The sequence below is a fragment of the Barbus barbus genome, assembly GCF_936440315.1.
Source record: "Barbus barbus genome assembly, chromosome: 34".
Taxonomy (NCBI): Eukaryota; Metazoa; Chordata; class Actinopteri; order Cypriniformes; family Cyprinidae; genus Barbus; species Barbus barbus.
The window spans coordinates 12460079-13036794 of NC_136762.1; the positions used below are offsets into that span (position 1 = coordinate 12460079).

The window sequence follows — 576716 nt, forward strand, 5'->3', positions numbered from 1 at the left end:
CACGCCTTGGCCAGGCCCCAGGAACCAGGGAGTCAGGACCAGGGTAAGAGGAGAGGAAGGGGGAACAAGACAGCGAGAGAGACAGAAAGAGATAAAGGGAGAGCGAGTGTACAGAAAATGACAGGATGTTTGATTTTACTGAGGAATTTTGAGAGGTTAGGGTCGAGACAAATAGATGTGATGAGAAAAGGGCACCTAAAAAGTAATAACAGAAGAAAACAAAGTGTAAAAGTAGTGCTTCTCTTATTTCCGCTCAGATTCGCTAACAGGAAGCTGCTCTTATATTTATTTATTTTGAAAATTTTGTTGTTTTACTTTCTCCCATCACAGATGAGAAGGTTAATTTTCATTAGCAGGAAAATCAGTGGCTTTTAAAACTCTGGCTGAATTACAAAAGATTATTATTTTCTTTTAAGTAATTAATACTTTTATTCAGCAAGGATGCGTTAATTATGAAGACATTTACAATGTTACAAAAAATCTATTTCAAATAAACTGTTCTTCTGAACTTTCTATTTATCAATAAATCCTGAAAAAAAAAAATCCACAAAAAAAATATAAGCAGCACGTCTGTTTTCGACATTGATAATATGAAATGTTCCTTGAGCAGCAGACCAGCATATTAGAATGATTTATGAAGGATCATGTGACACTGAAGACTGGAGTAAGGATGCTGAAAATTCAGCTTTGCCATTACAGGAATAATTTTCAGTCATTTAACAGCCATTTAAAATTGTATTCTACCACTGTTGAACTGTATTTTTGATCAAATAAATGCATCCCTGGTGAGCATAAGAATATGCAGTGTTCAAGAAACAGCAGGTGAAAAATACCTGCATGATATACTGGATCCCTATCTATCCCATGAGGCCACAGGAGAGTTGTTGTATTCAAAAATGCTGGTGCAAGATCCTATCCCCTCTTCCCTCACAAAAAAAATAAAAATAAAATAAAAGCAGTGATATCTTGTTCTAACAGATCAAAATAGCTTTTCTTAAACAATATTCTAAGCTAGCAGGATAAGCTGTTTGTTTTATGTCTGATATACGTCATATATAATTTTAAAACGCTAAGCTAAGCTGCTAGCCTGCTAACTAAAAACACAAAGGGAAATGTTTCATTTATACATTTCAGCTTTGGTAACAATGTGGTATTTAACAGAAAAATATACATTTCCATGAGAAACAATAGAATAATAATAAACGGATCATAAAGATATTTTTTGCATTGGATTGATACCAGACACCTGCATATCTATATATATTAACATTCAAAGAAGAAGTTTACCAATAGTATTTGAATGTTTTTGCAGTACTGTTTGGCTAGTGACACAGACATGGCATGTAAATATGATTTAGACATGAGTGGACAGATCATGATTTCACTGTTTTCTTTATTGTTTATTGCTGTCTTTAAACGTTCAGATGAGCAGATGAGTTATCCGAAGCTGTTGCACCAGTAGATTTGAAGGGTTCTCCGTGTGCTTTGTAAGTGTTTGTCAACTTTCTGTGCCGTAACGCCATCCCAGGCTGGCGGGCCAGTCTGTGTGTGTGTCTCTCTTGCGGTGTTTTATGGGCTGTATGCTGCGGTGCGCTGACCTCGCTCTCACCCTGGTGCCACCCAGCCAGTGTAGGACTCAGGCACCATTAGCCCCTGCCAAAATCCTACAGCGCCACATCTGCCATCCATAAACGCAAGCCACTCTTGCTCTCCATCTCACACCCCTCCAGCCCCCTCTTCCTCCTCCTCTCAAACATATTTGCTTACTCTTGTTTTCCAAACTGAGCGGCACTTAAATTATACTCCTGCACAATCTCTGTTTTACATTCAATTTAAACACTCAGTGGTTCTCCTCTTATCGCTTCCTCCCCTGCAATCCATCTCTCTCTCTCTCTCGCTCTCTTTTTCGTTCGCTCTCCTCTTCCAGTGGAAAAATCTTTCACGCTTTATGCCTTCAGAGGGATCCAGCTGTGTGTGGTGGCAGTGAACTGGGAACCACAGGACATTCCTGGTCCAAGAGGCCCTAAACCACCAGCGTTAACTCTTTCAGACTGTGGTCGAAACCAATCACATACTCATGTGAGAGCTGTCCAATATACCTCCATGTAGTTTGTCCCTCACTGTCACAAACATTTCGCTTTCCATCAGCCCAGACAAAATTCAACATTTCCACGTTAATCCCAAGTGGATGTTTCTGGTAAGCGGTGGGAATCGAGTGAAGGAAAAACTTGACAACTGCATTCCTCGCATGTTTTGAAAGGAATATTCCGGGGTCAATACAAGTGAAGCTCAGTTGACAGTATTTGTGGCATAATGTTGATTACCATGTATAATCAGTTTTGACATGTTCCTTGTTTCCTTGAGAGAGAAAAAAAAAAAAAAAAAAATAGCAGAAATCAAGATTACAGTGAGGTACTGGGGCCCATCTTTAAACATGAAAATACTGTTTTTAAAAGTCAAGACACAAAACAAACAATATGCATGTTGACTTTTCTATGTAAAGTTGTATTCAATTTCACTACTCCGTTTGCATGATAACATTAAAACTCTAAATGACTTGAGAACACGATGAAAACATCTTTTCAGCTCAAGTTAACAAGAATAAACATAAGTGCTTTGAAAAAATGATAAGCTTCAAGAAAATGGAGCCAGTTTTTTGTGGATTTAGGCACAGAAATTGTCGTTGTAATGTAACAAAAACCCTTAAAAATGATGGGAACCATTTTACTGCTGAAGTTTTAGTGTCATTTTAAGAAATTACAAGCTTCATATTTCTGCATTTTAAATCAAGGTTACAGTGAGCACTTTTAATGGAAGTACATTGCAATTTCTATATTTAAATCCACCAAAAATTTGACAATGACAGCATACCCTTTAAACAGCCTTAAAAATGATGAGAACAACTTTACAGCTCAAGTTTTAATAGAATTAATATGAGTGATTGGTCACATTTTATTTTAAAAGAAACATTTTCCAAGTCCCCAAGAGTTAAGCAGTTGAGTTTTACCATTTTTGAATCCATTTAGCCGATCTCTGGGTCTGGCGGTAGCGGTAACGGTCTAATCAGATTCAATGATCTATGCTAAGCTGTAGCTAAAAGTGCAACCGCCAAACCCGGAGATCGGCTGAATGGATTCAAAAACGGTAAAACTCAACTGTTTAACTCTTGGGGACTTGGAAAATAATACTATACTTGGAAATATACTATTTTCTAAAATAGTGGCATGTTACTTTAAGATCCAATTCTCGCTATTAACAAACCATTAACTACAACTTTTGCCTCAAACTCCTAATTTGCTGCTTATTAATAGTCAGTAAGGTAGTTGTTAAAGCTGCAGTCTGTAAATTGTTGGGGGTTAAAAATTATCCGAAATCAATATTTGAGCAAGTACATAACCAGCCAGTGTTCACAACTATCACCTTACTTTAGCCCGATTCACAACAGTTATCTTATAACAATGTAATTTGAGTGGTATGGGTAGGTTTTCGTGGGAAATTCGAGCATGGCACTGTGTCATTACGTCACGTCTGTAAACAAAGTAGTTGACACAGCTAGTAGCCTATCGCATGTGAGGATCCTGCAGGTGCCAGATCGTTTATAGCAGTGGTCGGAATCAGGCGGCCCACGGGCCAAAAGTGGCCCGCCAGCAATAATATTTGGCCCGCGCCCGTAGCCAGATTATTTTGATAGCAGCTGGTTCTGAAATAGATGTCACGACAGCAACAGTTACTCACAATTGTATGTGAGCGGAGCGGTGTGAAGAGCGGATCTTTTAAAAGTCGGAGTGTCGTGGTTTTCACTCGCTCCAAGAGCGCTCCATCACCACTCCATCACGAGTATAATTCATGCGAACGACCCGTAATATAACTGCATATTTAGCAAGAATTCACATGTTAAACATATTTAGCTAGCTAGATAGAAAAGGATGACTCAAATCAGAAAGAATGTGAAGAATATGATGACTGCAGTGGACATGAGCGGGAAGTTACTAAGGAATTTGTTCCTTCTGAATATTTTCAGCTGACAGTTGCCTTTTTTTTTTTTTTTTCAGAGAATTGTGAGATATAAACTCGCAATTCGGAGAACATAGTCTTTTTCCCCCCTAAACTGGACTTTAACTCGCAATTCTGACTTTATAACTCGCAATTGCGAGTTTATCTCTCACAATTCTGTGAAAGAAAATTCATAAAATCAGAATTGTGAGATTAAAAAGTCGCAATATGCTCTTTTTTTTTTTTTTTTTTTTCAGTGGCGGAAACGGGCTTCCGTTGAACTGTGATATTTCAAACATACTGAAATACTTTAGACGCGGAGCGGTGTTTCTGATATCAGTGAGCGCAGAGCGATTATTAAATGGTCGGAGCGCAGAGTGGAAATTGTTGACGCTCCACTTCGCTCACATACTCTGATCGGACACCGCCACACAAATGTGGCTTTTTGTTAATGACTGTGGCAGGATTTTACACAGAGTAACAGCTCACTACCAGTTACAAAATACACTGTAACAGTCAGTCAGAGTCAATTCTGGTTGCATTTTATCATCAATTAATATCTTACATTATCCTTCGACTATGTTCTGGCCCGCTATCTAGTGGTGAATTGTTTTTTTTTTTGGCCCGATGCCAAACTTACTTGCCGACCTCTGGTTTATAGCCTTCTCTCACAGCAGCTAGAGTAATTAAATGTATCATTTCGATGGCGAATTGAAATCCAGAAAGGATTGTGTGTTTATGAAACACATGTGAATTAAATTAAATTATATTCCAGTTTTAAATGTGCTTCTGATTACATATAGCCTGGGATTACACAAGATTTGTATTTTAAAGAAAACCAGTTCGAACGGAGCATAGTTTGCTTTTTGGGTTAAAAGAATTTCTTAATATGAAATTTGAAAGGCATGACAATTAGATTAAACTGTACAGAAATTGAAATCTACAGGCTAATACGCACTACACCCATAGTCACATAATGCTGATGTTGTTAACATTAATAATTTGAGAATAAAGTATAACAATAATAATAATTTGCACGGTTAGATCTGATACGAGTTAACCGATCATTAGATTTAAATCACCATTGGTAGCGCGATTTATTGTAATGCTTTTTTCCTCAGTTGGTCAGAACAAACGTGGCAGACTTGTTACTTGTTTAGATGGCAATATACGGTGAAAATTCTTATTTCGGTCATATATTCCAAGACGTAGGCTAGAATCTGGGATTCTAGTGAAGTACAATATCTACACCGGTGTGGTGACTGACAGCTACACATTCACCTCAAAATATTAGATTCATCCGCAATGGAGCCGTGCCGGAGCGCAACCCCACGCACAGAAGATAATTCCACAAAAAGCTGCAATTCCAGGTTTTCAAACAGAGATGGCGACAAAGAGGCAAAACTTACAGACTGCAGCTTTAAATTTAGGTATTAAGGATGTAGAATGTGGTCATGCAGAATATGTGTTTTATGAGTACTAATAAACAGCCAATATGTTAATACTAGGCATGCTAATAAGCAACTAATTAAAAATGAGAATTGGCCCCTGTAATAAAAAGTGTTAAAATTATAAGATGCCCATTTTCGCATTCATATCAATAGAAGTAAACTGGGACAATTTTTTGATTAATTTTAAACAGCATTTGCCATGACAACATCATGAAGACTCTAAAACAGCCTTTAAAATGACAAGAACAATTTTACTCATCTAGTTTTAACAGAGGAACAAATATAAGTGATTTTACAAAATACAAGCCTAACATTAGTGTTTAAATCAAAATTACAGCGAGGCACTCACAATTAAAAGGGGGCCAACTTTTAACAAATTTAAAGTAGAATTGTTGTAATTTTTAGTTATCATGGCAACAAAGGTTTAAAATAGTATAGAACTTAACACAGATTGTCACACTAAAATCATGTTTGCACATATTTAATGCTGTTTTTAACATCATATACGCTCACATAAGTACGATCCCTTACAGCAGATTTTTGCTTTTTTTAACAATGAGGGATGAGTCTAGATTAATTTTTGTGTTAATCAACATTACGCCACAAATGCTGTCGATTGAGCTTAACTCCTATTGAACCTGGAATATTCCTTTAAGGACAATCTCCAGCATGGGAGGATTAGATTTCCTCTCTAGATTATGAACATTTGGCCAGGCATACCACACCCCATTCAGCTTTAAACAAGATGTGTTCAACACATCCCCGCTCAATGCCCCCGGTGCACTACAGCTTAAAAAATGAATAAGAAAATAAATGGAGTGCCTCAACTTAACCGTCCAGAGCTTCGAGTGCACCCCTAGGCAATAAAGAAGTATTACCCTAGTGCGATTGTTTTATCATTATTTGACTTTTTCCACCGTAATCAAATTCACAGCACAGGATAAAAATGTACATATTGAACTTTTGATACCCCATTTCTTGGATCACGTTGTGTTTTTTGAGCCCAAAGCTTCACCTTCTCTTTTCCCAGACATATTGGCATGCGTCTGCGGTGTGGTCCCAACAGAACCTGGGGATGAATCACGTAGCTGCAAGCATGCAAGAGAACTGTTTTATGATGAATATTACAATTCATAAATCATTGTTTCTCAGAAGAGCGAGGGAAGGGAGCGCAGAGAGAGAGAGAGAGAGAGAGAGAAAAAAAAACAACTGTAAAGCATTTGGGGATCCGGCAAGAAAACAACAGAGGGTCACGCTCCCTGTGTGAGAGAGTGTAGATGGTGGTGAAAAGGGGGCTTCAGGTCAGGGAACCACCAGGGAGAGGGAGTGGTGGAAGAGTCTGCAGGAACGAAGGAGAATAACAGCACACATACACGCTCCATCTGCGCCATAAAGGCCCATAGAACCTCGCTGTCATCTGCATATGGCAGCATCGCAGCATAAATTATGGTCACTATGCATTCGCTCACCAGCGATAATCATCCCTCACCGTTGCCAGCGATTCTGAACGATGGCAGCCAGAGGACAGTAAGGGCTGCAGTGAGGACATACTTGAGGGAGATAATATTCCAGCATGAGGTTTGGTTTGAGCTAAATGATGAGAAATAAAAGATTGCAATGACAGTGTTTACAAAGAGTTTAGATGCGGGTTTTCGCCACTGCCTCTCTTATAAAATCACGAGACACTCTCACTTTGGGTTTAGGCTGGAATTTAGTTCTGCGCTATTCCGCAACACTGCTAAGGATGCGTTTAGTGACTAATAAAAAAAATTTGTGTTTGAGAAATTATTTCATGGGTTGATTTGTCAACCTGAGGCTGTAAATAAGCAATGCCATTATTTGTAATGACATTGGTTAAAAACATCCCAGACTTGTCAGATTGCCTCAATAAGATATTTAACATTTCATGTCTGTGGAAGGAAACCACTTCCACTAATACATGTTTGCCATCTAGTGGCCACTAAGGGACCTTTTTATGGAAAATGCTTCAAGAACACTAAAACAAGCACAGAAATTATATATAGACATTTAATAGTCAATTAGAGCACAGAGAATCAATACCAGAGTATCCTGTGACACAGGCAGCAAGTGTCATGTTATGTTTCCATTGCATTCAGTTCATAACTTCCTGCTTCTACTCCATGTCAGTGTCGCAGAGGGCCGGTGGCGGCTCTCTATTGACCCAGGGCAGAGGGGCGGGGACGTAGGTCCAGTGCGGATACACCCTCTTATACAGGTTCATCAGCACTGTGTCCTGAGAGCGCAGCTGATTGTCAAAAACACACTTCATGTGGCCATGAGTACCTGCGAAAGCACACAAATAAAAGGGAGTCAGAACATACTTTGAGTCAGTGGTACCTAACATTCCACATTGTTTTAAGAATGTACTTTTACCTTTTTCTCCCCAATTTAAAACTAGACCAGCTAGTGCATTGTTACAATCATTCAAAGTCCTTATATTTTCTTTATATTTTACTGTAGCCTGTATATTTTCTGCCCAATTTAGGATTTAATCTATAATAAATAAAATTACCAATATTGTTTTAGTAATATTGTTAAACAAACAAAACTGATTATTTTTGTATTTATGCGTTTATTTTTATTGACATACCAGCATCTATCGCTATTTTCTTGGCAAGATCAATGCATTTTAAAAGAAACAAATTGTATAAATGTCCAATATTCATGACTGATTAATTTATTTTATTTCTGATCTTGGCAATTTTTTATAATGAATAATAAAATTAATATTAATACTACTATTAATAATAATAATAATAAGCTTAAACACCTAATTATTTTGTAATTATTAGTAAAAACAAGACTTAAAAATAATGATGATTAACTATATTAATAAACAACTATTTTTATTAATAATTATGGATTACAAATAAACAATAATAATAAAAATAAGTTAATTAAATTTAAGATTATAATCCTAAAAAAAATAAATAAAAAAAAAATAAAAAAAAATCTCTTGCGATCTAAAGGGTTGAATATGTATCAATCTTTGAGCTGTTTTTCTTGTTTAAAACACTAGTAAATGGAAAGTTTCTCCACAATTAATATTTTGTTCCTTACCTAATGCTTCCTTGATGTGTCCTCTTCGTCCCCATTTTGTACGAAGTTCTACTGGCTTAAACCACAAAATATCATCTGCAAAAGAGAAGTGCTTTAATGTTGGACTCAATCTTTGTTAGACCTCTACACACACACACATCTAAAAGGTAAACAGAGGAAATGACTAACGCCTTCCTTCTCACCTCTGTTGAAGAACATGTAACGGACCACAGCAGAGCGCCGATTGATTTTGAAAGGGTGTCCGCTCAGCACGATTCTCTTCAACACCACACGCTGAGGATCACAGCTCAAAAGAGTGCCTGTGACCACCAGGTCCTGCATACCTATGGTAAATGTAAAACAAAAAAAGCTTTACCACATGCTGTACTGGTGAAGGCAGTTCTCTTTTTGAGTTGAAATGTTTTGTATGATTCTCCCCACCATTGTCTCAGTGTTTGAAGACCAGAACACCTGCGGTGGGGAAGGTAATGGGGGCATAGACAGACATCACTGTAGGAGCATCAGGACCCAGAAACCGCTCCATCTTGTGTTTATCAGCTGAAAACAAAAAAAACAAAAACAGACTGTAATATCATTTAAGGGCATTTATTGGGACTTAAACCTGTCAGATACATCATGTGAACAAAAAAAAAATTATTTAAAAGCATAGTTTACCCAAAGATCGTATTTTGAGACTGACACAACTTATTCAGAAACAAATCAATCCTATAAAGAGAGACATAAATATGAAGAACATGATCTCTTATTACCAGAAGTGTGCTGTGAGAAGATGGCTGAAGCTCTGAAGCGTCTAAAACCGCATTGAAACACCAGGTCTTCTTTAGACTTCACTGATTCTGTGTTGCTCGGGTGCTGCCGCACCAACATATGCATCACTGACATCTGCAAAATAGACAATTATTTCAATACTGACTATAATCATTTGTGAAAAGAATGCCTTTAAACTGAACGCTACTACTGTATTTCAAAACACAAGCATCACTAGGACATTTAACCCTTTTGGAAAATTTGATGATAAGTAATTACTCATAAAATATTTAAAAATCCTCTAAGTTGCAAGTACCTTCTGTTCATGTGGTAGCAGGGACACTAGAACTAACGGTTTGCCGGTTTGAAAGTTACTGAGGGAGGAACATCCACAATATGAAGAGTCACATACCAGCCTTCCTGCAGGAAAAAAAGGTGGATTTCCAAATAAAATTCCTTTGGTAAACAGTGAAACACCAACATTTCTGGGAAAAAAACAAGATATTCGTGAGAACTCTCTAAACAACACCCCTTTCACTCCCTTTCCCCCCCATACAAACCATTGCTCCTTCCTCCTCACTAGCGGCATCTGCTAGTATTCGGCGGCGCATGCGCTCAAAGTTCTGGAACTGGTAGATGCGCGAGTAATCAGGAGGCAGATTCTCCAGGGGGTCCCATGGGGAGGAGCGGAAACTCTTCAGACCTCTGAACTTCTGAAACCTGAAGATACAGAACAGACCACATACATATACTACTACCACCATTCAGAAGTTTGGCATCAAATATTACTTTTAATTAATACTTTTATTCAGCAAGGATGCATTAAATCGTGGGGAAGTCGTGGCCTAATGGTTAGAGAGTCGGACTCGTAATTCAAAGGTTGCGAGTTCGAGTCTCAGGCCGGCAGGGATTGTAGGTGGGGGGAGTGAATAACCAGCACTCTCTCCACCTTCAATACCACGACTGAATTTTATCTTCTGAACTTTTCCTGAGGAAAAAAATGCATCACAGTTTCAACAAAAGTATTAAGCAGCATTATTTCTTGAGCACCAAATTAGCATATCAGAATGATTTGAAGGATCATGTGACACTGAAGACTGGTGTAATTGGCTGCTGAAAATTCAGCTTTGCCATCAGAGTAATAAATTACATTTTTACTAATTACATTACATAAAACAGTTGTCTTAAATTGCATTAATATTTTACAACATTACTGTTTTACTATCTTTTTATCAAACAAATACAGCCTTGGTGGGCATAAAATATTTAACTTAGTATTACCTTTACCATCATCTAACGATCATTTAATCCAGGGGTGTCAAACTCAGTTCCTGGAGGGCTGCAGCCCAGCAGTTTTATTCCAACCCAGCTCCAACACGCATACTACGCAGTTTTCAATTAAGCCTGAAGGACTTGATTAGTTGGATCAGGTGCGTTTAATTAGGGTTGAATCTAAACTCTGCAGGGCTCCGGCCCTCCAGGAATTGATGCTGCGTTCCAGGCAGGTTTTTGAGCCTGTAAGTCACGACTTCTAACCACGACTTTGTAGCGTTCCAGGCAAGTCACGCCAAACTGCCTGAGCGCAAGGAATTGTGGTAGCTAGATGTAAACAAACCAGCATGGCGAACCGTATGGGGCTTATGCTCATTTACAATAATTTCTATCGCCAAAGGTGCTTCCTTGCTTATTTAAGGGAAACAGAGGAGGAAAAACAGCGCATAATTTGTATATTTTGGAAATGCATCTGTAGGGGCTGCCATTGTTGTTTCGCAGGCTATGTAACGTCAGAGCGCGGAACTGAGAGTACATCAATCTAGTACGAGTTCACGGGGTGGGAAGTCACGGGTTTGACTGCCGTTCCAGTGCACTTTCACGGGTAGAAGGTTGGAAAAACACGGGTTATGGGTTGCCTGGAACGCAGCATGATTTTGACACCCCTGATTTAATCTTTTAAAAGACTAATGATTTTTAATTTATTTATTTTTTTTAATTAAACAACACTGTTAAATGTAATTTTGAGCAGATATCCAAATACATATCCAAATTTTCACAGTAAACATAATACTATGATGCCTAACTTTTTTTGTTTTTTTTTAAATACTGGCCATAACATGCAACATGCATGATTATCTGCTCATCAAAGGCCTGTCATTGTATGAAAAAAGATCTCGTAAGTAATTTGTGTTCCACAGACAAAAAAAACAAGTTGGAACAACATAAGTGAAAAAAAATAATTTTGTTTTCATGTGAACGTTCCTTTTACATGGCTGGAACTGTCCTGCATCTTACCGTGTCTTGGCTGGGACATCTAGGGGAGTGTCGACTTCATCAGGGAACATCTCATTGGCACGTGCCTCTCTGTATCTCCTCAGCCCCTCTCCCTCCTCGGCCTCATCCATGCCTTCGTCATACTTCTGATCGGCTCCAGTGCGTCCTGTGGAACTGATCTCCTCCTCCTCTTCTTCCCCTTCGTCATCATCTCCTTCAGAAGCGCATTCAGACCCAGCATCCTTCGAGAGGAAGAGAAGCATGTAAAAACATTTCTCTAGACATACATCCATGTAGAGTCTAGCAAACCCAAACAAAACCCGCCACTTCTTTGAAGTCCACTAAACAGACAGCCGAATGACTGAGATGGGGAAAAGGACAAGACATACCGCTGGGGTGCATAAACCCCCCTGTGGGGTCAACCTGCAGAACAATCGCAGGTGCAGTAATAAAAATAATCTCTGTAATCATCTGTAGTACCATTTCCCTATTGTTAACATCTTGCATTGAAAAGTCTCCTTTGGTGTGCCCCAAGACTTCAAACGCATGCTAATTATGATTAAAGAAAATAAATGGACCAGAGCTTCCATACTTGTCAAGCTTCCCCTTGTTCTTTCAACCCCAGCTGGTATAAATAAATGGCCGACCCCTCCGCAAGTCTGGACAGGAAGTTCTGTCCAAAGAGCAGGAAGACTGAAGGCTTCTCTCGGGACTCCCTCTCCAAACACTATTGTTGCGTCGAGATGCCTGGCACTAAGGCCAAGCAGCAGATATTGAGAAAACAAACAGTGCCTCTCCACCACGAAGCGCACAGTCACGTATGCACTGTTCCGCCCGTGCCGTGCCCACCCTCTATCTCATCCTTCTGACTTTTAGACCTTCAATCGTTATCGGCAGTCTTGGGTTTAACCCGCTTTTGCCAAGCTCGCTCCTGGTTAGTCACTTCTGCTGCCACCTCACTGGTTGCCAAGCAACAAATATACAAAACAAAACCTGCTTTCTTCCCAGGGTGTGAGGTGTCATTGTTTATAGAATAAAAAGAAACCTACAATCAAGAATGTGATCAGCTAAAGACGAAAAACAAGGAAAACATTGAACCCCCTCCCCGCCCCAAACAATAACAATTTTTTTTCCTTCCGATTTACACAATTCACCTGGGTCTATCAAACAAAACAAACAAATTGGAAATTTGTATCATATGGAGAAAAAAAAAAAAAAAACACATTAAAAACCTGTGACTGCACTGTATTAAAATAATAAAAACCCACCTGAAATTCATTACCACCATCCATTTCATCTTCCATCACCCCATCTTCATCATCATCATCATAGCAGCTTTCAACGTCATCATCATCCTCCCCCTGCTCAGCATCATTCAATGATCCATGTGGCCTGGTAGTCGGACGTCCCCTTTGGTACTGTCATCACTCTCCTTTTCTTTCTGGCCTCTGCATATAATGAATAGATCACATCAATAGTTTGCAAAATATCAGTATTGTCCATAATTTTTTTCTGTGACAATCCATCAATTCCTGAGCTAAAAACAAATATTCTGGAGGAGAAAAGTCTTTGTATATGAGTTGCAGCGGTGCATAATGCGTCATATCATGAACAAGATGAGAAGTTAAAGTATGATCTGAACTCGCTCTGAATGCAGTCATTTATATCCGGTATGTGGGCAGACACAAATCATATAGAACAATGAAGCCACTCACATTATATTAAAATCTCCATCTTGCTGACACTTCAATAAATTATCTCAAAGAGATGGATCAGATGTATTCATTTCGACTGGATGCTGCAATATTGCATTGCAGTCACTGGACACTAAAAAGGAAATACAGGATTGATATCTGATTTGACGCTGTCAGTGTTCAATGTTATTTTACTATCATTTATCTATAATAATAGTTTAATTAATATTATGAATTAGCTTTTATTTTTGTTTTTGGCTTTTATTTTAATTTTAGATTCTTTAATATTACTATTTATGTTTAACTTATTTATATTTCAGTTTTTATTTATTTTCCAGCAAATAAGTTTGAACTTCAACTTATTACAGTTAGTTGCAAAGGCAACCTTTCAAATTTTTATTTGCAGTTTTTTTTATCCAATATTTATATTTTATTTCAATTAACAAAATGTTTTTAATACTTTTAATTATCAATAATACACCTGGTTTGAACAGGGTAATACAGTACCTTCTGCCTCCTCCAGCTCTGCTTCTGTGGGCCACGTTTGTTCCCCATCCATGGGATCCACTTCTGCCTCCGCCTGCAAGCTCTCCCTCTTCTCAGGGTCTGCTTTCATCAACACCCGAACATCCCCATTCATATCCCCATCACCACCATCCTACAGAACATGTACAAAGAAAAATAAACCAATAAACATCATACAATAAATCAATTAGGTACAACAAATTAAGTCTTCAGCATCAAGAAAGCAGTCAGTCCACAGTTAAAGTAAAAGTGCTACATGATAGGACAAAATTACAGGCAACTATAATGTAATTAACCAATGAGTTTTCAATGAGGGATTTTATTCAGTGTTTCTCAACCATTTAAATTAATTATAAACGTGTTATTTCTAGACTTGGAAAACTGCCATAGGCATTTTTACAATGAATATACTTTTTCTACTAAAACCAAGCTCTAAAATATCATTTCGATTACAAATTGTGAATAAATTTTTATAATTCTTCACACCAGTAATAATTAATCCTTCTAATTTATCCATTAATTAAGGGGGCCATTAATATTAAGGGCATCATTAAGCCTTCAGATTGAGGAGGTAGTGGGCTTCAAATATTGTTGTGGACAATAGGGGGCCTTGGAGTCAAAAGGTTTAAGAATCACTGCTTTTCTCACTTGTTGAGCCTGGTTAGGATACGGTGTTGAACTTGCAATTTATGACTAAAAAAGTTCCACATTGATAAGTTATAAACCCTCTTATGAAATGATGAACAAATAAATGACAATAAACCCCTATTACAACAAAATCGTAGCCTCCTAACCATCATCTCGACGTCTCGTCCTGGCTTCACCGGTCGAGAAGCTGCTGTCACGATGGGTAGAGGATCTGCAGGAGCATCGATCTGGCTGAGCTGAAAGTCTCCATGACCTGTGATATGCACCAGCCTGTTGACTTGCAGAGGAGAGCCTCGAATATATCCTGACACACAGAGGGTCCCTAACCCTGTGGCTGGGCCCCCTGTCTCATTCTGGCTGGTGTTGGGTTTATATGTGGCTCTCTGAGCCAGCAGGTGCGAGCGGCGAGAGCGGAAGCCCAACCGTCTCTGCTTCTGTGCTGACAGGTGCCTCAGCAACAGAGTAGCATCCTGCTCGCTATCCATAGAGAAGAGACGAGCATCTGGGAAATGAGACTCTACCAATCGGGAGAGCACTCTCCGAGACTCTTCACTGCTAGATCAGCCACTCCCTGACACACCAGTGCTGCAGGGCAAAGAGGAAGATGATTTGATTCTTATTGGTCAATTGTGATATTCTGTTAAATATCTGTGCATAATGACTGCTAAACTGTATAACTGATCATTTCCAAACATATCTTACCGTGACTTGGCAAGCCCTGTGCAAAGAGACAGGACAGACAGTATTCTCCATAGCTGTCCCAACCTTCAGTCGACTCCAACACAAACACCAAACTGTCTGCAATCTTTGCCACATCCAGGAGTGAATGCAAGTCAGCTGGAATGAGACATGGCCTTTAATCATAGCCCAAAAATGTATGTGCCACACTTGTAATATAGAGAAAAACAAAACACAGAAAATATAACACATATGTTAATTTAAAAAACAAATTCTATACAACTTTGCCTACATTCATTTAAAATAAAACATGAATTAAATTATACATAGAGAGAGAGAGAGAGAGAGAGAGAGATTAGCTAAAAACAACATTTAACAGGGCTATTAAATTATAAGATGACAACAATGGTAATCTAAATTTAAAAATAGGGGAAACAAGCATGCACAATTAGGAGAATATTGACAAAGTATTAAATGAAAAATTCATTTAAAAAAAATCTCTAATATAAGCTGATAACTAATTTAGTACCAATATAGTATATCAATGTTGTATTTATTTTATATAGTATCTATCTATACATTGTGCATCCTTAAATACAAGCACACTTTTGCAAATCATTTTACAAAATAGTTAATGACTTCATAGATCATCTAAAAATACAATATTATTGCATAAAAGTAAAATTAGTTCTGACAAAGACGTCGTGTCATAATTAGTATACTTCAACTTCACAATGCAGTTAAATTCGTACATGCGTTTCTTAAATATCTGCACTTTTTGGAAGAAATATTTCATTAAATTGATCAAAAGTGAAATTAAAGACATTTATAATGTTACAAAAGATTTCTATTTTAAATAAATGCTGAGCTTTTGAATGTCCCATTCAAAAAATCATGAAAAATCATGAATCGTGATTTCCATAAAAATATTAAGCAGCACAAGTGTTCTCAACATTGATAATAATGTTTCTTGAAAACCAAATCAGCATATTAGAATGATTTCTGTAGAATCACTTGGCGTTTGTCACTGTTGGAGCAACAGTAGTATATTGTCAAACATTTGAAACTCCACTGTGCATCATTAGCACTTATTTACCTGTGTCTGGCCTGTAGAAAATCAATCTCTGTTTAAAGCGGGGGAGGACGAGACCAAAACTGTCCTTGGCCCCAATGACTCCTTGATCTTCATGCACCACACCACCAACTCCTTCACCTCTCAATATTTTTGTGACAGCCCCGGCATCCACTCCTGTATGAAGGGCTATGACTGCCACCAGATGAGGGGGTCCATCCCTGCTGCCCAGCTTCCTTTTCTCTGTCAGCACCTGCCACCATCATCAACACAAAAAGAGACGAGTTAGTCAGCTAATCTCTAGACTGTAATCCCTGTAGAAGACTGTATTGTATTAATGAGACACTTTTGAGCTGTTCCGGCTAGGAGACCAGCTTAAATCGTTAAGATCATCAAGCATCCTAGGCTAGCTTTTGTCAGCAGGGCTCAAGTTAAACGTATAAACTATATGCACAGAATCACTTTAATATTAACTCTACTTGATCACGCCTCGGGTCTTTAAACACGTTCAGTCAGACAGGCACTGCTCACGTGACGGTTCCCGCGCGTGTATTTTAAGATAAACTCATCACACATACTCTTGTTTTCCCTCCCGATCTCGCCTTTAGTTCGGTGTTGTCCATGCTTGTGCTGTTTGTTTTTCTGTTTATAAGCCCCAGGTCTGTGCGCCTGCTGCTGCTCGCCTCCTGCAGCCATTTTCTGTCATGCCGCACATGTAAACTTTTATGACATCTTATCCACATGCCTGGCTTTCCTTCTGCAGAATCACCACTGAGTAAGAAAGTGCGCGCGTGCCACCTACTGTAGGGATGGTGGACACATGTCCCGAGTTTTCGAAACAGTGGCTGTGTTCGAAATGGCATACTTGCTTACGGCATACTGCTTACTGCCCAGTACACAGTGTATACTGCAGCAGCGGCTCGCCCATAGAGGGCGCTGGGGCGCCGACCTCCCTGCCAGTTTTTTATTTTTATTTATTTTTTTATTTAATAATAAGAAGTTTTTAATAATCTCTCATTTTGAAAAATGATCTGTGTTAATGACATGCTATTAATGGTTTTACTTTAGAATGTGTTTAGAACTCTCCAGAATGATATTTCCATTCACTTCATGTTGGTGTAGTAGTAGCCAATAGGCTGTCTTCCCTGGGCGCCAGTTCGCTCAGCCCTACAGTGCTGGAATTTAAGCCAATGGTTCCCCTGTTGCTACGCAAAAAAGTTTATATTTTGCCAATCATCGTCGTCGAATTTTATGGTTTGGGGGCGCTGAAAATATCGCCCCTAGTACCAAGATTAGAGCAGTGCACCTGCTGCGCGTGACATTACCTCAGAGGAGTGCGAGTGCAGTATGGCAGCGCCGACGACGTCGAGTAGCATTAATGTAAATAAAAAAAGGAAAGAATTCTTAATTCAGATATTTTTGTTTAAAAACAGTTTTTGTAAATTTTACTGATTTTAAATGGTTAACTTTTAAGGAATTAATTAGATTAATTATTACTCAATTTTAATTTGTTAAATGTATTTAATAATATTGCTTGTAATCTGTTGCCACAATTTTGAGTGAATATAGCGTATTCATTTTTATGCTGTCATTCTCTTACTCACTCAGTCTCTCTCTCTCACTCACAGTCACACACCACGTTTCACACACATTTGCCATTAAAATAGTGATCTCAATAGGAATGTAACTGTATGTTTGCTTTGCTTTTTTTGTTTCGAAGTTCTGAGCTGGATTACTGTGTTTCATACTAGTTAAAATGTTAAAATAATTTTTCTTCTCATACTTGGTGTTCTTCAAGAATGTTGTCCCACGCTTTCTTTGAGAGCCTTCTCTCTTTCTCTAGTATCAACACAGACTGTTATCCATTATCCAATTTGTCTACAGTGAACTGTAAAGATATGTAGTCTACAGTTGGGGATTGATTAAAGAACTAGATTGTTGTATTTCCTATAATAATTTATCGTTATGCGTTTGCACTTTTTCTATCTGGACACGGAGCATAATAAACATGAAACTTGTTCATTATCATTACCTGTGAAACTGTTGATTTCTACATGGCAGTTCAAATAATATTGTCTTTTTAGACCATTGGTATTGACTGGTTTGAGTTATTTTATTGGTATAAGCAAGGGACATGGGTGGCCTAAAATGCACTAGAATGCAGGAAATCACATCTATGAAATTAAAATTTTTCTGGGGGAGGAGCACAAACAGCCCCACCTAAAATATTTTTCACCAGCCGCCACTGGTATACTGCCTACTATTTTTTAAAGAATAGTGTGTGAAACAGTATACAATAAGCAACAAATATTTCAGAGTAGTATGCTTAATTGTCACATGACAAATACAAACATTAATTCAGCACAGCTGTGAAGGTTACCTTACAAACACATGTGCTAACTATTATTTTTTCAAAGGCTTGTTATTAAGGCTTCATACTAGTAAACAATATTGGCCAATTGAACTCATTTCATAATTGAATAACTTTACATAGGCTATAGACTGAACTGAATGAGCTGTCTTTAACTGAACAATATTTTTGGCAGTTACACTAAGTGGAAAAAGTGATATAATCTAATTACACTAAGTGCAAATAGTAGTTAGGTGGCAGATATTTATACTGTAGTACATTATAAAACAGTATGCAATAACATATTAGACAACAACATTTTAGTGTAAATTATCATACATTTTATTTGATGAACGCCACTTTATTGGGACAAAAACCTACTAACAGCTAAGCACACTGTATTATTAATGAGGTGTTTAATCTCCACTTTTCAAATATTTACTTAATTTTTTATTGAAAATAAATGCCTTTCTGATCTGGTATGTGATGGGAAAAGGAGTTGCACGAGTTTGACAAAAGCCGAAATCGAACTCGGATCAACAGCAGCTCGTATCTGTTACTCTCTCCGCCACTGATTCTACAGAAATACACGTGTCTTCTGCAGAGCTGTTTATCACAGGCAGGCATTGGTGGGCGGAGTTAATGTAAATAGCCTCTGACAACAAATTAGAGTAAATACACTCCATTTCTTTTTAGAGCTGTTTGCATCGGAACTTAATTCTGTTTGCTTTATTGAAATATTAATTCTAGTTATATATATAATTTATTTATATATTATATTACTGAAATATTAATATTATTATGTAATATCTTTGAAACAATGTATAAAGCGCTATAGAGATAAAGGTGACGTCATTTGACTTGATCGGAAAAGTGCCATAGAGATTAAAGTACAATTTATGTCCTACAAATGATATTGTTTTGAAATGCACAGCGATAGTTTGTAGATTACATGTATATGTAGGCCTATATGTATAAACGTGCATATATACAAGTGTAACATTTATAATTTATAATTTATAATTTTATTTTTTTTAACAAGAAGTAAGAATACACAAATAGAGTCAGAAAAAAATATATAAACAAGAGCAGAGCCAGGGGGAGTTTCAAATAAATACATTAAAGATAGAGCACAACTGAATGGTTTTAGCAGCCTTATTTTTTGAATCATGGATGGATTTGATGTACTGTTCCGTCTCCTTACCAAAAGCAATAAAAGAAGGTTTAGAATTACTAAATTTGGCTTTGTGAATATGAAATTTCCCTAAAATGATCAACAGATTAATTAGGTATATTTCTTTCTGTTTTTTACTTTTATTATCATGGAAACCAAACAGTACATCTTTCCACAACAAAGAAAAATTAGCAACAAGTTTAACAGTAATGTATCCGGACAGATCTTTCCAGAAAACATTTATAATTATTATTCCCCGCCTCCAGTTCACTCGCGCGTTTGAAGATGAAAGGTCAGGTCACATGGAGTGCGTTGCATTCTGGGAAACAGTACCCCACGCAGCGTCTTCAGATGCATACATCAAATTTCAGCAAATGTAGCAGGTAATCCGGGCATTCCATGCATACAGAAAATTCACATACTATTCACAGTATTCACACAGCATACTGCAGTATAGTAGGAGTTGTATGATAGTATGCCATTGAGAACACAGCTTCTGTACTGATTTCAGTATACTGGAGTTATATTTAGCAGATTCTGGCAAATATAGTAGGTCATACGGGTATTTCATGCATAAAGCAAATGTGAATACTATGAGCAGCATACATACTGGATGCTGCAGAAATAGTAAGAGTAGTATGATAGTATGGCATTTCGAACACAGCCAGTGATGTTCCGGAGCATTGCTTGAATTTAGGCTGTCACGTGACCTTCGTTACCTCACTGACACGTCACGCCGGGCTCAAACACAAAGCGCGATCTATTTATATTAATATAATAATTATATCCATCATGTCATGCCTATATGTATGTAGTTTTTTTATTCGTTTTATTTTTACGAGGTGTATTATTGTTAATAAAAGTTAATAAAAATACACAAGTTTGATGTGAATACATATGAAGAACATAAGTCTTAATAATATAAACAATAATATTAGGAAACTCTATCACTGCACACAAACGCGCCACCATCTTGCTAATGACATATGTTTATTAATATACAAATAAACTTTACAATGACATCCCAACGAACAATCAACTGAATGACACAGTTGGTGTAGGAATTGTTATTGACCACCAGATGGCGCAGTAGAGCGCTGTGTCAAAAGCTTCGAAGCATCAATGCAGTTTGTTTTAAAAGCCTCACTGCTTCAGAAGCTTCTTTCGGCACGTCCCTAACCTACTGTTCAGCTGCATCATACTCACAGGGGCTGTTAAGGCCTGTTCACACCAAGGACGATAACTATAAAGATAATGATATTAGCGTCCACACCAGCGAACAAAATCATCTCTTTATTCTAAGCGCACGCGCATCTGGAGGCTGTAACATCATATATCAGTTTCTGTGAAGATATGTGCATTCCTACCAGGACTCATCTAACTTATAACAGGAATGGGGACACAGTATTGTATAAAAAGGCCAAATACACACTGGAAAAGGAGATCAGCGTGGCAAAGAGGAATTATTCTGATAAACTAAGGATCCAATTCTCTTCCAGTGACACGGCTTCAGTGTGGAAAGGTCTGAAAGACATCACCAATTACAAGACACCATCCCCCAGCACCGTGGAGAATCAACAACTGGCAGACGATCTGAATGAGTTCTACTGTAGGTTTGAAAAAACACCATTCACACTTCCTGCAGGACGGTGACGCATCTGCTTACAGACAGGAGGTTAAGGAGCTGGCTGTCTGGTGCAGTCTTAACAACCTGGAGCTTAACACGCTCAAAACAGTGGAGATGATCGTGGACTTCAGGAGAAACCCCCCTGCTCTCTCCCCGCTCACCATCATGAACAGCACTGTGACTGCAGTGGAGTCATTCAGGTTCCTGGGCACCACAATTTCTCAGGACTTGAAGTGGGACATTCACATTGACTCTATTGTGAAAAAGGCCAAGCAGAGGTTCTACTTCCTTCGCCAGCTGAGGAAGTTCAATCTGCCACAGGACTTGCTGAAACAGTTCTACTCTGCCATCATTGAATCCATCCGCTGCACTTCAATAACTGTCTGGTTCAGCTCAGCTACCAAATCTGACCTCAGAAGACTACAGAGGACTGCTGAGCAAATCCCTCCCCACTCTCCAAGAAAGTGACGTGACATACTGCCAAGTATGGTGACCCATACTCAGAATTCATGCTCTGCATTTAACCCATCCAAAGTGCACACACACAGCAGTGAACACACATACACACTGTGAACACACACACACACCGTGAACACACACCCGGAGCAGTGGGCAGCCATTTATGCTGCGGCGCCCTGCCGGCCTGAGACTCGAACCCGCAACCTTTGGATTACGAGTCCGAATCTCTAACCATTAGGCCTCACATCCAGCACACTCCCTCTTTGAACCGTTGCCGTCTGGTCGACGCTACAGAGCTCTGAGCACCAGAACAACCAGACATAGGAACAGTTTCTTCCCTCAGACAATCCATCTCATGAACACTTGAACTCTTAACAATAAACATCAAACACACAACACTATCACACATTTTATTTTTATTTTTTATTTAACACACATACTTATTACATTTCAAATTTTCACCTAACATACCTGTACATACTAAATTGTCTATTCTGTATATTGTGTTTGTGCCATTTTGTATATTTGTACATTATTTTTTTATTATCTATGTCGCTGTCATTCTGTTGCACTGTGGAGCTACTGTCACCAAAACAAATTCCTTGTATGTGCATACGTACCCGGCAATAAAGCTAATTCTGATTCTGAAATTCTCGAGCTCCTTAAAAGCAGGATGGATTCTGATTGGCTGTCAGTGTTTGTTTCGTTCATCAGCTGGAAAAAATCGTTCTGAAAGTGATTCCAACTATGTAGTTTCTCTGTGCCTTTATTGTTATAGCTGTTATGGACTCTGCTATTCTTTAATATTGAGAACAATTTTTAGGACTATATCTTTATCGCTATCTTTATAGTAATCGTCCTTTGTGTGAACGGGCCTTAACTCTCATTTACCAAAACCTATAGTGAATCTTATGACATAAAAACTGTCAATTAACATTTCTACTTCCAAAATTTAGCTTAAAGGAGATAAAGGCTATTTTTAGGAATAGTTATATTTCTAGCATTATTAAGTTATTTTTATAACAATGCAATGATGTGAGCAAAAACATTACTGTTAATATATTAAGTACTTGTAAGGTATATAATGACAATTGTTAGTAAGCATCATGGTAGTATTTCTTATTCTGACTTTAATGTAAAATTTTATATAATATTAAATCTTAAAATTAGTGCTGTCAAACGATTAATAACGATTAATCACATCCATAATATAAGTTTTTGTTTACATAATATATGTGTGTATACTGTGTAGATTATGAATATATAAATGTAAATATTTTCTAAATATAAACTGTATGTGTGTGTATTTATATATATATATATATACATAATAAATATACACAGTACACATATATATATATATATATATAAACAAAAACTTTTATTTTGGATGCGATTAATCATGATTAATCATTTGACAGCACTACTTAAAATACTTTGGATATGTCTAGCTTTTTTGTTTCTTAATACACAAACAAATAGATGCACACACATTATTTACAGCATTAAATATATCTGCAAGCTGTCTGAGCACTGCTGCAGTGGGTAGTGCACAATTTTATGCACATGCTGGTTCGAATTGAGCATTATATCCCGATCATTTTCTCTCTTTTTTCTTGCTCCATTGACCTATAAATAAAGGCACAAAACCCTGTAAATCTAAATTTAAAAAAGACTGTGATTTTACAGTACATGTACATCCTCTTTTATTCTCAGGAAATCCTGGGAGGTATAAAGCTCACATTCATTTCTCATTATACCATCTATGCAGGACACAGCTTGTATCATGTGTTTTTTAACGTTTTTTGTTTTATTTTCTTATCTTTTATTGAACAATTTAATTCCATTTGGAACATTTGATAAACACCAAGAGTTCTTTCAAAGTATATAGCCATATTAAGTCAAATGGGTCATTTAGTCTCTAGAGAATTTATTTGTTGTTTTATGTTAAATCATTATAATGACATCAACGGGATGAAGCATGGCTCTTTAAATCCCATTCATAAAACATGCTCCATAAGTCTCAAAACCCTCTGTTCGCCTGGATACAGTGACAGCATCCTGCGTTCTCATTGGCTGGGAGACACGGCTGCCTCAGAACCAACCCAGAGCTCTAGTTCTCTGTTCTGTTTACCAATTGGTTGCTTGCAGGCTTGTTGACATCACTGTAATAATTTTGCCCAGGGATCAGCTTTAACCTCTTATTGATCCATAACAATGATGATAACCAATATTAAGCAATACCCAGAAAGCCTACAGCTCTTTACATTTTTAGGCTTAAACTGTGGTGAAATGTGTAGTGTATAAGGCTGGGATTCTTGTATGTTTACAACAGAGGCAAGCTGTAATCCTTTTCATTTGATTTTTATGACTTCTGCTCTGCTTGTCCTAGTTATCTTCAAATCCAAATGTGTGAGTGCTGGTGGGTTTTTTAACTTCATACTTCAGACACAGAAAAAATCATCAGAATCATTTAGGGATTTTCTGAGGAGACAGCAGCAGCATCATATGATTTGTAAGGCATTTGTTAGTTTAGCACATGGGATCATCATAATTGGTAAATTTCCAAAATATATTTTCAAGATACTTCCATATGTTAAACTGATAACTTCATGTGATAGAATTTTTAAAAATGTATTATTCAAGAAATGCCAACAAATGTAATCATAATGTTGAAATTGCATTGCTGTAGCCTACTGCAGCCACTTATTTTCAAGGAATCACGTTTCATTACATTTTCCTCTGATTTGATCTGTGTTTACCTCTAAAGAACTGCTGCAGTTAAAATTGCAATGGATTAGGGTGGGATATCTTAATAATTATTTAAAAAAAATAAGAATCTAAATCCATTACAGAGCTTTGGCATTCCTTATAGATTTTGGCAGCACCAGCAAGCAATCTTAAATATTGATAAAGGAGGTATTTATGTGAATAACTGTTTATTACAGGGGGTTTAATGCTCTGTCTCTAGGGGCCGGTGGGAGTTTCCCACATTTGGAGGGCGGAACTGGCGTTCCAGGAACCAGGACGAGAGGAGGAGCGCAGCATTGGTCCAATTCTTTTTAGCGAATCGGTTCGTTTCATGAACCGGTTCAAAAGATCCGATTCAGAGAGTCAGAGAGCTCCAGAGATACTCGCGCGCCATTACGATTTTGTGGTAAAATAGCCAACATTTTTTTGTAAAATACAAAAGTCTGTCAGTTTGCTTTGTATTTATTACATAATTACATGGTGTATAAAGATAAGCAAATTTTGTTCATGTGCGTACCTACTTTAACGTTGCTTGAAAACACTATTAAAACGTACTGCATATAAAAATATGTACTATTATAATCCCTCAAAACTTTGTGTTTTTGCCTGCTTTTAGGGAATAAATAGAAAATGAAACTTTAGTATAACAATCACACTCTGGCTCACTGGCTGGATTCTCGAGCGCCTTTTTACCAACCGGCTCCAGCGAGTTATTAAAAAGATTCAGTTCAAAAGAACGATTCCACGGCGACATCACTAGAGGAGGGCAGAGAGAGAGAGAAATCACAGCCACCACCACCACCACATCATGATCATCACCCCACTGTCCAAACACACTGGTGTAAAAAACAACAGTCTTGAGCATTTCGGACCGAAACTAAGGTGTGGTCTCGCTGTCGGTTTGTAAACGGACCGTGTTTATCTCTGTTTTAAGCCGTCAGGGAGTGGATCTGTCTCGGACGCCATCTTTAGCAGCAGCAGTAACCCGGGAGAGTGAAGAGCTGCACCGGGCTGGAGGAGTTTCTCTAGCGGACACTCATGCTTGACAGCGATCTATAAGTTTGTCGGGACTGATTTGGGATCGGTAGGCGTGTTTCTGTCCACTGGGTTTGTTGTTGTTGTGGTCGGAGGAGTTTTCTCGGGCTGGCTGCTCATCCTGGCCTGTTGGGAGGGTAAGTGAGCTGTTAGCTCTTCTGCTAACTTAAGTTCATGTCAAAATAAACATTTCTAGCTTTTTTTAACACCGCAGAATGTCTTGGTTAAACGTTTTCTGTTTATTGTAGCCCATTCCAGTGAATTAACATTTAAAACGTAACCGTGTTGATCTAAGTTTATTAGTTTCCACCCAAGTCATGGGTTTGACTGATGAAGTTTGGCTGCAGGTGATGAAACTTAATAGATCATCTTCATATTCATAATATAGAAATGCACATGTGTATGCTGGGTTTTTAGCACTGGGGTGTGTGATCTGTGTGTAATATGGATGCCACCTTGTGTATGTTGTCTATTATGATTATTTGTGTCATGCATATTAAGGTGTGTTACTTTATTGTGGTCTGAAATACTTAAGAACATGCTGTTCCTGTAAAGTGCAGTTGACCATCTAGGCTTAAGTATCTGTGTAAACAGCAGTTTAATTAGATGTACAGACTGAACGATCATGATGGATGGACCTACTGTTTACATTCTGAAATTTCCATCTGTCAATGGGATGCTGTCTTTATTGTTATAGATCTGATGATTCATAAATGGCTCTTAGACATTATGATTGCTTTATTGCTTCTGCTGGTCTTGTATAGTATTTCCTGCTGTCCTACCTGTATATTGATGCTCGTACGCTGGCACAGTGGAAATGGCCGCTCTGATTGTAATGTAATGAAGCTCTGCTGCATTTGTTTATGGCTTTGCATTGCTCATAAACATGCAAACTGGTGGTGTGTGAACGAGAGGCTGAATAGTGCCTCTGTTGTTGAGAGACACTGCCTGCTTTCTCCACCGTGATTGTCTTTCTCTGACCTCATTGCTGCCTCTCAAATCTGAACCTCTGTCCTCTCTCCGCAACAGCATCTGTTACACTGAGCCCTCCGGGTCTCCACTCCCACATCCATCTGATATCAGACCTCTGATTATCATTGATGTCATCAAGCGACTAACACAAGTTTTAGTCTTATCAGTTTTGACACTTTCCATGCATCCCTCGCTCTGGCAGGATAATAATTGATTCAAATATCCCAAATGTATAGCTGTTCTTGCACAGTGAGATCTAGTGTTGCGCTGACCAACTTTGAATTTTTGTCCTCCCGAGCAATTAAGTATGATTATTATTTAAGGGCTTAACTAAACATTTTTGTAAATTTAATTAATTATTTTTATTATTATTGCTTGCCCAGTAGTTCAGACATTTATTTAACCATTGTTTGGGCTGAACACACACAAACACACAAAACAAATAATGTTACAAAGGAATATATTTGTTTTTTTTATTAGAGTAATGAAATATTATGATCAGATATTATAATTAATTGGGTTTTGTATCAATATAACTGAAATTGTTAGTCATAATGTTTGCTTTTATTTATTCATTTATTTATTTATATTGATTTTATTATTATTAATATTGCTGTCCCCGTAGTTTAGACTTGTAATTGCCATGACAATATTTTTACTGAAGCATCACAAAAAAGATCAATTTATTTTTAAAAGATCAAATATTTTTATATTTGTCACAAAGGAATATATTTGTTTTTATTATAATGAAATATTATAATCAGATATTACAATATAATAGATTGAGTTTTATATGAATAAACCAAGTTGTTAGTCATAACATTTACATGCATTTATTTATATTACTTTACTTTATTTATAATAATTAATAATATTATTAGTAGTAGTATTTCTGGCACAGTAGTGTAGGTTTGTACTTGTGCTGCCAATATTTTCACTAGGAGCACCACAAAAAGTACAATCCATTATCAATTTTAAATATTTTTATATTTGTCACAAAGAAAGGTAACTGAAATTGTTAGTCATGATTGTACTTGCAGCAGTTAAACACTGAATTCTGATGTATTTTTTGTCTTGTGTTCAACACTATCTGTTCCGTGGAAGTATAGCATAAAGTAGTATTTTTTTGATTATAGTTATAGAAGAAACAATAATTATAAGCACACTTTTTACAGGGATTCTAAAGAGGCATCAAGGGCTTTTCCAAAAGTCAATACTATATTGAAAAGTAAAAGTATTGCTTGGAAAAAACCAATGATATCAGATATTTAGCAGCTAGAATGGTCTCTTAAATAAGGACCATGGTATAATTTCCAAATGAAATGATCTCTGCAGGTGCAGCTAGAACGCAGGGTCTAATCACTCACAAGGTCATACTCAGTGTTTCTAAATACAAAGCGTTGCAGCATCTCTAAAGCTCTGCCCATGGAGAAGCACTGGGTCAGAGCTGTGCTGCTGTTTGTCTTGCAAATGAAGGGAACTCCCTGCTCCGACGGAGGAGTTTCCTAGACATTCCTCCTAATCTGAATTTAAAGGATGTTGTGATGCTTGTTTAAGGAGAGGGGTAAGTTGTTTGATATCCTGACGAATTCTTTCAGGTCATTCGTGACCGGACAGTGTTTGAGGACAGGGTTATTTGGTGAAGGACAGTAATATAAATACCTACAGTGTGAAAACGTCTCTGAAATGATATTGATTTGATAATATTATACACAAACAAGCTGAGTTTTTGGACCGATAGAACTATTTCCTTGTGTTTGCGGTGGCAGTTACAGTTCTGTTTTTCAGCTTTTCGCACATTCCTGAATAGCAACTCAGCATTTCTCCATTTGTGTGGCTAAGCTTTACTTTGACTCTAGTAGTTTTGTTTAAACTTGTCAGTTCGTTGGAAAATGAGATAAAGTCTGAAGGAAATGAGTGAAGGAGTTAAGAATGTTGATGTTGACTTAAAGAGCTGATTAGCACTGAAATGGTTGATGGGAGATTTGAAGTGGCATTAGCACATGAGCTGAGTGAACAGGAAATAGAGAAACACTGCGTGAAAGAAAGCAAGCGACATTATGTAGGTAGTTCCTGCCCTGCTGTTGTGTCGTCCTGTCCTGCCACATTCCTTCTGTGTGTCTGTTGAATGGCATGATGGGGTGTCATCTCGTTCTGCCCTTACAGCCTGTGTCACATGCTAAGCATCTGGCAGTTAGTTAGCATGATTGCTTCGCATCCCTGCTTTTTTAAATTCCATGCCAATGAATTTGAATTGAGGTGGAAAATTAGATGCGGAACAGTCATTTGAATGTTAATTTTAAAGAACTAGCGCTAAAATGGAATGAATAAGCATTCATTTAAAAGAACATTTATATATAAACATGAATATGTACACTAACATTCAAATGTTTTGGGTCAGTAAGATGAAATAAATATATACTTTTAATCACCATAATGCATTAAATCGATTAAACATGACAGTAAAGACTTTTATAATATTTCTGTTTCCAATAATCTCAGTATCCTGAAAAATGCCTCATAGTTAAAAAAATAAATAAACGGCACGACTGTTTTCACCATTGAAAATAATAATAAATGTTTCATGAGCAATAATTCAGCATATTAGAATGGTTTCTGAAGGATCATGTGACACTGAAGACTGAAGAGGATGCTGAAAATTCAGCTTTGCCATCACAGGAATAAACGTTATTTTAAAATATTTCAAAATGTGTTTCCCACATGTTGATTTATTTGTTAAGGCCCACCACACAATATCCACATCGACCGCCACAAATACTCACCGCCCGCTGCCATCAGCTCCCGCGTCTCACACACACGAGCGCGACTTCAGAACTCGATTTAGCAACTTTCAGACCCTTTTAGCTGCTTTTTTCCATAAAAGGTACATACTGACAAACCTAGTGACTTTTTTTGAAAAAACCTTAGTTATCGTTCAGTTGGAAGATGTTGGCAACCGTCCTGTATTAGCCGGGATGTCCCGTATTTTGGGATTAATTCATGTGCTCCGTACGTGACCTCCCTTGTCCCGTTTCTGCTAACCACTGACTGATACAACAGCAGGAGTGCTGATCACTTGAAAATGATCACTGATACCTGTCATCATCCAGTCACAGCCACCCTCACGCAGTACGTTAAATCAGAAATTGTGAATAACTGTTCGAAGAAGGTCGTTCCAGCCTCACATCAAACGGCGCTCGCGCTAATGCCAATTCCGTCCGTGTTTTGACTTCAGTAAATCAGGTTTGGTGAATACAAACAACGTGAATATTTTTCACGAGTCCATCATCCAGCTGCGCAAGAGACGTGATCAGTAAGGGAAGTCATCATTCAATGTTGTGAAATAGAGAGAAACATTTTACATTTTTCTTGAAACACAAAATGACCAATAAAAAAGTGTCAAGCACCAAAAGCAGCCCATATTAAATGTATAAGCAGTCTTTAATTGAAAAATACGTATTTTCATATATATATATATATATATATATATATATATATATATATATATACACACCCCCCTCTCGGCGTCTGTTCTGAGCAGTGAGCGGCAGAGTAACAGTGCTTTCAGTTGGCCGTACCGCCAATAAATCATTTACAAAAAAGCGTTTTCAAGCACCTGACGCTTACTGACTGTTTAATATAACTTTTAAATATGAACATAATTCATCTGTTAATATGGCATAGTTTGCAGGCAGTGTGCTGAATAAGATAAAATGGTAATAGCCAAAACCACTGCATATAGTCGCTTTTTAGTGTAGATTTATGTTGATTTTATCAGATGGTATCGCGATTATAAATCAGGATTTTAAGGAGTATAGTGAGTGATTCCTGGTTAATGTAGTATTAAAGGGTCGTAGTCACTATTTATACCTGTTTTATGTATGACAACAGAATATATAATGTGAACTGCTTTATTGGGCATTCAGTTGTATTGCAGTATGTGACAGTTCATAGAGTAGATCATCTGAAGTGCCAAAACTCGTCTGAACGCAAACTTGACGCAGTGACGTCATAAATATGCAAATTAATATGTGACATCACCTGCCACCACAAGTGTCACAAAATTCTGTGGGAAACACTGTAATAGCAAACATTTGAACATTAGTGTTTAAAAATAAACTTTTAATTACTTCCTTAAAATGATCATCGCATGTACCTTGCTTTTTGGAGAGCCTATTTTCAATACTATTACACTTTACACAATACATGAATGCCTATGGTTAATTGTTGTCAAAATATAAACAAATATATATAAATTCAAGTTCAAACAACCTTTCAAAACCCTAAATATTGCATGACCTGGGCCTGGCCTACTTTAAGTGTTTTCAGATATAGTGTCTGTCAGCTCTGCATAGTGCTCATGCATGTGTAAAGGTGAACGGGATGGTGTGATTCGAGTGGGTTGATTGGTGTGTGTGTGGGCAGAGAGAGTGTGAGGCAGCTGGTGTGGTGGGAGGCCGGTGCTCGGGCCGGTCTTGTGACTGAGACATCAGCCCTGAGCTCTCAGCATTGTGTCTGTGCAGCCGATCATCTGAGCAGCAGTGAAGGGGGAGCAGCGGCCCGAACCCAACCAGCTCCAGCAACAAACAAAGCGCTATTTTAGAATGAGGTCATTGCCTATAGTTTGATGGTGTTTACTAATAAAGCACACAGTGGCAATGAAGGCCACTTGTGTAACTATAACAAAACTGGTATTAATGAGTGTTAAAGTTAAATTTGGTGTTATAACTAACTTAGGAATAGTTTACCCAGTCAATAAAATGTATCATGTTGTTCCAAACCTTCATAATGTTTCCTTCACAAAAGAAGATTCTTAAAAAAATGTATTGTTTTTTTTTGTGTCTTAAAGCTAATGTCTCAGTGGGGTTTAAAATACACTATTGATTCGACTGCACTAACACTATCGAATAAGAACCAAACTTGAACTGAATTTAGCTGAGTAATGACACTACTGTCTTATGCTGCTTAATAGTTGAAATGAATTTGTTACATAATTGATTAATTTTGCAACTTCCACACTAGGGGTGAGCGATATACCGGTAGACACAATTAATCGGTAGAAATTTGTCAACCGTTAGAGATTTTGGACTATCTTCTTTTTTGTGATTTTGACACGGGTGACAAGAATTATGAAATTTCTATGGTATAAAACATTTTGACATCTTATTTAAAACAAATATATTGTGATATATATCATTACCGTGAAATAAAATCACTCATATTGTGATATAACATTTTGGTCATATCGCCCACCCCTAATCCACACTGTTATTGAAATGAACTGGATCAATATTAAACTGACTTGAGCTGAATACCGACACTGTTGTCTTCTGTAGAGCTGCTAATACAGGGTTTCTTAAAAGGCCTTAAAAGATCTTCAATTGGAGCAAAAAATCGTAAATTCTTAAAGTTATGGCATTAAGTGCTGCATACATTGCAAAAAAAAAAAGGAATATCTTCCTCAGAATTTTTTTTCTCAATACAAATATCTAAACATCCTTAAATCAAGATACAAGATGTCTACTTAAGATGCAGAATGAACCTAAAATCTTGTTTTCATGTTTAAACCAAGAACAAAAAATCTGTTGAAGTTTTATTTTCAAAGTTTGAAACATTGTGAATATAAAACATTTACATTTAGAGAACATTTGACGTTTTGTGTTCCATTAAATTTATTCCATTAATTTTCTCTACTTGGTCTTAAAAGGGTCTTAAAAGTCTTGTATTTACCTTCATAAAACCTGCAGAAATCCCATTATAGCTGAATTGAACTTGTTTCGTAGCTAATGAACTTTACACCGTTATTGAACTGAACTGACTTGAGCTGAATAATGACATTTTAGCAAAATTTGGATTTGTCTCTCATTTAAAGAAGTTAATTAATTTGGTTAATTATATTATTTTCCTGTTTATTACTGTGAAGTTGCTTTGAAACAATCTGTATAGTGTAGTGCACTATAAATAAAAATGGCTCGACTTTCATTTTGGACTCCATCGACTTCATGTATGGACACATACAGTTTAAAATGTTTTGTGTGTGTGTGTATGTTCCACAAGATTTGACATGAGGGTAAGTAAATGATGACAGATTTCATTTTTGGGTGGCCTATCCCTTTAAGTACTGACATATTAGTATGTGATGTCCATTTTGTGCATCCCAAGCCAATCTTATGTATGAGCCAACCACTCCTAGTCTAAAACCAGCTTATATAATAATTGTTTCATGATGATGTCGTATTCACTTTTAAGTGTAGATTTTAGCTGTTCACTCTGTCCTGTGTGTCAGTCCCGTGTCTGGCTAACCATGGATAAGGTGACATAGTTATGCAAACTCCCAGGGTTTGCGTTTGAAATAGTGACGGACATTTGTAACTGTGACGCAGTGGAGCTGAAGAAATTCTCAACCGAAAGATTACAAGGTGTGTCTATCTGGAATGATTCAGTTCAGACGTATACAGCTGTGGACCAGGTGTCATGATGTCTCTCATTATATCGCTGTGTCGGTTAGTCAGTCATGCACGTAAGCAGATAACATCATTCGAGAGGGTGTTCTGAGAGGATAGTTTGCAGCCTCTTGGCCATTGGCTCAGAGATGCTGTTGCCATGGAAACTGATGTGCTAGTTGTTGCTGGGCTTCAGATGGGAGCCGATGCTGGAAGCAATCCCTCTCCTGAGTTTTGGCCAGAGTGTGCTCGACTGCTCTGACACTCCGCTTATTAACAACAGCCACTCGCCAATAAACCACCTCACCTGCATCAGATGAAGCTGAATATTTCTGCCTCTTTTATATACATCATAATCATCTCTCTAACAGTCGTGTTTATTTCCATTTTTAAATTGTGATTTACTTGAGGCTTTTATACAAAATGATGATGATCCTTCAAAAATCTGTCTAATATGCTGATTTGCTGTCAAGAAAAAATGTCTTATTATCATAACTGTTGAAAACTGTGCTGCTTAATATTTTTGTGGAAATCATGATGCAATTTTTCAGGACGAGTTCAAAAGAACAGCATTTATTTATAGTAGACATATTTCTTAAAATTCTAAATATCTTTTCTGCCGGTTTTGATTAATGCAAATGAATGCATCCTTGTTGAATAAAAGTATTAGTTTTATATTAGTAAAAAGTATTAGTTTATCCAAGATGCTTCAAGAAACCTGCAAAGCTACCTGAAAAACTGCGCAAGTGTAGCTAGGGCAAAAGCTGCTTTAAAGGATGGTCACACCAAATGTTGATTTAATTTAGTTAATAGAGGTTAACTGATAAAGAAAATCTATTTGACATTTATTTTTGACTGCAGCCAAGTACCTAAAACTTTTAACAGTACTGTAGCTTTGCAGGTAGGTTTCTTGAAGCATCTTGGAGATGTTGCCACAGTTCTTCTGGATTTATTCTGTCTCAGTTTGTTCTGTTTCTTCATGTCATTCCAGACAGACTGGATGATGATGAGATCAGATCTCTGTGTGGAGCACTGGCTGTTGTCAACAAATCTCACTGGATTATTACAATTAATGGCAAAATGAATGTTTGGAAATGTAAACTGATATTTCCCACTGACACACTACAGCAAAAGAGAAATAACTTAGCTAAACCAATTTTTTAGCTGGTGAAAATACTAGTGTTCTAATAATTTTGGTCACCTCTGTATATATATGATATGATATTGTATGATAATATATATTATATGTAAAAATGTCTTGTGGAGACTTGTGAATCTGAACCATTTAATCAGTTTTTTGAATTGATTCATTGAGACAAGACACTGAAAGTGAAAATGAATGATTTGATCAGCTGTGTTGGGGATGGCTTTACATAAGAATGGTTTGTAAGAATGGGAGAGCCATTGATGTTATGACTGCAGCTCCTGGTTGTCTCTTGCACACTTCCTCTCTCCCTCTCTCTTGAGGCTCACAAGAGGAACTCACTGACCACATCTGCTGTAATGCGCAAACCCAGCGCATCAGCCTCGGGTACATTACTGCAAACAGCAGCTTGGGCATGTAGTTTCTCATAGAGTTGAGAAATTTTATGATTCCTCCTTGTTGTTAAGTCATAGCACAGGAGTGTTGATGTATACATATACAATGGAGTCAAAATGTCTTGAGTCTCCATTGAAAACATGGCAATCAAAATCTACTTAAAAAAGAAAGTAACACTGAATTTTTTTCACTAAATATTTTCTGATTTAATCCCATTTTTCTAATGCAATGCTACACTCTCTCTCTCTCTCTGTCAGGTTTTGGTCCGTATGAGGCCACTGTCTTGCAGATGAGCCATCAGTGGGGGCTGTCGTGTCGCAGACCCAGATAGTGACTGGTGGCTGCGACCCAGGCCCCGCCCCCTCCCAGAATGCCCAACGCTGCTCGCGCGGGGAGTCTGAAGGACCCCGAGATCGCAGATCTCTTTTTTAAAGAAGACCCTGAAAAACTCTTCTCAGACCTGAGAGAGATCGGTCATGGCAGCTTTGGCGCTGTATACTTTGTGAGTACTTTTGCATCTCCCAACAAAATGGCTTTTAAATACTGAAGAGTGAAGACATAATCATTCTTCTACTAAATGAATGAATTTTTTATTTTATTTTTTAAAGGCACGGGATGTGCGGACCTCAGAGGTGGTGGCCATCAAGAAAATGTCATATAGTGGAAAACAGTCCAATGAGGTGAAAATAAACACTAATTTTCTCATGTTGTTCTTTCTTTCTAAATTAAGAGAGATTACACAGGACTGTGTCTTCCTCCAGACTGTAACCTATGCATGCATGTATTCCATGATTCATTATTTAATCAGAGCTCTGATACGTAGTGTCTTTTTCTGTTCACCAATAAATGAGTTAAAGGTTTAAGGCCAGATTTGATCTCATTAAAGCGCTGATGTGTAAAGTTCTGTGGGTGATCTACTAACAATGTGCAAGTTATTGAACACAGAGACAGCCAGCACATTTCCATAATGACCAATGCACTCTACCAAGAGCAGCACAAATTAGCATAAGCTCGCAAACAAGCAAAGCCGATAAAAATCAGGTGCGAATAATCTACTAACAACACGTTCACAAAATGGGTTAAGACATAAGACATACTTTTCTGGGTATTAAATAATGCCACAAATACTGGCAAATTGACTACTAAAAACCTTAGTAAATCGCCTTGCACACTCCTATAAATTTTGTCTGAAAAACAAACTTTTACAAATGCACATGCAATATAAAAGAACCATCCTTACAGACAGAAATGAAAGAAAAGGCTCTATTGACTGTTTATCTGAAAAGTAGTTATGCATTTCATATGCATTGGTTCATTGTATAACTGTTTGCTTTCTGTTCTTATTTTTTTTTCTTCCAGAAATGGCAGGATATAATAAAGGAGGTGAAATTCCTTCAGAGGATAAAGCACCCAAACAGCATAGAGTATAAAGGATGCTACCTGCGAGAGCACACAGCATGGGTAAGAAACCCAACTCAAATAGCAGCTATCAGATCACATATCTTTTGTATATGAACAGTCTGATATATTTGTTTTCTATATGCATGGACTACTAGCTGATATGTGTCTCTGTCTCTCTAGCTGGTTATGGAGTACTGTCTGGGGTCTGCCTCAGATCTCCTGGAGGGTAAGTTTTTTTTGATGCTTGCTTAATGTGCTGATTCCCACAAAGATATGTGGACTCCATATACGACCTCAAGTTACAAACAAAGAGCATTTATTTATAGAAGTATTTGTTTATCTTCAGAGAGACCTCTACAAACCAATTTTTTTTACCCACAGTACACAAAAAACCTTTACAAGAGATGGAAATAGCAGCGATTACTCATGGTGCTTTGCAGGGGTTGGCATACCTTCACTCCCACAACATGATTCACAGGTGAGTTCTCATGTTAGCGTTTGAGTTCGTTAAGCCCAACGTATACTTTGTTTTTGTATGCGTATGCTAGCATATGCGTACAGTCGAACGCGTAGCCTTTCAAAGTATGCTCTATTTTATGTTGTGCGCTATTTTGTTGTTGTTGTTCCGTCTTTTTAGTTTTGTTTTCTACTGTGAAACAGTGGCCCGAGATCGTATTGCCACCTTGTGGAACAACTGATTACTGCAAAACAAATTCAATGCGCATGTGCAACCTGCGCGTACAAAGTAAAAAGTGAAGTATACTTTGGGCTTAAGAGTTTCTTAGTACCAAACCTGATTTTAAAAAAATAATATATATTACATTATATTTAATGTAGAAAATTTCAAATTCATTTTAAATTCACTCAAAAATGTCTTATCTATTCACAAAGCTGTTATTTTATGAAAGGATAATACCAGTGCATTACTGAAATGAGAAGTATTTGCTGGTTAATATGCCTTGTCAATATTTAAGTCTGTAGCTATACATAATGTCTTGAAAACCTGTAAATGTTGACATTATCAGCCATATAAAGCAGGGCAGTGTGTGGTTCAGTTTTGTAAGTTTACCCTTTCCTGGCTGTTTGACAGGGATATCAAGGCTGGGAACATCCTGCTCACAGAGCCTGGACAGGTGAAGCTGGCAGATTTTGGTTCTGCTTCAATCGCCTCTCCTGCTAATTCATTTGTGGGTACTCCTTATTGGTGAGTTGCCCATTTATCTTCAAGACTTTCAATGGTTATAAACTTCAAAGGCCTTATCGCACTATAGAAATTAATTATTCATAGAAAAGTCTGCAGTTAAACAGTTAATTAGATTTTAAAGGCCTTAAAAGGTGTGTTAGATTTTGTCTTGGCATTCCAACTACTGAAATTTGTTATTGATAGTTTATGGTTGTATTACATAACACTGGAATCTTCTTAAAATGTTTGCTGTTTCCTCTATCTCAGGATGGCCCCAGAGGTGATCCTGGCCATGGATGAGGGTCAGTATGATGGAAAGGTTGACATCTGGTCTCTAGGAATAACATGTATTGAATTAGGTGAGATGAAATAGGATTCATAAAATTTAATTATTTTGCTCAGGTGCCCAGTTTGTTTTTCTGATAGTCTTCTTGTTCTTCAGCTGAAAGAAAACCACCACTCTTCAACATGAATGCAATGAGTGCCTTATACCACATCGCGCAGAATGAGAGTCCAGCCCTGCAGTCCAGTGAATGGTGAGTGATGGCTTTTCCCTCATGTTCTTTAACCTTTCTCAAGTCAAAGCTGTATTGTTTGAAATCCTCTCGCTCTTTCTTTTCCCAGGACGGACTACTTCAGAAACTTTGTGGACTCCTGCTTACAGAAGTTGCCCCACGATAGACCCAACTCTGAAGAACTGCTGAAAGTAAGTTGAAAAGAGTTCACTGTTCAAACAGAAGGATGGAGTTCAGTGCGTTCTCTTTTGAAGATTCTTCTGCAATGCTTAGGGACACTGCAAGAATTCATTTATTTGAATGTGATCTTTTATATCTTCACCTCACTTTGATGACTTTAGCTGTTATTCTGAAAGCTCTGGCTTTCTGATGTTTTCTCGCATTTTTTGCAAAAACTAAGTTTATTTGTTGACCTGTTTGAGGTAGTAGTTCGGATTAATATAACATTTTGTTTTGTTTTTGTTTTTTAGTTTGTTGTAAATACCTGAAATTATTTCTTATGATAAATGTTGAAAACAGCTGTGCTGATTAATATTTTTTGTGGAAACCATGACACATGTTTTAGGATTCTTTGACAAATAGAAAATTCAAACGAACAGTCAGAACAGTTACTGTCACTTTTGGTCAGTTTAATTCATCTTTGCTGAATAAAATTGTTAATTTCTTTTAAAAAATGTAACGTTACTTAACTCATACTTTTGAATGGCAGTTGAGTTCTGTAATATGTGAATCTACTTGTTCAGTTGAAGCTGATAATATTTTCAAGTAAAAATTCTCACTCTGTGTCTTTTGAAGCATCTGATCCTTTTATCTTAATCATCATAACCTCCTCTTTCTGTGTACAGCATGCGTTTGTCCAGCGTGAGCGGCCGGAGTCAGTGCTTATGGACCTGATCCAGCGAACCAAAGATGCTGTGAGAGAGCTGGATAACCTGCAGTACCGCAAAATGAAAAAGATCCTCTTTCAGGAGGCCCACAACGGCCCTGCGGCAGAGGTCCCAGACGACGAGGAGGTCAGTTATTGTAATAGCATATCGCGACCTCCTTTGACCCTTGGTACCCTGCCAAATGTGTTTTACAAATGTGTGGGTAAATGTGTCTTCCTGCCAAGGGAGGAAGTTGTGTTTTGTCCTAGTATATTGAAACGCATGGCCTCAACACATACAGGATATTTTTACTGAAAGGATGTTTCCATTCATTTAATGTGCTGTAGGAGGTGGAGCACAGTGTTGGCCGCACAGGCACAGTGAACAGTGTGGGCAGTAACCAGTCCATCCCTAGCATGTCCATCAGCGCGAGCTCACAGAGCAGCTCGGTTAACAGCCTGCCTGACGCCACAGACGCCACCGATGATAACAAGAGCGAGGTGGACCTGATGGAGAAAGACCAAACCATCATACCCAACAGCTCCATGATTCACGTCAAACCGGTTTGTGCACGTCCACAAAGTATTTACATATTCACATTACATTTATTCTCTACCAAAGTGACTTCGCTTTGTATTATATGCAAAGGGAATATAATTCTTTCACATTGTTATTTAAAACTTTTTCACACTTTTTACCCATATTTCACACAAATTTACCCACCGCTAAATCATGCAAAAATGAAGCAAACTGTGGTTGGTTGCTTTGTCAATCAGACAGTCTCTTCCTGGCTGGAATTAACAGCCTTAATCATGGACCAGACCTTTTGCAGTTTAGTCAAAGGCTACAAGACATTACAAATTGATAGTTAAGGCAAAGTTTAAGTAATCAAAGTTGAGTACTAATGTGCTTGAATTATTAATAAAGCTTTACTTTAAGAGGTGGGATCTTTTGTAACTGCTCTTTAGTTGTCTTTGAAATACAAAGCACACTGAACATGTCATGCATGCTTGTTCTGTTTTTATGTTATTAATATGCTTAATGTGTCTATTATGCACATTTAAATTATGCTAATATGCTTAATGTTTCTGAAGGAGGAAGAGAGCTACCAGGAAGAAACCGAGGCTCAAAAACAGCCCACAGAGCCTCAGTCTCCCCCAGCACAGACACCACGGCGTCAATACAGGAATCGAGAGCACTTTGCCACCATTCGCACAGCCTCCCTGGTGAGAGCCAGATTACCTCCCAAGAACAGAGTCATGGAGTCTGTTTGCTCTCTGATCACTTCAAGTTTAATAGTTCACAGTTTCCTACAACACTTGAGGGATAAAAGCTGGTTTCTTGACAGATCTTGTCTTTGTGTGTCCTAGGTGACGCGTCAGATTCAAGAACACGAGCAGGACTCTGAGGTGCGCGAGCAAATGTCTGGCTACAAACGAATGCGAAGGCAGCACCAGAAACACCTTCTGGCCCTTGAGAACAAGCTGAAGGGCGAAATGGATGAGCACAGACTCAAGCTAGACAAAGAACTGGAGAACCAGAGGAACAGCTTTGCTGCCGAGATGGACAAACTCATCAAGAAGCACCAATGCACCATGGAGAAAGATGTACTGTAACATTATTATACAAAACCAAGTCATAAACATCATTAATTATTAATGTGTAAGGTCAAAAAGATGCTAAAAAGTCATCTGAATCATCTGTTTATGATGCATCATTCTGCTTTCCAGGCCAAGACTTTTGCCAACGATGAAAAGAAATTCCTGCAGCACATTCAGAGCCAGCAGAAGAAGGAGCTCAACAGCTTCCTGGAGTCTCAGAAACGTGAATACAAACAGCGCAAGGAACAGCTCAAAGAGGTCAGAAAGCCAATCTGGACAGCTTCACTCTTACCCTCATTATATTCCATTGCACATTCCCATTTATTGCACTTTTTCATTGCAGGAGCTGAATGAGAACCAGTCCACACCAAAGAAGGAGAAGCAGGAGTGGCTGTCCAAGAAGAAGGAGAACTTACAGCACTTCCAGGCAGAGGAGGAGGCCAACCTACTTCGCCGGCAGCGGCAGTATTTGGAGCTTGAGTGCCGCAGGTTCAAACGGCGAATTCTCATTGCACGTCACAACGTGGAGCAAGATTTAATGAGAGAGGTCAGCAGACGGGAGAGCTTGCGTGTACACAAACTCACAAATCCAAATTTAGTTTCCATTTTTTGGCTGTAAACTGAGCCAGAAATAAGTGACATTAATTAGTCTGACATTTGTCTGTTCTCAGGAGCTGAATAAGCGTCAGACGCAGAAGGATCTAGAGCACGCCATGCTGCTCCGACACCACGAGTCTATGCAGGAGCTGGAGTTCAGACACCTGAGCAACATCCAGAAGATGCGTGCAGAGCAGATCCGCCTGCAGCACCAGACAGAGCTCACCAACCAGCTGGAGTACAACAAGCGCAGGGAGAGGGAGCTCAGACGCAAACACGTCATGGAGGTCCGACAGCAGCCCAAGAGCCTCAAGGTAATGTCACTCGAGTTTTCCAGTCAAGGTTGTAGGTTGCAGTTCCTTGAAAAGAGGCTTAGTGGGTGCTATAGCATAGTGGTTGAAGAACTGGGCTGGCAACCAAATAGTTGTTCAATTACAGTGTTTGCCAAATTTAAAATAAGGTTTAGGATTACTTAGAGCATGAAAAAATCTGACCCTGCTGATTTCTTATAGGGATGGGTCACAAAGGTCAACTAGTTTATTGTTTGTATTTATGACTAGTCAACTAACTAGTTGTCCAACAATTGACTAGTTGATTAGTGAGGTTGACTAATTCTTAGAATTTCTTTTATTATTATTTGGTTATTTATGACTGCTAGCTATCCACCAAACGACTAGTTAATTAGCGAGGTGGACTATTTTTAGATGGGGTTTTTTCTTATTAATTATTTGTACTTATGCCAACTTAAGTCAACAATTTTTTCCAACAATAGCTAGTTGATTAATGAGGATCGCTGCATTCAACATAAATGTGTCTGAAACCAGCTCATCACTTTTTTGAATGACCAACTAATTGATTTTGAACACAAATATTTGTGCACATCCCTAATTATTTCATTTTCCCTAACTTTGTTTTTTTGTTTACTTGTGTTTATTTTCTCTCTGACAGTCCAAAGAGCTCCAGATCAAGAAACAGTTCCAGGATGCATGCAAGACCCAGACCCGGCAGTACAAAGCCCTGCGAAACCAGCTGCTGGAGAGCATACCAAAACCCGAACACAAGACCATGCTGAAGAGACTGAAGGAAGAGCAAACCAGGAAACTAGCAATCCTCGCCGAACAGTATGACCACACCATCAACAACATGCTCTCCACACAGGCTGTGAGTACCAGACTGAGAACAATACGCTAAAACTGTTTGACCATCAATCTCTGATCATCAACTAATATAGATGATCTCTCTCAGTTACGTCTAGACGAGGCGCAGGAGGCGGAGTGTCAGGTGCTGCGGATGCAGCTGCAGCAGGAGTTGGAGTTGTTGAATGCATATCAGAGTAAGATCAAGATGCAGACGGATGCTCAGCAAGAGCGAGAGAGGAAGGAGCTGGAGCAGAGAGTGTCCCTCCGGAGAGCCCTACTGGAGACTAAGGTCCTACAGAGTCATTTAAACGCACAATCACTTTCACCTTTGTTTTTATTTATTATTTTAATGTATAAATCACTTAAACTTAATAATCAAAAAGCTTTGTTCCTTTATGCTCTTGTAAAAAAATATAAAATTTTGTATTGTCATATTTGGTCATGTAGCTGACTATTTTTTATTTATTTATGCAATGCCATTCATATTTAATCATGTATTAAGTGCCAAAATGCTTTTTGGGGCCACTGTACATCAAACGTTTTTGAAACTGTATTAATAATTCAATTTGACTGTCTGTCCCCTGCTGTGTCCCACAGATCGAAGAGGAGATGTTGACCTTGCAGAACGAGCGCACAGAGCGGATCCGTAGCCTGCTGGAGCGTCAGGCCCGAGAAATTGAGGCCTTCGACTCAGAGAGCATGCGCTTGGGCTTTAGCAACATGGTGTTGGCTAACATCTCTCCTGAGGGCCTCAGCCACAGCTTCCCAGGGGCCCCGGGCAGTTGGATCCCCCATCAGCATCACTCAGATGGCTCTCAGGGGACACAGTGGAGCAGCAGCTCTGGTTCAGGGGCCGGCCACCACTACCACTCCAGTCAGGGAGGAGCACTGGCCCAGCAGGGCTGGAGCCAAGCCATCCCAGGAGGTGGGCTTCCTCCGTGGGGCCACTCTCCCTCGGGCCCCCAAGGGGCCATGCCAAAAAGCAGCGTGGGGATGCGTAACAGCCCTCAGGCACTTAGGAGGACCACCTCAGCGGGGCGCACTGAGCAGGGCATGAGTAGGAGCACCAGCATCACATCTCAGATATCCAACGGTTCGCACCTGTCTTACACATAGACACCAGTGCGTTTGTGCCAACCCTGCACACACAAACACACACAGGGTAGGGGAACGCACTGGCCCACACTAAAGACTGGCACAGAGAGCAGAGCCAGCTGCACTCGTCTACCCCTCTATCCCTCTTTTTTTTCCTTCGCTTTCTCATTTCACTTTCCTACATGCAGACGTGCATGTAAACGATAGCAAATATCACTCAGGTCAAAAGAAATTCTAACTTTGTATGAAGCTTGTTTGACAGCCATGCAGAGCTAAAGTCAAAAACACTAGTCTGATTTAAAGCTCACTTGATGAGATTCATTTAATGCTAAATATAATATATGTATAAAATAGATGTTTATTAATTTAGCTTTAGTCCACTTAACGTGTGGATTCATTAACCAAAAGGATGTTAAAAGGAGATGTTGGCCATAATTCTTAAGATTTGCATAATGATTACGTAAGTATACAATCTAAGCTGTCAGCCTGCTGTCATGTTCTTAGGAAAAATAATTGGGGTTTTAATAAAATAAAGAAATGGATTATGTGTGCGCATTATATGGGTTAGGAAGAGAGCTGGCCAATCTGTTGATTTTAAGTGAAAGTTTTTTAGTTGTCAGATTTTTAAGTTTCATTTGAGTTTGGATACATCAAGTACTGTACTGAAATTAATGTGAATAAAAATACACATTTCAATAGGTTCAAAACTTGATCTTACAGACTTTTTTTTTTACTTGTTTAGTTGGAGAGTAAAGGTCAATGGGGGCTGTCTTGCCCAATCAGTGTGTTTTAAGATTTTAAACAGTGCAGGCAAGCACAAATATGTTCATAGCTCTAGCATACTTTTTATTTAGTCTGTACTTGCATTAAGCAACCTAATTATGGCCAGACAACCTGTCTTCAGTCTTCTTAGCCTTTTGATACTCCCTTCATTTTATTAGATCAACCAGCTTTCATCTGGATCAGGTGTCCAGACACATTTAGATGTGGTGCTTCCTTGATTATTCATTGTATGTGATGTTTTAGGTGTGCAATGCCAGTTTAAAGATATCAGATATATGTTCAATGCCTTGAATGTGTTCATGGTTTAATTACTCAGTAAAGACATGCCAAGATGAATGTTTTCATGTAGCTAAAAAAAACACTCCCAAATTTAAAGTTTAATCTTGTTCCCCAAGCTAATGAAGGGACAGTATTGGTCCAATTAAGAAGAGTGCGTGTAGCGTGTTGGTGTGAATATATTTGCTTGTACAGCTAAATATGAGCTTATATTATCCCACTATGTAATACTAAACTCTTATGTTAATAAACTTTTGAGGTGCCTTTGAATAGCTGCCAAGCAGAAGCACTTTATGTTGTGTGTTGTGTTTTGAGGAATATTTTTACTAGCGTTCTCAACTATGGAAATGACTAATGCAGCCGTGAACTGTAGTGTGTGATGGCGGATGTCCAGTATGTTTACTAGACTTTTGTGGTCATTAAGGAAGTGCTAGCTATGAATTTGTCCGTGGTTTTAGTACAGTACTGTCATGATTTATCAAAAGAAATGAATGCAGAAACTGTTTGAATGTACTCTGTCCTCCATCAGGTTTGTGTCATGTCTTTGACACTCTGGGAATGTAAGGAATGGTAGCATGAATGACTTCCTTTTTTTCTGGAGGTCATGACAGCAGGCTTTGTTATGTGACACTTAACTGGCTCTTTTGGAGCAGGCAAACAGTCTTGATTTGGTCTCATGACCTCAGCACTAAATAGAAAACGGTGTGTTCACGGTTTCATGCTCATTCACTACCAGTCAAATGTTTGGACACATCTACTGCTTATTTTTTACCACTTTTTTCTATATTTTAAATAATAGTATATTCAGTGTATATACACTACCATTAAAAGGTCTGCGGTTGGGAATATGTTTTTTTCTAATTTAAAGAAGTCTCTTATGCTCTTATAATTTATTATGACTGTTTTCTATTTTAATATTTCATTCCTGTGATGACAAAGCTGATTTTAAGCAACCATTATTCCAGTCTTCAGTGTCACATGATCCTTTAGAAATAATTCTGAATGCTGATTTGATTTTTCATTATTATTATCAATGTTGAACACAATTATGCTGGTTCATATTTTTGTGGTAATCGTGATCAAATTATTTCAGGATTCTCTAATAAATAGAAAATTCAAAAGAACAGCATTTATTTGAAATAGAAATCCTACACTGGATAACACTATAAATGTTGTTACTGTCCTTGCTGAATCAAAATTATTTAAACATTTATTTATTTATATATATATATATATATATATATATATATATATATATTACTGACCTCAAACTATTGAATAGTAGTGTATATTAAAGGTGTAGCCTTATTTCAACCAAACAGCTTTTGCCAAGTAGATTCTTAATGTTTTATTAACATTCTTGAAGAATCGAGCTAATGACATTTTCCTACACAGCTTTTCACTACATGTATGCAAGGAAATATTCTATAAAAATACATAGTATTAATTATATTTACCTACATTTAAGTTTACAAAAACATTGGAGAAATGCCAAGCAGAGACGTTTATTAACATACGTATGTGTGTGAGATGATGACCGTTCAATCTACACGATTCACTGACATGAATCAAACTTACCAGCTTTACCGTTTTTGCTTAAATCAATCTCATTTCTTCTAATAGGAAAGTTAATGGCCAAATCCTCTCAGCCAAGTTCATGAGGTGCATCCTGTGATCCTTTTTAAATAGTATTGTAGGAGTTAGCACGCTTACATTCATTCAGGGGTGTCCATGTTTGACTGGTAGTGTCGTCTATGATGTATTTTCTGAAATCAATAGCTGCCCCAAAGATTTAACAGCCCAAAAAATATTTTCTCCCTCATTTTTTGGCTGTTATAAGCGACTGAGATGACCAAGTTCATGAGTAGAATTTCCTCTCAAACACGCAGGGATCTTTTCCCCCTCTTCCCCTGCTCTCTTTCTGTCCTCTGTGCCGCCCGTACCGCAGGTGTCAGTGCCCAGTATTGTGAGGATATGAGGTGTGCTGCCGATGCCCCTACCTGCCCTCACTCTCCCCCACTGCTTCACATGCCATCACTCCTCGCCAAGCTCCACCTGGATCCAGCGTTTCAACGAACGGATGCCTGAATGCACTTTCTTGGGGGAACTTTTCAAGCGAACTCTTTGTTTTCCCAAGCGAGTTTATCTAGTTGGTTTGCTTCACATCACTTTGACTGCAAGAGTCACGTTGACTGACTCATTCTTGTGAAATTTTTACTCATGTTTTAACACTTCTGATCTGATGGAGTACAATGTTACCCTCCCCCTTCCGTCTCCATTGTGCAATCATTGGTGAAAACAAAACTCTTTAGGCAGAACATGTCTCTCCCTTTCCTTAATATCCCAAAAGATCTTGTGTGACCCTTATTACCAAATGAATCCAGCTCTAATGTGAAAGCACGAGTATAAAGTGTATCTAACAAACTCTAGAGTCGTCTTCAGGGGAGAGTGTTCGTATTGTATATTTGGTTCAAAATAAAGATTTAAAATGCATAGAAATTAAGTAAATCGATGGCGGCGTACGCCCCCCCGCATCAAAGGTTTTAAAATAAATCTATTAAGAATTGTAAGCTATGTACTTTGCGCCTCTTTAAAGGGGTTTCTGGCCTGTGTACAAGGAGCCTCGGGCTCCGGGGCCTCAGAGTTGAACTTCAGGGAGTAGTGTGTGTTTACACGTCACCTCTGCACACTTTGTGTTTCCATTTGTGCTAGAAAATCTGTCTGTTGATCACAGGAACGTTTCGGGTCCTCTTTATTCTGAACCCTCCATTCATGCGAATGTCAGAAGGTGCAGCATAAGAGCTATAAAAGGCACAGAAAAGAGGCAAATGTTTCTATTTTGAGTCCTCCCATAGGTCATTTTGATATTTCGTAACCCACAGATGATCCGTTTTGTTTGTTTTTTTATACGTTTTGGGTGAGGGCTGTTTGAATTTGGTTGGCATTACTCATAATTGTGTCATACCTGCCACCGATATAGATTACACATTATTTTTTATTTGATCCTAGTTTGAAACTTGTCCTACTGACTGAATTTAGGGGATGTGTAAGTAATACTGATATATGAGAAATATTTGATTGAAATGCAAACTTATTTTCTAAATAATGGAGGTTTAACCTCTGGTCAAACACTGTGCCATCCCACAGCTGCCAAGCCCGGTCTCTACTGCATCGTCTCCTCTCCTGTTGACAGGCTATGAAAGAGTGATGGTTATTTCAGTTCTGATGGACCTGGACACTCCTATCGCCAACACTACAAAGAAACGGGGAGCGATAGAGAGGGGCTGGTCTACGGGGAAGGGCTACATTTCTTGTAAAGAACATCAGTATTCATTTGCTGTGGTTGAAATGACATACTAACGCACTGCATACTGAATTTCTTTTGAAAAGTAGTGTGTTAGTGTGCCGTTTCACACGCATCCATCGTCCTCTGGCTCAGCATCACCACTATAACTCAAATGTAACCTGTATCAAAATGTATAGATTGTGTATCATGTTATTGAATGTCTAAAAAGATTATACAAAAAGTTTAAAAAATACAAAATAAATGGCTTGAAATTGTATTAAAGTATTCACGAATCGGAGAAAACAAACGTCTAGATATAAATGAACTATTTTTTCTGTTCTGTAATTACTGTTGTGTTGATGGAGGAACACTGGTCAGAGGATCCGCTGTAATAAAAGTAAATTTAGTACAACATTATGTTTGACTTTTTTTTTGTATTATGATTTCCAGCAGTTGGATCGTTGCATTCAAGCTGTTTATGTGTCAGCTGGGGTTATAGATCGGATTTCAAATTGAAATTTTCTTTACAATATTGATTCTTGTATTGACAATTAGATTTTTATTTTATTTTTCTTACAGCTGTCCATGCATTTTTTTTACAAGCTTTTTGATGCTGGTTAAACAGGATTTTTTCCTAACCCAAGCAATTATTCTTACTATTATTATTATTAATATTATGCTTTCCCATCTAGTCATCATCAAGTTAATGTAGCTCTCAAAAACAATATGTTGACTACAGTTTTGTGTAGCATTTCATTGGTCATTTAGCAGAAGCTTTTATCCAAAGCGACTTAAAAATGATGACAATTGAAGCAATCAAAACCAACAAAATAGCAAAAATAAAAAAAGTCAATTGTGAGATAAAATTCGCAATCACCCCTTTATCTCTTTATTCAAAGATTTTTTTTTATTATTAATCTATTTATTTTTCGATTCTCTATTTCACAGCAGAAGGCAGTTTAATAACACTGGTAAAAAACTTTTTACAGAGTTTGAAGACTCCAAAAAAGTACAATTGACAAACTGTTCTAAATTTTATGAATTTTTTTGTATTTATGTTGTTTAAAGGCACTATTATTAATGCATTATTAAGCTCTATATGAGAAATTATGATAAAAATGTTTGTGCCGTATTGTGTCCAGAAGGAAACACACAGACCCATTTTGAATAAGAAGCTAAATGAGTCCTATGATAAAATCACTGCATTAAAAGAACGATAACAAAAATTAATCAATAAACGTTTTGTTGGGTCTTATTAACCTACTAAGCCATTTTAGATTCACATGCTTTCACTTAAATTCTAAATTTGAATTTGAAGTTCTTCTCATTTTGCTGGGAAATTTAGCATTTCGGTTTTTCCCATATTTATTTATGATAAAACAACATTTTCAACAAAAGAACATTTTGTACTGATAAATAATATACTTTTTTTATTTGAAGAATGATTGAACATTACCAAAATTAACATGTAAATCTAGATACACAAAATATAATAGCAATCTTAAACCGTAGAGCATTGTTTCAGAGGAGAAAAGTAAATAAATAAAATAAACACAAAAAATAGTGCAAATTTTCTTCCTTTTTCCTTAGGACAAATTCAAAGAATGCAGCAGGGGAGCGATACCAAAAAAAAAAATTCTTCATGAAATCCAACAACATGTCATTCTTTTTGTTATTAATTTGCATTAGAGACTTTTCAAAAGCATCCATTTCTGATAAAAATAGATTACAATTTGGTGTGCGTTTTGCAAATTTCTGTTTATGAATATAATATTTACCTTGCAAAATGTAAAAGTTAACTACGTACTCAAACATTTTACTTTTGAGTGAATAAGTACAAATAACGTCTTTTAAAGATAGCATATAATTAACATTTCTTTGCAAAAATAGAAAAGCACTAACATCAGACCAAAATCTAAGAGACGAATCAGAATTCTGAAACAAATGACACAAGTCTTCCTCATGCATGTTACAGAAACTGCAAGTGTTGTCAATGTCCATGAATGCAGACATGGGTCAATTTTGTGAAGTATTTTGAAATGCACCTCTTTAACTTTATTCAAAATACTAAATTTGTAAGGAATTGACCAGGTCGTTTTCCAATTAATATCAGAGATTTTTGCATTCCAAAATAATTTCCCTCTAGGGGAGATTTTATGTTTGGATTGCAAAATTTGTCTAATATGTTTATTAATACAAGATGAAGAAAATATTTCAATACCATCAACTTTTAATTCAGGAAATATCCTTTCATTGCTTCCAAAAGAGAGGTGATTATTTATTAGTTGCATCAACCCATTTGGAATAGCTTTAACCACTTGTTGAAATTCTTTAAATGGGATGGGAAAATTGTAAACATTCAGAAAGTCTTCATAAGACAGAATGTTTCCACTCTCATAGAACATATCTATAACAAAATATATATTCCTTTCAAACCACCTGTGCAAAAATAACCATTTATACCTAGAAGTAATAAGACAACTGTTCCATAAAAGCATTTTATGCGGAGAAAAGTTGTGATGGAAACTAATTTTCCAAGCCAATAATACTTGCTGGTGAAATTTGGATAATTTATTCTGGAAGAAAATTACATCTCAGAAGAAAAGATAACCCTCCAATTTTTGAAAGATACACTGTGGAATAAAGAAACACATAGAATTATCATTTGATAAATAATATACTTTTCTTTTTTTTTTTTGAGTACAAAATCTGAGTACAACAAAATGGCCTTAATTAGTATGCAAAAAAGAATCTGGTATGGAAGGCTTAACACAATAATACCATATTAATTCCAGACAAAACATATTACAAAATATTCCAAAAAGCATAAGATAAAAAGAAACAGGAACAAAAATAAATAAATAATAACAATAATAATTCTAATAATAAAAAGAAAATATAATTACAACAAATTATATAATACAAACAAATTAAACAGTTTTACTGCCTTTGGATTTTTCATTTTACTACGGGCATCTAAAAAGTATTTTAAATCATTTTTAAACACAATAAACAAGGGAGGAGATTTAAAATATCGACATTTATGTATAAAGAATTTTGCTAATAATATAATATTATTAATCAAGTCATGCAAAACAGAGCACTCTTTCGTTATTCCGTACATTACATCTTGTAAGGTATAAATAATACACTTCCTAGTTAGCAAATGGCCAGATGACGTCAAGGAGTCCTAAAATTCGAAAACGCGTTTCGATCCGTGCGAGCCACCGTAGATATTCATGAATATTACAGTACTTACATTATTATGAGTAAGAAGTTTACGTGATCTCAGGCTGCACTGACCATTATAAACAGAAGACGTGTTTACAGCTCGCGATATTCCGATTCAGGGTAACTTACTGAGGACTTTTAACTTGTCAAAACAGAAATTTCAAAACAAACCCGACGGTCCTGTCCTGCTTGATTATGAATCGCGATGCCTTTCTTTATAACTTATTGGTTTCGCGTTTCTCTAAGTAAACAAAACTAACTTTCCAACAGTGAAGGTGTGGGCCCTCGAGCTCAGCATGGATCATCAGACGCGTTTGAACACAGACATTAGCATTTATAAAGTCGTGGTTATGTGGCAGAGATTTTGTAAACCTTACCGCATTGAATGTATTTGACTGCACTCGGATGAAGCCATGAGCTGCCGTCAAGTGATCATCCTGTCTGGACTGATTTGTCTCTGTGTGACACGCTGTTGCTCTTCCAGACTTACACACTGCGACAATGGCAAGGTAAACGTTATTCGACTTTTGTTCAGTTCACTCTAAACAACTCAGCATGCACATTAAATCAAATGATAATCATAATAAACACTCAGTAATAACTGACATGGCAAGCAGTAATCCTGCTAAATTATATCATCGAAAACTGCGTGAAACATTTTCCCATTCTTGTGTAATTATTATTTAAATACTAAATGAAATCATCAGTATTTACTTGTATATTAAATATTAATATTAAAATTTACTCAAATATTAGGCTGCATTTATTTATAACATGCTCAGGTCTACATTATTAACAGTAATTGTTGGGACTATGGTGTTATTTTTTTTTTTAAATGTCATAAATAACGTATCTTATATCACATACAATTATTTCAGACAAATCTGGTCACAGACCTACCAGGACCTGATGAGCTCTTGTGTCAAAAGCTTTGGCCACAGTCACAGACGGTAACATGTATTTTATTATACAGTGCAAAACTAAACTACTCAGTACCAAATGCACACTGATGATAAAAATATGACTGACAGATGTTCCTTTTTATTGCAGAATATGCCTGATATTGACACGACACATACTATAAAGGTAAATGAATTTCAAATGAGTCATGCTAACAACATTTTTCAATCTTAAAACACGCTGTAATGACCAAATAAACTATGGATTATAGATAGCAGGATGTTATGTTTGTGCATCACATCAACAGAGAACAGTAACAAGAAAACTATTAATAAAAGTATCTTTTAACTTTGATTTGTGTTCTGTGCAGGCTGCTGATTACATCTGTATGGACACACCCATTACATATAATGACCGCATACCCAACCAGTAAGCATTGACACACACTCAGTCAGATCTCTTATCTGTTATTCCTTATCCGCTACCAGTTATGATTCCTCTTAACTATCCTGGTTCATTAACAGCTCCATTAACATTTTTTTTAGTACTTTTAAGTCTTACAATATGTGTGTGTGTGTGTTTGAATTGAGTCATTTGTTCGAAATTCAAATTACACTTTGATTCTCTAAAAAGAACCGGCTCACATGAGTCATTCGTTCGGAAACTGGACTGCACTGATAGCACTGCATGTGTCTATTTAACCGAATGTCATTAGATTAGAACATCAAAAGAATCTCTAACCCTGTTTAAATATGTGTAGTTTATCAGTTTAAATAGTGAAAGTGAAAGGACATGTATGGTGCCCCGTACTCGGAATTTGTGCTCTGCATTTAACCCATCCAAAGTGCACACACACCCAGAGCAGTAAACACACACACACCGTGAACACACACCTGGAGCAGTGGGCAGCCATTTATGCTGCGGCGCCCGGGGAGCAGTTGGGGGTTCGGTGCCTTGCTCAAGGGCACCTCAGTCGTGGTATTGAGGGTGGAGAGAGCGCTGGACATTCACTCCCCCCCTACAATCCCTGCCGGCCCGAGACTCGAACTCGCAACCTTTGGATTACGAGTCCGACTCTCTAACCATTAGGCCACGACTTCCTGAAAAGCTGTGTTTGTTAAAATAACTTATTTTTTTTAGTGGTCCTTACCGGCCTGTCGAGGCAGAGAGTGGAGAGTACCTTTACTGCCCCCCTCAGCGCTGGCTACACAACCTCAAAGTAAAGCGCAATGACAGATTCACAGTATTTCTATAGCTAAAGCTGTTACTGAAGATAACTCTGCACGTGTTGTTTGTGACAGAATGGAGCGCTGGTGTTTCTGTATCACCCGTGTGTCTCAGCGGAAGCTCACAGGAGTTTGGCGGGGTTGGCTCACTCGTGTCTGTCTCATTACATCCTCACACCTCACCCCTGGCTCAGCCAACACAGAGTGAGTCATTCGCTGTCACCATTCACAACAACGACTCATGTAACACAGGTGTCTACATCGAACACTGGATGACTGTCTGTTCACAGTAGTTGTGGAAAGAGAAGGGAACTTGTCGCATGGATTGATTTAATTGGCTGACTGATGTCAAAGAAATATAGATTATATTTAGTATCAGATTTTTTGGTAACATTTTACCAAATAATTTCAGTTCACTTAGCTAGCATTAAAGCATTACGTAGCATTTACTAACAAACACATTTTACTGAATTTATTAATCTAGATAATCTATTGTTATTTTATTTTTTAAAAATTGTATTAGTATACACTACTGTTCAAAAGTTTCAGGTTTATTAAAGTATTTTTGATGTTTATAAAAGAAGTCTCTTATGCTCACCAAGACTGCATTTATTTGACCAAAAATATTCTGTTTGAATATATTTTAAAATGTAATTTACATAACTTGTCATTTAAATAACAAAATTACTGACCCCTAACCTTTGAATTGTAATGTATGTCAAAAATAACATTATTTTATATAGATTAATTAGTTTTACAACACCTAATGCATTAACAATCAGCAACAAATTGAGCCATTCTGTGAAATGTTGCCAGTTATTTGTATGTATTTAAAAAGCACCGTTTCTGACTAATTTGTCATGTCTGTTGTCTTTCTGAAAGCCTTTAGCGGTGGTCTCATGGGGTCGCTCACTAGAGATGTCTCGCATCACGCTGGGGGTTTGTGATTGGTTGTTTACCATTTCCTCCGATATTGGTCAAGCTAATACAAGTCAAAGAGCAAAGTACAATCTATATTTGACAAAACCAGCACCTATGGACAAACCAGAAAACACCAGTCAAGAGATGTCCAAAGTGGAGAGATTAAAGGTGAAGAAACTACCAATAAATCCATCAAGATTCGTATGATGATGCAGTCATTTTATGTCAATAGAAATGCAAATAACAACCTTCTATGCCAAATTTCACTTTCATCTGTTAGTTCCTTAAAAACTGCTGCATGAAGACTCTCAGTCTCATTGAGGTACAGAGGACCAGAGGGAGAACCAGGAAGAGCAGGATGGTCGTCAAACAATCCCTGGAAGAAGTGGAACTGAAAGATGACGTCAAACCAGATGAGAGTGCAAAACTGAACCATACAGACACGCTACCACAAAATCATACAAAAGAGATGGCCTCCTTCTCAGGGCTAACTGTTACACAATCTCTCAGTTCTGCAAAGGACTCTAAGGAGCCTGGAGACAGTGCTAAAGACAAGACAAAAACAACTGAGAAGCAATTTCCACAAAATAATGTGACTGAAAGACATAAATACCAAACAGACAGAAAATCACATAAGAAAACTATAACAGAAGGTAAGAAGCATCGCATTAAGACTGACACAAAGGCTCAGAGGACTGGATCTGAATGCGGGGAGCTTGAACAGTGTGGAGTCTCAGACTCAAAGTCTCCTCATTTAGGAGGGCCGCTGAGGGGCGAGAGGATACCCATACAACGTACAGATGAGGCCGTGTGGGCAGCAGGCGCTTTGGGATTCCTCTTAGTGCTCCTTACCCTGTCTGTGCTCCATACACGCCTCTATCGCCACTGGAGATCTTCAACCAGTCTCTACTGGCACGACAAACAGCAAGACTATGAGAGTGTGGGAGGTAAGTACACACTATGTGTTCTTGCTGCATAAAACCATTAATAAACTTTCCCATAGATTAGACTTTATGAGAGGTGTTGTTTGTGTTCCAGACATCATCCGGCGGAGGCTTAGGATGGTTGGCCGGAGGAAGAGGAGGAGTAACCAGAACAGGAGACGGGAATGTCCACTGCTGTCTAACTCCAGCAATGAGGAGAACTCTGACTAATGGACAGGATTGGTGAACACTAGAAATCTTACAAACTCTGTTGGAATATCTGCCCAATCTTGTGGCACTCATGAAGTAAATATGGACCTTTTTATGAAGCTAAGGATAACTTTTGTCCACATACAAGACAATACTTCAAAAAGACATTTTATCTCTGGTATTTCATATAGGGACTGTTAAGTGATAAAGGTTAATCATTTTATTTCTACAGACAGTTTTCTACCATTTAGTTTTAACTTTTACACTTTGTGGATCTTGAGCATTGCGTTGTCTTTTGTTGTTATAGCATCCTTGTAAATTAAAGCTGCAATGAAATGGAAGTAGTGACAGATAAAAATTTTCATATTGTGATGTGAGAAAAAATGTTGGGTAGGGACTTTATTCTATCCATCGATTGTTCATTAGATTTTGATATATGGGCATTGCACTCAAAAGTGAAGGTAGAATGGGATGTCACCAGAGAACCAGAAGGATTAGTTAGAACATTTTTTTTTATGAAATGTATGTATGAATGAACTGCTGCACTATAAGATCACTAACATGCATGCATTTAGAAAATAGATGAGATTGAATTTCCATTTCATGCTGACTTATATAAAGGAATGTTGAATGTTTTGGTCACACTACAGCATTTGTTTCCTGCTTAGATATAACTTTTTCTGACGGTAGGTTTCTGAAATGCAGCGATCATTTACTCATGTTGTTCCAAACCTGTATGACTTTTTCTTCTGTGGAACACAAAAGAAGACATTTTGAAGAATGTTGGAAACCATGTTTTAGTGACTATTACATTCCAAAGAGACATTTCTCAAAATATATTATTTTATGTTCTACGGAGGAAAGAAAGTCATATAGGGGTGAGTTTTTTGTTTTTGTTTTTGGGTGAACATCATTTCCTTGGAGTTAGAAGCCTCTTATGATAAGTATGGATGAAAACATTATACATACTGAATCTTACTTTATACTGTTTTTTGGGGGGTTTTTTTGAGCGGAATGAAACATAGATTAACAACAACAACGTGATGTAATGAACTACACAAAAGTTGATAACAGTGACATACAGGAGAAGAGAAAACAAAGGAACAAATAACAAGCACATAGATGTATGGATGCGATCATTTAAACAGGGACAGAAGTAATGAGTAGTTTCATGAATTGTAATAGTAATTAATAATATTATTAATCAAATTTTCTTGTGTTATTTTAGCGAAAGATGAAATTTACAGTGTGCCATGACCGACCTTTAATGCGGGAACAGCTCTAATTTCATAGTCATTATGTAGATGGAAACCGATCAAGCATTCAATGATAGCACTGACAGATGATGGCCTTCTTTTAAGATTGTGGGACAAAGGTGAAGTCCTAGTGGAATAATATTAGTAATACTAATAGCACTCCTAATAATAATAGTAGTAGATATAGGCATGGAAGCATAATAGCAATAATAATGGTACTATTGTATAAAATTTAGAATTTTTTAAGTTCTGAGAAAAAAAAACAAGTAGGACATCCTCATAGTCAGTTATCATATAGATATCACATAGTTACAATGTAAACGTGTAGTCAGTTACACCAACATATACACATACATACATTATATTCATCTTTAAGTAATTGTTGAACAGTATACTAAATAATGCACAGGCTTATTCGTCTATTGTAAAGGCAGTTTATATTTATATATCTCATAAACCTCAGTTGGGACAACCTCTCACCAACTAGATTTATTCAATATTTAAGGAAAAAAGCAGAGGGCTGAAAGTTGCATTAAATCTGGATAACTGCTTTTGTGTTTCTGATGTCTATTTGTCTTGAATGACATGTTCCCTTAACAGATGTAAACATTGTATAATTGATATTTGGCATTTATTTTTCTAATTAAGTAATATTGTCTTCTTGGCGATAGCTAGAGACATGAGTAAAGGTATTTAAAAGATGGGTTCATTTGAGAGGTGTCACCCAGGAGACATAGTACAGGGAGCACTGGGATTATAGTTTTGAAGAATTCTATTCATTTATTTGTGACCTCTCTCCAGAATTGAAGGACGGGTGGGCATAACCAAAATCATGAAGGTACGAGTCTTGTGTATTTAAGTTACAGTTAGTACATCTATCAGAAATTCCTATGCCCATTTTAAACCTCTTGTGTTGTGTAAAGTGTATTCTATGTACAATTTTATACTGAATTAATGGATATTTGTATTAATACTAAAAATATTTTTTTTCTGCAAACTGTTTTCCAGAATTTCTCATCTGGGTCTTTCTCCCATTGTTTAATAATTGTCTCATTTACTAATTGTGTTAATATGTTTAAAAATTGGAGAAGGTTGTGCAATATCTTTGATTGTGGTTTTAATAGAATTCCTGATTTGTAGATAGTAATAATAATGTTCTTTTCCTAAATTAAATTTCTGCATTAATTCAGTAAATGTAATGGTGTTACCAGGAAACAGGTGATAGATGTGTGATCTCTTTCTCTTTCTCTTAATCATCAAATTCGTAGAGTTTTTGTTGTTTGATTTTTTTTTTGTGCGTGATGGAAGATCAGATGTAGTTATGTATTTACATTCTGCTTGTTCTAACTCTAGCCATAGGTTTTGGATATTGTCATATCTCATCCATTTGCACAGATATTGTAGATGTGATGCTAAGTAATAATGTAGAAAAAAAATTTGTAAACTTATCTTGGGATTCTTGTTTTTCCAGTAGAATTTGCTTATTATTTGATTTAATGAAGTGAACCATTTCTTAGTTGGCTATACAGGAGTCATGGTGAATAGGGTTTTTGGTAATTTACACATTTTAACTGTTGCAATTCTACCTATAATAGAAAGTGGTATGTTCACCCATCTAAGTCATCTTCTATGGTTTTTAACAGTGAAATAAAATTAAGGTTAAATAAGTCAGGTTCTGGGAAATCTTAATTCCTAAATATGTAATATTATTTATAGTGAATACACCAATCAGTCCTGTATACTAGTATCAAGTGGATTCATATTCAGTGGTAAAATTGTTGATTTGGTCCAGTTTATGGAATAATCCGATACAGTAGAATATTTGTTTTTTGAGTTTAGTTATTTCAGAAAGTGATAAAGCCCCCGTCTGTTGGTGAGGAAGACTGTGGTTTATGTGTCACATGACTTGACACAAGGAGATGGCAGTAGAGAGCTCTCCAGTCTCCCTGGCACTCTGTGAATAGTTTAAATAATGTAACTGCGCTGGAAGTTGAGCAAATGCTTTTTCATGTGTAGCATACTAATTGTATTGGTCAGATCCATACTAAAATAGTGGAGAAGAAAATAAAGATATTAATGAAATCCTGTTTGGGTTATACACTACACATTTTGTATTAATAACCTTGATTCTGCTCTCATCACCAATCTGCTAATGTGGTGTGTTTAATATGTGTTTATTTACTTAATTTTTTTCTAGGTCACATTTTCCACTGAATACTGTCTGAAATCAAATTTAGTGGCCTTACACAACAGTATGCAAACAAAGCACTGTTTTTTAATGCAACCACAAAATGTTCAAATCTTCATATATAACCATGAATCAGTAGTTTTCATACATATTTTCATGCTTTTAAGTGAGAGACAACATAAATGTTATCTATTCATTCTAATGTAATTTGAAACCCACATTTTGTCTAGCAAAATATCTAATCTGCTGTTTACGACAGAAGGGGACTAATATTTAAGTCATTATTCACATACTAATATGCCAAAGCTAAAATAGCATTATAGCAATTAGTATTTATAGTATTTTATTTATTTATTTTAATTTTTGCGTATTTCTAATCACACTAAAGTCACATTACTCCAGTTTGCAATCAGTTGTCACTGAAGGATTAAGGCATTGTCCAGGCCTTCATGTGGATGTAGTCTTGCAAAATCTTGTTTATCCATGCAGAAGAGACTGGTCTATTAAAACCAAAACAAGCTCCAAAATAACAATTGGCCAGTTCATTATCCTTTGATGACCAATGTTGTTGCCTAATATTGGACCTATGTGAAAGAGCTATCCTGAGTGACATTGATCACAATCATTTGAAAATGTCAGCATTTTTTGCATACATCCTCATCCTATGTCCTCCTCCCCCCTCCATATATTAAATCTCCTAGCGGTTTTTCTGAATCCTAAACAATGCAATATATATAACCATATGATTGCCTCAATGATAACCAGGGTCGTCTTTTGCAAGTGTGAGTGGTTGTGAGTTGTGCAATGGAAGTCATTTGAAAGCAAAATAAGGAATGCAATGCAATCTGTGGATCATTGGCTTTCGGTATGTATTGTGAAGCCATAGCAGAAAACAAGAAATACCATAGAAACATATGAAGCGAGCTGTTAAATATATATTTGTGCTATATATTTGCTCATTAAAGCTTCCAATCCAGTATATGAACTAGTAATATCACTGTGAGTGTTCATGTTGGCTCAAACTAAAGAGTGTGCATTTCCAGCACTGAATGATAACTTAAACATTAGATGTGTTAAACATGGTGCTTGTGATCATTTGGAAAAGCAGAACATTCTGAAATTTAATTGCCTATTTCCTTCTTGCTCTAAGGCACCCTGGCAGGGCTCTTGGCAGCTATGTGAGGCTCAATGTGTCCAAGAAGGGAAATGCTGTTGCATGTTTCAGGACGTCTTTTTCTTTTTCCTTTTTTTTTCGGCCTGTATGTTTGAGGAACGTGAGAAAGTAAATGTTTTCCACCCTTTTAGACAGTCACTTGGTTGTCTGGAATCTGCTAATGTTGTATTTTACAGGCTACAAATTGAGCCCAGTTGTACAAGGAATTTTATTTGATCTATTCTCCTCACCGCAAACAATTTTACAATTAGCCGCTTTAGCATTTTATGGCAGAACGGCAGTGGGGCCACAATTATATCTTCAAACATTACTTTACTGCCATTGCTTGGACTGTAACTTACAATTACATGTTTCTTTAAATACAGTCCTCCTACTCATTCAGGTTACCCGTTTTAGCACTATATACCAAAAAAGCATTTATAGAGGGTTTTGTGCTAAGTCTGCTTTACTGGAATCCAACACTGTAGAATTTCTCTAGACATGTCATGTTCTCATAAAACAAATTAAATAGGGGAAAAAAGAAACAAATTAAATAAAAATGTATAGAAAATTTAACCTTAAAGCTATGGAAACATTACTAATACCTGCATAAATCACAACATGTAAGGGATAATATATTATGGATGCCCGTTTCTGCACCAGAATAAAACATTACTGGGGACTAGGGACTGTGACTTTTTATTCTTTATTCTTTCTTTTGTGACTACCCCCCCCCCCCCCCCCCCCCCACACACACACACACACAATTCCTGCAATTTCCCACACAGTTTCCAACTTCAAATTGTGAGAGATAAACTCACAATTGTGAGGGGGGAAAAGTCAGAATTGAGGGCAATTATCATTTTTTTTTTCCATGGCAGGTGTAAACTCAAACCGCAAGAAAATAAATTCTGTTTATATTGCATGTTTATATCTGTTTATATTATTTTTCATTTTATTATATATATATATATATATATATATATATATATTCTGTCGTAGAAACAGGCTTCCATAATATACAGTTGGTCCTAATCGCAATCGTAATTTTTTGTTACTGTTGGACATTAAATATCGATTTGAGTTTCAGTTATTTTATAATCTTAACTGTGCAATATATTGTCCCACCATAAATTTCTGCTAAGAAAAAAAGTCCATCACAATGTACAAAAGCAATCGGATAAGCAATGAGATGGAACAAGTAATATTAAAAGTCATTAATACTATAATATTACCAGTCAGGGGTGCGTTTCTCAAAACCATCGTTAGCTGATTATGGTCGTTATTTCCATTGAACTCTATTGGTAACGAAACAACTTGCGACCATTGACCAATCAGAAGTGAGACCATTGACCAATTAGAGTGGACTCACTATTTGGTCTCAAAACTGTGCAAGCAATAAAATGCCAGTGATGATTTATTTAAGAACATTATTGCAATGAACAGTACTAATGCAGCAATTTTCCTTCTCTTTAAGAGCACATGTTGGTGCAAAAGGCTATAAATTTCATCTTTAAAATTGTAAGGATTCATCAAAAATGATTGTTCATAAACTATTGCCTCTGCATCTATCCATTTAAAAAAAATTCAAACTCTTTCATAAAATTGTTTACACAACTAGACTTGCAGTATTATGCCAAATTCTCAAGGAAAGGCAAGGAAAATAAACTGTGCATTCATTTATAAATGCTGCAGATCACCAGATACAACACTCCACTGCGCAAAACATTGCTGACATTAGAGCTATTTAAGCTCTAAAAAAAAAACCCGCTTTCCAGATGCTTTCTTTAAAAGTCTGATTCTATTCTCTCCACCACACGGGTATACTTATTGGAAGAGGCATTTCATTGGGCAGGAAATATGGTTGATGTCACTCAGACAATCCCATGTGAAATCTAGGAATTGCTTTTTGAGGTAAATGCCTTTGATGCATATAATTTGACACATCTTACACAGGATCCCTCTTTTCTTGTGACCAGAGCAAACCACTCCCTAAGCTTGAGGTTTTCCTGGTCTTGGCACTGTCTGAGTCATAATAATATGTTAAAAAGCATTCCCATCAGCTGAGATTTTCAATGTCTCCTTGGACTGGCCATTTTCAGAAGCTTCTGTGGTCTGCCGAGGGGAGATGCAGGTTTTACTCTGTCTGGTTTGTGCCTTTGGCCTTTTTGGTCAGTATTATCCAGCACCTTTACCACTGGAAGATGATGGATCGGTGCATCATCCGACAAGACCTGCTCGGAATAACCTGTCCCTGGCAACAGTAAGTCCTTCATTTGTACCTTTTGCATGCAGTTAATACTTGCAATTTAATTATTATTTATTTTCTTTATGAAGAAATTTTGTGTATGTGTATTATTAATATATATTAATTTAGGAGAAAGATACTGTAATAGAGATATTGTGTTCTTATTAGTGATCTTCCATTCTCACTAACAAAGCTTTCATTAGAAGTAATTGAGGTGTATTTTCTATTTATTCGGTCTTAACATACATGAACAAATGTACAAATAACAGTCTATTTCATACCTAATGTGAATGTTTGCAGTTTTACATGTCAAAAAAAAACAAACACAAATTGGTATAATATAATGAAAATGCATCTTATTTTCCTTTGAGCCTAAAAGCATTGATGATCAAGTAAAGCCTATCAAGCTGATGAAATACAGGAAGGAAGTGGAAATATAATGATAGTTGATACTCACTGTGGTGGTTCCTGCATGTTTTCTTGTAGAAATACCTGCAGCAATTCTACAGTTTCCAAGCAGATCCTACAGGCCGCAGGAGGAGGAGTCGTCCCTCGTTCTCTTCCAAACTGAAAGACATGCAGAGCTTTTTTGGGCTGAACAGGACAGGAGCGCTGAACCCAGACACCCTCGCTGTCATGAGGACTCCTAGATGTGGCGTCTCAGATGTGGAGGATTACAGTCACAGACGTGGAAACAGGTGGAAGAAAACCATCATCACTTATGGGTAAATACCATATTTATATTGTACGTTACATAAAATGCTCCTAATTTGGACGGTAATGCTCCACCATGTATGGTAATAAAAGATGTACAATCTTACAGTGTTGGGAGATACACCAGTGACTTACCAGTGAATACAGTGGATGCTCAGATCGCGTCGGCTCTAAATGCATGGGCAAAGGCAAGCCCTCTCACTTTCCAGAGGTCATATTCTCACCAGGCAGACATCATGGTGGAGTTTGTTGGAAACGGTAAGTTAGCATCCACTTGCACATTCACCTTCATAGATGATGTTCATTTATTCTGTGATGAACTCCTAGAACATGGAGACTCCTTCCCCTTTGATGGTCCAGACGGCACACTGGCCCATGCTTTTGGCCCAGGGGAAGGCATCGGTGGGGACGTACATTTTGATGAAGCTGAAGCATGGACGGCTGGGTTCAAAGGTTTCTCAAATAATATAGGAGTACACTTGGTACTAAAAAGAAAATGGTTCACTTGTTTTCTCTCTTTTTTTCTTTAGGGTTTAACCTGTATGTGGTGGCTGCACATGAGTTTGGTCATGCACTTGGTTTGAAACACTCGCAAAACCCAGAGTCAGTGATGTATCCGACATACAAAAATAAAAAAACACACAACCTGCTCTCCAGTGAAGATATCATGAACATCAACACACTCTATGGTAAAACAAATCGTGTTTCACAATCTATAACTGTGAAATTGTAATATTGTGGGAACAGAGACAGTGTTCAGTTTCCACATTTATATGAGAGATCACATGTCTGTGTTTTTCCTGTCCAACAGGGCCAAGGGACATAAGGCCCTATCCATCTCCAAGATTTAGCTGGAGCTATCCCAGCAACCCCTGGTACAGTGGTTCATATTTCCCCGTGTCATTCAAGGACACATGTAATCCCGATATGACTTTTGATGCTGTGACTACTGTAGGAGAAGCCATTTTCTTCTTCCGAGACAAGTGAGTTGATCACATATAGTGTTAGCTGACACCTATAATCCATTTGAAAGCTAAAAGGAGAGAACAGAATTGGAACTTCTAAAACATGGGTATTCATCTTCTGTCTGTGTCTTTTGTCCTCATAATTGTGAGAAACTTTATTTTTCATATTTGCAACTTTATATCTCACACTTGAGTTTTTCTCATTATTGCAACTTAATTAGTATAACAGTTGTGACTATTTCTCATAACTGGGACTGTATCTCATAATTGTGAATTTATACTTCATAATTGCATCTTTATTTCTCACAGTTGCAATTTCACCTCAGTTTTAAGCGTTTCTCTCAATTGTGACTTTATATCTCATAATTGTGACTATTTATTGCAATTATGTCTTTATATCTTATAATTGTAACTTTATCAATTTATCAATGACTTTATCAATTTATCACAATTGCAAGTATTTTGTACAACTGACTTTATATCTCAAAATTACAACTTTATTTCTCACTGCTGCGACTATTTCTTGTAATTGTGAATTTATATCATCTTATGATTGCAATTTTATTTATTTTTTACATTTGCTTCATTTTTCACAATTGCAACTTCACCTCACAATTTTCACTATTTCTCACAACTGCAGTTTTAAATCTAACAAAAAATTAATTAAATATATATATCTATATATATATATTTCTCACAGTTGTGACTTTGTCACAATTACCTATTTTTTAAATATTCATTTATTTTTTATGGAAACAGGTTTTCAAAATGTCATAATATTGAAGTGTGTTAAATATAAAATATCTCCAACTTTGCATAACTTCTTAAGACTCCCGGATGGCATAATGTTTATAATAATACAGACAGTTCCAGATGCTCTTGAATAAACTTTTTGACATATTTACTTGCTTATACAACATGCGCAATTTTTATCATATAAGGTTATCAAATGTAACTCTATTTGTACCATTGCAGATACTTGTGGATCAAACACAATAATCAAAATGATATAAAGGAAGGTCCCATAAGCAATTTCATGCCAAAAATTGATTGTCAGATCGACGCTGCTTACTGGGTCCCCCAGCGGTCAACAGCGTATCTGTTCAACGGTACAGACATGTTTGACATTATGTAGTCCTGAATTGCCTTCAAGATGTTAAACAAAAGCCATTTTCTGTTCTACATTCAATACAGGGACAATTTTCTGGATTGTGAAAGGATCCCAAGTAAAAGGCAGACCGAAAAACATCAGCAGTCTGGGGTTCCCGTCATGGGTACAGCAGATAGATGCTGCGGTCCACATTCACAAAACTGTACACACCCTATTCTTCACCCAACACCAGTATTGGAGGTGAACTATAAAGATACAAGAGCAATGTATCACTAATATCAGTCTCAATGAATGACACTGAAAATGTTTTTGCTCATAGGTATAATGAGCACAACAAGACAATGAATGACTCAAGCCCACGTAACATTTCTGATGATTTCCCAGAAATAAATGGACCCGTAAGTGCAGCAATTTATAAAGATGGTAGGTACCAGTCTGATTACAATTGTTCTATAATTTATCTAACATGTATTTTCAGTCACATAACTTTCATCCATCACTATGCTTTTTTCAGGTTCTCTTAATTTCTTTGTTGGCTCAGATGTGTATAAATATGACGTCAAACAAAAGGAAATTATTGGAGCAGATAAGACAACTTCCTGGCTTGGATGTTAACGGACATTCAATAGACTAATAGTTCCTAAATACAATTATTTTTTAAAGGTGAATGATTATTTTTGGTTAATGCAGCAAAAGTGGCATTAGACATGACAATTCACCTGTAAAGACGGCATTCGTTTTGTTGTACTGAATTTAATTATGCTGTACTGAATATTTTCAGCGTGCTGTGCTTGTATTGTATTTGAAAAATGCATCTACTGTTTAACGTCTTTGGAACGTATTGGAAATGCAAATGCATTCAAAAACTCAGAATCTGGTTTAAATTAAAATGTATGACTGTTTAATTACTTCTAAAGAAAATAACTTGTTTGCCATTCAGTTCTGCACTTGCACGACTGTGGTAAACCTACGCATTTAGCCTGAATATGTGCTAATCAGTCTGTGTTCATGACTGTAATAAAATAAGTAAAAAAAATACTTGTGGAAATCCCTTTCATGTAAAATGAAGATTTCAGAATATACAAAATAAACAGAATCTTAAATCATTTACAACAGTTCATGACACAATCATAATCCTCTTCACCCGCTAAGACCTCTGATGCAAAACTAGACGTGATCTCATTTTGTGGACGACAAAAGCCACTAAATGCCTGACAATAAATTCTTGTTTTGAGGGCCCGGGTCCCACGTGATTTCTTACCGTCTTAAGGTATGCATGAGTTGTATAAGACTCAGATGACATAAAAAGGAGAACATAAATGTACCATGGTCAAAATGAGCTGGTTGTGGCCTTGGATCTTTTTGTGTTGGATGGTGACTACGGACATTGTAAGGACCTCACGTGTGACTCTTCAGAGCCCCAGCACAAAAGATATCCAGCATGCTGAGGTTTGTCTGCCATTGTGTTTCTCTAGGCTACATATCCAACATACTTTATTTCACTGAGCATCTTTGATTTGTATTAGACAGACTGAGTTTGATTATAAGAGTTATGTTACCAACCTAAATAACCTTAATAATAATAATTATTATTATTATTGTTATTATTGTTGTATGGTAAGTAAAAATTAAAAAATATAGAAATTATTACGTAAATATTAATAATTAATTGATTATTATTTAAAATCATTTTCATGCATAATACTTATTATTATTAATAGTAGTAAAATACTGTACAGTAAGTAAAATATTAATATATTTGTTAAAATTAATGTAAAATAATCATCTTCATGAATTATTAAAATATAAATATGAAAGGAAAATAAATTGTAAATCGTAAGTAAATTGTTTTTGATTGATTGATTTCAGAATGATGGACCATTTTTACTGTCTTATTATTAATGTATTGTTATTAATAAAGGAAAGTAAATCATTTGTTTAATAAATTGCTATAATTAATTACTCATTAAAAGTAAAATAATAATAATAATAATAAAACTAAATAAAATAAGGTTAATCCATGTTAATATTTATATATAAAACACCAAAGCAGATGTACTGTTTGACAGGAATATCTGCAGCAGTTCTATCACCTGAAGATGCGTAGTCGCAGTAAGAGGCATGCAGATCTAATGAAGGAGAAGATCAGAGCAATGCAACATTTCTTTGACCTGAAGGAAAGTGGTCTTCTGGATGTGATGAGAATGGTAAGATGTGGAGTACCTGATGTGGAGAACTTCAGCTTTTTTCCTGGACGGCCCAAATGGAAGAGCAACACCATCACATACAGGTCTGGCAGAGAATATCCACAGATGGATGGATTTTACAATGTTTCCATCCAAATTTATATCAGTATGTCTTTAATAAATGGATTATACTTCAAGTATGTCTTGGTCTTTAGTAGGTTGTACTGCTATCAACGGAGAAAAGCCTCAGGATTTTGTTTGTTTGCTATTCCTCCCATTTAATTATCTCAGGTTTCAACATGTCTTTTGTAAAATGTAGCTCCTATGAATCCTGCAGGATTGCTAGATATACCCCTGACCTCAGTCGAGAAGAGGTGGAGAACTCCTTGCGTTTGGCTCTAAAATTATGGAGTGAAGCTGCTGCTCTAAAGTTTGTCCAAGTAAAACATGGCATGGCAGATATTACCTTCTCTTTCAACTCCAAAGGTACATTTTAAACTAATCTGATGTTTTTTTCTTACTTTGAAAACACATCTGAAAACCTGCAATCTCATTCTTCCATAGCTCATGGAGACTTTTTCCCTTTCGATGGCCCAGGAGGGGTGCTAGCCCATGCTTTTGAGCCTGGAGAGGGCATCGGAGGAGATGTACACTTTGACGATGATGAAACATGGACAGTGGGACGCGGCAGACCAGGTACAGCACAGTAAACATTGAATCACTCACGTAATGCAACTGTGGAATTGGCTAATGGGTATTTGTAAAGAACTACAATAGCAATCCAACACCATGAGTAAGTAACCATGATTTCAGAATGATGGTCCAGTTGTTGATTTATTGTTCTGAATAAACAAAAATAAATAACTAATTAAAATGATCATATTTACATAATATTCTTATTATAATATTCACATTTTCTTATTATTCTTCATGTTTTTCGTTATATTTTTCTTATAATTATTGTTATTAACAATAATTTATTGTCATAGACATACAGACTGTTTTTAATTAAGAAGAAAAAGACTGTTATTATTAGATGTACTGTAATAAAGACTAAATTCAGTCTATTTAATAATAATATTTACATATTCTTATTCTTCTTATTATTAAATTATTGTAATAAATAAAGAAATAATATTTATGTATTCTTATTATTCTTGGAATATCCTGTATGCATTACTAATATTAGTATTATTATTAAACGCATTTTTTAATTTAATTGAATAGTAATACAACTACTACTAATAATAATATTACTATCATTATTATTTTCTAATAAATATATAAATACTTCAAGTTCAAGTTCTTAATATATTGATTGAGAAAGAAAGAAAGACTGTTTTATTGTATTATCATCATTAATTGTGATGATGTGGACGGCACTGCAGGATACAATCTGTTCACGGTGGCAGCACATGAGCTCGGTCACTCTTTGGGTCTGTCTCACTCACGGGACCCCACGGCTCTCATGTCTCCAAAGTACAAGTTCCTCAACGCTGCAACGTACAAACTGCCAAGAGACGACACACTGGGGATTCAGGCTCTGTATGGTAAGTTGCCAAAGAAAAATGTTTTTAAATTCTCTAAAGGCTACTGAAATAGATGATGGTCATTTGTTTTGTTTTTGACAGGAAAGAAAACAAAACAACAGAAGACACTTGTAATCCCCAATAAGTGTGATCCAAACTTTTCTCTTGATGCGGTGACAGTACTCGGAAAAGAAATGATCTTCTTCACAAACAGGTGAAGCTTTTACTCACTCCTCTACTGACAAATTAAGTAAAATTGTTGAGTTGTTAAAATTTTTTAATGGGAAGTTTTTGAGTTGCCCTCTACAAAGTATAAGGTCTCATACATGTCTCTAGTTACATGTGGATGAGAACAAACTGGAAGACATACTGGAACAGACTAAGAGAAGGTCCTCAGAGCGTTTTTCTACCAAGCATCAGCTCCCCTGTAGACGCAGCCTATGGCATTCTTTCTAAACGAGTGTTTTATGTGTTCACAGGTAAAAATAAATAACATATGTATGTATGTGTATACACATATATTTCTGGAAAACATTGCTAAAAACTCAGTATTGATGATACTAAATGTTTCTTCGGCACAAAATCTAAATATTAGAATGATTTCTTAAAGATCATGTGACACGTAACGAGTAACGGCAGCTGAAAATTCTGTTTTTCCATCACACAAAATATTCCATTTTAGAATGTATTGAAATAGAAAACAGTAATCACAATATTACTGTTTTACTGTACTTTTTTTTTTTTTTTTGATCAAATAAATGCAACCTTGGTGACCATGAGAGAGTTTCGAAAACATTTAAAAAATAATAATAATCCTAACAACTCCAATCTTTTGAGCAAAAGTGAAAATATTTACTCTTCTACTAGGTCCTAAATATTGGGTAGTTCAGAAACTGGAGTCAAAGAGCTATTATAGCTCCATCTATGACTTTGGATTTCCAGAAACAGTGAAACAAATAGATGCTGCTGTTCATGTCATTGAACATGGAAAGAGCTATTTTTTCACAGGAGACTACTATTTCAGGTAACATCTTTATTTTTATTTTGTTTTAGCAAATATCATGATCTAAGGATCATATGCTATTGTTTAAAAATGGCTAAATGTAATGATTTTCTTTCAGAAAACAAGTTTATCAGATATCTCTCACTTCAGACATTTACAGAGAATTAACATTCCTTTTTTTCTTAGTTATGATGAGAAAAGAAGTGTGATGGATCGTGGATTTCCAAGGAAAATTCATATGGATTGGCCTGGAATTGTTGGGAAAGTGGATGCAGCTTTTGACCTCAATGGTAATGGACTGTACCATTTTCTACCAGTGTTCTCTGTAAAATATTTTCCCCTGAAATTACATGCATGTTTTTTTTTCTCAACAGGACATGTTCATCTTTTCTGCAGATCAAAGGCATTTATCTTCAGCCATCAGAAAAGACGTTTGCTATACATTATGAACACAAATGCTTGGTTTGGCTGCTAAGAGTTGAAAAATGAGAAGATTTGCTCACAAGAAGCACAGAAAGGAATCGTGTGACCTACTATTGTGCATCATATCAAATGTTAAAAAAGCTTAGTTGTACAGTATCAAGAGATATTTGAATCTTTCATGTGGTTACAGAATCATGAGTGAATGAATAAATGTTCTCAAATTATTGGCATATACTCATAATATCATTGAAATCACTTCATATCCATGACTGCAATATAATGCTTTAAAAAATAAGTGCACATACGAGCAACATGCTTTTAAAATTGTTTTAAACATCAAGCATCAGTTTGAACATTAAGTTCAATGAATAATTCTTAGTGTGAAGAACATTTCAATAATCTAAAGAACCTTTGTGCACTGGAAAGATTCCATGGATGTTACAAGTTTTGGTTGAAACCATAAATGCCAATAAGAAACCTTTGTATTTAAGAGTGTATGTGAGATTACTAGCAAACCAATACTCATTTTTACTTAACGTGTGTCTAAAGTATTATGTTACCATTTCATTTTTGATTTATATTGCAATTTACACCTAACATTAGACACCTAAAAATACACTGATGCAGTGCTACTGAAAATCATGAGAAAAAAGGGGCAAAAAGGACAAGTGAAGTAAAAGCCCTAAGACATGGCGTCTCTGATATGATCTGATATGGCTTGTTGACCTAAATAGTTTGGATTAGCTATCAAAATAACAGAACGCTTGAGTACAGAGAATGTTAAACAGCTGGGAAAATGATTTCTTGTTGCCTCCAGCACTTACGGGACCTTGCTTGCCCTGATTTTATTCCCAGTGACCTCATTTTACCTCAAAAGCCACAATATCTTATAGAAGTACATTCCCTTGGTTTACCAAAACATGTTGAGTAACAGTATAGTAGAACATTTATTTGTGCTCACCAATTATGCATTTCATTAAAAATACAGTAAAAACAGTAATATTGGGAAATAATTTTAACATTTTTAGAACTTTTGTATTTTCAAATATTTAAAAATGTACTATATTGCTGTGGTGGCATAGCTGAATTTTCAGCAGCTATTACTTCAGTCTTTAGTGTCAAATGATCCTTCAAAAAGCATTCTAGCGCTTTTCCACTGCATGGTAAGGCATGGTACGGCTCGGAACGGCTCACTTTGCGTGGGGTTTCCACTGGGTACAGTACAGTACCTGGTACTTTTTTTAGTACCACCTCGGCCAAGGTTCCAAGTGAGCCGTACCGTTACCAAAACGTGACGTGTAAACTCTGCTGATCGCTGATTGGCCAGAGACAATCGTCAATGCCTGCGTCATTGAATTTGCAGCACGAGACACAACAGACACGCTAGATTTAAATCGGCACAGCCAGCGAAGGATCAAACGCAACTGTTTTGAATGAGCGCACCTTTCTTTTAACAACCAAAAAATGGCTGTTTCGTTGTCAGTTGAGGAAGTACAGACGTTCCTCTCGTTGATAGCCGAGGAGCGGATCCAGCGAGAGTGTGATGGAGCGACGCGGAATTAAAAAATCTTTCAGGAGTCACGGCAGTAGAATAATCCTGCCCACTCTAAAGCGGTACTAAACCAAAGACATAGCTAAACTGCAGTGGAAACGCACCATAATAGGCTGATTTGCTGCTCAAGACATGTTATTATCAAAGAAAACGTAGTTAAAGAAAAATGAGATTAAGGTATTCAGTCAAGCTGGGCATATGCAACTGCTGCAGGTCTGCTCCATATAAATATGCCACAGCTGGACACAGAAATCATTCAAAAAAATATTCAATCATATAGTGATTTATTAAAATACATCATATAATAAACCATCTAAAGGACAAAAAACAATAATGTTCAACTTCTCTATCCATACTGTAAAGGAAGAATACCACCTAGAGGCTGTACAAAGGAAATCATCTCTCCTGAAAATGTTCACAGAAATGTAGTCACATGGTGCAGATGATGGAAAACATAAAAAGCAACAAACTAAATAACAGATTATTGCAATGGAGCAGCTGATCTGACACTCCTTCACAAATGTAGTCAAAAATGACAGTTTGTTTGCTTTGAAGAGTGCTTAATTAGTTTGGGCCTGTATATAAACATCTTAATAAATGTATGAATATAATTATTAGGCTAATATGGCGTCTATGTACAATATCTCACTTTCTGGATGTAAAACAGAAAGCAGCTATTCAGAATGGGTACTGAATAGACCTGTTTTTAATAGATCTCTCAGTAGCACACATGGCTTTTTTTGTCCCTGAAATGGTGGCCAGTAGCACGGCTCGTCCTCAGCGTCGTTATTCATCATAGTGCAGGGATGACAGGAATTTATCAACATCCAAGTCTTCAGGAAACGAGTCCAGCAGCTTCTTCTGTTTCTGAAAAATAAAAAGGAATTCAGCCGAGCAATGTTAATATATCAGATGATCCATGCTGAGGTACTTCTCTGATTGGCTGGACTGCCATGAGCTGACTCGCTGTCTACTATTGTTGTCTACACAGGACACATACTAAATGAATGGTATAGGTATATAAATGGAATAAATAACTGGTCTGAGATGCTTTTTTTGGTGGCAATTACATTCAGCCACTAGTCACTTGATTCAGATTTTAGCATTATACAGGTCCTTTTCAAAAAATTAGCATATTGTGATAAAGTTCATTATTTTCTGTAATGTACTGATAGACATTAGACTTTCATATATTTTAGATTCATTACAACACAACTGAAGTAGTTCAAGCCTTTTATTGTTTTAATATTGATGATTTTGGCATACAGCTCATGAAAACCAAAAATTCCTATCTCAAAAAATTAGCATATTTCATCCGACCAATAAAAGAAAAGTGTTTTTAATACAAAAAAAAGTCAACCTTCAAATAATTATGTTCAGTTATGCACTCAATACTTGGTCGGGAATCCTTTTGCAGAAATGACTGCTTCAATGCGGCGTGGCATGGAGGCAATCAGCCTGTGGCACTGCTGAGGTGTTATGGAGGCCCAGGTTGCTTCGATAGCGGCCTTAAGCTCATCCAGAGTGTTGGGTCTTGCGTCTCTCAACTTTCTCTTCACAATATCCCACAGATTCTCTATGGGGTTCAGGTCAGGAGAGTTGGCAGGCCAATTGAGCACAGTAATACCATGGTCAGTAAACCATTTACCAGTGGTTTTGGCACTGTGAGCAGGTGCCAGGTCGTGCTGAAAAATTAAATCTTCATCTCCATAAAGCTTTTCAGCAGATGGAAGCATGAAGTGCTCAAATCTCCTGATAGCTAGCTGCATTGACCCTGCCCTTGATAAAACACAGTGGACCAACACCAGCATCACTGACTGTGGGTACTTGACACTGGACTTCAGGCATTTTGGCATTTCCCTCTCCCCAGTCTTCCTCCAGACTCTGGCACCTTGATTTCCGAATGACATGCAAAATTTGCTTTCATCCGAAAAAAGTACTTTGGACCACTGAGCAACAGTCCAGTGCTGCTTCTCTGTAGCCCAGGTCAGGCGCTTCTGCCGCTGTTTCTGGTTCAAAAGTGGCTTGACCTGGGGAATGCGGCACCTGTAGCCCATTTCCTGCACACACCTGTACACGGTGGCTCTGGATGTTTCTACTCCAGACTCAGTCCACTGCTTCCACAGGTCCCCCAAGGTCTGGAATCGGTCCTTCTCCACAATCTTCCTCAGGGTCCGGTCACCTCTTCTCGTTGTGCTCCGTTTTCTGCCACACTTTTTCCTTCCCACAGACTTCCCACTGAGGTGCCTTGATACAGCACTCTGGGAACAGCCTATTCGTTCAGAAATTTATTTCTGTGTCTTACCCTCTTGCTTGAGGGTGTCAATGATGGCCTTCTGGACAGCAGTCAGGTCGGCAGTCTAACCCATGATTGCGGTTTTGAGTAATGAACCAGGCTGGGAGTTTTTAAAAGCCTCAGGAATCTTTTGCAGGTGTTTAGAGTTAATTAGTTGATTCAGATGATTAGGTTAATAGCTCGTTTAGAGAACCTTTTCATGATATGCTAATTTTTTGAGATTTTTGAGGAATTTTGGGTTTTCATGAGCTGTATGCCAAAATCATCAATATTAAAACAATAAAAGGCTTGAACTACTTCAGTTGTGTTGTAATGAATCTAAAATATATGAAAGTCTAATGTTTATCAGTACATTACAGAAAATAATGAACTTTATCACAATATGCAAATTTTTTGAAAAGGACCTGTATATTAACCTATTTAGTACTGAAAAGTATTAATATGTAGTAGTTTGTTAAATATTAATATTTTTTTAATTAAAAATTAACTTACTAAAAATAAATTGATTAAAATAGATTTAAAACAATTCTAAAAACATTGTTGTAAACAAATATTATATATTATACAAACATATACATACAATTAATTATTAGGGCTGTAAAATTATTAAATCGCATGCAAAATAAAAGTTTGTGTTTACATAACGTGTGTGTAATGTGTATATATTTTTATTATGGATATAATTAGTTCATTATAGTTATTCTACAGAAATACACACACACATAAATATACACAGTACACACACATTATGTAAACACAAGCATTTATTTTATATGAATCATTTGACAGCCCTTTTATATATAATATACATATAATTATTTACACACAAATGTACATATATGTATATACACACTAACAAATAATAAAATATTTTGTATTTAGTTTTTTAGACTTTAAGCAATGTATTTTTAGTTAGTTTATTTTGTAACTTTTAAAATATTATAACAAGAAACTACTATTATTTATGCAGAAGTATTTCAGCAGTGGCGGGTAACAGTCGCTCCCAGTCACTTCGACGGGCTGAATTTTATATACAGTAACAGAGCTCGACATTAATGCTTGTGTGGGACAAGTGAATTTTTTGAAGGAGCAAGTGAAAGAGAATTTTACATGCCCGATCGGACAACTAATCTGATACATCTATACAGGGAAGCACCACAATTTTGGTGAGAATTAGGGCTGCACGATATTGGAAAAAACTCACATTGCGATATTTATTTATTTTTCTGCGATATATATTGCGATATGGGAAAAAAAAAAATCTATGATTTTATAGGTGAATAAATCAGCATAGAAAATAAGTAAATTACAAACAGATAAATATAATAGAAAAATTATACAAATGAATTAAACATTGCTTTATTTTCTTCAGGTAAGTCTAACATTACTCCGTTACAGAAATTGAATAGGCCTAATCAAATGTAAAATAACACTGCATAGTCTTCACTGTATAAATTAAATCATTTCAGACGCAAATAGACGCAGAAGTGAACGGAATTCAGTGCTCACGTGCATCTGTGTGGCTCTAACCGTGCCAACACCGCGACAAAATACAGTAAAATTCATAATCAGTGATGCTGTCTACAGACAGTGGATGCGGCGCGCACAACAGATCCCCGAGAGTTAATCCCTAGTTCTTTTTATGACGTACTGACACAAAGTTCAAATGATTTACAAATGTTGCTTTGTCGCATCCAGTGTAGACAGCGCGGGGCGGTGCGACATGACAGCTGTTGCGAAAATGATCAGTACACTAAAAAACATCGCACATATTGCGATGTGACTATTGCGGATGCGCACATCGCGATATCGATGCTGAAACGATATATCATGCAGTCCTAGTGAGAATGATTCTGATTTTATTACTTTTGGTGTAAACAGCGATTGATAGTGGATGTATTGACAGGAACAAAGTCACGTCAAAACAAATGAAGACAACTGCACACAGAAGAAACATACTGTGGTAAAAATGTAGTTTTAATGTTTATAACATAACCTTAAAGCTGCAGTCTGTAAATTTTGCCTCTTTGTCGCCATCTCTGTTTGAAAATCTGGAATTGCAGCTCTGTGCGGAATTATCTTGTTTGCGAGGGGTTGTGCTTCGGCATGTTTAATGTTTTGAGGTGAAAATATTTACTGTACTTCGCAATCACAGATTCTAGCCTACGTCTTGAATATAGGACCCAAATAAAATTTTTCACCGTATATTACCATCTGAACAAGTAACAAGTCTGCCATGTTTGTTCTGACCAACTGAGGAAAAAAGCATTACCATAAATCGCGCTACCAATGTCACATCAAACCGTGCAAATTATTATTATTGTTATACTTTATTCTCAAATTATTAATGTTAACATCAGCATTGCGTGGGTATAGTGTGTATTAGCATGTAGATTTCAATTTCTGTACAGTCTAATCTAATTGTCATACCATTCAAATTTCATATTAAGAAATTCTTTTAACCCAAAAAGCAAATTATTCTTCCTTCGAACTGGTTTTCTTTCAAATACAAATCTTGTGTAATCCCAGGCTATATGTAATCAGAAGCACATTTAAAATCATAAACACACAAATCCTTTCTGGATAAGAATCCGCCATCAAAATTATACATTTAATTATTCTAACTGCTGTGAGAAAAGGTTATAAACGATTGGGCACCTGCAGGATCCTCACATGCGATAGCCTACTAGCCGGGACAACATCTTTGTGTTCACAGACGTGACAATGATGCAGTGTCATGCATGAATTTCCTGTGAAAACCTACCCGGTACCACTCAAATAAAATTAGAAAACATTATTATAAGCTAACCGTTGTGAATCGGGATGAAGTAAGGTGATAGTTTTAAACTCTGGCTGGTTATGTACTTGCTCAAATATTGATTTTGGATAATTTTTAATAAAAAAAGGTTTTAAGCAACATGACACCAAGAGAGTGCAGTTTTCCCTGAAAACCACAATTGCACAAATGAGTAGTCAATGTGCATTTTAGTACAATATTGTTAATGACTGTCTTGCTCGATTTGTTTAACGAAAATAGTTACAAACAAAGATCACAGCAGAACAGTCGCGCATCAGAGCAGCTGTGTTTTGTTACTGAATGATTCAGCATTTTTTAATTAATCATTTGAGTCAATGATTCAGTGGTCCATTCATAAAGATTCTTGAATGAATCAACCTTCTGAAAAAATCGTTTGAATAAATGCCTCAATGACTCATTCATCAAGACAGCCACTTGCTGCCACCTATTGGCGATTTACTTTTATATTTAAAATTAGCTTTTCTTTGCATTTTTCCCAACATTTCATATTTGTATATTTAAAAAAACTGATTTAAAATACCAAGCTCATAACCTTATTTATGCTGTTATAATTTTGCAGTGTAAATGCATTCATGCTACACAAAATTTCACTTTTCACTAGGTTTCCCACACTATATTATGAAATTGCCTTAAAATGTTATGTTGCTTTAGATTTGGCATTAATGATTTTAAAAGCATCTTAAAAATGTAATTTTGCTACTATTGCTGCACACTTGACAGGGGCTTATCTAGACTGCTCACTAAGTTAAGATGCGGTAAATCTTGACTGTTTTTCCCCAAAAAAAACAACAAAATATCAGCTCACCTTTGATTTCTTTTTACTGCTCGAGGAGCTGGAAAGCTGTAGCTCTTTCCTTGCAGGAGGGCTTGATTCAATTTGCTTTCGCTTCTTTCCTTTAGGGATGGCAGATTTCCCAGCACTGGCCTCCTCTTGACGCAAGCTGTCTTTCAGAGGACCTCCTGTCCTGGCGGCGCGTGACAGGATCATGAGAGTGTGGGCGGCCATGTTGATGCTGTTCTCACTCCCCGCCTCGCTGGCAGGACTGCAGGAGGGGATATCGGGTGTGGCAGGAGGGGGGAGATGCCTCGGTGTGCTTTCACCCTCCCTCCTGAGCCTTTGTCTGGATGGGGTTCTCAATCCATCCGTCAGCTCCTCCTGTTCACGTCCTGGTCCAGGTGTTCTTGGGAGCGGGAGATCTGGACATCTAGCCACCTGTCTCTTCGGTGGAGTGGCCGCGGGAGCCTGGCCTTGTATGTCCTGCAGCATCTCAACGGCCTGTTTAGTTAGAGGGCTTGTCTTGCATAAGGTTTTACTGGAACTGCTTGATACAGGTGCTGTAGATTTTGCCAAAGGTGTGAAATCCTCAGTGGGGCGTGCAAGTGTCTGACGCTGACAGCTCTCCAGCTCATTTTCTTTATTTGCAGTGACGCCTGGAGAGTTCTGCAAGGCAGTTTCTTCTGAGGAGATTTCTGCTGGTTTTAACTGCTTCTTTTCACGAGATTCTTCTTGTGTGCTGTCCTTTGTGTTGCCTGCTGGTTTCTGCTTTGGCCCAGGAGCAGATGATTTTGAAACCACTCCACCATCTTCCTTCTGTGATGCTTGTGATTTTTTCAGTGATTCTGATCTAATGAGAACCTCTGGCTCAATGGCAGCTTTGTTGGAATACTTGGCATTTGATACAGCAATTAGATTTGGTCCCTTTTCAGTCACTTTGCTTTTTGGGGCTTCTTTTTGTTGATGAAATATGGTGACTTTTTCAGAGTTCTTTATACCCGCTTTTGGATTTACTTCTGGCAGCCTAACGGTTTGTATTCTTCTTTTGCAGGTGTCAGAAACTAAAGGCTGTTTCGGATCAGTCTGTTTGATTTCTTTCTGAACTTGCTGAGCTGGAGAGGAAGTAACAGCAGAGGACGTGAGTGTGCTTGTCTGTAAAGAATTTTGGCCTGCTGCAGTGGTTTCAGGTGTGACGTCAAAGCAAAGTATCCGCCGATGGCTGGGGCTTGTTGCGCTCACACTTTTTTGTTGCTCAGAGGTCTGGGGAAGCACTTGACCAGACCCAGATGTGCCGGTTTTACCTGAAAATCAGCAAACAAGTCATTGCATTGATGCATAATCCACAAATGTGTTACAAAAACTGTAACCTTCAGATAAAAAAAGTTGCTAAAGACCATTTTTCAAATTATGCTAAAGATGGAAGTGAAAAAAATGTGTCTAATTTAGGAATCTAATTAAAACTTAAATCTCTGGTAAAACATTAATTGCTATTTTAGCATGATACGATTACCTTTCTAAAAAAAAAAAAAGTGTCAAATACTTATTACAAAAAACAATAAAAACAAATTATAATATTATATATATATATATATATATATATATATATATATATATATATATATATATATATATATACACATACACACACATACAGTCATGGTCAAAAATATCGGCACCCTTGGTAAATATGATCAAAGGCAGCTGTGAAAATTAATCTGCATTGTTAATCCTTTTGATATTTTATTTAAATTCACAAAAATCTAACCTTTTATTGGATAATAAGAATTTAAAATGGGGGAAATATCATTATGAAATAAATGTTTTTCTCTAATACACATTGGCCACAATACTTTTTGAAACCTCCATTTACCAGTTTAACAGCTCTAAATTTTCTGCTATAATGCCTGATGAGGTTAGAGAACACCTGACAAGAGATCAGAGACCATTCCTTCATCCAGAATCACTCCAGACCCTTTGGATTCACAGCTCCATGATGGTGCTTCTTCTCTTCAGTTCACCTCTCTCATTTTCTATAGGGTTCAGGTCAGAGGACTGGAATGGCCATAGCAGAAGCTTGGTTTTGTGCTCAGTGACCCATTTTTGTGTTGTTTTTAAGGTTTGTGTTTGGATTATTGTACGGTTGGAAGATCCAAACATGGCCCATTAAAAGATTTCTAACAGAGTCAGTCACTTATTTTTTTGTATTTTTTTTTGTATTTGATAGAATCCATGATGTCATGTGTCTAAAGATGTCCAGGACCTCCAGCAGAAATATAGGCCCACAACATCAAAAATACAGCAGTATATTTCATTGTACACATGGGGTACTTTTTATCCCTGTGTTCACCAAACTCATCTTGACTGTTTGCTGCTAAAAAGCTCATTTTTTTGTTTCATCTGACCATAGAAGCCAGTCCCATTTGAAGTTCCAGTCATGTCTGACAACTGAATATGCTGGTGTTTTTTTTTGGATGAGCTAGAAGAATTTTTCTTGCAACCCTCCCAAACAACATGTGGTGATGTAGCTGCTGTTTGACAATTTTTTTTTTTAAGGATTTCTGACCCCGAGACTCAACTATTTTCTGCAATTCTTCAGCGGTGGTCCTTGGAGAGTCTTTAGCCACTCAAACTCTCCTTCTAACATGCATTAGGACGATATAGACATGTCCTCTTCCAGGCAGTTTCGTAACATTTTATGTTGATTGGAAATTCTTAATTATTGCCCTGATGGTGGAAATGGGAATTTTCACTGCTCTAGCTCTTTTCTTAAAGCCACTTCACTAATTTGTGAAGCTCAATTATCTTTTGCTGCATATCAGAAATATATTCTTTGGTTTTTCTCATTGTGATGGATGATTAAGGGAATTTGGGCTTCTTTTCCCTTCTATTTATATTTCTGTGAAACAGGAAGCCATGGCTGGATAATTTCATGTTTATAATCACCCTGGAGTGCTCAAAATTATGAATATGAATGGGAATATACTTCAGAGATATTTAACTCATAAGAATTTCTAGGGGTGCCAATAATTGTGTCCAACATGTATTTGATAATGATACCCCCTCCCCCTTTTAAATTCTTATTATCCAACGAAAGGTTAGTTGTTTGTGAATTTTTTTAATAAAAGATCAAAAGGATTAACAATGCAGATAAATTTTCACAGCCGCCTTTGATCATATTTACCAAGGGTGCCGATATTTTTAGCCTTGACTATATATATATATATATATATATATAAATATTAGTGCTGTCAATCGCTTAAAAAAACAAACTAATTAAATCGCAAATTTTTCTGAAATTTATTGCGATTAATTCCACCTAACATTAAAGTTTTTAAATATACTTTTATATTGCAATCATTTCACATTCAATCTTCAAATTAATGTACAAACAGCATATTTTTAATATTTGTTTAATGGCATCTTTTTTATGACTGAAGGCCAGTATCACTGATACCAAGTAAAAAAATAAAAAAATTCCCCTAATATTATTCATTGACTATAGTCGTTAAACATTACATTATTATTAAGAGCCATCAATTTTAACATTTATTAGACTTTAAAAATAACTTCTAATTTAAGTGAACTTAAAACAATCTTCACATGAACCCATTAATAAATGTTATATTTAGTTAGGCTACCTGTGCCCCTCAGCAGAAATTGAATAAAGTTATCAAACACTAAATTCTACACTAAATACAGATAAACACTTACAGCTATATAAAAGTTACTGATTTCCTCTTTTTTTTTTTTTTTTTTTATTCTTAATGAACAGACATCACAGCCTCTGGGTTATTAGGTTGTTTTTGTCTGCTATTTCTTTGAGAGCTACAGCTGCTAACGTGATGCGGATCTGACACGCATCGTATTTTCTCTCAACTTTTATCACCTTTTCTGACCCATTTCAGTCTCTTCTAATGAGCAGACGAGTTGAATCGAGTGTGTTAGATGAGGGAGACAGTGCTGGGATGCTGCAGGACAGTTTTGAAAACCATTTCAGAGACATGTTCTTAAGGTAACTCACATATAACATATTATATGCGTGCACAGTTTTAAGGCAGCTTTAATTGCCTTTTTGGTAACTTCATGCTTTAACTGACCACGACATTGCATGCACATAGTTTTTTTCGTGCTTTGATATGAATTGATACAAGCTACGCGCGCGCAGGTTTCCACGCTCGTTTGACTTGCGCCTGTTGCTGAAGTGAAGTACGCTTCTGAAACGTCTCCAGATTGATGTGATCATTAAGATGTCTGTGATACACATCTGTAAATGAAAACTGTCTTACCCATGTTAGTGTTTTCCTTGGGTGCCAATTTATGTTGAGAAATAACTTTTGCAGGCTGCCTTACAGTGGCTGAACACGGCAAAGTCAACATCTGTACAAAAACAGTAGTAATTATAAATAGAATAAAACTATTATTCTGTCACAAAACCTGTACGTATCAAAGTTACTAACCTGATTGGGAAGGACTGCGAGTTTTCCTGTATTTTGCCCCATTACAGATACTGGAAGCATCACATTTTGTAACAACGGTTGAACTGGAGAAGATATAATGATTGTGGAGCCTAAAAAAAATTTAATTAAAATTAAAATTGGAATTTCAAACATGCACCCTTCATCCCGAAATGAGTACTGCAACATAAACACAGAAACATACAACCTAAATAAAAGTATAAAATGTCCTATATAATCAAACTAACTTTTCACTCACCAGGCGAATAGGTCTGAGACACATTTGCTCCCATGGACACCACAGTCCTCTGGCGAGGTGGAGTCGCTACCACATGCGGTATTGAAGACACGGTCCCTTGAGGCACATTACTTGGAAGCAGCACAACATTTGACCGCTGCTCGGCAGCAGCCGGATCGGTTACGACGAAATAGCTACTTGAAGGCCCAAAGGTGGGGTTAGCTTGCAACAGCTGAATGAAACCGGTTTCCTGACCTGTGGGACGTCCCAACGCAGGCTGTCTACTACTCTGCACGCTTCTCGTAGGACTTCCGAATGATCCAACACCCTCTGCCCCCTGTAAGCAGCTCACAGCCTGAGCCGTTTCCTCTAGTGTTATGACCGCAGAGGTTGCAGGCAAAGTCTTGGCAGGCGATTTGGCAGGAGAGGACAGGAAGATGGTGGGGATGTGGTCACTGGTGATGCTGGAAACTGCCTGGTTCAGTGCTGCATCAGTTGAGACCTCGTCCTGCTCGTCACTGATAATGATTTTCAGAGACACAATCTTATTGGGATCAGGCTCCCTGGCCGGGGCATCAGAAATGCATGGCGTAGTGGCAGTAGGGGTAGGACCTGATGTAGGGAGATTGCTTTTGACAGTACTGGATTGAGTTTGAGTGCTGGAAGGAGTAAAAGGCATCTTGTTTATAGAGGGCGGAGAAGCCGTTTTGGCGGATGTATCTGTGTCAGGTTGAGGCAAGCAAAGTGAGGGCACAGCCTCACTTTGAACAGATAAAGAGGTTCCCATATCCTCATTCTGTCCAATGGTCATTCCTGTTACTCTCCCAGGCTCATTCACAGATGCGTTATTTGAGGTTTCAGTAGTGGATATGGTTTGCGATGTGTTAATTGAAACAGGAACTTGACTGCTTTTATTGTCATTTGATGTTTCGTTGGCGTTTAAGCTCTCAAGAGTAACTAGCTGGATATTTACACTTTCAGAGGTTTCATTTTCTGGTTCGTCTATCTCCATGCCAACTCCTTCCTCTGTCAAAGAAGAGCTTGATACGGTTTGGTCAGGTGGACGCGAATCCGCTTTATCGTTTAACCTTGAAGTTGAAGTGGCACCTTTGGATTGTTTATTACCAGATATAACTCTAGTCTTGGCTAGTCCTCTTTTGGAGTTTGTGGATCCTCGTCCAGTTTGTTTGGTCACGATATGTGGCTGCGAAGCTGTGAAAGCAGAGTTTGTTGCATTACGAAGGCTGGATAATTTCTTTTTGCTTTTTGACTCAGACTGGGTGCTTAGGTTTTGTGCACTACTTTCTCCTCCTGATGTGGAATCCTCCTGTCCAGTGCCTTAAAATCATTAATTAAAAAAAAATATAAAAAAATAAAGTTTATATATTAAAAGTTAGGGGTCAGTAAGACTTTTTTTTTAATATATATATATATATATATATATATATATATATATATATATATAAAGAAAGCAATACTTGTATTCAACAAGGATGAAATAAATAGATTAGGAACAGCAATGAAGACATTTATAATGTTATAAATGTTTTCTATTTCAAATAAGCACTGTTCTTTTGAACTTTCTATTTCTTCAAACAATTTTGAAACAAATGTGTCAGTTTCCCCAAAACAACTGTTATAAACAATGTTTTTAACATTGATAATAGGAAATGTTTCCTAAGTTTCAAATAAGCATATTGAAATCATTTGTGAAGTAATGGCTGTTGAAAATTTGCCATAACAGGAATACATTATTTCAAAATATATTGAAATAAAAATAAATAGCTATTTTAAATTGTGATATTATTTCATAATATTACTGTTGTAGTGTATTTTTGATCAAATAAACACAGCTGTGAGCAGAGGAGACTTCTTAAAAACTTCACCGACTCCAAACATTTGAACCATTGTTCATATAATTAAATGTACACACAGGAAATTACCTGTGCTTCCTTACCAAATAAAGCCAAGCCATCTTACCGGTTTCAGAAGCGCTGTCTACATGCCCGATCTCATCACTCTCTTGTGCGCTGGTACTAGTACTGAAGCTCCCATCAGCCTGGTCACTGCCTTCAGCCGTTTTACTTTTCCCTTCAAACAATATGAAAGGTGATCAGTGAGACCTTATAAATAAAAAATCAGTTTGGCTTTTATAACAGAATTTGATTTGCTCAAACCTACCATAGTCGAAGAGGTCAAAGAGTGCCTGAAATGCTGGGTCTGACTCTGTCTGCACCAATATATCTTGGATGGCATCATCCGTCATATGAATTTCCCCCTAAAACAATTTCACAGGTTAAGGCTTGATATGGCTGTCAAGATATAAAAAAACGAACTGTAAAAATGTGCATTCACACACCTGGAGGCCCAGGATTTCATCAATTGACTGCTCTTGTTCCACAGTACTGCAGGCAGCTTTTGATGTCTGAGGACTATTATCACTGGTAAAGTTATATTACAACATGCGTTTAGTAAGATCTCAATGTTTGTTTGTTTTTTTGTTATGTGAGGTTGTTTCTTGCCCATTATTTAGCATTTACCTGGCCAAGATTTTGTTGATGTTTTCAGCAAGTTTTTCTTGTAAGGATCTATCATTGAGAATTTTTTCTCTGGCATTTTCTATAACTATTTGCTGTTAAAAAAAGAAACATATGATCTTCAATCACGCAGGAGTAAACAGAAACTCCTTGAAAAAAAAAGAAAAAAAAAGAGAGAGATGAACTTGCCTGACTCACAGACAAGTTCTCCGTCACGGTTTCTTCATTTTGAGATTCCACAATGAGAGTGCTGGACACTACGGTGGCCCTGCTGGTCCCGCTGGCACCCAACTGACCACCTCCTCTCCTCTTCGGTGAGTCACTGCAGCACAAAACACAGATTGATCTGGAAAAGATAGAAAGAGTGAAACTGCAACATACTTCTGGTGTTGTCATCACTTTCATCTTACCATTTCCTGCGGGCCGGAGACAAAGGTCCTGGATTCAGTCTATTATCAGGAACCAGTATCTGCAACGGTGACTCCCCTATGAAGATGTAAGACAGCAAAATGGAAAGAGGGTACTTACAAATCATACAAAAGTGTGATTCAAACATGTTTTTCAGGACTCACCTGGCAGACTAAGGCAGAGAGTGGAAGGTCTGGTGTGCTGGGAAGTGTAAGACACTGGGGTGGAATGTCCCAGCATGCTTTGAGGGGTGGACACAGTGCTGGGGATACACTGAACTGCTGGAGTCACAGGTAGATGCCCAATGATGGGAAACTGTGATGCCAACAATGGTCTCTGTTGACGTCTCATATTTTGAATGCTATTCATAGTGCGCACTTAGTGACAGAAAAAAAAACATTTAAATTACAATACTGATCAAATGTTTTGGGGTCTGTAAGATTTTTGAAAGAAACTAATACTTTTATTCAGCAAGGATGCATTAAATTGATCAAATGTGACAGTAAAGTCAGTTATAATGATACAAATAAAATTCTATTTCAAATAAATTCTGTACTTTTGAACTTTCCATTCATCAAAGTATACATGTTTTTATTTATTTTTAAAATAATACCATTTTTATTGTATTTTATCAAATAAACAATAGTAACATTAACAAATCTTACCCTAAATTTTTAAACGGTAGTGTGTTAATAGTGCATGTATTTTTACATTCCATGCCATATATATTATATTTGTGTTATATATCTATTATATTTGCCTAATTTCAATAATCCCAAATCATCAAGAACACAATTTCTCTCAAACAATGAGCAAAACTCACGTCGTTGATTCAGCTGCACTGCAGGAGAATTCTGCAGAGACCTGTGGACAATACAGAAAGATCTTAATAAATACGGTGCATAAATTAAAACATTCAATGTAATAATGTAAACAAATATTCATTCACTTCATTTGGTTGAGTGTGAAGTCAAGCTTTTTCCATAATGATGTCATCACAGCTGGGATTTGATTTTCTTGACTTGTTTCTGCAGAAGAAATGCCAAACATTTTAAAATGGAAACAGATTCGCCGTGCATCTCAAAACATTTCATTTACTTTTAAGGGCACTCACCTTTTGCTTTAACAGCAACATATTCATTTAAAATCGTAATCAGGTTTTTTCCAAAAAGAGACTGGAAAAGAAAAATAATCAACAATAACAAAATTGTTATCTAGTAAACATGTGGTCTTAACACAGGCCAGTAATTTCTTGATGTTATCAATCATGAGCTTGACACATACAAACACACAGGCAGGGATGACCCCGTCCTCTGAGCTGTGCTCGGCATACTCCTTCAGGTTTGGACTCTCATAGATGAAGGCTCGGCTTGTGGCAGTGAGCCCTTCTTGCTGCAGGTAGCCTATAAGTTGAAAGACACATAATTTCATATTTAATTTTTTACATTTGAGAATAGCAGATAAATCATCCATTACTGTTACGAATCATCTAATTTTGACACATCACAGCCTCGCACTGATGAGCTCAGAACTACAGTTTCCTGACACAGGTGTCTCAATTTCGTAATGGTCTAAATATTTACCACTACCCAGCAGTTTTCGAGACGAATTACATAATTACATATAAGTTACTGTAAATAGGAACGGAGTATTAGCTACTAACGTTAGCTTCTGCTAAAGAGAGACACAAGAGTGAACTTACCCAGCACAAGTCTGGCGACGTCAGACGGGAGCAACATACTTCAGTGTTATCCTGTCTCACCAAATCATCTGCATCTGTATTAAAGTTTCATTTATTCCATAATGTGAAAATACAGTTGAGGTATCGTAGGTTGTTTATCCCTCTCATCCATCTCCACTACGAAAAGGCGCGGAAATTCGCCTCCTCTGACCCGGATATTGTTTGTGTAATAATCGAGAGGAAATAAAGGGAAATGTAGTTTTTCTTTTCTTTTCTTTTTATTTTCTTCTATCCTTATTTAGCTTAGAGTTCCCAGATCTCTTGAATGTTTTAAGCCCTATAAGTTTATATAGGCTAAGTGATATACATTATTTATTTACATTTGAGTATAGAGCTAGACCATATATAGCCTACTATATATATATACCGTATATACAGTGCCCTCCATAAGTATTGGGACAGTTGAACAAAAGGCAGATATAAAAGATTAAAAGCTATTATTTAGTTGCAGATCCCATGCGCACAATCACAGCAGTTAGTCTGTGACCCATAGACATCACCAGACTCTTGGTCTCATCCTTTGAAATACTTTTCCCAGCCTTTAATGCAGCCAATTCCAATTGTTGCTTGTTTTGGGGAGTTTCTGCCTTTACTCTCCTCTCCAGCTGGTGAAATTCATGTTCAATCGGATTTAAATCTGGAGATTGACTTGGGCAATCTAAGACTTTCCATTTCTTTGTCCTTATAAATTCCTTGACTGAACTGGGAGGGTGTTTTGGGTCATTGTCCTGATGCAATATGAAGCACTTCCCAATTAATCTGGTGGCATTTTCTTGAATACTGGTAGGCAAGATGGTTTTGCACCCTTCCAAATTCATTCTGCTACTGTCATCATACATTAAGTCATCAGTAAAGTTGAGAGGACCTGTTCCAGAGACAGCCATGCATGCCCATGCCACGACACCACCTCCACCATGCTTTACAGATGAGGCTGTATGCTTGGGATCATTTGCTGTTCCCTTTTTTTCTCCAAATTTTTGCTTTCCCATCATTTAGATAAAGGTTCATCTTTGTCTCATCGGTCCATAAACACAGATCCAAAACTCTTCTGGCTCATCTTTGTGCTTTTTTGCAAACTCCAATCTTGCCTTTCTATTTTTGGTGCTGGTCAGAGGTTTGCATCTTGCTGTGTAGCATCTGTAATTCTGTGTCGAAGTCTCCTGAGGACAGTAGATTGTCAGAGCATCAGCCCAGCTTTCTGGAAGTTGTTGGTGATTTTACAGACATGTCTTTTAGGATTAATTTTCACAGCTTTTATGATTTATCTGTCATCAACTACTGTTGTTTTCTCAGCCGATCAGGTCGTTGTTGGTTGCTGGTGGTTTCCAAACTCTTGATTTCTCCATGCCCTTTGTTTTTGCTAGAGCTATAACTGATTTCCTCTTTTCTTTTAGCATCCAAATTGCTTTCTTTTCTCTCAAAGTCAGCTCCCTCGTCTTCATCCTGGTTTGTGTGTGTCATCATTGAATGCAAGATTCAGAATACAGAAGTAATGGATATAACTGATACGACACATTCCCTGCTTTTAATATCTGAAGAATTAATGCAACAGGACACAGCTGATCACTTAGAAAGGCCTGTGAGGCAACTGTTCTAATACTTATGCTCACATCAGATAGAGGGATGAAACTCAAAGTGCTGAACTTCTTAGCTGGTAAAACATGTGTGTGTTGAAACGGCTAATAATAAAATGTCACATTCTGTAGTTTTGTCTCGTATTCATCTTTTAATCATACTTGACTCCACAGCCAACAGAGCAATTTTGTCTTTACTGTTCCAATACTTATGGAGGGCACTGTATGACTTGTGTGGGGTGGGATAGATAGATAGATAGATAGATAGATAGATAGATAGATAGATAGATAGATAGATAGATAGATAGATAGATAGATAGATAGATAGATAGATAGATAGATAGATAGATAGATAGATAGATAGATCTGAATTAAAAAGATAGAAAATCTTATTATTTTTATAATTTGTCTTATTGTTTTATTATTTTATTTATTACATTAAAAATACCGCTGCAGTTAAATTGTATTTAAAACACACTCTATTACTTGTTGTAACCAATGATAATTTCAGGCACAGTCGATGATTATATTTGTTTATAATGAATGACAATGCCCGTCAAACATCTAAATGGGTTATGTGAATACTGTAATGTTGAAGAAACAATACCTCATGTATTTATTGAATGTAGGAAGTATGAACAAGAAAGAGGAAAAATGATAGAAGAATTAAGGAAAAATGGAATCCAGGATCTAAATTTTAAGGTTTTAATAAAATCAATAAAAGTGAAATAAATAGTAAAGCCTTCTATGATTTTATTAAAGAGACGGGAATGATAAATAAAATATAAATATAAAGTGTGGGAAAATGTCGGAGCAGAAGGTGGCGGTAATGCACCTATTTCCATTAGTTGCCAGCCGCCGTTAAGAACCAAGAAGAAGAAGACGACTATGCCCGCCGTGACTTTTATTTTGACACACAGCCAATATACAAGGATTACAGTCGAGCCCCTTTAGAACAGAGATAAACAAGCGTCTGCGGTGTATTCAGGCGTTACAAATATATAACTAACTCGGATTGCAGTGATTTAATTGGAGAGATGGTGAAAGGGTAAGGCTTTTTTCCTAGAGCATTTATATATATATGAGGTATGTCGTGTGGATTTAATAATAAGCGATAAAAAGGAAACCTCCAGTCGATGTATGTACGTTATGGCGTCCATATTAGCCTTGGTTTTAGCTCATAGTAATAAGTCCTTGCATTGTTTTTCATATCTATCTTGACATGAGCTCTTGAGAGGGTTTTGCTATTGTTTTGGTCGGAGTGATTGGTTTTTACACATATTTGTGAAGGCAATAGGCTATCGGTTTTATTGTAAACCGGTATCAAATACACAATTTAAAATAATAAACAAGGGCTCTGAAGTCTTAAGAGTGATGGTTTTGTACCAGTAACGTCTTCAAACAACAAAAACGGGTCAGAGTGGTCTTTAGGACCACATGGTCAATAAAACCGCTTGAAGTGAAGATAGTGTTAGGTCCTGTTTACACAGTCAGAGTAATGAGAAAGTCCTGTAATGGCACCTTTGTTTTAGATGACCATAATCTTGCATAATCCATGTTTATAATGATTGTTTCATTAAGAAATCTGGTTAACACTTTCACATTCAGTGGGCTGATAAATAAGAGATGATAAAGAGCACTTTTAGAGAAGTAAGGACACACAAAAGGTGAATTCAGGAAAATTGCACCACTATCAAAATTTCAAAATAGTTTGAATTCACCCTGTATATGATATAAGTGGAAATAGTGCTTGAAAAGGAAGGTTTGTGTTTGACAAAACAATAACGTCTGTTGTTCCTCTTTTTTGCACAAAACACAAAGTTCCTTATGTTTTTGACATTGCAGCCTAATGTAGTTGATGATACACTAACTTTTTTTGTTTTGAGAGCATTGTCTCCTCTAATCAATTTTATGAACAAATTTAGGTCAATGTGAATATTTAAAGAAAATTGTATGTCTTAGGTCCTGTAACTGTTAGTCATTTCTTTTAAAGTTTTTTTTTTTTCTAATTTTGAAAGTAACAATATTCTGTACTATGTACTTACATCAAAAATATATTCATTGTTTGGTCAAATGTACTAAATGTTCAGCAATTAATTACAAAAACACAACATTTGGGTGTTTATTTAAATGGAAGAAAATCTTAGTTGCAATGCAACAAATATTCAGAATATTTTTTGTTGTTAGTACATCGTGGTTAAAATAAAGTGAGACCAATTAATCGCATGAAAGCTATGTATACTGCTTCTAAAAGAATGATCAAAATGCTGTTTAAATTGAGTAATGCACATCACATCACACCACAAGACATGCCAACTTCCTAAAAGTATTTTGTATCAACCCACATATCTGAAGAAAAGTACACACTTTCAGAATGAAGTAAATAGGCCAGAGAACATTTTGTGCTCTGCTGTTTTGATGTAGCAGAGACTACACCATGTGCTCAACCTTACTATTGGCAGAACGTGCATTGTCTCCCCCTCCCGTCACCGTGCAAACAAACTTAGCTGAACCTCTCACATACCCTCGCTCGCTCACGTAGTCAGTCAGAGGAACTGCATGTGCCTCAGCAGAGCAGTTGGAAAGAGTCCCAGAGCTTCATAAGCATGCAAGAGTCAAAAAATCAGTCCTATAGAAAACAAACATCCCATAGCATTCGTCTGATGCGCTTGACTAAAACCACAGGGTTGATGATTGACGGAAAAGTAAATGTGCTGCAAATTCACTGCATATCCACCACAAGTTTGCAGAGAGAACACCGTGTTCCTGAAACAGCCTATATGAAAAAGCAAAGACTGTTTCACATATGGACACATTAATATAGTTGCTTTGCAAAGATGAGTAATTTTTTTTTTACTTTTAAAAGAAAATTTTAGTGTTTTAAAGTACTCCGTGAAGTCATAAGGTGACATTTGCTCCATGCATCAATCTCTATAACAAGTCATACAGCTTCAGAAACTGATGTACTGCCAGCTTCTTATCAATCAGTACAACATTTGACATGAACATTCCTCCTTTATCCCGTGAGGTTCAGAGGAGTTCGTTTGAACAGGCTGGGATGGGTTGTAATGCACTTCCAGTTCCACCTACACTGATATGGGGTGTTTACATTTTACCAGAATACATAATAACACTCACAGTAATCCCTAACCATACAAACAGCACAAGGGTTGGGCGTGACTGTTGTGACGAAGCTGAAGGACACAGTGTTCCTGCATTCATTTACAGCAGCTTTGGCACGAGACTGTCATTAAGATGTCACGTTTACTGCGTTACATGGTCAGTTTAAAAAAAACTAACTTTTATTTAGCATGGATGCATTAAATTGGTCAAAAATGACCGTAAAATGTCTGTATGTTACAAAAGATTTCTATTTCAAATAAATGTTGTTGCTTCCACCTTTTTCAGTGTTGATAATAGTAAATGTTTCTCACCAAATCAGCATATTAAAATGATTTCTGAAGAATCATGAGACACTGAAGAAAGACTGGAGTAATCTTACCGACCACAAATTTTGAATTGTAGCATATAATTTTTTATTTTTTTTATTTTTTAATATTATGTAAAATATTTATTACATTCAGTATTGTTTAAAAAAATTAATAAAATAAAAATAAAACCTGACTGAAATCAGTCATTTTATATGCTACTAAATTTAGTCATCATAACATTATAATGTACAAATGTATGAAAAATAAATATGCATTATGAGATTTGCCAAAGATTAAATGTTTGCACTCAGCATTCAGATAGTCGAGAAAGCTCATTCTTTTAAGTATTCATTGTCAAAAATAGGTTTATCTCAGATGAATTTGAGGACTTAAAATATAATTCTCTCTCTATATCGTATTACTCATTGTTTGGATTGCAGTGTGCAGGACCAAAGTTTATCCGTTTATCCTACTACAACATTTCCAGGTTATGCAAATCTTAAAATCTGTTAAAAAGGGCAATCATATGATGAATATATATGATTTTTTTTTTTTAAAGAGTCCTACAGAACAAATAAATCTCTTAGTGTCGTCATAAATGTGATGGATGTGCTCTTTCTGTGTATTTTTAGAAGGGGTTATGGTAGGTTTCAGTAATGGTCATTCTGTACGAGTTTCTCCCGCAGTGACCACTGGCTGAGACTGGATTATTGTGTAATCTGATGTGGTCGCCTGGGGCTTGAAATTGGATGCTGGGTCTTGCTTCAGCTTGTCTCAGACATTTAGTTTTTTGTTTGACATAAAACATGTGTTGACTGATTGCATCTTGATAAGATTTTACGTACTGTACATGGATCATCATCTGAACTCATCATCACTCAGAGCAACTTAAAAAACTTTAGTTTGTTTTATTTCTACGTCTTTTGTTGCTATATGGTGCTGCTTGCAAAAAAAAGAAGAAAATCCGTTTTATGTGTAAAATAAAAACCTGCAAACATGTTGACAGCTCTTAAAGTTTGTTATAGATGTATAAAACCACATGTTAGCTTTGGCAGATTACCATTGATTGTTCAATTTTAGGACTTTACCCTTCATTTGAATTTTTACTGATTAGTTTTATATTTGAAGTTGGCATAATATTTCTATGAAATGGCATTATTGTGATTAGGGCTGTTCCGAATACCATTTTTTGAGCTTCGGTAGTAATCAACACCGAATATTCGAAGCTTCGGAGGGAGGGGGCTGAACATATTCTTTTTTTCTTTTAAAGGTAGGAATCTCTGTGTGTCTGTTTGCATTTTTATTATGTCGAGAACCGTTCATCCAATCGACTTCACGCATGGTTCCTGCGGACCCAAGGGAGTGCAGTATCGCATTTTGGTGCAATATGGACAGGCGACATGTTCAGAATTAATACACTTTTAATAAACTACAGAACAGCGCGAGCCAGAAGTGACGCGCCTCACATATGCTCCGAGAACGGACACTGAACTAGAGGTACAAAACACACAGGTCTGTTAAAGGGGTCATATAATGCCCATTTTCCACAAGTTGATATAATTCTTTAGGGTCTTAATGAAAAGTTTGTAACATAGTTTGGTTAAAAATATTTCATTGGTAGTGTAAAAAAACACCTTTACCCTGTCAAAAACAGCTCTTGTCAGAGCAAGCAGTATTGTGTCATTCTCCTTTAAATGTTAATGAGCTCTGCTGACTCCGCCCCTTTCTTCCAAGCTGCTTTCTGAAGGATTGTTTACTTTTGGCGCATTCATCGCGAAACTTGCTAATTAGCACATTATTAGGAAAGGCAATTTGCAAAGATTCATTTAAAAAACCTTGTACTCACTTCTTCTGGAGGTGAAGATCATAGAATGCGCCCTCGATCATAGATGTAGATCGAGGGCGCATTCCCTTCAGAACCAAAGTAAACCCCATATCGGGAGTAAATGACGACTGCTATGCTCATTAATGGTCAAATGATCGTAATAGGGTGGTTGTGTACACACACTGCCAACACAGATTTATGTTCAAACAACTTGTAAAAGTGCATGTATGACCCCTTTAAGACTAAGATCAATACTTTTAATAAGGTACCATAACATTTTTCTAACAAACAAATCACTCCCAAATCAGAAAATAGCAGCACAGTAATTACTGACACCATAAAGGGTAGGCTATTTAAATCAAAGAAGAACTAAAAATAAGTTCAACGAACTGTAATAAATAAAGAACACGGTAGCATACTTTTCAATAACAGCATCACACATTTTAATTATCGAACAGTTTAAATAAAATTAAATGAATTCCCTTAAACAGAACGACATAACGTTAGGCTGGCTAGACAGCTCATATCTCTAAATTAATGGGTCTCATATAGCGATGAACTCCACTCTGGCATCTGTTATCTCTCTCTCTTTTTTTTCTTCGTTATTTGCAAGTATTTTCCAAGCAAATTAAGTGCACGTTTTTATCGTGTAAAATTACTGATAAACATGGTGGATAAAAGCAGCTCGTTTTTTTTTTTACACCCAACAATATAGGCGTACTACTTAAGTAGTCAAGTGTTCGAGAGAAACAAAAAAGAATATTTGAATCACAAATTTGAAAATCAAATGCCAACCCACCGAACGAATAATCGAATAATCAAATATTCTGGTCCAGCCCTAATTGTGATTGACCAAATTACTGGATCTGTTTTTCATTGCTCCTCTTTTCTCAAACCAGCATCGCTGTCTTGGTTTTATGTCCTGCAGTTAAATTAGAGTAATGTGCTTACAAATAGAGGTTTTGATCCGGGGCAGCGAGACATGACTGTTTATGTTTATTCTGGCTGTGCAAGTCCTTATACAGACTTATTCCTGTGTGTAGTTGTTTTGTTTGTTTTTTTTACCAAAGTGTACAGAGCCTGATTTGACCACAGACTACGTGCTGACTGAAACCATGTGGCTGGAGCCCAGCTTGTGCAGACATGCTGTAAGGCATTTCTGTCCTGTTTACTACACCATGAAATGCAATAATGCAATAAATCAATGCAGATAGGAGAGCTAATTATGTTCTCACAGTAGGAACGTTAATCCAGACCTGCATATCTAACGGAAATGTTTGACTATGGATAAGTTTTGAAAGAAATTAATACTTTTATTCAGAGAGGAGTGAGGATGCATAAAATTTATCAATATTGGCAGTTTAGATATTTTATATTAAGATTTCTATTACAAATAAATGCTGTTATTTTGAACTTTGTATTAATCAAAGAATCAATAAAGAAGAAACGAATCACCAATATACATGCATACATATACTTACATACACACACACACACACATATATATATATATATATATTTATATATATATATATATATATATGATATTATGCCAAAAAAAAGTATGCGCTGAGAGCAACTGTTTGATGGGTCATTTTGTAATGTCAGGGTTGGCAGAGTTCAGTCCTGTTCAAAGCACAAAGGAGGTCAGAGAACGAGTGCTGGGAGGGTCTCTGTCAGATAGGAAGTGTGGGGGAGGGCTGTGGGACAGGCTTTTCTACATACTTAAAGCCAGTAGAGGAGGGAAGTGTGAGTGAAAAGCACAGCGTGAGGGCTTGCCTCCCTTCATTTTGAAAAGTTTATCTGGCACTCAGTTTTTGGCGAAACTAGGATACACAGCACCAGAACACACCAATTACAGCTGGGACAGTTTTATTGAGGACGAACAGAGAACAAGATGTAAGAGTTGGAGAGAACGGAATGTTTTTTTTCTGTTGTTGTGCTAATTTTTGAATGAATAAAAACGATGGAAACTGCAAATTTAAAAAGCTCTGTGCTAAGAAATGACATTGCAAAAACTGAATTTTCTTCTTTAGCTTCCTGTTTAAGGATTGGATATTCAGAGTTCATTTTAAATAAGTTTGTTTTTCTTGTTTTTCCTTATTTAGGCCCAGTTTGGAGCAGCGGAAGGTGCGTTCGCGTGATGCGGCGCGCTGTAGGAGGAGTCAGGAGACTGAGGTGTTTTACGAGCTGGCCCATTCACTACCCCTTCCACGACGTATCGCTTCCCACCTGGACAAAGCTGCCATCATGAGGGTGACGCTCAGCTATCTGCGCATGAACCGCTTGATCCAATCAGGTGAGTTCTGCTGAAATCAAGCTGTATGAGGGCTAGTAGTAGTCCTCGGTTGGTTGAGACCTAAAATGGGTCACAGGTCTGCGTTGATAGGGCTGTGGACAGTAGGCAGAAAACAAATTGTTATAAGTGCAACTAAATATAATCATGTATAGTTAGGTTGAGAGATGTTTGCAGTATTTTGGAGCAAATCCATCTCTATTGCACAAGTGAAAAGAAAAAACGGCCCAAATTGCATTAAACTTGGGATAAACCTGGTTTGTGCTGACCACAATACATTTGTGTAGGCAATTACTGGCTGCCAGGTGCATAAAACCACTGAAATTTCATTTTACTGAAAATCTTTACTGTCACTTGTGATTAATTTAATGCATTTTTGCTGAATGAAAGTGTTAAATCTTACTGATGATAGTGTGTGCAGCTGATATAGGAGCATGGCTTATATAATGTTCTTTGGCTAATATTTACTAATCTTAATATTTAATTCTTGTCACATCCAGCAGGGCCAACCAAAACACCGACTGAAGAAACTGAGAATCCCACTGATGCCTTTTATCAGCAGGCACTGTCTGGCTTTATTCTGGTGATGACTGAGGAAGGGGACATGGTCTTCCTCTCAGAGAGTGTCAGCAAATACATCGGCATAGCACAGGTAAGTGCCACCCCTACATATTGAAGTACTACATGAAACCAAAACAGTGTGAGTTTCACCAAGTTGAGAATTTCAAACATGGTGGCTGCAGTCTAGTAACATGTGGCCCAGGAATAGTGCCACTTTGGATTCCTCTGCTGTGGTATAAGAGACAATGTTCACGTTACGTGTGTGACCAGACCCATTAGAATAGGTCCGTTCCTGGGGGAACACATGCAGTCTAATGTGTTGTTTTGCTGTGTTCTGCCAGGAGGTAATTACAATGTTTCATGTAGGTTAGTATTGAGTAAGACAGTGGTAAAAAAAAAAAATATGACATTGGGCACATTGTTGTAATATATTATGAAAAATAATCTCTTAAAGTAATTTAGATAACTAAAAACACAATTATATTACAGTGAAAGCATTTAAGGAATGATAGTGGGTAATTTGGGAAGGGAAAGGGCATGAAATCTAATACACTTGACCTACATTAAATGAGTTGCATTTATAGAGTTCATCTATTAACACTGAAACATGTTCAGCTGATTTTATTTATGTGCATCAGTGCAATGCATATTCCCAAACAATGTTTTTAAGAATGTGGTAAATGTGAAAAAAATTATTTATATATTTATTTATTTATTTATTTATTTATTTATTTATTTAATTTTATTTTATTTTTTAACTTAAATACTGTTTCTAATGTCATGATGTTTTAAAGTAATTTTAAATTGCTTATGTGTTTTTTTACAGCTGGAGCTGCTTGGACAGAGCGTGTATGAATTTGTTCATCCCTGTGACCAAGAAGAATTACGTGACATTCTTGCCATAAGACCTGGTAAAAAAAAAAATTCTAGGCCAAAGGATCTTTTTGCTGTAAATTAGCTGCTATGCAGTGACCTACTGTGTATTGAATTTTCTTAAGTCTCACATGCTTGTGTGTGGGACTGACAATTTTTTTTCATTCTCAGGTGTTTCAAAGAAAAAGACAGAGAAGTTAACCGAACATAATTTTTTCCTTCGGATGAAGAGCACACTCACCCACACAGGAAGAACAGTTAATATCAAGTCTGCAAACTGGAAGGTACACTGACTATGAATATTATGTAAAAATAACTTTTTATTCATGGACTATTAAATGTGTTTTAGAAATTAAACTATTGGAAGAAAAGGTGCATAAACGACCCAAGCCACATTCAAACTCATAGAAGTGCCATTGTCAACAAACTCTGCTTTTTAGTTTTGTTTTTATAAAATATTTAATGTCGTGACAAGGTTTAATCCGTACTGGTGTTGAACTTCCTTTAGCTATTTTCAAATGCAGCACCTGTTAGCCCATCTATAGCGGGTGTAGATTGCTCTGAGGGGTATGCAGGACAGTATCAGTATTACCGCTTCACATCAGCCCGGCTCTTTGTTGAGCGATGGGGTCAAGTCCCCTGAGTGCACAAAATAGGACACAAATAAGCCGAAGGCAGACATCCAGCTACGTTCAGTGCCAAGCCAGGAGGCACTGGTCCAGCTTGACCGCTTGCTTCGCACGTCATGTTACACAATATTGTGTTTTCATATTAGTGATCTGTTTTTTTTTTTTGTTGAGAAATGAACAAACAGTCAGTATGATTAGGTTGTAAACTGCCTGAACTCAGAATATATAAAACAGTAATATTGTGAAATAATATTACAATTTAAAGTATTACTATTTTAATATTGGTCTAGTCTTCAGTGTCACATGATCCTTCAGAAATCAGTCTAATTTTCTGATTTGGTGCTCAAGATACACATTATTATTATTTATTAATACTATTATTATCTGTGTTGAAAATTTTTACCACAGTTTCCACATTTAAATACTGTTTAATGAATAGAAAGTTCAAAAGAACAGCATTTATATAAAATAGAACTCTTTTGTAACATAATAAATGTCTTTACTGTCATTTTTGATTCATTTAATGCAGGGGTGTCAAACTCAGTTCCTGGAGGGCCACAGCCCTGCACAGTTTAGATTCAACCCTAATTAAACACACCTGATCCAGCTAATCAAGTAATTTAGGCTTATTTAAAATTTAGATGGGTATGTGTGTTGGAGCAGGTTTGGAACTAAACTCTGCAGGGCTGCGGCCCTCCAGGAACTGAGTTTGACACCCCTGATTTAATGGATTCTTGCTAAATAAAATAAAACAAAAATCACCCTTTTATGCAACTTCTAAATTGCATTGTATATTTATCCAAAGTACAGATTGCAATTACTTTACAATTTAGAAATTGTATTATTAAAATTCCATTAAACAGCCTTTTTCCATTTCTTCTGCCAGGTCCTTCATTGCACAGGACACATGCAGACGTTCAGCGGCGATGATGAGAATGCGCCTCCTGCTGGCAGCTTCCTGACTCTCCTGTGCGAGCCCATTCCTCACCCCTCCAGTGTTGAATTCCCACTAGACAGCAGCACTTTCCTCACACGCCATAACATGGATTTGAGTTTCACACAATGTGACGGACGGTAAGATGCATATAAATGCAATAATACATGCTCATGTATATTTTCTACACAACACACACTCGAGGTCGTAAAGGATAAAATAAATCTCATGACAGCGGGTCAGCTGAGTTTCTCTGTGTAGGAGTGCACTCAGTTCACCTCTATGAAGCAGCGATATACAGCATCCAAATTCGCCTTCCTACTCATGGTTTAATCTGCCCACACATGTAAAAGTGAATCTAACGTTACTCACTCAATCTGCAAACCTAAATGAGCCTTGTAGCTGCTGACGTTTTATTCTCACTGGATGTTTTTGAAATGCGTACGTGTGACAGCTGAAGACCGATTTCATTCATGGTGTGAGAAAGCATGTGACTCGGGTTTCCTGTGTTTTTCTCTCGGCTTGCACTTAGGGCACAGGATATTTATAGTATATCAGTGTTGGGATCAGGCACACAACAATCACATACAGATACAGATTTAAATGAACGAAATATAGTCTTTCCTGGCAAAAGAAATTATGCTTACTTGAGCCATGAATGTGTGTTTGGAGTTCAAAATAATTGCAAGAATGTTGATTTTGATGATGTTGAATTGTCCTCAGAAGCTTCAATACTAGTGTAGTCCAACTCACAAATAAATTACTCTTTGAATGATTAATTAAAAGAACTGGCTCATGAAAGACTCCCACATGAAATGTGCAAATTACCTATTTGAATCAGTAATGAATCCTCACTGAATCGGTCAGAATCAAATTCTGACTCACTCACTGAACTGCTGCTGAACTTACTGGAGTTGAAATGGTTATAATTGCTGATTAGTTGTTCATATGACAATTGTAAAGATACTCTTCTGCAATAATAACATTTGTGGAATAAATTAATGATGCCAAGTGGTAGCAATACATAAAATCTGTACCACACTTTATTTTCAGTTTCCATTTTTTGCTAAATGAAAGCTTTCACTTGGAGCATCACTATAATAAATTGAATTAAGTTAGGAGACTTGAAATATTTATTGACCACTTTCTGTGTTTACAGAGTCACTGAGCTTGTTGGATACCAACCTGATGATCTGATTGGCCGGTCTGCCTATGAGTTTTATCACGCCCTTGATTTTGATCATGTGACCAGGAGTTTACACATCTGTAAGTTTGTCTGTCTTCCTTCATTTCTGTGACATAATCAATCGTAGCTTTTTCACAACATATTTAGTCTTAACCATAACCCCACACAGTGGGGTTCACTTCATTTGTTTAAAATTCTGTGACAATGTCAACGATAACATTGTTGTGTTCTGATGTTTTCTTTATAGAATGAAAAAATGACCAATGACAAACTGCTAAACTTTCCCTTTGTACTTGCAGTGTTCTCCAAAGGCCAGGTGTGCACTAGCCATTACCGCTTCCTGGCTAAGAATGGAGGATTTGTGTGGACTGAGACTCAAGCCACTGTCCTCTACAACAGCAGGACCTCTCAACCCGAGGCTGTGGTCTGCCTCAACTTTATCCTCAGGTACCTCAATCAGACCTGGTGTAACCTGGGGGTTTCATGTGCCCTATCTTATGGTAGATTGTCATTTCATTGCTTATATACTATTATTATATTATATATTATATTTATAATTATGTACTATTATTATATTATACATTTTTTTAATTATATTTTGAATTGTTGTAGTAATTTTGTTGGTTCACGTCTGTATAGTTTTTTTCTTTTAGTTTTAATAATTTAGTTATTTTTGACATTTTTATTATTTTATTATTATTATTTGTGTTTATATTTTTAATATGTTTGTAAAGTTTTTATTATTTCAGTTTTAGTAATGTTAAATTATTTTATTTCAATTAGTGACCAAGGCAACATTTCTAATTTTCATATGCAACAAATGTTTTTTGGTGATTTCAGTTGACAAAAATAAGCCTGGTGTGAATGATGTTTCTCCCTCTCTCTGGCAGTGGTGTAGAAGAGGCGGATGTTGTGTTCTCGTTAGAACAGACCTGTGAGAAACCAAAGCCCAGAGCTGAGAAGATGAGCGTGCTGAAGGAGGAGGAGGACTCAGATATGGAGGAGGAGAGCAACACTGCGAATCTCTTCCTCCAGATGAAGGAGAACCCAGAGGATTTACTGCAGCTGGCACCTCATTCTGGAGATGCTGTCATTTCCCTAACAGGTGCTCACAATTAGGCTTTTCTACAGAATTTGAGTGTTTGCTGTTGGTCCTCTAAAATTGATTTGGTTGTTCATTCTTGCACAATTGTAATATCATCCTAATAGTGCTTTATATTATTCACAGACGGTGTGGAGTTGTCCTTCTGCTGTCCATCTAGTCCCACCACTATCCCAGAATGCCCTCAGGACTTCTGTACGCCTGAACTCCGTCAGCTCCTTTCTCCAATATTCGACAGGCCCACCAAATCTCCACGCGCTGCGGTGTGTATGAGAGTTTAGTTGTTTTTTTTTTTTTGGGGGGGGGTATTTTTTTATTGTTTTATCTGACGTTTAAGGGTCTGTTTCAGAGCCCCGCTGAAGAGCTGCCCATGGAGATGGAAGGGGTGGAGAAGTTCTTTGCCCTCAAACCGGAGGAGAGTGTAACTCTGAAAGGACAATCAGAGGTAGTTCTCAAAGTGGTTATTAGATCTCTTTTCAAACACCTCAGAAGATCAGTTATGGGTGTTTAACACTTTCATTCTCTGACAGGCTATGGATGAGCTTGATTTGGACATGTTGGCTCCATATATCTCCATGGATGATGACTTCCAGTTGACCTTCCTGCCCCAGCGTGAAATGGCTGTACCATCAGATATCCTAACCAACATTTCAAGGAAACGGTAAAAATCATAAGGATTTCAGCATATTTAGATTGTGTCAAATCTGGTAGAATGTACCAGACTTGTTCAGAAGTTTGGGATTGGTGAGATATTTTTAATGTGTTAAAGGAAGTCTCTTATGCTCACTAAGGCTGAATTTATTTGATCAGAAATACGGTAATATTGTGAAATATTATTACAATTTAAAAAAGCTGTTTTCTATTTTAATATATTTGAAAATGTTATTTATTCCTGTGATGCAAAGCTGAATTTTCAGTAGTCATTACTTCAGTCTTCAGTTTCCCATGATCCTTCAGAAATCATTCTAATATGCTGACTTGCTGCTCAAGTAAATGTTTATTATTATTATCAATGTTGAAAACAGTTGTGTTCCTTAATATTTTTATTTAACTTTTTCTTTTCTTCAGGATTTTTTGATCAATAGAAATTTCAAAAGAAGCATTTATATTAAATAGAATTCTTTTATAACATTATAAATGTCCTTACTCTCGTTTTTGGTCAAGTTAATGCATCCTTGCTAAATAAAAGTGTTAGTTTCTGTAAAAAGAAACCAAGAAAAGTCCCAAACTTTTGAACGGTAGTGTATAAGACTCGTATTTAATGTCTTTCTCCTCAACAGATGTTTGGAATATGAGGAGGAAGATGACATTCCTGTTCTGGCTACCAAATGGGAGAAGAAACCAATGAGCGGCTCCATAGAGGAACAGCTTCTGCTCAGCCACACATTACTGGTAAGGAAAATTTTTTATTTTTTTTAACCTTCACTTCTTTAGCTTCATTCACACAAAAACATTTGTTGTAGACATTATGTTTCAGAGTGTGATTTTGTTTTTAGAATAGCTTGTCTGATGATGATTCTGAAGATTTTGAACCGCCACCTCAAAAGCGAAGTCAGTTCTTGACCGACAGGGACCCGTTGCTGGGCGGAGTGCAGGCATTGTGCGATACAACAGGTACGATGCTTATTTTAAACAGTCCTGTGCTGTTGAATATAAGAATAATTTATAAAGGCTAACTCATTAACTTTATTTTATCATTAACAGCTCTCATGAGGGACACCTTCCTGTCGCGTCCGCCTGACTTAAAGAGACCCGTTGCTGAAACAATGCCGTCTCTTACTTGAAGAGAAAACAATGTGGATGAGTTATCAGCGATTACAGTGACCGTTAACAAAGAGGGTTACGAATAACCCTCCTCACGCTCCGCATGTATCAACGTAACATGTATTTCAGAGAGTGACCTTTTACGCAGAAAACACAGGAGGACAATTGGCCTAGTCATTCTGTCCATTACATATGTCCATATGTTAACTATTTTTATTTTATTTTATTATTTTAATGTTTTTGCCCAAATACTATAACCAAGAGTAGTGAAAATAGACTTTACAATTAGTATAATATAGTGATTGGTAATGAGTTCTCAACAGATTTGTCATTCAGTAGATTGCGACATTTCTAAAAATAATGGTGCACTGATCTCCCCTCATTTTCTGCAGTTCAAGCCGAATTCATCCAAAGCATAAAGGGGGTTCGAAATCGAAAATATACTGGTCAGGATATGTTAGAAATAGTGTTAACATGTTGTTCTACCACTTGTAGCCTTACTCTAAACCAGTGCTTCTCAAAATCCGGACTCCGGTCCGGATCCGGACCCGGAGGGAATTCAATCCGGACCCGCTTCTATTTCATATTTCAAGAACACTAATTATATTTCCTACTTTGATAAACGCACGTTAAACTTGTAAATCATTTGTTTATTTATTTTTATTTTTTTATGTCTTTTGGAGAAGGTCCGAAATTGCAGGCGAGATATTGAAACTTTTCCTTCATGACATTTGTTGTCATCATGACATCCAGTGAGCGTATGACGTTTGACATAATCGGGCGACATTTCACCGCTAATATTTTAATTTTTTTGTTTTGTTTTGCTATCACTTATATTATGGCAATTTGTCTTATAGCAGTGCCCAGTGTATACATTTATTTGTGGCGGCTTGTCACAATATCAAAACTAACCGCTACAAATAGATTTTCCAAAAGGCTTATACTTCGTTGAATAAACTGAGCACTGCGCGTTTCAAAAATAAAATGCTGCGCGGGTGTTTTTATATGACTGTATCTTTTAAAAGAACCGTCCGTTTTCTTCAGAAAAGCTTTTTCATTTGGTCTTTCCTGTAATGGCTGATAAAGTAGCGCTTATTTGATTACAGTCGTTACCGGGGAAACAGCTTTATATCACGCTCCAACAGTGCCTCCTGCTGGCAGAGAATCAACTTGCATTTGCTAGTCTGCGGGAAACACTGGTGTCTGTCAGCAAACATAAACAAAAAAGCATGCTTCAGAACTGTTTTGAGAAGGTGCTTAAGTTTTGAGCCATGTATTATTACTATGAATTAGGCTACTACTATTACTATCTTGTGCCCTGCAATAACCATTTACGCAAACTCTCTTTTGATATAAAGGGAAAAAAAGAGAAAATCGGCCCAAAAAATCAGCATCATGTATCGGCCATAGGCTGCCCTGATTTCTAAATATCGGCATTGGCCAGAGAAAAAACATTATACGTCGACTTCTATTGCTGACACTTAAATGAATTGTTTTGCCACTTTTGCATTTGTTATTAAAGTATTTTGAATGCAAAGGGAACCTTTTTTTTTTTTAAATGAGTGTTTATTTGTTATATGTTATGTATGTTTATTAAAAACACGTTTTGTAATAACCAATTGTTCCGGACCTTTGACACTGATGAAAATTCAGATTTGGACCTTTGAATGTAGACTTTGAGAACCCCTGCTCTAAACCTATAATCTCATAACTTCACTTGACTGTAAGTTTATCTGAAAGAAGTTTGGCGAGAGGATTTCTTACAGCGGCTCTGTCTAGAATCATAGGTTAGAGCGGTGAAGGGCTGACTTTGAGTGGATGTGATCATGCTTTTGAGTTCATAGATTATTCACTGAGGCCATAGCTGACAAATGCAACAAATACTGAATTGGTGATCATCTTTTTATAAAGCATTTTATATACTTTTGCAATTACAACTTGTAAGTGAATCTATACTTATGTGTCTTTGGTGTTGAACTACAAATATTACTGTTTTCTGTTCTTGTGTCACTTCCAATATGATCTGTAATGGTTTTCAAAGAGGCTAGGGTGTTGACGCTGCAGTCGTATTGACTGAAAACCTTGTCTGATGTCTTTTTGAATCCTAAAATGAGATGCTAACATGACAAATGTGCTAATCAGTTGGTTGCAAGCAATCGTCTTTAGTTTTGTCGTTTGATGTTTCTAGATCATCTTTTATGCAGCAAAGGCAGCTTTTTTAAATTGTGGCATACAGGATTAGTTGTGGTGCTGTTTTTTTTGTTTTTCAGTTGACTGTGAATCAGATATATTCCCTTGATTTCTGTATCTATTACAGACATGACTCAAGGGGCCTTATTCAAATGGTGTCCAATAAGACACATGCCTTTCTCATATGGATAAGAGTTTTCAGATATCTTAGACTTTCTTCTATATTACTGTGTATTTTTGCATCATTTATTTCCAAGGTACTTATACCTTGTATTGACTGATAAAGAAATAAAACGTTTTAAATGCATTCCAAAAGCGTGTGCTTTTTTTTTTTTTAATGTACAAACTTCAAAACATCCACAATCACATTTCCTCATTGAATAATCAAAAGCTTTTTTTTTTTCACATTTTAAGACAACTCAATATTAATTGAATAAAATTTGTCTAAAGAGATATGTTTTGTATGGGACTGTTCACACAGAACGTGTTCATGCGTTCACCAGACTTGGAAGAAGGCAGTGGGAAGAATGCACAATCTCGAGACTTTATAAAAATAAAAAAGCTGCTTTCTTTTTTTTTATTATTTTGTATATACAGTATCTCACAAAAGTGAGTACACCCCTCATATTTCAGCAACCATTTTAGTATATCTTCTCAAGAGACTATAGAAGTGAAACTTGGATATATTTTAGACAAGTCAATGTGCAACTTGTATAGCAGTAAAGATTTCCTCTGAAAATAACTCAACATACAGCCATTATTGTCAAAAAAGCTGGCAACAAAAGTGAGTACAACCTAAGTGATAACAGCTATGTCGTTTAACCATGCAAAGCCACATTCTATTCATCATGTTCATGTTTTTGTCTGCTTGACAGGGCTATAAAAATTTGTGTATCTTATATTAGAGCAGTTAAAATTTGGTGCTTTGAGGACAATTCTCATACTGACCATTGGATTTTCAACATGGCACCTCATGGCAAAGAACTCTGAGGATTTGAGAATTAGAATTGTTCCTATCCACAAAGATGGCCGAGGCTATAAGAAGATCAGTAACGATCTGAAACGGAGTTAGAGTACAGTGGCCAGGGTCATACAGAGGTTTTCCAAGAAAACTCGGAACAGGCCTTGCAAGGGTCGATCAAAGATGTTGAGTCTTTGTGCTGTGCGTCAGATGCAGAAGCTGACTTCAAAAAACAGAGGCTTGAGTGCTGCCAGCATTGCTTTAGAGGTTGCAGAAGTGGAAGGTCAGCGTGTGCTCAGACCATACGCCACGCACTGCAGCAAGTCGGTTTGCATGGCCGTCGTCCCAGAATGAAGCCTCTTCTGAAGCTGGCTCACAAGAAAGCCCGCAAACAGTTAGCTGAAGACAACCTGTCCAAGAGCATGAATTAATGGAACCATGTCCTGTGGTCTAATGAGTCTAAGGTAAACTTGTTTGGCTCAGATAGTGTCCAGCATGTGTGGCGACACCCTGGTGAGGAGTACCAAGAAAATTGTGTCTTGCCTACAGTCAAGCATGGTGGTGGTAACATCATGGTTTGGGGCTGCATGAGTGCTGCTGGTACTGGGGAGCTGCGGTTCATTGAGGAAACATGGATTCCAACATGTACGGTGACATTCTGAAGCAGAAGATGATGCCCTCCTTTCAGAAACTGGGCCGAACAACAGTTTTCCGACATAATAACCACCCCAAACACCGCTGAGATAACAACTGCCTTGCTGATGAAGCTGAAGGTGAAGGTGATGGAGTGGCTAAGTATGTCTCCAGACCTGAACCCTACTGAGCACATGTGGGGCATCCTCAAGTGGAAGGTGGAGAAGCACCATGTGTCTAACATCCAACAGCTCCATGATGTCATTATGGAGGAGTGGAAGAGGATGCCAGCAACAACCTGTGCAGCTCTGGTGAATTCCATGACCAGGAGGATTAAGGCAGTGCTAGATAACAATGGTGCCCCCAACAAAATATTGACACTTTGGACACAGTTTTGACATGTTCACTTAGGGTTTACTCATTTTTGTTGCCATTATTTGGACAATAATGACTGTATGTTTTTTTTGGAGGACAGTAAATTTGTATTGCTATACAAGCTGCACATTGGCTACTGTAAAATATATCCAAATTTAATCCAAGCTCCCAGGTATCTTTTATGAGCTGAGATTAGGAGCACTCTCTTAAAGGGAGTGCTCTTAATCTCAGTTTGTTACCGGTATAAAAGAAACCTGTCCACAGAAGCAATTAATCAATCAGATTCCAAACTCTCCACCACAGCCAAGACCAAAGAGCTGTCCAAGGATGTCAGGGACAAGATTGTAGACCTACACAAGGCTGGAATGGGCTACAAGACCATCGCCAAGCAGCTTGGTGAGAAGGTGACAACAGTTGGTGTGATTATTCGCAAATGGAAGAAACACAAAATATCTGTCAATCTCCCTCGGTCTGGGGCTCCATGCAAGACCTCACCTCGTGGAGTTACAATGATCATGAGAACGGTGAGGAATCAGCCCAGAACTACACGGGAGGATCTTGTCAATGATCTCAAGGCAGCTGGGACCATAGTCACCAAGAAAACAATTGATAACACACTACGCCGTGAAGGACTGAAATCCTGCAGTGCCCACAAGGTCCCCTTGCTCAAGAAAGCACATGTACAGGCCCGTCTGAAGTTTGCCAATGATTCAGAGGAGAACTGGGTGAAAGTGTTGTGGTCAGATGAGACCAAAATCCAGCTCTTTAGCATCAACTCAACTCGCCGTGTTTGGAGGAGGAGGAATGCTGCTTATGACCCCAAGAACACCATCCCCACCATCAAACATGGAGGTGGAAACATTATGCTTTGGGGGTGTTTTTCTGCTAAGGGGACAGGACAACTGCACTGCATGAAAGGGACGAGGGACGGGGCCATGTACTGTCAGGGCGAGGACATTGAAGCCAACCAGGGCATTGAAAATAGGTCGTGGATGGGTATTCCAGCATGACAATGACCCAAAACACAAGGCCAAGGCAATAAAGGAGTGGCTCAAGAAGAAGCACATTAAGGTCCTGGAGTGGCCTAGCCAGTCTCCAGACCTTAATCCCATAGAAATTTGTAGAAGGAGATGAAGGTTCGAGTTGTCAAACGTCAGCCTCGAAACCTTAATGACTTGGAGAGAATCTGCAAAGAGGAGTGGGACAAAATCCCTCCTGAGATGTGTGCAAACCTGGTGGCCAACTACAAGAAAAGCCTGACCTCTGTGATTGCCAACAAGAGTTTTGCCACCAAGTACTAATTCATGTTTTGTGAAGGGGTCAAATACTTATTTGACTCATTAAAATGCAAATCAATTTATAACTTTTTTTAAATGCGATTTTTTGTTGTTATTCTGTATCTCACTGTTCAAATAAACCTACCATTAAAATTATAGACTGATCATTTCTTTGTCAGTGGGCAAACGTACAAAATCAACAGGGGATGAAATTATTTTTCCCCCCACTGTATGTGTATATATACATATATATATACACACACACACGTATATACATATATTTATTTTTTTTAACCTGACGCAGCATTTAAAAAACGTTGTTGTTGTGAAACCGATAATATAGTGGTTAATATAGAAGATTGCAGTGTTATTTTGATTATTTAGTAAAGAGCATCCTATATTCCAACAATCTTTAATGAAGATTAATAAACAAAACTTTCCCTTGCATGTGTGTGCAGTACTGCATTTGACCTCAAGATAGAGATAAGGCCTGCTGCCAACTCTCTACTTACCAGAGTACGAAAGCCGCCAAATATTTGCAGAATGTTCTGTAAACTATTGGACAAGAATAAGTTTCACCTCAGGTTGCAAGAATTAAACCAGCTAGCTTGCTGGTTTTACTATATTTAACTTATTTGAAGATTTGCCATCTTTTAAAGAAGAATCAGGAAACCAGTTTAGTATTGCATGATCTTAAGTTTATTCACAGAGGCTTTTTTAGGTCAAATGTAAGTGTGTAGGCATCTCGCTGTTACTTTCTGTTGTAACAAATTTCTCATGATATCCTCTTATGAGTCTTGACTTTTAATCCACCATTGATCTTTCTGCTCGAACTAGATAGAAAACAACTTGTTAACAAGCTTGAACACTGTTTTCGAGCTGTTGCCAACCACACCATTACACGTAAACCACTGGAAATGTTAGTTTTAGTGGGTATTATAACCTCAGAATTTATTATAATAGAATGTAACAATGTTAAACACCACTCGCAAACCACAAAAAGATTTAAAATCATTTTTTAATAGCAAACATTCCATTCATAAAGTTAAATGTATTATTACTTTTACATATACTATTTGTGCAGAATTATATACAAGATGTAAATGTTACATATAAAACGATAAACACAAAACATTCAAAGCCCGTTCAGCAAGCTTACTTCAAGTCTGTTCCCCTGTTCTATACGTTAACAAAATATTTAATAATAGATAAATCTGTTCAGGTGGAATTTCAATCCAGCTATTACATTCAGTCAATCTATATTCTCTGAGAAACACAGAATGAGGTGAAAACATTCTTTCCATGCTAAAGTCATAACTCTGAAAATGTAACTACGCAGCATTTAATTCTTGCAGGAATGACTGCAATACCTACATCATTAAATAAAAGTCATTCAGTAACCATAAAAGTCCTCTTAAAACACCTTGTTTCCCCTCACGGAGGGGAGACGGTATCCACGTCTACAGCTGGTCAGTGAAAACATTGACAATCAATATTTAAGCACGTTACCCAGGAAAACGAAACATTTTTGACCAATAAGGTCATTGCGAAACATCTACACCAGTTCTTCACTGGTATTTAAGCCAAAAAAAGGATGAATCCACAATCAGAGGCAGAAAGAAAAGTCACAAGGACTCCTGTGCAAGAAAACGAACAATCAAAAAGCGTCGGGTGAGTTCATTAACATCCAGCAATTAGTTGTTTTTATCAACAGAAAGTGCACTTTGCAAAGCCCTTTCGCCACTGTCGTTCTCAGTGTCTCTGGATCGTGATTGGACCTCTTCGTAAGGAGGCGGTGGAGTCTCTGTGCTCTGATTGGCTGTGTCGCTGCAGTGATTCGAAATGGGGCGTATGAGCGAAGTCAGCGGACTGTGTTCCAATGCATCCTGGGTCAGCAGGAGCTGAGTGGGTCCACAGAACGGCGGGAGTCGCTGGCCCCAACTGCTGTAGATTGCCTCCTCGTACGTGGGAAGAGATACGGGTAAGCCATCTACAACAAGGTCCAACTGATCCGAGGAACGCCTGATGAGAAAGACACAACGGTTAGTATGATGCTGATATATGCTGCCATTCAAATTACTTGCTGGAATAATAGTACTAATTTAGTATTGACCCCAAACTTTGAAAAGTAGTGTAATCATGTGCATTTCAGTTGTGTTTTTGTGTTTTTTTTGGGACGATAACACTAGTGAAATGACATACCGCTGCGTTCGACAGGAGAATAGACGGGATTTGATGACCAAACAGGCTGTTGTGGTGAGAAGGAAGATGGACACTCCAATAGCAGTCGTAGCCACACTTGGGACAGAGTTGACTGTGCTTTCTTTTTGTTCAGCATAACCCTCTGTTAAAAAAAACAAACATTTAGAGAAATCGGTCAAAGAGCTTGACGTACAAATCAAGGCCGGATGCCAAGCTTTTGGAATAAGCGGTTGAGCAAGGTTTACATCCTTTGATTCGGATTCTATGACGCAAACGTTTTCCGAAGGCTTTACGTGCATCACAGAAAAAAGTAATACTGGTTAGTTTGGTGACTTTGATAACTTCCTGCTCAAGCTGTTGGTTTCCTCTCATGACATGTTTCAGCTCATACAAGGAAGTGAGTGCGCTGAATGAAGCATCATGGTTTTTTCCCTTCTTAGGTTAGGAGTTTACTTCACTACCGGTGCATGGAACTCATTTAGGTAATTTATTAATGGTTCTGCTTTTGTAATGTCTTCCTCCAGGACATTTTCTTCATTCAGAATGCAGAACTATTGGACGTCTGATGCAAGATGGAAAGCCTGCATACGCTGATTCCAGTCTTTCACATCAGTCTACAGTATTACTTCGAAAGACGGTAAAAGGCTGGATTGCAGTGCTTGTATCAAGTATTCAAAATGCAAACCCAATTTTTTCTTTTCTCTTACCTGGTCGGGGCATGCAGACAGGCACTGCGGGTCGCCATTCCCCATGCTGACACTTTGACCGATGGTGGCGTTTGGGTAGAATGTAGCCGGGCTCGCAGAAAAAGCTAATGATGCTCTTTTGAGGGAAACCACGACAGGGAGAGGGTTCACAGCGGAAACCTCCATGCTCGGGTACCAGCGGGTGGGAGCAGTTCTTGCCTTCAAATCAGAAAGATAAAATAGAAATGACCTTGATAAGATAAAATTCAATTTCTACATGTAGTCTATGTATTGTGTTGGTTTCAAATGGTTTTGAAAACTTTTATACCATTTGACTCCATTGCATGTTGGTTGTCCCAAATGACTTTAAAAATGGCAAATATTTTGCAAATATTAGCAAAGAAAGTAGTGAAAGTAATAATAATTATTACTATTATTAATATAATAGTTATTATATTAATAATAGTGCTGGGCAATGTTTAATCGCATCCAAAAATTTTACACACACACACTCTGATACACAACTTAGAAGATAGCACCTTTTGTTTGAACCCACCCATTTTTCATGTTACCAAATGTGTGTGTGTGTGTGTGTGTATGCATGCATATATAGACACACATACAGTATATATTTTGAAAATATTTACATGTATATATTTATAAATCATAATTGAGATTATATATAAAAAAAAATTATATATAAACATATTTCTCTTAAATATATACATGCATGTGTGTGTATTTATATATAAACAAAACAAATATACACAGTACACGTTTAAAAAAAAAAAAAAAAAAAAAAAAAAAAAAAAATCGGGATGTGATTAATTGGGATGCCCAGCACTAATTAATATAATTTTAAAATTCTAAAAAATAGTATTAATAATAATAATAATAATAATGTTTTCTTTACAATAAGGTGTAATTATTAATCTCTCTTCACATAACGTCTAGAACAGTTAAGTAGTGAAGCAGTTGTCAAAATATTTTTCTAATTTTTTTTTTGACAAACTAATTATTAAATTTAAATAATATTGTATATTACATAATATTAGTTGTTATAATAATAGTTATAATAATATCACTATAACTATTAATAATAATATTGTTATCGGTTTAATAATTTAAGAATTAAAGTAATTTTAATAACTTTTCCATTGTTTGAATGAACCTTATTTTCTTCATTATTATCAGGAAGGTGGCATCACCCTTACATTTCAAAGCCCCCCAAAATATAAAAATTCACTGTAAAATACATGTATTCAAGACATTGTACAAGATAGATTAGCCTACAAGTGGCTATACAAAGTTTCACAAGTGATTACTGGCAAAATGATAATTTGACAATCTTTACTATCGGCTTTGAGAGGAAGCTAGTGGCTGGTTATCTGGAAGAAGGATGTGGTTTGCTGAAAGGAAATTGTCATACCTGTGGTGAAGTCTGGCAGAGCAGCCAGCATGAGAGCCCCACAGCTCAGGGCAGTGCGCACACATGACCAGAGAGACAATGGCTGTGCAGACATCAAAACACCTGTCCTGCTGACACAACACACAGACAAAAAAAAAAAAAAAAAAACAGAGCTCAGGAACCTGCAGACATTCACTTATTAGCCGTTTCCATTACTGAACAGATCCACAGGTCTGAGTCTTGCACATACTGCATTGCAAGCGTCATTCAGAGATGCATTTTACGTGCATTACATGACTAACAGGGTGTTTTAAACCATTAACCACATGTTAGAGAAGGGATGTGTCAACAGCTGGGCGTGCAACAGCTGGCACATACACCACACCCAGCCTGTGACCCAAGAATAACACGACCAGCACAACCCAGAGGGCAATTTCCCATGCCGAAGGTAGCGTTAAATGACAGGACGTCACTTGATAGTGGTCTAAAAATGACTGACAGCTTTGCCACAAGTGGAGCAAGACGTACACAAAACATCTCCAGAACCATAAACACTGAGCTCTTGCTTTGATTTCTGCAATGGTGTAGTCATTGGTGTAACATGCAGGATTGTCACTGATTGGCAGCGTGACATTTTCACACAAAGCTTGGCACAAAACAGACCACAACGTGGGCGGCTTGCTGCTGCCTCCTTTACTAATACATTATTAAACTGTGGAACACTAATGTGTGTGTGTCCACAGTAAGTGCATTTTGCACAAGGATTGTGAGAACTGCAAGTTGCATTGTGCATTATGTATATTATTATGTATACAGTGCATAGGTAGAATATTGTGTAGGTACATTATGCTCTACTGTCATGACTGTAATCCTATGGGCCACAAACTGGATCAATAATCAGTTTGATCGATTCTCAGATTGTCAGTATTGGAGCTATCAATAAATGCAAAGCAACTAAATAAATGAAATGCAAAGAAAAAAAATAAAGCTAAATTTATGTTTGAAAAATAGCGGCATGAATGTTATTGTTTGTGATTTATAATGCAGTTTGTTTTTATTGTCTCAATAGAAATTTTTTTTTTTTTTTTTTACTTATTCTAATCGCTAAACTAAGAAATAAAATATTTAAAAATCCTCTCTCTCACATATTGGTTATGGAATAATTAAAAAAAAAAAAATCATAAATCACAAAAATATCAATTCATCTCTACACCATTGTATTTGTGTAAATGCAATGACAATAAGATTTTGATCTGCAAACAGTCACAAATTGGTGTAGAAACTATTTTCATTCAGAAATTGATAGTAAATTTTACAAACAATTGCAAAGGCAAATTGAATTGGTATTTTCTTGTAAAACACTACAGTAATGTGTTCACAATTTGGAAAATATTTTTTAAGTGTATGAAATTCAAATGTGCAACTACTGTGCTATATTAAAACGCATTTTTCTTTTAACTGGCATTTAAACAGCTAGTTATGGGTATGATGGGAAACGTCACTGACATATACGATATGATATGCTCTTTGATTCTGCTCTGCTAATCAAGCAATTGATCTACAATGCTGATTCTGTTCATCACTGCCCTTCACTACACCAAAACCCACGTGTGATTCAATAGCACTAGTCACACGTTTACTGTAGGTTTGTGAAAAGAAAGACAAGTGCACATAAGCTCTATTGGTGCATCGTATTGCATGGCAAAGTCTCATCCAAACGAAACTCACCTGGCAATGCAGCTCGCGATGATGTGAGGTTATCGATCTAGTCCAGTCGCTTCTTTGGTGTGTTTTCACTTACGAGGGATCCGTCAAAGATTTCAGATGACTTAACACACAACACGTGCCGTCCCCCGACTGAATGGGACCTGATTCAACAAGTGCATCTATTCCAGAGCAGCAGCTGTCAGATGACTCACCGCACAGCTGAATTATCAAGCGCAGCTCGAGCTCTGATTGGTCGCCGGTCTGCGCCCCGCCCCAGAGCGACGAAAAGGGTCCGCCCACATTTGGCCATCATGTTCTGGAAACCGTTAACAATTCGTGGAAAAGCAGTACTGTTTTTTGTTGTTTAAACAGATATTTTTACAACCACACCTAAAGCGCACCCGCTTCCCCATTTGTCTTAAAACCTGAGGAAGAAGCAGAAAACAGAAACAAAACAGAAGTGATCAAATACAGGGTGGAAGCATCGCCTGTGAGCGAAAAGAGCAAAAAAATGCCCTAACGGTGGCTGTGTTTCAAAAGCTTGTGAGCTGTCTAGCTAGACTGCATTTCTGGGCATCATAGGTGCGCATTTAAACATTTTTCATATTAATCGTTTAGATATCATGACTTACGTTGACATTTATGCATATACACTCTTAATTAGGACAAATTATCTAATGTTATAACAATCTAATGTTTATATATTTTTCCAATTTAATAAAATATAAGCAGTTTCTGCTTATAATTTTTACATTCTAAATTATTAAACAAATTATATTTTAATATAATGCATATTTTAATATAATACACGAGTTCACAGTCACATCATCTAATTATCACATATATATAAAAAGGTCATGTCAACCTGTACAACATACTTATGTTCATCTCAAGAGCAAAATCATACTACCACATCTGGCAAAAAGAGTGAAATGAAGGAGCCGAAAGATGGTTTAAAAAGTGTATTTGAAGAAAAAAATAAATCAGTTTAAAGTCCATTTTACCACCAGTAAAAATTCACATATTATAGAGGGAACTCTGACATCGTTTGTGCACCAAAAATGACAATACTTAGAAATAAAAGGAGAGAACAACAGAAACCATATGAACCATTTTATACTTCACAACAATGCAGGCCTGTCAGTAGCAGCTCCAACTAGATGTTGAAGATGATTAGTCCAAAACAAGTCTGTCAGATATGAGGGAACATCAAGATATCGTCAGAATGTCAGCAGTGAGCACAAAGTTCATGCTTCTATTCCATCTTTGAAATAAGTTTCTTTAAAACTATCTACATGATGAAAAAAGGAATTGATTTGTAAAAAATACAGTGCAAGATTAATTAGAAACCTATTAGGCTTAAAATAAGTCAACAGCAGAATATGGGCAATTCATTAGTTTTAATGCAGTGACAATCTGAAATAGAGACTAAATGAGAGGGAAAAAAAAGTGAAAGCCATATAATACAATGTACCCTTCCAGTATGTGAGCACCACATGAGGAACAAAATCGGAAACATAAAAAAAGCAGATCATTATCTTGCCACATAAGAGATCAAGATCTGATCGGCCCAGGTAATGCAATTCAGAAAATGGAGAAGTCATTTCTGAAAGTTGTTCAACATGTTCACTGGACCAGTCTTTTGAGAAAGTCACACATTACGCCATTTTGCACACATCCATTCACATATCCAATCAAATAAGGCTTGTGATATTCTCTTTATGAAGAGTCAATAATCATTAAACATTAGCAGATTAACTAAATGGCTGGTCACAAATCAAGTAGCATACTGTGGAGAACGTGTTCAGTTTCAGTTCTGCATTAACGCGGTTTTTCTTTGTTTGTAGGAATGCTAACCTCATCTGTTGTTTCAGTGCACTGAGGATGTTAAACAACTATCTACAATACCTAGAAACGCTATTCTCTCAATTTCATTATTTATTCATCTCGGAATATACATTTAAATGCATGTACATACTTTGCTCCAATGCCTGATTGTCATAATTTTTTTCACCTCCTGAAAAACTAACACAGTTCCAGTATGTAAAGAAATGCCATTAAAAACTTTTACTGGTGGAAAAAAACAAACAAACAAAACAAATTCTAGTAGGGTTTTTATATTAATTACGTCTGTCAATAATGGTCATTCATTTTCTCAAACCTTCACATCTACAATTAGAGTTATTGTTGCTGTGTTACAGTTTAGGCCCTCGGCAAAAGAAAACGATTTTTAGAAAAACTCAAAATATATACATAAACTACCACTTCAGTCTAGGATTAATCTCTACAATTCATCTTCCAAACGATTTGTAAATTACTGAATGTAAATGGGACCTTGACCTTCTCACAAATGTGCATTCACTTGATTCTCATTAATGATCAGCTAGTATTCACACGTAGAGTCACTACACGAATCGGATTCGTTTTTAAACGGCCTTTTAATGCGTTTCTTTTTTTCTTCTTAGATTTTGTCAATGTTCCCATCCACTTTGGTCCTGGATCTTTGTGACTGAGCAAGGAAAGATAAAGTCTTAAAGGGACAGTTAACCCAAAAAAGAAAATTCTGTCATTATTTACTCGCCCGTGCCGTGTCAATCCTATATGACTTACTTTCTTCCGTGAAACATAAGATGCCATTTAAAAAAAAATGGCCAAAACAACACTAAAGAAGAAAGGACGCTATACAGGTAATGAGGGTTAATAAATATTGACAGAATGTTCCTATCTGGGTTTAACATGATGTAGTGTGCTCTGACTAATTAGTATTATAAACCTTCAGCATTTAAAAAAAGTCTTTGGTTGTTCCACTACTCTTCTCTTAATCCTCGAACGTCATGGTGCTCTTATAACAACACATCGTAGTGTACATGACCAATTACGCGAGTACTATGGCCTATATTTTAGTGTGTGGATCAATCGCAATCTATATCTATATGGTCCACTTTCTATGAACAAGCTCTCATAAAGGAGAGCATATGTAACGCTCAGCTATACATTCGTATGATTCAACATCTCTCCGACAAAACCAACCACAATGAATCCTTCAGAGAAAGGCCACGATACTTCAAAGATGTAAGCTACTTAGCTGGAGGATTTGGGCACACATGAAAGGACGGGCTGCCCTACATTGAAAACAACTCAATCTCTTCAGCTAATGTGGCATGGCTCCGTGGTGAAAGTTTTGGAAGAAAAAAAAAAAAAAAAAACTACAACCCTTCCCCCTCTTTATTATATAGAAAAAGTGGAACAATGAATCAAAGGAGGAAGTTTCATATTGAAGTGAAGCTCAATCTCAGAACAGTGTTTAAAACATCACACTGTCACTCAAAACACAATATCAAAACCAATATAACGCTCTACTTTCATTAAAACAAAATTAAAAATGTTCTGGAATAAAAAAAATTAAAAAAACGCCTCCAGTGTTTACCATTGCTTAGTGTTGTAACAGGAGCCTAGAGTTTCATCTTTTTTTCTTTTAGTAAAAGGTTTTCTTCAGTAGTGGTTTTCCTGTTAAAAATGGATTAATGAGTAGTGTGGTCATGGTGCAAAAGATGAAGTGCAGGGGAAAAAGCTTGAGGTTTGAAACAAATCCATAAAATTGTTGCTTTACATTGAGGGCAGATTAGAATCTCCAAGTGGTTCATTTTCATAATGTCTAAACCTCCTTAACTCGGTTCACCCAAAAGCACGGCCTTAGGTGTCAAACATGAAACCACTGAGAGAACACATGTTCTTGTGTTTCTGAATTAGCCAGAGAGGGAAACCTCTTCTAGCAGAACATTGTGAAGTATCTAATCATGTGTATTTCATGTCACCAAATAAGGTGTATTCTACTGTGTAATAAAAACAGTGGTAAAAATGTTTGGGGAAAAAAAACCCTCTTAATGTCCATAGCATCTTTTCTCCTAAAAGTCTTGACCTGTACAATCATTTCAGATGTTTAAACTGTGCAGAGTACAGACTCCATCTTTGCATCTGGGTCTTTGCTTTGAGCTCAGAGGGCCTGACAGATCCCGCCCCGATTTCTCTTCTCATCTCATGCGGTTTTGTCTCATGAGGGGAACAATGCAAGAGGGAGGGCCTGCTTTACTCAGGAAGGGATGCTTTAGCAGCTCTTGAGCTGTGGCCCTCTGGGCAGGATCTCGCACGAGCATCCTGTCCAAGAATCCTTTGAGAAGTGGCGAGACCTGTGGATACAGAATAACATTAAGTGATAGAGCCAAATGTACGTAATTTGGTCAGTACACATTGGTTTAAACATTAATCTGTTTCTGTCCACATGGTTAAGCAAGAGGACATGGGTGTACCTTGTGGAGGTTTTTGAGCTTGGGTGGCAAATTGTCTCGGATCATCTTCATGGCCTTGAGTGGAGGCTCATTGAAGTACGGCGGCTCTCCATCCACCATTTCAATGACCATAATGCCAAGTGACCAAATATCCACCTGTAGAAAAAGTCTGAAATGTGTGAGCTGCAGTGCTGTCAGAAGTAACGCAACATATGTAATAAAGGGGGATATGACTTGCCTCTGGTCCATATGGGAGTCTTGAGATGAGCTCAGGGGCCATCCAATAGGGAGTTCCTACAAGAGACTTCCTGCGCTGCACCTCTTTTGAGACCTGTGCACAAAAGCCAAAGTCTGACAGCTTCACCTGCAAATGAGAACAGAGATTTTTGTTGTTGGTTGGGATTACACTGAAATGCATCTACAGGTCATTATTCCTTTTAAGGTGTTATAATATACTGCTGGTGTTTTTCCAGAGTGGTTAGATTAATATTAACAACATTTAATCAAAAAGCGCATGTGATCGTTCTTTTGCACAGCATGATCACTGGCAGTGCGAGCGCTCTTCATAGATCACGTGCACAAGTACACATACAACAGTTCAAAAGCAGATCATCCAGTCAGTCAGATCATTATCAAACTGAGTCAGAACGTAGTATTATTTCACTATAATTTTTGTATTAAAATGCCAGTACATTTGACATCCTTAATGCATGACATTTATAAATGTGTAAATAATCATCTGCTGGTTAATATTTTAATTCTCTTCATGCTCTAAATCATTCAGTTAAATTAAGTTACACCACAAAAGAGCATGTGAAAGTGAAAAGGCCTGTTTGTATCACAAATAATTGCTTAATTAGCTTAAAAAAAAACTTGTCAAATTTTCAGGGAAAGCTTGTGCAATACTTGCTTGACTAACTACACAAGAAATTATGCCCTCTGGGATATTGCATGAGAATATAGTGTCAGAAATATGCAAGAGGAAATGAAACATGTAAGGTCAAACACACATACATAGACAATCAGGCTCTGTGGAGAAACAGCTGAGGGTGGCTGAAAGAACTTCCGCCTGTTTCAACCACAAACACAGTACAGTACAGACCCCTTCTAACAATTTCAGCACCATTAAAAAAAGATACAGGCTTGGTATCATGGCCCGAAATTGTATTTCTGTGAATGCATGAATGTTTGAGGTCTCTTAAGTCAAGTACTCAAGTAAATGATAGTTATGTTATTGCGGTTTCAGCACTTGGTCAACATTTTAATTCTGCTTTAGTACAATGCTGGCTTAATGACACATTTAGATCCTCTTCTCACACGAGTGGACATGCAGGTCTGAAAACACAAAAGAACAGGTCTGCAAAAACCCGTTTAAACATCAACACTGAGGTTCTCAGAAAACAACAACACAATGGCAGCGAGCAGGCCAGTTTTCTGAGCTCATAACAAGTTAAAACATGACTTGTATGGCTGCAGCTCTGCAGACAGTAGGCCCAAAGAACTAGTTATCATCTGACGTAATTTAAGTCGATTTTTCTTTTAAGAGCGGTGAGGGACTTACCCTGCCATCATGGGTGAGAAGAATAGAATCACTTTTTATGTCTCTGTGAATGACTCCCTGGGAGTGAAGGACCGAGAGAGCTTTCAGAACAGACAGACACACGGTGGCAATCTGCTCCTCATTCATCCTGAAAAAGAGAAATAAAATAATGGAAATGTTAAACATTGAACGAAATCTTTAAAGGCTGATAAAATGATCAAACAGACTGAATAACCTGCTAAACAGGACTGCTGTGATATCCTGCCACCTAGTGGTACTGCACTGTTGCCCACTAACAGGTGAATGGGCTTTAAATATAAATGTATTTCACATTTGTATTACAACATACTTTTATAATTTTATTAGCAAATGCATTTTTTTTTGTCATAAAGACAACAGAATTATTTAATTCCTAAAGATGTCTGGTCTTATGGTTGATCATATATGTTCATTTTAGAGTCTTATTAGGCGTGCTAAAAAAGAAAATACTGATTTTATTTGTTTTCTTTAAATGTGGGAATAAAAATACTTTTTTTAAAATGTGCAGATAAATAAAAAGAAAACAGATATAAAAAGAAAACAAAACTAATACAATGAGTCAATGTAAATAGAATCTGAAAGTACATATGATTAAAAACATAACATAGTAATTGTGTAGTAAAAAAACAATTAGTGATTGAACACTTGCCTGGTATGTGTGACTATGTCAGTCAAAGCTCCACCCTCAAGGAACTCCATGACAACCCAGAGTTCATCGCCTACTAAGTAACTGTTGTACATCTCCACCACATTCTCATGGTGATAATCCCGCATGATCACCACCTTAGAAACAAGAAACAAAGCCAGCAGAAAGTTTCTATTTAAAAATCTCATTAAGAGGATAAGGAAAGATTTTGTGGGAGGAAAATCAACCAGCAGTAATAATTTTCACACAGTGCCATCATGTACAATCTACAAACTGAGTTTCACTGAAGAAGCATTTTGGCTTTTCTGTCGCTGATTGGAACTTCAGCATTAAGCTTCCATGTGCTGAATATCACACACAAACACCTTTCTGAGCAACCAATTATAGCACTGTAATCTCCTGTGGATTGCACCCACCTCGTTAAACAGCAATTCTCGTCGCTGCTGTTTTCGCAGATCCATCTTCTTCACAGCCACCAGCTTGCCTGTGGTCTTCACTGTAGCAATACAAACAATGCCGGTAGAACCTTCCCCGATCTTGATGTAGTGGTCCAGATATGTGCGTGGGTCCCCAGGGTCAACCACCTTCTGCAGGGCAGCACGGAACTGCTCATGGGAGACCCGCTGCGGCTCCCTCTGAGGTGAGAGCGTCTGCTGAGGCGGTGCAGCTTGGCCTGAAGGTTTTGGTGCAGGGGGCATCTGCTGGCTGTGGGGGGGCTCGGGGCCTAAGGCTGGGTGGGAGGCGTGATGCTGGGGCTCTGCTCTGTGCTGCCCCTGAGAAGAACTTTTACTGCTACTGTTTCCACCCTGGACTGCCCCGGTAGATGGACCATTGTGACGGGAAGGCTCATGAGATTTTCCTGGTTTTAAATCCTATTTTGAATAATAATTAAAGAATATGTTAAAATATATTTAGATTAAATTAATTATACTACATATATTGTATTTATGAATGTATGCATGTATGTATCTTTGTACATTATCATTTAAAATATAATATTTACATATTTTATTATATAATCCTATATACACAATTTTTATATACATTTTTTAATTTATATTATAAATTATGCTATATACACACTTATCTTAAAAGTCTTATTTTTCATATATTATATACTATAGTGTAATGTTAATACAAATTTACATAGTCTCATTTATAATATAAATACATTTTACTAATATATATATATAAAAAGACAATTACTATATAATAAAAATGTACAACACTTAGCAGCCCAGCTTTATAATACACATTCATTTGATTTCTGTGCACCTGACTGCTGGGGCTCCTCCCAGAATCACTTTCAGATCGTGGGTATGTGTTGAAAGGTCGGCCGGTCTGCTGTGCGGTCTTTATCACTCCCTCTGTAACAGGTAGGTTAGGGGAGCGGATATTTGGCCCAGACAGTGGTCTCTTCTCACGGGGTGACTGTGGGCTGCTATCCCTCCCAGTGTAGCTAGACTTGGGCCTCTTATCACTGGCCCCCTCTCGCCTCACCACCTGATCATGATAATCACGCGGCTCTCGGTCTCGTTCTCTATGCTGGGGCGGTAGGGCTGGCCCTCCTGACCAGTCAGGCTCTTTGTGTCTGTTGGGCTCCTGACCGCGAGGCTGCTGGTGAGGTCGGCCATCCTCTCTGGATGAACGGGTTGAGAGCTGAGACTGTCTGGGATCAGCACTTGGGTGCTCCTGACGCGGTTTCTCCCTAAATAGATTTTAAAAAATTCTCACCGTCAATACTCCCATTGTAGTCTTTGGAAACCAAACATTTAGTTTGGAATAAGAAATCAGTTGTGCACCTCTCTTTGCTGTCTCCATATCGATCAGGGTGTCTGTATTGAGGGTGTTCTCCGTTCTCATGGCCCCCTCCTGATGATCCGGAGTCTCGGCGTGGTTGCAGTGGTGGGCTGCCTCTCCGCAGGGAGTTCGAGCGGATCACCGACATAGTCTCAAACTCATCCAGAAGCCATGTGAGAGAGCCATCATCGCCGATCTTACGACCCCGTACAATTGCCTGTACAACACAAACAGGTAATGAGGTATAGTGAATAGATGAAAAAGAAAAAGGTAAAAGATGACAAAATACTGTTGTAACTCACCAACATTAACATTCAAAACTAAAGACTAGGGCTGTCACGATTTGTTGATTTTATTCGATTTAAAAAAAAAATCGATTCATTTTGCTTGCAAAGGATAAATTTAAGATATTAACTGATGAAAAATGCAACTAGACTGACTGTTACAGTGTATTTTGTAACTCATAGTGAGCTGTTACTCTGTGTTAAATCCTGTAGTAGGACAATCATTAACAAAAAGCCACATTTGTGTGGCAGTGACCGATCAGAGTATGTGAGCGAAGTGGAACGTCAACCATTTCCCATCCATGATCCAAGCATGTAATAATCACTCCGCTCCAGCTCCGCTCTGGGTTCACCATTTCCCACTCCACTCCTCACTCACTGATACCAGAAACACAGCTCCGCAGCTAAAGTATTTAAGTATGTCTGAAATATCACAGTTCTGTTCATAACGTATATTAAAAAAATAAAATAAATCAACAAAGTGGCTTATTGGAACACTGTGCGCAAACTTTTTTCCTACCAGATGACAAGCTGCTTGACAATTGTTTTTTTTTGCAGTGCAAATTTAGTTTGTTATGAAAATAACAGTGCGTTTTCGTCAGTAATTTTACCTACGATCGATGCATTTCTTGTAGATTTTTGCTCATTTGAAATCGGATGAAGTAGCACTGTAAGATTACATTTGTTTGAATGCATTACTGAGAGAGCGATTGCGTGTGAATAAGTGTTGCAGTAAATCATGCTTTTAGCTGAAAATATTCAGAAGGAACAAATAAATTCCTTGAACTATAACTTTCCGCTCATGTCCACTGCAGTCATCAGTCTTCACATTCTTTCTGATTGGAGTGATCCTTCTCTATCTAGCTAGCTAAATATGTTTATCATGTGAATTCTTGCAAATATGCAGTTATATAACGGGTCGTTGGTATGAATTGTACTCGTGATGGAGCGGTGGTAGATGCTCTTTGGAGTGAGTGAAAACCACGACGCTCTGACATTTAAAAAATCCACTCCTCGCTACAGTCAAAATCACACCGCCTCCACTCGTGCTCCGCTCCGCTCACATACTCTGATTGTGAGTAGCTGTTACTGTCATGACAGATCCATTTCAGCCCCTATCAAAATAATCTGGCTACGGGCGCGGGCCAAATATTATTGCTGGCAGGCCAGTTTTGACCCGCAGGCCACCTGCTGCCGACCACTGGTATATGCACTTTAATTATTTACATGCGTGTAGGTTAAGTGCGTGCGTTTCACAGCGGCTCCGTTCACAGTAGCGCCACAGAAACTTATTTACATGTGTGGAGCGTCTCAAACTCCATCTCTGCATGTTGTTGTGAGTTCAAGTTTATTATAACGTTCTTCTGGGAACGAAACATTCGCCATTTCATCAGATTTGTAAGGTAAATCATTTATTAATCTACACAAACACAGGAGAATACATTGCGGTTTCAAAATAAAAGCTCAAACCCTCACTCTGAGTTCACACGTTTTGCTGTCCACATTCATTTAATTACAGTGGCTAGCATTTCTGTCCTAAAGAAAGGGCCAAACATTAAAGATTAAGTGGACATTTGAATTAAATGGTGCTTGGTCAATATTAAACAAGGATTAGATCGCACAGTAATGTGTAAAAATAATCATCAGGCTGTTGGCGCCCCCTGCAGGCCTTTGTTGTAATGCGTAATGGACATTAGCATTTTATTAGCATATGTATTTTAACAGTTTTGTTCAATAAAACCATATGGTTTCTTGCTTTTGATACTTTATTTGAACTAATTATTATTGCATAATTGCTATTATATATGCATTTTAAGTCATTTTAAAAGCTATTGTTCACATCTATGTTTATTACCACAAAACGATTTATTATAATTATAGGGCCCTATGAAATCCGTTTTATTTTCAAATTCAGTTTTTTCCATTTACATTTTTCTATACTCTGTTTTAATTGTTAGATTAAATTTTATTAATCAAAAAGCCTGTCTAATTAATCGAGTTTTACAGTTTTATCTTTACCAAATTCTGTTTTCCATTATTTTCTGGATTCCATTTTAATTGTTCCATTAAATTGTAATAATCAAAAGCATCTCCAATTAATTGATTTATATTTAAAAAAGTGTTTTTTTTTTTTTTTTCAGAAATACTGCACCTTTACATTTTTCACCTAAATAAATTCTGGTAAATAATATTTCTGGTAAATACTCCTTTAAAAAGTGTTTTTTGGTTATAATTTTAGTATTAGTAGACAAGAACCCGTGGATATGTTGTCATTCTTACACTATAATACTGAACTTTGATTTCAGTGATTTGGACTATGAGATGGACACTTGCTTCTTGCACTATGTTGCACTTTACTTTTGCTTTAAAAAAGGATTTCATAGAAATTTGGATTTCATTTGGTTTAATAAAATATTCTTAAGTAAAATTGTAGATTTTTATTTTTTTTGCGGGAAATTAATTGTCTAGATTAATCGATAAATTAGTCAATCGAAATAAAAATAGTCGTTAGTGGCAGCCCTACTCATTATTATTATATTATTTTTATATACATTATTTTCTGCATTACACTTGAATGGTTCTATTGAATTTTAATAATCAAAAGCATCTCCAATTAATTAAATTGTTGCTCTATGTTGCATTTTACTTTTGCTTTAAAAAAAGGAATTTATAGAAATTTGGATTTCATTTGGTTTAATAAAATATAGTTAAAATATAGTTATGGTTTAATAAAATATTCTTTAGTAAAATTGTTTTGTGGGAAATTAATAATTTAATCGATAAATTAGTTGATAGATTAATCTAAATAAAAATAGTGTCAGCCCTACTAAAGACCTAGACCAAACAATCATGCTGACCTTGCGTGGCTCTACAGTAGTGATGACTGTGGCGTCGATGAAAGGTTTGGGCCTCTTGGCCGTGTCCTCAATGAGGCTCTGCCATTGGCGCGGAAGCCCCACAAACTTCTGCTCCTGCTCATCAAAATCAGTGTGAACGCGATGCTCAAAGTTGGAGGGGGCCGAGATCTGGATGCGTGACTTTTTCTTCTTGCTGAACATGGCTGCAGCAAAGCATCAGACCTAGAAACAGGAGAAGGCAAATACCATTACTGACTGGAGTAATGGCTGCTGAAAATTAAGCTTTTGCCATCACAGGAAAAAATTACACTTTACATTGTACAAACAACATACATTTTAAAAATGGTAGTGGTAGTGTAAATAGAAAGAAATATATACTAAAAATAAGACAAATAAATCAGAGTATAATTAACTAATGAAATTACATTTTAGATTAATATTAGCATTGAATTACACGATGGTTTCACACCTCACAAGTACAGACAAAGAAATAGCAATTATCAATTTCACATCCAAGTCTTATATTGAATGAAAACTTGTGATCCCAATTAACACATTGTTCATTCACAAAATATGGAAGACACAAGGGCGGCTGCAGGATTTAAAATGTCAGCTCTTTCACTTCACCTTTCTGAGCATTTCAACAACAGTTTCTTTATGCAGTACAAAAAACTGTCCAGCTTTCCATACTTTCCCTTTTCTCTGCTTTTGCCCTGCCCATTCTCTCCATGGGTATCAGAGACACTCCCAGAAGCCAAATACTGGATTCTAACCTTTTGTAAAGATGTCAGCTTGGGCACAAGATCACAGCTTCAGGAGTCTTGGAACCAGTTTGAATGTTTTATGAAGTGCAGATTTCCAACACTGAGGGTTATGAAAATATTGAAGTACTCAAATAAAAGTTGCAGAACTGGAAAATATTCAAACTAGTTTCCGGAAGGAGGTATACATAAAAAAAAAAAAAAGACTGCACAAGCAGTGCAAAGGAAATTTACACCACGGTGATGAGCAGTCCTACCTCATAAAATACATTTTGATGAGCAAGTACTTGCACAAACTAGGACTGTGATAAAGGAGAATTGTCAAATACTAGACAGCTTGGTTACGCTGTAGCAACTTATGTAGGGCTGTGCAATTAATTGCATGCGATTCTCATGCGCATCTCGTCAGTAAAGCCGGCTCTGTGATTGGCGGTAATTAATACACAAAACGTAGTTCACTGACAAGCTACGCGATTTTCATCTGCGATATTGAACACGATATTGCCTAGCTTGTCAGTGAAATATGGCTCTGTGTATTAACTGCCGCTCCATCTGAAAACAGGTGATGGAGATTTACCGCCAATCACGGAGCTGGCTTTACTGACGAGATGCGCATGAGAATCGCATGCGATTAATTGCACAGCCCTACTGTGCACCAGTTGCCAAACTGTACCCTTGAGCAACCAGGTGCTCAAGAGCCTTTCAAGGACACAGTGATGAAAGATCAGTAACTGAATGCTGATAGAAAGGAGTGAACAAAAATAAGCGAGCAAATTCAGACACTGATGTTTGAATACTAAATGTCTGAATGAATACTTTGCACTAGGGATGCACGATATTGGATTTTTGCAGATATGCCGATATTTTTCTCAACTCACTTTGGCCGATACCGACATATTTCCTTTTGTTTGGAAACAACACCTCTTCTGTGCAGAAATTATAAGCATAATCTTTTTAATTTTGGTTAGTTCTTAACAAGAACTTATTTGTTAGAATTAAATAAACAATAATGAAGGTTTTTTGAAAGTACATTGAAGCTTTGAATATAAATATAAATAAACATGTACAAGCATGCATACATAGCTCAATCGCTGCATTTTTTCCCCAGAAAGATGCTGTGTTAACCCTAACATTTTGTTTTAAGATTGAACATTTGTAGATGGTCTAAAGAGTTGTAAAAATTCAGAAAATCTTTTAGAGCTTATGATTCGTTTAAAAAAATAAAACATTACACAATAACGAATAAATTCGTATATATAAAATGATTTAATTTACAAGTGTCATGTTTGTGATTTTTTTTTTCATTTAAGCTATAGCTTATGACCTTTAAATCAAAACATACTCATTTTATGACATCAATTTCTGCTTTATTTAATCAGAAACAGTCTAAATGTTATTTGCGTTGGCTATTTTACTTCAAATTTAATTAGAAGTAGGCCAACAGCGCCCCCTACAGATTAAAACTCCTTACCGAAAGGGCATTAGCACCTGGGGGAGGCTGCCGCTGCTGCACGTGTTATTACCGTTTACTCTCGTCTGTCATACACCGAACGGTCATTCTGTACATGCTTTCACAGATTAAATGCAGCAATCCAAAAGAGTGAATCTAATCATCATTCAGACAAAACTTTGCTTCAAGAATGAGCCACACTGCTGACATGATCTAATCGCTAGCACACTCTGAGCACATGCGAGTAGGGTTGTAACGGTATGAGATTTAAACGGTATGATAAATCGTCTCAGAAAATATCACGGTTTCACGGTATATATTAAACAATAATTCTTATCAGTAACAATGACTTTTAAAAGAATAAGAACAAGTTATTTGAGTGAACAAATCCTTTATTGCAACAAACTTGAAATCATTTTTATAAGCCTCTCTTCTGAGAAAAAAAAAAAAAAACTATTTACAAAAAGCTATAAGCCTTATGTATATCACACTTTAACATTTTAATTAATGTTTTAAAATGTTATCAAATGAAAATTTAACAACACTTATTTTTGGCAAAGTGCTGCACAACAGAGGTATTCTAAGTAAAAACATGGACAAACATGATATTCCTTAAAAATAACGTTTAAATGAATTATTATAAAGAATATTATTACTGTTGTCATAACTTTTAAGTACATTGTACAATGCTCATTTATTTCTGTCAGGACTTCAAGTTAAATTGAAGAGCAGCTCTGCTGATGTTCATGTTTATGTAGACGCTGAAAACACCATTAGTGTCATGCATGCATACTTCAGTATGTAGTAGATAAAACAGCGCCACTCATATCTACTTTTGATTTATCCATCCATCAGATTGCGCGTTTTAAGTGACAACCTCGATAACGTTATACTGTAAATCCCATGTTCACAACTGCACCGGCATTCCCTCTGCATCACGGAAATTATACGGCCTTATAACTTGTTATAAATGCGACATACATTTATCTGCATGGAGGGATGATGTCTGCGAATATGAGCGAACATGTTGGATGTATTGCCTGCTTTTGCAGCTACTTTGCGTCCACATTTTTTGCAAATTAGTGTTTTTTTTTTTTTATATCCAAAGTATTCCCATACTGCATAATTTTTCATATCGGGCCGATGCCGATATTTACATTTACAGCAATTATCGCCCGATTCTGATATCAGTCCGATAATATCGTGCATCGCATCCTACTTTGCACCATAGAGTTATTTGTAATAACCTTACTTTATAACATGCATACATTGTCAGATTTGTGGTTGCATAGATGGTACCATAGAATGGTAATTCATCGTTATGGCTATTGTGTTTAAAATATGCATTCATAATGTTTAAAAACCATTAGGCAGAGAATCGCAAAAACAAAAAACCCATGAATATTGTGTAATACTTTTTCCACAGTTTAAAATAAACATTTTCATTTTGAATATATATATAAAATTAACTTATTCCTGTGATTCAAATCTAAATTTTCATGATGATGCTAAAGTGATCAAATATTATTTATCTTTATTTCTCTCCCACTCAAACCTTTCAGCGTTTCTGCACCCAAGGCATACTTGGCATTATGCTGAGCTGGCAAAATATAAATGGCCAACACTCAGCAAGGAAAAAGGAAGCAATTTCAAACACATCTTAATTTTACATGGTAGACAGGAAGAGTAAACTCAGGCTGTTAACTTGCACCTGTGAGATTGTTTATTTGGAACAGGTGAGGAACTGAGTGACAGCAACAGGTGCTCTTGCAGAGATCTAGAGCTATACAGCTGCTTCACACACATTGAGAGACAAAATGCAATATTTGTAAGTCTTAGTGTCTTCTCATACAATCAGTGTAAATGAATCACCTTCCCATGAACACTTCCTGTTCTATGACCATTGGTGTCATCAGCCCACAAAAGGTTTGAAATGTTCACAAAAGAGTGCTAAAAAAACTAATCAATCAGGCTTTGTGTGTGACATTAAGAAGTGTAAAGCAGTTGAACTCGAACAGTCAAACACTTCCTGGTTGAGTCTGGCATACCAGCCACATACCATTATGCACTGGTGAACAGTGAGAAAGACTTCTCTGTGGTCAAAGCTGCTGAGATGGGCCCTGGCCAGGAAGAGCCAGTCTCTACGGATTGGCTTTTAATAAGATGGGATACTGACCCTTCAAAACAGCCCAAAATCCTTTGTGAAACTATTCAAGTAGATTGCTATATTTTAGTAAAAGTTTGTACTTGTAGGATGAAGCTAGCTTAGCAGAAACAGGCCTGCAGTGTTTGTTTTTAAAAGTCCAGCAGATAGCACTGCAAATACAGCTTGACCTTGGAACTAGTAACACTGTCATTAGAGGTCTTCTTATCAGATCAACCCAGTGTTTACAGAGCCTGCCGTTTCTGTCTACTGAAATGCTGTGATTAAAACAAGAGAGAATACAATTTTGCTTCTTTTAGACAAGGTTTCCCACTCAATTGAGTTTTGCAACCACATAACTAGTGGTCTCAGAGAAGGTTTCATGCCATTCATTAGAAACAAAACACTGAGTCTCCTTTTGAATATGCCAGCAGGTAATGCATGCATAATGCAACAAAAACAACAGCGCTTTTCTTGTTGGCCAACAACCGTTATTTGTTACTCATTCTTTGTACAACAATAAAAGCAGCAGCAGCCTAACTCCAATGTGATAACATCCCACAATTCTTTGCATGTGCTACATACACAAAGTCTTTATGTTTACTTGACTAAAGGTCCAAGCTTGATAGAGGGCTTGCTGATGGAACAGATCGCACATCATCTCACCAAAGACAACAGTACAGTGTTCAGTGCAGGGACTCAACAAACACACAGGCAAGTTCAACAGTGGAATCATTTTGGAGCTGATGGGCAATTAGGTAATGCACTACTGAACAACTTACATTGAGGCTTCGACAATAAACGATAGATCATGGATCATGGATTGATCATCTTATCCATGGTGAACCAAAAGCAGCATTAAACAAATCAAAATCACTGTAATTTCAAAACCTTAGATAATACTGTTGCTTTCCGACAAGTGCAAAATCGATCTCTTATGACAATAACACATTGTCTTATGAGACAACAGCTAAACAAGCATTGATGCGTTTTATTAGTTGCTCCCTGATACTTTAATGAAGCTCTTTAGTGAAACAAATGAATGCTTTTATCCTTGGTGTGCACACTTCTTTCAAAAAATTAAAACACATCCTTTTTTTAATACTGAAATATCAGAAATAGAACAATAATTGGTTATTGAAAAGTAATAAGGATCGGTTGCAAAAAACAAAACAATATTCTTGAATCTAGTGACAAGGCAGTGTTATCAAGCAATTCCAATGGAGCAGAGCTAAAACTCATATCAGAGAATAAAAAAACTGGTCAGTCTTATACAGCCACTTTTCATAAAAAATCTGATTTAACTCAATGTCAATCAAAAGCAATATTAAGTTAAATTAAGTTAAAAAAAACTGCAAACACACCATAAATAGAATGCAACATAAAATACCACACATTTGCTCGAAACAAGGCTCTAACTGAATTAATAGTGACATATTTAAGCACTGCCTTTGAAAGACAAAGTCAAACTCTAGGCTGAAGTAAGCAGTAGCACGGGAGATTGCACATTATGAGTGACCCTGTCCAGCACTGAAGTATTTAAGGAATGTTTGGAGTGCCCGGTACAGACTGCACCCCTGTCTGAATCTCCCATCACACCTCCTCGAAGCGCAGCATATCCTGACAAACCCACAGCTGCTGGAAGCACAGGCACAAAGAAAGTGAAAATACAACCAACGAGGAACAGGTACGAGAGATACTAAATGACAACTCCATTACCTATTGAGTAACTTTTGAGAATGTCTAATCACTCTTTATAGTAGTTCATCAACAAAGATAAAGGCAGCATTCCAATATTTCATGTTGTACACACAATCACGGATAAACTAAAAGTGACATCTGTTAAAAGTTAGTGCCAACTATTAGTCAGAAAAGAACACAATTAATCCTAGAAAATCCTACTTTATCATACTTGTTAGGCCTATGAATTATCGACACGATCAAAACTTTTTTGCTGAAAAACCTGTTGTACACAATCTACTGCTTGCCTTCTGTTGTCTAATAGTTTATAATTTTTAGCACTTATGGCACCTTTTATTATGGCACCTTTTAGATAATTATGGCACCTTTTAGAATCTTTTCCTCCATTTTTCTGTTGTGAAATCTTTAATGATATTTATAAAGTAGACAAAAACTTTTATATAATGTTAGTTATTTCTCAAGATGAACACTTAATGGACCGAAGGGGCTCTGTTTTACTTGATTATCCATACATCATTTTGCAGAAAAACCATGTTAAAATGTATCAAATATGATACATCTGGCTTTTGAGGAATGTTTATCTCTCAATCATCATTGTACGGCATTGCATTATATTATATGTTTTGCCCACACAATAAAAACTTCAGATCTTTGATAATAAAACTAAAAACATTTCTACATTATCTTAATAGGACAAATTATTGGGAGATATAGTGAGACAACTGATATGTACATGTTGCCTACTATACAGTTATGAAGATCTCATTGATTACATTATAAACTTTTGGAATTTCATCTTTTTTTTTAATCCATGAGTATCATCAGCAACTGCACCAAATTGCATTTTTGTTCTCTAAATAAAACTGATTTGTTTTCCCGCTCGAGTATGAACTTCATATTCCAATTATGCCATAAATTCCTGATGCATCACATATGATACAAAACATAAAATACATGCAGACTTTTTTTTAAACTGTCATGCTTTAGTTAAGGTCAAACAAGCTGACCTACCCTGAATATGCTGATAAATTATTAAACAATTGCTTTACACCACTTAGAAGAGGAAGCTACTCTGTTAGATGATGTAAACTATAACGTTAACTCTCTCATGCCATACATACACTGAATCAACCAGAATCGATGCTACAGGTGCAATCATACTGCCCACTCAGAACTATAGATACTAAACATGACTAATATACACGAGTAGAAACGTCCACATTACACAGATAAAGGTAATGTAACCTTTATCATGAGATTTTATGTAAAACAAACTAAAAATAGCTTACTGTATAGACAGTATCGGCATCACAACGTCTTATAAGTCCCGTTAAAAATCGCTCCCACATTTTGAGGAATTAACAAGCTCGAACAGAACAGCGAGTCTAATTCATTTGTGTTAACGTTACTTATTTGGTTTGTTATGTCTCTGGCTGTAACAAATGAACACTTTAGCCAAACTTTTAAGTTGTTTAAGGCGCATTCTAGCACTGATATAATGAATAATTTCAACCTTTCATGATAGCAATTCAGGACCACCTCACATATCTATCATTGATCCGAGTCTGAGTGAAAAAAGGGATGAAATTATGGTAATATTTGCGAACTACTGTAACTTAATTCATTCTCGTCGAAACCTGAAAACACAGGTACACTTAAATGACATTAAAAACAGAGCAACTTTATAGTTAATGTCTTTCATGACTTAAATTATTGTTTTGACACTAAATAGCCTAAGCTACTCAGCTAGCAGTGAAGAATTAGCTAAATTAGCACGACGAACAAACTCACCGAAACTACAGGCTGACACAAAAACAACCTGCGCTGGCATACAAACAACTCGCGTTTGTAATACAAATCGCTTTAAAGATGTCCTACCTGTAGTGAGAAGTGTGCCCGCTGAGAAATAAACTTCATAGGGTCGGTGAAGTTTCTTGTTGTGTAAAGTTAGCTTAAGCGGGCTAAGTGCGCGTACATTAGTCACAGAAACCTCACGAGCGCGCTGCTCGTGCTCTCTGCGCCATATTCACTATCAACCTTCATCCGGGGAACTGACCGGCGCGCATTGCCCCAGGCTGCATCCTCGCAATGTGTGTATCATGAATTATACAGTATGCAATATATTATACATCATCACTGTAATCATATCACAACAATCACTTTAGTAGTAAATGTTTCAATAACATAAGCATAATAATAATTAACCTAATGCACTATTTTACTCAAATTTGTAAACGGGTAGCTGACAAATAATAATTGGACTGTATCCTATGGCGTGACATAGCAAAAATGTAGAAAAAAACTTAACATACAAATAACATGAGAAAAATGTATCTTCATTCTTAGAGTTACAAACAAATAGCAATAAGTTTATCTCCAATGTTTTTTCTCCGTCACACCATAGGACACATACATATGTGTGGGTAATTATTTAAACTTCATTTAACAAAAAGTCTTTGGTATAATTATAAGTGACCACATGTAATAATTATGAAATTAAATATTTTAAATGACAAAAAGTGTAGAATATGAGTAATACAATAATTAAATATGATATATGAAGTTTTGACATTATTATTATTTAGCAACATTAGTACTTAGGTGTGTTTAAAAAAACAATCATGACACCTCCGTAGATGTAAAATCTCATGGTGTTGTCTAGACCGCTTTTCTGAAAATAGCCATTATCTGTCCATTTTTATGTTGCAATGTATCACCAATAAAATCAAAGTTGACATTGAAAAACAAATGATCTGCTTTGGATTATTTGCTCAGTGTGCATTGCACATGTGTGGTGTGTGTGTGTGTGTGTGTAAGCATTTGTGTCAGCAGAAACTTTTTTTATACAATGAAACATTACTTTCTCTATGCTTTAATATTACATTAATTTAGAAATAATACAATATAGAAATTATAATATATATATATATATATATATGCAGGCATTGAAGAATAAATAATTTCCTGCTGGCACAAATGCTTATCACATATTATTTAGTCACTGATGACATCCAAGTGCTACAGCTGGTCTTCAGCTGTTTCTAAGAATAACTGCATGACAACTGTTTATTTCTTCCGGGAAAAAAAAACAAAACAAATTTATGTGGAAAAAGCTTATATTGAAGATAAAACAGTACTGATCTGTTTTTGTTACTGAACAGAAGTTATAGGTCAGTCAGTCAAATATAATGACAGACGGACAATCTGTAATCAATACAGTCATTGAGGTAAGTGTTGCCAAAGCACTTTCATGGGAGCTGCAACCAGCTGAGGTCATCAGATCTGTGAAAATAGAACAAAATCCTGCATTATATCCTCCAAACAGGCTCCATTTTTTAAATGCATGCAAATAAATTCAATAATAGCTTTTAAATCCATAGTTCTGGATTATGGAGACAATGTGTTGAAGGTTTGTAATTTATTGATACTCACTGTGCCTGAGCCTTAGTGATCCTCTTCCCAATCAACAACATTTCTGCCAACCTTGTGACAGCAGGGTCAAAGTTCAAGCTGGCAGCTGCAACAACTTCTTCATCTCTGGATTATAATATAAACAGTGATGAACGAAGAGCAATCCTAATTTCAAGATATAAAACATTTGATGGACTTTTAAGGCTTCTTCATGAGCTTACTTGATATAAAATGCCAAGAATTTTCTTTCCTCTGTGCTTCCTTTGAAAACAATGTCAGTGTATCCTTCTCCATAGCCTAGACGAATGAATACAGATGAAGAGTTAAAATGGTTTTATTAAAATATTATATTTGCTCAGAGAAGGGATATTTATCTTGGAATTACCACCTGTATATCGGATACTTTTTCCCAACAGCATGGTCCAGAAGTATGGCACAGTATTTATCGCAACCTGTTGATTCAGCATGCTTAAGCCTGCGATTCTTCCTGTGGAGGACCACAACCACATATTTTACACATTACCACATACACAACAAGAATGATGAACAAAAAGAACAGAATTTTTTGGTAGAAAAGAAACAAGTCCTGATCAATTTAATGCGTCCTTGCTTAATAAATGTATTAAGAGTATTTATTCATTTATTTTTTTAAATCTTACTGACCCCAAACATTTGTATTTCTGAACATTCAGACTCTGATTATATCATGTGGTACCGTGAGCTTGCGCCAACTGCCAGTGTCCAATATTGACTCTCTTATGGCCAACCAAAGGAAGTGGAAAGGACACCACATCTCCAGCAGCAAAGACATCAGGAATGTTGGTTTTCATGAACTGCAAAACACAGCTAACATAAAAACTGCTATATTTTAGAAATTAAAGTGTTCGCTCTATGTGATATGAAGGCTGTTACCTTGTCAACAACAACAGCATTGCGTGAATCAATTTCCACAGATGTTTCCTTAAGGAAATTAGAGTTGGGAATGACACCTTTGGAAGAAATATAAAATGTAATTGTTACAAATAAATGTCTTTCAGTAATAACAACAAAACTGCTATGGCAAAATTGTTTTTGTACATACCAATGCCAACAATTACAATATCCGCTGGAAGGACTTCACTATTTTTCAGAACAACTTCCTTAACCTAAACAGTTGTGTTAGATATGTTGTTTATTATGCACTGACATCAGCTCTATTATTGTTTAGTAATGCAGTAATACACTGCTTCTTACCTTTTCGTTTTCACCCCGGATTTCAGCCACACCATTACTTGTATAGAACTTCACGTTTTTCTCTTCCAGCATCTTTAAGAGGAGATTAATTACTTTTGATTGATGGTGTAAAGCAGTAAATCAAAAAACAAAGAAAATACCACAATGTTCTCTGACCTTCATTGTCATTTTTCCGATATCTGGACCCAGTGATGACCGGAAAGGAAACTTACTGCTGCCAATAACAGTGACGCTGGCTGCCTTGTCAGACAGATAAGCTGCTACTTCCATTCCTGATAATTGAATGTCATAATTTGCAATAATGTTCATGACAGAATATTTTTGTTTTCTGTATAACTATGAATGAAGTTCCAACGATGACGGCCTTGTTGCCGGCACTCATTTGTTGAATTTCTGTAGCGTCCTTATAGCTCTCCAGCAATTTCACATTTTCAAGTTGAGCACCAGGGCACTGCAGAGGTCTGGCCCTAAAAACAAAAGTACATAATTCACCATTAGATTCTGCATCCAGATAAAAGGTTCATATGTCTATCACTACATATAGTGCTAAGCTTTTTTATGAGACGTTTATGTAAAAACATGATCTAACCTGCCACCTGTAGAAATCAGGAGCTGGTCATAGTGTTGGCTAGTGCCATCATTGAAAGTCAGAGTTTTAGCCTCTGTGTCAACAGATTTTACCTTTGAGGGACAAATTGTTAATGCATATGATACAATTGATGTGATCCCAGAAATTATCCCTGGACAATAAATGAAAGATATCAAAGAAACTCACCTCTTTTTTAGTCCACACATCAATTCCATGCTCTTGAAGGAAATCATTCTGTCAGCAGCACCTTTTCAATTTCAATGTTCATTGCCTAGAAGGGTCCATGAACACACCACAGCTTCATTACCAGTAAACAAAAAACTACACTGGTTTGTAAATTTAGAGACAATGGGGAGCCATTAAAATCATATAATCTGATTTTGTTTCATATTTGGTCCATGGATCCCAACCTTGCTAAGCTTGGTCTTATCCAGGGGCAGCTGCTCATCTTTGGTAACCATTATAATTCTCCCCCCATAATCATTCTGACGAAGGGTTTCTGCACACTGCAGCGAAGCTGGACAAATACTCACAAATGTTGCATTGCCCACCATGGCAGACTAGAGGCCTACAAATTTATTCAGGCCACGGTGGATAGACTTGTACACTGCATTTAAATTTTATTTAATACACTTAAATGTGGGAGAGACAATGAAACATTTAGCTGAACTTCAGCTGAACTTGCTTTAAATTAACTTCATAATGCATTTTGTTAAAACATATTTTTATGAATTTGCTGACCCCATGCATTACACCACAAAACCTCTAGGGGGCGATAGACATCCATAGATGAGGTGAAAGGTATACTTGCATGAAATACAGTGGGCCAAATAAGTATTTGATACACTGACGATTTTTCAAGTTTTCCCACTTACAAAGAATGGAGAGATCTGTAACTTCCATCGTAGGTACGCCTCAACTGTGTGAGACAGAATATCAAAAAATCCAGAAAATCACATTGTATGATTTTTAAATAATTAACTTCCATTTAATTGCATGAAATAAGTATTTGATCACCTACCAACCAGCAAGAATTCGGTCTCTCACAGACCTGTTGTTTTGTCTTTAAGAAGAACCTCCTATCCTCCACTCATTACCTGTGTTAATTGCACCTGTTTGAACTCGTTACCTGTACAAAAGACTGTCTAAGGACACTAGGGACAAAATTGTAGACCTGCACAAGGCTGGGATGGGCTACAGGACAATAGGCAAACAGCTTGGTGAGAAGGCAACAACTGTTGGCGCAATTATTAGAAAAATCTCCCTCGGACTGGGGCTCCATGCAAGATCTCGCCTCGTGGAGTATCAATGATCCTGAGAAAGGTGAGGGATCAGCCTAGAACTACACAGGAGGACCTGGTCAATGATCTGAAGAGAGCTGGGACCACAGTCTCAACGGTTACCTTTAGTAACACACTACACCATCATAGATTAAAATCCTGCAGCGTGCGCAAGGTCCCCCTGCTCAAGCCAGCACATGTCCGGGCCCGTCTGAAGTTTGCTAAAGACCATCTGGATGATCCAGAGGAGGCATGAGAGAAGGTCATGTGGTCAGATGAGACCAAAATAGAACTTTTTGGTATAAACTCCACTCGCTGTGTTTGGAGGAAGAAGAAGGATGAGTACAATCCCAAGAACACCATCCCAACCGTGAAGCATGGGGGTGGAAACATCATGCTTTGGGGGTGCTTTTCTGTAAAGGGGACAGGACGACTGCACCGTATTGAGGGGAGGATGGATGGGGCCATGTATTGCGAGATTTTGGGCAACAACCTCCTTCCCTCAGTAAGAGCATTGAAGATGGGTCGTGGCTGGGTCATCCAGCATGACAATGACCCCAAACACACAGCAAGGGCAACTAAGGAGTGGCTCCGTAAGAAGCATTTCAAGGTCCTGGAGTGGCCTAGCCAGTCTCCAGACCTGAACTCAATAGAAAATCTATGAAGGAAGCTGAAACTCCGTGTTGCCCAGCGACAGCCCCAAAACCTGAAAGATCTGGAGAAGACCTGTATTGAGGAGTGGGCCAAAATCCCTGCTGCAGTGTGTGCAAACCTGGTCAAGAACTACAGGAAACGTCTGACCTCTGTAATTGTAAACAAAGGTTTCTGTACCAAATATTAAGTTCTATTTTTCTATTGTATCAAATACTTATTTCATGCAATAAATGGAAATTAATTATTCAAAAATCATACAATGTGATTTTGTGGATTTTTTTTTAATATTCTGTCTCTCACAGTTGAGGTGTACCTATGAAAATTACATCTCTTATAATATGACAAAACTATTTGAATTGTGTATTTGAATTATTGACAGGTGTCATTTAACAAAACTGAATATAATGTGGCATTTAACATAGTTCTGAATTTTAATTTTTTTAAACTTGAATAATGAACATTTGAAATTAAACAACTGAATTTTTTTATGGCAGTTTTTTTAAAAGACGTATTTTCAAACAGCGGATTTTTTTGTTCTGAATTCTTTGAATGCAAATATACAGTTTAAAAAAATACAGCTTCAAGTTTTCAAGATGAAGAAGAAATTCGGAATATTAAATTCAATATTTAAAATTCAAAGTGCAGAAATTCAGATCGTACAGAAAGTAGGTCAGAGGTCATCCACGGGGAAGAGTAGATGATCTCCGAAAAGTCGATCGAAGCATTTACTGCGAACGTGAGGGGATATGTTCGGTTCACTTAGACTAGTTTTGTCCTGGCCACAACATATTAACTCGTGGGAGTGTGATAATATGTTGGGTCCACCATATATATATATATATATATGTGTATGTATGTCTATGGAGGGAACAACCATAGATGCACTAAATGCCTCATTGGCGACTGTTTCTATGGGCCGCTATACGTAAGCCGTCCGCCATATTGTAGCGGTATACTTGACGTCATTCACCATAATAATCACTGAATATTCGAAAGATGCCACAATCATGCACAGAACGGCTCAACGGCTCTGTGCGAACCTACAGTACGGTGAATGACGTCAAAAATGCCGTTCCAAGATGGCAGCAGCATCTACGTGCCTGGAGCGGTCTTATAGGGCGTCTATCTATGTCTATGGGAACAACATCCATTTCTCGTGGCCACGAGTTTAATGTGTATAATGTGGTTTGTTTATGCATTAAACTCGTGACCATGAGAAAAATATGTGGTTCCCTCAACATAGCATCTGGGACCTGGGGACCTGTTTGAGACAGAACACCCAACCCGTTATCCGACCCGAACCACATTAAATCTCTTACATGAGGTAGACAAAACTCATTTATTAAAACTTTTATTCAAATTGTGAATAGCAAGAAAGTAGGCGGTTTTGCTGGAGGTGCTCGTGCACCCAAAATCCTGCCGCTTCCACGGCTCTTCACGGCGCCGCCAGAGATTTAAAAAAATAATTAAAAATAAAATGATTTTTGTCGGCTTTAACCAGGCAGATTATTAATGACTAATAGAACATTTCACTGAGCTCATGTAGGTAGTGTTGCAAACATGAAGATAATTTAAAATGTAATAGAATTCGCATTGGATGATCCATCAAAAATGTTTTACAGAGATATATAAAAAATCCAGAGCATGGTGTACGAGTTGGATTGCCAGGTAAAAATACAATTACATGTAAAATGTCATCGTTAACTATGTCTGACATGAAAACTACGCTATAAGCTAGTCCCATGAAATAAGAAATAGCAAATAACTCCTATAATAAATTTCCATTATGTTACATAAGTGTTTGCAGATTTAACAAATAAGTGTTTGCAGATTTCTATTAATTAGCTATTTAAGATATAAAGAGGGGGTTGCGCCGTGTTATATTTAGGCGTGCATGGGGTATTACAAATAATTGATAAAAAAAACGTCATTAAATTCAATAGTGTAGCATTTAGTAGTAGTCGTCGTCGTAATATTTGTTAATAGTAATCATTAAGGACTCTTTCAGTGACTAGTAAATTTATTCTAATAAAATAAAGTTCTATATACAATTTTTATGTGATGTATTTTTACCCTCACGTCGTTCCAAACCATGCAGAACGCAAAATAAAATATTTTGAAGAAGGTTGGTAGCCAAAAGATTTTGAGCATGGACCTCCATTAAGGTGAAGTAAATATCCCTTTGACTCGTTAACTATTCAAATTGTGATATTTTAATAGGCTTTTAATAATAACCACAAGACGTCGCTCGACGCCCTGACGACGAAACCACCTGCGACTTTTAGAAATAATTAACATACTTTTCAAACGCAGTAGTTTAATGTGAAAACATATGCATCACATAAATCCATGTCCACCTCCATCTCAAATCACTTTCTGGTGGAAAAGACATTTTAAACATCATTTATAATGAAAAATTGTTTATTATGAAAACTGACCGAAGCTGTCTTCAGCAACGATTTATTACATGAAGAACAATAAAAAATAAAATATTGGTGTGAAATATATTTTATTATTATTATTGTGCTGAATACGTAGGCTAATTAAATGGTAAATATACTTATTTAATTTCAGATGAATAATGAAGAGGCTGAAAAAGCAATGGCACATCAAAAATCAAATCTGAGCGTCCGTCTTTCCCCCCCTTCTTCGTTAAATTGCAAGTTACGAAATGCCCACCTATACTACATCTCCCATAATTCAACTTTGACAAAGGGGGCGGGACATAGATGTAAGGAAACACACGCCCGAGACGCTCATTTGCTGAACCGTGCCTCACGATGATTGGGCGGGGATTCTCTTGTTTGGTTATTGTAAAAGTTACACAAGAGTCAGGATTTTGTAACACATACATTAGCTACTATGTATTTGCTGCCTCTCGTAATTGAGCCACTTGTGTCTTCTTAGCTTTACATCGGACTGAACAAACCGAGCGCTGAAACAAACAGCTTTGTGTTTTTATTAACAAAGATAGAATAATCGAGCAATTTTGAATTATACAAGGACTCTGCCACCAATCGTATATGTTTGGATTACTGAAAGTGAAAATGAAATAAATGCAAACAACCGGGATGCATTTTTTGATTAAATAACAGATAAAACGCGTAACGGGACTAGGTCTAGACGGGCGCGAGAGATTTGGATTTTGACAAGACTGAAGCGCGCGCTTAAAAGATGGAGTTGAATTCAGTGATTTTGACCACTGGATCTTCGGTAGGCTTTTTCAAATTAGTAAACTATGGGATCGGCAAACTTCCCGTCCCCGAGGCAGCTCAGAGGAACGTTTGGAAATGGAAAAACATCTCCACGTCTTTCGTGCACAGCCTACTAACTGGAGTGTGGTCTGTGCTTTGGTGAGTGTCAGAATTCCCCCACGTGCATGGAGAATGCATTACACACCCATATATTCCTGTTTGCACTGTCTGTTTGATATCTTTATCAGATGCTTGAGAATTTGATTTAACTGTAAGATCTCCTCCGCTGCCTCTTTATGTTAAACGGATGTAGTTGAACAGAAATGGCTATTTGATAACCAGCACACAGACGACACGTTTACCCCAGTGGTACAGTGGTTTAAGTTAATGTGCCACCTACCCAACATCTTTCATAAATGTGCTGTATTTTCATTTTAAACGCCATTCCCTGATTGTAAAACGTCTGTGTTTGTAGTTTTTGCATGCATCCCCAGATGGCTGAGGATTTGATAGAAACATACTCCGTTTTCTCTCACGCCTTGGTATCTGTATCAATCGGTGAGTATGAAACCTTATTATAAAAAGGGTTTTACGGTGTTATGTGGTGTCTTCAGAAAGCAGGTGTGTAGACTACCGTTTGTTACAAACGCACTGCTGTTATGTGCAACAGTGCCCACTCAGTAATTGGATGTAACTGGGTTAGACTTGACAGGCGACCTTAACCTTACTGATAGATTGGGAAATCGAATAAAATCTCACTTCCAGGACATATTTCACCCCAAAAATAAGGCTATTTTAGGACAGGTTTTTTTTTTCATGCATTGTGATTTTTTTTTTATTTTTTTTTTATTTATTTTTTTTACAATAAAGTTTATGTTTCTGAATTGTAATTACTCTAGTCTAAATTATTTCCTGGATGCCTCTCCAATTTATTTATTTACTTATTTATTTTTATGTATTATTTTTTTTATTGCATTTATTATCAATGGTTATTCTCATATTATTATTATTATTATTTTTTTTTTTTTTTAAATCTGCATTAATTAATCCTCATGCTGTGTTCAGGTCATGTTGACCTGGAGAGGATTTTCTATTTCCTGAAAATGCTGCTTAATGTTATCACATTGAACTAAAGCTTTGACTTTTCACACAGGGTTTAACAACTTCCTAAAAAAAAGTTGGACTATTTTTTTACATTTTCCCCCCACCTTGTTACTTGTGGTGTTCCTGTTCAAAAATAACCAGCCTTTTAATTTTTTTTAAATATTATTACCCGATATTAAATGTAATCTTTTTATCAACGTGTTTTCTTTCGCAAAGGTTTTGTTTCTTTTTGGAGCTGATTAATCACAGGCCTCATTGAAATGAGCGTATGCACCTTAGTTTCTGAGTAGACATTGTCACATTATTATCCAAAAATTATGTTTTTTTTCCTACTCAAATCTGAGGTGCATAAGTGAGACCTAATACCAATCAATTCCAAAGGAATAGAAAACCTGACAAAAAGATTGAACCCGAGATTTTGTTATAATATAGCATAACATCTTTACTGTGCAAGAAATTTTAGATTTTTGACAAATTGGTCAAAGATGTTCAGCACAGCATAAGGGTTCAATGTATGGCAGTAATTAATACTTTATAGTTTAAATAATATTATTTTCTTTGCATTACAGTAATGATTTTTTTGCATTGCAATAATAAAGTTGTGACATGAAACTTACCGCAAAACATCCAGAATCACAGAAATCGTCTGCATGTCGTTCCTCTTGTATTATTATCTATTATTTGTGTATTGTGCTATTATTGTGCATCACTCTTAAATGCTGCACAGTTACTGCAATGTTTATTTCAACCAAAAAGTAGATCGGCTAATTCTCATTCAAAATGCCAAATACCGGAGATATTTTAAATACTTGGAGGAAGCCCACATGCATTTGGCAGAAATATTAACTATAGCTGCAGAATGAATGGCTGCCTTTATGATCTGTCTCAGGCACGAGTGCTACCCCCAAGTCACATGACTGTTTATGAATGGGCCTTTACGTTTAATTTTTATACTCTCTTACATTTTATAGCATTTTTTTACAGAAAATGTTACAGTACTGTTATCTCTGCATAATATATGCCCATGAAAAACATTAACTACAAGGCACATGGGTTTGACATGCATATCAGCCAATTTATAACTCTTAAAATTGTGGCTTTTTAAGGTCTTGCTTGGAAGTTTGAGATAAATATGCTTCTTATATGCCTCGATAGACAAAACATGAAGGACTGAGTTCATACATTCATCTCACACAGGAAATATTTTCTTTTGTTTCAGTAAAATACCTTTTCATTCTGAGATGTTAAGGCTTGTTTTCAGAAAATGAACATTGCTATTAGTGTAATGTGAACTAAACAAATGGAATTGGGAAATGGGCGTGTATATTGAAAATACTAATCGGTTCATTTATATTAATGAGGTCTCCTATATTGAGCTTCATTTGCTGTTGATCCACTCTAAAATGCAGTCTCCATGGAGACCTTCATATTGGGACATGGATATAAATAGCTCTCTGGAAATGACATCTTGGTAACCAGCACAGTTGTTGTCATGGGGTCTGTTGCTTGAAAAACCTGTTGAATGATCCACTATTGGACATAGTGTTAATATGGATTTTTGTGTTTCAGGGTACTTTATATATGACTTCTTTGATATGGTTCTCAATCAGAAGATCATTCATTCATGGGAGCTCCTTTTCCACCATGTAGTGGTGAGTAGACACAAAGCATAGTACATATAAATTATTATATAATTTTGGAGAAATCCATTGACAAAAAAAAAAAAAAAAGTTTCACTTTTTGAAATAAGTTACAAGAAAAAATGTTTACAAAGGTTTTTTACGATATTCTAATTTATTGAGATGCACCTGTATATGGATAAATCATTAAACATGCCCAAATTTAAAGGCTATTTTTTTAGAACCATTTAGATTTTCTTTTGATAATTAAGCACATTTTCCTCCAAAATTTCATTTGTAATGCTTCCAGACATTTGTCGTCTTTGAGTTTTTCTTTTCTTTTCTAATTAATATCAAAAGTCTCATTACATTACATTATAATACTGTTATAGATAGATACAGTTTTTTTATTGATTTGATTACTTTTAATCATTCAAAGAATACTTCCTAAATATTTAGTAATTGATATGAGATATTACTACTTTTTGCATTAGTTTTCATATATATATATATATATATATATATATAACATCATAAAATAATAGTACAATAAATTATAAAAATTCTAAGAAAGCCACTGGCTAGTTGTGATGGAGGTTGTAATGGTATTCAGTAACATCATTCCAAAAGTGGTTTCTGTATTACCCATCCGTCTAATAAAACTACACAGACTTGATTCGGGACCTTTTCAGTGTATTCAAATAGTCCAACCTGTCTGACTACCTTGTCTTTGTCATGTTTGTGGTTAGACATATTTTTGGAAAAAGGTGAGGTGTTAAGGTCAACAGAGGTTAAACTGTTGAAAAAGATTAGATACGTAAAATAAACAAGTCAATAGCGAGGCCTTTTGAACAAATCATTTGCATTAACTCAGTACTTAAACATTGTAAGTAGACTATCACAGGCAGTGTATCCTGTTTTAATGGGCGAGGTAGGACGCTGTCCGAACACTTGAACACATTGAGTTCAGTGGGTTTTCTGAGCTTCGGTTCTTTTGGAGTTCTGTGGCGTCACCAGCTTCATTCTGTGGTTCTGTTGTTGTTGTTGTTCCCTCTTTTCTTGATCTCATTCAGCGAAGTGGCTGGAAGGAACATGCTGCCAGATTCTTAATGTCACTGTGAGAAACTGTCAGACCCTCTCATCTCCACCCCGTCCTGTTTACATCATAAGCCAAACTGTAATAACAAGAAAAGTTTTGTTTTAGATGTGCTCAGTTTGAACGGAATGCAGCCTGTCAACAAATGAAGGCCTTTTTTTGTTGTTGGATCAGGTAGGACTGAACGTATGTCTTGCTACGCCAAAAATGCAAGGGGTGAGGACACGTAAGTGACATTTTTGGTGAAATGGAAATATACATCAAACGAAAGCTCTTAAAGAGCTCTTTCTACTGGCAAAAGTACTGTCATCCATGAGTGTACAAATTTGTATTATAAACAATTGAAATCAGTACACATAGTCAGATCAAACTGGTAAAATATTTGTTTTGGCTCTCCTGTAAAGTTGGTGAAATGTCACTTACGCCCTTCTACTTCTCACTCCTCGAAATGATGTTTTCTTTTCCAAGAAATTAAACTGTCTACAGTTGAACTGTTTGTGAAGGCAATTGGAGAGTCTGTGGGAAAGCTTTTTTTTTTTTTTTTTGAGTTAAAAGATCATGTGATCAAGATGGGTGTGGGAGTCTTGCCCCACCCTATCCAGACTCTGTGTAGTTTTCCATTCAGATTTAATGCTTTAATTATACACACTATTCCATTCAAAAGTTCGGAATCGGTAAGATTTATGAATATTTTTGAAAGAAGTCTCATATGCTCACTAAGGCACCTTTATTTCATCATAAATATCTCAAAAATACTGAATGCTGAATAAAAGTATTATTTCCTTTCAAAACAAAAATCTTACTGAATAAAGAAAAGAAAAAAAACTTACTGATCCCAAACAAAAAAAGGCAGTGTACATAAAAACGAGTCTGATTTGAGGTGAAGAGGAAGTCCCTGTATGGAAACACTTACTGCTTAAATAGTTTGCGGTGGAAAAACACTGATGGTGAGGCCTACTATCAACCCAGTTGTGTTGTCATATACCAATATAGTAGTTGGCTTGTGGGTTGTACTCCTTGGCTGTCACTTTTGCAAATGCTGAAGTTTCCAGAGGTGGTTCTGTGGAAAGCATCACTCTAACCCAATAACATTTTTGGCATTTGGACCACCACAACCCTCCTTTAAATCAGTTTCTCAGAAATGCTGCTTTGGAGAGTAAATGTCTCTCATCCCCCGTTCATTTAGCACAATTGAGTTTGCTGATTAAAGCCTTCAAGTCTCAGAGGAGGCTGAGATGATCATTTTTGTATTAGCTCTCATTCATGCTGAGGTGGAATCAGTGGAAAAATACAAAACCATGGGGGAGTTAGATGGTTTGGCAAGAGTCTGGCAAGCTGGGTGATTATTTGTTCACCTAAACACACAAGCCTGAGGTGATTGTATTTGTTCACTGACAGAATTTACTCCGTAGCTAAAGTGATGCAGTTGAGTGTTTTCCTGCTAGGAAACTCAATTACAGCCCCCCTGCATTTTCTGTAGAACCTGATAATCCAGCTCTGCTGTGTTAAACCTGCAGCTTTCCCCGACTGGTTCAAGCTGCTGTACGCTGGGTAAAGCTGTCAATAACATGAGTGGTAAACAAGTCGATTGTAGTAAGAAAACAGCCCACACGTACCTGACATTCTCAAGGAGGTTGTGTCTGTAAAAAAAAAAAATTGGCCTATAGCAAATTTTGATGATGATTTCAGTATAAAATTTGAAACTGAAGAAATTTGTGTTGTAAACTAAATGTCCCTCTACATTGTTATGTAGCTTATTGGACGGTGATGCAGTTATAATGCAACTACAGAGTAAGGAAGTCTCACAACCACCATCACAACCAAAAACCTTCAGACAGACATCTGACATCTTTGACGTCTGAAACGTTAAAACCTTTAGATGACTTGGGTAAATATCTCCTAAGTATGAACCTGAAATTAGTCGTCTTATTATTATTATTATTATTATTATTATTGTTTTATTGTCTTTATTAAAATTATTATTCACACTTTCTCTCATCTCTTTAACTGGCAGTTGTTTTGCTCTCGGCTATGATTTTTATTTTTTTCTTATTTCTTTTATTGTTTTGTTTTTTCATTATTATTATTACTTTTTAATATTATTATTATTAATTTAATATTATTATTATTATTATTATTAATGTCTTTACCTGGCTTTATTTTTTATTTTTTTTCTAATTTCTTTTATTGTTTTTTTTTTTATTATTATTAATATTATTAATATTATTATCTCCCTCATATCTTTACCTGGCAGTTGTTCTGCTCTCGGCTTTGCATTTTATTTTTTATTTTTTTCTCCTCATGTCTTTACCTGGGAATTGTTTTGCTCTTGGCTATGACCGTATGTTTGATTTTCTATAATTCCTTTGTAAACATCGAATTTTTTGTAATATTTTATTATAATAATTGTGGGGAATGCATTATTGGTTATAGAGCAAATGGAAGGGAAATGGAAAGAATAAGAGGCAGCGGAGGAATGAGAGTGAAAGAATGTGTGCGAGCAAGGGAACCACTTTTGGCTCCAGAGTCTAGTGTATTTGTGGCTGGATCCCTTCTCCTCTTGCAGCATGCATTCAGCATTTTCCAGACAGAAGCAAAGACATCTGGTCCACATATGTTCATGCTCCAGGACCCATATAGACGAGATCCCATTGAATGCAAACCCCCTTGAAAAATCACCTGTAGACCAAAAAAACCTCTCAGTCTTTCTCTCTTCCCCATATCCATAAGAAACCTCCATTTGTACTTGTTCCAACAAACCTTCCAGAATGACATGCTGTCTGGGCCAAAACAACCCACTTGTAAATAAGATCTCAGTCTTCCTAGCAACCAAAAAAATAAAAAATACACACACAGTTTATGTTCTGAGAACTTCCTGTTTATTTTTTTGAATGGAACTTCCTTCAAGTATGACATAGCTTCATCCGACACGTTTATTTTTCCGAAGTAGTTGAAAATGTAGGTGAATTTCACTCTGATGTGAGTGACGATAGTAAACGAAGGAATGCTGCCAACCTCGAAAAACTTTCAAATAGTTGCTGTGGTGGGTTCAGTGTGTACCGTACTGAGATAAATGCCTGAAGGCACACAGTCCTGTTCGATTCAGAGCGTTTCAATGCCTTGAGTCTCAGTAACTCAAAGTGGATCTGGAGCACTGCCATAGTATGTGTCCGGTTGCCATGGAAACTGTGTTGTGCATGGGTGTATGAATGATGCTACACATGGCTCCCGAATGATGAATGCTGTGCTTATATATAGTTTGATCTTTGTGTGACCTTTTCAGTTTATCAAATTTATCATATCAGTAGTGATGTGGTTTATTTTTATTCCTGTTCTGTTTATTTTGGTTTATACTAAGGCCTAATCCACACGAACACGGGTATTTTTTATTAACAAAACAATATAGTCCACATGAAAATGCAAAAACACGCTATGAAGTGCAGTCAAGAGCATGCCATACCAACAGGCGATATAACCCTAACCGTAAAGCCACGTCAGCCAATCAGAAGTCAGAAAAAAACGCGAACTCTGAAGTCACAAGGCAAAATATCCGGTTTCACTGGCTTCATGACAACACTGCAACTGGTACAACTAACACAAGATTTAAAAAAAAACATGAGACTTCTGTATTACACACAATAATTTTATGCTTTCTGTCAGTTAAAGAGTTTTCATAAAATGTATCATGGTTTCCAAATAAAATATTAAGTAGCACTGAAATGTTTCTTGAGCATCAAAGCATTAGAATGATTTCTTAAGGACTGGAGTAATGGCTGCTGAAATTTCAACTTTATCATCACAGGGAAAAAATTACATTTTAAAATTAACATTTTTCACTGTAATCATATTTCATAATATTACTGTTTTATTTCATTGTTGATCAAATAAATGCAGCTTTTTTTTTTTTTTTTTTTTTTTAAACAAGTCCCAAGGTTTAAAGGTTTTGATAGTGTGTCTATTTATTTTTTTGGGTCCTGTTATTTTTTGACCAGGGTTTTACTGACACAACCCTGCCTTCCTCGGGGTCATGTCATGTTTAACCTGTCTTGTCAGGGTGAGGTTGTGGACTTTGTCCTGACCACGACTCCACAACACTCCTCTATCATTTACAAGGGGGGAAGGGGCAAAGAGTGTCAGCGTCTCCTACACTTATTAGTCTGAATTTTCATTTCAATCCATTTACATTTTCAGTATCTATTTTTAGAACTTAATTAAAACAATTTATTGACCCATTTTCATCTGGCCACTAAAGATTAATGCATTTAGTTAGCATCTTAGATTGTGGAGATTAAATAGACACATTTCCAGTAGGTGGTTTAGAATTGTTGCTCATATTTTTCTGTCACTTTGTCAGGCGAAAAAAAACAACAACACGACGAACACATCTTTAATATGATATGATAAACTGATATTGGAATACCCAGAAGTAGGGTTGGACAATATAGCGAAGAAAAATTTTCAATTTATATCTCAATATTTAAACTTGTAAACAATCAATTTATTCAACCAGAAGTCATTTGAACTCATTCCAACTGAAAACTTTGATTCAGTAAGTCAAATATTTCACATGGGGGCTTTTTATAAAAGATGCAGTTGAATCAGAGTTCTTCTGAACAGACTGTTTCAATTAACACTCTCTTAGTCACAAGACAAAGCAGAATTGACAGCCTTCGTTACGAAACTTAATGGGTAAATAAAAAGTATATTAAAACTGTTGTATATTCATGATGTCACTTAGTCAATGACAAATTCATTAGAAAAATACTGTGAATGTTCAAGATTCACCCAGCTCAACCCTCATCTCACCCATAAAAATCATCAATGATTCATGAGAATGTTGGACTCATAAACACACACTCAAATATTCATCACACATTCATACAGTACATCCTTTTTTTCCTCTCAAACTGTGCCACACCCTTTGAGCTCACCTCTCAACACCTTTATTTTGTGTGGTTATATTTCCACATACCCACCTTCAGCTTCATGTCCCAACCCAGTTTCACTCTCTCTCACACACACACACCATCTGGCCCCTCCTCGGTCTCGGATATCTTTAAATGGGTGGATCTCCTTTCTGTGTTTTATGTCTGTTTTTACACTGGGATTGGAATCTGGAGGATGTGCCTCACAGACCCGCTGCACTGCATTTGTTTATATAAAAAACACTTAAAGGCGTAGTTCACTCAAAAATAACACTTCTGCTGTTTAATCACCATTTATATAATCGCTTTGTCTGAGGAACAGCCTGAAATTGAGGTTATTAGGTTAGTCATTATTTAGGTTATTATTATTATTGTTAGGTTTAGGTTAGTTATTATTTTTCTTAATCTTTTCTTTTTTTCCAGACAACCTTTTTAAATAAAATTTTCAATGATTGGTGGTAAAATATTTGACAAACTATCATGTTTTGGGGAGTTGCACCACATGACACTTTATGACCTGAACTAACCAAAAAATAAATAAATAAAATTAAAACCATGCTCATCATATAAGAAATCTCCCATGCTCACCAAGGCTGCATATTTAGAAATATTATTGCAGTTTAATATAACTCTTTTCTATTTGAATATATTTTAAAATATAATTTATTCCTGTGATAGGAAAGCTGAATTTTCTGCAGCTGTTACTCCAGTCTTTGTCACACGAACTTGATTTGGTGATCAAGAAACATTTCTTATTATTAATGTTGAAAACAGATGATCTGCTTCATTTTGTGGAAACTGTGGTATATTTTCTTCAGGGTCCTTTGATGAATAGAAAGTTTAAAAAATACTGCATTTACTTGAAATAGAAATCTTTTGTAATTATATAAATGTATTTACTATCACTGATACTGTCGTTGAAATAATTTGTCAACCCCAAACGTTTTAAAAGTAAATAGTGAATAGTTACTTTTTTAATGTAAATAGTTCACAATTTGTATGGGCCACTTTTATGGTGTTTTTATTCTTGTATCATCGTAAATGTGACCATTCTTTGCCTTTAAAATTACAGAATTTACATTTTTTGGTTAAACTATCCTTTGAATGCTTTCGTTTGTGTGTGTGTGTGTGTGTGTGTTTATGTTTATCTTCAACGAAGCATGTGTCCTCTCTGTTAGTCCACAGGTCCACTCTTTTCTCATCACCTCATGTGGTCTAAAGCCATTGGCATCTGTGCTCTATTTCTCTCTGAGCTTCAGTATTCCTCACATGCTGCTCAAAAGGGCCTACTGGCAAAGCGTTCTGGACCAGTTTCACCTGTAACCAGGTTAACTGGTTTGAGACTGGTGCTGCTACAACCCCTCATCCAGTTCCCCAGGGAGAGCCTTTCTGATCCCATGCCAAATGCCAATTGTGTGTCTGCCATGGTTTTTTTTTTTTTTTTGGTGTGTAATGGAGAAAGTAGAGACCCTACTAATGATAATTGTCCCCGCAGGGAGAGGTTTATGAAACCAAACACACAGACTTGTAGATTTACAACTACAACAGGGGAGCAAACCGGCAGGCATGTGCTAATGTGATGATGTTATTGCATCATTAATGCTTTTTATGCATAATTGTATTGAAAATAAGAGCATTGGTTTGGTTGTAAACAACTAAATTATTGAAGTGTGATCAGCATGTGCTTTTTTTATTTTTTATATATGCTTTGGCTTAGCAACTTTAGGTCTTTGTGTGTGTGTGAGTGAATAAGATTATTTCAGCACGACTGCAGATGGATTATGAGAATAATCTTGCTAATGCAGATTCACTATGATTGTATGTTGGTGTCTGCAGCATTACTTTAGAGTAGATGAATGTGTTTTTATGAAGTAATATTTATTTGTATAGAAATTTGAAAGCAGCTTTTTTTTTTAGGACAAATTCTGACCATTTCATGGTTTATCACTGTTTTTTCCTCACTTTGCCTTTATATGAATCAGATTGCATGAAACAGATGCAGAACCACTGCATTTTAATCATCATGATCTAAACAGACATGATCAGTTTTTTTAAGTAAATTAGGCTAGAATCATTTCAAAATTTTAAGGGCTAGTTCACTCAAAAATGAAATTTACCCCATAATTTACTCACTCTTAAGGCATAGGTATATATGACTTTCTTCTTTCAGACGAATTCTATAAAACGCATGAATTTTTCTTACAAAAAGCATTGATTCGCTACAGGATGCATTTATTCACACCCCGGAGCCGTGCGAGCAGTGGTGTAGTCTACGTGATACGCAGGTATACGGCGTATACCCACTAACAAAGGTCAAGGATTTCCATATACTCACTTAAAATAATGTGAGGATACGTAACAACATCTTTGTGACAGTACTTTCACACGTTCGTTCATAAATTCACCCCGTCTGTGTTGCGATCGAAGCACCAACTTTTTGAAAATCACGCTGTGCTATTGCGCAACTCTTTCATTTCAGGCCATCCTAAAAATACTCCACTGCGGTATGTCGCCACGAAAGCTTATCATTTGCATGCATTTTTGTGCCTTGCCCATTTAAACATTAAAAAGAGTTTATAAGCATTCAAACACAGGACGCAGAAAAACTCAAATGAGTACTCGCGTGCCGTGTTTGGTGCGCACATATATAGAGAGCAAACATTAAAGTAAGTGAATGTAAACATTTGAGAGAAAAAAAATCGGATGTGTATCATATTGGATGTATTGTCTTTTAAAGTGATCGCGCCTAATTTACTAGCTGCTTTACTAGAAAATCACTCGCAGCTCTTTACTGAACTACTTTATAGTTTAACAAGAATTAATCTATATTCAATTTATACAGTAAAGACAATGCTATTTTATATTTGATTATTCAGTTTCTTTACCTGGACACCTACAAACTTGAAAAAACTTAAACATTGTGTAAATAGCACAAATAAATACATAGAACACATATTAAACTATTTTAAACAGGGCCCACAAGTACAACCTGCACTGGGGCCCCGCAAACCCCAGCTATGGCCCTGGGAGCAGTGACAGATCAGTCAACTGTCCCAAGCATCTTTCACACAGTCAACAGTAAGTTGACTTTCTCAGGCCAACATAACTAAATGTAGCTCTTAACTGGTTGAGTTAGATGATTAACACAGTAGAAAATCAGTCCAGTCTCCCCAGCTGTAAATGTCATTGGCTGTCTTGTGTTGCTTATAATGAATTGACATGTTGATATCACATAAGCAGTCTTTCAGAATGCTGTCATACATGTAGATGCATACTGTACACATTAGTGAGTGGTGCTTATGGGGTGTCGCTTTGGGATGGGTGAGGGAGGGGGGAAAAATCACAGTATGCTCATTACAAAAAACTAGACTACACCCCTGCGTGCGAGGCACTTTTTATTATGGACGGATGTGCTGTAATGGACTTCTTTTGGACTATTGAAAAAGAACACCCATGCATGCCATTATAAAGCTTGGAAGAGCCAGGGCCCGGTTGCATGAAAGTCCTTAAGTAATTTGATTTGGAGGTATTCCTGAGGGGAAAAAAATCCCTGAGATAAGGGATTTCTTTAAGAGCATTGCAACAAGCGTCTTAACTGTCACCCTTACCTAAGTGTTTATACTAAGCGTTTCACAGTAGTTCCTGGCAACATACGGCAATGGGTGCCGTGGTTGCTATACTTACTACATATCACAATAAACATAGATATGTATATCTCTGACAATAAACAGAACATAACGAAATACAAACCTAACCAACTAAAACACGAACACATAAACGAGAGCTGCCCGTTTCTGCGCTGTTTTGTGTACAGTCGTTACAGAGGAAACCGCTTTGCTTCTTGCTGACCAATGACGGAAAATTGACCAAATGTGAAAATTAACCCATGTTTTGATGCTGCAAACACGCAGAGTTGTAAATGAGAACAGGTGGATCGACAAGAAGATAATGCATTCTAAAAATCTAAACAGTTAAGGCATATATTATATTTATATCGTTATTTAATTAATGTAGGCTAATAATCGATTAATAGTAAATGTATAAATTACTATAATAATTGACACAACTCATCCATTTTCTTAAATTATATAAAACTTTTTGTTTTGCGAAAACCTGTAAGTCATGCTTTTTAGAGCCATTTTACAGTTTAATATGTTACCTACTATGCTTATGATATTTTATTTGTGCAGGTCTCAAGTCTTACATTTGATCTTAAAAATCTTAAAAATACTGAGATTAAGATGATTTAAAGGAGCTGTTTTGGTCCCTTAAATTTATCAAGGTAAAATAGTTACTAAGGACTTTGTAGTAACGCTTAAGGGAACATTTAGATAATTAAGGGGAATGCTTAATGACACCCTTAAGGTTCATTAAGTTGACCCTTAGGATTTTTCTTGCAACCCAAGTTTCCTAGTAACCTTATAACTACGGGATTTCTTAGCTTAAGGGCTTTCATGCAACCGGGCCCAGGACGTTTTTAAATGTTACTCTGTTTGGATTCACCTGAAAGAAGAAAGCCAAATACACCTAGGATGCCTTGAGGTTAAATAAAGTCGGGTAACTTAAATTTTTGGGTGAATTATCCCTTTAAAGCAAAGACCAAATGGTCTTACCTTAGCTTTGTGAAATAATGCTACATAAAACATATATGAACAAAACAAAAACAGCAGACGGGCTGAATGAGACTGACAGCAGGGGGCGCTTATGAAACAGCAGTCATGTTACCGCTGTAAACCAAGCAGAGCTGCACTTTTAAATACTACATTAATATGCATTATATGGAGGTACGAAGCTTGAAGACAGTCAGTCCCCCTCAGAGATGCATTCATATAAACCCCTCACCCTCACTTCAGTATTTAGGATTTTCTTCCAATATTTTGCAAACCGTGAACTGTGATCATGTTACAATATTTTTCTCCTCTTTGTGTCTGTCTTCAGCATCTTTAACTTCTGTGAACGGCTGTTTACAGTTGGTTTATTTGGCCAGTTAAAGAAATAGTTGTGTGTTATTAATAGTTTTCTAACCATTTTTCAGAATTGTATGCAGTTAATAGGGATCTCCTCTCAATTTACAATGCTGTCTACGTTGCTTAGACACTTGTACCATTATGCCGTTTTTTTTTTAAATTCATACCGAGTTAATCAAATCGGTTTATCCCCAGCATTAGCTTTTAGTATTTTGTGTTCACTGGAATTTGTTAACTTTCTCATCACAGCATTTCATACAAGCAGTTTGTAAAGATTTCAAGTCTGTATATACATTAATATCGCTTATGCTTCTAAAGAAACTGCTTTGAATAGAAAAGAGGATGGCATTTATTTAAAATCAGAATCTTTTGTAGCATTATAAAGGTCTAAACTGTCACTTTTTATCAATTTAAAACATCTTTACAGGATAGAAGTATACGTTTACTATAAAACTATGCATTTAATCAGTTTTTAATTTAAGTGTTCCCTGAGAATCAAAACCATGACCTTGCGAGCGCAAGGAGCTACAGGGACATATATCTGTTAACATAAAGCAGCATGTTATGTGATGTATATGACATGAAGACTTTGCTCTTTTCCTGTCAATGATTATGTTCTTTTCAAGGCTGAGATGGAAGTTAAAGAGTGTTTTATCTGTTTATTACAGTCGCCATTCAAATATTACAAATTGTACAATATTGAGTGTTTGTTTTTGATGTCTTTGACTTGCGAAACACCCATTGACCTCATTTGGTGTAGAAGACAGTACTTGTTTGCATTTCACTTTGATTAGTAATATGAAATATGTTCATTCACTTAGTCTCATCAGGCTTTATCACTTCCATGTTCTGAAGGAGGGATAGGGTCTCCTGAAGATAACAGGTTTGTTTGTGATGTTCAGAGCCTTATCCAGTTTAAGCGTTGTGTAAATAGAGATCTTGACTTCACCAAGGGAAAGACAAAGTGTTAGCCAAAGGTCAACATCCTCTCAATCATGAGACTGAGGACACACAAATCTTATTTAGTAATCATGCGTCTTCATATTAAAACAGACCCTTCACTCCAGTGAGAGAAGAATTTACTCACAGAAATCATTTTTACAGAGCTAACAGTCCTGTTAAACCAACAGACTAGTATTCTTTTTGGACATTTGATTGCTTTATATCAGGGATTTCCAACCCTGCTCCTGGAGAGCTACCGTCCTGCAGACTTCAGCTCCAACCCTGCTGCAACACACCTGTCTGTATTTACCTTGATTAGCTGGTTCAGGTGTGTTTGATTGGGGTTAGAGCTGAAATCTTCAGGATGGTAGCTCTCCAGGAGCAGGGTTGGAGACCCCTGCTTTACATAAATTCAGAAATATTTTTCAGCGTCATTGTTTGCTGTAGCCCAATTGTAGACCTCTTGACTGTGAAACAAACTCAGAAATGTTTAAAGTCCACATAGCTATATGGATGGTCAGCTTTTGTCATGCTTCGCTTTATGAATGGAGCATATGTGATACATTCTTGCTATAAAGAGAAGTATGTTTGGATTTCAAGCTATTAAAAGCCATTATACATTACTTGCCCACTTCAAACACACACCATGGGCTTTTGAGAGAGTAATGTTAATGTAAATAACGGCACTGGCCTTATAGCTGTGACATTCCTCACCGCAAGGACCAGCTGGGTGTCATGTGAACAGGGTTGCATTACAGACTCTTCTGGGCAACCAATGAATTTATGTCCTGTTACAAAAGGAGTTCTATCACGTCAACACCGCATGGTTATGTAACTGCACCTTTGTGCTCTGCTTAAGACTTATCATACCTGAAAGTTAAGAGAGAGGATTTGCCAATGTACATGTTTCGTAAACTTCAATAAAATTATATAAATTAGATGTTGCATAAAGTTTAGAATTATAATTTTTAGTTATTTCTGTTAATATTACATGGTTGAGGTCTTAGTAAATGTTTTTATTGGTTTTTATAATTGACTACCTTTGGGTTAGGGACTCATGGGAATAAGAGGCACCAAGAGAAAAATGTTTTATAATGGATCTAAATGCTCCAGTATTAGTTTTGCATTAATAAGTGTAAGCATGAGCTTTTGATGACATGCTAGTTTAGATTAATCGATGCACTTTTTGCTGTGTTTTGTAATGTTAGGCATAGACTGCCACCTAGTGGAAGATCATAAAAATGTTTCAAATTCCTTTTGGATGAAAATGGATTAAAAAGACATTAAACTTTTCATAAAAATTACTTTATCAATACATATAAGTTCATGTTTCAATATTGTTCTACTTTCTTTTTCTTTCTTTCTTTTTTTTTTAAGTGATGTCACACACAGTCACAATTTTCACTTCTGTGCTTTTAAATCAATTTCTTTCTTTTTTTTGCACAGCTTAATCTCAGAGAATACAAAGTCCTGAATCAAACCAACAAGTTCTGTTTAAGAATTATTATAAATGCTTATTGATTAATGAATAAAATACTTCCACAATCAAGGTCACAAATCACAATTGTGCTCTATGGGTAGTTATATTGACCAAACCCATTAGATTTGTTTGAACCACAGAACTCCAGCTGGATTAGTGTCACTCATGGTGATGGCTTTGACTGTTGTCATGTTGCGTTTAGGACTGATCAACAGAGCCTTTGTATTCCTGTCCTCAGCCTCTCCCCTCTGTTATCAGATGATACAAACACATGCTCATTTGTTTCTTGTCGCCTCACAGCAGATTAGTTTTGAGAAGACGAAAGAGTTGCTGCTGAAATGAAGCACATTAGTCTGTGTATGGCTTAACTGGCCTATTTAAACTTAATGACTTTCTATAGATGAATGAACATCTTTAGAAATGCTTTAAGAAATCATATTGCAATGAAAAATTGTTTCTGATGGTAATATTTGGAATAAATTGGATACATAATGTAATAAATGTACTGAACTTAAAATTTACGGGCAGCTGTGGAAAAGCAACCAAAAATTCTGGAAACAAAGGAAAATATAATAAAATATATGTTTGAAAATATTGTACAGTTGTGTATAAAGATGTTAAAACAGCACAAGTATACATGACCAACTGAATTTAAACAAACTCCAAGCTGAGACATTGAGGTGTGGAGAAACCAGAATACTAACAATGATCTCAAAATAAATCTGGCCCAAACTGGCTTTTTTCTAATTTTGCCAAATGTGTCCCCTACAAAAAGAATATACAAATAAAAGGCTTATTTTCTTTTACGTCAGGTAATAATGTGGCATGTTCTTGAGTAACAGAAGCTCCTCTGCCTTCATGTTTTGCTGAATATTCACATGGGCAAACACAACCTCTTTTCTGTCAATGTATCATCCATCATTAGAGCCAGTTACCATCTTGTGTTGTCAATAGCTGCGCATTTGTAGTAAATCCATCAAGATGTTTTTAACTACAAATAATTTCTTAAAAAATGAGTCCTCTATCCATAATAAATGAATTTTTTTTTTCTTTTTGGGTGAACTATTCCTTTAAAGTTTTCCTTGGCCAATGTTTTAGTGCATTGCTATAAATGAAACATCTCAATTTCTTTTGTTTGCAGGTGATCACCTGTTTCGGGATCTCTGTGTTGACCTATCGGTATGTGGGTTTTGCAGTGGTGGCTCTGTTGGTGGAGATCAATTCAGTCTTTCTGCACCTGAGGCAAGTGCTCCGCATGGCCAGCCTGGCCAAAAGTACATTTTACCGTGTCAACAGCATGATAAACTTGGGCACCTATGTAGTGTTTCGTATCAACACTCTGGCCTGGATGACCCGCTGGCTGGTGCTGAATCGTGACCTCATCCCCCTGATCAGCTACACCATCGGCAGCGTGGGTCTGGCCATCATGACCGTCATGAACATTGTGTTGTTTTACCGCCTGATGAGAAGTGACTTCATGACGTCCAGCCGTGAGAAGGAGGTGAGGAAAGAGAAGGAGAAAGAAATGTAGGAAGAGGACTCTTCCCACTCCAACTTCAGCTCCAACCAAATCCGCTCTCATCGCCATCATTCCCAGACTTTGGGGAAAAAGTTCCTTTCAACCTGCTGACTTCATTCCTGTAACACCTGATTGTCGACTAGATCAAAGATGAGTCATTTTAAGGACCTAGAGCTGTGTTAAGATTAAGATGGCTGTTGTCACAGGTTTACAGATGTCTGACATGGATGACACATATATTTACACATCCAACCTTATGTTCAAATACTCTTGCATGATTTATACAATGACTCAAAACGTTATTAAGTTCTAATGAACTGGAACTGTTTACCTTTATCAAATCATATGCTACCCCATGTAATGTAAACATTATCTATTAAATATAAGCAAATATTCTGCTCAAATGGGAACTGCATATGTGGGATTAAAAAAAAAAAAAAATATATAAAGTTTGGGTACCTCATGAGCTTTTTTAAATGGACAGTTCGCTCAAATTAAAAAGTTCTTTCCTCTGTGGAACACAACAGGAGATGTTTTGTTCAATGTTCTTGCTGCTCTTTTCCGTACAATGTAAGTGAATAGTGACCGGGACAGTCCTGTTCCAAAAACAACATAAAAGTACTGTAACTTTTGAAGCCAAATGACAGATATTTCAATTCTGGGTGAACTCTCTCTTTAAATCTGATGGAATTTCATTAGAGATTGTTTTTAGTTGAAATTCTCTGTACTGACTAGTGATAATGAAAGAAGTCACCCTGGACAGGATGTGCTCAGTGTTCACTACTGGATGTGGTCGAATTTAATTGGCTAAACATGACTGTAGTTTTATCTTGTGGATGAATGCCACTATTCTCGATTGATCGTTGCCTTTTAAGTGGAGAATCTGAATCTCGATGCTGGAGTCTTCACAGCAGCTATCAGGATTAAAACACTCCTGCTCTTTCTTATAATGAAACAGAACAATGCATGTGAGGTTTGAGATCTGACAGGACTGTCATAGCACAAATCATGCCTGTAGGTGGCACTATACACAACAGAAACCTCATGTTAGCTTATGCTAATACTTCTAAGTCTATAGAGAGGTGATGATTAAAGCAGTGCTTATATTGCTTTAAATGAGCTGAACTTCTTTTTTTTTTTTTGTATATTTCTAATTTATTTGTACTTAATATCATTGATTGTTATGGTTGGAGGCAAACTGCAAAAAAAAAAAAAAAATCACTTTAGAGAGCAAAATGAATGGTGGAACCAATTGTGCAAAATTATGTTGTGATTTTGTTTGTGGTTAACAAAGAACGGTCTTAGTCAGATGCACTAAAGTAAAGACATTGATTTGTTTAGCCTTATTTCATGTACTCAGTGCCATTGAGATTGTAGACTGAATTGTGATTATAATTGAATTATAGGCAAGAGTGGCCTGTCTGTCCGGTGGGAAAGTTGACGCACTGTAACCGCATGTAGCATCACTGACTTGTGCCACAAAACTAGTTTTTCAAAGAACCAAAGTTTATTCATAATGTTTAAGTTTTAATCTGGTGTACTCCTTCCTTATTTTTACTGTTTGTAAGGGGGATTAATAATTAAGGAAGTAAAAAAAAAAAAAGCTATTCTTGTTAAATTGAATACAGGAGCTTGAAAGCAAGTGAAATATAGAAAAATAAACATGCACTGAAAGAGTTTTCTTTTATTATTGGCAGCTTAATATTGAGTCTATGTGCTTGTGTATGTGCTTCCTTAATGAAGTAACTGGTATCTGTATTTAAAAAGAAAAATGTGTACATTTTAGTTTTTGAGAGAAAACCAATGTGACTTACAACTTTTTAAAGATCATTTCAGCAATGCAGTTGTCCTTCACTTGAGAGTGCAGTTCTGTACTGTGTTTGGTGAAAGATAAGCTACTGTTGTGTTGTAGATCAGATTTTTTGAGCATAGTGTTGCAGTGTTTTCCAAAGCCGTAATTAAAAAGAAAGAAATCACAGCTGGAAAAAGATAGATATATATGCCCATTTCCCCAGGAGAGCACAACAAAAGAAAAAGTCTTCCTTTTTTTTTTTTTCTTTTTTCTTTTTGTAACCCTTGCTGTTTTAGTTAGCCTAATCATTTAAGTTGTAAACTATTTTATCTAAACTGCATAATTTTATTTTTGTTTGGATGAATTATTGTTTTGTAATTAAAATCAAAATTATGTGTACATGACCTTTATATTGTTAATCGTCAAATAAAACGTTATTAACACTGTGTTTGAGATTATTATTTTGAGAAGTTGGGAAGATAATATACTAGCTATATAATATCGAATAAAACAGAATTTGTTAATCCTTTATTATTTAAATTAAATCCTTTGTGATTTATATAATATTAAACGACTTTGATGTAGTTGTAGCCTACTTGTTTGCTTATTTATTTAGACAAAAATTAGCGACCAACTTAGTCTATATTTAGGTTTTCTCTAAATAACTTTAAGCGTCAAGCACAACGCAATAAAAAACCCGGTCATTTTCAAGTGGACAGAACAATAAATAATGAAAGAAAGAAAAAGTAAATAGTAAAATGAGGGCTTATAGGGAGCCATTCCAGGCATTCTGGCGCAAGAAAAACCACCAAACACTCCTTGATCCAAATAAACTCCGATTTCACTCCGTATTGCTTACTTCAGTAGCCTGGTCTCTAAAAAAGCATAACAACACACAACAAAAAATAAGACGAATTCGGCTATGCATGCTCTTGGTTTCAGTGAACAGAGAACAGTCCATATGCTAATTTAATATTCTTGCAACGCCTCTCGTCCAATCAAATTCGAGGACTGGAACTAAACGTATAATTCAGCTGTACTTTTTCAGCTCAGTTTATTTAGAGATTTTTAATACATCGTGCGCCTTAGCTCAATGTAAGACTGCAAAGACCCGCTGGAGATGCTTGTATGAAGTGGAGAGTTCCTCTGAGCCTCGCTGTTTCCTCCATCAGTTGCTGAAGCAGCCGCTTCCTGCTGTCTGTCATCGCGAGGATGAGGACGATGCTGTTCAGCAGACGCAGGACTCACGCTCGCGCCAGCTGAACGTCGGATCACTTTAATCGATCCTGACATTGTGGACGTTCGCCAAGATAATGAAGGATTGAAATTTTGTCTTTCTCGCGAAACCTCCGTCTTTAAGTCTCCCTTTGAGATGTGTATTGATCTTTTTTAAAGATGTCCATCCTATATGTCCATGGGCCGGTTCTTTGAAGGGCAGAGATGTGGAAGTGAAGGAGCACGTTCATTCTCTTCGTTATAACCCCTCATCTGTTGAAAACGAATATAAACCTGGCCAATGGAAAATACGGTGAGTGTTGGTTAATATTATGCGCAGTGTTATCAAAGGCTTGTTATATGGGAAAGAGTGACTAATCATAATCATATTTTACAGTGGGATGTAGGCTAGTAGTCTTACATAATGTGTCTGCGAGCATATATTGTTTCTAATAACATCTGTGAGTGCTTATAATAAGCATAATAACGCTCAGGAGTTTCGTTTGTGTCGCTTAAGATCAAGTAAAAACGTTCAAAAGTAAAAAATGTTCAAATTATCAAATAAAATAATAATTCAAAACATATAAATGATACTGTAAACATAAATGTTTAACAACCAAATAACTGGTTTTATTCAAGTCAAAAATGTTATTGTTATTCACCAACAAGTAATTTAGAAAATAAAAAAAAAATAGTTTATTTATTTTTTATTAAGGTGCATTTTAAACTTACATTTAAAGCAAGTAAATTCTCAAACGAGTCATTATATTACCAATAGGCTAATATGAAATTAGCATCAACTCACAGTTTATGTGACCAATTGTATAACTGACTTAGGCCTAGAATAAACAGTGGGGGAAAACATTCTTTGATCCCCTGCTGATTTTGCACGTTTGCCCACTGACAAAGAAATGATCAGTCTATAATTTTAATGGTAGGTTTATTTGAACAGTGAGAGACAGAAAAACAAAACAAAAAATCCAGAAAAATAAATCTACCATTAAAATTATAGACTGGTCATTTCTTTGTGCACAAACGTACAAAATCACTGAATCAAAATCAAAACCACTGAATTTTAGGATTATTAGGATATAATATTAGAGACTGCAAAATATAATAAATATTTTTTGCACAACATTTTGCATTTCAGGGTCATTTTTGTCACTTTTGTTGGCATGTCCCAAGCCCCCATTAATTTGCTGACCCTAGTGTATATTTCAGCAGAACTGCTGCTACAATTCACAGGGACCGAAATCAAACTATGGGAGCCACTGCAGTGAGTAGGCTATGGTTTCCAATCCTGATCCTAATCAAACACACCTGATTCAACTCATCAATTCATTAGTAAAGACTCCAAGACCTCAAATATATGTGTCCCATAAGCAAGACATCAAAAGCGTGCCGTTTTGGTGGTATTTAAGGACCAGGATTGGGAACCAAGGGCCTTGTTCAACATTCTCGTTTGAATATGTTGCACTACAACAAAATATTTTATAATGGACTCCAGGTTTTCCATTTCCTCACTGATGAAAGCAATCCTGGAGTAACAGAAAACATAGATGCTCTGATATAAATAGAGAAATGTGAAACTTGGAATGCTGGACATTTACATTAGAGAACTGGAACTTACCATTATATAGGCTACTGTAAATATCCCTGTTTCATTTGTTAAAGGGGTCACGGGTGGTCTCGCTGGAGCAGCAGGTGGAGAGTGTGGAGAGGAGCATTGTGTTCCTTAGACAGGAGCAGCTGTCTCTGCTGCATGGACTACATCTGGAGATCCTGTCCCTCCAGAAACGCTGTACAGGTGTGTGTCATGACCATTCCCACAGTACTGCCACCTGCATTTGATTTTGAGTTGTTGTACACACATGAAACAACATGCATAATTGAATTGAGCAACATTTCATTTATCATAAATCACATCTAATTCGACGTCTTTCCAAAAATAACGTTGACACACAATCTAACTGAGTTGTCGTGCCCTAGATGCACAGATCCCGTGCAGAGAAGAGCAGGGTTACTTTGCTCTCTTTGATGGCACAGGCTGCACAGAGAGAACCATGGGTCAATAGCTTCCTGTCAGCGCAGGGTTTGTGTTTTCCCTCTCAGTAATATAGGACATGGCCTTTCTACCTGAACAGTGCTGGAAATGTGCTGAGCCAGCTATAGGGCAGAAAAACCAGCATATTCATCTTTTTGCTCTTCTGTCCTGTAGAGCAACAAATCATGCTAGTTTAAAGCCTTCTCGGTATCTACAACACAGGAAATCAGTTTTTCTTTTGCAACCCCTTGATATATATTTATACCATTAAAACGTTTGGGGTCAGTAAGATTTTTTTAATGTTTTTTAAGTCATATTCAACATTTATTATCTCATAAATACGGTGAAAATAGTAATATTGTAAAATATATTATTTCAATTTAAAACAACTGTTTTTAATTTTATGAAATTTTTAAAAGCAATAGATTTGTGTGATAGATTTAATAATAGATTTTTGTGGAAACCATATTTTTTTCATGATGCTGTGATGAATAGAAAATTCTAAAGAACAGCATAACATTTTTTTTTTGTAACATTATAAATATATTTATTGTAAGTTTTGATCAATTTGAATGCATCATTTCTAAATAAATGTATTAATTTCTTTAAGATAAAATCATTTTGCCCCCAAACATTTGAATAAATGATTATTGCCTTATTTGACTTCTTATTGCTTTTACTTCCATAATCTGAGGCATGTCTAAATTAAATGTAAAATATAGGGTGGGACATTTTTATGCACTAAACAATTAATTGAATTATATAAATGCAAAACCAAAACTAATTTAGGACGTATGGCATGATCTATAATAATTCTTGAATGTATTGTTTTCAAAATGTTTTAACAAAGAAAAAAAAAAAGCTTAGAAATAACAGTGTCTGTCTATTACTTACAGAACTTACACAGGAACTCAACATGAAGCCCCCAGGCAGGAGTGAAGAAGGTGAGCTCTGTTTCCATCCAAAAAATGTTGTTTCATGTATTTGTGAGCAGAGTTTTTGTATTTTTAGCACGGGTGTTCAGTTGTACACAGCAACAACAGCAAACCTCTATCTAAAAAGCAAACCAATCGCACATTAAGAGGCCACTTATTGTTAAGCAGTAGACGATGACACTACATACTGCAGGTTATCCCTCTCCCCTCCAGCCCGACGCAGCCTCATCCTCCCACAAATTGATCCTGCTTGCATTTTCCTCTGCTCTTGCTGCACAGTCCCAGTGGGGGTGTCCAATTACAGCTTGTTTTTTGCTGAGATAAAGTTGGGCAAGGAGACAGAAAGGAATAGCACAAGAAAACTGAGAATAGAAGAGAAAAAAATTGATTTTTAAATTACAATCAGTGGTGGGGAGTTTTAAACTAATCATGTAATCGGTTACCACAATATGAGCATATTACACACTACCATTCAAAAGTTTGGCATCTCATTTTATATATATATATATATATATATATATATATATATATATATATATATATATATATATATATATATATATATATATATATATATATATATATATAAAATAGAGAGAGAGTTTGCAAAAACGGATAAATTTTAAAAATGTTCCAAAATCATGTTTTTTTTCATCCTGCATTCCAATTAATATCAGTCAAACTGCAGTTGGGTTGTTTTGATTGAATAATAATAACTAAAATAATACAGCTAACTAACACAATAAAAACATAACAAACATGATTTATGAAAATTAATAAAAACAGAGTTATCTGTTATTGCAAATAAACACTTCATATACTTTTTGAATGTGAAGATCAGGGGAAATTGAACTTATTCTGTCTTCTGGGAAACATGTATCTTCTGTAGCCTCTGAAGGGCAGTACTAAATGAAAACAAATATGATATTTAGGCAAAATAAGAAAAATGTACACCATTCTGTTCAAAAGTTTTCATCCCCCGGCTCTTAATGGATTTTTTATTTTTTTTGCATCAGTGAGCGTTTGCACTTTCTGTAATAGTTGCATATGAGTCCCTCAGTTGTCCTCAGTGTGAAAAGATGGATCTCAAAACCATACAGTCATTGCTGGAAAGGGTTCAAATACACAAAAATGCTGGAAAACCAAAGAATTTGTGGGACCTGAAGGATTTTTCTGAAGAGCAGCAGGCAGTTTGACTGTTCAGGACAAAGGACTCATGAACAACCATCACTAAACAAAAAAACAGCTGTGGATCATTCAGGTTAGAACACAGAATTAAGAATCAAGTGTATGTAAACTTTTGAACAGGGTCATTTTTTATAAATTCAACTTATTTTCTCTTGTGGACTATATTTAAACATATTTTATGTGAATATCTTATTCAGGACAGTACTAAATAAACAATAACATGCATTTTTGTGATCCCTCTTATTTTAGTGAAATAACATTTTGCAGATTCTGAAAGGGATATATATATATATATATAAGATCTATATAGAATCCAATATTCCGCAACACAACTGTTTTCAACATTGATAATCAGTGTTGGGGAAAGTTACTTTTTAAAGTAATGCATTACAATATTGCGTTACTCCCTAAAAAAGTAACTAATTACGTTACTTAGCTACTTTTTATGGAAAGTAATGCGTTACGTTACTTTTGCGTTACTTTTTAAATATGAGCAGGACTTGATTGTTTTTAATACAAGTTCTAATTATAGCAAATGTAAAAGCCCTTTCACACCAAAATAAACCTCAGGCTGAAGGAAAAGTAAATTCACGTCTGTAAAGTAGAACGCAGGAGAAGAGGGTTCAACACTATTCAGCAATAAAAAAAATGAAGCACAATTGTTAGTTTATCTAAAGTCATTTTTGCTTATTAGTATGGATGAACTGGATCATCAAAGGTCAGCAGCAAAGATATTGGTTAATAAAATGGGATTAGATACATTCGTGTTGTTTAACATATTTAATTATTGCAGGTTTGCGGCATATTCTGAGTTTGCATTTCACTGTTTTAATTCATTTTGATGAATACTAAATCTGTTTTTTGCGAGTGGGATGAATTAATACACATTCACATTTAGTCTAGAACTACAGTAACAGCATGTTCAGCATGTAATCCGTTACCCCCAACACTGTTGATAATAGTAAGGATCATGTGACTGAAAACTGGAGTAACAGCTGCTGCTGAAAATACAGCGTCACAGAAATAAATACCTTTATTTTAATGTCTTCCATACTGCAACAAAGCTGTTATAAGAAAAATGGCCTACTTGCAACGTTTCCAGCATCAAGGTTGTTAGCATGATATTTCTTTTCTACAACAGTTCAATAAACAAGAAGTTAATAATGTGTATACTTATATTTAAGACACATTATTACCAATATTATGTATTTGTGCTCTGCCAGCAAAGATAATTCCAAACAAATGTATAATAAACCTTTACCTCGCTGAGCAATACATATGTAGCTCTTGTGTTCCTGAATAATTATTGTTGATTAAATAATTCAATTATTAACTCATGTCGTACTGACCTACTGACGTAACCTGCAGCCATTAAAATATAAACATGCTAACAGTATGTTCAGAACGCAGATGCACAAGCAAGCGGAAAAGTGAAAGATTCAATGCTGAAACGAACGAACAGGAAAAATAAACTGCTGAAATAACTGTGCGGCGCATCAAAAATAGAAACAGGGCGTGTTAACTGATGCTGTGTCGTGACTAGCAAAGCCTGCTTACAGTGTAATACTTCTTTGCTGTGAATGATTATTCATCTGAGATCAAACATCAGCATGTTTTGGATGTTAGTTTAGTCTTCAAAGAAGCCCAAAGGAGCAAACACTGTTTGATGAAGGAAAGGATTTCATAATTTACAAGCATATTGCGTGCACAATGTGAGTATTAAATGAACAATCCTCATCATTTTTTGACGTCTATTGCTTCTTATCTGCACAAATGCCTTTTGTCAACTGATTGTTGTCGACATCTCAGTTTCATTACACATTCTATTAAAAGAGTCAGAGGCAGCATAGAGTGAACTCAATGAGGAACAGTGGAGAGATCAGATTTAGGGATCTGATAACACAGCTTTTTCTATATTTTCACAGCATTTCACATTATGAGCTCATCTCAGTCTGGACACATGGGGTGGGACTGATAGTCTAGTTGTGAATTCAAGACATTCTGGACAAACTGATAGACCGAACTGTTGCAATAAAATAAAAAAATTGAGCGAGACAGTAATGAGGGAAAGATGTTGAGCTCACAGCAGGAGGTCATCAGGTTCATGTGGATCAGGTGTAGAAAGTCTGACACAGATTCCTGTGACTCATTTTCAGTCTACTTAGCCTGTCATTTATCTGAAAGACATTACATTAATGTGAGCGTAAAGACGTTTTCAACTGGAAAATACATTTTTATAAATGCGTTTTATCCTTCATTTGTTTGATTTTAGTTAAATGACATGTTACATGGCAGCTGTTCTTCCATCTAATTCTTAAGCACATTTTCTTATTCATAATTTACATAGTTTCAGATATGTGTAATTTACAGTAATATGAATGAGAGTGATTTAAGATTTGTTAATAGTGCAGTATATCTTTACATTTATTCATTTAGCACACACGTTGTTCCAAAGTGAGTTTCTAATGAGAATTTTTGCTGTGTGCCAGCGATTTACTTCACATTTGCTCTATGCATTATGGGCACGGTAGTCAAGCATGCTCAGGGAGGTCTTGTCCTAGACATTTAATGTGTCTGATAACCCTGAACAGATGGCACACCCTGCCAGTAGCCAGACCAGAGTTGAGATTAGTTGATTTGGATTTACTCAGTGAGTCTGTAATCCTTGGGCACAGAAGAGCCTTTTGTCTACTTTCCTCTCCCACATCCAATTATCTTTTAGATCGCAGATTAGTTAGAAATTTGCTTTCACGGCTAAATCTGATTTTATACGGAGGGGCTTATACATATTAGTCATGCCTGTTTTATGTCACAAGGTGGATCATACATGAGATCAAACACATTTGTACAGTAGTAGAGTGTGGTCTTTAGCTTCTGGGTCTTCACTTTCTCTGGTTTATGTTTAAGTGGATGGAAAACATGGGCTAAACTCTAGATGTGAATTACAGGGGGGTTTGATCCCCCTATACTTAAGACTTGAACCCACCAAACAAGTTCACAGAAAGTACATATACCTAATATTTTAATTACACATTTTATCTTCTACAGTTTTTTTTTTTTTTTTTTTTTTTTTTTTTTAAGTAGATTAATACTTTTTTCAGCATGGATGCATTAAGGTGATCAAAAGTGATAGTAAAGACATTTATAATGTTACAAAAGATTTCCATTTAAAATAAATATTGTTCTTTTGAACTTTATATGCATTACAGAATCCTGGAGGAAACAATTACGGTTTCCACAAAAATATTAAGCAGCACAACAGTTTTCAACATTGATAATAATAATAAATATTTCTCGAGCAGCAAATCATTGTCACATGTCTGTGGTTTTCTGTTCTTCCCTCCTTGACCTAGGCCGTTTCTCAATATGCGTTCTTGTCTGTTCTTGTGGACTTGTGAAACGTCATCAGTCATCGCCCAAATACTGTTCCAATTCAAAGTTTACATCTAGCCAAGAACAGTTCAATCCCCAGATGTGTTCTTGCTCCGCCCCTTTTTCAAGGATGCATCCAGAGGTGACTTGTGCAAACTTGAGGCAGCCAGATATCCCAGAATGCATTTCGCACCAATCAGCGAGCATTAATAGCGGAGGAGAAAACCCGCATAATTTTCAAAATATTACTGTTCCCTTTCATTGGTTCACTTCAAAGCTGCACTGACGTCATCGCTTTGAGAACACCCTCGGTGTGACAAATGTCTGAAGCCCTTATACCATCACGCCAGTTTATTGGCCAAATAGCGCTTGGCACCGCCCCCCATACATGCCTAACGTATGCTATATCAGCGTGCCGCGCACTATTTCATCAGATTTCTATTCCTTCAGGAAGCAAATCATCTGTCGCCCCGTTGGAAAGCGTTTCCGTCGTGTTCTCAGCTATTTCTTATGAAAAAAAGAGCGGTTTACTCCTCTCAGCAGACACAATGAGCCACAGGAAATGCATCGAGCCATGTGACGGGTTCGTCACCGCAGGAGACACACATAGCAGGTGCGTGCTAATCTTGGGCCATCACGTTCAAGCTGCGCTTAGCGGTCTATCCAATTGTCACTGTGATAGCCTGTGGCTAAAAGTATTGCGCTCGAGACTTGCGGCCTTTTCGAAAGGCCTTGCGTCTAATTCCTGCCAATCCGTTTCAGCGGTTGCCGAGGCTCCGCATGAGACGATCGCTTGGGGTGACGCATTATAGTCAGAGCTATGGAGAACGAGATGACGGAGTGTTCTCCTTTCCTTGCGCTCTCTCCTAGCCATGTTCAGCAGCTCGAAGAGCGTTATGTGGAGCTGGATGTTTTTGTAAACGACGATTTGTGGCCTACCCTGGAGGCCCCTAATGCGGTTTCCTTCGGTTGTGAGCCGTATGACGATGATCCACCCCAGCCCAGTAGGCCTCTTCCTTTCTTTCAAGACCTCCACCAAGAGGTTTCGAGGTCTTGGAAGCAACCTTTTTCGGTGCGTATTACAAATGCTGCTGCCGCTAATTTCGCCGCTGTCTCTAAAATGGCAGAACCCGGTTACGGGGTGATGCCGGCCGTCGAGAGACTCTTGCGCCTATTTCAGCTCCATCTTGGAAGTCACGCCCTTTGCTGCCGTCCAAGCCATGTAGGATTATTTCAAGTTTAATCGGGAAATCTTACATGGCCGCTGCATTCTATGGGTGTGCTTCAAGCCCATCAGGCAGAGCTTCTCAAGGAGCTGGATGAAGGGGAAGGCCTCACTCCTGAGGCTGTTAAGCAGCTCAGGAGAGCTACAGATTTGGTCCTTAGAGCTACCAATCATACAGCTTGAGCAGTGGGTAGGTCCATGGCAGGTATGGTATCAGCTGAGCGTCACCTCTGGCTCACTCTCACAGACATCAAAGAAAAGGACAAGACTTTTCTCCTGTACGCTTCGCATTTCGAAGGACGGCCTATTTGGGGATTCGGTCACCACCGTGGTGGAAAAATTTTGGGCAGCGAAGCAGCAGTCTGCCGCTTTTCGCCAGCTCATCCCGCGTAGGCCCAGTGAGGCAGAGCATCAACCACCAATGGTCCGTTCACGCTCATCCTCTCTAAGTCATCATCGGGAGGTTCAGTGTGGTGAAGTGATCTTCGGAAGGATTGGGGTCCTAGGTCTCGTTCCACCGGTTCTCCCACGCCAACGCAAACGGATATACCTGAGTTCGACGGCCATTGCCTCTCGTTCTCAGGCTCCTAGTAGCAGTTCCTGATTCCCTCACTCGTCTTCGGAAAGCCAGGCCCTCCTTTGGAGAGTTTTGTCGGACCGCAATGCGTATCCACCTCTCTCAATGTGGCCTCCCGGCTCAGATCTTGACCGCTGCTTACTTCGCCTCGGGCGATTTTAGATAGAGTCCTTACGGCGAGCACTTCCTCAGACACTCTGCGTGTCCCAGCCTTCAGAGTTCAAGAGAAAGCCCAAGGGTCATGCAAGCATGGCCCGTTTATGACGGACTTCAAAGCACCCACTCTTGGGGTGACGGGCTGGCCCGACAGGGCTTTTGGACGTTGTCTTGTTATAGAGGTTGCCGCCACTCAGTTCCACTCAGGAACCTTGAATCTTGCGCTCAGAGTGAGCAAGTTCAAGATGCTGACAGTAAAGTCCATTTTGTCTCAGATCCAGCCCAGAGATTGGTTATTTCGATATTCGATATTTAAAATGAAAACGAAAAGAGGGTTATTTTATAGTTTGAAGAAAATTAAAGGGCAGTGGTGTTTGATATCATTTCGCTTTACTGTAATGCGTGTACACGTTGCATGAACCACATTTTTGTGGCTATTAATATTTTAAATGAAACAGAAAAGAGGCAATTGCTGTTTGATATAATATTTAATTTCACTGTAATGTATGTATATTCCCTGAACTACATTTTTGCGGCTATTAATATGTTTAAATGAAAACAAAAAGAGGCGGTGGCATATGTAAATACAGTGTAGTAGATAACCGGAGTAAGGCGAGCTGACTGATATTATCAAGTACGCTGCTGTTCCATTTGCAGAATTACCGGCAAGTCCGAAGTTTGCGTACTTGGTATTGGGAAACGACCCTAGATTCCCTTAGTTGCCTAGATTAGTTCATCTTGTTCACCTGTGTTGATTAATTACTCCTTACCTATTTCAGTTCTCCATGATTACGTTCCATGTGTGTTTAAGCCCTGTGTTTTCCTGAGTTCCCTGGTCTTGCGTTGATGTTGTTATTGGGTTTGTCTCCTGCGTTACTTTTGTCTGAGGATTTATCATAAAAAGGACTTTGCTAAATTTCAACTCCAGAGTTGTGTGCTTTCCCTAGCAACTCGTGACAATCAGCATATTAGAATGATTTCTGAAGGATCATGTGACATTGAAGACTGGAGTAATTACTGCTGAAAATTAAGCTATGCCATCACTGGAGCAAATTACATTTTAAAATGCATACTAATAGAAAACAGTTATTTCACATTATTACTTGGTGTACATAAGAGACCTTATTCAAAAACATTAAAGGTGCCATAGAACGAAAAACTGTCTTTACCCTGGCATATTTAAATAATAACAGTTCTGTACATGGAAATGACATACAGTGAGCCTCAAACACCATAGTTTCCTCCTTCATATGTAAATCTCGTGATTAAAAAAGACCACTGAAAAGCAGGCGAATCAGAACATAACACCGACTGTGACGCAACAGTCGGGATCACTACGCCCCCAACATTTGCATAAACCCGCCCTTGTTCTAAGCCGGCCGAACCATCAGATGCTCTGCAGGTATTGTAAATAAACAAGCGCGGACAACAGCGAAAATAACAAAATAAATTTTATGTTCCAGGCCGTGCAGGGGGTGTGAAGTGCAGGGATGGGTTGGTGTCTGTATTCAGAAAGGCACAGAAAGCAAATAACGCGAGCCACTAAAGGGACATGGTTAGCTCCTTGCTAGCGGTAGCCTGTTACAGTACATAAGATTTCACTCTCAGTAAGGAGAGATGAGGATGATGGCGAATGACTTACAGATCCTGAGCACCACTGACAAGCATCTGATCTTGTGAAATGTGTGGTAAGTACTGTTGCTCCATAATGTAAACATAGTTTGTGTGATCCCGTCTCTTGAAAGTGAAACTATAACGCGATCAATGGATCGTTCAAAAGCAGTTTCAATGCCTCGCATATTAATAACGGCTCCCTGATGCCCGCGTTTTATATACAGTATAATTACCCGACGATATAACTGCGAGAGAAAGTATTTAAATATATATTTTCCTCCCTGTGCTTCCTTCTTGCTGATGAGCCGTACTGTGAAACAGCCAATCAGAGCAGAGCTCATTATTATTCATGACCCTGCCAAATAAGCCAATAACAGACCGTTTCATTCTAGGGAGAAATCCTAGGGCTGTAAATGGACATGTAAAATCGTTTCTGGAGATTTTTTTGCCCTTACCTAAGCCACATACCTTCTGTGTAGATATCAGAGAACAATTGAAAATACTGTATCAAATGCAATCTATGGCACCTTTAAAAAATCTTATAGACAGTATTTAATGAACAGTTCAACAATTTATTTAAATGTTTTCATATTTCACATTGTTGTAGAATAAACTTGATAACGTAGATAAAACATTGATTTCTCAGTATATTTAAGATTTACAGATCACGAGTATGTCACAATGTTTTAGTGTTGTTTAAATGGTATTTATACAATATAATACATTGCATTATACTGCAATATGTGTTCAATATATACAGTATATTATCAATATAATAGAATTTTATTCTAAATGTTTCTAAGATTGTCTGTTGATGTTGACAAATTTGCTTGGGGCTTCCAAAGACAATTTAAGTTGTTCAAGATTAACTTGAAACAATCATGCATGACTATAATTTCCTATAGATATTCCTGTAAAAACTCAACCTTCTGAAAGTTGTATAATAAGCGGTCTTTAGACTTACAGACCATGTCTGTAGTTTATTGAATCGTTAATAACACTGAATCGAGTTTTATTACAATAAATGTGTCTTTTCTACATGTATTCCAGAGGTGAGAGAGGAAGAAAAACAGCTGGAAGCTCGTTGCCGGGAGGTGGAGGAGCATCTGCAGGAGCAGCAACAGATCCAGAGTGATGTGCGATGGGAGATGAGTCAGAAGTCAGTCCTGGTGGGTGCTCTCCGTGCCAGTCTGAAGGAAAAGGAGCGCCGTTTCCTGGAGGAATTAAAACATCGCAGCCACAGGACCACTGCGCTCAACACCGAGCTGCAGAAGCAGACAGAGGTGGCTGCATACCTGTCCTTCCAGCTGCATTCAGCCAAGCAGAAACTCCAGCAGCAGAAGCAGCAGCAACGCAGGAGGCCGGCCCAGCCTGGTGCGGACAAGCCTCCTGTCCACCCTTCACCTCAGGCCAGTGCCAGCAGCCCAACCACTATCAAACCCAAACGACGGAGCTCAAGCCGGTCCTCCTCGAATATCCTCACCGAACGTGCCAGGGAGTGTGTGCCACGCGAGAGGGTGACGGGCCCCGAGGAGCCGATGGCCATGCCTGATCCCGCTCTCTTCTTCTACCCCTACAGACACAGATCCCGGCTCCGCCCAGCACACAGACACGCCCTGCAGGAAGCAGAGGGGGAGGAGTCAGAGGAGCTCGATCAGGGAGCTTCAGTAAGCAGATTGGCAACAACAGTAGCTAAAGCCACTGCGACCACTGCGTCCACCACAGAGAACAACGCTGAATGAGTGTTTCTTTTACAGTTCGACCTGCTTGTTTTTATGATATCTAAACCTGAATTGCACCTGGAGCCCCTTGGGAGAACCTTTGCATTATGACAGTGACAGAAACGTTTATATTTGCAATACGGTTTGCTTTTTTTACAGTTTGCACATGCGGTGATTATTAGACCGAGGAGAGATTTTTGCTTACGTTCTTGTTGAACCAAACTCGACTCGTGTTTATGTTGCTGTAAGGCATTTTTGTAATCAAAAATTACCCTAAGGGCCTCAATACACGAACATGAAGTCCTCCGTGAAGCCTGTTTTATGCATCCTGCATCTGCAGTGTGTAGTTTTTTCACTGGCTGTATTAACAGGTTATAGCATTCACACTGACATTTGTGCTGCCCTTACATTAACTGCTGATCTTTTTATATTATGCTACGTCTGTCGTCGCTGATGAAGTTGCAGACAGGTATAGGTAGATATTTAAAGTAGCAATGAAAGGCACTCAATCATTAAGTGGACGAAATGATTGGTGAAGTCCTGCATAAGTCACCAGAGAGAAGCCTGCTGTTTTTACTGGACGAAAAATGGTAAAGGAAAGAAAATCACGCAAAATTATTCACACAAACATGCATTTAAAAAAAAACAGGATGAATTTTCATATCATACTGAATTTAACGTATACTTATTCTTCTTAATATCTCTTGGACATCTGCTCGCTTCTCCACAATTGGTAGGTTTAGGGGTGTGGGGTAGGTGCATATAATATGTACGCCAAAATGCGTATTATATGCACGCCAACAAAGTGCATATCATATACACGCAAAAACTGTGTTATATGCACTTCAAACACGTGTGTATCGTATGCACGCCAAAGTCAGTTTCTATGTATAAATAGCACGTAAAATACAAAAAAAAAAAAAAAAAAGTTTGTGCTATTGATATTATTTTAGTGCAGTATCGCATATTTTTTGCCTTTTCTCTTTATTCTACTCTCGTAATAACTACTGAGCTATTTTATTAATCAGTATCAATCAATATCAGATTATCTAAGTATTTCACCGGCTTCTACAGAAATCTCTCATTTTTCTTCCTAAAGAGAGCTCTGTAAACATTTACATTGACTTAATTTCAGCTTCCGTTACTGAGTGGATCGTTCATGCCAGATCCCACAGCATAAAACACATTTAAAAGGCAGGATAAATCTATTTATTTATAAGCATTATAGGCATTGACAGATTTTTTATTTTTTTTTCTTGCATTCTATAAAAGATTTCTGTCATGTACGTTCGGTAAATCTGAATCAGAACATCTACACTTCAAAGGTGTTTGGCTTTCATGCAAATTGCCATTTGGATGTAAATGCAGCCACCTCTTCATTTAAAGTAAAAGACCATCGACTCTACCGGGCTAGGACACTTTTTATTTTTATTCAATAATTTTTTTTCCTTTATATGTTTACTATTGAAATTGTTGTTGTTGTATGCATTTGTCAATTTGATTTAATTTCTGTATTTTCTTAAATGTGTGTGTGTATAGAGTATTTACAGAGTGTTAACTTTTAGTTTTAGTTACTTTTTCTTATTTGTAAGTCGCTTTGGATAAAAGCATCTGCTAAATGACTAAGTAAAGTAATAATTCCTAATTGCACACTTCCAATAACCATTTTAAACATTTTAGCCTTTATTACAAGGAAAATGCAATGTAGTAACCTAGAAATCCCTTTATTTAGAGCTGCCGAAGCACTGTCAGTGTGAAAGCGTGTCCCTGCTGTTTACTTGCTGCAGACGCAGGATGTGCGAAACAGGCTGAAGTCAGTGTCCTTGTGAACTTGTTACTGCTGAGTCTTTGTTCAGCTGGAGTTTTTTTTTTTTTTTATCTATATACCCTTGTTGTGGAATAGCTCATCTCAGATATTTCTGAATGATCAGGTTGTCTGTCTGGTGTCACCACAAGTGCACTCTCTCAGCCTTCCAGATGCGATGGGGATTTTTTTCTCCTAAATACTGCTTCAGTCAGATAAATCCTGTGTGAATGAGATCTATACAGCCTGAATAATTTAAGTGCTCTATCTGGTGTATAGTGTGTTTACTGTATTTTGGGCTTGTTGATTAGAAGAGAGTGGGCTCAAGGGTCAGCGCACCATTGTTGTGCCATCATTAAATGAGCCAGTGATGCCCAAAGGATTGATTAGCTTATGCTGCTTATGCTGTAATGTTTTAGTCTGATGTTTGCATTTGTGTCATTAGAATCACAATGCTGTTTGTTTTATAACTGTATGTGGGCAGGTACTGTATATGTGCATATAACAGGAGATTTGATGACTAATAGCAATCTGATACATATCGCAAACATATTAAGTGTTTGTATCGCAAAAGCTTGTAAATTCATAATATGCAACATTAGATGTGGTGTGGTATAAACTGAGGCATAGCTCCTGCTCTTAGATGAATTACTAAGAGAGGGTCAGTCCATGGAAATGGATTGGATGAGAGGGACAGGCAGCATTACCTTTCTCGACAACTAACAGACACTAATAAGTTTAAAGGGATAGTTCTCTCAAAAATGAAAATTTGCGATTTTGAGAACATCAAAATAATCCACAAGTAATCCACACGACTCGTAAGAAACAAATCCATCATTAAGACTTTTTAACTTTAAACCATCACTTTTGCCCAAAATATGAGTCCATAATAACGCTTCATCCAGTGGAAAGGCACCCCCTGCTGTCCTCTCACATCAAAATCCACCAACATATTTGTTTAGAAATGTTTTGGACTGTTTCTGCTTGTAAACAGTGCTTGAGCTGTGCATATTTCTCTTCAGATTCAGACAAGAAGACACTACTGGAGAAAGCAAAATGGATAGAGGACTTATATTATAACCATTAGCAATAATTTGAAGTCAAAATACTTTGATGGAACATGAAGGACTGAATTCATGTGAATAACTTGTGGATCATTGTGATGTTTTTATCAGCTGTTTGGACTCTTATTGTGACAGCAGAGGATCCATTGGTGAGCAAGTGATGTAATGCTAGATTTCTCTCAAATTTCTCTCAAATTTTCAATTTTGGGTGAACTAGTTTTTTAATAATGGGGCCTAAAACGTAGGCTAAAAGTAGAATAATGAAAAATCATTTTGCAGAATAATGTGACAGTAAAATATTTAGTAGCATCTGTTTGAAACCGCTTTTCTAAAGATATTTACAATTATATATGTGGTATTTATCTTTGCTTTATTAGATCAGATGATAATTTTGAAAAGCAGCCCTCACAGGGATTGTTACTGAATGCATAAGATGTTTTCCTTTCATCTTAAAATTGTGTCAAATTTGACACAGCCCTAACAAAGTGATATTTGCTTCACTCAGGGTCTGAAACCTTCTTTTGTAGCTGTATACACGTATGCCTGGCACTATTTAAAGGGCCTATAACCAGTTTTTGTATTGTATCGATAAGGAGGATTATAATTCAAGTAGGTTGTGTTAGACTGTGATCATATAATCACATCCACTAGTTAATTAATAGATTTCTGTTTTCAATTTAATGGTTCATCTTGGAAACATATTGATGCTAATGAAATGCTTAATTGCTCTTAAGTTATTTGTAATTGTGATGTTAAAGAGATAAGCAATACTGCCTCACAAAATAATCACATTTACAACATACATTGTGGTGAATTGTAAACAATAACCCATAGATACAGTACATGCAATATCTGATTTTTTTTTTTTCCTGATGTTATTTTGTAGTCTCCATTTTCATGAGCAGCGTGCTTACCAAGATTTTATTTTATTTGGCTTTTTGTCCTTAAGTATGGAATAACCTGTCTTCCCTTAAACTGACTGTTATGTGGTAGAGGTTTTAAAACAGCTATTTAAGTTTTCTTGTTTTTAAAGGACAGGAATATGACTGGGAAAGAAGTGATTAGAACCAAATTCCATGGGAAACTGCAGTAATGTTAACACTGTATTTGCATGTTTGGCCAATGGCCAATAACAGACATCAGTGTCCTGTTTCACAAACAATTTGGAAAGTCTTGAAATGTACACAGTAATTTAAATCTCTGACAGCCCACAGAAAATTGTGCAACAATGTCGCAATAAATACTCCACTGTTTACTCTGTAATATATGATTAAAGGGGTTTATTAAATTACTGTGTCAGTCCTTATTCATGGTTATCAACATCATTGACTTCAAAGAAAAAAAACATCCTAATCACTCTGAAATGTAAAGCCATACTCTAAAGGAAACCTTCATTACATTTAAAGCAAGTTTTATAACCAAATATCAGAAATGTTACTAATAAAACAATGAAAATATGTTGCTGACTCAATTGTATGACAGTTTTACATATACTGTAAAAAAAGGTAAATATTATTAGAGAATTACATTTTTTCCAGTGAAAGAAATGTTTTTCAGCTTTTTTAAATCAAATAAATACCATTAAAACATTTTTTTTTTTTAGACAAGTGACTGATTCATGACTGCAACAAACCAAAATGGGACAAATTAAAATAAACAGCCCTATTAGTAAATCTCAGAGTAATACACAGAGATATGTTCCTATATATGACTTCATTGCAAGGTTAGAATATGCCTTAGATTTCAGGAACTATGACACAATCACAACATAGCTTTTTTTTTTATTATTAAACATGATAAATTAAATACACATTTATAATTGCAATCGTCAGTGCAAATAAATAATTAATAAAGCAAGGCACACCAATGAAGTTTGGAGTAAAATGTACAAATGAACAAAGATGGGTATTTTATTCATCTTAAGTCTCTTATCATTCTTGCAAAATTGCAGGCCTGTTTAGATATTGGAAATGATGGACAATAGTTACAAATAAAACCGAGGGTTTCTCTTCATACACTTACATTTAAGAATTGTCCAAGAATCAGTATTCAAAATACAATATAGTATAAATAAAAAAGGATCCAATTAGGCCTACTGCTTCCACAAATTTACTTGAAAGATTATTTTATTTTAAAGTGGGTTTAAAAAACTTTTTTGTCAATTCTTTACTGAATCGTTTTTTAAACCGAGCCTTTGAAATGAACTACTCAAAAGAACCGAATTTCTGAAGTGAGTCTGACCTTACTATTGTTGAGGTTTAATGCAGATCCTTTTATCTTTGTTCATTTAATTTACAGCCTGAAATTTCAAATCTGGTTCACGTGACATATTTTAATGAACTGTATTAAATAAAGGACCCACCAAACAACCAGCGTTAAACCGAGTCAGTAAAACGCTCTTCTTCAAATAGAGCTTTCGGGCTTCCGTAGCCGTGTGTGTTGGTGGGTGGGACAAATACAAAGGCAAGCAGGTCAAGAGGAGGAGAAACCACGTGTGACAGCCAGGCTGAGAACTGTCCTTCGCTAGTAAGGTTGTTTTTGTAATATCTTGTATATTGTAATATTGCCATACAACAGACCCGCATCACAGCCCTCAGCAACGGACATCTGTTGCTAACTCCGAAACCAAATAAGTCTTGTGGGAAACGAATCATGGTTAGCAAGACGGATGACATCCCAGCATCAGTGCCCAGCTGCAACCAACACCGGGAAGGCGAGACAGCAGCCAGCAAGACAGCCTTGAAGGATCCATGTGCCTGCGGTAAGGGAGCTTTGAAGCCATTTAAGTTACACTGTAGCATGCAGAAATCCCTCTGCTCCTACTGATCTTGATGTATTTTAACACAAGTCCATTGCTGTTTAGAGTGAATCAGTGTTGAGATCTGATGTATGATTGACTGGATAGAGGTCAAAGTGAAGTAGTAGGCATCAAAGGACATAAACAGGTAAAGTACTGCAGGGTAGACCCATAAACACCATTATGCTTCTGAAAAGGAAGTAGGTGCTTACAACCTTGTACAGGCCAATCATTTTTATGTCTTGTCTAATGTGCTTTAAGTATTGATCTGGATCTTATCAGGGTGCTTGGTTGTAGATTAACTCATTCACAGGCTTTTTCTCAATAGATTATCAAACTAAAATTAAATAAAAATGTCCATTCTGTGTCAATGGTGTGATTAGGCTTTCCTTTCTGATTACTGGATAAATATTTGACTTGTGTTGTAGTGGTTGAACCATGTATATCAAATGTTTGTGTGTAATTTTAATAGGAGGTGAGACTAATTAAGGCTAATAGAATGGTAAACTATAGCAAAGGTGAATGTAAGTTGTATTATTTTGCATGAATACACACACAGAAATGACAAAAAAATAGAATAAAAGTGTTTATTGTAATTTCATGTGTCCCACTTCAGCGTTATTCAGTCATTTAGTACTATAGCAATTTGCATTTACATGAAACAGTACTACAGTTAATTTCAATATTTCGTCATTAATTGCAATATGGTAATGCTTTCAGCAAGATGTTTACTGTATGCCTGCTGTAGCAAAGTCAATAGCAAGTGCTGATCTGGGATAAAACGACCATCTGAAGTTCTTAAACTTGAACGCTAGAGATGAACCCAGAGGTGTTTTACTTGTTATTTACAGGGAAACGTGTAAAGTGTTGTTAGTAGCCTGTCCGCTAGCTGTGCGTGAGATCCGGAGTCCGGACGCACGTGTTCTGTAATAGCGCGCAGGAACACCAATAAACTGAAGGTCACCTTCAGTGGGACGGAACTATTGAGCGAGAGAGGGAGAGCGAGGTTTTACACGGTCTAATTTTTAGGTGACACTGTATTGAGTAGTTTTTAATGGCCAAAAGAGCCCATTATGTCTGTAAGTTTACATAATTTACTTTAAGTAACTTATCGTATTAGTAATTAATAGCTTGTTTAAACACGCGTCTGTTTATCGGCCCCCCCTCCTCTTTCATTCAGGAAAGTGTTGCGCTCCTCGACCGGGAAGCGGAAGTAGCCACACATGGAAAGTCATGGTGCATGTATGCCGATAGAAGGTTATTGCTACCAGATAAATATAGCGGGATCTGTTTGGTAAGTGTTGGGATTACACTGTTTGACTATCACGTAGGAGTGATCCTGTAATTTGTGAATTATTTTTGAGGTATAAGCTGTCATTTAGATCCGTTTTAGAGCAAATAGCCGGGTGTTGTGCACACTGTCAGTTAGCTAACGTTAGCTGCTGCAATTCGTGTCACATTTAAGGAGACCTTGGAAGAGACGGAGTCAGTATGGCACCTGACAGTTGTGGAATGGGTCACATTATCTTGGATTTGATGCTCCGGATGATGCGCTCTTGATGAGCTGTGAAAGTAGATGTCTTTGTGCAGTTGCATTGTTATATATGATTTAAATGCTTAGTAAAGATGTTTAGGAAGCTGGTTAGGCCATCTTTTGTTTGCTGTGCAGTTTTAGTAATTATAATGTCATTTTTATTGCTAATCTGACACCTTTGATCAGCATCATATTCCAAATTTTCATTATGAGGCTCTCATTCAAAAACGTTTTGCACAGATATGAATGTTACCTCAAAAAAAGTCTCAGTATTTTACTTATTATAAAAGAAATAGATCCTAATGAGAGCAGCTATGTTGAAATCACATGATCAGCTAAATTTTACTAGTTGTTATCCATCCTACACTGAAAAGAAATTGATGTTAAAAAAATTTGCTAGTAAATTTACAAACAACTAAAGAAACCGCAAGTAACACATTTGAGTTAAACCTGAAATATAAAATGTACTCCAGTAGTCTTTATTTTATTTACAACTCTAAATAGTTTTACAGTGTATTATTGGATGCTTCTGTTTAATCATGGCTGACTGTAAAAAAATTGTTTATCGTTTTACATTTTGCACAGTTTAAATTACAAGGACCGCTGCCTGCAGCTTTTGTATTACTAATGCCAAATGTTCAACACCATGCACTGTTGTCCCAACATCATGTCACTCCACAGGGGATCTATAGAGGCTGCAGCTTCATTTACGTCTTGCTTGCGTCTCATGTATGCCACCATGATCTCAGTTGTGATAAAGCTTGGCAGGTGTCCCTTGTTGTGCATGACTGAAGGTTTAACGGCCAATTTGTGCTGCTGCCATTTAGTAAGTTTGCTTCTTTTTCAGATAGCTGTTGAAGCATTGTTTTCACAATGGGACTTTGCACTTGCCTTTTTATCATTGAAAAAATTCACTTTGTCATAGGGAAAACAATAAGCATGCCTAGTTAGGAGTGTAATAGTGTAATATCTCTGTCCTGAGCACTCTGAATGATTTACCTTCAGGGTTGCAAATTAATCGTCATGGTTTTATTTTTATTCTAAACTGTACTGAACGTCTGCAGTAGTGTCATATGTGATGTGTGTGTTGATGTATTAAACTTGCACTGTTCACACTATATAGAGCTTAAAGGATGAAGTGAAGTCTTAGAACATGCTTGGCTTTAGTGTCATGGGAGATTAGCATATTAGTATAGTCTAATGTAAACTGGTTTCGTCTGATCCTCCAGCCTTCACATTCATTAATTGTGCCAACCAACTGGACTTCACCCAGCTTAGGGAGGACTGAAGGACAAGGGGATTGACATCAGGGTTGTGCAATGCCAAAGCACAAACCTCATACACACTTTGATCTATTTAAAAGCCAGCTGTTGTTATGATGCAATTCAATGGAATGGGCCTCAGCAAGCTTACAAAGGGAACTGAAGATGACTTGAAATTATTTTAAAAGAAGCTCTGGCCTTCCAAGCTTTTATTAGGGGGAAATTGTTAATGAAGTATCTTTAAAAATCGTTAAATTGAATCCTTATCCAGTCAGTCATGCATAACTGGAAGGGGGGCCTGGGACCCTGAATATTGTTGTGGACAGTGGGGGGGCTTGGAGTCAAAAATGTTGAGATCCACTGTTTTAGGGCTGTGCAAATCCAGATTTCAGTGATGTATCTTCATTTTGTTGTTCTGATCATCTAAAACTAAAATCATAAACATTTTCTTTTAAAATAAAATCAACTTTAACTGAAATAAAGTATCAAAACAAATGTACTTTATTTGAGTTAGCTGTCAAGGAGACAGCTAACTGTTTTCATTTAGTTAATTTAGTCATTTAGTAACTTTCATTTGTTTAACGTACTAAGAAAAATTAATAAAGTATGTAGACAAAACACAGTATTAAGGACTTTTGAGATCCTTAAAACGAATAGTGTAAATTAACATCAAATATTGTCACAGATTAATGTAAAAAGGATCACAGTTTAATAAATAAAAATAAAGTTTTTGTTCTGTTTGTTGTGTCTCAGATATGTTTTTTGGCTAAATACTTGGAGTATCGTTAAATATAATAAATTGATTTTATTATCGTTAAATATAATAAAATCAAGTTTTATAATTTTTAGTGGTAAAAAAAATATACCCAAAGGATTTATCAAATTATTATGGAGTGTATTGAGGTGCCTCAAGTGTCAACTACAAAATCTTTGGGAGTATTTATTGATGAGACTTTGAGTTGGAAAGAACAAGCTGATTACGTGAGCAGAAAAATACATAAATCTACTGGTATAATAAGGAGGGTTAGGCATCTTGTTACTACAGAGTGTCGTCTTATGCTTTATTATAGTTTAATTTATCCGTATCTTTCATATTGTAATATTGTTTGGGCGAGTACTTTTCCTACTAATCTTCAAATAATTTTTGTTCTTCAGAAGCATTTTGTTAGGATTGCAACCCAATCAAACAAATATACTTCATCTGCTTCTTTATTTCATAAACTGCAGGTGTTTACCGTTTATGATATTAATATTCTTCAAATATGTGTTTTTATGTATAAGATATATTCAAGTGAGGGTTACAATGTATTTTAAAGTAAATTCACAGGTTCATTATTTAACTCGTCAACTTTCAAATTTTCATTTTCCGAAAAGTTCTCACTTGTAGAGGCCAATACTTGATCAGATTTAGGGGTGTTAAATTGTGGAATGATTTATCTCATCTAACAAAACATTTTTCCCCTTTAATATGTTATAAAAGAATAAAAGATCATATAAATGCTGCTTTGTAATTTATCTTGTATTTTATATACCATAGATGGTTTATTTTGAGTATATTCTGGGTTTTTTCCCCTGTTTTTTTTCGACATATGTTGTAATTAATTTGTATCTATATATTTGTTATTGTAATCTAGCTCTTCATTTAGTTTCATGAGTTTATTTGTTTTTCATCGTTTAGGTGGAGGCTCTAAATAAGCCCTTTGGGTTTTCTGCCTCTCCCTGTACAGTATATGGATTGTATTATATATTTTTTGTTTGTTTATCGTGTTTTTATTGTATATATTTACCCTTGTGCAAAATAAACTAAACTAAGTACACCATTTGCAGAATTTCCCTGCAGTATGATGGATTATATTTGGTGTTAACAGCGCCTATACTTAACAAATAGGCTTCCACCACCTGACCTAATGCTTGTGATTAGATTTGGATTGGATCGGGGGAGATCTGTGTAAACATTCAATTTAGAGCAAGATAAAATAACCATATGGTTCCACTAGGTCTGAAGAGAAACAGTCAGTTTCACTTTGAACTTGTGATGGCTGCTGTAACTGACTGAAAGCAAGCACAATCTCCACATTCCTTTTCGACAGTGACAAGAAGTTACTCATTACATGCCATTTACTCGTAGGCACAAGTATATAATACATAAATCGTGCTTTTTGTAAATGGGGATTGGGTTTTGTGTGGTCCTCTGTGTCTGTAGTGTGAGACCAGCTGCTTGTTGCTATAGCCATGACCATTGAGGAGAGCCAAGGACATGCTGCAGTTAAAGCAAACAGTGTATTTTAGCTGAGTTATGGCTGAGACAGCTGTGGCATCTCAAAACACGCCTGCCTTGCTCTTCAATTCAATGTGTGGCAAAACATGCAGCCTCAGCAGATCTGTGTTAGTGAATCAATCAGTAAGGCAGATGGGATCTCCTCAGACAATTGAGTCAGATGATATTGCACCAGCTTTGGTCCGGCAGCATTCAGCCAGAGAGCGTGCCGGGAATGATTGCCCCCTGAGACCCGGGACTTAAAATGTTGCCGTGGAGATCTCCATGGCAGCCCGGCATTGTGCTGTGGGAGCTGTATTGTGTACAGTGTGTGAAGTGTCACAGGCCCTCAGAAGCTGATCGCTGTGCTAGTTGGCTGACCTACTGGTAAAAATCCACTAGCCTTTAAGCAACTTCTTCAGGCTAAGCAGTACCTGCTAAACGGCAAGCTACGTGATTAGTGAGGTCTGTATTGTAAGTAGAGGGCTGTAACTAATGATCTTTATGAAGATTAACTAATATAACGATTATTGAAACAGTGTTATTTATATACTGTTATAGTATTTTAAATTAGCTCTGCCTTATTTCAGTAAGCCAATTTTTGTTTATTTTCATGATTATGAAAAACTTGATTAATTGGCTACAACTAATTAATCTGTGCTTTGGGATAAACATTTAAAAAAAATGACTAGGAAGCTATCGGCTTCCCAAAATTAAACATTTAAGAATCTTTTTTTTTTTTTTTTTTTTTTTTTTAAATCTGATTCACAGAAGTTACTGAGTTCAGAATCCGACTTTTTAAAAATTAAAAAGTCGAATTCTGAACTCGGTAACTTCCGTGAATGATTAACTGACCAAGTGAGTCTTATTTAAATCACTAATCACAAGTCAGTTCGAAAATGATTTATGAATCTTTATTCATTTGGAAAAAAACAAACCAAAAACAGTTTACCAGTCTTTAGTATGTGAATTGGACATCAAGGCTGTGTTCATTGTTGCATGCAAAAATGCCACCTCACCTCATATCAAAATTGTATACGCTTTATTTAAAGGGATAATTCACCCAAAAATGAATGTTTTGTCATCATTTACTCACCCCCATGTCGTTCCAAACCTGTATGAGTTTCTTTGTTGAGATGATATTTTGAAGAATGCTGGCAATCAAATAGTTGATGGTCCCCTTTGACTTGCATAGTATTTCTTTCCCTATCATGGAAGTCAATGGGGACCAACAGTTGTTTGATTCTTCAAAATTCTTTAAAATATCTTCTTTTGTGTTCAACATAAGAAATAAATTCATACAGGTTTGGAACGGCATGAAGGTGAGTAAATGATGACAGTTTTCCTTTTTGGATGAACTATTACTTTAAATTACGGTCACAATTATTATAAATTTTTTGTACCCACAGGGCACCGTGGTGACACCGCAGTGATGAACGGGGACGCCGGTCATGATCAAGCCGAGGAGGCCGACTCCAAGCAGGACGGCAGTGCTGATGCAGACCCTGCAGAGGATGCAAACGAACAGGAAGTGATTGTAATTCAAGACACTGGCTTCACTGTGAAGATCCAAGCACCAGGAACTGAACCCTTTGACCTTCAGGTGAGTCCTGTTCTTGCACTCACTGCCCATTACACAAACATTTGTAACCAAATATTGTAACAAAATCTGTGGTTCCTTCTCAGGTATCACCACAAGAGATGGTGCAAGAGATCCACCAAGTTCTGATGGACCGCGAGGACACCTGCCACCGCACCTGCTTCTCCTTGCAGCTCGATGGCAACGTACTCGACAACTTTGCTGAGCTCAAGTCCATTGAAGGCCTGCAGGAAGGCTCCCTTCTCAAAGTGGTTGAAGGTACAGTTCAACACCTATCTCAAGTATACATCTCATTTGAAGTTACTGAGCATTTAACAGTTTTGTTTCCTTCCTGTAGAGCCCTACACAGTGCGTGAAGCTCGCATACACGTTCGTCACATCAGAGACCTGCTAAAGAGCCTGGATCCATCAGATGCTTATAATGGAGTGGACTGCAACTCCCTCTCGTTCCTCAGTGTCTTCACAGATGGAGACCTTTTAGGTCTGTGACAGGAAGATTGAGAGGTCTTAAGTGGTTTCTAGTAGGTCGACGGCTAGTATTCAATGACCTGTTTGTACTTACCTTCGCAGATACTGGGAAACGCAAAAAGAAGGGTAATGAACTTGAGCAGATTGATTGTACGCCGCCTGAACACATTCTGCCAGGCAGCAAAGAGCGTCCTTTAGTTCCCCTTCAGCCACAGAACAAAGACTGGAAGGTAGGACATGACAGATTTTGCCATGACTCTTTCATGATGTCTTGCTTTTGTTTTGAGATGTTCGTTTACTTTTGGCCTCTGTCTGCAGCCTGTGCAGTGCCTGAAGGTCTTCACCATGAGTGGCTGGAACCCTCCGCCTGGCAATAGGAAGATGCATGGAGACCTCATGTATTTGTACATCGTGTCTGTTGAGGACAGACACGTCAGCATCACTGCCTCCACCCGCGGATTCTACCTCAATCAGTAAGTGACTGCGCTGCTCTCTAGAGAACTTGATTCTGATTGGTCAGGCTTGCATTCTGTGGTCAGTTATTGAGTGCACCATCATTTTCTCCATAAGGGAATTGATTTTTAATTAAAAAAATGAATAAAAGATGTAGATGTAGATCCCAGGCAAACTGGGATCTACATGGTTGTTAATGGATGGTATATGCTTTTGTTGAAGCCTTTAGTCTGCATTATTTCAGTATTGAGTTTAATAGTTACGGAGCCCCTAAGAGCTCATGGTGGTGGAAAGATTTTGGGGTGGGTGAAAAAAATTTGGGGTGGGAGAAAAAATATTTTTCAAATCTTTTGCGTTCCCTCGAGAAAGTTTTGCGAGGGAACGCAAAAGATTTGAAAAATATTTTTTCTCCCACCCAGAAATCCTTCCACCACCATGAGCTCTAAGGGGCTCCGTAAATAGTAGAATTCCTCATGAAATAATTGACAAGCAAAATGTGCCAAAAGAAACTTTTTTTTTAAATCAATAGTTTTATATATATCCATTGTTTTGTTTTTTTAATCATAAGTTAATCGCAAACACAGTCTTGTACTTTTTTGTATGATTTTCAAATACTTTCCTGTTTCAAATCAAAGTTTGTAATGTTGATTCACCTTATAGCTGGTTGGTTTGGTTCATGGTGTATAGCTCTTTAACTGATACTTAAAAAAAAAAAAAAAACACTTTACTCTAGGGACAGTTCTCAGTATTAAAGGGATATTCCATTAAAGTCATTAATTACTTACCTCCATGTCGTTCCAAACTAGTAAAAGCTTAGTTCGTCTTCGGAACACAATTTAAAGGGATAGTTCACCCAAAAATTAAAATTGCCATTAACTACTCACCCTGATGTCGTTCCAAACCCGTAAGACCGCCGTTCATCTTCGAAACACAAATGAAGTTATTTTTGATGATATCTGAGAGCTCTCTGACCCTCCCATAGACAGCAAGGGTCCTTACACGATCAAGGTCCAGAAAAGTACCAAGATGATCGACAAAGTAGTTCATGTGACATCAGTCTGTCAACTGTAATTTTACGAAAATGTTTTTATTCCACATTTTCGTCTCCACGGTTTCTCTTGTGGACGTGCGTTCACGACCGTACATGATGCAAGAGCGTGGTGGCGCAAGCGCTTATCCAGATTCAGCGTGATGACGTTGAACACAAGGCATGTGTTCAACGTCATCACACTTGATCTGGATCAGCGCTTGCGTTATTTTTGTTTGCTTTGCGCAAAAAGTATTCTCGTGGCTTCGTAAAATTACAGTTGACAGACTATCACATTGACTACTTTGTTGATCATCTTGGTACTTTTGTGGACGTTGATCGTGTAAGGACCCTTGCTGTCTATGGGAGGGTCAGAGAGCTCTTGACTATTAGGGGGCAGCCCTAGTAAACCGTATAGAAATTAGGGGTGGCACAGTACACAGATGTCACGGTTCGGTACGTACCTCGGCTCGGGGGTCACGGTTTGATAAGATTTCGTTACAATAGGAAAAAAACAACAAATCTATTATGCTCGGTTTCTTTTCATTTATTTTGAACAGAGAGTGCAGTAGTACTGTGTTGACCCGAATATTACATATTACACACATTACATATTTTTGGCACCACCTATTGTCGTGGGTGTATTATTGACATGTTAAAGTCTAGACCCTGAATATAAGACAACCGCGTTTTTACAGATGTATTTCCAAGAAAAAAAACATTCTTATATTCGGGTCAATATGGGCAAAAAAGTATTTAGTCAGCCACCAATTGTGCAAGTTCTCCCACTTAAAAAGATGAGAGAGGCCTGTAATTTTCATCATAGGTACACTTCAACTATGAGAGACAGAATGGGGGAAAAGAATCCAGGAAATCACATTCGATTCTGATTCTGGAAGTCACGATCCGATTCCAGAACGATACTTGATCTACATTTTTTTTTTTTTTTTTTTTTTTTTTCCCAATTAATTCTTCTGCTGTGCAAATACATCTTTACATTTGAACCTAAATTGCAGTTTCTATGCTTTTTGTTTATAGTTGGAATCTCTGTATGTCAGTACAGCCATCTTAAAAATAGGGGTGTGAATCTTCACTGGTTTCACGATTCAGTTAAATTACGATTATCATCATCAACTCAATATCACGATGCGTCACACTCTGTTTTCAATATTACTGCACATGGCTACATTTTCATATAAATTGTATATCAAATTTATTTTGTGTAAAATTTACTTTTTTGTTATTATATAAGCAGGCTACTTTAAAAAAAAATACTTATTTAAAATAAGTGTTCTTTAAATATCCTTTTACAGACAATAGTTATTGGTTTTTCTTTTTTCCTCAGCATTATTGCCGTTTGATTATTACTGATGAGATCATAGAGTGGCAGCTTTAACAGGCTGCATTTACACTAATGCACAGATCTATATATCAGATGTTTTGTCCTGCTCTGAAAACATAACTGATTGTGTGTAGCCTACGTCAATTTTGTATAAAAAGTATTTGAAAATGCAAGCGCATTTAACCGCAGCCGCAATCGAGCTTCAGGACAAACAAACACAAAGCGCACGTGAAAGTCTGTCAGTGCGCGAGTTTCGTACATCTAATAGTACTGCATTCCAAACAGCATAAATGAAAGCATATCTGAAGTAAAACATGGCGGGTGGAAGCACACACTGTCAAGCAATGTGCACGTGTTTCACAGCGCAAATTCTGTGCAGTGAAACCTGCCGTCTCTAGCGCGCATTGCTATATGCGAAAAAAAAGCTCTGAATCGTTGAAGAGAGAATCGCAATGCATCGGAGAATTGACTTTTTTCTCCCACCCCTAGTTAACAGATAAACAAGGGGAAAAAACAGTGCAACACGTAACATATATATATATGCTGAGTTTCAGTTAATTTTTGTGACGCGCTTAATTTGTTCACAGAAAGGAAACTCAAGTGGCAGAAAGCAACATCCTATTTGTTTTCTTTATTTTATAAAACCACAATGTTTTTTTCATTGTGAGTGTAAACAAATAAAAGCAGACCTTTATACAATGCTGCATTATTAAGACGATAAGGGTTTAAAGTTAATTCTGCTGGTATAAGGAAACAGTTGAAGTGATCGCGACACACACACACAAAAACACATCAGTTTCAGCATTGCTAAAGTTGGTAATTTATCAAAATAAAATACAGGTGCATCTCAAAAAATAAGAATATCATGAAAAACTTCATTTTTTTTTCTTGTAACTTATTTCAAAAAGTGCATGTAATGAATCTAAAATATGAAAGTTTCAAAGTAAAACATTTCAAAAGTTGTTTTAATTTTGATGATTAGAGCTTACAGCTCATGAAAGTCAAAAATCAATATCTCAAAATATTAGAATATTTCCTAAGATCAATCAAAAAAAGCATTTGCAAAACAGAAAAGTTCAAGTGCTTTAAAGTATGTTCATTTATGCACTCAATGCTTGGTCGGGGCTCCTTTAGCACAAACTCCAGCATCAGTGAGGTGTGGCATGGAAGCGATCAGCCTGTGGCTCTGCTGAGGCACTATTGAGACTTCAGCTCGTCTGTATTGTTGGATCCACTGTTTCTCATCTTTATCTTGAAAATATACCATAGATTCCTTATGGGATTCAGGTCAGGCATGTTGGCTGGCCAATCAAGCACAGTAATATCATGGTCAGCAAAGCACTTGGAAGTGGTTTTGGCACTGTGGGCAGGTGCTAAAGTCCTGCTGGAAAAGGAAATCAGCATCTCCATAAAGCTTGTCAGCAGATGGAAGCATAAAGTGCTCCAAAATCTCCTGGTAGACGGCTGCATTGACTTTGGACTTGAAAAAACACAATGGACCAACACCAGCAGACATCACAGCACCCCAAATCATCACTGACTTCGGAAACTTCACACTGGACTTCAAGCAGCTTGGATTCCTTGCCTCTCCAGTCTTCCTCCAGACTCCATACCTTGATTTCCAAATGAAAAGCAAAATTTACTTTTATCTGAAAGGAGGACTTTGGACCACTGAGCAACAGTCCAGTTCTTTTTCTCCACAGCCCAGGTAAGATGCTTCTGACGATATTTCTGGTTCAGAAGTGGCTTGGTAGCCCTTTTCCTGAAGACGTCTGAGCGTGGTGACTCTTGATGCACTGACTCCAGCTTCAGTCCACTCCTTGTGAAGCTCTCCCAAGTGTTTGAATCAGCTTTGCTTGTGCACATTTTCCTACCCAATTTCTTCCTTCCAGTCAATTTTGCATTTAATATGCTTTGATACAGCACTCTGTAAATAGCCACCCCTTTCAGTAATGACCCTCTGTGACTTACCCTCTTTGTGGAGAGCGTCAATGTTCATCTTCTGGATCATTGCCAAGTCAGCAGTCTTCTCCGTTATTGTGGTTTCAAAGAACAAGAGATACCTGGAATTTATACTGTATGGATGGTCATTAATTGAAACTCAAATGTAAATATTCTAATATTTTGAGATACAGATTTCTGACTTTCATGAGCTGTAAGCTCTAATCTAAATTAAAACACTTTTTTTTTTAAATGTCTTACTTTACATGTAATGAATCTAAAATATATGAAAGTTTCACTTTTTGAAATAAGTTACAAGAAAAATTTAACTTTGATATTCTTATTTTTTGAGATGCACCTGTACAAACATCAGCGCACCCGCCTCTGTGTCACCGTTGGAACGCGACTGAAGTACAAAGCCTATAATTTACATGATAAATTATAGTTTAGCATTCTTATTAGGGAATATTTGGATTTGTGTCGAATGAGAGAGGTAAGGATACACGAGCACAAAGCTCCAAACTTTCGCAAACAGTTGAGTGCACAAGCCTTTAAAGTATACTCCTTTGTCAGTCTATGTGAGGGACGCGTTCAGAATCAGCACATGGTCATTGTCCAGGGGGCTTTGTTTTCAAATGTGCAAATCACGGCATTCAAAGTTCTTCTGCTGGTGGTTATCAAACAGCATTGCATTACTGCGGGCGCCCCCTTCTGGATTGGGGGTGAATTGCCTGGATTCGTTGTAAGGCCTTGTGCACCGAATCGAGATGTCCGTACCGTGACGGTTCAGTACGAATACATGTATCGTGCCACCCCTAATAGAAATATATTACCAGCCTTTTCTGTAATTGGTCATGACATGAAAATAATCTTTGCAGGTCCACTACTTACGTCTTCAATCCCAAGCCAGCCAACCCCAGCTTCCTCAGCCACTCTCTAGTGGAACTGCTGAGCCAGATTAGCGCCACCTTCAAGAAGAACTTCACCGCTCTGCAAAAGAAGAGGTAATACACTATTATTATTAATACAAATTTAGTTCACCTCCCAGTTAGATTGGGAGGTGATTGGACTGATAGAGAACTACTTTGAAGCAACCGGCTCTAGCCTGCTTAAGGAAAAGTGACCCATTTTATCTCTGCTAGACCACAGTTGCACAAAGCATTAACATCCTACTCAAGAGTGAGATAAAAGGATATCTGGGAGCAGCAGTATGCAAACTTACTTTTTTTTTGTAAGTTGGCCTTCAAGGAAATCTGATGTAATTATAACAAAGCTGTTGGCTTTCAAAAAAATTTAATAACAGAAGCTGGGAGTATTTGTTTTACATTTATTTTGTAATTCCAGACGTTTCAAGAAGTGTATGTTCCTCAAAAAAAACTGAGAAATGTCTTCAGTTTACATCTTAATTTTATGTTTTTAGTTTTTTTAAGAGTTAGATTAATTTAAAATATTAATAATTCAATAATTTAAATACTTATTTAAATATTTAAATTAGTACTCCGTAGTTGAGAACGACTGGTCAAAATTGTGACATTTTTAGTGGCTTTTTCTCATCTTCATTCTGTTATCGTATCATTTTATTGACTCTGATTGTGGATCTTGCGTCAGGGTTCAAAGACATCCGTTTGAGAGAATAGCCACTCCCTTCCAAGTGTACAGCTGGACTGCACCACAGGTTGATCATGCCATGGACTGTGTGCGAGCAGAGGATGCCTACACCTCCCGTCTGGGTTACGAGGAGCATATACCTGGCCAAGTATGCCCTAAAATCATCCTTTCTTCAGTTTTTTTTTTTTTCTTTTGTTTCTTCAAATAGCAATATTAAAGTTTCTTTGTTCTCTGTGATAGACTAGAGACTGGAACGAGGAGCTCCAGACAACCAGAGAACTTTCTCGTAAGAACCTCCCTGAGCGCTTGCTGAGAGAACGAGCCATATTCAAGGTGAACACAACAACACTAGCTTCAGAATAAGTGTGGTTTCATTTGATCAACAATGTGAAGCTCACAAACTCATTTCTGTTTCTTAGGTTCATAGCGACTTTGCCGCTGCTGCAACACGTGGCTCAATGGCGGTGATCGATGGCAATGTAATGGCGATCAACCCTGGAGAGGAAACGCGCATGCAGATGTTCATCTGGAACAACATCTTCTTCAGCTTGGGTTTTGATGTACGTGACCACTACAGGGAGCTAGGTGGGGACGCTGCTGCCCATACTGCCCCCACCAACGACCTGAACGGGGTGAGGGCGTACAGTGCTGTGGACGTGGAGGGACTCTACTCCCTGGGCACAGTGGTGGTGGACTACAGAGGTTACCGTGTAACCGCACAGTCCATCATTCCTGGCATCTTGGAGCGTGAACAGGAGCAGAGTGTCATCTATGGCTCCATTGACTTTGGCAAGACCGTAGTGTCCCACCCCAAGTATCTAGAGCTTCTGGAGAAGACCAGCCGCCCGCTGAAGGTGCAGCACCATGCTGTGCTCAATGAGAAAGACACCGCTGTAGAGCTGTGCTCCTCTGTGGAGTGTAAGGGTATCATTGGCAACGATGGCCGCCATTACATCTTGGACCTTTTGCGCACCTTCCCACCTGACCTCAACTTCCTGCCGGTGGAGGGCGAAGAGCTCGCCCCCGAGAGCCAGAAGCTGGGTTTCCCCCGCCAGCATCGCCATCGCCTGGCTTGCTTGCGCCAGGAGCTCATCGAGGCCTTTGTAGAGCACAGGTTTGTTCCTGCTACTTCATAAAAATGCTTATTTAAATCTGATTAAATCTTTTTTTAAAGTACTTTCCCATTTGTTGTCTAATGAAGGTATGATTTATATACCAGCATTGGGTTTCAGGTTCAAAAAAAGACACCATAAAAATAGTTTATATGACTGAAGCTTATGATAGCTTTGTAAAAGAAACAAACCAGCATTTTAAGATGTTATCATAGCTTTCATTCACAGATTGGTTCTTGTTTGAATCATAAGCAGTTCTTTGAATATGTAGGAGGTATTAAGGTCTGGATTTTTGCACTTTTGCAAAAGGTTGTTAAGAGATGTATATTTTTATATATTTTTTATAATAATAATAATAAAAAATAATAGTAACAAATTATAATTATTCATTTTTTTTGTTAGTTGTTGTTAATATTATTTTACTTTTTTTTATTAGTAACTGTTACAAAAAATTTTATGTAAATTACATATTCAAAATAATATTTGTATATTTGACTTTTGTACTAATTATTTATACTACTACTACCAGTTATTGTTTATGCTATTAGTATTACTTTTAATCATTGTTAATATTGTTTGTAATTTTGGTAACTAATACAAAAATGGATTTAAAATATGTAAATAAAATAAGCATTATAGTTATAGCATCATTTAATATTATTGTAATCTTTATTATTGTTAATATTAGTAACTTTTATTTGTACAAAAATAAAATAACATTTATATGTAAATAATAAACAATTATGTATTTAAAATAAATATTTACATATATTTTAGTTTCGGTTTTGTAATAGTTACTACTAATACAAAATACTACTACTACTGATAATAATTATTAGTAGTAGTAACTCTTCTCTTTAATTAAATGAATCTTCTCTTTAATTGCTAATTCCTTTAGTCCTGAAGGCCAGTTTGTCAACTGGTCTAAACATGTCATCCTCTTGTGCCTCAGATATCTCCTCTTCATGAAGATGGCAGCACTCCAGCTAATGCAGCAGAAAGCAAACAAAGACAGGATTGCAGCCCTGCATGACACGAGCACTGCAGATGCAGAGTCTGAAAGCAAACCTCAGGCTATTGAAGCATCTGAGAAGGTTCCCGACGGCATGCCAACCCCCCCAACTTCCTCTGAATCCACTCTGACCCCTGATGACGCAGAGGCAACGACTGTGTCTGAAAAAACTGCTCCTGAAAACCAGGAAGCCCCAGCAGATCTAAAATCCGAGGTTCCTATGGCAAACACCAATGGTACTCATGAGCCTTCAGCTGCAGAGAGGCAAGGAGGAGGGTGTGATAGTCCCTTGGAGGGTAAGGAAGCTGATGAAAATATTCTTGGACTTACCCAAGCTAAAGAGCTGGCTGAGTCCTTAGCAGCAGAAGATGGATTCGGTATTGGTACGTCCTGTGAGTGCCCGAAAAGTGGCTGAGAGGGAACAAGAGCAAGAGCTGGCAGAGACATGCACAAATACTTTTCTTTTTTTTTTTTTTGGCTTTTTCTCATCTTAGCTCCATCTGAGTTCTGTCATCAGCTCATTAGACGTCCTGCTGTTGTCTTTTTCGTTTGCTATCTGTGTTCTTTCAGTGCATCTCTCCTCTGTGCTGTTTGCTCCTGTTCTCTCTGAGGCTCATTGAAGGAGACATGGATCTACTTGATTGGCTTTGTAATAATCTGGCTCCACTGTGTGGGGACTTCAGTTTGTTTACCCACACATTTTCCACCCAACAACACTCTCCCTTCTAACTTATCTTTGCGGTGTGATTAGAAAATCTGAATTTTTCTATTAAAAACACATTCATTTATTGTGTGTAGGATTAACTTGTGGTGATGGTGATCCTGTAATCCTGTTGTAAATGCTAATAATTAAACCCAGGGGTTTTTCATGTGAAGGACTTAATATGAAATGATTTAATTTTGTCATCTTCATAATTTAAACTTTCTCTCAGTATAAATGGAGTACAAATGTATTTTATATATCATATTTTGTAGAGTTTTTAAATGTTGTTATTTATCAATAACAATTACAAACATTAAAAACTAAAATATAAATAAATTAAACTTCATTTAAAATAAATCTTTACACATTTTTTTGTATTTGTACTGGCAGCCAATAATAATTATCATTGCTGATGTTAAGTAATAAGTATTTTTTTTTATTAATAAATGTTACAAACATTAAAAAGTAAAATATATGTAAATAAAAATTATGTATTTAATATAAACATTAATAAATGATTAATTTTATATTCATATATTTTATTATATCTAAATATTCTGTTTATATAAATTCATTAGCTGTATTATATCGTATTTGCTTTTTTAGTTGGTGACACGTATACATTTTTGTAAAAAAAAAAAAAAGTTCAAAAATGTTTCCCTTTTTGAAAACCCCTTTATTTAACCAGAATCTAGAATTTTATTTGTTTGAGTTTATCTTTTTTAATTATTATATATTCTGCTTTTTGTGGTGGTGGTTATTTAGTAGTTGCTTGTGAGCAGGAATGCATTTTAACATTTTGTGGGACATTTTTCACAGACCCCAAAAGTCGAGAGGTGGTCCTCAACGCCTGTAAAGCCGTGGGCTCCATTAGCAATACCTCTTTCGACATTCGCTTCAACCCAGATATCTTCTCTCCAGGTATGGTATATATTAAGTTTTGTACGTGGATTGTGATTTGTCTTTTTGACAATATAGGCAGTGTTGGCCACATGACCTCATCCATCTCTTACAGGCGTACGCTTCCCTGATGACAGCACTGAGGACATCCAGAAACAGAAGCAGCTTCTCAAAGATGCTGCAGCCTTCCTAGTGTCCTGCCAGATCCCCTCTTTTGTGAGTCACTAAACAACACCTACCTTCTCAGATAGGTTTATTAACCATGAGAAAATGTAATAATCAATGAGAAGCTGTGGTAAAGTCATTATAATGCACTGCTTTAAGTGGCTTTTTTCTATTATTAAACGGCAGCTAGAGCGATATGATTTTTCAATGAATAGTCAAATTCATTAATTTTTACAGGTAAAAGACTGTTTAGATCACAGCTCTTTGCCTATGGATGGAGCAACAATGACAGAAGCCCTTCATCAGCGTGGCATTAATATGCGTTATCTTGGTACTGTGCTGGAGTTTGTGGACAACATGCCTGCAAAAGCACAACTTGAACACATCTACGTAAGAAAAGGATCATTTTACATTTTATATTACAAAGACTGTTATAAAGATTATGCACTTAATATGTTTTGTTTGTATATGCAGAGAATTGGAATCGGTGAACTGATCACCAGATGTGCAAAGCATATCTTCAAAACATATCTTCAGGTAAGGTATAATACACATTGACAGGAATACAATGTGACACATTACTGATCAAATGTTTATAGAGTCAGTAAGATTTTGCCCTTGTTTCTTCTTATGGTCACCTAGACTGCATTTATTTAATCAAAAATACAGTAAAAACTATTAAGCACTATTATTGCACTTATTACAATTGAAGATGATAATTTAAATGTTTTTATTTAATTTAAAATATTTTTACTGTTATTTAAAATTATTACTATTATTATTATTATTATTTAAAGCTGCATTTTCAGCAGCAATTACTCCAGTCTTCAGTGTCACATGATCCTTCAGAAATCATTCTAATATGCTGATTTGCTGGCTCAAGAAGCATTTCTTCTTCGTCTTCGCCTTCGTCGTTGAAATGTTGAAAACAGTTGCACTGCGTAACATATTGTGGAAACTGTGAAACAATCAGGATCCTTTAATGAATAAAGATCAAAAGTTATTATTTTATTTTAAATATTAAAGTATTTACTGTCACTTTTGATAAATTTACTGCATCCTTGCTGAATAAAAAAAAATATATTCTTCCTTACTGACCCCAAACTTAGTGTGCCTTACTATGGAAATGAATGGTTACCATATGTATTTACATGGTCCTTTTGCCATTATACATTTCCAACAAGAAAACATTGGCAATGCCTTTATATAAATCAATCAACAGCTACTAAAAAGGTCAAAATACAGAGGCGTTTACCTTTTGTGATTTGCAGGGTGTGGAGCTCTCTGCTTTATCCGCCGCGGTGAGCCACTTCCTGAATTGCCTCTTGAGCTCTTTCCCAGACGCCATGGCTCATCTCCCTACGGATGAGCTGGTGTCCCGCAGAAAGAGTCGTAAGAGACGTAACCGGGTCCCTGGTGGAGGGGACAACACAGCATGGGCCAGTTTAACACCAAGTGAGCTGTGGAAGAACATCAACTCTGAGGCACAAAGCTATTATCACTTCAACCTGCAATGGTGAGAACTAGTTCTGTACAAACACCCTGCATTTTATTAGCCTAGTAGTATATACTAATGGTGTTGTGCCTTTGTTTCACAGTGAAAGTGTGGACCAAGCAGTGGAGAAGTACAGCTTGCAGAAGATCACCCTGCTGAGGGAGATATCAATCAAGACTGGCATTCAGGTAGTGCTCTTATTGATCTCGCTCCTTGTCACTGAGGTGTCCGTCAGGCCTGTAGCGACAAGGCTTTCTTTTGTGCTTCCCCTGCAGATCTTGATAAAGGAGTACAACTTTGACAGCCGCCACAAACCGGCCTTCACCGAGGAAGACATCCTGAACATCTTCCCCGTCGTGAAGCACGTCAACCCCAAAGCCTCTGATGCCTTCCATTTCTTCCAAAGCGGGCAGGCCAAGGTTCAGCAAGGTACATTACAACACATCCTCATCAGTGAAATTTCACATGTGATGGTTTTGTAATGCTGATTGATGTGTCCTCTGTTTGTAGGCTTCTTAAAGGAGGGCTGTGAGCTCATCAACGAGGCCTTGAACCTTTTCAACAATGTGTATGGAGCCATGCATGTGGAGATCTGTGCCTGTCTGCGCCTTCTGGCCCGACTCAACTACATCATGGGTGATCATGCTGAGGTACATCCTGAAAACAGTCAAATGTTTGTATACCAGTGACTAAATTGGTTTCTAATTATTTTAAAAACCCTTTTGATCTTATGCTTTAGTTAAATTCTTTTTTTATTTAATTTTGCAGATGAATGTATACTATTGTTCAGAAGGATTTTTCTAAAGAAATATATACTTATATTTAGCACGGACACAACACGGCACAGAAATGGGTCAAAAGTGCTGGTAAAGACATTTATAATGTTAAAAGATTTCTGTTTCAAGTGAATGCAGTTTCTCGAACTTTCTATTTATCAAAAAATCTTGAAGAAAAAATGTATTGTGGTTTCCACAAGAATCTTAAGCAAAGCAACTGTTTTCTACATTGATAAAAATAAAAAAATAAGTAATGCTTTTTGAGCAGCAAATCAGCATATTAGAGTGGTTTTTGAAGGATCATGTGACTGAAGACTGGGGTAATGATGCTGAAAATTCCACTGGAATTAATGACATTTTAAAATATATTCAAATAGAAAACAGTTATTTTAATTTGTAATTCAATTTCGCATTATTACTTAGTTTCTAATACATTAAAACATCTTTTTAAAAACATTAGAACCACAAACGTTTAAACAAAACTTAATTTAAAAAATACATGCAACTACTCCCCCTTATATTTTCCATACCTTTTCATTTATTTCATCAAAAGATTTCCCCCCTCTTTTCAAGGCTCTGAGCAACCAGCAGAAGGCAGTCCTGATGAGTGAGAGAGTGCTGGGTATTGAACACCCCAACACTATTCAAGAATATGTAAGTATATATAAGTATTTCCATCGTTTTATGTACATTTTTATAAGTGCTGCTAATTTTACAATTATTCTACTACAAATGAAAATAAATGAACCTCAAACAAGTCTCTGTGATCTGTAAATGTTTTGTGTTTGTTCTCCACAGATGCATTTAGCTCTGTACTACTTCGCCAATGGCCAGCTGTCCACTGCCCTGAAGCTGCTGTACCGCGCTCGCTACCTCATGCTCGTGGTGTGTGGGGAGGACCATCCTGAAATGGCTCTGCTCGATGTAAGCCTTTGGTGCAGAACCTATACTGATCCTTAGTTTTGCAAAAAATTAAACCAAGTGTACTGATGTAACGCCTGAAAGGAAATTTAATTCCTTCCGTTGAGGCTTGTGGAGCAAAGCCCACCTCTCACTGTTGTTCTTTCTCTCTTATGTAGAGCAATATTGGTCTGGTGCTTCATGGTGTGATGGAGTATGACATTTCTCTGCGTTTCCTGGAGAACGCCCTGGCCATCAATTCCAAATACCATGGTCCACGATCCCTGAAAGTAGCTCTCAGGTACATACGCCTGACTACACACTAGTTCAAATCGTTGTGTCAGATGCAGTCAAAATATGTTCATCATCTTTGTTCTTCTGCAGTCATCACCTGGTGGCCAGAGTTTATGAGAGCAAGGCTGAGTTCCGCTCTGCACTGCAGCATGAGAAGGAGGGTTACACCGTATACAAGAACCAGGTACAGCCAACCATATATGTACAGTATATCGGACCTGCTAAAATGTTTAATGACAAATTAAGTTACAGTCACATTAAGTCTCACACAATTTCTGATTGTGTATACTTCCATTGAAATGACTGGATTTTGCCTGTGAAATATTACAAATACAAAGGCTTTATATATAAATACAAGGCTGATTTAATAATGAGGTTGTAATACACTAATGTATAGAATAGTATTATAATCAGTGTTGATGCAAACACTATGTACTTGTGTTTAAGGTTGGTGAAGCTCATGAGAAGACGAAGGAGAGCTCAGAGTACCTGAAGTACCTCACGCAGCAAGCTGTGGCTCTACAGAGAACCATGAATGAGATTTACAAGAACGGATCTAATGCTAGCATAATGCCCCTCAAGGTCAGTCACACCTCCACTGTCCTGGGCCTCATACCTCTAACATTTTCTTACATGATTTTGCCTGGATGTTCTTTTAATGTCTTATTTAGTTTCTCTCTGTTTGTCTCTGTAGTTTACGGCACCAAGCATGGCCAGTGTTCTGGAACAGCTTAATATAATCAATGGCATCATCTTTATTCCCCTCAGGTGAGCAAAGCTTTACGCCATTTACTTTAGTGAAAGTTATATTTTTTTTGTCTTTTTGGTTAAGTATGTCAATTAAATATTTTGTCATGTGAATTCTTTAATTGAATATTTGATTTTACATGGATTGGTATGGCATGTCATTTTATTTGACAAAATCCCTTGAACTTTAAACAACCATTTTTTCAACCAACTGTTTTTATTTTTATTTTGTATTATTATTTTAAATTAATAGAACCATTATAACCAAAACGCAACGTGAAATAACTGTCCTTGTTAAATAATTAGTATGAAATCATGGGCTTGCTAAATAAATATATGATAAGTATAGATAATGAAGGATTAGATACTGTTTTTAAAATATTGTAGTAGAGTAGATTTTGTATATAATATAATATGCAAATATATAGCATATTGCATAAATAGGTTGTTGCTTATAATGGGTCTTACAAACTCTTGCAATTAAAGACAAAATAATGATTATATACAAATACAAGCCTGATTTATTAATAATATATGTGGCTAATACTTTATTTATAAACTTATAATGAAGTATTACCTACATATATTGTAATGTAATATAATATATATTGGGTTAATATAATATAATGTTATGTCATGAAATATATAGTATAAAATAATAGAATTATTCTATTCAGTTCTATATTCTATTCATTCTATTCTATTTTACATACACATATTCTAACTTTAATACATCTTGCGGTGGTATTTTGGTCATTTTCATCAACAGTATAAAAACTGCTTGAACAAATTTTTGTCAGTAATTCTGACAATTCAGAGTAAGTGACATGACTTTTCACAAGTGAAAGAATTCTGATATTTATATTATGATATAAAAAAATATTAATATACATATTAGTGCTGTCAAGCGATTAATCGCATCCAAAATAAGTTTTTGTTTACATAAAGTGTGTGTATATATATATGTGTGTGTGTGTATATGTATGTATGTATGTATATATATATAATTGTTAATTATATTAATATTGTATGTATATTAAAAATTATCGTTTGACAGCACTAATAAATATATAATATACTAAATTGCCCTATGTAAATTAGACAATTATAATGTTATATTATGTATTTTAGCTGTAAGTTCTAAATTCACACCATTGATTCTTCTCACAGCCAAAAGGACCTGGAGAATCTGAAGGCTGAGGTGCAGAGACGGCAGTTGATGCAGGATTCTGGGAAAATTGAGGAACAGCAGGGTGGTCAGTTAGAGCTGGATGACAAGCTGCCTGTGGATGATTAACAACCCCAACCGTACAGCCCCTCTCCATATGAGGAGGACTTGATTCAGCAGCCATCTGTTAGAACCTGTGGACCTGAGAACTGAGCTGTCTAATCTAACCAATTCACTTTGAGCATAATGGGGAGGGGAGAACCAGGAACAGGCAACAAAAAAAGTGTACAGAGTGTAGTTTGTAGCTGTAAAGAGAACAAAGCAGATGTTTTACACGTGCAATTCGACAACACGACCCCTCGAGGTCTACCGGAGGAAGCAGAGAGAATGTAGTCCTTCCTCTTTGAGTTTGCACTGATGAGGCTGGAGGTGACCAAGGATGACCATGACATTTTATACCAGAGCCTTATCCACCCATTATCCCCATCTCTTTCCTTCTCATCTGAGTCCAGGATAACCACAATCCGTCCCAAAGCAACCCACGAGTGTAGAAAGATCCTAAAAACACACCTCCCTATCTGAAACTCAGGTGATTTCTACACTGCACACTAGAAGAGAGACGTTCACCGTTCAATCCAACAGAAATAGACATACAAGAATCATGGGCTTAAGAATGTAAACTCTAAAGGTCTAGTCTCAGGACCGAATGCTAATATTGTGTCCCATACGTTATTTCTACGCTCGCCGTGGCTGCTGCCTTTAGGCAAAACCAGATTGATGCAACTTTACAGATGCGAGTTCTCAACCAATCATTTGTGGCGTCTGTAAAACAAGGAATCTTTTTGTAAGAGTACATGAGAAGCCATTAGATTTTTCATGTAAATGTTAATTTAAGCCATGTCTGTTTTATAGAAATACATTGGGAAGCTGTATAAAGCTTTGTCATTGGGGTTAGACAGGTACTTGATTCATTGATTGAAATACTGATTTGAAATGTCCAGCTTGAGTTAGACTGTTGTGCTGAAACTCTTTCACTTTAAAAGTGTGTATGTGTGCGTGTTCATGTGTGTATGTCTCTTTATGGTTGTCCGTGCTAGCGCAGAAACAGATTCAGAGGATTCCTCCAAAGCTGCTGCAACAGAATAATATCGTGATGATATTTTTATACGTACATCATTGATAACGGATGGACTCGTGCAACCTGTTAAGATGAAGATGTGCTACTAATATTGTGTTTTTCAAGATCCGATCAGTATATTCTCCAGAATTATTTAGCACAAGGTTCAGGAACTTGTGAGACTCGTGTTTGGTTCCTCCCTAGCTGTATTTGTTGCACTTTCCAGTGCCGGGTTTTTTGTGTGGTCTCATATAGGACTGCCAAAAGAGGAATGAGATGGGCTGCTTCAATGTGTAACATAACCAAAAAAAAAAAAAGATCAAGGACGATGTGTTTGCTTGTGTACATGCTTTGTGTGTGTCCTGCAAATGTCAAAATTGTTGCTGTGCTGAAACTGTGTATGAAGCAATATGCTGGAACTAAGTGCACACCTTGGATTATGCACATGGATGCAAGAAAACTGCTAGCCTGGTTGTATTTCCCTATAAAACAAAAAGTAAAATTGTTTAAAAATGGTTTGTCTCTGGAAATGGGTGGGGAAAAGTGATGTAATTGATATTTACGAACAAGAATATGTAATTATGTGTGAGATTTGTGCCTATTTAAGCTTCTATAAGTCATAAAGTTAGGCAACTGTATTTCTTTTATATCTGCTTAATCATTTCTTGATGGATTTTGAAATCAGAAAGCTTGGATGTTGGACTGAAATCCTTGAATATCTACTTCAGTACCTTTAGGTGCCACATGGGTGTGCTGTAGTCGATATATTATTAACATTCATCGATAATGGACGTAAACTCAATTTTTGAGGTATTGCATTAGAATATAGGAACTAGATTTGAATCAAAACATTGAAACTGGAGTTCATTAGGATCTTAATTGTTTCAAAATTAAGTATTTACCAACAAGATGCCATAGCAACTTATTAGGAATATGCCTAATGTGCTGGTGCTGGTGATGGTGGTAGATTAGTGGTTGAAGCTCATCACAAGTTCATGGTGGAGTAAGCTTGACCTTTGAACTGAAGGGTTAAGGAGAAAATCCTGTCTCTAGTTTGTCCTTGAGCCAGGCACTTAACCTCAGGTTTCTCCTGGGCTTAAAAAAAACCAAGTAACCAATCTGCAGTTAAATATGATCTCAATTGAATATATTCAAGCTTCCATAGTTGCACATCTCATAGTGAACAAACCAGTGGATTCAAACATGTTTTAAATTAAACCGCAAAGATAATTTTCATAATAATGGTCACCAAATCTGTGATGTGTTCATGTTATGTAGCAAAGCAACATGTCAATACAAGATTTCAATAACTGCTTGCATGACAAACCAATTTGATGTAATCTAGATGTGTAGTACTTTTTAGAAAGGTTTGGGCTTTATTGACAAAGATGCAGAAACAAAATAGCAGGTATTTTTGTTCTTTTTTTTTTTTAATTACAATCTTTAATTTGAATTGTCTTGAATGTCTTCCTGGGTATAATATTCATAATATTCTTCAAATTACAGTTTAATCACAAGTGTTTATGTTTCTGTGTGAAAGTGTGCATCTAAAACAAAGAAAACTTCTTTTTGAATTGTCAGAAGGAAACGATTGGACATTTAAAAAACAAAAATTAAATCTCTTATCAAATGATTTGCTGTACACCAGTAATTTAAAAGAAATATCACAATTAAGACATCCTCTACCCTCAGTCTGTGGTGTATTTTGTTACATTTTCTCTTAAATAATCTGCAGAAACCCATTATAAACTAGAATATATATAAAAAAAAAAATATCTGAGGAAATCTACATAGAGCAAGCATACAGTTGCTCGGTCTCAATGTCTTCTGGGATTGAACAAACAGATCACTTCTTTTTTTGGATTTCTGTTTTTCTTCTGTAATTTGTTTTCGACATGAAATATTTGTTATGCCCTTTGTGTGTTTGTTTTGGTTTCTTTAATGAGTGGTACCTTAATGTCAACTCTTCTAAATAACAATCTAATTATTTTTGGGCCGAGTATCCTTTTGTATTAAAATGAATAAAGAAACCAGAAAAAACATGTTCAAGTTTATTTCTATAGCGCTTTTTTCAATACAAATTGTTGCAAAGCAGCTCTACAGGAAATTAAGTTTCCACAATATATTTATTATTGCAGAACCTTAATATATTTAACTTATGGCAAAATTGGGTAATTCTGTGTGTTGTCTGTATATTGGCATCCTCTGAGGTCCTCTGAGGGGTTGGCATCATCTTTTCTCAGGTGTTCGGTCATCTCAGATCATTTCAGGGTTGGAACCAGACTGAAGCTTCTGTCTTTCCTAGAAAACAAAGAAACAAATAGAGAAACAGAGAAACAAATAGAGACATAATTAGCGTAGCTGCTGTTCCATCTAAGCAAATATGATTTGTTCAACCAAAGCTAAAGAGTAATAATAATGTACATTTGATCAGATATAACTGCAGTACAAGATTATAAGATGCATTATGTGAATGGCCCGGTTTCACAGACGGGGTTTAGCCTAAACTAGGATTAGGCCATAGTTCAAATAAGACGTTTAAGTAATTTTTATTAACATTCCTTAGAAAAAACATTACTGGTGTGCATCTTGAGACAAAACAAAGGCACTGATATATTTTATGATCAGTCAGTGCAAGTTTCTTTCATTTGAAACAGCCACTTACATTTTAGTCTAGGACTAGGCTTAAACCTTGTCTGTGAAACCGGGGGTGTAAGAGCCATATACATACATATAAACATAAACCCTGGACCACAAATCCAGTCATAAAGGTCCATTTTTAAAATTAAGTGAATAAATAAGCTTTCCATTGATGTATGGTTTATTAGTACAATATTTGGCTGAGATACAACTATTTGAAAATCTGGAATCTGAGGGTGCAAAAAAAATAAGAATATTGAGAAAATTGCCTTTAAAGTTGTCCAAATAAAGTACTTAGCAATGCATATTACTAATCAAAAAATTTGATTTAATATATTTACGGTAGGAAATTTACAAAATATCTTCATGGAACATGATCTTTACTTAATATCCTAATGATTTTTGGTATAAAAGAAAAATCTAAAATTTTGACCCATACAATGTTAGCTATTGCTACAAATATACCCGTGCTACTTATGACTGGTTTTGTGGTCCAGGGTTACATATTTTGCTTCAGGTGAGGTGACTGGTTTGAGCATGATGACACAGGTGCTGTTTTGACTCTCACAAATAGAGGTCATGCGCTCTGATTGTACCCAGATTAAAGTCATTGATGTGGCTCATGTGAGAAATAATTTTTCACGGTCCGTTATCCGCAAAACTAGGCGAGGAGGTGCATATTTATTGAAGAAACGCCCACAGAGATTGAAGGGCGTGCGCGCCTCCGTCTGCTGAAGTCAGCCCATGCGCGCTCCCGTGCCGTAGAGGCGAATGCGGCGCTGCAAGGAGCAGACTCCAAGACTCCAGGTCCTCTTTTCAACACGAAAATAACAGTTATTCCGTTCCTTACCAGCGTCTTCTGAGGAATAACATTCAGTGCTGACTCTGTAGGGTAAGGACAGCTCATTTGTGTCTCTCTTTGTGGTTATGTTTGATAAAAATCGCCGGTCGAAGTGCTGTTGTAGCTGTAATTTTTGCGCCTCCTTTTCTCGGTGTCTCAAAATGGCGGACGCGGCCGTTGGAGAAATACTTCAGCTTCTGTTTTTTCTCCTTTTAGTCGTGAATATATAGACAGCCCCACGGGTGTGTGTTGTGTGTGTTCTGTGATATAAGAAATCATCGCGCTCAGGTCTGCAGTTTTAGCGAGGTGTATGTTGTCGGCGATTCAACACGTCGTTTCATCAATGTCATGTTAGCTAGCAACAGTTGGCTAACGCCCGTGTCAACGCATAACTTACCTCTGTTTTATCATCTCTAAACGTTAAATTCAGTGTTGACCTTGCCGTGTGCAGTTCTGTTTGGGTAAACAAAGAAAAATTAGACCATTCAAAACGACGTTTTTGCTGCATACCGGTTGAGAATAAGGGTGTTGAGGGCTGTGTTGCAAAACCTAGTGAACTTCCTACCTAGACAGCATAATTGGAGTTAGTTATGATCGATAACTATTAACCTGGCATGTTTAGTATTCAAACGAGCTTCGAAATGATTAAATACCTTGCTTGTTTCTCAAAACATGACGAGATGCTTGACCCGGACACTGTATTTGTTCGTTTATTTCAAGGTTATGAAACATAATCGAGGTTTTTGACAATTATTTAGCTCGTTTGCGTATATAACATGTTTTCATTAGGATTGAGCTGAAGATTTGGACCAGTCACAAATGTAGGTCAGCTGATTCTTTGCTTGCCGAGCCGGTACTGCTCTGCTCATCAGGACACTAACGTTACTGTGATGATCTGTCATGATGTGATTATCACTCCTGCAGTAAATATCAGCCCAACGATGTAGGCAGCAATTAATGCACTTATTTAATGACTGCTTACTGCATAACTAACAGCATCTTGCATGCAAATGTAAGCATGTTGAAAAAGCAAGTGTGTGCATGTTGCTTATCAAGGTGTGAATGCTTTGAATAAATGTGGGACCTTGCTTTGTATATTCTCTAATGGTTTAAGATATTGTGCCAAGTTTGCTGTGCACTCCCTCTAGCTGTTAGACCGGTATCATGGATGGTTGCTGATGATTGCAGGCGTGTTATGGCTTGGATTAAGTTCACTGAACAGAATTATCAGTGTACAATAAGACCGTTTAATGTTGTTGAAAGACATTAAAGTCTCTTACGCCAAATTTACCTTGCAAAGGTGGCACAGAAGTGCTTCTGAAGTGACATTTTGGTGTGTCTACTCAGACTGTTTAATGCTGCTTGGAGGTGTCTTAAATGCATTTACACACCAATAACTGTATGCTTTGACATTGGGTGGATCTGAGCTGGCATAATTTAGTCTGGCTTTGAGGCATTGCATCTTTAAATTTTAAGCAGGCATAGAGCAGTCTTAACTCAGCTGTAAACACGCCTTAATTCTTATAAAGGTTTCATTTATTTGATAAAGATGCATTTAAAATAGTAATCATGCTGCTGTTTAAAATACCTGTTTTGAATTCAAATATATTTTAAAGTGTAATTTATTCCTGTGATGGCAAAGCTGAATTTTCAGCAGTCATTTCTCCAGTCTTCATTGTCACACGATCCTTCAGAAATCCTTCTAATGTTTTTTTGTTTTGTTTTTGGTGTTCAAGAAACATTTATTATTATCAGTTAAAATATATATATATTTTTTTAAATGACATCACTGTCGCATTTGATTCATTGAATGCATCCTTGCTGAATAAAAGTATTAATTTCTTTTATTAATAAAATCTTACAGCCCTCTGTCTTCTGAAATAGTCTATATTAATAGTTTCATTCAGAAACATTAATTTCAGTGGCATGACACGTCATGCTTTATAACAATATGCTGCTGCATTGTTTATTCAGCTCATGTCTTCTGATCTTTTAAACTCCCTGCCATTCAGATGAGCTGCTACTCAGCATTCCCTTAGTGGAAATGTACTGTGATCCGGTAATCATGGCAATTCCATCAAGGGAATGAGAAAAGTGATTATTAGTCCAAGCTTTATTGGCTGGCAGTCTTTACCAGCTTGCACAATTCCTCAAAGAGGGATGTTTCCTTCTGCCATCTGTCTTAAACTAAAGAAACTATTGAAATGACAGACTTGCAGGACTGTTTTTGGGTTCGAGATGCATGGGAAATGCTGGTAACAGATTACACTTCTATCAATCAACATTTGTTATATTATGTTATTATGTTTACTGTGTGGAGACGTGCTGATATCGTGTTTGGTCTCGTTCTGTCTTGCGTATCTTGTCAGTGTCTGCGCTTGCTTGGCCATTTGTTGTGGAAAAATAAGGAAAGTGTGTCCAGCTAAATTAAATTAGTATTTTGTTAGATGGGTTTAATAAAAAAAGAAGCTTAGTTTACCGCGGCAGTTGTTGTGTGAAGTCCTCATGTGATGACCAAACAGTGTAAAGACCATCGACTCTACCGTGCGACTCCACCGGGCTGGGACACCGGCAAAGGATACAAGTATCACTTTTTATTTCTCTTTTCTACTACTTGTTTCACTACTGTTTCCATTTTTATATCCATTTCTTACTATGTGTCAGTAAGTTGTTATTTTTAGCATGTGTGTTTGGTAGTGTTATTTCTTAGGATTACTGATAAACTATACTGTCTTGATTTGTATTTATCTATTTTAATTTTAGTTAATGTCTGAATTTATTATGTCTGTATAGGTCTTAGTTGTTTTAATACTACAATTGATTGCTTCTGTTGTCCTCATTTGTAAGTCGCTTTGGATAAAAGTGTCTGCTAAATGACTAAATAATAATAATAATAATAATATTAATTTAGCCTTGGTTCTTGTTGAATATCTCATTATTTTCATACTAATAAACAAACGGTGAAGACCAGAATACAGCAGAAGCCTGATTTCTTTGTTTCAGTCTTTGTCTTAATCACACGCTCTTGTTAGTGCTCAGCGTTGATCTTTTTATAGCAGGAATGGATAATCACTACTGGACTGTTTTTGCCTCAGTTGTGTGGTTCAGCAGCACACAGACGGTTGCTAGAGACCCCTCCAAACCATTGGCTGAAATAACGCAGGATAATGGTGTGTTTGTCCCAACAGGCAGTTTGCAGTGACTGGGATGGAGGTGGCATGGCATGAAGTACTGTTACTGTGGGTTTGGTTTGCTCACTGGATGTGCATCTGCAAAGAGGTCATAATGCGTTTCAGTGCCAGTGGGGATCAGTATTTGTCATTGTTTTTGATTCATTCTGTTTACATGCTGTAACAGCCAGGATTATATGTTATGACTCCGTTTGGTACGAAGTGTAATTTAGGCCTGCATGTTTGAGAATGTATAAGCTTATAACTGCAAGAGCTGATTACACTCTTTGTGGCCTGAACTCATTTTTTCCTAATCTAATTTTCAAAGATTACAGTTAGTGTTGCAGAAGTCCCAAAGCACACTCTCATATGAAATTGTATGGAAGCAACAAATATAGTGACACTGGTAAATTGTAGGGATGTAACGATTCACTAAACTCACGATTCGATTCACGATTAAAACATTTTTTTTTTTGAGAATTTAATAAAATTAGATTGAAGACATTATACAGTAAATGAGAAGGTGTCCTTTTATTAGGCTATTGCTACATGTTTCTTTGTGAAATTTAAATATAACAAAACTAAATTTAAATTTTAAAACAAACCCCAAATCAAATAAGTTACACAAATCAAATAAATCTCTTCATATAAACAAACTAAAGCTTTGTCTGTGCTCTTTCCATGTAGAATGAGAGGCAACCACTGCATTTTAATCATCATCCAAACAGCATACATGTATACAGCATGAGCAGTTTTTAATCTAAATTAGACTATAATTTCGAAATTTGAAGCAAAAACAAAATGGTGTGACTTAAATTTTGTGAAACTATACTACATAAAACATCCGAACGAAACCGCAGACGAGCTGAATGAGAGGCAGATTCACTCTCTGCCAGCAGGTGCTGCTTATGAACAGCAATGATAGTGTTTCCTGGGTTACCGCTGTAAACAAAGCAGAGCTGTGCTTATGATCCCTACTTTAATTTGCAGCGTTCGGAGGCAAGATGAAAAGAAAATCGTACAAAAAGAAAGACTATTGTCTAACATCTGTCTCAGTGGCGTAGATGGTAAGTTTGCTTTTTGATGCGATCAACCCGAGTTCGAATCCGCCTTTTGCCAAACTTTTTTTCTCCCTTTTCAAATCTCATATCGCATCGGAAAGGCATTTATTTTCAATAAATGAAGGAAATAATCAAAAAGTTGAAAATAAAGTATCGGGTAGGGTTGGGGTAGGTGTAGGGAGGGCTTTGTCCCAATCATTTAATGGCATCCATTTAATAGCCTAATTTGAATTAAAACTATTTACACAATGCGTTATTGCGTACTGTTTTATAATGTACTACAATACTGAGGTGCAGATAATTGCCACTATTTGCAATAAGTAGTATAAATAGCAGAAAATCTTGCCATTTTAACAGTGTAAATAGCATATCGTTAAGAAAATATGCTATTTGCACTTAGTGCAAATAGCCGCTGCCATAGAAAATACCACAAACTTTTCTAAAGACAGTCAGTTCCCTTCAGAGATCCATTCATATAAATTCCTACTCCAATTGTATCGCGATTTGTTTGGAATCTCAACCGATTTGAATCGTCACACATTTGAATAGATTTTCAACTGGCTCGCAGTTAGTCGTTACATCCCTAGTAAATTGGGTCTTCTTGAATTGGGTTCCCTCAGCTGCTGTTAATGTTTTGCATGGCAAAGACTGAAAGAGCTACTATGACATTACAGGTCCCATTTCAATAAAATAGTCAAAAGAAAAGAAGGAATGAGATGGAGGATAAAGAGCTCTTCTTGCTTTTTGCATATCATTCACATTCCTGGCATTGTCTCCTGCTGCCCTTGCTGTTAAAACACCCTGTTAAATGGGAAAAGAGGTCTGGTGCACATCACATGTAATGCTGCTGGGATTGGCGAGCCTACTGAGGCTGTCATGACATGGTGGTTTGTATCATGCTTCTCTGTATTTTTCAGTGATTATCTGAACCGTTGTAATGACAGGCCTGTCAGCATATCAGAGCCTCTCTAGTCGTTCATAGTTCAAGTGGTGCTTAGGATCTGGCAATTTACAGATAAACGTTTCGCCCAGCAGATCAATTGATAAAGACTGTTCTCTGATTCTTATTAATTATATTTGGTTTGAAAGCTCGTTAACTTGCTTAACCGCTGTTGTTTTTTTGTCTCCTTGGTCTGTGGCTCGGTTCTGAACCTGTCAGATTTATGTGTGGAATGTCTTTTGAGTGTTCAGGGTTCGGGTGAGGAATGTGCTATGCTAACCTCTTGTTCTTCATGAGTAGTCCCATAGACCCTCTGTAGCAAGATGCAGGTCTCTAAGAGGCTTATAGTGTTTCCCCTCATGCGTCTCAGAGAGCACTCTAATGGCTGGATTAGCTGTTTTTATAGTCATGCTGTTTGTTTCCAGGATGATATTCTCAGTTTCACAATGGGATTTCTTGAACAGCGCAGAGTAGTGCTGTATCATAAAGCTAGTCACTATGGTTGTCTCTGTACCAAAACTGTAGCAATTTGTATCAGTGCCAGTCAATTTACTGATACTTGATACTGATTTCATCTTGATACTGATTTAATTTTACAAAGTTGTTATTGAAGGAAACAGTCAATAATAAAGAACAGAAATAAATTAGCAGTAAGTGGTTTTCTTGTTATTACTGTCATTTGAATAATATTTGACTGCATTTACACTGGAAGTTGCTCACCCAAAAATGAAAATTAGCTGAAAATATACTTGCCTTCATGCTGTCCAATATGTAGATGCATTTGTTTCTTCTTCTGACTAGATTTGGAGAAATGTAGTGTTACATCACTTCGTCACTCTGTAATGTAGGGTAAACATCCCTATTAAGCAAACTTCCATTTTTGAGATCAGATTATAAAAAGAAAAAAATATTTATTATCCTACTTGATGTCTTAACCAATTGATATGTTTGTTACTATATACCTCCTATAATTTCAAGTCAATCAGATAGTTTTAGCAACATAGTGCAGATGCTCAGAACACAGTTAGCCGACTAGCTGTATAAGATTGTGTGCTACGCTAACATATTACTTCACAGGCATTACTGGCTTGTACTTTTACATCCATAATATTATAAATTGACAGTTTATTGCTGGTCTCTCGTTTTACAGTGCTGTAATTTTTAAAGATTTCATATTGTTTTAAGGCGAGCTTAAAGGGTACACTACTATGAAAATCACAGCTTCAGTGTGACATCAATAAGAAAAAGTATAATTTCATAGATATTGTTAATAATAGTTGTTCATATTAAAATATGTATGAACATAATACAGGACCTAGACTATTTAGCACAAATCCTGTCATTTTAATAAATATTACATGAAATTTATTAAAAATTGTTGCTGCTCAAATTAAGCTCAGAGTGCTCCCTTTAAGCTCTTCCACATTGAACGTCTATGTAAATACTTCATAAACAGAATTTAAATATTAGCTGATGGTTGCCACTAGGGGTGTGCGATATGACGATTTTTGATCGTGGACGATAAAAATGTCTCCACGATCTGCTTTTGAAGAAATATCGTAGTATCGTGCTACAGCGCACATTATGTCAGATACAGTTCTGGCGCCTCCGTCTCTATATACTGTACAACACGACATACAGCAGTAGAGTTACTAACTTATTTTTTGCGCTAATACTGTTAAAACACACAAGGTTTACATACAGACTCAGTTGGTTATCTCTAAAAATGAAAGTAAATAGTTAAGAGAGAAACAGATGCGTGCCTGTATATTAGATGCGTGCAGCTCTTAAAGGGACAGGATACTAAACATGCTGTCGACTGTCATTAAAGGGATGGTTCACCCTAAAATTTTATTTGTCATTATTTACTCACTCACATGTTGTCCCAAACCTCTATCCAAAATAAGATATTTTGAAGAATGAGGATAACCAAACAGTTGCTGGTCTACATTGACTTTGATTTGACATTTACATTGACTTTGATTTGTTTTCCACCTTCTTCAAAATAGCATTTATGTTCAGCAGAAGAAAGAAACTCATTCAGGTTTAAAACAACTTTTGAGTAAATGATGGTATTAAAATAAACATTGACACAATTGACAGACGGATGACTATTTAGTTTTGGGGGGAACTATTCATTTAACGTTAACAAAACAACAAAACGCAAAGATAGATAAAATCTGGTGTTTTATTTTTATATTTGTTCATTCAATTTCATCGAATGCTCCTGCTAAATACACCTATTGTACCTGAAAATAAAGCACTGTTTGTTTTATTTGTATATTATGTGTATTTGTAATGTGTATCTTTGTTCTTATTTTTTAATAAGAAAGATAAAATGATGACAAAGATCTTTATCTTCGCCCACTTTGGCCTAAATATCTACCATGTCTTTTTTTTTTTTTTGGTTACCTTGAAAGGCTTTGTCTTTCTAGATTGGCTGTAATGCTCAGACAACTTGTAAAACCAAAATGACAAAGAATCGTGCTAAAATAGTTAATCGTGATATTTCTAAAAAAAAAAAAAAAAACCTGATATGATATTTTTCCCATATCGCCCACCCCTAGTTGTCACTTTAAGTTAATCAATTTTCTATGGATTCTGTCAACTCCAATCTACAGACTGGCTCTGACCTTTACCAACTAGCATCAACTTCTCCAGACTGTAAATCTGTGGAAAATTGGGACAAAAATTGTGTAGTGTTTTCCAGCTATAAGAGACTATAGATAAGTTGACATCCATTTAATAAGAGGTTTCATAATGAGGCTAGTTTCTATGTTTATCCCCATGAATTAAATGTATTGCTTTGTTTTATTTGATTTTGAATATGTTACTTAGCTGAACGTGGACTAGCCTAGATTTTGCAATGTGCTTAAATGAAGTTATTTTTTCTTTTTATAATCTGATCTCAAAAATGGAATTGTGCTTAATGGGTACGTGAGCTTAATAGGTCCATTTACCCTAACTGATCAAATTGAATGTTTTTTGTGATTGACTTTGTAGCTTTTTTACAATTATTCTTCAAAAACTTTCCTTTAAAATAAACAAGAATTTTTAATAAAACATGATGTGAGCTTAATGGGAACAGGGGTGTGCTTAAAGGGTACAAAAATGTACCCATTAAGCACAGCTGGACTTTTTGAATTTAATGATGTATATCTTAATTGAAATGCTTTTGTCATTTAAAAAAAAATATTTTAATGTGAGAGATTAATATTTTATTTCAACATAACTTTTTGTACTGAAACAAATATCTTGTGCACTAAAAATGTCTCTATGTAGATGTTGGTGTGCTTAATTAGGTACGTTTACCCTGTGGGTGCCATCAGAACAAGAGCCCAAACAGCTGATAAAAACATCACAATAATCCACAAGCAATTCACATGAATGCAGCCCTTCAATTAACCTCTTAAGTGAAATGCTGCATGTTTGGAATAAACAAATCAGGGCTCCAGACAAAAAAATAGAGTAAGGAGCCATTGGCTCCTATAAAAGAAAAACTTAGGCGCCAAATTATTTTTTTAGGTGCCACAGAATAAAAGTGGTTTATTTTATTATTATCATTTTATTTTTCCCCCCTATTTTAACATTTCAATCATTTTGTCATGTGTTTATGTCTTATCTTTTCTAGGCTTTATCAGCATTTTAATCCATCTTGTAGATGATCAGGTCGACCGAGGGACTAAGGTTCACTTAAAGTGTGAATTAAATGTCTTTTACAACTTGAAATATACAGTCACAAAGAATTGTTCGTTACACAGAATCTGTACCAATATCATGGACCATATGCATCACTTGGCAACTGAGTGCAGTGCATCCTATAAATGTTGTCACGTCTTTCACACATTCAGTCTGTTTTTCTTCATTAGTAAAATGCAATTTTATAGGAGGAGTTGAATCATGTACAACAAAATAAGTAAAAATATTAATATGCAACAGCGCATAAATATAGCAAAACGCTCCTCTTTATAGTTATTTTTCTAGCTGACTGATGAGTTTATGGACACTGAGTGGTTATTCTGAGGTAAATATATTACAATGCAATGTTTACAAGCTTTATACATTTCCTCAGTTTGAAACAATGAGCTTTTCCATAAAACATTTCAGTAAGTTGTACTATAGGCTTTCTTATTGCCTTCCTTTTGATCATGTTCATTTCATACTATAGTAGTAAATGGAAATATATAATGGGTTCACTTGCTGCTTTAACTGAGGTGCTAAAGAGATCGCGCCTGAGCATTAAGTGCGATACTCTCCGCTTGCGCGATCCGGACGCATACACGGACCGTGTGGACGCGGGGTACTGGTGTTTATATTATCACCTTTCAGGTCTCTCTCACTGCGTTCAGCAGACTGTGTGCGGCAGAGACGAGGACTGTTTGAAACTCTTTTCCAGTAAAACTTTGATGCGCATCGTCTTATGTAAGTTTAATACGTGAACATAACAAAAGATGTGAGCGCAAAACAATCGGGAAAAAAGTCCTTTCATGCAAATTATATATAGTCGCCAGTGGCGACCTCAGCAAAAACTTCACTCGCAAATTAATATTTTTGGTCGCAAATGCGACCATTTTAGTCGCAGTTTGGAGCCCTGCAAATCCATCAATGAGATGTTTTAGCAGCAAACCATTGCTTAAAATATGAGTCCTATGAGTGAAATAATATTTTGGCTGTTTTGCCCACCCCTTGTCCCATCTGTTTATATTTACTCAAAGAAAATTGACTGTTTACACTTTAAATACATCAATCATACCGTGAGAGATGTATCAGGTAGTGGATGATACCCAGCACTGTTTGCAGGGATGACCAGCTGTTGTTGTCTTCTGGCTTGTAGTTTGTCCTTGGCTTTAGTACTATTGTAATATGGCCTCTCTCTCTATATACTCTTGTTGTAAAGTAGCTATCCCGACTAGATAGTGATCTCTCTTTTAGCTAAGAGAAATTCGTGAGGGAGATTCTGAGAGAGTCTTGCTTGTTGCTGTCAAACTGTGTATCTCACTGGAGTGCAGAAGTAGGTTGATGCTAAAATCTGGGTCAGCGGTCCCTTTTACACATGTTCAGAACTCCCGACAGGGGCAGCAGGGGTCCGTAACAAAACGCTCCACATGGCAGCCAATAGAGAGGACTGAATGCAGGCTAGAATGAAATGTGTGCTGGGGTAAATAGAGCAGATGGAACACCTGATGAAATGTGTGTTAGCCCCCAAAGCTACCGTCACAGGAACAGGGTCACTAGCATATTTCCACTGTTGCCTAAAGCTTGTGTGACCACTACTCATCTGGACTGTGCTTATTTGCATTTTGATTCCAACCAGAAGGTCTGTTATTCTGATGACGAATGTGTCCTTTTCCTCCACAGATGCAGGGACCGTCTGGTTGGTAGATGCCTGCAAAGCTGTCAAGGCGTGGTGTTCCTGGAGATTGAATTTAAGGATAAGTGTTTGGGGTGAGCTGCTGACCACCCTGCAAGCCGGACCCGGCGTCCTATCTTTGATCTCCTGCCAAGGAGACAGCAGTTGCTGCACACTCTACACCTGAAACCCCCACCCCCGCCCCGTCCTGTCCCCGCCGCCACCACCATGGTGCTGTCACAGAGGCAACGTGACGAGCTGTAAGTTCACAAACCCACACAGCACTGTGTAAGGCAAACAATAGAAAACACATCGGCGAATCTGCATAAATGTGTAATAAACCATCATAATCCTTTCTGAGGAGCACTAATACCTCATTAAAACTTTGATCACAGTAAAGTACAGTATGGATTTACCAGGGTGTTTGACAGCTGAAAAGATCACTAGTTCACTGTCATGAAGAATCAATAAGCAGATGTCTATAGGAGGTCTAGACAAAGCCTGGCCATAAACAACCCTTTTGTGTCCTGTCAGGACAGACGTCATCGTGATGGGCTCGAGAGAGTTTGTAGCCACTGTGAGAATTTTTTTTTTTTTAGATGCAATGACAACACACGTGCTATTTTAATCTCGCTTGGTCTAGTTATTGAATTCTTGCAGCTATATGAGGATAAATTTGGCCTGAGGTCCCGAACACAGAGTAATTAACCTTCGAACATGCATGAGGTGTACAGATAAGAGCTTTTAATCATCAGTATGCGGTAATGAGGGAGAGATTAAAACCAGTTGAATATGTAAAGCTGTTTACCCCTCCTTCATAGCAGAGGATGTAGTCTGGTTTTCTGTGAACAACCCAATGAAGATATTGATTGCAGGAGCTTATCTTTTGTTATCCTGACAAAAATGTGAGAAGTGTATCCACATCTGCTCTGTATGTTTGGATGTTGATTTGGAGGGTTACTAATAGGGCTGGGTTTTGACACACATTTGTCGATTTGATTCTGACTCCAATGCTTTCGATTTGATTTCTGATTCGATTTGATTCAATTCAATTCAATTCTGGATATATGTCAGGTACAGTACATGCCAAATTTTCTCAAGGAAAACAAATCTCTCAACTAACGCTATAAAATATACATGAGAGTCAGTTGGTACTTCATTACTGGGTTTGTACAGTGATCTTTCACTCCTCGCTAAACAGCGCCAAAACAGTGTACGATATGCGATTAGAAACAAACAGCAAAAACGCCTTTTAAGTGTTGTAGGCTTATTAGAGTATCATACAACACTCTTGCCAACATTCTCCTGTCAATTAAATGCAAATCAAGTGCTATTTGTGAGCCATGTGGAGTTTCCCAGGCCAGTGTTGCCACCTTGTGGAAAAATTGATTAGTGTAAATTTTAGTGTAAAGTCAATGCGCATATGCAACCTGCACATACAAAGTATGTGTGGTTACAAAAATCAGATGGTGACTAAATGAAACTCTCCCACTTGATTTATAAATGCTTTGTTTTGTGAAATTTCTGTTGAGAAGTTGAATGCTACTTTGGCTTAAAAAGAAATATTTAAATTGTGGTACAGTTGAAAGGATGTTAACTTCCCACTCTGCATAGATTCACTAGCATGAATGTCAATAGTCCTGTTAGACTGACAGCAAATGCTGGGCAGTTTTTGTGAATACTGGCAGAATACCAGGGGGCATCTTGATGCATTACTGCTGGATTCATTAGGACAATAGTAGGGGAGAAATGGAGGCAGTGACAAGCTGACTGCATGCTTCAACTTATTTTCCTCTTTGGCAGATTTCATTCAGAGCACATGAATAGAATCTGTGTTGTTTGAGTTATTCGGGCTTTTCTCATTGCATAGAGCTCAGCTACTGGCCATACAGAAACGATACTTGAACCCTTTCAAAATCTCTTCTTGGGACACGCAAAGAGGTTTTGTTCACATTGGCCAGCTCTTTATATTTGACTTATTCATGGGCTTTAAACTTTCTTACTTGGCTGGTTAGTTTTTACTTGATTTATTATTTTTTATTTTAGATTAATTTTGTTAATTTGCAGCAGTTTAACTAGCCTTCAACACATGTTTAAGAGCTATGCTTGTTTCATTTTATAAAAAAAAAACTGTCAGAATTCCTGGTGATGTTTATCTTGGTCATACGGTTGCACAACATCTTAAAAAGGCTATATATAGTTACAAAGTTATAATAGAGTCACTCATACAAGAGCACATTATGTTTGTGTACTGAACGCTTGGAAGATTGAAGCCTGCGAGGGTTTATTGTTAAAATAAACATACGGCACATTGCTCGGTAGACAAAGTGTTGGTAGCACGGATGTGTGGGTATTTATGATGGAAGGTTTGCTGTTCTCATGTTAACAGTGTCTCAGGAGTCATTGCTCTCCTGGAGCGAGAGTTTAACACTCTCAGTGTGAGCTCATAGGTCAGGCCGCTCTTCCTATATAGGAGCTAAATATTGCTGTTGACTTTGCAGTTGAGATAAAATGTGCTCTCAGCTTACTCTAGGCTGTCTGTATTTGATTGTAGTGCTTGTATCTTGTTATAGATCTTACCTTCTTTGGCTTTGGGATTTTATTCTAATTAAACAGATTTGCAAGTTAATTGAGAAATGCATCATCTACAAATAGCTGATTTCTAAATAATGCTCATTCTTAGCCCAGACAGCAATTTTAAATTCATCTCAGCACTGAAATGTCACTCAAACAAGGTTCAGCAGGGCCTATAGCGATTACTTGATATGCAAATTACATAGACATTAGTTCATGCATTCTGAGTGTAATACATTCTCTATTCACTTTATTACATTCCCGTAATTCCAAACATTTTGCCAATTACAGGAGGAGATGATAGCATTTATCTGTTTGAAATATTTTAAACCCATTTCATCATGACAGCTGTGGTTTAGCGTTGTGCTGTAGGTGTGGCAGGTGTGTGCTGGCCTGGGCTCTGGAGACCACCTCTCTCTACCTCATTCTAAAGCATAGCCGCTTGCCAGCCCCTGGTGAGCTCTGATGGAGCTGCCGCCAGCCAGTCAGCAGGAATCCCATCAGCAGTATGGATTTAATCTGCAGACTGGCACACAGAGGAGGTGACGGCCCTTCTGCTGCTTTTAGGGGCTTCATCCGTCGGCTTAGATGCTACCTCAGCATCCCTAGAGTCAGTCTAGACTTCAGACTGGGATTTATTATATTATTGTGGAGGGCTGAAATAGGTTAACTGAAATGCCAAAAATTTGAGATATTAACAAAAGGTTCAAACATTAGGTGGCATTTAAATGGCAATTTTGTGGTTGTGTATTTGTTTATGCTTAAGAGAATCCTGAGGAGGAGCTGAGAAAAGCTTTACACGCATAATACATGCATTAGTGCCACATGCAGTCAGAGATTACTGTGCCAAGCGCCACTCCTTCATACCGGTGAGGGAACGTGAATGTGTAATCTAAAGCTTCCCCTCGAAAGAGTGTGGAAATCCCTTTGCTCCTGCTTGCTTGTGTGTGTGTGTGTGTGTGTGCCTGTGCATACGTGAGATTGTGCCATGGCTCGGGACCTTATTCAAATGACTGTAAACAAAAACACAGCATTAGTGCTAATACCCTGCTCTGCTAGTCGTCTTAAGGGGTGTGGCCTCTGCGGAGCAGCCCAAATCTCATTAACGCTTCTGTCAAAGGGTCTGCATGTGTGTATGTGAGACAGCTGGCTCAACACTCCCATGCTGAGCACACACACACACATCCAATTGCTTGTGCCCTTTACACACACTAACTCAAGGTCTGCCATCCCTGAACTGCCAGAACATGGAGCTTTTGCAATTAACCTACATTCATCGTATCACTAAAATAAGATCTGTATGCTTCATTTAACTATTTAGGTGGCTTTCTTTCTGTAGTGCCAAATTTTTAGGGGTATTGTGATTTTAATTTTCTGGTCCTGAACTAGTATTGAATGATTTTCAGAATAGACAAACATTTAAAATGTTTTGAGTGCTTTAGCACATTTCTATACAGCTACTTGAATGTTTTAGTTGGTAGCAAATAGGGATGTTCATTTCGGTTATTTTTCCCAACCGACGCTCATTAAACGATTATTAACCGGTAACCAACAAGATTAGTTTAAATTTGAATTATTCTAATTTAATTCAAGTGTCTGTGACCAGTTAAAAATACAAATTTTCCGGGGATTAATTTTACATGCGCTAAAGCAGCAAACAACAGAACATGAGGATTCACATGGTCATCATAAGCTATCACATCATGCACCTGCAGCGCTTCTGTGAGCGGAGAAAAACATAAAGCTATCTATCTATCTATCTATATTTATATTTATTATAATTAGTGCTGGACGGTATGACCAAAAATTTATATCTCTGTGTTTTTCAAAATTAAACCAGTTTCACGGTATATGACGGTTTTTATTTTTTCCATGCATGACCGGATGTCATGCATGGAACACATTTTTTACTGACTTAGAGGAAAAACTGCAGTAGATTGACTTAGAATGCCCTATTTTACTGTCATGATGAGCGAATATTGTAGAAAAATTCCACACTAAATAGTGACTAAATACGACCCACTAATAGCCTACATGTTAACCAGGAGTCACTCATTTATAATCGCGACATCGATTATTAGTGAAGTGAAGTGACATTCAGCCAAGTATGGTGACCCATACTCGGAATTCGTGCTCTGCATTTAACCCATCCAACGTGCACACACACAGCAGTGAACACACACACACAGCAGTGAACACACACACACACCGTGAACACACACCCGGAGCAGTGGGCAGCCATTTTATGCTGCAGCGCCCGGGGAGCAGTTGGGGGTTCGGTGCCTTGCTCAAGGGCACCTCAGTCGTGGTATTGAAGGTGGAGAGAGCGCTGGACATTCACTCCCCCCACCTACAATTCCTGCCGGCCCGAGACTCGAACCCGCAACCTTCGGATTACAAGTCCGACTCTCTAACCATTAGGCCACGACTTCCCCTTTACTTTAGGACAGAAATGCTAGCCGCTGTAATTAAATTAATATGTGGACATCAAAACGTTTAAACTCAGAGCGAGCGTTTGAGCTTTTATTTTGAAATCGTGATGTATTCTCCTGTTTGCGTAGATTTATGAATGATTTACCTCACAAATCTGATGAAATGCCGCATTTTGCTTTCCCAGATGAACATTATAATAAGCACAAAATCACAACAACATGCAGAGATGGAGTTTGAGACGCTCCACACATGTAAATAACTTTCTGCGGAGCTACTGTGAACGCACGTACTTAACATTTGGTTTGCAAAAAAGAGACACAGGATAAATGTTTGATATCATTATTGCACCAAAATGAAAATTCTGGGCTGAAGCTGTAAATGCTTTTAATTTATTTATTATTTTATTAAACCATATAAAATAGTTTTGTAAGGTTTTTTTAAATTTAACTCAATCAGTTTAATGATACTGAATTTAAAAAATACGAGCCAATAAAATAACCACATTTTTATTGAATGTAAAACAATAAAATTGGACGAAATAAAGCTATTTTATTTTTATTCAGTTCTATGCAACAGAATGAGGTTTAATTATTATTATAATTTTTTTTAATTATCCATATGTATAGTCCTACAAAGCTGTTGTCAGAGCTTGTAAGGAGTGGGTAGTGTCATTTTACCAGAGTTGCCCAGTACAGCTTTACTACACTGTTACAGCACAGTAGCGCTTTTGTAAACTGGAACAAGTATACAACATAGATATTTTCTGTTGGCGCGTTATTCTAGTGGACTTTGCTTTTCCGGTGAGCGTGTAAGTGGCACGTTCGCATGGGCCGTGAGCAACTCAATGGAATGCACATTCATAGAGCGGAATATTGAGCAAAGCGTCACACCACGCAGTGACCATGGCTGGAGGAGGAGTGAAACCTGAATGCTGAATGCTGCTGGGCGGTGCGGTACTAGGGATGTTCATTTTAACTGCCTAACCGTTAACCGACTGTATAGAATTTTGACCGATTTATTACAATCAGTTAAATGGTTTAAAAAGTTTTTTCACTTTTTTTTGTTTTTCAGTAGGCCTAATTTATCAAAATATTTAAAAAGGTTTGCTGCATGGTTAAAAGTCGTGTATGTCACATTTTAGCCTATTTCTTTCAGAAATAGGCCGACGCGAAATATTTACAAACATTATAATAAACACTGTAAACATAGCTAGGCTATTTTAGTTCCCTTCACTCCACAACAAATCCTTTCAATTTAACAGTATTTAGAAAAGATCAAGAATTAAAAATATAAGAAGCTAGCCTACTACAAGCCAAAACGAATTAATTTAGGCTAAAACGAACTGAAACCAAAGTTGAGTTTATCATTTGACAATGTATTTAAATGCCAAAATATTATTTATGTAGCTACTTCACTGGCGTTCCAATATCCACGTAAAACAATGTTTTGCATAACATCACGGGTACGGTGATGGCGCTTAACGGCACAGATTTTACTACATATTTAAACTGAGCAGTGTTTTTTTTTTCCCATATGTTTGACTGACTGTATTTCATTATGATAATGAACAGGCTGCATTATTGTCAAATCATTTAAATTTTGTCCTTCTAACAGTGGAAGCAACTACTCCTTTTAGTCACAAAGATAATTGGAATTGTAAAAGGTTTGCTTTTATTTGTGTACATTCACACCACAAACAAATCTTTCTGCTTTGGTAAAATAGGCCTAAAGAAAAATAGGATGCTGCTATCTGCCGTTTCCTTCTGCGCAGCACAAAAATGAACTGAAACTACTAGGCTACTTGTTGCACAGGTTTTTTTCTTTATTTTTTCTTTCGTTTTCTTAATTTATTATTTAAGTAAAGAGAGATTTCTCGTATAAGCCTGTTTATTCACTTTATATATTCTGTGTTGTGGTGTTTGCTGCTTTTTGCGCATGTAAAATTAATCTCCGGAAAACAAATGCTATAGTAGCCTATTTTTAACGGGTCACAGACGCTTATCCTTTCTAATTTAATGAAATTCTTATTTAAAATAATCTTGTCGGTTAACGGTTAATAATCTGTTAACGAGCGTCAGTTGTCGGTTAGGAAAAATAACCGAAATGAACATCCCTATGTGGTACGCATCATATTTTCAGCGGTTTTTGTCCTTTGAACATGCCATTTTTGGCTGCCAAAATTTTGGTGCATCCCTAATATTCATGGATTCATTACAAGTTCCCATTTTGATTTTAGAGTGTTTCCTCTTCATATTACAGGCATTGTTTGACCTATACAGTGTGCTGTAGTGCGGATGAAATAATGAGTCTCTTTGAGAACTGATAAGGTCAGAGTGTTAGATATGCTGTGATTCCTGCATTATATCTTTGGATTCACTAGTTTGGGTCATCAGTTTGGAAAACTCATTTGTTCTATATGTCTGACTGGTTCTTACTGGAAACCTGTGTAAAGTCCACTTGGATGCTCAGAGAACACATGCGCTTACTCAGCAGAACCACAGCAACCTCTGCTCAGGTGCCTTTTGTCAGGGAATAATTAGCTCTCCTGTAGAATCCCTAGAAAGAGCTGCACAGAGCGAGTGCTGGCTTTGATGAAATCCACTTTCTGTCGGCCATGTTGTTTCATGTACAGGATAGCTGCAGGGGAGATCAGACTCCTTTTTCTGTTTGTGCAAAGGTTACCATCTCCCAAAGACTGCAAAGGGACTCATTCTGCAGTCCTGTGATGCCATGTTCTGATACATGATGGCAGCTGGATAATAAGCAAAGCAAATCCACACGCCAGAAGCAGTCAGACAAGATATACCCACAGGGGCTCGTCGCAGTCTGATAAGACAGTGTTTGTTTGCAGAGGAGAGATGCGCAGGGTTTGTGGAGTCGAGGTGGGAGGGGTACGGGATGCTGTCTGGCTGGCAGTGGTGATGTGGATTCGGAAGCAAGCACTTAGCGGAAATGATGTTAGAGCGAGATGACTCTCCTCCAAAACGAATGAGGTAATGCTCCTCATCTTTTCTCCTGCAGCCGCTCTCTTATGCTCACTTTACACATCGCACACACACATACTGCCAACGCCCTTTAGGCTTACAGTTTGACTCTATTTTCTCCATTTAGTGAACTTCAATGGACTCCAACGGTTGATGGTCAAAATTACAGTTTCATTGCAGCTTCAAAGGGCTAAAAAACGATACCAGATGGTGAAACGATCGGTCATTTAAAAAAAAATATATATATTTTTGCTATTTAATATTCACAGACACTAGTCCATTTTGTGATTTTTAAGTGTACGGCCTTATGTTTGATTTATTTATCTACATTTTGCCAAATTCCGTGACATTCCATGTTATACAGTAAAATTCCATTATGACTGAAATTCTTGATTCTGTCCCGAAAATATTATGCCTTACGTACCTGGCTGTTGTCATATTATGAAGAAGTTAGGGCTGGGCGATATGGCCTAAGAAAAAAAAATCCCATATTTTTTTACAAAAAATCCGATTTACGATTTAAATCAATTTTTCCCCCCGTACTTAAAATCAATCTGCCGATGACAAAGAAATTGTTCAAAACAAGTTTTAACTTCATTTTGTTTTGATTTTCCCTTCTGGGATTAATCTGGATTTCCCCCTTGGGGTTAAAGTGCAATCAGAAACAAGCCAAAAAGACAAGATGGCAGGCCCAGCCATTGTAAAAAGTGAATATGTAACATAACATAACATAAAATTATGTGACCCTTTTTGATAAGTTTTCTTTAAACACAAGTTTTAACATCTTGCTATTCAGTAGATAGGAGGTAGTTCTGATAAAGTGCAAACAAAACATTCAACAGCGTTAAATATCAGTGACTGTTGGTTGTTTTTTGGCGGGGCGCTGACGAATGGTTTGCAGATCCTCAGTACTTTGTACGCTTAGGACGCACATGCGCACTGAAGTTATTTAACAGTAATCCGTTTTTCCACATGGTTGCAACACTGTTCCGGGCCGTTGTTTCACAGCTGAAAACTAAACTAAATGGACGGACATCAAAATAGCTGAGACTGCAACAACAGACGCTCACATTGACAAGCGCTTGTGAGCGAGAGGGGACTTCTGAGACAGCTCAGCTTTGGTTTAAAAGAGTTAAAAAATATTTGTTATCAGTTATGACTTGACGGGGAAAAATAGAGCAGACACTGGGCATGGTTGCAGCTTTCTAGAGCGTGTGCGCTGGCCGCCCGCATTCGTGTACAACTTCAAATGGAGTATACTTTGAAAGGCTGCGCGTTCGTGTACAAAAATGAAATAACGTTAGGCTTTTAACATCATGATGTCTATCAGCCATCGGCGATTGACGGTTGCATCGTCTATCGACCAAACCCTATATGGTAACCGCGCGGGGGGAGGGCTGAGTTCATTCGGAACTACGGGAGCTCAGAGGGGAGCGTCGGCGGATGTTAAAAAGAAAACCGATTTTCATTCAAACAAATCGACGTAAACTACACATTCGAGTTAATCGATAAAATCGTTTTATCGCCAGAAGGTGGTTGTTTTATTTCATGTTGCAAAAAACCTGATGTATCATCTTAGGTGCTCACTGTGTTTGAACATTCAGATGTTCCCATTAGGGTTGTAACGGTATGAGATTTTCACGGTTTGATAATCGTCTCAGAAAATATCACGGTTTCACGGTATATATTAAACAATAATTCTTATCAGTAACAATGACTCTTAAAAGAATAAGAACAAGTTATTTGAGTGAACAAATCCTTTATTGCAACAAACTTGAAATCATTTTAATGAAAGTAAGCCTCCCTTCTGAGGAAAAAAAACAAGCAAAAAAACAATTACAAAATAAAGCCATAAGCATTTTAATTAATGTTTTAAAATATTATCAAATGAAAATTTAACACTTATTTTTGGCAAAGTGCTGCACAACAGAGGTATTCTAAGTAAAAACATGGACAAACATGATATTCCTTATACATTTTTAAAACCATATGCAAATGTATACGTATGATAACCGTGTACGTTCAAACCGCGATAGACCGTCATAACGGTATATCGTTACAACCCTAGTTCCCATGTTGCCCAAAAATGCTGTCTAGGGATGCAGATCTGCTGGTTTTGAGACGGTTGTTGGTCAGTTTGAGGAAGACCTTTCCTTAATGAAGAGTTTCTTTTGTTCCTTGTTTTCAGTATCTCTGCCTACTCAGGTCCATCGCCTCTTCTCTGCCTTCTCCTTAGTTTCCATGGAGACCAGCCCAAAGCTATGAGCACTCATTTGTTTGTTCACAATGTTTTCTTTTTCTCGCTGTCTTCAGTACTACATGTCCTTCCTTACAAGCCAGTTTTGGAGAGCTGGAAGGGTTTTTATAGCTTGGAAGTTTATTTCCACAATTTTTTATTTGGATTGTGACTGTGCAGCTAGCAAGATCGCAAAAAATAGCTATTGTGGCTGGCTGTAATCGTGATCATGATCTGGGGTTTGGATGATGTATTCAGCAGTGGGTCGGCAGGTGTGTGAGGACTAGCATGGGGGGGGATGCATCTGAGGGTCTAAATGTCATGGCACTTTACCTCGTAATGGGAACTAATTGAAGGTAATTGGTTATTGTTAGGAGACACTGTGCTTGCTTGGTTGCTTGTGCCAACACTGATATTAGTTTTTGTCTGTCAACACATCATCCAAGATGAATCACTGGAACATCATCTTGTGGCCATCTTAATTATAATCTGAAGATATATTCATAAAGGACTCTGATTTCTGCTCTGAGACTGAAGTTACTGTGGTCACACACAGACTGCAGTTAAATGCAGTTGTCACTTGTCTTCATAGTAGTTAATCTCGCTGTTTTATTCAATAATTGTATTAAATGCTTCAAAGAAGCTCATAAGCACAGTTTAATGTGGGCAGCTTGTGTTTTTGACCGATTACGTTTGCTGTTTAATAATCTTCTGGATTGCATTTCTACAGCACATAATTTACATTTCATGGTTATATTCTTGTCTGTAAATTATGAATTGTTAGGAGTTTGTTTTGCAAAAAGACTTGTCCTAACAGCAAGACGCTTTAAACTTTCAAAGACTTCACTGAATGAGCAAGCTTTCATACTTTTCCTGTCACTCCCAAAACTTTCCAGAATGTACATTTTCATAATCATTCCAGAGTTTTGTTTTGTTGAACGGCTCTGTTTGACTCACAAAGAAGCATTGTTGTTCGGCTGTGTCTTTAGGCAGGTATCTGTCGAGCATGTCCCACTCAAAGCAGAGTAGAGCCACACACACATGTTCCCTCCAGCATGAAGCAGTGTGTAGTTCATTCCTGCTGCCTGTCACATGAGAGAGAACCTCGTGCTGACCTTGACTTTAATCAGAGCACCCTCACTGTCACAGTCTGCAGTAGATATGGTGTTAGAGCTCGATCACCTCATTGTCTGCTCCTTAGTGAACTGGCCCGTCCACCAAACACACACTGTATAATCATATCATTTATCTCTAACCGTGCCACACCCAGAGTTTTCCCTCTGCCTGTGTGTGCTTTTAGACTCTTTGTTGTCTGGTCTATAGATATTTTAATTCTTTTTATCCATTTTGATTTTGATCTTGATTTAAGAGTATATGTGAACAATGTGGCTGTCTCGCTGAAACGGCATTTCCATATTGGGCTCCTCGTTTCCTCACGGCTGTGGATCCTTCTGCCATCACAATGCCAGGAAGAGTTTGGACAGCAGAGTGGCGTCTCTGACAGCCGGCTTTGTCTTCACTATCACCACCATCAATGAATATCTTCCGCTCACCACAGTCTTGCTGACTCCTCAGCAGCTCAAAATGTGTTGAAAACAGAGGTGGAGGCTTCCTTCAAACTGACATATTCCTTCCCTATTTAAGTAGAAAGCATTTGTAAAATTATTCTTTGTGAATGTGTGCACATTTGTATTTGAGCTGTAAATGTTTTTTTTTTCTTTCTTTTTTTTTTTCTCCTGGCATGTTTTAATGAAATGGTAGATCTTTGCTTCAGTCATTGCCGTGGAGTGATATTATTATTCCTAGATATTTTGTTAATATATTTAAATGTATAAGTATAACTGTTAATAATAATGATATATAATAAGGTCTTACATAATGATATTTAATTAATATTTTATTGTCTTTCTTTAAAGTGTATATATACATTTTTAATATTAATATTATTAGTAGTACATAATTCATTAAAATCTCACCCTTTGCTACAAGTAGATGTATCTAAATTTAACACTAAAGCTTTCTTTTCAGGTTTTTCTGTTTTGGTTGATTGATCCAGTCATGCTAATCCAACAAACCACCTTCATAAATGTATTTTTAAGGACACATCTTTTGGCCAGTACTGAAATGTATTAAGCAATTTGCATATCAGTCTTTTTTTTCCCACACCTCCTCCTTTATGAAGCCTGATTCTCTGTGTATGCTTAAGCAGATTTCCATGAGTAGCTGTTTTGTCTTCTATAATGAAATTCCAGTGTACCGGTGTCTGAATATGTGCTCAGACACGCACGTTCTTTTAGTTGTGTTAAAAGCACTTACCACAGCTCTTTTCTTAATCCACAATCATAAAGCCTGGTTATCAAGAGAACTAATTAGGCTTTTCTTTGTTTTTCAGAAACCGAGCGATAGCTGATTACCTCCGTTCCAACGGATTTGAAGAGGCATATTCAGTTTTCAAAAAGGAGACGGAATTAGACATGGTGAGTGTGGGAACCCCCCTCCATTTAGACCCGAGTCAAACCAATATTTCTTAATTTGAAGTATTCCCCATTTAATTGGCGCCTCTGTGTGAAGTTGTGACTGACGGCAGTGCAGAGATAATTATGATGTGTGGCAGATGTAAAACCCGATGCTCCCTGTTGTCTCAGCGACGGTTCACACTGATAAAGGGACATCTTAAATAGTGTCTCTTCATTCTCACAGGGTAGACCAGGAGAATTACTCAGATTTAGCAGAAAATATCTCGCTGTAATATGCCGTCTGGAAATGCGAGAGCTCTTGGCACACGCAGAAGTTCTTGTTTGAAAACACTCGTGCTTGGACAGAAGATAAACTGTTTATTTCTTTTGTACAGGGAAGAAAGCGCATAAATTATTGATCAGATTTGTGGACCGAGAGGTGGTCTATGGTGCTAAAAGCTCTCTTTAATTAACCAAAATGCTATTAACATGGCCTCATTTAGCAGAAGAGATTTCATCATCGATTCTTCCAGCTGTTAAGATGTTCTGAGTGGTGGCAGGGGTTTGTGACTTTAGGCATAACTGTAGATGAAAAGTGGCTCTCTGAGGGCTGGAGGGAGCTGATGGACTGTCAGACGGCAGTGATTAGAGCCTGGCATGGCTGATGGGACTGGTATTTAGCCACTGGCCAACACACATAGCAGAGGGTCCAGGCAGATGGTGGATCAGTCCTCTGCAGAGGCTTTAAATGCCCTTCTCCCTCAGAGACGCATGACACGACCCCTCTCACTCCACTTCTCATCACACACACAGCACCTGTTCTGCTGGACACCTCTGATATTACTCCAGAAGAGCCTCTCTCCTCCTATTCTCTTTTTCTGCGGCAGCTTTTTTTCATTACCCATAGATCTGGGAGCTATGTTATGCTTTTTCATTTGTGATGGTTAGAGAACAGTCTTGTGAAAACCATGTGTACACTTCATGTTGCTTTCCGGCTGGGACTGCTAGATTGCATATTTAAGAACACAAATGTCTTCTGTCAGGAATTGGAAATGCAAGGTTTTAGTTTTGTTGGATTTTCATACCTCAGAATCAATGAAGTGGAGTTGTGAATGTATGTTTTTTGTGTGTGTGTGTATAATATAATTAAGAAGTGAACAAATTAAATATTTGTATATGTATGGAGTTGTGAATGAGGATAATGTGTGTGTGTGTGTGTGTGTGTGTGTGTATATTATAAAATAACACGCACAGAATAACACAAGCATTGAATATTTAAAGTGAAAAATCAATTAATGCTTCTTGTTTATTACTATTATTTATTCATATAAAACAAGATATTGGATTGGTAGTACTATAGTTATATTTTTCTACTTAATGCCTTTGATTAGAGAATGCCAATGGGAATCATTTATCTCTCATTTTGGTAAATAAATGTGACTTTCAGAAAGGTCTAGTTAGTGCCAGGCACCCTTAAGTTAATTTTTCACAGTGCGGTGTTTGTGTAATTGTAATCTTGTTAAACTCTCTTTGTCTGCCAGACATTAACCCATGTGAAGGGATTTAGAGGGAATTTGCAGTTGCCACTGGGGTGATAGGTGTATGCCTTATTTTTGCTTAAGGCTTTAATGTAATTCTAGTGGGGTTTTTTTGTGTGTTTTGTCACCAGAATGAGGAATTGGATAAGAAGTATGCAGGTCTATTGGAAAAGAAATGGACTTCAGTCATCAGATTACAGAAAAAGGTCAGTGCATTTCATATTTAATGCAAATCCTATTAAGAACCATGGAGGCAGACTTGACTCATTGACTATTCATGCTCTGAAATGCCAAATTTTAGGATTAAGAAATGCTGCATTTCAACTACTGCAGCTGTAAATCCAAAATCCAAAAATGTCACTTTCATTCATGTGAATTTGATGTGTGTAATGATGAGTCTTACCTATTATGCCTTCTGCTAGGTGATGGAATTAGAATCAAAACTGAATGAAGCAAAAGAAGAGATTACTTTAGGTGGGCCAGTTGGACAGAAGCGAGACCCCAAAGAATGGATTCCCCGTCCTCCTGAGAGATATGCCCTGAGCGGCCACAGGAGTCCTGTCACCAGAGTCATTTTCCATCCTGTTTTCAGCGTCATAGTCTCTGCCTCAGAGGACGCAACAATAAAAGTAAGGTCTTCTGTATCTTTTGTGGGTTATCAAGCACTCTCATACCCTCCAAAACTGATCTTGCGTTTCTGATAAATTGGTGTGATCAAATCATGATTTACAGTGTGAAAATGGCTCATCAAATTTTGGCTGACCTGCCTTTCTGGCTGACATAATTATAGAGTATTGTCTTGAATGAACTGCAAATTTGACTGCAGGCAGCCACTGTCCTCTCTTTCTGCTGTTTTGGTCATACAGGGGCTCTTGAGACACACAAAAAAACACAAGTCTGCACAAGCAGTGTGACATTCCCATGGTAATAAGCCCTGTTTCTGGTTTCCTGCTATTCATAACCGTGCCCAGCAACCGTACACACAACCTCAGTGATGCTTCCAAAAGGACAGGCACTAATTGAGTCTAAACCTATTTGTAGCCATTTATTAAGCTTTTTTTTTAGTTGTTTTTACAGTCTAGAAGAAATGGTTTTTATTCTTTAGATCAGCCAAATGATTTAGAGGTATAATATATGCAAAGTACCCCCTCATTTGTTCTGTTTTATTTGGAATCAGTCCTACAAAGAGTTCCTGTATTTTTCTGAACGCTTGCTTTTTCGAGTGATTCATCTACTGCCTCAGTGCCGGCAGCTATGGCCACCAACCTGTCAGTGCCCCCTCCTCCTGTGCCCTAGTTTTATACTCTGTGCTATTAAACCCTTCCCTAAAATCCCCAGCCCTCGCCATCTTAACATGGGCAGCCGTCAACCAGACAGCTAGAGCTGGTCCAGTTATATTCTGCGCCATTCTCTCCATCCACATATCCAGAGCTAATTGTCAGGAAGCCTGAAGCTGTGCAGCCAGATGCTTTTGTCTCACCTCTGCTCAGTGTAATGTAGATGTGGCAAGACGGCTATGGCAGACCTTTTTTCTTTTTTTTTTTAACTTGAATGTTTTCTTCTTTTTATGTTAATCAGCAGTTTGACAGCCACTTGACAAGACAGTTCTGCTTCTGCTTAGTCTGGTTATTGAATCAGCCAAATGGTTTGCAGTTCAGTTTCATGCACAAGTATATTTTTTCAAACTGTGATATTTTATACATGCGCATGAACATATGACATGCACTCAAACATGCAGTCATATCTTTCATCGCCACAGTTTGTCTGAAATGTCAACACTCTAGTTTAAAATAAGCCCTCTTGGGTCATGCAGCACGGCGTAGTTGATTTTCAGCATGCTCTTGTATTTTTACTTTCCCACGCATTTGAAGTCTGGTTATGTAGTCTTGGTTCAGGCTCTGAGTTTTAAGGAGTCACAATGTACTGGGATTGTGTTGGTTATCAGCAAATTTTATTTTTGTTTATCTATTCATTAATTTATCTAAAATAAATAATAAATTCTGTAATTTAGGAAACCTAACTTTATGGCAAAAGGTAAGTCTTTAGTTAATCGTTAAACATACTACTAATTTAATTTAATATAATTTTAATGTAATCTTTAGTAAATCTCAATGTATACCCATTTTTATGCTATACATTATAATGTTGTTAGGCCTAAATTCACTTGGAGCATTTCCAATTAAATAGTTAATATTAAAATAAAGTTTTTTTTAATCATTAATTTATTTAAGCAAAATGGCATTTAATTCCAATATTGACCTTGTATTTTTATCTGCCATACTATGAAAATAATTATTGCCTCATTGGTATCAGCCAGAATTTTGTCTTAGGTTTGCTGTGGTCCTACAGTTCTCCCTTTTTTCATTTGTTTTGATTTTTGTTGTTAAGGTGAGCAAGTTGATGATCAGGCACATGCAGACAGATCAATGAGGGCAGATATAAGTAGAATACACTCTAAATTATAGTATTGCAGTCTCGGTAACATGGGTAAAGCTTACGTGCTTGATTAACCCAGGTGTGCCACATCAGGCTTTTCGTGTGCATGTTTTCTGTCAGAACTCTGCTGGTTGGGTTCAGTCTCCCTCTTTGGAAGCAGGAGACAGATAAGCAGGTGGAAGGGCTTCTGTCACCGGCCCCCTGTGCAGCAGACAGAGCTTATCCCTGTGTGTCTGCCGCATAGAAACTGCTGAAACCTGATCTTCACATTAAGCCCTGAGGCTGTTTATCATACTGCTGCATCCAGGCGAACAAGCAGATAACATTCGCCTCACTTCACAAAAATGCTTTAATGATAAAGAAAATGATGAATTTCAGGGAAAACATGTCAAAATATTCAGCCACAGTTTTTGCTTAGAGTGCAGTAGATACTGTAAGGTTAATATGGGAAGAAATGTTGACACTTATTTCTTGAGGCAGATAAAGTCTGAATGAAATGTTCAGATTATATCCAGAGGGCGATCTGGCATGTTTGATGGTTTTTAAAAGCTGGCTGCATGACAAATGTTTTGCTGAATATATAATAGTAGCTACAAGCCCAGACCTGTCTTTTATGCTTTACCTTATCATAACAAGCTGCCAAACAAGGTAATGGCTTTTTTTATTGAAGATCTGTTCATCTTGGGCTAAAGCATGTATTTTGTGTCTGACCCAGGTATGGGACTATGAAACGGGTGACTTTGAACGGACCCTCAAGGGCCACACAGACTCTGTGCAGGACATTTCCTTTGACCATACTGGAAAGCTGCTAGCCTCCTGTTCAGCGGACATGACCATTAAGCTCTGGGACTTCCAGGGCTTCGAGTGTATCAGGACCATGCACGGTGAGCATTGTCATATGTTGTCATTGGTTCTGGGAACTGTTAGGAGCGGAGGGGCGTCTCAAGGGGGAATAGAGTGTCAGGAGGCAGGTGTTGAATGCAGCTCATTAATGTGCCAACTTGACAACAAATCCATAAGAGAGATTCTTCTTGTATTAGAAGCCATCCTTTAACACATTTTCTCAAATATTACTATGCTGTATATGAAAGTTTTATTTTGTAGGTTTTTATATTCATTATAATATGTAATAAGTCGCTTTGGATAAAAGCTTCTGCCGAATGACTACCTGAGAAACCCAGAAATGTGAATAAGAGGAGAAAGGTTCCATTATATAATTTATAAAAATATATTTAATATACTGTAATAATAATATTTAATTTTCTTAAAATTAAGATTTATTTTTAGAGCATTTGAACTTTGTTCTTTTTTTCCCCCACTCTACGATCCTGTTCTTACTCTCAGAATGTGTTCCTTAGGATGTGCCCATGTTTAAAAACCTAATTGCTTGGTACATTTTAATCTGAAATGTGGGCCTTCAGGCTTTTTTAATGGGAGATCACACCATAAGTGAATTTTCATTTTGTCTTATGGGTTCTTTATTATGACAACATGTCTTCCCCTGTGTTAGATGGATAGTTTAACACTTTAAGTGTCATGAAACCCCCCATTTCAGCTCAGGTCAGATCTCACCACAGGTTTGGAAAAGCGCAAAAAACAGTCGGTGTGAAAAGCTGTGAAGAGGAGGGGGATGGGGCAGAACTCTGCCATCCAGACACTTGCATTCCACTAATTATGAAGTTCAAACTGTATCAAAACCTCACTAAATCAAATAGCAATTCACCGTTTCATGCAAAAAAATGCACTAATATTTTATCAGCATCAAAATACACATGTGCTTTTGCAATGATTCAAGACAGTAAAGATGGATAGTGTCCCCTCGGTGTTGAATTTGAACTTGAAAAATCTAGATCATTTGTCATACACAATTTATTGTTAAATTCATAAAAATATATTTTCATGTTTCATGGAAAAAACCGAATCAAGTGTTCTCAGAGTTTTCCTCAAGTCATTTGTAATCCATATCAAAAATGTGTAAATCCTGAGTGGTGATAATCCAAGTAACGCGTGTGCCAGTTTGTAATATCCACAAATCCAAAGGCTCGTAATTTACACCCATCACTAAAGCTGGCATGTTGCCCTGAGACTAGGGTAGACTGTTCTAGCACAGATTTGAAGGGGTGGCAAAGGGACCCCCCCTTCCTTCTGTTTGCAAGTCCCCTTCTGCTCACGCTCTCTCTCTCGCCCGTCTCGCTTCGTGGGTCGGCTGCTTTAGCGGAAGATTAGGAGATTTGGACAGCAGTTTAATTATCCACTTCGAGACGAGATAACATTTTATGGTTCTCCCCCCATATTTAAGACTGCTTTTTCTAGGCTACTTAGTTTCATCTATTCAGGAGCTTAAAAATGGCGTCCTATGTAATTAGCTCATCTCTTTTCCCGCACACTGTGAGAACAAAGCAGGCCAAGGCAAATTAGCAGCATTTTATTCTCCATTAAATTGTTCAATGTGTTTTAAAGCTTAACCATTCATTGTAAAATGCTAATGTGCATGACTGTTTGATTTGTATGGAAGATATGTGTATATTATGTGCTGAATCGAAAAATTTATTCAGTGTATCCATCTCAGACATCGTTGGTGGTTCTTTCGATGACAATTTCAGGGCAGTCTGGAATATTTTACACTTAATTCTTTACTTTATTTTTTTTCAGGGCATGACCATAATGTTTCATCTGTAGCTATTATGCCCAATGGAGATCACATAGTTTCTGCCTCAAGGGATAAAACCATTAAAATGTGGGAGGTGGCCACTGGGTAAGTCATCGAGCAAGGTTTCTTAAAATGTGCATATTGGTTAAAAGGTCTTGGCTGCTAAAACAAAGGTTGTCAATCTTAGATTAATGTACCTAACCATAGGCTGCTCCAACAAAGCAGTCCTTTTAGTTACTGTATTGTTGAGTTTCTTCAGCTGAAAAGCACCTGTGTAAATGTTGAACAAGTAACAAAAGTGAAATTCTGCTCTCAAAGCATTTTTTCATGTTGTAATCAAATAGGGCAAACCTCTGATGTGACTTGCAAACAAATTTGAGATGTGAACTTGCAAATGTTATTTTATACTAGAAATGCTCTTGACTATGCTAAATGTGGTTAAATCTGTGTTTGTTGGCATTGTTAAACAGGTACTGTGTCAAGACATTCACCGGTCACAGAGAGTGGGTTCGCATGGTGCGGCCCAACCAAGACGGGACCCTGATCGCTAGTAGTTCTAATGACCAGACGGTGCGCGTTTGGGTGGTGGCCACAAAAGAATGCAAGGCGGAGCTGCGTGAGCATGAGCATGTTGTGGAGTGCATTTCTTGGGCCCCTGAAAGTGCCCATCCCACCATCCTAGAGGCGACTGGCTCAGAGGTGAGAGCACAAAGTGAAAATAGCATTTGTAATGGGAAATATGCAACTTTTTTTTTTTTATTCTTTCTCAGTAATTGTTGATGCTTTCTGAAACTGCTTACATTAACAGTTCTTTTCAATGAACCCACTACACTATTGCCAATAGACAATGGACGTTTATTTGCCCACAAATCTGTACCTTAATGCCAATTTTGGTATTGATTATTGTAAGTGAAAATAATACTTGGGGTTATACTCTCACTGCTGTACTTATTGCTGTACTTTTTTTTTTTTTTTGGCCACCACTGGTAATTAGTAATAGTAGCATGTAATATGCACAAAATGAATACAGTAAAATACCAGGTAACAAGAATTTCTAAAAGAAGTCTCCTCCGAGGTTATAAGAAACCAGCTTTTAGATGCTATTACAGTTCAACCCGTTTTCCCCCCACTTCTTTTAACCTTGCGTTTAAAAAAAAAAAAAGTTTGAATCAATGGATCTTTGTTTGTGTAAATAATCAATGTATTATCTTTCGTCCAGATATTTGGAGATGTTTATTGGTCTCTTTTTTGCTATGCCCTTTAAACACATTTTGATGGGTCCTTTTGATTTTTATCTAAATTTGTCATGTACAATGGTTTGAAATAGACTGGGAAATGACATAGGTGGTATTGGCTAATGGCCTAAGGTGAAGAAAGTACCATTTAGATTTTTTTTGCCGGTCTTATGATCAACCGTGTCCAATTTCATCTTTATCTGATGAAGCATTAGCCCTCACAGCATGTGGAATACAGCCTTTAACCCTCACAGTAATTACTATTGTTATGTAGAGGAAACTTTCTCCTCTGTGTTAAAAAAAATTAACATTTAGTCCGTCATCTTTGATCTTGTCAAACCTGTTCAGGTAAAATTAAAACAATCTCTTGATACCAGTAACACTGTCACAGATGTTAAAGCCCTGTATGTCATTACAGCAGCTCTGTCTAAATGTACAAATGTGCCTGAACACACTTGCCTGAGCATGCCAGCCTCTCAGCAAGAGCAATTTTGTTTTTAATGTGTCTGGTCTCACTCTCCCTCAAGCAGAGTTGGCCTTTTATGGAGGGGGAATAATAGATAAGGCCTTGAATGTAATGACCGGCCATTCTTCACAGAGCTATCTAAATGCATTATCACCCCAAACAGCTCTGCTCTTGTTATATCCCCCTTTTCATTGACTGCACGAGATGTGCTGTTATGACTGGATGTCTGTGAGTCTCAGCCGCCTCTAATGATGCTGTTTGTAGTGCATCAGTCTTTCTAAAGCTGTTTCTTTAACCTTGTTGTGGGTTAAAGGCTTGCCCATACATTATTGCATTCTCCTTCTAGAAAGAACCATAAATATTTATCTATACACACACTTGATGTGTGGGAGATGTTCTATATCAGTGTTGGGGAAGCTGCTTTAGTATTATCTTCTGACACAAAAACAATGTTTTTAGAATGAATGTTTTCAATTAGATAACAGGATAAGACAAACTGACACTAAATAAGACTAGAATGCAGAAATGCTCCATATTTTTGCTGGGTTTTTTTTTCTGCCAGACCAAGAAGAGCGGGAAACCTGGTCCTTTCCTGTTGTCTGGTTCTAGAGACAAGACTATCAAGATGTGGGATGTGAGCACTGGCATGTGCCTTATGACACTGGTGAGTCGAGCTAGTAAAATTTCTTTGCAGAATGTGACTTTGAGAAGCTTTGTGCTTTTGTCCGAATCTGAAACATTTTAATTGGTGTCGTCTTCAGGTTGGCCATGATAACTGGGTGCGTGGGGTTCTTGTGCATCCTGGAGGAAAGTTCATTGTGAGCTGTGCTGATGACAAGACTTTGAGGATCTGGGACTACAAAAACAAGCGCTGCATGAAGACCTTGAGTGCCCATGAACATTTTGTTACCTCTCTGGGTAAGCGGTCGTACACTGGTTTCTGAAATGCATATCAGATGTTTTGATGTCCAAGTAAAGGTAAAGATGCCTTTTTAGAAGTGTACAGAACATCCTCACTTCCCCAAAGAGGGATTTCTCAGGTTAAGATCAAGTTAGTTACTCTACAAAAGGTTGTCCTGTCAGCCGTTGGCAGCATATTCTGAGAGGAAGCTGAACCCTCCAGTCTTTTAACTGCCTGAGTCCAGATCTTTTCAGTGGATCAAGGCGCTGAAGCTCTCTAGAGATGCTTGATGTTATTCAGCCAGCTCCCCTGTAGGCTCCTGTGAAGCTTTAAACTTGCTTTTAAAAGCACTTCAGTACACAGCACTCGTCTTCCAGACTATTGATTTGAAATTATAGTTTTGGTGTGAATCGAGAACTGGGTGTTTGTTTGAGGCTTCAGGTCTCTTGACAATGGTTGAGCTTGTGAATCCTGCTATTTGAAGTGTTTTATGTACGTTTTAAAAGTTGAAATGCGTAATTTCTGTGGCATGAGCATTACCAAACGGAACTGGTACAATTTGGTACAAAAGATTTTCCCTCCTCTTCCATTGGTCAAATGATCAGGTAGCCACACCTAAACTCATGCCATTGGCTGAGCTAATGCTGCCATGTTGGACTGATCACAATTTTGAGGAAAAAATGTTACATTTTCACAGTATCTTCATTATATCAACAAATATGTGGCTTTATTTTTCTTTTTCTTTTTTAAATCATTATCAGTTGGGGGATAAATTGCTGGAATCGGGCAGCACTAAGCACTACAGAGCCAATTCATATTAGTTGATCACTAATCTTCATATAATTTTTGAGTTAAAGTCTATTCCTAAATTACTGTCTCTCATCTCTCCACAGATTTCCACAAATCGGCTCCGTACGTCGTCACCGGGAGCGTAGATCAAACTGTAAAAGTGTGGGAGTGTCGCTGATCGTACCTTCACAACACCTCCATGCTCCCCTCCACCCCCCGGACCCATTCCACTTCCCCTTCAGCTTCCTCCTGCTCTTCTGGATGCACTCGAACACCACTTTTATCACCCACCAAGCTCCGGTTCAACAACGTGTCCTTTTATGTAAATTATTCTGGATGTAGATCGAGCTATTAAATGAAAAAAAAAAAAGTATTCTTGCATGGTGAATCCAAAACTGTATACTGTAAATTTACATAATGTTGTCTAGAAGTACCATAGGTTCAACACAGGCTGATCTTTCACTCAGCCTGACCTACCGAAGGCAGAAGCTGACTGGGTTAAATGTAGGGCACTAAATTTGACTGATAATTTAATGACAGTGTCTGATTTATTTTGTCTATACATTTTTCTTTATTTTTCTTATTTAGTTTTGTTTTTTTCCACTGTCTTAGTCTGTTTGTGCCTAGCTTGGAGAACTTTCAAGGGGAAAAGGCTACAGAACGAACCTATAATGCTGAGGTGGAGAGTTGGTCTATGGGGCTTGTTATCGAAGTTATTCTGTAGCTTTGTTACATCACTTCTGGAGTGTACTTACCATTCTCTTCTTGTGGATTTAGATAACATTTAATGGTTGCATCTAAGAATGTTTCATGCGTTTTGTCTGGAAACCCTTGGGAATAAATCTTTGTACGCTTGTCATGACACGTCCTACTGAGAAGTACAATCCCAGAGACATGACTTTACACTGTAAGAGAGAATTGTGCTTAATTATAGGAGTGAATTTGTATGAAACTCCTGCATCCAAAAAGCCATGCTGCATAGTGGGTGGCAAGAGTGTTTTTTTTGTTTGTTTTTTGCCCTGAATCAAAGATGGCTTTAGTGAAGATTTTAATTTTGACCTCAGTGGTCAGTTGAGTCTGTCTACTCAGGAGCACATCAAACTTACAAGCACCGTAACCTTTGCCTCTACGAAGCACTTGATTTGGCCCTCGACGTTTGTTGTTTGCATCCTGATTCTTCCTTTGTTGTTTAATGATCCCGTTGCCCCTATGGCAGTTACGCTGAGATTGGAATTCACAAAAGACATTTGACGCAGAAATCGCAACCCTCAGTTTGGACCTAAGGTGCAAAGCATGACAAGGGCTCAAAGTTTCCTCTCATCAGGGGGATGTGCAAAAATCTGTCCTAAAAGAATGGGTGCAAAGATTTCCATGGTGAAAAAATGGAACGATGGACTACACTTGATACTGTGGCAAGCTCAATCTTATAATAAACCTATGAGTTGTGGAGCTACAAACTAATGATCTGCCTGTTCTGTCTGTGGAGAGTCCTGATGGTGACTCCTATTGGAAAGGGATCTTCATACTGTGGACCATAGCTGAATATCCCTAAAATAACCACAAAAATAACCTTTAGTGTGACGAGTGGCACATTCTCTGCTATATCTCTTAATAAATGTACAAATAAATACACAATGGGAAATTATTTGATAAAATCCTACACATGGAGATAAACCATTCCATATCTTTTAAGGAGAAAATATGCCTTTTGACTTTGTGCGAAGACAAAAGAAATTGAATTCAATTGCACATCCCTGCTATTGTTAGATCTTCGGTCACATCGGACTGAAGGTTTTAAGTGATGTAAAGCTTCAAAATGCATTAACGGATATCATTTTAATCAGCCTTTTCATTCCAATGCAATTATATAATAAAGAATTCACTGCTTAACCATGCTATTATCAAGCGATTTCCTGTTGTGTGTGTACTGGATGTACCTACTGCTGCTGAAAATCTGATAGTGACTAGTCTGAGATCTGTACCTGACCACATAGCACTGCTGCATGTAACCGTACTGAAGATTGAGCTGTCTGGTGGGGAACAATTGGCCGTTTGTTGTCCGACCATCCTGGTCAAAGTGACATCTTTTAGAAAATGTATACACAAGTATGTTGCACCATGATTGGTTTAAGAAGCTATACACCCAACCAGATTGGTCATTTGGCATGCTAACTGTGGGCCGCTCAGTATGTGGTTGTAGAGGCCGTGCTGTATGAAGTGTGCTTGTATGAAGGAAGATGACGACTTTATTTTGCTATGGGATTGTGGCAGACTGAGCAACCCAAGGGAAAAGTGCCCATCACAAGAAAAGCACCAATGATGCCTCCTTTAGTTTCTTGATTTAGATGCTCTTGACTGTGTAACACAGCACAGAAATCGATTCAGATGTACTGAAGCTGTAAACTAAACCAAAAAAAGTGGGTAATTTTGGACAAAAATATTGCTCAATCTCATTTGTAATTTAAACATGTATTTACATTGTCCAGAGTTTATTACCCTCCATAAGCAGCGCTACTCCCTTACGATTGGCTTTCCTCAAGACCTTAAAAATGACAATGATGGTGTCCTGTTTTTCTGTGTCCAGAGGAGAAAGTTTGCCTTTCGCAGGTCCCAAGCAATCCCACTGCTGCACATGTTGGACGGGTTCGTGTACAGACAGACTCGTGAAGGTCCTGTCTGTAGGTCCATCCTCCAGCCACAGGTCTATCATAGATTGGAGGCTTCAGACTTCACAGCTTGAATGGGACTCTTTGCTTTTTATGGTATCACTATTCACACAGCCAATTGTTAACAATATATCTGGATGTTATTGTTTGCAACATAATTAAAGAAAAAATATGAATGTTTTGTCTGTTGGTAGTGATGCTGTATGAATGGAGTCAAACAGGGAAGTGACACTGGTTTCCAGTTCATTACATATTCAGCGCTTTAAAGATTGCACTTCTTTTTAAATGTGACTAGAAAAAATCATGCAAATTGATAATTATACAATCTAAAAATTGATTGGCCGTTAAACAAATAATCAAGAAATGGAAAAAAATTGAAAATATAATGCAATAAAGTTCTAAGTAGTTTTAAACTAATTGCAAGGGGTGACTTTTAGGTCAGGACTCACGAGCAATTTTAGTTTGTGGATATAATAATCGCAAGTGGAATTTTTTAATTGCCTTACTATAATTAGACTAATTTGTATTATAGAAAATAGTTTTTCTAGAACACATTGTATTAGTGATTTTTTTTTTTCATTTATAAATGCGCAAATATAAAAGAACTATAATCAACAGTAGAAAAAAAAAACAGCCAGGAGAAAAAAAACTATTATAATAGTAAATGACAAATGAAATGAAATGAATTAAAATATATACAAAAAAAAAAAATATATATATATATATGCTAATTGGGAATCTCGAAATAAGCGCAAGATTTTGTTCTGTCTGCTATGAAGTATAAATAAACTGATTCCATGACGCCATATGTGTGCGCCGGCGCAGATTTGTGACTAAAGCGGAACCCTGGAACCAACACTTGAACGTTGGGACAACGTGATTTGCCAATGACGGCTGAGAGTGCTGAACACTGAGAAACTCCTGAAGTTTTCGTTCATCGGTATTTATCTGTTCTTCCGATTTATCGAAACGGTGTCGCATGTGCTGTTCGTTACAGAGTCATGTTGGCAGTGTGTTGTCTGGTGAATCAGCTGTTTGGCTAACGTTACTGTCTTAGCATAGCTCAAGAGAATTAGTCTTGAACGCTTTTTGTCATAATTTATTACATTACACACAGAAAAATAAACACAGTCTGCAATAACAGCACATATTAATTAATGCACATGGAAATCAAGACTTAAAGCAACAGTTCACAAAAATCAAACATCTGTCTTCATTTACTCACCCTCATGTTTTCCAAACCCGAATGACTTTCTAATGTGTAACAAGATGTTTGGCATCATATTAGGGACTGACAGTCTCAGTCATCATTGACTCTCTTAGCACCAAATTTGATGAAAGTGAATGGTGCCTGCAGCGGTCATTCTGCCTAATATCATTCTTTGAATACGTTCATACATGTTTGGAACAATGCAATAATCACAGGATTTTAATTTGGGTGTTAACTAGCCCTTTGAGACGGTTTATGACTTTGTTTTGATTGCTGTTTGGGGTGTAATGTGCAACCTGTTTTGTTGCAGAAAGAATGGCGCTGAATAAATCCATGCATCCTCGAAACCGTTATAAGGATAAACCTCCAGACTTTGTGTATCTGGCCTCTAAATATCCTGAATTCCAGAAGCACGTGCAGACCACACTGACCGGCAGAGTGATGTAAGTCATGTTGTTTTAGCATTTTTAACGGGTCATATGAGTTTGCTAGAGGAATTATGACATAAGACATAAAAGTGTTGTTTTGTTCTAGCATTGTGAAAGAAAAAAAGACTGATCTGTCTCAAAAGACAATATTTAGTATCTGTAATCTGCACATAATTGAGTACAATGTGATATTAATATAGAGATCTCACTCTTAGAGAATATTTGCTTGTTTAGATTTTATATAGATTTTAATGTTTTTGAAAAAAGTCACCAAGACTGCAACAATTTGATCAAAAAACGGTAATATTGTGAAATATTATTACAATTTAAAATGTCTGTTTTTAGATATTTTCAAATGTAATTAATTCCTGTTATACAAAGCTGAATTTTCAGCAGCATTACTCTCACTGTCACATGATCCCTCAGAAATCATTCTAATATGCTGATTTTCTTCTCAAGAAACATTTCTTATTATAAATGTTGAAAACAGTTGTGCTGCTTAATAGTTTGTGGAATGCTTGAAACATTTAAAAATTTTCTCAGGATTCTTTGATGAATAGAAATATCTGAATTTGATTATTTTAACATATAAATATTTTCTAACATTTAAATGTTTTAAATTAAATTACTGTCACTTTTAAATTTAATGGGTTCTTGCTGAGTAAATATATTAATTTCTCCAGAGAAATGAGTAATTAAATACTAAATTATTATTTTTTGGTGATTATTATTATAATTTTTTTTTCAGACACTACAATGACAAAGGTACGGAAGATGATTAAGGCCAAACAATAATAATAATAAAAACATCTTGAGATTAAAGTCATTAAATTTAGAGAAAACGTTCGTTAAATTTCAAGAAAAAGTCTAAATAAAATTGAGAAAAATATAATTAAATTACGAGTAAAAAGTTGTTGAATTTCAATTTAAAAAACGTGTTAAATTTTGCCTACCCCTAATCAAACCACAGATTCCGCTGTGATTTAAACTAGTTTAAATACAGATGAAACATCACTGCCGTTCTCAACAACACTGACGTGGAAAACAGGAGAAACACTGTGACAACAATGCAGTTAGAATACTTTACAATCCACAAATTTATATTAACAATGGATTTACTGTAGTAGCACTAAACCTACCCAATCAATTCTCGTAATTTAATGAGTTTGTTCTCAACATTTTATTTTGAGTTTTTTTCTCAAAATTTAACAACTTTAATCTCAAGATGGTTTTATTTTTTATTGCTTGGCCCTAATCCTCTTCTGTACAAAGGTAAAGATCTACCACATTAATAATATAAAAAAAAAAAAAGTTATTTTAATTATTAAATCCCACCCTACACATTTTTTTTCCTTTAATGACTTTAAACTGGCATAGAAGAAAATATTTTAATATTAATAACATTGCAAACGCCTTCTTTTAAAATACCAGTCACACTTTATCTCCCACAAACAAGCAGTCTGTCTCTAATAAATTCATTCATATAAATTTTAGATAGTATTTAATGCTCACAAACTGGTATGTTGATGTGTGCTAGGTTGCATGTAGTCTCAGAGGAGTCAGTCAGCAGACATTGCTTTGGCTTTGTAAAGGGAGAGGAGTTATTTGTGGATCAATAATAACATTGGCGCAGTATTTTAGGCCTGTCCCATTGAAGCGGCTGCTATGATTGGATGAGCTTCCTGCTGTGACTGTCGATACTCGGCAGTGCATCTAGAGCTCCAGGGGAGGGACGGAACTCGTGCTGTTGTCAGAAAATGAACTTGACAAGCAGCACTCCTCTCTGGGAAAATTGCCTGTGCTTTTTTTCCCCCCTCTCCTCATCGTCTTTAATTTTTTTTAGCCCCACTTGCAAGATTAGTTTTCGGTCTAATGGGAATCATCTTGAGCAAACGCCCTACAGTCATGTCTGAGGCTGAACATCTTCCATTTGTTTTGCCAAGTCTCCATATTTCCAGTCAGTCCCACTTGGTTGTGCACCGTTACCGTTGACCTTGCTAAGAGGTGTGTTCTTCTCTCTCCACTGAGCGAAACGTCCCAAAGGCTTCAGAGGTAGTGCATGCAAATCAACCGCTGTGCCTACAGGGTTTCAGCTTAAAGAAACAGCGCAATGTTCGGCTCAGTGAAGTCTTGACAAGCAAAGATCTCAGCCTCTGGGAGTTTAACGCTTGAGGTGCCAGAGGCCAGTATCTCAGATCTCTTGGGTATTCTTCTGTTTTGCCCCAGCTCAGGTCTCTGGAAACTCTTCACAGTCTTGGCCAAGCCTGAGGGTTTGTATAACAGGCTCAGTTTTTACAGGCTCAGCCTCCATCGTTATTTTACTGATTGTTTTGGACCCATTTTGGCAGCTGAAAGAAAGACTGTGATTATGCATGCATGAGAGGAAGCAGGACTCTCGGATGCTTCTTTTTGATACTGGGCTGTTTCCTGCTCATATCTGTGGGAAAGCACTGCAGATGTGCACTACAGAGCTGTGGAGTGGCAGATGGAAAGGGGCACAAAAGCATCCTGGAGCGGCAGAACGCCTCAAGTGTTTGAGAGGTGGAGGGCAGGAGATTGTAATTGGGACACAGAGATATGAAATATGCCAGACGGTGTGTGTGGGAGTGACGGTGACTCTGTTTCAGAGTATTGTCTTTGGTTGTTGACTTTTGATCATCATGGAACTGAGAAAGGACATTGAGGATTGACTGACCAATAGGGTTTTTCAATTGCGGAGATGTCAGTATCTGGAGATCAGGGTGGATGATGTAAAAAGGATGAAACTAGTGTTCACCCAAAAATGAAAATTCTGTCATTTACTCACCCAAGTTGTTCCAAACCTGTATGAGTTTCTTTCTTCCGTTGAACACAAAAGAAGATATTTTGAAAAATATTGGAATCCAAACAGTTGACGTTAGCCACTGACTTCTATAGTATTTTTTCTATACTATGGAAGTTGATGACTACCGTCAGATGTAGCCGATGTAATTTATTCCTGTGATGCAAAGCTACATTTTTTTACCAGCATCACTCCAGTCTTCAGGAATCATTCACATGTGCTGATTCGCTGCTCAAGAAACATTTCTTCTTCTTGTCAGTGTTTAAAACGGTTAATAATTTTAATTAAATATTTATTTTAACTTTTTTTTTTTCAGGATTCTTTGAATAGAAAGTTCAAATGAACAACATTTATTTTAAATAAATAATCTTTTTAAAAATTTCAGTGTCTTTTTTGGCATTTTAACATGTCTTTGCTAAATAAAAAAATTAAGGAGGAGACATATTTAATAATTAAATTAACATTTATATGTTACACATGCACCACATTGCTGTAGAAAAGTAATATTATTTGTTTTAATATCTTAAAATATTTAGAAACAATTTATTGAACAATATGAACTAGTTATATATATATATATATATATATATATATATATATATATATATATATATATATATATATATATATATATATATATATATATATATATAGGGAGAGAGAGCAAGAGCAGCTTCTCTTTGGTTTTGTTCTGTAATACTTTTGGATTTTAATAAAAATTATAGATTTTTTTGACTTGTTAAAAATAGTCAAATATGAGTCATTCACGTTTTCTGGCTTTGAATGAGGCATGAGACTCTATGGCGTTTTATTTGTGTGTTGTGTTATATTGTTGTTTTTATTGTTGAATATAATATCACAAAGAGAGCTGTAGTTGGCCTGACTTCCCTCGCCCACAGCGCTGATCCTGTCTGGTCACGTCACATTTCCTCAGCAGGAGAAGTCATTATAGCGTGACACAGAGAGAGAAAGAGATGTGTGCTTCAGAGAAGCAGAGGAACAAAAGAGAGCTGGGCTATAGAGACTGTATTGACGGCTGTGCACCTGGAGAGGCTCAGCTGATAGCACTAGTGTGTCCATCTTTCTGCTGGCTTTTCTCTCAGGTGTGCTGTCAGGTCTGGCCGTGGAGGCTCTTTTTGAAGATGCGGCTTGAAAAGATCCCCGTGCTTCCTCACCCTTTGATTCCTAAAGATGGTTTTGAAAATTCTAACAACGCCCCTGGAGCTGTTCGCCTCTGCGGTCTAATTAGCAGGGCCTGTCCACCACAAAGTCCCTCCTCGGTTAGCGTTTCTTCTTCTGGTCTACAAATCTCTGCTTTGTCCTTTTGCTATTGCATATATAGAGCAAACAAATCTCTCTTTATCTTTCTTTAACTCCATAAATCTATGTTGCCATAATAAATAATGATTTTTTATTACAGATGATAATTATTTTATAGGCTATAGAGTGGTGGAACTATGATGTCGCTTTGTAGGCGAAAACCCGGAAGCGAGTTAGCATTTTAGCACTTCCGGTTCCATCGTCCCAGAGTCAATGGGATTTTTGTTAAATCCCTTAAATAAGGTCTGTGGTTCACACAAGTTCAAGATACTTTCACGTTTTATTCTACGACATAAAACGCACCAGTTACACCACACTCGTGATTTTTTTTAAAACAGTTATGTTTCTTAAAAAAGACGGTTGCTAACAAGTTGCTAAATGGGACTACAGGCGCTGTCGGAGACATTAAACGTCATCACGCCGAACAGTTTATCAATTTACAGTATTTTCCAGTTGTAGTATAATTTGTAATTCAATTAATTGTAGAATAACCAACGAATAGTTTCCTGCATTTTATATTGTTTTTTTTTGGTTTTCCCCCAAAATGCGACATGTCTTCGGAGGGAAAATGCTCGTTTTATCGCTTACTGTCGCACAGTAAGGTAAACTCCTATTACAATTAATCCATGTAAACACCACATTTGCTGTCTTTACGTGGTGAAAGTGAAACTTTAATGATACATAGTGCTTTAAGCCACGTTAAAATGAAATGTTTACGGCCACATGAAACTTAGAAAGCATATAGATTGTAGAAGCAAGGATAAAATAATATTTTGTGTAACCACCCTAACAAAATGAGAGCTGAGATGTGGTACTTTGTTCACGAAAATAAGTTTAATCTTAACATATCCAAAAACTCGCTCACTCTGCTGTTATTTAATAGATTAAATGCACTAGAATTTTATTGAATAGTATGTGGAGACACGTTTTTAATTAACTTTCATATTAAACAAGGATTTATTGACTTTTAATGCACCTTATTTGGAAATGTACAGAAATACATGCTTTCATATGTCCTCCAGTTATGATTATTTCATTTATTCACTATACTATTTATTATACAGTCTCATTTCAGTTTTGTTTTGTATTTATTCCAGTTTATATGAAAAGGTTCATGTAGCGTAGATTAAAATTCATATACAGAGTTAATGCGTTTCACTGAACATGTTAAAAAATACATTTGAAAAGTTGTCGGTATCGTGGTGGTGGTGACGTTGAAGGCGAGCGATCGTGGTTCAGTAGTTTGTTTATAGCCTAAGTTTAGCTTTTCAGTTCTGACGCTTTTATTTAGGTTTCAAAATTCGTCAAAGTTATATTATTTTGTGAAGATTATCTTGATGGACAAAACGTGTAAGTTTCATGAACTATGATTGAACACAGAGCTTATTTTTTGCGATAATCCAAAAGCCTATGGAAAAATCCTATTGTCATAGTTCCCCCACTCTATTGGATATTATATATTAACTGATATTGGATATTTAATTGTGCATGATTCATTTGAGTGTTTTTACATTTTATTAATTTTGCTGTCATCTTAAAGTTCATTTTTAAAATACTAATAGTTTAATAACACTGTTAAATGTATCTTTAACAAATGTCAAAACTAACATATATTTTGTGTACTCTACATAAAGTTTTGATGCAATTTAAATTCCAACATTTTTAATATATAATATTTTTTGTTTTATTCATTGCTAATTTTGGTATTTGTATACTGTGCATTATAATGTTGTGATTCCTAAATTTAATTCAAATGATATTAGTTTTTCGTTATTATTTTAAGAATTAAATGATATTTTATAATATAGTATATAATAAATATATAGTATATAAGTTACATATATAAACACATGCATACATGTTTGTTTATGGATGAAGTTTACACAATATGCGTATTGTCTTTGCATTGCTAATTCAACTAATTTTACATAAACTAATACAGTTCTGAATAGAAGCTCCAAACTTTAATGAAATAATAATTTTTGATGTGGTGCTGTATATTCAGCTGAATAGTGGTGTTTTTTGAGCCAGTGGTCTGCGGTCAAGAAATGTGGTGCGTAAACACCAGATTAGCTCAGATCCTCATTTGTTCCTCATGACTTATGCATGATTGATCGCTTTGATCAAGCCAGCATCGGCCACGTTTATCCAGGTGGATTAAGTTAACACAGATCTGGGTCAGATGCAACCATAACAAGGACATTTGAAATGACCACACTGGTCTTAACTGTGAAAGAGGCTTTGTTCAGTTACATTTAAATAGAAATGTACTGTTTTACATTCTATATCTATATTCTATTGATTGCTAAAGAATTGTTACATTCAGTATTTCAGCACAGTACTGTCTTTTTGAGTCCAGTACAGTACAGTAATTGTCTGGAGTTGTTTATGGCTCGTGTGTGTGCATGTACATGTGTGTTTGTGTGGTCTGACAATCTCCGTATCAACAGGAGGAAACGACTTTGTTTAAATGTAAATGAATTCTGCAGCAGGTGTTGGTTGACACACATTTGCATGTTTTTTTTATTTTTATATAAAACCGTAAATCTTTCTGCCATCTGCAGCAGGTGTACGTTACAGCACACTTACCATTCGCTACTGTCCCAGACCACATGCTCCTCATCTCTCTGTCTCTCATTCACTCATACACTCTTACACTCTTTCTGTATGATTATGCTCTGATTTAAGTGAAGTGAAGTGATATACTGCCAAGTATGGTGACCCATACTCGGAATTCGTGTTCTGCATTTAACCCATCCAACGTGCACACACACAGCAGTGAACACACACACACCGTGAACACACACACACACACCGTGAACACACACCCGGAGCAGTGGGCAGCCATTTATGCCCGGGGAGCAGTTGGGGGTTCGGTGCCTTGCTCAAGGGCACCTCAGTCGTGGTATTGAGGGTGGAGAGAGCGCTGGACATTCACTCCCCCCCTACAATCCCTGCCGGCCGGGGACTCGAACCCGCAACCTTTGGATTACGAGTCCGACTCTCTAACCATTAGGCCACAACTTCCCCAATAGTACTAGCTTACCGAAATCTGCAGAATAAAACATTGCTTACAACTTAAAAATAGTGTGTGAAATCAAATGCATTATTCAGATGTTTTTTAAAATTACATCACATATTTTTAATTCAGTAGGTGCTTAAAAAAAAAATTGTGCATGCTTATTTACCCATATTTTACATTTGAATTACATTTAAAGTTAATCTTTAAAAAAATAATTTAAAAACATTATTACTGTAAATGTAATATTTAGCAGACCTTGCATTTAATATCCATTTCCATAGATACATTATAAAGTTGTGATGGCTAAATTCACTTGTAGCATTTTAAATTAATTAATTTATTTTCTACATTATAGAATTTATATACAGTATATAGTAGAGAATTTCAATATAAACTATTTATCAGTTATCGCTCATAAAAATGATAGATTTATCTGTATTGGTAATTCGAGTGCATGGATAATTTTATTTACTTGAATCTTTAATTCAGTAGACGTCATTCAGGTATTATTTAAAAAAAAATAAAAATAAATATATATATATATATATACTGTAATATAGCCTAATGTGGTGTAGAAATGTAATGTCTGATTAAATAATGAGGCATGAGATATCTCTGATTCATCATGTTGGATGTGCAAGGTAAAATCAAACACATTACATTGTGGGATATTAGGGGTGGGCGATATGGAAAAAAATATCATATCACGATTTCTTTTAGAAATATCACGATTCACGATTTTATCACAATTCTTTGTCATGTTGGTTTTACTATTTTGGTTTTACAAGTTGTCTGAGCATTACAGCCAAACAAGAAAGACAACGCCTTTCAAGGTAACAAAAAAAAAAATATATAAATAAAAAAAGACATGGCAGATATTTAGGCCAAAGATTTTGTCATTATTTTATCTTTCTTATTAAAAAATAAAAACAAAGATACACATTACAAATACACATAATATACAAATAAAACAAAGTGCTTTATTTTCAGGTACAATAGGGGTATTTAGTTTTTTGTTAACGTTAAATGAATAGTTCCCCCAAAAATAAATATTCTGTCATCTGTCTGTCAATTCTGTCATAATGTTTTATTTTAATACCATCATTTACTCAAAAGTTGTTTTAAACCTGAATGAGTTTCTTTCTTCTGCTGAACATAAATGCCAATCAGTTTCTGGTCCACAGTGACTTCCATAGGATTTTTCTTTCCTGCTATCAAAGTCAATGTGGACCAGCAACTGTTTGGTTATCCTCACTCTTCAAAATATCTTATTTTGGGTTCAGCACAAGAAATTAATAGAGGTTTGGGACAACATGCAAGTGAGTAAATAATGACAGAAATTAAATTTTAGGGTGAACTATCCCTTTAATGACAGTCGGCAACATGTTTAGTGTCCTGTCCCTTTAAGACCTGCACGCATCTAATATACAGGCACACATCTGTTTCTCTCTTAACTATATTTACTTTCATTTTAGAGATAACCAACTGAGTCTGTATGTAAACCTTGTGTGTTTTGACAGTATTAGCGCAAAAGATAACTTAGTTGAGTAATCAGGCGCTGTTAGACAGGCTTTTTAGTGCGCATGCTTCAGGTGTATTAAACTTTTAACCAGCAAGGCTTGTTTGCAAATAATGTACTTTTGCGATCGTGAATAAGTGCAGTGTCCTGTCAGAGTAACTCTACTGCTGTATGTCGTGTTGTACAGTATATAGAGACGGAGGAGCCAGAACTGTATTTGACATAATGTGCGCTGTAGCACGATACTACCATATTTCTTCAAAAGCAGATCGTGGAGACATTTTTATCATCCACGATCAAAAATCGTCATATCGCACACCCCTATGGGATATACAGGTGCATCTCAATAAATTAGAATGTCGTGAAAAAGTTCATTTTTTTTTCTTAAGTTATTTCAAAAAGTGAAACTTTCATATATTTTAGATTCATTGCATGTAAAGTAAAACATTTCAAAAGTTTTTTTGTTTTAATTTTGATGATTAGAGCTTACAGCTCATGAAAGTCAAAAATCAGTATCTCAAAACATTAGAATATTTACATTTGAGTTTCAGTTAATGACCATCACTACAGTATAAATTCCGGGTATCTCTTGTTCTTTGAAACCACAATAAAGGAGAAGACTGCTGACTTGGCAATGATCCAGAAGATGAACATTGACGCCCTCCACAAAGAGGGTAAGTCACAGAGGGTCATTACTGAAAGGTGTGGCTGTTTACAGAGTGCTGGATCAAAGCATATTAAATGCAAAGTTAACTGGAAGGAAGAATTTGGGTAGGAAAAGGTGCACAAGCAACAGGGATGACTGCAAGCTTGAGAATACTGTCAAGCAAAGCTGATTCAAACACTTGTGAGAGCTTCACAAGGAGTGGACTGAAGCTGGAGTCAGTGCATCAAGAGTCACCACGCTCAGACGTCTTCAGGAAAAGGGATACCAAGCTACTTCTGAACCAGAGACAACGTCAGAAGTGTCTTACCTGGGCTGTGGAGAAAAGAACTGGACTGTTGCTCAGTGATCCAAAGTCCTCTTTTCAGATGAAAGAAAAATTTGCATTTAATTTTGAAATCAAGGTCCCAGAGTCTGGAGGAAGAGTGGAGAGGCACAGAATCCATGTTGCTTGAAGTTTCCACAGTCAGTGATGATTTGGGCTGCCATGTCATCTGCTGGTGTTGGTCCATTGTGTTTTCTGAAGTCCACAGTCAACGCAGCCATCTACCAGGAAATTTTAGAGCACTTCATGCTTCCTTCTGCTGACAAGCTTTATGGAGATGCTGATTTCATTTTCCAGCAGGACTTGGCACCTGCCCACACTGCCAAAGGTACCAAAAGCTGGTTCAATGACCATGGTGTTACTGTGCTTGATTGGCCAGCAAACTCGCCTGACCTGAACCCCAGAGAATCTATGGGGTATTGTCAAGAGAAAGATGAGAAGCACCAGACCCAACAATGCAGATGACCTGAAGGCCGCTATCAAAGCAACCTGGGCTTCCATACCACCTCAGCAGTGCCACAAACTGATCACCTCCATGCCACGCCGAATTGAGGCAGTAATCAGTAAGGAGCCCCTACCAAGTATTGAGTACATGTACAGTAAATTAACATACTTTCCAGAAGGCCAACAATTCACTAAAAATGTATTCACTTCAATGTGTTCAATTCACTTATGAAGTATTCTAATTTGTTGAGATTTGTTGAGGTTTTTGTTAAATGTGAGCCTAAATCATCACAATTAAAAGAACCAAAGACTTAAACTACTTCAGTCTGTATGCATTGAATTTATTTAATACACGAGTTTCACAATTTGAGTTGAATTACTGAAATAAACTTTTCCATGACATTCTAATTTGAGATGCACCTGTAGTATTTTATGTAGTTTGCTTTTTTCTCTACACTTTGTTTTTTTTTTTTTTTTTTTTTTTTTTTTTTTTTTTTTTGGTACAAGAAAGTCAATTTGCATAATGTACACAGTATTGCAGAAATAGTCAGATTGGTATATTAGTATCACATTTCGTCTCTCTCTTTTTCCTGCGGTATGCCTAGAGATTTGCCTGAAACCTAACTGATCTGGTATTTAACCAAAACTTCACAAGTTAGTCCTGCAAGTTAGTCTTAGGATGAGGGATTTGCTGAAATATTAAGACTTTTATATATACAAATTATCATTAGCTTCTCCTTTTCATGGTTCCAGACTCCAGACATTGCCGTGCTGTGAGATAATCTTTCTCTCATTTCTTTTCTAAGTCTCTCATGCTACAGTTTTGAGGATAGGGTTAATCTGGAAAGAAACACTCACTGAGGGATATGGGTTTGACAAGGAATCCTCTCCCCCATTATTTTTTCTCTGCTGCCACTGGAGAAGAAAGATATGAAAGGAGAGGAAAGATTTGGGGTGCAGATGTCATCCAGAGAGAGATGGGATTAGAAGGCATGAACCAGAGAGAGACTATGTACGTCAGTGGCTCGTGGATGACCTGGAAGAAACTAGGGAACATAAAAAATTCAGAATATAGTGTGACATTGTGAAACCCAAAAATTCTGTCATTTTTTACCCAATCATATTGTTCCAAACCTATACTTCTGTTCAACATTTTGGGATTGGTAAGCCTGTGCCAAAGGGTTTTTATTTTTATTTTTTATAAAGAGGTCTCTTATGTTCACCTAGGCTGCAATTATGTGATCAAAAATACAGTAAAAACAATATTTTTTCAATTTAAAATAAGTATTTTTTATTTTAATGTTTATAATGTAAATTATGTGATGGCAAAGCTGAATCTTAAGCAGCCATTACTCCATTCTTCAAGGTCACATGAAATCATTTTATTATGCTGATTTGATGCTCAAGGAATTTATTGTTATTAGAGTTGTAAACAGTTATGCCGCTTATTTTTGGGGGGAAACGGTTGTTCTTTTATTCTTCTTTTTAGTATTCTTTGGTTTTATAGAAATTTTGAAACCGCATTTATTTGAAATAGAAATCCTTTGTAAGTGATAGTTTAAAAAAAAATCTATTTGCATGCTGACACGGAAGAGAAGAAATTGTTGAATAAAGTTTTTATTTTTGTTCTCTTTGCACACAAGTTATTGTCGTAGCTTCATAAAATTACGATTGAACCACTGATGTCACATGGACTATTTTAATGATGTCTTTACTACCTTTCTGGGCCTTGAAAGTGGTAGTTGCATTACTCTCTATGGAGAGCATTTCATTTTTGGGTGAACTATCCCTTTAAACTTTACTTTTATCCGCTCATAAAGCTATAGTACGACTTCAGAAGACTTAAAATATAATGCACAAGTCGTATGGACCATTTTTATGCTGCATTCATAGTATTTTATATGGAGATTCGAAGATTTTGTTTTTTGTGTGCACTCAATTTAAAAGAGTAAGAGCATAGAGGTTTAAAATGACATAAGGTTGAGTAAAACATGACAAAATATATTTATTTTTGTGCGCACTATCCCTTTAATTTGAGTGTGTAGTGAAAAGAAGACTAAATGATTTCTGTAGTTTTAGCTGCAGTAAAAGTAGCATTAATCTCTGCAGCCTGGCAGACAGTGAATTGCATTATTGATGCTGTGGAGGGCTGTCCTGGGTGAGGGTCCTCTGCTGAAATGTCGGACATAATTGTGGGGTTCGGCCTCATCTTACTTACAAATGAGATGTGGGGACACGGAGGGGGGCGGCTCACATCACTCATCGTCTCTGCCGCCTGCTACAGGACTAATCCTAATTTTAAACTTGCACTCCCTTAGTTGGGGTGTCAGTTTTTCATGCATGACAGCATTAACCATCAGCTTAAATTTTTTTATTTTTTGTCATTTATTCACCCTTATGTCATTATAAACCTGTATGACTTTCTTTTGTGAAACATGTATCATGGATTCTATCAAATACCAACAGATAAAAAATCAAAAAGTGACTGACTTTGTTAGAAATCTTAAAATGGGCCATGTTTGGATCTTCCAACTGGACAATAATCCAAAAACAAACCTTAAAAACAACACAAAAATGGGTTGCTGGGCACAAAACCAAGCTCCTGCTATGGCCATTCCAGTCCTCTGACCTGAACCCTGTAGAAAATGAGTGAGGTGAACTGAAGAGAAGAAGCACCAACATGGAGCTGTGAATCTAAAGGGTCTGGAGTGATTCTGGATGAAGGAATGGTCTCTGATCTCTTGTCAGGTGTTCTCTAACCTCATCAGGCATTATAGGAGAAAATGTAGAGCTGTTAAACTGGCAAATGGAGGTTTCAAAAAGTATTGAATAAAAGGGTGCCGTTAATTGTGGCCAATGTGTATTAAAGAAAAACATTTATTTCATAATGATATTTCCCCCCCCCATTTCAAATTCTTATCCAATGAAAGGTTAGATTTTTGAGAATTTTTAAAATAAAAGATTAAAAGGATTAATGATCATATATCAAGGGTATCAATAATTCTGTCCGCCACTGTATGTTAAAAAAGAGTACAACTTACTGTAATCTGTGTCTTGCCTCATGTAATCACTCAATTAGTGTTTCAACCGTGGAAAATATAATATAACAATATTATAGCTTGTAAACAATGTCACGTAACATCACATTTACTTCAAAAAATATATATTTGGTGACCATAATCTCATTAGTCAGCTATAGAAATGAACTCTAGAGAGGAGCATTTTGCAAAATATATATGTACCATATAACATACTCATTATCATTTTTACTGTTCTTCAATTTTTAATTAAATTTTTAATTAGTTCATTTTATGACAGCCACCATTTAAATGTTTATATTTCAAAAAAACGAATTGGAGAATAAATTTTTACATTTAGTCATTTAGCAGACGCTTCTATCCAAAGCGACTTACAAATGAGGACAATGGAAGCAATCAAAACCAACAAAAAGGGCAACAACGTGCAAGTGTTATGACAAGTCTCGGTTAGCCTAATGCAGTACACGTAGCAAGTTGTTGTTTTTTTTTTAAAGAAAACGAGTAGATAGAATATAGAAAAAAAAGAAACCTAGTGTTCTATTTTTTATTTTTTTAAAGAAACAAGTAGATAGAAAATAAAAAAGAAAGCTAGTGTTAGTTTTTCAAGAAAAGCTAGGCGTTTGAGAATAAATGTGCAATTGATAGAGGGTCAAGTGTGTGTGTTTTTTTTATAAATAAAAAGAAGACCGATAGATAAAATAGAATTAGAGCAGGGGTAGGCAAGTTTGGTCCTGGAGAGCCGCAGTCCTGCAGAGTTCAGCTCCAACCCTGAAAAAAAATCTCACCTGCCTGTAGCCTTAATAATCCTGAAGACATTGATTACCTTGTTCAGGTGTGTTTGATTAGGGTTTGAGCTGAACTCTGCAGGACTGAGACTAAGTTCTGTCTTAGCTTGGTTGAGTTGAAGGTGATGGTCCTTCATCCAGCAGGAAATGTCTGTTAGACGTGCTGAGATGCGAGCAGCTATCGTCGGATCATCAGGATGGAATGAGAGGTAGAGTTGAGTCATCAGCATAGCAGTAATATGAAAAGCCATGTTTCTGAATGACAGAACCTAGTCATGCCATGTAGACAGAGAAGAGAAGTGGTCCAAGAACTGAGCCCTGAGGCACCCCAGTAGCTAGATGTTACGACTTGGAGACCTCACCTCTCCAAGATACGTTGAAGGACCTATCAGATAAGAGGTAATACCTATAGAGGTAAGACTCAAACCACTGGAGTGCGGTTCCTGAGATGCTCTTTCTCAATAGGGTTGACAGGAGGATCTGGTGGTTGACCGTATCAAAAGTAGCAGACAGATCCAGCAAGATAAGTGATGAAGACTTGGAAGCCGCTCTTGCAAGTCTTAGGGCTTCAACAACTGAGAGCAAGTCAGTTTCGGTCGAATTTCCACTTCTGAAGCCAGACTGGTTGCTGTCAAGGAGGTTGTTCTGTGTGAGAAAGGCAGAGACTTGGTTGAACACAACTCGTTCAAGAGTTTTTGCAATGAAAAGTAGAAGGGAAACCGGTCTATTGTTCCCTAAAAGAGTTGGGTTAAGAGTGGGTTTCTTAAGAAGTGGGGTTATACGAGCCTGTTGTACGAGTGAGTGCAGGTACAACTGCAGGAGAAATGGCTTGAAGGAGATGAGATGGAATAGGATCAAGAATTATAATTATAAAAATATAATTATGTAATTGTAACTTTTTGTAACAGTCTGTTCATCAGACAAAATTATTGAATGACTTCTTAAGACTTATAAGTTGGAATGCTTCTATGATGCTTTAATGGTGCTTTTACATTTTTTGGGAGCTTGAGTCTCTGGTCACCGTTCACTTTCATTGTATGGAATAGAGAAGCTTGGATGTTATGCAAAGCATCTTCATTTGTTTTCCACAGAAGAAAGGAAGTCATACAGGTTTGGAATGAGGGTATTTGTAATAGGGATGCAACGATTATAGATTTTGCTGGTACGATTATTGTCTGATGAATAATCACGGTTTTACGATTATGACGATTATTATGCATTTATTAATTTCCTAACATTTAATAATGTATAAAATCACATGAACACTCTTTAGATGTTAAAGTGTTATTTATTGCTGGCTTTTGAAACAGAAATAACACAGTAACCAACAATACAGCACAAAATAATAATAAACAAACAACAAACAAAAGTCCCATCTCTCCCATTAGAATGAAAAAAGGTTACCGCTGCTCTGTAAACATCCATGACAGTATTTCTCTTTTGAAAATAAGAAATGGAAATAGATCACAAAAGTATTTAATGTTTTCAGTTTGTACATTCTTTACATTTCTTTTGGACCTGGGGTAGAGAATTTGGAAACATGGTGAAAAAAAAATCTTGTTGGTTTTTACTTATGAATAATACTACAACAGGAATAGTAAATACATTTAATTAAGTATTATTAATATACAACTAATATTAACTTTATTTATCCCACAGGGGAAACTGTTACTAATGATGGAAATAAAGTTAAATATTATTGTAATCAACTGTCATCCATACGTATTCATTTTAATAATCTTTATAATAATTCATATGATTTTACATGTAGCCTGAGAAAATCATGTCTATTGTTTTGGTTTGTGAGATCGGAGATTAATTCAGGAGGACACAAACGTCTTGAGAACGCTGCCCGTGACTTTTATTAATTAAATAAATTAAATAGCCTACTGGAGAGACGCAGACACAGGTAGGCTAATTCACACAGGCAACTGTCACTTCTCTCTCCTTCTCTCTCGAATAATTAATTCAAGTAGCTAAATATAATTAATTAATTCAAATAAATGTGATTTTACCACACTATTTAATCTCTTTCTGATCTGAAGCGGGCAGAATAACGAGCCGTAGCTTCGCGTCAGGTGGTTCTTGCCTTCATGTCGTGCATTAAAATCATTCAATGTACAGCTAGCCGTGCATTATCCCTTATGTATTCGCTCTTTAGCATTAGTTTTTTTACGGCAATATTTAAATGACTTCTTGGTGTACCCAAAATGGTCCCACACTTCGACAGGCATTTCTCTGGTGGAAATAAAGCTTCGCTGTTTAGTCCCTCTGTCACTAATCTAATGCGTGTAGTAGCCTAGCCTTCGTGTCTCTAATAAGCACGTAATTTTAAGCTGGTGCACCACTAGTGTGACTTTGTTTTCATTTTGCACAGGCTGCAACAGTTCAGCTCCGTGCAACAGAAACACTCGGTTTTGTGGAACCTTTACGATTAATTAACCGTGACGTTTTAAAGTGCGGTTAATCGCGGAACCGGTTAATCGCTGCATCCCTAATTTGTAAATGATGTAACTGCAGTTTGCCTCACTCAGAAACCATCCTCAAATCGCAGAGGCGAAATTCCTCAGGATATTCAGCGGGCTCGTGTTTACAGCAGTGTTGAGTTGAAACGAGATCCTGGTCGACTAGAGATTTGACATGCTGACAAAACCAAAGAAAACCTGACAGTTAGTGGAACATCAATCCTCACAAGACCACTCGGCTCTCCGTTATTAAAACTCCACCACTACATTCTTTGTTCTCACAGAACACAATAAAAAGCTGTGGAGCGTGTTCAGTATCCATTCTTTGTTTGCTAATGGTTGGGTTTGGAAGCGTTTGGAGTTTGGTGGATTAAAACATGGCTAAACGGAGCTCTAGAGGTGACCTTGCGGTGCTGACGAGTAGATTCATGCTGCGCCGTTGTGTTAGTCTGATTGGTTAGAGCACTGCTTTTGCTTCAAGACTCTGATTTCACATCATTTTCACATCAAATGGCAACCCAACGTAGTAGTAAAAATCTTTAGGGTGCAATTTTTGGTTTTCAACGCTTCTGATATGAACCTCGGTTATCGTGACTGCAGTGATTTTTGTGATTATTCAAGCTCATTATGATCTCTTTCTGAATCTTCTGATTTCTTTTTTTTCTTCATTTAGAGTCATTCCTTTCTGAGTCCTTGAATCAGAGGGCTGCAGTTTCAGAGTTTCTCACCCTGGATCTAATCTGCCCATATACACACCCACCTCACGTCAGCATCACCGTCCTCTCACACACTTAACACACATCCACAGCCCTCGTGCTCCACTGACACACACTTCTCTGTGGGGGGGGTAAAGCGGTTACTGTGGAGACGGCTGGGCTGTGGCACTCTGTCTTCGTTCCTGTGAGCCGAGCCATTCAAACAGAGGCTAAAAATAGATGGCAGGATAACGGTTCTTGCGGCTTCATCCTCTGCAGTCTGATTATGACCTGACGGATGTAAGGTCAGCCACAGTCATTTACACACTCTGCGAGGACCAGATGAGCTGCTGGGTCTTCATCATGTCATTTTTGGCCTCCTTTGTAAAATCCACACCCCTTGTTTTATTAAGCCGCGTTTGGGCTTTATTATTATTGTAGTAAGTGGTAAGTAAGTGGTAACCATAGAAACCCTCTATGACATCCATATTCATATTTAATTCCCAAGGTCACATTTTCAATTGGATTGGATCGATGGATTAATTAGGGCTAATGTGTTAATAAATTATAAAGATAGAGGTGTATTGGATTTTTCACATGAACGGCTGCTGCTGGAATGTTTCCTTTCTTGTGTTGTGCTCTTATTTGTGTTAGAATAAAGAAAATGACACAATGTTAAGGTTCTGGTCCACTAATGTCCTTTGATGGCTGATTTCCAAAGACGTGTGTGGTTAATGACCAATATGTAGCCTAAAGCCTATACAGTGCACAGTGGACCACTAGTTCAAATGCTTTTCTTTTTTTTCATTTATTCTATTTGTTTTATTTTGATTTATATCTTTCTTTAGCAAACAATTTGAGTATGCACTACTGTTCAAAAAGTTTTTTTTATTTATTTATTTATTTTTTATAAAGAAATTAATGCTTTTATGAAGCAAGGACATTAAATTGATCAAAACTGACAGTTAGGGCATTAAATATATTTCAATTAATTTTTTTTCTGTATATACAGTATGCAATTTTATGAAATCTTAACGCATTTAAATAAATATTTCCTTTTTTTTTAAACTTTAGTTTGCTTGATTTTTATATATATATATATATACTGTATATTTTCATAATCGGGTATGTGCGCCATTGTATATGTTTGTATTATAATTATACACTTAATAGGATTTATGCTTGTTGGTTTTATAGCCACAGTTATCAGCCACTGCTATTAATATCTGTCTGTAGTTTAGGTTAGTTTAACTTCAGACCTGACTGTCACATCAAAGAATCACCACCTACACCAGAAAACATATAACCTTATTGTCTGAAGCATCATATTCCACAATATGAAAAACAAGGCTTTTCCCAAACCACTACTCTGTTTCTCAACCAGGTTCTAACCATTTCATAACTTGACTGCTGAGTTCCTCTGACCATAGTATCTAACATGCGAATGTTGAGCAGCCAAAATGCTATTCAAACAGCAGAAATACTGTTTTTCCTTTTGCATTAACTTGCATTTTCCCTCCTTAACGTATTGACACCTCAAATGTAATTTCACTGTCATAAGACTGTATTGGGCTGAAGCACTTTCTTTGGAAATTGGTAATGCTTACACACATCTGTTTAAGCCCAGGCCAGTACAACCATTACTAGAGAGCACGTTCTGTCCTTAATGTCGCACATCCCATTTGTGAGGAGCTCTTATGCTTAAGGTGGGGTGCAGGTGTTTTTAAAGGCTCTGTAAAATAGCATTTCACACACCATGGCTTCTTTCCACAGTATCCTATCTGTGCGGCTCACACGCACATCTTGCTTCCCTTCGGAGGTGCCAGACATGATCTGCAGCATGGAGCGTTTAATTACATCTATAGGGGTGTGAACGTACGAAGGCTCCCTAATTACACCTGCCTCACCCTCCTCGCTTTTAGAACCGTATAAACGTGACGTTACTCTCACTGAATGCTTTAAGATGTACATTAAGGATTTAGAGAGAAAGGGACAGTGATAATGAAGGCATTTCTTCCATTTAATACATTTTTGCAAACCAGTGGCAGCTGCTTCATTGTGTTTCTCGGCATGGATGTTTTTATGATGAGCACTAATGAATTGAGAAGAGGGTATGTGGAGTGCTTTTAAAGATGGCTATTAGCTGATCCTTTTCTATGGTTTTCTGTCTATTACCCCCCATTGAACTCCATCCCTCCCACAGGCTTAATTTTAAGGACCCGGAGGCTGTTCGAGCTCTCACATGCACCCTGCTGAAAGAGGATTTTGGCCTAACCATCGAGATCCCCCTGGAACGGCTCATCCCCACTGTGCCGCTCCGCCTTAACTACATCCACTGGGTGGAGGACCTGATTGGGGGGCAGGGGAACCCACGGAGGGGCATTGACATTGGTATGCCGGCTCACACTCACTGGTGTTACCCTGTTAAAGCCCTTTGCAGTCCCACAGGCTGGTGGTACAGGGTTTGGAAGGGCAGGTTGTTGGTTTATAGTATACAAACACACACACACATACAGAGGCTGGTAGAGAGTAAAACAGTGCTGTCTTGTCACATGCCACCAGATCTTCTGGATTAAAATATCCCAATCCACCACCATCACATCATACAGCCATCCTCAGCTCATCCTCCATTGTGTGTGTATGTATGTATATATATATATATATATATATATATATATATATATATATCAGTGCTGTCAATCGATTAAAAAAATTAACTAATCACACATTTTTCTAAAATTAATCGTGATTAATCACGCTTAACCCCACCTAACATTCAAGTTTTTAAATAAACAATCTTCAAATGTACAATGTACAAACAACATAAAGACAGTATATTACAGCGCGCACCGGCACCTATGTGCATGTATTTGAAAAAGTGCGCGCTACGAGCACAGTATCTTTTACGCGCTTGTTTGACTCGCGTCTGGCGTGGAGGCGACGTATAGAGCACGTGTCTTAAACTTCTCCCGTTTGATGTGGTCATAAAGACATTCTGCATCTAAATAAACGCAATCCTTTGCAAGAAAAAAAGAGACAGAGGCAGCAGTTGCGAATGGGGTGGCCAACCTTAGCCCTGCCCCTGCGTTAATTGCATTAAATATTTTTAACGCGTTAATCTGAAAATAATTAATAGCATGCGTTAACGCGCTAATTTTACATATACGTATGTATATATATATGTATATGTAATGTGTATATATATACATGTATGTATGTATGTGTGTGTATATATACAGTCGTGATCAGAATTATTGGCACCCTTGGTAAATATGATTGAAGAAGTCTGTGAAAATTAATCTGCATATTAATCCTTTTGATCTTTTATTTTAAAATTCGCAAAAATCAAACCTTTCATTGGATAATAACAATTTAAAATGGGAAGAAATATCATTAATGAAAATGTTTTTCTGTAATACACGTTGGCCACAATTAACGGCACCCTCAATACTTTTTGAAACCTCCATTTACCAGTTTAACAGCTCTAAATTTTCTGCTATAATGCCTGATGAGGTTAGAGAACACCTGACAAGAGATCAGAGACAATTCCTTCATCCAGAATCACTCCAGATCCTTTAGATTCACAGCTCCATGTTGGTGCTTCTTCTCTTCAGTTCACCTCACTCATTTTCTACAGGGTTCAGGTCAGAGGACTGGAATGGCCAGCAGAAGCTTGGTTTTGTGCCCAGTGACTAATTTTTGTGTTGTTTTTGAGGTTTGTGTTTGGATTATTGTCCGGTTGGAAGATCCAAACATGGCCCATTATAAGATTTCTAACAGAGTCAGTCACTTGTTAATTTTTTCTGTTGGTATTTGATAGAATCCATGATGCCACGTGTCTAAACAAGATGTCCAGGACCTCCAGCAGAAATATAGGCCCACAACATCAAAAATACAGCAGTATATTTCATTGTACACGTGGGGTACAGATTCATAACATTTTCTGTTGATTGGAAATTCTTAATTATTGCCCTGATGGTGGAAATGGGAATTTTCACTGCTCTAGCTCTTTTCTTAAACCCACTTCACTAATTTGTGAAGCTGTTATCTTTTGCTGCACATCAGAAATATATTCTTTGGTTTTTCTCATTGTGATGGATGAGTAAGTATATTTCTGTGAAACAGGAAGCCATGGCTGGATAATTTCATGTTCATAATCACCCTGGAGTGCTCAAAATTGTAAATATGATTGGGAATATACTTCAGAGATATTTTACTCATAAGAATTTCTAGGGGTACCAATAATTGTGTACGTGTATTTGAGAAAAACATTTATTTGATAATGAGAAATTCCCCCATTTTCAATTATTTTAGTTAAATGAAAGGTTAGATTTTTTTTTTTTCTTTTAAATAAAAGATCAAAAGGATTAATAATGCAGGTTTATTTTCAGAGCCTTCTTTGATCATATTTACCAAGGGTGCCAATAATTCTGACCACGACTGTGTGTGCGTGTGTGTATGTATATATATATATATATGTATATCTCTATGAGAGAGATAGATATATATAGATTATTGCAGATTAAAACCAGAAAAGTCTTTTAACTGGTAGTGATCATCCATCCTCTTTCAGATGGACGACTGGGTGTTAGCTGTTGCATCAGATTGTGTGGATGATATAGTTGTGGCTCTGTTGATCAGGTTAGATTGCAGATTGACGACCTTTGCCAGCTCTGGGATGAGATTAGCTGTGTTAGTGTCACACACATGATGAATAGCTCTAAATCTCCTTTCTTCCAACCTTATGGGGGATCATCTTTGTTTAGTTCTGCTAAATTTCAGTCCTTTTAAGGCTGCCTGACTGGATAATGGATGACCAGAGCTGTCCTGCCTCAGTCTAACTGCATTATAGTCATATGTCACTCTGTCAAGCAGTCGCTTGCACTTCATATTATCATACTAATACTTATTTAAGAGTTCTAACATTTGGAGGTAAAATCATGTTTGTATAACCATTGAAATACAAGTTCTTTTTTAACTATTTTGTATATTTTGTGGTGAAACTACACATTTGTGATTGTTTTAATTGAAATGTAAATAGTTCAGATTTATAATTTTTATTTTATTCTCATTCTCATTTCAATACCCAAATTTGAAATATCATTAATAGTTTTAATTTCACATTTAAGTTCTCCTTTCCTAGTGGACAAATTTAGTTAAATATGATCATATTGCAAGGTGATCATTCTGTGCTTAGTTTAGATACAAAAAATGTGAAATTGATTCAATAACACCATAAAGTATTCATGATTCTTTGAACCGCATTGTTGATCTGAAGTGTTGTTACTACATGAAGCATGTGTTTAGGTAAAGACTTGGAGGCAGATCATATTTCATTTGTATTTAAGCTTATATGTGACTAGTTTTGGCTTTGTGCAGGTACTGGTGCTTCCTGTATTTACCCCTTGCTGGGAGCCACTATGAATGGCTGGTTCTTCCTCGCCACAGAAGTGGATGACATCTGCTTTAATTATGCAAAGAAGAACGTTGAACAAAACCACCTGGCAGAGCTCATTAAAGGTAGGTGTGGTGTGTGTGTGTGTGTGTGTGTGATGCAGAGAGAGAGCTTGACAGTTTTAAATGTAATTTAATCCACTGAACCACATACATGTGTGTGTTGCAGTGGTGAAGGTGCCCCAGAAGACTTTACTGATGGATGCTCTGAAGGATGAGTCCATTGTCTATGATTTCTGCATGTGCAATCCACCTTTCTTTGCCAACCAGTTAGAAGCAAAGGTACATTCAGCTCCAGTGTTTTTAACTCTCACTACACACAAGCGCTAGAAAACCCCCAGGCTGTTTTCTAGCAGTATCTGTCTCTTTTGTGCACATGACAATAGCTGTTAACCATTCTTTCTTCCACTTCTTCCCCTCTTTTCTATCTCCTCTGTCAGGGGGTGAATTCAAGGAACTCCCGCAGACCTCCACCCAGCTCCATCAACACTGGGGGGGTCACTGAGATCATGGCTGAGGGTGGAGAGCTGGAATTTGTGAAAAGGATCATCCATGACAGTCTGCAACTAAAGAAGAGGCTTAGGTCACACACATACACACACACATTCTTGCATATGTGGTTTACGGGACTCTCCATAGGCGTAATGGTTTTTATACTGTACAAACTGTATTTAACCCCAACCCTAACCCTATACCTTAACCTAGCCCTTACAGAAAACTACTGGCAATTTTTGAAATTCCTCATAAACCATGTTTACGTTTTAGTACCCATGTCATTATACGCATTTCTTCATAAACCATATATACCAGAACACACACAATAATACTATCGGATATTATAATAGTGATTGAGAGAATATGAGGAATAAAAAAAATAAATGTAAAAAATTGCGCTCTAGAAAAATTGCGTTCTAACTTGTACTATTCTGAATAATATCTCATATCTGAAACTTGGTTTTACAAGCACTTGTGTGTTTCTTTGCCTCTATATGATGAATTCATAAATTCCTTATTTATACGTCACTTTGGATAAAAGTGTCTTCTAAATGTAAATATTTGTATATTTTTTTAATTATTATTTTAAATTAATATTTTTATATTATATTATTTAAACATTTTCACTATGAAACTTAGACTTTAATCCGATATTTATCGGTTGATGCCAAAACGCTCAAAATTGGCAAATAGTGACTGCTATATCAGTCTGGCACCGATGTCAACACATGAGGAGCTGTAAGGAGTGTAATGTGAAGGGAGTAAACAGCCGCCTGTGTCCAGATCTGCAGAGGAGGTGTTTTCTACTGACTGAGCCAGAGAGGGGAAGAGGCCATGCTGAAGAAAGGGGCAGGGCAGATGGATGCGGGGATGGATCTGTCATACAGAGTTTGCGTAATTAATTGACAGGCAAAGTAAATAATTACCCGAGGCGGTATCCGGGCCGCCCGACGGGAGCAGCTGTGTGTGTGACTGGGGCAGACGGAGAGCCCCCCCCCTGTGCTAGGACTGTCAGTGGAGCGCTGGAGTGAAGCGGGCAGGGAGGGGTGGCAGAGCAACCAACATTAGGCCTGATTAACCATGTCATGAGCTGAACCCCAAGAGGAACATGGTCGTGTGTGTGTGCATAGAGAAGTTGATCGACGAGTTGAATGGTATTTTTTAAGTTTCACAGTTTGGATGTAATATCAGATGTAGTTCTGTGTTTTTATGTCTTCTGCTTGTGTTGAGATTTGACTGGTGTCCGCAGGGGAAGCTGGGCGCTCTTCCATCTCGCTGTGTTACCAGCTCCCTGTCTCATGGGTTCAGACTATGCGAGCAGACTGTCGTAAATGCAGCATGTGTGTGTGTGTGTGTGTGTGTGTGTGCAGGTGCCCGTAGAGCCAGCCAGGCATTCTGATTGGCCCTCTGAGATGCTGCTTCCTCTCCAGCCCCTCAGATCTGTAATTACTGCCAGTCTTCCTCCAGTCTCACTTGCATACTAAATACAACTCTGATTTTTCCTCATGCCAGACAATCTGTGCTATTGAAATCGTAATTGTTACTACTTCCTCCTCAGGGTCTGATAACTAAAGAGAATGCATAAACAGCCCCTTTCTAAGGCCTGATAGATGCTGGAGTACCCCGTTATTAGCCGAGTGTGCCGGGGTGCCACACAGCCTCCCTCTGCTCCACTTCGGAGAGCATGTGTGGGTATTAGGGCTCTTTAATATTTCATTCCGTAAAATGAAATGATTTTAAGGACCCTTAGGCTCCATATGCAGTGTAATGTGTGTTCATCTACACTCCCTCGTTCTTGTGGTAGATTGGCCTTTGATAACCCCAAACCACCGCCCAACAAAAGTCAGTCTACAGCAGAGGCTATACATGACTGTTAGTTGTTAAAGTCAGCATGGAGTTGGTCTGTGTCTAATTGTGCTTGACTGATTTGGTTATTTTCTAAAGAAAAAATGTCTGTAGTTGTAACTTGATCTGCCTCTGAATCTATTTGACTTTTCAATTATGTCAGGCCAAACATATGATTTAATCGCCATATGATTTAATATGTTGCCCAAAAATGTTTGTTTTTAAATCACTACTTTGCTTTCACTTGATCATTTTAAATCCCTCTGCAGTGTGACCAATTTTTTATTGCAAAAATTCAAAATTGTCTCAAATATAACAAGTCATTAAAAAATACATGCATAATTATTTTAAAATTAATGCGGTTTATGATTACAAATAATATAATTATAAAATCAAATATCAAAAAAGCAAAATAATGTTTACAAATATTTGTTGTATGATTTATACACAAAATTTAATGAAATATTAATTTTATATTTATTTAATTTAATATTTAAAAGCTATTTAGGCATTATTGTAGGCTATTATTAGTGCAGTCATTGATATTTTAAATAGCTCAAATCAGCAGTAATACAAAGGTTAATAATGTAACATTACATCAAGTTCTAAATTGTGTGTGTGTATGTACATGTATGTGTGTGTGTGTATATATATATATATATATATATATATATATATATATATATATATATATATATATATATATATATATATATATAAATAAAATTTATTGGAACCCTTGGTAACTTTTCTGCTATAATGCCTGATGAGGTTAGAGAACACCTGACAAGAGATCAGAGACCATTCCTTCATCCAGAATCACTCCAGATCCTTTAGATTCACAGCTCCATGGCGGTGCTTCTTCTCTTCAGTTCACCTCACTCATTTTCTACAGGGTTCAGGTCAGAGGACTGGAATGGCCAGCAGAAGCTTGGTTTTGTGCTCAGTGACCCATTTTTGTGTTGTTTTTGAGGTTTGTGTTTGGATTATTGTCCGGTTGGAAGATCCAAACATGGCCCATTATAAGATTTCTAACAGAGTCAGTCACTTGTTGGGAATGGGAATTTTCACTGCTCTAGCTCTTTTCTTAAAGCCACTTCACTAATTTGTGAAGCTCAGTTATCTTTTGCTGCACATCAGAAATATATTCTTTGGTTTTTCTAATTGTGATGGATGATTAAGGGAATTTGGACTTTGTTTTCCCTCCTATTTATATTTCTGTGAAACAGGAAGCCATGGCTGGATAATTTCATGTTCATAATCACCCTGGAGTGCTCAAAATTGTAAATATGAATATATATAAATATATATTTAAATAATGTTATATGTATAGTAAATACAAAATAATTATGTTCAATAATGTAATGTAATATGTATATAAAGTTATGGCATTAATAGCAAATAATTATGGATTTCAAGAAGGAATACATCAGGAAGGTCTTGAAAGTGAACATGACCTTTAAGCCCCACGTTTTGCTCACAAATCCTAATTAAAAATGGGTGCTGTCTGTCCTCCTTAACGAACAAATCTGTGTTTGCGTCTGGCTATATCCCACAATTCAGTCGGTGAATAAAATCATGTCTTGCACTACATGAATATCCTGTTTGACTCATAAATGTCACATTACAGAGATAAAATGGGTTGTGAACATGCTTTATGCTGACCTTAAAAGCAAGATTCTGTCAATTTATAAACCAAAAGAACTAGAAAATTAAGAGTTGAGCACCAATCAATTATGCATAAACCGTGTTGTCCTCCCACTCTCTGTGGGCACTGGCTGGTGAAGCCTCATCTTTTTTTATAATGGTGGATATTCATTGATTTTTGTCTCATGCGCAGCTTTAAAGCTCCCTGTCGAGGTGGGGTTTTTAATTAAACATCGCGCCTCATATCTTAAAAATATAAAGAGTAGTCCAACTGACAGTTCCCACAGAGCGAGCCCATATTCAACCCACGGCTCTGCAGCCTGCAGTTTATTTGATGTGCTTCCATGGATCAGGTGTCCAGGCTGGTGGTTTCACAATCCCTTTTTTTTTTGTTTACAGGTGGTACAGTTGCATGCTGGGAAAGAAGTGTAGCCTGGCACCTTTGAAAGATGAGCTGCGGAAACAAGGGGTGAGTTGTGCTTGGACCACTGCGTGCGTGTGTGTTTTTTGCCTCAGCTCTTTACAGATAAATGAGTGGGCGTTTCCCCAAGACTTCAGGTTAATTGATCTTAATGAGTTTCACTAGCGTGGCCTAAAAACGTACCGCGACAGGGAGCGCTAATGGAGTAGATTTCATTAGTTCATTAGGCATCATTAGCTCCCGCGTCACCCCTTCAACCCGTCTCGATTGCTCTGCTTGTGTCTGTATAGTCAGAACGCTGTGATATCTGTTAATGAAAGGCATTCGCCCTGCTCACAGGTTATTAGTCTGGTGTCAGTCAGTCTGCTCGGCTTGGACCTGATGTGTGGTTTGATTCATCTGAAGGTGTCAGAGTCCCGTCACCCTTTATTAGTGTCATTGTTCTCCTGGCTAACGTCCAGCAAATGGGGCCACTCTCTCCTCTCGCCACTGTGGCTGTAATTAATATGCTAATGAGGTGCTTTCTCTCGTTCTCTGCTTTTATCTGTTGTTTGAATGCCCTCTGCCTGCAAAGGTCAAACCAGAGTAGTGTTTTTTTTTTTTTTTTTTTTTTTTACTGAAGAGCAGTGCGATTTGATTTCAACCTATAGATGAAGTGAAGTGACATTCAGCCAAGTATGGTGACCCATACTCAGAATTCGTGCTCTACATGCACACACACAGCAGTGAACACACACACACACCGTGAACACACACCCGGAGCAGTGGGCAGCCATTTATGCTGCGGCGCCCGGGGAGCAGTTGGGGGTTCGGTGCCTTGCTCAAGGGCACCTCAGTCGTGGTATTGAGGGTGGAGAGAGCGCTGTACATTCACTCCCCCCACCTACAATCCCTGCCGGCCGGGGACTCGAACCCGCAACCTTTGGATTACAAGGCCGACTCTCTAACATTAGGCCACGACTTCCCCCCCTAACACCCACAACCACCCACATATCTGTTAAAACGCACTCCCCACAGTGTGGATGACAGGTCTGTAATTCTGTTTATGCCTTCTGGGATAGGGGGTGTGGTGTCAGTCATACACTATGCATATATATACAGTTTATACGTGTTTATATTGCTTTATATAATTATTTTATATAAGTCCTTTTCCCATCAGTCCTATCATTGTTTGCATTGTGACATTTTGCAAGCACATTCAATCCCTCTCCGCCAAATATCTGTAACCTACTGCAATGTAAAAAGGATCATAATACTACAATGCTAAATAAATAACATTTAATATATATATATATATATATATATATATATATATATATATATATATATATATATATATATATATAAAAAATTTTATTTATTTTTTTTTTCTTTGGAAGGACTGATATTAAAATGTAATGTCTGATAAATGTTTTTTTTGCACAAGTAATGAAAATGTGTGAGAGAAATGTGCTTTATTGTCATGAAAATGCCACAATGCACTCCTAAACCTGATCCTTTCTTTATGCAAAATATGATTTTCTGTTATCTTTAATATAACCCAGACTTCTCTTGATAGTTTTTGTAAGATTCGCAGGCTATTTCGTGTTTGAATCGCCACTAATGAGATCCTTATCATCTTTTGTCCTTTCACAGGTGCCCAAAGTAACACACACTGAGTTCTGTCAAGGTCGGACCATGCGCTGGGCCTTGGCTTGGAGTTTCTATGATGACGTACCTGTGCCTGTAAGCTCTGAGCACTTCCTGCATTACTTTATAGACAGTAGAGAGTGTTTAGAGTCTGCTAGTCCTCACATAACCCATGCACCCAGTCTGTCTGATGCATTTGTGTGTGGGAAAGCAACACCTGCTGAATATTCACTGGGCTCGGCCCTCTTTTTAATAATGCATCTTTAGCCCATTCCATCAGATACACTTGACCTGCTTCCTAAGGCACAGCGCAGCTCTTCTTAGCAACAGTTGCCCAGACAGGGTGACTGTGCCATATAGTCACGCACTTCAGAAGGGCTATAAAGGGGAAACGAGGTGGAGGGAATGGAGAAAGGGGCGGCAGGATGATTTGTTATGGTCTTTCAGGAGAATTCCCTAAGTCCCAGATGCCTTTTTCCTCACAAGCACTTGAGCAGAAAGATTGGCCTACACATGTCTACGAGCCGCTCCAACCTCAACCAGCATACAGACACATCTAGATCTGTATGGCACCCGCATCCTTCTGTGCTTTATTCGCTCTCTCCCATTTCAGTTTTTCCACTTCCTGTGTCCATTCTTCTTCTCTGAAGCCAGCTGAGCCCCATTAGCAGATCAATCTTTTTGACAGTCAGATCTTCAATCCAGACGTGAAATGTATTGCATGAGAGGTAGGGGGTACAGCGAAGACTTTGACAAAAAAGGTAGGGTTTGAAAAGGAACCCGTGGTGCTGAAAGCATGCCCAGGATCTGAAGCTGTTGAAGCAGTGGATTTACAGTGGGGGGTCAAAGGTCACCAGGCAGGAAGCAGCACTAAAGCAGGACAGAATGAGGCCGGTTGTCAGCATCCGTGGATCACTGTGGAAATCATCTGCTTGTGTTCAATAATTGAATAATGACCTTTTCAGCGCAGTCTCTGCGTGGTTAAAATCCCAAGGCTCATGATTTTTTTTTTTTTTTTTGCATGTTTAAGAGCGAAGCCACTCCAGACACATCAAGAGGCTCAGTGTTGAGAGCGGAAGCCATTTTATGCAGGATCTACTCAACCTGCTTAGAGCAAATGTGTGGTGGATAAATAATGGAGTGGAGGGGGGTTATAATTCACGGTGAAGAGGGGATAAAAGCAGTGCATCACTCTGATTAAGACTGATAGAAATTAATTAAGAGGGAGCTTGTGGATCGATGCATGTGTCCGTCTGTTTTCATCAATTATGTGCTCTTCAAAAATGGGTAGAGATGCTCTGAGCCACGTTTTTGCAATTTTTGACCGTGTAAAATATCATGCTTAGTACATCTGAGACAAAACACTGTAGATGCTGCTAGTCTGATCATATTTAGATTCATCGCAGTATGTAGTCATTACAAAGAATTACTGTGGACACAGGGTTCTTTAATATTCATGAGAATTTTTGGTCTGCTTTTGTTCATAGGTTTTGCTTACTGGGATGAGATTTTGTCATGCTTCGTAGAGTTTGTCAACTTAAAATCAGAAAATGGCGCCCCCTTGTGTTGAAGTATGCTGGGCTGCATGGGGAACCGCCTTAATGTTAAATCTTAAAATGGACAAAAGAGAGAGAAGCGGTTTTGTTTTTTCTTCTTTTTTTTCACCATTCAATTTATTATTATTATTATTATTAATAATAATAACAATAAATATAATTATTATTAAATGTAATAATTAACCATTATTATTAAATGTAATAATAATAATAATACATGTTAATGATTATTATTATTATTACATTTAATAATAATTTGGTTTATTTATATTTATTATTAATAATAATAATAGAAATAAACATAATTGTTATTAAATGTATTAATTAATCATTAACATGATTAATAATACTAATAAATGTTAATTATTATTATTACATTTAAAAATAATTCGGTTTATTTATATTTATTATTATTAATAATAAAAATAAACACAATTATTAAATGTAATAATCATTAACATGATTAATAATACTAATAAATGTTAATGATTATTATTATTACATTTAATCATTCTATTTACTTATATTTATTATTATTATTATGCAAACTGTCTATTGTTTAAATTCAAATAAATTTATGAAAAGAAATTGAACCTATCAAAGAAATGTTACTACTACAATATGTTTGTACTGTTAAAGTATTTAATTTCAAAAACAATAATATCATTATTTATTATTAGTATTAATCATATTAATAATAATAAATTGGATTTAGTATTATATCATAGTATTTATACATTTTAAAAAATAAATAATTAAATAATTTGTCCTGTAAAATAAAAAAATATATAATAATTATAATTTAACTTTCATTTTCATAGCTTTAATAACAAAGCTTCTATTTCGTTGACAACAGATGTATAAATGCCACTTATTACAAATTTAGGAAGATTTAGCTTGTGCAGTGCTGTTAGAAGCTACGCACACATGAAAAATGTATCTTTAATGTTTATGAAAAGTCAACAGTTCTTTCATTTGGATTTATGCAATTCATGTGAGTCATACCTCAGATTGGAAAATACAAATATACATTAATACGAGAAATAAAATAAAACATCCCTATAAATTATACCCAATTAGGGTTATTTGTTTTATTTAATTGTTGCTTGTGTGCTGGAACCTGTCCTCCAGTTTTTTAGAAAGCAGAAAGCAGCTTTAATAAAGTCAAATTAATGGTTTAAACATATTATTACATATTTAATAACTCAATTATCTTTTGACAGTCTTTTCTACCAAAGTGTTTTAATATTAGAATTTAGGAGACATCCTCCGCTTGTGCCCTCTGACAATGACAGTGACCCTGTGTGAAACATTTAACCGCTGACTGCTGAGACATGACACATTTGACAAACGCATTCACACACTGTTGACTAGCTGACTGTCCCTAAATCCAGTTGATTTAATGTAGTTAACCTTATACAAGGAAGACAGTTAAGATGTATGGTCTAGTGTGTGCTAAACGTGTTGCTTATTCCGACAGGACAGAAACAATGGGGTGTTGAGTAGAGTAAGATTACGATTAATGGTCATCAAAGACCACCCATGACAGCCCACACTGATGGAGTAGATGATGGGTGTGGTGTGTTTTTCGGTACTGAGGGGGTTGGTCTGTTGGCTTGTGGTGAGTTACGTTTATCTGCTCTAACAACAGATGCTCTGTTAGAGGAGCAGAGAAACATGTGACTGATGCAGTGTGTGAGAATCCACTATGATGAGAGCTGGAGAAGTCCAAATATAGCTGCTGTGTCTCAGTAGGACATGATTCAGTGTTTACAATGCATCATAAATTACTCTACGTACAAGATAACGCATACTACACTGAGCTGTTCAGGGCCTCAGACTCATTATTAGTTTCTATGGCAACTCTCATAATGTCAAAATGAATCCTTGGCCAGTTTTGTTGTTTTTGTATCTGTCTATATATATATATATATATATATATATATATATATATATATATATATATATATATATATATATATATATATATATATATATATATATATATATATATATATATATAGACAGATAATATATAATTGATATATAATATGTAATTGATATATAATATGTAATTTATATATATATATATATATATATATATATATATATATATATATATATATATATATATATATATATATATATATATATATATATATATATATATATATAATTTTTTTTTTTTTTTTTTTTACTTTTTGGTCTATTTCTCCTACGCACCTATCCATTACCTGCAGATGTGCGATGATTGATTGATTGATTGATTGATTGATTAAAATTAAACTATTTAAAAATATTTAAATGTAATTTTGTGCTTTTTTTAGCTTTATTTTAATTTTAGTAATTCAGCCTAAACTTATTTTAATTTAGTTAGTTACCAATTTTTGTTTTCAGAGTTGAAGTTTTTCATTTTATATTAATTTTAATTTTAGAGTGCCACAAAGACTCAAGAGAGTTCACTGAACTCATCGAAGGCCAAGGTTATCTATCTTTGTGTTTTGCTGCCCTCTACTGACCACCTTCACTAAAACATATTAAGAACTCCTGAGATTCGTGAATTAAATTGATCTCCTTGATCTGTAACAAACATCCCTCTTTGACATGGGTAGGTGATTTTGCAGTTATTTATGTAAAAAAAAAATCTTTATTTCTGTGTAAACTGACATGTAAACACTAAAGTTAACTAATTTCCTTCTAAATCTCTCTCAGTCTCCCCCCTGTAAGAAGCGTAAGCTGGAGAAAGCCCGCAAGCCCCTCACCTTCACTGTACTGAAGCCCACCGTGGCGGAGCTGCAGACACAGGCGCCCAGCATCGGCTGCACCGACACCAGCCCCACAGAGAGTGTGTCTGCCTGGCTGGAGAAGATCCTCACAGATCTGAAGGTAAACAGAAAGAGGCAAATGGATAAGATTTATTTTCAGACATCACTGTGTTTCCATTTATTTTATCGGGGAAAAGTGGTAAGTTCAGTACAAAAAAATGTAACTTGTCCTGCACCGTTTGTCATAGACATTTGAAAGAGGAATTTTGCATTTAACATAACCCTGGATCACAGTGTCGTAGAGACATGGGGGTGGGCTCATTCCACTCAGCCAAACAATCAGTTTCGCAGGATCACCGTGAAGCTTTGAAGCCACTCCCTAACAACCAAAAAGAGTACCCTAGCATCCATTTGTAGCAAGAGCTACATCTCCGCATCAGAACATCATATAGACATGGGGTTTGGCTCTTTTGATTTATGCTAGCAAACAGGACTTCCAACATGCTACACATGCTAGCACTGAACAGCTACATGTTAATATTAGCTAAGTTCTAAAACATGTTAAATAATAAATAATTTTTAAAACATGAAAGAAAAAAAAGGTTTCGACACGGCAAGCACCACTCACATTTTCTTCAGAAAATGTACATGTCTAGTTATTATTGTTATTAGTATTAATTTTAATAATAATTATTATATAACTACCATTAATGATAATAACAACAGTAAGTGTTTTCTCTTAAGTTATGCTATATTATTATTGTTGTTATAAATAAATAATATAACAAAAGAATATAATTATTTTGTTATATATAATAATAGTAGTATTTGTTGTTGTTATTGCTACTATTTAATGGTTATTATTTAGCAGACACTCTGTTCCAAAGCGACTTGCTGTAGGCGTAATGTAGTGACAATGGCTGATACAAATGTTATACAAACATTAAACTTCTCATCTTCAGGTGCTTCATAAGCGGGTTCCTTGTGGAGAGGCGGAGCTCAGCCTCTTCCTGACAGCAGTGGAGAACACCTGGATCCACACGCGGCAGAAGAGACGTGAACATGGACGACATCTCCGAGAGCTCCCTAGAGCACAACCGACCTCCACCTCTGCTCCATCTGTCCCTGACACAGACACTCCAACACCAGGACCAGAGGAACCCACAGCAGAGGGCAGCAACACGAAAGAGAGGAGCGAGCAGCAAGACCCAGAGAAAGGTGCTGACGTCCCAATGGAGTCCCCCACCGAACCAAAGCAGGCGGCCGCTTGCAGTCCTCAAAACCCAGAGACGGTACAGCACTTTCTCTTCAAGTGCCTGGTGAATGTGAAGGAGGAAGAGAACGATGTGGTGGTGGAGATGCATTGGGTGGAAGGGCAGAATAAAGATCTGATGAACCAGCTCTGCACTCGTTTGAAGAACTCTCTCTTTCGACAGGTAGCCAAACTTACCTAACACCACATGGGCTTCGTTCAGCTTTCCTCCCCACGTTCCAACACAGATTCAACACTTACCACTGTCCACAGTGCTGTGAACCATACAACTGGTAAAGCTGCAAATTAAACAGATCTCAGAGTTTTATTAGCCACTGATCGATGTTGTGATCAGAATTTTTATTACCTTTTGTAATAAAATATTTTAAATAATTTTTGTTGTTAGTGTTTTTGTCACTTTGGTTAAATGCACACTAATAAATACATTTGGTCACACTTTATTTTTAAGTACTAATAAACAGCCAATATGTTAATAATAGGCATGCTAATAATCAACTAGTTAAAAGTGAGAATTGGTCCGTATACTTAAGTGTTGCCATTCATTTTTATTTAGGTTATTATTATTATTATTATTATTTATTTAGAGATATTTAGATTTATTTTAATTATATTTTTAATTGTAGATTTTAATGCTTGGCAATTATATATTATAATAATATCATAATTTTCTTAAGGTTGCAATGAACAGACAGTTCTGTTGATGAATTATTGAAAAAGAGCAATTGAAGGGCATGGACTTGGTTTTAAACATCTGTCACTGATTTGATTTGAAGATGACTTTAGTCTGTTGTTTTCATCAGAAGTTGTGGTTATGATATTTGATAAGACATAATGAGGTCCAAAATTTTGCTAAAAATGAAATATTACAGATCTCACTGTGAACAATTCATCCATGCATATGTATTTAGAAAATTGTGATTTTTATTTTATGCGGTTTCATTTTATGATCCACTGTTTAGATTTTTTACTTTAAATTATTTTCTACAGAACAATATGCTTTGAATTAGATAAAAAAAAATGCATTTCTTAGTAATTTTATAAAAATTTAAGTCAAATATAAAAATATGATTAAAAATAGTTTTGGCTTTCTCGGATGCTTTGGCATTGAATTTTTATATTAAAAATATATATTATTTAAAATAATTTTTTAACTGTTTTGTTCATTAATAATAGTAATATTTTATCCTGATTTTAACTAAACAAAACCCAGTTTACTTGAGCTTCCTGCATTTAGAAATGTTGGACAAAGTTTGTCCCCATATATGTTCCTTAGACACAAAATATTTGGAAAGCCAAATAACTCAATAATAGGTTGTGTTCCTTTGCATTTCCAGTCTCTGGAATGCCTTTTTGGTTGTTTCACAGGAAGTTTGAGTTAGTATAAACGTTCTGAGAGGATCAGGCCTTCATAACAGGAAGCAGCGGCCACTGCAGCAGTCACTGAGAGGACCACGAGCAGATAACGTGTACTGAGAGTCACGTGAAGCTTTCCAGGCTAAACAAGCTCCAACTCTAATTGCCCTGGGAGCAGCTTCTTAAGCTGAACCAGGAGTTTATTCACCGTTTCCGTGTATGTGAGAGTCATGAAAGTCTAAGGGAAGAGAAGGTTTATGAGTGTTTGCTTTGACCTTCTCAAGTGATTAAAAGGAAATGAAGAATGACTTGACATGTGCATAGCAGTCAACCACAAAGCAACAGGATTTTAGTTCTCATGTGGAAGGCTGTTTCTTCTATCAGAGAGACGTAAACAGAAATTTTCCGCTGTTTTTGTAATGTTTTCCTTTTGAATGAAATCAGATACATTGGTTTGAATACATGTGCAAAAGTCATGGGAAATTGCAGAGAAAGTTCAGATACAGTGGCGAAGGGCTAAGAAATATGTTACTATTTTGCTCCCGTTTCTGGAAATGTCAAGATGTTCTTATTAACGTTTTGGGATTATTAGTAATATAGTGTATTTATGCACTCTTTTCCCTTTATATACACTTTTAGCAATATCTATTCAATCTGTGCACTGCAACATTCAAAATGTTCTGTCTTCTTTCTGTGTCACCATCTCTGCTGCTCTTTCCTTCTCTTCAAGACTCCCTACTGTCCTGCAGTACACTGCCTCACCGGTTACCATGGATACAGTCACATGACTCACCCTTTATTCAGTCAGCACATGTATCATGGCAGTAAAGAAAAAGATTGTGTGGTACTTTGATAGGATCTCGGGTGAAATAGGGCAGCAGAGTGAACTGGTGTTTATTGCTCAAAATGATGGTTTACTGCCACTAATATGGCTAATATATTTCTATAAAAGAGTTGTGCACATCTGATCACAGTAAATGGTTCATTTTTATGAATTAATGTAAATATGTAGTAGTGTAGAAGCCCAAAAACATTTTGTTAAATATAACTTACTTTTTGTACTTAATTCTTTAGGTTTCGCTGTAAAGCAGTGTGTGTTATCTAACATAAATGTATACATACACACACATACTTATATATATTTGGTTAAAAGCATCTGCTAAAGGACTAAATATTAATAAATATAAAGGTATGTGTGTATATATATATATATATATATATATATATCCACATGTATGTGTGTGAAACCAACTCAATTTTGGGTTTTCATTATCTGTAAGCCATAATCATCAAAATTTCAAGAAATAAAGGCTTGAAGTATTTCACTCTGTGTGTAATCTATATAATATATGGGTTTCACTTTCTGAAATGAGTGACAAAAAATATTGACCTTTTCCACAATATTCAAATTTTTATATATATATATATATATATATATATATATATATGTGTGTGTGTGTGTGTGTGTGCACAAATAAATGTTATATTTCAGAAATATTATGCATCTTTGTCAGAGAAATTGTTTTGATTCATGGAGACAATGCTCTTTGATGTTACTGCGGACTGTTTATCGATACTCACTGTCTGTTTGAATAGTGACTGAATCAGAAACAGCACCAGAGGACGATCTGCAGGTTGCATTTTCGTTTTTAGTTGGCGTTGTAAACGCAGAATGACACCCACGTGAGCAGATACCATGCCTTGTGTAGCTGCGTTCCTATTGGCTGCTCTAATCTCATGTTTTATTAATAAGCTAGAGGCTTGGTATGTGTAGGTGTATTGCGAAAAACTTGGATTTGACGTTTATATTGTAAGCGTTCTGCTTCGGCCTTTATAAGCAACTTTGAAGAAAAGTGGTGGTACACGCATTACTGACCTTCGGTTCGTCTGTTATTAAAGCACGGCCATCTCCGTGTTTTGAAAGACCAGCGTGTGTGGGCGGGGCGTGGTGCAGGGGGCGGGGCCGAGCTCTCTGTACAATGACCCGATATGTTTGACTGGATAACCCGCCATCTTGTTGTGACTCCTCTACGTGCGTGGAAGAGTGACTTCAAGGGGGATCCAGTCACGTCTTTCCTTTTATTTTATTTTTTTTTATAGACGGGAAGATTGGATCCCGAGCAGGAGCATTTGAATCTATCTATTTAGCATTTTTAATTCACTTCTCCAATCGTTTTTGGACCATATCAAGAGACAGAGATGAGTATCGAGACGCTTTTAGAGGCAGCGAAGTTTTTGGAATTGCAAGCCCTGCAACAACAGAAAGCACGTGGTAAGAAAGGGAAAATATGAGGACATACACCTTTATGACAGGCAGAGTGTCACTTTAATGAATCAGTGTTGTTCTGTAAGGTATTAGCTGGTTAATATGAGGCATTGTTGCACGGGATGTCACATGCTACGTGAAATATGTCATAATACGCCGAAAATACCAAGACTGCAGCAAAACTGCAGAATAGTATGCTTACGTTTACTTTCTGGGGTGGTAAACTGGTGTTTTCCGGACAGTGACAGCCATGCATTAAAATGCAGAGAATGTAAGTTCATCTGCTTTGACTGTTGGGATAGTTCGTGATTGAATACTTCATTGCAGTGTCGATGTAGGAAAACATACCTGCTTGCTTTTAAGGGCGGTGGCTTACAAGTACGTGCGCGAGTGCCAGTTCAGTTGCGCTTTACATAATGACCTAAGTATCACATTACGAGGCTCTTATTTGCATCCTTTTTGTAGAAGTGAATGGATCTAATTTTTTGTTGCATTTTCGTATTGTGTTTTTAGCGCTATAGTGTACGGTTTATTTATTTCACACTATTGTTTTCTCTCCCGCGCTGCATGCGTCCACTGGCGCTGTCTGAAGCCTCGGTGATGTGTCCGCCTTAGCCACGCCCCTTAAGCGCCTCGTTGACGTGTCTGCCATAACCACGCCCTCGTGTAAGATCCGCGTGGACGGAGAGCCCTCCCCCTTCGCTCCATGTGCGCGCCAGGCGCTGCTCTGTGCAGGGAGGGGGTTTACAACCAGAGGGAAAGTAGGACAGTAACCCCCTGCTTGCTTTTCCAAAATGTACTGCAGTTATATAACACACTCCTGCAGTTTTGGATCATCGTGGTGCTCTGACAAACAATACTGGAAGAATGACATTCTCAGGAAGAATTTACATCATAAGCATAATGAGGATAAATAGAATTAACAATTCGAATATAAAAAATATAACATTGTTTTCATCACGTTACTTTAAAATGTAATTACAAAGATTCAGAAGGCAGTTCTATTCATTAGTAAATATAAAAATACAAGCACTTGATGAATGAAGTTGACATGAATATAAATGAATAATATATTTTTTATTTTATTTGTTGCATTTGTAATTTGTATAGTTTTATATACATATCCGAAGTTCATAACTTCAAAAAAATGCTTACATTTTTTTAATTTTTTGATTCCATTTCAATTGATTTATCAAATGCATTGCCAATTGACTTGAATGTTATATTTTTTCTTTTGCATTTGGAAATTGTGTGTGTGTGTATATATATATATATATATATATATATATATTAAATGTATTCTGAAATGAAATATATATTTTCATTTTCTTTTTGAATTTACTAAATGTATACTTGATTTTTAAGCTGATTTTCTATACAATTGATATATCAAATGCATTCTCATAATTATTATTATTGTTTTACTAACTTGTATCCAGTCTAAGCTTGTGATAGAAATGTTCTCGATCAGTTTCACTTCCTTATATTTCACCACAGCTGACTGTAATTCTACTCAGCATGTGACTCTGTGAAAGCATTCAGCCAGCAGTTTGTAATGCTGGGCTGTAAATTGCATTGCACCTAGTGAACAGTCATTTCCTGTGTGCAGTTGCACCTTTGCCCTCTATAGCTGTTAAAAAAAGTACACCAAAATACTTCAGACAGTCAGGTGTTGTCCAGAGATATTATGTTTAAAAAAAACACCCGGGGGCTTCTCTTCTCTAGTCTGGCACAATTAGAAGTATTCAAAGAAAATATGCGTTCATGCATGTGAGAGGTGTTTTTCCTTTTTTACTTAAAGATATCAATAATGTGTCATTAATCACCTGTTAACACAGCTTCAGTGTCAGGAAATCGAGTGTATTTAAAGGGACTAAACAGTCACATTTGACTTGAAAGGCTTGCTGGTTGGTGTGTATTGTGCTTCCTTGTGTATTCTGGTAATTGGTGTATTCTAAAACATTGTTTGGAACTAAATATCCACCCCCCACACCTCTTTTCAGCAGGAGGAAGCGTGCGCTGTTCAAATAGCATAGTGGTGACTGGTAGAGGTGGATTGCTGCGCTGTGATTGGCTGAGATTAGGTTGGAGTGCTTTCACCACCCCCTTCGCTGACACACACACACACACGATAAGAATGCCTGTCTTAAAAGTCTCATTATCCTCTGAGAGCACATGATTTGATGCTGTCCTGCTTTTCACCTTAATGTGATTCATGACGTTCCAGGCGCACACGCACACATCTGTGTCTTTTTCAGTTTATCTAGGGCACCTCGTATATACCTGTGACCTGTTTACCTCCCTGGGCGTTAAGAGGATTCTTTTAAAACTGGCAGCAAGCATTAGGTTGTGCAATGATTCATTTTTTTATATTTTGATTGCCATTGGCTAATATGAAGCAGAGTTTTCTTTAGTGCTATGTTCGTAATACGTTTTAAGATTTTTGACCAATTTGGGTTGTTATGCATAGCCTAGGTGAGTGCTAAAATAGCTGGAATAATAAAAAGAGTAATGTATAGAGAAAGCTTTTGGAATAATTTGACTTGGATTAACCATAAAACCGCTGATCAGGATAATTCTCCTTCAACCCCACAACAGCGAACTAATATCTAAACGCACTTTAGCTGAGCAAAGCCTAAGAGTTTATCAGGTGAATTCAGTGTTAATGTGATTTATACTGTTTTACTGTAGATAAAATGGGCTTTAAAATGTCTTAAAATGTAATCTGTCACTAGGATATGAAACAAAAATTAGTGTTTGATTTACTTTTTAATACTTTTGTTTAGCGAGGGATTAAATTATCATTACTTAAGTGATAAAAAAGATTTCTACTTCAAATAAATGCTGTTCTTTTGAACTTTCTATTCATCAAAGCATACTGAAAAAAATATATTACGGTTTCCACTAAAATATTCAGCATTGATAATAAGAAGTGATTTTTGAGCAGCAAATCAGCATATTAGAATGATTTCTGAAGGATCATGTGACACTGAAGACTGGAGTAATGCTGCTGGAAATTCAGCTTTGATCACAGGAATAAATTACATTTTAAAATACAAATAAATTCTAAAACAGTTGTTTTAACTTGTAATAATAATTCACAACAATATTACTGTTTTTACTGTATTTATGATCAAAGAAATGCAAACTTTGTTAACACAAGACAATTCTTTCAAAAACATTAAAAAATCTTACTGACCCCAAACTTTTAAACTGTAGTGTATATATTAATTTTATATAGATTCAATTTATTTTGTATTCTAACATTCAGGTGCTGCTCAAACAAACCCGGTAGTGTTGAATATGCCACAGCATTTACGTTTATCAGGAAAATCAACCTATGAATGGTTTACTTTTAGTTGCCTTGGTTTGCACATTAAACTGAGGATAAACGTTTAACTAAAACAAAAAGTGATTAAATGTTTTTCAGCCTGAATTCAGTCTGCGACCAATCCTTTCACCTAAAATAGATGTAGCTTCATTACTTTACTATTGAACAGCAGTAGAATTTCTTTAGTGCATCACGTGCTGAAGCTCTAGCTCTCCTCTCTGAATGAAAAAGCAGTTTGTGTGTCTCTACTATTTCTTAAACGGTGTCAAGTTGAGTGCAACAGCATGCATAATTGATGCTGAAGGTTTGGCGAAGGTTCAGGAGGCTGTCCTGTGGTGTTTTGGAGCAGCCCTGCTTGAAGAAGGGAGTGTGGTTGGAGGGGACGAGCATCGTGTTTCCATTTAGGCCAGAGAAACTTTAGCCTGAAGCCTGTACACCATGTGCTCTAACAGTGTAATCTCTACCCTCCACTGTTAACCAGTAACACTCATTTGTCTGTACGCACACAAAAGCTCCTTTAATAGAGTTCACTCTGAGCTAGATATAATCTCAGGCTGGTTTATTGACCCATATTGATTTGTGGCTGCCCCGTCTCCATTATTTGCCCCAGTTTAGATGAGATGCCATCACATCATATGTTTAAGGTCAACGGTTACCTGCAGTGTCCAACATATAGTTCAGTCTTCTACATTTCCTTCAACACTGTTTACTAGATCACAGAGAGACTCCAGACAGATGGTCATATCTTTTATGCATGCTTTGAATGTTACCTGAAAATGTATAGACTGTGTTTGTTTTTTTATTAAATAATTAAAAATAGAATAATTACCATCAAATTTCGGTTACCATTTGGTTTATTCATTTGGTTATCTGCAACTATTTATTTATTTACTGGTATCGCTTGATATTGAAAACATTTTTGTTATTAATAACTGAAAGTAATACTATTAAATTTTGGTAATTGACATATGGCTAACATATAATAAAAAATATGGATAAATGTTTTTTTAATCTAAACTAAAAAACTTTATTGGATTAATATGATTACTAAAACTGAAAAAGAAATTAATGATAAATAGAAATACATAAAGCTTACAAAAGTGACAAAAGCACATAACAAAATCACTAAACTTTAAATTTGAATTATATGAAAACTAATATAAAAATAAAAGCTAATCCAAAACATAAATTATAATAGTAGATGAAAATACTAAAACAACACTGACAGAAACTTTAATTTTTTTACTCTCATTTCATAAATTACTGTGTAACACTTGTCATGTAGTGTCATGTAACACTTAATCTTTCAAAACACTTTTAATTTAATATCTGTTTAATGTAATCTTAAAAGCAAATCTTAAAATGAATATCCATATTTTTTTTTACTATGCTTAATGTTGTAGTGCCTAAATTTAAATTCAAATTACTTAAATTTTTTAGTGTTTGATTTGATTTTTAGTTTGTTGATTTTAATTTTGTTTAGACAATATAGTATATAATTGTAAAATTCATTCATTGGTTATCAGTTATACCATGAAAGTAATTGGTATATAACTATCAGCCTTTTAATATTGATGCATTCCATATAAATATTTGTCATGGTAATATCAATATGGGCCATTAAAGATCCAGAAGGTTCTGGATTTGGATTAGTAATAAAATTTTTTCCTATATTTCTTTCAACAGAAGAGAATGAGCTTCAGGAAAGACGGCGTCGTGAGCAGGAGGCGGAGAAGTGGAGAGCAGAAGTTAACTCTTACACTCAGCCCATTCGAATAAACCATGTGACCTGGGTGGAGGAGTCCGGCCCTGAGCATCGCCACATACCTGCCCCGGCCCAGCATCCTCCCCCTCCCCCCACCATGCCCATCACGGTCATCCCCATCCCGATGGTGTCCTCCACTCCTCCCGCTCTGCCCCTGCCCCCCACCACAGCTTTCAGCCCGTCGGCAGCGCCTCGCCTCACGCCACCCAGAAAAGACGCCCACTCGCTGCCAAACCAGCAGCCACTGCACCAACACCCCCTCATCTCGTCTCAGGTGAAGGCAGAACCCACATCACTGTCTCAGTCCAATGGCACCAAACCAGCCCAGCAGCTCCAGACCTACCTGGGCCCCATCGTCACAGCTTCCCAGCATGCACTTCTCCCTCAGCATGGACCTCCTTCAGCCCAACCCAGCCCTGCGGTCAGAGACAGCCCGCCTGATGACCACCGTAATTTGGACAGCAAGAAGAGACCTGGAGGGTGAGTCAAGATGTGAAGCTGTTATCACTATGTTAACCATTGTTTAAAACTGAATCATGTGAAAACTTTTATAGTTGGTTTTACGGCTCTGAGTTTGCATTATGTTTGAGAGCTAACTATTAAAGACCATATGACCTGTGTTTACAGGGCAGGAACGAGAGAAGTGCACAATAAGCTTGAAAAAAACAGGTAAGGTCGTCTTTGCTGCTGGTTTACCAGACTTTAGTGCCTTTCACCAATGTTTTTACACATACAGGGTGATGTATGTGTACACCATCATGTAAATGTTTATAGTCAGTAGGATTTTTTTATATTTTTATATTTTTTATAAGTATTTTATGCATGCAAAGGCTGCATTTATTTAATCAAAATACAGTAATAACAGTAATATTGTGAATTATTATTATTATTTCAAATTAAAATACCTGTTTTCTATTTAATATATTAAAAAAAAAAATCCTGTGATGTCAAAGCTGAATTTTCAGCAGCCTTCAGTGTCACATGACCATTCAGAAATCATTTTAATATCCTGAATTGGTGCTAAAGAAGCATTTCTTATTATTATCAATGTTGAAAATAGTTGTGCTGCTTAATATTTTTGTGGAACCCTGATACATTTGTTAAGAATTATTTGATGAATAGAAAGTTCAAAATAATAACATTTATGTGAAATGGAAATCTTTTGTAGAACTACTGTATAAATGCCTTTTATATTACTTTTGATCAATTTACTGTGTTCTACTGAATAAAATGATACATTTCTTTAAAAGAAATTGAACAGTAGTGTAACATCTGCAAAAAAAAAAAAGTTTTTATGATAAACAAATGGATCAAAAACAGATTCTGCTAGTGGCACAGAAATTACACACATACAATCAAGTTATGTTTATAGTATATCAGGTATATATAATATATGTGTATGTGTATATTGTATATATGTATATTGTACGTAATGTAGAATGTGTACTACATACTGTGTATGATGTGTATTGCTAACTGTAAGTATGTCTAATAGTACACTGTGTGTACTGAGTATGTGTATGTATATATTGCACATTGTCATCTGTATAAGTCTGTAGATATGTAATGGTACTGTCTATATGTAAATTGTTTCACTGTCTGGAGCACGCTTCCTAGAATTTCACTCACCAAGGCACATGTGCTGTGGTGATGTGACAATAAAAGTGATTTGATTTGATTTGATTTGTTATATTTTTATTGTTCACATACTTCACAGATAAAAATGAATAGAGCACTTAATTGTCTCATAAATGTATTATAATATATAATTGTTTATATAAATATAAATAAGCGAATGCTGATACCACATAAAATCTTAGTATAACTTTTTTGTAATTAGAAATGATCTTCTTTTCTCAGACGTGCTCACTTAAAGGAGTGTTTTGAGACCCTGAAAAAGAACATCCCTAATGTTGATGAAAAGAAGACCTCCAATCTGAGTCTTCTGAGAAGTGCTCTGAGATACATTCAGGTAAGCGCTGATAAATCTACATTTACATGTTCATTGTCTGCTGTACATCTGTATCTCAGCCCATATCATCATTGACTTGAGGTGTATATTTATACATGTAAAAAATGCAAGAGCAGGAGGGAAAACCACACTATGATGCAGTCTTCAGTTTGTTAGTTACAGTTTTTTTTATCTGAGAAATTAGATATTTCCAGTGTTGCTTTGATTGATCTAAAGCTGTGAGATTAAAGATCTCTGATCGAGTTTATTTGCTGAGGGAAAATGGATAGTTGCTCTCCTGCAGTGTGAGCAGAGCATCTTCTCTTTGTCTGTAAACCGAGATCATAAGCTATGCTCTTGCATGATCTGATTAAACCAGTGCCTCGTTCACACATGCGCACGGCTCCTGCAAGAGCCTTTAGTTTAGAAGAAGAAATAGAAATCCAATCAAATCAAAGGATTTGATTTAGCCGAGGCACAAGACGTGCAGGAAACTAGGGCAGTGTGGAAACTGAACTTGTGTCACTGGATCCTCGGCGCCGTCACCCACCTCCTCCTTAAGCCACTTGCTTCTAGCCATTGGTGGATTTGACAGATCGGACCCAGCCCACCCATTATCGCCCTTTCCCGCCGCTCTCTGCTGCCTGTCGCTCAACCAGGCTTAAGGTGTATTTATTTAAAGCACATGGCCTGTTGAATACAATCAGCCATTTGCTATGATTCTTCCAGAATGTGATCTGCATACTGGGAGGTTGATGCTTTTTGAGTATGAATTTGTATTGAATATGTGGATCTGTTGTTTTTAGAAAATCATAATTTAGATTTTTGTAATTAGTACTGTGAAGCTACATTGAAACTGTAGATTTACACACCACTGGTACTTGGATATACTATAAGTTGTAAAAAGTAGTTAACTACAGGCTAGATTTGAATGTGCATCAAAAAAGTCACTATATAGTCAATATACATAAATATATTTTTAAATGTATAAATAAAATACATTTATTTAACTGTATAGTCAACCTGAGCAAAATGTGTGTAGCACAGAAAGACTATAGGCTGTCAGATAGAATAACATCATTAAACCACTAATTAAAGTGCTATTTAATTTCTGCTCAGTAATAATAATAGTAATTAACTAATTAATTTACAGAAAATTAATAAACACCCTAATTTTAAATTAAAATGTCTTTTTTTAACCATTTTAATCTCTGAATAAACTAATTCAACAAAACTAATACATTTAAATTACTTCGTAATTTAATAGTATTAATATTTTTGAAGGAGTTTAATGAATTACTAATTATTTTTTGAACAAGTTTGTTTGCATTACATTATTCAAATGAATTAGACTTGCCTACATTTGAGAGGACATTAGGAGTGTGTTTCAAGTGCTTTTATAGCCCGCTGTTACAATGTAACAAAAACAGAAATGTAGCATTTTGTTACAACACTAGTTGTGGAACAAAGCTTGCGATAGTGCCTTAGCTAGTAAAAAATGTTAAGCGTGGCTAGTTTTAGTTAGTCACTCTGGATGTATTATTATTATTAATGACACTTAATAATTACTGTCTTTGAATGTTTTTCTTGAAGGTCAGGTTTGTGGTAAGCTCATGTGTTAGTGTATATTTTATTGAATGTTGACAGAAAAGCTAGTCAGTTTTGTTGTGTTCCTGCTAAAAGATTATTGTGTGCCTGTGCCTGCAGATCACGGGGCTTCTGTCTTAATGATTAGTGTTGTGTTTGTGTGTACGTGTGTTTTGCGATGGTCTCTGGAGGTGGCGGTGGCACAGCGTGTGTTCAGGCCGTCCGCTGGGCCATGGGCAGAGGCAGGCACGGGCACCTCACCTCCACGCGTTTGCCTCTGCATGCGCTTCGATGCACGGCCCCTCCCACTCTCACCTCACTGACCAATCAGCTCCTCCCAGAACTGAATAAGAGGATTGTTTGAAGAGATTACGCTTAATTTTATTCATCTTCATGGCACCTGATTCCCATATTCCTGTGACGTTGTGCCAAATCTGATTTTTGACTTTCAAAGTGAAGTAAGTGATTAGTGATTTGTTACTCACAGGACAGATTGCGACAATGCTTATCTGTATTAGGCCAGGTAATACAGTATACCAGTGCTTTTACTGTTGTCTAAAACAGAAAAGACTACAATGTAACATTGAATGACTCATTAAGTAACAATGACCAATACATTTACTACAGTATTTATTAATCTTTCTTAATTTTAGTTCATAAAAATACAACCGTTAATTCATTAATTTGTTCACGTTACCCCATAAAATATTGATGAAATTAACATTAGCTAAGATTAATAATGTTGTAAATTCATTAAATATTCAAATAATGTAGTTAACAAATGGAAACCTGTTATAAAGTGTAGCTATTAAAATTGTTAAAAACTGTATTAAAATGATAATTGAAATAAAATATTAGATGAAAACTTTAAAATAAAAAAAAACTTTAAAGAAAATGACAAATCTTGCCTCGGCAGCTATCTGAAATATATTTGAAGTTAAAATACTAAAATTATTAAAACTAAAGCTGAAATACAAAACAGAAAAAAAATCTAATAATTCAAGAAATACTAAAATAGTATAGTATAGATATAATACTAAAATACACACCGTTACATATTAATACTAGGGCTGTATACCTTGGAGAACCTGGCGATACGATACATACCTCGATACACAGGTCACGATTCGATACGTACCTCGATACAGAGCTGTCTCGATACGATTTGATACAATGTGACACGATTCGATACGATTCAATAAAAATACATGGGCCAGAGCCAATTAGTTAATGCTGAACACATTTACTCAACAAACAGAACTCTGCATTTTTCTTCAATTTATTGAAGACAAAAGTCAGTGCATTATAACAAAGTGCATTTTGCTTAAATATTTGCAACTTTAAGTGCTCTGATTAATTGTACACAAATTGTATTAATCTGGAAATTACCACAAGTCAACATTTAACTTTCCAAGGGTACAGTCTGAGCTCACACAAGCACAACATCTTCTTCTTATTATTCTTAACTTCTTATTAAATCTTCTTATAATTCTTTTTTGTGACACCATGTACTGCCATAACATATTTCACTATGAAATCACTTAAATGCTACATCTTGCTTTAACATTTTCCATGAGTTTTTTTAAACTCGCGGGCGCCGCTGCGCCCCCTAATGGCTGGGCGGAGTATCGATACTAAGGGCTAGACTATCGATACTGTATCTTTTTTTATTATATCGGTATGTATCTAAGAATCGATATTTTGAGCACACCCCTAATTAATACTAATACTAAATACACACTAACATACTGTTACTCTGGGGAGAAAATAAAAGCCGTTTCTTTCATTTCTCTGAATATTCAGAGAAATTTGCTTGCCGTGGAAAATCTTGAGGAACTTGTCACACTGCTGTCCTTGTGGTTTTGACTCATGCTTCATATTACTTACAAATGTTGATTTGAAATATTGAACTGCAGATTTATATTCATTTTTCATGCTATACTCATAATATTCATAATACCAGACTTTACACGTTGTGAACTGTGGATTATGTTGACTGCTGCTTTAAATGTTAGCCTACTACGAGTCTCAGGAGTTTCCCAGTTCTGTCTAGTAGCTCAGAGCTCCTCCTCCGTTTCTCCCTCCCTCTGTGCTTTTATTCCTCCTTCCCCCACTCTTGCGTTCATCATGTTCTCTGCCGTGCCACATGAGTAGCGAGCACATGGCTAGACAGAGCCGCGTGACGTCACCCCCCAGTGACGGCCCCCTCCAGCTGTTGTTCCTGCCGCAGCATGGCACACTTGTCGAGCTTGATCCCTGAAACCCCCGCATTAGGTGCTGCCTAAACCTTGCAGGACCTGTTTTGCTTAGCAGTGCGTTGTGTTCCAGTTACTGACATATTGTTTAATCCAGATAATTGGATTGAGATTTTTTATAATTTTTGTTTTTGGATGGTTTGTAGTGGATTGTGAAATCTACAAGGTCAGTTTTGTGTCCTTTTTTTTGTCTCAGTAGGATTTTGACTGCGCAAAACCAGAATGAATCCTGTGAGATCCACCCGATTCATTTCCTGTCTTTGTGTAGCAGTGCATGTCAGCACTATAGGCCTTTTATCACAGTCCGCGTGTCGTCACATCCGGCTTCCGATTAGTAGCGTAAAGGAATTTCCACCTGCTTTGTTAATGGACAGATGCCAGTTTTGTGAAGAAAATTAGACTAATTTAGTTTAGTTGAACACTGATGCAATAAACGTCAATGTTAAAACTGCGTATTTATACCGATTCCATGCCATGTATCATGTCATCCTTCATTTTAGTGTGTAACATTAGCCAATCTGAGCAACGCGACACATTCCTTCGTTTCATAATACTCAATTAATTGTAAACTGAGATTGGTGTCTTTAGAAGACGTGTATGTGCTGAATTCTACATAAATAATCCACAACAATGCCGTGGGCACAGCCACAGCGGAAGTTCTTTTACGCTACTATTTGAATCTTCCGCTTTTCGAACGCAGAAGTGTGATAAAGGCCTATAGTATGGGGTCAGTTGGTCATCCATATCATACCCTACAGAAACTTGTGGTTTATCCTTGTGGGATTAGATCCCATGATTCCTATGCATGCTAAAAGGCCCATTTGTCTTGTACAAACCACTGCAATTTTAATGTAGCTGATTCAACAAGTATTATTTGGTAAATGTCAGCCTCATCCTGGCTGGCAGAGATTTCTACATGTCTAATTTTGGTCTGTCCAATTGAGTCGCACCATCTGTAGATCATTTGCTTTAAATGGAAAATGTTGCTATCGTCTGTCCATCGTCATGAACTGTTTTCCCTGTGTCTAGCAAAACGACAAAGCTGGGCTTTCTCTAAACAACTGTGTCCAGTTGCAATTATAAAATACTAATTCCGACCTAATATATATATCCCCTAAAAAACGGCTAGTACTTTTTTTATATATATACATTCTATACAAGGCTATAATTATTTGGTTAAAAATACAGTGAACAAATATGAACTGATGAAAACAGTTCAGCAGTTACAAGTTATTTTTATGTTTAGGAGAAATATGTTCAACTGATTTTTGTTTCATTTTTGCTAGGGAATCAAGTGAGCCAGAATTAATATCTTTTATATCTTCTTATCTTTTTTTTTTTTAATTTGTCTAGCAACTTTCTAAGTAAAAATTAGTAGATCTGACATTTGACAGCCTTGTGTAATTTAATCAAACCCAAACTCTTTTTGTCACAAAAAGTGTCAGTTAAAGGAAATAATGTTGGTTGATCTATCTCTGTCCCCAAACAAATGTACACTGCACTACAAGACTTTCTCTTTAGCATCACAGCAAAACCAGAGACCCAGTGAGATTTATAGCTGTGCTTGAACTGACCAAGTTACCAAACACCTCAAACTGGAGTCATGGGATATCCTTTACTGCGGGCTTGTTTTTGAGGAAGAGTGTGGCTGCAACGTGGCTCTCTTTCTCTCCCTTCTTTGTTCTGCAGAACTGAGTCTGTAAACGCAGGACATCCTAACACTGCATGCGAGTTAATTTTTAACTCATACGAATCCATCTTAAGCATGCACATTTGTATATACATAAACATGACGACACTGAACGATGTGCGCAGTCAGGGGGCGGGGCTTCAGTGAGTAACTGATGATGGCAAACGATGGGGGAGGGTGAAGTCATGCGCTTGGCTTGTGAGAAACTGACTACAAAAGCTAATTAAAGCCACTATCAGTTCATCTCTCCAGTCGGCCCTGAGTTTGAGAGCTGCTGTTCACGTGGATGTTCCTCTCTGGCCTTATTTTACCTCCATATCCTCCAGAATATGAATACGACAATGATTCACATTCATCTCCTGAAACACCATCCAGATGTTGTTATTCCTGTGATAACATCTCATATTCAGTCAGGAGCAGGGTTATTATTGTTAACTGAAACCATAAAACCATTTTGATTACTTGAACTGAACTGAAATAAGATAAAATAAATAAGTTTCTAGTTTCTATTTCTCATATTTTTTTTTAGTTTAAGTTGAACTACTAAATTAAAAGTTAAACTACAAGCTAAAGCTTAATTAAAAAACTTACAAAAACTAAATTAAAATCTAACTTCAAATATTAAACTATAAAACGCCAAAAATAAAATGGATGATTTAGCCGTTCTGTGCTGGAGCCGGAGGGAGGGAGTGAAGGGGCCCCAGTCCGCGGATCAGGAGTTCAGTGGGTTTGGGTGTTTGTGGAGCAGGCCTGTGTGTGTGTGTGTGTGTGTGTGTGTGTGTGTGTGTGTGTGTGTGTGTGTGTGAGAGAGAGTGACTAATAGAGGCAGGCATGCACAGCTGTGGGCTGGAGCTGCGCCTGATGCAGCACACAGACCAGAGAGCTGTCAACATGCCTCATCAGTGGTGGGAGGTGGGGTCATTGAGGGCCTGGTGGAGACCGCCAGCAAGGAATGCTCCGGCCCCCCAGGGGAAGGAGGGCACGCTTGGAAAAAAGACCAGGGACGGGTCTTGTGTAACTGTCTTTTACGGGGTGCAGATGTAATGTTTGGAAACGCTCGCACTGAGATTCAGGTTTAGATTTGTGGCGGTAGAAATGTGGTCTGGTATTGCTATTACCTTTGGCTATTAACTTGATAAGTGTTTCACATCATAGCTATTTCTAGATCATGTATGTCAGGCACAACTGGAACGCTGTATTCAACCAATCAGAATCTAGAATTTTTCTTTCAACTGGAGGTTTGTTTGTAATTGGCTCTTCAATAAGCTCCACCCCGTTTGGTTACTGTTACTAACTCAACTGAGTTTTGCAGAACATCCAATAGAAATAAACTTGGTTTTCATTAAAATGTGCTCCCTAGGCCTAAAAATTGATTGGGTGTTATTGTTGGCTGGAATGAATTATGATATTTCAAAGCATTTGTTATCTGCTGGTTTTGTTTAAAGACAGTGTTAAATTATTCAGCAAAGTTTTGGGGGGGAGAAAAGACAGTAATCTTGTATTAATACACTGTTATAAGTGACCTGGCAACAGTGTTTACCCAGATTTTTCATAATTACATTTCATGCATTTCTGAATGCAAATATTACTTACTGCTGTTCAAATGTTTGGGGTCTGTATATTAGTGCTGTCAAACGATTAATCGCGATTAATTGCATTCAAAATAATGCATGTGTGTGTATTTATATCTATACATAATAAGGATGTCAATTTCCGATAATTTCCATAATCGATCGTTATTTAAATTAACGATCGATTAATCGTTAACCTTAATACTGTAAAATGCTTCTATTGCAGTTGCATAGTCACCGGCATGACAGGATGTGCAAATGCAACTCAAAACGGCAGCTTCCTCACCCGAATGAAAAGGGTTTTTAGTCTAAATAAAAGGCTAGTAGCAGGATCGTAAAATGAATGGAGGTGATTACGATCATTTGATAAAATGAAGAGAGCGCGCCGTTACGCACGGGATCATTACACTTGTTGTGCTGTTTCATATCCTGTGATGGAGACCGATGAATGTGCCTTTTTAAATGGTTTCATGGTGCTCGTTGTTTTATTTTAAAACATCATCGCAATGTTTGCAATTGACATTATCGGGATTTAAAATAAAATGATCCCAAACGTAAGAACGGCGCGTGGGGCTGTGACGTGCGGTCAGTGATCCACCAGTGTTGCTACGCAAAACACACTGTTACCCATTTGAAAACATTTTAATGTGAGTATTATGACACAAGTGAGGTGCAAACCTTTGTTAATAAGAAAATAATTGGTTAGCAGGCAAATGTTACATCGCGACCATGCTTTAGAATTCATGCCGTTCAAGCGCATACATTTAAATCAAGCCATACGCGGCTTTGTGTTCTGTTTTGCTGGATGGTCACGAATTTAATATTATTTATTGTTTCTTTTCCCAAATCCTCACTGTCTCACCCTCTAGATTCGCAGGTTTATTTATTTGTTGTTCGCTTTTAATCACTGTTTTCACATCTCTTGCTGTGGTAAACGTGGGGGGAAATGAAAGATTTCGTGGCCATGAATTAAGAATTCGTTACTATGACTTAAATAGTTCTCGCATTTAAGTTAAATCATGGGTTTTCTAGGGAACAAATGAATGAAACATGGACAGTGGCCACAAATTAATATGTCATAGGAACGAATGAACAAGTTGTATGAATGAATAGCCTCTATAGTAGCCTATCTGTCCTGCTTGTGTCCGCAGCCCTGACAAAGCGAAGTGCCCGATATGTAACAATTATCTAGGGAAATTATAATTGAACATGACTTATTACTACATTTCAATACAAAATAACTTTATATTGTATCTGTTTTAATGTACTTTTAAAGTTTGGAATGGATCACATTAAAAGCGTAGTTTATACATTTAGTAAATTATTTTCGTGTAAGACCCAGCCCCATCACCGTCACTCACAGCCGTTTGCACGTGTTTTGCGCATGAGCCGCACGCACCCCAAAATGAAACTGCTTAATCGACCATCCATAGCTTTTATCGATTACATTTCTTATCGACAATTAATCGATCGTCAATTAATCGTTGACATCCCTAATACATAACAAATATACACAGTACACACACATATATTATGTAAACAAAACTGTTATGTTATATGTTGTTATAAAAATGTTTCAATTAAATGCTATTGTTTTGGACTTCATATAATTATATTATGTTATGTATATTTAATTTAAAAAATGTATCACTGTTTCTGTAATTTATTAAACTTTGTTATTATTGTCAACATTGACGATAATAAGAAATGTGTCTCGGGCACCAAATCATCGTCTTAGAATGACTTCTCAAGGATCATGTGACACTGAAGTCTGGAGAAAAGATGCTGAAAATTCAGCTTTGTCATCACAGGAATAAATTACATTTTAAAATGTACCACAATAGCAAACAGTTACGTTAAATTGTAATAATATTACTGTTTTCCTGTATTTTTTATTAAATAAATGCAGCATGTGAGCATAAGAGACTTCTTATAAAACATTCAAAAAATCTTACAAACCCTAAACTTTAAAAAATAGTAGAGTATATATTAAAAAAGAGCAAATGTTTGTCTAAGAAAACAGCAGACGGCGTTGGTCAGTAATGTTAGGCCTAATATAAAGGCAGGACTAAGTAAAGGATCAACTGAGGTCACATGTTTTCCTGAAGATTGTATGCTACTTTCTGTGATTCATTCTGTTAGTGTTGTTACGTAAAGCATGTGTCCAGCACACCAGACTTATATATGGAGCTAATGAGAGGTGCTCAATCAAACAGGCTTTATGCTGCTGCCCAGTGCAGACAACACATGCTCACACTGTCACACTCTGCTGCCTGCTCAATGTACCTGTTACCACAGCAACTGTGATGGATTTCATCTGTTGCCTTGACAACGCTCAAGGACTCCACCTGACACCTCTGAGAGGCGAAAGGCCACTCTGTGCTTTGGATAGGAAGTGGCGTTGGCATGTATCGATTGGCCCAGTGACCTGTCATTATTCACGAGAGCACAGTAGAACAGAGACCTGATAAGACCCTGAGCTGAACTGCAAGTCCTCCTTTATCTTCTATCTTGCGATCTACACACACCTGTACACATATCAAATGACTGGCCTGGATCTTCCACGCTGTTGTTATTTCTTCAGGGCCATGCTTGTCCAGCGCACGTGGTGCTGTGTGATACGTGCATCCATTGTCATTGCTCATTGTTTGAGGGTTAGTGTGTCAGTAGTGGGTCTCTTTAAATGTGTTTTATATGCAGTGATTTTGCTGATACGTATCGCAGTAAATTGAATGTGCTCTTTATTTGACCATTAAGTTTCCTAAAGAGCATGTCATTAGATCAGCTTCGTGATCATTAATTCTTTTGTAACGTATGAATTTTGGAGAATATCCGCTGGACACAAATTGCGTTAGCTGCATACCGGATGCGCTGTTTTCATTCAAATCAATATACGGAGAAGACGTATCCGCGCAGTGCGGCTGACACAGAAGAGCGTACGCAGTTTTCGTCCAGCGGATATTCTCCAAAATAGCGCTACGCTGACGTAGAGGAGACGAACTGTTGAATAAGCAGACCCCTTAATCTCTCTCGATCTATCCTCTTAAGGGCCTTAGCTGCTGTTGTGTCCTCGTTGCCTGTTTGTTTCTCATGCGTCAGCTGACAGTGCAGGGAGACTGGTTCGCTTATGCGCAGCCCAGTGTGTGCTGTGTCTTGCCCTCTGTCCCTCCCTTCTCACTCTATCTGTGTGTGTGTGTGTGTGTGTGTGTGTGTGTCTGGAGTTTCGTGCTTCCCTGATCTACAGTTTACCTCATGTTTGTGAAGCTGGATCAGTATCTGTGTGTTTTTGTGGGTAGGTAGAGATGTAGTCTTGTTTAGCATGCTCACACTACCCAGATGCCCACTTGTGATTGGCTGAGCTCGTGTGTCATGGGCTCCTCCCACTGGTTACTCAGCGTGTGCACTCGTGCACAGCAAGTGAATGCCTTCCCAGAAGGGGGAGGTGCTGTCATGCCTTGGGTAATCCACATGTTTGTGTGAGTAAGAGAGAGTGGCAGTGGCAGGGTCAAAACAGACGGTGGGGAGGTGTGCGCTGGGCCGAGGCATCCAGGAAGTCTACGCCTATAGATGATTACAAGCACACTTACAGAGAAGCATGTGACATTTTTTACGTGCATGTCTAAATTTCCAAATGTCTTCCTTATAAGAAGTTGCATTAATATAAGCAGCCTTGACAGTGCTCTGTCAAGATGTGAGTAAGAGGTATTTTTGATCGTCATCACAAAAAAAACCCTGACATGACCAGTTATTTTATATATACTTGTTTTATAAATAGAGAGGGACATAAATGACATAAGTATATATGTAATGAGATATAAAGTATAAAATTACATTGGATTACGTTATGATGATGATTTTTTTTATACATAAAGCAAGCTATAAATTATACATATACATGTACACATACATAGAGAGAGAAATAAATTAATTATATTCATATAAATTCATATCTAATATAAATATATATGTATATTACATTGTATTACATTATAATGATAATTAATTTATAAATACAAAAATAAATAATACATAAATTAGTATCTTGTAATGATAGTATGTCTCTTTTTACCCAATACCCATATCTATAACTTATCACTGAATTTATTATTCTGCAAGTTATTTTTTATGGACAAGTTAGCGAATATATTTACAACACATCTTCCTCTATTTTAAGTTCTTTCTCATCCAGCTGTTTATGTCTCTTACTGGTTTCTTGGGTTCTTTGTTTTGCTTTAGCTGGACTTCTTTAATGATAGATGGGGTATTAAGGAAAAAGCCAGCCATCTCTAAGTGCATGTGAATGCTGGCCTTGCATTCTTCTTACCTGCTTTATGCTGCACAGCAAGATGACATTTCATTGTTGCAGCTTTTTAAACTATAAACTTGAGGTGCTCCCTGCCAGTTCTTAGTGCATGTGGAAAATGCTCACTTAATTATTTCTCTGTTTGAACTCATAGACTCTGAAGAGGAAGGAGAAGGACTACGAGCATGAGATGGAGCGTTTGGCACGGGAGAAGATCGCCTTGCAGCAGAGACTGGCCGAGCTCAAGAACGAGCTGAGTCAGCGGTTGGACGTGATTGAGATCGACCGTGTTCTTCGACAGACTGTCCAGCCAGATGATGACCAGGCCTCTACCTCCACTGCCTCAGGTTAGTCCTGCAGAAGACCTCGTCTGCAGGTTTCCATGCTAATTGACAGCATGCTTTTTGACAGAGTTTAAAAATTCACTTGATACATTTTTGTCCTGAGATTTTCTTGTTTAAATTTGGTACAAGCACTCATTGCCCGTTTTTAAAAGTTATGTCTTTTGAAAAGTCTTTTGAGCTTTCTATATCTCAGAAAACCCTGAGATGAAATGAACCACAAAGAATTTTGAATGTATCATGGTTTCCACAAAAGTATTATTATAATATATTATAATATAAGAAATGTTTCTTGAGCAGCAAATCAGCATATTATTATTTAAAAGTAATAAATGAAAGAAATAAAGGAAAAATGAAAGAAAATAATAATATTACATAGCATTATTTTGTTGTATTTTTAAGAAATGTAGCCTTTGGGATCATAAAACACTTTACATTAGCACTAAAAAAAAATCTTACCCACCCCAAACTTTTACACGGTGCAGTATATATATCCTAAAAATGGTAAAAAGTACACTAAATGGCTTCAAAGCTAATGACAACTGACTGAAAGCTTTTATTTAGATTTTGTTTTTAACTTGAAACAATCCAGTAATAGTTTCTGACCATTTTTGTTGTTGTTGTCTCTACAGAAGGTGAAGACAACATTGATGAAGATATCGAAGACGAGACGCCCAGCGCCTTACCCAAAGTGCCTGCTGTGCTTCAGCCAGATTTAAATAAGTCCCGTCCTGTGTCATCCCTCATAACACAGCACATCCCCATCCCTCACAAACCATCAAAGACTTTACCCCCCTTTCCCTCAGCTCAACTCTCCCCCATCACCGCCACTCTAATCACAGCTTCTAACGGCCCAGCATCCGCTCCTGCCGCCCAGGTGGTGACCCCACAGACACTACCTCCAGCCCAGACCCATATAGTGACCACGGCCAGCCTGCAGCCTTCTGTCATCGCCCACGCAGGATCGGCGTCACACGCTTCCGTCATCCAAACCGTCAACCGCGTGATCCAGCCGGGCTCCAAGCACATGGCCCACATCGCTCCTTCCTCTTCAAGCTCGGTGCAGCTGGCCCCAGGACCTCAATCCATTAGCCACATCACTGTCGCCCATCTTCCAGCAATCTACCCACAGTCCGTCACAGTCACACAGCCGGCAGTCATGAGCCACATCGCGCAAACCCTCTCTCACAGCCAGATAAACGGCACTTCGGTGACCAACGTGCAAGCCAAGCAGACACCAGTGGGCGCTCAGATGGTTACCCATCACCCTCAACTGGTGGGCCAGACCGTCCTCAACCCAGTCACAATGGTGACCATGCCCTCCTTCCCAGTCAGCACGCTAAAGCTGGCCTGAGGCGCTGACATACAGACCCCCAGATAGAGTATAGACACTTATAGACTGGTCTGCCCTGTTTGAGACCGCCACTACATGCAGCACTGCATTCAAACGAACTATAAAGCTAAAGGACTCAGTACATTCCAAATGAAAAGAAAGTATATAAAGATGACACAAAGAAATTTATTGAATGTCTACTATATAATGATATAAAATAAAAGACAAAAAGAGATGTTTTATCTTTATGTGTGGGCAAAGGCAAAGTCTAGAGTGCTTGTGTGCTGCTCAGTGTGTTTTAGGCTCTAGTGGAGTGTATTATGATGAAACTGTGCAGCGATCTCAGCCTAGATTGACTCTCAGCCAGCCTAATATGTGTGACTACTAGTGTAAATGACTTAATGAAAAGGCAGCCCCCATAATACCTCACACTAACTCCTCAACTAACAGCACACCTCATGTGAATGCTCTTCTCAGCTTCCAGGTTTAATGTACTGTGTCGAATCCTCAACCAGTTCTTGAAGTCCCTACAGTTCTTAAAGACAGAATTTTGTCGTTCCAACCTGTTTGACTTTCCTTTTTCTGCTAAACATGAACACAAACTGTTTTTGTCAGTACAATAAAAGTCAGTGGGGTTCAAAACCATACAGACCCTGTTGACTTTCATTGGACAAAAAAGAAAACACTTCAAAATAGCTTATTTTTGTGTTCTGCAGAATAAAGAAAGTTGTAAAAGTCTGGAACGACTTGATGAATGAATAATTTTTGTTTTTTTGGGTCAACTTGCTTTAAAATCAGTTTTCCTGGTCAGTTTGGTGTCATATTTTACCACTATTGTTGATGCAAGATGTAGCATCATCATTACACTGGAGAAATGATTTTCTTAATATTTCTGTTTTTTTTTTGTTTTTTTTTGTTTTTTCAAATAGGCTATTTATAAATTCTTATAGCAAGATATAATTACAAGAGAAGGAAGATGAATTAAGATATTAAATGTATCAAAATTAAGTGAGCTTTAAACAAGAAAAATCTTGTTTTCCTTTCAATTAAGCTTTTTTCTTGCCTCACATAAGCATAAACTCACTGAACTTTGATACGTTTTAGAAAACAAGACTTAATATATCAAGCCATTTTGTTTTGCTATTGTATAAATTTAGATTTTTAAAAAGTTAGGTTTTTACTGGAAATCAAGACAAATACTGAATAAGAAAATCATTTTTGCAGTGTACAATAGTCAATCATGATGTTGATTTGTACATTTAGACACCTGGAGCGTATGTGAGATGTTTCTATTGGAAATGATAGTTTTACAGAGTTTACATGATTTATCTGTAGTGCTCTAGCTGGCATAGACACTACTGCTGTGTGACTGTCATGTGAGTCGTGGGAATCTGACAGGAGTGCCTTTAACGTTGTCAATCTGGAGTCCTGTTCAATGCTGCACAGACGCCCCCTATTGTTCTCTTGCTGCACCTGCACTCTTTAAGTTATTCACTAACAAAGCCACCTACTTAAATCCAGCACAGTGGTGTATGAACCATATTAAATAGCCATTAGTTTGCAACAGCGCAAACATTGTTCTGGATGTCATTGCGAATGTATTCCAACACATTCATTGCCTTCATCTTGCCACTGGTGATAAATGTTGGTTGTTATATGTGCAGGAAATAACTGCATGGTTAATTTGTCATGTAGCAGAGTGTTAAAATTACATGCATTTGTGTGTTTGTGTAGTGAATGCGTTTCTCAGAGGCTTTGTTTTTTATGTTTTAGTGACTAATAATGTTGCAATTGGAAGGTGGATTGATCTTTTAGGCTTCAGGAGAGTTGTAAGAGTCTGAGAGATGGTGAAGGATTCATGGATGGGAAGATGTTTGTATCAAGCCACACTGACCTGCAGGTAGAGCACAGCCTGTATGTACACAGAGATTTGATTTAAAACTAACACTGTGATCCCTGGCGGTTGTTCCAATAAGAGCAAGCCAGGTTTACCAATCACACTAGCATTATGTTGTGCAAGAGTCCCTGCATTTGTTTTGCTTCTGTAAGCGTGTGAGAGAAAACACATTGAACATTTTTATTTTGGCTGTCAGGTTTTAGTTTTGTGTATCCACACTAGGATGTATACATTCTTAGACTAAGTGATGTGGCTGTTTTTGCATGTAGATGGATGATTCTTGTTTCAGTGCTAAAGTTTTTTAAAAATATGTTCTTTTCAGTTTCTGGGACCATGTATAGTTATATATATGTCGGGGCAACTTTTCAGACCTCTTTCCACACTGATATTATATATATGCGTATATATAGAGTGTGTTTTCCCTATGGAGAAAGTTCAAATTGTATATAGCCTGTAAATTTGGGGCTGCATATAGACCTAAATGTCCATAATGTTGTAAGAGGAGCAAAAATAAATAAAAGAACAAATGTTGAATAAAAAATAAATCTTGGTACATTTACCTATTGTTTAGTAGTCATTTTTGGAAAATTAACAGGCTAGTGAAAGGATAGTTCACCCAAAAATAAAACTGTCATCATTTACTTGTTTCTTCTGTAGAACACAAAAGATATTCTGAAGAACGCTGTGAACCAAATAACATTGGAACCTTTTGAATTCAGTTGTATGGACAATAAATAAATACCCTTCTTTTGAGTTGAAGAAAAATCTTTTGGAGAAAACGAGTAGCCTAAATGATGACAATTTTCATTTTTGTGTGAACTATCCCTTTAAATTCTTACGCAGTCTGTACAATATTTCTTAAACCTCTAACAGAACTTTCAGCAAACCACTTACAGTTGGTAGTTAATCCATATAGTTGACATGAAAACGAGAATTGATTATTTTTGTTTCTCAGCAGTTGAGAAGTCAGGCCAACCATTTTTCTGAGTGTTGTTTGTGTATAAAAATGAGGTTTTAACTCCCACCCTGATCAAACTCACCTAGGGCCTGTTTCATAAAACATGTTTACCAAATAAGCCAGGCTTATTTCAGTTAGCCGTTACTTTTCACGTTTTACATGTTACCCTTGGGAGATATTATCAGGAGACATGGTGTTAGCTTTCACTGTTATGCTGATGATACTCAGCACTATATTTCTTCTTGGCCCAGTGAAACACACCAAATTGAGAAACTTACTAATGCATAGTCGATATAAAAAACTGGATGACGAGTAACTTCTTACTGCTAAATTCTGAAAAAAACAGGTGTTAATTATCAGACCTAAAAACCCCACATGTAATAACCTAGAACACTATCTAACACTTGACGGCTGCTCTGTCGATTCTTCTTCATCAGTTAGGAACCAGGTGTGTTGTTTGATAGCAATTTTTCATTTGAAAGCCATGTTTCTAGCATCTGTAAAACTGCGTTTTTCCATCTCAAAAACATATCTAAATTGCGACCTATGCTCTCAACATCAAATGCAGAAATACTAATTCATGCGTTTATGACCTCAAGGTTAGACTATTGTAATGCTTTATTGGGTGGTTGTTCTGCACGCTTGATCAACAAATTACAGTTGGTCCAAAATGCAGCAGCTAGAGTCCTTACTAGAACCAGGAAGTACGACCATATTAGCCTGGTTCTGTAAACACTTCATTGGCTCCCTATCAAACATCGTATAGATTTTAAAATCTTGTTAATTACTTATAAAGTCCTGAATGGCTTAGCTCCTCAGTACTTGAGCGAGCTCTTATCACATTATAGTCCTCCACGTCCGCTGCGTTCTCAAAACTCTGGCCATTTGATAATACCTAGAATATCAAAATCGACTGCGGGCGGCAGATCCTTTTCCTATTTAGCACCCAAACTCTGGAACAATCTACCTAATACTGTTCGGGAGGCAGACACACTTTGTCAGTTTAAATCTAGATTAAAGACACATTTCTTTAACCTGGCTTACACATAACACACTAATACACTTCTATTATTCAAATCCGTTAAAGGATTGTTAGACTGCATTAATTAGATCAACCGGAACCGGGGGCAATCCCATAACACATGATGTACTCGTTACATCATAAGAAGAATGACATCTACGCTAATATTTGTCTGTTTCTATTCTGTTTCTCAGCCCGTGTCCGGATCAGATGGTGGATCGGCGCCGGGAGATGAAGTATGTGGCCCTGATCGTTGGCGGAAGCCAGACAGCTGGATGAGCCCCGGGGACATATCCCCAGTGACGACCTCAACTTAAAATACAATAAAACTTAAAATAAAACAAATAACTAAAAATATAATAAAATACCGATCTACATAATACTATTATTGTTAGAAATTGCAACAATATAAAAATAGAAATATAATACATTTATACATTTAAAATTTTTATTAAAACAATAAGTAAACAATAAATAAACAATAATATCCTGGCCAGAGGAGAACTGCCCCCCCGACTGAGCCTGACCATGGTTTTCTCCCAAGGTTTTTTTTTCTCTATGTCACAGAGGGAGTTTTGGTTCCTTGCCGCTGTCGCCTCTGGCTTGCTCAGTTGGGGACACTTAATTTCTAGCGATTATCATCAATTTGATTTCACAGATACTATTTAAACTAAACTGAGCTAGACAATGACATCTCTGTATTCAATAGTGAAATGCCTTTAACTGAAAATGTAATGTTTAATATTATTATTATAAATTACTGACACTCTATCCTCCAATTTGATACTGTTAAGTGCTTTGACACAATATGTATTGTTAAAAGCGCTATATAAATAAAGGTGACCTGACTTGACTAATCAAACCCTTCATATGTGGTTTTAAAGTTTGGACAGGACTTCACCTCATGTCGCTCCGTTCATCTTCGGAACACAAATTAAAATATTTTTGATGAAATCCTAGAGCTTTCTGACCCTCCCATAGACAGCAAGGCCAAGGGTCCCACCATGATCAAGGCTTAGAAACGTCAAATATGACATCAGTGGTTCAACCGCAATTAGAATAATTACTACTAGAATACTTTGTGTGCAAAGAAAACAAAAATAATGACTTTATTTTTACAGACACATGCTGCTGACATAAAAGACGCATGCGCTGCACCTTGTTTACATTGAAAGGAGAGCACGTGCATGGATGCTGAGGAGAAGAATTGTTGAATAAATTTGTTATTTTCGTTATCTTTGCACACAAAAATTATTCTCGTAGCTTCATAAAATTACAGTTGAACCACAGATGTCACATGGGCTGTTTTAATGACGTCCTTACTACGTTTCTGTACCTTGATCTTGGTAGGACCTTTGCAGTCTATGGAGGGTCAGAGAGCTCTCGGATTTCATCAAAATTATCTTAATTTGTGTTCCAAAGATGAACAGAGGTCTTACGGGCTTTTGAACGACATGAGGGTGAGTAATTAATAACAGAATTTTTATTTTTGAGTGAACTATTCCTTGAAGCTTACAGTAAATTAATTAATTCAAAATAAATTAATAAATTATGCATTTGGTGGTGGCTGCTTCTTTAAACTTTAACTCCAAGTATTATATTTGTTATATTAAGTATTATATTTGATCTTGCATTGGAAAACACTGTAAATATGTTTGGTTAAATATGTATTTTTAACTGTACTTTTGTGTTTTTCAATGTAAGATCAAAGATCTATTTTATGGGCTATTTTATGCAGTACTTAGAGATAATTATAGGACCATTAAATAAGATAACTCCAACTCTTTGCATAAACACAGACACAGATGATTGCAAAAATATAATTTAGTTATGATACCATTACATTTTAACACTGTTTATGACGACACATGCTGACTGCCTTTCATTCACTTGACTCTTGATTTGATCTTGCTCTGCTTGTGCACAGGTTATCTCATCCACACAACCTTGAGTGCTGTCGTTATCAAAATCAGCAGCGTGATTGTCATAACCTTCCTCGTCAGACCCCGGGGCAAGAGCTCGGTTCAGTGTAGGGACGGTGTTAAACATGATGAAACCAACGAGGATCACCACCAATGACACAATATACAGTCCTGAGAACTGAAGAAGAACAAATGAGGTGAAAATGGACTGAAATACCTTATACAGCATTGATGGACCATTTGTAGAAAATAAAATACTGAAATAAATTAATATAAATTTAAAAACAGAGTTACATGAAGTGTGTACTGAACATTCAGTATATAAATGAATTACTCAGATATTTTATTTTTTTGGTGAGGAAAGTCAAAGAGTACAGGTGCATCTCAATAAATTAGAATGTCATGGAAAAGTTCATTTATTTCAGTAATTCAACTCAAGTTGTGAAACTTGTGTATTAAATAAATTCAATGCACACAGACTGAAGTAGTTTAAGTCTTTGGTTCTTTTAATTGTGATGGTTTAGGCTCATATTTAACAAAAACCCACCAATTCACTATCTCAGCCAATTAGAATACTTCATAAGACCAATAAAAAAGTGAATTTTTATTGAATTGTTGGCCTTCTGGAAAGTATGTTAATTTACTGTATATGTACTCAATACTTGGTAGGGGCTCCTTTTGCTTTAATTACTGCCTCAATTCGGCGTGGCATGGAGGTGATCAGTTTGTGGCACTGCTGAGGTGGTATGGAAGCCCAGGTTGCTTTGATAGCGGCCTTCAGGTCATCTGCATTGTTGGGTCTGGTGTCTCTCATCTTCCTCTTGACAATATCCCATAGATTCTCTATGGGGTTCAGGTCAGGCGAGTTTGCTGGCCAATCAAGCACAGTAACACCATGGTCACTGAACCAGCTTTTGGTACCTTTGGCAGTGTGGGCAGGTGCCAAGTCCTGCTGGAAAATGAAATCAGCATCTCCATAAAGCTTGTCAGCAGAAGGAAGCATGAAGTGCTCTAAAATCTCCTGGTAGACGGCTGCATTGACTGTGGACTTCAGAAAACACAATGGACCAACACCAGCAGACGACACGGCAGCCCAAATCATCACTGACTGTGGAAACTTCACACTGGACATCAAGCAACATGGATTCTGTGCCTCTCCACTCTTCCTCCAGACTCTGGGACCTTGATTTCCAAATGAAATGCAAAATTTACTTTCATCTGAAAAGAGGACTTTGGATCACTGAGCAACAGTCCAGATCTTTTTCTCCGTAGCCCAGGTAAGACGCTTCAGACGCTGTCTCTGGTTCAGAAGTAGCTTGGTAGTCCTTTTCCTGAAGACGTCTGAGCGTGGTGACTCTTGATGCACTGAGCTTCAGTCCATTCCTTGTGAAGCTCTCACAAATGTTTGAATCAGCTTTGCTTGACAGTATTCTCAAGCTTGCGGTCATCCCTGTTGCTTGTGCACCTTTTCTTGTGAAACTCTTCCTTTCAGTCAATTTTGCATTTAATATGCTTTGATACAGCACTCTGTAAACAGCCACACCTTTCAGTAATGACCCTCTGTGACTTACCCTCTTTGTGGAGGGTATCAATGTTCGTCTTCTGGATCATTGCCAAGTCAGCAGTCTTCTCCATTATTGTGGTTTCAAAGAACAAGAGATACCCGGAATTTATACTGTAGTGATGGTCATTAATTGAAACTCAAATGTAAATATTCTAATGTTTTGAGATACTGATTTTTGACTTTCATGAGCTGTAAGCTCTAATCATCAAAATTAAACAAAAAAATCTTTTGAACTTTTTCCCGACATTCTAATTTATTGAGATGCATCTGTAAGCTGAGGACGTAGGGGACTCAAAAAATCTTAACACATGAAAGAAATATAAAGCTCCATGTCACAATGACCCAGAATATCTGAGATAAGAATACAAGGACACAGATACTGCTGCCATTTATGCTAATTCTGAATGTCAGGATTAAAAAGATCATCAGCAAATTACCTACTTTTTTTTTTTTTACTTTAATTTCTTGTTATTTCTACTCAGCATTTATTTTGATAACGAGTTTTGGTAATGAGATCCTTTGTAATACTTTTATTCAGCAAGCATCCATTTAATTGATTAAAAGTTAGAGTAAAGACATTAATGTTTAAAAAAAGAGAGAAAGATTTCTATTTCATATAAATCACTTTTGAACATTCTATTCATTAAAGATTCCTAAACAAAATGTGGTTTCCACAAACATTTTAAGCAGCACAACTGTTTTTATCATTGATAATTTTAAGAAATGTATCTTGCAAATCACCAAACTACATAAAAAAGATTGATATTTATAAATAATTTTGTAAAATAAAATATGTCTCAATGCATTATTTTACTCACAGTGTACTGGAACAAAAAGAGCCCAAAAGACAGGCTGAAGAGGTCTCCAGTGAGTAAGGAAAGATTGACCGCTGTGGCACTGCTCATCTTTATCACCACAGGCATGAAGCTATAGAAGCCGTACATGCAGAGCGCATATCCAGCCAGGATAAGAGCTGATGAGAAAAGCGAAAAATCACACCTCAGATGATGTCATTGACATAACTGAAAAGGATTTTCATTTCACATCGCAGTGCTTTACCAATTTCCCATGTCCACTGAATTTTAGCCACTTCGTTATGTTCGAGAATCCCTCTGTAGGTGACAAAATAAAGCACTGCAGATGATGTAGCGCTGACGTCTAGGAACAGGTCTACTTTTTTGGTGATTTCTGAACAAATCTTACAGTTGTATTGCACTGATGACTGAACCGAAGAGGCCGACCATGCCCAGAAACTCCACCCTGCTCAGATTCTTCACTGTGTATTCCTGGCACACATTAGAGATGGCATACAGAGTGGCGCTGACTAGAACCAGACCATCACCGAGGAGAATGTCACTTGCTGTTATTGATACAGGAATGAATAATGGTCATGGTTTGACTTACATTACATTTTATGCTATATTTATATATGTTCTGGAGAACCAGCTTGCTTCTCACAAGATCCCTGGTCCTGGCCAGCAAGGATATCTGCTCCCACCATGGCTCCCACCCCAGCCAGACATATACATACAGCTACGTAGTGAATGACCCTATAGCGGGTCTTCAGGAAGAACCAGGACAAGATCATCAAAACCGGGATAATAAAGCAGTCCAGCAGCTGAAATGCAGACAGTAAGGTCAAAGTTAGTCAAACAACAGCTTGAACTGAGAATTTAAATCAGGTTCTGATTTTGTCAATGTGTTACACGTGACACGCTTTTGAAATGAAAATTCAGAACCTTCTCTACAGTTAAAAAGTTTGGGGTCAGTAAATTTGAGTACAAAATTGATAAATTTTCATTACATTTTTAAATATATTAAAACAGAGACTGTTATTTTCAATTAGAACAGTATTTCACAATATTGTTTTTACTGTATTTTTGATCAAATAAATGCAGCCTTGGTGAGCATAAAAGACTTCTTTCAGAAAATGTACCAACCCCTCACTTTTGAGTGGAAATGTAAGCACAGTGTATATCATCACATCCAGAAAAAGCTGTCACCTGTATGCTGGTTAATGTGGTGTACTGATATGCTTTCACCACTGCGTAATTTGCCTCCACATCTATCAGTCCCAACAATAGATACTTCCACCATTTTGTCTTTAAAATCTGCAAAATATTGCCATCACCTACATTAAAAGAGAGGCAACCTGAATATTACATGCCAAAAAAAAACTTGGATAACAGTTGCAGATCTTCAGTGATTGAACAAGAATGAAACACACTTAATGAAAGTAATTAAATTGCAGATGATGAAATACCTCTTCTGAAGATCAGTGCCACGGTGTAAGTGATGCTCAGAAGGGTGTAATTAATGAAGCTCTGCAGCATTGGTGCATTCAGATAGTAAACGGAAGCTAGATACTGAGATGTTACAGCAGTCCCACAGATCAGTGCTGAGAGGCCTTGTCCCATCAGCAAAGTTTTGAATAGTTGCCTGTAATGGACATTGACTGGAATAACTGTGCACCATTTGATGAGGGTTTTCATACTGGTATGCACTATATAAAGTGGAGTCCTCTGAATATAAAGTATAATGTATTTAAAATATATTATTATTATTAAGCCTGACAGTGTTGCTATTGTTAACTCTGAACTATTAAAAATAGTTAATGTCCTTATCAGTAATTGAAAAAAGCAGAAAAAAATAATATATAAATATTAGATAAAAATGCAAACTTAAAAAACTATTTAAATTGCAATTAACTGAAAAAATAAATAAAAAAATTAAAATTAGAGCTAAATAGATTTTTAAAAACTAATAAAAATGACCAAAGCACATAGCAACAATTATAAACTTAACTTCAAAAACAAAAAACAAACAAAAAAAAAGCTAATTCAAAGTATTAATAAATACTACAATGGGGCATAAATAATACTAAAACAGCACTGAACCCTGACGATCATTTTGTACAACATGACTTGAGATCCAAAGAGCAAAGTAAAAAAGAAAAAAAAGAAACACACCAGATTTTCAATGTGGTCTCAAACTTACTGAAACCAATGTATGTTTGCATTCACTCACCATGTGAAAATATCCCTCCATTTATGCATTCCTTCTCTTATTTTATAGCAGAGAGTGTCCAGCTGCTCCTGAGGCATCTTGTGTCTCCTTTATGGACTCATTCATGTCTGAGACAGAATCTCAGTGAATAATAAGATCAATCATTTACAGTTTAGGAAACAAAGTACACAGCAGCAGGGATCTTCAATTCACAGTGAGCAGCTAATCTTGAACTTTAAGATAGAGAGAAATAGAGCACAGTAGTTCATATTTCAAACCATAAACCTGTTCAGACTCAAATGTATGCTGCATGTTTTTCATTAATTAAAGAGAATTGGTTCATTAGAGACATCAGACCCTTCTTTGCTCTCTTTTTTATTTGTGCAGTTGAGTTTCCTCACCATTTTATAATAATAAATCTGCTCCTCCTGCCTTCACATCTCAGATTGTCCCCAGTTTCCTTTTCAGAATCTAAAAACTATGTTTTTCTGAAATCTAATATCACTATAGGAGTTGGTGATATGCTATAGACCAATATTATGAATGACTAACCTCAACAACTCTACAGTGTTTTGTGTTGAGTCTCCAGCGCCACAGATGGCGCTAATGAATCATGTTTTTCCTGAGCACCGACACCGGTAAAGAAGGGGAAATAACACGACTGTTTACTGTTCACAATGATGGAGGATGAAGAATTAGAGTTTGTGGAAGATTTGGAGGCGATATTACACCTTACTCCAGAAGTGCAGCTGGCCATTGAGCAGGTAACGTTAACTCGGATGAGTTTCTGTTTTTAATGCAGTGTCAGAGAGAGAGCACACAAGCTGTCAGCTGTTGTCTTCTCTAGAGATGCTAATAGCCCGTTTAATACATCTCCATTAATGCTCACAGTTTCAGTTAAGTCTGGTTTATTTGATTATGTTACGTATTAGTTTACGTAGGTAACGTTAGCTGTTGTCAAAACTGACTTTAAAACGACAGACCAGCAAACGCAAATTTGTTATTGCTAGCTTGTTATTGCTAGCTTGTTATTTGAAGGGAGAGACACCTGACACATCCAGGGTTTTCAAAAAGGGAGTAAGTTACGTGTAAAAAAAGATGAATAAAATAAAGAATTTGCACTGTAATGCATTATAACAACTGTTAGTCTGTTTACTTAATGAAAGGTAGCAGAAAGTGCTAAGAAAATTTAGCTTCTGTTTATACCGATGATCCAAGGGCTTGCTAATAGTCTAACTTAGCCCCTGGTTTCACAGACAAGGTTTAAGACTAGTCCTAGACTAAAATGTAAGTATTGGCTGTTTCAACTGAAAAAAAAAACTTGCACTGACTGATCATAAAATATATCAGTGCCTTTGTTTTGTCTCAAGATGCACACCAGTAATGTTTTTTTTCTAAGCATGTTTATAAAAATTACTTCAATGTCCTAATTTAATTATGGCCTAATCCTGGTTTAGTCTAAGCCCTGTCTGTGAAACCGGGCCTAGAAATATTAAAAACCTTTAAAATGGTCAACATAGTTTTATCTCTAAAAGAGTTTTTGCGTAAACATTTATATAGTTAAACTGACTATTGGTCCAAGTAGAAGTACTCTGAAATGCATTAGTTAATAAACAGATCTGTCTGTTTAATAATATAATGGTTAGTCAAGCCATATTCATTCTTCCACTATCTCCATTTAGTCCAGCATAAGATCAGATCAGTAATACAGCTAGATCTCTTGATCTATTTGTTAAGGTGCCACCTGAACAGACTGCAGTGTATAAAAGCTTGTTGGTCACTTCAGACTCACAGATCATCTGATCCCCATTCAGCAGAGCCTGCTTTTCTGGTCTTGGCTATATCATATGTTATCTGCTCATTTGTTTTAGGTTTTCCCCAGCCAAGACCCTTTGGATCGAGCCGACTTCAATGCTGTTGAATACATTAATACATTGTTTCCAACAGAGCAGGTGAGTCTGAATTAGTATACTTGAGCAATGGTCAACATGATGAACGTATATCCTCATTCAAAACCTTTTTTGTGTATTTAAGAAGCATTATACTGTTATAATATACTGTTAGCATTAATAATACAAATAATTAATAAATCTAATTTAACACCTATGTTTAGGTCACCCATATTGATGCAAGTGACCAATAATTGCTTTACATTACTGCAGAAATGTGTTCATATTTTTTTGCCACTAGAGGGCATTATGCTCTCCAAGCATAAACAAGTGACTAATGAGATGTTGATTATTAAAAGAGATAAAATTAAAGAATAGTGGATGTATTTTAATAGAGATGTTTTTTTCCCCTACAAATCTTGTTTTTTAATTTTTTTGTAGTCTTTGGCGAATATAGATGACGTGGTGAATAACATTCGACTTAAAATCAGGTGAGTTTTTCATATTTAGACCCTGACATGGTCTGCATTAATATATGGAGTTTTTTTTAGGTTTTCAGCTTATTCAGTTGGTATTGTAAATAATTCTTTTACTCAGACGGTTGGATGACAACATCAGGACAGTAGTAAGGGGACAGACTAACGTGGGGCAAGATGGCAGACAGGTGAGTCCTTTCGTTACACATTCATAATGTCATCAACATTACGCCACATGGGGTTCTAGGTTAATTGTGGTTCAGAGTAATTTTTTTTTTTATGACTTTCTCGTCACACTTCATTTTAAGGTTCAATTCTGAGTATTAACAAACTATTAACTATGACTTTTGTCTCAATAAACTGCTAATTTACTGCTTATTAATAGTTAGTAAAATAGTTAAGTTATTAGGGATGTAGAATATGGTCATGCAGAATATGTGCTTTACAAGTACTATTAAATGGCCAGTATGTTAATAATAGGCATGCTAATTAGCAACTAGTTAATAGTGAGAAATGGTTCCTATACTAAAGTGTTACCGACTTTCTTCTGAAAGAAAGATATTCTGGAGGACATTTCAACTGTTTTTGTTCATACAATGAAGGTCAAACAACATTGGTCCCCATTGACTTTCATTGTGTGGACAAAAAGACCTACATTTTTAAAATACGTTCTATTGCACTCCACAGAAGAAAGTAAGTCTTACAGGTTTGGAATAACATAAGGATGAATAAACAATAATAGAGTTTTCAATTTTGGGCAAACTGTATGTGTTTTTGTACTCTGTTATCAAATCATTGTAGTGGTTAAAGCAGTTTATGAACGTTCCTCGTGGTGAACCACTCTCGACACCATGGTTGTCTTGTGCATCTCTTCCATCTCACATCTCTGGAAGTGACCAAGGCTCTTCAGAGTCCATGTGCTGTCTCTTCCTGGAAAGAAAGGCACACTTTACTTTGAATTTCCCTGTTCTCAGCAGCTATTCCATTCCACATTGTGGTTTAGTGTCTTGCTATTTCTTGGACCAGGCTGGAAATGTTGATTCAACACAGATCCGTTCTTAATCAGAGCGGCTGGTTGAGGTGAAATGCGACCTCTTTATTGAGATGTAGAAAGGCAGCGTGGTTTAGACCTGCGAGTGGGTTCTGCTGTTCCTGAATTACCCAGCATGCACTGCTTGTGGAAATTGGTTGTGTCTGAATGGATTGCCGTTAACGCTGGGCCACGAGTCTCACGGCCCGTAACCTTCGGGGTTGTTTCCACAGAGCAGAGGAAAAATCCTTTCAGCAGATGGAAGTGTGGATTACACATGTAGCTCGAGGCTGGGAGTGATGGTGGAGACAGAGAGAGAGGACTGGAAAGACCCGTTGCAGCTTCTTTTTTCTTTTTTGTTTAGTCTGTGCAGTATTTATCAGTGATATGGAGACATCCGTGTTTGGAACGGGATCCCAGAGGTCTGCTTGATGACATTTCTAGCTGTGTGGAGGAGGTGGACAGATGAGTTTGTCTTAACCGAGTATTTTCACGTTCTCCCTTGTGGCACAGAAAATGCTAAAGTTAGAATTGGTCATTGGGCGTCTTATTTGCGACTGAGTCAGGGCTCTTTGAAGTTTGGATGAAGCTGAGGGCCTGATAAATAGTATCTGAGACACAACACAGATGTTCACCCAGTTTTAAGACCCAAACGCCTCTCTGGTATTGTTATTGTATGCCTGCTGTGTAAATAAGTGACGTTTTAGTATCATTGAGATATTAATATTTTGAATTTGTTTTTATTTTTTAATTTTTCGTTTTCATTTTGTAAGGTTTTCGCAGGTCTTAAATCAGAGCAGAGGTTTTTTCCATATTCTAGAATCTAGTGGTTAGAAGCTATTAAGTGGCTTAAGCTGTTTGGTTTTGTAAAACGAATAAAAAGGAAAGGGAGATCTGTTGGAAGTTGTTGAAACTTTGAAGTTGCTTGTACAACCCATTGTCTGCTCTCTAGATATTTATATTTCAAGAACATATTGACGTATTATGTTTCCTTCAATTTATTTCTTTGCTATTTTTTTTGCTTAGTATTACAATCTTAAATTTACCTTCATAAAACCTACAGAAGCCCTGGTTTTAATTTTTTTTGTTTTGTCATTTCTATAAGTAGTAGTTTTTTTAATGTCTATATAGTGTTAATTAATTTTATTATAGCTTTAATTTGAGCTATTTTAGTGCATCTATTTAAACAAAATGAAAATGAGTATCTAGGCAACTAGTTGAAATAATTAGAATTTTGCTAAATATGTTAATTTTATTTTTATTTTTTTCAAGTAATGGTTTTTATGGTTTTCTCTGATGTGGATTTAGTGGAATAATCAGTTGTTCACCACACTTTGCTCTGTGTACTAGGAAAAATATACTTAGTGTCTTTGCCCAACTTTTCTAAACAACATTTTTTTGTGGTTCTTATCAGAACATTTACAGTGTGTGGAAAGTACTATTCTAGACTATTGTTAACTGACAACAACGTATTTGGAAATATTTTCTGATTTGGAAAAGCAGTTGACAATGTGGAGAAACTTGTTAGATGTGTGATATCTTTCATATAGGAAAGTCAACAGTGGGCCAAAGCGTTTGGTGCAAATTAATTGAGGACAACCCAAGCTTTGCCTTACTATTTGTCTCACGCAGGGTTTGTGCTAATATACATTATTTTCCTCAGTGCTGCAGAAAGTTCCATATAAAAAGTTTGCCATGTTGTTGTTCCCAGATGGAGCATTCAGATGAGATGTTTATAGCTGTCAGAGAGCCAGTTGGGATCAGGATGTCTCATGTATTTTTTGGCATCTGGAGCTGCTTATTAGGAATGCCTTCTCAAGAATGTAGTATAAATATTTAATCTAAACACAGGATGGAAAGTTTACTGCATGTGTGGTTTTCTATCAGTCGTTATAGACCGATCCCTGTCTGTCCCTTTGGAGTTGTTTTAGTCATTTCTTAAAATAAATAATAATAATAATAAAAAACAACACTCTTTTTTTTATTGATTTTTAATGCCTAGGTTTTAACCCTCTATTGCAAACATTACAAAAGCAAAGTGGAGTAATAAAGTTGACTTTAATAATTGATGATATAAAAAAACATGATAACTGCAACAGATGAAAGAAGTCTTTTATCCTCATGAAGGCTGCATCATTTGATAAAAATACAGCAAAACAGTATTGTGAAAAATTATTGCAGTTTTAAATAGTTTTCTATTGTAATATATATAAAATGTAATTTATTCCTCTAATGGAAAAGCTGAATTTTCAGCAGAATTTACTCTGATTTTAAAATGACCATATCCATTAAAATAGCGGTAACACTTTAGTATAGGGACCAATTCTCACTATTTTAGCTAGTTGCTTATTAGCATGCATATTGGCTTTTTATTAGTACTTATAAAGCATATTCTACATCCCTAATCCTACCCAATAACCAAACTTAACAACTACCTTACTAACTATTAATAAGCAGCAAATTAGGAGTTTGAGGCAAAAGTCATAGTTAATGGTTTGTTAATAGTGAGAATTGGACCTTAAAATAAAGTGTGACCAAAATAGCCATTTTTATCATTACCCAACATGCTTAATATCTTGCAAAATAATGAAAATTGTAGCTCAGAGATAACACTGTACAATAGAGGGTTAAAGCCAGGCACTTTTCTTCATAATATTTTCAGCATTTTAGGAAATAATTACATACAGGATAATTACCAGTAGTTTATGTGTGGAATGCTGTTCATGATTGACGACATAATCACTGAGGAAATAATCACACAGTCTCATTCCCGCCTGTCAGCATCTGTTAAACTATCCTAATGACCAACATGTTTCTTTCTCAACACTACTACATATTCTTCAGTCAAGTCACAACACTACAGGGAAATAAAGCAGGCATCCCAGCATCCATGTCGTCCTATAGTCTGTGGCCTGCCTAAACCATCTGGGGGGGAAAACATCCTGAAACTGCAAATAGAGTCCACATGCGTAGCAGCTGCTCTCCTTCCTGCCAGATCCAAAAAAAACTCTTTCTTATTCTCCTGATCAGCAGTATAAGAAGCAAACCCAGGGACTGTCCTCCAACAAGCCATCCATCTTTCTAACCTTTAGAAATCAGTTCTGGATGCACTACAACAACGTGGTCCCCTTTAAACTAGATGCATCCCAGTTAACACCTGGGCTCTAGATTTGCTTCTTGTTCTGAACTGTTAAAGTCAACACTGCAATTTGAAGAATGCTTTCATAGAAAGGAGGATGCATTGCTGTTAACACAGTGTGTGTGTGTGTGTGTGTGTGTGTCTGTGCTTTTGAGGAGGCTTGTAAAAGTGGTAAATTCCAGGGGGCAGCTGGTGCCGGCTGTTAGCATTCCATTTGCCTGTGAAGGAGCGAGGCAAAAGACACGGCCAAACTCTCTCTGCTCTCAGCTTAGGCACATCTCTCTAAATACACTGGCAATGGCTAGTATTCCCACTCATCCAGTGCTGCAGCTGCTCTTGAACTCTGCATTGTCAGAGTCCAACCACTGGCCGTGTGGCTGCAGTGGGAGGGGTGCCACTGGCCGTGACTGTGCATTCGAGTGGCCAGGAAGATCAGATCCCATCAGGGCCAAGCTGGGAACCTTGTGATGTGGTGGCATCAGGTGGGGCAACATGTGGAAGGGCCAACATTGCAGCTGCTGCAGCCTAATCCTGCAAGAATGTCAAGTAAAAACTGGTTTCATCAGGCCATGCGGTTTGTTCCCCACCCTGGTGAAGTGCGGAGATCTTCCTGCTAAAAATAATATAGTGGCTGAAAGGTCAGGAGACCAGGCAGGAAGCATGTTCATTAAAACATCATTCAGCCTGCATTTTCATATAAAATATGAGTTCGTTATTAATTGCTTTTGATGTGGTGGGAAAGATTTAGATTGAGTGTCTGTTTTTCTAATCGCCTAGTTTGAAAGCGATGAAACCAGCCCAACACAAACTCAACTCAAGCCAGTGAACTTCAGGTTGCTGTTTCACAGAAAATATCGAACTGAGCGAGCTGTAAGAAAACGCTACCACGGTGCATCTTAGATCTTTTGTCTCTTCTTTCAGGCGCTAGAGGAGGCCCAGAAAGCCATCCAGCAACTCTTTGGCAAAATCAAAGACATCAAAGACAAAGCGGAGAAATCGGAGCAAATGGTGAGTAAAAATAAGCTCTCCAGCCAGGAACCTAGTCATTTAAGTCCTGAAAGTCGACCCAGAGTAAATAGCCATTCAATACCCACCCACCCCAACAGGCTGGGTAACCAAGGCACAAGAAACTGTGACATCCTGTGGTTTTTGTCCACAGTGCTCTTTTTGAGCCCAAGGTAATGCACTGGCCATCTGTGAATGTAATGCAGTGCAGATCAGAGGAAGGGCAAGGGGAGGAAGGCAGGAGAACAATAGCAAAGCTCTATCCCAGTGTCTTCAATATGGTGAAGTCGTATAAAGAAGGAATGCATGATATGTTGGTACCATATAGGTTATTGGCTGATATTAAAATGTTTTTAGTATTGATTAAATATTTATAATAAATAGGTTTTCGCATTGAATTAATAGTAATTGACATGTGCATGTTTATTTCCTCTTGTTTGAGATTGGCTTTGCCAACATATAATAACACGTTCTTGAGAAATGTAATCTTTAGCAAATCTCAAAATGAATCTCCATTTTACACCGTTTATTACTGTGATGCTTACATTACCTTGTAACATTTAAAATGGTTGAAATGGGGCCTGTACCATGATGGTAGATGAACAAATTCAGAGTGTTTTATGGAATCCTTAATATTGGCCATTTATTGGTAATTTATAATATGATAATATAATAATATACTGTTCAAAAGTTTGGGGGTCAGTGTGAATAAAAAAAACAAACTTATTTAGCAAGGATGCATTAAATTGATCAAAAATACCATAAATATATTTAAATGTTACAAAAGATTTTGATTTCAAATGAATGCTGTTCTTTTGAACCTTATATTATTCATAGACTCATAAATATTGATCAGCACAATTGTTTTTAACATTGATAGTACTAAGAAATGTTTCTTGAGCATATTAAAAAGATTTCTGAAGGATCGTGTGACTGGAGTAATGGCTGCTGAAAATTCAGCTTTGACATCACAGGAATAAATGACATTTTAAAATATATTAAAATAGAAAACTGATTTTAAATTTTAACAATAATAATTGCAGCATGAGAGACATTTTTTCATAAAAATTAAAAACCTTACCAACCCCAAACATTTGATCGGTATTGTATAATATAATTTAATATCATATAATAAATACAATCATAATATAATTACTATCGTCCAAAATTTAAATATCTGTGTATCTCTAATGTATCTAAAAATGTGCTTCAGGTGAAAGAGATCACACGGGACATCAAGCAGTTGGACCACGCAAAGCGTCACCTGACCACTTCTATAACCACCCTCAATCACCTGCACATGCTGGCTGGCGGTGTGGACTCTCTTGAGTATGTTTATTCAAGATGCCTTCTCCCATGATCAGTCCATTTGCTCAGTGTGCTAAAAGCTTGTCTCATTGTACCTTTGCAGAGCTATGACTCGAAAGAGGCAGTATGGGGAGGTGGCCAATCTCCTTCAGGGTGTAGTCAACGTCCTCGAGCACTTCCAGAAGTACATGGGCATCCCCCAGATACGCCAGCTCTCAGAGAGGTAAGGACACAAGCCTCACTCCCACACTGTTTATTTCACTAAATCATGGTGCTAAGAGTCTGTAGATCCTGTTTATGTTGACTGAAGATGGGAAGGAACTGGTGTCTCATTATTTACTTTCCCCCAGCTCTTTGTTTTGGGCCTTTTCTAGAGGAGGTGCTCTCTCTGGTTTGGTTGGTGCAGTCCATGTCCCCTGCAGGCTCGGAGACTGGGCCTTTTGTTAGGAAAGAAACAGGGCTCCGGTCTCTTTGATTCTGCGCTTCCCTTTGCTTGTTTATGTTGGATGCTCTGATAAAGCTGTTGTTTCATAAGCAGATGGGAAGGAAGGGTGTGTTTAATGTGGAAAAATGATTCCCCTGACTGTTCCAGGTTTTAAATGTTTCTCTGTAAAAGCATGTATCCGCGGTTCCTTTTCAGTGCCCCTGTAGTCAAGTTTACCCCTTTGGTTCATAAGACCTCTCACAGACGGACCTCATATGTTAAACGCCGCCCTTGAGTGATGATGAGAGTTTGTTTGGTTGAGCATGCATTTGTATGTCAAGCGAATCCAGTGTTTTGTTAAAACAGCATTTAAGTTTGCCAAAGTACATCAGTGGTTTTTGACCGCTGCGTGACTCTTGGTTTTTTCTTGTCTGTTTCTTTTGTGGTGTAGAAAGAGATTATATTTGATGAGGGTGGGGATTGTGCCTAGGAATTTACTATGTAAATAATATTAGCCCCCCTTTGGTGATCAGATGGACTGATATTAGCCATGTTGTTTTGAACTACACAAGCTTACCACATATGAAGTCTTGAGGAAATTCTTGTGACGTCTAATTGGATTTTTGTGATGCTTAATATAAGTGCATGCCAAATATGGAGAAACTGAGATGCTTTCGTTCTGAGCCCGACTGTCCCTAAATGGAGATGTCTGGTTGGTTTTGAGGTGTGGCAGAGATGTTTGATCGGGGGAAGCAGCTGAGGGATGTGCTGTGGTTCAGACAGTGTGGAGGTCTTAATGGAGCTGGTGAGAGAGCAAATTGGCAGCCATGTGCCACGTTGAAGACTGGTGTCTGACTGGCAAGCGCATGTGTCTCCATCTCTCTCTTTCTCTTGCTCTCCCTCTGAGTATCTTGTTGTTTATTTTGGATGGCACTTGTGTCGAGTCTGCTTGCGCCAGCAAATAATCCAGAAATGAAAAAAGCATCTTCTAATCATCAAGTCATGGTTCATCCAAACTCTTTTGATGTGATTGGGCTTGCTTTACACAGCCTCTTAGATTTCTGAGACTTTGGTCCAAAGTACAATTTGGCCTTATTAGTTAATACAATTTGAATTTGCATCTGTTTTCTTACAAGTAGCTGTTATTTCTGTCTCTGTTCCATTTATTTTCCCAGTGCCAGTTGTTCTAAGAGCCGCCATCATTTAAAGAGATCTAGGTTCTAGGCTAGCTATTCCCTATAGATACTGGTACATAGGGATATACCATGACCAGGAATGTCAAAAGTACTGGTATTTAGTGTTTAGTTGAATGTAAAAAAGATGTAGTGAATATACCAGTTTTTCTACAGTACATGCTGGGCAAGAAAAGCTTTGTAGTGACGTGACAACACAAGGTCAGCTGACATGTCTTGGTCTAATTGCCAATTGTCTTGACAAAGCAACTGCAGTTGGTTTGTGAATGTATACATGCAAACCAAAATGTTTCTCAAAATATGGGATCTGTGCATGAGGCCTTACAATGTGAATGTAGTAGTAGACCTGCCATTGTCATTAATATTAATCAAACAATATTTACAAGAAAAGGAGACAGCTGCCCTTAATTTATTCTATTCATTGCTTAGTCTTAATCTTAATTTAAACATTAATGCTTACTTGGGAAAAACATTTAGAAACACTGAAATGTCCTTGTTAAACTTATAATGAAATTTGTGATTTTAATTTAAATTTTTTATATTTAACTTTTTAATTTAGTTAGTGTGTTCAGTAGTAGCCTATATATGTTACTACAGAGTATATTTGTTCTAATGGAATTGATATGAAGTATTGTAAAATTACACTTGTATTGCTCTAGATTACAACATTTTGGTATCATGAATTTATTGCTTTTAAAACTCATTGGACACTAGGGAATCTGAGACCACCAGGTGTCTCACCCATCTGTTTTGCTCCTCCTCAGAGTTAAAGCTGCACAGAGCGAGCTTGGCACGCAGATACTGGCCGACTTTGAAGAGACTTTTCCTGCCCAGGGGTCAAAGGTACAGATGCAGTGCTCTGATGAAAAGATTATAAGTAATCACCTCTCAGTATTACTACAGAGTAAGTCTCTCTGTATCATTCCCGTGATACATTTAGTTTGATATTTACAGAAATCTGGAGGTCCTAGCATTGTTCTCAGAGATGCCTGCTTGGTGGCGAATGTCCTGGATCCTCGGATTAAGCAGGAGATCATCAAAAAGTTCATCAGGCAGCACCTTTCAGAATACTTAGTGCTCTTCCAAGAAAACCAGGATGTAAGTGAAACCTTGTGTGTCCTGTACATGCTGAAATTGTGCTATACTATCTCACTTACAGTCTGTGTTCTGAGTACAGGTGGCGTGGCTCGACAAGATAGATCGCCGCTATGCGTGGATCAAGCGTCAGCTTGTGGACTACGAAGAAAAGTATGGGCGAATGTTCCCAGAGGAGTGGTGCATGATCGAACGCATCGCTGTAGAGTTCTGTCATATCACCAGGTAACGATCAATCACCTCAGAGTAATGCTGCATTCACATAATGTTGGTTCTTCATTAGTTCTTGACCTGTGATAACCATTGATGTCATTAGTTATTCCATTTCCATCCACATTTTGAAAATATTGAGAGATAGAATGTTGGCTATAAATAAAATATTCATTATTCATATTTATTAATGTTTATTCAGATTTTTCATGTAAGAAATTCACAACTTGTATGTAAAAATAACTAGAATTGATCTTCTAATTACACAAACATTCTATGAAAGCTTAAAAAGCAAAAGCTATGAAAGCTTCCAAAATATTTTTAACTAAAGATGGTTACCCTTCTGTTCAACTTTGAGTACAGTAAGATTTTTATTTTTGTCTGAAAGAAATTAATAATATAATAATTGTAATAATATTTCAGTAATACAATATTACTGTTTTTACTGGAGTTTTGATCGAATAAATGCATCCTTGGTTAGACTAAGAGACTTCTTTCAAAAACATTTAAAATGGTTATATCTGTATGTATTATATATTATAATTGTATTTTATTAGTATTATTACTTTTATATACTTAATCCTCTCACATGTATTGAATGTAATTTATTTTTTTTTTAATTAAAAATAAAATATATATATATATATATATATATATATATATATATATATATATATATATATATATATTAATTAACAATTGTACCCGACTTCAAACTTTTGAACAGAAGTGTATATTGCTAGCTCTACATTTAAAAAATTTCCCTCAAATTTTTCTGTTTTTTAAAGTTAAAAGGAGAAATACTGAGTTGTAGGGCTGCAACTAACGATTATTTTAATAATCGATTAATCTGTCGATTATATTTTCGATTAATCGATGAATCGGATAAAAAACCCAAAAACAAGGCATTCATTTCCAACCCTTTATTCAAAAACAGAACTAAAATATTTAGAAAGTGCACAAACACATTGCTCCTTGAACATCCCAGAGCTGTTATAATAATAATAAAATAAAATAAAAATAAAATGGACTAACACAAAAAACATACACATGTATGCTTTATATCTGCCAAATATATAGACTTTTTTTTTTTTTAATAAAGTGCCACCTGAGCTGCCAGAACAACAGGGTGCGTGTCTAGAGCATTTTAAATGGGGGGGCCAGTCTGGGGCACTGCCTCAAAAGAGGGTGGCCGGGGGGAGGGGTTGGATACATGATTGTTAATAGGCCTATATTATATAGGCTATTAATTGCACAGTGTGAGATTCATTGGTCCTCACAGAACTTTGTGAGATCGCGATGAACAAAGAGTGACAGCTTTATTGGTTATGAGCGCTCTTTGCAAGCTTTCTAGGCAATCCATTTAAAATGTAGAACTTTGTTTTTTGCCCACACACACACGTGTTACAAAGTTTTCGGAATGACATCTGCATATTTATGCAGGATTCGCTCTTGAAGTATCAGCATATTGATAGCAATAGAAGGGACAAAATATGTGAAAATGTGCATTAAGAGAGCACCCCCACTTATTTCAGAAGCAGCCTTAGTGATTATTTCTGGAACCTGGTTGATATGCTTCTATAACTATATACAAAAACAACAAAATACAAATGCACTACATAAAATAATTTTATAAATGCATATTTACAATTTAAGCACTTAACTAAAATAAGTATTAATAAAATTAATAACTAGAGAAGTGAGAAAAGCCTACTCTTCACTTGAATTAGAAAAAAAAAGCTTTTCTGGTCTTCAGTGATGCGAGGATAACGTTTGAGCATACACACAATATCTGAGTGAGACCCGAGCCAATTCATAAAAGAACAATGTAGATTTAAAAGCACACGTCCAGTTTTGTGCGAGTGAAGGAAATCCGCTTGCGAGTGGATAGATGCGTGCTCGCGCATTACATGATCGCGTAACATTATGCGCTCTCGACATTTGTCATTTAGATCACCCTAAAATGCCTAAAATTAATAAAGAAGAGAAGTAAGCGGCCCTAGGTAGCTGACTACACATGCCAAGATACGCCAGATGCAGTTAGAAATTTACTAAAAACAAGCCTATCGCAAGACATCTGGTAGGGGGGGGGCACCTAACGACGTAGACACGCACCTGCAGAACAATAAATAATTTATAAAAAATAAAGAACAATACAAATCAGAAAATTTAACAGGATTTGTTTGAATGTCAGAACTTGTTCTCTACACTACACTGCAGGCGCACACACTCGCAGATGCACACACACACACACACACACACTTACTTTGTTCAGACACTTTGCATTGCAGTTAACACACTTTTTATGTTTATTTAGTGTGAAATGCTTCCACACCTTGGATGACTTGGGTCGCACGGATTTCTCTGCCTCCCATGTATCTTTCCTCTACCTCCGCTCGTTTTTTATTTTAGCTCCGCCCTGTCTATGAGGCGCCGAACTCTGCTAGCACCCGTGCGCGAGAGAGACCGAGTGTGTTCGCTCCGCGCTCAACTAAAGTTTTTTTTTTTTAATAATCAAACGTCTCCGCGTCGCGCGACACAACGAATCGATTATGAAATTCGTTGCCAACTCTTTTAGTAATCGATTTTTATCGATTTAATCGATTCGTTGTTGCAGCCCTACTGAGTTGTAGCATTTATGGTGATTTATATATTTTACTGTCTTCAGTAACAAAGCCAGACATATGTAAGCCAGGATACATTTTTGCGTAATGAGTGCTGCCATAGAAACAAATAATTTTTGAGTCTGGAGACATGAGCAGCTCTGAGTAGAGTTGTAATTACGGTAATTCCGACATGATGTGAGTGTACCATAAATCCTCATTATCTCCATTACCCCATAGAGAAAATACACCTGGGCTTTACATGTGCATTTAGTGGTTAGCTCGGAAGACTAGACATTAGGCAGCACACAAATATGGCATGATTTAGCAAAAGACATAATTGTGCGCAGTATGACATGAATGATTAGATGGAAAGGAACTGGTTACATGTCTGGGATTTCAGTAGTGGTATTGACAATCTAAAGTAGGCTATGTGTGTGTATGTGTGTTTTCTATAGTCGAATTCCTCTCAAGAGAGTCATTACCAAACCCTCAGTGCCTGGAAAGAATGTTTGAGGTCCGCTGTAATCCGATCTAATATATTTCTCTTTTTTGACAAAGCTTTATGTAAAAATGGATACACCACACCACCATCTTCTCCCTCCGTAGGCCGCATTCTTTTTCAAGCTGACAGTAACTGGATCTTGTCTTTTGAATACAACACTGATCCATTGTGGTTTCTTTTAACAGCCAAACCAGGCATCTGCACACACTGGCCTATAAAATCATTGACCTGAAGACTTAGTCCTTCTTGGCACGTTAGGTTTCGCTCACAACCTTTAGTCTATGTCTGTGTTTTGTGTGCTCATCAGAACGCATCTGGCCAAGCTGATGCGAACCCGTGCCAGGGAGATCGAGGTCAAGCTTTTGCTCTTTGCTATTCAGAGGACCACCAATTTCGAGGGACTGCTGGCTAAGCGCTTCTCGGGCTGCACCTTAAACGACGGGCCTGGGGTGAGGCCATACTTGCCTGTTTGCAGGCGAACACAAAAGGATTTTACTGGGGCGTGAACATTCTGGTAATCTGGCTTTTGTGTGATGTTTGTCTGTGTTTCCTTTGCTTTCTCAGCAGAAAAAACCTGAGATGCCTTTAGAACCAACAAACCCCTTTTTGGAAGACGAGTCAGGAGAGGACAACGTATCGGAAAAGGATGATGATTTGGATAGAGTGAGGCTGCTTAGCTTTGTTTGCACTCTGTTATGGAGGAATGACCACATTTGTACCATATGCAGTCTACTCCACCCATCTTCTGATAGAAATTGATACCGCATTTGGTGCCATTCCAACATGCAATTTACATTTCTTTCTAATGTAGTTTGATTTGACTCTCATCTGAACTATGGCCTGGATCAGGCGCATATTCTCTGGAATTGATGTTTAATGAAAACATTCAAGGCACCGTGTATTTACAAGTTTTATTTGCCTTCTATCAAACTCTTAACGTATACTTTAATATAACAGCTTGACTTTGGCTCAGTTATTGCATACTTATTTCCTTTTATCTTCAAATTCGCAATGATGGTCTCAGTATCAGGCGTTGTAAGAACATTTCTGATGATTTGGGTTCCTCAGAAGTCCACCGTTATCACTGTGGTGTTTCGCAATTGAATTTCCTTCTACTTTCTCCATCACACTGGTGCGACTGTAGCACATGTTAGGCTTATTATCGTTAAGTAAAACTAAAACCAGAAAAAGCATTTTCATTATTTGAAATAAAATAAACATAAATGGAAATAAAATAAAATAAAAAATATATACTTAAACTCACTTTATTTTATCTGGCTGCAAAGGCAACATTTCCCATTTTCATTCAGTTTATAAAAATGAACAAAAATATACAGACATTAGAAAAAAATAATATATTTATTTTTTCATCTTATTTTATCAAACTGATTTTTAGTATTTTCTGTAGTCTTATTTCATTTTTTGTTTAACTTTAAAGGGTTAGTTCACCCCAAAATGAAAATTATGTCATTAATTACTCACCCTCATGTCGTTCCAAACCCGTAAGGCCTTCGTTCATCTTCGGAACACAAATTAAGATATTTTTGATGAAATCTGAGAGCTATCTGACCCTCTATAGACAGCAACGCAACTGAAATGTTCCCAGGTCCAGAAACGTAGTAAATACATCGGTAAAACAGTCCATGTGACATCAGTGGCTCAACTTCAGTTTTGCGACGCTACAACTGAAGTTTCTAATGTAGGCAGAGGGTCTACATTATTTGATAATCATAATTTGATTATTTACATACATTATATTTTGCTCTTTACAGCCAAAGAAGCCGAAGGCTCCAGACAATCCCTTCCACGGCATTGTGTCCAAGTGCTTTGAGCCTCATCTCTACGTTTACATCGAGTCGCAGGATAAGTGAGTGGAATTTGCTTTAACATTGTGCACAATCATATCAAATGAGTCACACAATAAGAAGTCCAGTCATTTAAGGGTCCTCCTCACCAACCCCCATTTTTGATGCACTTGGTTTGTGATCTTCCCTTTCTTGTACCCCCCTTTTTAGTAGTTCCCTTGTCTGACTCTCTCCGCCTCGCCACTGAGGCAAAAATGGTTCCCATTAGCCGTTAACCACACATGCTGCAGACAGCCTGAAAACAGCAGCTGATTTCTTTCTTTACTTGTCTTTTCTCATTCTTTACCTCTCGTTTTCCTGCTTACCCTCTCTCTAAACCCACGAGGCTTCCAAGAAAAGGGCTTCTTGTACAGACCCTTCTCTGGCCCATGTAACACTCCGTTGGCACTGCCTAAAGCAGAATGACCTTTCTGTTAACAATGGCTTGCATTATACCAGTTCACGCTGACCTGCCTGGCATGAGAGTGTCCACATTCTTTTCTTGGGGTTAGCATTTATCTGATTACGGTGCTGAGAGAGATGGCCTATTTACTGACCTGACAATACATTGCTGTTCAAAGCAAGTTTAACACATTGAGATTTCAGTCATAGTTAGATATGTGTTAGCTTTCTATAGTTAGCTTTCACTTTGTTTTTGTGTTTATATATATTTTTGCAAATTTGACTGCTAATTTGACAAACTGTTACCAAGTTTTTTTTTTTTTTTTTTTTTGAAAATATTTTTAGTAGTTTTTCCAACAAAAACAGTGTCCTTCAAATGGGTTCCCCAAAAACTTTGCAGATATTTATTTTATTTTATTATATTTTAATTTAAATTTAAATAATTTCTTAATTTAAATACTTTATTCCCCTAAAAAGGTCAACCTTGCAAATGGTTTGCAAATTAGTTTTAATGTTGAAACTAAGCACTACTGAACACATTCATAACATCTAGAACTTAACCCATCCAGGTGTCTTTTGATAATAAAATAAATAATGACCACAGATTTATAAATGAATTAATAAAATAATAAAATAAAATGACCATTTAAAATCTTGCATTATTATTTTTTTTAAAGTTCTGTATAATGTTTTTTTTTTTTTGCCATGTTTAAATCCATTTCACAGAATTATGAAGATTTTACCCCAAATAGTGCAGGAAATGCGGCTAAAGTCTGCGAATTCCATCTAGGCCTACTATCATTAATCTTTTTGTTTTCTGTCTTAGAAATCTTGGCGAGCTGATCGACCGTTTTGTTGCTGATTTCCGGGCACAGGGTCCCCCTAAATCAGGTACAGATGAGGGAGGCGCTGTGCTCCCCAGCTGTGCAGATCTCTTCGTTTACTACAAGAAGTGTATGGTCCAGTGCTCACAATTGAGCACCGGAGAGCCCATGATTGCTCTGTCCACGATCTTCCAGAAGTATCTGCGCGAGTATGCCTGGAAGATCCTCTCTGGGAACCTACCAAAGTGAGTCGAGCCACCTGACTGCTCCTTTTTTTTTTTTTTTTACTTTCTCCCTTTTTATAGTTAAAGTTTAATCCTCCTAGTCACTGGGGCTTTTATTTGGGGTGTTATTCTGTGGTGATGCTGGAGAGGAGAGTGAATGGTCGTCTCTGTGTGGTCGCATTTGTGGGGTTTCTCTCTGCCACTCTTCAAAGGAAGAAAAATCCCCACCCGTCGCGTTGTGTGGTTTACCCCGTATTGTCTTTGGGAGTTTCAAAAAAGATCTTTGTTTTGGAGAAGCTGTCTTGTGGTTTCCATGCAGTCTTTCTTGTGTTTCTTTTAGCGGGAGGGCCGGAGGGTTGAGTTAGGGTGCTTTGGTAACTATGTTTGTGCATGTTTGCATGCAGGACCAGCACCAATAGTGGTGGTCTAACCATCAGCAGCCTGCTGAAGGAGAAAGAGGGATCAGAAGTGGCCAAGTTTACAATGGAAGAGCTGTGTCTTATTTGCAGCATCTTAAGCACAGCTGAATACTGCCTGGCTACCACGCAGCAGGTGACCCACCACACATGCTTCATTCACATGGTACAAATTAATAGTTTTTTTTTTTTTTTTTTTTAAATAATGCAAATGTCCTATATCATGTCCACAGCTGGAGGATAAGCTCAAGGAGAAGGTGGACAAGTCCCTAATGGAGAGAATCAACTTAACTGGGGAGATGGACACCTTTAGCACGTAAATACGTCACACTAATTGACCCTCAATGCTAAGTAAAAACATATTTGCCCAAGGAAATTAATTACTAGTAATTAAGAAATGTTCCCATGAATCTCTCTGTTTGGCAGGGTTATCTCAAACAGTATCCAGCTCTTGGTTCAGGACCTGGACGCTGCATGTGATCCAGCCCTCACAGCTATGAGCAAGGTACTCTATCAGTACCAAAGCAGTTATCAGATATTAAAGTTTTGATAGTTTAATTTATCATACCTGCTGATATATTTTAAGTGAGATTCTCATTTCCTGGATTTTTAAGTTTTAAATCACATTTGCTTTTATCTAAAACTCACTTAAAGTTAATCTATAACACTAATATTTTAATAAGAATGTTCAGTGTAATATTTAGCAAATCTCAAAATGATTATCCATTTCCATATTCTACATTAGAATGTTGTGATGCCTAAATGATTATTTAAAAAATATTTTTACAAAATAATACAAATAATTTTGATATCGGCTATTTATCGGTTATCGGCCATAACATGAAAATAATTTGGCTTATCAGTATCAGGCAGAATGTTTTGTAATTTATTTTTATATTTTATGCTTTTATTTAAATTTCAGATGTGCTTTTATTAGTTTATGATTTTGTTTAGCCTTAACTTTTATTTTAGTTTACGTTTAGTAATTTTAGTGCTTCAACATACTTTTTTTTAAAATTATTATTCTAGTTTCCAGTGTTGTCATTTTGTGTTTTCCATATAATATTTGTTTTTTTATTTCCACTTATTTCAGTTTTTAATAATTTTAGTTTTAGTTCACAGTAACGTTTGACAGTGTCTTCAGGATTTATACTAGCCTTGAAGTTGACTTTGTGTATGTTTGTACAGATGCCATGGCAGAGTGTGGAACATGTGGGAGACCAAAGCCCATATGTGACCTCTGTAATCATGCACATCAAACAAAATGTGCCCATCATTAGAGACAACCTGGCCTCCACCCGTAAATACTTCACCCAATTCTGCATTAAGTTCACCAAGTCAGTACTGCAGCCACTCACTAATCAGTGCAACAAAAGCTCTTTCATAACACAGCGTTTGCTAAACTCCTACTGACTGTTGTACTTTCATCCATTTGTTTCAGCTCCTTCATTCCAAAGTTCATCAACCACCTGTTCAGGTGTAAGCCAATCAGCATGGTTGGAGCAGAGCAGGTAGGTAAAGATTCAGACACTGGGATGTTTGGGTTTCATGGACCTTCAGAACACATGACCTTATTTTCTTTCTTCTGAACAGTTACTCCTGGACACGCATTCCCTCAAGACCGTTCTTCTAGACCTCCCTTCCATTGGCTCTCAGGTGGTCCGTAAAGCCCCGGCCAGCTACACCAAAATAGTGGTTAAAGGAATGACTCGAGCGGAGATGATCCTCAAGGTGGGAAGCTTACGTACATTCACGGCCATTAAACATTTGAGAATTCACTCACCCGATTCTGTTTTAAACAGGCCTCCCTGATGAGAAGCTCAATACAGGAAAGTCTTTAATGATCAGCTGCTCATAAAGCTCTGCATGGTGCAGCATTTGGTTGGATTTATTTACTAAGCTGTGTGCGTCTGGTTTAATGAGCTCTCTCTTAGAGACAGGAAGTGCTCACATGCCTTGGCTTTCCTGCCTGCAGCCTTTAGCCATCCACAGTTTAATAATCCTCACTCATACTCTAGATCTCTACTTATATTTGCTTATAGAATTGTAGCATACAGAGGGGTTCAGACTTGTCCACTTTTTATAATATTTTTCTATCTGAAGTTTTTTCTAACTACAAATTAATTTCACTCTCTGACAGTAGGTGGCACTAAAGCAGGAAAACCCTGGTTACCCTGGTACAAAAATGCTGTTCACCTTTCTTTTTTTGACACCTGCTTGTCATGGAGGAGAAACAAAGTCAAATAGTATATACAACTTTTCAAACAGCTGTTCAAATTTGAGATTCTTTCATGATGACGTTTATCAAACAACCTTAAATACAACAGTACAGAGACAACAAAGATTGTCAATTATTCATTGTCATAGTTCATTGTCAATTAGTGAAACAGTCTGTTCGTAGTTGTAGTTTTGTGTGACAGCTGCGTCTCCAGGAACATGACCAAAAGGCTGAATCCTATTGATTGGCTATTTTTCTCTTCTTAAAGCGATGGAAAAGAGGTGAAAACACCTTTCCATAAAAATCTGTTGCATTGATGGCATGCATATGTTCATATCTGTCTGAATAGATGCATTAAAATCCATTTAGTCTAATTAAAATATTTATCGCACCAGATTTTTGCATCAAATGCTCATCTTGGTGTGAACAGGACTTAAACCCCTTTTAAGATAAAAAATATTGTCACCCAAAAAGTGCAGGGATGAATATTGTTCATTGAATAAAATAAATATTGAATAAAACTTGGGGTGAATGATGATTTTTCATCCAATTATGCATCTAGTTTTCATAAATGGTCCAGGAAGGCTGACAAATGTAGTTTTGAACAATAGAGTATGTCTACATAAATTCAGAAGCAAAAGAAAAGTCATGTTTTCCATGAAATGTCCCCTTTAATATTATGTGTAGACAGATGTTCTGGTTGGACGTTTGAGCTATCAAATACAACAGGAGGAATGGATGGCTTGTGCCTCTGTGGATCTTCCACCCACCTTCTTCTCCCTGACCCCTATCTCCAGCCATGCACATGCTCCACAGGCTTTTATTAGACTCTCCGGGGCTTTCCTGCTTCTGGTCTTTTAACTGCTTGGAATTCAGCCTTAATCCACCTAATGCACAAACTGGGTTCAGCTTTAATTGTGCAAGATCATGCAAAGATCATTTAGGAAGGACGAAAAACACTATAAGAAAACATGGGCCACTTTGAAAAGTCTTAAAGAAATAGATCATGCTCTTAATGCTAGAGTCCAATATCAACTAATATTTTTTTTTAGTAAATTGTGCTGATTCAAGTTCTCTTAGGAAATGATATTACTCTGTAAAAACTTTTGAAGAAAGTCAAACATGAATCCTTTTTAAAGTTTTTATCAAGAGCAACTTTATATAGGTTTTTGATTTGCTCTTTCATACTATTTCAACTTGTTGCTCGCCATCGAAATAGCTAAGGAAACTGGCGTGGCTTTAAAAAACTAATCAACTTAAAGCGATAGTTCACCTAAAAATAAAAATTCTATCTTCAGTTATTCACCTTCAAGTTTTTCCAAACCCATAAGACTTTTGTCCATCTTTGAAACACAAATGAATATATTTTTAATGCCATAAATAAGGCTATTTACTTGATGGTCAAGAATAAACCTCATTGGTTCTCACAGAAGAACAAATTACTTTGGTTCTCGTGTATCGTGCAAGCACATTTCAGCTTCTGTTTACTATATTCGATGAGCTCTATGCATGTGTGTTGATCAATATTTATATGTGAATAAAAGCCTACATTAATTTGGATTCATTAGTAAACTTTAATTGGTGGAACAGGAAACCTCTAAGGTTTCCTTAAAAATATATTCATTTGTGTTTCAAAGATGAATGAAAGTCTAATGGGTGAGTAATTGATTTTAGGTGAACTATCCCTTTAATGGCCAAGTTCTCAAAGAGTTATCTTTGTGCTTTGTTTCTCTCTAAATAAGCCCTAATTGATCTGACCATAACTTCAGCAGCCAAATTTGACAATACAACTCAAATTTGATGAACTCATGACCAGCAGCCATTCATTGACACTTGAAGGTCTGCTTAAGAAACCCATCCTTGATCTTGACTTGCATATGGTGGGTCTTTAAAATCTGTTTAGTATTTAATGTTTGGCTTTGTTGGGCCCCAGGTGCCTCTCAGGTAATTACATACATCTTCATCAGCATTTTGCTCTGCGGTTCCTGGAAGAGCTATTCATACTTCAGTACACTCCTTAACATCAAGGCTTCTGCTGCCATGTGGCCAAACAAATCCGCATGGGTTATTTTTTGTTCTGATTAGTGGAATAAGGGAAGTCGTGGCCTAATGGTTAGAGAGTTGGACTTGTAATCCAAAGGTTGCGGGTTCGAGTCTCGGGCCGGCAGGGATTGTAGGGGGGGAGTGAATGTCCAGCGCTCTCTCCACCCTCAATACCACGACTGAGGTGCCCTTGAGCAAGGCACCGAACCCCCAACTGCTCCCCGGGCGCTGCAGCATAAATGGCTGCCCACTGCTCCGGGTGTATGTTCACGGTGTGTGTGTGTTCACTGCTGTGTGGGTGCACGTTGGATGGGTTAAATGCAGAGCACGAATTCCGAGTATGGGTCACCATACTTGGCAGTACTTCACTTCACTTATAATAGCACAGCCGTTTGCCACCTCAGTCTCGCTTTGTCATCGTTGTTTCTTAATCGTTGGTGAATTACATCAGTCAAGTGCGACACCCATTAAGCAGTTTATGGGTGAAATGGGACCTTCATTGCTGGTGATGGCTTGGCTGTCCACATGACGCTCATTACAGGGTAAACGCGGAGAGTAATCTTTTAAAGATGTCTTCACTTTTTCTCTCTTTCCTTGGCTGGGAATGGGTTCCTGCCCATCCTAGGGCCCAAACCTCAGAGAGATGTGAAGCTGAAGGAGGCAGCGCGAGCCAAGCATGCTGCTGCTGCTGCCTGTGAGACGTGGCTGTTTTCCACAGTCTTCTTTTTTTTTTTTTTTTTCTTTCTTGCCTGTCTCCCTCTTACCCCCCCCCCCCCCCCCCCCCCCCATTGTGGCTCTTTTGGAAATGAACGGAAAGGAAGGCATTCTCCACCTCCTCTCGTTTTCTCTATTCTTTCTTTCTCATTTACGAGGTAACTACAACAAGCCTCCTCAAGGCTTTTCCTTGGCCTGTCTCCAGGACGGTCGCTAAGTAAATCACTCTGTGGTAAGGAAGGAACGTTCAGAATTCAAGACCATCCAAAGTGTTCCGTGTCCCACTTTGCTTTGACCCTTATCCACATATCCTGTCTTATGCCTTCAGGTACTGAGAGTAAAAGGAAAAGAAAGAATAATGGGTATTGTATAAAGGGAAATGTTGCACAGGATGCTGATTAAAATACCCCCCCCCCCCCCCAGTCGTATCTGTCAGCCATGCGTTCTTCTGCCCTCTTACAAATCTAAATAGTTGCAAGATATACAGTTAAACACTTTTTTTTTTTTCTCCCACCCTTGGAGGGAAAAGGAACAGATTCACAATGCAGGCCTGTACCCCATTTAACCTCTTTTTACTGCTCAATTGAGACTCATTATACCCCACAAAAAATTACCGGTGAGGCTAATTCAGCTTCATTCAAGCATAGAGTAATTACGCTGTTAAAAATAGACACTTCAAGTTTTTGTCTTTTGTTTAGTGTTTTATCTATCAGATCGTTGTATTTTCTTGTCTCCTGTTCCCAGAGCGGTGGGTCTCATGTGGTAATGTTTCATTTTTGAGAGTTTGGAGAACCCAGCTGGAGTTTAGATGACTTGTTTCTCCTTACCTCTTAGGTGGTCATGGCCCCTCATGAACCGTCTGTGGTCTTTGTGGACAACTACATCAAGCTCCTTGCTGACAGCAATCCTGAGACGTTCCAGAAGATTCTAGATCTGAAGGTAAGTTTGTTTTATTTGCATCAGGGAAATCGTCCTCATATTTCATGAGATCTCATCACCAGTAAATCAGGGTTCCCACATAAAAGTTGTTTTAAAATTGTTAAAATCATATATATTAGTGCAGTCAGATCGATTAATAGCAATAAATCACATTCAAAATAACTTCTTTTTTTTCATAATATACAGGTGCATCTCAGAAAATTAGAATATGGTGAAAAAGTTCATTTTTTTCTTGTAACTTATTTCAAAAAATGAAACTTTCATATATTTTAGATTACATGTAAAGTAAAACACTTCAAAAGTTTTTTGTTTTAATTTTGATGATTAGAGCTTACAGCTAATGAAAGTCAAAAATCGGTATCTGAAAATATTGGAATATTTACATTTAAAGTCCTAAAACTCCTAAACTCTAACTCTGTGTCCTAACATCTCACGACTCCATGTAAATATCAATATATGAATAAGCTACTCATAATTTTTCTCTACCTCATATTGCTGCTATTTAAATACCCTGTACAACTTTTTTGCACATTCCTCTTTATTACTATTTAAGTCAACAACATACTGGCCTGCACATTTATATTTATATCTATATTTTTTTATCTTTTATTTTATTCTCTTAATATTTGTATTCTATATAATTGCACTGTCCTTGGAGCGGACCTGACCTATATTTCACTGCTGGTTATACTCTGTATAATTGTGTATGTGACAAATAAAAAATCTTGAATCTTAAAGTCTGTGTAAAGTGATATTAAAATGTGTTCTGAGTTTGTCACACAACAGAAAAATGTGTTATTAACCACCCAGCCAAATTTGAATGATAAAAAAAAAATGCAAAGTAAGTAAAATAAGTTATCAAAATCTTTGAAAAATAAGCAGGACTCTCTGCTCTCAAACGCTGAAACCACGCCCACTCGCGGGAAAGCGGCCGCTAAAACCTGAACGGATGCTACTGATACTACCTCTAGTAGCTTAATTGGATTTATACAGCCATACATGTTTGAGCGTGCAAGTTCATTATTTAATTTTAGACGCGCATCAGTGCTGCAGTGAGTTGAAACCTTCTCGTCGTCAAGGTGAGCGCGGTTCATGGTTGCTTAGCAACGGCAAACTCCACGAGAGCGCAAGCTCCGGTGCGCTTTGAAAGAAGAGAAAGCAGTACAGCTCGCGTTTCTAGATGTGAATTGTAAACGCTCCATGTTTTTAAATTGTGTGTATTCTGCCACATATTGATGTCTCTGGGCTAAGACCCGGGTATCCATTCACCCTAGAACCGTCACTGCCCATAATCTGTATATCTAACATCACAGACATTCAAAAAGACAAACTAAGAACTTGACCTCTCAGCGTAGTTATTATAGTGTTAGGGGTTTTAGCCCCGCCCAAAAAATCCTGAACACAAAATTGGTGAAAAACGGTTTAACTTCACAATTAAGTACTACATAGTTCAAAGTCTTTGTAATGTGTTTCAGCAATACATTTCTAACATTTGTAATGTGTTTAGAAACAATTCTAAGAATTCTCTTTACACAGACTTTAAGTTTCAATAAATGACCATCCATACAGTATAAATTCTGGGTATCTCTTGTTCTTTGAAACCACAATAATGGGGAACACTGCTGACTTGGCAATGATCCAGAAGACGATCATTGACACCCTCCACAAAGAAGGGTGGCTGTTTACAGAGTGCTGTATCAAAGCATATTAAATGCAAAGTTGACTGGAAGGAAGAAATTGGGTAGGAAAATGTGCACAAGCAACAGGGATGACTGCAAGCTTGAGAATACTGTCAAGCAAAGCTGATTCAAACACTTGGGAGAGCTTCACAAGGAGTGGACTGAAGCTGGAGTCAGTACATCAAGAGTCTCCATGTTCAGACGTCTTCAGGAAAAGGGCTACCAAGCCACTTCTGAACCAGAGACACCGTCAGAAGCATCTTACCTGGGCTACGGAGAAAAAGAACTGGACTGTTGCTCAGTGGTCCAAAGTCCTCTTTTCAGATAAAAGTAAATTTTCAGTAAAAACATCAAGGTCTGGAGTCTGGAGGAACACTGTAGAGGCACAGAATCCAAGCTGCTTGAAGTCCAGTGTGAAGTTTTCGAAGTCAGTGATGATTTGGGGTGCCGTGACGTCTGCTGGTGTTGGTCCATTGTGTTTTATCAAGTCCAAAGTCAATGCAGCCATCTACCAGGAGATTTTGGAGCACTTTATGCTTCCATCTGCTGACAAGCTTTATGGAGATGCTGATTTCCTTTTCCAGCAGGACTTTAGAACCTGCCCACAGTGCCAAAACCACTTCCAAGTGCTTTGCTGACCATGATATTATAACCCCATATGGAATCTATGGGATATTTTCACGGAAAAGGTGAGAAACAGTGGATCCAACAATACAGATGAGCTGAAGGCTCAATAGTGCCTCAGCAGAGCCACAGGCTGATCGCTTCCATGCCACACCTCACTGATGCTGGAGTTTGTGCTAAAGGAGCCCCGACCAAGCATTGAGTGCATAAATGAACATACTTTAAAGCACTTGAACTTTTCTGTTTTGCAAATCCTTTTTTTGATTGATCTTAGGAAATATTCTAATATTTTGAGATACTTAATTTTTGACTTTCATGAGCTGTAAACTCTAATCATCAAAGTTAAAACAAAAAAACTTTTGAAATGTTTTACTTTACATGTGATGAATCTTAAAATATGTGAAAATTTCACTTTTTGAAATGTTACAAGAAAAAATGAACTCTTTCCTGACCCTGAACTTTTGAATGATAATGTATAATGTTAGGTTAGGGTTAGGGCTTTCCATTTCAGATAAATAAAACAGTACTGAAATATTGTGTGTGCGTGTAATTTAATATTTGATTTTGAATTTGGTGAATAAATTATATGCCCAATTTGTGAGCAGATCATTCTGTTGATTCGGGTCAGGTCTAACTGATTTATCAGAGAATCAAAATGACTTCATTGGTCAAAAGTGTCTACCTCTTTCCCCTCTCAATCTATAGGGTCTGAAGCGGAGTGAGCAGAGCACCATGCTGGAGCTGTTCAGACAGAGGTTGTCTAATCCGCCATCAGGGCCAGACGGTGGCCCATCATTGTCCTTCAGTGCCCCCACCCCTGAGCAAGAATCTTCCCGTATCCGCAAACTGGAAAAGCTGATCAAAAAGAGGATTCAGTAAATCAGAAGGAACTTCATTCCCATCAATATACTAATGTGAGCGCTCTGTCTGGATATTTAGTACGGCCTGACAACATGTCTCCACTCCAGTTTTAACATGCTGAAAGTGGTGTGTAAATAGTACTGCTATGTCTTCTGTATGTTCTCTGACAAATCATGGTTTAACTTTGTGGCTTTTATGACTTGCATCACTATGAGCCTTATGATTCAAGTCCTTTCCTGAACCTCAACACATTACTGGCATGTATGAGTCATTTTGCCATTTTCCCCCCTTTTTTCCTCCACTTTACAACACTAATACCCATAGTGTCATTTACTTTGCACATTTCTCTGAAATATGCTTGCACTTAAAGCACAACAGAGGGCAGTGTGGCTCAGAAAAGTAACCTGCTGCTTTTCTGGCACAAAGTCTTCTCTACTGGGATTTCAACATCAAGATGATTTAAAGCCAACGTTTTTGTAATTGTCCCCTTCACTATAACAGTAAACGGCTGTGTGGACCTTGGCTGTTGCTCTGGGTAAAGGTGTCTGTGGAGTAGGGGAGTGAGATCTCAGGTGCTCCACAACAGAGGAGCTTGGGATTTCTTGTCTCCTGCTGAAATGATAAACCAGTTGTTTTGGCTTTTGAAATGCTTTCCCAGGTTTAGGTGAAAAAAGAAACATATTGTAGATGTTTTAATCCTACAGGAGCTGTAAGGAAGAAATATTTACCACCCGCTCTTTCCCATGGTCGACATATTTTCTCTGCGAACAATAACTGTAGTTCATGGGAAATTATTGGAATGCAGAAATATTTGTGTGCACACTGAGGATACATTCTTTTACTTTGCGTCATCTGCTGTTCACTTTGTGTATAGGAAGTATTTTGTTTTTGTCTATTGACAAGTTATTTTATAGTCCTTTTAATAACTCTGGAATCGGCTTACTGTAATCTTAATCATTTATCCATCGTCACCCTCTTTTTCATAATTGTTTATTCTCTGCACATGGCTTTGTACTTGTTAAAAGGCCTCAACAGCAGTGCATATCAAAGCTAAAGCGTTTGCAATGAATGTATGATTTGTTGATGTATGATGGGCTATTGTAATGTTTGATTGCAATATTATTTGCATTGATTTCTGCTGTGATTATACTGTTGATTGCTTAAAATGAAAACATTCCTGCCTTCTGTGAATAGGACAGCATCTTTTTAATATCAACTGCAGATATAAATTCTTGTCAATAAAAATCTGTTGACTCTATTGACTTTGACAAAACTGTTGTTTTTGACATTTTATGTATGATTGATATATGAATGGACGGATAGACTGATGAATGGATGATGAATGAATGGATGGATGGATGAACAGATGAATTGATAATGAATGAATGGATAATAGATGTATAGACAGATACATAGCTGAATGGACAAATTGATGGATGGAAGGGTGTACGGGTGGATCTATAGATTGATAATCGGACGATAGATAGATGAATGGACGGATAGATGGATGGATAGATAGTTTTCTCTTTTTTCTTTTCTGATTTTTAGCTCGACTTGTTTCTAAGCTTGCTGTAAAGTTGGCCTGTGTTTAAAGGGAGGGCCTCCTGACTCTTTCTAATTGGGACTCCAATCAGCAGTGGGAGGCAGTTTTAAAGGCGTCTCCCTTCTTGCTGGCGCTTGTAAAACAATGAAAGTCTTTGAGTGTGGACAATTTTGAATGCAGGCAGGCTGACAAGCGGGGAAACTTTGGTTACCTTCCCCGGCGATGACCCCCTGACTGAATGCGCTCAAGAGCGAAGTCAGGGAGCTTTCCATTTGCTTATATATATATATATATATATATATATATATCCATTTGAACTTGGCGACAACAAACACATTTGCAGCTTCTTCAGATCTGCGTTTCAAAGTCTCGGAGGAAACGGGAGCGGTGAGCCAGCGCCACGAAACGGATTATCGACGGTCGTTCACGGCATAACACAGCTGGTTTGCTTTACACGAACCGCCTGGGTCACCGTTAAACCGGGTTGCCCGCAAGAATAACAGAGAACGACAATTTTGCACATAATTTGATTAAACTGCATTATTTGAAGAGCTTGTGGAATTAGCCCGCAAGTGTTGAGCAACTTTAAAAGCAATGGTGGGAAGACTAAACTTGCGGAATGTGTGTGACGATGATCCGCTGGATATGAATTTGAAAGCTGATCGGCCGCTGGACAGTCCGGACTCCGGTCTGCCTCCGAGTCCGAGCCCGAGCGTTTGGTTACTGCAGGGCACCGGGGCTGGAACCCCGCTTACAGAAGACGAGAACAGAGGGACAGCTGTGGTATGATTTCTTGCTGCAAATCTATGACATTTAATAGTAGGCTACATTAAATATTTATATGAATGAATATAAAAATTATTTAAATTTAATAAAAATAAAAATTTTTGCGAAATATTTGTTTTTATTTTAAATATTACAATTTTAGTTTATTTTGTTTTTTCTGTTTGTATATATATATATATATATATATATATATATATATATATATATATACACGCATAAAGATTTAATTTGTATTTACTGTACATGTTGCTTAAATATTTTTTAATTTATAAAGATTTGTTTATTTATTAGTTATTCATAAAGCAATCCTTAAAATAAATCTTAATTACAGGTTCCTAATAATCGCCAGTTGCATGCATTGTCCTATGGAGAAGGAATTGAACTTCATCCTCTGCCATTGAAAGAAATAAGGTGAGTTTTTATTTATTTTTTACTGTAACACTATCGCATGATTTTTGGATTTGGGTGATTTACACTGGGCAGGTGCAGTTCAGATGTAGCACTGACTTGTTACACGTGTTCTTACAGATACACGTCGTCAGTACGTTATGATTCAGATCGGCACTTCATACAGGACGTGACCCTGCAGCCCAAGGGTTTGGGTCTGGAGATGTGCAGCCAGACGGTGTTGGCCCTGCCTCAGAGCACCTGGAGACATTACAAGACCCAGCTGGAGTTCCAGCCCCGTCAGCGGGTGCAGCGCTACCAGAGCACCACTATAGTGTACCCCAAACACACCCGGACCTTCTACACCACCCAGCTCAAATATGATGGCCACAAGCTGACCAAGCGCTTCTTCTCTGCTGTAGAGCTGCAGGCTTCTGATTGCCAGGCTGCTCTTTGAAAGACACTCAGGCATCTGTGCCTGGCATTACACCCCCATATGCACCAATTATAAACCACTGCCTGCATTCATTGAGTCCCAAGAGGAAAAAAAGGAAACTCGGACTGAAATTGTTCCCAGTTGGAAAGGGGATCCCTAGACAGATGTGCAGTTTTAGTTTGTTTTAAGGAGAGTAAGCAACTGTGTTGCTCTGTTTGAAGGTTTGGTTAGGAGCAGTGTATGGAGATTTGTATGGGTTTTCTCCATCAGTTTTCAATAGTAATGTACAGAAATGGTTTTTAATTGTATGTAGGAATGTGGTTGATTTATTTAATAGTGAGATTCAAGTTTCAGATATTCTGCGCTGATCTCGGACCATCATTGGTTTTGAAGGTTAGATTTAATTTTGACGCATAATTGGACGAAATGTGATTTACTAGAGAGCAAACTTCTTTACCCCATCATAAATTGAGTATTAGAATAATAAAATGTGACCCTGGACCACAAAACCAGTCTTAAGTGTAAATTTTTTTAAAATTGAAATTTATACATTATCTGAAAGCTGAATAAATAAGCTTTCCATTGATGTATGGTTTGTTAGGACAATATTTGGCCGAGATGCAACTATTTGAAAATCTGGAATCTGAGGGTGCAAAAAAATCTAAATATTGAGAAAATGGCCTTTAAATTAAGTTCTTGGCAATGCATATTACTACTAAACAAAAGTTTTTACATATTTACGGTAAGAAATTTACAAAATATCTTCATGGAACATGATCTTTACTTAATATCCTAATGATTTTTGGAATAAAAGAAAAATCAATAATTTTGACCCATACAATGTAATTTTGGCTATTGCTACAAATATACCCCAGCGACTTAAGACTGGTTTTGTGGTCCAGGGTCACAAATAGCATTTTAGGGCTGCGATACAAAGGTGGAGTTTCAGTACATATCTTACACCTGTTTCTATTTAACAGGTTTAATCTCACTGAGCTGTAAAACTGAGCTGGGTTACGTTCATATATATTAGGGCCTAAAAAGTGTTTTCAGAAAAAACAGGGTATGTTAATGTGTCTTTGCACAAGGGTGGTGAGTGTATCTGGGTTAAAACATTAACTCCATCTTAAACTAACCTTATCTGCATATTTTTACTACTGTAAGTCTCCATTAGGACACTTATGCTGTTATCCATATTTTCTTTTAATGTAATGTAAGTTGTTCTCGGTGTTGTTACTCGTGAAGGAAAAATTAGAAGTGGGGTAACATTAGAACTAAACTCAATCGTGCCTGATACTGCAGACTGAGGTATCTGTAGATCAGTGTTTGAAATAAATTATAATGTAAATAACAGCATTTCAGTTTAAAATGTTTTTATCAGTGGCACTTTTCCCTATTTATTTCTTGTTCTTGTTTTAATTTTCTTTAATTCTGCGCACAGTCATTGATCAAGTGCTGGTTTTAAAATCTGTAGCTGTGCTGTGTAAAATTATCCTTTTAACTCAAATTCCTTTAAGATGGTTATGAACTGTTAAAATGAAATAAATACATTTTTAAAGTGACATGTTGTGTTTTTTGCACATCAAATGTGCATTGTCCTTAATGTTTGCAGTTTTGCATCATGCTTAAAAAAAAGACCCTACTTCAAACAAAGTAGTGCAACTAGTAATAATCTTCTCATTTGTTGTTCTTGAGAGCCCCCTAGAGGTGTGAGTAAGTTTTACAGATGTAGTATTACAAATATGGCCTTTATTTCAGATTTAATATGAAGACAATTGTTTTCAAGTCTACATACAATTATGTATAAGTTTCATTAATACAAGAATTTTACTGGCTGTCAGGGCAGGCCAAGCTCTTCATGAGATGATCTTGAGCAGCCAGATAGCGCTTCCTTCTGTTGGCTTTATACATCTCAATCCTCTTTTCTTCTTCCACGGGGTCAGCCTGCACTCCCACCCACCTCAGACTCTCCTGGGACTCGCTCATGATTGTCTTTGGTGGCATGTTTTTATATTGGTCGGGCCTAGCTACGGATACCGACAAATGTTTGTGTTGTCTACTCCCTTTTTGCTGTTTCCAGGTCTTCTGGGAGCATGTGTGTCCTCCATGCTTGTTCTTCAGCATTCTCATGGTCTCATGTGTTGCTTGTTTAGACTGTATAGAGGCTTTTAGTCTATTATAGGGGTTTCATCTAGTGTTGTTTTCCTCTGAAGTGTCTCAAGGGTTAACCCTCTTACCTGAGAAGGTGACAATGTCAAAAGTCCTGTGATTTAGATCATGTTAATGTTAAATTATTGTGATGTGAAGATGCCAAAAACTAGTGGCTGTACAGCATCTTTCCTATATTCCTGAGGTCCTGACTTAAACTACCCACCTGCATTAATATGAGATGGTCTGATCTGGCGTGTCCTGACTCCTGATCCACAGTTATGCTTCTTGATCGTTGTTTTATTAGAGAGTTAATATGCTAATTTGATTTAAATACTAGAAACAACTACAACTATTGTAAACTAAATATGTATCCATGGCAACTATACCGGAAATATACAATACATTTCCTAGTGGAAATATAAATAAATTTGATCAATTTCATTATGGCTAATTTTTCATTTAAAATGTGGGAACGTGTCGTTTTTATAACAGTGTTTTGCTCTGCAGAATTCATGGGAAGCGTTTTTATTTTCTGTTTTTTTTTTTTATAGGATTTGGCTTTCCAACGAAAGCATTGAAGTGGGCGGGGCATGGAGGATTAACCAATCGAATGCATTTGTAGCAAACAAAGATGTTGAAGGGGGCGGGATATTGTAGGGAAATGATCGAGCATGTCGTATGCGAAATAATGCAACTTCGCAATATAATGTAAAACAACTATAACAAATATACAAACGTTTATATTATTATATTATGTTCCTGAAATGCTGGTGTAAAGATTAGAATGGGCAGAGCGTCTTGAGTTTCGTTTTCAGATGGATGCGTCTGGATCACAACGACTGTTCGATGACTGGGACGATATTAATTTCTCAACATCCCTTCCGAGCAACAAAGCATCGGTAAAATATTGCGTAATTTTGGTAATTTGTTGTGAATTTAGTCATACTTTTAATTTTGGACACAAGATGGCACTGTCGTATTATGTGTGTAACTTTGTATCATCCACATTCCACTGAAAATAATAAGATACAACTTGTACATTGTTAAAGTTTATACATATAAACAATGTATGTTTTATGTCTTTTGAGAGCCCCAGTGTCATCTCAATAGTGAATCTGATGGTAAACAGCCCCTGTGCGTCCACCTCATCAGTGCACAAGTAAGTCATCTGGATGATGGTTTATGGAAAATTTTTAGATATTGTGTACAGACATGGAACCCAAGTTTTTCTACTGAACTGCAACATTTGTTATTTCTTTGTTTTGTCACATAACATTGTTCTTCTATTCAGCAGTAATGAAGAGGCTTTGGGACAAGAAACTGTAAAAACAGAAAATGTGATGGGTTCAGAGAGAAAGAGCCTTCATGAAAACAGCTTCAGCCCAATGCAACGCTTCTTCAAACGGCATCTGAGTGTGACCCTCCTGTGCAACCAGTCTTGGTGTGAGATGAAGACTGCTTACAGTCTTTTAAAGCCATTTGTCAAGAGAAATGCAACGTGCTGAGGTGTAGATCGGAAAGGAAATTCATTTATCGAGAGGTGAGCACTGATACACAATATTTCAATCACATTCAATAATCCGATCGATGACTTTCATCCAGTGCTCGAATTGAATCAAGTCTTATGGGGGGTCCCCACCATCAGACTTTTTTTTTTGGTGGGGTTAGTCTCGCAATATACAATTTATACAAAATAAACAATATATTTGATCTTAATATGCATAACTATATACTATTTAATGTTGTATAACAAAGAGAGATAAGCTACTATTCTTCTTTTAAATGGCTTACTCCAAGTAATACTGGATTTCGAGGGTGACAAAGCAGCAGACCCAAAAGGGCAACTATGGCAAATATACCAGGGGACTACATATAAGGCACTTGAAGATCCATAAAAGCATGTGACATAAAAATACATTGAAATTTCTCAAAAACTGTAGAAAATATTCAGATGGCTTTCAGAGAATGGTATTCAAATTCAGCAGTGGCACAGGAATAATTATTTCATAATGTTTCAGAAAGCAGTGATAAAGGAGCAGTCAGTAACTTCAAATTGACCTTTTTAAGGACCTTTTTATTACTTAAACAGTAGCAAAAGGATGCTATAGAGATGAGATTAAGTATTAATCAAAGAGTGCAAGACAACTGGGCAAACAGGATATAATAGTTTATAAGTTTAACGTAGGCATGTCCAGGAGATTCTCAAAAGTCAACTCATTTATCCATAACAGCTCTCAATGTAATTTCAGGAACCAGTGGGTGAAGACATAAACCAATATACTGTACAGGTGCATCTCAATAAATTAGAATGTTGTGGAAAAGTTCATTTATTTCAGTAACTCAACTCAAATTGTGAAACTCGTGTATTAAATAAATTCAGTGCACACAGACTGAAGTAGTTTTAGTCTGTGGTTCTTTTAATTGTGATGATTTAGGCTCACATTTAACAAAAACCACCAATTCACCATCTCAACAAATTAGAATACTTCATAAGACCAATATAAAAAATAAAAATTTTAGTGAATTGTTGGCCTTCTGGAAAGTATGTTCATTTACTGCATATGTACTCAATACTTGGTAGGGATTACTTTTGCTTTAATTACTGACTCAATTCAGCGTGGCATGGAGGTGATCAGTTTGTGGCACTGCTGAAGTGGTATGGAAGCCCAGGTTTCTTTGACAGTGGCCTTCAGCTCATCTGCATTTTTTGGTCTCATTTCTCATCTTCCTCTTGACAATACCCCATAGATTCTCTATGGGGTTCAGGTCTAGTGAGTTTGCTGGCCAGTTAAGCACACCAACACCATGGTCATTTAACCAACTTTTGGTGCTTTTGGCAGTGTGGGCAGGTGACAAATCCTGCTGGAAAATTAAACCAGAATCTTTAAAAAGCTGGTCAGCAGAAAGAAGCATGAAGTGCTCCAAAATTTCTTGGTAAACGGGTGCAGTGACTTTGGTTTTCAAAAAAACACAATGGACCAACACCAGCAGATGACATGGCACCCCAAATCATCACAGACTGTGCAAACTTAACACTGGACTTCATGCAACTTGGGCTATGAGCTTCTCCACCCTTCCTCCCGACTCTAGGACCTTGGTTTCCAAATACAAAACTTGCTCTCATCTGAAAACAAGACTTTGGACCACTGGGCAACAGTCCAGTTCTTCTTCTCCTTAGCCCAGGTAAGACGCCTCTGACGTGGTCTGTGGTTCAGGAGTGGCTTAACAAGAGGAATATGACAACTGTAGCCAAATTCCTTGACACGTCTGTGTGTGGTGGCTCTTGATGCCTTGACCCCAGCCTCAGTCCATTCCTTGTGAAGTTCACCCAAATTCTTGAATCAATTTTGCTTGACAATCCTCATAAGGCTGCGGTTCTCTCGGTTGGTTGTGCATCTTTTTCTTCCACACTTTTTCCTTCCACTCAACTTTCTGTTAGCATGCTTGGATACAGCCAGCTTCTTTGGCAATGAATGTTTGTGGGTTACCCTCCTTGTGAAGGGTGTCAATGATTGTCTTCTGGACAACTGTCAGATCAGCAGTCTTCCCCATGATTGTGTAGCCTAGTGAACCAAACTGAGAGACCATTTTGAAGGCTCAGGAAACCTTTTGCAGGTGTTTTGAGTTGATTAGCTGATTGGCATGTCACCATATTCTAATTTGTTGAGATGTGTATTGTGAATTGGTGGGTTTTTGTTAAATGTGAGACTAAATCACAAATAAAAGAACCAAAGACTTAAACTACTTCAGTCTGTGTGCACTGAATTTATTTAATACACGAGTTTCACAATTTGAGTTGAGTTACTGAAATAAATGAACTTTTCCACAACATTCTAATTTATTGAGATGCACCTGTATATATTCAAGAGTTTTTATTTGTCACATACACAATTATACAGAGTATAACCAGCAGTGAAATGTAGCATATATATTTATTTTTATTTTTTTATTTTTTTAAAGTAAAAACATTAATATTGTGAGAATGTGAAACAGCTGTTTTCTATATTTTTCTATTTTCACATCATGATCATGATCCTTCAGAAATCATTTTAATATGCTGATTTGCTGCTCAAACATTTCTTATTATTATCAATGTTGAAGCCAGTTGTGTACAAATGGTTTTCAGGATTCTTTGAGTAGAAAGTTCAAAAGAACAGCATTTATCTTAAATAGAATCTTTTGTAACATTTTCAATCTTTACTGTCACTTTTGATCAATTTATGCATCCTTTCTGAATAAAAGTATTAATTTCTTTAATTTATTTCCACCCAAAACCCCCAAACTTTTGATATGTATGTATAATGTTACAAATTATATCTAGTTCAGATGAATGTTGTTCTTTTGAACTTTCTATTCATCACAGAATCCAGAAAAAAAAATTGTACATAACTGTTTTCAACACTGATAATAATAATCAGAAATGTTTCTTGAGCAGCAAATCAGCATATTAGAATGATTTCTGAAGATCATGTGTGTTACGTTCCCTTTTATTCTAGGGGTGACGGGGAAGTAGCATATACCATTAAAGGTGTATGAAAGCGTAAGAGAGAAAGAGTGTTGGCTTTATCTGGAATCACAGCACTCACACACAAGGAAACTCTTCAAGAATTAATTTACAAAGTAGTGTCTCTAGTACAGCAGTAAAAAAAAAACAGAAGTAAACAGTACAGGCACTGAAGACTGGAGTAATGATGCTGAAAATTGTTTACTATTGTATTATTATTATTTTAAATTGTAATATTTCATGATAGTGTTTTTACTGTATTTTGGATCAAATCAATGGAGGCTTGGTGAACGGAAATGACTTTTGAACAGTAGTGTAGGTTCAACGATTTCAGTGCAGTTTACATAGTTACGTCCAGTAGGTGGCGGCGTGGACTGTTATGAGTGAGTCTGTCAGTCAGCAGACTATTCAACCATTTCCGTCCAAAAGTCTGCTTTATTCAGGAACTTACTATGGCTATCAATATGTCAATCATAGCTATTTCAAGAGTGAATCCCGCATTTATATGCCGATGTAATTCCCGAAATTTGCAGCGTGTATTTGGCCGTTGGTCTTAGCAGCATGAAAAACAAGTTTTATACAATTCTGAATGGATTATATATAGCACTGAAACCGCACAACAACGAGCACTCCCTTTATAATTACTAAAAAGCTGTCACTCATCTTCATCGAGATCTCTAGCACCCCAGAACCAGGCCTAATAATAATTTATGCAAGGAATACAAAAGACATGGAGTTGATAAATATAGTGGAAAGATATAGAGAGAAAGTTACCCCTCAAAAAAAGTCAGTAAGAAGCTTCCTCTTCCCGACTGCGAGTGGAGGTTTGTTATTCTGCATTTTTTTAGCTGAAGTTAGCTCGACGGAGCGGCGCCAATCAAGCAGTCATGTCAACGATGTCCTGCGCTTAGCGGTCTTTAGATGTGGGGCGGGGAGTTTAAAAATTTAAAGAGACATGACAACTAGCCCATAAACAAACTTAATATAAATTATTGTTAATAATTCACAAAATTTAATTTAGCATATCCATTGCTTGAATTTAATCACATTTGTCATTATCATTTTTACTCAAATAAAAATGTCTGAGGGACCCCCCTAAGTCTATTTTTTACTTCTTATGGGGGGTCCCTAATGCCTTATGGGGGGTCCCGGATCCCCCCAGCCCCCCTTCAATTCGAGCAGTGCTTTCATCTGCAGAACAGGAGATTCAGGACGTTGTCCCTGTAGATATCAGGACAAGAGAAGATTGTTGCACATGATACCACTGTTGGAAGCAGGTTAGTTGACAATGTTTAAACAGTGTCAGGTTTGGTACTCAGATCAGTTTTAAACATTTCATTTTCAAATATTTTGTTTCAGGAGACCGTGTGCTAGAGTTTCCTGTGTTTGGTGTGCTGGAAGGTGTTTTTGTCATGGGGGTCATTGATGAACTCATGTATAACCAGAAGGGGGAGCTGGTCCTAAATGAGCTCAAGACACACAGACAGAACTCCTTGCCAAGTTCTGCACAAGATAAAGTCAACTGCTTCCAGGTGAGTTGGGGTTATTTATTGCAGGTATGGCCTTTGTCCTCTCTCATGCAGCAGTAAATCATTGCACTGTGCTTTTGTAAACAGCTGCCTTGTTCTCACTGAACTTCATTCCACATACATTTGTCCATTTCCAGTAGTGTGGGCTCATTTTATGTCCTTTCTATTAATTTATTAAAATACAAATTTCTAATACATTTAGAATGATGGACTCCTGAGAATAACAAATGCAGTTCACACTATACAAATTTTATTTAATTTTTATTTTGGGGGGCATAAAGTCAGAAATGTTAGGGCGATACAACTGTCCTAATATCATAAAAAAAAAACTCATGAAAGAATGAAATTCTAAAAAGGAAAACCTTAAGTAGTTTGGTGTAATTGTTTATAATTATCTTTAAACAAAAAAAAATCTGTTTAGAGTATTGTAGAATTATTTAACTACTATAATTGTATTTATTGTTTGAATTAGCTTTTATTTTTGTATTTTTAGTTTTCATTTTATTTTGTTTTTTTCTAATAATTTGGTTATGTGGTATATTATTATTTTTTTTATTTATATTTTATTTCAGTTTTATTTAAATTATCAAAAAAAGTTTTAATTTCTGTTTTAGTGAATAATAACAACACAATATTATAACTCAACTGCATATTAAAATGTGAGCAAATCTTTTCCGCAAAGTCATGTGGTGCAACCAGCTAAATCTTGTGGCGTGACTCCCCATAACGTAATGATATTAATGAAATAATAATTGATGATATTAGCAAAAATACTTTTCACCATGAGAAATATTTTTAAAAATGTTGGAAATGGCATAAAAAGTTTCTGAGAATCATATGAAATAAACATGAATAAAAAAATACATTTCTCAGAACTTGGTGCATGTTTTTTGACACAGATTTTTCCTTCCTCTTTTCCTTTTCTGTATTATGCACACCTAAATGCATCATTGACTCATACTGTATATATTGTATCATTTATCTGTTCTTTGAACTATTGATCTGTTCTTCAGGTTGGCATGTATAAATTACTATTTGATGAACTAGTGAGAGGAGAAGTGAAGAAAGACCATGTTTTAAATCACCTTAAACTGCGTTCAGGTCAAGTACTTGGAGCAGGAGTCCAGGCCCATGCTAAAAGCATTGGGGTCCTGGTGACTACCTTTGAGGATCTGGTTGATGCTCTGCTAATAACTGTGTCTTGTTCTGATCTTCCATGCATTGACCTGCTTCAGATTGAATACTTTCACCAAGGCTCTAGTGGACCCATTGGGACCAGAGTCGCTCCTTTTGATGAAGCCCAACTACGGGGAGAGTTTTAGGGTCATCTGGCCTACTGGAGAGGTCAGAGGGAACCCAAAGGGGTGGACATAGAAGAGGCCTGGAAATTTAAAATCATGCCTTTATGAACAAATTTGTGATTGGATAAAAAATAGATGGCAAGTATCTGACCAACAAGCAGATCATGCTAGCTCATGATTCAGCATTTTACAGATAATACAAATATTTTTATGTGACGACTATTTTTGTCATGTTATTAACTTTTATACTTTTATTATTGTCTTATGTTTACTATTTAAGTCTCATAGATGTAAATACGCATATATTATGTGAATGTTATTTTGCAGCTCTATAATGACTGTGAGTGAAGCGTTGTGAAGTCAAAATGCATTATATAATGCATAATGCATTTTTTGGTTAGAATTGCTTCCATTAAAAAGCCAACTGAAAGCTTCCTCACTTTGTGTGCATTAAGAAGTTTATGTCACTTAGCTAGTGGAACAGATATGTGTTTTTCAGTCGACGATAACTTCAGTCAAGTGAGGCTAATATAATGCTGATAAATACATAATACATTTGAAGTGAACAAATTACATACAGAAATTCTCAAATTAAAATACATTTTAATTATCTTTATAATAATAATAGTAATATATATATATATATATATATATATATATATATATATATATATAGTTTGTTTCCCCTGCTTATCTCCTTTAATTATTTTTAAGCAGAGATGTGCATCATTAACTATAGCCATTATGTAAAAACAAAAAAGGTGCTATATAGCACTAAAAGTGGTTCTTTGGCTTGTAATCATAGGGCTGTATAGCACCAAATCTTGGTGCTTCAGTGGTTCTTCAGCAGTTCTTTACCGGTTCTTTGGCATGACTCAGGGGCTATACAGCACCGCTACCATATACAGTTAAGCTCCTGTATGGTTCTTCAGTGGTTCTTTGGGGTGATTAAGGTGCTATATAGCACCACTGCCGTACAAAGAACCTGTTAAGACCCTTTAAAGGTTCTTAATGAACCAAAGAACCACTGTTGGTGCTGTTTAGCACCATTTTTGTTGCAGAAATACAATGCAATATGGCACCTCTTATGGTTCTACGCACCATTTGACAAAGGTGCTGTATAGCACCTATATATATATAGCACCAAAAGTGGTTCGCCTATGATTACGAGCCAAGAATCACTTTTAGTGCTATATAGCACCATTTCTTTTAGAGTGTAGTGTAAAATACATGATTAGTAGGTTAACAGTTAAAATATTAATCCTTAGCTAAATTAAGTATTTTTATTTAATTGTTTATTTATTATGTATGTCACTAACAAAATATTTTAATTGAATTATGAAATGTGTGCCATTAGGTGGTGCTATTTTATCATTTACTGAATGTACTTTAAGAATTTATATAGAGCCCTATCTGTAATACAATAATATGATAAACAATTTGATAACTATGACATTATCAGTCTGTATTTGACAGTTGCTAATATTAAATCAGTGATGCGGTGTGCCAAAAACTGCAAATGCCATATTTTGATTAGCAGATCTCTCATAGTGATAATCTAGTGTTGATACAGAGAGGCTTGTTTATTTGGGCCTGAAATTTCATCTGCACTGGCACTGACCTCAGCACTGCTGTTCTCTGTGTCGTCACCCAGCGCAGGCCTTGGAGCGTGTCCTTGTTATCAATATGACACACTGAGACTCTGAATGACACATCTGGCATTTAAAAGAGGCCACACACTCCCGCAGGGTGCTTCCCATATGAACCTAAATCACACAAACATAGTCAATCTTTACATTCAATGGCTGAGTTTGTTCCTTTAGGCTGTTGGTTAAGGTGTGCAGGCTGCTATGCATGGTAAATGACCATGCATTATATGCTGTTTTAAATGCCCTCTGGAGGCTTGTTTATTTTATTAATGAATTGACTCATAATAAGCACACAACTGACTGCAAATCTCAATACAGAAGAGGCTGTGTTCTAATTTGATACCGGTAATGATTTTTACCCGACTTTGACCATGCGCAGGCATCGAACACCCGTGAGGCTGAGAGCAGCCATTATTAGATTGTGTTGGTTGAGGTCTGCTCTAATCCGCTAGTCGATAGGCTAAAAGAGCCATTCCCAGTGCTTTGTTTGCTCATGTCTGCATTAAAGCACACCATCTTCCAGCCATAGGAAGCTGCAGTACGGTCTGGTCTGAGGAAGTCACTCAGGCGCTAATGACCCCTCAGTCGAGGCTCTTAAAAGCACTTCTGCTCACTCAGTCTCTAGTAAAGTGCTTCAGCACTTCACTTCAGCCTTTGTAAACTCATGTCACCTGGCAGACAGAGGAGCCATGCAACACTAATGTGGCCTATCTGTTCATGCTCTGTTTGTGTTGCTCACCAAACTCAATTCCCGCCTCTCCTGATCAATAGGTCTCCCAATAAAAGGGTCTCTGAATAGTGATTGCATTAAGGCACAGACAAAAAGAAGTTAGAAGGCTCCGTTCCTTTTTACCTATCATGTGAGAAAAAAATGATGCATAAAACTAAATGCAAACACGAGGTGATTTAATTGATGTTCATGTGAGTGTGCAGTGCATGGGAGGTAATGCAGGTATAAATTTGTCAGGACTTTGGAATCATTAATTTTGCATTGTGATATCTTACATTGATGAATGTCATTACATTGGATTACATCATTCCCTGTAGGCAAATCATTCTTCTAGAATATTACATGAGTGAATCTCATGGAAACAGTACCAGGTCATTTTTCAAATCTTTAATGCGTTTTCTAATATATTCTAAAAACTGTAAATAATAATTGTATACCATTCAAAACTTTGGGGTTGGTAAGTGTTTTTCTGTAATGTTTATGAAAGAAGTTTCTTATGCTCACCAGGGTTGAATTTTTTCAATTAAAAATACAGTAAACATGATCGTATTGTAAAATAATTTTACAATTTAAAATAACTGATGCAAAAGCAGATTTTTCAGCAGCCATTACTCCTTTCGTCAGTGTCACATGATGATCCTTCAGAAATCATTCTAATATGATTTTGAAGCATTTCGTATTATTATTCATTCTTAGCATTCTTTTTGAAAAGAATTGTGCTTTATATTATTTTTTGAGAAACCATGATGCATTTTTTCAGGATTCTTTGATGAGCAGAAAGTTTAAAACTACATTATTTGAAATAAAATACCTTTTGTTACAATGAAAAGGTCTTTAACGTCACTTTTGATTAATTTATTGATCAATTTACTGGCTGGAAGCACAAACAATTTGACTGCGATGTAAAATAAATCTATGTAATAAATATAAATCTTTTTGCATTGCGGTAAGAAGCATCTTTTTTACAGTATGATAATTAAAATAATAAAAAAATGGCAATAGGGTAATTATCGAAAAATGTAAAATATGTCCCAGACTTGTTCTCAGCTGACTCACTTGTTAACAAATCCTCAAGGATGGTTTACTTCAGTGTAAATGTGATGCATTTTCATAGATAAGGAAATGAAAAAATGAGAAACCAAAAAAATGTATTGTAAAGAAATAATTCATGGTACACAGACTAAAAACTATGCAGTAAATCCATTAAAAGTGTAAGCCTGTGATACAGAGTGACAGCGGTCTGCTGCTGAAATAATGTAACCGAGCAAGTATTCATCTTCACCCTGCCCAGTGTGGGGATCCCCGTCTGGAGCAACTGAAACCCACAGCTAAAGCAAAACATGAGGAAGTCCTTGGACTCAACCAGCTGTCCACAACCCCAATCTCACTGTCATCATTCGTCAACTGACGAAAACACCACTGTCTCCAGTTCGGACGCATTAATCCCAGGGATCAGTGCTACAGTGTGGTGTAACTAGAATCTGCTGCGCGTGATCACAGAAACAGAGCAAAGGGCCAATAACACTGACATCATTATTTTGATAATATAAAGAAAAATTAGTCTGCGTTTTTCAACTAATGCAGAGGAAGATGGAGGAAGGGAGAAGATGTTTGTCAGAAAAAGTACACTTAAGTCCAAACAGCTGATAAAAACATCACAAAACTCCACACAACTCTAACCCATCAATTAACTTCTTGTGAAGCAAAAAAAAAAAGTGTTTTATAAGAAACAAATCCATCTCTGACATTTTGAACTTAAAAAATAATTAGTCATTGCTTCTAGCTAAAATAGAAGTCTATTATCCATAAAAATGCTTCCTTCAGTGAACAAATCGCCTCATTTGAATCAAAGAAATATGCAGATCAAGCACCTTTTACAAGCAAAAACAGTTCTAAACAAATATGTTGGTGGATCTAGATGTGAGGGGATAACAGGAACTGGACTTTTTCACTGGAGGAAGTGTTATTATGGATTATGAACTGGTATTTTAATCAGAAGTGACAGTTTAAAGTTAAAATGTCTTAATGATGGATTTGTTTCAAAAGCACAGCTTCTTCACAAGATTTTAATCAATAGACTGGAGTTGTATGGTACAACTTGTGGATTATTGTGATGTTTTTCACAATCTCATTCTGACGGCACCCATTCACTGCAGATCCATTGGTGAGCAAGTGTTGTAATGCTAAGTTTCTCCAAATGTGTTCTGGTGAACAAACAAACTAATCTACATCTTAGATGGTCTAAGGGTGAGTACATTTTCGGCAAATTTTCATTTTGGGGTGAACTATTCCTTTAAAGTTAAGTGTGTTTGTTGACGAACATTTTATAAACAAGGCCCAGTTCAATGCTGGATTCGCACATCGTTTGATACTGAAAGATGGAGCGGTCCCGGCTATAAAACATCCCGGTCATGATTCGGAACTGCAGATGGTAAGTCAAATGGCATCAAATATCTGTGCTTTGCTGGCGATCGGTACTTAAAGGGGTCATCGGATGCCCATTTTCCACAAGTTGATATGATTCTTTAGGGCAGGGCTGTCCAAACTCGGTCCTGGAGGGCCGGTGTCCTGCAGAGTTTAGCTCCAACTTGCCTCAACACACCTGCATGGAAGCTTCTAGTATGCCTAGTAAGAGCTTGATTAGCTGCTTTAGGTGTGTTTGATTAGGAGCTTGGATTGGAGCTAAACTCTGCGGGACACCGACCCTCCAGGACCGAGTTTGGACACCCCTGCTTTAGGGTCTTAATGAAAAGTCTATAACTTACTTTGGTTAAAATTTCTCAATGGTAGTGTAAAAAACACCTTCTTTACCCTGTCAAAATCAGCTCTGTTTTCATCAACCCATTTTAGTCCATGTTGCTTTAAATGCTAATGAGCTCTGCTGACCCCGCCCCTCTCTCCCGTGGAGTGACGAACAGACTTTAAACTTCAGCCGCGAAACTGGATAACTAGCACATTATTAGGAAAGACTATTTGCAAAGATTCATAAAAAACTCTTATACTCTCTTCTTCTGTAGATAAAGCTGGATCACGAATGATTTGCGCGAACATAGACGCATTTAGGCAGATCGGGGATCGGGGCATTCCCTTCAAAACGAAAGTAACATTAATCCTCTGCGTCTTCAGCGGCTCAGATGTCGGGAGTAAATGACAACTCTTATGTTCATTATTACATCCAACAACAAAACACCTCAATCGCTTAATCGGAGCCATCTTGTCTTCCCCTGCACCGGAGTTGACACAGTGGCGGACAGCTCTCAGCTTATTCAGGGTCTAAGGTAAGACGGTCTTGTCAATCAACTATCGTGGGAGAGATCTGTACAGAACTACATCATTCTGACAGGAATCTCAGAACAGCCTGATTTGAGAAAGGGGATTTAAAAAAAAAAACACTGGCTGGATTTTTATCATTATTGGATGGATGTGTACACGCACTTCCAACAAACATTTATGTACAAACAACTTGTAAAGTGAATTTTGCATCCGATGACCCCTTTAAGTTCTCGTCACTCTTTAGATCTGCCCACGGCATGCCTCCAGGAGCTCGGCTGTTTAGGAGAGAATCGTAAAGCTGTATCTTTCTTTTATAAATTTGATTAAAGACTTTTTGGAGATATGAAGGATGAAGTACTTCTCTATAGGTACTCAAGATTAACATGCGATTGGGTGAAACTGTGTGTTATGCCCCCTTTAATATGATGAACTAATGCAGCTAGTGAAAAGTAACCCTAGAGAAAAATATATACACTAAAATACATTTATTTTGTGCTAAGTATACTACAAATACATTTACATATGTATGTGTATATTAAAAATACCCTGAAATTGTACTTTTGGTATACTACACTGGTAAAGTCTGCTAAATCGGAACAACTAATTTTGTACTTATTGCACTTTAATTGTGCAAAAGTTGTGCCGAGGTCCAAATAAATTCATGCTGAAGTATATTTGATTGTGCTAATGTGGAACTATTGCAAGTAAACTTAAGGTACACTTTAAATACCTTGCTGATATTAAACAGAGATCATACAAGCCTTATTAATAGTGATATAAAACACATTTTAGGCATAATAAGAAATATGCATTGTGCAATAGAGATATACTCCAAATAAAGTTTAAGCATAATTTTATGTCAGTAAGTCTTAAGTGACATGTCAATAAATATGTTAATGAATTTGAAGTATACTTGTTATGAAATAAATGTATTTTAAATAAATTATGGCATAGGTTTTTTTTTTACTATGGAACTCAGAGGGTATCCTTATTGGAACGCATATAATAGCAGTCTAAAGCAATGCATTTTAATGTGACCAAGTTTATACTTCTTTTTTTGCCAAGGGTAACATGCACTTTGACAGCTGCATAAGAGAATCACTTTTTTTACTCAGCTCTGCTCATGCACAGAGGACTCTTGTGGACACCTAAGAGGAGTTTTAATGCATTCAGGTCATTTTATACCAGGCCCTTTGTTTTGCCGTAAAGCACATCTTTTACATTTTTGTCAGAGCACAAGAACCATTAGTGCATTACTGCCTTGAAGGTTCACGCAAACCGCCTTAAAACATTGCAGATCTGATTGCATGCACATTTTGTCCTAATAGAGTAATTGTCCTCTCGTCTTGGAAAGTAACAAGCAGAGAGGAGTCTCATTTTTCATTCGGTGCTCTGGGAGGGAGTGTGAGAGAACTGTGTACAGTCAGTGGCCTCCAGGATAGACTCTGAAACATCCTTTATTGAAGACACAAATAACTCCAATTGAAACAAATTAAAGCACATGGGATCCAGGGGCTGAGATAAGAGCAGGCTGTGTTTATGAGAATGTGAGTGCAGTTGTGTGGGTTTGTTTAAGGGGAAGTGAGAGTGAGTGTGCACATATTAGTGGCACAAGTGCGCTTGTGTGATTGCGGATGCAAGCTTGTGTACATGAGAGATTAATTGAGCTGTTCATAAATGTGCTGGGTTAATGAAATGGCAGTTGACAGTGACTGTGCCGCACAGGAAGTGCTGTAACAAGGCTTTATCTCTGTCACACAGCACAGGAAGAAACAGCTCATTATGTAGGTCACAAGTCAATTTGATTACTTACTTTTCTGAGGTGATAAAGTGCTACTCTAAAGAAGGTTCAGGGCAGAACTGTAATATGAAAAGTTTACAAACAGCCACTCTCATCTACCCAGATAAAACCACAAATTATGTTTCTCATTATTGCAATATATATATATTAGACTGGTGACTTTTTTCAGTACGGTGGCAAGGGCAGTTTGCCCTTGGGTCAAGCACACACTCACACAACACACAAGTTTTGCTTATTCATGCAAGATGAGAAGATATGAATTCATTTGCTATTTTTGGCCTGCTCATATAGTGAGTCTGCAAGCTTTGGAGAAGACATTAGGCAATTCAAGCAGAGAACAAATTTGGCAAATCTTGTAGAAAAGGCAGACGTAAAAATGTGTTCTCACAGGACTTACTCATTTCACTTGAGCAGTCGCTTAGATGAAGCACTTAAAGGAAACTTAAAATTATGTGAATGAAATTGTGTAAATTAAAAATAATTTACTCGGCCACCCTTATGTTGTTCCAGAATTTGTGTAAAACACAAAAGGAGATATGAGAGTCAGAGGTGACCAGGAGTTGTCAAGATCCGCCATGACAAAAAACACCGTAATGGTAGACTGTTGCATGTTATATTCCAAGTCATATGATTGTCATGAATCTTGTAAATACAGAATTTGAATATGCATATGTTCATGTTGCATGAATGAGATGCAGTTTGAATATGAGCATTAAGGAAAGATTTTCAGTCAATAACAATAACATCAGTCATTTTGTCACTGATCATTCATTTCTGCATAGACAGCAATGCTACTGTTCCATTCAAGTACCATATAGGTAGTAAGGACATCGCTAAAATAGTCCATGTGGCATCAGTAGTTCAACCTTAATTTTCTAAAACAGAAATAATGACTTTATTCTGCAATTTCTTCTCTTACGTGTCATTCTTCTAAGTGTGTTCACAAGAGAATCGGGAAAGGTCCATGAGCTGGGATTCAAACTTGGGACGCCCGCAGCACAACGGCTATATATGTCACATGGACTATTTTAACAATGTCCTTACTACTTGTCTGGGTTTTGAACGTGGTAGTTGCATTGCTGTCTATGCAGGGTCAGAAAGCTCTCGGATTTCATCAAATTATCTTAATTTGTGCTCCAAAGGAGTAATTGAGTAATTAATTACGAATTTTCATTTTGGGGCGAACAATCACTTGAAATATTCAGTTTTTAGATGTGAAAAAGAACAAGTGATCTTAAAATTTACAGCAAAAAAACAAATTTACAGTCCTAGAATTCCCTGTGTCACACTTTACATTTGATGTTTTTTCATTTAAATATTTTTATTAGGTTTTTATTGCTACATCTTATGTTGCTAAATTCTTATTTACTGTATTATTTTAGTGTCACTTGTTTTACCATAATTGTAGAATACTGTATATATTTTCAGCAAAGTTCTAGAAACTGCTGCCATTTTATTTATTTTTTTTTACCATAAATGTCACACATTATTTACAATGTAGAAAGGAAACTCCCAGTCTAAAATGCAGGCCTTGCAAACTACACAGATGGCTATTATTTCACAGTGAACCAGTGTTTGTGCTTTAGACGCCAGTTTTGCTCAGAACACTAATGAATTTCAATGAAATGATTGCGAATCTGCCTTGAAAACAAGCATTGGGAGATGCTGTCAAATTAGTTGGTGTATCTGTACCTTATTGTTCATTCAGCTTGCGTCCTGTAAACATGAAGACTTGAGCAGAGATTGCTGGGAATTGTCTTCATAACGTGGCTCTATGTGTGGTTTTTATAGTGCATTTGGTGCTGCTTCCTTTCCATTATGACAGCATGAGTTACTGCCAGAAGCATTCATGCAATTACTGCCATGATCGAATGTACTGTCCTCTTGCCACATAGTACCCCCTGAGTGGAACAAAACAAGCAGTCGAGCTATCATCTGTCTAGCAGAAGGGTCTTGTAACTCTAATTACACATAATGTTCTTTTTGGTTGTGATTACAACAAAAAAAGAAAAAATCACCAGGCTTGTTTTTCACTGTGGTGGCAAGGGAGCATGTTTCTGTGACAAAGTGGCTTTTGTCCATTACTGTGTCCCAGCAGTGGGGAGGTGTAGAGCTTGCTATTCCCAGAACAGGAATATACAGGAAGCTAGAAAAGCAGATGGTGTTTTGTGCTAATGAGCTCTAACACAATTCACCTGTTAGTATCTGAGTGTTGGTTGGTGGGACGTCAGGAGAAGATATTAGTGACCTGGTGAGAGTTCTTTAACAACTATGATGTCGTACACGGATCCTGTTTTAAATTTAGAGTGCGCCTCGCAAAGTTTCCTATAACATCTCTTAACGGAAAGATCTGGGCCATACAAAATGAAAGGCAGAGGCTTACCATCTCATTCTCAGATAGACAAGCAGATTAAATGTACAAAGAGACAAAGGGAATTGTGTCAGGGAGGGGAGAGTAACACTGGGAGTGCAATGTACTGTGCTGAAAATCTTAAGCGTGGCCTACTACACGTAAGCAGTAGTGTTAAAGTGCTGTATACACAGGGGATATTTATAGAAACCCTTCTCACTGTCAGATGAGAGGAGAGAATCTTTGAAGTGACGTTGATTTCTCTGTGTAAAAGGCCAGGGAGATGAATGTGAATCGTTTTCTTGGAGGCCTCATGCCCTTTAGCATAAGTTCAGTCCTTCTTACAACACTGGAAACTACTGAACTTTGCAAGAACAGCATGTTAAATTGAGAGTTGCTCTTAAAGTAAGAGTTGCTCTGATTCATATTGTGTTTGAATATTTTGTTGAAATTGGTACTACACACAACATAAACAATACCATTCAAAAGACTGTGGTCAGAAAGATTTTTAAAATGTTTTTTAAGCATTGAAGCATTTTTTTATGAAAAATGCATTCATATTGTGTAAGTTTTATTTTTTTGCTTCTGTGATGTCAAAACTGATTTTTCAGCAGCCATTAGGCTACTCCAGTCTTCAGTGTCACATGATCTTTCAGAAATCATTCTAATATGCTGATTCTGTGCTCAAAAAAGGTTCTTATTATTAATATCACAGGCGAAAACAGATGTGCAGCTTAATATTCTGTGGAACTGTTTACATTATATTTTTCTTGAGTGCAAAAGAACAGCATTTATTTAAAAAATAAATCTTTTGTAACAAAGTAAAGGTCTTTACTGTCATTTTTTGATGAACTAAATGCATCCTTGTCGAAGAAAAGCATTAATTTCTTTAAAAAAAGTCTTACTGACCCTAAACTTTTAAGTGCTTGTGTATATTTAAGCAATATTTCATCTTCATTGACATAATCTTGCCAGTTACTTATTTTTGCTCTGTCAACAAATAAAGCGACAACATTATTAACTGTTGCATGTCTCAGAGCAACATACAATTAGTGGCATTTCATTCCTTAATGAATCAGCTGAGTGAATGATTCAGTGATTTGCTTTAAAGATTGTATTCTTAAATGAATCGAAGAATGAATCAATGCATCAAAGTTCCTAAATTTAGCAATGAATTTTGAACAAATTGTTTGAATTATTCAGTGACTTGCTCATAAAGACAGAAACTTGTTGAAAGAAGCAATGAAAAATCCACAAAACTACTGGCACTACCTAAGTGTACTGTATCTAGAATTTAAGTGTATTTTTAAAAATTGTTTATACTTCAATAAAGTGAAAAAAAATATATACCATGCAGTGAAAGACAATATTCACTGGACTCATTTGCTCATGTTTGCCTCTTGTGTAAGTGTTACTAGGGTATAACAACAAGGGAAAGCCTTACCGTGAGCGTCCCATGGATCTGTGTTTCTTTTGGCTTGTCACCAGATAAGGCAGCATGTGACTCTTGGGACAGAGATCCCAGATCAGAGGGAACAGAATGTTTCAGTTACATGGGAAAATCATGCAGCACAAAAAAGTACAAAAGTCAAATCCCACAAAAAGTATTTAAAAAACAAACTAAACACTTCATGACAGCGTAGAATAAATTCTGTGATGAAATGACGTGGGAGGCACATGTGGCTCTACGTCGGATCAAGAATCACTCACGAGAGCCATACTTTGTTTTCCATTCCCTTCGTTTGTGTGTCACTGAGCCACGAGATTCTGAGGTGAGACAGTATGCTGTGGACGTATGTATGAGTGCATGACTGCACCAAGAAATCATTTAGGAAAAGCGCTTAGTTGTCAGAGGAGAGCAGACAACTCACATGTTCACGGCATGTTTAAGGTTTTTCTGTTGTTTGTGGTCATGATTTGATCTAGGTCATTGTGTTGTGGAAAGAATGGGTAGTGGAGGTGTTATTCATTCTGTGTCAAACTGAATGCAGCATGAGCTACTGAATCATCCCTTTAAGCCAGATCTTCTATATGCTTGCTTGCTTTTTGCTTTGAAAAACTGACGTCCCAGTGCCTGTGAAATTTTCACCACTGTAACAATTCCCTATGAAGCAGAGAGAGCGAGAGAGAGAGACAGAGACAGTGTAAGCAGGGAGATTTTTTTTTACTTCAACAGCTGACCCAAAAGAATGTGATTATGCAGTTCAGCTCACGTCAAGGTTTTTGATCATGCATTTTAAATTAAATTATTCCTCTGTTTCAAAGAATTGAAATAATAGGTGAGATATTTCTTTAAACACTATAGATAGATATAGGCTTCAAGTATAGGCTTAATGTACCCAAAAGCACTCTGATAAACTCAGAAGAAGCAGGTCATGATGAAAGAAGTCTTGTTTAAAGAGGAGAGTTTCCATGAGCCAGCTAGACGGCAGAATTTATTTGAGGTTATGGAGCTGAGCACACATGCACACGCATAATCAGTCACAGCTCATTTCAGCTCCCTTTATCAGTCTGCACACATTTTATAACTGATGTAGAAGCGCAGACAGATTTGTTCCAGCTTTCCACACAGAGAAATAGATCTCTTGACACAACAGAATTTGTGAGACTTTTTAATACTGTACCCCTACAGAAGTTTCCAAAACACACTCTGAGGCAGAGAAAAGAGACACACAGTGATCAGAGAGTTTGTTTTCATTTATTGGCTCTCATAATACATTGTTTTCATCTTTTCTGAGTCTAGGGTTGATCTGAGATATCCCACAATGCATTCACAGAGAGACAGGAAGATCAAAGAGAAGAATGAAAGTTTGGGTTATTCACTCCCTGTAGACTCATTCGTGTGCTACATTGAGAGAAACAACCATCAGAGCAGTTCGAGATTCTGCTTTGGTAAAATACAATCCACTACAACACTGCAGGGAATGCATGGTTTGCTGGAACATTTACTTCAGGATGACAACAGGCTTAGAGATCTGGCAGAGTCTGAAGTGAGTAATTTTCAGTTGACAAAGTTTCAGTTTAAAGATCCTCTGCTTTGGTTCTGTGTGTACTGTATATCCAGGTCACAAATGAGCTCTATATATTAGGTTTGTGATCAAAAATACAGCGTCACAATTTTTGTTTTCAGTGTTTTGGAAGAACAAATGCAAACACGTCAGTGGAAATAGAGGTGACCTTTCAGTGTGTTTTGTCTCTGTCCCTCCTTCTGTATCTTTTGGTTCACTTGGCCAGATTTGTACAACCAACAGTAACCTTTTCAGCCTATTCATTCACTGTGTACTTGCTCACGAAGTAGTGTTTTGTTTACAACACATTCACTGCACACAAAGACCACTGACAGGAAGAACGAAAGCACACATCTTTGCAGTTTTGATGAGCTAGTTTTTTGAAAGATGAACCAGCAATAAAACAACAAACTAGGTTTCGTTCTGTGATGATTCTGTGTCAGGTTTATGTGATTCATCTGCCTCTTTTTCTCCTCTACCCCGTAAACTGCTGCAGCCGTGAGGTTGAAGTCATTTCCCTGTGAGGGGTGTTGGGTCCCTGGAGGGGAACAGCTCTAATGAGACCCAATCTGTGGCTTGTTGCTCCATGGCTCATCAGATGTATTCATCACTCTGGTGTGTATTAATCTTCTCTTCATGAACAGAGACTCAGAAAAAGAGAGAGAGAACCTGAAAGAGTGTGTCATGAGGCTTGAATGCTGCCATATCGTCACGCATTTTCACACGTCCCCAATTATTTTTATTCATGACAGGCTAAAGAAATAACTTTTTCAATTACCATTGGTGGACACTAACAAAATACTTTGACTTTTTGAAAACCTGTATTTTATCAGGGAATTTTCATTTTGGAATTTCATTTCATCTTTTTCATATTACAGTATGATAATTGATTTTGAATTATTTTAAAAGTGAATTAGTGTGGTAACAAGATATATATATTTTTTGATAGTCTTTTAATTATATTTAAATATTAAATATGCACTTAAAATATTAGATTAAAATACATGTATGATTTATAATACTGAAATTTTACATTTAATAATGATAATTAGAAATCCAAAACATTAACTGTACTTATTCACTTTTCCACCTCTTATTCACTACTTATTCACAAAATAAATTAAATTATTAAATATTAGATATACACTTAATATATTCAATTAAAAAGCATGTATATTTTATAATACTAGAATTTTACATTTAATAGTGATTATTAAAAATCCAAAAGATTAACATTAATTAAATTAAACTAAATTAAATAAAAAAATTCTAACCATATTCCATTAAGATCTTATCATTAATTTTCCATAAATAAAACAGGTTTTAATCATGTGATTATAAATATTTGACTTTGACATTTTATACTTAAGTACACTCAATGTAAGTACTTGTGTACTATTACTCAACTTGAAATGCGTATTTTGTCCATCATTCACATTACAATCTGATATTAGACTCCATGACAGCTGACATTTTGTGACTATTTCAATCCCCCATGAATGGCAGCATGTGAAAACATCCGCTCCGCTATTGCTGCCACTAAATGTCTTTGGCCGCCATGGAGATGTGGACCACAGTACCTTTACAAAGCAGCTGCCTGCAGTGCCTCAGCATTGCTAGAGGTAAGACAGTTTCACTAACATCCAGAGCATGTCACCTTCAACAGGAACTTTAGTAGCTCAAAACCTCATGCTGTTTGAGCAACAGAATCTCCATTTAATCTCCCTTCTTAAGTATATCCTGCATTTCTTTGTGTTTTTATTGAAGCTCATGCAGGATCTACAGAAGCTCATGGTCATTTGATTCTGTGCACGTCTATCACAAGTGCATCTGGAGGAATATGAAACTGAGGCCTGCAAATGTTCTGACAGTAACTCTCATCTGTATCTGCAGAAGGGATTATGAAACTCTATTAATGAATAACCAAAACTGTAAAAACTGTGGTAAAACAAATCATTTTTTTTACTGAACTTTGAACAAGTTCACATTCTTGACATCACGCCCACCCAGTCTATTACTATTGATTCCTGTTTCCACCACAGAATAAAAAAGTATTTGTGACTTTTTATCTTACAAATCTATGGACTATTCTGATTCTAATTATCATTTCTGATTCTTAACGATTCCCAGTTTTGATTCCAGTAAGGTATAAAAAAACATCAAACATATTCATTCTGTGACTTTTTGCAAAACATTTTTTACAGCTGAATACCATGAACAAAAATCAGCAGCCTAAATAAAATTTAGCCTGTGGTTTTAACAAAAATACCACAGCAAAAACAACTAGACTAACTAATATAGATTTCACACAGTACTAAAGATAAGTAAACATTCAGTAATAAAATAAGAACAAATAAACAATTTAGCAATATAGCACAAATAAATGCAACTGAACAAAGTTCAGGTACAGAAATCAAATGTAAAATAACACTGCTAAGTTTTCTTTTTGCAAATAGAATATGGATTAATCTTCATTAAAGTTACAGAAGTTATTCAGTCAAGATCAGCAATTTTCTTTTTCTTTTGTTTGTTGATTAACATTAATGACACAGATGGTGACAGGTGTATTAGGCTGCTGTCACTTTAAGACTGAATGCACAGATCCAATATATTATTGCACATGCATTTTCTTTCTCAACTGTTTACTTTCACTTAAGACTAAACAAACTGTGTTTATAAGGATATTTTGACAATTTAGTGTTTGTCTGGAAAGAGAACTTGGTTTAGTATTTAGTATTCGCACACTATATTAGAGGCAGCTTTTTGTGCATGCGCATTGGATGTGAGCGAAGCACAGAAAACAGCACACGAGTACTGAATTTCTCTTTCACATCATTGCGCTTGAATGGTTTGAAATCACATAAAATTGTGCAGATAAAATAAGCAGAGTCCAAATGCACGTCTTATCAAATTCATGATTCTTGGAAATATGGAACCAGTTCCTGAAACCCAACCCTACACAATTGTTTTCACAACTTTTTTTTTTTAAGTTTACGAGACTAAACTTAGATTGAGAAATGCTAACTGCAATTATGAGAAGAAAAATTGTGAGTTGTGAGATATAAACTTGCAATTGCCTGAAAAAAGTCAGAATTTTGCAATGAGAAGTCACAGTTACCTTACAGAAGACTGGTACAAAGAGAACAAGAAACGTAAGTGCACCTGTTTGAATTTGGCTGGTCTCAACAGATTCCTCTAAAAGAGGAAATGTGTATCATGAAGAGGACCAGGGAGGATGTGGTCAAGTTTTGAAATATCTCACACGCCACAGTGAGATACTCAAATTTATCTTCACCCAGAGCTGTTTACCATTGCAACGTGTCTGCAAACCCATCGCAGCAGCGAGGGCCTGTTCCTACTCCACAGCTCTGCCACAACCAGACCTTTGCTCTCACAGAGAGGTTAATGAGAGCTGCCAGCATCACTGCATTCTAAACATTTCTGTAACTTTCACTCAGTACAAGACCTACGGAGTGGTGGGTCAGAATGGATGATTTTGCTTATCATCTGGAGATGTTTATTTACATTCCTCTAAAGCAGCCATGTGCATCTGATGGTTGACGTCACAGTGCCTATGATCAGTGGGGTTCAGAGCGGGAATAACCAGATGAAGACGGCAGATGCATATCCTAGCTCTTCTGCTAATTTATGAGCTTCTTCAGCTATTCATAACATATATAAACAGTTGTAGCATGCCGGCCATGTGATATATGAGAGGAGGAATGGAGATAACTCACTGTTTACTGTAATGATGGTGCTTAGACACTTTTGCTGGCAATTACATGATTTATGGTATATGTGCATGTGTTGTTTACTAGTTATGTCACTAGGTTCGGGTTACTACAGTGATCAAGATTAATCCCACTGTTTTCTATTTTATAATATAAATAATTTATCTGTTAATTTATCTATTGTTATCATAATTATTAATTTTATGTCTATCTTTATCTATTATTTTATATTTTTAATTATTTTATCTATTATTTAATTATTTTTTTATTCATTCACCTGATTTATTTTCTGGTTTGTCTAAAAATAATAAAATCAAATTTTTAAATACTGCTTGGTTAAATCCAAACCGAAACATCTCTTTCCCTACTTTTTATTTTTCCTTTGTTCATTTCTTTATTAATGTCCCCTTATTTATTTTCTAGATTGTCTAAAGATAATTTAATTTAATTAATAAATATTTATACAATTATAGTGGCACTGCTTGGTTAAACTCTTTACCCCCCCCCCCCCCCTCTTTCTTTTTAAAATTATTTTAAAATTTATTTATTTCACCTCATTTATTTTGTAGATTGCCTAGAATAAAATAAAACAAAACAAAATAAAAATATCTATACAATTACAGTGGCACTGCTTGGTTAAATGCAAACTGAAACTCCTTTCCCTCTGTAAGCACTCTTTCATTTTGTCAAAGCGCTATGCAGTAAAAGCAAACATTTCTGTTGACTCAGTACATTTTTTAATTTCATTTTAGTTTAAAGAGGAAAGATTGAATTTTTTTTTCCAGTTCAGGTTCAACTCACTGTGAATTAAATCTGCATGACTCTGCTGAACGATCAGCTGCCTGTGTAGAGATTTCTCATTTATAATGTATGCGGTTGTACTTGCTCTATAATTCAAGCCATTATGTAGGCTTAGATTCAATTTTAGTATTTCAGTTAAAATCATATTATATATAGATATAGACAAGCACTTCCCAGATCCATTAATGTGCAGCGGCAGTGGAAAAACATTAGTATAGAAGGCTTTCATCATACTTATATGGCCCAGTGAATACAGGTGTGTGTTATCACAATCACATATAAGGGAGATGAATCATAAAGGAGGGCGAAGTGACAAAGGAGAACGTGATACAGTTGGGCCTCTACAAAGTGATCAGACAGTTGGATTTGTGCCCTGAAGGTCACGGCTGTTGAAACACTTTCCCCATTTGTCATTTGGATCCTTTGTTTCCTCACTGTCCACCCAAGGCAATCAGAGGCGGTCTTTTCTTTTTCAAAGATTATTCTGAGACACTTCCTGCATAGCAAAAGGACACTTTCATTGTCATTGAATCCTGTATGGGTGTGACATTAGCGGAAAACTTGTGTAATATAGCTGCATTCTCAAAATAGAATGTTTTTGTACATCCTGCCAGATTGCCAAGATCTGGGCCCAGTTTTCATGTGGGAAATACATCATACTAAAATTGTTTATCATAAAAAAGGTATATGATAAAATGTATATAAAATTGTCCTTATATAAGCCTATAGGTGCAACAGAGGGCTAAATAGAAATGAAGGGTTTGTTAGACAGCAATAATCCAACAGCTCCCCACATGCACCTTTACCCAATCTCTCCATCTCATAACAATCCCAAACATAATACAAAGTAATCCCCAATCCGTATTTCCTCTGTTCCACAAGAAAGCAGCAATCACGCTGGAGTGACCAGGTTAAATGTGAAAGCAAACAGATTTTGTTGCATGCCCAGCCTAAGCCTTAATGTCAAACAAACAAAGCTTAATGTCACATGGTGCCTGTAATCCTAACGCTTGGTTCACAGCACTATAAAAACATGCTGGCTTTAATAGGACCATTTCAGTGTCTATTCTGAAGGCATTAAGAATATACTGAGAACAATAGCTCAAGTGGTGCCAGCAGTCTCTGACTAGGCAACACGCCCAACTGGAGTTGTGCCATATATAGGCTTTGTTTATTGCATTACCCCCCCCAGTCATAATGTAGTTAGAAAAATTTAACTTTGCCTTTTTTTTTTGATGGATCAGACTACTTTTAAACACATTAGAGGGTCACATAAAGCTAATCTGATTATATAATAAATATAAGGTGATTCTGTGATTATGAACTAAATTAAAGCAATTTGCTGCTTATTTCCAATCTGTCAAAACTGTTTTATCACTCTGAAACTATTAAACTACCCTATTTTTTTATATTGTAAGCAATAATTGAACTAAAAGTCAAATATTTGTATTCTTCTGTGTACTTCTAACTTGTGTGAGTTTATAGTTTAAGTGAATTGCATTGTTTCATTTCTTAAAGGTGCACTCTGTACATTTTAGGTGGTTTTTATTCATCCCATAATAATGTGACAGTATGTACATCGTGTTTGTTATATTACTAAATTAGCTTGTTTATGCTCTGTAAAACACTGGTGGAACGTGCTTTATCAAAATTAAACGCTTTATTAGTAGCTTATTCAACTGTGCAACACGTAAACAGCGACACCCGCTCCGTGTAAAATAAAACTGCTTTGGAAAACAAATATATTTCGTTTTCATTTCATGTGAGTATGTGTAATTTTAATATTTCTTAAAAGTGTAGTTAATTTTTTAACGTGTAAAACTTCCTCTACTAGAGCTGAATTTGCTTTAAATACAAGTAATCCAAGCATTTAGGCTAATGAACAACAGCTGTTAGGAAACACGATTAAAAGAGGTAGGAGACGAGTCTGATTTATTACAGCATCAGCCTAAAAGTATTGCAGATGAATAATATTTTTTGGAGAGGGCGTTCCTTCTCTAAAACAGGGATGATTCACGGGCTGGAGTCAGAACTATCTGACAATCGTTCATCACTATATAGCCGTTCTGTGGCAAACCACTGAAATGAGCACAAAAAAATGCCACACGAGTCTGATAGGCGGATGCAGGTGAAGAGTTGACTGCGAAAGAGGATCTATTGCATAATCAGACGGAGCACAAAGAGAGGCAGCTTCATTTTGAACTATGGCGGCAACACACCACATTCTTCTGTCATAAATTTTGATTATGGGAAACAGCGACGAATTACTGGATATGTGGATAAAAACCATCCTGCCTCAAAAGTTTGAAGTTTAAATAGTCGCTACCAGAGGCTGTCCTCATTTGTAGGCTACTACCTGTGCTATCAATTAACACTGACCGTCTCTTCTGTCATTTGGTTGGGCTTTTAAACCAAAACCGGAAGCTTTTGGAGGTAGGCTATTTGTGCAGGTTACTCAACTGCAGTCTCAGAAGCCGTTCAAATGCTGGAATGGATTGGTGCTGCTTGTTTTATGGTTTTAATGGCCATGCTCTGGCCAGTGGTGAAGTGTTTTGGAGCGGAGAGTCACTCCACGCTGCTGCTTCCACGGCGCGAGAGCAAAAGATCCGCGGAGAGATGCGACTCGAAACTAGAGGGACAAGCTGAGTCAGACGCGCTCGCCTTGATATGCAAACCCTCAGCGCTGGCAAACTACCTTCTCAAACATTGCATGAGTTTTTGCAAGTCTTTATCGATACCAAAATGGAACTGGCGAATGAGTTCGTCTCTGCAGACTGTTTTCGGCGCTTTGTGGCCGTTTGACTGTCCTGTGCATTTCATCCGAGATCATTTGCAGTTGAGTGATGATGGACTCGTGGCGTTGGACTGGGCTGTTGTTGGTGCAGTACATCAGAAGAGGCGCAGGACGTCCAGTAATTCCACAAGTCCAGTTCTGCTCATCATTCCCAACTCTTTTGGGAAAATCACCAGGAATGTGCTGAAGGTAATTGTCTCGTTAAAACATTCTTCCCTTTTTTGGAGTAAAGAGTGCGGTGCACTGTTTTCTGTAAATACCATATCGTTTATATATTGAAAATAGACTTTGTAACATTTTCTGTGAGTATCGCAACGCAAAAAAATCTATTTTAGTTATAAATATAAAATGTCTGTCTGTCTGTCTGTATGTATGTATGTATGTATGTGCACGTGTTATCTTTGACCCATATACAGATGATCAAAATAACCAGTTTTTGACCTTTTAACCTTTGGCCTTTCAGCTTTTTATGCAGCTGAGAAAATTCATAAATCGAATTTGGATAAAACGTTTATTATATTTTTGCTATTATAGGGTATTATGGGGCTAAAGACCCCTTGGTATGTAATTTTCACCTAAAATCCTATAGCAACCAAAACATTTAAAGCGGTTTCCTAAACGCCTATATAAAGCATTTCTGTTGTGATGTTAATTTGTAGGTCAATCCAGATGTTTTTATTTTTTTAAGAAAAGGAGTAGCTGTTGATTTTAGGAGTCAGAAAAAAAAAGTCTGTGGCTAACAGTACTTGGACACAAAAAAAAATAATTTTAAAAAATTAGAAGGTATTTTTCAGTCTAGTCCATATATTGTGCATGTACAGGTGATGCCTCTAAAAAAATAATGATTGGCTTACATGTGAAGCCATTGTCCACATATTCTGTCTAGAGGTTATATTTAATGGACATGAGAAACATTGTTACTGTACTGAAAGAGTTCAAGAAATGTACTTTAAATAAGGCTGCATTATGCATGGTCTGAGTTATGCAAAACTGAAGCGGTTAACAGAAAACAATGCATTACAATCAGATGCACAGGTATTAATCCTCACAGAGAAGTAGCAAATTAGTTTTGAAAATATAGTATATGAAACTGGAGCACGGTAAAGGTGAAGTGAATATATTCTGTTTGACTGTTTTGCATTAAAGAGAAGATGCTGCATGACTTTTTCATTATTTCAATTATAGCATGCATGATAGACTTATATATATCTTTGCAGTAGAGTCAGAAGTGAGTCATTCCTCCTCACCCAATTTGGAGCTCACTCCATATTCTAGACCTAAAGCTCCTGGCAACTTTAAGTAAACTCATTAGCTTTCACACTCCATCATGGATGATTCCCAGAGAAATGTACTCTGTGCTCACCGGAACTTTGTTAGCTGTGCATTGTGGAGAATATAATCAGTGTGTCAGCAGGCTCCTCTGCTCCTTTTTGTGTGGGGCATGACTGAGAGCAGTGATGGTGAAAGTATCTTTGTAGACAGATGGCATATAAGAGACAATTGTTGTAAGTCAAATGCCAAGAAGTCAGTGGGATCAACCATGTTTTGCGTATTTTATTTTTATTTATTTTTGTGGGAAAGTTATTTTATGACACTGGGTCTTGATTGGACTGACTAAAATTGTAAATTAGCAGAGACTAAACTTTTTTTTTTTTTAATTATTTTTTATTTTTTTATATACATAACAATGAAGTAATGTATATGGTTCCCCTTCAGTTTTATAGATTTGGCAGGGTCTGTTTCAAGGCTGTAATACGTAAGTCTGTATGTTCAAATGGACACATTTTAAGGTGTTGGCTTTGGTTGAGAGCTAGTCCGCTCCAGTTTCCATATGTTTCAGATGAATGCTATTTACGGGGTGATCACTGCATGCTAGGCAAGAGCCAATTTGCACATCGCAAAGCAGCGCTGGACTGCAGTAGGAGCTAGTGTGTTTCCTGGCTGTTGAGGGAATTGACGTAAGTAAGGGACATGAAAATACTGTGGTGAGAGGCAGAGATCCTGTTTCTACATTGTCATATTCATTTACATCTTGGAACAATTAGACGCTTGCAGTCATTAATAGAACAGAGGAATTACTGTGCTTTTTCATTTTTGTTTTAGTCTTTGTTATTGTACCTCTAATAAAGCATATGACAGAATATAACAGCGTGAAGAGGAATAGGATGGGTGTGTGTTTCAAGCCAGAATTGAAATCTTATTTCTCGTTTGAGCACCACATATCACAGTGTCTGGTTAATCCTTAAAAACAGTAATAATTTAATAACATTTTTGCAAATCTCAAAATGAATATTTACATTTCATACTGTATATTATTGTGTTGCCTAAATTTACTAAAGGATTTAAAATGGTTGATTTTTGTGGTATCCAGTATAGAATTTTACCATCAGCTCCACCTCAGTGTACTTCTATGTATTAAATATTCCAAATCTTCTTATATTTTCCTTGATCTTACTCTGAGAAAAGGAAATTGTAATATTTTGCACTCTGTTGGATTGTTTATTTATAAGAATTCTTCAGACTTGTGAAACTTTTGGAATTTGGTGGCAGTGTTGCTGTTCCTTCCATCAAGTAACCGAATTGAGCACAACCCTGATGTTAACACAATTCAGTGACAAAGAAAACTACCGAATATATATATATATATATATATATATATATATATATTTATTTAACAGAGTTATATGGCTGTGCGCAGCTTCAAAATGCGTATATGTTAGAATATTTATTTTTACTTTAACTCAAAACTACTTATTACTGGTGTGGATAAGACTCAAGCAAAACCGCTCTGTTTATATGCAAGTATGACCCCTGTGTGCTGTATCTGGCATGTGACATTCAGTTTTTTTATCCTTAGCTCTGTGAGGCAGCTCTGAGTCATGGCTACCTCCCTGTGATCTTTAACCGCCGGAGTCAGAACGGGACACCGCTCTGTACTGTGAAGTTGCAGCAGTTCGGTGACCCGACTGACTTGCGGGAAGCAGTGCGCTACATTCGGTACCGACAGCCAGTGGGCCAGATCTACGCCGTGAGTGAGAGCACCGGTTCAGGACTCCTGCTGTCCTACTTGGGCGAGTGTGGCTCCTCCAGCTATGTGACGGCTGCGGCCTGCCTGTCTGCAGTTTTCCGCTGCCAGAGCTGGTTTGAGAGTGGCCCGACCTGGCCGTTCCACTGGGCTCTCGTGCTTTACCAAAAAATCTGCCTCAGCAGGTAGGGTTGTAGGGAGGATCCTGTTCCTCTCATTTTCCTCAAAATACCTTTTTTAGTTTATATTCAGGACTATTTAGAAATGGACCAAACTGTCAACAGATGGATGATGAAACATTTCAGTTTTGTTTTCAAATGTCAGTCTTTTTTTTTTTTTTTTTTTTTTTTTTTTTTATTAAGGCCCTGATATACTCACGGTGAAGTTCTGTTTCAATCTTCACTTAAAGTTAAAAAGAAGTTTGAAATACCCAAGCGGTGTTGTAGTGTTAGCAAACATCCTGATGCTGCAGACACTGCTGGTAGCATATCAACATATGTTAATGTGGTGTGCACTTTCCTCTCAATAACAAAACAAATAAACAGTTCTTAACAAACAGTTAAGAAAGTATCTGATTGGATATGTTTGCACAACCTCTACAATTCGGCGCTCCAGTCAAGTCACATTTATGTATATCACACTTTATACAATATATTGCTGTAAAGCAAGCAGCTTTACGATATTAACAAAAAAAAAACAGCATCAGTGTTGCTTTCAGTTAGAATTACAATGTCGGTATTATAAGGAAGTTCCCCAGTATGTTCTTGTTTTTACTCGCGGGCGTCTGACCTTGACAGACTGAACAGAAGAGCCCCAGAGCACACCTGTGTATTATGTAACCGCCATGGACCAATGGTGGTTCAGATGTTTACCAGCCACAGCAAACTTTTCCAGAAAGATTAAAGTTGGCAAGTTGTTTTGAATTCCTGGGAAAACAACTCCAAACAAACCATTTTTGTTCTTCAGTTTTGCTTGAAGTATATTGGGGCCTTTAATCTGTATTTTTGTTAGTGTTAGTTTTTTTGTCTTTATTTCAGAATAGTTTTTTTTTTTTTTTTTTTTTATCCCATTAGCAATTTTTTGGCTCACTAAATATTTTTTAAATTTATGGTAACAAAAACAAGAAAAATATTTGCCAGTCAGCAAAGAAATAAATAAATGTATGAATATATGAATTATTAGCAAAAATAAGAACACTAGTATTTTCACCAGCTAAAAATGGTTTTACGTCAGTTATTTCTATCTTTTGCTGTAGTGTGTCAGTGGGAAATATCAGTTTACATTTCCAAACATTCATTTTGCCATTAATTGTAATAATCCAGTGAGATTTTTCTTTGCACAAGGAATCTGACAATAGCCAGTGCTGTCTGGAATGACATGAAGAAACCGAACAAACTGAGACGGACATCTCCAAGATGCTTCAAGAAACCTACCTGCAAAGCTACAGTGCTCTTAAACGTTTTAGGCACTTGTGTAGAAATACTGTAAAATGAGGATGCTGCCAAAATAATGTCACAAATGGATTCTTTATCAATTAACCTCTATTAACTAAATTAAATCAACATTTGGTGTGACCATCCTTTGCGTTTAAAGCAGCTTTTGCCTTAGCTGCACTTGCACATAGTTTTTCAGGAAGCTTTGCAGGTAGGTTTCTCCAAGAATCTTGGAGACATTCCCACAGTTCTTCTGGATTTAGTCTGTCTCAGTTTGTTCTGTTTCTTCATGTCATTCCAGACAGACTGGATGATGATGATATCAGATCTCTGTGTGGAGCACTGGCTGTTATCAGACTCCTTGTGCAAACAAAAATCTCACTGGATTATTACAATTAAAGGTGCACTCAGCGATTTTTGCCAAACAATGTTGATATTGGAAAGCACCAAAACAAACACGCGCATACCCCAACAGGACCTTGCCCCTATTTTTATATCTCCGACCCACACATACATGGCAAGGACTAAGTGAAACAAGTGAAGATGACACACAAGCATATTCAAACAAAAGCCAACACAGATAAGTTACGTGAAACAATGCAAAATCAACGTTACTCACCTATCAAGAAGAAAAAACAACGCAACCTCGGCGTCTGATTCCAGCCCTTCCCGCTCCTTGAGATCTCTCCACCGCTGGAAAGCTGCTCCAGTATTTATGTGGATCCTACCTGGTTGTAACCCTTCTTTTTAATGTTTTGTTCCGCCGATATTTTCCTCATTATTATTATTTATTTTTTTATCTTCCAATTCTCTATCTATAGTCGATCTGATAATATTCGTCTGTGCACTCAAGTTGAGTGCTCTCTTCTCTCTGTCATTAAAAGACATGCCCCTTACTGCTGATTGGCTACAAGTTTGTTTTGGAACTCGGTCCGACACTGCGGTCAAAAGCGTTTTTCAAAAATTGCTTGGTGCACCTTTAATGGCAAAATGAATGATTGGAAATGTAAACTGATATTTCCTGCTGACACACTACAGCAAAAGCTAAAAATAACTGACTTAACCATTTTTTTTAACTGGTGAAAATATCAGTGTTCTAATACTAATCTGTGTGTGTGTATATATGTGTGTGTGTATATTTTATATATATATATATCTCTTTCTCCATATGTGTATTTATTTTATATTTATAACGATTTTTATTTTTTGCATTGTTGAACGGCATTATATAGATTAGACTTAAACTTGGGGTGATCCAAATTAAAAATAAAACACTGTTGCCATACCGACTAGCGATGCGTATCCAGTGCTACTGATTTCCTTGTAACTCGAATCAATGATGAAAACACAACTCTTCCGTTGCTGCTCTTCTCTATAATGATTATACTCGATATTGTGTTAAATCCCATCTGCAGGTATAAAACAGTGCTCGGAGAGCATGTCCACACAGACAGCTTATTCTCCAGCTGCTCTTTGAAGGCAATGGAGGAGGCACTGTTCTGTCATTCTGGCTTAAAAGGGACGATGGAGGGAGCAGGTAGCTGGGAGGCGTACTGGGAACATAACGATCCACTGAGGGACATAGATGAAGTCGCCATTCCTGTGCTGTGTGTGTGCAGCCAGGATGACCCCATCCGAGGGGATCCTCAGGCGACGCTACCATTAGAGCTTTTTGAGAGCAACCCACATTTCTTCCTGCTTTTGACTGCCCACGGAGGCCACTGCGGCTTCTCCACATCAGACGAGGGCCCGATCGTCTGGAGCCACCAGGCCGTACTGGAGTTCTTTCGGGCCACCACTGATTTTTTTGCCGCGGAGGAGCGCGCCAAGCTGGCGGCCCGGCGGAGGGGTCTGAGTGGGGCTGGCAAGACTTTCCGCCATCGCAGTGTCAGCACATGCAAAAGACTCCCCGTCTGCTCGCATAACATTCACGCCATTTACAACTGGCAGAGGTCCTACACCAGATGATGATGTGCTCAGAGGGTCCCCACTTTGTTTGGGATTACGGAGAAATCTTGACTGAAATTGCCAAGAACACTGCCAGAAAATGATAAATTAGAACCCTTTGTCTGACCTGCTGTTTGTCGCAGCCAAGAAAACCAGCAGTCTAGTCAAAATATCTCTGTTTACATTCAGGACTATTCAGAATTTGGACTACCACTGTCAACAGACAGACAGTTCCTGTCTTTGAGGATGTAAAAACATTAGATTTTTGTCAAGAAAAATATTAAAAGCTGAAGTAGAACACTTACTGAATCATAGTTTCAAATTTTCTCATTCAATGGCAAAAATAACTTTTTAATCAGTATTTTTGATAGTGTCTTTGGTATAAAAACAAAAACCCTTAAAATAATATCTTTTTTGGTTTTAGATAAGTCTAAAGGCCTGTTCACACCAAGGACGATAACGATATTAGCGTCCACACCAGCGAACGATATCATCTGTTTATTCTAAGCGTGTGCACATCTGCCGCTTTAAATTCTCAAGCTTCTTATAGCAGGATGGATTCTGATTGGATGTCAATGTTTGTATCGTTCATCAGCTGGAAAAAATAGTTCTGAAAGTGATTTCAATGATATCGTTTCTCGGCGCCTTTATCGTTATAGTGTGGTGTGGACTCTGCTATTCTTTAATATTGAGAACGATTTTTAGGACTATATTTTTATCGTTATCTTTATAGTTATTGTCCTTGGTGTTTAAGACTAATTGGATATGTCCCAAAAAAAAAAAAAAATATTATTTTTAAACCACACTGGCAGTTTTTGGCTCACTGAATTTTGTAAAAATGTATGGTTAAAACACTAAACTAGCAAACTGTTATTTTCTTAAGTAAAACAATTTTTTTTTTTTTTGATTGGATATCTTTAAATGTATTTGTCTTGACTCACAATATTATGTAAGATTTCTGGTTAAACAAGAAAATAAATTTAATCCAAGATATATTTTCTGAAAACAAGTTTTGCATCTCAAATTTATCTTGTTTTTTTTTTTTTTTTTTTTTTTTAATGATACAAATACTGATTAAAAATATTTTTTGCATCATTGAATGGTAATATATACTTTAGCCTTAATGTTTTGTTTGCCTTTTTCAAAGGGATTGGTCCAAATGTTTCAGTACTTCATTCCAAAATTTAGATGAAACTGTTAGTGGCTTCATAGTGGCCTTTCCTTTTGGTACTTGGGACGTCAGTAATATTTTGCCCCGTCTGCATTAGAACATTCTCTGCATACGATAATGAAAAGTGACATTCTGTAATTTTCTCTGTATAATACTGTTTTTCTGAGAGATTGTAGTTTATTTCGACTTGTCTCTGCTGTAAGAGAAAGAGTCTGTGGATTCAGAGTAAAGAGTCAGTCAGCACTGCTGGGGTTTCACATGACGTCATTCTGAGGTTTCAGGGGAAGCTGGTCACCCATTGACATGGGTGGAGCTCCAGCACTGATTTATTTTCCCCCCGTTTTTCTTTTCTGCCTTTCCCATCACCATCTCAAACATTTTGTAATGTCTTTCTGGTGTCAAAGCCCATTGTTTGTATGTTAAATTATCTGTGAACAAGGGAGCTTTAATTAAAGGGTTTTGGCTGAACACATTCATGTATGCGAGTCAGGTTTTGTTAGTAAATGGGGTGTCAGAATTATAGGTTATGCAACGGACTGTATGAAACAGAAATGGGATTTAATTTACTCCCACAACTGTTCCTGAGAGCAGACTCCCAAAAATGACTGCAAAACTTGAAGCATTTGTTAGCATGTGCATTTAGTCACAAAGCTCCACACGATTTGATCACGCAGTTCATTGGATGCGTGATCACACTTATACTGGACAGCCCCAAATATAGCTTCAGCCTGAAGCCTGAGCTCAGAGAGAGGAGGTATGATTAGAAGAGACTGTCTCTGACGCTCACGCTGACAGCAGTACTACGGCAAGCTATAGGCGGTTCAAAATGCTCTCTTCCTCTGGCTTAATTCTTCATAATTAATCTACATACCAAATCATATCAATTTTCCAGTCAGTATCAGCCTGGAAAAACATCTTTAATATACAGTCTTGGCATATGTTCTGTAATGTTTAAGATTGTACTATGACTGCAGACATTTATGGGCATTTACAGTACAGGTCAAAAGTTTGTGGTTGGAAAGATTTTTGCTCACCCAGACTGCATTCATCTGCATCTCTTCTGCAAAGTACAGAAAAATCTGTAATATTGTGAAATATTCCCATTTAAACTAACTGGTTTCTAATTTTAATATTCATTATTATAAAAGTATTTACCGTCACTTTCAATCAGTTTAATGCGTCTTTGCTGAGCAATAGTATGAGTTTCTAAAAACTAAAAAAATCTTACTGAACCCAAACCTTTTAACAGTAGTGTCTTCATTTCCCTTGAGATGTACCAGAAAACTGCCCTTTTAGATTTAGCACTGTAATTTAATTCCCAAACATTTGTTTTTATAATCGATTATGTATGCCTTAATCAGTTTTAATAATCGTTAAGGTTATAACATTAGCTCCTAATATGACTTGATTGCTTACCTTATTTATCGGTGACACCACATTGTGAACAATCAACAGTGAAATTCAGTTTGAATATTTCGTTATATACAGTATCAAACAGCTTTTATTATAGATATAGCGAGAATGTTTATGCTAAAGTAATAGTCAAAATCTGTTGCTGCTTTCGACAATTACTCATGCATTGATAAATTCAACAGAACTGCCTTATGGTGCCATCTAGTGGACAATAGTTGAAAACAGAACAGGAACCACTATGTATTTTGATTAGTGGTCCCGCAACATGGGTGTTCATTGGTAAGTTTTTAAACCATTACAACTGCACTTTTTGCAATCCTAAATATTTTGTCACAGAAACTATGAATAATATCCATACTTTAGTTTATGGACCTTAGCCTACTTATCCCTTGAGTGCATATTAGTACCTTAAAGGTAGTAGTTTAAGGCAATTTGGAGGGTCCTGCACAAGTGACAAGTTAATGGTAAAATTTTTACTCGTTTTTCTGAAAAAAAAATATTCTGTTGTAAGATTGTATGGCTGTACATTTGATTTTATGCACTTGTTAGTGATGTTGGAAGCTGACACCTGCTAGAGTGGAATATCTACTTTTGGCCATATAGTGTGTGTCTCAATGTTATTTAAATATTATTTATATACTATTACAGCATTTATAATGTTTTGAATTCACACATGAGACCTTTTAACACTGAGTCACATGACACCGGGGAGAGAAAATGGCTAATTGGGCCCAATTTGGACATTTTCACTTAGGGGTGTACTCAGTTTTGTGGCCAGCGGTTTAGACATTAATGGCTGTGTGTTGAGTTATTTTGAGGGGACAGCAAATTTACACTGTTATACAAGCTGTACACTCACTACTTTACATTGAAGAAATAACACTTTGCTACAGTGTTGTTGTATTGTGTACTTTGTCCACCTCTGGATGGCAGTATGGGAAACAGCCCGTGACTATGGAAAAGCAGTGCTGGCATGAGTGATAGTTGCCATGACGCAGAGCTCACTAGTTTTGGCTCAGAAAGCGAGTTTATTTTTAGCACCTATTTTTAAGCTGAAACATGACACATGTAGCCTAAATAATTCCCTTTCGAAATTCATACAATGCTTTTGTCCCGGCATGCATAAAAGAATGGGGTTTCACAGAATGGGTTTGTCATAGTTGAGAGAAGCTCTCCAACAGCACTACAGCGTTTGCATTACAAGGGTGAATTAGCAGAGCGGTAGGGATGCTCATCATTAATGGGTCATCAGTGGGCAATATTGACCCGTCACTGGGTGATGTAAGAGAGGCTACATCCACGCACCATTTTATGCATTAATGAAATGCATTTGAATATCTCATGTTTTTGGATAGATTTGTTCCAGGTGAGCGTAAAGTTGAAGTTTGAACCAAAGACCACATGATCCTGGCTGATGTTTTGTGTGTTTTTGTTGATGTAATCCGGACTCTGCAGAAGTACAACACCTGTGTTATTTGACCTGCCCTTTTGTCGCTGCTACCCAGGTGTGACCATTTCCCAACTCAAGCAGCAAATATTTGCAGAAGCCTTCGGCAAATTCTTCATATGTGCATGACGCAGATGTTCTAGGTGGGGTGAACTCTCTCTCTTTCTCTCTAACACGTTATGCATCTCTCTTGCACTATTGTTCTCTCTCTTCCCATACCTAAATCTGCTTTAAACGCCTGTCCCCTAGGCAGAGACATGAGGAGGACTGATGGCAGGAGATGTAATGTAGGGTGACAGGTTGCCTGGCTTGTCTGAAGGGGGCCAGATCAGGACCTCACATTCTTCCAACTTTGATTTCGTCGTGGTTGTATTGCATTCTTTGCCATCTTTATGGCTGGTTGAGGAGGAAGGAGGAGAGGCAGGCTACATTTACCGGCGGCTACGTGGTGGTATTGCCCTCTCTGGTGGAGACTTGCATCAGGTTTTTTTTTCCATTGTGCAACTTCACGCCTGTGTAGCATGATCTGTGGGCACTTGACTGCTGACTGTAATCAGATATACCAGGCACAGGCCAAAAGATCGGGACATTAGTTTCCACTGTTACAGTCAACGGTTGTTCCAAAGAGAGAGGATTTAAACTACTAAATAATAATACAACAAATTTTAATTGTCTCTTTACTTTTTAATAAAGGAGGAAATAATTTTCTATTTCCTTCATCTCAGGATTGAACAACACCCCAAACAGGGAATGCATTGCACAGGGTTAATGTATTTTACATAATCAGACAAACAAACTAAATTTCAGCCTTTACACGGCTCACAATACTCAACTCTGATTGGTCAGTCGCTGCATTCAACTGGTGCTACGTGCAAACTTATCTGATCATTAATCACATTCTCAAAAATGTTAGTTACACATTGTTCATGGAACGTTATTTCCTGAAATGTTTTAGTTGGATGTTTTTTTTAAATGTTACTACTTGTTTTGGAATGTACAGGGAACATTTAGAAGAAACATTCCTATGATGTTTTCAAAATGATAAAATGGAATGTTCTCATAAAGTTTGTGTAACCAAGGGGGGAAAAAAAATGTATAGCCTATATTTAACATTTTAAAAACTGGACGTTTTGAACAGAAATTTCAGATTTTTTTCATAACTTAATGGGAACTTTAGCATAAAATTCTTAACATTAACTTTTTTTTTTTTATTTATTATAATTTTTTTTTAATTGGTTCCCTGGTTTTCAGGTATCCCAGCTAACGGGAAATGTTCTGTAACCATTGTGGCAAGGTTCTGTCAAAGTTATGAACAAGCATTCTTCCAGTAACATTAATAAAATAAACATTTGTTCAAAGTTATCTGGTCTTTAAAGAGAGAGTTCACATAAAAATTAAAATTCTGTCATTAATTACATCGTTACAATAGTCCTTATGACATCAGTGGTTTAACTTTTAATGTGTCATGGTACTGTCATAAACACGTGTCGAAGACTGACATGGAAGAGAAGAAATTGTTTGAATAAACAAATTTAATACATTTTCTTTGCACACAAAGTATTCTCGTAGCTTCATAAAATTACAGCTGAACTACTGATGTCACATGGACTATTTTAAGGATGTCCTTACTACCTTTCTGGGCCTTGAACATGTCAATTGCAATGCTGTCTATGGAGGGTCAGAAAGCTCTCGGATTTCATCAAAAATATCTTAACTTGTGTTCTGAAGATGAAGGAAGGTCTTAAAGGGTTTGGAACGGCATGATGAGGGTAAGTAATTAATGACAGAATTTTCATTTTGGGTGATCTATCCCTTATGAAAGTTCTCAAAAATGTTAACACAAGAACATTATTTATGCATCATTCATGGAATGGTTTTTACTGAAACGTTTTAGCTGGATTTGGACATTCATCCAATGTTTTTTGAAAGGTTACTATTATGACATTTTTATTTGCTGAGTGAACAAATAAACAACGAAAAAAACTTTTTTTACAATCAGTGATTCTCCGGAGGCTTGGAGTGATAAATGGTCAAATTTTCTCATTCATTATAATGACAAACTTTCTTCAAAAAAAGTGACATAATGCAGCTCTAATCTCAAATCGATATTTTATGTTCACTTCTTTATGTGTTGAGTTGCAGTGTAATAAGCAGCATAATTGACATTACTTCTGTACATTATCAGTGACTCCGTGAGTGTAAGTCATGCTTTTGAATGGAAGGTATGGCACTGTCTTAATGCACACTGCCAATTATAGTGCTGTCCTCTTTTTAGATGCGGACCTGAAGCACTCACATGCCTGGCTCCGTAATTAATCTGTCTGATTTATTGGAAACATGCAAGGACTGCACAGCTCCTGGCTCCCGTCCTTGGGATGTCAGCCTCTGGCTGTAGTGGATATGGGGGAGGGTGGCCGGGTACCCTGGATACATCAGACATCTGTGTCTTCTGTCCACAGGGCAGCACCTTTCCGCTTCTCTTCCTCATAACAAAGCGATGAAGTGGGCTGGGGTAGGCCGGGCCCCTCGCTCACATGGCCATCGGGGCATTGGACCTGGAAAAGTACAGCGCTTGTCTCCCAGCTTATTAGATGCTGTGTTTCATTACCTTCACATGAAATGGCCTTGGCTGGATGTCTCACTGCCCATTCCGGTGTTTCTCATATCTTCTGAAGAATCCTCCAGAAAACAGCACCACTTTTAGATTAGAAGATGCCCTTGCAATTTTTTTTTACTTTTTTATAGCATGCAAATAAACTGAAAAAGACATATTCAAAAACGTTGACTTAATTAGTTTAAAAATGTAGTTATTGTAACAAAATCTTAGATAAATCACTTTACAAATAGAAACATAAATACGCATGTAAAGCTATTTATGTTTTTGTTAATGTTTTAATTGTTAATTAAAATTAAATCTATTTATTTGAAGTTGCTTTGAAACAACTATATAAATAAAGATGACTTAACCTGATTTAAGCTATTTAAAATGAATAATTTTTATAAAGAATAAGATTTTATAAAGAATTACGGTAAGTAAATTACTTATTGAAAGTAATTTTTTTATGTTCATTTTTGAATTAATATGTTAAGTATTTCATTTTATTTTTGGCACTCCTGGTCCTCAGAAATAAACCTCATCAGATTGCTCCCTAAAAATAACCAATGGAAAACTGACCTTTGACCCACAAGTGCATCGCTTTATCTACATATATAAACCGTCCTTCCACACGTCTATATGGGTGTGATGTAAACTTTTCATGAAACGCTTTTGATGGTAAAAAACCTGAGCCATTTCTTTCATAAAATCAGTTCCATTTGTAGTGCTTTTCGTTCCTATATTCCCTACAGAGTCTTTATTTGCTGGGCCATATGTGTTCATGTAAAATTCTGCATTCATCTTTGAAAGGGTCTGTGCTGATATTTGAACTAAACAAATCCAAATGACATTCCTTGAGGTCTATACTCCAATCCTGACCACAGTGTTACAGATTAAACCAGTCAGTATAATGTGTTTCAACAAACTCACATGATGTGATTCAGCAAATGTGTCACGCTTGACAAAAATGGAAAGAACAGGATGTGACGCTCAGATGACAATTCAAATGAGACCTGCAAATCAGCATCTCTGTGAGAAATTATTCACATTCCTCCACAAATGGAAAATTCCCACAGCATCCAGGAAGAGGTATCTCACACTTACAGCAGAGGTGCACTGCAGCAGATATTATAGGTTGCTGCTATGAAGATTAAAAGGATTGCCCTGGATATGAATGAGAGCCGCTCTGTCACGAGGTCGATGGGGCACATGGGTATTCTCAGGTGTCTTTGCTGTTTTCAGGGTGAGGTACAGTGGGGCGGTGCAGTGTCACTGCTTGGCGATGTGGCACTTCCTTCCCAGCCTGCCAGGTTATGTAAATTTGCGGTGCTGAGCGGAGCACTGTGCTATAGTTGGAACACAGGGCTCTATTTGTGGAAAATCAGCTGGGCGAACTGCTGGATCTGTGTCAGACTGTAAGATTGGCAGGTGTGGTGGGAGGACGGCTGCTTTTTTAGACAGGTGCTCGTATGTATTAGGGACAAGCTGAGCTCTTTACCCTTCTGGGAGGGAAGCCTTACTTGAATATAGGCTGACCTCAGTGGCGCCAGCACGCGCACAACAAACAGTGTTGTTGGTTGACACAATCGCTTGTGACATGTTTCCAAGGTCATCTAGGATCTAAGAGTCAGTTGTAAGTGATTCTTGTTTGCTCATATTAAATAACAATGATTATTAAGGACAGAATTTTTGGAATTCACAAGAAAAAAACAGTATATTGTGCACAGCATGACATGGGTGGCCTAGTGGGCAATGGCTGCTGGGAAGTGAATGTGGGTCACGTACACCCAAATCACTGTCACATGCTTAACTAACTCATATCACACCTCCAGCCATCAGGGCCATTACATAACCTGCTGTTGATTCCATGGTACTCTTGAAAACACTGCGCTGGTTCACTAATTGCTAGCATTGCAGTGATGCAACAACTCCAAGGGTCCAAGTTCTAAAATGATCTCAGCATTTCAGAGCTGTATTCTAATCTCAAAGTGCGTTCATGTATACTATATAATTTTATTCATGGTAGATCAATTGCTAAACTCGATGGACTAGTGATGCAATGGCGCACTTTAACTTCGCCTGGGTTGACATGTCAGGTTCGACTCCTCTCTTGCAAGGCTGCACCTCGGATTCCACGCTGTGTTGTCAGATTTTGTATTGGTTACATTCCTTTGTTGTCTCTGTTGTCTTGATTAGTGAACATTAAGCTTGAACATTCCCTGATAAAGAAATCAAGGCGAGAGGTTTGAGAGCATGTACGTTTGCTAAAACTCAAATGGAGTTTGGCTGTTTTGAAACTCGGCTTGTCAAGGAGAGTGTGTTCCGTTGCATGAACCAGGCTAATCATATCTGTACGTAGGCCTTGGCCTTGCATTTGGAAAGGGAGATAAATTCCTCTTAAACTTTCATTGTTAGACAGGCCTGTTCACAGGACCAGAGTCCACCAGGCATGGTCAATAGAGCATAACTAGTGCAAATGTGATGATAAAACACCTGTATAGTACTGTACGGTAAACAGAACAACAGACAACATGTTTAAAGGGTCAAACGATGTGAAACACTAGCAAACTCTACCCTAAAAAACGACAGTAATGACTCTGAATCACGTCATACTTAGTATGAGCCTGCAACCTTTGTAGTAACATAAAACCATAAAGAAATAATACAATTCCAGGGTCAATAACATGATGGTCATTCTTTAATCTTCATTTCATTCTAATAAATTATTGAAAAATACATTAAAAATGAAATGTATACATGTTGACAGGAATACATCTCTACTATGATTGTATATATATAAATAATCAAAATTTTTAAAGTAAAAACCTTAGTAAATAGTTTATAGTTTATTTTTATTTCTTGAAAAAATATTTGAACAATACTATGTTTCATTGCTTATTAATTTGAGGGGGGGTCTGCCAAATAAAAGACACGTGGTCCAAACTATGCAGATACATTTTCTGTACTGTGTACACTCTTATATGTTATTGACCCACTCATACAGATGAATACACATCTAATCATGAGATATTACACATTTTTAAACAGGTGTGTGTAGAATAACTAATTTAACTTAAATGATCTCCTTTTAGATTTTTTTGTAAAATGTTTTATACCTTTTATCATATTTTTAGCAATGAATAAATTAGTTTTATGAATATGTGTAATGGAATTAATGCTGTTTACATAATCCTTTTGATTAATGATTAATTTTTCTGTAAGTAGCATATCAAACGCCCTCGTTTTGGTTTTCTGTGAACCTTAAGGACTAATACAGTTTGCTCTTGAATATTGTGGTTCAACATTCCTCTTAATATTTTCTCTCCTGTGTAGAGTTCTGACCATGCGCTGTTCTTTAGGTCTTGCTGTGTTTCATTTTAAGGGAGTCTGACAGAACGCTGAATAATTCAGTTTAATCTAAATCATAAGCTCACATACCAAAACTATCATTTTAAAATGTGTTGGTGATTCATCACACCTCCCATTCTGAAGTATTTTCACTCTGAGTACCCTGTTGTCAAAGAGATTTCCTGTAAACATTGTTTCAGCATGTAAAAGGGTGGAAAAACACGATAATGCATTGCGTGTTTGCTCTAAATGGAGAATCACAACTGCTTTTCATGCTTGGATGTTAAATTTATATGCTCATGACATTGTTTTTACACTGTAAATTAATATGAGCTTGTTTAATCTCTTCATAATAGACGGTGCAATGCGTGTCTCATTCAGATAACCAACGATTATCATCACATCCTGTGAGATCAGGAACCTGTAAAGTGCAGCCCTACCTCTAAACAAAGAGTCTGTTCTAGAACTCCTGCCGTCAGCTTGAGAAGTATGTACTCTGAGGTTAACAGCACATGATGTAAATATAGCTAGTGCCTTGTCACTGAGGTATTGCCTTTCTGGCTGTTGCAACTATCCAGTTTAGAACAACATCCAGGATGTGGCTCAGATTCCCACATATTCACTCATCTGAAAATGAAAGAGCTTTTTCTTATGCTTATCCTGTGATTGTTTGAATATTTATGGTGATGTGAAACAAACATGAGATTTATGTTTCGCTGAGCAGCGCATAATTGTCGTGTTCGGCTTTTCTGCCTTATAGTGCGGCTCTATCACAAACCATTATTTTTGTTTAGCCAGTGTTCATCATGATTGTCATTGTCAGTCATGTGCGGTTATGTGACATGATGGCCAGTGCTGAGTCATGCTGCGTCTATCATGACTGTGTAGGTGTGGTCCTTTCAGAAAATTGTCAAAAACTGAAAGTTGTGCTCAGCTGTGTCACTTTGAACAACATTCACAGTCCTGCTCGCAGGGAGGGGAACAGCTGCTGGGATTCAAGAGTGCGTATTTTACCCTCACCTACTTTTGTATGGTGAGCGCTGGCTCTTTAAATTGGTGTTAAGTGTCATTTCGCACGCACTTGCCTGTGCTGAGTCATTGGGTTCAGGCTGGTTTTGTAACCTCCACCCACCAGGACTTCTCATTGGCTTGAGTCTTCACTCAGCCGCTTGTGTGGTTGGCTGCCAGGACCACTAATCAGTTCTCTTTTGCAAAAGGCAGCTCTTAAAGTTACAGTGGCTTTACTCTGATTCTACTGGGTGCTGTTTTACAGTAAACAGGGTGGGGCCTGTCAAAAGTTGGGGTATCTAGATAAGTAAAACATTATATGAAATTAAACATTCCATTAAATTACATTTTCTCTAGGTTGAGTTACAAAGAAAAAGCCTGACACTGGCAAATAATTATAAAAGTTTTAAATAAACAAGAACATACATTGAATATTGAATGGCAGTAGATTAGACAAGGATTATGGATGAATGAATGCAAATTTGATGTGTTGGTGGAACTGTTTGATCATAAGGTCCGTGAGACGCGTCCTAAAAGCCAATCACACCCATGGGAAGTGCAACAGCAAACATGTGATGAAAATTCACCTGCATATTTTCATAAACTGACTACTGGAATGCACAACGTCTGCAAAATTGTCATGCCTGCAAGTTGAGAACTTGTTGAGGAAACAAACAAAAAAAAGAGTACAAAAATAAAAAAGGGATTTGTAACATTTGAAATTGATTTACTTTGTGGAATAAAATATTATGTTTTAATGTGTATATTATTTTATTTTTTAAATCAGTGTTTAAATCAATAATTAAAACTGTTTCATATTTAATTTTTATTATGTATATTATTGTTTTTTTTAATATTGCAAAATATTTTAATATAAATAATTTTATAAGATACCTGATAATAGCAATCTATTATTATTATTATTATTTTAATTACTATTATTGAAATGTGAAAAGATGATCAATGCACAATTTCCATAGACATAAGAAATTTTCATGGGAAAAGTAATGCCACGTTTCTATTATTACATTGCATTTTATAAATTGATATTATATATTAAGAAAGGATGCCTCACTGAGAGAAACAGGATCCTCTTCAAGAGGAGATCATTTACATAAAATGTTCTCATCAATGACGTGTATCGCTGTACTCATGCAGGAAGGCACTTGCCTGGGAGTGGGTTGATAGATTCCTGGAATCCATTTAAGAGCTGGATTAATGTGTCCTAGGAGAGACCGGTTCTGTGCACCAGGTATATTAATGCAACATTAACCATAAACCTAACATAACATGTTCCCAAATTGCATTCATGTTGTCACATGGGGACAAACTAGGTGACATTTAATAACTAAATTGAAGAGGTTTGTTTTAAGTCCCTTAACACTGTGATGTGTCTAATAAATAGCAACATGCCCAGACAGTGGGCCGGAGCTCGCATTAGTGTATTTGACCTAATCAGGATCAAGCAGAGAAAGTGTCCTCCAGGACTTACACCAGATATACTTAATGTCTGCAGTCTCTTAAGTAATAGGATGTAGGATGTCTCAGAGATAGCAAATTTGTATGACATTTACATTTGTAATATTGTGACTGGGTTGGAATGACCTTTCTCCCAAAGCTGCTCACACTTTGTTTATATATATATAATCAATAGATTTTCAGGAAATGTTAACCACGTGGGAACAGGACAGGAAACTGATGTGTCAAAGTGTTTATGTCACCACCTCCAACACAATATCTAACCAAATAGTCTCCAATCAGATCTGAACGCATTAACTTCACTAAGTGTTTTCTACTTTTACTAAAACTCTATTAGGTGACCTCTAAAATTACAGCTTCCGGAGTTCAGTTAATAATTAAAAAAAAGTTATTTCAATTAATTTTAAGTAAAATGATCTGCTGGACTTGATCCCAGAGTTGTGGTGTGGGAATGTGGAATTATAACAGTGGCAGTTAGACTGTAGTCATGCGGGAAAAGACCCTCTCTTGAAGCACTAAGTTATGATGTATGTGATAAAATGCATGAACTTATTAGTATTGTTTGACCTGACTGTGCGGTACAAGAATTATGAATGGAATGGCATTTAAACTCTTGAGTTGCTGCACATGAGGAAACAACATTTTTTTTTTGGTTACACACAAGCAAGCATTTAAGTTTACTTGCTGTGATTATTTACTAAGAACAGTGAAGTTATTGATGATGCTTTTGGGTTTCTGAAACCCATGTCTACAATAATGCTAAGTAATAATACTAATTATCCTCCTCCTGAATTCCATACAAAAATAATGTTGCTTGTTTTCCCTCCATTTGGCCTATTTTTGTAGCCAAAAACAAAGGACGGCAAGATCTAAAATTCTGATTGTAGAATAAAAGCCTGTATTTTTCTATGGTTTTCTCTCAGTCAGTGGCAGGAATTTGCATTTTTGTTAAAAAAAATCCCTCTGGATTCAGCAAGCCACCAATTAAGGTTTCCGTCCACAAAATGAGCAATAGCATAAATGGCAGTCAGCTTTAAATTTCACCAGAAACCTCAGGAATCATTTTTATAGAAAATGAAATGCAGCATTTTTCCTTACTGAGTTTCTCACCTGACTACTGTCATCAGTTCTGTGTAATTTGAATTCATTTTGATTAATTTGATTAATACCATTGTAGAAACTGGCAATGAGCCATGCTAAATAATTCCACAAATATCTGATAAAAGGGAGATTTCCAGAAATAAAGGGGACATTTGCTAGTCATGTGACCTCAACATGGCAGCCACCAGAAGCAGACCCTCCATGTAAACTACAACAGCTACAGGCTGTTTAGCTAAGGCTACAGATAAGGCCTCATTTTATGTGAATGCACATCTTTCTAAAGATATTTTTTATGTAAATTCCTTATAATGAGGAAAAATGACCGAGTGTGGCTTTAACAAGACAGAAAATAATGTGGACATGAATAGGGACCAACTAAAAAGCATTTGCTCTCAGCTTGAGTTATGTCTAAAAAACAAGAGTAAAACAACGTCTGTGGAAATTTTAAAGGCATTACGCACGAGTCTGAATTGTATCAAAGAGAAGTAAGATTTTATAGGAGTCTGAAAACAGTTATCCAGTCCTTCTTACAGAGGTGCTCTGTCATTTGCTCTTTAGAAGAGCCGTGAAACGCCAGTCGGAGAGAGATCGTGTTATTGGACAGTGTGCTTTACACCCGTCTGATTCAGAGCATGGCATTGGTGTGCAGGCCTGACAGTCATGATCGGTCATAAGTGGGCGTTCCTTCTGTTCTTTGACGTTAGTGTTTGATTGGTCAGCTGTTGCTCTTGGCGTCACTGCGCTGCCAGCTGATCGGGAGGAGAGAAGCCGGTATGAGGGGAGTTGAAGCGGAGACCCAGGACGCAGCGATATGTGGGCTAGATTGTGAAATTTAGGACGTAAGACTAATGGTGTCGTGTTAAAGTTGAGTAATTATATTGTTAATGATTTCTGAGCAGGTTAGGATTAGATATTTCGCGCTTTAGCTCTTTGATGTCAGGAGTGATTTGAGGTTAAGGTGTGGCTTTCAGCAAAAGGACGAATTACTTAAATTGTAGCAGAGCTTCTATTAAATTCTTCGATATTTAGAGTAGAGTGTTACATTAAAAGTGGGCAAGAGAGACTGGAAATGATATCGGGATATGACCCAGGTCAGAATCGAACTAGAGTTCCCAATGAGCCAACCGCTTTTAAATGTCGTACGTGCGCTGCCTTGTGCGCCAGAACTGCGACTGAATTGAATCATAAGGGTTTTAACGGGTTTCGCAAGGATTTGATACGCGTGTGAGATATTTAAATCCAGGAAGCGTCTAATCGTTCGATGACCGTTCTAACTTTTCGGAAGTGTGTGAACCCACTTTAGAACGAATGGAATCTGTTACATTCCATTGGAAGCGATCGCGAGAGCGCGAGTTGAGCTGTACAGGGCGTGAGCCGTCCGCTAGTAGACAGTCTGTAGGCAGTATGAGGAAAAAAAAACAATTGCGAAGATAAAGGATGTTACGCCAGTTTTATGTGGTATCTGGGAGTCGAACCGCTTACAGCGTGACATACGAATCGATCCACGAGAGAAATCGAGAATTCTACCAGTGAAGTAACGTAAGTAGGTGTTGGACATTCCTCATTCAGAAGTTTTCGCTCAAAGGTGTTTGTTGAAAAACTCAATATCTCACCATTATCGATTTGACGCTATTTGTTAAGTCCAGTAAATTTAAATATGTCAGCATGAAGCGCTGAGAATTAACACTGTATTAACACTGACAACTGATATAACAGAGGGCGTTAAACTGCTTTCAGTTACAACATATTAAACTCATATCGCCTGACGTATTTTTTTCTTTTTTTGCTTGTTTTTATTAGTTGCATTATATTTATGATGATTTTCAACTTTCGCAAGACGACAAGGAATAGGCCTTAAAGGGATAATTAACCTAAAATGAATATTTAGTCATTATTTACCCACCTTCATGATGTTTTAAACCTGCATGCCTCGTATAGAAAGCGATATTACACCGGCGTAGTCCCCATTCACTTTCATTGAATATAAAACGGATCCAATCTAAGTGAATGGTGACCTATTCCGCCTCACATTTTCTCCTGTTTTTACAGAAGATAGAAAGTTATACAGGTTTGTAAAAACACGAGTGTTAGTAAAAGACAAATTTAAAGCCTAGAACATGGAGTTTTGTAGTCTACGTCTGTTTAAAAAATGAATAATAAGAGCAACAGGAGATTGTGCTATACGAGATGGCGAAGATAAAAATATATGGGTAGTTGGATAGTAGTATATAAACATGGATTTGGCCTCGACACAACGTTTATACATCGTCACTGATTCCTGTGAGGCGAGAGCATGGCAAATTCCTCAAGACCCCACCCTGTACAGTGCGATACTGTACTAGTTTTGCCTCTTTTTATTCCTTTGGGTTACTTGTTTCCTTTTTGTATGTGTGTGTCTGCTGTCTCACTTTTCTCTTTTCATACACAGCCTAACATCTGGAGTGAAGACCTCCGTTTCATACCAATATCAACAGTATGTCATTAAATGGATTTCTTCTTACGTCTGACTGCTGAAGGTAAGTTATTAAATATGACTGTTAGAGGTGACTTACCGGTGGTGAGGGTGATGTGTCAGAACTGATATCAAATATAATTTATAATAAAATTGTAGAAGCTGAAAAGATGATATTTGATAAAATCTAAAGAACTGTTCAGAGGTTGTGAAACGTTTTTGGGAAATGTCAATCTGGTCATTAAATATCAAATGACAGAGCAAACAACGTATTTTCAGAATCAGTTCCATCATATCACCAGATGACTTTTGCTCTTTAATTTGTGGATGGGATTAAGCAATCAAGTGTTGACAAACATCCTTAACTTGTGTTTATGCAACCGTGTTAATGGATTTCCTTGCTCCAGTAATTGTTTCAAGTAAGAAACATTTTAAGCCATGACGTACCATATCGTTACCTATCAGCCTTACCAGAATTAAGCTAATGACTGAGGTTATATGTTATGTTAAAACCAGATTTTCCTTTATTAGTCACTTTTATCTACACATTATTACCTGATTTAGCTTTTTTAATGTTTTAACGAATATCTTTGTCTGCCGAAATTGAGAGCTGATTATGAAATCTTATTGATTTACAATGAGAGAAGCAAAAAAAATTGTCACATGACCGAATATGATATGCATATTTGTGTCAGACTTTTAATACATTAGATTAAATGCACTGAAACTACATTTAAAAATGGAGTTGGGCTTTTTTATAAATCTATATTTTATCATTAATTTAAGAATTAATTATTCAGAATGAATGTTTCTATTAAAATTCCAGGAGTGTAAGTGGTCAAATGTTCTGTCTACACACCTTATTTAATATTTCCTGAATGAAAACAAGGCTATACGGAGGTCCGTTAATGTGTTGTTCTGTAGCTCAGTCTCGATCATTCGGCTGATGCAACATTTTTCTCTTGACAAACTCTGGAAAGTGTTATGAACTTGACGTACGACCTTAAAACAGCACAGCCTATATTTTTTTTCCTCTTGCAGCCTTGTTTTAATTTGTGAAAAATTAAATGGCGTCTACCCTGAATAAAGTCAATATGTCTGAATAAATTAAGGACTGTAAAATGACGTACATGTCATTTGTATACACTTTTTAAATAAGCAAGTTCAGATTGAAGTAGCTCATTAAAGAAGCAGCACAGTGCAGTTTATGGAAAAAGGAACGTCTGTTCTCCTGCCCAGGGTAATCGCTATCCGTAGAAAGGTTGGACATCTCAGATCTATGTGTACAGGTCTAATTTTCTTGCAGTCTTTTCAAAGCAATGAATTCAGTAAGAGCAACTCTTATTTCCTTATTCAAGTGTCTGTGCAGCTAAAGTGCGGGAGTTTTTTTGCAGGGAAATGTTTGTTTTGTGAACCCCATTGTCTGGTCTTGCACTTGCGTTTGCTCCTAAATGAGTTTAATCTTCATTCAAGCGTGGCTGGAAAGATACCGAAATATAACAGAGGAGTTTGAAACTCCCTGGACAGTCCATGCACTGAATGGAGAAATCACTAAGGAGGATGTTTGATTGCTATTCAAGGTATCTGCTGGTCAAATGCTTCCTCTGTTTAGTTTTTGACATTTATTGGCTTTACTGTGAGGCCTTTGTAAAATGTTGAACTTTTCTGAGTTCATATTTTTGCTTCCTCTTTAACGTTGGGCCCTCATGGAGTTTCATGAATAGATCTGTGTGGATGAACAAACCATAGCATGGAACTCCGACAACTGCATTTGTGGACATACGAGGAGAAATGTCATATCATGGAGAGTTTTGGAACCACACCCTTAGCGTTACACATTTTCACTGTTCTGCAGGTCTCTTTGACATTTAGATTTTTTTACACTCATTTGTGGAGGTTTGACAGTTTTTAAGTGGTTTTTCTGGAGTCTTGGCATACATTCCACCATTGGTGTGGTATCGTGCCGCACAGACTGTGAGTGGGTTTTTTTTTTTTGCAGATGAAGCTCGGCTGTGACAGTGATTTGCCTGTTTGGCAGGTGGCTGTAGTTGTCTTGAGTGTGGGAGGGGAGGATCTCAGAAGAAGGTCTGCTGTTGTCTCAAGGACAGCGGAGCTTCCCGTCTGTGCAGCCCCACAGTCCTGTGGGACCAAATGCTGGACGCTCAGGCGGTATGTGCCACGAGGCTTCAGGAAGTGAGCCTGCAGAGCTTCTGTCCACATTTTCATCCCCAGTAACATTACGCAGTTAGATTCCTTGCAATACCTTTTTTCGCTGCGATGATTCGGCACTGTCAGAGACTTGTAGACTTCTAGAGTGAGTTTGCTTCTGCTGTCTACCCTGAGGGACCCATATAATCTCCCTTTGATTAAATGGGCTGCAGGCTTTGTGCTCTACACCGCCATGTAAGTGACCCAGTTTGGGGTTTTGTGCTATTGTTCTTCACTGCATTTCTATCCTCGACATACAAGGTGGCGCACACATACGATGCCCCAAACTCTAAATAACGAGCTCATTCATTCTATACCGGGAAAAACGGGTTTGTTTAAAACCTGTTGACTTCACTTGTGAGCTATTTCTCTGTCTCTTTCTCTCTTTTAAGGCAGCCAAGCTAGTTCACCTCAGCAGTACAGAGTGTGAGCTGGCCCAGCTCTGTGAGAGGGTGGAGTCAGTCCAGAACGTCGTATCTTAGACAGCATGGAGGGCCTCTGCAGACAGAATGGAATTTATACCATATGTACCAGGCATCCCAAGAATGCATGGCACGGCACAGAGACTTGACCAACGGAAAGAACTGCAAAAAGCGCAATGGAAAGGGTGAGAGACAGAGAGAGGGCGGGAGGGCAAGGTGCAGGAATGAACCTGTTGAGTATAATTCCATCAGTGTTTCCTAAGGAAATAATTAGTCCTTAGGTAAGCGCTAGATGGGCAATAGGTTTCTCATAAATAAATATATATATATTTTTCTCAGCTATTTAACTGAAATATAAAACATAGTTTGGGGTCAGTACATTTTTTTTTTTTTTTTTTTTTTTGTAAATAAATTTTTAAAGAAATTAATACTTAATACAGCAAGGATGCATTAAATTGACCAAACGTGACCGTTAAGACATTTACAATGTTATGAAATAAATGTTTGCTCAAACATTTTAACCAACTGTAAGTAATGTTTCTTGAGCTTCATTCCAGCATATTAGATTGATTTCTGAATGACCACGGAAGATTGTAATTACGACTGCTGAAAATTCAGCTTTGCCATCACAGGAATAAATTATTTTAAAATACATGATTGAAATGGTAATATTTCAGTAACATCGTTTTTACTGGATGTTTGATCAATTGTGTGCAGCCTTGGTGAGCATAAGAGATTTTTCATAAACATCTTACTAACCCCAAACTACTGAATGGTAAAGTGTGCATATATTTATGTAGCTTTGTGTCATTTTTAGTCACATTACTACATACTCTCGGCAAATCAGTTGCACTCAGTCACTAAGTAATTTTGTCATTCGCCGTGTTGTGGAATAATCATAGTGTAGATTTATTGTTTTACATGAATATGAACTGAGACATTCTCATTCAGTCTGATTTACCCATGGCACAGTATTAAAAGCATGATTGAGTCAAATCAAAGCTTTTGCTTCCTTTGCTGTGCTGGGAGAGGCAGCTGCCGTTCTGATCGTCGCTATGATTCAGAGTTCGGCGGGTGGGGTGGGGGAGAACAGGCGATGCTTTGTCATTACAACAACCAACGTTATGAAAGAAGCTTCATTTGAGTTACTGCTTATTCATAGTTTACCAGCTGCCATTAGCTTCCTTTTGCATGTGCTGGTAATACAGAATGTTCTTCTGTAGAATGTAGTCCAGTGTAACCGCATCGGAGAGGAGCAGGGAGGAGGCCTGGACTTGCTAAAGCTATGTACTCATGCACACACGCGTACAAGTAGCAGGGCTGTGGCGCTCCTTAAGCAATAATATGCCGCATATCACTCTCTTTTTTTTCCCTTTTTTAACTGAATCTGATTCATCAAGTTCACAGAACCGGGGTTAAATGGGTCTTTGGCTGTGCCACAAGCTGTGTTTCACAAAATAATGAGAAGAAGGTGAAGCCTTTTTTTAATCTTGGCCAGATGTTCTGCATTCTTCAGTGCTGCAATCTGCATTTCAGAAGAACGAGCTAAAGAAAGCACAATTACCTCCAAGTTCCAAACTTACCTATTTTTCTCAAGGCAGTACCCTGCAGCATGTGGCAGTCATTGCAGTTCACATATGCATGTGCCTGTTATTTTCGTGTTGTAAAAGTATGCTCCATTCATGCCGGCCAGTTGTGACCCCCCTGCAGTGTGATTTTGTGTAGGATGCTCATCACACTCTTAAAGGCTCTGACCACTTCCTCTGGCTACATGTGGGCTTTTGGAGCTCTTGTTCGAGATTTATAGAAACCCCACCCCTCAGCCCTGATATTAGCAGGAGATTACATAAATTCCTGAAATGGCTTCGCCGCTTCTGCGTTGCCCCACAGTCATTTCCATTGTATAACTCAGCTGGAATTTCCTATTTTACATCAAACTGTTTTGTCTGCATGTTTTTCTGTTAGTCAAGTGTCTGGAGGAAGTCGAGTAGCAGTTTAAAGCGGTCCGGTCCGTCTTGGATGTCAGAGGCACAAATAGCAGGCGGCTCTCGTTAGTTTCTGAGTCCTTGCACAACCGTCATCTTGGTTCTGGGGAAGTAGTGACAGGCTGGGTCTGCTGGGATGCAAATGCACACTTAAATGTGCCACACCCCTTTTCATTTGGGGTTCCTCGGATGAATTCTCCTGCATAAGCTCAGGCTTTGGCCAGACATTTCAGATTAAGGCTAAGATTACCTTCCTTGAGCGCTTTAGAGTTTCTGTGGCCGTGACTTGTAGATTTGTGTTCATCTGAACTATATATAGACTTTCATGTGTCTTGCCCTGTACACGTAAGCACTGCCGTTCACACTTCATCAATTTTGGGTTGGAGGGCGAACACGCCTGCACCAAGACAAAGTGTGGGAGTCGAGAGGAGGAGCAGGATGCATGCGTGACATCTGTGTCCCGGACGAGCCCTTGGTAAGTCTTCCTGTTTACCTCGTCGACTTCACAAACAAATGAACGTCATCAAAAAGCCTTTTGGGTACAGGTGCGTTTTTCTCCATAACGGTTCGTTCCGATCTCTTCCCCTTCCTGGCATCTGCCGTTTTTTTTTTAGTCTTTTCATCTGTGCATTAGTGAATGGCATTCATTTCTCAATGTCTGCACTTCTCCATTTCTCACTGTTGCCTGCCCGCCGGTTGACTCGTGCCGTGATTCATGGCAGAATTACTGGAGCCGCCTCAGCATTTGAAGCATCGCTGTTGGAACGGTGATTGCCTGGCCTCTTCAAAGGGCTTGATGCAGGCACAACGATGCATGATTAAGGATGGAGCTGAAATGCAAGTGGTCATTCCACTCTGTGCATATGTAAAGGCTGGTGAATAATGCACAAGAGCCGCGTGACACTGAGGAGAATGGGTAATGGAGTGGACGGGATGGGATGGGACGAGCTCAGACATCTGCCCTAAAGTCACATAAAAACAGCTTTGGACACTCAAACATTAGGACCAGATGGAAACTCTGGAGTTTTCCCTTTCAGAAAGTCTCAAGAAGTGGCTTCAGATGGCAGACTGGGATCTGTTAAAATGTGGTGTGTTTGCGGAGGCATTTTTTACAAAATTTCTGCAGCCACCGACTTCCGGTTGTAAAGAAACTGTCGTTTTTTTCCCCCTCACATGCAGATGATCTGCTTGCATGCTGTGTCATTTCATAACTAAAAATGGATTCTTATATCCCTCAGGGATTTAGCGGTTTCCTTCCAGAAATTCTTACTGCATTCTGCCAGTTCCAACCTCGCATTTTTCCACAGTAGCAGAAAGACAAGAAACTTTCAACCACTGGGTGTGGTTTTCTCTCTCTCCTCTCATTTTTTTTTCTACTGTACTCCCTGTGAGAGCCTCTGCTTGACGGGGCAAGCATGACAGGAATGTAACATCTCCACCATTGGCCTTGTCTCCGATGAGCAGAGAGCTTGCACCTCTCAAAGCCGGTTTCCCTTAATAATCATTATCTCGGCTCAGAAATGACCTTGCACTGCTTCTGTTCAGATAAATACGGGATTTCACTTTAATTAAAGATCCCCCTTCTTCACCCACCCTATTTGGTCACTTCCTGATTATTCGTCTGGAAGCTGAAGGGAATGACTAATGCATTGATCCGTAGCTCATTTTGGTAACAATTTATGTGGGTGTTGAAGACTGTAACGACTAACAGCTAAATCAAGTAGGTGAACGTGTATCTGTTTAGACAGAGGGTGTAACAGTGCTTGCTTTGAAAAATCTCACTTGTGACCTCTTCCCACTCTCTTCCAGATGTTGGGCAAGCCCATTTGACCCTAAACCACTGTATTTGCCAATTGGATTGAAGTGTACCTTTTGTATTTCACCTGCCGTTCAAGCTGTTCGGTGTCTCCTGGTGATGTGAGCAAGCTGTCGGTCTTGGACACCGTCGCTAGACAGCTGATGCAACAGTTTGGGTGCTATAAGGAGCACTAGAAATGGAGGTATAACGGTGTTTTTTTTTTTTTGCCACCAGTCAACCTCCCATCTTGAGCCGTCTGTGGGCTATTGATTAATTGGTTCATTTGAAAGAGGTAGAAAAGGGCTATAGGGAGGAAAATGTGAGCAGACGCTGCAGAGAGCTAGAGAAGGGCACATACTTTACCATTTCCCATTGCCTTGTGGAGCAGCCTGACTGTAATTGTTTGGGAAGCTTCCACGGCTTTACAATAAATCACTCCTTGGAAACACTGTGTTCTGTGTGACAGGATTTGTTGGCATTGTGTGTTTGTATATGTCAGTGAGTCATAGTGTGTGTGTGTGTGTGTGTGTGAGAGAGAGACAGCAAGAGTTTAAGCATGCTCCATTGTGTCCGGTGCTGACCACTTGTTAGCCTGTGGCTCTCTGAGCATCTTGGCTGGGTGGGGACATCAAAGACCATGCGAAGGACCAGTGAAAACGCACATCTTTTTTTCCTGGGAGTGGGTTGTAGAGAAGTGTCTGGCTTTTCCATAACTAACTGCATGTTATTCAGCTCCATTTTGTCTGTGCTGTGGGTTAAATCCATGCGTGTCACGAATTTAGAGAGCACATTATAGTGTGATACCGGACAGTGGTGTGTGATTGTGTTTAAGTCTTGTAACTGAAGCTGACGGCCCTCCCTGCCTGCAGTGTCCTGGACATAGAAGGATCTTATCTCCGCCTTCAGACAAAGGACGATTCAACCGCCCCGGTGTCTGATAACAACAGACTTAAGACCCAGCGGAAGGGGGAAGCTGCAGGCAAATGTGATTTCCGTCACTGAAAACAGAATAGATGCAGTGAGCATCCATTTCTTCTTTGGATTTGTTCTCACATGCACATTATATGTATAGAATACTGGTTATCTGACAGCTGATACTGGATATTTATGGTTAATTTAGATTGCCTTTGCAATCATCTAACACTCAAAAAAATTTATGTTAACCTTTAAAACACTAATAATTTAATAACACTGCTAATGTTCACATGCACTTTTTGACCAAAGTGTCAATAAAATCTCAAAATGAATTTCCATATTTCATACTTTACATTGCAATGTTGTGATGCCTAAAGTCACTTGTAAAACAATTTATTGTTTTTAGGTTAGTGTATAGTGTACAAAATATTGTTTGTAATATTGGTCATTTAGTATCAAACATGAAAATAAGTCTTGATTTTTCCAGTTTTGAGAAAAATGTACTGTAAATATCTACATTCCTAGTCACATACATGTAGTTAAAAATCTGATTAAAGTGTGTATAAAATAATTATATAAATGTATACTTTTTCATTTAATTTCTTTATGGAATGCAATTGGTTTTAAAGTTTTTAAATGTTGTCTACAAGAGTATCTGAAATGAATCCGTAAAACCAAACCGTATTTGTGCAGTATGAACGTAGCCTTTCTCACTCCACTGTGTTTGTTTCTCCATCGAGCAGCTCAATGAGTATGGGCAGATCATCCGTGCTGTTTGGCAGGAATTGGCATTTCCGAGTTGTGGGTGAGAACGTGTGTGTGTGCAAGAGACCGAGGGAGCAAAGCTGAATGTGTGTGGGAGTGCCAGTCCTAGGGTGCCAGTCAGTGCTTTGCAAACTGGACCTTTTTCTGTGGTTCAGCGAGGTCAGTGGGTTCATGAGGCCGTACCCATCCAGCACTCATCCTTGAACTGCAGCAAAAGCGCAGAGCTTTACAGCCTCCGTTAGCGCTGTGCAAGATCAATGGGAGAGTGAGGCCAAGAGACTGCCTGTCTGTGAGAGAAAAAAGTCAGAAAGGAAATGAAACCATACTTCATGAGCTTCCCTGAGAGAAGAATGAATGGCCTGATTTTTGGCTGCATAGAGGAGATTCTTTGGTTAAATGAAGCAGAAGTGTTTGAAAATGAAACTAAACCTTTAAGTCAATTGGATAAAGAGAGACTTTTAATGCGGTGTGAGTAGTAGATGGTCTCCCAGCAGAACAGTTCGAGCATGATCAAATGCTTGGGTCCTGTGCACAGGCAGCGGATCTATCTGTACTCAATTAAAGGCAGGAGTTGAGCTGAGGGAATGAATGCTGAAGCAGTAGCAGGCCTGCAATACCTCAGGGGCAAAGAGCACATGACTAGACCGCCTCTCTCCCTTTCTGTCTCTTTCTCGTTTGCTTGGCTGTGGCAGTGAAAATGGAAAAAAGCCACTGTTTAAACTTTATCCAAATATCCTCTTTATCAGCCGTTTCTCTTTTTTCCATCCACCCTGTCTGTTTTCAATTTTCTTGGATGAAGGCTGTTTAAAGTGAATTTGATAAGAGTTATAGGATATGATAACAAGGGATGTCAAAAGCACCGGTACTTTTGACACCACTAGTTGTCATATTTCATACAGATACTAATATTAAAAAATGTAATGTACCTGTCTTTCTACAGTATGGTAGTACCGATATGCGTGTGTGCTCTGTAAAAATTGCTTGTGGTGATGCGACTGTGCGCTTGAATGTTCACATGCACTTTTTGATCAAAGTGTCAATAAATGGTCAATAACATCAATCAAACAAAGTATAAAAAAAGCGAGAAACACCTTAAAGAGAATGTTAAATGTTTGTAATTTGTCTTTTAAAACATTTTACAGGAACATTTTAAACTTAAATTTACTCTTTTTTTGCTTGATTTAATTGAAGCAATGTTTTCTAAACCTGAATATTGAAGCTCTATTTTTTTATTAAATATTGATTTAAACATCTATATGAATAAGTTTTTAAATGAGTGCATATATGTTCAATAGCATATTAGTTTTTTACATTGATATAAAAAAAGTATCAATATAGAAATTGAAAATTGTTTCACATCTAAAAGCTCCATTTCTTTGTTACATTTAGATGACACTTTATATCACAATTGTTAACTTTTATAAAAGTGTGTTCAATAGCATATTAGATTGTTGCTTTGGTATCAAAATTGGTTTCGAGACTCATGAAGATTCACTGGTTTTGGTATTGGTGACTGAATTTTACCTTACCGTAAAGAATTATAATGAACTTAAATAATTTTGCGGTTTTTTTTTTTTTTTTTTACTGTTATAGCTAACTTGCTATTATTGTCCATCTTATTTCTCCTCAAACATCCCTTTCTTTCTTTGCCTCTGCAGATTCTGCCACACGCTATTCCCATTTTCTGCGAAGTATCGGGAACAGACTCCGGGAAGCCCACTGGCTGACCTGCAGCAGTTCTTCACTGGCAAGCTTTATGTCCTTGTGTACCAGCTAAAGCTGCCAGCTGAAGAACTGTTGTGGTTGGCTCTTTCCTGGCATGTCAGCACAGAGATGGATGGATGGATGCATCATTCCAGACAGTCGATGAGGCTGTATCAACCAATCCTGGAACAGACGGATCCCTCATGCAGCCTGCTCACGTGAGCTGTCTGAACTTGGCTATTCGTTCTTCTCAGGCATAAACAAAGGCTACCATACGGGGTCCATGCTGACTCAGCCACATTCCTGGCCTGGTGAGGGTCCCTTGCCCTTATTTGGGTGTGGAGCAGTACGGGAGTGGCATTCTGTGCTCTCAACCGAGCTGACGGAGGTGGCCATCTTGCTCTTCTGCTGTAGCAAATGGTGGACCTGACATTTAGTGGGCGGAAACATTAAGTACTACTGAAAGTAGTGTTCTTATAGTATTCTGGAGACGTGCCCAGGCTTTGACGTGTTTGTGTGTTGAAAGTCGCAGAGATCCTCCAGGGAACAACTGATGAAATACTGCAGAGTGTAACTTCCTCTTTCTCTTTCGAGGCCGTTCTATGGCGTAAATATGATTTTTATTAGCTTGTGCACACTACGTACGCATATAACCGTGGTCACACAGACCGATCGGCCTATACTCGTCACATCAACTGACCTTACACAAGCCTTAAACTCCTCAAGGCTGACTTCTTCAACACAGAAAACAGGATATGAAAATGCGTCCCTCTAAATCCTCCCAGCCAGATGAAAACTGAGAATATTCTAGGCATTTAGCAGAACCAGATGCTGAGTGCCTTAAATATGCTCTCCGTTCCTCTCCCTCCAAACGTGTACAAGATCATGTCACTCTCTCACCAAGCTCTCAACCGTGTCATAGTTTTGCACATGTAACCATACCTATAGTTCTGACCTCCTCTCAAGGGCTTCTTCGGGTCATGAGCGAAGATCACCTACGTGATCCGCTCTACTCTGTCAATCTCTTCACAAGTGCATTAAAAGATTGTTGAGGGTCGTTGTCTCAGCTGCTCTTAAAGAAGCTCGCCCTGTCTGTGTTTCAGGTGCACTTAGGCTGTAGATGGTACACTGCGCTACTCCCGCTTTAACCCTCTTTAGGGCCCAGACAGTAAGGGTTAACACCTACATTTTGATTAGATTACTATGAAAGTCCAAATGAAAAGACTTGCAGTATAGACAAATGTGATTGAATCATGTGCTCAAATAAAATATAAGATGGCTTTGGGGAAGACTTGCCTTGTTTATTTTTACTTAAAATGAAATTAATTTTTTTTGTTGTGGATCTAAATTCTCTATGAATGTGAATATGATTTCTATATTTTAGCCAAATTATTTCTCATTGAATCGTGCCTCTCAAAGCATTCTTTCAAGAAACGGGCCAAAAGGCAAAATATGTTGCACGCTATGATCCCCCGTAGACTAACTACTAACTAGATGTCAATGCTGTTTGTTTTTTGGTCTCATATGTGGTACAAGTTGAAATATCTTTTTGTGGACAACTTGTGTAACGGGAACATTCCTTAAGTGTGAGATGGGTCACAGAGCCCTTTTTGTTCAATTAAGGTTGAGCTTGAAAGGGCCCCACAAGTGCAAAATAATCCCAAATGGCAGAGGTCAGATACCTCACAGTTACTTTGCACCAGGGTAAAGGGTACTCGGATCACCCGCCAGGGATCTTCAGCATACCTTCAATACTTTAGATAATGTTTAAACATTCAGAAGGAAGTCCAATTGTATGTGTGTTTTATAAATGAGGCCCTTGAAGTAAAAATAATTTTTTTTTTTTTTTTTGGTCTTATTTGTTTTTTTGCAAAGGGGAAGAAGCTGCATCTGGAACAACTTGTTCGGACTTTCATTCAATTTAAATTGGAATGAACATAGGAATTTCAGATTCATTGGTAAACCATGTTTCACACGCCATGTTCCACACTCATTCACACAAAATCTTTTCACGAAACAGAAGTCCATTTGGGTGGACTGATGAAACATTTATCTCCATATGGACTGCTTGGACACAACTGCAAAAGAACAGATCCAGACTTGGTGCAAAGAGGTTTTACAACTCGTCTAAATTCCCCCTGTCTGCAGGGTTAAAGCTGCTTAACCAGATTACCTTGAGTTCCAGGCAAGCAGGAGATCATTCACCTGACGAAACATCCATGTCGCAACATTGTTCCAGCATCCCACAATCCTGCCTGACCTTTGCCCTTTGGCATGCCGGTGCCTTTTTCCTTTTACCGGGTCAATGTACCACAGTCTGCCTGTTGCACAGCGGGTGTCATGTAACCCGTCTGACTGGCAAGCGGCACAATGTGTAATTCAGTACGGTACAATGGCCTCAAGAGGCTGAGGGTGATCCATGGTGACTGTTCGGTCTTATAACTAGGAAGAGTCACGTGGAATGTAAGGCTGTCATTCACATGACATTTACAACATGTACACTACAGAGCTCCATATTTTTATATCCGCATCCCACCTGATCTTTGAAGCTCATGTCATTGACACTCACTGCGGGAATGGCCTTTGGCCCAGATTTCCAGTGTTTAAATGTTCCTCATTTGTATAAATCGGAGCTGACGTATATGACCCCTCCTTTACTTCTTGTCAGTGTGCATTAAAGGGGTAGTTCACCTAAAAATCTTAATGTAGTTCCAAACCTGTATGACTTTTAAGATTTCCATGGAACACAGCATAAAAAGTTTTTTTTTTTTTTTTTTATAAGCTCAAAAAAAACCCCACATGAACCAAATTTGTGTGAAATGAAATTTCACTCAGTATATTTGTAAATGCATGTTTTGAATGATTCATCCATGTATGTTTTAGTGGAAAGTTTTTTTTGACCTCATGATCAAAATGTTATAACTACAATCTCTCCATTCATTTAGTCCGAATATCTCCACCCATTTCTTACAATTGGCTGAAAGCTAATTCTACCTCCATTTAATCAATAATCGACGGACAGAACCATGTCCTGCTCAACATTTTTTTTTTTTCTCTATAATGTTTCATTTGGATGGATGTCACTACGGAAGAAGAAAAAATCTGTCACTACTTTAATTTCATTGCGATTTTTAACCAATAAGAACCCTCTAGCTTCCACACTAGCACGTGTTTTTGTATACCATGTCAGTAATATGTTTAATTTGCGATTAATGTGTTTTTGGGCCCTGTGTTAAAAAATTTGACACATATATGCATATTTGAGCACTCAAACCTCACCTTTCTTCTTGTAAATGGAGACGTTTATAGGGGCTTCAACTCCTGGTCAAAAACAAACGACCCTCTTACCAGGTCCATGTCCAGGCCCCGTCATTAGAGCCGCTCCCCACAGTCTGGTGAATTCATTAGATGCTGCTGGAAAATCCCATATGCAGGGTGTCTGAGGGCCGGATGACTCAGAGCATATGTACACCCACCAATGTATGAGTAAGTAACTGGCCTCCCGGTTAAATGAAGCAGTGTGATACATATAGCAGCATGCAGCCAACGGATCCAGAAATAGCCATGGGAGAGACCCTATTAGCAAAATCCTAGAATGAAAAGGTGAAACATTGATTAAAGGAGTACAATTCTAAGCAGTTTAGGAGGGATGGATAGAGAACAGGAAGAACAAAAATGTATGGAAAAATAGGAGGCAGTTAAAATTCATTGTGAATTTTAATCTCTCATCTCTCCTGTACCTTCATGCTTAATCCCAGCAGTGACGTCATCACAGGACCTGTCCACCAGACGATGATTCCCTTCTCTGTTTAAAGGCTGGTTATGTAATTCCATGGAAAGTCTGACCACTGGAACTACACGGGCTAGACAATCTCATTAAATGGACATGATGCCTCGGCGTACGTCTCCCTCAGCACTCTCTCTCCCTCACAATTGAGCTTTGAGACATGCATTCACTGTCTTTTTTATATCACTATTGCTTCCTGTTGGGCACATTTCTGATATGAAGTTGCTTGATTATTAATGACACTACATACATCAATTTCATTTAATTCTCAGACCTCATCATGTGATTTTCTCTGTCACTGGTCTGTCAGGCCTTCTCTCATCTGAAAGAGATGAACTGTGTTGCCAGGTGACAAAACGTTGGATTGTTTTGGGCGAACAGGACAACCTGGCAATGTTAATCCTCTTTTTAGACTTAAGTCCACACCTCTAATTATGTGTATTTAGCTTTTGTTTAGCTTGAAAGGGCACCTAGGTTCAAATAATTTTGTTTATATATGCAGTGTATTAACATTTGAAGATTATATGGTAACACACGTGACGTTACATGTACTTACTATCATAAGAACACTTAAAGGGATAGTTCACCCAAAAATGTGTGTTCAACGTAAGCAGCAGCACCATGCGCACGCGTTGTTTACATGAAGTGGAAGCAAGCGCATGCATCGTGATATTCCTTCCACAATGGCGGTGCGCCGCAGCAGACGGAATGAGAAAAAATTTGTTATTTTTGTTTTCTTTGCTCACAAGAGGTATTGTCATAGCTTTGTAAAATTACAGTTGAACCCCTGATGTCACATGGACTATTTTACCAATGTCCTTGCTACGTTTCTGGACCTGGGAACATTTCAGTTGTGTTGCTGTCTATGGAGGGTCAGAGAGCTCTCGGATTTCATTTAAAAATATCTTCATTTGTGTTCAGAAGATGAACGAAGGTCTTACAGGTTTGGAAAGACATGAGGGTGAGTAATTAATGACAGAATTATAATTTTTTGTGAACTATCCCTTTAATTATGCATAATTACATGCAAGTAACCCTAAACCAAACCCAAATTCCTAACCATATAGTAAGTACATATAGTAATTAATATTACTCAATACTAAAATAATTACACTGTAACAAGGACACCTTAAAATACAGTGTAATCAGTTGAAATTTACATTTAAAATACAATTGATTATGTACAATAATACTCATTGAAGTATCTTGTGGGATAGTTTAAATACCTCATTCCACCACGTCATTGACACGCAGAGACAATAAATTTAAAGCTGTTCTGCAGCAGTGTGGTTTGACGAATGCATGTAGTTCCTGTTTCCTCGTGAGGAGTGCAGTGTGTCCATGTGAACAGGGTGACATGACATCCAACAGCAGCATGGCATGGGGCCTAGCGCTATTGTTTAATGAAAAACGAACAGTGGCGTTTCCCACACTGGCGCATTGTTGCGCTCAGCTGATCTGTCTCAACGGGCTGAGGCCTGTCAAACCCTGCATTTAGGTAAGTAAAGCTATTTAAGCAATAACATATGAGGAAGAATGCTCTTAGCCATGAGGCTGTTGTACAATACTGTTTCGAACAAAAAGACAATTGCAAGGTATTGCAGCGGTACAACAGTTAAATAAACAAGAAATTAATATTGTGTAACACATTTTACAAATGGCAATGCCAGTTATTTTATGTATGCGTGTTCCACTAACAAGACAAAAAAAATGTTTCAAACAAGAGTGTGTTGCTTTTTAAGCAACACAAAAAAGTACAGGCGAATTTCATGAATGAATCAGTGTTAATGAACAAATCGATTGATTAAATGATTCAATGACTCACTCATAAGGACAACATGTTTTGTGTAGAGATGCGAGAAACAAACTCAGGCCAAAACATGCAAAAAACAAACCAATTGCACGTTTTATTGAAACTATAAAACATTAAATACAATTAAATATGAAATCTCTGTATGATATGTATTTTTAATTATTATTATTAATCTGCAGGGCTTTTTTATGGAGAGCTTGTGTAAGCAGCCCAGTAAGAGGCTACTACTACTACTACACAAATTTCTACAAATTGATCAAACTGATCCAAGGTCAGGTAAAAACCAAAGACGCTGGTTCAATGGTTCACCACTAGGGGGGCGATCTCAATGAATTCAACTTCACGAGCTCACAAAGATCGCCCCCCAAATGCAAACCATCGAAATTTTGAAAAGTTTTGAAACAGTTATGAAGTAACAAAGCACGTGACTTTGGCAGTTTAATACACACTCCAAACCACTGTTTCAAAACAAATGACTTGCAATGGGTTCGAAGCGTCACAAAGCAGCCCCTCGAAAGTGCCCAACGCTAGTTTTGTGTTCCTACATGAATCAGAGTTTTGAATGAATCGGTTAAATGAATACCATGAGTAAATGGCATGCTCTCTGAGTACGGAATTTTTTAAGTTAGTAATTACTTCAGAACAGTTAAAAGGTATAATCTATATAGTATGAATGTGTGTTGTATGATTTTTATCGCCATGTTGTCATTGTCATGTGACCTACCAGCTTCAGTTTCCTCATTTAACTGTCTTTCACAAAACCTCTCCCAGGGCCTCATGGGATAGTAAAGTGAATTCATTGTGTTTTAAAACAAATCTGTTGGATGAATGATTCAATGACTCATTCATAAAGACAGTCCCTTGTCGCCACCTACTGGCTGAACAATGTAACCAGCAGAAATAATCACTTCTAATCTCTACCACTAATGTATGCACTGACAATCTGTCTGGAACACAGACAGCTCAGCCATTCAAATTCAAGGATGAAACTAACTGTTGTGTAACAGGCTGTGAATGTTAGCTTACTGTTGCAAATACCATCATACACCAAAGCGAATGAATGAGCTTGGACTTGCATATTTGAATAAATTGTTGATAGCTGTATGCAAATGAACGTTCGATTTTTCTAAAACCAGAGCAGCTTTTTAATAATAGATTGCAACATTTTTATTACTGTTTTGTTGTTTTTTTATAGAAAAATAAAGATTTTTTTCTTCATTTTCTAAAATGCTCTGGCATTCCCACACGCACGCTTCCTCAAACTCTCTCACACTCTTTCTCTTTCTTGTGGCTAATTGACCCATTTTTCCAGTGGAGAGGTCTGCGTTTTATTCAGGGGAGGTCAGTGAGTGCGTTTGGGTGGGTCTGCTGCAGTCTAAGATGTTGGCACAAGCTCTCTGAGGCCCTCACCTGAGACCTTCACTTGCATCCACACCCTGATGTCCTTGGGATGTGTGTATTTATGTTTATTTAGAGTCTTTCTTGTGAACCATGACAAGCATACATGCCTTTGTTCACCTGTGAAGACCTATCTGACAGGAACATTGACACTGGGGCAGAGGAATCTTCAGCATGAGGCACAACTCTTTGAGAAACTGCATTAATCCTATTCCTGACCTCCGATTATTCCCAAGAACATGGATTTTTGCCACACCTTCATCATGTGGTTAAGCAACAATGGGGTTGAATTTGATATTACATCATTAAACTGAGTTGTCCACTTATTTGTTTTTCATTCAGGGGATCTTAAGGTGGAATTGTTGTGCTGCGATGACTCCAGAATCACATGACACAAATTCCTCAGCAACATTTCTACATAAACACAGGAGATGTTGTGTTTTTCCACAGCTTCCCTGCTGCCCGCATTCTTGTGAGTGGACTGTTTAGTGGACCTTTTGCTCTGGCTCTCTGCATGGAGGAATGTGATAATGCATCCCAGCTTTGGCTTAGCCCTGTGGCTGGCCGCCTCGGTCTCTGGCTTCCCAACACGTGTCTGGCTCTGACTCCCACCCCCCCAGAGACCTGCGGGACCCAAGAACGCCACACACTGCGCACTACCCTGAGAAATCTGCTTCTCCAGCGTCACACTAGCAGCACGTTCAATGACAGCTGTGTCACTCATGTGACCAAATGTCAAAGGCCTTGGCGAGCGGCGTGTGTCGGTGAGGTGGGGTTAATGATGGAATGTCTGTGAGGTTACAATGTTCAGGTTTTGAGGCCGGACACATTAAATGAGATTTATGTGAAGAGGATTTGCTGGCATGCTCTCTTGAATCCAGCATCTTAAGAGGGCTTCAAAGATGCTTCTGTAGGACTTAACTGAAGTACACTTTGTAAAACATTGGCATTACACTGCAATAGTACCATGCAGTATATGGTTTTGGTTTCATTGAAAATGAAAGCAGGAAAGCAATGTCATATGCAAATCTAACACATAATGTTTTTCACATTTAACAGTGGAATTACACTACTTTTTGATCTTGGTGTATTTTAACAGTATATTTTATTCTTAATCAGGAAGATTCTATTGTTCTATCCAATACTTAACAACCTGATGATTTTAGAAAAAAGACAAAAAAAACTTAAAATGCAGTTTATCTTAGTTTATCCAGTATTCAAATTACATGTGCCACAACAACACTTTACCATAAAGGAATTTGCCAAAAAAGGGAGGTTTGAATGTGTCCGACAGTTCAGTAAATCTTAGCTGTGCACCTATTTCAGAGGCTGCATCCTTCAAAGTCTGTGAAGGTAGAACTTAACTATAAAATCACATCTTAGAAAGATGCAAGTCAACATTTAAACAGCTTTAAAGTTTTTTGTTTTTTTTACATTTGAACATTTGCATTGTTATATGTTTGACTAAATTGAAACCCAAAGTGTAATCCTGCATTTTGTCTTTTAAAAAATCCTGTTTTCACTGGCGCAATAAATCTCACGATACTCTGGGCCATGTAGGACCCATTAGTTGTATCCTTCATTGCTCGTGAAATAACGGATGCATTTCTGAATTGGGACACCAATCTTGACGCAGAAAATGGCGGATGGCAAATGAAGCTTCTCAATGCAGTAATCTGATTGGCTATTTGGGCTGTCACTCTTTTATTTGTTGTAAGTTCAATTTTAAGTCAGATAAAAACCCAAATCTACTCAATAACATATTTAAAAAGCGAAAATATAATAAGTATTCTTCATTTGTTCAAGTTTTGCTCTTGCTCGCAGACAGTCCACGTTACGTAATTTTCACAATTAGCTGATGTCTGTGCACATCACCCATGTCATTTTTTGCATCCGCTTGGACTTGTGTGTAGACAAAGGCACAGAGTGTTTTAAATGCTCAAAAAAGGTCTGTTAAATCCAAGATATACTTTAATTTTGATGTAAACACTTAGCGCATGCAAACAGACGAAGGCATAGAATTTTAAGCTCAATGCAAAAACATATTTTTAGGACGGTACAGTTGAAGAGTTAACAATTTGTTATAATCATCCATTCCACCATGACACTCAAATCCTGCACTAGCAATGTTCATGAGAGGCATTAATATAGGTTTGACGTCAGTCAAATACTACTGGTACTTGTGTGGCTTTTGCCCTCTTTTGATCAAAATTTGGATGTATCTTTTTGAGTGAGATTTAGAAGAGAATAACAGCTAGTATACGGTACCCTCAATGCAAAAATGACACCTGTGCACAGATCACTGTGGGTGTTTTGGCAGTGCAGAGGAGGGTGACATGTCTGTGTTAAGTAATGACATGCTTAGAGAGTATTATGGCCAGACTCTTTAGCGATAATGCTTTGGCCCGTGGAGTGTCCGTACTGTCTGTCATAGATCTGCAGGTCTCTAAAGTCCGAAGAGGTTAAAGAGCATTTAGAGTTGAGAGCTGGACCGTCTGATTCTATGGCAATCCCGGAATATCCCAGTCAGCTGGTCTCCCTGAGTGACGGAGCTTATAGAATAGCTCATCCCACATGATGGTGGGAAAGTGGCTGTGTCAGCAGGCGCTCAGTGTAGGAGTGTGCGCTCATGTGCCCTTTGTACTGCCTGCTATGTGCGGTGGTATGTATCTAAAGGTCGAGGGGAGGTACATGAGGCTCCAGCGGGGAGATATCGGGCCACTCGTTGCCCTGGATCCCAAAGGCCAACATGACACTGTAAACTCTGAATTCATTATCCTGTCAGGAGTTTGTATCTTATCAAGGAACTCGGATTACTGTTGTATCAGGTTTTCTTGTATATATGATCACATAAAAATGACTTTTAAGTTAGTTACTGTTTAGTGACAGATGGCATACTCATTAGAGAGACATTCTGGGGTTAAGTGAGTTGCTCAAGTGCGCAATAGTCACAGATCAGGTTTGTGATCCCAGTAACTCTCCAGTCACCCTTATTTGGTTAGGGTTAGAGTTAGGTAAGACAATCTTGGTGGCTTTAGGCTACCACCACCTTCATCTTTGGATATAGGCCTTTATTTTTGGTTCATGTGATCCTGACTGATAGATCACTGACACTTTTTTTAAAGACACTTGGAATGCAACACCAGTGTCTCCGATAGTGCTGACTGCAGAACATTTATGAGGAATAGAGCAGTGTTCGGTTTTACAGGTGTGTCTGTTTTGCAGGTCTAGGCAGCTCTGATCAACTCAAAACAAAGTGGAACAAACAGACACCCTCCTGCTGGAGCTTACAGGTATTACACACACTCACCTCACTGTTTGGAGTCTGTCTATCTATCCATCCATCCATCCATCCATCCATCCATCGTTCTATCATTCTATCATTCTGTCTGTCTATCTATCGTTCTATCTATCTATCTATCTATCTATCTATCTATCTATCTATCTATCTATCTATCTACACACACACACACACGCACACGCACACACACACAGGTGAATGTATGATGAGCTTTTTATGCAGGAGTGTTCAGGGCTCCTTTGATTCAGTAAAGCATGGGTGACTGAATAGTTCCTAACACACACATGTCCTGTCAGCTGAAAGCAGAGCACAGGATGTGTGAAAAGGCCACAGAAAATGGGCTCCCTGAAGGAGACTGGCTTCTCAGATACCATTTCCTCTCCTAACACAGGATGTTTCCTATAGTTTCATGTAGTGTCAGGTCAGCACAATGTGTGACATTATGACAAGGCTGGATGAGAGCATCTCCCTCACACGCACGCGCGCGCACACACGCGCACACACACACACACACCTCTTAATGCTGACAGACCAGTCACCAGTCTGTTCTTAGGCACCCTCCTCATCTTTTTATGAATACAGAATCACAGCTTAATTCTGAGCCCAGCAGTGAGTGTCACATTACATGAGCGGAATGCTGTTACGTTTTCAATAATCAGGTTTTCGTTTGTTCACAGAATCGTTTTGATGGCACACGTACCGTTCTCCACGTGGCTGCACACATACAACGCAGCATGCGTGGGTGAACTGACGCAGTCTCCATGACTCACTCTGACACCAAACCTCACTTACAGCATCATTAATGTCCTTCTGCGTCTGTGGCAGGTGAGCAATCACAGAGCTGCACAGATCAGACCCAGCCGCTCCACTGCAGCATTCATCGAACAGCCATGAGCAATCAACTGATCTTAGCAGTGAGATTTATTCATGTTTTAATTTTTAAAACAGAAATGTAATTGTTCTTTAATGAAAGTTACTTTCAGATGTAAATTTGAACCTGCTCCAGAAATAGATGAAAGCCTTTTAGCAAAAACAAAGTTTTTGAAAAAAGATGAAGCTGGATGTGAAATGCCTTGATTGAGGTAAACTTCCACATTATGTCATATTTTCTGCTCTGTCACAGGCTGTAAATCAAAAAGCTATTTGGGTAACACCAAATGTCATAAATCATAAAACACCAGAGAAGAGCGAAGCCACTGGAACAGACAGAAGGTCTAAAGGATTTCACCTTGTCATTAACAGTGAAACTGTAATATAGATGCTGTCATTAACATTTTTGATCAGTTTTGTTTTATTTGAAATTGAAGAGTATGCTGAAATTAAACATAACACCACTTTCAGGAAAACAAACAATACCATAATGCTTTTATGTTAGATTCTGGCCTGTACCCATGGCAACATGCTTATAATTCAGCTTTTGGAAGTCTTTTGAGAGAAGATTACAACTTTCATCTTTGACTATGAAGAGCATTCAGAATGAGCCTCAGACATGTTTAGCACCAGACGCAGACTATTGTTGAAAAACTGCTGTCAGCAAGATATATATACACTATATTGCCAAAAGTATTGGGTGACCCCCTTCTACTGAACATGTTTGACTACTTTAGAAATTTCTATGAGTACAAATCTTAATGTTTAAGCATATAATAATATTCTTTTCTAACATGACAGTGCCTCTGTGTGTAAGGCACGGTTCAAAAAGACATGATTGATTTAGTCGGTGTGGAAGAACTTGACTGGTCTGCAGAAAGCCAAGTCCTGATCCCAGCTGAACTCCTCTGTTGTGTCTTTATATGCAGACCTTGAGCCAAAACTCATCTCCAAACACCAATGACTTGTACATAAGGGTACTGTCATTTTAGACACGTCCAAAACAGAGATGGAAACATAATGTATTTAAAAATTTCCATCTCTGTTGCAACAGTTTTGTTAGTACCTTTTTCTATTCTAAAGAAGGGGGTGTCCCAACACTTTTGTCCTTATAGTGTATGTACAAGTCATTGGTGTTTGGTGATGAGTTTTCGGCTCAAGGTCTGCATATAAAGACACAACAGAGGAGTTCAGCTGGGATCAGGACTTGGCTTTCTGCAGACCAGTCATGTTCTTCCACACTGACTCAATCAATCATGTCTTTTTGAACCGTGCCTTATACACAGAGGCACTGCCATGTTAGAATAGAAAAGGGTCCCGTCCAAACCGTTGCTATAAAATTAGAAGCACACAATTCCCGTAGAATATCATTATATGCTTAAACATTAAGATTTGTACTCATAGAAATTACTAAAGTAGTAAAAAAGGTCTGGGGTGACCCAATACTTTTGGCAATATAGTATATTTTAAGAAATGTATATTTTTATTCAGTAAGGATGCATTTCCCTGAGTAAAAGTGACAGCAAAATATTTATTTACAAAAACTTACACTTACAAATAAATAAATAAATAAATAAATAAATAAATAAATAAATGCTGTTCTTTTGAACTTTCTATTCATTACAGAATCCTGAAAAAAAGTATCATGGTTCCACAAAAAAATTAAGCAGCACAAATGTTTTAACATGAATAATAATGTTTCTTCTGCACCAAATCAGCATATAAAGAATCATGTGACACTGAAGACTGGAGTAATGCATGCTGAGAATTCAGCTTTGCTATCATAGAAATAAATTAAAAGTATAAAATTTTTTAATTAATTGCAACAATATTTGACAACAATACTGTTATAAATATTTACTCTTTTTCTGATCAAATAAATAAGAGAAAAAAACAAAACAAACAAAAAAAATCTTTACAACTTTTTTTTAGACAGAGACAATGACATTCTGAATCTGAAGAGAATCCTAAATTAAGATCTCAAAGTTCACACTGTGGCCAGCAGAGGGCAATACACGGTTTTAAATTGACTGATGGCAGCATAAAAAAAAAAACAGACACCGTTGACCATTACATTTCTGGAATGCAAACTTCAGTACATTCTGTTATTGTTACAGGAAGTGTACAATAAACTCTTAACTTGCACTAAAGCAACTTTTTAGCTTTTAAACCTTTTTAACAGCTCTTATTAATGGCAGATAACCATCCTGTGATTACCACAAAATGTGTTTTTACACTTTTAGATTATTATTTTTATTATGGTTTTTGCAGACATGAAGAACAAACAATAACAGACAAACAGACCCTTCATATAACAACAATCTTTGCAATGTGTAAAATGAAGCACACAAATCTGACAAAAAATTAGTAGTATGGCGGTATACAAGACCAACATATCATACCAAAAAATAATTACAATCCAATCTAAAATAAAAGAATACATCACTGGTCCTTGTAGCTCAACAGAAAAGTAAAAACTGGTTCCCACATTTTGTCAAATTTTTCAGAGTTCCCAGAGATGGTATATCCGATTCTTTCAAGATGTAAAGTAGAAGTAAGTCCAGTTAACCAGTCAGAAAAGAGAGGCCTAACATTTTTCTTCCACAAAAGCAAAATAACTTTCTTAGCTACAATCATACCGTATTGGATGGGTAACCGTACTTTCAGGCTGAGAGACTCAAACAAATCTGACCAATCAAGAATTGCTATCATTGGGTCGGGGAGTAAAACACAGTTATAGACCTTGGCAAAGAACTGGAATATTTCTATCCAAAAATTCTGAATTTGTACACAGAACCAGAAAAGATGTGCCAGGGTACCCTCAGCAACTTTACACTTATCAAAGCAAAGCAGAAAGAGAAGAATGGAAGGCACTTTGTTCTATTGCTAACCAGGAGGGAGTGTTTACTTGAACAATGCCTGGAAAAGAATCCCGCCAATACATTAAAACTCTGCAATTCGCTGCCCAGTAATACTGGCGAAAGTTAGGCAAACCCAGACCCCCCAAATGCTTAGTTTTATGCAAATGAGTCTTGGATATACGAGCATTTTTAAAACCCCATATGAAAGGCATAATAATGGAGTCAAGAGTTTTAAAGAATGATTTGGGTAGGAAAACGGGTACATTTTGAAAAAGATATAAGAATCTCGGAAGGCTCACCATTTTAACTGCATTGATGCGGCCGATCATTGATATGGGGAGTGATCGCCATCTTTCTATGTCCTGCTTCAAGTTGTCTAGCAGCGTGAGAAAATTTAATTTAACTAAATCCTTTGGATTCTTAGGAACAACCACACCAAGGTATTTTATCATATCCGGAGCCAATCTAAATGGCATACTCTGCATGAAGACTGAATCTATATTATTGCCAATGGGCATGAATTCACTTTTTTGCCAATTAACCGAATAACCTGAAAAGTTACTAAATGAGTTTAATAAATCCAACAAGAATGGATCAGAGTGCTCCGGATCTGAAAGGTATAAAAGAACGTCATCAGCATAAAGAGATATGATATGATCTACCTGACCTATGCTTAAGGGTGGAATCTGCGGATGTTGTCTAATAGCGATAGCCAAAGGTTCTATGGCAATGGCAAACAACAGGGGTGAAAGTGGGCACCCCTGTCGTGTGCCCCTATGCAACTCAAATTGTGGCGATCTATCAAAATGAGTTAAAACCGATGCAGATGGATGATGATACAACATACTGAGCCAAGACGAAAACCTATCTCCTAAATTAAATTCTTTAATGGTAGTTAAGATATATTTCCATTCCACTTGATCAAAAGCTTTTTCTGCATCTAACGCAATAATTGCCAATTTAGAGTAAGATTTTTGCTTGGAATAGATTATATTTAGAAAACGTCTAACACTGAAAAAAGAGAATCTGTTAGGGACAAAGCCGACCTGGTCGGGGTGAATAATAGTTGAAATACATTTGTTTAATCTAGTTGCCAAAATTTTGGTGAACACTTTTAAATCGGTATTAAGAAGAGCAATTGGACGATAAGAGGACACATTAGTTTCGTCCTTGCCTTTCTTAAGAAGTAAAGAAATATTGGCGAGGTAGAGAGGAGGAGGACATTTTTGCTTACAAAAAGAATGATTGAACATCCGCAACATAAGGGGTGCAATTTTACCAGCATACGGTTTATAAAATTCGATACAAAAGCCGTCAGGGCCAGGAGCCTTCCCGTTTGGGAAGGCATTAAACGCATCCAGTATCTCTTGAAGAGTAATGTCAGCATTTAAAGTTTCCTGGTCAGCCTCACTTATTTTTGGAAGAGGAAGCGAATGAAGAAAGTCTACAATAGCTTCTGAAGATACAGATGTTTTGGATTTGTACAAATCTGCATAAATGTTTTTACACTTTTGATAGTTGGGTCCCATCCTGGTTGTTTTGTCCAGTGAATAAGCTGCTTGCTAATATTGCAGATTCTAATAAGGGTTCAGATATGCGATTGGCCAGTACACAATGTTCAGACAAGGCTTGTAAAAAACATAATTGCATGTAATTTAGTGTCTAATCCAGGCAAGTCTTACAAAACAGCATAATGCAGATGGGTTGTTCCAAACTTTTGTCTCTGCAGGAGCTCGGCACCAGCAGTGCTGCAACATGCTCTTTGCAATCCAGCTGTCGGCCACATGTGTGTGATGGGGTCATTGAGTCCATACCCGGCTCTACATCATATCCTTTCTTTCAGTGTTCCTGTGGTCAACTATGTTGGGATTGAACAGAAGGCGGCTGAAGAACCTCAGCTTCCAGAACGTTCTGGGCTCTTCTGGTTGTTGATGTAGTGTGAAAATGCTGAGGAAAGCCCTTCTGTGGATGAGAAGGTGGGGCTGCTGGGCCTAATCCTGTTATCCCAGCCTTCTTAATCCAGATCCAGTCAGTCTTTACACCTCTTCAGTCACACAAATACAAACACTCTTCCAATACAAATACATCAGACATTATGGAGGACAGCATGATGCTGGGTGTTGAAGGGATCAAGAAAAGCATCCTGTATGGAGGGACCGGTGAGAAGCCTAAATTTGTCACAGGAACTAAGGTATAGCTTCACGGTCATATTTTATACATATATATGGCAGGAGCGTCATTGCATTTGTAACAGTAGAAACTGTTCCAGGATGTGAGTCATTTAATTGTTTGCCTAACTGAATCTCGAGATCACGTCTTTTTTCATTAAACACATAATAGGTTGTTTTTAATGGGATTATATCATCAATTTTAGAGTAGACACAGTCTCTTTAATGTCAACTTAGTAAGTTGTCATTTGTAGGGAGTGTGTGGCTTTGAATAACAAAAACTTTAAGGTCTTATTAGGTATATAGAGATTTTTAGTGCTGAGTAATAGGTTTTTGTGGATTTAACAGCAGATTTAACCCACAATAACAAAATATGGGGATAAAGCTCTCTAATTCTTCCATGGTCCATACAGGTGACGTTCCATTTCTGCACTCAGCTCTGCAATGATGAGCGCACCGTGATAGATGACAGTAAGAAGGCAGGTATGCCCATGGAAATGGTGATCGGGAACATGTTTAAACTGGATGTTTGGGAGACTCTGCTCATGTCCATGCACATAGGGGAGGTGGCTGAGTTCTGGTGTGACGTCATTGTAAGTATAATGTGATTTTCAATACTACAAATTACAGAGGTGGAATTTGAACATTGTGATTAAATTGAATAGTCCAGGCTTATTGGATATTGAACAGGATCTACAGTAAATGGAATCTATTTAATTGAAATTCAAAAGACAAAATATAATATATTATTATTATATAATTTTATTGAATATGAATTATGTTGTCTACAATTTCATTCTATTTTTAATACTACTAACTCAAATTTATTTTTCAATTGTATTGCTCCCTCAAATTCAGTTAAATTGCAATTTAAAAACCATTCTATTTTCTATTCTCAATGGTGCTAAAATTAATTTATTAATATATGTAATATTATATAGATCTACCTAACCATTCAAAAGCTTGGGGTCAGTAAAATGCATAATGTTTTTGAAAGAAGTCTCTTGTGCTCACCAGGGCTGTACAGTAAAACCTGTAATATTATAAAATATTATTACAATTTAAAATATCCATTTTCTATTTGAATATATATATTTTTTAAAATATTCCTGCGATGACAGCAGATCTTATTCTAATATGCTGATTTGGTGCTCAAGAAACATTTCTTATTATCAATGTTGAAAACAGCTGTGTTGCTTCATATTTTTGTGAAAATGGTGATAAAAAATGTCAGGATTCCTTGATGAATAGAATGTTCAAAATAATAGCATTTGTTTGTAATTTAATTTTTTTGTAACTTTGTAAAAGTCCTTAAGGTAATTTTTGACCAAATTAATACATTCTTGCTGAATGAAATACATTATTTTCAAAAAATATTCCTGAACCCAAAACTTTGAACAGTAGAAAATGATCTTATTCACACCAAGTTTGAGTGAAGGACAAATTTTAAACTGATATCATAAACTGATAACCTTTTAAATGTGTTCAGATGAGACGTGGCGACTGACATTTCCGCAACACACAGTTGTGGAATACCACAGTGAGTGCCAGACTGTCATACAGCCTGATGGAAAGCTTAAATCCTTACAAAATAGGATTAATCTGAGTCTGTTCCACATGGTGTAATCATCATTTACAGCTGCCATCCCAGCTCCAGCACCTGAGATTTAGTATTATGACTCTAACAGTCTCTATAGCATTATGGGAAATACCAGGATTGTTAACACAAACACAGTCATGGACACATCAGCCATATAAACACACACTTTTAAGCTTTAGAAAAGTGCCATGGCTTTTAAAATATCAGTTGGAAATGGAAATATGTGACCCTGGACCACAAAACCAGCCTTAAATCGCTGGGGTATATTTGTAGCAATAGCCAAAAATACATTGTATGGATTAAAATGATCGATGCCAAAAATTATTAGGATATTAAGTAAAGATCATGTTCCATGAAGATATTTTGTAAATTTATTGGCATAAATATATAAAAACTTAATTTTTGATTAGTAATATGCATTGCTACGAACTTCATTGGGACCATTTTAAAGGCGATTTTCTCAGTATCTAGATTTTTTTGCACCCTCAGATTCCATATTTTCAAATAGTTGCATCTCGGCCAAATATTGTCCTATCCTAACAAACCATACATCAATGGAAAAGCTTATGACTGGTTTTGTGGTCCAGGGTCACATATTTGCAGTAACTCTTACCCTGAAAAATGACTTATTTCAGGGATTAGAAATAAGTAGCGTTAATAAGTATTTTATGTTCTTTCCTCTGTGGCTGAGCAGCACACTGGTATGTATCCAATAGTGGCAAAGAGTCTGCGGCGAATCGCAGTGGGGAAAGATCCCGTGGACTGGCACATTCACACCTGCGGCATGGCCAACATGTTTGCCTACCACAGCCTGGGCTATGATGATCTGGATGAGCTTCAGAAAGAACCACAACCTCTTTACTTTGTAATGGAACTTCTGAAGGTCTGGACTTTCAGGCACATTGAAAAAATATTTGCAAATTTTGCGTAAAAATACTTTCATATTTCATATGGATTTTACTTTACATGAAGAACAGGTCTCACACACTGCTTTAGCTCGCAAAGAAGGCTTGATATTTATTATCACTGCAAGGTTTTAGCCTAAAGACCTTCGTCAGGAATTTAGAAAGATTGAAATCCTGCAGTGCTAACAAATACACTTTGAACTGAATTATTCTTTGCAAGCTACAGCAGTGTGCAGGTTTTGTCATCTGTTTTAATAATATAATTTCCATATGCAACAGCTGTAACCTTTCATGGCTTTTTATTTGTGTATCTGCAATATGATATTTAGTGAAATGCATTATTACGGCCTCGAGTAGATCTATAGCAGACTGCTGACTATGGTGGTTTAATTCACAAGAACAGTACACAAAATAACCACTAGGTGGAGCTAGGTGATCATTTTCATATCTGTTTAGCCTGTGGTACTAACTGGAAATGAATTATGTGTGTGAAACTTACTGCAACAATCAATAATGTGTTCAGGTACAGCAGCCCAGTGAGTATGACAGAGAGTCCTGGGCTCTGAATGATGAAGAGAGATTGAAAGCGGTACCTGTGCTCCACGGTCAAGGGAACAAGCTCTTCAAACAGGGCCGATATGAGGACGCAACACTGAAATATAAGGAAGCCATTGTGTGTATCAAGAATGTGCAGACAAAGGTAAAAAAAAAAAACCCCACCTCTGTTTTGTATACATTCAGTAGTTTAAAAATGACTATATTCTGAGAAAAATATATTTAAATTATTTTGATCATGAAAGGATTGAACTACAATACCACTAATGTAATATTAGAGGGATAGTTCAGCTAAAAATGAAAATTCTGTCATTAATTACTCTTATGACGATTAATTACTCTTATGAGGTCTTACTCTTAAACCAGTAAGACCTTTCATCTTCAGAACTCAAATTAAGATATTTTTGATGAAATCTGAGAGCTTTCTGACCCTGCATAGACTTGTTTGCAAGCAGACGAATGTACACGCATGCGTCGTGCTACTGTCGTGTGTCGAAGACTGACAGAAGAGAAAAAAATGCTGAATAAAGTCATTATTTTGGTTTTCTTTGTGCACAAAAAGTATTCTCGTAGCTTCATAAAATTATGGTTGAACCACTGATGTCACAGGGACTATTTAAATTATGTCCTTACAACCTTTCTGGGCCTTAAATGTGTCAGTTTTATTGCTGTCTATGGGTCAGAGAGCTCTTGGATTTCATCAAAAATATCTTAATCTGTGTTCCGAAGATGAACAAAGGTTTTGACAAAAAACAAGTTTGGAACGACATGAGGGTGATTAATTAATGACAGAATTTTAATTTTGGGGTGAACAATATCTTTAATGAGGTACTCATTTAATTGAAATGTGTCTGTTTCTTCAGGAAAAGGCATGGGAAGCTCCTTGGCTGAGACTAGAGAAGATGGCCAACACGCTCACTTTAAACTACTGTCAGTGTCTGCTGCGCATGGAGGAGTACTATGAGGTCATCGAACACACAACTGACATCATCAACCAGCACCCTGGTGAGTAATAGGAAACTGTCAGTTCTCCCACCAATTACAGACAAACAAATGGCAACAGAAGATTGTCAGGTTTTGTCAGATCAGTGGGTTACACCCGTTGTCGTCTGTTGGTGTTGGTCAGCGCTTGGTTTTACAGATTGAACATGTGGTGATTGTTGGGTCTTGGAATGCCTGAGAAGAATTTATGTACTGTAATTTTTTGACTGTCACCATTGCTCAGTGTCTGCTGGTGCGATGTGAATTGGCCTTATAATAAGAAGTGAAGTGAAATGCACCAGTTGAAAGCATTCTCTGTATTTGCAGGGGCAATGAAAGCCTTCTATCTGCGTGGAAAAGCTCACATGGAGGTGTGGAATGAAGCTGAGGCCAGAGATGATTTCACGAGAGTCCTGGATCTGGACCCAGGCATGAAAAAGACAATCAAGAAAGACCTTGCAGTTCTCAAAATGAGAATGGAGTTAAAAAATGAGGAGGACAGACTGAAGTACAAGGGCATGTTTGCAAAAATGGCGAGAGAGAAAGAGTCTCTAGAGCTTGAGAATCCAGATCAAGAGATTCCAGAGCAAACATCTCCAGAACAAGAAACAACTCGAGAAAAACAGAGTCCAGAGGAAGCACCGCTAGAGCAAACAAATTCAACACAAACATCTCCTGAGCAAATAACTTCAGCACAGGAAGTTACACAAGAAGTTGTTTCAGAAGAAGAAACATCTACTGTGCTATCAAGTTCTGATCATGAGATACCAGAACAATCAACTACTCAGAACGTGACTCCAGAACAAACTACTACAGAAGAAGCTACTCCAGAACAATTAGAAGCAGTACAAACATTTCTGGAGCAATCAGCTTCTGAAGAAACATCACCAGAACATACAACCCCAGAGCCAACCTATCCAGAACAAGCAGACCGAGATCTTGTATCTTCAGAACAAATGACTCCAGCAGAAATGACACCAGAAAACACCAGTCAATGAGTCTTAATCATAGAAAAAAAAAAAAAATCAAGAAAGGTGCAACAATGATGATGTGGGATAAAGTTGAACCCTTTTGACTTTTTACCTCTGAAATGATTTGTTGCTTTTCTTCATGTATTCTACATTATTATAGTGACTGTAGTTTTGCCAGATCATCCAATAAAATAGTACTCAATCAGTTGCTGCGTTGTGGTGGATAATTGAATAATTAATAATTAATTCATCTGCAGCATTTTGTCTCAAAACATCAAACTTCATGATAACTCAGTGTGTCCTACTCTTTATGCACAGACATTGCAGTCCTATAATGCATTTAAATATTAAATATAAAATTTTACGTTTATCAAATTTATCATGTTCATAAAGTAATCATGTTTGAGTGATTTAAATATTTTAACTAAATCAAACTATTTAATTCTTTGAGGTTTCCTGGATTTCTTGTTTGCCAAATATTACTGTAAGATTTAGCATTTTTACGCATTGCATTTCAGCCTTTCATCAATTCATGAGCCCAGTTTGGGAAACCCTGTCCTACATATATGCCAGCACTGAGATGATTAATATCCTGATGAGGTTTATGAATCAATTTACAATGATATGTGTTCAGGAAGAGTCTACTAGATCAATGTCATTACATCATACGATATTATTTTAAGGGGATTCCCTTGTATTTCTGTCTACAGTTTTCCAGCATATCTTCAGTGTCCTCAACCATACTTGTCATTGAGTGGGGACATAGATAGATATTTTAAACACCATCCACTAGATTGATTAATGAGAGATAACTGCTAAAAAGATACAATATAGGTGTTAAAAGTCTCATGTAACTTTTCCAAACATCCTACTTTTATTCAGCAAAATATATGGGCTACTTTCTCTTTCTCTCTCTGTGTACCCTCCTTCTAAAACCTCCAATCTTTGACTAATTGGTAGTAACCAAATAATAAGAAAATAGAGTAAGGGTTTATGGTATAAAATGTTTTAAAAGGCTCCCAAACACACAGGGAGGTATTGCAGCATCCCCAGGGGAAGAACATTGGGAGTATTAACCTACATACAAAGTCCTGCAGGACCAGCGCACCTTCATCATTGATGCAGAGGAGGTGAGAGAGGAACATCACTGCACTTACTGCCGCTGTGCAACTACTTTAACCTTCTGTTCTTCTGCTGCAATATCACACGGCACCTGCTCTTTCATTTTTAAACGAGAAAACTGATTTTCCAACGCCTTTTAAGACGCTTGGGTAATGCTGCTGTGGAAATACTGAAGATGATTCGCGTCTCTGTGGTTTAGTTGAGTGTGTGGGCAGAGGAGATTGAACTGAGCGGAACTGAATCCATTAAACACGATCACACAGAGAGGATGACCATGTCGACATGGGAGGATAAAGTCACAACGCCTCTTTGACTTGTTTTAATTAGTAGGAAAAATTGCGAGAGAAAAAAAAATCTGGACATATTCATTCGACGTTCAAAGTCATATCAACCTTATCAATACAATCAAACGCGTTATTTTAAGTTGAAAAAAATCGTAAACAATGGGAAATTAGCCTCGCCTGGCAACTTTGATAACATTTCACATTCGCCAAAAGGAGTTTTTTTTTCTTTCAGAAACATTAACTTTGGATTTCAACAATGGCAATAAACACAGATACGGAGTTTGCGAAATCGAATCTGGGGGAGAGCGGCGGAACGCAACCAGCCGAGACCGAGAAACTGCTCGTGACCAAGGAGCCCACCGGGGTGAAGACCTCCAGCTCCTTCACGGTCAGTGTCGGGGGAGACAAGGCTCTCGACGGGGATCAGAACGGCTACAGTCTGCCGCTGAGATCCGGATCAACGGGGCAGCTCGGGTCGGTTCCTCCCTCCCCGTCCAGAGTGAGCCGCGCTTCATCGACCGGTAATGCCGCCCAAGAGCAGCAGAAACCCAAAGACTACCTCATACTGGTCATTTTATCCTGCTTTTGTCCCGTGTGGCCACTAAGCATCGTTGCATTGGTCTATTCAATTATGGTGAGTATCAATAAGTTATAATTGAAATAATTCAAGTCTGGGTGGTGTTTCCTAATTCAGATCACACTGTATGGTAAATATTCCTGTATGGCACGAAATTATGCTGAAAGTACTTGACCAAACAACACAAACCTCTTTGGTGTCAATAAACAGTCTATCTGTTGTATGGCAAGCCGCTTACAGGTATTCCTTAAAACTACTGTTACTAGTAGGCTACTTTAAAGTTGAATTAACTAGGAAGTCTGTAGTCACTAGTAGAGCGTTCCAAATTTGCTGGTAACAGTTCATTAGTTAACTGTTCCTGCATCTGTTAGTCACTTATTCAGCACTGTCTTAACTACTTTAAATTTTACCCAGTTTTCTTAGTACAAACTAATAGTAGGCTTATTAGAGACTAGTGTGTATTCTATTTGTTGTTGGTATTAATTTAACTCTTACTACTTTGGCATTTTTTTAATTTAACGATTAAAACGTCTTTAAAAAAGTGTCTTACAAATACTGCCCAGGTACTAATAAGCATTAGCAAAACTGATTGATAGTTTAAGAAATAGAAATGTTAATAGTAATGTTAAAAATGTAAATAAATAATATCTGAATCACAGACCACCATAGAATTCAGTGCCGCCTTTACATTCAGTAACTTCTTTTTAAGTTACTTGTTACGATTGGGATACTTACTAGCAAGGGAATAAGTACTAGTATGTAATGAATAAGTACAGTAATATAGTAGTCACTATATTAATACTGTATATGATATTATTCACTAATAGTTGGATTACTTACTGGCATTTAAAAACAATGTAATAAATTAGATTAATTTTTAATAGTACTAGTTTAGTTTTAAATTGATACTAGTGAACATAACTGCTAAAATGACTTGCCATACTCTTACAAATCATATGCAAAAGCACAGGAGCTGCATTGAGAGAGCAGAGCACAGATCCACTGACAGATGTGATTTACAGCCCTGCATATGCTCGCGGTAAATGGACCTGACTGCGTACTAGGGAGCTATTCGCCAAAAAAATGGTGCAGACTACCTCCACCGCACATCAAGCACCTACACAGCACAAACTCTAGGGACTGTGGAGCAAAACAGTCAATTAGGAAGCATAAATATGGTGCAAAGTGTTCTTAAAAAGCAAGAAAATGAAAGCAAGCCTAATTTTGATTGAAAGCATTGTTATTTTTCAACAGGCTTTAGGTTCATACAGTTGAGGCTGCCAAGGCAAACATTTCCAAAGCATAGATACAAATATAATCATTTATTCCAAAAACAAATTACATTTTTATTTCCATCCACATAACTTAGAGGTTAAGAGAGTATCGTCCACATATGTTGGGTGTGGTACCAGTTATCTGAATTTAATGAGGATATGTCTAGATTTTAGCACAATCCTGCTTTTAAAGATGTAGGGCGGCATTTCTTTTTTTGTCCGTCTTGAAAAGATACCCTTGTTGGCAGATAACAGTATGCGCTGTTTTTCTAATCAGAGATGAGTGCTTTTGTTCACGCTTTCATCCTGAAAGAACAACGACTCAGCAGCGCATAACCTCAGCTGGATACAAATGAGACTTTCCAGCCAAGTCACAGGAGAGCGGCTTTTAAACACATCATTTCAGTAAATTTAATAAGACAGTCAAATTCAGCTTTAAGTCAATTTTGAACCATTGTGTGCTCGGTGCTCATAACAACTTTCTAAGCGTTTCAATGGGACATGCACTATTGAAGAAACACAAATTAGAGCATTACATTCTCATCAGTGGAAATGCTCCAGTTTCTTGCAAAGATCAAAATCCTATAGATTTACAGTACAGATTACAGAATGATCCCTGCTGTGCCCCTATCAAAAGCCATCCCACTCAACGCCCTTCACAGAGCCTTTGTGTTAAGACAGATTGAATAATTAAGAGTCCTAGACACTCCTCATGAACCTGATCTAGGTCAAGTTTTTGAGGCTGCATTGAAAGCTACTAATATTCAACTACAAACACCTGTACTACTGACCACACTCATGCAAATAGTGTCTCACAGCCTCGTTTGTCCACACAAATACAAATGACCCTTTTATCCATGCCAAACCATAGCTACCTGACAATTCAACAGATCAATTTAGCCTTCTAAACTGCTCTAAGGATCCCTCTGCATCATTTTGGGTCATAATTCCCTTTTGGTCAGTCAAAATAAAATAAAAAACATTTCTAAAAAGGATTTCTATTAGAATTTGGATCATAACATTTATGTGGGTAAGGCTTAAACTAGAACTGCATTCAAACTAATTCTAAAAGACAATTTTTAGATGTAACACTATTGCATATTGCAAATATGCTGTATAAAATTCAGAATTTTCATTCTTTTTTATTATAAACTTTATGTAAACCTAAAAGAGCTACAAAACAACAACAAGCCACTTAGAAGAGTGAGTGAGACGCAGAGGCATGTTATCATATATCTTGTTTGGTAAGTTTAAAACATTAACATTGCCATTTCAAAAGTGGAAAATATTTATGCAATACTATATAAAATATTTATGATATAGTATTTTACATTAATGCTACACTTTAAAAAATTAAATCCGAAAAATAACAAAAAAAGCACAGACAGCTCATTACACAGGACATTATCCATTCATTTTATGGACATTTCCCATTTACTATAAAACACAACCCAATGCAGTGTAAAATACTGGTACTGGAAAATTCCTAATACATTTTATTTGATATTTTATTCAGATTTTTAGAGTATACTATTAACTAAGGATTTCTGAGACGAGCACAACAAAAATAGACACAACACAGTCATCTGAATTTGAATTTAAATCACACCGCACATTTTCATTAATGTGGCTTCACCAATATTTGATACTGCAAAGTCATTATTAGTTCCTTTCTGAATAAGGTGCTCAATTTCAACATCCCTCAAGACAAAAAACTAAATCATGAAACCAAAGGGTATTAAAACTCTTTCAAAATAAGAGCACAAAGATGAAAAAAAGACTTAAAGCGCATCCCAAATTGTACTTATTCTGTTCACACTGACAGTGACAAAAAGAAAAAGTTTGAATCTGTTAGAATCTGATCATGAATGACAAAATAACCTTTTAAAATTCATACACCACACAGTTGAGTACATAGAGCCTAAATACATAGTGTATAAATGCATAGTGTATAATGCGGCATTTGGGATGCAACTTTAGTGGCCTCCACTGGTCACAAGAGGAAGTCTAAACAACAACAACAACGAAAGAACAAAACGAAACAGGATGCTACAGAAAGATTTAGTTTTTGTGTTGGAAGGTTTTATGAAAATTCCCACTAGGATGATTCCAGATGCATGTTCCCTTAGCCACAGGCATGGAAACAGTTCCTCTCAGCTGAGATTTTGTATGTAACATTCTAGCAAGGTTTTGTACTTTAGGCATGCATCAGGAACTCTGAAATCAATGAGCTTAAAGAGGCAGTACTGTGGCAAATAAGATGTTGTGGTAAGCTGAAGCTCATGGAAGCTGAAAGGAGTCATTTGACTTGGCATGGGGAGGTGGGGAGGATTTTATTGGCCAATCTCAGTGCAGTGGGAGGACCAGTAAAGCAGTTACTGCATACGCTGCAGCTTCTGCTGGTGAAATATGGCAAGCTGAGATGCTGAATGGCTTTGTTTTTGTGTCCGTTACACTATAACAGGAATTTGAGACTACGATGGGCTGCCATTTTCTGCTTTTCCAGCTTTACAAAAAGCTCATATAGCTATGGAAAATATTGATGCATTAAGCAGCTTGTTGCTTGTCTCTCAAACAAGCCCATATTGTAATATGGTGTCATCATGTTCTCACAATGCTGAGTGAAACATTACATTATGAAAGCAAACAGGATATGAGATCGTGTTTCCAGTGCACCTGACAACAGAAGCTTGCTTTCCACAGGCTAAATAGAGAGGCCGGACACAAATAAATATAAATAAACTACATAAATGTGTATTAAAAAAAAAAAAATTAATACTGAAAAAGTATGAGACAAAGATATTAACAAAATGGCAGATAGCAGTAAGCGCATAGTTTTTTTAATTTATTTTTTAATGTTAATTCAGATGAACCGATAAATGGCAGATTTAAAAATTCCACAATAAATTCTAAATAAATGCTCATTATTTGGATCTATATCCATGCACATGCATTGCACACAAGGTTCTTGTAGTAAAAATGTTCTTCACACTAAGAGCTGTTCACAAAAAAAGTTCTTTGGGAGTCCAAAATAGTTCTTCTATGGTGAAAACCTCTTTTTGAAACCTTTATTTTTAAGACTATAGGTCAGCATTTTGTTGAAATATTTAAAAAAATAAAACACTAGAAACTAAAACCAATTGTTACAACATTTTAAAGTGCAATAAATATATATATAAAAAGAGATATTAATTTAAAAATGTGATGAAAAAATGTAATCGTGATATTAAATTATTAGTGTTTTAAACATTACCTTCAATGGGAAAGTTTATCCAAAAATGAAAAATGAAGATATTTTGAAGAATGTAACCAAACAGTTGCTGGTAGCCACTGACTTCAATAGTATAGTTTTTCCATACTATGGAAGTCAATGGGTACCAGCAGCTGTTTGGTAACCAACATTCTTTAAAATATCAGTAAATTATGACAGACTTTTCTAGTCCTTGAAGAGAGCATTAGTTATTTCCAAAGCTAATCTAAATTTAAAAGTGCCTATTAATAATTACAGTTGCAGTTTTAAACAAATATTTATTACACTTGAATGTGGTTTATTCCTATGTCTAGTCAAATTAAAATAAACAATATTACAGTATTGGTTTTGTGTTGAAAATAAATGTATTTTTCGCTGTGCACCATTGTGCAGGTTTTCTACAGTCATTCCTCCCCAGCCACTGGCATGGCTGTTTATAATTAATGGCGCAAGCTTGTGAGGGAAAGCTAAGAGCTCCTGTTCACTCCCAGGCTGCAGCAGGAGATGTTGAGAGGGGGAGGGGAGTGTTCTTGTGTGTTTATGTGACATACAATGAAAGGGAGAAAGTGAGGAGAAAAGGGGGTCATTGAATCTGCCCAGAAGAATTGCAGAAGACTTTTCAGTTCAAGAGAAATATATTACAGGCCAAAGCTCCTGGGGAATCAGTGTTATCCATTTGCCGTGTCACGGGACACACCCCTCCTCTACTCGGAAAAGCCACACAGCCCATTACAATCCACTGGCGTTTCTGAGCATTCTCCAAACCGCAGTCAGGCAAAATGCGTCTCAAAACACAAAGAGCCAGAAGCGAATTTGTGCGGCTGCATCACGACACACACTGCACTGTCATCATGCTAAATGAAAGAGATTGAAACGCAAGAAGGGCAGATGGCATTTTACTACATGGTATCTTCAAAAGACTCTTTCTGATTGAAAGCGCTGATACAGCTTTTCGCAGTGATTAGACTTGGGAATCAATAACGTTGTGCTGCTCCAGCCACATATTATACCCCAGCTAGGATGTCAGAGCCAGTCTGCAGTATTTGAACTGAGAGACGATGGGCAGGTTAGCAGAGAGGGAAGGGTACAGGTCCTGCCCAGAGTGCCATATGATTATCTACATACGCAAAACAGATGCTAAAGTATATTCTACAAGACAAGGCTCTTAATGTCGTTGTTGCACGAGTCCCGCAGTTGTCTTGAGTGTTAAATCTGGACATCAACATTGAGGCATGTGGGTGAGAACTGAACTGAATACTGTGGCTCTAAAGGAAACAGGTAAACTGCAGCATGACATTGTGGAAGTAGAGCCTCCCTGTGGGTGAGGGAAGATTGTGTGTATGTGGGAAGCTCTTCAGTTTCTCCAACAAAACCAGCTTGATAGAGCTGTAATCCTATCTGCTTTTGTCCTACCAAATGCTCTAAGTGAACGCTGAAGACATGATTAAGAGTATAATGGTTCCACAGTCGGCCTTTCAGACTTTGGTGTACATTCATCATGGATGAATGCGATGAATGTGAAGGCGGCTTCCCACTGTGTTTAGTATTGTTTGTTTAACATTATGTAACTTTAAGGATTTCTGAGCCACATTATGTTTTGCTTTTTTCCCAATTGCCAGTATTTTCTGTTTATATTATTTTTCCCCCCAGCACTATCTACATAAAGTGCTATGGCGGAAAGCTTGGAGTCTCTTAAGTTTTTCTTTTCTCAACTTGACAAAGATCGTCAAAACAGATTGTGCACCCAAAAAGGAAAATTCTGTCATTTACTCACCCTCTTGTTGATCCAAGCAGTTCTTTCTACTGTGTAACATAAAAGAAGATACAGCAATTTGAAGTATGTTGGGAAACACACAACACTGGAGACTTGACTTCCTTTATATGGACAGATAAAAAAAATTCTTGTTACACAGAAGTCAGTCAGTCATACATACTGGTTTGAAACAACATGAGATTGATTAATTGATAACAGATTCTTTTATTTGAGTGAACAATTCCTTTTTCTTTTGCCCATACCACATGTAATTACTATACATGTAGTAGCATATAATTACGGAAGCTGTCAAGTCTGAAGGTGCTGAACTAAGGCCGAATCACAAAACTTGTGTGAAAATACTGACATAAGTGTGTGAAGACTTAAAAAACGGTTATGCTAAGTTATGCTAAGTTTTAACTTACTGCTTGACAGGTAAATTCAAGTCTATGGTGATTAAAAAAAGAAATGTTAGCTCACAGAGAAACCAAATCAATTCCCCTTTATCCACAAAAAATTAAGTGTAGAAAATCGATTTGGATATCTCCAAAATGATCTAATTTACACTATAATATCTGATCCAGACTGTCTGGAATTAGTTATATATTGACCTAAAGCAAAACAAAACAAAACAAAAAACTAAAATGATTTTATTTCAGCTAGACGAGAAGGCAACTCATATGGTTTTCATTTACTATCCCTTGATGTACTAAAATGTCACCCAATACACTTCTTAGTGTGGGTGGAGAAGAAGAAGAGATGATGTACTAAAATAACAAAAAATAATTTCAAAATTAATAAAAACCCTATAAACATTAAAAATAAACTAAGAAAAATAACAAAAACACTTTTTAATAATTACTTAAAAATGTAGAGAAAATCTAAAAATAAAAACTAATTCAAAATATTAATGAAAACTATAATAGCAGTGTTTTCCACAGTAATGGCCAATCTAAGCAGCTCTGCTCATGAACGCTACTTTATCAGATAAAATGAAAACCTTTTCTGATGACTGTCGGTTCCCTTCAGAGATGCATTCATATAAAACAACTGCGCTTTGTTTTGATTTTGAAACGTGCAGTGCACATGTTTATTCAACAAAGTCAATCACCACAATCGTCATACTGCTCAGGCCCTGCCCACGACCGCTGACAGACTGTCCCGTATTTGCAAATTTCTGCCCTTGGCCAGTTTAAGTGATGTGACATGTGGCCAAGCATGGTAAACCCTACTCGGAATTTGTGCTCTGCATTTATCCCATCCAAAGTGCACACACACAGCAGTGAACACACACTCGGAGCAGTGGGCAGCCATTTATGCTGCGACGCCCGGGGAGCAGCTGGGGGTTCGGTTCCTTGCTCAAGGGCACCTCAGTCGTGGTATTGAAGGTAGACACTCCCCCCACCTACAATTCCTACTGGACCTGAGACTCGAACCCGCAAGCTTTGGGTTACGAGTCCGACTCTCTTACCATTAGGCCATGACTTTTTTACGCTGTTCGCCATTTTCTTCGCGCTCAAGCAGATGTAGTGACAACGTCTCGTAAGAAATACAGGTGTTTTGTAGTTGGATTTAAAAGTGAACATAAGAGACGTCATTTTCTCTCGACATCAGATACACAGAGGATGGTAGTGAGCTATAACTAATATTATTTAAAGGGACATGCACCGAAATGGCTGTTTTTGACAGTGTAAAAACGGTGTTGTTTTGCATCACCATTGAGAAATTTTAACCAAAGTATGTTACAGAGATAAAGAATAATATCAACTTGTGGAAAATGGGCATTCGATGTCCACTTTAAGAAAATCTTGCATTAATATAATTTCACATTATCTTGGATAAACTTGAGGACAAAAAAGAAAAAGCTTAAGTTGCACAAGTTCTGAGGCTCATACTCTCTACAGTACACCCTACTTAGATAGCAATGCTTTTGGGAATCGTGCCGCACAGATTAAGTACAATTTACTTGCTACTTAAGTTCTACTTAGTGCTTCGGGAAGCTGATCAAAGTCCATTCAGCACCTTGGACAGCAGCATCACTCCCAAGACTCTGGACTTTCTTTTATGATAATGAGATTACGTCACTTCGCAAGACAAAAAAACCACGCCGACAAGATGGAGAATGAAATTAGCATTTGAGTGTGGGGAGATTGGTTGGCCACTGTGTCGGAGGCTTTTTCCTGCACAATCTATTGCTCAGTATCGATTACTTTAATGCAGTCTACTGGAGAGGCTCTCCCTAGGGTACACTGACTGTCTAATGGGTGGCTGTGGCATAGGGCTGCACTAATAAGGAAACACGCTTATCAGTTCACCTCATCCTGTATCCAAATCACTTGAACAATTCACAGACTCACCTCTGACCCTTTGCTTCCTAGCATGCTGAATTTCAACCAAAGGCTTTAATGAAAAAAAACACACAGACTATTATAACATATCATATCTGTAATGAGAATTATGATACTCTCTCTTTTTCGTCTTGTTACAGTCCAGAAACAGTCAACAGCAGGGGGACATGGATGGGGCAAGACGCCTGGGACGCTTGGCTGGCCTGCTTAGCTGTGTGGCCATCATCGTGGGCCTCCTTAGCATCATAATCTATGTGGTCATTGCAGGTATGTCACATTACAAACATTTATTTCATCATCTAGCCACTATTAAACACTATAGATGTGACACGCTTTATTATTTTGAGTCGAAATGAGGCGCAACAAGTAAAAAAAAAAAAACAATTATAAGCAAAACTTGTATTTTGAGTGTTTCTTGATCAAATAAAGTCTTAGCTTTCAAATTATGCCAAATTTATCATGAAATTCAAATAATAAATGTTGTTCTGATGCTCTTTAATGTGGTGTGACTTGTTGCTGCAATGCAACATGCTGATTTACTGCTCAAAAAACATTTCTAATTTTTAACATTGAAAACAGTTCTGAATAGGAAGTTTAAAAAACATTTATTTGAAATAGAAATATTTTGTAACATTGTATCAGTCTTTACTTTTTTTTTTTACGAATTTAATGCATCCTAGCTAAAAGAAAATAATTAATTTAACTTAATTCATAATAACTTACTGACCAAAAACTTTGGAAAATGTAAATACATTTTACTAAAGTAAAAATGAAATTATTTTTTAAAGTTTAAATAAACACCTTAATTGTCAAAAAAACTTTATGACAGCCACCATTTAAATGATTATATCTTGAAAAGCAGAAACTTAATTATGTCACAGAAATTCATTAAGAGACTCGTTAAGAGAAATTAGTTTCTGGGCCAAAATGATGGAGCGGTTCACATACTACAGTTTGATAAGTTGCGTGTATTTCCATACTCAGTGTTGCTGTTATGATTCATATGCTCTTTTTTTTCTGCTCTATCCTCAGTAACTGGATAGGAGGCATAGTAAGAACGAGAAACCCTTCTACAGCACTACTGCAAACAAAACAAAAAAACTCACCCACGATGTAATTAATGTATATTAACAATAATGCCACATAAGATAAAAAGAAACGAGGACTGTAGCAGCACAATAAGATCTGATTAAATAACAAAAATGCATGCATTAGGTTAGCATGCTCAGTGAAAAAAAACTCCCATATGTTAAAAAGAACAGTAATGGCTTGCATTATGTAAATGAGAAACATTGCTGTTGTGGCAAGAACTCGCCTGAGGATGATACAAAGGACAAGGGAACTTTGTTTTTTCAAAGATGGTCTTTGAAAACATGGCTACGCCCGGCAAGCTGCATTTTAACCTTATATTACTCCTGGTTGATCTTGCATTTGAAAATTATGCACAGAAATATTTGCAACATAACTACTGATGTATGTTTTATAAAAAGATTTATATGTGGAGTTTAAGTGACGGGAATGAACTAGGGATGACAAGTCTGTTAGATAGAGACCTTGTCAGACTAAACAGAAATGGTCATTGGGGTTGGAGATTACATTTTTGTTTATTTATTTTGTATGTTTTGATTATTAAAAAAATGACCAAAATGACCACACGCATGCCTGATCCTGTATGTGAATAACTGTCAGCATTTTTCACTACTATGTTTTTTTTTATCTGTAAGAGTAGTGGGTATTTAAAGATGGGAATGTACATCATCGTCCAGTGTATCAAATGCTATATTCTTTCAATGGCACAATGTTCATGGAGAGCTCTGCCTTTAACTGTGAGGCTCCACTACAAGTCCCATACTAGCATAGATTCTCTCAGAGAGGTAAGACTGAAATGTTACGCATGCCAGCCCTCTCTTTTCTGACAAAAACTGCTGGAGCATGGACATTCATGTAGAGGCATGCAACGGCCAGCACCATTCTGTGCCAAGACCATACCTCTTATATCAGTATGCTAAACAAATCACAGGACTATTCATCTTTACCTGAGGTTCTTTCTAGGACAGAATGCCAGTTCCCTGTCATAAATCTCTCGACGTATCCCTTATTAATATGAAATATATATCAACATATTTATAGAAATATTTAGGCATGCCGTGGGTGGACAAAACATTTTTTTTTATCTTCACCTAGAATGGGCTTGTGTGTAAGGGACTTTGCTTTGACACTTCTCACAGTGTTTATTGCATCTCTGTGATTGCTAATTCTTCGATCTGCTAATATTAATACGTGAAAATTACACAATCGGAGGTACAGATACATAACAGCACTTCTCTGGCTAGTTAGACCGAGTGACGGTTAAGAAGAAAATGTTTCACAGCTCAGTCTATCAACGTGCTTCATTCATACTGAATTAAGTATTTTACTGCCCAGTCATAGATTTCAATGCACTTTATCACTTACTTTTCATCAATAGTCTCATGTCCTGTCAATACTTTTGTATCCTAAAAGTATACTTTCATGTATAATCTCCTAAAAATAGACTGTTAGTACCTAAACACCTAAGATGCCCGTTTCTTTTATAGGCATTATGCTGTATAATGTACTGTTTTGTGCTTCTCATAACTCTTTTGTTCACTATAAGCGATTATGTTACGGTGTTGTTCATAAAACCCGTTATGCCAATATGTATGAGATGCAAAAATGCTGCTATGTGTCTTAAAACTGTGATTTATTATGTACAACTTTGCATTCTTGGTTCACTTGTATATATGTTTTTCTATGTTTGGTAAAAGTGTACCTTTGCAAGTGTGAAATAAACATTAACATGCATGGTCCACAACTTGCTTGCAGTTATTGATCGTGTACACCACAGTAGCAGTGAAACACCAGTAAGGAAATTATTGCATTAGCAAAAAGCAAAATGTTAAGGATACTACACAAAGAGAAACAGCTAGACAACAGCTTTCATAGCCTTCCAGCCCAAAGCACATACACAAGCTTCATTTTTCATGCTACTATTACTGTTGTAAATAATGCATGGCTAAGGAAATAGCACAAGATCTACTGGCTGATTTTGCACTTCCCTGGTTCTCTGATCTCTAAGTATGGCCCTCTGCCCAGCCTCACTCCAGCACTCAGCACTAACAGCCTTCTCTCACTCACAGTGACACAAAGTGTTTAAGTACTCACAAATCTAGCCACCATCTTAAATGTGACTAAAGTGCCATTATTAGTTATCTAGCATCACAATCTGAAATGGTTTTAATTGCAAGAAGAAACAATGACAAACTCAGAGCTTTTTTGTCAGCTGCACCCAAGGAGCTAAATTATTTGCCTGAAGTTGACCATGAGATGTTAAAAGAATTTAAATTTTCAAAATATAATGAATTGCACAACGTCGTTGCATGCCCATTTTCACATTTATTTTTAAGATTTACATATTAATGTAATTCTGCACCGGCTTTTCTATCACAATCTCACAAATGCGACTAGCACTGACCAACCAAGAAACACTGACATGAATATTTGTGATGTAAAACAGTGGTTCTCAACCAGGGGCCGAGGCACACTCAAGAAGACTAGAAATGACTTGGAGCAAGATTTAAAAAAAAAAAAAAACGCAAAAAATCTAGATTTCATTTTAATTCACTCGCTCAACTATTTTTTTTTTTTCTTTAAAGAACACATGGCCTTGTAAAATCAAAAATAAGGCCCGGTTTCACAGACAGGGCTTAGACTAAACCAGGGGCCGGTTGCATAAACTGTTTAGACTAGTCTTAAAAAGTTAGTCATCTAATTTTTTTTCTTCAAGACTGGTCATAACTTTTTTAATTCAGTTATGAAAAGGTAGATTGGTATTATTTATATTGGAAAAGTAAGACTTATTAGCCCTTTGCAACTGCTAGTTGGTCAAACTAGTTCTTAAGACACAGTCTTAACATGGTGGCTAAGTTTACGCAACTGGCCCCGATTAGGCCATAGTTCAATTAGGACATTTAAGTAATTTTTATTAACATGCCTTAGAAAAAAACATTACTCCTGCATCTTGAGACAAAACAAAGGCACTTATATGTTTTAAGATCTGTCAGTGCAAGTTTATTTCAGTTGAAACAGCTCAGAATTACATTTTAGTCTAGGACTAGGCCTTGTTTGTGAAACCAGGGCTATGAGTTTTAAATACAGGTCCTTTTCAAAAAATTAGCATATTGTGATAAAGTTCATTATTTTCTGTAATGTACTGATAAACATTAGACTTTCATATATTTTAGATTCATTACAACACAACTGAAGTAGTTCAAGCCTTTTATTGTTTTAATATTGATAATTTTGGCATACAGCTCATGAAAACCCAAAATTCCTATCTCAAAAAATTAGCATATCATGAAAAGGTTCTCTAAACGAACTATTAACCTAATCATCTGAATCAACTAATTAACTCTAAACACCTGCAAAAGATTCCTGAGGCTTTTAAAAACTCCCAGCCTGGTTCATTACTCAAAACCGCAATCATGGGTAAGACTGCCGACCTGACTGCTGTCCAGAAGGCCATCGTTAGATGTAAGACACAGAAAGAAATTTCTGAACGAATAGGCTGTTCCCAGAGTGCTGTATCAAGGCACCTCAGTGGGAAGTCTGTGGGAAGGAAAAAGTGTGGCAGAAAACGCAGCACAACGAGAAGAGGTGACCGGACCCTGAGGAAGATTGTGGAGAAGGACCGATTCCAGACCTTGGGGGACCTGCGGAAGCAGTGGACTGAGTCTGGAGTAGAAACATCCAGAGCCACCGTGTACAGGCGTGTGCAGGAAATGGGCTACAGGTGCCGCATTCCCCAGGTCAAGCCACTTTTGAACAGAGAAGCAGCACTGGACTGTTGCTCAGTGGTCCAAAGTACTTTTTTCAGATGAAAGCAAATTTTGCATGTCATTTGGAAATCAAGGTGCCAGAGTCTGGAGGAAGACTGGGGAGAGCAAAATGCCTGAAGTCCAGTGTCAAGTACCCACAGTCAGTGATGGTCTGGGGTGCCACGTCAGCTGCTGGTGTTGGTCCACTGTGTTTTATCAAGGGCAGGGTCAATGCAGCTAGCTATCAGGAGATTTTGGAGCACTTCATGCTTCCATCTGCTGAAAAGCTTTATGGAGATTATGATTTCATTTTTCAGCACGACCTGGCACCTGCTCACAGTGCCAAAACCACTGGTAAATGGTTTACTGACCATGGTATTACTGTGCTCAATTGGCCTGCCAACTCTCCTGACCTGAACCCCATAGAGAATCTGTGGGATATTGTGAAGAGAAAGTTGAGAGACGCAAGACCCAACACTCTGGATGAGCTTAAGGCCGCTATCGAAGCATCCTGGGCCTCCATAACACCTCAGCAGTGCCACAGGCTGATTGCCTCCATGCCACGCCGCATTGAAGCAGTCATTTCTGCAAAAGGATTCCCGACCAAGTATTGAGTGCATAACTGAACATAATTATTTGAAGGTTGACTTTTTTTGTATTAAAAACACTTTTCTTTTATTGGTCGGATGAAATATGCTAATTTTTTGAGATAGGAATTTTGGGTTTTCATGAGCTGTATGCCAAAATCATCAATATTAAAACAATAAAAGGCTTGAACTACTTCAGTTGTGTTGTAATGAATCTAAAATATATGAAAGTCTAATGTTTATCAGTACATTACAGAAAATAATGAACTTTATCACAATATGCTAATTTTTTGAAAAGGACCTGTATAAGCCTAATTTGAACAGCTGGAAAAGTCATGTAAATTAAAATTTCCATGAGCATTTTCATCATTGATATACATTTTTATGAATATGCATGCCACAAATATTTTATAGAAATTAACAAATCATTATCAACTGGAAACTTTGTTTAAGGGCCTTTGAATGTTGTTGACATTGGGAGGCTTTGAAGTCAAAAAGGTTGAGAAACACGGATCTAAAACAACCTTTATTGCCAATGCACCACCCTTGGAAATTCTCAGGCAGCTAGTTAGGTTTTGCATGCACCGGGTGACATTTCCATATTCCTCTCGTGTGGATTAAAATGTGGTTATTATGATTTACACAAATACTGTAGTAAGTGTTTTTGCATCAACATCAATTTTTGGTGCAGTAACACGCGTACCAATAAATCAATGTACTCTTTACAGTTTAGTTCAAGGGTAGGGATGGTCCCAACAAAGACTGCAAAGTTAGAAATATCCTGGCAAGTGTGTTGGTGCAAGTAGCTAAACTCTGCAGGACATTGGCCCTCTAGGAGCAGCACTGATTCAGGCTGATTGTCACTACAGTTGCCCTGCTATGACTTCAGGTTAAGTGTCTCGCTCAAGGGCACAATGGTGACAGAGTAAGATTGTGATCTCTGTCTCTCGTTTCAGACTGACTACTCAGCATCTTTAAGCCGCCAAGGAAACCAAGAATTACATGACCCCCTCACTCATGCATTATACACAGCTGCAGCTATTGATGAAATTAAGCAGAAAGGGATTCATTGTGTAGTGCTACATTCAGAGAACAGTTTTGCTAGCAGACTACTTTAGCCTCAACAGAGCAAAGGAATAAAAACCCTAAAAATATTCCAGTGCCATCATACCTCAAAATTCATGAATAGCAGAGAAGGTAATGTGTGTGATGTCTCCGTTCTCACCTCAGATCAGGTAGGAGTCCTATCGTAAGAACACTGGGAAAGAACAAAATAAAGCAACATACAGAGCAAAATAAAACAATGCGCAGATGACAAAGATTTATTCATTTATTCTCTGGGCTGGTGTACAGAGAACCTGTTTCAGTCAGCAGGGGAGGTGAGGAGGCTTCCTGTGGAGTTCTGTGCGTGGCCTATTAGCTTCCAAATGACTGCTGCAGTACCTCTCATACAGACACATTTAGGCAGAGAAAACAAGGTACCTCATTTGTGACTTCATCTACAATTTGCATCTTTTAGATATTTTAGTGCTGCTGCCACAAAATCCACAAATAATGCAATAAACTCTGGAAGTATGGCGAGAAACATCTTCTTTGGTGATTTCTGATGAACCTATGGTCAATACGGCTCACTTCATCTGTAAAAGACCCTCAGTCCCTCAACATTTGTTCTGCAGTTCAGGGCACTTGGTCAATGTATGGACTGGAACAGCAGGAGACCTTTAGATAATGGACCAACAGGGAACAAAGTAAAAAGGAGGAAAGATTTGTTTTAGTTTCCAACAGCCCATTCTAGTTTATTGTTTTGGGAAAGCTGATGTCTCCATTGAGTGATTATATTGAGTTTGTGTGAACATCACTCTCTTTATGAATCTATGGAAATACCTCAGGCAAACATTCTACCAGTCTAACTGTGACATATAGCTCCTGGTGTGAGACTCAGCAGAAATGCTCACTTTTATAGATAACACATCATTTGTAAACACAAGAGGGATAGATAAACCGGTGGTGACAATAAGGCTTCCAATTCTTCCTTCTCTTTCCTACAACCCTGCTGCGTAGAGTGCTGGTCTTACCTCTACATGCAATCCCTGTGCTAGTTTTTCATTTGCCTGGATCGATGCTTTTCAGCTTATATATTCATCATGTTAAAGCTCTGACCTGCTTCTGTCTCTCACGCTCCAGTTCCATAGGTGGAGCTGTGTGGATATAAGTCAGCAGACAAGTGGGCTGCGAGTGCAGGCTTGTTGGTTTAGCCAGATATTCTTAACTTGAACCTGCTCTCAACTTAAAGACATGTCAAAAAAAGCATAAAGCAACAGCACCTTGAAAGAGAAGGGTTAGACATGTCAAGCGCTGCAATGCAAGTGTTTTATTATTGGACTGCCTTCTCCAGTTTAAAATGTCATTGATGAGAGAGTTTGGAAATATCTAAAAAATAGAGGCTTTAGTTTAGAGGATGGGCCCCTAGTGTTTGACACACATTTTTAATATCCTGTATATGAATAATTTATTAATTCACAAAGTACACAGCATGATGAGAAACCCTCTTACTAAAAGGATCATCAAATTAAAACCCTCTTCCGATTAATAATATACAGGAACAGCACAACGCAAAGTTGATGCTTCACAGCATCGCTCTTATCTCAAAGCCACTGTGTTATAATACACTCATTGAAATCTATTCCTGTTAGTAGTTTGGTCTCCGGTCCCAGTTCACATCTGAACAGCACATTGTTTGTAGTACAGAAACAAAAAAAGGCTGTTAGAGCTAAACCCTTCCTGATGCTAAATACAAATAAGGTCCATGCTGGCCACAATCAATCCTGTTACCAGACTAGGCCAGGTGGGTTTCTGCTTTGTGGCCCCAATGGTCCGCCTCTCATCGAGCCCTTTCTCAAGGCTTCGCTACTGCTCTGCAGAACACCCCCCAAAAGAAGTCGGTTAGCTCCCTTGTCCATCAGTGAAATGCATACAACAGCAGAAGGATGGTGCAGATGCCGATGACTCCTCCCAGAATTAATGAGTCCCGTCTCTTCCTCAAGTTGATCCGCTGTATTAGGTTATTGATGGCAGGGAAACGGTCTGAAGTAGGGGTCAGTTAAGGAAATACAGCAGATTGCATTGCCTCAAATACAGACAGCAAGTATTTTTTGCGGCCTATTACAATTTAGGCCTTACAATTCTGATGTTAATAAATTATTTGTGCTTTTAACTTACGGAGTGTTCCATGACAAAGGGAATCTAAATGTAAAAACAGGGGAAATGTGCATATCCACTTACACATCCAAAGTAGGCAGACACCAATAAACCAATATTGCACTGATACATTATGCAGCCCTAATGCATATATGCACTCCTTGTAGAAATCAAGGATACTGGCCAGGGTGTTGACCCTGCTCTGTATAGACTTCAAGAATCCTCGCTGGGAGGTCATGTTCTCCTTGGTTGCCATTGCAATGCTGTGGACAAAAAAAAACAAAAAACAGAAGAGTAGATTTATTGGCACTGGCCCATCACAGCACATATGCACTGGAAGTGGTCAAAAAGTGCTCCGATCATCGCGTCAAGGCCAAGGGCACAGCAGCTGTCAGGACTGCAGACGCAGGAAAAAGTGCCTCAAAAACAGCAAATGTCTCTTTCACTAGGTTTGATTTCAGACAGGAAGGCAGAAGCTGCATTAATGTAATGCTCCAGAGACGTTAGCTACACACAGCTAGAAACCAAAAGTATGCAGAAAAGTGACCAACCATTACATATCCATTTCCCTTGACACTGCAGAAAGTGAACACCTCATATTTTGGACAAATCAGAGGTTTTCCTGTAAAAGCCATTATTTGTCCTAGCTTAAGTCACAGTTCATCCAAAAATGAAAATTCTGTCATCATTTACTCACACTCATGTTATTTGTTATTCCAAACTTACTTTCATGGATCACAAAAGATGAAGAATGTACGGTTAATTTTTTGCCATGATGAAAATGGAAACTAAAGCTTCAAAAAGGATAACCATAAAAGTATCATAAAATGGTCCATGTGTGTTACATTTTAGTGTCTTTATACCAAGCTTAAAAGCTGAAATAAAACAGAAATGGGAAGCACAAATGTGTAGGGTTGCTTTATAATGGAAAGAACATTACAAGGGTTTGGACCGAAATGAGGGTCAGTAAATTAGATAAATTTTTAGGTGAAATATCCCTTTAATGCATTTTAATTCTATATTGTTGAATGCTGTAATTACACTGTTGGGTAGGTCCGGTCCCACCACTTATTTGTTTTCCTCAGCCGAGTCGTGCTTTCTTGTTCCTAGTGGAGAAGATTAAATTGCTGTGTGACATTACGGCTCACTCCAACTCGGCAGGTTTGTGAGTGCAAACCAAAGCACTGGCACCCATTAAACTCCTGTCTGCCCTACTCTGCGGAACAAAAGCCATCGAATATAGTTCACCACAAGTGCTCAAACAGACCCTACACCTCAATCCTAATGAACAGGAGAGCTTATCACACCCACATAAAAGAACCAGAATGTGTTTGAGGCAAAACCTGTGAAATTAGAGCAAGACGACAATTTTAAAGCAGTGTGCAATGCACTGACAACTGAGGTGCTAGTTTCTTTATCTCTGAGGATAAACCTCACTTACACAAACAAGGCATAAAGTGTATTAAACAAGACCTTGCACCCTGAGGGAAGGTCTCCAGTGTTTTGTACTCCTAGGTGCCCTCGGTCACAAACAAGGAGCTATTTTGATATATTTTGAGCGTTTGTGGTGACACCTCTATACATGCCCTTTATCATCTGTTTAACTTTTGTTCTCAGCCCACACTCCTGAGTATCTGTACACCACAAAATGAAGAACACACAAGCTTAATTGTATCTCCTAAACTTTATATTTGGGTGTGCATTCTATGTTATGACTTCCAGCTATTGTTAGAATATGTTACCTGCAAGAATGTATACCTCTTAAATTATTGCTTGTGACAGATGGAAGACCAATCTGACATCATTAATAGAGAAACATGAGCGTCCACACTCCTCAGAGATCAGAGCCAAGATGAAACATTAAACAATGAGTTCTCATCTTGGTGGCTCCTGGCTGTGGGTGGTACAAAGGGAAGAAAATGATTATAAGCAGCTGATATAGCATAATTTTTTGCTTGAATAAGATTGGGGTGGGATAAAAAGAGCTGCACGGATCAGGAGCCGACTTAATTAAGCACCAGTGCTGGTTGCCAGCTGTGGGGTTCCCCTAGGTGCGGCAGTTAAAGTGTAGGCTTTTCTTATGCCCCAGCATAGATCTGCAGTGAGGGAAAGATGGTGGTGCTGAGCAACACAATATTAACTACTAAAGCAGCTAAGGAAGAAGGCAAAACTGGCAGATTCATGCAAATGACACGCTTTTCTGTTAGTTTTCCTTAAAGGGATATTTCACCTAAAATCATTCAGATTCATCATTTACTCACTCTCTAGTTGTTTCATATCTGAATGACTTACTTTCTTCAACAGAACATATTTATGATAACATATTTTGAAAATTTATTTTTTTTGTTCATTCAATTGAAGTCAATTGGGTCTAGAGTTGTTTTGGCCCAGAGTTATTATAATGAACTAAAAACTATAAAAAACATTTTAGTTAATTGAAATAAGTCTGAAATATATAAAATATAATTATTCGGAGAAAAACAAACTAAATGAAAGTTAAAGCACTAAAATTACTAACTGGAAATAAACACCAACTAAAACTTTCTAACTTTTCTAATCTAAAACTAGCTTTTGAACCTAAATATAAAAAATTAATTAATAATAATAATAATAATTAAAAATAAAATAAAAAATTGACATGCTAAAAAGTATCAAACATTAAAATAAACACTGAAAAATATAAAAAAATAAATTTTTAAATATTAATAAATACTATAATTAATATATATTAGTGCTGTCAAAATTAGAGCGTTAACGCAGGCGATTCATTTTTTCAGTTTAACGCACTAACATTATTAAACGCCGTTAACGCAGGCGATTCATTTTTTCAGTTTAACGCACTAACATTATTAAACGCCGTTAACGCAGGTGATTCATTTTTTCAGTTTAACGCACTAACATTATTAAACGCCGTTAACGCAGGCGATTCATTTTTTCAGTTTAACGCACTAACATTATTAAACGCCGTTAACGCAGGCGATTCATTTTTTCAGTTTAACGCACTAACATTATTAAACGCCGTTAACGCAGGCGATTCATTTTTTCAGTTTAACGCACTAACATTATTAAACGCCGTTAACGCAGGGGCGGAGGCTAGGGTTGGCCACCCCACTCATAACAGCTCCTCCTGTTTTTTTCTTGACAAGAAGTGCATTTATTCAGTCGCAGAATGTCTTTACAAGCAGATCAAACCGGAGACATTTCAGACGTGCTCTCCAGCTTCACTTAAGCACCAGGTAATATGTAATATTTTATATAGGAGTTACATTAAGAACATGTCTCTGAAATGTTTTTCGAAACTGTCCTGGAGCAGCCCAACACGATCTCTCATCTAACACACTCGATTCAACTCGTCAGCTCATTAGAAGAGACTGAAATGGGTCCGACCCGAAATGGGTCAGAAAACGTAAAGACAGATGAGAGAAAAATACGATGCGTGTCAGATCCGCGTCACGTTCAGCAGCGGCAGCTATTAAAGAAATAGCAGCCAAAATAACCTAATAACCAGCTGCTGTGATGTCTGTTCATCAAGAATAAAAGAAAGAGAGGAAATCAAGAACTTTTATATCTTTAAGAATTTATCTGTATTTAGTTTAGAATTTGGTGTTTGATAACTTTATTCAGTTTCTGTATATTTCTGCTGAGGGGCACAGGTAGCTAAATATGACATTTATTTTAATGGGTCTACGTGAAGATTGTTTTAAGTTCTCTTAAATTAGAAGCTATTTTAAAGTCTAATAAATGTTAAAATTGATAGCTCTTAATTATAATGTAATGTTGAATGGCTCAATGTTTAAATATTAGAGAGAAAAACTTTAATAGGGAAATCAGTATCAACTGATTGACAATAATGGTTATATGCAGAGTTATATTTAGAGGACAGTAAATTTGTACTTCTATACAAGCTGCACATTGACTACTCTAAAAATATAAGTTTAATTTGTGCAGTATTGTCGCTTGAGAAATTATACTAAAATTGTTGCTAAAATGTGAGGGGTGTACTCACTTTTGTGAGATACTGTATGTGTGTATATCCTGTGTAAGAAGTTTCTGAACTGTTTGTATGAAGTTAGACTCACCTTATGGTGTCATCAATAAGCCGATCTGAGCTGTAAGGAGACAAGAAAGGAAAAAGAAAGGCGTTTAGTCAATGATAACCAGGTGAATTACTGGAGCCCTCTCTCATCTTTGAAAGTCAGGGTGAAGGAATCAATAAATGGCAACATGCAGTGAATGCCGATTACTTCACAAAGACACCAGAATGTTTTGCAACAAATCTGATTTCATAAGCATTACAATACAGGACTATTATCAGCATTGGCTAAAAATGTGTGGACACACAATGACTACATCCAAATGCATTTGCTGAACATTTATTTTCAAAACCAATTTTATGGACATATTAATAATGTGTGAAGTCGAAAAAGCTAAATCTGTTCATCATGCGAGTCCATTTTTTGCCATGTAATGTACATCACATATACAAAACGAAACTACGAACAATTCTGCTTTAGAAATTCACACCTTAGCAGCACAATGAGTAAATAACATCCCATTCGAGACTTAACAGACGATACTGATTGCAAATGGTGTGGGAAACAAATAGATTCACAGATCGTCACTGGAGTTGTTGCTCAGAAAAGACAATTCTCTTATGTGTGAATTAAATCATCTTTCAGGAACAATACTTTAATTTTGCATTCCTGTCTATACTGGAATGTCTCATTCCTACACCATGGCCATTTTTCTTCCCGAAAAAGAGATGCAGGCCTGCAGGGTGGGAATGAAATTCTATGGTGGATCAAAATCACATCCTCCGTCAATTTAGATGACAAAGTCTCAGGGCCAGAGAGACCTCAGGGGAAAGAAAGTCCTCAATTCCCAGACAAATGGTTTTCGGTGTGAAAGAGAGCTCCAATTTTGATTACACGAGCAAAAATAAGATTGCAAATTCTCCTTCCGACGCCTGCATGGTTTGTCAGAGCGGCGAGAGAAATCTGGCACACACAAACAGCAGCTGGGAGAATAGAGTCTAATGGTCCTCATGCTGTTCAGCCACACTACTGCAGAACAGGTCTCTGTCTTCATAGGCCCATGAACATGTATCTTGGCTCCTGCTTATAAATGCTTTGAAGAAAGGAAAGATGCAGCAAAATTGATGCGAAAAAGCTCTGCTCTGTCAAATGGCTGTCAACTTAAGAGCTTATGACTTTGATCAAGAAGCCAAAACACTGAATTGGCAAAGACAAAGTATCCTAGTTTTCGGCTAGACTAATCATAATAAATTGTCCCAGTGGGCACTAATGATGCTGATTTTGCAAAGTTTAGTTTGCAATTAGCGGGGCAAATATTTAGCATCCTGTGAGACTCAATTAAACCGGTTCCTTTACCATCATCTGCATTTTATCTTGATAAATAATTAATAAGGCTTCCTTAAACCTCATTAATCTACATCAACGGCATCAGACATATCAACCTGGTTTCCTACACCAAAAATTAAATTCAAAGGAAATAAATCAGCTAGTGAGAAAGTTAGCGAGAGGTCAATGCAAAAACTTCTAGCAAATATACTCTATCTTCCCATTAAGCCTCATCCATTTCGACCTCAACAGCAGGGCTATTAGTTCAATTACATTAGCTAGTACCACACATGACTGCCAATATGAAAATTACTGTGATACAATTTAGGTTTGTAAAGCTTTCGGCTGAGCTCGGGTTGCTGGCATACACATCTGGACTACAGGGAGTATTTTATTATGCACATGAAAGTCCAATTGTTTAATAAATTGTTGATATGGAGGTTTAGAAGTTATACACTACCATTCAAAAGTTTGGGGTCAATAAGATACATTTACTTTTGAAAGTCTTATATGCTCACAAAGGATGCATTGTGAAATGGCATTATAATTTAAAATAACTTTTTTTATGTTAAACTATTACACAGCTCTCTGGAATTCTTGATTATGATTGGTCAGTCTTCCGGATAACAACCATTTGTCAGTAGCAACACTGAATAACATACTGCTCATCCAGGTATATCGCTCTCTCTTGTTTTTATATAAAAGCAGCTGCTGCCATCTTGTTATAATTAATAATTGTATTAAAAATTCAATTGGAGGACTTCAGTATTAATAGTAGTGTATTGCCATGGCTGGACTGGGAAAAAAATCGGCCCTGGCATTTTTTGGTCCAAGCAGCCCACCACCACACATATACACAAACATATACATACATATACAGTATCTCACAGAAGTGGGTACACCCCTCACATTTTTGTAAATATTTTATTATATCTTTTCATGTGACAACACTGAAGAAATGACACTTTGCTACAATGTAAAGTAGTGAGTGTACAGCTTGTATAACAGTGTAAATTTGCTGTCCCCTCAAAATAACTCAACACACAGCCATTAATGTCTAAACCGCTGGCCACAAAAATGGTCCTGTAAAACAACACCGTGAAAATGTCGAAATTACGCCCCAAAATGTCAATTTTTTTTACCCATTATACCCATAAAGTATTCTTTAACACCATTATGTATGTGTGTGTATGTGTCTCATATATATATATATATATATATGATTTACACTACCAGTCAAAAGTTTTTGAACCGTAAGATTTTTAAATATATTTAAAGAATTCTCTTCTGCTCACCAAGCCTGCATTTATTTGATCCAAAATACAGCAAAAGCAGTAATATTGTGATTTTTTTTTAAATTAGACCATTTAAAATAACTGTTTTCTATTTGAATATATTTTAAAATGTAATTTATTCCTGTGATTTCAAAGCTGAATTTTCAGCATCATTACTCCAGTCACATACCACTCTCCACCCTCAATACCACGACTGAGGTGCCCTTGAGCAAGGCACCGAACCCCCAACTGCTCCCCGGGCGCCGCAGCATAAATAGCTGCCCACTGCTCCGGGTGTGTGTTCACGGTGTGTGTGTGTTCACTGCTGGGTGTGTGCACGTTGGATGGGTTAAATGCAGAGCACGAATTCTGAGTATGGGTCACCATACTTGGCAGTATGTATGTCACTTCGTCACATGATCGTTCAGAAATCATTCAAATATTCTGATTTGCTGCTCAAGAAGCATTTCTGATTATTATGTTGAAAACAGCTGAGTATATTTTTTTTCAGGTTTCTTTGATGAATAGAAAGTTCAGAAGAACAGCATTTATCTGAAATAGAAATCTTTTGTAACATTACAAATGTCTTTATCGTCATTTTTGATCAATTTAAAGCATCCTTGCTAAATAAAAGTATTAATTTCTATAATTTCTTTCCCAAAAAACTAAAAAATTATATTGACTCCAAGCTTTTGAATGGTATAGTGTATAATGTTAAAAAAGCTTTTTATTTCAGATAAACGCTGATCTTTAGATCTTTCTATTCAAAGAAAATGTACTCGACTGTTTTAAATAGTATTAATACTACTAAATGTTTCTCAAGCAGCAAACCAGCATATTAGAATGATTTCTGAGGGATCGTGTGGCACTGAAGACTGGAGTAATGATGCTGAAAAATTCAGCTTTGATCACAGAAATAAATTACAGTTTAAAATATATTCAAATTGAAAGCAGTTATTTTAAATAGTAAAAATATTTCACAATATTACTGCTTTTCCTATTTTGGATCAAATAAATGCAGGCTTGGTGAGCAGAAAATAATTCTTTAAAAAAAAACATTCAAAATCTTACTGTTCAAAAACTTTTGACTGGTAGTGTAGATATGTATCATTGCATCTAGTTCTGCTCACCAAGTTTTGAACAAGAATAAAACGTCAGGTCCGACAATATCGTGTCTTTTCAAATTTAAATCTAGATTAATTCGCACTGGCCCATGGAAACCTCTATGAACACACTTGACAAAAAAATAAAAAATAATAAAAAAATTGCGGTGGACGAATTTACGTTTTATTAAAAAGTGTTTGCATATTTCACACTCATGGCGCGCGCACACATTAGAATAGGTTAGATGCCTGCCTCCGCACCGAGTCCCTATCAAGCACTTTACCGATTCAACTACTCTCCTCCTCCTGCCTGGCTCTTTGGCCCGCATCACTCACCGCAGAGGAAGCCTATTCTTGATAAAGCAGCTGTGAAACGTGGGAAAAGCCGACGAGGAAGAAGTTGGGGTCAAGCGATCTTTATATAGGCGGAGCAAAATACTTCGCTCCGTCTATAGCGCATTGTGATGTGTGGTTTACGCTGTCAATACAGGAGACGAACCAATAGGCCACTGGCTGCTCGCTGTCCCTGCGTGATGGTCCTTGGCAAAAAATAAATAAAAAATCTGTCAGCCCACCGGGAAAATGCCCGGTATTCCCGATTACCAATCCAGCCCTGAATATTGCTTGCTGCTGTGTTCATCTCCTTGCTATATGATGATTGCTTTGAACACCATAATGGATTATAAAATAATACTAATTTTCATCTTAAATCAATACCTCTTTTTCCTATAATTATTTATGTGGTTAAAAGCTGTGTAATAAGTGGTATGGTTGTACCATCTTTCTTAAATGTTTGTCTAATTTCAATTTGTTAATTTGTCTTGGCTAAAAGCTGCTTGCTAACGCCTGTTTTCTTCACGGAAGCTTTGCGTTCAGTGAGCTAATAACATCAGTGATCAGTGAGCTGATCACCCTGTTGAAGGTTATTCTGCGATAAAAACCAGATGTACATTATTCCTAACACTTTATCAAATGTGGTTATTCCTGTAATGCCATAGTTGAATTTTCAGCAGCATTTACTCCAATCTTCGTGTCACATGAATCATGATCCTGTGTGTTTAATATTTTTTTGGTAACCATGAAACATCAAGATTCTTTGAAGTTTAAAAGAACAGCATTTATTTGAAATAGAAATCCTGTGTAACATTATAAATGTCTTTACAGTCATCTTTGATAAATTTACAATGTATTAGCTAAATAAGAATATACATTTCTTTAAAAAAACAACAACAACAAACCTTTTGCACGGAAATGTATATTCCAAATACTAATTTAAAGTGATTCACTATTCACCCCAGGAATCATACCCTGAACTAGGGGTCGACCGATTATTTTTTGATTATTGGTGTCGCACATTTTCAAAAACCAGTGTGCCGATAAAATTAATTTGGAAACGCGCTATTTGGCTCTGATGCAGCCTGTCGGAACTCACCACTCTGTGGCCTAGAGCAGTCTCCACCCACCTGATTTGTTGGGAGTCATGAGTCCGACTAAGCAAAGTGGAAGACTAAAGGTACTCACACCAAAAGGGCTTGCTAACTGGTGCTGCTTCATCACGCATCAGTTGTCTCTCAAAGGCAGCAGCAGACATTGCTCAAGTTGCAATAAATCACAATCCACTACACTGAAGTTGCGAAACACCTCAATATTATCCATTTATGGTTTCCACGATGAGGAAAACGCAGACGGAATCCATTCACATACAGTGCCCTCCAAAAGTATTGGAACAGTAAAGACAAAATTGCTCTGTTGGCTGTGGAGTCAAGACATTTACAAATATGATTAAAAGATGAATATGAGACAAAACTACAGAATGTCACATTTTATTATTAGCCGTTTCAACACATACATGTTTTACCAGCTAAGAAGTTCAGCACTTTTAGAGTTTCATCCCTCTATCTGATATGAGCATAAGTATTGGAACAGTTGCCTCACAGGTCTTTATAAGTGATCAGCTGTGTCCTGTTGCATTAATTCTTCAGATATTAAAAGCAGGGAATGTGTCGTATCAGTTATATCCATTACTTCTGCATTCTGAATCTTGCATTCGATGATAACACACACAAACCAGGATGAAGACTTTTATATATATATATATATATAAAAAGCGGTACAACTGTTTCCAACATTGACTAAAAATCAGCATATTAGAATGATTTCTAAAGGATCATGTGACTCTGAAAATACTGCTTTGCTTCACAGGAATTAATTAAATTTTAAAGTATATTAAAATAGATTTATTTTAAATTGCAATAATATTTCACAATATTATTTTGTGAAATAATATTCAGAATTTTTTATCAAATAGATACAGCCTTTGAGCAAAAGAAACTTCTTTAAAAAAACTTTATTGATCCAAACTTTTGAACTGCAGTGTATTGTACAGTAAAAATGTTTTCTCATGTAACCTAAAATGTGCATCATTTAGTTACATCAAGGGTCAAATCAAATATAAATAGCACATTAAAGTTAAAAAGTTACACACTTTTTTTTTGTGCGTGCTGTACAGGTCTGGTATAAAGAATGCTTTTGCTCAGGTGCCCGAAATGTCCGCCCGATAGAGAAAAGTTTTGCTCAGCAAGAAATAAAATTAGAGGGAACATTGCTCCCACGGGTCCTTAAATTTGATACAACTAAATTGAAGAGTTTTTAAGGCCTTAGACCGTTTTAAATGTTAAATGGTATAAGAAATAATTATTCAAATTGCCTTAAATAGATTTAAGAATTCTGCAAATACCTTGTAAATAGTAAAATAAAACTCTTTCCTTGATATTCGTTGATATGTGTGTATTGAAAATTTTTTTGATTGACATTTATGGTCTTTATTTTATTTGGGCTAGTTAAATTAATTTTCGGGCTACCAAAATCTGAAGAGTACCTGCACGAAGGGCTACCAGGGATTTAGAAATTTTGCGAGCCCTGCTATGCCAATACTAATGGAGGGCACTGTAAATGGAACTTACTGTATAACGCAGAGTCACAGAATTTGTCAAAGTTTGGATGAATTAATCAAAAGTTGGTCAGAAATAAAGTAATCAAAAGTAGGTCAGTACATCGACTATCTGTAAACATTAAGCTGCAAAAAGACTATTTACATATGAATTCTGCATGTTCGGCATGTCTCTGTTTGTGAATGGCACAGACGCTCAGTTTTGATTACCACACACACACACACTGAAGTGCGCGACGCTCGTGGTATTTTCAGCATCTGCCGTCTCACTAATGAGGACATAAATACATGAACAACATCCCCAGAACTACTCTTGAGAGTTACTTCATGAGCATTTGACCATTTCATTTGAGTAAAACGATCGTCATATCATACTTCTACAATGGCGCTATAAGGACAATTAAATTATTTACACTTATTATATACATTGTGCTTTTTAAGTTAATCAACTGATGTGCATTAGATGATGAATTGAATAGTCACCTCTTGTAGGTTATGATTTAGTCATCAGAAAATAATTAATGAAGAATTATGAGAGGTTATGCTATTACACATACATTTCTAACATGTAAATTATTGAAGCCAAATACTTACATTTCCCCAAGCTGTTTAGCTGTAGTATTTAGTATTCATAGGCTTAATCATGAAGCATACAGTGGCCCCACTTTTAACTCTCTCTTTATATTACTCTTATTGTAGATGGATGGATTCCCAACACTAGGGAAGGCAGTGTGTGTCAGAGCCCTTGTTATTCTTAATTTTGACATTAATTTATCGGTTATCGGTCTACTTGGTCTGTAATAATCGGTATTGGCCCTGAAAAACACAACCCCTACCCTGAATAGCGTTGATTAGAAATGCTTTACCCACAACATCCCCCCTTCACCTGAGAAATACACAAGAGATGTATAAATGGCTTGGTGTATGGTCCTATTCCACAGGGCCCAATAACCAACCCTTACAGACACACACAGAAATGTGTGTCATACCCCATAGCCCCCTTGAGGCTTGTGTTTCAAGAAGGGCTCAAAGCAAACAATGTGCTCAGTATTTTATTCACCAATTAGGATTGATACTGAATGTTTCAGAAAAAAGACAAAAAGCAAAACAAAGCAGTGAAGTCATTAGATCATTGTCTCCATGAAGTATGAATGAATCTGACCTCTTGATATGACTATGCCTGAGAAAAGCCCCCGTTTACAATAAAACGAAATGACGTGCTCAGCTGTACATAATGACAAGAACTTCACTGATATGGTAAACATTAAATCAGCCTTGCATTCTAAACTGAGCTAATATCCAATTGTCCAAGAAAAATGCAAACCTTTAAGCTAAAACTAAATAAATTAATCTAAATGAATCTTTCAATCTATTCAACATTAATTTATGCAAACACATGCAGCACACGGCTATTACTGGACTGACACACAGCCTTTCAGGGTAAGCCATTTCCTGAGTTGCTTAATGGGTTCAGGCATCATATATTGATGTATCTGATATATGTAAATTTATCTCAGAAATGCGCATAAATAACAGTCTAAGCTTAAACACAGACTACATGTAGGACCTTCTATTCATGAAAAAAAAACAACAACAATACTTAATTTACTGCTTGCCAAAATATTGCATATTAAAAAAAAATATTTGTCTAGCAAATATGTGAATGCGAAAAATATTTAAATTTTTTTACTTAAACTTCAGACACAAGTATGTACAGTTCATTTCTGTGAAGCAGTTCAAACTGTAATTTTTAGAAATGTATTCAAAACTCTAGATTAATGATCCATTTTTGTGTCATCACTCAAAAATGTAAGAAATTCTGCATTTATTAAAAAGCAAAATAAGTTACTGTTGGTTGAAATATATTATTATTATTTGAAGTGAAGTTCAAACTGAATGGATGGTACTAAACTCCAAATCTAACGTTTTAATTAGTTTATTTAAATAGGCTGGAAGATGTCTCTATCGGAACACACATACAGCACACCTGTATGGAGCCGTGGACAGCTGACATGGGGTGACCGTGTTGGTTTTACCCATCTGTCACCAAGCTTCCGCTATAAAACGTGCATTGCTGCATCTGGGAGGGGCATCAAGGTCTAATTCTTGCTGTGTTTTTGTAGGCTGAGACAAGCCCTGGATTTAGTTGAAGGATTTACTACACTGGTGTAGTAAAAGCTACGCTGGTGGAGAAAACTATCCCTAAATCTTGTTTTCTGCAGTCATTAATGGGTACATTAGCATAAAGGTAATTTAAAACCATTCTTCCTTTACCTCTCACTGTCTTAGTCAACTTCAGCCTCAATGTTTTCTGCAAAACGTTTTACTTACAGCTAAGAAGAACAAGTTTGGTTCTCACTAGAATGCATCAAGTGCAACTAAATGCAGTATGCTTCTGGTACTAAAACTCTGAAACAATCTGTCAACATCAGTAAAGTTTGGACACACTGAGCTTGGTTTTTTCCCCCGCATATGGCACGTGTGTGCGTAAGAAATGTGGCGGGTTTCATTGCACAGAATTTGCGCTGTGAGACACGTGCACATTGCTTGACAGTGTGTGCTTCCACCCGCCATGTTTTACTTCAGATATGCTTTCATTTATGCTGTTTGGAATGCAGTACTATTAGATGTACGAAACTCGCGCACTGACAGACTTTCACGTGCGCTTTGTGTTTGTTTGTCCTGAAGCTCGATTGCGGCTGTGGTTAAATGCGCTTGCATTTTCAAATACTTTTATACGAAATTGATGTACACACAGTCTGTTATATTTTCCAAAGCAGGACAAAACATCTGATATATCGAAATAGATCTGTGCATTAGTCTGAATGCAGCCTGTTAAAGCTGCCACTCTATGATCTCATCAGTAATAATCAAACGGCAATAATGCTGAGGAAAAAAGAAAAACCAATAACTATTGTCTGTAAACTTTCGGATGCTTAAAGAACACTTATTTTAAATAAGTAATTGTTTTAAAAAGTAGCCTGCTTACATAAAAATATAAAGTACATTTTACACAAAATAAATTTGATATACAATTTATATGAAAATGTAGCCATGTGCAGTAATATTGAAAACTGAGAGTGTGACGCATCGTGATATTGAGTTGATGATGATAATCGTAATTTAACTGAATCGTGAAACCAGTGAAGATTCACAACCCTATTTTTAAGATGGCATTACTGACATACAGAGATTCCAACTATAAACAAAAAGCATAGAAACTGCAATTTTGGTTCAAATGTAAAGTTGTAAAGATGCATTTGCACAGCAGAAGTATTAATTGTAACTTGATCTACATTTTTACATCTAAAAATGTAGATCAAGAATCGTTTTGGAATCGGATCGTGACTCCCAGAATCAGATCGTGAGGTGCCTATAGATTCCCACTCCCAACATGGATACCACATGCTCCACCTGACAGCTGCTGCCATGCAGTCAATTTTAAGCCATGGAAGAGGTGGGAAGTCCCGTCCTCTAAAGAGCTGCTTTAAAAACCAAAGCTAGCACATGGACATTTAACATGGGTTTAAAATTAGGAAATAATTTTTGGAAATAATGCAGTTTTGCTCTTTTTTTCCTGAAGCTGGCACAGAGAGGAATATTGCGGTCTCATCAGAAAATCCACCTCATTGTTATTGGCCGACCTATGCGAGGCAAGATTTATACCCCAGCTCCACAGAGCTGACAGAAGGAGAATGTGAGAGACGTCTGAGCCCCAGGCGGGTGAGCTCCATCTGCTGGATCCTTCATTCATGGAACCACAGGTGGAGATGTTACCTTTGATATAGGTAACATGTTAGTATTATAATGAGCTAGAAGAGAGAGCTCATTGGCCAGAAAAACAATAGTTGTTCAGCTCGTCTAGCCTAATCTGGCCATAACTTTCCAATGACGTTTGAATTCTGTCTCCCAACACCACAGAGAGCTAGTGAGAAAAACACTTTGGGCTTGATAATGGAACTACAAAAGCTTTTGGCACAAGTTTCTCATTTAATGGTGTGCTTCGTTCCAGTCGCACCATGATGAGTGTAGCAGAAATTTAAACTCAAGGTCATTTGCTTTTTGCTAAACTAATTTTATCATTTGTACTTTGATCCGTTTCATTGTTTTTGATGGGAAAGTCGCCATACTGAATCCCCACATCCAGAGAGATAGCGAGAGAGTCTTTTGCTGTACGGGCACAATTCAAATGCATTTCCAATGCAATAAATAAATGAACATCTTGGAAACCTATAATGCTCTGATCCCAAGTGTCCACCTTAAGTACAATAACAATTTCCTACAATATGATAACAGCTTTAAAAATGGAATCAAGGGATTCCAAGGCATAATGTAATTGTATTTAAAAGTTTTATGATGTCAGCAGAGAATGTATCAGCAACCAATGGGGGGCATACAGAAGCATAAATTCTTGCACACAAATCCAAAACAAAGAAAGAGGAGCATTTTGTTAAGAATTTTAGGTTTCAGTATAAGGTGTCCTTGTTAGTGTAATTACACTGTTGTTACAATGTAATTACACAAATTTAAGTACCGAGTAATTAACAAAATGCACTTATATGGTTCGTACAAGGGTTTGGTTTAGAGTTAGTTGCTTGTGAGCATGCATAATTTACTGTTATTACTACAGTATAGTGAGCGCATACAACAAGTGCAACAAGGATCCTAAAAAAGAAGTGTTACTAATTTTTATTTTTATTTACATTTAGTTATTTAGCAGACGCTTTTATCCAAAGCGACTTACAATGAGAACAATGGAAGCAATCAAAATCAAGAAAAGAGCAATGATATGCAAGTGCTATAACAACTCTCCGTTAGCTGAACGCAGTAAACATAGCAAGGTTTTTTTATTTTTATTATATAATAAATAAAAAGAAAACCGAAAGAACAGAAAAAGATTAGAAAAGCTAGACTTAGCATATATATTTTTTTAGAATTAGAAGAGAGAGTGCTAGAGTTAGAGGGTCAAATATAGATGGAAGAGATGTGTTTTTAGCCGATTCTTGAAGATTCCATTCCAGCAGGAGGGAACATTTCATTTAAAAGTCAGCGAAAGTGATTTTGTGCCTCTTTGGGATGGCACAATAAAGTGATGTTCACTTGCAGAATGCAAGTTTCTAGAGGATGTATAGAGGATAAGTCTGAAGTAATGAATTTAGGTAAAGGGGTGCAGAGACAGCAATGGATTCGTAGGCAAACATCAATGCCTTAAATTTTATACGAGCAGCTATTGGTAGCCAGTGCAAATTGATAAACAGAGGTGTGACGTGCATTCTTTTTGGCTCATTGAAAATTAATCCTGCTGCCGCAAATAAAAAATAAAATTTGGTGCATTTCTGATATTTACAAGAAGAAATTCTGACAGCACGCAATGTAAATCCATGACAACTTTTGAACAGTATAACAGACAACTTAGGCTATTTGTTACAAATATTTGAACATGATTTTTCCAAAAAAAAAAAAAAAAAAAAAAAAAAAAAAAAGTGCTGTATGGAAGTAAAACTAAACTGCATCAGTCTGGTAAGCGCTCATTGTCAAATATTACTATCAATATAAAAAAGTTGACCATGTTGATAATTTTGCATACCAAATATGATACAGTAGGCTTCATAGGGTTAATACGGTCTGCCCTCACTGCTTATCTTAGAAATGGTCAAATCAGGGCCCATAATTAACACTTCATATGTACCAAATGCAAGTAAAAACTTGATCGAACCACTTCAATCTGCTTTTTGCTTTCAAAACAACCTACATAACACCCCACTATATTTTAAATATACTGTAATATATTGTATACAGCATAATAATAGGCAAAGTGCTAATATAAATTAAAAATGGCACTTCACTTACTAATATAAATTAAAAAATGGCATTTCATGTTAAAAAGTTTACCAAGCCATATGCTAATCAAATTCTGAATATGACTTTCAAAGACTCTCATTAACCTGCTAGCTGCATCTGATATGAGTGGAGACGGGCCAAAACTCACACAGGCATAACTGCAGAGTCCTTCTGTCTCCACACACACATACAGAGCTGTGAGTGAAAATCAAGCCTCCCTGCTTGCCCTGTGCTCGTGTCCCAAGAAAGAAATGTGCTCAGCACTTCAGATTTAGTGCTATGCAAAGAAAGTATGAGGGACGTGACAAACTGCAAATAAAGCTACAGCTGGGGAAACTGCAGAACCAATAGGTATCACAGCATGTATGTGCTTCATTTGTAAATTTCTGTAAATAAAATAAATCTATATCTGTAGGATATTTTTACACACACTTAATGCATTGCGTTTTAAAATTACATACTTTACAGAACATAAAAACTGTTTGTACACATACTACTCTCCTATCTTTCTAAAAGGAAGAGATGAATGTTAAGATATTCCTGGATCAACCAAGACATTAAAGCCTGTGTATTTTCAACCAGCTGTGAATAAGAGGAGCTGACCTGTGTAATTGTTTTAAGTCTGCTTTGGATACAAACAGCACTAATATGGCCAGACATCTCCAGTAAATGTATAATGATCTAGAGATGCTTGCTCTTCATGCTCTTTGAAAGCAGCGTTCCCGTCATATACAACATATCAGACAAGACTACTGATGAACAAAAGTCCTGCCATGCCTCCTGTAGGATTATTCTCTATAATATAATCTGATAAGGTTTCTTTTTTATAGAACCTTCCAAATGTGTGAGCATCACAATTGAAGCGGCATGATAAGAACCAGTTTTAGTCTTCAGGTCATAAGGTCCCAAGTTATTTAGGCCTACTTTCAGCAGGATACGTAATGATTGTAAGTCTTATACAGGAGCGAAATAGAAATAGAACAAAAAACATTTTGAGAAATGTAAAAAAGCTCTTTAGAACAGCCATATTTCCTGTAACAAGATAGCATTGTATTATTGCTTGCTTTTTTCTCGTCGGATCTTCCCTTATTTGCCTGAGTAGTTGTCTGCAATGCGTTTCCATAATCTCCCTCCCTGTTTTCTCTGAGTGCTCAATGTAATCTATGAGTCAGACTGTCATAGCTGTTAATGTCTTTAAATGGCATTCCTGATGGCATCAACTTCAATTACGGTTTACACTGGAATGGGCTCAAGCAATAACACCAAAGATTACTTCCTTTATGAGAGCCGAGAAGGATGTGAAAGGAAAATGAAGAGACAGCCACAGCCCAAATCGTACATACACAGCTCTTGTGATCTTGCAGCAGTATGTACAGTATGTCAATAATACTACTGGTATGATATTCTGGATCATATTCTATCATAGATAAATGTACGATATAGTTAACACAGTTCCTAAAATAGAAAAAGAAAGATAAGACAGAGTAGTGCAAATGTTAACAGAGTAAATGAAGTGTCTATGGCCTGTGTCTGCCCCCCAGCAGACTCTGGTGTGAGGCACTGAGCGGAGAGAAGTAAAGGCACACTGATGCTGAGAAACAAAGTGGGCATGTGGCCAGGACTGCAGGCAGATAGAGGCACACATACACACTCAGCATTCAGCCAGCTTACGGTCTCAACTGTGCCAATTACCACTGCAAGTCTCTGAATCTGAACAGGCTCTATACAGCAAAACAGTAACCGCCCATTTTTTTGGTTCCACAAGTATTTTTCCAATTTATTAGCCCTACAGGGACTTCAAAAAACAAAAAAATCCTGTTCTTTTATAGTCATTGCACATTAAGAGTATATTGTATAAAAACAATATACTTTATATTTCACCTAATAGTTTGCAATATTTCGCAAAATATTCATATACCATTTAAAGGTTTGTGGTCATTAAAATCATTAAAATTAGGTTTCTGAAAGTTCTCTGTTTTCTATTGTAATATATTTTTAAGTATACTGTATTCCTGTAATGGCAAAGCAGCCGTTACTCTAGTCTTCAATGTCACATGATCCTTCAGATTTTTATTATCATCAATGTTGAAAACAATTGTGTTGCTTAACATTTGTGGAAACAGTAATACATTCAACTGTGATTTTTTGATGAATAGAAAGACTTTTGAATGGTAAAATATACAAATATATGGCTTTACACAATAAAGTTTTTATAACTTGAAGGGCACCTATTACGCAAAATCCACTTTTACATGGTGTTTGGACATAAATGTGTGTTGGCAGTGTGTGAACACAACCACCCTACAATGATAAAAATCCACCCACTTGTCATTTTTTAAATCCCCTTTAAACCAAGTCAGTCTCACTAGGCCTGCCGTTTTGACTCTCACCGCAGTGTGACGTCATATTTCGGATGGCCGGGCCATGGGGGTTGATTGACCGCAGTTACGCTGTCCTTCATTTTCTCCACGCTCGAGCAGCTGTAACATCAACAATGTCTCACAAGCAATCCCAAGCTCTGTGTTTGGATGCAAGACTGAACATAAGAGTCTTAATTTTCTCCCAACATCTGAGCTGCTGAGGACGAGTTATGAGAGATTTGTGAGATTAGTTTGTGCTGTTCATAGCGCAAGATTTGTTCAGCAGCACGGTCGCTGCTTGGTCCATTGATCCGCGATGATGGTGACAGGTCAGCGTGGCGCGAGCTCTGTAACATTACGCTGTTTCGTCCCACTTTCAGTGCATTTGACTCCATATGTACGGCTGAACACCGGTTCCCTCTCTCTCAGTAATGTTGCTTCTACTAGCCGTTTATCGCTGTAGATATGCAATGCGGAGAGATGTATACGCGACGCCCTCTTCTGGAGACGGGGCGGGAATATGCAGCTCATATGCATACACTCCAAATCAGCTCGTTTTTAGACACCCCATAAATGTCATTTTCCAGCTGTTATAATAAATTATTTATGGGGTATCTTGGCCTGAAACTTCACAGACACATTCTGGGGACACCCGAGACCAATATTACATCTTGTAAAGAGGGGCCTAATAGGTGCCCTTTAAAAATAAAGTCTTGTCCACAAATGGCAAATTTACATTCACTTATTAAATTAAATTAAGAACAGTCCTTCATAAGCAAGTATGTTCAATCCCAGAAGTTATACTTTCATTTGAGCTTGTTTATCAAAGCTTTACTTAGGCAATAATCAATCCACATGAGCCTTTAAGCATGCGAGAGTAATATTCGTCTCGGTCACTGGTCTCTTTTACTTACCTCTGGCAAACTGATACACTGGCTATGTAACAAATGACCCAGAGCAAATGCTCTGTCATATTCTTTACCACAGCCCATTGATTCATTTTAATGTTTTAAAACCAGTGCAAATTTTACATTCTCTGTTATACCAAATCACCCCATGCCTATACGAGCAGTCGGGGCAGTCGCTTACGATGACTCCACAAATTTAAGTCACCAATTTGACACAGAACAGCGGAAGAGAGACAAGCGGCCTTGCTGAGTTACTGATGAATGAAAGTGTGCCTATTAAAGGTAACCTTCCTCCATTCCTCAGACAAAGTGGCTGTGACACTGCGAGTGGGTGACAGAGTGCTACACTTTGAGTGTCTTATTCTCTCCCTTTCACCTGAATGTGGGCGCCTCTGAAGTTTGCTTCCTCTCTTCAATCACTGACAAACTCTGGATTGACTAGAACTGCACTACTATCTGTAATTACACACATACTTACAGTGTTTTCAGGGTCTGGGAGCTGATTGGTTTGCAGTTCTACACAAACTGGGTCATTGCTTGTAACATGTATGCCTCAAACAACTTCCCAAACATATAAACTGCTGTGGTCAACAAAAGGAGCTTAAGTACTTTCTGGAGTTTTTTTTTTGCCAAAAAGCTTGATGATTTAACATTAGAAAATAAAAGAAACGCATCTATATTATAATTTTTTTGTTGTACTGTAATTAATAAAATTATTATTATTATAACTATAATAATATTAGAAATGATAAAATTATGGCCAAAATTTGCATACCTACAAACAAGCGCACCAAATCTGGATTAAAATTAAAAAAAGCATTTTAAATCAGGGCTCTGAACCGGTTCAAGGAACAAAAATCAGAAACTAATGAAATTTTGACTGGAACAGAACCGGAAACAGAAACTAAAATTAAATTTTATAGTTCCGAACAGAATCAAAAATTTGAAATGGCCATTAACCGGTTAATAACGTTATTTTTATCGTTCAACTTAATATCTGAAATTTGCTGTCAACCAATCAGGAATTCAAGTAGTACAGACTATGCAAATGTGATGCTGATGCATCCAGCGAGTGAAATGCCCCCCGTGCTCAGCTGTGAACTCTAGTCGCAATGGCAATGAATTCTGCTACCATCTGTTTTAATGGGAGGTAGCACAAATCGTCAGAACACCGGCGTTAAGAGTTTATCCGACGACAGTGTAAGATGGATTCAACAGATCTTACGCACCTGCGGCGCTTCTGTGAACGGAGAAAACACAATAAAACTATAGGCTTACATAAAAAGGAATATAAATGCCTATACACTAAATATATTTCACGTAAATCATTGACAGATTAACAAAACGAAAGAAAAAAAATATATGCTGAGCTAGACCTACGGTTCATTGTGACGCATTCCAATGTTCTCGGAAAGGAAAACGAGACGCAGAAAGTAGTTTTCTTTATTTTGCAAAAGCTTTACAGTTTTATTTGTTTTGCAATAGCTTGACAGTTTTGAATGATGTCTTGCATCTGTATAACCAACCAGCGTTTGTATGGCCATATCGCGCTGGCGCCTCACACGCACAAAGACACATATTTTTGCGACATTGCAGCCTGTTCATTATCAAAATAAATTACAGTTAAAGAAACGTGTAAAAAGTTCCAGTGTTCCGTTGTCCAATCTGTTGCGTTCAGCGTGACCACCGCCTCACTGTGCTGTTATTGCCGATGTGAAGGGGATGAGGTTTTACTTCGATGAAAGTAAAAGCCAATAAATAATATTTTAGTATACGTTGAGAATATGGAAACATTTGGATTCGTGTCGAGTGAGAGATATAGTTTCACCTTTAATTTGTTTTTGGAATGACGTTTTTATAGCCTATATCCTTAAGTTTAGAGGATTTGTTGTGGAGAGAAACTAATAACTGTGTTTATAAACATTTTTGATTTACTGGCATTTTAGCCTACATCATTTCTGAATAATAGCCTAATAAAATGTGACGCGGCTTAGCCTTTGTTTTTTTTCCCCTCAAAACGCAATTTAATACAAGTAGCGTTTTTTTTTTTACAATTTGCAGCAAACATTTTTAAATATCTTAAAAAAAAATACTTTAATGTCTTTAAAGCATTAATAGATTTTTTTCTTTTGTTTAGTAGCCTACATTTAGAAACTTAAAAGTCTAGAAAAGATGATGCTGTATTGGCTGATTAAATGCAGCGGGTTAAGATACCATACCAACACTTTTTGTGTAAATAAAACACTGTACTTTATTATTATTATTATTATTATTATAGGCAAATACAATTTTAAAAATAACTATTAACCATTATTTTTTCTACTCAAACCGGTTTCGGAACGGTAATAATACAGGGGAACGCAAACGTTAAAATATCGATTCTGCTCGGAGTGAACCGATTGAACCATTTTCAAGCCCCGTTTTAAATCCATGTGTACCATTGTGATTTTTTTTTTACTGCTCCTTCTTCCCACTAAAGGAACACTCCACTTTTTTTGGAAATAGGCTCATTTTACAACTCCTAGAGTTAAACAGTTGAGTTTTACCATTTTTGAATCCATTCAGCCGATCTCCGGGTGTGGCGGTAGCACTTTTAGCTTAGCTTCGATCATTGAATCTGATTAGGCCGTTAGCATCTCGCTCAAGAATGACCAAAGAGTTTCGATAATTTTCTTATTTAAAGCTCGACTCTTCTGTAGTTAGTACTTTCGGGCGCTGCGTAATATCATCGCGCCTGCTGCACCCATGGTACGGCAGCAAAGTTCCTTGATTATTACGCTGGAATGAGTATAGTTCCTAGCCATATCGGCCTGGAAAATCGTAACTTTTCATTTTCCGTCGGTCTTAGTACACAATGTAACTACAGAAGAGTCAAGCTTTAAATAGGAAAATTATCGAAACTCTTTGGTCATTTTTGATGACCAAATGCTAATGGTCTAATCCGATTCAATGATCTATGCTAAGCTAAGCTAAAAGTGCTTCCGCCAGACACGGAGATCGGCTGAATGGATTCAAAAACAGTAAAACTCAACTGATTAACTCTAGGGAAGTTGTAAAAAAAGTGGAGTGTTCCTTTAAAGAAAAATTGTCAATGTAAAATCATTACTTCATTATTACTTTACACAAAAATTGTGCTAATGTGAATTTCAGAGAATTTCATCAAGTAGACAGTAGAAGAGGAAGGGCCTTACTTTCTCAGGTGCTCGTGTTCTTTCAGGAAGAGCTCGGTCCGTCTGTTATTCACCCCCGAGCCACTCTTATATGTCCTGACAAGAGAAAAGAAAATTAATTAACAATTAAACGGAGGCATGCAATCAGCCAGGTGGCATTTTGTGAACATGATTCTATAGAAAGTCTGGCACTTCAGATGAAGTGGGGGTTGGGTAAATATTGAGGGCTTCTCTTCATTCTGTGCCATGCACAATTTCTCTGTCACAGAGAGCATTTAGTGTAAATAATGAATGAATACAGTGCTGGGAAGAAAAGGCCTTTCCCAAGAGTTCATCAAGAAAATGAAAGACAAAAACACCCCCTCTGCTTTGTGCAACACCAGCTAGGCTTTTCTAAAGACACCCTGACAGCACAAATTAAAACAGATCTCCATCTCTGATGGGAGCGTTTATGAGGGTGGGAAATGGCAGCCTGAAGGACAACCTCGTCTGAACTAGGCTCCACCCTCTGGTGGGATATCCATGTACCTATTGTAAACAGACTGATGTAGAAGGGATATTAATTCAGTTTCTATGGGATTACACCTGCCTGCTGTTCAAATCAACTGTCAGTACACACCAATCAAAGCGACAGGGTGTCGACAGCCAACTTAATCATTCCAACAAGGTTTTAAAGGGCAGTGCACTAAATCACACAGGGGGCTTTGCCATTTCTGCCTGCTGACATTTCTATAGCGCTGAGCTGCTGATCGATGGGGAGCCCAGTAACAGGAGAAGCACAGCAGGCACGACACGCACCGCACAAACTCAAGGAGTGATGCTTTAGCGGTGGCCCGGGTGAAACTAGAACCTTCACAGTCTGCACGACGGAAAGTAACTGCGTATGAGCATGCAAACAATGCTCTATATTGGCAGGTAAATCCAGCAGGGTGTTACAAATGGTGCACCGTCGCCCCCTGGGGGTACATATGAATATTACAGCTCGTAAGAATGAATGATTATTACCACATTTTACTATACTATTTTGCAGAATAATACATTAAATTATTAGGATGTTGACTAACAAACTACATTGACAAACAATAAGTAATTAAATTAATCTGCCTTGTTAATGATTTTGATCTTTTATTTATAAAAAATAAAGTCACAAAAATCTAACCTTTCATTGGATAAGAATTTAAAATGGGGGTAAATATCATTGTGAAATTAATGTTTTTCTCTAATACACATTGGCCACAATTGACGACTTTTATTCAATACTTTTTGAAACCTCCATTTGCCAGTTTAACAGCTCTAAATCTTCTCCTATAATGCCTGATGAGGTCAGAGAACACCTGACAAGAGATCAGAGACCATTCCTTCATCCAGAATCACTCCAGATCCTTCAGATTCACAGCTCCATGTTGGTGCTTCTTCTCTTCAGTTCACCTCACTCATTTTCTATAGGGTTCAGATCAGAGGACTGGAATGGCCATAGCAGAAGCTTGGTTTTGTGCTCATTTTTGAGGTTTGTGTTTGGATTATTGTACGGTTGGAATATCCAAACATGGCCCATTATAAGATTTCTAACAGTCAGTCACTTATTGATTTATTACCTGTTGGTATTTGATAGAATCCATGATGCCATGTGTCTAAACAAGATGTCCAGGACCTCCAGCAGAAATATAGGCGGGCAAATACGGGCATCAGGGAGCTTCGAGATTCGCGATCGCATGTACTCTGTTTATACTATAGAGACGCAGTACTTGCCACACATTTTATAAGATCAGATGCTTGTCAGTGGTGCTCAGCATCTGTAAATCATTCGCCATCATCCTCAGGCATCATCTCTGTGGCAAGTTAAATCTTATGTACTGTAACAGGCTACAGCTAGCAAGGAGCTAACCATGTCCCTTTAGTGGCTCGCGTTATTTGTTTTCCGTGCCTTTCTGAATACAGACACCAACCCATCCCTGCACTTCACATCCCCTACACAGCCTGGAACATAACATTTATTTCCATCATCTGCCATTTTCGCTGTTGTCCTCACTCGTATTTCTTCACAATAGCTGCAGAACTTCTGATGGTTCGGCTGGCGGCTGGCCTAGAACATGGGCAGGTATATGCAAATGTTGGGGGCGTAACTATTAGTGATCCCGACTGTTATGTAACAGTTGGAGTTATGTTCTGATTCGCCTATTTTTCAGTGGTCTTTGTTTATTCACGAGATTTACATAAGGAGGAGGAAACAATGATGTTTGAGGCTCACTGTATGTCATTTCCATGTACAGAACTTATTATTCAACTATGCCAAGGTAAAGACAGTTTTCCATTCTATGGCACCTTTAATAAAATTCTATGATTTATAAGTGAAAGTGATGTGACATATGGCCAAGTATGGTGACCCATACTCAGAATTCGTGCTCTGCATTTAACCCATCCAAAGTGCACACACACAGCAGTGAACACACACACACACACACACACACACACACACACACACACACACACACCCGGAGCAGTGGGCAGCCATTTATGCTGCAGTGCCCAGGGAGCAGTTGGGGGTTCGGTGCCTTGCTCAAGGGCACCTCAGTCGTGGTATTGAGGGTGAAGAGAGCGCTGGATATTCACTCCCCCCACCTACAATCCCTGCCAGACTGAGACTCGAACCCGCAACCTTTGGATTACAAGTCCGGCTCTCTAACCATCAGGCCACGACTTCCCCAAAAAGGGAAAGGGAAGTGGTGTGTAGCCAAGTATGGTGACCCATACTCGGAATTTGTGCTCTACATTTAACCCATCCAAGCGTACACACGGTAGTGAACATATACACCCGGAGCAGTGGGCAGCCATTGCTGCGGCACCCAGGGAGTAGTTGGGGGTCCGGTGCCTTGCTCAAGGGTCTCACCTCAGTCGTGGTATTGAGGGTGGAGAGAGTGTTGGTTATTCACTCCCCCCACCTACAATCCCTGCCGGACCTGAGACTCGAACCCACGACCTTCAGGTTACAAGTTCAACTCTCTATCCATTAGGCCACGACTGCCCACAGTCCGGGGCAGTATAGGCTAAATTGAGTTTATAGACTATATATAGGCTAAGTTGAGTTTGAAGTTGATGGCTCAAAAGTGAAAGTAAAATGTGCACATAGCTTTTAAGCTGTTTAGAAGTGAAGGAAAGTGGGGAAAAGAGAGAAAACTTAAACGAATTAACAGCGAACAAGTGCTTTACAGAATTGCTGCTAATTTGAAAGTAAAATGCGCACCCTGCTTTTACAAGCTATTTAAAAGCGAAGGAAAGCGTGAAAAAGAGGAGAACCCCCCCACAACATGGTACTACCGGTGCTGTTACACGTTGATTAACCGGTGGGGAAATTTTCTCACCGTCACAACCCTAGCAGCCATGGCTGGATAATTTCATGTTCATAATCACTCTGGATTGCTCAAAATTGTGAATGAATGGGAATATACTTCAGAGATATTTTACTCATAATAATTTCTAGGGGTGCCAATAATTGTGTCCAATGTGTTTTTGAGAAAAACATTTATTTCATAATGATATTTCCCACCATTTTAAATTCTTATTATCCAATGAAAGGTTAGAATTTGGGAATTAAATTTGAATTTTTTAAATAAAAGATCAAAAGGATTAACAATGCAGATTAATTTTCACAGCCATATTTACCAATGGTGCTGATATTTTTGGCCATGACTGTATGTTCAAGTTATATGTAATTTCATCAGAGTACTGATTGATCAGGTCAAATCTGTGCAACATTCTAAGAGTAACCCACTCAAACCGAAGGGAATAAAAATCTGCCGAGGTGCTGTTCTCTACTCTGGGTAAACAAGTTTATTGCTGGTCAGGTGAGTGGGAGGCAGCTGAACATGAGGCAGAGAGGGACGTAGCCCTAACTTGTGTAAATACAGGCTTTATAAATGCAGCGCTGTGAGAGATGGACTGAGCTTAAATCTAACCCTGACAGTCAGTTTATTTAGACTAAAAAAAAAAAAAAAAAGGTCAATAGCAACTGCAAGGAGCAGTATGAAGTTTTTCTCATCGTATACGGTACCACAACTATTTCAAGGCGCAGAAATTAAATAAGCAGCCCATAGAGGTACTAGAGCATTGCGGCTCAGATCAATAACTCATTATCTAGCCCTGCAGTCACAATCTCAGGGTTACAACCAGAACCACATCAAATCCGTGACTGCAGAACTCCACAGAATGCTTGCACAGACTTCACGTATTTATTAAATAAACTAAAATAAGAGTGTTATTCGCATATCAGTTTAACATTTTTAAATCCATTCAGAAGAATTCTTTCCTCCAAAACCTGAACAGAAAATTAAAAAAAAAATCCATAGATTTCATCAGGGCCTGGACTCAACAAATTTTTATGCTTTGCTCTGGGATGAAACAGCATGACGTATAAAGACAAGACTGCCAGCTTGAACTGTAAGAGGAAACCATGTTTTTGGAGTGAACTTTCATTCCATATACAAGCTTTCATAATCCGGGGAGCCGTTTCATAAAACTATTTTACCAAATTAGCCAGGCTTATTTCAGGTATTCTGACTTATTGAACATATGCACGATTACTTCCTGGTTTTGGATAAGCTAGCTCAGTCATTTCCAGTCAACTGTACTGTGCCATAAGGAAGCGCCCTTTGCTCAGTTTCTCTACATAATCCATTCACAATTTGGAGAAAAGTTTTGTTTGTTTAAGAGGACCAAACGTCCAAGAATAACGTTTCAGGGATGACAAACACGAATGTTAAATTTACGCGAGTGAATCCGTTAAATCATGCCGCGAGTCACTGGTATGATTGACAGCGGCAACTAGGGCTGAGTGATTAATTGCATTTGCGATAATATCACGATATGAAAAGCATAAGGAGACGTCCCCTCTCTTATAGCTCTCGCAGTATTTGATGACACACAGCGATCGGTCTAGCTGCACTGCTTCAAGTTGAACACATCTAAGCAGTCTTCAGAGGAAGCATCAAGTTTATCTTATCAATAATATTTGTAGTCCCCCCCCCCTTTTTTTTTTTAATAGAAACACTAAATGACAAACAATATCTTAAGTACCACCACTAGACCTAAGTTCAGTCAACATGACAAATATGCATTCATACATGATTATTCTAATTACTAAAGTTCTATCATCATTTAATGCTAAATTATCATAATAACATTTAATGTTTGACTGACTGATTCTAAGTGAGATATTTAAAAAAAAACTGTGCCATTTTCCAAACATAAGCTTGCTTTATTTATATATACACATACATACACACACACACATTAATATATCAGATAATTAATATTAGTCTGGTGAGTAAACTAAAACAAATTACAAGCCAATGGAGATTCTATTGCCAAGTAGAGGGTTGATAATATTTACAATAATCAATTGAATTTGATAGGGGTCTCTCACATTGTCCCACAGAAACATTAAAATAGTGTCGATTAGTGTACAATGTTTTATATTCTATTTAGTGACCATTTCATTTATTTAACATTTAAAATTGGGGGCATCCAAGTTATGACATATTTGAACATTAAAAAAAAAAAAAGTAACAATAGTTACTTTCCCTGGTAATTAGTTTCTTTTATAATGATGTAACTCAGTTACTGTTTGTGAGAAGTAACTAGTAATATAACTAATTACTTTTTTAATAACGTGCCCAACACTGCATACTATACAATTATTACTTGTCTTTGTTGAATAATACAGAATATAAAAAGCTTTAAAAAATAATTACATATTAAAATCGCAATCGCAATATTGGTTAAAAAATAAAATAAAAAATAAATCACAATTAGATTATTTTCCAAAATCGTTCAGCCCTAGTGGCAAAGGAATGAATCATTTGATGAGCGGATGTCAAAATAGAGCTAAAATTCAGACTAACAAAACTACAGCAGCAACAAGTCTGTGTTGGATTAAACTTAAACATGTAGTTATTAAATTAAATCTAAACATTTCAAAATATTGAATGCTTAATTGCTGTACCAACATATTTAGTTTATATTTAACCATGTAAGCTAGGTATTTAAATAATTAAGCATTATATTAAGCATTGTCTGTCCTTATTTATTTTAACTGAAGTCTACTTTTATTTGTGCACTCACGGTATCAACAAAAACGATGTGCTTTTATACTGCCGTCTCGTCTTGAACAGGAGCGCTTCACAAAAATGAACCAAAACTAGCGAATACATGCCTCACAGACATGATAAACATCTAGGCTATAGAAAGCTTTAAATGGCTACTTAACAAAATAAAACAAATCGAAAACAAATACGCTTTCATTATAATCAATCCATGCATTTCTCTCTAAAGGCGCGTCTAATGAGGAGATGGTGAGTCAGGATCAGCAACTTCATCCTTGCGACACGAACTCTGAAAACACTAGTTTATTAGTAAATAATTCAAATATCTCATTATTTCCCCCTGACACATTCATAGTAATTACCTGCTGGGGCATTGCGGCAAGCTTTTAGTCTATTGCGTACGTTTGAACGCAGAACTCTTCAGCTGCGCTGACGGCTCTCTGCTGCTGCGGGACTCTAAGCACCATCGAGCCGCTCTTGACAATCGCGGTAGCACGGTCTCGTGTTGTTTCCACCAGCGCGGCAATTTTTATTTTATTTTTTCAGCACTAATTGATGGATGTCTAAAATATAAAATTAAGGAGAAGCCTAAAACATGAATGAAAAGTGAACCTTTAATAAAGTGAATTTTACTGTAGAGTTACAATAAGAAATAATAAAGGCTATAATAAATACTGAGAAATAATAAAGGCTTTAAAATTTAAGATTTTAAAAATGTGTTCATTGGCTGAAGGCAAGATGTTGATTATGGAGAATACCATGATGTCATTTAAGAGATTAGCCTAACTGCCTAAACAGTTACGATAGTGTTTATTTGTCAGCATTAGGTGTGCGATATGACGATTTTTGATCGTGGACGATAAAAATGTCTCCACGATCTGCTTTTGAAGAAATATCGTAGTATCGTGCTACAGCGCACATTATGTCAGATACAGTTCTGGCGCCTCCGTCTCTATGTACTGTACAACACGACATACAGCAGTAGAGTTACTCTGACAGGACACTGCACTTATTCACGATCGCAAAAGTACATTATTTGCAAACAAGCCTTGCTGGTTAAATGTTTAATTCGCACGCTGGTCTGACATGCGCTTTTTCTGAGCGCATACACTTGAAGCACGCGCACTAAAAAGCCTGTCTAACAGCGCCTGATTACTCAACTAAGTTAAGTTGAGTAAGCTGTCGACTGTCATTAAAGGGATAGTTCACCCTAAAATTAAATTTCTGTCATTATTTACTCACTCACATGTTGTCCCAAACCTCTATTAATTTCTTGTGCTGAATGAGGGTAACCAAACAGTTGCTGGTCTACACTGACTTTGATAGCAGGAAAGAAAAATCCTCTGTGGACCAGCAACTGTTTGGTCTTCAAAACAGCATTTATGATCAGCAGAAGAAAGAAACTCATTCAGGTTTAAAACAACTTTTGAGTAAATGATGGTATAAAAATAAAACATTATGACAGAATTGACAGACAGATGACAGAATATTTATTTTTGGGGGAACTATTCATTTAACGTTAACAAAACAAAACGCAAAGAGAAAAATCACTCACTATTCTTGACTGAAAAACTTTAATACAGTTGCTTTAGGAATCAGTCTATGTAGTGTTTTATTTTTATATTTGTTTATTCAATTTCATTGAATGGTCCTGCTAAATACATCTATTGTACCTGAAAATAAAGCACTGTTTGTAATTTATGTGTATCTTTGTTTTTATTTTTTAATAAGAAAGGTAAAATAGGCCCACTTTGGCCTAAATATCTGCCATGTCTTTGTCTTTTTTTTTTTTTTTTTGACCTTGAAAGGCTAGTTTGGCTGTAATGCTCAGACAACTTGTAAAACCAACATGACAAAGAATCGTGATAAAATCGTGAATCGTGTTAAAGTTAACCTTTTCAAATAACAATCGTGGTCCCAGACAGTGCAGCTATACCTTACATATGCAGGTAAAATCTGAATTTCTCCAGTTATTATTAAAAAACAAGCTAAACAGACTTCATAGCTAGCGTTAGTGAAGCAGTCAGTGGAATCTTTCTGCCTCCACCTAAGCTCCGTCCACAGAAAAACGTCACAATGTTTACTAACAAAAAAGGGGTCTATACGGAGGATTAAAAAACTACATGCGTCACATTTAATATCCAACAACAAATATTTAATTTTATTCAGAATTGCGCTATTATTCTATTCTGCTCCGTCAGTGTAGCGCGCATGTGTGCAGCAGCACTTATTCACTCATGCAAGTCTCGCCCACTCATGACAGCAAAATGGATATATCTGCATGACTTTCTAACATTTACAGATGAAAAATATACCTGTGACGTGTCAGTTATGCACTGAGCAAAACACCATGTCTCAAATGCATTAAACAGCACAAATATTCGCTGTTTGCTATGGTGGATCGATTTGATCCATGATAGACATAAAGGGCTGCTTAAGAATAAGCATGCACATCAAATTATACTGACTCATTGAACCTGGATTGAATCAGTGAGATTGCGTGAACTTAAATTGTGGTTTATGAAAGCGCTTTAATCCCGATTGATTTGTTATTTCAGTCAGGTTTTGGACTTCAATCCCCGCTTTTCTTAGCGTCTTTTATGAAACAGTCCCCAGGTTAACTACACATTAGATGGAATCGATCTTCATAACCTTTTTGGTTTCAAAAGGAAATTAAAGAGAAAACTCACTCAATGTCTTTTCTCACAGATCCCAAAAGATCCTCTCTCTCCCTGATTGCCATGAAATTTGATTTGGTTTTATGAAATTCATGTGTGTAGTCCTACAGAAGGAAAACAGAGATGAAGGGGTTATAAATAACAAGCAAGGTCAGCTAAGTGCCCTTTCATCTTGAGAATACAGTCTTTTTTCAAAAGTTTGGGGTTGTTATTTTTTTAAAATCTTTATAAACAAAGTATTTTATGCTTACATAGGCTGCATTTACTTGATTAAAAATACAGTAAAAGCAGTAATATTATGAAACACTACTACATAACTGTTTTCTATTTGAACATTTTATGTAATTTATTCCTCTGATCACAAAGGCGAATTTTCAGCAGCCACTATGATCCTTCAGAAATCATTCTAATATGTTGATTTGGTGCTCAAGAAACATTTCTTATTATTATTATTATTATCAATAATTAGAAAATTTTGCTGCTTAATAGTATTGTGGAAACTGTTACACATTTTTTGTCCCCCAGTATTTTTTTAATGAATACAAAGTAAACATATATACATATACATATATATATACATACATACATACATTTGTATTGTATATCTCTATCTATACATCTATATCTATACATCTATATCTATATCTATATCTATATCTATATATATATATATATATATATATATCACAGCATACATTTTTACTGCCACTTTGAATCAATTTAATGCATTCTTGCTAAATAAAAGTATTACTTTCCTCCAAAAAGAATAATTACATTAATAAACACAAATAAATACCTTACTGACCCTAAACATATAAACATTAGTTTAATATTCATGTATATTAATCGTTGGGCATATTATAATTATAAATTATAAAAGAAACTCACCTGTAGGATGTCTCTGTGCCTCTGGAGAGTGTGCATTAGAGCAGCATTCAGAGACGTTACTCCCGGTGTGCTTGTATACTCAGCCATCTTGTCATTCACCCCTGTAAGCTTTAAAACACAGGAACAAAGTGAAACATGTTTATTGTCACAGCTGTCTACAGAGTCACAAACGTGGATATGAAGCCCTGAAGTGCTGTCTAGGAAGGCAGTTTATTAGTAAATCATCTGATTAACAATGTGTAAAATAAATAAATTCTATTTAAATTGAGTACTTATTTGCACACAATTACTTTTTCATTTATCTTATTTGTTTTCATTTACTGGTATTGTCTATACTGAAATATATACCCTGCCCTCTAGAAATCAGTTTTTGACCACTAAAAAAAACAAAAAAAACACTTATCAGTCAATATGTAGTTTAATATACACGAGGAGCAGGTTGGGAGACTATAAAGAAAACATATAGCACATACTAGAAAGACAACAAAAGTCCAGGGTGCTCAGGGAGTTCAATGAGATATTTGAAGGTGCTCTTTGGGGTCGGGAATTCAAATGGATGTAAAAAAAGAGAAATCCAAGGCACTCTTCTTCAAAAATATTTAAAAAGCCTTCATCATACTGACTATATCATGATAGAAAATTTAAAAGACATGGGAGGAAGCAACCCACGCGTAGTGGTGTAAAACGCCTTCTTCAGGAGCGCATACTATTGGTAAATTTTACAGAGTTCTTACTTTCGCAAGTAGTTGCTCAATCTCCACTGACATGGTCTCAAACATTCTGTCCTGCGTGGAGTTGGAGAGCAGAGGTGTTGTATCCGAACTATTGAACAGAGAAAGAACAGAACAGTGTTATCTTTACACTGAGATTGAGAAAACATTACAATTCCTTCGATGAGGTAGAGTGGCATCACACCTGTCTCCTCTACGGCCGTCCCGGGAACTGCTGTAACTGGTGCACAGCTTACTGAAGGACACCAGCTTCAGGTCCAGCTCGTTCTCGAGCTGCCTCGCCTGCTTCCGCAAGTCTGTCAACATGATTACAATCAGTAAATTATTTCAGTAGGTTATATACACATTCAAAAATGTAAGACAGCATCTCCAGAGTTAGTGGCAGTTTACATTAGATAACAAAATAACATCAGAAAATGTTATAAAATTATACACAGCATATCACTGACAACTTAAGCTAACTTAGTAGTTATTTATGCTTATAAAAGACAAAACAATCATAGTAGTCTACCTGGTCGTTGATAGTTCAGAGTTAACAATCTACAGAGTCACAAACACGTAGGAACATTCAAAACGTAGATATGAAGCCCTCAAGTGCTGTCTATGAAGGCAGTTTATTAGTTTTTGAAATACGGCCCATGAGTTTATTTGATTTTGGTGTAAAATCTTGTTCTAGCTTCATATACAAACAGCTGCTTAACTTTTTTGACAGCTTATAAATGCTTGTGTTACATTAAATAAAGAAAGACTGTATAAAGTGAAACCCATCAGACAAATGTTTAAAGTAAGAGATATGAAAGATGTCTGGCTGTTTTCCTCAGGTTAATCGGAAGCACTGACGTTTCAGCGGACTAGCAAGCTAATGCTAACGGCGATAGTTAACGGGGTAACCTGACAGCGTTTTCATGGAAACGTCGCCAAAGACTGTCCAGAACAAGGAATTGGCGTGAGCTGTCACAAAGCGCAATAAAGCTTTTGGTCGAGCGGAATTTGTAACGCTTTGCCACCTCACCTTCCCAATAGTTGCTGTTTCCTCCTGCCATCTTTGTTGTTCAACGTCATCCGCGGTGGTGCCGGCCAGAGCCGTTGAGAAACAGGGTCGCGATATATCGTTGAAACAACGGAAGTTCAAAACGCTCGATCGTCACGTGATTCTAGACCTCAAATAGTTCCAGGAAGTTCATAGCGGCCAATTGGGATGCATTGAGTTAGAGAGACAGAACTGCGATCTTTGGTAATTAGTAGACAATAAAATTATTTATTTACATAATTTATAAAATAATGTATACGTAGCATATGTAGCTGTATCAGTGTTGTTTTTAAAAGATAAAATCCGCTAATATTTGAGGATTCATTTGGTCAGCTATCTTTACCTGCCTTGTTAACAGATTTTAGGCTGAAGTTGAAATGTTGTTGTATGCATTTGTCAATTTTATTTAATTTCTGTATTTTCTTAAATGTGTGTGTAGATAGTATTTACAGAGTTTTAACTTTTAGTTTTAGTTACTTTTTCTTATTTGTAAGTTGCTTTGGATAAAAGTGTCTGCTAAATGACTAAAAGTAAGCAAGTAACTTAAAGTAAGTTACCATTGTAAAAGTCCATGTTATTTAAACGACATCGTGGTCTTTTACCAAGGTAACTTCAGACTCTGAATATATATATATATATATATATATATATATATATATATAGATGTATGAATGTGTGTGTGTTCTTACAACTTGTATGTTGTAGTCAAGTGCAATCACATCCAATTGTTTATTTTCGTATTATTAATCTCATGGTAAATATTAAGTTTGTTCTTAGAAAATGCATTCCAAATAAGTGAATATATTTTAAGATTATGTGAAAATGAATCTTGTTTAATGTTTTTGATTCTTGTGCACCCCAGTTATTAATATATAAAAATATATTTGTAGTATATTCAAATTTAAAACAACATTTAATCATATATTTTATGCATGTTGACTTTTGTTATGCTCTCATTTACAGCAATATATTTATACATTTATAATAAACTATACATATAATTAAATAATTCACATTTATTTGTATAGCACTTTTTTATTATACACATAGTTTCAAAGCAGCTTTACAGAAAATTAATGTTTCTATATTACAAATAAGAGATCTGTTAACAGGTGTAACGTGTCAAAGTAATCTTCCTATGGCAGAAATGTTCTAAAATTAGACGATACAAATCATGCATTTAAATAATGTTATGTATTCAGAAACAATGAAACATGTATACAGAAACAATGAACAGATTAAAGCAATGGTTACACGATGTGATCATTACAATGCAAGGAAAATTGAGCAGTTTTGTGAGTTTATTCAGAGTCAGATTCATCTGAAGTCCTCTCAAAGGTTGGCGTCATCTCTTCACAAGTGTTGGGTCATCTGAAGTCTTCATGAAAGGTCTTCATGTATAAAATACAGTAACAATGTACAGGTTTACTGTGATTACTTCTATAAAATAGTAGTGGTATATAATACATTTTTGGAAATTTAGTCTAGCTAATTCTTAAATGAAAACGGCTCACCTATTTTAAACTTTTCATTCTCACTTAGGCATCCTTTGCAAAATCCAAGTCTGTTAAATAACTCCCCACCAGCAAAAATCACGTTTAAAAGCCTTAATTACACAACATGTATGAAACTGCATGTAGAGAATGAATAACATCCCGTAAATCTACTAATTAAGTGAGGAATAATCTAATAATGATCCCTTTTAATGCACAACGCAATTTAATTAGCTGTTCTGATAATATACAATTTGTTTCTATAAATGTTTTACCTTTTAAAAGTTCATCACAGCATCTCTTCTGCGGCATCTCTATGGCGCTGATAGTATTAGCGCGAACTTCCGGGAAGTATTGAGCGGCTCCACGATCCGCCATTGCTGTAAAAAACCGGTCCACGGTGTTGTCGCAACTCTCTCTCTCGCTGGCTCTGGTGCTGGCTGGAGCAAGAGCTCTTCACTGCTGTCTGCGCGCCCTCACGCGGTGTGAATGATGCTAGTGAAAACATTGTTCAAATATACAAACCCATTAAGTTTAAACATATTTAGTTTCTTTTATATAAAACAATAATATATATTATGTAACACACACACACACAATCAATATGCCTTAGTGTCAATTTACATTTTCATTAAAAAAAATGTATACAAAATATACATTTTTAATATAAACATATGCAAACAAAATCTTTTCATATACTGTATATAATACATTATTGGGATCTTAAAGGACCTACTAGGATCTTAAAAATACTAATTCCTGCTGTAGATTATTTGGTCATATCTGTATTCTTTAGTCCATGAATTTGAGTTTTTCCTCTTTTTTATATATATAGACAGAGTTAGAAAATGCCTAACTTCCATCAAAAATGCTGTGCAACCGCATTAAAAATATTAAAGAAAAACACTCTTCAAATATTCAGAACAAAGTTTCATCTTTATTTACATCTCATTACACACCATTTTTTTAATAACCATAAACAGGTTTATTTGTGCAGTTCTTTCACTCTTGTCAGAAATTGCACTTGTGTAATTTACATATATTTGGCAACAATTCGAAATATACAATTATTGTTGTATAAAAATAAGAAAAAAATAAACATCAGCACAAACATAGAAAAGTTATACATATTTGTTCACACACCCAGAAATTTACATTCAAGCATGACAATCAAGATCAAGCCAAATTAAATACAAATTTAGTTGGTAATGGGATCAATGACTAATTCAACCATAGAAAAACAATTTTCCCACTTACTAACATTAGACTTGTATATGAATGGCCAGACTGGCACAGAATGATATGAATTATAAATACAAATCTGAATCTTCCATTAAGTTTTAATAGGGTGTTTGTTGCTTTTCTTTTTTAAAAGCATAAATAAATTTATGCCAGTCTTCATTTTCTATATCCAAATCATACATGTAACTTTTAGAGAGTAGAATGATTCAGAAAATGATTGACTGATTGATAACAGTGACAGAGTGAAGCTGCCTGCTCACAGTAAGAAGTACTCGCAGGTGTTCTGCTGGTTTCAGATTGCTCAATGTATCACACAATCAAAGCCTCATGCTGGAAAACATGCTGCGGTGCTTTAATGCATTTGAACATTTTATATATACTGTATGTATGTTTTCAAATGAAACCAATGTTTTAAAAGTTTTTTGGAAGAGAAGATGTAGGATGCAGATATTGATCAGACACTGATGCCTAAATATACACTAGATGTTTTAATTAGTTTCCTGAATTGTAAATAACATGCCAATTACATGAATAAAGTTTTGACAACACAGTTTTTTCTGATATTTTTGGGATGCCGGTGAGCAAAATCAATGTTTCACTGGATGGACGTTAAAACAAAAATAAATATATTTTTTTAAAATTAACAAAACGGACAACATTTTCGAGAGTGCACATTAAGACAAAAGAATCCAGACACACTGACTAAATATTATGATGTCCATGTGAAGTTATTATTGTATGACCATATCCCTGAATGTCAAAATAACAGAAGAGAAATGGGAAGGCAGTGAATGAGCATGTTTGTCTGCTATGCATCTAATGTGCCACCCTGCTTAATGTAAATATCTACATTTGAGATTGGACGGGTAACTCGGCTAAATGTGAGATATTTGGGCCACTGTGTTGGCTATATGACTGGAAATAACAAGAAACACAGCAGTGTGTTTTTAATGAACTTAAACTCAAAGCCAATATTAGACCAGATTCTCAGATGAATTGATTCCTGACTTTGATCTGGGCCCACAGAAAAAAGGGGAGCAAAATTCCATTTACTCTACAAAATCATCATCCTCACAACAGCAGCGACCATGCAGCCTCTAATCTAACAAGGCACAGAGTTTCATAATCCTGTTGAGATGGATTCTAGCTGTTCGGTTTCCTTTTTAAAGGGTAGAGGACCAGTATTATAAAGACCCAGATAACTAAGCAGGCTGGTTGAGAGCAGTGGTTAGTTGCATACACTACGGTGCAAAACACTCGCCCGATTTCAACAGGGCATTAAAGTGCATCCCACGGTGGTTCTCAGGTTTCAATAGATTGGACAATACTGCTGCTGGCCGTTGAGTGCCCTCTACCGGCCCTGCAGGCAGTGTGGACATACTCGGGGGAAGGAGAGGGAGCAGTAAGGTCTCAAAGTTTGTTGGTGTAAAGCGTATCCTCGTCACTTTCGCTCTCATCTTGAAATTCGTGGCTCAGGAGAGACTTTTTGGAGCCCATAGACATGAGGCGGATCTCGTCGTCATAGTCGTCCCGGTGCTGTCGTAGCCGATGGAAACCATCTTTTTGTCTGTTTGACTTGGCTGAGCAGACGCACCAGATGATGCAGGCTGTCACAACCAAGGCCGTCATTGCAGCAGCTAGGGATTGAATAATGAGAAAGATCAGCCATTGAATATTTGCATATTAATGAAGCATTTAACAAAATGGTTGGTTAGAACTGCAAACACAATCAATATCGAGTGCTTTAGAGATTTGATTTTCCTACCTGCGCTGGCCACAACTAATTCTCTTGGAAGGCCAAATATATCGTTCTCCATGTCAAATTCAATGATAATGGAACTTGCTGCTTCAAATGGTGACACAGACACCTGAAAAGAGGAAAAGTGAAAAATAATAATAAAAAAAACATAGCTCTCACTTAATTTTTTCATAAAAATAAAATAACATTTAGAATATATTAGACAATTAAATTATCTTTCAAATAAACTATATTCATTATACTGTATTATATATTATTATACACTTTGATTAAAGTCAATATTCTGTATATACAGTATATAGAAAAATTGGATAGTATATTATCTTCATTATTATACTGCATTGTATATTATTGTACAGTTTGATTAAACAAAATATTCTGTATTAAAGTAAACCAAAACCTAACAAAAAAACGAACCAAAAACAAACAAACAAAAATCAAACCAACCCAAAAACAAACAAAAATCAAACCAAATAAAAAAGAACTTAAAGAAACTAAAATATCAACAACAACAACAACAAAACAACCAAACCAAAAACAAACAAAACAACTAAACTCACCTTCTGGGACTGTTGCTGGTAGCCGTCAGCCACCGCTTCAATGTTGTGTAAACCAGGCGCCAGAAGGGCGTGAAAATATCCTCCCTCACTAGTGAAGACTCGAACACCACCATTTAATACTATTATAGCGCCCACGATGGGCTTACCGTTTTTATCCTTGACCACTCCACGAACCCCTTTGTGAACCTAGAACAGAGGAACCAGCTTCAGCAATGGAAGAGCTGAGATGCACTGGAGTGTGATAAACAGAAAGGCAGAGAGGAGGACAACGGACTGACCTCAACCAGCATGCTCAGAAGAGACTTCCTGTTCTCAGCCCACAGCTTGGGCAGCATTTCAGCGTGTGGGAACAGGCAGCAGCTGGTGTAGACAGTGATCTCGGGACAGTGACCAAAGTCCACACTGAAGTCCTACAAACATGAAGAGGAAGCAAGCAATCAGAGAGAAATTCAAATCAGAAATTATTAGGAGGAATTAAGATTTTATAAATGATTGTGAATTAGTTGATCATGGCCAAAATTGGGCTTCAAGTCTCTTCTGACTGTACTGCAGAGAGCAGTTTAAAAAAAAAAACATGCTAAATGTAAAACAAATTAAATAAATTTAGAATAGCAAAATGTTTCCCATATTTCCCATATGTTTTAATATCCAAAGCTGTTTCCAATTCAACTTTTGTGGTATTTTTGCTAAAATTCATCTGTCACTTGGTAGAAGCTAGCAAAATTAGTCAGAAACCAACACGGTCAGATTTCAAGATATGTACTTATTTTTAAAATCTGATCAAAACTACACTACCCATCAATAGCGTGGGATTCTTAAACATTGCAGCACAAATGTTTTCAACATTAATAATAAAACAAATTCTTGAGCTCCAAATCAGCATCTCAGAATGATTTATGAAGGATCATGTAACACTAAAGACTGGAGCAATGGCTGCTGAAAATGCAGCTTTGCCATCACAGAAATATGATTACAATAAATTACATTTTAAATATATTAAAATAGAAAAAAGCTATTTTAAATTGCAATAATATTTCACAATATTACTGTTTTTACTGTATTTTTAAAACTAATAAATGCAGATTTATGTAAGAGACTTATTTTAAAATAACATTTAAAAAAATCTTAACACGAAAAGAAGTGTATGCAAAATAGTTAGCATGTAATCTACCTTCATGCTGCCCATGTGACTGTGCCATTCTGCTGCTCGAAGCACACCATTAGGGATGGTGCCCACTGGAGGGAGACAGTGAGAAAAACAGAAATAATTTATAACATCAACCTAAAAATGGTTCCTCTACGAATAAATTTAACAGAGCAGAGGCACATTTAACAGAGAATTTTCTTGTTACTGAAAAGATAAACTGTTGTTTTAAAAACTTGAAGTATGAATGGAAGAAATCAGCATACTCTGGCTGTTTGGACATCCAGTATCACCCGAATGCATTTTGGGATGGTGGTTGACATACACAGTAGCCAAATATCTCAACGTATCGGCATTTTCAACTGAAATTGAGAAACAAGGAACAAAACAAAAACAAATCAGGACACGATACAATAAATGTGTAATTTCCTGAAGCAGAGGATGAATCAAAACATACCAGATTGCACTGGTTTGTCATATGGGTAGGTAACCAAAACAGAGCCTCCATCCAGAGCCACAGATAGAGTGAAGCCTCTTTCCTGTATCAGATCCATAACGGCACGTGTCTCTGGCTGAGGTTCTGCAGCACGCTGAGATGCATTACCTACAGAATGACACAATGTAAATGGTCAGCATCCTGTGTAGACTAAGCAGTGGAATGCTGGCATTGACACACATGCTAGTGAAATGCGAGGTAAAAATTGAACTCAATCCCACCGAAGAAGTCATTGTCAAGGTCTTTGCCGTGCACATTGGTCTTGCCAGCAGAGGAGGTGCAGTCTTTCTCTTTAGCCAGCTCACGCCCATCTGGGTTGATGCTGGGCAGAATAACAATTCTGGTCTCATTGATGAGCTAAAGACAGGAGAGAGAGACACCAAGTGAGAAACATTTTTGAGATTTTTGGCTGCATTTAAAGTAATTTCCTGTGGTAATCAAGGAAACCAATGCTGTTGATATACACCAGAAATAATTTTGAGTTGTTTGTAAAAGGAAAAAAAAGGGAAATCTATTTAGAATGGGACTTGCAATAAATGTCTACGGTGTAAGTGTTTTTGGTATATGTGTTTTTTGTTCATACTTGCTGTTCATATTGATAATATAGAATACATCAGGCATTTGTTTTACAGCTCATATAGTGTAATATACAAGAATATGTAGCTCACACTCAATGAAGAAAAAAACCCTCAATTTTATTCAGATGCCCAAACTAAAAAAAAAAAAAAGCAATTTGGAGCAGTTGCTGATATTTATATTACCAAAAACTACAATAAAATTCTGATAGCTTGTCATGTAAATCAATGAGATATTTATAATAGACTACTTAAATGCATAAAAATGCCAGTTGTCACTATATCTGTCAACAATATATCTTTATAACATTATTTTAAAACTTTTTATAATCAAAGCTCTGTAGTTTTTTTTATTGTGGGGTAAAAACATATGATGCAATGCAATACAATGATTGAGAGATGAACAAATAATGCTCCTCAAAAGTCTGATGAACCATATTTGATATTTACAATCAAACACAATGTATAGATAATCAAGTGAACCTGAGTTGCTTTAGTCTATTAAGTGTTTATATCAAAATATTACTAACAACATAAGTTATTTGTGGGTTTACTTTATAAAAATCAGCAAAGCTTTCTCAGCAAAAAGACACGTGTATCACGACCTGATCATACTGTAACCATCATGGACGTCACTTTTCCATAAGAAAATCAACTAACCCTTGTGATGGCTGCGTTCTTTCCGTAGTTAATACAGAGACTGGCAGCAAACTCCAGAAGCAGCTCTGTACCCACAGGAGCGTTACCATGAATACCTGCCACAAACCGGATCTTAGGCTCAGATGGTTCTTGGACTCTAGGGTTGTTGGAGATCTCCAGAGCCCAGATAGTTCTGAACTCCACACTCTGACCAAGACTTCATAGGGGAGAAAAATAAATATAATGTTACTGCAACAGTTGTGCTGCTTAATAGTTTGTGGGAACTATGAACTTTTTTTTTCAGGATTTTTGATGAAAGTTCAAAAGAGCACCGCTTATTTGAAATCTTTTTTTTTTTTTTGTAACAATATAAAAGTCTTTACTTCACTTTTGATCGATTTACTACATCCTTGCTTAATCAACATAGTAATTTCTTAAAAAAGAAATCTTAAATCTGAACAGTACGGCATTTCCTTCTCTGGTAATTTAAACGTGGTGACCTTAAACTTGGTTCAGCACAAGCTATAATTTCCAAAAATAACTTCTGGGAATAAGCTACAGCGAGACAAATAATACAGTTCACACAGTAACTTCATTGTGTACTGAATGCAGAGGTATTAATCTCTGTCATTCGAAAGATTCTTTGCCCTCTGGGGCTTACGGTCACAGAAACACAGGATTCGGTTCAGGCTTGTCTGCAGAGATCAGATAATTTGACTCATACTTTTGTTCATTTTAACAGTGTTCTCTGAGGGAAAGGTATTGCACACGTGTGTGAATAACAGCTCTCCAGAGAACTTCTGTGTTTAAAGTCCCTCATGATCTGTTTGCATACACTGAATCTAATTTGTGTGAGTGAGTGCTGTACCTTTGGAGTGAGGTAATCTCTGGGAAGTTCAAGGTGAGGCCACGCAGGAACTCGGAAACCTCACCGTAGCGTCGATAGCGGAAACTACTCTGGGTGGGAGTATCCTTGATCAGCTTGTCCAGACCAGATTCTCCTGACAGCTGCTTGATGAGGCTCTGGAACTCCTTCACACTGGGATCCAGAACTGGGGTGGTGTCTGCTGTCGTCTGCCCATCGATGTAACTGTGAATCCGGTTCAATGTGAAATTAACAATCTCAACTCCTTCCTTAGGCACGTTGACAAAGGTGCTAACTGAGGAGTAGCTGAAAAGATGAAAGAGAAAGTGTGAGTAATTTACAGTCTTAGCACAAAGAAAAATCTAATAATTATCCATGGTCCTGAATTACTCTTTAAGGTTGTTAAACAAAAAATAAAAACAGATTGTTTGATTATTTATTTTAAATTCATATACATAAAATATATAATTTCTTTATTTAACCAGGCAAGTTAATTAAGAACAAGTTCTTATTTTCAATAACAGCCTGGCAGGAGAATTAATATCTCCTGAGCAACATACAATAAAAAACATATAAAATCCATGGTCCTGAATTATTCTTTACGGGTTGTTAAAATAAAAGTAAATACTACAAATAAAAATGATAAAATAAATATAATTAAGAATATATATATATATATATATATATATATATATATATATATATATATATATATATATATATATATATATATAAAATAGAGTCATATGTAAAAGGTATACATATTTATATTATAAACTGTAAAATAAAATGCAAAAAAGATAATACAATGCTTGTTTAGTTAAATTAACTTTATACCAACATATCCTGAAACCTGTTTGGAAAAAATCTTATTTTTGAAAATTAGTTTGGTGCCACTGTTAAATACCCTTGGGCAGAAGCAGTCAGATGGTATTTTCCTGGGACGAGTAAGCGCCAGTAGTCCCCTGCAACGTTGGATGTGATGGGGTGATTAATCATGTCCACAGTAATTGTAGCATTGGGGATGCCAGATCCATCTTTGCTGTCGATTACCACTCCTTTTACTCCCCGGTGTACCTGAATGCCCAAAAAACATATTGTATACAATGTGTAGCAGGTAAAAAAAAAATGCAAAATGCGCAGCCAGACAGTCTTACCTGATGGATGAACTGTAGAAGTGATCTGCGGTTTTGTTCCCAGTACATCGGTAGATCTGCTGCTTGTGGGTATTTGTAACAGCCCAGTTCAATGGTCACCTCATAGCAGTTAGTGTTGATGTAGTTCCAGTCCTGCATCCCTCCTGAGGGAAAAGCACATAATGCACTTATATTTACTTCTTATTATAGTACTTTTACATATTATACACCTTTTTTTCAGGATATTATTTTGTGATGACAATATTAACAAAAGAAAGTAAGCAGTTTGCAGGTGTCTGTCGGTTCAAAGTTTCTTTTTCTAGTTATTCATAATTTTTTCCCACAAACTTGGGGCTCACCATGGACATTGTACCATTCAGCACCATTGGTTATGCCATCTTTAAAATATTCTTGGTACAAATCCATTCCCTTACAGGAGTGACCATCATACATTTGAGAGTTTTCCTGAAAAAAACAATAAACAGAGAATGTTTTACTGGCTATTGATTTAGCTTTTAATTATTAAATATACTACTTAACATAATTTGTTAGTACAGAAAAGCAGATATTCACCTGTGAGTAAGCCAGAGCCACCATCCTGAATACATCATCATCTGAGGACTTGCTGTATCTGCTAACATTGTCCGGACTGTCGTCAAATGGATAATTCACCACCAAAGACCCTGATAGAGATAGAGAGGTTATCTGTCTGTGTTTAGCATGCTCCCAATCAAACAGAGCCTTTATAGATTAGGACGTACCTCCATGAAGGTTGGCAGACAACACAAACGGGTAGCTTTTGGCCCAGTTCATAACAGCGAGGGTCTCTGGCTGTCTGGGATCCTTGACAAAGTTGAACCGGTCAGGAAAGTTACGGTTCAGGTCATAGTTGTTACTGTTGTTACGTCCCTGAACACCACTGATATCTCCTGCACAAAAGACAGTGTTTTCCTTACATTTATTCCCACAGTTATAATGTTGCTCCCACACAGACAGACAGAAAAATAAATAAATGTATTAGCATTATTATTGATAATACTAATAATAAATACAAATATATTTTTATTATATTATTATTATCATTATCATCATCAATTTACTTATAGTTATAATATTGGTTCCACACAGACAGAAAAATAACTTATTATTATTATTATTATTATACGATTACTGTGAATACTGGTATTAATATATGTATGTCTTGACTCCACAGCCAACAGAGCAATTCTGTCTTTACTGTTCCAATACTTTTGGAGGGCACTGTATGTAATCTATAATAATTCAGTTATTATTACTATTTCTTTAAAGTAGTGTATGTAATGTTGCTCCCATAATAATAATAATAAATGTATTTATTAATATAATTCTGACATAATTATAGCTATAATTGACTTCCTCTTTTCTTTTAGCTTCCAAATTGCTTGCTTTTCTCTCAAAGTCAGCTCCCTCGTCTTCATCCTGGTTTGTGTGTGTCATCATCGAATGCAAGATTCAGAATACAGAAGTAATGGATATAACTGATCCGACACATTCCCTGCTTTTAATATCTGAAGAATTAATGCAACAGGACACAGCTGATCACTTAGAAAGACCTGTGAGGCAACTGTTCCAATACTTATACTCACATCAGATAGAGGGATGAAACTCAAAGTGCTGAACTTCTTAGCTGGTAAAACATATGTGTGTTGAATCACCCAATAATAAAATGTGACATTCTGTAGTTTTGTCTCATATTCATCTTTTAATCATATTTGTAAATGTCTTGACTCCACAGCCAACAGAGCAATTTTGTCTTTACTGTTCCAATACTTTTGGAGGGCACTGTATATTCCAAACATTCAATACAGTTCGAGGTAGGGCTGCACGATTATGACAAAAATCATAATTGTCGATTATTCCCTTGATATTGTAATTGCGATTATTAATTAATAACGATTATTTTGAACAGATTTATGCCATTGTTTGAAGCTGCATGCCATATGTTTATATAAAATATATATTTATAAAAAGGCTGAAAACACTCTTCCTGAACTTTTATTGCTTTTGAGTTGGGATGCAGATGTACATTTGACAGTACGGTACCATTGTGAAAACTGTAACAGCCTCATCTTTTATATATAACCAACAGTACAGCACCTCATTACCATGGTAAAAAAAGTACCCTAACTATATGGTTTCTGTGGTGTTTGCATTGAAGAACAGTAGCCTAAAGACACTGACAATTAAAAATCCACATCAACTGATAGAATAATTAACAAAATAATGTAATTATATTCCATTACTCCTTTAACATATTTAATATATTAACAATATAATAATACTCAATATGAATATCCTACTTTTCTGCCACCATACCATTGTTACCGTTAGTGTTACTACAGTAAAACTATGGTAAATGTGGGTGATTTGTGGATTGAAACGTCTTCTAACTGGATCGTTGTTGCACTGTTTCTGCTGCTTTCTGCATCAGTGTTGATGAGGATAACAACTCCGATTTATTTGGCTTTAAAACTTTGCCATAAGTCAAACATATTAAGGTTCTGCAATATATAAATATATTGTGGAAACTTAAATTCCTGTAGAGCTGCTTTGCAATGATTTGTATCGTAAAAAGCACTATACAAATAAACTTGAATTGAATTAAACTAGTTTAAATTAAAGAGACGTGATTTGTACTGGAGAATTCAAGCGGATATAAGGTCTGTGTGTGGCGCGCAGTTCAAACGAGTATCGCTATTTTGTTCCGCTTTTGACACGTTTGGCGTTTACACGTCTCTCATGCACAACAGAGTGACAACGACTATCAGTTAGACAAAATGTCTTTTATTCAGGGTGTTTGAGTTTGTTAAACCCAGCACTGCAAACACCTCTTAAGCACACAGAATAATGCAAGTGGGCATTTTTAATTGTTTATTTATTTTTGTAATCGCAGCTTTGAACGATTATGTAATCGTGATATCCATAATCGTAATCGCGATTAGAAATTCGATTAATTGTGCAGCCCTAGTTCGAGGCTAGCTATTTCTGTCACACATGTGATATTATAATATTAGTAAAAAATGGAATGTTGAACGAAGAGAGATGCATTTAACAGCAAGTACATCATAATACATAAAATGTGTATAATGAGCTGTTTTTCAGAGTTGGCGAGGCCTTACCCTCCTGGGACACTTCATATCCATCCGGGTTCATTGAAGGCATGATGTGGATCCGTGTGGAGTTGATGAGCTGGGTGATCTCAGGGTCAGTGCCATAGTTGCGACAAAGGTACTCGATAAGGTTGAGGAGCAATTCCCGACCAACCACCTCATTGCCGTGCATGTTACCAATATACTTAAACTCCGGTTCACCTGGTGAGGAACGACGGGATTAGTTCACTTTAAAATCTGTTTGACTTTTAAAGATGGAGGATCTTTACACATGGTGGAAAGTACCAAACTCGTGGACACCGGGATTGTTGGAGATCTCCATGACCCACAGGGAACGTTCCTGCACAGACTTGCCAATGGAATACAGCCGTGTGATGGAGCTGTACTCAGAGCTGAACTTTTGCAGGAACAGCTCCATGTCGTTGTAGTGGTGATGGCGGAAGTCCTGAGGCTGGACTGTAACCCTGAAGTCCTTCTCTTCATCTGCTGCTTTGTTGACACCGGTGCTGCTGCTGCTTTCTGTGCTGCCGCTGTTCACAGAGGTTTCACTGGGGGACTCTGGAATTGGGGGGGTGGTTGTATTCTCATCATTCTCAGCTTCAAGGGTGATGTTCAGAACAGATGCTTTTCCCTCAGTCACCTCCACTCCAGCCACGGACATGGGAATGTAGCTGCATGAATGCAGTAATCGACATGAAACACACAGAAGGAAAACTTAAATGTTAAACATATGTCTCAGAGCATGTAGTATGGTTATTGTCTGAGTATTGATACAGATTTTCTCATCTGATTCCGATTCACAAGCACTTGATTCAATTCATTTTCAGTTCTTTTGGGTATATTTCAGTTATAATGTCCACTTTGCTTATACATAAAAGACATTCTCTTTCTGGTTGCACTGAATGTTTTTGATTCACTAAAAAAGAATTATTAGGGTCATTTCTTTGTGAATCTGACTCCTTTGGGCATAGCATATGTTTTGATTCACTAAAAAGAACTTGTTCATAAGAGTCATTTGTTCATGAATTAGACTAGACTGGTCACACTGTATGTTTTTGGATTCACAAAAAACAAAAACAAAAATCAGCTCTTCAGAGTCTTTTTTGTGAATTTGACCACTTGGCCATGCTAAATGTTTTTGATTCACTAAAAAGAACTGGTTCATTAGAGTCATTTGTTCATAAATCAGACTATGGTGATTGTGCTGTATGCTTTTAAAATCATCAAAAAATAAATAGTTTAAGACAAGTAATTTGTTTATCAATCTAATTACACTAGTCATGCTGTATGATGTTTGATACACTAAAAAAAAAAAAAAAAAGAATAAGCTCACAGGAGTCATTTATTTGAGAATCGGACTACATTTGTCATGCTGTATGTTTTTGATTTACTAAAAAAAGAATTGGTTCATAAGAGTGATTTGTTTGTGAATCTGGCAACATTGGTGATGTTGTATGTTTATGATTCACTAAAAAAAAACGAATCAGCTCACAGGAGTCATTCATTTGTGAATCTGACTACATTGGTCATGCTGTATGTTTCTGATTTATTAAAAAAAAGAAAAAGAAAAAGCTCATAAGAGTCATGAGCTTGTGAATCTGAGTACATTGGTCATGTTCGTAATTCACTAAAAAGAACCGGTTCATAAGTCATTTGTTTCTGCATTGGACTATACTGGTTGCGATATACTTAATATAATTATATAATATTATTATTGTTATATAACGGGTAGTGCTGTACAAATAGATTTTTACACAGCCACTTAAAAATGGCACAGAATAAAAGAATCAGGAACACAATTAATTGGAAATTCAATATTTTTACCAAGCCTAACCATATGATGAACGAAAACGAAAGAATTGTCCTCAGAATATAGGATCCGCACATATAGTTTTCCCTCATAAATATGTACCATACGTACCCCGGGGCTAAAACTGTGATGTTGTAGATGCCAGGCAGCAGCAGGCGATAGTAGTCACCAAAGCGTGAAGTGCTCACGTTATGGTTAATGCCCGCAACCTTTATGACAGCATCTGCGAGAGGGGCATCATTCCTGGCTGCTCTGACAAAGCCACGCACGCCGATATGAATCTGAACACACACACACACACACACACACACACACACACACAGCAACAACAAGGTGGAAACTCTGAAAACCAAACCACTCTGACATTCTTCTAGGGCTCATTAAAAACTCTTATGCATGTCATTGCTTGCACATCAAGTTCTACTACCTTCTCCATGTAGGCCAGCAGGGCCTCCCGATTGTTGTCCCACTCTGTTTTGAGTTGAGTTGAGGGTGGGTACTTGCAGCAGCTGAGCTCCATAGTGATTTCCAAACAGCCCCCCTTCAGGTAATTGAAATCCTGCATGCCCCCTGCGTGGAAAGTAAGGACAAACTGTGTACCAAAGGCATGGGATGAATTGACATAGTGGGGTTGTCACGGCTTAAACTGTAAGCGTCTGCAAACACGAGGAACATCTTAATACAAAGAGTCTTTCAAAAAGTTCAAGAATGTTTGAGCAGTTGCTTATGTTACGATGATATAATAAATGTGGGGTTAGGAAACGGTCCGGCTAACCTACTTTTATATCTTTTAAAAAATAACTCTAACCCATTTTAAGATTGATTTCAGAGTACAAAGAGCTGACAGATATGGGTTAGGACACGCATTGGTCATGTATCTAAGAGCATGCTGTAATCCCACTTTTAACGACACTCTCTAGACGCCAGGCCTGTGTGTGTTGAGACCCATAAAACACTTACAGGATCCCTTCAAACAAAACGTCTTTAGCAATATATAATTTAGCTACAAAAGAAACCAGTTGGGCTAATGCTAGCACGTACATTTCCATTCAAAGGTTTAGGGCTGATCAATTAAAATATTATAATCTTATGCTCACTGAGGCTGCATTTATTTAATCAAAAATACAGTGTTTGACAAATAAATATACAGTATTTTGTTTTTGAAATGCAAATCTTTTGTAACAATTCAAATGTTGTACTGCCACTTTTGATCATTTTAATGCATCCCTGCTGAATAAAAGTATTAATTTCTTAAAGTAATCTTTCTGAACACAAACTTTTGAATGGTAGTGTACATTAGGTCTTAATGTAACCTTTTAACTATTTAATGCAGATACATGATGAGTCAAACTGATTCATCTACCAAACCATCAAAATTTTATCAAATTAGCTGAACACCAGACCAGCTTATGCCAATACACAGTTATGTGTTTGTTCTTAAACACTTTAAAAGATCTTGATTGCGAAAGATGTGGACTTCTGCTCTTTGCAAAAATCGACTTTCACAGCTGGTCAATTGATAGTTTTCACGTGACGTCACACACTCATAGGAACGCCCACCTGGAGGGCAAAACAAAGCTTTGCTCCACTGACCGCCAGTTATTTTTATGCAAATTGCATCAAGCAATAATGTAGTAAAACGCAGATATTAAAAGGCGAAATTCAGTAAACACCTTATTGATGATGTATATTTTGTACAGGCAAGAAGATGAAGCCAGAATATAAACGCAATGTGCAAAGTTTCACATTAAATGGCTTCCCATTGAAAACCATTAGAAGGAAAACACTGAACCGTTAAGCGGATTGCGTTCATATTCCGGCCTCATCTGCTTTCCTATGTAAGCTATGCATCAATAATATGGTGAATACTGAATTTGATCTTTTAATATTACCGTTTTAAATATATTACGGCACCTTATGTGTTTTTACAACGGTTTGTCGCACTGTTTATGATTTAAATATTTCCACGGGTGCTTAATATGGATTGCAAATGGCCAAAACTTGCATTTTGTTCAGAAATACCTTTGTTTTATCCTTTTGAGAGGTGATCTAGATATTTGCGGATGGGAAACAGATGTCATTTTAAAGTAAAAATTCAGTCCACTTGACAATCATGGATGGCAATGCCCTGGGAGCCATTTAGAGGACAGACCAAAATGTCCAAAATTGCTTTTAAAGCTAATCTTTCAATACAATAACTACAAACAAAAACAGTGTCTTTATCTTAATCATCTTAAAACTGTATTTTAAGATTAATTGGCCCTGCTACTTCATGCAGTCTAGAGCAAAAAGACCTTTGCTAACAAGGCGATTGACTGTTGTAATTGAAAGCTTGTGAGGTCAGATGTCTCTACCCCATATTTCCTGTTTCGCCATAATACGTGACTTTGTATGCTACCAGCCTAGCATGTGTTTAAAGAATGTGTCAGAAGGCCAGTTCCTCTGTTTGTCAGCATATCCTTAATAACAGTTATTCAGACTTTCTAAACAGTTACACAGAAAACAAACATATGTGGGGGCATCCTGATTAGTCCCAGAAGAAACATCTTGTTTTAGCACGCACATGATCTTTGTATGCAATTATGCAAAAGAAAAGGATAATGTTAAACTTTCTTATTAAAATGTGTTCAGTTTTGTAATAAGCTGACAGAACTATCCTTGGCTACTGACCTGCCAAAACAAACTGTAGAATCAAATCAATGTTGCCAGGGTCCTGAGCTTGAAGTGTCTTATCTTCCCAGGTTTAACCCTGGGAACAGAAGAATAACTCCCTAGATAGATCTGGAGTTGTCATAAAATAATAGAATATTAACTTTAAACATTCAACTGGTGGTCTGTAGATTTCAAACTGTGTTGGATACAGGATTCAGGTCACTGAACAGGCTTTGAGGCTGGCAACTTGTTTGCATTGTACAATACCAGTTTCTAAACAGAGAAAACAATACAAAAAGAAGGAAACTTCACAAGGAAGAAACTTGCTCTACTCTCACTATGCTCACATAACTCTTATGCAGTCTTGTCATTGTTAATTAAAACTAAAATTATTAAAACTGTTTTTGTTCATTGAAACAAAGCTGAAATAAAATTAAATTATTAAATAATTGTATAATATTTATAATACTGGAAAAAGCATTAGAATTTAATTTTAAACTAAATATTATATTAAATTTGAAACATGCTAAATTAAAAAAAAAATGTCTTGGCAAGTAACTGAAATAAAATAAGTTTGGGTTGAATCACTAAAACTGAAAAAAATAATTAATATAAATAAGAACAAATTACGCACACACACACACATATATATATATATATATATATATATATATATATATATATATATATGAATAAATACTATAATGACATGTAATCAATACTAAAATAGCATTGCTCTTATGATCTTATAACGTTATAAGGTCAACACGCATCATAAAACAAACAACTAAAGATCAGGTGACATTTGCATGGGAATTATGCGCTGAATGGAATTCCACACGTAAAAGGGCGTCATATTTAATTTTGGGATTGATTATGTCATAATTTCTGGCAGTTTTGAAGGTCACCACCACCAAATGGTGACTTTCGGTCCTTGGAGCATCAGTGCTCAATATTCAGGAGAAATTATGCGTTCACGCAGGAGGTTCTCCTTTTGTAAACAGCAACAAACAATATGCCACAACTTCATAAAAGCTGAGAAAACCAGACCCAAATGCAAGAAGTGTGATTTATTCATCATGAGACTGGCTGAGCAAGTCATAAGGTACATCATGAATCTGACCTGCAAGCTTCAAGGCACATTGTGGATCAGATTTCCGCTGTTTGACGGTGATGGTTGAGAATAAAGACTTCAGAGACTGAGGTTACAAACTGCTAAGGAAAGTAATCAGAGAACACCAGAACAGTTAGCTTGCAGTCCAGGTGTTGGATTACGTGAAAGACTATTGTCTTTCTAACTAGTACTGTTTGAGAACATGATGAACATTCCCAAAAAACTAAATCTCATTTCCAGCATTCTTCAGTTTTAAATTTTCTTAAACTATAACGTGGCTACTATTAATATCAATATTTGCTGTACAGTGTACATGACTAAATGGTGTTTGTTTACACAGCTCATGATCCTCCCTCCCAATAGGAAATCTGTGTAGGAATGTTCAGAGTAAAGGAGGATGTGGGCGGAGCCAAAAAAGACCGTTCCACTGAACTGATCACACACTTTGAGAAACGACCCCCTGCTTGTGCTTTCCAAGGAGCAGGAAACAGAGAAGAAATCATTTAAACCAGCCATTTTTCAAAACCACTGAAGTGATGTTAATCACTCATAAAGCTCATACAACAAGCACATCTTCATCTCTATGGAAACAAAGAGTTTTAATGAAAATGGTTTTTTAATTTAAAATGAGTTTTAATGATGGGGGAAGTCGTGGCCTAATGGTTAGAGAGTCGGACTCGTAATCCAAAGGTTGCGGGTTCGAGTCTCGGGCCGGCAGGGATTGTAGGTGGGGGGAGTGAATGTCCAGCGCTCTCTCCACCCTCAATACCACGACTGAGGTGCCCTTGAGCAAGGCACCGAACCCCCAACTGCTCCCCGGGCGCCGCAGCATTAATGGCTGCCCACTGCTCCGGGTGTGTGTTCACGGTGTGTGTGTGTGTTCACTGCTGTGTGTGTGCACATTGGATGGGTTAAATGCAGAGCACAAATTCCAAGTATGGGTCACCATACTTGGCCGTATGTTACTTCACTCAGTCGTGGGGTATTAAATAGAAATAGAATAGAATAGAATAGAAAATTTGCATGATTGCTAGAAACTCAGTGGGTGAAATTCGGATAACAGAACAGAGGAAGAGGGGGAGTTTTAAAGCAAGGTTGAGGGATCAAATGTTGCCAACGAACCTGCCACATCATACCACTTTGCTCCATTTGTGATGCCGTCCTCGAAGGTCTCATTTATGTTTTCCCCACACTTCGGCTTCCCGGTTTTCATAACAGGGTTATTCTTTGCATAAACCCGCGCCAAGTATCTGAAGAGAGTATCATCAGGGGATCTGCTATAGGTGCCCTCGTTATCATGGGCCTCAGAGTCATCAAAAGGATAACTGGCCACCACGGTCCCACCATGCAGATTCCCCGAGAGCACAAATCTGGAACAGAGAATCAGAAAAATCTGAAATGTTATAATTATCCCATCTACTTCACATAGGTTTGATTAAGATTTTATAAGACATTACACTTACAGAGGTAATAACAAGATGAAAAAAGCAAGGACAAATTATGGTAGGGCTGAAATTTAAAAAAAGTATTGCATTTTGCTAAATTTAAATTAAAATCATTATTATTTAGATAAATTAAATATTGTAGAGCTGGATAAGAAAAATGTATATTAATGAAAATGTTCATAATTTCCATGATTTTCAGTTGTGATATTTATTTACTAGATTATTTTATTATATAGATTTATGACTTGTTTGCTTGCTTGTATTTTGTATAATTTCTATGAAATCTTAATTCAGTAATGACAAACAACTGGCAAAGTCATGCAAATTATTACAGTCTTCATGAACATACATTTTTTTCATTCTAATTTCATAAGAATAATAAGCGTAACACTTTATTTTAAGGTGTCCTTTACATGCACTTTTATAATAACAATAAATTATGCATAATTACATGCAAGTAACCCAAAGCCAACCCCTGACACTAACCATATAGTAAGTACATGTAGTTAATTAATATTACTCAGTACTTAAATGTATAATTACATTGTAACAAGGAAACCTTAAAATAACCTAATAATCACAAAGGTTATGATTGTTATTATTACAGTAACAATTTACAATATAGTTTCACATGTTAACATTAGTTATAATTATTCAGAAAAAAATAATATTGTAGATTTTTTTAAACTATTTTCATGACTTTTACAGGCAAAATTCCCATATTCTTGCAACCTCTGTGTTTTGGAACATGATGGCAGGTTCCTAATTAGTTAAAGATGGGCAATAGCTGGATTTTCTGGAAGGGCTGTCACAAAGTTAGGTTCGGTTTGTGAATGCTCTTACTTGTTCTCCAGGATCCACCTCACGACAGCGGCGACTTCAGGCATTTCTTCTGCATTCACGTGTATCTCTTCAAATTGGTCTGGGAAACTTCTATTGAGGTCGACGTTTTTAGCATTATTCCGACCATCATCTTTGCCCATACAATCCCCCTCCGTAGACTTCTCAAAACCATCGGGGTTCATGCTCGGCATGATATAAATATCTGTGCTGTCGACCAGCTCTGTGACCCTGTGATCCTTTCCGTACTTCTCCAGCAGATACTCCAGCAGGTAGATCAGAACCTGTCGGGACACCGTCTCGTCTCCGTGCATGTTGCCCACGTACTTGAATTTGGGTTTTCCTGGTCCATCAGCAGTGGGGTCCCTGGTGATTCTCATCACCCAAAGCTCCCTGTTTTCAACGGATCTGCCGATGCTCGTCAGATTTGCGATGTTTGCGTATTTCTGGGCGACACTTTTGAGAAGGCCAGTAAGTTGGTCGTAATTGTAGTATTTGCCGTAAGTCTCTGGCTCCAGCTGTCTCTGCTCGTCTAGAGGAACTGAGTTGATGGAGCTGATAAACACAACGAGCAGAGATAAAACCAAGAGCGAGAGTTTATGCGATGAACACAGATCGTTTCCTCTCTGTCCCGACATGTTTCCGAAGGCACCTTGACTTACACATGAAATCCTAAAATTGGAGTCAGGTCCTTTCTTTAGCCTGAGACGTCGGGGTATTTTTAGTAGGAACTTCCTGCTAAAGCTTTAACAAAGGGTGGAGTTTCTATGACAGCGGAATTATTTCAAAATAAAAGTCACGACTACAAATTTCTGTCGTTCTGCTGTAATAAGAGCATACTGGGGTCTGTGTTTTAACCACTACAGGAGAAACGAGTTGCTGTGTTTTAGAAAATGGTATTTGGTTTTATTGATGACGGTCTATCAAGTGAAACTAATTACTAGCTTGATATGATTTTGAAGTTATGACTGTAAATTAAGAGCATTAACTGAATATAAGATTTTATGCATGGGCCCCTTTAAACCTCCATTTTTAATTAATAATAACACGTTTGAAAAAGAGCAGCTTTGTCATCATTATAGCAGAAGTAAATAGAAATAGACCGGTGACCAGTGTTGGGTAATAGATTCTTCTGTAATGACAAAGTTTTGTTTTCAGCGCTAGGATGGTTCATAGATTTAAACAAGTTCAAATTCAAATATTCTCCAGGCATCCTCTTTATAATCAATGAATTTAATATTTTTAACCATTAAATTAACATGACATTACCAGTCATTTCTGGTTTTCTGCATAAAGACTATGTTTTGTTTTAAATAACCTATTAAAATATTTTATATTCAGTACACGACTTTTCCAGATTTAGAAATCACATTTAATATCCATGTATCCTGATATAGCCAGGTTTTCCAGGACCTTAGGAACAGCGGTTCTTCAAAAACATTGTTGAAGGGGTGAATTAAAATAATAAACATCTTATTTTAAATAATCTTAAGGCCTCCTGCTTGTGAATCACTGCTACAGAGGGCCTTAGTGGGCCCTATTCCACGACAGGGCCCAGGCCAAATTCCCGGTTAACCTGCACTGAGATGAGAGTTCACAATTTTCTTAGTGCACTAAATACTTTGTTGAATGTTAGTTATAGTAGAATCTAAATGAATACACATTCTTTAAATATAATCTAATCTTCAATTGACAGAATCCTTGCAAATACTAAAGCAAAACATCTGGGACTGAGAAAACATAACATCTGACGGTTCAAGTCCTACTTGCCAGAAGAAACTTAGCAAGGTAAATGCTTCACTGGCAACCATTTTGTTTCATGAAGGAAAAGCACATAAAATGTAGAGATAAAGGAGAAAGGAAAACATTTTGAGTGCAGAAGAGGTGGTTAAATATTTTACTTGAGGCAGTTTTATTTATGTTAATAGTTAATTCCATGCTGTTTCATTGTAATACAGATTCTATGTCTGTGGTTCCAGTCAGATATCCAGTAGTACAAACTAGTTTCAAGTTAACAAAGTACAGAAGAAATTATATGCATTATGTAGATTCAGGGGGGAAGAAGAAAAATAGACTATTTCATGTAACTCATGCAGTCTTAAAATCAACTTTATTAGTGCTTTTTTTTCTTTTTGAGCCAAATGGAGACCTGCATTTGTCTTATTTCTAAAAGCAGCAACAAGGCTCCTTCAGTTTTATCGAGCTGCAGCCATCCATCTACTCACCATCATCAACCTATGTGAGCAATACAGTATTTTAGCACAAATTACAGTCCAGACCAGTGGTAAATGTTACTACATAACTACTACTTGGTGATGTTAAGCATTTTGCTCCACATGGATATCAAGAAATTTGCTTTGACTTTCTCTGAAAAACTAAATGAACAAAAAGAGCACTTTGTTTAGACTTGCCCTTTTAAAGGTTTAATTGTTTTCTTTAACTGCATTTTATAATTGCACTAACACAGAAATATTACAGCTCAAACCACTAATAGTAGACATATCAGTAATAGTAATAAAAGTTAATTTCTGTAATTACATTAAGAAAAACTCAAAATATATCCAGCAACTGATAAAAATGTTGAGAAATAAAGAAAATAAACATTAAAAAAAGGAAAAATGTTGTACCAGGACAAAAAAGAAAAAATACTCCAAGAAATCTTTAAGTTCTGACCATTCAAAAATCATAATTGAAGTTTTTTTCATGAGTGGTATATTTTATTTCAATTTAAGGGCTAATAAAACAGAATAATATTAAAAATCAAACAAAGGGAGAGAAAACTGGAGGCATCAAGCTGTTGAGTGCCACTCATAAGGTTGGGCTCGGTGGCTCCCTTTGTGAGTGGGGTCTGGGGAAGGGGAGGGGGAGGGGGGTGGAGTCTCATATTGGCTGTGTTGTCTCATTGGTTTTCATCCTCCACATCTTGCAGCGCCTCTTTATTCTGTTCCTCACCTGTGCACAGAGAAACAAAGCCATTGTTATTGCATCCTAACACAGTTGTGTCCCTTGACAATCCGCATGTGATTTGTACATTGTTGCACATCAAGTTTGCAACCCTTGCAAGATCTGTGCATTACAAGTTTGCCAAATAAAAAGCTATAAAAAGCAAAAATCAAATCAATAGTGAAGAACTGAACACATGCGGTGAGAAAAATTAAATTAATTTATGTTATATAAATAGAGTAACTTTCAAGCTTTAAAAAAACTAAAACCTGGCTTGAATCTAATTTGAATGCAGTGTTATCTCATGTGGCCATTTAACTTTCACACGCAATTCAATTCCCAAAGCAAAGGATAATACCCTTAGACACCTTTACTATACATTTCTTAGTAAAACATACCAGATTTTTCCAAATTCTAATATATTTGTACAACACAGCCATTCCAGTTGGACACTGAGGATCTGGCAGTGATCATGCAGAAACGGTTTGTTTCAGACATGCTGCACATATAGCACTCTGGTGGCTACAAAGATCGCAACACAATGCTTTCAAACGGGTGAGTGATGATGCAATTTGTGGACAAAAGGGCAAGAGCTGGAAAAGTGGCCGCACTTACAAATAAAGTTTGTGGGCAATTAACATTTTCCTTTAGGAATCTAAATAGTGGGGATGAAAAAAGGCAAGATGGGTTAAGTTGGACGGCATGAGTCTGGAAACATTACAAGATGACATGAAATGTAGTAGAGAAAGATTATACTGCTGGTTTTGCACAGAAATGACGTGAGAGCTTTTAAAAACAAATTCACTTTTGGGGTATGAATGAAAATTTCAGATTGATATACTGAATACACTACATTAGATCTATAAAATATTTATGCTTAATTAAACAACATTAAAGCCACATTATATTAAGAAAATGATTTAATTTCTGGTGGATGCATTTGAAAAGTAATTTCCACTGCCAAAGTAGCCAGAGCCCTCTATTTTAACACTTTTAAAGGCAGATATTAGAGATGGTTGGAAACTATGCCTCACAAGTCCTAAATCGGGACACTCTGAAACAATCGCTCTAAAAATAGCTTTGGTTTGTAGAGGAGCTTTTGAGGATGTCACCATGTACCAATGGGTTTGAAAAGACATGTTTGTCAGGCTTAGCATCTGAAATTGCGATGATCTGTCTTACCGTCTCCCTGCATATCTGAAGTCCATAGTGTCAGGTTATCACGTAACAATTGCATGATGAGTGTGGAGTCCTTGTAGCTTTCTTCACTCAATGTGTCCAGTTCAGCAATAGCATCGTCAAATGCCGCCTTTGCCAACCTAAAATCAACAGCCAGGTACATAAACTTAAGTTTCCGCATACAAGTGAACAGGAATACACTGCATTAAATACCATCTTGGACTGACAAGTAACCAAACACTTATAAAAAGCTTGTTATAATTAACATATCCCACATTCATACAAATGTAATATAAGAATATGATAGATAGTAGGGGTGGGAGGAAAAAAAAAAAATTCACCTAATTATCACGATTCTTCTTAATTTAAAAATCGATTGGTTTACCTCAGAATCTATTTTTATTTCATTATTTGATTTTTCCTAAGAGGTGGTGGGGGGGAAGTTAGCGCTTTGTAATTCCAACAGAGGGCGAAATGTATAAGTGCGTTCGACTTGGAGCAGCATCGCGCAGATGATGTATGACATCAAAGTACTGCGAGAGCGATTCGAAAGCATGCTGTCTGTTCTCTGTAGCTCTCGTGGTGCTTTGATGTCATACAACGATCGTTCTGCGTGCGCAGTGCTGCTGCATTAGATGACGTCATATAAGTTTAAAGCCGGCGCGAGAAATCAAAACAATGACGGAGGCAGAGGATCAAACCTCTTCCAGAATTCTTTCTGCACCTTCACGTTTTGAATCCCAGGTGTGGAAACACTTTGGATTTTACACACTGCTTGGAAAACATGACTAAACCGGTATAAGTAACATATCACTATTTTATTTCAGAAAGTATTTTTTCTGCTCATTGTGTTGAACATTTGACTATTATATTCACGTGCAAGTTCAGGGTTTTGGTACTTTAAATATACACAGTGTATGTGTATGCTCCTAAAATAAAAGTTTAGAAAAGACGTGATGCATTGTTTTTGTTAATATGACTCATCATATACAGTCTCTTTTAAGGGTATAATCAACTATTTTCCATTTTCTAGCCTTTAATAAGCAAAAATCACAATAAATTGTAATATGGAATTGCAATAGTGACTGCTAAGATGTGTGTTTTTTTTTTTATTGTGACAGTCTGTATATTAAGTGTATCATTCAACTTTTTCCCATGGTCTAGAGTTAAAAACAAATCGCAACACACAACAATATCGAATCGCAATACTTGAAGAATCAAAATTCCTAAAAAAAATAAAATAATCGCAATACATATATCAGCACCTAAGTATCGTGATAGTATCGAATCGGGAGGTAGGTGTATCGTCTCATCCCTAATAGATAGACATTTACAAAACTGTAACTGTCTGTTGTACTTCATGTTAAGACATTTGAAAAGCCCCAAAACACAAAGAAGAATTTTTTTAATTACTAAAATTATTATTTTTATTTACAAATTTATTTGTAAGTCGCTTTGGACAAAAGCGTCTGCTAAATGACAAAAGTAAGTAAGTAAAAGTAAAACAAACCTGCATGCACGGTCGGGAGAGTTGAGGATTTCATAGTAGAATACAGAGAAGTTAAGAGCCAGACCCAAGCGAATGGGGTGTGTAGGCTGAAGGTCTGTCATTGCAATATCACTAGCAGCTTTGTAAGCAACCAAACTGTTTTCTGCAGCCTCCTTCCTGTCGTTTCCTGTGGCAAACTCTGCGAGATACCTGTGGTAATCACCCTTCCTGATGCATCAAAGGGAGAAAAGGTCTGTTTAAAACATGTATAAATAAAGCCGTGACCTCATTATGTCACATACGATTCATCCTTAGATTCACAGAAAAAAAAACTCATGGCTTTCATACATTTTGTAGTAGAAGACCTTGGACTCTCCTGAATTTGCAGCTGGGATTAGGTGTTTGTCCAATACATCAAGGATGTCATTGCAGATTGATTTCAATTCAGTCTCAACCTGGACATGAAAATTCAAAGTTTAAAAGCGTAAAACTAATTCTAGTTAAGTGAATGAACTTTTGTTAGAACATGTCTTACCGTTTGTCTATATTCCCGAATCATTTTCAATTTGTCCTCTCCACCCTTATTCTCCTCTTTCTGCTCGATACTACTGATTATCCTCCAGGATGCTCTTCTTGCCCCAATAACGTTCTTGTAGGCCACCGAGAGCAGGTTTCTCTCTTCAACCGTTAGCTCCACATCCATCCCAGCCACCTTCTTCATGGAGTCGACCATTTCTGGAAAAATTTTAAATGAGTGTGAATGGATATTTTGCTGACTGGATTTACTTACAACAGAATACAAGACACAACCATATCTTAAATATAACATTTTCACTCAGTCAGAAGTACAGTTGGGTTCCAAAAGTAAAAACACAATTCATTTTCTTCACAGGTAACTTATAAACTCTGGTTGTTAATTGATGGTACATGCTTTTGTTGAAGCCATCAGCCAGAATACATATATTTTGTAAATAATAGTGTTTATCAGCAGAATTTCTGGTGGAATAACTACATTACCCATAATTCTGCAGAGAAATCTCCACCAATCACAAGCAAAAACCAAAAGAACTCTTAAGTGCCCGCCCACTCATACAAAGACCTGCAAATATAGCAAACTACTTAAAAATTTGCAAGCATATTATGCAATAAACTTACTGTTTCTAGAAATAAATCAACATCTTTATATTTCTGCATTGTTTCTACTGTCACTCACAAAGCTTCATGGGATTGTAGTTCTTTCCCTCATTAAAGCTATTATGTCTCATACCGTTCTTCCGATTCTCAAATACATTTGTGCTTCAAACCAATGTTTATAATGTTGTGATTCACCTCATAACTGGTTGGTTTGATTCATGGCTTCCTATGAGAAGAATACTTCTGAAACCGAGACCACTGAAAAAGTAGGTGGCCACAGTTGCACTCCATGGGGTATGTATTATTTATTTACTCAAATAAGAGAGGCTAAACATTATTAACAACCTCACATTTATTTGCATTCGCCTTGGGTTGCCAGTAACTTACAGTTACAAATCACAAAACACTGTGCATATCCTTAGTTAATCATCATTCTTGCACACTAAGTTACATACTTGCAGCATACTTTCAAGTGTTGACTGAAAACCCTAGATACTTAACATAGGTTAATGGGTGACTAAACTAGACAATAAATTACCAACAAGGCACAATCATAGCTGCTGGTTTAGGATATCGTTAAAATCTTGAATACCACAAGCCAGCGAGCCACTTCTCGACAGTCTGAAATGAAATATCACTGCAAAGCTACAGCATCTCAGCTTACTAAGCATTTATTGCTTTGCGTTACTGTACAACGGCTGAGTCTCAAAACCTAGTGAGGTACATGGCTAGACAGCATTTTTGGGTATCAAAACGCAAAGCGCCCGTGATAGCAAAAATGCTGTCTTAAGTAACGTTAGGCAACTCAAAAGGGTTTGAGACACTGCCACGGTCTCTTGTAATGTGCTGCGGGGGTAAACGCAGAAAAGGGAGGACCTCATGCAGAAATAACTCTTTATTACGGTTAATTGGGTCGATTAAGACAGGTGTTAACTAATATTTGAGCCGTTCTTCGCCTACATGAGGCTTGAAGACCGCAGCCACCCCCTCCGCCATGGCTAGCAACAGCTTGCCTCACCCACTAACTCTCCGCCATTTTGTCTCCTCAATAAACGTCTCCATCTTCATATGCCACCCCAATATCACATCGACAGAATTAACGGACTGTACAAATAAACGAAACAACGTTTTTAAAAAGTAAACGGAGATCGGTTTGTAATTCAGAAGGTGTTCGCTTGGTTTAACCGCGAATTAAGCCAGCTAACCCGACCGTCAGTTAGCCTGCATGAGCACTCGCTTTGTAAAAATAACGTTCCCGTTACCTCTCAGTGTCTCTTACCATCATATCTCTCCGCCTGCTCGGCGAGTTTGGCTTGGTACACCAAATCCTCCCGGTCACCCATGTTGGACAGCGCGCGGCGAGCGTGTTTTGTGAGATTGGGAGTAAAGGAGGTGTGAGTTAACCGGCAGGCCCCTACGCGAGCAACAGCTGCAGCTTGAATGGTGGAGTAAAGATGGCGTTACACCTTCATCCGGGAACTTTCACTCAGAGCATCTCCACACACTCCCTCTCTCCCACACGAATGTTGCATTTTTTTTAACCCTCTTCATTTGAACAGACAGTGAATGCTATGTGCCTTTTGTGTAACCTAAACATTGTGTATTACTGGCAGCGATATTCTGTAAAAAATCACTGGAAACATTTGAATTTAAAGGGACGGTTCATTCAAAAAGAACATTTACCCTCATCTCGTTCTATTCTGTGAGAAATATGTTTAAAGAAAAAAGTCTAGACCCAGTCTAACACATTAGAATACAATTATTTTGAATTTATTAAAACGTTCACCTGAAATAACTTTCATTTGTAAATTCTGTAATTTACTCATAATTTATCAGCATACAAGATATTCTGAGAAAAGTCCTTGTTTCTTGTCCATACAATAAAGCCAATGGAAAATATTTTGAAGAATGTTGGTAACGAATGTTCTTCAAAATATTTTATTTTGTGTTCAACAGAAGTCAACATAACATGATTACACTTGATTGCTTCAATCGAACATGTTGAAAATAAAATACTAAATTCAAAAACATTTAAGGTGTTACTTTAAATTGCATTTTATTTGGGTCTACACTTTTTTTTTAACAAATATTTCTTAATTACACAATATACAAATTAAATGGTGTGCTGTTTCAGTTTAAAAAACTAACGAAGTAATTGTGAAATGGTAATGATATATCACTTTCTGGTAAAAATTTGCAAACAGATTGGCTCATTAAAATTAATAACTCTGGACATTATATAAAAGAAAATGATATAAAGAAAAAAATAGTACTATAATAGAATAATTAAACAAATCCTTTCCATCATGTCGATGCTCTCAATAGAGTAATAAATACAAAGGCATGAAAATAGTGACAGAGGCAAAGTAAAAGTTTTGAGTAGCATTACTATAGGGGTCAACTTTATTTCATGTACAGGAATAAAACGAACAAAAACGTAGGATTTTTTGTGTGACTTAAAACACTGTTCTGACAGACTTGGATGCACAAAGGATAACAAGATTAATTTCACAAAATTACTGTGTTGATATTTAGGTTCTAAACATAATACTTTGGGTACAATTAAAATGTACGGAGAAGACTTGTGATACTCTTTCAACTCAGTCATAGACGAAAGTGGTGTTTTGAGGTGAAATCATTCTCACAGGACACCGGTGCGAGTTCAGACTTACAAGACTCCAGCTTTGTTTTGTGACTGATTTTAGTGATCTAATTTCATCGAGGTCATTTCTGACTGAAACATAAGACAGTTAATAAGACCGATCATGAACATCAAAGTCCTTCATAATTACGACTTAAGTGACAATTACATAACATGGCCGGCTTGCTGTCACATCTTGACAACATAAAGCTAACCTACAAACATACACGACATAGCTTTCTAACATTTAGATGTGACATAACAGAAGAGGTTCCACGTGATTGTCATTGTTACCAAACAAAGTTAGTCAACTTTTTTCTTTTTAAAAGTGACAACAAGCAAAGGTAAAGGGTAAAAACATTAACATTTGATAGTGTTCTGGTAGCCTGTCTATTAGTGTTATAACTGATACATTTGTCCACAGACATTCAATTTCTATTCTCCAAATACAGTCATTAGTAATGGAAGTTGGTTAAAAGAAACGTTTCTGCAAGGTGGAACAAAATATACTCCACTTTTCCCCTCATGTTGCTATTAACTAATTAGGTTAAAGACATTGCTGATTTGGTCATTGACAAAAATCTGCAATTAAGGCAGGCAATTAGGAAAGCAACGTCTTACTTGGGCATTAAAGGACAAAATGCACTATATTTCTGCATTGAAATAGATAATACAGGCATGATGGAGGCTGATGTTTTAAAACAGAAATCAATAGCCAGATAAACCAATCATAAATGCTACTCGTATGTGCAAAATCAATTGAGCAAAACACATTTGAGGCATCAGGTTAGGCTTTGCACATTAGTGTGACTCTTCATATGATCCCATTGTGTTATTGTAAAGACAGCTGGGTTGTTTTTGAAATATCTTTATCTAATATTAAAGTAGTTTTGGAAAGTCGCTACAACATCCACTTATTGTATTTTCTACCTTGGCAAGGGAAGTTTTGGCAAAAACACATTGGTTATTTTAAGTGGAGAAGTCACAATGTTGGATTTTAATTTAAAAACAAACAAAAAAAATCATTTAAGTCTATCTTATGTTGACGTATTGAGTTTATCGTTAGAAATTAGGGTTACACATTCAACAAATCCGCATTTAGTGTAATACTTCCAAGTACAGCAATAATGGTGAAAGGAGCAAGTAGCATTTCCTGATAGTATATAATGAAAATGTAGTAAAACAAAGTTAGCGGTAGTGAATAATGATGCATGGCCCATCTTGTATACATTAGAAATGTGCATAAATAAAACTAAATGCGGTGAGGATTCGGGCTACTCCATCTTTTAATATAAATGTACCGCCCCAGTAAGAACCGCTTCATGATACAATTGACCGGCGCTGAGCCAGTAACAACTGACAAGCCAATGAAAAAGACTAAAATCTATTCAAAGCATGTCTGATCTGCATTTCTGAATATTTTCATGTAGTAGTTGATTTGTAGTGTGAAAGCTGCTGTGTTCTAGGACACTAAGTAGTGTATGCTACCGCATTCAAAGAAGCAAAGGAACAGTCCCTTGTTAAGACACCAAACCGCTCATGTTTTAAGTCCAAGCAGGCTTCTTCCTCTTTTCTCAGTTCTCAAGAAGCCACACACTAATGCTCCTCTCTCTGTAGTGTATGGTGTTGCGTGTGGAATTTAGTGTTTACTTGGTAAATCTCTTCAATTATTGCATAAAATCTAGTAAGGGAATTGTTGCAGGTACGGAGAACGTTGGCATGAGACACAATGGCACAAGGTAATGACGAGGCGGACAGGTAAAGGGCAGTAGTGAGGATGTGTGAGGAGCCGGAGTGTGTGTGTATGTGTATGTGTGTGCATGTGTGCGTAAGTGAGTGTACATCTAAGGGCTGCTAGGGAAGACAGTCTGCTCTCTCAGCTCAGTTCGTCCTCTGGATTGTGCTGGTCCAGCAAGCGGACGTGGGTAAAGGGAAAATGGCCATGCTTTCCCTTGCACTCACCCTCCCACTGACCGTTTACATTGATCTTGGTCACCTTCACCATGTCGCCGACCTAACAACAGTGTCAGAAATGGAGGAAACACTTTGTTAATGCAATGCACAAAACAGCAAACTTAAACAGAGAATTACAATTCCACTGGGAGGCGCCAAAGCCAAAAAAAACATGATTTATTTCACAAAAGTCTATATAGAAATACATATTATAAAATGTACAAAATCAGTCATCCGTGTCTGTGTTACACATAAAATACCGTGCAATAAAAAAGCTACATTTGTTACCTCCAAAGCTAGAGCAGTCTTGTCATAGGCATTGGGAACTCTCTTCTGAATCGCCCTGGCATAAACCGGACCATTCTGTAAATTGGGTAAGGATGTCGGCTGGGCATATTGGCCTGGCTCGCCAAGCAGAGGTTGAGACTGAGAACCGTGGCCGTCGGAGTTGCCGTGAGCTCCGGATCCTCCAACAGACCCTCCAGGGCCCCCTGATGTTGGTGAGGCCGGCCGGTACTTCTCCACATAGGGCACTGGGATCATGCCGACACGGCCTTCTGAATTCTGTGCGTTCCACCACTGCTCCTCCGGCTTCTCCAGAACTCTTAGAATATCGCCCTTTCGAAACGGAAGGTCCTCATCATCATTGCCGGGGAAGTCAAAGAGAGCTCGGACGTACTCCTCTTCCAGCCTCTGAGGAGCTCCTCCTGTTCCTGCATTGACGCTGATAAAGGACGAGTGCTTGGCTTTGCTGATGGGCTCAATGAGAGTGGTGGTATCCAGGTAGTGGATCTTATAGAACTCCAAGAGCGCAGGTAAGGCATCAAATTCTTGATCTCCAATACGGAACCTAGGAGGAGCGAGTCCTGCAGGATGACAGCGAGAAAGCACATAGGATGGATGGACTATCAACATTTACTTAACCTTAATCTATGAAGAATCCACTAAATGGTAGACATAATTAAAATTGTTGTTGAGTAAACACTGTTTTTTAAAATACCACATATAGTTAAAAAAATCAGTATTACTGCGCATACAGCCTCTAAAAAAAACAAAAATGTGGATGTTTTGTTATAAAAACACATATGGTTCCCATTACATGTTAAAATATCTAAATGATCTGAGTGACTGAATCAAAAACACGGTTTACACTGAAAAATAACAGATTTCTGTATGTGTAAACATCTTATAGAGAATACTAAACTAAGACGTAATACTAAAATTATGCAAAAAACAGACTGAATGTGCAGAACTATTCGTAGTACAGAAGTACACAAGTTTCTCGTCGAGCTGCTAAGCGTTTTTGCTAAAGCAGTACTTATTCGTCCCGTTGTTGGCAGTATATTTATATGCACCGCTTACCTGGTCCGGACTGGCGATTGCTGCTGATGCTGTTTATTATGTAATGAGAGACTTTGGAGTTCTCCGACACAGACAGCACGTAGTCCCCGGGAATAGTGATCGAGTCCCGCACCAGGAACACTCCATGCCTCTGCCCTTGGAGCAGCGAAACCGCCTCTTGCCGGCTTAATCTCCCCCAGTACCAGCTCCCTCGGTCCTCCGAATCAAAATTTCCGGCCATGACTAGCACAAGAAAAAAGCCCAGGCTTCACAGGCCTTCCCTTCGCCTCTCCTTATCCGCAAGCAGCGTTCAACTCATGCAAAAACTTTACCGCGTTCCGTTGTTGAACACGTTTCGAATACGCGCAGCATTCGCACACTTTTCTACGCTTTTTTTGTTCCAATCGGGTAAGAAAACAGCCGACGTCGGAAACCCAACGTGCATGAGGCGCAAAAACTACGACTATTCGCCCAGATCCTCTGATAATTGTTCAGTGTAAACCAAAACGTACATTGGAAGTTGTCACAAGGAAGTTCAAATATTTCAAATGGCGGACAAGGGAAACCATTTTTGACCTTATTTCCCGGAAGTGATGCAATAACACAATCAATTCAGACGGCGTCCATAGGTAGCCATTTCGATGCGGTCAATGTTGAAAATGAGGCCATAGCCCTGTATGATTCTGCAGCTTCATTTAAAGACTTTACCATTTTATTTACTTTTATTAGTTAATTTGTGGTTTTATATGAACACATCTGGTTTTGTTTTACTTAACTTTGTAATATATTTACATTTATTTACTAGTATAATATAATTTGAAAGTCGCTTTGGATAAAAGTGTCTGCTAAATTATTAAATGTAATGTCTTTACATCCAAATTATGTTTTTATTCATATTATTATTAATCTATAATTTTAGTATTTAGTTTGATCTGTGTTTGATAATGTGCATGTATTTTTCTGGCCAGTGCCAAAGATAAATATTCCAACAGGAAACCAGCTATTATCAACAAGAGTTGTTGTTTAAAAGGGATTTTCCAGCAGTATAAACTGTATTTTTATAGGCCTTGTTGGTCCATATATATTTTCATAAATCAATATTCTTGTCGAACAATTTATTTGCTAATATACTCAAAGGTAATTTGTACGGTAAATTGCAAGGAAATAAACGGAAGTACGTAAACGTGTCGTTTACATAAAACAAGCCCAAAGAGTCCAAGCACGAAAGAGTTCCCAACCACTAGATGTCGACATCGATTACTAATAGTTTACAATCCTCCATTTTTTCCCCTTTATTGGATACCCCGAAAAAGAAGAAGAACAACAACAACCGTCAACATTGTCAACTCACAACAAAATAACAATCCAGGGTCTCTCAGTCCAATGGTCCCTCATCAAAGACACTGTTCTCACTGCTTTTAAATCCTTAGAGAACTCAATAGAGTCAAAATACATTTTCAGTTCAATTTTGAATCTTTAAAAAAGAGGTTTGCTTTTAGAAAATTTACATTCATGAATATGATATTTAGCTAACAGGAAAATAAGGTTTATAATATAAGCATCATTTATTTTTTCACATTCATGAAAGCCAAAAATAACATTTCTATAAGTAAACTCAAAATTAGGATTCACATAACATTTGATAAAGACAAGAATGTCAGCAAAATGACGTGTAAGAGCAATTCCAGAATAAATGTAAAGACGTTTCATTGTTTTCTAAACAGAGAGTGAGTGATATGAGATTGGAAAAGAAAGCGCTCTAAAAAGCATGGGAACCCCATGTGGCACTGCATCAGCAACAATTGCAATCTTTCAGACTAACAGGAATTCCACGCTTAGCTAAAAACTCAGAGTAATTACAGATTGAACCATTTTGATTGAAAAGTTGAGACACAAAAATAATACAATTTTTAAACCAATTTAAAAAAAAAGAGATGTGTTTATACAGTAGATTCTTGTTATTCCAGATTAGATACGAGTGAGGTGTAAAATTGTGTTTAAAAATGAGGGACCAAGCTAATAACATTTGCTTATGAAAAAGAGGTAATTTGACAGGGATTTTCATGTTATAGTTACAGATTAATAAGAAATTTAAACCACCTAGTTTGGGGAAAAAAACATTAGGGATCAGATTCCATATAGATGAGGGCTTATTGATACAGTTTTTTATCCAATTTATTTTAAAGGTGTTGTTTAAAGTGGTGAAATCAAGAAAGTTTAAACCCCCTTTCTCAATGGTGTTCATAAATACAGATTTTCTAATAAAATGAGTTTTATTCTTCCAAACAAAGTTGAGAAGCATTGAATCGATTTTTTAAGAATGGCAGTGTCAACATTCAAAGAGAGAGCAGCATATGGTAACCTTGACAAACCTTCAGCTTTGGCTAGTAAGATTCTTCCCTTTAATGAGAGATCACGTTGGAACCACATATTCAGTTTTTTTCTGAGTACTCTCAATTAATGGATTAAAATTTAAGGAGCATCTTTCGAATCCATTTTTTTTGTTATAATAACACCTAAATAAGATACTTGATCTTTGATTTGAATATTACAAATTTCTGACAAATTACATTCTTTGATGGACATCAGTTCACACTTTGAGAGGTTCAAGAACAGGCCTGATGCTTTGGAGAATTGCTGGATATACTTTAATGCTAAAGGAACTTGTCGTAACGTGTCCCGTGCTGGTCAAAGGGAGGTGGTAGATAGGCGCAGGACTCAGATATCTTCCAAAGAGGACTTTTATTAAATGCCAGTGGAGAAGTACCTAGTCAACAGAAATGCAAAAACATTAATAACAAATGTAAAGAGACATGAAACAGTTATTCGTACAGACTTCACATGCTCCCGCCACCGTGGTGGTGATGACGTCACCCCAGCACCCGTCATCACACACCCCACCCCTTAAGCCCGTCACTCATCATAGTGACGGGACAAAAAGTCCGCTACAACATTCTGAGCTCCAGCCCTATATTTAACTTGAAATTTAAAAGGTTGCAATGAAAGGAACCAACGGATAATGCGGGCATTGCTATCTTTCATCCTGCGGAGCCATTGTAAGGCACGATGATCAGTCTCTAAGGTAAAATCTTTACCAACGAGGTAATACTTCAAAGTATCTAATGCCCACTTGATAGCCAGTGCCTCTTTCTCTACAGTAGAATACCTAACCTCACGGGGAAACAATTTCCGACTACTATACTGCACCAGCCTTCTATTTTCACTGTCCCCTTGCAACAGGACGGCTCCTAGACCTACTCCTGATGCATCAGTTTGCACTGTGAAAGAAAGGTCAAAATTGGGGCTTTGCAACACCGGCCCCTAACACAAACAATCCTTGAGATCTTGAAAGGCTGCCTCACACTCAGGTGACCACGCAACCTTTTGGGGGCTGTCCTTCTGAGTGAGGTCAGTGAGTACTGCAGCTCGGGTGGAAAAATTGGAAATAAAACGTCTATACCAGCCTGCCAGACCTAAAAAGGACCTCACCCGCTTTTTGGTTGTTGGAGGCGGGCAAGAATGCACAGCCTCCACTTTGTCCACTTGAGGTTTAATTACCCCACCCCCCAGCACATACCCCAAATAAGACACATCAGGCTTTGCTAAAGGACATTTAGTGGCATTAACCACAAGCCCAGCACCATGAATTCTCATGAATATAGCCGACAGGTGCTCCAGATGGTCTTCCCATGATGAGCTGTAAACAACCACATCATCAATGTAGGCTGCTGCAAAGTCCTCAGTACCTCTCAGTACACAGTCCATAGTTCTCTGAAACATGGCTGCGGCCCCATGAAGGCCGAACGGCATGACCGTAAACTGATAGAGCCCACTTGGGACACTAAAAGCAGTCAGCTCCTTGGAAGTGTCAGTCAAAGGAATCTGCCAATACCCCTTACATAAGTCCAGGGTGCTCAGATATTTGGCTTTTCTCAAACGCTCTATGAGTTCGTCAACCCTTGGCATGGGGTAAGGGTCAAAGGCAGAAATAGCGTTCAGCTTGGAGAAATCTACACAAAATCTTAATGTGCCATCCTTTTTCGGCACTAAGACGACTGGACTGCACCACTCGCTCCTCGATGGCTCGATCACCCCCATTTCCAGTATTACCTTTACTTCATTCTTCAACTCTGGTATGAGCCTTGCAGGAACCCTGCAGCAAGTCTGTCGAACTGGACCAGGTGATAGAAGGCAGATGTCATGCTGCAAACCGCATGATATCTTAAACTGTATTATACATTACTATTATGAAGGATAATGAACCTAAAACTACAACCTAGTCAACAGAAATGCAAAAACATTAATAACAAATGTAAAGAGACATAAAACAGTTATTTGTACAGAATTCACATGCTCCCGCCACCGCGGTGGTGATGACGTCACCCCAGCACCTGTCATCACAGAACTTGATTAGCATCTTGCAAAAAAAGAGTGGTATCATCAGCCAGCTGTTTGTCAGCAATAGAGATACCATTAAGACCACTATTAGAAATATAAGAAGCGAATATCTGGGAAACTAGTAAAAATAAATAAGGGGATAATGGACACCCTTGCCTAATACCACATGACACGTAAAATCTAGGAGAAGTACCATATTTTAATTTAATTGTGCTACTACAGTTGTAATATAGAGCTCTTACTGCCTTACAAAAATATTCACCAAAACCAAATTTTTCCACTGATTTAAATATAAATTTATGTTCAACTGAATCAAAAGCTTTATAAAAATTCTGGAAAAGAATAAAACTATGTTTCAGCAAGTCACTATAATCCAATAAGTCTAAAACTAATCTAATATTATTCATATGTCTGTCCCTCATTAATCCAGACTGAGTCTCATCTATAACAGTATCCAAACAATCTTTAAGAAAAAAAGTATTTTAACAAATATTATGGCGAAAATTTGATAGTCATTGTTAAGGAGTGTGATGGGTCGCCAGTTGTCTAAATTGGTAAGATCTTTCTTATGTTTAGGAATTAAAGTTATGATACCTTGCATCAATGTAGGAGGTAAAGCCTCTTTTTCAATACTTTCTGTAAAAACCTGAGTTAAAAAGGGAGTAAGTTCATCAGCAAATAATTTGTACAGCTCAGCTGTAAGTCCATCACACCCTGGGGACTTGTTGTTTTTCAGACTCTTAATTGCTCTTTGTACTTCCTCAGGAAAAATCTATCCCTTTCAGATATAACCTTAACATAATTAACCGAGTCTAGAAATGAGGACGTTGTCTGCTCTTGAACTATAAAGATTCTTATAAACATTGGCACTGTAGTTTGCTATTTCATTTACAATCCTCCATCCACCAGTCCCGTTCAATTACAGTTCAGTGTTTCGGTGCACAAACTCAATAAAAACGTCCAACATTTTATGTACTGTTTAATGCATAAATTAACTGTATATTTGTTAAAGGTTATTGATTTTGATGCCAACAGTCAGATACATTTTTTTTTTTTTTTTTTTTTTACAAATAATCATATATCCTACACATATTGCTGTTCCATCCCTAGTGTTCTCCTTTCTTTATTAACCATTGTGGGAATACAGAAATACAGACACAATTCATTGATCACAGCTCTTCAGTGCAATTTTATTAATATATAATTCCCTTTCTGTAATGGCAGAACTTGTATAGAAGTATGGCTTTGAAAAACAGCAGGAGATTTTGAGGCTACCTGGTGACCATAAAATGGAATGATGATCTGAAATATATTGGCTAACTTTATTACTGGAGCAATTAGGCTTAATTAATTTTATAAACCATCATTTGGGGAGGGAGATAATTCTATTTAAAAAACACCGAACAAGATTTTTGCATGTAAGCATATTATGATAATATACAAAGTAGTACAGTATAAATGGATATAATAAATCCAAATTCTCTAAGTAATTTTAAATAATGAAATAAAACAACTGTTTTGCAGACAAACCTGTCTAATCAATACACACTGTCATTGAAACAATACTTTCATTTACTGGCATATCAGAACTAGTTTGAATAATAATGTAATGTAATTAGGCACTAAATAGATGTTTATACTATGAAATACCTTTATCATTTAATACTCGTGGATAAATAGAAATGAAACCTTTATATCGTTTTAATGTTTAAAGGATCTATTCTAAAGAACTGAGCTAAGAAATATACTATCATATAGCTAAACGACACTTTCTTTTTTCTGTGGAGTGAGTCTTTTCTCTTTGGCTTCAGTCCCGCTGCTCTGTATCAAACAAACATATTGTTTTGGGCCAACAGTGTGACATTTTGGTTTTCCACTGTATATATTAGGGGCACTTAATATGATCTCATCTGCGTCCCATCCACCTGACACCCGGAACATGCATATTCATTGGACGTTACTGAATAGAATTTAGGTTGTTTTCTACTGCTGGAGAGAACATGATGCTTGCGACAGTCAGATGCATAGATGGACACAGACACACCAATTCATGATCTGTTTATATCCAGCATGTTTAACTGATCTAAATGTACACATACATGCTTCTCCCGCAGGGGTTTGAACAGGCACATAGGCACACAGAGGTTCATGGTTATGACAGTGACGGGGAAAACCTGAATGAGAAGGTATATTTCATATTTTCGTATATAAGTGATCCATTTCTCATTTGCAACAACAAACAATCGCTGCGATTGTCTACCCTATAAAAACTGCTGAATCCCATGACTCATGCCTGTCATGCTTTCTCTTTTTCTTAAAGGGATGAAGTTTACAGACAGTAAACGTTGTCTGAATGACATGCAAACTGTTTTGGGACAAAGTCTTCTCTTAAGGGCTGTGACTGGTTGGAGCAAGACAGATGGGAAGACTGGATTTGGACGCCTTCTCTTTGCTCCACTTTGTGACTGGATATTTTAAATTATTAAGACAGTGAATAGGAAAACCTGAAAAAGAGGGTATGTTTGATATTTTTGTACCTCACAAGTGATTCATTTTTTCTTTGCAAATACAGACAGCAGCCATGATTGTCATCCCTATTATTTATTTAGTCATTTAGCAGACTAAATGGTAATATTCAGCATTATTAAACCTGCTGAATCCCATGAGGTCATGGGTAAACCAGTCTGAAAACAAGCCTGTCACGCGCTACCATTCTCTTTTTCTTAAAGGGACGAAGGTTGCAGACTCTTAGTGTTTTCAATCAGGTAGGGTTGTCTGAATGGCAAGCTAACTGGTCTGGGACAGAATCTTCTCGATGGCTCCAGAAGCGTGCTGTGACTGGCTGGTGCAAGACAGATGGGATGACTGGTTTTGGACATCCTCTTCGCCCTCTGCTATTTGCTTTGCGATTGGATCTATAAATTTACACGAAAGTAAAGGCAAAAACCTGAACAAGAAGCTATTTTTGATATTGTTTTAACCTCACAAGTGATTAATTTCTCCTTTGCAACAACAGACAACTGCTGTGAGTGTCAACCCTATAAAACCTTCTGAATCCCATGACTTCATGGATGACCCAGTCTGAAAACAAGCCTGTCACGCTTTCTCTTTTTCTAAAAGGGACCAGCATCTAATCAAATTAGACAGTGGCTTCAATCAGGTAGGGTTGTTCGAATGACACGCTAACTGGTCTGGGACAGAGTCTTCTCTTAAAGGCTCGATGGCTCCAGACGAGTGCTGTGACTGGCTGGAGCAGGACAGATGGGAAGACTGGCTTTGTAAGTCCTCTTCACCCTCTGCTTTGAACACCCTTTTCTCTCTGCTCCGCTTTGCAACTGGATCTTTTACCAGCCGCTGATCCTCCAAGGTCCACATACTGTCTTCGTCCTCCTTACCCTGCACCTCCCTGTCAAAGTCTAGCAACTCCTCCATCATGTCCTCGATCTCCATCTCACCGTCAATCTCTTCTTCTACCTCAGATCTGAGTTCTCCCATACTCTCAGTCCTGTTTGTATCATCTGCGTCGTCCTCATCCACTCGGCCCTCTGGCTCGCTAGCCTGGCTTTCGCCGAACTCAAGGATGGTGGGAAGGTTGCCCTGTTTGGGGCAGCGCTTGCGCAGGCTCACCAGAAATGGTTGTGGGAGGGAGAAGATGTCCACATTGTTCCCCAGGTCGATCCAGGTGACGCTGGGGAAGCTGTCTGGGTCTTTCAGTGTGTCTGTGAGCTCTTTGAGCACGGCACGGGTCAGCCTGTTGCCATTGAGGGCCAGAGTCTCAAGACGGGGAAGAGACGCCAGCGTAGGGAGGAGCAGAAGGAAGGCATCGTCTGTGAGCTCGGTGAAGCCCAGCTCTATGCTGCCGATGCGGGACGCGTGGTGATGCAGGTAAGCACAAAGACGCTCCATGTCTTTCACTCCAAGAGGGATGCCAGACAGATCTAATGTCCCACCGGAGGGAGGGCTTGAAAGAACTGATTTCAGACTGAGAAAGAGAAAAAGAAGCAGACAGAAAATAAGAATGTGTGTGGAGGTGGGGGAATTAACTTTTTATTGAATTTTATAAATCAGAACCAGAGGAGAGAAAATATTAACCTTATTAAATATTAACCAAAGGAAAGATAATTTTAAGAATTCTAAAATTCCTAGCAGTTCACTAATAAAACTAGGACACATTTGCTGGTAATTTCATTAGGAACTGAAACATAATGTGGCAAAAATTATAATCTGGCCCTGACCTGATAATTATGCAAAAAATATATTAAAGAACAAAACAAAATTAAATATAATACAGATAATATTTTAATCAAAATAATGCACAATGCAATTTTTACAAACATTATTTTGACAAGAATATTTATGGCCATTAAATTAATGACATTGGCAGGTGTGGCATCAACTTAGTTTTGGACCGTACATATAAACAGCAGCTATGCTCACATATTTAAATGGCCTATGCTGTCTGACATAAGAACTTTTATTTCCTGTGGCAACAAAATACATTGTATAAAATGTATTATCATTATTAGAATTCCCATCCATACTAATGTGGTACTAGATTTCTACAAAAGGAAGTACTTGAAATTGCTACAGTAATTGTAACAGTCATTAGTGCCTAAAGAAGAAATGTAGGGCAGGAACAAACTAAATTATCCAGCCCTATACAAGAAGTGCACAAAGTAACCGTTGAGGAACTAAATTTTATAGTAATAATAATAAAAGAATAGTCTATTGAAACCCGTTCCAGCTTTGATGTTTTATTAAAACTCAGAGACTATCAAAGACTCAGGATATCGTCTCATTGAGGGAAATTGAGACCTGATTGAAAGGATTCATTTTCTGTAAATGCATTGCAGATTCAAAACAGCCCCTAGAATACAAACAGCATAGAATTTAAGAGTTAATTTAATCATGATGTCAGTTGTTATTGTCAAATATGGATTAAGAACCTACGAGAGATAGATAAATGGAGTGATAGTGGGGAACAGAAGATGAAGGCAGGAAGAGAAGCTGATTTATTAAGTGAAGGAGAACAAATGCATTGCTTTAACCGCTGCACATGCAGCAGATTCATAATAAGCTCAGTGTGCCACCACAGCTTGCCAGTGTGCGAGTGAAGAAAGAAAGAGTGAAAGTGAGAAAAGAAACGGGGAGAATACTAATTCATAATGTGGCCGTCGCTAATTCACACCAGGACATGCATATATCTTATTGAGCTGCCATTTGAGGAAGAGGAATAATAACCATCCTGATTTGACATGCTATGCTCATTCTGAATGATATATTTCCTGCCCCGCTCTGATCCTGTCACTGACCTAGCAAATAAAACAGCAGCAAAGTCAAGAATATGGCTAAACCAGAACAGGATATCAACTCTCCTGATATTACTGGCCAGGATCCCGAATCCCACGCTCTTTAAGAGAAAGGCCTTTCCCTCTCTCAGCAATCTCAGCCTGAATGCATCTGACCCACTTACATTCTCTCCTCTGCATTTGATCATTTCCAAATGTTCTCATTTACGACGGAGGGATGTTAAGCAGAAATATTAAAACTATCTTTTAGCAAAATGGTATCTGCCATGTGACTTAAGAGAACAATTTGAAAAGTAGCAATGTTTCAAAAACTTGTACATAATATCTATTACACTGTTCTTAGATTTTTATTAAAATCTCTTAAAATTGCTTTAAATAAGTCTCCGATTTGAGGAATCACTGGTTGCATGCATATGATCTTGAAGTCACCCAAGTAATCACTTTGTTTTTCATATGTAATATATGACACCAAAGCAGCTTTTGACTAAAGCAGGAAAGGACATACGAGGCTGTGTGATAGATCGGAACAAAGGTTTGAATCAAGACAATAAGGTTGAAGTTACTCATTCTCAGCTTTACAGAAATAAACCCTTCCAATTACAATCAAACTGAAGAGCAGCAGGTGGGTGGGAGGTGTCAGAGATGCACCATACTGCATTGCATTGTTACAGTTCATTCACATTCCGTCATAGAGGAAAAGAAAGGAAAACCCAAAAATCAGTTTTAGGAGTCTTCTATTGAACATAAAGAGCAGTATAAAACAAAAACAAACAAAAAAACACTTCAAATCCATAAATATTAAGCATCACAAATGTTTTTAAAATAAGACGAAATGTTTCTTAAGCAGCAAATGAGCATATCAGAATGATTATGTGACACTGAAGACTTGAGTAATGCCTGCTGAAAATTCAGCTTTGGCATCACAGGAATAAATGACATTTTCATAAATTTAAATAGAAAAGAGTTACTTTAAATTGTAATATTATTATTTCACACGGTATTTTTGATCAAATAAACACTGCCTTTGGGGAGCATAAGAGACATCTTTCAAACATAAATGTGTAGGTCATTAAAAATGGCCTAAGACGCTCCGATGATATTTTGTAGACTGTTGGATAATAAGTGTGGTAATTATGACCAATTACGTGCCGAGTCTATCATTATACTGTTCTATTCTCCAACACACTGGTGAAAGGTCATCACTGAGCAAACTGAAGGATTACCATCACTGAAATAAATCCTGAAATAAGCCCTCTTTTGCAGTGGATGCTAGGATGAATGTGTGCAATTCATTTCTAGTTCAAATGTTGCTTAGTATTGTGAACAACACTTTCCTTGAATAAAGTACACTTTGGTGTTCCATTATTTTAGCTATATATCCTAATCATACAAAATGTCATGATTTTGACAATGTAAAAGCTGCTACTTTTTTTGGTTAAAAATGATCCGTAATAAATATTTGAGCAAGTACATAACCAGACAGTGTTTGAAAATGTCGCCTTACTTTAGCCCGATTCACAGCGGTTAGCTTATAATAATGTTTTCTAATTTGAGTGGTACGGGTAGGTTTCCGTGTAAAATTTGAGCATGGCACTGCTGCTTCGACGACTGACCAAGGCGGAGCCGGAGGGACGAGGGAGCCCGGTGGAGATGGTGGGATGACGGGCCACGGTGGAGACGAGGGAGCTAGGAGCAAAGGCAGAGCCGATGGGTCGGAGGGCCGAGGTGGAGTCCGGGGGAGTCTCGTAGGCCGGAGGTGAAGACTGGGGATCTGCCAACCCCAAGGTAGCTGGTGATAGGAAGTCCCAAAGCGCAACCGACCTACCGGACATGGCGTGTTGAGGGTGAGCTTTTCTGAGGCAGCTGAGACAGGGTTGATGGACAGACTGGCTGATACAGAGGAGGAGGGAGTGGGAGGTTGGGAGGGAAACTCCTTGAGATTTTCATTGGGGAGCTGGCTGAGGAAGGAGTACTGGGCGGAACCAGCAGGTGCTCTGGAGAGCTGGACGGAACCAGCAGGAAAGGGAGAAGCCAGAATTCCTCATTCAAACAGTCCTATAGTTCAGAGTCCAGTAACAGCGCACCCTCAGTGGTGGGAGTGTGGGCGGGGTTATCCTCCATTACCTCAATCTCCACAATTATTCCCACGATGCACGGTGTCGCTGGCTCACACACCTGGTCAGTCACGTTCTTGAATCCTGGCTCCGGGGCAGTGAGAGGCTCTGTCACTTTAAATGGTGTTAGCACTTTAAAAATCGCAGCCGGCTCGGGCTCTGCGGCTGTGGTGGGCTCTGGCAAACACTCCGTGCAGCGAGATGGTGAGGGCTGGGCTCTGGATTGGAGTGGGGCTGGAGTTGTCTTGTTACTCCAGGCATAGGAGTTGGGCAGCTGGGTTGTCCATTCCGGGACAGGAACAAAAGAATAAAAATAAACAAAGAAAAACACCACTAATTTTTACTCACTTGTAGGTCCGCTATTCTGTTACAGGTGCTATGCGGTAAAGGCACACGACACGGGAGTTTTCCAAATAATAGTCTTTTAATAATAATCCACAGAAGAAATCCAGGAGCATAACTCAAACGATAGCAGACAAAGGAACAGGGGAGAACACAGGCTATAAATACTAAACACAATCATGGAGAAACAGAAACAGGTGTGGAGCTAATTAACTAATCAGGGCAAATAAGGAAAACTACGTCAAAGGAAGACTAAGGTAGGAGGACTAGAACACAAACTAAAGTCCATAACTGTAACAAAAAGAGACTGTATATGATGAGTCATATTAAAAAAAACAATGCATCACATCTTTCTGAACTTTATTTCAGGAGCATACACATACACAGGGTATATTTAAACTACCCTGAACCATGAAACCTCAAAGTACCAAAACCTTGAACTTGCACATGAATATAATAGTCAAATGTTCAACAAAATGAGCAGAAAAAACACTTTCTGAAATCAAATAAAGCGCTATGTTACTTTGCATACCATTTTAGTCATGTTTAGTCATGTTTTCCTGGCAGTTGGGATTCAAAACGTGCAATAGGTGCAGAAAGAATTCTGGAAGAGGTTTGATCCTCTGCCTCCGTCATGATTTTGATTTCTCGCGCCGGCTTTAAACTTATATGATGTCATCTAATGCAGTGGCACTGTGCACGCAGAACGATCGTTGTATAACATCAAAGCACCGCTTTGCTTTCGAATCGCTCTCTGGTGAATCGATTTTTTTCTCCCACCCCAACTAGAATCTGTGATTGCGAAGTACAGTAAATATCCACACCGGTGGGGTGACTGACTGCAACACATACTCCTGAAAACATTAGATTCAGCCATGCTGGAGCCGTGCCGAAGCACAACCCCACGCAAGGAAGATAATTCCGCAAGCAGCTCTAATTGCAAGTTTTCAAACAGATATGGCGACAAAGAGGCAAAACGTACAGACTGCAGCTTTAAATTGATATTCAGTTCACTGTAATAAAAACAGTTTTTATGATTGTTCTTTTTTTGTAAATACTACATGCTTACGTCATCATCTCCGTGTAACGACTTTGTGAATTTCATGTGAAGTTAAGTTCAAGCAATTTCTTTTGTCAAACAGCTCTTTTTACTCAGCCTCTCAGGCATCAATGACTCTGACAAGACAGCAGTCTGGACGGCTATACAAATCAATACAAAAGCATCAATGTAAAGATACCACTAATTGGAGGCAGGTTGTCATGTGCCAAATGAAACCTCAAAGTCACTGCTCGAATAAAGACAGAGGGAATTAAATAAAAAAAGCCAGAGATGCAGAAAGCTGTAAGGAATGAATATCAAGGGCATATTGCAACTTCATCATCATGCCACATTCAGAACCTGCTGTTTCTGCTTTCAGGCAGTAAAGAGCGTGAGCAGAAGAGGACAAGAAGACAAGAGAGAAAAAGGCACGAAACGAGAGCTTAAGCCACTGAAAATCTAGCAAAAGGCAGAACTGTGAGGTAATCTGTCGAGGAGAGGCGGCATTAGAATGACTCAAGAGATCATATGAGGAGAAAATAGAGGGATGAAAATTAGGAGAGAAAATTTAAAAGGCAGAAAGAATTCAGCAGACATGCCTGAGAGATGACAGTATGATTTCACAACAGCCCTTATTCCACACCCTCTTCTACTCCTGTTTTACATTCTCAAATCCCTTTTTCGTTTAACACAACTCTCTATCTTTCTTCTCCCCTCAAATACCAGTGTGTTTGCTATTAATGTGGGTGTTATGGAGGCAGATCATATGATAAAGCTAGATAAAACACTGTCGCCTCTGGACACGATGATCCAGAAAGCTCCGGTTTGCCTGTGTTGAGATGAGGAAGACATTCTTCACTGGCTCCTGTCAGCCGAGGGCTGCTTGTTATGGACTAAAAAGTCTCCACTGGACTGCAGACGCTTCGCCACATGCAGACCAGACGAGGGCAATGCGTTTCACATTTCAGTTCATGAAACAATAGAGGTCAATGTAGTAGGTCTATGGCATATCAGATTCCACTTAACCGGTTTTGTTTTCGAAGAAGCAATCCAAATACTCCTAACAATATTTTTAGTTTATGCAACTGCATAGTAATACAGATTTCAGATATCTATAGTTCCATTTGCATTTAACAATTTGACAGTTGACTTATATACAGGTACATCTCAAAAAATTGGAATATCATGAAAAAGGTCAATTTTTTTGTCACTCATTTCAGAAAGTGAAACCCATATATTATATAGATTCATTACACAGAGTCAAATATTTCAAGCCTTTATTTCTTGAAATTATGGCTTACAGATAATGAAAACACAAAATTCAGTGTCTCAGAAAATTTGAATACTACATAAGATCAATAAAGAAAAGGATATTTTAAAAATAAATGCCAGGCTTCTGAAAAGTATGTTCATTTCTATGCACTCAATACTTGGTAGGAGCTCCTTTTGCATGAATTACTGCATCAATTCGGCGTGGCATGGAGGCAATCAGCCTGTGGCACTGCTCAGGTGTAATGGAAGCCCAGGTTGCTTTGATAGCATCATCTGCATTGCTGGGTCTGGTGTTTCTCATCTTTCTCTTGACAATACCCCATAGATTCTCTATGGGGTTCAGGTCAGGCGCGTTTGCTGGTGGCATTGAACCAGCTTTTGGTACCTTTGGCAGTGTGGGCAGGTGCCAAGTCCTGCTGATTTCATTTTCCAGCATCTCCATAAAGCTTGTCAGCAGAAGGAAGAATGAAGTGCTCTAAACTTTCCTGGTAGATGGCTGCGTTGACTGTGGACTTCAGAAAACACAGTGGACCAACACCAGCAGATGACATGGCAGCCCAAATCATCACTGACTGTGGAAACTTCAAGCAACATGGATTCTGTGCCTATCCACTCTTCCTCCAGACTCTGGGATCTTGATTTCCAAATGAAAAGCAAAATTTACTTTTATCTGAAAAGAGGACTTTGGACCACTGAGCAACAGTCCAGTTATTTTTCTCCGTAGCCCAGGTAAGACGCTTCAGACGTTGTCTCTGGTTCAGAAGTGGCTTGGTAGGTCTTTTCCTGAAGACGTCGGAGCGTGGTGACTCTTGATGCACTGACTCCAGCTTCAGTCCACTCCTTGTGAAGTTCTCCCAAGTGTTTGAATTGGCTTTGCTTGACAGTATTCTCAAGCTTGCGGTCATCCCTGTTGCTTGTGCACCTTTTCCTACCCAAATTCTTCCTTCCAGTCAACTTTGCATTTAATATGCTTTGATACAGCACTCCTTGAACAGCCACACCTTTCAGTAATGACCCTCTGTGACTTACCCTCTTTGTGGAGAGCGTCAATGTTCGTCTTCTGGATCATTGCCAAGTCAGCAGTCTTCTCCATTATTGTGGTTTCAAAGAACAAGAGATACCCAGAATTTATACTGTAGTGATGGTCATTAATTGAAACTCAAATGTAAATATTCTAATATTTTGAGATACAGATTTTTGCCTTTCATGAGCTGTAAGCTCTAATCATCAAAATTAAAACAAAACAACTTTTGAAATGTTTTACTTTACATGTAATGAATCTAAAGTATATGAAAGTTTCACTTTTTGAAATAAGTTACAAGAAAAAATTTACTTTTTCACAATATTCTTATTTTTTGAGATGTACCTGTATTATATTCAGTGACGGTGGGCGATACTGTTGGCATTGTAAAAGTGCAAGTTTACGCAAATGAGCAAGATTAAAAAATCCTAAACAAATGGAAACATTCAGTCTACATCTGATTTGCACTCTTCTGTGCAAAACTCTTAATGTATCCAGCTGTGCTGATAAATAAACTTTATCGTATATAAATACAGTATGTATTTACACTGAAGTTACATGCATGTTATTGGATGAACTAACAGATCAACACATCCGGAGCAGATGTATAATTTCCTCTGGTTATATGTAGAATTGTAAATCAGCTTTAGTGTAAATATTTGCATGGAGGGACATAGATTAAACTGCACAAACACACTATGAGTAATGCATTGCTCACATAAACACACACGTACCACAGGCCAACATCTGTTACGTATGAATTTTCTCAGAGAAAATGGGACACCTGTCTGAGAGACCGTCTCACTCTGTCCAGTCGAGGAGGTTAAGGTCATGTTAGCACTTAGCCATTACTAGAGCGGAGAGGGAGGCATCATTAAAGGACAGAGAAAGAGAAGGGCAACTGAAGGAGACATAAAATGATGAGAGTTAGAAATGAAATCATTGTGAATGCTTGGCTGTATTTCTATTGTTATTGCTAACTAAATTTGAAAAATGTTTTTGTTCATTAAAATAAAGCTGGAGTAAAATAAAATCTTAATATTAGATTAACAACTTCAATTTAAAAAAACCTTGAAAATTAGAAATGAAATAATTTTAAGTTGAAGTACTCATATTACTAGAACTAAATCTGAAATCAAAAAATAAAAATTAAGTAATAAAAATAATACTAAATGGAAATACAAAAGCACATAAAATTAAAACTTATACTAAATTTAGAATGAAAACAAAGTATGAAAATAAAAACTCATTTAAAATATTAATCATTATTATAATAGCATACATAATAATAAAATGACACTGGAAAATATAGGATGCTTTTTCAAACCTAACATTTAATATACACTCTTAAATATCAAGATTCTTTAATGATATTTTTAGTTCCATGAAAAAACCTTCAGCATCCATGGAACCTTTTTTAATTGCACCAAATGTTCTTTATAGTGAAGCCAGGTTCTCTTGATTATTAAAATGGTCTTAACACTAAGAAAAATGGTTCTTATGAGAACTCTTCACTAAAAGGTTATTTTGGGGAGCTCAAAATGGTTCTTCTGTGGCATTGCTGTGAAAACCCCCTTCTGGAACCTTTTTTTAAAGAGTGTAAGTACTTGATCTCAAATGTTTCTCCAAAAAAAGACATAAATGAGACTTGTATGAAATCTTTGAGTACATAAAAAACAAAACATCTTGGCAAAAAATATGACATTGCTGAGAAACACATTTGAAAATACTGGAGACGTTTCTCCAGGAGAAAAATCTGAGAAACAGTAGACTTAGAGGGAATTAAAAATAAAATTTGTAATTTCTTTTCACCATAGGGGATTTTTTCACATAGGGGTCTTCCATACACTGAAAATGAACAGTGACCTTGCATTATCAAGCTCCAAAAACAAGAAACATAATAAAAACATAAAAGTAATCATCTATATTACTTGTTTGCTATTGCAAGAGCCATGTTTGAGAAACAGACCAATTTTGTTATCCACTGAAAGTCTTGACTTGAAAATCTGCAGTGGTCACCATTCACTTTCATTGTATAGAAACGAGCAGCTTCCTTATTCTGTTACTCTTTTTGTAATCCATACAAGAAAGAAAATCATGTCATATCAAATCAAGTTTTTAAAAACAAGAATTTAAGAAAATAGTGACAGAATTTTCAATTTAGTTGAGCTTGTTTTTCTTGCCTGTTTGCACCTTCAGGCTGTGAAATTATTTGAAATCCTATTTCCCCTTAGAGGCACACAAGCATCAACAACACACCCAAGGAGAGGTGAGAACGCTGTCTGAGAAACACTTCCCTTTTTAAACCCCAATAGCTGCATTCACATCTGCAACACCACACCACAGTACACAACATAAGCGTAGCAAATAAAGAGCCGTGTGTGGTGTGACTCAGACAAACAGCAGTGCTCAATCAACAAAAAGCACCCGGTGAGGATTAGACAACACAACCGGAGCGGATAAAAAGAAGGTATCGAATCCGGTCTACGCAGAACACATGCCTTCACATTCCTTAAGCACAGCAGCTGATGCAGTGAATTAACTGCGGTAGGGGACTTCAGCTGTTTTATCCCTGCACACATAAATTAGGGAACAGAATAAAGGCGTCAGCTAATGTAAAGTGTATCCATTGACACAGGAAATAAATACAGCCTAGTATTTCCTCATTTACACATTACACAGTCTGTGTTTTGACTGTATTAATGGAATTGGAAAGGAGCCACATAAGTATGAGTCTACACCACAGAACCATGTGTTAGCAAAAAAACACACGGCACATAGTGGGAGGCTGCTCTTTCATTCACTGACTCACTCTGCAGAATAAACAGCTCTTATCATCAATGGACGGAGAGGAAACCACTGAAAGCCCCATTGAGGAGCCAATTGGATTGAGATTTGGATGGTATACGCAGCTGTTCTGGAGATATAATACGAGATATTGTGTATTAAAACAATTTGGGGATATCAGAACTGTAGGACCCAAACCTCAAATGAAACGCTCCATTAGCCGTGCGGTTTTTAAAGCGTAATTAATCCCTAAGTGCTGACGAATCAGTACACGGACAAACAACTGACAAAGCGATGATTCATTTTGACTGCAAAGTCGGAAAGCCTTTTATTTTTAAACCAACTAATCACTTTAATTAATGAACAAATTGAGGCACTTGTGAGCCACTAGGCTACTGTATGTGGGCTGAAGGATACGGGCATCAATGTAATTTATAATGTGGCGTTTTCATGTGAAATGAAATAAATTATATGGAAGAGAGACCTTGACATCAGAGGGAAAATAAGAAAAGAAACAAAAAGAAAAAGAATAGAGAAACCCCCCAAAAATGGAAAGAGACAAATTTTGGCATAAATGTAAAAGTTTTTTTTTTTTTTTTTTTTTTTTTAAGACATTTATATGCAAAGATGCATTAATTAGATAAGAAGTGACAGTTAAGACATTTATAATGTTACAAAAGATTTCTATTTAAAATAAATGCTGTTCATTTAAATTTTTTATTCATCAAAGAATCCTGAAAAAATGGTTCCCACAAAAATATTAAGAAGCACAACTGTTTTCAAAGTTAATAATAATATTAAATGTTTCTTGAGTACCAAATCGTCATATTTCACTGATTTCTGAAGACTGACACAGAAGACTGGAGTAATGGCTGCTGAAAATTCAGCTTTCCATCACAGGAATAAATTACATTTAAAAAATATTTTTTAACATTTTTTTTAATTTTAATAATATTTCGCAATATTACCGTTTTGTATTCTTTTTACTCATTTATTTATTCATTAATTCATTTTTTGATCAAATACATGCAGCCTTTGTGAGCATAAGAGATCATGAAACTTACTGACCCCAAACTTTTGGTGTGTATGATAACTAGAAAAATGTATACTGAATATAGCATTACCCACTTTTAATATTTCAACATAATTTCAAATATTAATTTTCATAACTATGGGAACCCTGGGAAGAGAGACAAGTCAGGACGAAATAAAAAGAAAAGCGCTGTAAACTGAGGTGTAAAAAATAAAAAACCTTATTGTTGTACTGAGGAAAGTAAGGTAGCATATGCCTTCACTGCCTAAATCTGAGACCCCCTCTCTGCTTGTCAGCTCTGCTTTCTCACCAGGCCTGTGGCTTCCTCTTCAGCAGCCCCTGCCGTCTCCACTGGGAGTGTGGGCTCAGGTGGTAGGTCAGCTGTCGGCAAACCTTCTCCATGGCACCCAAAGCATCTCCCTCCTGCCAAAGACAGAGAGAGAAAGACCACATCAATCGAGCTGTAACACACAACAGGTTAAAAGGAACTGGCAGAAGATCAGGGTATCTGAGCCCTCAAGGAAAAATACTAATTTCTTTGACATTTATGATGACGGAGGAGCAAAGCTATATGGACTGACCGACATGTCACAAAAACAGTCTGGCTCTATCATTGGGTCATCTGAGGTTAGTGAGTGTGTATGCATGTGATTTGGTAAAATGCATTAGCATGTAATGGATTAGTGACAAATTGATGTATTGTATGGCCATCTCTGGAAAGCTTTATTATTTTAACTCACATTCATCACTGCCTAAAGCAATCCAATTTACAGAGAGACACGAACACTCATACACACACTGCCTCGAGTAACTGCCATACTCTTCTAGACTGAAACTATTTCTGCCAATGTTTAACACATAAATTAAAAAAAGAAAAGATTTATAAAAAGAAAAGCGCTGCATATTCCTGCAGGGCTGCCAATAATTAAATCTAAGGATGCACTGATATTACAATTCTGGATGATAACCAATAGGTGGCTAATAAATATTAAAATTCAATACTATTTTGTGAATTCGGGATTAATAAGAAATTTTGAATGACAATGGATATTCATTTAGAGATTTGGTAAAGATTATATTTAATGTTGTTGATTATTTATTATAAACTACAGTATAAGAATTAAAAGATGACTGCAGTGGTAATAAAAAAAAAAAATGAAATATCTAATACCAATTGATACTAATGAATTTAATTAATAAATGTCTATGGAATGAATATATCATGCATCCCTAATTAAATCTGAAACTACATGCTACGAAAAGTGTTGTTAATGTTAACTAAAACGTTACAAACAATTTTTGTTTACAGAAATAAAATAAAATGTAAATGTTAATTGGAAAAACAAACTTAAAATGCTGCCTTGGCAGCTAACTGAGATAAAATTAGTTTCAACTTATATATATATATATACACTAATAAAAGTGACATAAGACATATAACAATAATGCGTTGTGGGCGTCCCGAGTTCAAATCCCAGCTCGTGCACCTTTCCTGATCCCACCCCCTCTATCTTTCCCACTTTGCTTTCTGTCTACTCTGCACTATCCTATCTTTATAAAAGCAAAATGCCAAAAATAAAATCTTTAAAAAAACATTCAAAATATTAAAATACTTAAATAGTATAAAATAACGGAGCATATATCGGAGCACATTTCAATTCATTATTATGATATGAGCTGCAAAGGTGAAATCCTGGTTATGAGATATTTTTTTATTGTCCATTAACAGTAAATTTGTCTTGTCACGTTAATCACAAGTGAAATGCACAGAGGTTTATTACTGGCATTACACTGATTTGCTTCAGGTAATAATGAGGTTCAGTGCACTTGAGTGAATGAGAGGGCACTGCTCATACATGACTAGATTACCAATTACCTGTAGTTTCAAGTACTAACACTTGTCTCATCTGTGGCTCCAACTAAGAACCTACAAAAATGTCTCAACATGCAAAGTCGGCTATAAAATTCACAGGATCAGTACCACATTTTTATAGGTCTTACCCTGGGCCAAATGACATTTGTTTTTATCAGGAATCCAAGCTAACAGTAACATAGCATTTCATCAAGGACACATTGTCTGTGCTCAGGTGTCTGTTTCCGCACTGGAAATATCATTATGTAAATCAATCCGGCCATCACATCCCCCCGCTGCACCAGGCCTTGACCTCTGCAGGGGATCAGAGATAGAACTATGTCTGTGGATATTGAGATGTCTAGAAAACACATCCTATGTGTTAGTAAAGTCTAGTGGCTGCTGACGGTGAGCTTAACAGTGCCACATGGCTGGTCAGCTCTAGTGTGCATCCCCCTGCAGACAGACAGTGGGTCCCATGGCAATGTAATCATACACCCAGCAGGCTCTGACAGCTCTGAGTGTGTAACAGACAGCCCAGCTTTCCTTTCGTCACATCACTGAACTCGTCTCTACTTTATCTCCCTCCATGGTTACTTACAATAACATCACTTCGAGAAAATGTCTAACCTTACACTCTTGTGCGAACTCTCACTCTCCTCACTTTTAGTTGACATTTCATCATGTCTGCATAGTTAAAATTATTGCATATGCATAGGCTGGTTGTCACTTTTTTATAATAATATGCAGGTCATGGACTGGCCATCTGTTAAGGGTGTTTCCCTGCCTGTTGCTTGAGATGCTGGGATAGGCTCCAGCCCTCTCATATGGTTTGAAAAATGGATGGAGGTCCAGGTCATATTTCACCATAAAAATAATTGATAAGTAAATAAATTATACATTTTTGTGTAAATGCATTTTAAAATAGGGAACACATTCACAATTAACTAAGAGATTTCCCTCAGTAAACTTCTAATTTGCTGCTTATTAATAGTTAGTAAGGTAGTTCTAAAACATGGTCATACAGAATAAGGCATTAATATGTGGTTTATAAGTACTAATAAACAGCCAATATGCTCGTAAAATATGTATGATAATAATAAGAAACAAGTTAATAGTGAGAATTGGTCCTGAAAAAAAAAGTGTTACCTGAATTTTCAGCAACCATTACTTCAGACGTCAGTGTCACATGATATTTCAGAAATCAATTTATGCTGATTTGTTGCGCAAGAAACAACTCCTATTATTATCATTGTTAGAAACGGTTGTGCTCATTAATATTTTAAGTTTTTCAAGAATATTTTGATGAATATAAAGTAAAAACATTCTCTACAATACATAATATATAATAACCTACATAAATTCTCTATTTTTTTTCTATTACGTTAATGAGAATAATTTGATTTTGCATTCTGACAGTGAGCACTGAGAGAGGAAGTGCGCTTAATTTACATAAAAATAACAAAAAATCTTAATGGTCCTAGAAACAGACTTCATTTTCTTTAAGCAAAATATCATTTCTTATTTCTTTCTTTTGATTTTGGGGTGAAATAAAACCATTTTCTTGACAGATTTCACGAGACTTACACAACCACATTTTGTTAGAGAATAAGTGATGAGATCAGTGTAAAGAAAACAAACGGCAGCATCCTTGTTGTTTTGGTGGAGGTCAGGTGTTTGTGCAGATCTCTATAGGAGCTGAGCAGGGTGTTAGTGGTGTGATATAGTGCCTGACTTGCTTCATTAAGTGCAGCAGCAGCAGCAGTAGTCTTGAAAGAGGGCTGACTGGTCTTTAGTGTGTGACTCATCTGCGAATACACCTCCCTCTGCCTCTACCCTCTCCGCTCTCTTCATCTCTGCTTCAGCCTCACACAGAGACTCACACATGCTTAAGCAACTTGGTTTCATCCTAATGCTCACTGCACTGGAATGGTACAGTTTCATTTTGCACGTCTATCTGCTGTGCCGTCCAGGCAGTGCTATAAGGCACTTTTCATTAAATATTAACATAACACTACATAGGAGAAATGTACAGGAATAGAACAGAAATGGGAAACAGAAATTTGTGTATGTGTGTTTAGGTGTGTGCATGTCACGAATCACAGAAGTACTATACCGTCTTTGGGCAGTGAATATTTTTGGCCAGGCTGATAATGAGGTCATGGGTAATGGGATCCACCAGGTTGCGGAAACTGGCATAGCGGTAGAGAACATCGTCCAGAGAGGTTGACTCCATTCCCAGATCCTGGAAAAAAGACATAAAACAGGGAGGTCAAGAGAATGAGAACTACAGACTACAGCAGCAGATCACACTTAAAGGAATAGTTCACCCAAAAATGAAAACTACTCATCTTCAGACCATCCAAGATGTAGATGAGATTGTTTGTTTATCAGAACACATTAGGAGGAATTTAGCATCACATAAGTTGCTCACCAGTGGATTCTTTGCAGTGAATGGGTGCCGTCAGAATGAGAGTCCAAACAGCTGATAATAACATCACAATAATCTACAAGTAATCCACACTCCCAAAGTCTTGGTAAGTGAAAAGCTGCATATTTGTGATAAACAAATTCATCATAATTAAGACTTTTTAACTTTAAACTGTCGCTTCTGGCCCCAAAAAAAAAAAAAAAAAAAAAAAAAGTGTCCACAATCCATAATAACGCTCCATCGTGAAAAAGTAGATGCCCTATCCTCTCACATCCATTAAAGAAGTTAACTGATGGACTGGAGACGTGTGGATTACTTGTGTATTTCTGTGATATTTTTATCAGCTGTTTGGCCTCTGATTCTGACGGCACCCATTCACTGCAAAGGATCCATTGATGAGCAAGTGATGTAATGCTAAATTTCTCTAAATCTGTTCTGATGAAGAAACAAACTCATGTACATCTTGCATTGCCTGTGTGAGTACAATTTTCATTTTTGGGTGAAATTTGCCTTTAAAGCTTATTTCCTTATTTTGACATTTTAATGTCATCTATGAAGCTTTTTATTTGTAATAAATATTTACATTCACATAAATGTTAATGTGCATGTAACATTTATATATGCTTATTGCTTCCTAATGATGATGTTCAGTGTTCCTGAAATCATTAAATAAAATAGAAAACAAATCCTTTAACTTTTCCATCAGTTTGGCTTGTTTTACACAGTTAATCTACATTATCGAATCTGTAAAGCAAAAGGGCAGGCAGGGGGATCAGCAATTTAAAAAATTGCAAATGTGTGTGGGGGTGAGGGCTGTACAGCCAGAGCTAAATAATCAACAGCGAACCAACGGGAAATGGGTGGGTGTGAATGAAACAAATCGTCATTAGTATGACAAAGTGAATAAGGTTAGTCTTTGTTAAGGAAAAAGGCTGAATAATTTTAATGTCACTATAAATTTACTTTTGAATTTCTCTCCCTCCATCGATAAAACCCTGGACCTAAACTGTGCCTTGGTTTATCATTATCATCCCTCTATGGAGCAGAATCTTGATTAATCGATTTCCATTTAATCAAAGGCACATCCATTTTAATGGTTTCCGGGCAACAAGGTGTACTTGGTAACCACTGGACAAGAGATGCTGTCCTTTGACTCTCTTGCTCATTATGTGCTTTAACCCCCATTGCAGAATACATGCAAATGCATTTCAGTAAAAACCTCACATTTACTTGGAGTAAAAATCTGCCCCTTGTGAAAAATAAGTTCACTTTTAGTGTACTTCAAATCGTAAAGGTATATTTTTAAAGAAACTGTACTTGGAAATAATGTAATATTATTCAAATAAAAGGCCACTTAAGTGTACTTAACGAGGGAACAATTTCATGTTTCTTAACACACTTTTAAAGTGCACTTTGTAATGATCTCTAATTAAAAGCTGTAAAGTGCATTTTAAATCATTACATTTTTAAAGAAATACCCTTATTTTGATGTGTTGAAAAACATAATAGCACATTTAAAGAACTTGATTATATTTTGAACATAACTAAGTGTGTTTTTTGATATTACATTTAAAGTTTATATAATTGAAATGTACTAAATTGCTAATTTACCATATAGTAAGGTGTACTAATTTACTATCAAGCATTATGGTAAACTAAAGAGTGGGTCTAACTCTAAAAAACATAAGTTATTAATGAATTGCATTCAATATACATTAAAACTATAATACATGTTCATTTGATTATAAATAACATGCAATAAAGTGTCCAAATACATTACATTTGTTTGCACTTAAGTATCTTCTTTTAAAGTATATTATTTCCATAAGTCTACTTTTTCACAATGTCCTTTTGAGAACAAATCCTGCAGTTTGTTCCGCAGCTACCTGTTGCTTCGCCACTGCCCGACAATTCATTTAATACTACCTATGGAGGATTAGAAAATGAAATCCCCATTAACTCTGACTTTGATCCCTGCTGCACATATGCAGAAAATCCTCAACAGAAGCAAAGTGCAGCAGACCTGCTAAAATGACCTTCCAGTCCATAAGATGATCATTTCTCTTGGGAAAAGCTGGATCAAAAAATAGTAATGGGGCAAGAGTTCTGGCTGCTTATACCCATCAAACAGAGTCACTAGCTACCTGAGACAGCCATTCGATATAAAGCAGAGCATTGCGCTTACTGACAGCATCCATAATCACTACCCAAAGTAAACAGTTGGTGTTTATGCAGTGCAGTATTACTCTTCGGCCAGCTTGAGCTGTGTCTGTTCTCACAGGTTCACAGGACTGTAAAGTGGGCATCTGTGTCAACAGCACTGAATTATGTGAAAGGCAGAATCTATAGAGCTGGAAAACTATTGCAGGAGTCTTGCTGTATCTCAGATATGTCAGCATATCTGAGATACAGCACTGACAATAATGTAGAGGTAGAGGTATCAGCATATTTTATATTTGTGATGTGATTTCTTGCCATTTGGACATTACATCTCACTACTGCGACCACAGGGAACCTCCAAAAAAGACTGGTGCCCCAGTACTTTGCAGGACAATATTTGCCACAATAAACATTTAGGCACATTAAATATTCAATAAAAGCTCTTGAAGTGCTGTTTACGAAATTGAGGAAAAGTTGACAGGTACACAAATGGATAACACAGCTGACATTCAAGTTGTGGTGGACAATAACTCAGAGAGAACTCGGTCAACTTTCTACCTCTATTTGAGTTTTAACCTAACCTATACAAGAATCATGGAGTGGTATTTGTACCTGCCGGAGAGTCTTCAGCATCTCTGTCGCCTCATCGTGTTTCCCCTGCTTTGCCATCAGCATCATCTCTTGTATCATCCCGATGCGCCGCTGGTAGGGAGGAGGAGTCCCACTGCTCCTCAGTTTGTCTCCTGACCTCACCATTTTAGAAGTAAGGATGTCTCCCCGCTCTTTCGTGGGGGTCCGTTTCCATCCTGTGCTCTGAGGGCTCGCTCCTGCCTCCTGTCCCACGGCCTTCGCTTGCTTCGCTCCCATGTTTGGTTATAAAGTCTCACCCTGGAAAAGGGCCTCCAGACTGGGCATACTTTCAAAATGAATTCACATTTAACTATTAAAAGTACTTTAATTGTTCATGAGATTACATTTTGTAAGAAACAAATGAAAATAAGAAATAAGCCTAAGCGTTCCTATAAAGTTTATTGGAGAACAGTGTTTTAAAAGTCCTTATGCTCACCTTACACCTGTCATCTCTCACCTGACAGAGAAAATATACTTACATTAAGATGTGAATTTAAGTAATAAAATTACAAAAACTTGCATCGAATGGCGTTTCCGTAAAATCTTTTCCACAAAGTGCTCATTCACAGGATGTGAAATATGAGGGAGGTTTGGGGGGTGGGGGGGGGGTGGGGGTTACGACCCCCTATTTAAGGTATGAATCCCCCCAAATTAAAGTTTGGGGTCTTAGAAATGTATTTTTACATAAGCATTTATATAATTCAACAATAACGTTTCAGTAACCACAAAATTTACATACGAACAGAAATCGCTTCTGCGTAGGTAACCATAGCAACAGCTGCTCATCGATGTTTGTATCGGCCGGAGCATCAATAAAACACTAGTGTCGTTATTTATCACATTACCATGCATATACACATCACAAATATCGCACAAAAATAGTTTTGTTTTGTTTAAAACGTCTTTACGGTTAACCGCACAAGGAGCGCAAAACGTCCGTTTGGGTTCCGCGATACGAAGCGATTACGTTCATAAAATTACTTAATAAGTTGACTCAACTGCGTACATTTCTCATCCAATTTCCCACCAAAACTGTAGTTTTCAAAACATAACGTTGAAGTTTTATATCATTCACAGCTGACTCGTGTAACGTCAGTTGTTTACTCTTTAGAATCCTCCGCAAAAATTATTTTGGAATTTTATAAGGCGGCAAAACATCTAAAACACTGCGTGTTACAATCCAAACTTCATGTATTTCAGTCCAATTAGGTCATAATTAATATATTCTGACAAAACACCAGTAATCCTCGATTCGCTCAGGTAGGGAATAGATCTGATGGTGCCTGCGGCATGACCGCAGATTAAAGAAGAGGAGTCCCGCAAACCTCCAGAAACTCTCTCAGTCCGGTTCAACAGAATTCTAGCGCGATTTTACTGCAGGATTATCCGTATTTTTTATTTCAGTCGTTGTTTGTACGTGTTAACATCGCAGTTCCTCCGCAGTCTCTCAAAGGCACACGATGTAGGTGTCAGTGTGAGTTTAGTCGACGGCGAGCAGTACTGCTGTGAACAAGGGCATGTAAATATTTACGTCGTCCGTCACTGTTTTCCTCCACGCACAAGTCATTCCAGTATTTTCTTCCACGCAGCCCGAAGAAATATCACTGTTCTCTGCTGAAATGTGCCATGTCGAATTAATTCCTGCTTTGATATGACCTCTCCCCAGGTGTGTCCCGTCTGAGGCTAGGGTGTGTTCAGAGGAGAGCGACTGAACGGTCTCTCATCACTCAGATGGAGAGGCGCTGGGTCTCTCGACACAGGCTGTGTGGGAGGGGTGGAGCGGTCTGCAACATCCTCCACTTGTGTTTCAATCTATAGTCGAGAAGGCACCACTGCCTTGGTACAGTTAACCAAGTGGAGCAGACTGTCGCTATTGGGACTGCTCCAGTTCTGCACTATAGCACGCATTTGAGTACTTTATAGGAAATGACAGAATCATTCACTCGTATGTGCAATCCCATATCCCCGTATATGCGTAGTCATAGATTCTCCTCAAGTTATTTTTTATCATTGACTTGTGCGCTACGGTAATAGTTGGGCTTTCTTTGCTGACATCTGGCGTTTAACACATGGCATGTCATGTGCTGCAAAAATATTTTTAGACGGAAAATTTGGAATTGAAAAAAAAAAAAAAAAAAAAGTAATAAAACTCTTAAAGCAACAGTTCACCCAAAATGAAAATCTGCTGACAGCGTACTCAAGCTCAAGCCATTCAAGACGTAGAGGAGTTTGTTTCTTCTTCAGAACAGATTTGGTTAAATTTAGCATTACATTCTTTGCAGTGAATGGGCCATCAGTTTGAGGGTCCAAACATCTGATGAAAACGTAACAATAATCCACATGTTCTGGATTAAGCTGGAGAAAGCAAGATTATGGACAGGACTTGACTTTGGAAGCAACAGTTTCATGTTAAAACACCTTGATGGATTTGTTTTTTATAAACAGCTTTTTGCTTCACGAGATGTTAATTGATAGTGGAGTCATGTGGATTACCGTTCAGTTTTTTTAATCAGCTGTTGGCACCCATTTACTGCAAAGGATCCATTGGTAAACAAGTGATGCAATGCTAAATTGATCCAAATCTGTGCTGATGAAGAAAATAGTTATTCTGCATTTCAGACGGTACATTTGAATTTTTGGTTTAACCATTCCTTTAAAAAGTACTATGGAGTATTGTTTAAGGTAAATAGATGTGAAGTAACTGACCTGACATATTACTGATCCTCTTTCAAGCCATTTCTTTGTGGAGAACAGCAACACACACATATAGGAATACCACTTCAAATCATAATAAGAACAGAAATTTGGAAATGTCATTTTATTTATGCTTTTACAAACATTTACAGTAAACAGTAAAGCAGTTCATCATCCAGTAGTTTAAACCAAATATATGATCAAAGGTTGGTTACAAGATGATGATCTCTAATACAGTTTTATCCCACTTGGCTTTCTTAGTCAAACCACATTTCACTGGCTGACTTTGGCATGGCCTTAGAATAATCTTTGCAGCAAGCCATTAATTAGAATACTTGCATTTGGAGAAAACACATTTGGAAAATGTCCACCAACTGTCTTCTCTAGAATATAAGTAAGGAATTGATGATAAGAGGGGTTTAAACAAATTGACAATACGCTTGATTAATGCTAATAAGCTTATTCAATTGATGGACACAGCCTTCCAAATAAATAGAAGAGAAAAAAAAAAAAAAAAAAAAAAAAAAAAAAAAATTAAAATCCTCTTAATACAGCCTTTTGATGTGCAAGAGTTTGAAAGAATCACATCCCCGTCGCACACTTGCATCACATCATTTAATAACTCATTTTAACTTACTATTCCTTTTTTCCTTTAAAGATATGCAGTTGCTACAAATATTCAGTGCTGCAGTCAGAGACTGAAATATGCTTTGCTAAAACCATTGTATATTAAAGGAGGCCTGATAAGGAAGATAAAACATGGAACAGCCTGTAGAGGGATGCTGAACTGAGCCTGATGGTAGGCTTAAAGGGTGCAGGTTTATTACAAGGGATAGCCAGTAGGAGGAGCTTTGTCATACTTATTGCTCTCTAGTGAAAAAGGTGGAATGCGCACGTCAAAGTGGGAGCCATCTGTCCTCTCAAAACAGAATGTCCCCCTAAAAAACAAACGTGATGTTCATGCGTCATTACTGAAACACAACATAACTGAGTGAAATCACATCGTCAATTCAGATACACCAAAAACAAGCATTCAGCCATCCAGTCTAACAGATGGACCACATTTTCTGGCTACATGATTTAAAAATAAAAAATTAAATATGTAACAGTTAGCATGGTTGTAAGAGCATGTTGATAATCTCACCACATGTGTCCACTGGGTGCCTGAAGTGAAACATGACTGCTGTATTGAAATGCTGGCTGTTCATTTGACAAAACAGGCTCCTGGCGAGATAATAGATTGCATTTAGCAAACAAATCTTATTTCCATAGTCTTTAATTTTGGTTTATGCTTTTGCTAATTAATAACCTTGCCAACCACTCCTCTGCCACGGACTGTTTCCAGAGTCCCTGAGAGACTGAAGATCCTCCAGTGTCTTTCCCTGAGTTGAACCACCTCATTGCCCAGGTTCTCCAGACGGATGCAGTACCGCCACTGAGGAAAACATCAACATTATCTCTAACAGGTCACACACATATACATATAATCCTTTTATTGAGTTATATATATATATATATATATATATATATATATATATATAAAAAAAAAAATAATAATTCGGTAATTTTGCCTACCCAGTACACATGGGAGTTTTGAGCCTCCTGTTGCCAAACAAAAACAAGTCAGAATTATACTTATTCTAAATAAATAAGCATGCATAAATTATGCTTTTCTTCAGCAAGCATGCATTAAATTGATCAAAATTGACAGTAGAGACATTTGTTACATTCGTTACAGAAACCAAGCTTTTCAACAGTAGTGTATAGATCTTAATCTGGTTAGATGCCTTATTGAATTTAAAGGGATAGTTCACCCAAAAATGAAAATTCTGTCATTACTCACCCTCATGTCATTCCAAACCCATAAGACCCTTATTCATCTACAGAACACAAATTCAGTGCATTCACAAAAAAAATTTCAAAGTATTCACAGCGCTTCACTTTTTCCACTTTGATGCTACAGCCTTTCCAAAATGGATTATCCTCAAAATTGCACAAACAATACCCCATAATGTCAACGTGAAAGCAGCTTGTTTGAAATCTTTGCAAATTTATTAAAAAATAAAACGAAAAAAAATTCACATGTACACAAGTATGCACAGCCTTTGCCATAACACTCAAAATTGAGCTCCGCTGCATTCCGTTTCCACTGATCATCCTTGAGATGTTTCTACAAGTTCATTGGAGTCCACCTGTGGTAAATTCAGTTGACTGGACATGATTTGGAAAGGCACACACACACACACACACACCTGTCTACATAAGGTCCCACAGTTAACAGTGCAAATCAGAGCACAAACTAAGCTATAAAGTCCAAGGAATTATCTGTAGACCTCCGAGACATGATTGTATCGAGGCACAGATCTGGAGAAGGGTACAGAAATTTCTGCAGCACTGAAGGTTCACAGAAGCATGTAGTCTGTTACCCTTAATGGAAGAAATTTGAAGTAACCAGGACTCTTCCTAGAGCTGGCCTCCTGGCCAAACTGACCAATTGATGGAGAAGGGCCTTGTCTAGACTGGTGACCAAGAACCTGATGGTCACTCTAGTTGAGATCCATGATCATATATGCAGATGGGGGAAACCTACAGAAGGCCAAACTCAATCCTCAATCAATACTTGGAATTTGTATAACAAAAAAAGGACCCTCAGAAAACTGAGAAACAAGACTGTCTGGTGAACCTCAATTCTAAGCATCATGTTGGAAGGAAACCAGCTCTGCTCATCACCTGCAGGGTACCATCAGAGTAGAAGAAAAGCTCAATGCACAAAAAATATTGAGATAGCCTTAATTCACTGATCATCCTTGTCTTTAACCCATCCACTTCCCCACCCTTTAACCCAACGGGTGGGGAAGTCGTGGCCTAGTGGTTAGAGAATTGGACTCGTAATCGAAAGGTTGCGGGTTCGAGTCCCCGGCCGGCAGGGATTGTAGGTGGGGGAGTGAATGTCCAGCGCTCTCTCCACCCTCAATACCACGACTGAGGAGCCCTTGAGCAAGGCACCGAACACCCAACTGCTCCCCGGGCGCCGCAGCACTGGCTGGCCACTGCTCCGGGTGTGTGTGTGTGCGCATTTGTTCAGTACTCACTTGGATGGGTTAAACGCAGAGCACCAATTTCGAGTATGGGTCACCATACTTAATACGTCACGACTTTAATGAAAACCCAGTCCAGAGCATTCAGAACCTCAGACTGGGCAGAAGGTTCACTTTCCAACAGCACAATGACCCTAAGCACACAGCAAGAGTGGCTTATAGAAAACTCTGTGAACGTCATTGAGTGGCCCAGCCACAGCCCGGGACTGAACCCAATCAAATATTTCTGGAGAAACCAGAAAATGTGTGTCTGCCCGCATCCAACCTGACAGAGTTTGGGAGGTGAAGAGGCAAGGAGAAGAATGGCAGATAATTGCCAAATGATAATGATCAAAGCTTGTCGCATCATACTCAAAAAGATTTGAGGCTGTAATTGGTGCCAAAGGTGCTTCAACAAAGTATTGAGCAAAGGCTGTGAATACTTATGTACATGTGATTTTTAATAAATTTGCAAAGATTTCAAACAAATTTCTTTCACGTTGACATTATGGGGTATTGTTTGTAGACTTTTGAGGAAAATAATGAATTTAATCCATTTTGGAATAAGGCTGTAACATAAAATGCGGAAAGTGAAGTGCTGTGAATACTTTGAATGCACAGTAAATTATCTTCTGAAGATGAATGAAGGTCTTACAGGTTTGGAACGACATGAGGTTGAGTAATTAATGATAGAATTTTAATTTTAGGGTGAACTATGCCTTTAACGCAAATGAAAACAGGGCTGTGAGGGCCTTCACATTTGCACTCATTATATAAAAGTCCTTTAATCACACTTCAACTCATAACTTTTAAAACTGTTTTGCTTCTGAAAGTTTTTATTTTAGGAAAGAGGTTTTAACTGCTAAACAATGGTATGTTGTTAAACAACTCCACTGAACGGACTGTCCTTCTATCCCTCACAACCTCTTTTCATTCCTGTCAGAAACTAATTATAGCACTACCATGACTAAGGTCTATAATACATAATAACGTATACATTTAGTCTGTGTAAAGTAAACTGCAATGAGAAACTGTTGCAACACATAGCAACCCTCTATTCTTACTCTCATGCCCATGTAGAAGGGGATGACAGTGACACGGATGTTCTCTGTGGTTTCACGGTGCACATCTGAGAGCTCCAGCCAGGGATGGTTCTTCTCCTGCCAGGCCCGTAGGGTATCTCTGGCAGTGAACGGAGGATCTAAATAAACAGCGTGAAAGCAATCTTTCAGAAACATTTTATCAGTAAATGTTTGAATAATCTGCTGCAAAGTGGACTAGTTACTTCTGGAGGGGTTAAACATGAGGAAGCGTTCAAACAGCTCATGCTGGATAGGAACTTGCTCAGTGGAGTTATAAGGCAGGATGTCTTCATGACTCACATAATCCAGACCTGAAAGACATTAATAAAATGTGGAAAAAATTAATAAAATAAAAGATGGAACTTTAAAAAAAAAAAAAAAAAAAAAAAAGCTACCCACTATATTTAAAGGGATAGTTCACCCAAAAATGAACATTCTGTCATTAATTACTCCCCTTCATGTCATTCCAAACCCATAAGACCTTGGTTCATCTTCAGAACACAAATTAAGATGTTTTTGATGAAATCTGAGAGCTCTGTGACCCTCCATAGAAAACAATGTAACCGAAATATTCCCAGACCCAGAAAGGTAGTAAGGACATTGGTAAAATAGTCCATGTGACATCAGTAGTTCAACCATAATTTTACGAACCTACGTGAATAACTAGTGTACAAAAAAAAATTATAGAAAAACAGCAACTTTATTCTATGCAGGGTCAGAAAACTCTTGGATTTAATCGAAAATATATTAATTTGTGTTCCGAAGATGAACAAAGTTCTTATGGGTTTGGAGCGACATGAGGGCGAGTAACTAATGAAAATGTTCATTTTTGGGTGAACTATCACTTTAAGGATAGTTGCATCTTTATGTGACTGATTAAGAGAGTTACCTGGAATTGCATACAAGGCCCTGCTATCATCGTGATTCGCCAGGAACGTAACTGCTTCAGTCTGAGATCGCTGAGACTAATGGTGACAAAAACAGTCACTAAGGTTAAAAATGGACTCATGATTGCACTAAAATCATTAAGTCATCCAAGACAAACATACGTACATTTCATTAATTCACTATTTGCATGTCATTTGATGCCACTTACTATGTGAGGGCAGTCTCTGGTGTCTATGAGGACCTGGTAGTATGTATGCATCTTGCCTTTCACTTCCTTAGAGCCATGGGCTGTGGAATCTGGCTTACTGAAAAAGCACACGACAAACAGGACCATTGAGCTGTAACAGCTGCGATCAGGTATAAGCCTAAAAAAAAAAAAAATTCTCTACTACATACCTGTCAGCAGCAGCAGCAGCAGCAGCAGCAGGACTCACATCTCGATCATACAGACGAGCGTGCCAGGGGAACAACACAATGCCTCTATAACCAAACACACTGTGCAGGAATAGCTGTGGATTGCACATGTAGAATTAGAATATCGATCAGAGGAATCAGAATTAAGACTTTTGTGATTAAAATGATCACTGACCTGCCCAGTTTCATATTTGCCATGCTGCTTAAGTGCTTCAAATACTCCAACAGGCTCCAGTATTTTCCCCTCCGGTCTGTTTCTGCCAAGAATTAATCAGTTTAAAAATTTTTTTTAAGTTGTAATATCCCATAGCTGGGATTCCATACAGCAAAAAATATATTTCAGGAGCAAGAAAATATACTTACGATCTTAAATAGCCTACAGGCAAATAGTAGGAACAGCTTTTAATGATTTAATAATGTTTATTTTTTTGAATATATTGTAAAATTGCTATTTTTTTAATATTGTAATGCATGTTCCTTGTAAATTTCTTCAAACTTTGTGAAATTATTTTCTTGGATTGAAATACATGGAGAGCAAAACAACAATGTCTTTAAACATTTTTAATTTAAATGCCTTTTAACATATAAATATAAAAAATTTATTAAAAAAACAATATACAAAAAAGTGGCCAAAATATATTTATGGAAACATATTTTGAAACATACTTAAAAATATATTTTATTTTTTGTGTATGGTATGATAGTGGATGACACCATTGAATTACACATCCCAGCAACTTGCGGTCAACAAGGTTAAATATTGCACAACATCTGAAAAAAACTGGTTTGAAAACAAGGCTGAGGTTTGTCCTTCTTGTAGGCCTCATTTTGTGCATTGGTACCTGTCCCATTCCAATGGAATTTTAAAATCAACTCAAAAGTAGTGTCATCAACACATCTGATTCAAGATTCAGGCGTCCAGACACTTAATAAAAACAAAGCGAACTGTAGAACTACAGAGTTGAGCACTGAAACAATATGGCAGTAGTATTGTATGCAAGCATGTGAATCCTTCAAACAGCTAATATGAAACATGACAGCTGATATTAAATTCTTAATAAACATAAATGCATTTCACAGATACATCGTAAAAGTATCTGCTGCAACTACAACTAACGTAACAATTATGTAACGTTAACAGGAGGACATTGGCTTTACTAGCTCTTACCGTGATGACATGAACCTCGTCTGTTGAAAACTGGACAGCCTGCATGCTGAACACAACGGCTGGGCTCTTTTCGGATCTAATCCACTGCTAAAGTCTATTGCGCTCAGTATTCTGTGAGTGCATTTGTGCTGGTTATATTTACTAGCAGTGGACAATAAGCCCCGACGTATTGCACACGCTGCCATCTTCCTTTAGCTATCTGCACATCAACACGGTCAATATCGTATATGCTAAATCCAAAACTCCAATTTAAAGCGCGCGAAATTCAGGAATATTCAGAAGCACCAGTTTTAAATTAGACTTAATTAAGTGTTTACCCTATTATTGCAATATCGCACATAACAAACTAGCACACATTTCCCATAACGCACTGCGACCGGAAAACGTCGATACTACACTTATGTCATGCTAAAAATCTGCTCCTTTTTTCAAGATTTTCTGATATTGATGATATATGCTGTTTTTGTAATAATGAGAAAGAGATACTGACTCACTTATTTTTTGACTGTAATGTCGTAAACAAGTTTTGGATTGATTTGGCAGATTTTATATTTAATTTAATGAATATTAATTATTGTTTTACTTTAAAGGATGTTACCTTGTATTATGAAAATAAAAGCAATAAGGATCTAGAATTTATTGTTAACCTTTTTATTTTATTAGCAAAATTTCACATACATAAACAAAAATATATTTAATTATATTTAAATATATTTTAAAAAATTATATTTCTTCAATAAGCCTGTTAAAAAACAAAAAGTCTGTGAAATGTTTAAAATGCTATGATACACTCTTCAATCCCCCTGGTATTTTGTAATATCCTTATTTGTTAAAATTTAATATGAGCTATGCTTTTATTTATTATTTACTTTTTCTTTTGTCTTGTTTGGTTATATTTTTGTGTTCTTATCTGTATGTTACCTTTTTCTGCAATAAAAAAAAAAAACCCTGCTCCTTTTGTGCTACATTTGCTGAATTTTTTTAAAGGTTTTTCTTTTCCAGTCTCCTGTTATTTAATGGAAATTACATTTAAGTTGATTCGTTGATTTTAGTGCTCTCTTAAATTACTTAAGAATGATATTAATACCAACTGTTCTTTCTTTTCAGAAAACCCTGAAACCTCTTTACATTTATTCTGGAATTGCTCTTACACATCATTTGGTGACATTCTAGATTTGATCAAATGTTATGTGAATCCTAATTTTGAGTTTACTTATAGAAATGTAATTTTTGGTGTATACTTATTTCATAAACCTTATTTCCTGTTAGCTAAAAGTATCATATTTAAAAATGTAAAACCTTTTTAAGATTCAAACTTGAAAAGAAAATATACTTTGAATCTATTGAGTTCTCTACTACACTCATTAAGAACAATGGCTTTGCTAAAGCACTTAGCACTTCCTCTGGACTTGACTGAAAGACTGAATGACCCTGGACTGTTGTTGTATTGTTATGATTTGTTATTGTTTTTTCAAGCATTCAATGAAAAAAAAAAATTGATTTCAGCATTGCGGTCCTGTAAGGAGACATGTCTGTGTCTAGAAAATGTTTTATTTAGTTTTATTTGTCACCACAAATAAAACATATGAACATTATATTATTAATTGTATTTTATTTTCGCCAAATATCATAATTTAATTTATGTTTTTTTTTTCTTAAAATCCTTTTAAGAAAAAATATTTTAACAAAAACCTGTCAAATGCCTCTCTCTAAAAGGCCGAAAATATTCCTTGACAGTAGGTGGCGCTTTGTTTGCATCGGACCTATAAACACACTGACTGGAGAAGAAGAAGACAATCAGCTGACATGTATGTACAGGAAGATTAAAATACATAACTAACTTGAAACAACATAGTTACATTTTGTTAGGAATATTTTCTATAATTTGTGACGCTAATTTGACTGTAGTTGTAGCTGTTTCATAGATTAAATGAGGAAGTTCCTTTTTGCTTTCCGCTACTTTTCTATTTAGAGTTCACATAACTGGATATATTACTGAGAGATATATATATATATATATCTACTATCAAACGCACGTTAAGGTGTTGTGAACTTTAGCAGGCATCTTTGTTATCATGGCTTCTTCGTTTAAAATCGGAGAGAGATTTCGGGAGCAGGCGAGAGATTTGCTGGAGGGAGAATCCGCCGTGTCACAAGAGCTGAGGGAAGAATTGAAGGCCCTGACAGATCAGTCCATCATACCATTCAACTCTGTGAGAAAACTACACAAGCTTCTTCAAGAAAATGGTAATAAACGTGCACATTGTATAGAGCAATTAAATTTATTGCACATTACAATCTGAGTGTGATGTAATTGTAGGACATCCAGTGTATCTTCATGAAATGTTTGAGGACAGCATACTTCATCTTCCAGAAGTTATCGCACCTCCAAGGGTAAGTGAGAATATTTCATTACTCTTTGTGTTTATATTAATATAAGAAATTATATTTTTCACTTTTTTTAAGCTTGGCATTTGTATTTTGTATTTATTTCCACCCAACAGAACCCCCAGTTGGTGGCCCGCTTAGAAAAAATTAAAGCAAAACTTGCCAATGAAGAATATAAGAGAATAACACGGAATGTAAATCCACAGGTGAACAGTCCTCTACAGTCTTTATGTCAAGCACATGCTCTATAGTTATTGAAAATCATGTCAGTATCTTTATATGTTGCCCAACAGGAAATGAATCATCATGGATGTTTAGCAGATTTTGGACAAGAAGGTCAGGATGTTCCCTTTTCTCTTCTCATTTTTAAAGCCTCTCTGTCTTGTTCATCTTATGTGTCATTTGTGTTCTGCAGTGCGTTCGGTGAAGGCAGTTGTTGTTACTGTATTCAACTTCCTGGTAACTGTAGTTGCAGCATTTGCCTGTTCATATCTGGGCAGCCAGTATATCTTCACTGAGACAACATCGGTTAGTGCTCACACCATCAATGCACAATTTTTTGGAACTAAACACTTATTTCTAATGTCTCTGTATGTATTTTATTTCAGAGAGTAATAGCTGCAGTGATTGCAGCATCTGTTGTTGGTCTTGCTGAGCTTTATGTTCTGGTCCGGACTATGGAGGGAGAACTTGGAGAGCCTTGATACCAACTACAATCATCCAATATTGCAATATTTCCATATTTTTTTTGTATCATCATTAATGTCTTTCACTGAACAGCTTCTTTTTCTGTTTGCTTTGTTTCTCTCCAAATCAAAATGATTTGTTTTAATCTAATATTCAGTAAAAAGTCTTTTACAAAGGAATCATTTACACTGAATGCCCAAGATTAGAATTAATCAGACCGTTTTGAATTAATCAAAAGATTAATTAATCAATTAAGTGCTTTTGGAAACCACTTCTTTGATCTCGAGACACAAGGCGGTAAATTATGATCATGTTGTCTTGTTTATCTATGTTCGTATTTATTTGGATGTCCTCTACAGGAGTGTTACTCCTTGTTTCACTTATACAGTAACTAAGAAACGTGATTGTAAATGGTTTGATGTTTATTGTGATTGTTACTGACTCACAAGATGTTGTGTGGAAAAGTCTTTTTTTTTTTTTCTTTTTTTCTTTTTTTACAAGAACATAATAAAAAACATTCAAAAACTAAGTTGACTCAAAAGCATTCAAAAGAAAACAAACAAACATTTATTATATCACACTCCCTGGTGATGCTCACTGTTGAGTCCACCTTTGTTTAACCAGGTTTACAGCATTTGGTTATAATGCAGATCCAGTGCTTACTGTATGTTGTGTACTGTACTTCCTGCACATGCACCAGTGTTTCTGAGCTTTGGAAAAGCAACAGAAACACAGTATAAAAGACAACCAGAAACGTGCAGCTCAGGGTGGCATATGAAACGTTGCTCTTATGCCACTGAAAATTAGAAGAAGAAAAAAAAAAAGACAAATAGTTATAAAAAAATGTGCCAGACTATTTGAGAACAAAATATATACTGTACCTTATATCCTGTACATTTATATTTCTTTCTATCTTTCATTAGTAAGTATGGAATCTGCTAATAGATTTCTATGTCTCCATCTTTGCAGTCTATAAAATGGCTCTATAATCCACTGAATTTAAAATAGTAGTTCATCCAAAAACAAAAATGTACTGACCCTTGAGTTTGTTTCTTCATCAGAACAGATTTGGAGAAATTTAGCATTACATCACTTGCTTACCAATGGATCCTGTGTAGTGAATGGGTGCCGTCAAACAGCTGATAAAAATCACAATAATCCACAAGTAATCCACATGACTCCAGTCTATATGAACATCATAAAGCTACATGTTTGTGATAAACAAATCCATCAAGGCATTTTAACTCGACTTCATCACTTTTGCCCAAAATACAAGTCCATAATCCATAATAATACTTCCAGTGAAAAAGTTCATCCCCTTTTGAACTTTTACATCAAAATCCACCAACATATTAGTTTAGAATTGCTTTGGACTGTTTTTGCGGCGCATAATCTATGCATATTTCTTACCCGACTCAGACAAGACGACCTTTTCACTGGTTTAAAGCTAAATTTTTGACAGAGGACTCATATTTTAGCAGAAAGCAACGGTTTAAAGTTAAAAACATTTTAATTATGGATTTGTTTCTTACAAACATGCAGCTTTTCATTTAATAAGACGTTAATTGATGGCCTGGATTCATGTGAAGTACTTGTGGATTATTGTGATGTTTTTATCAGATGTTGAACTCTAATTTCTGACGGCACCCATTCACTGCAGAGGATCCAATGGTGAGCAAGTGATTTGGAGAAGTAAATTTCTCCAAATCTATTTTCAACAAAGAAACAAACTCATCTACATCACGGATGGCCTAAAGATGAGTACATTTTCATTTTGGCCTGAACTATTCCTTTAACTTCAAGCTGTTTAGTATTAAATCAGAGACCACCATTCTAAAAAGAGCGTGCCATACACAAAAGCCATGTCTCAAAGGGCTGTATAAATAGTCGATGACCTTTTCTTGACTAAAATGCAACCGCAGAAGCATCATGCTTGAAATGGTGTGAGTTCCCATAGACATTTTGCAACCCCATTCTATAGTGACTATATCAGAGCTCAGTTTTGTCCAGCAGGGGGCAGTGCAGATTGTTCAGCTGGGGCTGAAGAGGCCGAGATCTCACTCAAACTTGCGCAGGTGGTTATATAGAGACTGGACGTAAGTAAAGACACACATGGGGTCTGGCTTTCTTCCCATCACCATCATATCCTCCACTTCAATGAGCCTATCACAGCCAGCTTTCTTCCTGGAAATACAGAGAAGCAGATTTAACAGGGATGGGCTTTCATAGCTGTTTTTTATTCATTCTCTATGTCCGTTGACTGTTAAATTTAATATGATAAGTGTAATACATATGTTCAGATGACGTTGGTAGTGCAGTTTAAGGTCTATGTAAATATTTCAGGATGTGGGAATTGGGACACAGGAGTTGCAGGAGCATGATTTCATGTTGCTGGGCTGTCAGGTCGGAGTAGCTGCTCGAGAGGAAGGGGAGGTTCCTTTGAGCTCAACAGGGATTTGTTGGCATGCGTTAGTGGTTTAAAGTGTGCTTTACGGACACCCTAGACTCAGACGCATCGGAAACTAAGTAACTTTATCTTCTGTGCTGTACTGTGCGGTGATGTGGAGCACAACTGCAGATGATTTGTGTCAACTTGTATTTGGAATCATTCTGTTCAGCTTATTGGGTCGGGTCACGCTAAGTTCACATCTCATCTGTCCGGTCTATTCCTATTTAAACACTTTTAATACTTTATTAGAGCTTTTAAATGAAAATGAATATGCTGTCGTTATTTGCTTACCCGTATATCATTACATACTTTTTCTTTCTTTTTTTTCCCTATGGAATGTAAAAGGGGATTTTTACAAGAATGACCTGTTTTTGATACTTTTATGCAGATTTTTGTGTATTTTGGAGCTTGACAGACATGGGTTTGAAATAATATGAGGTTGAGTACAAAATGACAATATCGCTTTAACACAATGGAAACAATGTACTTATGTTTGAGTCAGTAAATTGGGGTTAGCAAATTTAATTAAATTAGAAAAAAAAGTCTTATGCTTATGAAGGCTGCATGTATTTGATCAAAATACAGTAAAAAGTAATACTGTGAAATATTATTTTTCAGTTTTCTGTCTATATATAATTTATTCCTGCATTGGCAAATCAGAATTTTCAACAGTCACTCGTGCCACATGATCCTTCAGAAATCATTCTAATATGCTAATTTCTTACCATTAAAAATGATGAAAACAGTTGTGCTGTTTAATATTTCTGTCAAAACAATGCTAAAAGAAAAAATGTATTTTATTTATTTTAAATAGAAATATTTTGTAACATTATAAATTCCACTTTAGATCAATTTAATACATCCTTGCTGAATAAAAGTATTAATTTCGTTCTTTCTATTTTTTTTTTTTTTTTAATCTCACTGTCACCAAAGTTCTGAACAGCAGTGAATATATAATTTTTCTTGTTAATTGTGTATTTTTTTTCTTGGTCATCTACCCTTTTCAGTGTGTGATGGGATGACAGTAAGACAAACTACTCAACTTTTAAGAGGTTAAGGAACCATGAAGTGTGTTGACATGTCAATGCTATTGTGAAAAGGCTGAACAGAATCGCCTCCATTCCAGTGACTTACTCTGCAGTGCTGAATGCCAGCTCAAAGTTATGTTTGCGGTCGGCAGGGGACAGGATGTTGTAGTCAAACTCTGTGGGGAAGAAAGAGTGGACCAGGGCACAGAATGCCATGCCGTCACTCCAGGTGGATGAGAAGTTTTGAATGTCGATGTTCTGCAGATTAATGGGAGAGAGTGAAGCTATTATATTTCACAGCACACTGAGGTTTTGCTCCTATACCCTTCAACACAAAGTCAAAGTTGACTTCATATATTTTCTTAAATGTGCATGTTATCCCAAAAAAGACCCGTTTTTGTAATTTTCCATAAAAATAATTGTATAGAAAATACATAAAAATATAACTATGCCTCACACACCTGAATCATACATGTAAGTAGGTACACACACACACACAAACACACACACACACACACACACACACACACACACACACACACACACACACACACACACATATATATATATATATATAGGGTTATTATATTTAATTAAGACTAAAATTAAAACCATTATTTTTTCATTACTTGAACTAAATAAAACAAGATATCAAAAACTTAAACTTTATTTTTAGATAGTTGCCAACATTTTTATTTTTCATTTAATTTGCCAAAGTAGTGTGCCGAATTTATATTTTTTTCATCAATTTAATTTAAGAATATAATAAATCTTAAGGGAATAATAATAATGAATAACAATACATTTTATTTTCCGTATTTTCTCTTAAACCATGGGCATAAAAGAATAATAATTTTCTTTGAGAGTCTGCAGACGTGCTTGTGGCAGTCAGAGCAGATGTTTTATTGTTGTCTGGCTCTTATCTTCATATGCTGAAATTTCTGTACACCTCATCATTTAATAGTGTTAATTTTTCATCCATAGCTGGAAAATCTGACAGGCTCAGACATTTTCTGTCACTGAGGGAAATGGAAACCGTCATGCGTGTTGTCAGCTGTCTACTTTGCTTCTCATGTTTACATACTGGTCTCTGTTGACTCTAAATTAGGCTTGACCATTACATTACTATCTCTAACTAGAGCCACATGGGCTGGTTTGCAAAGCCACACTAGAGTCAGGCAGAATATATGGAACACTAATACCACACATAATGTTCATTCACTCTCTTTTCGTTGCTAATAAAGTTGATACGTTAAAGCTAATGGAGAGAATAACACTTCATAATGTGCTAATCTTAAAATAATATAATAGGAAGCCCTGTGATGCATGATAATCCTCATTTTATCAGGCTGAAGTGTTGTTAAAAACCATAGTTTTAATACACTATATGTGTGCAAAGCCCCCTTTTTTCTGCTGATTTGAGATAAATCCCATGATCCATCAATGTCTTACCTGGTACCCAATGGTCTTGGATCGACACCATTCCAGAAGAATCTGCTTGATACTGCTAGCACTGGATACTCCAAAACTCTGAGAGCGTTTCAGCTTCGGTTTGGAATCCACAGGCTTGGGTCGACTTAGTTAGGAAGATCAATGAAAGAGTTTTTTTTATTATTCAGAACATAAAAGAAAGGTTGCATAAACATGCGGATGATTCCATTACCTGTTGTTCTCAGAGTCCAGCCTCTCAAAAATGGACCTGCGAGCCTGGGCTCCAATGTTTCGAGGTAAAGTCTGGGACCGCACAAGCTCCCGTCTGCGATCAATACCTCTACCAAAGGATAAATCTCCTGACATATCCACGTTCCTGATACAAAGAGAAAAAGATGGCCCAGAAACATTTCAAATTATTTAAGCATTTTAGATTTTCCAGTTGTCTAATCCAAGGGTGTAGGTTTGGGTTTAACAAACCCAGGAGACTAATATAATCCCTATAACCATTTTAAATGACCATTTTCCAAATTTATGTTTTTATTAGGTCTGCTTGAAACATAAATGAACTCGCCAACAGATGTGTGGTAGACAGCATCACTTTTAATTAAATATGTTACATTACTTAACATAAAAAAAGAATTTAATTTAGAAAGGGAAACAAAATATATTTTACAAATAAAAACACAGGACAGAAAAATACAATACCGATAACACTTCACAATAAATTATATATCATAAACTAAAAATTAGCTATTTTTTTACAGCATTAATCTAAGTTAATGTTAATTTATAAATATATTACTCTCCATTGTAATCTCATGTTTATTCTAAATACATCATGTTATTTTATACAACTTTTATACTATATATATATATTTAATTTTTTAAAAAGAAGCCTCTTATGCTAACCAAAGCTGCATTTATTTGATTAAAAAAAACAGTAATGTTGTGAAATATTATTACAATTTACAATAACTGTTTTCTATTTTTAATATATTTTTAAGATTTTGTAATTAATTTATTCCTGTGATGGCAAAGTTGAATTTTCAATATTACTCTAGTCTTCAGAGTCACATGCTCTTTCCATATTAGTGTGCTGCTCAATATTTTTGTGAAAACTTTTGTAACATTATACATATCTTTACTGTCAATTTTGATGTGACGCATCTAGATAAATACAAAAAATGTACAAAAAAACGCTTGTTCACGGTTTATGATAACTAATGTAAAAAAATGCAACCTCATTGTAAAGTGTTACCAAGACTATCTTGCTCAGTGGAAGCCTTTATTTGCACTTATTACACATATTCACACTCGACCCACCTGTCTGTACAGTGTGGAAAAAGCCCAGAGTAAGTCACTGACTTGGCTGGAGCCGAAGATGCTTTCTCTGTAAAACAAAACATGTAGCAACACAAACAATGAGACATACTTTATGATAAAAGCACTGCTGTATATATGAGTCACAGAGAACGGCTGAATTTATCCTACCACTAAGCCGTGGAGAACCCATAGTCCTGGCAGGAGTCGGAGCCCATGTTTTCACAGACGATACTGTAACCACAAGACCAGCACAGACATTTAGGAGATGACAGCAGAAAGACTCATCTGTAGCCTCACTTTGTGAAGTTATGATGAGTCATACCTGCATGAACAGGAGACTCTAGTTGTGGCTGGTTATTACTAGTGACCGGCTGACTGTTTGTCAGTGAATCTGTTATGGCTGACGGCGTGGCTTGCATCGGGCTACCAGGTGACTCAGGACTTTTCATAAATTCGGAGTCAGCCACTTTGGTGGTTGCTGTGATTGGCAAGTGTGGCATCGCCATTGAAACGGAGGCCGAGTGCTCCTGTGACACGCAGTTGGGTGGTGAGATTCTCCTCAAAGGCATAGTGGAGTTTTCTGATTGGAGAGATGATGGATTGTGGTCAGTTAGTTTCAATTGAAGCAGTATAATGTCCCATTCATACTAATAACTATTTTAGTTTTTACGCCAATGTACGATAACGTTATGTTTATTCTAAGTGCACTCTGCAGTTCACAACACATAGGACTAATTTCGTTGTGTCGTGGCTTGTTTTTGTTGTGTTTTGTTAATTTTGTTGTGTTTCAGCTTGTTTCTGTTGTGTTTTGCTAATTTCGTTGTGTTGCGGCTTGTTTCCGTTGTGTTGCGGCTTGTTTGTATTGTGGCTTGTTTCTGTTGTGTTGCGACTTGTTTTGTGTGGTTTTGAGAAGTAATTATGGGTAATACCTGTTGAGGATAAGTGTCCATTCTCCAAGCCTTGGGAAACTGGTGAAGGATCCACTTCAATGGGCTCATCTCGCTCAACACTCTGTTAGAGAGAGAAGCAGCATTTATGGTTAATCTTTAAAAAGACTAATGATTTAATTACACTGTTAAATATAATCTTTAGCAGATCTCAGAATGAATATACATTTTTTCATACTGTACATTATATGTTGTAATGCCTAAAGTAATCTGCGGCATTTAAACACGATTGCTAGACAAACAATATGGAATTTTAATATCAGCATTTTTTGGTTATCAATAAATTGGTTATAAATAAATCAAGCCTTTAAAAAACAAGTATCTTTCTCAAGAGGCACAGTTCCAAATTGTTAAGCACCAAAACAGGGTAAGGAACATGAGACACATGATTATCCAATAAACCCTAATCAGAAACATGAAAAGAGCCAAAGTGGCTTCAAATGAGTTCTTCAGAAGGTCATATTCAGCTAAAGCAAGTGAATGATGTAATCTGGTCAAAGACATTTGATTTATGAGTTTACTAAGAAATCTCTATGGAGTCCAGTGATGTTTACAGAAGCCTAGTCTCTTTAAAAAAATAAATCAAAGCTCTGGATCAGAGCTGATGTGGGTCATCAATAGATATGGCTGCTTTGCTGGTCTATTTTAATCTTTAATAGCCACTTGTGCCCTCTAGTCTGAACTAAATGCAAGAACACATGCTAACGTAAATGCCTTGAAGTTACATGCTGACACATGAAGGTCACCGCCTTGCTTTATTTCCTTCAGACCTCAACCATCAAATACTTATACAGATACAGATGTTTGGCCTCGGCTGCAATGAGCTAACCATTATAAAAGCAGATTGCCTCCTAAGAGGGTGGCGGACTAGTTGTTTAAGGCCTGCAACAAACCAAACGAATGACTGTGCATGTTTAGTTGTCTCTTGCACTGTCATTAATTACCTGGCAGCTTATCAATGGGCTTTGAAAAGCTCCTTTGTGTGCAGCCTGACCCTCACTAGTAAATGCAAACACATGCTAATATGCAAACAAATGTGCCTTCATGCAAAGGAAGTGCTCATTTATGAGTGCAAATAGAAAAACACAGGGATTAAAAACAAGGCACGCAATCAGTACATTTTAAAAGAGAAAAACTTTCTAGCGAGACTCAAGGAGTAATTGAACTGGGGGCCAGGTGACATCACATCTAAAGAATGCTAGAGGGGTGTGCGGTCGGTGCCGGTCCCATTGAAAGAAGGAGATAGGGGGAGACAAAATTCACCCCAACCATGAAACATATCCAACTCTGATTTGCTGGCTGAACACGCAGGTTTTCAATGCTGGACTGCGTCATGTGTCAGTCTCTCTAGGGGATATCAGCATACATGTGACTGTTTAGTGATAGGGAACATGTATTGTAGTGTTTTTGCACAGCCTCATTTTGTAAAAAAACACCGCCTGCAGCCAATAGAGTTTGTATCTGAAATTCCTTCCAAATGCATTGGTTCAGACACTATTTTGGCACAGAGGTCACCTGCTGCTCGGCCCCTGGGCTAAATTAAGAGGTGTAGGGGGAATCTAACCACACCCATCTCATGTTCACTGAACCGCATGCACTCACCCAAGTTGCTCTTTTTTCCTCCAGGAACAACACATTCCCCATCCCAGAGAATGCATCATTGCATTAATAGAGAGGAGCAATAAAACAAGTGCAGGAAATAGGGAGGTGAGACAGAACATGTGGAAAAGCACTTTAGTCTAAGGCTACAACTAACAACTATTTTGATAATCGATGATCTTCTTTAATTTATCAATTAATCGAGCATAGTATTGCACTGCTATAATAACATTACTTTTTATTTTACTTTTATTTTTCAAACCTATTAAAGTACTATGATGATAATCATTTAGCTGTTCAGCCCAACTTTAATCTTGAAACAATGATTGGTTCACCAATATGACAATGCCATCAGGTTTCGGAGCAGATCAGTGAGTTGCTGGCCTTAAAAGAATGATTTATTCACAGATTGGACTGGTTTCAAACTGATTATTGAATTGTTTACTTGATGAGTGATGCATTCAGATCAGCTGAATTCACAACTGAATCATTCCTTTATATCTGTGAACTAGTTCAAGTAATTCTTTGAGAACAATTGGCTCAAAAGTAAGATTTGTTCATGAACTGCACAACGCAATCAGGCATTGACTAGTCCATTGAAATGAGTTGTTAAATGTTGCGATTAGATCAGTCAAGTTCACAAATTAATTAATGTTATTAATGTCAATAATGAATTATTGAAAAGAATCGGTGATTCATTCAGGTATCGGACATAGCCACTGGGTCTCAGATCAAGTCTCGAGCAGATAATTGAGTCGTTAATTCAATCAGTCAAATTCACAAATTAACTAATTAATGGTATTTGTGAAACAATTCAAATGAACATTGGTATCTGGTCTTGAACAGATCATTGAGTTGTTAACTGCTACAATCAGTCATATTCACAATTGAATCATTCAATGCTATTGCTGTGAACTGTGTTCAACTGATTCGTTTAAAAGACTATTTTCAATATCAATTATCATCAACATGGCAGTTTAGTTGATCAGCCAAACGAGTCCTCTAGCCACACACAAAAGGGAAATTTTTTTTTGACAGTCTATACTTTTGTCCTCAGGGAGGGTCACTCATCTCTTGTACGTGCTGTTTCTCCATAACTGAGGACACTCAAAGACAATAAGGGACACTTTTGACAATAGCGTCGTCTCTCAGACTATTCAAAACAGACCACTAGAGGACTGAATGCAGCCCCTTCAGAGACACAGTAATCACTCCTGCAGGTGAGAAGACAAGAAAAGGCCTTAAGGAGTCTTTTTCTTACAATAGGCCGAATGCCTCTAAATGCGGTTACTATGTACAGTCCGCTCAGACAATGGACTCCCCACACAGAAAACCTTTCATTTGAGTCTAAATGTCCCTCTACGGCAAAATAAGAATTTCCCCAGTGTTCTGGCAGCCTGCCTGTGCAGTGCTGGGGTGCATAAAAGGAGATTTTTCTGTGGATAATCACAAGGTTGTATTGTATATAATCTCGGAGTGATTTGATGGTGAGTGAAATAGGAGTTGAGCATTGTTACTGTAAGAGCAAACAGAGAGCTGCTCTGTGTATGATCCGAGAGATGAATGCCAGTTTTGATGAAGCGCTGTGTGTGTGCGCATCTGATTTTAAATGCATCTAAGAGGATATTCTTGCCTCAGTGTGACATTTGAGATTCTTGGAACGTTGTGGTGGCGGGGGAATGGAATGGAACATAAACAACAATAGAGGGCATGTTTGTGGGAGAACTCTGGAGGGTTCAGAGGACTAATTCCAGCCCCTGTCACTCAAATCCTACAGATAGCCAGCTCTTACAAGGCCCTCTCTGGTATTAATAAGCCATACTAAGAGTGCTATTTATAATTTCCAATGTACAAATAGCTGGGCTCACTTTTGAAGCAGGAGGGTCTTGATCAGGAAAAGCGGAGTGGATGCTGTTTAAGGCATAAATCTACAGTCTGAAAAACAAAAGAATCATTCGTGACTGAAGAGAAATATTTGTCCCCCAATTTAGCCGATAGTAATTTAAGGGTTGTTTTTCTTGCTGTTAAAATGTCAGAGAAAGGTAGAGTCTATAAAGTTGAGACAGACAGGGATGGGATGCCTGGTTTGTGAGGGTCTTTGGTCTGTAATTTCCTTCACAAACTCGAGTGTTTGTGAAGAAAGAGGCCCAAACACCTGTTTTTTGAAGCACCACAAAGCCCGCAATTTCTTTCTTCTAACAGAAGCAAGAATGGAAAGAAAACCAGTGCAGGGGCATTTGAAAACTCAGCTGCATGTGAACTACAACAGTTCCTTGGGAGTTGGGTGTGTTTGATTATCATTCCCACATACTCCCACATTCACAAATCTAAACTGTAAAAAGCCTTGTTGTCCTCCAGGCCACATAAATTCAAGCCCTGAATCTGACCTTCTAAATTAATTTAATTGGTGTAACCAAATGTGGTCAAGTTGATTCCGTCATATTAAATACTGGTTAGAGTCCAGTCTGACATTATTATGAATTATTAGGAGTCAGGATATTCAAGCTTTGAGGATTACTCTCAATTCTTGGCCCGTTTTAAGTCAGACAAGACCAATTAAGTGATTTGTTAGCTTAAGATGTGCTCAAACTGGATTACTGAAGCAATAAGTTTAACTGGTGCAACTGAATCATTTGAATTCCCAAATGAATCATTCAGGGCTGTTTGTAAAACGGTTCACGGAAAATAATTGGCTGAAAGAGAATCGCTTGATTTCACAGATTAATTATTTCATGTTATTTGTGGACTAGTTCAATTGGATTTGTCTCAACAGAATTTTGTTCACAAATCAAAATTCTGCAACATCTCTTTACGAAATGTAGTTTCCTAAAGTTTTCAGAAATTAAAATACGTAGAGTTTAGATATTCTAAAAAAAACCTGACTTAACTTTGCTACCATCCACCTGGTATTTTAAATGCTACCACATAAGTACATTTTAGGTTGCCTAACAAAGCATTTTTACACCTCTTTGGTGTACCAAAACATCCTCATAGTGGGAAATGCACTGGAAAATGAACTTTACATTACTCATCTATAAACAATGTTCTGACACAAGGAGCTCCTAGACTCTTGAGAAACCTCTTCAGATTAAAACTACATGACCATGCAGCGAGTCTACTTCACCACGGTTGATGGTTTGTAGCCCAGAGGGATTCACTACATCTACAGCCCCACCTGCACAGACGGAGAACACAAACCTGGGCGGTGGTCAAACACACCACCTCAGGCCAGAGAGAGAAAATGGACCATTTTAAGAGTTTGCATCCAAAATCTAAGAGCTTAACTTTCTTAGACTTTCTAGCACCAACTGAGACACCAATGGCCTTTTACTGCAGTGACACACACATGGGAAGTAATGTGACTCCATATAGGGTGGATAGGCAAGGTCTTAACTAGAACTTCTTCACCGAATTTTTCCCAATCTTGGCCCTTTTGCATTCCTACAAGGCAGAACAATGGTTCCTGAAGGGCAGTGAGGTCATCCCGTAAACACAGAATTATTAACCTGTAACCACGGAGATGAAAATACATGGCATTGTCTGGAAGTAATTAGGAGAGCCAGGGGCAGCATGGGAGCGGCTGGATGTCTTTCTCTAGCCCCCCATCCACAATCTATTCTCTCTTTTCCACCCTCCCTCTCGCATTCCCTCACTCTTTCCCTCTTTCTCGCCCTCTTACTCTCTCTCGCACTCTACTGTATTAATAGCTGTGCAAAGGTTTTTTGTTCTACTCCTTCTTCTCTGCCAGGAATCTGTGCTGGACATGGAGATCCAGGCAGGGCAACGGGAGGAGATTAAACGATCTGTTCCATTGTGAGTGCTTTGGCTTCGGGCCAGCACCGGGCTGGAAACGTCAAACATATCTCACACAAACACATGCAAACAAACACATGTTAGTATGTTCAAGTAAGCTCATTTAACCCTCCTGCCAAGGCGTAAAATTATACAGGCGCATTTTCATACGCATTTGCCTCATAAATAAAGGCTTGGAGTCCAGCAGCCTCACAAATGTGGATGCTTAAATGAATCTTTGCAAACAAATGCTCAGCCTTTAAGCCTTTGGAAGCCTACTTGGCTACCTGGCAGGCTGTCCAAATCTAGACAACTCCCAACATCAAAACCGAATTTAAAAGCAAGCATGTCAGATCAAACAACATTCCTCTGGGCTCCATGTAACCAAAGTGGACCGTTTTAAAAACAACTCGACTTTGGCAATATTATATGGGTGAAAACTAGATGTACTGGCACTCTGGGGTGAGGCAAGTCAAAGTGATGAGGGTGTTTCTCACACTGCCAGAGCCAAACATGGGATTTGAACTGCTGTTATGGTCATGACGTTTGGCAACATGGGGTATATGTAGAGGAAAAACGGTCCTCGCTGCAGATGTGTGGTGTGTATAAACATGTCACAGAAGGCATAAATGTTTATGGTTATGTCATAACATGGTGAACGGTGTATGTCAAAACTATAATTGTTAACGCTTCTTTGCCAGTTTAAAATTTCTTGACTGAAAAATACTTGCTATATGACAATCCACTGAAAAGATAGATTAGAGGATTCATTTTTGAGCACCTCAACAAAAACAATATACATCTTCATTTGTTACCTACTTTTTTACAATTCATTTACTTTAACAGTACATGTTGTCTTCACAGTGGAAAACGTGCATTACGTCTGTTCTTAGGACTAGTTTGTCTCAAGAAAATTGTGCAAATTCTGCTAGCTGCTACAAGCCTAGTGGAGGATGTTAATGCCGTAATGCAGATGATTCAATCTCTTTGAGAAGGGCGGATTGACTTTTGTCACTGAGATTACTGATGAAAACCATTAACAAAGGGTGTTTGGATTTTGTTGGTAAAACTAAGATGAGGTAAAATAAGTGCACCATGACAATTAAAAACACACTGTTGATGAAAAATATTTATAAGGCACTAATACTTTTTTAAAGATAAGTCTTGAAAATATGAATTTTGAACAGAGAAAAATCACCATTAAACTGAAGTGCTACATATTTAATGTATAAAATGTTTAAATATATATGTTGCACTCACTCATCAAGTGATTTAACTAAACTAAAACTAGATGCTATTTTATCGGAGTAAAACTGACTAATATAAATCAATATAACTTGATGAAATATTGACTAAATTTAAATGATATGTTCGTCAAAAGACAAAAACTAAGACTAAAATGAAACTGAAGAATCTAGAGAACTAAAACACAAAATAGTTAGTTGAGAGATTTGTGAAACCCACTGTCAACTAGGTTAACAACCCAAACCAAGATGCTAGAAGACAGCTGTTAATATCTACTCTGATGCCATTGCTAACTTGCAATGTAGAGCAGCTGAAAAAAAAAAAAAAAAAAAAAAACCTCTTAGACAAGGATCTGGAGGCCAAATCCAGGCCGGATAATCTTCATTATTTGGGACTGACAGCATGAAGCTAAGAGGAAATCAAATGAGTTTGTCTAATACTAAATATCTGCAATCTCTGTTAACATATTTGTGTCTGTGTGTGTCTATATCCTTTCCCTGAGATTTTGAGCGTGCTTTAACAGAGTTACCACAGATAACACCCGTGCAAATCTTATCTTCCTCCCACCCCAATCTTCGCTCTCTCCCTCACATGCCCTGGAGAACCACAGCAGAACACACACATGTGTTCTAATGGGAGTCAGAGTGTCTGAATTTTACAATGCAGTGACTATGCTGAGGCACAGTAGAATCAAAGATAACCCACTGACCCCTAAACAATTTATTCACATCAGCAGTAACGGCAGGCAAGAGGCTTTTTTATGCTCGAGGCCAAATGTGAGCGTACGATGGGAACAGGCTCCATAGGTGTGGTTCCCAGCTAAGCACCTGTCCTTCAAAACCGAGAGACTCCAGAGGAGTCCGGCAGTGCTATATCTACACCACAACCCACAGAGTAAAGAAAGGGTGTCCTGGGTGTTCTTTAAATCCTGACTCACGCAGTGTACTTCAAATGAGGCAGAATGTCGACACAATGGCTCATTGAAACCGCAGAAATGCAGCGGTAATTGGCAACAGCATTGCAGGACTCCTCTGTGGAGACAGCACACAGTGACGGCAGAGCAAAAGCATGACGCCTGAACTCTGGACAGGAAGAGGAACACAGGATGATACAGTTCATGTATGTTTAAAGTTTTGACAGTAAAGTTGCAGTAAAACATATATAATGAACCTGGTATCCAGTTGTCATGAGTAATTGTCATATATATATATATATATATATATATATATATATAGTGCCCTCCATAAGTATTGGAACAGTAAAGACAAAATTGCTCTGTTGGCTGTGGAGTCAAGACATTTACAAATATGATTAAAAGATGAATATGAGACAAAACTAGAATGTCACATTTTATTATTAGCCGTTTCAACACATACATGTTTTACCAAATAGAAAGATCAGCACTTTTAGAGTTCATCCCACTCATTGATGTGAGCATAAGTATTGGGACAGTTGAACATAAGGCAGATATAAAAGATTAAAAGCTATTATTTAATTGCAGATCCCATGCGCACAATCACAGCAGTGAGTCTGTGACCCATAGACATCACCAGACTCTTGGTCTCATCCTTTGAAATGCTTTTCCCAGCCTTTAATGCAGCCAATTCCAATTGTTGCTTGTTTTGTGGAGTTTCTGCCTTTACTCTCCTCTCCAGCTGGTGAAATTCATGTTCAATCAGATTTAAATCTGGAGATTGACTTGGGCAATCTAAGACTTTCCATTTCTTTGCCCTTATAAATTCCTTGACTGAACTGGCAGGGTGTTTTGGGTCATTGTCCTGATGCAATATGAAGCACTTCCCAATTAATCTGGTGGCATTTTCTTGAATATTGGTAGGTAAGATGGTTTTGTACCCTTCCAAATTCATCCTGCTACTGTCATCATACATTAAGTCATCAGTAAAGTTGAGAGGTCCTGTTCCAGAGGCAGAGATGTATGCTTGGGATCATTGCAGTTCCCTTTTTTTCTCCACATTTTTGCTTTCCCATCACTTAGATAAAGGTTCATCTTTGTCTCATCGGTCCATAAACACAGTTCCTAAACTCTTCTGGCTCATCTTTGTGCTTTTTTGCAAACTCTAATCTTGCCTTTCTATTTTTGGTGCTGGCCAGAGGTTTGCATCTTGCTGTGTAGCATCTGTAATTCTGTGTCAAAGTCTCCTGAGGACAGTAGATTGTCAGAGCATCAGCCCAGCTTTCTGGAAGTTGTTGGTGATTTTACAGACACGTCTTTTAGGATTCATTTTCACAGCTTTTATGATTTGTCTGTCATCAACTACTGTTGTTTTCTCAGCCGATCAGGTCGTTGTTGGTTGCTGGAGTCGCTGGTGGTTTGCAAACTCTTGATTTCTCCATGCCCTTTGTTTTTGCTAGAGCTCTAACTGACTTCCTCTTTTCTTTTAGCATCCAAATTGCTTGCTATTCTCTCAAAGTCAGCTCCCTCGTCTTCATCCTGGTTTGTGTGTGTCATCGTCGAATGCAAGATTCAGAATGCAGAAGTAATGGATATAACTGATACGACACATTCCCTGCTTTTAATATCTGAAGAATTAATGCAACAGGACACAGCTGATCACTTAGAAAGACCTGTGAGGCAACTGTTCCAATACTTATGCTCACATCAGATAGAGGGATGAAACTCTAAAAGTACTGAACTGCTTAGCTGGTAAAACATCTATGTGTTGAATCACCCAATAATAAAATGTGACATTCTGTAATTTTGTCTCATATTCATCTTTTAATCATATTTGTAAATGTCTTGACTCCACAGCCAACAGAGCAATTTTGTCTTTACTGTTCCAATACTTTTGGAGGGCACTGTATATATATAATATATATATATCTTTCATCTATCCATCCTTCTTTCTAACTATCCATCCATCCTTCTTTCTATCTATCTATTAATTTTCAATTAACTTTACATATAAATTCAAATTTCATTTATGCATCTTGTTTGCATCAATTTAAATTCAAATTCAGAGGACTATGAACTGTAGTGAGAGAGGCCAAGCATAGAATGACAGACAGAAAGAAAGACAGAGAGGGAGTGATAAATGAAGAGGACTGGAGACAGTGTTTCGTGTGAGACAGAATGATAGTTGAGAGACAAGAACAAGAAATGCCTCAGATACAGTCTGAGATTGAGCCCAGGATAAACTGTTATTTCCCAAGAACGGAAAGTACATCAGGCCTCTGAAAGAATCAGAGACAGACACGGAGTTAGAAGGAAGAGCGTGAGATAAAGAGTGATACTCATGATATCCGCAGGTGCTCTCAGTACAGCCACGTGGAGGCAGGCCAGCACACATCCCCACACGGAGTCTTGCTGTCTTTTTCCAGTCTTTCCTCTCTCGCTCACTTTTTCCTGCAGGCTGAGCCTGAAAGGGAACGCTCTACAGACCTGCCACAACAGTCTCTCCGAGTATTTTACAAGCCCAGAACGTAGCTCTCTGATTATGCGGTTGACAGGTGTGGATGTGGCAGGGAAGATAACAGCCTTCCTTGTCTCTACTGACTCTCACTCACAGCCAAAATCAACTGAACTCCCTGCTACTTCAATTATGATGATTTAGAAAAATCGTTTACAAACCTAAGTCTAAAACAAGACCTTATGAAACAAGCCAATGAAATTTGCATGCTATGCAAATTATAGTATTTTTATACGCCATAACACAAGCTCTAAAGTAATGAGTGATGACTGCTTGATGTTTGAGTTTTACTGTCACAAGCAGCAGCTGTTAAAGGCTTAAAGCTGACAGGTTCAGCTCAACAGACAGTCTCCTCAAACAAAATAAAGCTGTAGTCCTGTAATCCTGAATAGAGCCATTATCCATCATATCAAGAACTGCATCTCAGGATCCTCAACTGCCTCAAGATTTTACACTATAAATATACAATCTATGAAATGTACATAATCAAATAAAGCATGCTTTGAAGAAATGACATCTGTTAAAACTTGGTTTGATCAGTGCTAATGTGAACAAAACATCTGGGTTGTTTGAGCATTTTAAAATGATTGTTTTAATTAAAAATGTGTCATTTCACAAAAATCTGGAGCCTTTACACAGACTGAGTGAAGGCAGATTTTGTTCTTGCTCCAAATTATGTGCAATACTGCATAAAAGCCATAATAAAACATGCTGCTTTCTGTGTTAATTAATCGCAGCATTCGAGCTACCTTAATTTAATTCCATAAATTCTTCATTTATTATCAGCTCATATTGTTAATTTAATTATTTTTAAGCATCAATTTCATAACTTTACTCCTGCAATTTTAATTCCCATGTATTTATGCAGCATTAAACAGCCTCTTTTCAAGAATTTAAGCCACTTCAGATGCAGTTTCCATGCTGCCTTTGCAGTTTAAAAAATGCATTAATTTTATAAAATAGATCCAACTCTAAATTCTGATTGTAAAGTGACTATAAAATTTATATTAATTTATTAAGTTGCTTAGTAGCTTGTCAATATCGCAAAAACACTACTTGGTTTTTGAATTATTTATTTGCTGTGAATAAAAACTGTGGCAGTGAAGTATCTGTCACTTGATCCAAACATCATCCCACATTTTTCAGAGACTGCGTCAAAGGTGAGACAAATTCTGCCCTTATAAACATTCAGTTAGTTTGTATACATTATCCAGCTTTGGGCTTCTCTCTATATGTCTAAATATTTAGTTTTCGAACATAAAGTTCTTCACATCAATTCATTCTTTCCAGTTCTACGAAATGACCTCTCTCGAGGTCAAGCGTCTATTTAAACACATTCTCGCAAATGTCTACTCACATTAGTTTTGCTGGTGACGGAGAAGGTGGCTCTGCTGGAGAAGCGTGTGGCAGTGGGGCTGGAGGCAGAGCTGCTGGCGGAGCCGGTCAGAGCTGCTACGCTGGGGGCCATAGATGGTGGAGACTGATGCCCCGCGTTGCTGCTGTTGCTCTGTGGTGGAGCCGATCCTTCAGTGTGAAGTGCGCTTCTGTCGCACACCGACCCCGTCAGCATCTCTACCTGTCGGGTCAGGGCCTCTAACTGACCCCTGAGCTGCCGGTTCTCCTGCTGCAGCTGCGCCACGGCCCGGCCCAGAGGTCCGCTCACATTAATGGCCTCTTCTAGTCTCCGCTCAATGCCCAGCTTGAAAGCGCTGACGTCCACATGGATCTCTCGCACCGCATCCCGCAATGTGGTTTCATAGCGGGCCAAAGCGGCACACACCGTCTCCCCTTCCGGAGAGCCCTCGGCCACTGATGCCAACGGGCCTGCGTCCATCTCCGCTGTGAGTCCAGGTACCTTCCTTTACAGTCCTACACCAAATTAAAATCTGTCTCTGATATTTCCCTCTTGAAATAGTTTACAGTCCCAAATCATATAGAAATCCAGAGGGACTGGCCTGTGAATACAAAACTCAGTCAGATACAAACTTTGTTTAATTATCTAATGAATAAAAAACTTAAAAAAAAAATCTTTAAACCTCACCCAACTTAAAATTGTGAGTGTTTACAGACCTTATGTTTCAGAGTGATTTCTCGGCTGTGAGTGTGTCTGAGAGGGTGAGTTCAGCCCGCCGTGCTGTTTTAAAGTACAGCTCTCACAGTCACGTTAACCTCCTACTACTCCTGCAGCCCGGGGGAGGGAGCAGAGAGAGGGCGGGAACAAGAGAAAAGAGGAGGAGAGATAGAGCTCCACTTTATCCTGGCTCCCCCTCCTTCTTTCCACTGTATCTGTATTAATCTCCAGTGCTCTGTCTCTGCTCTCTCTCACTCCCTGTTCCCCACTCTTTTTTTTCTCCTGACAGATAAAGGCCACTGCTCACATTTCTCCAGCTCAAGCATGTCCCACTGTCTCAGCAGTGCTATATCAGAGAGAAACAGACACGCCTTTTGTTTTTTTGCCCTTTGTCTCACTTTCGCTGGGTTTAGAGTGTGGTGGTTGAGGTCAGGATAAAGACTGCACTCTTATCTCCAGTTTCACAGACAAGGCTTAAGCCTAGTCCTAGACTAAACTCTAAATCTGATTTCAACTGAAGGAAACTTGCACTGATTGATCTTAAAACATGTCAGTGCCTTAGTTTTGTCTTAAGATGCACACCAGTAATGCTTTTTTCCAAGGCATGTTTATAAAAATTACTTAAATGTCCAAATTGAACTATGGCCTAATTCTGGTTTAGGCTAAGCCCTGTCTATGACACCGGCCTTAAAGTTTTAAAGTGCCTGTTTACACTGTAAAGCATGACAGTATGCGGCTTAAAATGTCCTAACAAGTTTCAAGAGGAAAGCAATTTGCCTGTTTGTGCTGAATGTGAAAATGCTGCACGATGCGACACAATCACATGCAGTCTGTACATACTATTTGATGATTATTCTTGTTGCATGAATCTTGGTTAGGACATTTAGGAAATTTACTTTTCTTAGTGTAACCTAATGTAATTGAATCGATTGAATAATATTACTTTATTTTAATTCCTATAATATATATTTTTATTATTTTACATTTAATATTTACTACTTAAAATATGTTATAAATATACTAAAATATTAAACTTCTTTCATAAATATATGAATTGTATAAACAAAGATATTATTATTATTATCATAACTAATTTAATATTTATATTTGTGGTCTGTTTATGTTTGGGGTTGCTATGATTTTTCAATTATTTTAAAAGAAGTCTCTAATGCTCACCAAGGCTGCATTTATTTGATCAAAAATTCATTAAAAACAGTAATATTGTGATATATTATTACAATTTAATATAACTGTTTTCTATTTGAATATGGAATTTATTCCTGTGATGGCAAAGCTGAATTTTCAGCAGCCATTGTTCACACGATCCTTCTGAAATCATTCTAATATTCTAATTTGCTGTTCTAGAAGCATTTCTTATTATTATCGATGTTTAAAACAACTGTGCTGCTTCATATTTTCATGGAAACAGTAATTTTTTCAGGATTATTTGATGAATAAAAAGTTCAATAGCATTTAAAAAAAATTTATAGCAAAAAAAGTTCAATAGCATTCAAAAAAGGTTTTTTGTGTAACATTAAAAATGTCTCTGCTTAATCAGTTTAAGGCATCCTTACTTAATAAAAATAACTTTTTTTTTTGCCTGCCAAAACATTTTTAGAATCCTGCCTTCTCATTTAAATACAATAGCTGAACTCATTTCAAATTAATAAACAAAGAGGTAATTCCCTGGAGAATCCTTCTCTGTACTTCCTAAGAGTTCAAAGTCTTGTCCTCTCCAAACTAACCTTGCGTCCTGTAATGATCAATCAGTGTATAGACAAAATGGGGGCTGACTGGATTTCAAGAGTTTGTTGTTAAGGGTGAATAGAGGGACATAATGGATCTGGAGGAAGTGGGCTTGTTGTGTTTGCATCTGTGTTTGTCTTTTGTGGGTGAAGGGATGAGTGTAGAGCTGCAACAGAACCCCGGCAGAGCAAACAGGCCTAATCACATAATGAGGTACAGGGGGGCTCTGGGTTGGACTAACGGCCTGTAGCACAACCTCTACAATGAGTCCTGGCCAACGGACTGAAATAACTTTACATTCCAGCCCACTGTTTACTGTAAACACTGGAAGCCGCGGGAGAGCGGAGGTGATTTATAGCTGTACACACTGGGCATGTGCTCATCAACTTTACATAACAGAGCTGTGAGCGAATGTCATACACATGAGATGCCATGCTGAGGAACGGGTTATCAATTAATCTTTCATCAAGACATCTTGATCTAGACAGAGGTTCTTCAAGAGTCAATCTTACAACATATCGGACTCAGTTTGCTGGAATTTCTCTGCAAGCTTCTGACTCGGAGCAGCTGTTTTTTTCATCCCCCCTCAGCCCTCTAAATACGATTTCCATCTTGCAATGATGTCAGACTTTCACGTCAGGCATGGATTGTAAATGACTCTCAGGATCAGCAACAGGCACATGGAGGAATGGCACAATGTTGTGCTTTTCCCTGGCAGTTTGTTATTGTATCTAATGCAGCCACCATTTCTTCCCTTTCGCCCTCATCTAATCCTGAGATACATGGTGGTGATTCGGAGAAGTCGAGCAGACTGTATCATGCTTTTTAGATCGAGAAGACCTATGTGCAAGACCTCACATGTTCACTTTTATCAGAGAAGGGATCAGTGATAGAGATAACCTGGCACAGGTATTGCAACACTTACATGAGAGAAGGATGTGACCAAGACAAAACTATGACACAACTATAACTTCATCCTGAAGAGCTGCTGAGCCCCAGGGATCTCTGGGTGTTGGGAAATGGCTGCTGACATACAATCCTGATATGACTCACCAAATTACACTGTAAGATTATGTCTGATTTAAACATACTCATGTATACAGTCATTGTGACAAATTCGTACAAGATTAACAAGTCAGATAAACAAACATCTACTCATGAAAGACACATAATACTGCTTTGTTTTGATTTTTAACACGTTCAGCAATCATGTAATTATGTTGAACTTTCTCCAGAGTTAAGAAAGCACGCTTACCACAAGCTAGGTTTGCGTTGTACTGTGCAGCTTTTCAATTGTTTTCTATGTAAATATGACAGCATTGGATGTTCAGGGTTTGTTTGTTTTTTTTTCAATTCTGCTAAGTTCTATGTGAACAGCCCCTTAAAGGGATAGTTCACCCAAAAAATGAAAATTCTGTAATTAATTACTCACCTTCATGTCGTTCCAAACCCGTAAGACCTTCGGAAGACAGGTTAAGATATTTTTGATGAATCTGAGAGCTTTCGGACCCTGCATAGGCAAAAACACAACTACCACATTAAAACAGTCCATGTGAAATGGTTCTACCGTGATTTTATGAAGCTTCGAAAATACTTTTTGTGCGCCAAGAAAAGAAAAATAATGACTTTATTCAACAGTTCTTCTCCTTCGTGTCAGTATTTAACACACGTTCACGATGGTACCACAACACAGTTGTGTTGCTGTCT

The 576716-nt window shown here is 37.2% G+C and overlaps 29 protein-coding genes and 2 pseudogenes across 50 annotated transcripts; 18 read left to right on the forward strand and 13 right to left on the reverse strand.

Moving 5' to 3' along the window:
• Positions 1 to 7460: 7460 nt before the first annotated feature.
• On the reverse strand, positions 7461 to 16853 carry LOC306853813 (pre-rRNA-processing protein TSR1 homolog; annotated as a pseudogene). Its single transcript, XR_013786061.1, has 14 exons — positions 16689 to 16853; positions 16182 to 16410; positions 15110 to 15244; positions 14554 to 14992; positions 13742 to 13892; positions 12809 to 12988; positions 11562 to 11782; positions 9833 to 9992; positions 9589 to 9692; positions 9275 to 9407; positions 8946 to 9062; positions 8708 to 8848; positions 8526 to 8600; positions 7461 to 7748 (listed from the first exon to the last, which is right to left on the reverse strand). The product of XR_013786061.1 is annotated as a pre-rRNA-processing protein TSR1 homolog (transcript).
• Positions 16854 to 25270: 8417 nt separating this feature from the next.
• LOC306854515 (serine/threonine-protein kinase TAO1-like) lies at positions 25271 to 45152 on the forward strand. Its single transcript, XM_079392609.1, has 20 exons — positions 25271 to 25690; positions 34766 to 35010; positions 35117 to 35188; positions 35868 to 35969; positions 36090 to 36135; positions 36291 to 36387; positions 37000 to 37113; positions 37360 to 37451; positions 37535 to 37628; positions 37717 to 37798; positions 38453 to 38620; positions 38821 to 39036; positions 39568 to 39699; positions 39844 to 40080; positions 40204 to 40332; positions 40418 to 40621; positions 40746 to 40985; positions 41620 to 41832; positions 41917 to 42099; positions 42408 to 45152. The coding sequence occupies exons 2-20, from the start codon at positions 34879 to 34881 to the stop codon at positions 42924 to 42926; spliced, it is 3072 nt and encodes a 1023-aa protein (XP_079248735.1). The 5' UTR covers positions 25271 to 25690; positions 34766 to 34878; the 3' UTR covers positions 42927 to 45152.
• Positions 45153 to 50455: 5303 nt separating this feature from the next.
• On the forward strand, positions 50456 to 56911 carry tp53i13 (tumor protein p53 inducible protein 13). The gene is made up of 9 exons (XM_079391721.1): positions 50456 to 50990; positions 51360 to 51431; positions 51532 to 51567; positions 51752 to 51810; positions 52522 to 52600; positions 52683 to 52811; positions 53490 to 53696; positions 53809 to 54475; positions 54567 to 56911. The coding sequence occupies exons 1-9, from the start codon at positions 50895 to 50897 to the stop codon at positions 54680 to 54682; spliced, it is 1461 nt and encodes a 486-aa protein (XP_079247847.1). The 5' UTR covers positions 50456 to 50894; the 3' UTR covers positions 54683 to 56911.
• Positions 56912 to 61075: 4164 nt separating this feature from the next.
• Positions 61076 to 65312, forward strand: mmp20b (matrix metallopeptidase 20b (enamelysin)). The gene is made up of 10 exons (XM_079392604.1): positions 61076 to 61521; positions 61993 to 62231; positions 62330 to 62478; positions 62548 to 62673; positions 62751 to 62909; positions 63032 to 63203; positions 64161 to 64294; positions 64380 to 64536; positions 64616 to 64719; positions 64811 to 65312. The coding sequence occupies exons 1-10, from the start codon at positions 61387 to 61389 to the stop codon at positions 64909 to 64911; spliced, it is 1476 nt and encodes a 491-aa protein (XP_079248730.1). The 5' UTR covers positions 61076 to 61386; the 3' UTR covers positions 64912 to 65312.
• A 1083-nt stretch (positions 65313 to 66395) lies between these two features.
• On the forward strand, positions 66396 to 69665 carry mmp20a (matrix metallopeptidase 20a (enamelysin); the record flags this gene model as incomplete). Its single annotated transcript, XM_079391463.1, has 9 exons — positions 66396 to 66586; positions 66820 to 66968; positions 67047 to 67178; positions 67871 to 68032; positions 68114 to 68225; positions 68348 to 68490; positions 68879 to 69035; positions 69201 to 69304; positions 69389 to 69665. 9 exons carry the CDS (start codon positions 66396 to 66398, stop codon positions 69487 to 69489), a joined length of 1251 nt encoding a protein of 416 aa, XP_079247589.1. The 3' UTR covers positions 69490 to 69665.
• Positions 69666 to 71258: 1593 nt separating this feature from the next.
• Positions 71259 to 86424, reverse strand: LOC306854321 (protein NPAT-like). Of its 3 annotated transcripts, none has more exons than XM_079392228.1 (17): positions 86218 to 86424; positions 85800 to 85918; positions 85630 to 85690; positions 85465 to 85543; positions 85339 to 85379; positions 84680 to 84892; positions 84518 to 84593; positions 84306 to 84429; positions 84111 to 84202; positions 83930 to 84011; positions 83752 to 83848; positions 83551 to 83661; positions 81592 to 82908; positions 81336 to 81445; positions 81165 to 81255; positions 76909 to 78179; positions 71259 to 71856 (listed from the first exon to the last, which is right to left on the reverse strand). In XM_079392228.1, exons 1-17 carry the CDS (start codon positions 86252 to 86254, stop codon positions 71776 to 71778), a joined length of 4002 nt encoding a protein of 1333 aa, XP_079248354.1. In that variant the 5' UTR covers positions 86255 to 86424; the 3' UTR covers positions 71259 to 71775. The 3 variants fall into 3 exon arrangements, with proteins under 3 accessions (XP_079248354.1, XP_079248355.1, XP_079248353.1); XM_079392229.1 differs by having other exon boundaries at positions 83930 to 84002; positions 84297 to 84429; XM_079392227.1 differs by having other exon boundaries at positions 84297 to 84429.
• A 2272-nt stretch (positions 86425 to 88696) lies between these two features.
• hif1al (hypoxia inducible factor 1 subunit alpha, like) lies at positions 88697 to 104933 on the forward strand. Of its 6 annotated transcripts, none has more exons than XM_079392630.1 (16): positions 88745 to 88878; positions 94157 to 94234; positions 95195 to 95385; positions 95886 to 96034; positions 96770 to 96854; positions 96988 to 97100; positions 98332 to 98519; positions 99539 to 99645; positions 99865 to 100012; positions 100456 to 100670; positions 100794 to 100930; positions 101017 to 101112; positions 101198 to 101328; positions 101948 to 102059; positions 102164 to 102281; positions 102372 to 104933. In XM_079392630.1, exons 2-16 carry the CDS (start codon positions 94230 to 94232, stop codon positions 102449 to 102451), a joined length of 1875 nt encoding a protein of 624 aa, XP_079248756.1. In that variant the 5' UTR covers positions 88745 to 88878; positions 94157 to 94229; the 3' UTR covers positions 102452 to 104933. The 6 variants fall into 6 exon arrangements, with proteins under 6 accessions (XP_079248752.1, XP_079248756.1, XP_079248753.1 ...); XM_079392628.1 differs by having other exon boundaries at positions 88783 to 88878; positions 95883 to 96034; XM_079392626.1 differs by lacking the exon at positions 94157 to 94234 and having other exon boundaries at positions 88697 to 88878; positions 95883 to 96034.
• A 3614-nt stretch (positions 104934 to 108547) lies between these two features.
• Positions 108548 to 114071, reverse strand: LOC306854471 (sushi domain-containing protein 6-like). Its single transcript, XM_079392518.1, has 5 exons — positions 113892 to 114071; positions 112185 to 112291; positions 110777 to 110974; positions 110070 to 110211; positions 108548 to 109889 (listed from the first exon to the last, which is right to left on the reverse strand). Exons 2-5 carry the CDS (start codon positions 112276 to 112278, stop codon positions 109562 to 109564), a joined length of 762 nt encoding a protein of 253 aa, XP_079248644.1. The 5' UTR covers positions 112279 to 112291; positions 113892 to 114071; the 3' UTR covers positions 108548 to 109561.
• A 746-nt stretch (positions 114072 to 114817) lies between these two features.
• On the reverse strand, positions 114818 to 133435 carry pak4 (p21 protein (Cdc42/Rac)-activated kinase 4). 3 transcript variants are annotated; one of them, XR_013782815.1, is made up of 11 exons: positions 133257 to 133435; positions 125324 to 125545; positions 122184 to 122398; positions 121657 to 122089; positions 120798 to 121253; positions 120385 to 120518; positions 119718 to 119844; positions 118395 to 118520; positions 118178 to 118312; positions 116175 to 118057; positions 114824 to 116031 (listed from the first exon to the last, which is right to left on the reverse strand). XR_013782815.1 is itself a non-coding variant. In XM_079392210.1 (10 exons), the coding sequence occupies exons 2-10, from the start codon at positions 125522 to 125524 to the stop codon at positions 117902 to 117904; spliced, it is 1983 nt and encodes a 660-aa protein (XP_079248336.1). In that variant the 5' UTR covers positions 125525 to 125545; positions 133257 to 133435; the 3' UTR covers positions 114818 to 117901. The 3 variants fall into 3 exon arrangements, 2 of the variants coding, with proteins under 2 accessions (XP_079248336.1, XP_079248337.1); XM_079392210.1 differs by having other exon boundaries at positions 114818 to 118057; XM_079392211.1 differs by lacking the exons at positions 114824 to 116031; positions 116175 to 118057; positions 118178 to 118312 and having other exon boundaries at positions 118401 to 119491; positions 133257 to 133423.
• Positions 133436 to 134626: 1191 nt separating this feature from the next.
• Positions 134627 to 137165, reverse strand: LOC306853816 (apoptosis-inducing factor 3-like; annotated as a pseudogene). The gene is made up of 13 exons: positions 137022 to 137165; positions 136798 to 136882; positions 136612 to 136703; positions 136359 to 136489; positions 136179 to 136294; positions 136023 to 136094; positions 135871 to 135934; positions 135702 to 135778; positions 135505 to 135622; positions 135178 to 135276; positions 135011 to 135086; positions 134811 to 134915; positions 134627 to 134660 (listed from the first exon to the last, which is right to left on the reverse strand). The product of its transcript is annotated as an apoptosis-inducing factor 3-like (transcript).
• A 4166-nt stretch (positions 137166 to 141331) lies between these two features.
• On the forward strand, positions 141332 to 161629 carry LOC306854113 (TLC domain-containing protein 2). Its single transcript, XM_079391943.1, has 4 exons — positions 141332 to 141898; positions 142215 to 142297; positions 144413 to 144495; positions 159014 to 161629. Exons 1-4 carry the CDS (start codon positions 141720 to 141722, stop codon positions 159401 to 159403), a joined length of 735 nt encoding a protein of 244 aa, XP_079248069.1. The 5' UTR covers positions 141332 to 141719; the 3' UTR covers positions 159404 to 161629.
• A 563-nt stretch (positions 161630 to 162192) lies between these two features.
• On the forward strand, positions 162193 to 176133 carry LOC306854112 (coiled-coil domain-containing protein 92-like). Its single transcript, XM_079391942.1, has 4 exons — positions 162193 to 162711; positions 164073 to 164205; positions 165339 to 165386; positions 174560 to 176133. Exons 1-4 carry the CDS (start codon positions 162700 to 162702, stop codon positions 175249 to 175251), a joined length of 885 nt encoding a protein of 294 aa, XP_079248068.1. The 5' UTR covers positions 162193 to 162699; the 3' UTR covers positions 175252 to 176133.
• A 4403-nt stretch (positions 176134 to 180536) lies between these two features.
• On the forward strand, positions 180537 to 206810 carry LOC306854012 (clustered mitochondria protein homolog). Of its 4 annotated transcripts, none has more exons than XM_079391785.1 (26): positions 180537 to 180859; positions 187358 to 187551; positions 187635 to 187806; positions 187886 to 188029; positions 188119 to 188246; positions 188335 to 188489; positions 193658 to 193783; positions 194388 to 194535; positions 194628 to 194720; positions 194807 to 195501; positions 196452 to 196807; positions 198034 to 198135; positions 198230 to 198330; positions 198517 to 198669; positions 198754 to 198816; positions 199551 to 199795; positions 199878 to 199962; positions 200050 to 200203; positions 200285 to 200424; positions 201124 to 201204; positions 201349 to 201474; positions 201630 to 201751; positions 201835 to 201928; positions 202192 to 202326; positions 202439 to 202512; positions 203662 to 206810. In XM_079391785.1, the coding sequence occupies exons 1-26, from the start codon at positions 180751 to 180753 to the stop codon at positions 203786 to 203788; spliced, it is 4122 nt and encodes a 1373-aa protein (XP_079247911.1). In that variant the 5' UTR covers positions 180537 to 180750; the 3' UTR covers positions 203789 to 206810. The 4 variants fall into 4 exon arrangements, with proteins under 4 accessions (XP_079247911.1, XP_079247910.1, XP_079247912.1 ...); XM_079391784.1 differs by having other exon boundaries at positions 180568 to 180859; positions 196452 to 196894; XM_079391786.1 differs by lacking the exon at positions 180537 to 180859 and adding an exon at positions 182108 to 182189 and having other exon boundaries at positions 196452 to 196894.
• Positions 206811 to 208166: 1356 nt separating this feature from the next.
• LOC306853980 (lissencephaly-1 homolog A-like) lies at positions 208167 to 244322 on the forward strand. Its single transcript, XM_079391724.1, has 11 exons — positions 208167 to 208308; positions 218787 to 219038; positions 231398 to 231482; positions 233131 to 233205; positions 233422 to 233628; positions 236151 to 236319; positions 238088 to 238190; positions 238556 to 238784; positions 240349 to 240450; positions 240548 to 240704; positions 241581 to 244322. The coding sequence occupies exons 2-11, from the start codon at positions 219007 to 219009 to the stop codon at positions 241652 to 241654; spliced, it is 1233 nt and encodes a 410-aa protein (XP_079247850.1). The 5' UTR covers positions 208167 to 208308; positions 218787 to 219006; the 3' UTR covers positions 241655 to 244322.
• A 649-nt stretch (positions 244323 to 244971) lies between these two features.
• LOC306854256 (RNA N(6)-adenosine-methyltransferase mettl16-like) lies at positions 244972 to 280339 on the forward strand. The gene is made up of 10 exons (XM_079392116.1): positions 244972 to 245082; positions 245663 to 245795; positions 265082 to 265269; positions 268258 to 268398; positions 268502 to 268614; positions 268773 to 268915; positions 272719 to 272788; positions 274376 to 274465; positions 278638 to 278811; positions 279653 to 280339. The coding sequence occupies exons 2-10, from the start codon at positions 245668 to 245670 to the stop codon at positions 280142 to 280144; spliced, it is 1539 nt and encodes a 512-aa protein (XP_079248242.1). The 5' UTR covers positions 244972 to 245082; positions 245663 to 245667; the 3' UTR covers positions 280145 to 280339.
• A 2993-nt stretch (positions 280340 to 283332) lies between these two features.
• Positions 283333 to 306164, forward strand: LOC306853977 (max-binding protein MNT-like). Its single transcript, XM_079391720.1, has 6 exons — positions 283333 to 283588; positions 288600 to 289158; positions 289306 to 289347; positions 290539 to 290650; positions 302190 to 302382; positions 303009 to 306164. Exons 1-6 carry the CDS (start codon positions 283516 to 283518, stop codon positions 303728 to 303730), a joined length of 1701 nt encoding a protein of 566 aa, XP_079247846.1. The 5' UTR covers positions 283333 to 283515; the 3' UTR covers positions 303731 to 306164.
• LOC306853817 (solute carrier family 35 member F2-like) lies at positions 305589 to 314181 on the reverse strand (the record flags this gene model as incomplete). Its single annotated transcript, XM_079391465.1, has 9 exons — positions 314099 to 314181; positions 313335 to 313510; positions 313075 to 313202; positions 312530 to 312689; positions 312275 to 312431; positions 312131 to 312183; positions 311890 to 312044; positions 309476 to 309685; positions 305589 to 305621 (listed from the first exon to the last, which is right to left on the reverse strand). Exons 1-9 carry the CDS (start codon positions 314173 to 314175, stop codon positions 305589 to 305591), a joined length of 1149 nt encoding a protein of 382 aa, XP_079247591.1. The 5' UTR covers positions 314176 to 314181.
• A 511-nt stretch (positions 314182 to 314692) lies between these two features.
• Positions 314693 to 343011, forward strand: LOC306853976 (vacuolar protein sorting-associated protein 53 homolog). 2 transcript variants are annotated; one of them, XM_079391718.1, is made up of 22 exons: positions 314693 to 314841; positions 315949 to 316029; positions 316408 to 316457; positions 316564 to 316630; positions 321533 to 321619; positions 322830 to 322945; positions 323028 to 323147; positions 325306 to 325384; positions 325496 to 325639; positions 325719 to 325861; positions 329262 to 329403; positions 329519 to 329617; positions 330727 to 330821; positions 332027 to 332269; positions 332653 to 332800; positions 332898 to 332980; positions 333091 to 333169; positions 333853 to 334001; positions 334106 to 334175; positions 334258 to 334395; positions 338474 to 338578; positions 341587 to 343011. In XM_079391718.1, the coding sequence occupies exons 1-22, from the start codon at positions 314755 to 314757 to the stop codon at positions 341758 to 341760; spliced, it is 2499 nt and encodes an 832-aa protein (XP_079247844.1). In that variant the 5' UTR covers positions 314693 to 314754; the 3' UTR covers positions 341761 to 343011. The 2 variants fall into 2 exon arrangements, with proteins under 2 accessions (XP_079247844.1, XP_079247845.1); XM_079391719.1 differs by having other exon boundaries at positions 329522 to 329617.
• Positions 343012 to 343879: 868 nt separating this feature from the next.
• Positions 343880 to 345115, forward strand: LOC306854626 (refilin-B-like; the record flags this gene model as incomplete). Its single annotated transcript, XM_079392791.1, has 3 exons — positions 343880 to 344068; positions 344403 to 344482; positions 344600 to 345115. 3 exons carry the CDS (start codon positions 343880 to 343882, stop codon positions 344913 to 344915), a joined length of 585 nt encoding a protein of 194 aa, XP_079248917.1. The 3' UTR covers positions 344916 to 345115.
• Positions 345116 to 352737: 7622 nt separating this feature from the next.
• Positions 352738 to 354816, forward strand: LOC306854232 (exonuclease V-like). The gene is made up of 3 exons (XM_079392071.1): positions 352738 to 352826; positions 352909 to 353081; positions 354314 to 354816. Exons 1-3 carry the CDS (start codon positions 352805 to 352807, stop codon positions 354398 to 354400), a joined length of 282 nt encoding a protein of 93 aa, XP_079248197.1. The 5' UTR covers positions 352738 to 352804; the 3' UTR covers positions 354401 to 354816.
• An 18867-nt stretch (positions 354817 to 373683) lies between these two features.
• LOC306854539 (protein ABHD15-like) lies at positions 373684 to 382558 on the forward strand. The gene is made up of 3 exons (XM_079392664.1): positions 373684 to 374705; positions 377374 to 377726; positions 380390 to 382558. Exons 1-3 carry the CDS (start codon positions 374205 to 374207, stop codon positions 380940 to 380942), a joined length of 1407 nt encoding a protein of 468 aa, XP_079248790.1. The 5' UTR covers positions 373684 to 374204; the 3' UTR covers positions 380943 to 382558.
• A 29285-nt stretch (positions 382559 to 411843) lies between these two features.
• On the forward strand, positions 411844 to 428149 carry LOC306854538 (aryl-hydrocarbon-interacting protein-like 1). Of its 2 annotated transcripts, none has more exons than XM_079392662.1 (9): positions 411844 to 412018; positions 416957 to 417024; positions 417710 to 417857; positions 422493 to 422954; positions 423345 to 423524; positions 425226 to 425414; positions 425960 to 426136; positions 426855 to 426996; positions 427300 to 428149. In XM_079392662.1, exons 4-9 carry the CDS (start codon positions 422859 to 422861, stop codon positions 427968 to 427970), a joined length of 1455 nt encoding a protein of 484 aa, XP_079248788.1. In that variant the 5' UTR covers positions 411844 to 412018; positions 416957 to 417024; positions 417710 to 417857; positions 422493 to 422858; the 3' UTR covers positions 427971 to 428149. The 2 variants fall into 2 exon arrangements, with proteins under 2 accessions (XP_079248788.1, XP_079248789.1); XM_079392663.1 differs by having other exon boundaries at positions 411851 to 412018; positions 422493 to 422922.
• Positions 428150 to 429066: 917 nt separating this feature from the next.
• Positions 429067 to 441382, forward strand: LOC306853860 (trafficking regulator of GLUT4 1-like). Its single transcript, XM_079391510.1, has 3 exons — positions 429067 to 429983; positions 438692 to 438818; positions 439584 to 441382. Exons 1-3 carry the CDS (start codon positions 429606 to 429608, stop codon positions 439592 to 439594), a joined length of 516 nt encoding a protein of 171 aa, XP_079247636.1. The 5' UTR covers positions 429067 to 429605; the 3' UTR covers positions 439595 to 441382.
• Positions 441383 to 444484: 3102 nt separating this feature from the next.
• LOC306853937 (Golgi SNAP receptor complex member 1) lies at positions 444485 to 481662 on the reverse strand. Of its 2 annotated transcripts, XR_013782790.1 has the most exons (10): positions 481545 to 481662; positions 480717 to 480828; positions 480536 to 480623; positions 479802 to 479909; positions 478926 to 479017; positions 470159 to 470233; positions 451251 to 451280; positions 447352 to 447434; positions 446806 to 447057; positions 445283 to 445692 (listed from the first exon to the last, which is right to left on the reverse strand). XR_013782790.1 is itself a non-coding variant. In XM_079391652.1 (9 exons), the coding sequence occupies exons 1-9, from the start codon at positions 481573 to 481575 to the stop codon at positions 446933 to 446935; spliced, it is 744 nt and encodes a 247-aa protein (XP_079247778.1). In that variant the 5' UTR covers positions 481576 to 481648; the 3' UTR covers positions 444485 to 446932. The 2 variants fall into 2 exon arrangements, 1 of the variants encoding a protein (XP_079247778.1); XM_079391652.1 differs by having other exon boundaries at positions 444485 to 447057; positions 481545 to 481648.
• A 2306-nt stretch (positions 481663 to 483968) lies between these two features.
• LOC306854599 (carboxypeptidase D-like) lies at positions 483969 to 503250 on the reverse strand. Its single transcript, XM_079392755.1, has 21 exons — positions 502485 to 503250; positions 501319 to 501566; positions 496858 to 497000; positions 496542 to 496711; positions 494906 to 495291; positions 494630 to 494821; positions 492233 to 492400; positions 492045 to 492154; positions 491831 to 491936; positions 491493 to 491635; positions 491243 to 491412; positions 490339 to 490641; positions 489492 to 489687; positions 488478 to 488613; positions 488218 to 488364; positions 488027 to 488122; positions 487788 to 487852; positions 486895 to 487026; positions 486617 to 486802; positions 486063 to 486165; positions 483969 to 485934 (listed from the first exon to the last, which is right to left on the reverse strand). The coding sequence occupies exons 1-21, from the start codon at positions 503117 to 503119 to the stop codon at positions 485708 to 485710; spliced, it is 4062 nt and encodes a 1353-aa protein (XP_079248881.1). The 5' UTR covers positions 503120 to 503250; the 3' UTR covers positions 483969 to 485707.
• A 1102-nt stretch (positions 503251 to 504352) lies between these two features.
• Positions 504353 to 510830, reverse strand: LOC306854263 (14-3-3 protein epsilon). Of its 2 annotated transcripts, XM_079392129.1 has the most exons (7): positions 510506 to 510700; positions 508628 to 508827; positions 508441 to 508547; positions 508114 to 508320; positions 506607 to 506743; positions 506040 to 506079; positions 504364 to 505433 (listed from the first exon to the last, which is right to left on the reverse strand). In XM_079392129.1, the coding sequence occupies exons 1-6, from the start codon at positions 510567 to 510569 to the stop codon at positions 506072 to 506074; spliced, it is 723 nt and encodes a 240-aa protein (XP_079248255.1). In that variant the 5' UTR covers positions 510570 to 510700; the 3' UTR covers positions 504364 to 505433; positions 506040 to 506071. The 2 variants fall into 2 exon arrangements, with proteins under 2 accessions (XP_079248254.1, XP_079248255.1); XM_079392128.1 differs by lacking the exon at positions 506040 to 506079 and having other exon boundaries at positions 504353 to 505433; positions 510506 to 510830.
• A 325-nt stretch (positions 510831 to 511155) lies between these two features.
• On the reverse strand, positions 511156 to 515712 carry LOC306854264 (adapter molecule crk-like). Its single transcript, XM_079392130.1, has 3 exons — positions 515183 to 515712; positions 514109 to 514686; positions 511156 to 513881 (listed from the first exon to the last, which is right to left on the reverse strand). The coding sequence occupies exons 1-3, from the start codon at positions 515400 to 515402 to the stop codon at positions 513744 to 513746; spliced, it is 936 nt and encodes a 311-aa protein (XP_079248256.1). The 5' UTR covers positions 515403 to 515712; the 3' UTR covers positions 511156 to 513743.
• Positions 515713 to 520535: 4823 nt separating this feature from the next.
• On the reverse strand, positions 520536 to 543316 carry LOC306854544 (leucine-rich repeat-containing protein 75A-like). Its single transcript, XM_079392670.1, has 4 exons — positions 541532 to 543316; positions 538445 to 538573; positions 534787 to 534899; positions 520536 to 523541 (listed from the first exon to the last, which is right to left on the reverse strand). The coding sequence occupies exons 1-4, from the start codon at positions 541784 to 541786 to the stop codon at positions 522716 to 522718; spliced, it is 1323 nt and encodes a 440-aa protein (XP_079248796.1). The 5' UTR covers positions 541787 to 543316; the 3' UTR covers positions 520536 to 522715.
• A 1025-nt stretch (positions 543317 to 544341) lies between these two features.
• Positions 544342 to 551266, reverse strand: LOC306853867 (polymerase delta-interacting protein 2-like). 2 transcript variants are annotated; one of them, XM_079391522.1, is made up of 11 exons: positions 550873 to 551266; positions 549880 to 549955; positions 549687 to 549799; positions 549499 to 549595; positions 549292 to 549367; positions 548606 to 548713; positions 548385 to 548521; positions 545819 to 545845; positions 545553 to 545678; positions 545388 to 545467; positions 544342 to 545181 (listed from the first exon to the last, which is right to left on the reverse strand). In XM_079391522.1, the coding sequence occupies exons 1-11, from the start codon at positions 551055 to 551057 to the stop codon at positions 545067 to 545069; spliced, it is 1140 nt and encodes a 379-aa protein (XP_079247648.1). In that variant the 5' UTR covers positions 551058 to 551266; the 3' UTR covers positions 544342 to 545066. The 2 variants fall into 2 exon arrangements, with proteins under 2 accessions (XP_079247648.1, XP_079247647.1); XM_079391521.1 differs by having other exon boundaries at positions 544356 to 545181; positions 549880 to 549961; positions 550873 to 551260.
• Positions 551267 to 552628: 1362 nt separating this feature from the next.
• On the forward strand, positions 552629 to 554474 carry LOC306853897 (transmembrane protein 199-like). Of its 2 annotated transcripts, none has more exons than XM_079391582.1 (7): positions 552629 to 552680; positions 552931 to 553119; positions 553193 to 553266; positions 553377 to 553466; positions 553554 to 553596; positions 553676 to 553788; positions 553869 to 554474. In XM_079391582.1, exons 2-7 carry the CDS (start codon positions 552948 to 552950, stop codon positions 553962 to 553964), a joined length of 588 nt encoding a protein of 195 aa, XP_079247708.1. In that variant the 5' UTR covers positions 552629 to 552680; positions 552931 to 552947; the 3' UTR covers positions 553965 to 554474. The 2 variants fall into 2 exon arrangements, with proteins under 2 accessions (XP_079247708.1, XP_079247709.1); XM_079391583.1 differs by having other exon boundaries at positions 552934 to 553119; positions 553869 to 554467.
• Positions 554354 to 573377, reverse strand: LOC306853896 (smoothelin-like protein 2). 2 transcript variants are annotated; one of them, XR_013782783.1, is made up of 11 exons: positions 573263 to 573377; positions 572550 to 573147; positions 561111 to 561192; positions 560504 to 560761; positions 560350 to 560412; positions 560182 to 560248; positions 559088 to 559231; positions 558877 to 559000; positions 557531 to 557682; positions 555603 to 556131; positions 554354 to 555057 (listed from the first exon to the last, which is right to left on the reverse strand). XR_013782783.1 is itself a non-coding variant. In XM_079391581.1 (10 exons), the coding sequence occupies exons 2-10, from the start codon at positions 573024 to 573026 to the stop codon at positions 556005 to 556007; spliced, it is 1494 nt and encodes a 497-aa protein (XP_079247707.1). In that variant the 5' UTR covers positions 573027 to 573147; positions 573263 to 573377; the 3' UTR covers positions 554354 to 556004. The 2 variants fall into 2 exon arrangements, 1 of the variants encoding a protein (XP_079247707.1); XM_079391581.1 differs by having other exon boundaries at positions 554354 to 556131.
• Positions 573378 to 576716: the final 3339 nt, after the last annotated feature.

Coding starts and splice junctions, on each gene's coding strand:
- mmp20b (XM_079392604.1), top strand. CDS start 61,387: ATGCAGGTTTTACTCTGTCTGGTTTGTGCCTTTGGCCTTTTTGGTCAG. Junction 62,232..62,329: donor AAAACCATCATCACTTATGG/GTAAATACCATA, acceptor ACAATCTTACAG/TGTTGGGAGATACACCAGTG. Junction 62,910..63,031: donor GAACATCAACACACTCTATG/GTAAAACAAATC, acceptor CCTGTCCAACAG/GGCCAAGGGACATAAGGCCC.
- LOC306853977 (XM_079391720.1), top strand. CDS start 283,516: ATGAGTATCGAGACGCTTTTAGAGGCAGCGAAGTTTTTGGAATTGCAA. Junction 290,651..302,189: donor GTGCTCTGAGATACATTCAG/GTAAGCGCTGAT, acceptor TTGAACTCATAG/ACTCTGAAGAGGAAGGAGAA. Junction 302,383..303,008: donor CTCTACCTCCACTGCCTCAG/GTTAGTCCTGCA, acceptor TTGTCTCTACAG/AAGGTGAAGACAACATTGAT.
- LOC306854544 (XM_079392670.1), bottom strand. CDS start 541,786: ATGGGAGCGAAGCAAGCGAAGGCCGTGGGACAGGAGGCAGGAGCGAGC. Junction 538,574..541,531: donor TGCTGAAGACTCTCCGGCAG/GTACAAATACCA, acceptor TCTTTTTTCCAG/GATCTGGGAATGGAGTCAAC. Junction 523,542..534,786: donor AAGAGGAAGCCACAGGCCTG/GTGAGAAAGCAG, acceptor TCTCTTTCTCAG/TCTGAAATCAGTTCTTTCAA.
- LOC306854471 (XM_079392518.1), bottom strand. CDS start 112,278: ATGTCTGCACAGCCATTGTCTCTCTGGTCATGTGTGCGCACTGCCCTG. Junction 110,212..110,776: donor TGTCTGCATGCCCCGACCAG/GTAAGAGAAAAG, acceptor TTTTTTTAACAG/AGGGTTATGCTGAACAAAAA. Junction 109,890..110,069: donor TTCTCCTGTCGAACGCAGCG/GTATGTCATTTC, acceptor CTTTCTCATCAG/GCGTTCCTCGGATCAGTTGG.
- LOC306854113 (XM_079391943.1), top strand. CDS start 141,720: ATGGAGTTGAATTCAGTGATTTTGACCACTGGATCTTCGGTAGGCTTT. Junction 142,298..144,412: donor CTTGGTATCTGTATCAATCG/GTGAGTATGAAA, acceptor TTTGTGTTTCAG/GGTACTTTATATATGACTTC. Junction 144,496..159,013: donor TCCTTTTCCACCATGTAGTG/GTGAGTAGACAC, acceptor TTTTGTTTGCAG/GTGATCACCTGTTTCGGGAT.
- LOC306854539 (XM_079392664.1), top strand. CDS start 374,205: ATGCTGGAATGGATTGGTGCTGCTTGTTTTATGGTTTTAATGGCCATG. Junction 374,706..377,373: donor TCACCAGGAATGTGCTGAAG/GTAATTGTCTCG, acceptor TTTTATCCTTAG/CTCTGTGAGGCAGCTCTGAG. Junction 377,727..380,389: donor CAAAAAATCTGCCTCAGCAG/GTAGGGTTGTAG, acceptor TCCCATCTGCAG/GTATAAAACAGTGCTCGGAG.
- LOC306854515 (XM_079392609.1), top strand. CDS start 34,879: ATGCCCAACGCTGCTCGCGCGGGGAGTCTGAAGGACCCCGAGATCGCA. Junction 36,136..36,290: donor TGCCTCAGATCTCCTGGAGG/GTAAGTTTTTTT, acceptor TTTTACCCACAG/TACACAAAAAACCTTTACAA. Junction 41,833..41,916: donor ACATGCTCTCCACACAGGCT/GTGAGTACCAGA, acceptor GATCTCTCTCAG/TTACGTCTAGACGAGGCGCA.
- LOC306854232 (XM_079392071.1), top strand. CDS start 352,805: ATGATACCACTGTTGGAAGCAG. Junction 352,827..352,908: donor GATACCACTGTTGGAAGCAG/GTTAGTTGACAA, acceptor ATTTTGTTTCAG/GAGACCGTGTGCTAGAGTTT. Junction 353,082..354,313: donor ATAAAGTCAACTGCTTCCAG/GTGAGTTGGGGT, acceptor GACCTGCTTCAG/ATTGAATACTTTCACCAAGG.
- LOC306853896 (XM_079391581.1), bottom strand. CDS start 573,026: ATGGACGCAGGCCCGTTGGCATCAGTGGCCGAGGGCTCTCCGGAAGGG. Junction 560,762..561,110: donor TGGACACTTATCCTCAACAG/GTATTACCCATA, acceptor CTCTCCAATCAG/AAAACTCCACTATGCCTTTG. Junction 560,413..560,503: donor AGAGTCTCCTGTTCATGCAG/GTATGACTCATC, acceptor TTGTGGTTACAG/TATCGTCTGTGAAAACATGG.
- LOC306853937 (XM_079391652.1), bottom strand. CDS start 481,575: ATGGCAGGAGGAAACAGCAACTATTGGGAAG. Junction 447,435..451,250: donor CTTATTGATGACACCATAAG/GTGAGTCTAACT, acceptor TTTTGTCCACAG/CATTGCAATGGCAACCAAGG. Junction 447,058..447,351: donor CAGGGTCAACACCCTGGCCA/GTATCCTTGATT, acceptor CCCCTACTTCAG/ACCGTTTCCCTGCCATCAAT.
- LOC306854263 (XM_079392128.1), bottom strand. CDS start 510,569: ATGGGTGACCGGGAGGATTTGGTGTACCAAGCCAAACTCGCCGAGCAG. Junction 506,744..508,113: donor TCTCCCGACCGTGCATGCAG/GTTTGTTTTACT, acceptor TGTTGATTTTAG/GTTGGCAAAGGCGGCATTTG. Junction 505,434..506,606: donor TTCAGATATGCAGGGAGACG/GTAAGACAGATC, acceptor CTCTGTGCACAG/GTGAGGAACAGAATAAAGAG.
- LOC306853897 (XM_079391582.1), top strand. CDS start 552,948: ATGGCTTCTTCGTTTAAAATCGGAGAGAGATTTCGGGAGCAGGCGAGA. Junction 553,120..553,192: donor CAAGCTTCTTCAAGAAAATG/GTAATAAACGTG, acceptor ATGTAATTGTAG/GACATCCAGTGTATCTTCAT. Junction 553,597..553,675: donor AGCAGATTTTGGACAAGAAG/GTCAGGATGTTC, acceptor TGTGTTCTGCAG/TGCGTTCGGTGAAGGCAGTT.
- hif1al (XM_079392626.1), top strand. Junction 100,931..101,016: donor CCAAATCTCCACGCGCTGCG/GTGTGTATGAGA, acceptor GGTCTGTTTCAG/AGCCCCGCTGAAGAGCTGCC. Junction 102,282..102,371: donor GGCATTGTGCGATACAACAG/GTACGATGCTTA, acceptor TATCATTAACAG/CTCTCATGAGGGACACCTTC.
- LOC306854321 (XM_079392227.1), bottom strand. CDS start 86,254: ATGTTGCTCCCGTCTGACGTCGCCAGACTTGTGCTGG. Junction 85,380..85,464: donor TTCACACTCAACCAAATGAA/GTGAATGAATAT, acceptor TATTGTCCACAG/GTCTCTGCAGAATTCTCCTG. Junction 83,662..83,751: donor CTTTGACCTCTTCGACTATG/GTAGGTTTGAGC, acceptor TATTGTTTGAAG/GGAAAAGTAAAACGGCTGAA.
- pak4 (XM_079392210.1), bottom strand. CDS start 125,524: ATGTTCAGCAAGAAGAAAAAGTCACGCATCCAGATCTCGGCCCCCTCC. Junction 119,845..120,384: donor GACATAGTCACACATACCAG/GCAAGTGTTCAA, acceptor TCTCTTTTTCAG/GATGAATGAGGAGCAGATTG. Junction 118,521..119,717: donor TTCTCACCCATGATGGCAGG/GTAAGTCCCTCA, acceptor TCTCATTTGCAG/GTGAAGCTGTCAGACTTTGG.
- LOC306853976 (XM_079391718.1), top strand. CDS start 314,755: ATGATGGAGGATGAAGAATTAGAGTTTGTGGAAGATTTGGAGGCGATA. Junction 325,385..325,495: donor TTCCTGCCCAGGGGTCAAAG/GTACAGATGCAG, acceptor TGATATTTACAG/AAATCTGGAGGTCCTAGCAT. Junction 334,002..334,105: donor TTCTGCATTAAGTTCACCAA/GTCAGTACTGCA, acceptor CATTTGTTTCAG/CTCCTTCATTCCAAAGTTCA.
- LOC306853867 (XM_079391521.1), bottom strand. CDS start 551,057: ATGGCAGCGTGTGCAATACGTCGGGGCTTATTGTCCACTGCTAGTAAA. Junction 549,800..549,879: donor GCAAATATGAAACTGGGCAG/GTCAGTGATCAT, acceptor TGCAATCCACAG/CTATTCCTGCACAGTGTGTT. Junction 548,522..548,605: donor CATGTTTAACCCCTCCAGAA/GTAACTAGTCCA, acceptor CTGTTTATTTAG/ATCCTCCGTTCACTGCCAGA.
- LOC306854112 (XM_079391942.1), top strand. Junction 164,206..165,338: donor CCTCCAGAAACGCTGTACAG/GTGTGTGTCATG, acceptor TATTACTTACAG/AACTTACACAGGAACTCAAC. Junction 165,387..174,559: donor CCCAGGCAGGAGTGAAGAAG/GTGAGCTCTGTT, acceptor CATGTATTCCAG/AGGTGAGAGAGGAAGAAAAA.
- LOC306853980 (XM_079391724.1), top strand. CDS start 219,007: ATGGTGCTGTCACAGAGGCAACGTGACGAGCT. Junction 238,191..238,555: donor ATGTGGGAGGTGGCCACTGG/GTAAGTCATCGA, acceptor ATTGTTAAACAG/GTACTGTGTCAAGACATTCA. Junction 238,785..240,348: donor TAGAGGCGACTGGCTCAGAG/GTGAGAGCACAA, acceptor TTTTTCTGCCAG/ACCAAGAAGAGCGGGAAACC.
- LOC306854256 (XM_079392116.1), top strand. CDS start 245,668: ATGGCGCTGAATAAATCCATGCATCCTCGAAACCGTTATAAGGATAAA. Junction 245,796..265,081: donor ACACTGACCGGCAGAGTGAT/GTAAGTCATGTT, acceptor TCCCTCCCACAG/GCTTAATTTTAAGGACCCGG. Junction 268,916..272,718: donor CAACTAAAGAAGAGGCTTAG/GTCACACACATA, acceptor TTTTGTTTACAG/GTGGTACAGTTGCATGCTGG.
- tp53i13 (XM_079391721.1), top strand. CDS start 50,895: ATGAGCTGCCGTCAAGTGATCATCCTGTCTGGACTGATTTGTCTCTGT. Junction 50,991..51,359: donor CACACTGCGACAATGGCAAG/GTAAACGTTATT, acceptor CAATTATTTCAG/ACAAATCTGGTCACAGACCT. Junction 52,601..52,682: donor GCTGGCTACACAACCTCAAA/GTAAAGCGCAAT, acceptor TGTTTGTGACAG/AATGGAGCGCTGGTGTTTCT.
- LOC306854264 (XM_079392130.1), bottom strand. CDS start 515,402: ATGGCCGGAAATTTTGATTCGGAGGACCGAGGGAGCTGGTACTGGGGG. Junction 514,687..515,182: donor CAATCGCCAGTCCGGACCAG/GTAAGCGGTGCA, acceptor GTCATCCTGCAG/GACTCGCTCCTCCTAGGTTC. Junction 513,882..514,108: donor AGACTGCTCTAGCTTTGGAG/GTAACAAATGTA, acceptor CACTGTTGTTAG/GTCGGCGACATGGTGAAGGT.
- LOC306854599 (XM_079392755.1), bottom strand. CDS start 503,119: ATGTCGGGACAGAGAGGAAACGATCTGTGTTCATCGCATAAACTCTCG. Junction 497,001..501,318: donor AAAGTGGTATGATGTGGCAG/GTTCGTTGGCAA, acceptor CTTTCCACGCAG/GGGGCATGCAGGATTTCAAT. Junction 496,712..496,857: donor TGCTGGCCTACATGGAGAAG/GTAGTAGAACTT, acceptor GTGTGTGTTCAG/ATTCATATCGGCGTGCGTGG.
- LOC306854538 (XM_079392662.1), top strand. CDS start 422,859: ATGGAGGACAGCATGATGCTGGGTGTTGAAGGGATCAAGAAAAGCATC. Junction 423,525..425,225: donor AGTTCTGGTGTGACGTCATT/GTAAGTATAATG, acceptor GTGGCTGAGCAG/CACACTGGTATGTATCCAAT. Junction 426,137..426,854: donor TCAAGAATGTGCAGACAAAG/GTAAAAAAAAAA, acceptor CTGTTTCTTCAG/GAAAAGGCATGGGAAGCTCC.
- LOC306853860 (XM_079391510.1), top strand. CDS start 429,606: ATGGCAATAAACACAGATACGGAGTTTGCGAAATCGAATCTGGGGGAG. Junction 429,984..438,691: donor CATTGGTCTATTCAATTATG/GTGAGTATCAAT, acceptor GTCTTGTTACAG/TCCAGAAACAGTCAACAGCA.
- LOC306854012 (XM_079391784.1), top strand. CDS start 180,751: ATGGTTAGCAAGACGGATGACATCCCAGCATCAGTGCCCAGCTGCAAC. Junction 198,136..198,229: donor CCCAGATATCTTCTCTCCAG/GTATGGTATATA, acceptor CATCTCTTACAG/GCGTACGCTTCCCTGATGAC. Junction 200,204..200,284: donor GCAGGCCAAGGTTCAGCAAG/GTACATTACAAC, acceptor CTCTGTTTGTAG/GCTTCTTAAAGGAGGGCTGT.